The sequence below is a fragment of the Polistes fuscatus genome, unplaced genomic scaffold (genome assembly GCF_010416935.1).
Source record: "Polistes fuscatus isolate 324 unplaced genomic scaffold, CU_Pfus_HIC Scaffold2, whole genome shotgun sequence".
NCBI classification, from domain to species: domain Eukaryota; kingdom Metazoa; phylum Arthropoda; class Insecta; order Hymenoptera; family Vespidae; genus Polistes; species Polistes fuscatus.
In genome coordinates this window covers 2,592,452-3,070,195 of record NW_025113096.1, presented here as the reverse complement: position 1 = coordinate 3,070,195, position 477,744 = coordinate 2,592,452, and the positions used below count along the sequence as shown (strand labels likewise).

The 477,744-nt window shown below is 36.7% G+C and overlaps 13 protein-coding genes and 3 long non-coding RNA genes across 30 annotated transcripts; 8 read left to right on the top strand and 8 right to left on the bottom strand.

Annotated features, from left to right (window-relative positions):
• Window positions 1–23,885: 23,885 nt before the first annotated feature.
• On the bottom strand, window positions 23,886–26,985 carry LOC122516669 (cytoplasmic dynein 2 intermediate chain 2-like). The gene is made up of 9 exons (XM_043634650.1): window positions 26,731–26,985; window positions 26,553–26,637; window positions 26,269–26,484; window positions 25,950–26,196; window positions 25,673–25,874; window positions 25,392–25,591; window positions 24,943–25,085; window positions 24,660–24,862; window positions 23,886–24,550 (listed from the first exon to the last, which is right to left on the bottom strand). The coding sequence occupies exons 1-9, from the start codon at window positions 26,787–26,789 to the stop codon at window positions 24,481–24,483; spliced, it is 1,425 nt and encodes a 474-aa protein (XP_043490585.1). The 5' UTR covers window positions 26,790–26,985; the 3' UTR covers window positions 23,886–24,480.
• A 1,832-nt stretch (window positions 26,986–28,817) lies between these two features.
• Window positions 28,818–29,195, top strand: LOC122516668. Of its 2 annotated transcripts, none has more exons than XR_006303640.1 (2): window positions 28,818–28,946; window positions 29,152–29,195. It is a non-coding gene; the product is annotated as an uncharacterized LOC122516668 (long non-coding RNA). The 2 variants fall into 2 exon arrangements; XR_006303641.1 differs by having other exon boundaries at window positions 29,019–29,195.
• Window positions 29,196–30,168: 973 nt separating this feature from the next.
• Window positions 30,169–32,197, bottom strand: LOC122516667 (astakine-like). Its single transcript, XM_043634649.1, has 3 exons — window positions 32,069–32,197; window positions 30,496–30,662; window positions 30,169–30,414 (listed from the first exon to the last, which is right to left on the bottom strand). Exons 2-3 carry the CDS (start codon window positions 30,644–30,646, stop codon window positions 30,209–30,211), a joined length of 357 nt encoding a protein of 118 aa, XP_043490584.1. The 5' UTR covers window positions 30,647–30,662; window positions 32,069–32,197; the 3' UTR covers window positions 30,169–30,208.
• Window positions 32,198–33,291: 1,094 nt separating this feature from the next.
• On the top strand, window positions 33,292–36,714 carry LOC122516666 (transmembrane protein 161B). The gene is made up of 11 exons (XM_043634648.1): window positions 33,292–33,943; window positions 34,122–34,225; window positions 34,284–34,539; window positions 34,617–34,696; window positions 34,774–34,989; window positions 35,202–35,318; window positions 35,396–35,536; window positions 35,601–35,775; window positions 35,874–35,970; window positions 36,042–36,202; window positions 36,279–36,714. The coding sequence occupies exons 1-11, from the start codon at window positions 33,941–33,943 to the stop codon at window positions 36,396–36,398; spliced, it is 1,470 nt and encodes a 489-aa protein (XP_043490583.1). The 5' UTR covers window positions 33,292–33,940; the 3' UTR covers window positions 36,399–36,714.
• Window positions 36,715–37,142: 428 nt separating this feature from the next.
• On the top strand, window positions 37,143–39,687 carry LOC122516665 (probable basic-leucine zipper transcription factor P). Its single transcript, XM_043634647.1, has 4 exons — window positions 37,143–37,384; window positions 38,085–38,352; window positions 38,543–38,892; window positions 38,955–39,687. Exons 1-4 carry the CDS (start codon window positions 37,379–37,381, stop codon window positions 39,099–39,101), a joined length of 771 nt encoding a protein of 256 aa, XP_043490582.1. The 5' UTR covers window positions 37,143–37,378; the 3' UTR covers window positions 39,102–39,687.
• LOC122517136 (RNA-binding protein 14-like) lies at window positions 39,323–41,581 on the top strand. The gene is given in 5 exon segments (XM_043635519.1): window positions 39,323–39,424; window positions 39,518–39,624; window positions 40,143–40,311; window positions 40,314–40,328; window positions 40,516–41,581. Coding segments are annotated over 5 exon segments (1,338 nt in total). The 3' UTR covers window positions 41,461–41,581.
• A 585-nt stretch (window positions 41,582–42,166) lies between these two features.
• LOC122516664 (nucleolar protein 16) lies at window positions 42,167–43,117 on the top strand. Its single transcript, XM_043634646.1, has 3 exons — window positions 42,167–42,385; window positions 42,471–42,801; window positions 42,880–43,117. Exons 1-3 carry the CDS (start codon window positions 42,285–42,287, stop codon window positions 43,003–43,005), a joined length of 558 nt encoding a protein of 185 aa, XP_043490581.1. The 5' UTR covers window positions 42,167–42,284; the 3' UTR covers window positions 43,006–43,117.
• A 58-nt stretch (window positions 43,118–43,175) lies between these two features.
• LOC122516663 (ADP-ribosylation factor-like protein 2) lies at window positions 43,176–44,891 on the bottom strand. The gene is made up of 4 exons (XM_043634645.1): window positions 44,605–44,891; window positions 44,036–44,222; window positions 43,757–43,938; window positions 43,176–43,660 (listed from the first exon to the last, which is right to left on the bottom strand). The coding sequence occupies exons 1-4, from the start codon at window positions 44,731–44,733 to the stop codon at window positions 43,466–43,468; spliced, it is 693 nt and encodes a 230-aa protein (XP_043490580.1). The 5' UTR covers window positions 44,734–44,891; the 3' UTR covers window positions 43,176–43,465.
• Window positions 44,892–52,762: 7,871 nt separating this feature from the next.
• On the bottom strand, window positions 52,763–55,434 carry LOC122516661 (putative uncharacterized protein DDB_G0274535). Its single transcript, XM_043634641.1, has 5 exons — window positions 55,254–55,434; window positions 54,765–55,093; window positions 54,422–54,680; window positions 53,979–54,334; window positions 52,763–53,828 (listed from the first exon to the last, which is right to left on the bottom strand). Exons 1-5 carry the CDS (start codon window positions 55,412–55,414, stop codon window positions 53,491–53,493), a joined length of 1,443 nt encoding a protein of 480 aa, XP_043490576.1. The 5' UTR covers window positions 55,415–55,434; the 3' UTR covers window positions 52,763–53,490.
• A 621-nt stretch (window positions 55,435–56,055) lies between these two features.
• Window positions 56,056–58,491, bottom strand: LOC122516662. 2 transcript variants are annotated; one of them, XM_043634642.1, is made up of 3 exons: window positions 57,961–58,491; window positions 56,890–57,890; window positions 56,056–56,387 (listed from the first exon to the last, which is right to left on the bottom strand). In XM_043634642.1, exons 2-3 carry the CDS (start codon window positions 57,833–57,835, stop codon window positions 56,056–56,058), a joined length of 1,278 nt encoding a protein of 425 aa, XP_043490577.1. In that variant the 5' UTR covers window positions 57,836–57,890; window positions 57,961–58,491. The 2 variants fall into 2 exon arrangements, with proteins under 2 accessions (XP_043490577.1, XP_043490578.1); XM_043634643.1 differs by having other exon boundaries at window positions 56,899–57,890.
• A 10,854-nt stretch (window positions 58,492–69,345) lies between these two features.
• On the bottom strand, window positions 69,346–70,504 carry LOC122517135 (trypsin 5G1-like). Its single transcript, XM_043635518.1, has 5 exons — window positions 70,471–70,504; window positions 70,286–70,380; window positions 70,121–70,206; window positions 69,771–70,041; window positions 69,346–69,630 (listed from the first exon to the last, which is right to left on the bottom strand). The coding sequence occupies exons 1-5, from the start codon at window positions 70,502–70,504 to the stop codon at window positions 69,346–69,348; spliced, it is 771 nt and encodes a 256-aa protein (XP_043491453.1).
• Window positions 70,505–71,035: 531 nt separating this feature from the next.
• Window positions 71,036–73,620, bottom strand: LOC122516225. Its single transcript, XM_043633875.1, has 5 exons — window positions 73,533–73,620; window positions 72,991–73,448; window positions 72,160–72,905; window positions 71,521–71,897; window positions 71,036–71,397 (listed from the first exon to the last, which is right to left on the bottom strand). Exons 1-5 carry the CDS (start codon window positions 73,567–73,569, stop codon window positions 71,036–71,038), a joined length of 1,980 nt encoding a protein of 659 aa, XP_043489810.1. The 5' UTR covers window positions 73,570–73,620.
• A 373-nt stretch (window positions 73,621–73,993) lies between these two features.
• On the top strand, window positions 73,994–93,925 carry LOC122516224 (protein unc-13 homolog 4B). Of its 11 annotated transcripts, XM_043633863.1 has the most exons (19): window positions 73,994–74,536; window positions 77,502–77,663; window positions 78,818–79,064; window positions 86,709–86,873; window positions 86,966–87,144; window positions 88,148–88,192; window positions 88,288–88,447; window positions 88,883–89,406; window positions 89,487–89,636; window positions 90,458–90,595; window positions 90,670–90,861; window positions 90,995–91,289; window positions 91,373–91,731; window positions 91,828–92,017; window positions 92,108–92,414; window positions 92,703–92,783; window positions 93,210–93,333; window positions 93,414–93,607; window positions 93,711–93,925. In XM_043633863.1, exons 1-19 carry the CDS (start codon window positions 74,436–74,438, stop codon window positions 93,803–93,805), a joined length of 3,708 nt encoding a protein of 1,235 aa, XP_043489798.1. In that variant the 5' UTR covers window positions 73,994–74,435; the 3' UTR covers window positions 93,806–93,925. The 11 variants fall into 11 exon arrangements, with proteins under 11 accessions (XP_043489798.1, XP_043489799.1, XP_043489800.1 ...); XM_043633864.1 differs by lacking the exon at window positions 92,703–92,783; XM_043633865.1 differs by lacking the exon at window positions 77,502–77,663 and having other exon boundaries at window positions 73,995–74,536.
• A 22,735-nt stretch (window positions 93,926–116,660) lies between these two features.
• On the top strand, window positions 116,661–146,198 carry LOC122516677. Of its 2 annotated transcripts, XR_006303645.1 has the most exons (3): window positions 116,661–116,947; window positions 117,095–117,410; window positions 145,934–146,198. It is a non-coding gene; the product is annotated as an uncharacterized LOC122516677 (long non-coding RNA). The 2 variants fall into 2 exon arrangements; XR_006303644.1 differs by lacking the exon at window positions 116,661–116,947 and having other exon boundaries at window positions 117,020–117,410.
• Window positions 146,199–146,402: 204 nt separating this feature from the next.
• LOC122516675 (protein slit) lies at window positions 146,403–474,564 on the top strand. Of its 2 annotated transcripts, none has more exons than XM_043634673.1 (29): window positions 146,403–148,071; window positions 453,289–453,360; window positions 453,910–454,053; window positions 461,639–461,710; window positions 462,155–462,226; window positions 462,335–462,548; window positions 462,826–462,989; window positions 463,536–463,607; window positions 463,712–463,783; window positions 463,875–463,946; window positions 464,065–464,208; window positions 464,327–464,484; window positions 467,510–467,660; window positions 468,342–468,488; window positions 468,584–468,727; window positions 468,942–469,105; window positions 469,624–469,825; window positions 469,946–470,017; window positions 470,103–470,174; window positions 470,262–470,333; window positions 470,416–470,579; window positions 470,824–471,043; window positions 471,716–472,025; window positions 472,123–472,336; window positions 472,440–472,901; window positions 472,989–473,192; window positions 473,301–473,450; window positions 473,727–473,866; window positions 474,079–474,564. In XM_043634673.1, the coding sequence occupies exons 1-29, from the start codon at window positions 147,773–147,775 to the stop codon at window positions 474,163–474,165; spliced, it is 4,530 nt and encodes a 1,509-aa protein (XP_043490608.1). In that variant the 5' UTR covers window positions 146,403–147,772; the 3' UTR covers window positions 474,166–474,564. The 2 variants fall into 2 exon arrangements, with proteins under 2 accessions (XP_043490608.1, XP_043490607.1); XM_043634672.1 differs by having other exon boundaries at window positions 464,327–464,490.
• Window positions 349,558–351,511, bottom strand: LOC122516678. Its single transcript, XR_006303646.1, has 2 exons — window positions 351,446–351,511; window positions 349,558–349,716 (listed from the first exon to the last, which is right to left on the bottom strand). It is a non-coding gene; the product is annotated as an uncharacterized LOC122516678 (long non-coding RNA).
• Window positions 474,565–477,744: the final 3,180 nt, after the last annotated feature.

Sequence of the window (477,744 nt, the reverse complement as noted above, 5' to 3'; positions counted from 1 at the left end):
CTCTGTACGATGTACCATGGTACACGTGCACGCGAGCGATTATTCGCTACTTTTCATTGATAAGATGAGGTATAAGAAGGTTTAGATGAGAAAGCAGAAGATTTTTGAGGAAGGAAATAAGAAAGAAAGAGCATTTATTAAGAGAAAGAGAGAAACGGACAAATTTTAAGCATAATATAAATATATATATATATATGTATATATATGTATAAATAGGTATATATATATATATATATAACTCTTTCTTTCTTACTTTCTTTCTCTTTTAAGACGAGAAAAGAGAAAGTTAATCTCGTTGGTGATAAATGTATATGTGGGCCATTCGTTTGTTCTCTCCTCTCTTACTGTGAGGGCGATTAGATTTTACATATATACATATAGACAGACAGACACATACACACACACACACACATTTCTCTACATAAATACGCATTCGTGAATATGTGTGTGCGTGTGTGTGTATATATATATATATATATGTATAAATAATATACGGAATATACGGACTAATTAGAAATAAATTTCTTTGAACGGTAGATTCATCAAGTAAACCCGATGAATTTAATGTTTTCTTCAATTCTTCGCGAATAAAACAAACAAAAATTCTTTACTCGCGAAAGAAGAGGATGATTTATTGGAACGTTTAACGATGCTATTATTATGCGCCGTCTTTGTTAAGATATAAACTTATTGTATTTTAGATTAAATTCGTATATGATTAAAACTCGATAACGAGAAGAAAACTCGTACCTAAGGACATACGTATCCACACAAAGAAAGATATAAACATACGTTCTATAGTTATATTTAACGTTTACGCATAATGAAAATTAATGATTTTTCTCTGTGCACACGATCAATGGGCATCGCAAACGGAGAAAATATATACGAGAAACAAGTACGAGTTTAAAAACGGGTTAAGCTGCACTATTTGCTTTTTGTGTTATATAAATATATATATATATATGTATATATATATATATTTTTTCTTCTTGTTTTAATCTTTGTTTTCGAATTTCTATTATATAAAAGATCGAAATTTTTATGGTTATTTTTTCCGAATTTAATGCCTACAATAGTCGCAAATTTTTGTCGTTTCTTTTTTTCTATCGTTCTCAAGTACACAACACACACGCGAGTACATATATATATATATACAAACCGGTTCCAAAAATTTTGAATGAAGGAGAAAAATGACAGGTAAATTGTTTCTTTTCGTTTTTAATCGTCTCACGCATAATTCATTTTATTTCTACGAAAAAGTTATACGGTGTGATTTAAACAATCTAATCTTTTGGATTTTTCTTATTGTAATATCTAATCGTTATGTCGTAAAAAATGAGTATATATAGATGGTTTAAAAAATAGTTTACTATCGTTGATGTTTCTTCGTTTATATTATTTGTGTAACTGATACACGTATGCGTAAGAATATATATTTAGCGTATACGTTTATCATTGTTTTAATCAAAGATAAAAGGTAATTATTTTTTTCTGTTTATTTTCTTTTTTTTTTTTTTTTTCTTATTTTTTTTCATTTACGTTTATCACTTTTTCGCAAAGATATTTTTATTTTTTCGAACTTTGATAGATCATTATATCGTGAAAAATAACGCGAATAAGATTTCATCAGATGGGTTTTCTAAAATGGGGAAAAAACGGGGGAACGGGATTAGTGTGATTAAGATTAGAAATATCAAGGTTATGCATATATTATGTAAATGGGATTTAATTAATAATGAGGGATTTGGATAAATCAATATTGAAAACAAAATAAATACAGAATACGTTATCTTAAACGTTTGACGTATGAGAACGGTTTAAAATATTAAATCAATTTATGCATCTTTTTTGTCGATTCAAATCCACTTAGCTTTTTAAATTAAATTTATAAAATTTCTTCATTTATACATTTGGTCGCGCGAAAAGAAAATAGAGAGATTATGGGAATATTTTTTTGTTTTGTTTTTTTTTTTCTTCTCCTCTATTTTGTTTTATTTTGAATAATGCAATATGTAATGTATGTAAAGTAAGGATGATCGGTACCAATTTATAGATTCCAATTTGATATTAATATATTCGAAATAAATAGAAAGAAAAGAGTTATATCGAAACGCGAACAAATTATGATTGATTTAATTTCAATAGAATTTTCGCCCATTCGTTTATTTCTCTCTCTATTCTAAATAAGATATTTATTAAGAGAATATTTAATATTAAGTCAGAGCCTATTAAATGCATTTTTCTATTTTATCGCATTATATATGTATACACATATGCAGATGCACGCGCGTACACACGTACGTACATACATAATTACTTGACGATAAAACGACAAATTTTTTAATGAAATATTCAATGATATTACGTAGAAAAACCGTTATATGTGCGTTTATATGACGTATCATCTAGATTCTATTCTTCTCCCTGAAATTTTTTCTTTTTTTTTTTCTTTTCTTTTCATTTTTGTTTCCTTTTTTTTTTGTTATAAGATTTTTTTTATTTTATTACACCTATATATATATATATATATATATATATAGATATATATATGTATAAGAAAAAAATATAAAATTCTTTTCGTTTCTTTTCTTCAGATAAATGAGAGAATGATGATACTTGTGATTTCAATTATTGGAACCGGTTAAAAATTACTATCGTAATATTTTTTAAGTACATTATATAATGTTGGGGTAAAAAAAATTTATAATTTTTAGTTTAAAAACGCATTTATATTTTGCCGAAATACGCCTGCAATTTAAACAGCGATGGCATATTTCTTCATTTCATTACTTTTCTTTTTTTTTTCTTTTCTTTTTCTTCATTTTCTTCTTACGATATTTGTCTTTCTTTAAATACTTTTCCTAACTTCTAATATACCACATATTAGGCTTAGGGTGAGCTGCCAAATAATGAATTATGTATAGTCAACAATATATTGAAGGAATGATAGATCGTTCGTATGTCTTCTTTAAATGTTTTGCAACAAGAGTAGGACGAATGAATTATTGAATGAATTTAATGAATGATTCATTGATCGAAAGAAATAGTATGAATGTAAAAGAGATTAAAGAAGAGGATAAAAAAACTAGCGTATAAACGTGCAATTTCGATAATTCTATTAATATGGTTCTTTATTTTGGATTAGCTTAGTAAGTATAGGGAATTTAAAAAAAAGATAGTATCTATAGTATTTTATTATCACGCATCAGGAAATGGTATGATTGAAATTATTTTAATATATATATATATATATATTTTTTTTTTTTTTGAGTTTTGTTAACAACTCCCTTATATTTTCTTTTTTTTTATGAAATAAGGTCAGAAACATTTAATTTCTACTAGTCCGTCTATCGATTTTCGTCGAGGGTTAATACTTTAGTGTCGTATCTCTTTTTTTCTTCTTTCTCGGTTTAGTTTAATATATAATATAACACACGTATACCACACAACATATGCACAACATATATTGTACATATGTATATGTACGATATGTATATATATATATATATATATGATTCGTGATTCGCAACGGACTCGAAAGAAAAGAAAAAAGTGCATGGAAGTTTCGAATGCAGGCATTTCAGAGAAAGTGCACCGGACTTGTTTCTTTTTACACTTTCGTAATTTGTTGTGTCGCCTGTATATATACATATTATATATATATATGTATGCATATACGTGAATACACCGCAAGTACATACACACAAAATTCACACACACACACATATATATATATACACACACATGCCAGACACCAGTTGTAAATATATACAAAAATTTACAAACAAAATACCGTTACCTTGAAATCGATCGTTTTTTTATACAAAGGATCGATGATCTCTTTAAAATGACACGAAACTAAGTTTATATAGGAAACGAACAAACTCTAACGCCATATCTGACAAATTTTTCCCTGCGTAATTAATGATCATTGAAAATCTTCTTATTAAACAAAATCTACGGCTCTTACGATAATTCACCCGCCTCCGTCCCCCAATTCGTTAACCATTAATTTCTCATTGTTGATGTTTATAATAATATATCGCATCATTTGATTTATAGCACTTATTTTGAATTAGGATAGTTCGATGGATGATACACGAGGCAAACAACAATCTTCTCCTTCCTTTTTACAAAAAAAAATCAAAATTATTATTAATAGTTGGGAAAAATTAATCTACATGTAATTGTTATATTATCATTACGATCAAAATATGTAAAGAAGGGTTGGAGGGAGGAGAGAGAAAGACGGAGATAAAGAATAAAGAGAAAGAGAGAGAAAATAGATACGAATTAAAGAAAAAACCAAAAATAATCGACGCGCGAGTTAATCGACGATAAAAGTGAAATATACAAAAGAAAAAATAAAGATAGTCATTAATAAACTAATAATAACGTGCTGCTCTCGACGGAAAACGAAATCATCGTACTCGTACGAATCGTACGAATGAGAATAATATACGAAATAAATATAATGATGAGGATGATGATGATGGTGATGCGTAACGAGAGGTGAAAAGCTGCGCGAACGCGGCCCGATTTAATTTTCTTTTTCTTTTTTTGTTTATTTATTTATTTATTCGTTTATAATATTAATTTAAATTTCAAATAGCAACGGAAATAGAAAAGTTGATCGAATTATAGTGAATTATGACAAAAATTCTCTGACGAAGGAAAGAAGGAAGGAAGAATATGGGGTAGAGAGGAAGAGAAGTAGGGGAAAAATGTTCTTTTATTCCTTTTTTCTTTTCTTTTTATTTTCATAATTTTTTTTTAATTGGAAATGTGATTGAAAGTAGTTTCCTTAGTCCGTGCATGCTGCAATGTGATGCAATTTCTCGTATAAAATGATTATATCCATCCAGTGAAATAATACCGTTATTCTTAATAATATTTAAATAACTAACTCTATTTGAAGTAATTAACTGATCATAGTCCAAGTTCGCGTAAGTATTTTCGATCATAAGAAAGAAAATAGCACACCACTTTTATCAATCATAATATATTGCCCGTTTCTAATCCTAGAAAAAGGGCCTCTTATATGAATAAATCGAATTGAAACACTGCCGTCCTAAGAGTATTGCAACTAATAACAAAATGACGTGGGTTCTACCGATATACATATATATGTTGTATCTATATACATATATGTATATATGTATATATGTAGCCTTCCTCTTAAATAAAAAAAAAGAATAATAAATAATATAAAATAAAATAAAAAATATATACACGCGCATGTAATGTACATATATGATATCGCAGAAAGAAAGAAAGAGAGAGAAGGAAGAAAGAGTAAAAGAGAAAGAATTGTGTAATTTTGATCGAGAAACGTCGTGTGTATAAAAGAATTTGTAAAAAAGAAAAAAGAAAAGAAATTGGTGTACATATTGACTCGTGTATGTATGTATGTAATGATGTGTATATGCAATTTTTGCCTTTTCGTACGCAAAACAAAAGGAGAGAAAAAGAGATCGGGGGGGGGATATTAAAAAGAAAGGGAACGTACGTTTTTCGTGTCCCAGTTATTTGGTCGAGAGCAGCGAACGTGGACTATCTTAAAAGCAGATCACACTTCTGTAAAGGAAAAAAAGAAAAATTAGAACTAAAATAAAAAAAATAGAAAAAACAGAAAAGAAAAATAAGGAAAAAAGAGAAAGAATGGGAGGGGGTGGGGTAGGGGGGGATAAGTTTTATAAAACGGACAACGATAATTATTGGGATCTTGTGATAAGATTGGTTTTTGTGTAGAAATTAGCACGCGAATGTGTTGTTTCCGTTTCATAAATGAAAAGAAAAAGAAAACAAGGGGGGGTGTAGTGGCTGCGCCAGGCTCGGTTTGAAGACAACAAAAAATAATAAAAAAAAAAAAAAAAAAATTAAAAAATAAATTTTTGTAAATATATATACTCGCGTTGGCTGGGGTTGGGTGGTGCGGTAGGCGCGACACAACAACAAAAATAAAACAACCGAAAAGAAAAAACAAAAAAAAAAGGAAGATTATAGAAATAGATGATAATTGTGCAAAGATAAATTAATCACGTGACATTATTGCAATGTTATTTTGATGGTGACGAGTAGGAAGAGGAAGAGGAGGTGGAAGGGAAAAGGCTACGAAAGATGAAAGCTGATCGATCGATACGATTGATTTAGTGATGATAAGGTAAATACAATTTAGCTGTGATGATGAACCTATAGGTACTACTAATTTTTAATCGATAACTGATATATATATATATATTATATATACACACATATATATATTATATATTATATGTATATGATATAAATATAACAGATAAGGACAAGATAATTTAAGTATATACTTATATATGTACGATGATAATAACTTTATCAAAGAATTATAGAGAGATCGACTTGATGAAATTTTATTTCAAAATGATAGATAAGAAGAAGAAGAAAAAAGAAGAGAGAGAGAGAGAGAAAGAGAGAAAGAAAGAAAGAAAGAAAGATGAAAATGAAGATGAAGATCGCTTGTGAAAGAAGAAAGTACGGTTACATTTTTTTCATTCAATGTGGGGCGCGCCCAAGTTGCAGCCTTCCCTCTGAGATTCATTATTGATTACTGTAAATTCTTTAGATGTTACGAATCGTGCGATCGTGGAGATCGGTATCATTTAAAATACACTCTCACACATATTCACAGAAAGAAGAAGAAGAAGAAGACAGATAAGGGACATGCAAAATAATAACACGTAGCCCAGATATAATTTACTCCGTTTAAGCACCGACAGAATTTATTTCACCTAAGAAAAAAAGAGAAAAAAGAAAATTAAAAAAAAAAAGAAATATGTAACAGACGGGCGTGAGACATTTATTTTTTCTTCTTTTTCTCCAAGCAAGCAAACAAAAAAAAAACCGAAAAAAATACAAAAAAAATACATAAAATGGATAAGCCCTAACACACAGATGAAATATACATATATATAATACGCAAAAATACAACACACAGTCGACGAATAATAAAATAATATACCGTAAAATGAGGAAGAAAATAAAAAAAGAAAAAAAGAAAGAAATAAGGAAAGAAGGAAGGGTGGTAGGAAGGGAGGGGAGTGGAAAGAACTAATAACTTTCCCGAAGTTATTCAAAGTCCAGCCAATAATTAACCGTGACCCACCGTCGCAAAAAGTACTTAAGATATTAAAGTTTATAGTTGATAATTCATTATAATTATAATCGTATTTATAAATAATAAAATAAAAAAATAGATCTATCTCGGACGAATTACTCGGGTCGTCCCATCGTCGTCGTCGTCGTCGTCGTCGTTGTAGGGCTTGGATTTAATCAAGTTATTATCGATTTATCGGCGAACAAAACTCTCGTGCTTTTAGCTTTAAGTTAAATTTTATTTTCATTTTAAAAAAAAAAAAAGGGACCGCAGTTTTAGGTTAAGTACGTAATATTCCTCGTGAGGAGCCATATTGAAGATTCAAGATTAGATTTTTTAGTCTTCGATCGATTTCACTTTGCATCAGGGTTTTCATCTCTTTATATTCGTGACATTTAAATATGTCATTATTTATCTCCCAATATATATATATTTTTTTGTTGTTTTAATTGGTTTTCCTTTGGACCTGCAAATGAATATATATTTCTTTTTTTCGACTCGTATATTAATTCTAGACAATAATTGATGATTTCCTTCATTCTTTTTGTTTTATTCTCATTGAATTACATAAACAATTCACATTGCAGTTTCGAAGAAAATTTCTTTTCGTAAAACGAAGGATTTAAAGAAAATTTTGGGACGACCTGTGGTCATCGACCGGTAATTTATTGTGATATTGTAACGTACAAAACCCGTTCGTCGCAATAGGCTGGTTTATTACGAGATCAGTACGAATAAAAGAAAAGAAAAAAAAGAAAATGAAAAGGAAAAAATAATGATAAATGGATAGATTAAGAGCGGGGAGAGAAAGAGAAATAGAAATAAAGAAATAATGAGAAGGAGAAAGAGAGATGATATGGATTCAAATAATTATGCGAACGAATAATAATGCGCCAAAAGATACAAACCAAACGTCACACAAAATTGTACGAGAAGATCATCAATGTTAATGTGAAATCGTGATGCAAATAATCAGTAGACGAACTTTGCGAAATACATATACATATTTATCATATGTGAAAAGGACATTTAGCAATATGGGGTCTCTTGTTTTTACTCTCCGTAATATCTCCTTAAAATGTGCGCGTCGTTTCTTCTTCCAAAAAATAATTATAATAACTGTTCTCATTTAAGTTCTCGTTTAATCATTGAAAAGGAAAATGTTTTTTTATTGCATCCCCTGATAAAAACAAATAATAACACGTGTCTCTCTATGTGTAGCATACTACACACATGCTTTAAATACACATATGTATGCATACATATATACATGTATGTATATACATATATATATATAAATAGTTTAAATTATTATTAAAAGCTGTAGGCAATAATTAAAAAGAGAAGATAATATGGCGGGAGAAAAATATATTCGCTGGCTGTTTATTGTTTTGTTTTCTTTTTATATTATTTTTTTGAAAGAAAAATCAATATTTCAAACAAAATCAAATTTCATATTTATTTCGTTTTAAGTTTTTTAATTTATTTCTTTTTATAAATATTTAAAAAAAGAAAAATAAACATACTGTGGGGTGCTAAATTAAATATACGTATAAAATAAATAATTTAATATATAAAAAAGAAAAGAGTAATATATATATATATATATGTATATAATCAATATTCGCCATTTATAAATAATTTTATGTTTTCGCAAAATTTTTTCTGTGCTAGCGACGAACGAATACGAGAGCTTATTGGGTGATAAAAAGGAATAAAAATATCTTTATGTTATTTAAAAAATGGGAGTTATTATAAGTGGTCTCTTCGTTTTCTAGAGATAAGATAGAAAGAAGGAAAGAGGGGCAGGAGGGATGGAGAAAAATGCATTCTATATTTTATAATTTGTCAGGGAAGATTTAGGAGAGAATCATAAACCATATTTTTTTTTCTAGATTTTATTATATACGAAATTTCTTTTTTAATTATCGCGCTTATATCTAATCAATTCTGTTATATTAGAATTTTATTCTTCGAACGACGATGACATGTTACGAAGACAATAATCCGAGATATTCATTGTTGTTATTATTATTATTATGATTATTATTTTTAGTGAATTATCAAAACATTTTTATTACTATTATTACTATTATTATTTTTATTATTATTAATAATAATATAATAATCATTATGTCAACGGCCATGGGGCGCGGTGACAGCACTGGTTTCTGCTCGATCATTAAGTCAAGCAGCGCTGAGTACGATTAGTACTTGGATGGGTGATGAACCGCTTGAAAAAAAACCCGATGTGCCGTTGACGACAAGATTCTCCGCCTAGTTAACATTTAGAGCTAATCCCAAACCCAGATAAAAGGAGAGGGTTCGGGGGGTGAGGCTAGCAACCTACCCTCGGTACAAACAATAAATCGCTCCTTAGAAATAGCAATAAAAAAGCTATTATAAAAGGACAAAGTCCTAATAAAAAGACAAAGAACAAGAAGAAATTATTATTATTTAGTAATCACTCTTATAAAAAAATTCGAAAGTTTTAAGTTTTACATAGGTACAAAGATTTAATTAGAAGTTTAATATATTAGACAATTAACCAAATTTCGTTCGCATTCTTTTTTTCTTTTTTTTTTTCTTTGTTTTTGTTTTTGTTTTTGTTCTTGTTTTTGTTTTTTTTCTTTTTGGGTTTAATAACTTTACGCGAGAAGTATATTATGCATTTAAGATAATAGTTTGTGTAAGAACTTTGACAGTCTTTACACTTTAATCTCATATTTTATATTAAGAAATTAGTTTTGAAATTAATTTCGTATGTTTTATACGATGATACAAACGGCATCATCTGTGAATATATATATGTATATATATATATATACACTTACCCATATATTACAAATCAATGATTGATCAAATGGCAGGGGTGGGTTTTGGTGGTGGTTATATTCAAGTGTTTAGGAAAAACAAGAAAGAAAAATCAATAATGAATATAGGCATATCGTTAATATCCTATGAAGTGGATGAAAAGAGTTGTATAATCGTCAAATCTGACCGTTAAAAATTTCGATCTATTAAATAGATTTTATTTATTGATTAAATTTTAATTTATTAATCAAAGCTTTAATTAGAAAAAAAAGAGAACAGAAAATGAGAAATTTCGTCATTCGTTTGACCCAAATTTCCGATGATTTTCCTTATAATTATCTTATCGTATCTTTTTAATTATTTTCCGAATTTGAAAAAGGAATAAGACTTACTATTTTTAAGACAAAAAGATACAAATTATTTAAAAGAATTGAAAAACAGCAGCTTCTCGTTTTAACAATGCCCATAGTAAATCGAGTACTGATTATCGTATAATCGTTTAAATTAAACATTTAACAAATAAGGGACACAAACACATGCCACACGAAATACAATGTCGATTAATTATGTAAGCCTTATATTTAGGATTAAGTTTGCGATAGGTTTGAGATAAATATTAAAAAGGACACAAAAGGGAAGAAGAAGAAGAAGAAGAAGAAGAAGAAGTAGTAGAAAAAAAAGAACAATAATAATAATAAATAATAATAATAATAATTCTCGTGGCATCTTCGTGGGTATTTTTTATTTTTTAGGGATAATCGTTACGTACTTTATATATATATATATATATATTTTTTTTTTTTTAATAATATATATGTACATATAACTTTTCAATCGACGTAATAATTATCGATTAATTATCTCGAGGGAAGAATAAACGAGATAAGACGAATAACATAAATGAAAAGAGATGGTAAAACAATATTTAATCATTATCAAATCTTTTTCTTCGTCATCTATGTTGTTCTCTTCTTCCTTTGGGATATTAACTAATTTCAATTACTATCTTTTTATGTGTCTAAAATTTTTGTTCTTTCTCAATCTTCTTCGTCTCTAAAGAAAGAATACTTCTTTTTCGCGTGCCTCACGCGTTATCTTATTTTCTTTTATTTCTAACAACGTGTCGAAATAAGAGAAAGAGAGAGAGAGGGAGAGATTGAGTTCAATGAACCCTTTCTTTCGCATTTATAAATAAATTTAATCTTCAAATTGAAAATAAAATCTTAATAATAATAATAATAATAATAATAATAAACTAAGTAAAACCGGAGGCACACGAAACTCGATCTCACATATAAATAACGTTATCTTAACTTCCGCTTTGTATTCTTTCTTTTTTTTTTCTTTCCTTTTTTCATTATACGCGTATATTTCGTCGTTTCTTTCCTTTTAATTTTATTGCGGTCGTAAGTGATAATAATACCTAACTATACATACATTTATATGTGTGTATATATATATATATATAAGAAATAATACTAATCACACAATACACAAACATATACACACACGGACATACCATTCATAATTATTCTTATCGAGCCACATAAAACGCGTCGGTTCGTGAAATCACGCAGGAAACTTGAGTAAAGTTGAAAATAAAAACGAATAAAAAACGAAACTAATTAAACAAATAAACTAGGAGAAAGAAGCACAAATCTTGTTTTTTTCCCTTTCTTTTTCTTTTTATCGTGCAATCGAAACTGATTATCACGATGTTTAATATACTTATATATAAGTGTGTATTTTCACTTATATTAATTTCTTATTTGAAATAATAGAGAAAACAAAAAGAATATGTAAAATAACAAACTGCGTGATCTCACGAAAGAGACGTTTCCTACGACGACAACGTTACGAATCGAATTATAATAAAATCGATAAGGATATTTTTTTCGTTAATTTTCGTTATCTTCGTTTTGTTTATCTCGAAGACCTTCGTAATAGTTACAACAAGGTGACGAAAGATTTTTACCAACGGTAGCAAAAAAGAAGTGTCACTCGTACAAAGTTGATACTCTCGTTCTAATTCGCGCTTGCACATTTTTCTCAATGCACGCATAAATGTATAAATAAATAATTACATGTATATTTGTGTATACACATTACATATACTAAAAGAGAAATACACACACACATATACACATATACACTTTTACACGAGATAAAGTCAGAGAGAGACAGATACACAAAGTTATATATGTACATTATATCGAAGGCCCTTTGACAAATGATTGATGACAATATTTTTTATCCTTCTTCTTGCTGCTGTTTGTGAAAATTTTGGCTGAATGTCAGACCGCACTGTCCAATTCTCCCTCGTTTATTTTCATTTAATATTTTTCATTATTATTTGTTTTTTCCTATGATCATTTTACTTACCTTTTATTTGTTCTAAATTTTCTCATACATATATTTCTTGATATGAATATATATATATATATGTGTGTGTGTATATATATACACTTACAATTTCAAACACACATAATTTACACGTATAACTCATATATAAAATGTTTCATTCGCAAATTGATTAAATTTATAATAAACAAGGGAGAGGATAATGTTTTTTCCTTTTCTTTTTTTTTTGTGTTTTGTGTGTTGCACATGCGCATTGCTGACATCCGGCCAATGAAAAGCCGCGAGGATAAATGGAATTGCCTGCTGCTGCGGCAAGAAAAAACGCACTGACTATTTTAGCGAATCGAGATTCGACCATGTACCTTGATATATATATATATATATATATATATATATATACTTTTAGTGAAAGAAAAAGAAAGAGAAAGGGAGAAAGAGAGAGAGAGAGAGAATGAACATATGTTGCATTTGTACGTGTTACTGAAAGTAAGAGAAAATGGCGAGCGTGCCAAAAGTAAGAGCAAGAAAATGTGTTTGCGTGTGTGTATGTGTGTGCGTGTGTACATGTGAGAATGAAAATAAGTTTACATTAAATATATACATATGTAGTAAAATAGAAGAGAGCTTTCTGCTCTAGAAAATAACACATTTTCGATATACACGTACTAATGTATGTGTTAGAGAGGGAAGAGAGAGAGAGAGAGTGAGAGATATTGATCGATAAAACATAAAAATAATGAACGAAGAATGAGTCCTTTTAAATACTCCGTCGAGAGACAAGCATTGTGTATTATTGTATGTGCGTGCACATGCGAGCAAAGTAATACGTCATTTAATCACGTAGACGATACGGATTGAAGGTATATGAAAATAACAAAATAAATAAATAAATAAAGAAAGATTGATTGATTCGCAAGGTTTTTTTTTATAAAAAGATAACGTTCGATTCAGATAAAGGAAATTACTTTGCTCGCGTGTTTGCGTCTTATCTCTTATATCTTTTATTTTATTTCATTTTATTTCTTTTTTTTATTATTTAATGTTAAACAGTAAAATTGTGCGTAAGAAGTAAGTGCGTGTTCCGATTTTCGCTTACTTCCCTCCTCTAACCCCCCGATACTCCGGAAAATAATAAGTAATAATAATAATAATAATAAGAATAATAATAAATAAAAAAACGAATTATAAAAGACAAAGGAGAAGAAAACATATAGGCACGCGTGTGTTTCATAATAAATTAATTATAAAAAGAAGGAAGGAAAATTGGTAGGAGACAAAAGAAAAAAAAAAGTTATACTACTACCTATGCCTTTTTATAAAAATTCTAACGTGAATATTAATTGGAAAATAATCAAATAATAATATTTCGTTCTTTTAATTTTATCTATCTATGTATTGAGAGAAATGATATGATGAGATCGTCGTCGTCTCGTTGCGTAGTTCGTTGACAAGAAAAAATAACAAAAATAAAAAAAAAAAAATAAAAGCAAAAAAAAAGATACACGACCGTTCGATCGGTTCTCGTTTTAGAGCTAAGGGGAACATTGAACTAACGAAGGTAGAGAGAGAAACACAGGTCAATGAACTCTTACGAACGAACCAACACGTTGACGACGAACTCTCAGAAGAAGAAGAAGAATCCTTTGAAACAAAAAAAGGGAAAAAAAAAGAAGCACACGCGCGCGCAGTCGATGTTTTTTCTTCTCCGTCTATCTACTATCATCTATTATCTTCTATATCTGTTTTATCATTTTATCTTTCATTTCTAAGCGGGTCCACCTTAAAACTCTATTACACAACACCGAGTCAGAAAAAGAGAGAGAGAGAGAGAGAGAGAAAGAGAGAAAAATAAAAAAAAGAGAAATTTGTCGTCTTTGAAAACTTCTAATAAAGATACAGAAAACACACTGATAAAATTAATGTTAGACGCACTATTCTACACAAAATAAAAATTTCTATCTAAATTACAAGTTACATTTGTATACACACATGATTATATCGCTGTTAAAAGGAATATCATTTTGCGTGATTTAAAACAAGGACAAAAATTAAGGACTAATCCATATATAAATACATGCACACATATACACGAGCATCACACAAAACAGGCAGACATTCTGATATGTTTTTTTGTTTCTAAAAACAAAAACAAGAAAAAGGACGGACCGAAAGATACGAAAGAAAAAAAAAGTTTTATTGTAAAGATCACACCGCTAGTTGTCATCGTGTGTTGTGATAATTTGACAAATTAATTAAATATAAAAATGTATAACTCTTGGATTTGTTGTGATAAGTTTGAGATTCAAAAAAAAAAAAAAAAGCAAAAAAAAAAACAGAAATCAAAAAATCGCGTTTAAAATTGATAAGAATTAAAATTGCAGAGAAAATATATAAATATTTCTCTCTTGTTTATTTCTTTTTTTTTTTCTTTTTTAAAGAAGAATAAAAGAAACGAAACGATGAGAATCGCGGTGTGGATAAGAAATAAGGTACGAAAGAGTTGTCGAAAATGATTTGCTTTAAAAATGAATAAGTAAGAATTTTATCTTTTAAGACGATAATGCGTGTACAGTTTAGAATTAAAGTGACGATATATATCGAGTCGCTATCTCTGTGATTATAAGTTTTCTCTCATATACGCGTTATTGTCCGTACGACAAGAGCTCGATTTTGAACGTGTTGCAATTGTTATCAAATCTGAAATTAATAACCATCATAACAAAGAATTACAATTAGATAATTAAGGATAGAGTTATAATCAATATATACATATATGTATGTATATATGTATGTGTATATGTATATATAAGTATATGTATAAAAAACAACTTATGTAATAGATTCGACACAAGCGTATTATTATATATATGTACATATATATATATATAATAATAATAGTAATAATAATAATAATAATATTAATAATAATAATAATAAATTGTATTAAGGGTGCTCGTTTACACGAGAAAGAAAGAGATAAATGATAACGAAAGAAATAGAACGAAAAGTGTAATAATAATAATAGTGATGAACCATAGTTACGAAACAAAAACAAAACCATGGTCGCGTTTTATGCTAATGATTGATCGGTGTGTGTGTGTGATTAAATAGAAATCACGGATGAATTGTAATAACGGTTAAAGAAAAAAGACGATAATAATTGTAAATATTATAATGAATAATACGCACGAACGTGGGGATAAAAGATGATGACGGAAGTTTAGAAAAAAAAAGAATGGAAGAAACGGAAGAAGATAATTATAAGAGTTGAGGATTCTAAGAAGATAGAGAGAGAGAGAAAAAACGAAAGAAAGTGCGAGTGAAAGAAAAGAATGTTTTGTTACCCGGTGGTCGAAGAAAAAAATGTAATAGGAAGAAAAAAAAACGAAACGTGTACGTTTTTTTCTCACATCGAAAGAAGAAGAAGAAAATAAATTTCTCTGGGCTGGTTCTTTGCAACAAACACAGGAGCCGTCCTGCCTTTACCACGACCCCATAGCTTTTTTCTGAGGATTCAACACAGTAATGGCCGAAAGAAAGTATATACATACATATATATATGTGTGTGTGTGTGTATATATATGCTTTATATAAGAGGGGTGGGGGATGAAAGGCAGAGAAAGAGAGAGAGAACAAAAAAAAATGGAACGACGATATGTGTGGGAGTCGAACTCGAAGCAGCAACAGCAGCAGCAGCAGCCTCTCTTTTTGACATATGGGGATGAAGATGGGGGTTGGAAGTGATGAACAAAGGGGGGGAGTCTGAGAAGAAAAAGAAGAAGAAGATGAAGCAGGTGAAAGAAGGGTGGCAAGAAGAGGAGTGTGGGAAAGACAGGAAAACTCGTCGATAAACGCGCAAGCGCGAGATCCTTTGTTACGAATCTGCATCGAAGATAAAGAGAAGGGGAGAGAATGATGAATAATGATTTTATTATCAGAAGAGGAAGTGGAAGAGTGATGAGAAAAGTTGAAGAACAGAATAGAGACAGATAGGATAGACAAACAGAGAAGAAGAGGATCGCGTGGTTGCGTGAAGACGAGAAAAGAAGAAACGAATATTTAATCTTTTTTTCTTCAATCGAGTCTCCCACCTTTCTACGCGCATCCCGTTGTTTTCATCGGAAAACAATTGTCTCGCGTTTGCGTGTTTAAAAACATCACCAAAGATGACACAACAACAAACAACAACAAATAATAACAACACAACAACAATAGTTGGTAATAGGTAGTAATATCAACAACGCATAATAGGACGAGGAAAGTGATGAAGTAGATGATATATAAGACAAAGAAAAGTTGATGAAGATTTATAAGAAGAAGAAGAAGAAGAAAAGTAGATGAAGAATATGACGAAGAAGAAGAAGGAGGAAATTGTCAAATGAGAGAGGAGAGAATGAGAAAAGTAATGATTTATACAGTTCGAATATCCCTTTCGTATCGTATACGATACTACTAATCCCAGTTTTTTTCTTCCCAGGAAGAATTTCGTTCCATTTGTTTCATCCTCTCTTTTTCTCTCTATCTCTCTCTTTCTTTCTCTCTTTCTCTTGCTCTTGAGTAAATAAAGATGAGATTAGACTGAAGGATTAAAAAAAAAAAAAAAGAAGATGAAAGTAAGAGTGAATGATGGAGGAAAAAAAAAAGAAGATTGAAAGTAGAGTGAATGATGAAAAAGAAATAAAAGAAGATTGAAAGTAGAGTGAATGATGAAGAAAAAAAAAAGAAGAAGGAGAATAATAATAATATTAATAATATTAGTAATAATAATAATAATAATAATAATAATAAAAAATATAATAATTAATAATAATAATATTAATAATAGTAATAATAATAATCGTCATCGAGAGTAAGAGTGGAGGATACAGAAGAGTTTCTTACAGTACTGTATTGATAAATATACGATAGTGAAGATGATGAAGAACAAAATTTAGAATTAGAATATAAGGAATATAATAGCGAATGAATCTTTTCTGGAGATAAGATACTATAAGATCTTAAGCTTATCATCGTCAAGAAAAGAAGAGAAAGAGAGAGAGAGAGAGGAGAGAGAGAGAGAAAGAAAGAAAGAGAGAGAAGGGGTTGGGGTGTAAGGGAGGAGGAGAGCAAGCCAGGAAAAAGCGGAGTAGCAAACATATATAAAAAAAGCTCTCCGCTGAGCTTCGTCCATGTTTTTTAACGGAGCGCACGATATATATGTACTAATGTATATATGATGTAACCATGTATACTATGTATAATATCGGGCCGATTTTTAAACAAGGAGAAAGGGTAATTGAGAAGGAGAGAAAGAGAATAATGAAAAAGAAATGTTGGTAAAGACGAGAACAACCTAGAGGATAAAGTAGATATGCGATGATGATAATGATGATAATGATGATGATTATGATGATAATGATGATGATGGAGTTCGAATCCTAAAGAGGGTTTTTGAAGATGATAGAAAATAAAGAAAATGTCTTTTTGATAATAACAAAAAGCGTCCAAAAAAAAAGTCGTAAGTGTAAGGATACAATCAAAACAGCGAGAAGAGCGAGAGAGAGAGAGAGAGAGAGAGGGAGAGAGAAAAGGAGGAAAATATAAAAAAGAAGAGAACGAAGACGGTTTGATTGGAAAAGGAAAAGATTGAAAAATTTTGCGTTAGAAAGAGAGATTAGAAGAAACGATTTGAGTGCAATTTTTGAGATAGAAAAAAAAATTAAAAAAAGAAGAAGAAGATGGTGATGATTGTAAGAGAGAACGTAGATAGAACGGAGAAGGAAGAAGATGAGAAGAAAGGAGGTGGAGAGGTTAGAGTCATTCAGTTTTATACAGAGAGATTACGAGTTTAAGTATAGATAAAAAAAAAAAATTATACGTGCTAAAACGATTTTCTCTCCATAAAAATGATAGATTTCTGAGAGATTTGAATTTGGCATCCATGATTCATGTGATAAAAAAGAGAAATAGGAGGAGAGACCATAATTTCTAACGAGAACATCTTGTTCGAAGTTCAGTTACGGTATCCTTCTATATATAAAAAGGGTGGTTACGTGTTGTACTGTTAAATGAAACAAACAAACAAACAAAAAGACAAAACAAAAAATCAGAGGGAAGAAAGTTTTTCTTCTAGCCTTGACACCAACTTTAAAAAAAAAAAAACGTTTCTTACTCTGGAATCACGTTCTGTTTAAGATGAGATAGATAAAACATATTAGATAGATAGATAGGATTAACATTGATAGATCGAGAAGAAATAAGAAAAGCAAGGAGGATTGTTTGAGAGACGAAAATGAAAGATGCTGAATGAATATATCCTTCAAATCTGTGAAGATTAAAAAGAAATAAAGGAAGAAAATAAGGGAGAGAATGAGAGAATGAAGGAAACGAAGAAATAAAAAAGTCTGTAAGCGAAGACGGCTGAATTTTTGAATTTTGTCGTTGTAGTAGAAGTAGCCGTCGCTACAACGACACGACGACGAAGTAAATAAATTTACATTACTATTCCCTTTTTGGAAGTATGTCTGCAAGTTTACGGAAGAAATGTTTTAAAGAAGAATACGTTAAGAAGAAGAAGAAGAAGAAAAAAAAAAAGAAGAAAAAGGACAACAACAAATTGTTTTCATTCCTTTTCCTACATTATAATTTCATCCATTTTATATTTTGCTTGAATTCTCTTATTCTATATTCCATTTTTTTTCCTATTCCTATTACATCCCTCCTCCCCCCGTTTACCTTACCAATAATAAACTCTGTCCCTCTGTAAAGACCAGAGATTTCCTAAAATTATTTTTAATCATCCTAATACATATTAGAAAATAATTCCTTTGATAATCTTTCCTTAGATATTATCCCACATTTATTTACATTCCTATTATGGATTCATTTATTTTTGTTTAGGGCCCTTTTCAGGGCCCGCAAATGTTTTATGAACGTAAAGTTTACAACTCTACAGAGATTTACAATCCAAAATAAAATCGAAAATTCACTTTTTCCTCTTAATACATTAGACTTCATAGGAATTTTACTTCTCTAGGATTTTTTTATTACGATTGGTTTGGTTGGTATTATATGGCCTAAACGAAAGTTGGAATCAATTGAACGTATTTGGAGATAAAATGTTGAAATCTGTCTTTTTCAAAATAAAATATCTTCTCGAAGTTTTTATATCTGTCCTTTTCAGGACAAAATGTATAAGAAGAGTACAAAAAAATACCCCAAGTTCCAAGATTATTTTTCTACAATCAAACAACTAAAAGCACTATTCAATAATTGATTCTGTGAGGGGAACGTTCTGAAGTTTCATATGTTTGCCGAGAGACGTTTCAAATTAACAATAAAAAAATAATTATTTCTTCAGCTAGAAGAAGAAACAAAGGGACTCCATTTTTCAATAGGATAGAGGATCCCTTGCGACCAGACTTTCATCACTGATTTTTTACTTTCTCCAAGAAACCCTGCTGATTAAACATTCTGTGAATTTTTTTCTATGGGAAAACTAAAAACCAATCAAGGGTTTTTTTCAGCAATGCCGGTTAACATTGACGAATTCCAAACGAAAATACCTGGAAATTCATCGAAACCGTAACACATTGGTATGGCATGGCGATCAGATTGAATATCTTATGGTATTCAAAATGAAACTTTACAGTTTGATTTTTGTAATGATACAAGTCTTTCAAAGTTGGGGTATTCTTTTTTGTAATTATACTGCACATCTGGAAAATTTTTAATCTTTTTTCTTTTTTCAGGTCAAATATCCCATGTGAATAAAATCCTGCAGCTCGAAAAATTTATTTTGAATGGTAAATGGAATCTTTTCAAATAGAAGAAAAAACAATGCTGCTTTTAAGACTGGAATTTCTTTTTTGTCTGTATTATATTCTCTTTATTATCACTGGACATTATTATTAATCTAAACAAAAAATTAATAAAATTAACAATAAGCCGAATATTTAATGTATTAACACTAACACTACCGACACTTCGTGTATATCTATTTCCACCGTGAGCTCTCAAATGAAATCATAAAAAAAAACGTATCTTAACATAGAATGAAATTTTAATAGAATAGTGATTAATTTATAAATAAATAATGTGTACATTTTATGTGTTTTCTCTGCATACTTTACAAATTTGAACGCACATGGTGTTTGGTTTTAAGGACGACATTTTTACCTAGATTGGACATCTGTTCTTTTCAGGACAAAATGTATTCCTATTCAGTTTGAATTTCATTGGCTAGAGCTGTAGTAGGGCTGCGCCCCTAGTTTTCTTCTCCCCTATTAACTCAAAGATTCACATCCTACCTTACCTGCTTTCCTAACCAACAAAGAATAAATTGGCGTCAGTACTCACAAATGTTTATCTGCGGTTGATAGAAAGTATAAGTTTCTATCGTAAATTTTGAAATTTATGACTATACCATCAAAATTCTTCTTTGAGGACTTCAATAGCATTCCGCCATAACTCCATAAATAAACATAAATCTGGAAAACACGTACCAACCTCCAAAAATAAATTTTTGTTTTTTGTAATGAGTCCACCGTATATAGAGATAATAGGGACGATTTTGTACATACGGCCCACCATAAATTACAATAAAGGTTTCAAACGGATCTACAGATGTTTGGGTCTTTATTTTTTTTTTCAGAAAGTCCTACATGAATAAGGCTCTACAATTGGGGACCCTTCCTTTTCTAACGGTAATCCAAAGGTTCAATAAAAAAAAAAAAATCAACTTTATTTTTATTATAACACCTTTCTTGTTTCCTCTGCTGACATACTATGAAAATGGAGATATTTTAGATATTATTGCAAGGAGAAATTTTTCCATTGAACAAAAATGAGATCCTTTGATAAAGTAAGCAATTTTAAAAATTATAATCATATATTTTTCGTGAATGAAAATATATCTAGAATCTTTTTAAGAATATATATTGTGAATATAAGTTTATTAATTGAATTTTATTATTATTTTAGTTATTTTACTGTTTGAACTTGAAGAAGTATATTTTAATTTAACACAGGTAAGAGAGAAATTCTAGGTGTGTATTGTTGAACATTATCAAGGTCAAAAGAGAAAAGACTAGATTTTATATCTCTGGAAGACGATAGATGTCTCTAGAAAACAGTACACCACGTGTTAGAATTGTTAAAAATTATTTTTACATAGTTTGTTTTTTTAAGTTCCTCTATGTATATAAAAATTTTTCAATATATTTTATATTAAATTAAATATTTTTCTAAATTTTTATAAATAATAAAACGAAATAATTGAACGTGTTCGATGTGAGGTTCTTTTTTAATTTTTGTCGAAGAGAAATAAATTGTCTTCATTTTTGAAATATTATTCAAACCGGATGTATTGACGTCACATGAATATAAAGAAACTTATCAATGACTCATTCCGCAATACGGGAGATTATATTTTTCCTAAAGTATTGTTTTGCAGAAAGAGATAAGATAAATATTCCAATCGCACGTGGTAACCTAAAAATTATCTTTTAGAAAATGGCGCAGTAAGTAATTCATTAAAACTCATTTATTAGTTGTTTAGTTTTTTGAAAATCTAGATCTCAAGTAAAATGATAATGACTGCTATCTTTTATTAAAACGGAGCATGTAATTAATTTGTAAAAAAAGAAAAGTTCCTAAAAGTTCTAATAGAATATTCTTGATAGTTCCACAAGAATACTATAATACAACTGTACCTTTACAATAAAATACGGTGTGACTACAGTCTATCAGTTTTTAAACAAATTTTGTATTATATTTTTAAACATTTGACCGTGGGGACATTACAAATATACAAATGCTCACCGGATGATGAAATGATTGAGTACTGGTTCTATTAATTTTATCAGTTATTTGTTTTAGAGAATAAACAATAATATTATAAAACTTTATCAATTATTTTTGTTCTGTAGAAGACGCAATGACATTATAATACTTTATCAGTTATTTGTTTTTTAAAAAACGCGATAAAATGATTAAAAACTACGCATTGTAAACAGGAATATAAAACAAAGAAAGCGTGTTCATTTTTGCCGAATATATGTATTATTTATATAAGTACTTATTTATAAAATAAAAGATATGCTACCAATTTTAGGTCATCCGAAAAATTTTCTATTTTTGTGTTTCTTTTATTGTTATTATTAAATTTTACATATGTAAAATTTTTTATTTTATGTTATTATTTGTTATTTATAGTTTACGATTTATTCTGCTTTATTACATTTTTCTATAGACAGTAAAATAACTTTAAAACAGCAATAAAATAATAACATCATATCAAAAATATTATGTATGTAAACTTTACTAAAAAAAAAAGAAAGAAATTTTTAGGACGATCTAATTTAATCTACAAATAACGTCAATAAGTTATGAAACTGTGAATTCGTAAAAATTCATCAGTTAGATCATCGTGTTTGTAAAAGTTCTTAAACTTTATGTGTTATTTGCGTCATTGAGGACGCAAAAACATATTATATATATATATCAACTTTTATACATTACAAATAAGTCTTCGATTAAATCAAGTCTTACGTTTCACTTAGAAGATAATAAAACTAAGAAGGCGTGAGTCTTATTTGTCGATATGGTATTTATTTGTATATTCTTTAAATAAAAGAAGTAATAGATATATATGTAAATAGACTTTCTTTACACGTATATATTAATTTTTTCTTTATTCTCCTGCCATTTTGTGCTTCTGTTCAAACAATTGAATGTGTATAGTCCAAGTAGGAAATGCCGGAATTGCGAACAATGCCTAGGAAAATTCCGTCAATTCTTCTTTCCTATATTCTTAAGGATAATTTGTCGGTACAATCGGAAACAAAAGTTAATGACATTTTCATCAAATCCATATCTCTTAATATCTGTTGAAATAGATGATTTAAACCAACTATTTTTTTTTTATAATTGAAATTTTGATATAAAGTTACTAAAAGAATGAAATTTAGTGATCATTTTAATAATATTAACATAAAAATCTCAATTTAAGTGAAAATTGTAAAATAACTTTTGTTTGTGACTGTACCGTGAATTTAAGGATGATACAGTACATCGTCGCTGACGCTTCGACACAATTATTTATACGCAATTCAACCAATAACGTTTATTTACCAAGAATTTAAATATTCATTTTATCGAAATATTGTTAATATTACCGAGTGATTCCAAAATTAATTTTAATTAACACGATGTCAGAATACACACATTTTTTGTTATATACTTACATATGTAAAAGAAACTTTCAAGTGAACGACACATTGTGTTAATTATATTCTTATCATTATTTTCACAACAGAGAGACGACATAGATTCACTAAGAAAACCGGTATTTGGTAAGCTGCCAACTTTTGTGGAAGAATTACCAATATTTGTTGACTCGCAGTTTCTATTTTTATAATAAACATTGATATTTATAGTTGATCTAATGCAAATAAATAATTTAAAGTATATTTTGATCTGTTTTAATTTATTTATAAAATATCATAATGTTATCAAACGTATATTTCATTCGTTTCTTATCGTGTAATCAATAATTGTAATCCAAAGTAACGGATAAATTACGCATTAAGATAAATTATTTTCTCTTATCGTTTATTTTTATTTTAAACATTTTACCTGAAATTACTTTCTAGGCATACAGTTATACCATTTGAATGTCAATAAATATTTTCTTTTATTATCGTATATGACTTATATATTATATATTTATATGTTTTCAATTGTCGGTGCTGAGGTTTATGATCTCGATAAAAATAAATAATATGTTTAATTTTAATTTCAAAAATCCAAGGACATGTCACTAATCATTATACGTTTCTAGACGCATATCAGTTATAAATGTAAAGAAGAAAAAACATTGCTGGCCTTGAAAACTAAAAAAATAATTCTAGCACAAAAATATTTTTTGCAACGTATTCATCGTTTGATTCAAAATACATAATAAAAATTTCCTTGCAACATTACAAGTGACAAAGATATTTAGATGGCTACCTTTAAGAAGAAAACCCTAATTATAAAAATGATAAATGTGAGACAATAATCTTAAAAAAATAAATATTTTGTTAAAATAATTGCTGAAGAACTTTCAAAATTCTAAGTACGCATATACGTTCCTTATATAACTCGGATGTTCCCTAAATTGGTTGGAAATTTCCCAATATCGAATTTTCTCAGAACAATTGCCGAGGAACTTTCCAAAGTTCTAAATAACCATGTATGTCCCCCATAACTAGGATGTCCCTGAAATAGAAAGTAATAATATAAAACTAAATATAAAAAATTAAAGTACGATTGAAATTCAGAATGAATTTTCTACCTGTCGATTACCGACACTCTCAATACAACATACCTTTTAGAATTGACACATAGATTACTAATACTAGCTTTGCCAGTTATTTCGAGTTTTATATTTGTCACGGCTTTACCATCGTTTACGTCATAAAATTTAATTTCAGTTCCAGCTCCGAATGTTGCAAATATATTTTTATTTCCTGTCATCCACGTTAAACCAATTATGGTACTTTCCAGTGAAATTGATTGCTGACAAACGTTCTGTACATAAAAAGAAATCGACGAACAATTTAATTCTACTTTTTTGATATTCTTCGAAATATTATTTATTGAAAGTTTACCTGGTCCAAATCGTATATACGAATATCTTTATTCGTTCCACAGATAATAAATAAATCACGATTTGGTGAACATTTGACACACGTTATACTTCCTTCATATCTATCGTACTCATCTATCACTGGATCCGAAAGATTTTCATCTCCTATACAAATTTACAAAATATTACAAATATTACAAATATTACATTATTACAATATTACAGATGTATACAATATTAAATTGTATTATTGACAAATTGGATGATAATAATATTAAATTAAGCAAAAAGTTCGTTCGCATCGATGGAAGCTCGCTGTTCTCATGCAACAAAATGATACATTCATTATTGATTAGTCTAATATTAAAATAACAAAATTTTATATTCTTGCGAAGAAACGTATAAACAGACTTTAAACTCAATTTAATACAATATAAAAAATGTTCAGATAAATATCAATTCTTCATGCACCTTCGATAGGAGACACACGATCGAGAGAACATTTATATATTCCACCGCATAATGTTCCTACAATGAAAATATTTGGATCTTTCCATGAAAAATCAAAGCTGGTAATACATAATCCAGCTTCTGCTGCACGTTCGCGTGTGCCTCCTGCGCTTCGAGGTCTTGAATTTTCTATTGGATTATGTTCTTTTATTATTTTGAATCTAAAGGGAGAAACAAAATTCTACAGGGAACAGAAACTGATATGATATACGTAGAATGAAAAATGTTTGAAGTATAAATACTGTTTGTGCAAACGAGTTGTTGTAAAGTTAGCCATTAATTTGTTAACTATGATATATCCATCTCTACTTGAAGTCACTAAAATAGAAACATCATTCATAGTTCTTGGCTTCCAATATATTTGAGAGACGGTGTCACCATGAATATAAACATATATTGGAATAATGGAATCATCATTTCTAAGATTCCAAACAAGAACATCTCCTGTAATAATAAATTAAAATTGAAATGCTATGTGTTTGTGGAATAAAATTGAAGATAAAAAATATAAACTATTACCATTAAACAAGCCAGCTGCTAAAATTGAAGGTTCAACGGGATGATAAGACAAGGTTGTAACACAAGAATTGACTTCCAAAGTTGTATTAGGAATATCTGAAAGTTTGTCTTCTCTCGATAGACTGTACAATTGTATTTTTGAAAGATGGTCACACCAAGTTTCATGGTATACAACGCTATGAGATACAACTAATGTTCCACCTGCGATACTCCATGACAAATCACTTATTTTTGTTTGTAATGAAGCCTAATAGAAAATATCTTATTCTTTTACAAAATTCTTCTTATTCTACTACAATATAATTTTATATAAGAATACCTGTTTATCTGATTCTTCTATAGTGTTCAATCTTTTCAATAACTGCAAATTAGTAGATGTATATTTTGTTGTTTCTGTATTATAATCTTCAAAAGCATTGGTATTGTAAGCTTCATCCAATGCTTCTAATAAGCTTGGTGTAACTTTTTTCAAAAAATTTGCCAATTTGTTATAATCAACATTTGGTGTCTTTGCCTGTTCTTGTATAGTTTGAGTCTATCAAATATATTATATACATATGAATATAGAATTAAATTTATAAATATATAATAAAAAAATATTACCTCTGCATTTTTTTTTTCTACAGTTTGAGCTTTATTAGAAAAATATGTGATTTCTGTAGTTTGTACGTTAGCAGATACCTCTGGTCTAAAAATAAACGAATTTACACAATTATATAGAGTTAACAAAAATTATTATCTTTCTATTGTTTTATTAATATCTAAAAATATTCTAACTTACTTTGTAACTGACACTTGTGATTCAAAGCCTACAGTGTCAAACGATTCATTTTTAAACATTATGCTTAAATAATTTAGTTAAAAATTGTATCGAATAAGAAATCTTTAAAAGAGAGAGACAGAGAGAGAACAAAAAATTTATAAGTTTTCTTTAAACGAAACGTTTTACGATTAGTTCAAGTAATTTTTATTTTTATTTTGACAGAGAATAGTTAAAATTTGATATTTTATTGTATACTCCAATGACTATCTATAGGGAACACTAGTACCCTCTTTAATTAAATTATCGGTAAGAAAAATTTTACCGACCAATGGTAAGGATGTTATTGTCATAAGTGTCGGTAATTTCTAATTTTGTGTATAATAAAGCATAAAAAAGTTAGCATAAAACCGCAACAACAGAAAAAAATAAATAAATATTCTTAATTGCTCACTAATTACTAAAACAAAAAATATAATTGCTCACTTTATTAATTAATTAATTAATTAGTTATTAATAATTGAAAAATTAAAAACGTTTTTTCTCATTTCTAAGTAAAGCAATGAAGTTTTCTATTGATTTTTGTTTTTAATCAATTGTTCACTTTTTGTTTGTCCGGCTTCTCAACTTTATTTTATTAAATATGTTTTATTTATCGTAAATTAGTTGAAAATAATTATTACACTTTGAATAAAAAAAAAAAATTATGAAATGGCGACGTCATGAGTGGGAAATATGTTTACGCATGCGCAACCACAAATTCAAGGCGCAAGCGCACTTTGAAAAAAATGAAAGTAAATAATGTATAAACATATTTTGTATAAACATAAATTCATAATGTATAAACAATAGGTAAATAATTTTTAAATTATAATTTTTACTTCTTATTTTATTTTTATTAGTAGTAGGCCAGCTAAGCACATATCGGTAATAGTAATATTCTACATTTATCTTATCTACCGTCGGTAACAGTAGTTTTCTACTTTTAAGATATCGACCGTCGGTAACCTTTATATGAAGTATTACCGAGGTAGAGTAAAATTAATTAGAAATCTACTATTATCTACTATTATTTTAAAAAGTAGTCATTTAATGTGTTCAACTAGAAGAAAATCTCAAAGGTTTGCTGTTAAATCTAACGATTTAAAATACCCGTGTACGTGTGAGAAGCCTGCATTCATAAAATGCAGTGTATGTCGAAAAAAATTATATTTAGTGTGTATGTACAATGAATATCTCCATTTTTATGTTATTATTTTAACGCTCCTGCGCAGTGATGACTTCGAGGGTAAAATTTTTCTGTAATATAAGTAAAGTGCATTAGTGCATTAAAATAATTGTTCAATAATTGTTGTAAAACAATTGTTGTTGTAAAATAATTAAAGGAAATGTCTATTGTTTTGTAAAAGCTCGGAATATATGATCAATGTACCGTCCTCTTCGAAATTCACCTTCAGACTGGCACGTTGTTCTCTATGAAAGTTCTTTTATTAAATATTTGTAATTGTACTTGTATTTTTCTTATTTACAATTAATATCGACCAAACTGGATGTCAATATCAGTTGTGAATTTGCCTCCCGTGAAGATGCAATAAATATTCATTGATAAATATTCATGATATAGCATCATCAGTTGTCTGAGCAGATATTTTGCCATGTAATAAATTGGATGAAGAAAGACCAGTTTTTTTAAATTTGAACCAAGTCTGTTTACCTGTAGAAGATTTAAAATCTCTTCATTTACTGAGAAGCCTGCATTCATAAAATGTAGTGTATGTCGAACAAATGTATGTTTCGTGTGTCTGTACGACAAATATCATTGTGAAAAATGTATCATTTCAGGCACGCCAACTTCAGGGACACACACAGAATACGTATCTATGTGAAATTTCAACCCGCGTTTTTTAGCAGACGGCTGTATATATACGCCATGTTTTAAGGCGCAATGAATATTCTCATGCACTACTACAAGTGCGCAAAATTTGAACAAAATCGGAGAAGGGCCTACTTGACCATTTCAATTTTTTTGAATAGATAAAACATAAATCATAAAATGTTTTGTATCGCACGGTGGGACGATAAATCATTTATTATTCACGAGACGTGGATCAATTACTATTCGTCTCGTACTTTCCGATGGTCTAGGTCGAAAAATCTTACAGCCCAGGTGTTAAAAACTGAAAAACCTCATGATAATTGGTATACTTTCAATATTATCAAAATTTTTGGACCTTATGGTAAGATGCTAAAATGTTTAATGTATTAATAAGAATATGATCTCATTGATCTTTCTCAATTCAATTTTGTAGAAAAATATAATGAAGCTCGCAACTTTGAATTAAGCACTTTTAACATTTCAAAGAACGATAAGGAACGATTTATTTCTTTTATGGATCAAAAAAATCTAAAAAAGATGGAAATTCAAAAATTAATTTGTCATAGGTCAAAATGATATTGGACTACTTCATCAGATGATCAATTAAAAAGAAAAAGTAAGTTTTTGTAATTTTGTCGTGAAATTTGTTTTTCTTTTTTTTTCATTTAAATAATTTCAGTTATATGCAAATTTTGGTATTTTTATATATTACAATTTTTACGTGTTATTTCTCAATTTTTTCTTCTTTTCTCTTCTTTCTATCCTAAAGAAACATATGGTTAGACAAGTTGGAGGTGAATCATTCGACAAACATGTGCGTAGAGCATTTAGCTCAACTTTTTCTGACATTCTAGCATATAGAATATCGTGGACTGGGGTGAAAAATACTGTAATGGTGGAAAATAAAAACTATGTCAATATAGTAATAGGTAAACTACTAAATCTTTAAACTTTATGGTTTGCTTATGTATTTATAAAGTATTACAGAACTTTTTTTTTTCTTCATAGAAGTTATAATGCAATGATGGAATGGGAATGATAAAGTTTCTATTGAAGCGGTTATAAAATCGTGGTTCTAACATGCTGGTGACCGCATCAAGTTAAAGTCAAGAAATTAAAATTTATTTATGCCTTTTATAAATTAACAGAATTTTTTTATTATCATTATATTTTTGTATTCAATTATAATAATCATTATTTCAATATAAGTTACTCTATTAATGTATTAACTATAAAAAAAAGAAAATTATTAAAATATGAAATATTGTACTTTATTCAATAAAAAAAAAATTGTTGAATAACCTCCAAATTCCATCTTATTAATGTTAACTTTTGGCTATTAGGTTTTAGAGCTCTTACCGACGTCAGAAAACGGAGCATAAGAGATATTTATGTTAACTTTATGTTATCTCTCTAACCAGTTTTTTCGGATTTCAAATGAAAAAAATGTTATCTTTTAGAGCTTTTTAAAATAACTTTTTGCTGAGCGGGTATACAGATAGAAAAGGAAGAGACATCACAAAAGCAAAAAATAATAAGAATAATTATTTTAAAGATAAATCACAGTGTTATCTTAGATGTTCTATAGATTATTCAATTTTTATTCCAAAAAAACTCATACTTTTAATTATTGCTTATGCAAACTTGTTCTTTACGGCCGCAGATTAATCCTTCATGGCAAGGACACAATATATAATGTACACCACTTATTGTCAACTTTTTGTTATTTGGATAATGTAGGGTAGTGTTGAACAATTCGTCGCTACCTTTACAAGTTTCAGTTTTCTTTAATAAAGGTCTACATTGGGGTATAACGTATCTTCCTCCATCTATGTGGAAAAAAACAAAATTAGAAGAATTGGGAAGTATAGAACAATTACGAATTCAATTAAAATAAAATTGTAATAAACCTAGGACACAGCAATGATCATCGGGACATTCCTCATCGTTACGACATTGAACATCAGGTGGTTCCTCTTCTTTGATGCTTGCAGCTAAAAGAAATGAGACGAGTCCCAATAGAAGAAGAAGAGTAAAACTCGTTGAAATAGTATATGACATTATGCGATACGGTTATCTGTAAAAAAGAAAAAAGAAAAGTAAAAGAAAATTAGTATACAAAGGAGATAAATTTAGAGATACGTTCAAATAGATTTATTTTAAAACTCTATCCGTTTATTCTTAGACATTTTTTCGGATGAATTACGTAAACAGTCTGCTGTGAACGGGTCAAACAGTTTTCAGAATTCATTTATATCCTACGTATTCGTTACGAATTAATAAAGTTATATATTTAGGGAATTGATCTTTTCTTGATTTTAAAATCTCGAGATAGATAGAAGTAGATTATAAAGTGCATGGGACGATCTTACCAGTCTGGCGACTAATAAAATCTCTGGCATCATTCTCGATACCATATTAAGTCACCTGCATCGATACTTTTATCACTTTCTTTTATTTGTTTTGTTGTTTCTTTTCTTTTTCTTTTTTTTTAACTGAACTATTTAACTATATAGCTAAAAAGAAAGCATCATCATTTAGAAAAAGTTTTTATTCTCTCTATGATCAATTTATTTTGAATAAATTAAAACGTCGAAAGAATAATTAGTTTGAAACGATCAATTGTCGAAACGTTTGTTAATCGAATTGTAATAATAAAGAAAGAATGAATAAGACAATGGAGTGAACGTGGAAAATCCAACATCTTGAACGGGGACGTGCTTTTCTTAGAAAAGAGATATCTCATCGAAAAAAATGCATAACTTTCAAATCTTACGCAACGCTAACTAAGCCTACATCCGTACTATTCTGTACTTGACACATTCAAAGTCAGATTGCGAGAAAATGAAGTATAGAATTTAGCAATTAAGATGAACAATACAGAAATTAGAAGAAGATCGTATACATAAGAATTATGCAATAATTGCGAATGATATTACGCAGTACGATCGTAAATGATCCAAATTTGTTTACATAGAACAAATGCAGATGGATTATGATGCATCAGTTCGAAGAATTTGATAAACACAGTCCAAATAAAATTTCCATATTGCAACCTTCACCTTGACGCAACTAATCTTAAATGCTAATAAGAATAAGATACAGCCGTGTGTGTTAATTCGTCGACGAATTACGTTACAACCGAGTCGTTTGAATGATTTTTAAGAATGCATTTTACAAATAGAAAATTTATAAGAAAAAAAAAAACCAACAGAAAAGAAAAGAAAAGAAAAATTACAAATATATATAATGCAACGTCTAATACATTTTTCAATTATATTTGATAATGTTTCTTTTAATGAACGAACAAATGAAATTTTTCTACAATCGTAAACGCTCGAAGGGGATTTTTTTCTCGAAGGGCATACCACGCAATTCATTCACGAAGGATCGATCGATCGATCGATCGATCATTACCGCGAATGTTACTCATTCTCATCGATGATCTCGCGTGTTAACAAACAGAAATAAATCTTTACGAACCTGTTAACACGTCGTCCAAGCTCGGCTGAATACTGCTCGGCATGTGACCGAGCAGTGATGATGAGAGCCTTGTTTTTATAGTGGTGGCTCTTCTTCCTCCGCTTCCTTCCTTCGACAAATGTTGAATTCAGAGATCCTCTGATGTATATAAGCTTCTACCCGCACGTGTACGCACACTAATTTACACGAATAAACACATACTTATCGGTTTATCGTATGATTAATCGAAATGCAATGCGGATTCCTCTTATTTTCGTTCGCAGACTAATTTTCTTTTTTTTTTCTTCTTCTTCTTCTTATTATTATTATTATTATTTTTCTTTTCAAATTCTTTCATTTTCTTGTTTAGTTAAAGCTAATTGAAAACACGGTCGTGAAAATGTTTGAGGAAAATTGTTAACTAAACGATTATTATCTTTGATTACACATTAATCCTGTCGAACGAGACACTATATCTCATTTTATTTATCACCGAGATACTATCCTAACGAATCGTTCAAAAATAGTATTATGACATTGATTCCTTGATATTATCGCGTATTGTTTAGTTAGATCGCATGATTTATCGATTGCTTTTGCATTTATATAAAATAATTTTTATTTCTCGGAAATTCAGTATAAACGTTTAAGTAAATACATTAATTCACCTGTAACAAATATTCTTTAAACGTTTCAATATTCTTCAATTATTCTATTTCTAATGCGAATTTGTTTTATCTTCGTAGCGCTATTTACAATCACTGGTTTAATACTAACAATAATTTCTCTTTTATTTGGCTGCGGGTATTACCGTTGCGTAAATGGGCTCACGTTGACAATAAACATCGAAAGTAATCATATTACATTTAAAAATGTTACGTTCGTAGAATGTAATTTCACTAGAAACAATTACGATATATTTTGTATGAAAATTTAATAATTAATAAGATTAGAATTGTATTATAAATATTATTAATTTTAATTTTCTTTTTTTCTTTTTTATTATAAATTTTTTCTCTGGAAATGTAGTTCCATTGTATCTTTCTTGATTAAATTTGTGAATCGTTAAATCGTTCTAAAAATAAATCTTTCGTTGAACAGAAAAATTGAGATCTAGGTGATCTATTTTAATCTAGATTGAAGAAAAAATTCGTATTTAAATTGGTTATCAACGGAGCATGATTTTTTAGCAGATGTTTCTTACAGTATTGGACAGAGGTCACTACTGGTGCATGTACCTTTGGCGCTCCGACTGGCGGTGGTGCAATCATTACATGTGATTGGACAGCCGTCCCGCCAATAGAAAGCCGCGACATCCCGGGCAGAGGAAAAAGGGACTAGGGAGCGGGCAGAGGAGTTAGTTACTAAAGAGAGCGGATGAAACAAAGAAAGACACATGTACCCGTTGTAAAGATTTGTTATTTCAACGTTGTTAAAATATATCGTTGTTATTTGTTACACGAGTGATATTAATTCTTGTTATCCGCCTACGTAAAACCTATAATTTCCCTATGCTATTATTTGGCTAATAGAGCACGCCACATACCAACGTTCTTTAAAATGTTTTCTCTCTCTCTCTCTTTCTCTCCCGTTTGCTTACATGTGATGAATAGGATATAATTTGGAATAACCTAGTATATCGCATGCAAAGAACCTAATGCGTACGGTACTATGTGTCCACCAGCATCTAACTATTTATAAAGTTAGCTGGTTGACCGCGTGTGCCATTTAGAATGGTGGATTATGCTTTACCGGATCTAAATCGAAGATAATTCAACTTTGTGTCTTTTAGGATTTACTTATTTCGTTGAATAAAAACATTACTTAAACCATGAGACAATCATTTTTGTGAAATTTATAAATTAAGTATATTTAGGAACTATCGTCATAAACATGGTAAATAGTTATGCTACTTTCACATATCCCTTTTTCTTTTTTTTTTTTGCATTTTTAGACAAGAATTTAAAAAGAAATAAAAATTACTACAATCTATTGTTGTTGATCGTAAACAAATTATTTGAAATTATATAAATGATGCGTATTGAACTAAAATATACTTTATGTTTATTTGTAGGCTCTATTAGGTGCGCAACTTGTTATCACTCTTATTATGGTCAGCGTCATTCAAAAATTAAGTCCACATTTTTCATTAGCTAGATGGATGTTATGTTCCACCGGGTAAGTTAAGAAATAAATTGATATGTTCTCAGAGCATTGATAACTTTTGCATTTGCAGATTGGAGCGATATTTGTATCCAACCGATCAACAACTTAGAATCCTTGCTGGCGTACCCAAAGAAAAACATAAAAAAGGTAAAAATGTAGAAAACGGAAAGGTGGGAGATGTATTTCATGTCCCTAGAAATTTGAATCTTACATTAGAAAGTGCTAAGATTACAGTACTAGACATAGTTCATTTAAAGTACTACATGGAGTATCAATGGTTATTAGACTTTTCCATTTATGCTACTATCGTATATGCAATGACAGAGGTTTGTAATCATTTTTTGTTTTAATTATATTAGAAACAAATAGATATTCTCTTCATTAGTTTCTTTGTACTTGACAGGTATATAATTATTTCTATCCGATTAAAGACGAAATCAATTTAAGCATGCTCTGGTGCACGTTGGGATTGGGTTTTGCATTGTATCCTTTTTCTATCTGAAGTGGTCAAAAATTTTTTTCAATATTACAAGCTTATGTGTTCCTTAAATAAATCATAGTAAGGTATTACTTTCACTTTGGATACGATATTTTAAGGGAGAAGAGAGCGTTGGTGAAAGATCTACTTGCATTGTTACCGGATTCGCATATCTTCTTATAGCTATGATGGTGCTAATTGTAGATGAAAACAATCTTGAGATTGGACTGGATAAAGCATATACAAGCTTTAATCACAGCGCCTCCTTGTTTTTAGACAATCAAGGCCTTTCTTCTACGTAAGCCAGTAGTATTTGGATGCCCAGGGAGACATACTGCTTTTGCATAGTACTACTAAATTTAAAACAATTTTTTGAATTGCACATAATTGTAACTTAAAATGCTCGCACCTTTTGCATTCTAATAATATGAGTTATCTATTATTATTATCTTTATAAATATGCCAAGTAGAATTTGTGTGTATATTTCATTTAATGAATTTATATTTTAGGGGTCCTGCATCTAAAATCGTAGTTAAGTTCTTCCTTGCTTTGTGGTGTGGACTTCTTGGATCTCTTTTTACTTTCCCAGGCTTAAGAGCATCAAAAATGCATTGGGATGCACTAAAGTATAATAAAACATTATTTTAATTTAAGTATCATAGTATTAATAATATATAATATAGAATATAAATATTTTTTTCAGATATTATAAAAATAGAAAACTATTACTGCTAATAGCAAATATAAGTTATGCTTCACCACTTCTGTTAACATGTTTATGGATTAAACCCATAAGCAGAGATTATCTTACTGTTCGAATTTTTACAGGAATGAACGGTCCACTGTATGTTGATTTTATAATAGATTACTAAAATTTTGTAATATTATTAATTGCGTTACATTTTTAGGATGACTGCTGCTACTTTCGAAAGCATGAGATTAATCATTATTATTCTAGCACTTGCTTTAAAAATGATTTTAATGCCAATGTATTTGCAATCCTATTTAAATTTGGCTATACAAAAGTTAGAAAATCAGAAAAAAGAAGCAGGAAGGATAACCAATGTAGAATTGCAGAAAAAGGTACATGCAATTAATATAATATAATTAATATATAAGGATAATAAAGGATAATTACTAGAATATGCGTGGAAAGTATAAACATAGTATCTTATTTTCAGATAGCAGCTGTATTTTATTACTTGTGCGTAGTAGCACTGCAGTTTATTGTTCCAATTATTATGTGTTTGTTCTTTACATTTATGTATAAGACCCTTGGTAAGATTATACAAATATACAATATTTTCTCAATTAAAATTACTTTTTACTATTTTAAATTATTTTGGTAGGTAATTATACATGGGAAGGTATTATTAAGGGTACGTTGGTTGAAGAATGTCCAGTTGATGAATCAAATAGGATTGTACAAAGTATCAGTGCAGAAACTAATGAAAAGACTGTAACGCAAACTGCTCAAGAAATTCAACATACATTTGGTTCATTAAAACAAGTAAAGCTTTTGTCAATGATATGCATTGATATATAATAAATAAGATTTACTTATTGTTATTTTTATATGTTCACAGATATTCACTATCGATGTATATAGAGGTTTGTTAGGATTAGCCACATGGTGGACTTGTTTTTCATTGTTTGCTACCACAGCTATGGGAATGTTTTATCAGTCATACTTTTCAACCATGTAAAATCCCATCAAACAAATTAATGTCACAACGCACAAATTCGCATCGTTCCTCGCATTATACCCTCCATATTATTATTACAAAATACATTACATTTAAAACTATCTCATATCAATAAAGATACGTGTTTTTAGATTATACCTTCACTTTTGAGTGGGTATATATATTTACATACATAATATTGATCGTAACGATTATTGTTTAACAATAAGATTTTATAACGATATTAGAGATAAGAACACGAAAATTGTAATACGAAAATGTAGGAAATATGTATGCTTCTTTCAGAATATTTACCAAAATAAATATACAACAAAAATTTTCATCTTTATATACCTTAATATCCTTAAGAGAGAAAGAGAAAGGGAGAGAGATACTTTGTATGTAAATACATTACCGTCAAAAGTATACATATACAATATAATAATTACATGAAAATGTCTGAGATACTAGACCAAACTTAATATTCAAGAAACGATAGACCATAATTAATAGTCCGCCGAGGAGGTAGATTCTATATTAGGTGGACGGAAAGTAACTTTCTTTACCAATTCCAATTTTTATTACAGATGACTTAAATATACGGTATAAATCTAGTTATGAAAAAATAATAAATATACATATTCGAATTATATGTCTTCCTTTTTTTTATCCGTTATTATTATTGTTATTATTATTATTATTATTACTACTGTTAGTATATTATTATAAATTATTTACAAATGAATGTAAAAACGAAACAATGAATTTTAATTTACGAAAAATCATGTATCGATCAATTACGATTCACTGATGGTTCGATATCGGTATCCAGGTGAAAGTATCCTTGTGTATTTGAAACTATATCATTGGGATGCTATTCACGTTTTATTTCGACCGCTTCCGTAGTATATAACTCCCCACGATATAACTTTTCATTGGAACATCGTCTGGATTTTTGTTACTGTCAAGATCAAGTGTCTTCCTTCAATTTTGATAACACGATGTGGGTGAGTGAAATTATTATTCCTAAGGATTTTTAATAACGTTTGAAAATTTACGTTTCATTAAGAAGAAACTTTACGTTTTAAAAACGAAAGAATACAAGAAAAAAATAAAGGAGAAAAAATAAAAAGGAAAAGAAAAAAAAGACGGTCAAAGAGGTTCACCTTGGTGCGTGAAGAAAGGACTTGTTACGAAATATTCAATGTTTCTTGAAACGATGTAAAAGCAACTCATTGTTCAATTGACTATATCCTATCAACAATAGAAATCATTATGATAATCGGCAAACAATGAAAAAGAATAGAGACGTACATGTACGCGATTCATCGAGTTACCTGCGTAGAAAGAATAATTCGAGAAAAGAAATACGGTTTACTTGCTTTGAAACTTCTGACTTTTATAACGTTACACCTTTTTTTTATCTTAAATCTGTGTCATGGACAAAAAGTGGTTCGTTCGAAGAGATTATCTGGATTTTACATTAATATTATATTGTGTCCTTGTTTTTTATACAATATGATATGTATTACGCATATTCATAAACGCAACTTATCCGTTCATTATTATTCTAATATGAAAAAAATTTAAAACGATGAAACTTTTTAATTAAAATTAGATTTCTTTCTTTATTCCTACGAGTTTTTCTCTGTTGTAATGAATAAAAATAATGTATTTTTTGTCTTACCCTTTGTGTTTTTCTTTTAGAAATATACGATACTCGGCAGCTTATTATGGAGTTTGGTAGCAACGGAAGCACCTGTGCAAGGTGGCATAAAACCTACGAACGTTTTAGGTGGATCGGAACAACACGCATCTTTTAGTTTCGTAAGACCAGGATTAACTCAAACATCATTTTCCTTCGGTGGTCCGAGTTCTCATCAATCTTTTAGTTCGTCTATCGGAAATCCGCAATTAGCTCAAAGAGTATTGCCAAGCTTGGCACAAGCTCTTTCTTACAGAAATCCTGGATTGGGTTCGTATTTGAAATTTTTTTAAATAGAAATTTGAAATTCTGTTTGACATACATGATTTATATACATGTCAAATGATATATTCTTGTCTATCATTTTATTACACAAGAGACTTAACGACTCCGCCCTAAATACATGTACAAGGATATTTTTATACGCACACACGTTAAGACTTTCTACATTGCATTTCAGGCTTTTTTCCATTTGGACCCGTTCCTCATGGTTATGCAACTACATCGATAGCCCCGGGTCTCTCTGCCTCAGGCCCTTCACCTTTACCGTATCAAGCACAGTTTGATCAGGGTGCTGCATTGGCGTATCTTCAACAATTGCAACAATTGCAACAATTGCAACAATTGCAACAATTGCAACAATTACAACAAGCACAAGCACAAAATTATCCAAATGTCCTTTATCAAGGACAATTGGGACAGTATCTTGCTCTCAGGCAAGCTCAGACACAAGCACAAGCACAAGCTCAAGCACAAGCACAAGCACAAGCTCAAGCTCAAGCTCATGTACAACAGGCTCAAACACCACAGGTAATTCTTAGAAGAAATTCAAGAAGTTGACGATGATCATTTTCACCAATGATCTTTCTTAGCTCCCAGAGCAAATCCAACTTCAACAAGAGCATGCACAACAACATCAACAACATCAATCGCAAAACTTATTGGGGGTTGCTTATTCGTCGGCACCCTCTGTAGCGCATGTCAAGGTCAGCGGAAATGGATACAAGTTCGATTTTTAGATCATCATTCGGTATCATTTTTTGTATATATTCAGTAAACTAGTGCTTGAAGTATCATATTTTATTTAATATTATTCATATATTTATTTATGGATGTGTACGTACTTTATTTAGTTAAATTAAATATTATAAAATAGAAAAAAGATCTCGTATTTTCTTTGTCCTCTTGCAATATTCACTTTCACTTTATGCAAAAATTTCAAATGATTATCAAAATGTAAATGAACGAACAGGAAAACCCGTTTCAAAATGGACTCGAGATTACTAAATGGTTTAAATTGAACATGTTAGCGAGAATTCTAACGAAATTTGCTATGATTTTGGTTTGCATAAGATTTAATTTCTTGATCGTATTCATAATTCAAACTTTCTATGTTCTATTTTATAAACATCTTGATCGTATCTTTGTTTAATAGATCATGAAATTGAACGCAGGTGTGTGGACGTTACACATCTGGCTTGTTACATATATGACAAGGCTTATGTCAGTGTCAGAATTGGGAGAAAGTGTTGTCCTTGGGAGGTTCTACAATATCATATGCGACTAAAATGTATCATGTTACATAAAATCATAAAACTTTATTTTTGCGATGTGGAGTATTATTTTTAACAGCGATAAATTTATAATAACACATAAGAATAAATAAACTATATTAATATGATTTAATACTTTCTGAAAAAAACATCTCATATGTTTCAAATTATAAATAAAAGCTTATTACGCCTTTTTTAATTGAAAAATAGGAGTAAATAAATTATATAATTAAATTTAATTGTTTGACACACTTTGATTATCAATGAAATTGAGATTAAATATTTGAGTAAAATCATTAAGGAGAATAAGTAAGAAACAAGAATTACCGTGAAATAAATTCGAGAGTAAATTCTCCGACCTGCCTTAATGACCTCGACTGTACCAAACGGACCGATCTTAATTTCGGCAAGAGAGGACCACGCCCGGAATTTGTTTCAGTCCCCTCTTAATCGACTATCCTTCTCGTTCGTACTTTCTATCTCCCTTTCTTAGTAATTTCTGACAAGGAAATCCGCGTGTATTTCCCTCTCCCTCGATCTTTCATGTCCAATCGTATTGAACAATAGGGTGCCCAAAATTCGATCGACTCCCTTACGATCTCGCAGGCATATAAATACTGGGCCGATCGTTTCGTTCCAGCAGAACACAAGTAGCTCTCCTACTATAGAAAACCAAGAAAAATGGCATTCAAGGTGAGTATAACGTATTCGTCGAAGACTGGTAAACGGATTCATTATATTATATTGTAAGGAATTTTATATATGTCCTAAAAATTCAAGTATGACCAAGTATGTGAAAGAGCAATCTTTAATAAACGATCTAGTATAATATTTCGAACTCGAGAAAAAGATATTAATAATAAAGCAATATGTTTTGCAGTTAATCGTCCTCTCAGCTCTCTTGGCGATAGCCCATGCTGGTGGACCGGCCGCATACGACATTGCCACAGCATCTGCCGATCTCAGCAGCGTAGGTTACACCCAGGAGTCCACGCAGAAGGGCTATGCAGGACAAAACGTCGTGTCGAGTTATTCTAGAGCCGAAGACTCCGCACATTCTTCGGTGCGCGTCAGCAACAGCCACGTTACCAACGATGCTTTGACTTACGCAGCACCAGCAGCAGTGATCGCTAAGCCAGCTTATACTGCGGCTACCTATGCTGCTCCTATAGTGGCCAAAGCCGCACTTGCACCAGCGACTTATACGACTTACGCCGCACACGCTACCCCAGTATTGGCTAAGACAGCTTATGCTGCTGCTCCAGCCTACAGTTACGCTGCACATGCTGTTGCACCAGCCTACAGCTACGCCACACACGCTGCTCCAGTTCTGGCTAAGACAGCCTATGCTGCTGCTCCAGCTTACGGATATGCTGCCCAAGCTACACCAGTATTGGCTTCGCAACTCCATGCAGCAGCTCCAGTCTATAGCTATTCCGCTCAATCTGGACCTGTCGTCACTAAAACTGCCTATGGCACCTCTGCCTACGGATATGCTTCACCACTCGTAGCCAAGACTACCTACGCAGCTGCTCCTCTTGTTACGAAAGCAGCTGTAGCTGCCCCAGCTGTAGTCACCAAAACTGCCTATGCCGCCCCAGCCTACGCTGCTCCAGCTTACGCAGCAACCACCTATGGATATGCCGCACACGCTACTCCAGTTCTTGCCAAGGCTACTTACTCTGCCCCTATTGCTCACGTCGCTGCAACCCCTGTAATCGCTAAAGCAGCACACGTTCAACCTGCCTATGGTTATGCCGCAGAATACGCTGCCCCTGTCGTACACGCCACTTTCACTGGATTAGGCACTAGCTATGCATGGTAAATCGTGATAAACTCGACATCCTCCGACCCGGCGACTTTTCTTATTATTTTTTTTACTTTGCGTATTTCTTCTTTCCTTCACACATCATTACCGTGTAGACCTGAAAAATACTCCATTTTTAGAACACTGTGTTACTCGGAATAAGGCTAATTGATAATGAAAGATGATATTGGTTTTAAGCGTTCAATTGATATGTACATATTTCTTTGTTAGATTTCTCTCGTTCGTTCTCGTTTGTCGTCTTTCTTATTTTCAAATTTACCGTATTATTGTAATCAACTAAAAGTTGTTATCGTACAGTAATGTCAACGTTGTTAACGGATGCGTACCAAATCTTTAGTAGGAGTAGTGCATAAGTATTTATATTTATGTTACCCTGAATGCTATGATTGTTCCGTGTTTTCACCATTCAATTTGATTTGACACAAATATATTTACTTATTCGATAGTAAATAAGAGAATTATTTTTTCGACATACTTATCTCCATAATGTTAGAAAATAAATTTTACACCTACAACGATAATATATGAATTTTATTCTTTTGGAATATCCCAATTTTCCTCGAAGAAAAGGGTGGAAAAAGATGGATCAAAATTATATAAATTTAAACATTACGCATGATGATAGGCAACACTTTATACTGTTGCGAACACCATCTATTACCAAGAAATTTTTCTCATATGATAACTTAGTAACTCTTCTTTATCTACACATTCAATTTGTTGAATATAACGCTCTTAACATTGGAAGGAGTACACGTGCTATCGTATTCTCACTTGTGTTGTTATATTTATTTATTAAAAATATATTTCACTATTAAAAAATGACGAAAATAAGAAAAGTGAAGCGTAAGAAGAAGTATCGTGTGAATGTAAATCGAAAGAGGCTACGTAACAAGTTACAAAAGCTACCTACGATAGAATGGTAAACATAACCTTTTTGTATTATTCATTATTACATATCATGTTCTTATTCATTTTTTTAATAGAAAATAATTTTATATATATAGCAAGAATATAAAAGAGGAATGGGAGATTTCTAAATCAACACGTAGTAATCTAAAAGAGATGGGTTTAGTTTATGATCCAAATGAGATTTTACAAATTCCTAATGTAAAACAGGATTTACTGAAAGAAGTTAAAGAAAAATTTATGGAAAATGGTATGGAAATTGATAGCGAAGATGAAAATGTAGATATAAAAAGAACTCCACCTAAAATTCATGTTGCACAAGCTTTAGAAAAAGATGCAAATGCACCTAGGGAAAGAATGTTTCGATTACCGAATGGTCAAGTACAGTTTATCACTTATTTATTAGACAAATATGGAGAAGATTATAAGGTATGTATTACATCATTGGAAAAGTTCTTTTTTAGAAGAATATGTCAACAAAATATAAAATGAAAATTGTTTATCTAGGCTATGGCACGCGACAAGAAGAATTACTATCAGTTAACTTGGAGACAAATTCGTGCTAAAATAAAAACTTTTAAAGGCATTCCAGAACAATATAATGAATATTTATCTAAGAAAATTGCAATGTAATTAACTTTGATCTTATCAAATGTAGAATCAAAGTTAATTAGTATAAAATACGATGTTTTGTATAAAAATCTCTTTCTATATATATATATATTATACGGGACTAAGGATTCATTTTTATCGTACATTTACATTTTAACATTTTACTTAATAAAGAATAAAAACAGATAAAATAGAGGAATGCTATAAATAATATATATTACAAAAATGAATCTATTCCATCACAGCAATGTTACAGCAATATTGTTGTATGTACAACGTAGAACATTATCGTTGTATGTACAACGTAGAACATTGTATTTTCAACACAAGGTTTAACTGATATTAAGCATTTTGCAGTCTTCTTTATATTATGGAGACTATATTTTTTGTTTCCTCTACTATACTTTTTATTTTTATTTATATAGATTAATTGTGCAAACTTTAGATAAATGAAATAAATAAATTAAAAAATACCAATTTCTTAATAAATAGCCATAGAACATAATTTTTCAGAAACAGCTCTTACAGACTCATGATACCAGGTATAGTGAGGTAGAGAATCAGGTAAAGGCCTTGTTTGGCATCCAATAACTTCTACTTTATGTTTATGTGGAGAAATACTTTCCACATCTAAAGCTTCTTTTACTTGATGCGGTAGAAGTGCACCAGGAATATCCTGTAAATAATATGTAACAAAATATTTTGTATAGAAAATATTCATTTTTTTGAAATATATGAATATAAATATTTGAAACTTTAATACACTGTTTACCTGTTTATTGGCAATAACTAATATTGGTACGGTATCTATTCGTGAATCTCCTAATAACTGCTTGAATGTCGAAACAGCAAGAGATAATTTATCCGTATTAGAAGCATCTACCATAAATATCAAAAGATCGGTGTCTTGTAAAAAGGTTGACCAATACTCCCTATTGTTTTCTGCACCTCCAACTGCATATCATTATTTAATATGAAAACTAAATATGACATATAATTCTTAACGCTCTCTTAAAAGTGAAAATAGAGTCTTTTTTTGTAATGTTCTTACTTTCCCAAACATTGTATGTAAAAGATCCACATTTTAATCTATATACAATAAAACCTCGAGTAGGTTTAGCTGGATCTTTATACGGTTTGTTATCACCATTGATGATGCGCATTTGATTCATTAAAGATGTTTTACCTGCTCCATCTAAACCGAGTAGAAGTATCCTTTTTTCATAACTGTCATCGATCTACAATCACAAGAGATCTTTTTTAATATATTCAAATGTATCGTTAACTCTTAGAACATTATTATTGTATGCGACATTAGAAAGCCATAGTGTAAAGGTTATTATTCACAATAGATTCAACTTGTCGATTAACTTTTAACAAGTCAACGTCACATATCTATTGAAAACAAATTTTTCTGTCAAAGTAAAGTAAAAATTTATATATATATATATTTATATATATATACATACACAAATAGATTAATTAACGTTATATATATATCAATTTTATCTATATATGTTAGCATGATCGTTCAAGAGACACGAAATAACGTTCGACAGTTGGAAAATTTACAGTTGAAATAAAAATATATTTTGAAAATAAAGGAAACATTAAAGGGACCTTAGTAACTTCGTCGAAACCTTCGTCGATTAACTTCAGTTCTCTTTGCTTCCAATATCGATAAGCGACGTAAGCTCCAACACATGCACAACCAGCCAAGAATATCGTTTTATGTCTGTTAGACAACATAGTATTTATCTAGTGGCACTTTCTTTCTTCTAGGATAAATACACGGACACGTTTTTCACTTACTCTCTATTATATATCGGCATGTCACGCGCGCAAACTCTCTTTCGACCTTCGACATATATTTCACGCGTTCTGTCATGCGGTGAACTACGTGAGCGCGCGAATCATCCTTACAAAATGTGTTCGCAAAACTATGTACTTTAAACCTTCTCTATTCCAAGATACATTTATACTTTTTTTAATTAGTATTTTAACAATAGGGGTGTGCAAGATACGATATGATTTCAAAACAAAAAAAAAACAATTATTTTAATAAAGAACACGAACTAGAAAATTTATATATTTTTATTTTTTTTTTGAAGTTATACTTCTTTTTTTAAATTAATCTTTTTTATCCTTTATTTTTATTATCTTCTACTACTAATCGTTTAATTCGTATGACTTCGAAAGAACACGTAGAAAAAAAAACAAATATTCTCTTTGTAGGATGACGTTTATTTTAATCTTATTTCGTATTATACTACTTTTTTATTCGTATGCTTTATAAGCACACAATTTTATGTGCAAATTTTTTTTAACGGATTTTTAACGACAAATGTAAACAAGAAATTTGTTATTTTCTTTATGTTTAGAGAGGTTGAAATTTTATACGGAAATGGCGCGAATTAAATTAACGAATTACGTTCTTTTAATCTTAATCGTTTCGTATAGTAAAAATATGTTCAAATTGTCATAGATCTTTCTGTGGTACTGCTATTACATTTATTTGAATACTTGTAACAATGTTACAGGTGACCCTTTACCTTCGGAATTTTATTGATCGAGGAATCGTTGGCGAAGTTAAAAATATTTTACGTTAAATGATCCCAAGTTTGTTACTTAAATCAGAACGCAAATGATTGAGACTGAAGAAGTTGATTTACTCTTATAAGTATGAAAGTATATAATGATTATAAAGAAGATAACCGATCAAGGTCAATTCTAAGAAATTAATTTAATGATACTCATTATCTCGCCATCTTCGTTCGTACGACAAAGAACCTCGTTATTTCTCGTAGATAAATGTTTTAATCATCCACTTTACATATAAAGAACTGTAACGTTTGATACAAGTAACCAAAAAAGGATTAAATACATAAATCCGATTTTACGTTTAATCCTTTCGGCTGAGGGCTTTGATTCCGGAGGCGAAGGCTTTAATGTTTTCAAAGGGACTATTAATTGGCACGAATGTACGATATAAACTAGTAGATTTCATTTCCCTTGAGTCCTTATAAATCGTATAAAAGGTCTAACTTTTCAAAAGTTATAATAGCATAAAGCGATTTTATTCGACTAAAGATTTGCCGATTATTTTCTAGTCCCAGTATACATACATAGTCGGCCATTTTGATTTCACTTTATCGAAGTTAATAATTATTCCTAGTAATAGATTGTTGCGTATTGTGTTGTGTATTGTAACGTTATCGAGAACACTTTCAAATTCCGTTTCGTTGGATCTGCGCTGCATTCAATGGTCTCTAATCCGTCTAATCTGTCCCGAAATGAAATAGTTGCGATTCTTTCAACGGGCACCCTTCGCTCGGTTGCACACAGCGTCGCATTTAAGTGGGAGAAAACACTTGACCCACGAGGACGAAGGGGGAAGGGGAAGGGAAAGGGGGGTTTGTTAGAGAGGTCGAAGGGAGGAGGAGATGTATAGGTCGTCAAGTGGTTTACAAGAGGGGAAATGATATTTAGGGAGAAGATGACTATCGGAGACATGAGATCATCGTCCCTTTAACTGGCCACGTTGACATATTTCCCGTCCCTCTTTAGTTTAGACAAGTATTATTCGCATAAGCGTAACTAATATTATCCAACAATAAGTTATCATTTTCTTCTTTATTATCTTACGGTTGAACAACATATTTTTTATACGTTCCGTTTCAAAATTTAATTACAAGAATAAGCTATTCGAGAAATATATAATAAAAGGAACGTTGAAAGTGTATACCTTTACGAGGATGTAAATTTTTTTTGTTATCTTTTAACTTCGCGAATGCTTCTTTTCTATGATCTCCATAGTTTTATATTACGTCCATAACACGGTGCACATATTTTAATAATATTATTCACTGAGGGATGGAAAAAGAAGAAGGAGAAAGAAGAAAGAAAAAGAAAAAGAAAAAGAAAAAGAAAAAGGAAAAGAAAAACATCGAGACAAGAAAGAAAATGCTGCAAATAAGAGGAAGAAAATTCTAAAAAAGGTAATCGTAATATCTCTCTTGCGATCGTACGTAAAAGACAATATAAAAAGGGTGAAATCTGATGTATCAGAGTCACGAGATTGAATTCGACGTATGGCTTTTCTATATGGATATGTACATACGATCGCACATATTCGAACGCGTTCGAACGCGAATTTCGTAGGATCGAAGCTAGTAGTAATAGTAGTAGTGGTAGTAGTAGTAGTAATAGTAGTGGCAGGAACCTGCTACGCTGTTGCAAAGCGTGACGAATAAACGTTCTCTCTCTTTCTCTTTTCTTTTTTGATTCACCTACGAGCCTCTACGAGAGCTCTCGATTCTACGGGGTACCACCCTAGGGACCAGGCCTGGGTGCCACTAACGGAAGCACGGGGTGGTTGGTAGTGATACAAGGGGTGGAAGTGGTGGAAGGGGTGCCTGACTTTTATTACCCCGTCTGATGTTATGAATGCGAACCGAACGAAACAGCCCTGGGATGCAGCGCGACAGCCCCTTCTCCCCCCCCCTCTCTCTCTGTTTCTCTCTTTTTTTCTTTTTCTCTCTTCGTAGCCACCCTCGAAGCGGTTATGCTTTTTATCGCGATGTATATCGTCGCCGCGATTAACGACGGTTATGAGCGTGCCGATGTAATCGAGATCACGCTCGATCATTCTCTTTTGACGTACCATGATTCCTTTTTTCTTTATTTCTTTCGGCTTTCTTCTCGTTATATTCTTCGCAGGTGGATGCAACCGATGGGGATGGTAACGATATATTATTTGAGTGTGTGTGTGTGGTTTCTTTTTTATCGTTAATATATTTGTGCCCATAATTATGAAAGTGGTCTAATGTAAGTAAGACGAAATTTAAAAAAAAATAAAACAAAAAGATAAGTTTATTAATTATTTCACATGAAATTATTTGGAATTAATATAAATTAATTCAATGTAATTCTTATGTTAAAAATGAATCGTTAGATAGCTACTGGTTATTTCAACATTATATGGAATTCATTTAGCGTTCAAACGTAATCCTTTCAATATTTCGAAACAAGAGATGTATGACACCACTTTCATAATTATGGACATATCTATGGTAAGAAATAAAGTAATCATGTCTATCGTGATGTTTACTATTTATTAATGTAAATATTTGATCGATTGATTGATTGATTCGGATTTTCTCGTAATAATATAATAATAGTTATGTTATTTCATATTATTTATCTCCTTTGGCGAAAGATATTATTAAAGACGACATAATTTCTTTAGGGTGAGATCCAATAGAAGACGTTCGTTTATAGTAGTTCTTTTTAATAATCGTTTGATGAAAGAGAAATATTTTGCGTACTCGTCTTCCTACCCTTTTATACGAAACGAATAATATCGTTGGAATGATATTACCCTGCCGAAGCGGACTCGACATCGACAATTTCACTCGTTATCTCTCTACTTTGAGAGAATAATAGCTTGGGAAACTGCGAAGCAGAGCAGAGCAGAGAGAGAGAGAGAGAGGATCGACTATAACGAGAGGTTATTCTTTTAAATTACGAAGAAACGTGTTAGAGCATTTATCTCTATACAAGTATTATATAGCTTTTTATCCACAATACTTGAGATTATTTATATTTTCTTTTATTTTCTTTTGAAAAAAAATGTTTATTGTCCATTACTAACAAGTACCTATTTAAATATATATATTTATTTATAATTAGATTATAAAGAGAAACATATTGGTATAATTGTAATGATAAGATAAAGATATATGAATGTATATGTTTGTGGATTTGGAAATGATAGTGTGACGTGCATGTACACAACAAACCATGCCTTTCCAAAGCGTCTCCGTTTCATATGGATCTAACGGAGCGATCGAGGGGAAGCTACTGGCATATTTCAAGCGAAGGAATGCTCTTTGATCATGCCCACAAAGTTACACCATGTATTATCGTTCTACGCACGTTATTTCGAACGTTTCCTCTCTTCTTTCATCCTACCCCTTGATATTAATAATCCTTTGTGTTACGGCAAGTTATTTTATTGCGACTGGAATTCGCCGTCCTTCCTTTCGTCGTATGTACATATATATATATATATATATATATATTACACACACACACACACACATATATATATATATTTATATATGTAAGAGAAAGCAAAGAGATTATTATTAGCTCGAAGTCGTTTTATTTTTACTTTTGATAATAAGAAAAAAAGAACTATTTGTAAAATGAAACAAACACGTCATAATATTATTTATTACTTGTATTCGTCTATAGATAAGATAAATATTTGAATTTCTTTTTCATTAGAGATTAGTCGTGGATATATCGATAAAAGGACAATGAAAAAAAAATAAAGATATGTTTTTTCTTTTTTTCACGGATCAGATTCTTATCGTTGAATTTTAATTTCGTATCGAGTAGTTCGAGCGACTATTCTCAGTCGAGAGGATCGAAAAACGAATCGCGGATTAATGGAAATCGGGCGGGGCATAGATAGATACATACATATATACATACGTTGATATCGTGTATACCTGTGTAAGAGGAAGAGAGTGGAGAGAGAAAGAAGAAAGAAGAGAAAGAGTGAAGCGTAGGAATGGCGGTCGAGAGTCGTCGAGGCATACACGTAAAATACATACATATCTATATATGGTACACCGGGAATTTTAATATTCGCGAATGATAAACAAAGTGGGTATCTAACGAAGTGGATAGAGGCACAGCGTAATAAAATTTGCGTTTGCGTTTCATCGTGGTCGAGCCGAGGGAAACGTCACGAGCGGTTTCCTCCGATTTCAATTACCCTCAACGACGGAAATATATGGGCGTTCGTTTCAGCGAACGAAAAAAGAAAAAAAAAATAATATATATATATATATATATAAACGACGGCTACGACGATGACGACGACGACGACGACGACGACGACTACCAACAACAACAATCACCAACAACAACAACAAGAACGCAAAGGAAAATGCAAAGAGGACCTTTGCAATTTCAATTTGTCATGTAAGCTTATAACTCCGTATCGTTTTCGATGTATACGTATCTCTATGTACCTATCTTTCGAAAGGTATTTAATCCTTAATTAAAATCTAACTTTAATGTTTCCTACGAAAATGTATTCATTCAATTATGCGTAGAATATAATATCTGTGTAGTTATTTACGATAACTCTCTCGTCAGATTTAAATAAGCCTCGAAAATGTGAATTTTTCGAATTAATAATAATTACAAAAAAATATTACAATATCAAATTTCGTTTTTCTTTTTTTTTTTTTCCGGCCAATTGTATAAAAGTAGTATATATATATATATATTTATTATATAAAGGTTTAATGCGGTGCAGTAATTAACAAAGATACCCAGAGAATGGCATCTCCTTTGACGCATTTCTCGAATTTCGGAAATTCAACGGATTTCAGGTAATGCTCTGTTAAATTTACCGATAGGAAAATATATCTCAATCTCAATATTATTATTAATGTTAATTTTGATAATCTCGTTGAACGATATTTATTATTAAATCTAAAAACGCTTTAGAAAGAGAATCGGATAATTTACGAATTATATAAAAAATATAATTTAAAAGTCCAATTGAAAGAAATTCAAAGAATCTTCCAAAGCATCGATTTTAAATCGGACGATTTTTCAAAAGTCACAGAAAATGATGAGATAATTAACATACTTTTCAACATAATACTAATTCAAACGTAGTTAGATTCGAAAAATCTCCTCTTTGATGAAATTATTACGAAGATGTAGTAGTAGAGGAGAGAGAACGGATTTGCTATAAAAACCGCGTTTTAATCTGTCCCCTCTCTCTTTCTCTTTATTTCCCAGTTTCTCTTAACTCGAGCTAACCGGGTGCTTTCTCTCCTCCATGGCTTGCTGCTGCTAGTTACGAATAAAGGAAGAAGAAAGAAAGAAAAAAAAAATCATTGGCGTTGTGTAGGCAGAGGATGAAGAATACGAGATTCTAGAAGAGGTGAGTGAAAAAGAGGGTTGGAAGAGAAGAGGAGTGGTAAAACGGATGCGAAAAGGTAGAAAGAGAGAGAGAGAGAGAGAGATGGTGGGAGGAAAAGAGAGAGAGAGGGGCGGGAGGGGGAGATAGAAAGGAAGGGACGTAGAGACAGAGAGGAGGACAAAGCGGCTGCTGCTGGTCCAGAGAGTGGGATGAAGAGAGAGATAGATACAGAGATAGAGATAGAGATAGAGTTTTGCGAGGGGTAGGGGGTGAGACCCCACAAAGGCAGTGGGGCTCTTTTGATTCGCGAGCTAATTGGAATGCCGCGGATGCCAACGACGATAGAGCAGGGGCTGGGATAACGTGTAGGGAGGGGAGAGAGGATAAAGAGCAAGAGGGGGTGCTCGAAGTCTCGGTGTAACGCAGGATACGATAGGCGGAGCTTACATCCCCCATACAAGCTGATTCTACATCGCGATATCGAGGGGCTCATCGGCTCCTCGACTTTTTTCTTCTTTCTATCGGTTTACTATAAGAATAATATTTTTCCCGGAAACCGATGCGCTCGTTCGTTCGTTCGCTCGTTCGTTCATTCGTTCATTCATTCGTTCATACGTTCATTCATTCGTTCATTCGGTAAAGGTTCGTTCCTTTTCCGATTATTTCTAAACTTCTTACGTGTGCTGTCATTTAGAAAAAAACTTGTGTTATTTGAAAATTATTTGTAGGAGGACGACGTGCTGTATTCCTATAGCAGATATTTAAATGTTATACGATCGAGAGAATGTTAAACAGTTACAATGATCGTTATTATATTTCACTGGTTCCCACAGCTAAGTAGTTAATTAAGTTAATTACATCAATGCGATTAAGGTGAAAGTAGTTACGATAATTATCATGATTTGTGATTCGTTTGAAACTGAACGGCGAGTAGGTTATTCTCATTTTCGATCGATTACTTTTTATTAGTACGATGTGGAACGATGATAGTCAACATCATCATGCGACACTTCCCACGCGACACAGGAACGTTTTCTTTGTAATCCTTTGACACGGGTCGAGGGCTAATTTATCACGGTGACAAAAGGGATAGGAGAGTAACGAGCGAATATCAGTTACCGTCACCACCCCATACGGCATGACTTTCCTATATCACTATCCAAGTGCATACGTATATGTGAAATCCTTCCAACGTAATTTTAAATTGATTAGGGTTTCCTTTTTTTTTTCTTTTCTTTTCTTTTCTTTTCCTTGTTCTTTCTATTTTTTAATCGAAGTTCCACGCGTGTTCGTATTTATTCTGAACGAATTTTGGAAAAAAAATCAATGTTAATTTATTATTCGACCTATTACGAGGACGTTTATTCTTTTGTTGGATTGCTGATTCCACTTAATTTGCTGATCCGTTAATTGATTTCTCTACGTTTTGAATGAAATTACAATTTTGACCCATCTCGTCCAACCGACCCCCCCTCTTCCCTCACCTGGCAATAAATATTATCCTCTTTCGACGGACGAATAATAATAAAGGTATCGAGTTTAATTGGACAAAGCGTAACCCTCCATTTTCAGAAAGGCAACGGAGTTTCATCGTGTTATTAATATTTTAAACAAAAGCTCGGCTCGATGCTTTTACCTTTGCTCTGCCGAACGAGCTTCGTTTGGTCGTAAATTTAAATCGTCGACGGGACAGGGGGAAACAGAGGTAAAAGGAATTAGTCGATGTTATGCCAAGTAGAATGAAGTGATAGATTAGCAAAAAATGAATTTTTTTGTCGAGAGATGGATGGTTAAGAGGAAAAGTGAGGTATAACGACGGTCCCATTTCGAATTTACAGATTCAAGAGTTTATTCTCTGCAACATGTACGCGCGTATGGATGTAAAGTACGTGTATAATTAAATGTAATGTCGTCACATATTTACAATGCATTTCCAATGCCAAAAGAAATACGTACACGTTACTGTCGTACGTTTATTTCTTTTCGTGATTTTTGTGGACATTAAAAGTACATATTTCGAGAAGTTAAACTCCTAGAGTCTCTTCTTAAACCTGTTATCACTATATGTACATCGTGCTAATAATTTTACGTCGTTCTTAGCGAAATTCTATATCACGTAACACTCATTATTAACACACACCTACACGTTTCGAAGACATTTACAAAAATATATATTACACAATCGGTCGGAGGGAAATCATTGGGATGCGCGAGTATCTCATGACTCTTAATAAGATTATTTTGAATTACATCTTTTTTTTATCTTTCTCAAAAGCGTCATATTTGATTTTTTTTCCTTTTCTTTTATTTTCTTTTCGTTTATACGTAATACGAGTTCATTCGGTTTTCTTATTCGACTTTTCACAAAAAAAGAATCACGTTAACACTGATACGAATAATTTGGTTTTTTATTTAAAAATTTAAAAAAAATTTTTTTTATCTTTTTTTTTTTTTCCCCCCGGATAATACACACTCGCCCAAAACATGAAACGTCTTTGCAAATTTCGGATCGACGTTTCATTCAAATTCCCCCTCGAACTTTGGACACAATCTTAATAAGTAGGCTGTTGTTGTTGAGCACCATAACGAGAGGACGATCTGGTTGGTCCACGCGTTGTTATTTGCGCAGAATGTCTCGTCCTATCGTGAACGGTGTTAGCAGAAGGGTCTTTCGAATATCTGTTGGTCATATAATCATTTGGAATTTCTTCGGTTATCGGAAAATCTTCCGATATTTCGGAAATCCCTTTCGAGCCCTTAGATCGTCGTGGTTTTAAAGTCGGCAAAATTGATCTTGTTGATCTGTAAGATCCTTCGATATCCTCGCAATCATGTTTGTTTATGTTGCAACGGCCGCATAGAATTTTTTCAACTGCATCGATATTGTCGCCTGATGCGTGAAAACAGTATAATAATAATAACAATGAAATAATATATTCGTTAATTTCACTTACGTTTTCTATTTAATATTCCATTTCTATTTCTATATATTTTGTTTTCGTTTGAAATTAACATATTTCGAATGGGATTTGTAAATTACCGAAAGATTCTTTCACGATATAATCAGGATACTCTTGAAATCTGCAAACGTTCTTCTTATTTTTGGTTGATAATCTGCTACCAGAAGGTGCACCACATCTTATACATTTTTTCGTATTTTTATTTTCCGAATGTAATAAATCTTCGACGTCCTTTTTAGGTTGAGATCGACGAATCGATTGATTCAAAGAAGGATTGGTATCGTAGCGATCGGACGAACTTCTAAATGGTGTCCAGTGTTGATGATGGTTCGTTCCCGACCTTCTAATAGAACTTTTTGGTGGTGTTGGTGGTCGTACGGGTTCCTCGTAGGTATAAAGTTCTGTTTCATCGCGATCATCGAGATCGTGGTAGTATCTGTTTGAATAATGAAACACACAAATTTTTGTAACATAATTATTATATTATTACTTTTAATAATATTTTTAATGCAATTTGACGAACCTTATTCTTGATGGATGACTGTCGTACGAGTTTTGTATGTGTTGTTGATAACGAAGCTTACGTGGGTCCAGTTGTTGTTGTTGTTTAATTATTCTCGATCTTTGTTGTTCTTGTGATATTCCATCTTTTTTAGGTCGTCTTTGCCATTTTGGTGATCTCAAAACAGTTGAATCGGATTCTTCATCGATTTCATCGTCAGCTTCGTGTTCCTCGTAATCCTTATCGACGGATTCAGCTGTTTCTTCTTGATCTTCCTCAACTGTAGATATGACAGTACATTGTTGATTTTAAACGAAACTTATTCTGAGATTGTTAAATTTATAATTGTCGAATATACGAATACCTTCATCAATTGCATCTTCCTCGGCGTTATCTTCAGTGAAGTTTCCCAACTCCTCGTCAGCGTATCTTACGTTTTCATCATCATCCTCCAAATCGTTTTTCTTATAAATAGATTTTCTCACGATCGCGACATTATTGTTTGTTGCGTAAAGTTTATTCCGAGGTGTTCTAGTATGATTGTGCGTAGTCCATCTATGTGGTTCTATATTTTGAAACGTTGTGTATTTTGTGTGCATTGGAGATTCATAATTGTTACGTTTAGTTTGTTTGTAAGAATTCATAGAGGGGTAATAACTTGTTATTTGTTCGGCCGTCGCATTGAGTTGTTTCCTAAAGACACAAAAGAGTCTTTCTAATAAAAATTCCTTACGAAACGGTATTCCTCGTATATTTTTGTTTGTTTAATATTAATTAAGAGATATATTACACTTATATAATATTGTAATTAATTAGAGTACTTAATTACGTTGGTAAATATTTGAATGCTTACCTATTACCTTTGTTTGATGGAACGGATGAATTATGTTTGTTAACATATTTCCAGTTCGCATTCGAAGAATCTCTGACATTTGTTGTTTGATATTTCGTAGACCACGAAGGCGTAGGTCCATTCGTGTATTTTTGTGTTTTGTTTTTCTCAGTTTGTTGCATGATAATGAAATATTATCGAAGTTAATTTTTTTTTTTTGGTTTCTTATCAATCGTTTTCTACGCCGAGAAATTTCGTTTTAAAAAATCGTCTTAAATGGAGGAGTTTCTTTTTTTTTCTTTTTCCTTATTTCACAATATTTCGACAATTGTATATCTAGTACGATTTCTCTGTTCAAAATTTCCTTTCAATTGGAATTAAATTGATCTTTTTCTATCGTAGTACTTGATAGGAAAAATTCGTTATTCCCGGTATATAACAATAACTTTCTCTAAAATCACAAAATGACTCGTCTTCGATTGGTTTCCTTCATGCTTTTCAAATGAATCGACAAAAATTCGATAAACGATGTTAAAATCGTATTAAGTGAGAGTAGATAAAAAAAAGGATAAACCAATTAAAAAGAACGCAATGTCTTTTTTCTTTTCTTCAAATGATCATCAGAAAAATAATTTGAATATTTTTTTAACTAAATATGTGACATTTGAAATCGTTGTAATCGTCGGATTGGTTTTTGAAAACACGGGTTATCAAATAAGAAAATGAAAAGAATACACGATTGCAAAATGAAGAGAAGGGAAACGACAAGAAGGGGGCGGTGTCTCGATCGTGATCTAAGAAGATGATCGAGATGTAAGCCTCTTCACCATTTATCTGTCTCGTTGCAGTCCTCGTGTTCCAAGGACGTGCTCAACGATCGCTGAAATTCTTGAACCCTCTGTGTTTGTTGTTCGTGGTGAAGCTTCCGCCACTTGATTCGACGATTTTGAAACCAGACCTTGACCTGCGCTTCGGTCAATCTCAATGCATGGGCCAAGTATAATCTTTCAGGACCGACCATGTATTGTTGACGAGCGAATTCGCCTTCGAGTCGTTCCAGTTGTTCGGCCGTGAAAATTGTTCTAACTCTCTTTGATTTTCCTCCGCCGGGTGAACGTAAGCTCGAACTTCCGTTCTTCGTTGAACTTTCTTGACCTGTAAAATATACGAAAAAAATGCTTTCTCCAAAACAATCTCATATAATATTCCTTTCATTCGAGTCAAGTATTATATTTTTTGTTACGGTCTTCGAATAATTATAATTAATTGTGTTGTATAAACTAATAGGTTAAGTCTCTTTCTCGTCTGTCAATTTATATACGATTTAAGATTCGTTAATGACAATTATTAATGTAATTCTCACTCTAGAAATTAATTCACAATGAAAATTTCCATATTACGACCTGTTTTGCACTAATTTAAAATCCGTTTTAGCGCGTAAGAGTTTCATAAAATTTGGAAATTGTTCTCACGAACGTAACTAAGTTTAAAGTCTGTCAAACACGATAACCGTTAGTGGTTATTGCATTGACAGATAGCTAACCATCGTTGTCAATCGTTGGCTTTTATTTTGAATCGTGCGTTGGTGTGAATATTTAAGCTTGTGATAAATAAATAAAATAAATGTGTCATGCATAACAATAGTTTAAATATTTACGGGAAGTACCCTGATGTTTTCTATATTGTTGCTGTTGTCCACGTTTTTCTCTTTGATTATTTCTCAAACCAAGAATTGCATCTATGGTGAAAGATTTGGCCTGTTGTTGTTGTTGCGCTTGAGAGTGTTCCATTTGCGTGATGGAATGCGAATGGGGAAGTTGCGTCGAGAGATTTTGTACGGACAAATCGGTGCCTAACAGATGGGAACGTCTCATACGTTCCAAAGCGATCGCTTCTAATTCCGGACTTCTTTGTTGCACCTGAATATTTCTGAATTCACCATGCTCTAAAATAGCAGGATTTTCCAAGAGTCCGGCATTACCACGTAGCCTCTCGAGTGTTAGATTACTTATATGATTGTCTCTAATCCGATCTAAGGACAAATTGAATTCCTTCATACGATCTAGTCCATAATTTTTCAACAAACCAAAATCCTTGATGTCTCTTTCAATACCAAAATTAAGATCCTTGTTGCATCTGTCCAAAGACGAGAGCGCCGGGTGTGCATTTTTCTGTCTTGTCTCACGTAAATTGAAAAGCAAATCTTTCGAGGTGGAATTTTTTGATCTACAAAGTGACGTTGCCATTTCTATAGAATCATCAGCAGGCTCGTTTGTTCTTTCCAATGAATAATTCAAGTTACTTAAGCCGTTCGTAGTGTAACCGAAATCTTTTGCTTTGTTCAAGGTCATCGATACACCTCCTCTTGTAATGTCGCTAGAAAATTCATCGAAACGCATCGACGTTCTACCCTCTAAGCCAATGTGAAAATCTTTCGGTTCGTTCGACGTGTCCTCTTTATTCTTATCCACTGACAAATTCAATTCTTTGACTCTTTCGTAATCTTGAAAAGCTCGTATTTGTGGCTCGGAATGATTGCTGTCGCTTCTACAATCGGATAAATCCTCTATCGTCAATCGACCCGTCGGATCGTTCGTCTCCATCGCTTTTAACCGATATTATTTATAATTTTCTTCTTTTTCTCGCAAATATTATTCTCTTCGAAATATTATATTATTATTATTATTATATTTATATTTTTAACTCAATTATATCTCTGATTACTTACAAATATGTCGTAGTAAAAGTCCATCGAGTATAAAGTTTATCACTCATTAAAATATATTTATTACATCACAATAACAACTATCAGTCCATTGTCTTTTCGGAAAGAGTCTTATCACCATACACACACACAATGTCGTTACCATTTGTTCATTTCACTCAAAATACGATCGTAAGAAAAATTAGTAAAAACTTGTTACATTTTACATATATATATATAAAAAAAAAAAACAGAAATCCTATGCAAATCGTAACCGTCGGGAAGAAACAACACGCGTCGATTGACGTTTACCCCTCGAACAAGTGTTCGTTACTGATAATCCCGTTTGTATCCTTTAGAAAGGATTGAGCTAGTTTTTCGAAGGACGAGAGCAAGGAAGAAAGTGGCAAAAGGTGTCGGAGCACGAATAGAATAACGAGAGAAGGACGAGGAAGACGAGGTTTGGTCTCGACGAGAGTCGATCCGCGCTGGCGCTTCGGAGCATCCGAGGATAATGATGTCAGCCACGAGAATCACCGCTATCACGGAAAGTGAGACAGAGACACAGATATAGAGATAGAGAAAGATAGATAGATAGATAGATATATAGATATATAGGTAGGTAGATATATATATATAGAGCGAGAGAGAGCGTGTGTATGTGTGTGTGTGTGTGTGTGTGTGTGTGTGTGTGTATAAAAGAGAGAGAGATAAAGATAGAAGGTAGGTGGTGGCAGAATTTTGTAGGATGGTGTTGTAGCAGGGTTGGCCAGTGGTGGCAGGAGCAAGGATATCTGGCTAATGATCCCGTACGTGATGAGAGGGGTATTCACCGATGTTGTCTGCTCTTCACCCTCTTCCAGGACCGTCTTTCACCTCCGCAACCCCCAAATGGACCGCAGGATATCCTCCCGATGTACGGTCAATATTTTTTCGTTCGAACCGAGGAAGGCCGAGGCGAACGTTACGTCTCGAGTCCTGGTTGGCCGAGTCCTGCCATCACCACTAGTCCCTGGGACACGCCTACTACTAAGCGAGTTGCGCTGCGTGCCGGGTAAGCGCTTTAGGGTATACCTAAAGGGGATGGTGGTAGCCTTGTTTGCGGGGAGTCTGTTACTTTTTTCCACCACCAGCCGTTACCCTTCTTGCCCTCCGCGTCGAGTTCTACGTTCCTTCCTCTTTCCTTCTCTAAATCTTCCTCTTTCTTCTTCTCTTACTTTACAAAGATAGTGGGAGTTAGATAGAGATAGATAGATACATAGGGATAGATAGATAGAGAGAGAGATAAAGAGAGCCATTAATAAGCTTTCGCTTAGAGACTAGGAGCTGTTCTTGGCCAAGGGGTGCTCGTACGTATACGAGAATGAACACGAGTAGATCCGAGCAAGGTCTTAGCCAACTGTGTAGCTAGCTACCTAGCTAGCTAGCTGGCTGGCTTGGCCACGGTTCAGACCGAGAGTGTCTTCGCTTCTCGACGATGTCATCTGTGTCTAAGACGTAGCGCTGCTAATTAGCTGTCTCCTCTAATTATGACGAGCTACTTTCCTTTTCCTCCCATAGCTTTTTCCTTTAACTCGATCCCTCCTCTTTCTGACGTCTCCGTTTTTCCATTGCTTTAGAATTCTTACAATTTCTCATTGTTATCTTTATTTCTTCAATGAAGTACAATATTTCATACGAAGTTTTTTTTCTTTTTATTCTGTCGTTTTTTACTTTTCCTTTTTGTTTTTTTTTTGTTTTTTGTTTTTTTCTTTTTGCGTCCTTTTTTTCTCGATCAATAAGAAAATACAAGAAAAATAAAGGAATACGAGTTTTTCCTAGATACGAGGATTCGATGTAATTTAATGGAGAGTGTAAACACAGTTCTAAGGTAATTCTCGCGTCTTCGCATCGAGTGGGGTTTGCTTAATTGCTTCCATCTGGGCCGAAACTTCATCCACAATCCCCTCATTAGATGTTGACGAGCGTGCGGGAATTTCAGAACCTCGGAAAACCTCTAAGGAGCTTAAGGGTGCTTAATTACGATGAGCTTTTAAGTCATGTCAAAGGTATGCTTAAGGCATGTTACATTGTGAAAAGTAACTTGTTCGTGACCGACATCATTGTTTAATTAGTATTTATATTCTAACCTTTCTTTTTTTCTAATATTTTACAAGTTTTAATTTTATCGATCATCTTCCTTTCACGTATCTTATAAATATAATTTATAATACTAGCTTATACGATGAGATCTCCAAAGAAATCCCTATAGGGTATTGTGAAAACTTGTGCACTTACCTTGTTGGCACTTCTATGAGAGTAAAATTAAGCTATAAATTCGAAATTTACTTGGAGAACCTTCTAAATATTTTACAAAACGAGGAACGAGCTCGTGTAATTACGTCATATATTTCGCAGCGTGCTAACTTTGTCGCAAACTTTGGCATTGTAGGATCTAACCTCGCGGAGTGTGATACCAAGGAGGGGGGATTTAGGAATATGCGAACTTATCGCAGGCATAACGTATAAAATATTGTATTCTCTCTAACTTGATCGCGGGAACGTTGTTTTTAATTAAAATTTCGAAACTTTAGTCGATTTTCATCAAATGAAGTTTTTTGATAACGAATAATCGTTTTGCATAATAAATCATCTTATTAAGTAATTAATTTACAGCGGTTGATAATTTGTTTATCAGTAAATAAGACGATTTCGTTTTATTGCAAGTTAAATACATTGAAGTCTTCGTTTGGAACAAACGAAGAATTAATGAAAACGGTAGAGAAGATTTTCAACGGTTGGTGCTAGGAAGAAAAAGAAGACGACCCTTTTACGTTCTTATTTCACAGTGTATTCAGAGAATACGGTAATTATTAGCTCAGGAGTAAGAAACCGCTCTCGTCTCGTCTCGTCTCTCGGAGAAAGTACAAAAGTTGAAACGATTTAGCAAAGACGGCGAACGTAACAGGCGACAAATGTTTAAATTAAACGGCCGGTCGAGCGCCACGGGTAGGGTTTGAAAAGAATTTCTATTGAAGCCGATACCCCACACCCTTCTTCATCGTTCTCGTCCAAATGACTTGCGAGCGACTCCACCCTTATTACGAGCCGAAATTTATCACGGAAATTTCGGAGAGTATTTTACCCGGATAATTGCTCCGCTTTATAAGAGCCATTCCCCTTTTCTGAACGAGCCAATATATAAGACGAAAGCGATCTCGGAAGATCTTTCCTAGCTTCTTGGAATTTCCTTTCGATTCTTCGGAGATCCTGCTAAATTCAGTTTGTAAAATTCTCCGAGGGATTATTCTTTTTTCGTCGTAATCGATATTTATTATTATTTTGTTTTTTTTTGTTTTTACCCAATAAAACTAATACAAGCGAAATATTAATTAATATTTCATATTATTCCGGAAAGAAAACTTTAGAATCTATTAACGAATTAATTGCAGATACGGCTCTTACTTTGATCATAAAAATATCAAAAAGTTATTTGAATTTCATTGAAATTTTCGTCTTATAACACTTAACTACACTTAGAGCCCAGTATCTAAGTCATTAATAAAGCAAGATTCGTCGAGTAAGGAGTCGTCAAGCGGTTGGCCATTGTTTCGAAATTTAATCCTAGCAAGAGCCACGGTCTATCCTAGCATTCGTGCTAACACCTACACACATAAATACATGCACACATACACACAAACGTTCCTTTATACGTATATATATGAGGAACGAAGGTGTTTCAAAGCAGTATCTGATTCCTAGACTCCTAGCGAGCTTCTATATAGTACCTTATCAGCTCTCTTCAACCCCTGAACACCCGAAACACTAGTTGGAGCAAGCAAGTAAGCAAGCAAGCAAGCAAGCAAACAAGGAAGGAAGGAAGGAAGCTATCCAGTTGCTGCCTCGAGCTTTCATTCCACATGCGATATTAAAGCGAGGGCAATTAGCCGCGAGGGGGTTGTTGTACGTAGGAGGGTGAACAGGGTTGCTGCTGCGACGGCCTCAGAGCTGGCTTTCCCAGTCGTGCACTTGGTGGGGTCGTCTCGGATATGATTGGCTGTCAGCAAAGTTAATCCCAGGACCGGCCACACCCCGACATGTCTCAATCCAACCCCTCCTTTACTTTCTCTGTCTTCATCTCTCTTTCTCTTTCTTTCTCTCTCTCTCTCTCTTTCTCTCTCTCTTTCTCTCTCGTACTTTACCATTTCGTAAATCCTACGTAGGAGCTTTACCTTCTCCGATCCATTCAAAACAGGGATGAAAATTCATGTGGCAAAGCTTCTTTTCGAGACACCGAATCCCTTTTAACATTGCTAGTTTGATATTAGAGGGAAATATTGTAATTATAAAAATGAATAAAATGAGTTGTCATATATTTCTATGATGTATAATATTATTTGTCTAATTATTAGGTCGTCCGATACGATGGATATTTTTTGAAGCGTTATAGTATAATTATTTTTTGTTCTATTTTCTTGTTCTTTTTGGAAATGTCATAAAAGTAATTTCCTCTCATGGTCAGTTTATTTTATTCAAAATATTTCTTTTTTTTTTTTGCCAATAGAATATTACACGTTATTCAACAAATTCGTTATTATATAGTTATATTTAACGAAGTGATTAATGATGCCGATGCAGGGAATGATTTATTAGCGTATGTTTATTTATTCTCACGTATCGTAGACCTAATTTTCGATGTCTGCATCATGGAGAAGAGGTGGTAATGATTTCGGTTAATGTAATCCATCTTGTCGAGTTGACGACGACGACGACGACGAAGACGACGAAGGGAAGGTAGAAATACCCTAATGGATTTAGGGAAATTATCGTATTTTCGAAGCTTTCCATGTTGGGCTATGTCAGACTCAATAACGTGCAGTTTAGACGAAATCCGCTTGAAGAAGATGAAAGGAAGTTTAAGACCTCCATCTAATAAGAGGTCCGTAATAAAAATTCCTAACAGAGTAAGAGAGGGAAGGGGATGGTGGTAGTGGTGATGGGGCGGGTGGTGGGGGTTGAGTCGAACGTAAAAGGGCGAGCGAAAGTATGGAAGAGTTTGTTCGGGGATAAACGATCGAAGGAGAGAGAAAATTAACTTTTCTCATACGAAAGATCAAAGCTTTATAATAATGTTTCGTCTTTCTTTTCTGTTTTTTTTTTTTTTTTTTTTTTATTTTCGTTTAATACTGTAGAAATAAATAGAGCAAAACGAACAATCGAACTCGTTTGATTTGATAATTTTTCTTTTTTTTCTTTTTTAAAGTGAACGATAACTTTAGAAAAAAGAAAAAAAGAATTAAATTTTGTTAAATATAATTTGTATACGGTTATTTATTGTTAATAAGGGTTCATAGTAAATCAACGCATATTTTTAACGTTATATGTATCATGATGACGTATTCAGTATATGTAATTAATTACCGTAGACTGACGTTCGCTGTTCATGTAAATACGCGTAATTACGGCACAAACAAGTGGACGTTTATTTCCTCGTTGAACAAGAAGCTATTCAAAGAGATGAGTTTTTCTACAGTCGTTTTGCGAATGGCTAGTCTAAAAGACGAGTTTTCTAACGCTTAGACGTGTCCCTTATAACGTATCAATCTCGTAATTAGATTCGTGTTAATAATACACGTGGGAATAGTTAGATAACATTCAATCGTGTTTTAAATAAATTTGTGAAAATATGGGATTGTGGAGATTATGGAGAACGATAAAGAAAGAGGCAGAGAATGTCGACGAAGAAAATTCTGATAAAGCATGCTTAAAATCTGGTCCCAAACTTTTACGTTTGGTGTCTTCTTTGGAGTAAGTACGGATATGAATTACCATTTTATTCAAATACTTATTTTATTTTCATTCTAATTGCATGCAGTTTGAATTTTGTTTGTCATTATACTTTCGTTTGTTAAATTATTGTAAATACTCGCAATTATAATTAACCAGTGTAATCAGGAAATAATATCTATGCTTCATTTGTGTGAAATTTATGTGGTATGTACAAATTATTTATTTGCAATCAAATTTATTTCGTATCAATCACAGTAATGTGTTCTTAAAATCATTATTTAGGTTCAATATTTATGATACACATTACGTTATTTTCTATCTAATATTCATTAATATAAATAATCTCGGATTATAAAGGAAGAAGTCATAAAAAAGTTTCATCTTTCTTTCTTATGTTAGATAATATAGGTATATATGTATATACGGCATATCTACATAATCAACAAAAATGATATGATCACGCAAGTGTCCATTTAAATTTCCCAAAGTTTCTATTTAAGTTGATTAAGTTCTTAGGAAAGGTCTTGTGCAAGTATTACGTTTAGTCGTTTGGTTTATCTGATTATGAATATTGTTGGTCTTCCATGAAATACGTCTAACCTTATGACTTACCTTGTTATCCATTTAATCAAGAAAATTAATATCTTAGATAAATTCTATTTAACGTATTACGTTGAAGTTCTTGTCTTAGAATCGTTAAATTTCGAAAGAAATTGATCCTGCAAGTTTGTTAATAGTTTAACAAAAAAAGTTTCATACGTCGATGCCAGAAGAAGAAGAAGAAGAAGAAGAAGTTTTGGAATTTCGTAACGTTTCAATTTCACGCTAGTGAATTCAGTCTTGGCGTAATTCCTCCAAGGATCCTTTCTAATATCACACACCGTGAAATTTTCTAATAGAAAAAATATTTTCAACGGAAATTTTTTTTTTATTTGTTCAGATATATGTACGCATTAAAATTAATATTAGATCCTGATTCCTCTTATGTCGTTTATTCATTCGATTAAATTAAAATTGTATGATTCAACTTGTTTCTATAATCAGTTAGGAAAGAATGAGAATTCACTGTCAGTTATCGAGATGATGTCATTGCACTAGTAAATTATCAATCTATTGTCGACGGATGTGTTGCGTGAATTGTTCTTTTTTTTTAAACGCGTTTCCTATTCCTATTTATATATTTCGCGTATTTATACAAAGATAAAAATATTATATTTATAATTATTTTATTGAAAATAAAAAAACATTTCTTTCTTTAACAAAGATACGCTGCTGGATTACATGAAATTATATTTTAAATAATGAGAAAAAATGTATATGAACGATTATGAATACATTTAAATACATTTAATTGTAAATATAATATGAAACAATGAAAGCAAATAAAATACAGCCAAGTAACTCTTTGAGTATTAAAATCGCCAGGAATTCCCGTGCGGACGGTTGTAGGAATATAAGCCAATTATCTTAAAGTTTTTCATTAATCATCGTAATGGTATAGTGTTAGTTTGTTCATGTGTCCCCTTTACTTGAGGAAAAGAAGACTACAGAAGAACAAATGATCTTGTTACAGACATCAGTGCCGTATATCAATAAAACCAATCATGCAAAAATGTGGAATTATTTCAAGAAAATAAAGAAGTAAAAAGAAATAAACAAAATATTGGATTTAATTTTTCAGTCATCCCATTTTAGGTACACTCAAGCTCCGCCACGCATTGGAACCCTGTAACATTTGATTATGACTGTAGTGGGAAATTTCTTTGATACTCAAAGGGTTAAAAGTCATGTGTATGTTTGATTCATAAAAGACTTCACGTATTACAAAAGAAACATCGTTAGAAATTCAGCCCGAGATCTTTGGTTTAGTGACGTTGAACGTGCCGTGCCGTCCGTAGCTTCCTATTCTTTGTTTAAATCGTTGCAATGCGTAGCATGCATCTCTATCAAATAAAACTGCCATAATCGACAATGAGGAACATAATCATTGCGTTTAAAATATCGCCTCTCCTCGTCTTTTATTTCTTCAATTACTTGTTGCCGTTCGTTGATTTCATCATTGATATTATACCGTTATGTCTTTTTTCAAATGAAACTTCTTTTTGAGAGGGTATCGAAAATTTGACAAGCCAAACGAAAAGTTAAAGGTTTTGAGGGGAACTCGTTATTTGAATGATGGAGAAGAAACGGGGAAATACGATCGGGCAAACGAAATAAATATTTAAGGTATGTTATATGTGTGTGTGTGTGTACAGATACCTGTAATCCTTGATGATTGAGTCCTTAAAAAAAAAAGTTAAAGTTTTTCTGTTGTTAAGCAAGCTTCGATCGAATATGGTTTGTGTCACTCTCGTTTTTTTTTCTTACAATTAGCGTTATCAATTTTCCTAAAATTTGACGCATATTTCAAGAAAATTCGATCCGTATTCTTATTCGATCGAAACTCGCTTGACAACGGACGAACTATTCTGGATCATTATTTGTTCTTTTAACATTTTTAAATCGTTTATGTATTTTGAATAATTTTCAATTTTCGAGTATAGTGTAAATCTGCGGAAAGAAAAACATTTTTGTGAAGCGGAAAGTGTTTTTAATTTTTTTATGTTTTAAATAGACTGTGTTATTGGATATATTATAGAGTCGAAAAAGAAAGAATACGGAATATGTGAGCGCATTTCGCGTGTGACAACGTGCTAATAAATCACTCAAACAGGCGCCAAAATGTTTAACTGATAATGCAAAGGGCAAGGAAGTTATCTCAGTAATGAGCGATATCATCACTTCAATTCAGTTGCGTGTGGGTTCCACGTGTTTTTATTTTTTTTTATTTTGTATGGTCGTGTGGCCATTCATATTCTTGCATGATTTCATAATAAATAATTAACAGAAGGAAAAAGTTAAAGATAAAGCATTTTTAAGTAAATAAGAATTAGAATCTTAATTTTCAATTGATATCAATTTATTATAAAAAAAAATGTTTACGATTTTTTATTTAAACGTAATATGAAATGAGACGATATTTTGTATAAATTCATTTAAGAAGTATAGACTAAACAATGAAGTTGGTAAAAAGATAAATAAACCTTAAACCAGGGATGGCCAATCTTTTGCAAACCATGTGCTATTTTTTTTTGAACATACAAGCTCAAATGCGTCATACAAGTCAATTACGTAACTAAATTAATCAATGTACGCCAGAAAATATAAAAATGGCTTTACAATTAGTTATCGTGCCTGTTTCAAAAAAATAAATAGATGCAAGGATGTAATATACAATTTGTAATCATCCAATGCGCCACGTTTGACCAATTCATTGTACAGCCCTGTTATAAACACAGTCCCTTCTCTCGGTGCATACATATACAATCAGTTTGTTAGCCTGTTAGCCTGTTCAGTCGTATACTTTCCATTCTATACATCGGACACTTCGTTCAGACAATATATATATATATATATATATACAATTTTAAATCTGTACAAACTATAAACAAATAATATCGAATCAAAAATATAAGTCGCAGATATAAAATATATTAAAAAAATAAAAAACATCTCTGTTAAGATCAATTGATCAAACATTTGAACCTGTATTTAGTATTATGATAATTACAATTAGATAAAAATTAATAATTTGTAAAAAAATGAATGAAATTTATCGTCGATCGTTTAAACGAAAATTTGTTAAATGAAACATTAAATTAGTGAATTATCGTGTTTCTGATAAACGTGTCAATATATTTCTGAGAGAATATTTTAATGAATAAAAATTTGTCGATCATGACCGACAACGAGCCTGAAGTAGATACAACAGACAATGTTTGTTTACGTAAGAAAGGAAAACAAAGAAGAAGAACAAGTCGTTCAACCACCTCTTCATCTAGTTCGAACTCATCGGCTTCGTTAATTTATGTGACTATGGAAGAAGTACTATCAGCGTCACAATGCGAGTTAATGATCAAGGATAATATTGCGGAGAGTACTCGAGTAAACAGAGTTTCTTTATGGTATTTAAAAATCAAAAGCGAGATATTGAAGAGTCTAAGGAATAAGGTTTATCCAATTATTGGGTGAGTCATGCATCAATATTCACTTTACGTATATCACACACAGAATCGATTATTATAAAATGAATTATACTTTACACGTAAGACTGAACTTTATTATTTTTGACACGATAACGAATGATAACTAAAACGGGGACGATCAAAAATTCAGGACATCGATTTGAACAAAAAATTCTTAATAATAATAAGAAGAAAAGATATATAGAAATAAAATGTAAAATTAAACAGTATGAAACAAACAAAAAAATAAGTTATCCGAGCGAGATTCGATCCAGCGATCTCGCAATTACGAACGCGTGTTAAACTTTTCCCTTCATTTTTTTTGGGAAACAGTTGAGTATTGAGTTTACGATTTGCACAGTGTATGATCCTAATGGACTGTTACAATTATGTTGAGTTTACAAAAAAAAAAATCGGTTTCCTGAGTATGCGACTATCTCTTCTTGTAAGCGATAATACTCTTATCGTGCTATTTTATATATATATGCAAAGACATTTACTGAATTATCTACAGTAAAAAAGGGGAGAGTTTAGAAAACTTCGGAAATGTTAGCATGCGGAAAAGCAGCCAGTCTTATTCGTATAGAAATATTCAGGTGCGAATGAGTCAGCCTGGTAAACGATAGTCTCCGATATAAGTTCAAGTTCTAGGACTAACTAAAGGTGAAAAAGAAGCCGTTCAACTTTCAACAATTTAAAAATAGTATTATTTATTCTTTCGTTCTTGGTTTTCTTTCAACTGACTTCATTTTTACCTATTAAACTATTTTATTTGCAATTTTTACGTCTTTTTATATAATAATATGAACTAAAAGGAAATTGTTTAGGGCTATTTCATAAGATAAACGTATTATATTTTTCGTTAAGATAGAGAGAGAGAGAGAGAGAGAGAGAGAGACCACGTTTACACGTGTGTGTCATTACATGCTATTGAACGGCACACGTGTAATGGACTTCCTGTGTCTATCGAACCTGAACACAGTAGGGTCCACGCTCCGTGATTTGACTTGTCCTTCTATCCGTTTTCCTGAAAACACCTGCACGCGATACGAAGTTTCTATGATTCATTTAATTATTTTTTATTATTTTTAAGATTGTTGGTATTTGTAAAATAATTGACCATCTTATCTATCTTATATAAATAAGTTTTATATTAATTTCATTGAAATTATGAACCATTATAATTTCATTTTTGTTCACATCTACAAAAAAAAAAGATATAATAGTTATATTTATAACATAAATTATATTAATGTAATTATACAATTTTAAAAAATCAACGTAATATATATATTTAACAAAATGGTTAATTAGGCGATGAAATAATAAAATGAAATTTCAATAAGATAATTATATATAAATTGTATGTAAATCACGAGAGTAACATCAACTGATTCTTTCATCAAACTTTCTTATCTTATACGTATTCGTATCTTAAAGAAGAAAATGTAAATATTTCTGTATAAATTTGATTATCTAAAAAATTCGCGGGAAATTAAACCACAGAAATGAAGTCATAGATGGGGAAATAATCAAAGATAAGTATATTCATATGCGTAGACACACACACTATGATTTATAATTTCGTAATGGTTTTTATCCATTCACGATAGTATGATATTTTTGCGTAAATTCCGGAAACCTTGCCACAATTATAGCCGAAAGATACGATGCCATAAATCGTATGAGCATCAGCCAATGGACCGCCGGAATCTCCGTAACATGAATCCTTGCCGCGTCTACCGTAACAGAGATGACGATCCCTTCTAACGAGTAATTTATACAATGGTACTGAGTTGACACAAGCTTTAAATGGAACGTAAGGAATGTTAACAGTCATCAGAGTAGGATGAGAGTTGCTCTGAAAAAAAAAAAAGAAAAAACAAAAAATTTTTTTCGATAATTAAAAGTATTTCATTAATTTCAAAATTTTTTTTCTTTTTTTTTCTTTTATTTTTGTTTATGTTCTTTTTTTTTCTATTTTTTTTTTTTTTCATTTACGTTCAATGATGTATATCCCCAGCCAGAAGCATAAAGTCTACGTGGTTTTTTATCGTCGTTCGGTAAATTAATCGGTCGAGTTGTCGAAGAGAATCGAAAGGGCGGTGACACTTTGAAAAGGGCGATATCGTGATAATAGATTTTCGTAGACCAGTATGGATAGGTTGTCTCATCGTAAGTATGAATATTTTTCACATTATGCAACGTTCCACCGTGATCGGTATAATTTGAGCCCGCACGTACGTGGTAATTATTTTGATCTAAAGAATTGCTGATAATACACATTTAATTAAATATCTGTGTATAATGCATTCTATAAAATATAAGATAAGATATAACGTTAATATTACAAACAATGAAGCGCAGTAATGACCCATTTTTTCGATAGTATACTTGCTCCGCATTGAAAATTGTTTAATTCGTCGTGCAGAGATACCTGAAAATTAATTTATATCAATTTTGGAAAAATACGAATATTTTCTTTATCAATTTAGATAAATATAATAATGACAAACCATAAATGGACGCGATTTGATGCTAATATAATGTCCTCCAATAATTCTGTGTTTAACATTATGCATTTCTCGTTCATTATGTACAACACGAGAATCTAAGAATAGAAACAAGATTTTTGTTATTGGAATATTTGTTAACATATTATAAGTTATATGTAACAGACATATGTATTTTGTGTACTCACATATTAAGCAAATAAAAACGACGGTCCAAAACATTTTTCTAAAATACCAGTTGAGAGGTAGAGCACTCGCTTATTATTTGTAATATTGGATGCGTCATCCTTCATAAATGTCATTGGAATTATATTTCATTAATTTATTTTTCTTTTTTATTTTTTATCATTAAACTTAAAATTTATAGACTCTATCGTAAATTATGAATTTATTAGAAGATATTATAATTTATTATTGATTTAAATGCGAGCTGTATAGATTGTTTAATCTTCAAATTTTATGCAACAGGATGAAATTAATAGCTTGCAATTAGAATATCTTTCGTTAGATAAACTAGATAAAAAATTGTTTTACAGTGTAAAGATTATCCCGAACCTTATATAACTCTAATTTCATAGATAAATGTTATATGAATTGTTAGATAAAGTTAATATTTCTTTGTTTCTATCATAAGATTTTATTTAGACATATTTTACATATATATGTTCATATAGAATAATTTTATATTTTATTTATACGTTATTTATAATTTAATCTTGATAATAATCATGTTTCATATACAAGCTCTCATATTTATTCTTCATTTTTGAACGTAAGAATCATTTCTCGAATTATTTCCATCTGATAAGACATTTCTTCATTTTGTGTTACATCGGATCTATTATATCGCGAATCGTCTTCGAAGATAAGGGATCTACGTTTACGTTTTTTTAACCATTCGTCTCTTATTTCGGATGAATTCGTATTCTCTTTATTAGTATTCCCGAGAGAAAACAAGGCAGAAACGAAACCGATAGTTTCCATGAACATAGTTGTTAGCAATAAATTATTCGCGAGATTAACCAGGATACTTTTCTCGTACGCCGTGCGGACGTTTAAACGATTAATCGAATGAATTAACTTTTCGAAAGATTTATCCGCAGCTTCCTTTAACTCTGTAACAATTGATGAATCAGATTATTTGCCACGATCGATTATTATTTTATAGATTTATTGTATTATAGTTTAAAAAAGTTATTCTCCTTCTTTTTTCTTTTTTTTTTCTTTTCAATTATTACCTTCTTTCGTCGTAGTCAAAACAGTTGTTTCTTCCTCTTCACTGGTATCTTCTTCGTTAGAATTAAAATCAGATAATTCGTAAGAAATATCTTCCGATTCAATAGAAAAGGGAGGCTGTGACGTAGTAGTCAAAATCGTCTCATTTTTCTTTTCCTCTTCGTAATCGCAGAATAAAAAAAGCTTGGACATCCAATCGGAAATGCAACTCAAAATTCTAAGATGACCGTGCCAATTTTCGTTCATAGCTATTTTGATTCCACTAACAATGATCTTTTCAAATTCAATCGTTGCACGATGAATCTTATCGATTGCATCCAACGTTTTTAAAAGTAAACCTCTTTTATATAATCCCAAAGATTTAGACACTTTCTCGTATCTAGAAACAGACGTGATATTAACTTTAAAATTCATTTAATTTAGTTAATTGAATGAATAATCAAACGGTTAATATGTGTAAGTGATTACTGTTCGCAAATTAAAACGATTAACTACACTTTTAAAATTTGTTTAAATTTAATTAGGCTTGAAACGACTAAATGACAAATATTCTTATGATAGTAATAGGAAATAATTTGATCTATTTTCGATACTATTTGTTTTGTGAAATTAATCGATTTTCGTTACACGTATATACATACTTTGCAGCTGCTATTTTATTATTGGAAGGAAATTTTGACAATCTGTTAACTTTCTTGACTCCATCTTGATAAATCGAAAGATAATAATATGTTTCATCGATGAGTTGTCTACCCCAAGGTATTTTAGAAAGAACATTGCCTAGATCATTTGCAACTCGATACAATGGTGATCTTTTTGTTAATCTTTGTCCTAGTATACTCTCGTAAATATATTTTATACGACGATTAGGATTTATAGATATTCTTTTATTTATTTTACACTTGACATTTGCATTTCCATCGTCATCGTACTCGGCGATGCAATTACTGAGACTTTGAATTCCACTTAACCAACGATTTTTCAAGAAATTCTTATAATTATCGATCTCGTGTTTCGAAATCATTGTAGGATTACGTTTCCGAATAAACAGACACTCGCGAAGATGCTCGAATTCCGCGATACAATGATGACTTAAGTGAGAAGAATTATCGGAATTAATATTACAAAAGAAAATGTGCAGTTGACCAAGTGGTGAATTTGGATCATTCAATAAACCGTTCTTTAATGCAACGTCTAAACGTGATCCAAGAATTTTCAGAGTATGTTTAGGTGAATTCTTTGCCAAATTCGCAAGAGCTTCACTGAGAATAGAGATCGTTCGACTTTTCCATATTTTCGATTTCGAACATTCGCATAATCGATCACCGAATTCCGATATGCCATCGATAGTTCCTAAAAATTGAGGATTTTCTCTTGCATACGACACCTGTTCACATATTTAAAAGAATCATAAACTAGATAACCAATCATTTTACATCAGAAAAAATTGCTGCTTATTAAAGTGAACTCACTTCGTTTTTTGGTAAAATAAGATTGTATCTACGTAGATAAGGATCAATGAAAGATAACACTTCTTTTGTGATCCCTCCTAAATCTTGCAGTAATAATGAACCTCGAAGTAAAACTTCGGAGAGCCAATCGTTTGATTTTATATTATTAATATCCAAATTTCTTTCGTATCGATTAACGGTTGACGTAGATCTAAAGGATTTAGCAAAATTCATTAAATTTCTTCGTACCAAGTGACTGATTTCGCTAATCGTTCGTTCAAGGCCATTTCTATCATTAGAAGTTCTTCGTAAAGTTATCGGCGTTGACATTGGTCCAACTAACTTTGTTAAAAAATTTTCAATAGCTCGTTCAGCCGGATCCATGTGTTTCGAGCTTATGAACGTATCTAATGAATTTTTCGTCCATGATTTCAAATCACGATCATTTTTTCTCGAAAAAATTGTCAACGTTAAACTCCCTACAAGTAAAATATACATCGATGGTGTTTAATTATATATTATTGTTAAATAGAAAAACTTGAATTACATTTAAATGATCTTACCGAGACATAAAAATAAAAGAATTCCCTTGGAACACATGTCTGCAAAACTGATCTCTTAAAAAATATTCTTTCATCTTTTATAGCTTTTCTACTCGGCGGATTTGAAAGATTTTCGATAAACACGTTTGAAATATTACAAATGAATGTCACTCTTTAAATTTTACTACTTCCTAATCATTGAAATTTCGAAGTTTTTCTTATCAGAACGATTATTTATTTATATTCTTTTTCTTTTTAATTATATAAGCCTTTTCTATAGATTTATATAGATATTATTAATAATAATAATAATAATATATAGGATTTTAATAGTAACAAATAATATATATGCCATCATTTGCTTTAAATAGGATCTACTCATGTATAGATAGTTTTCATTGGGAAAGTTCTTTCACAATCGGTGACTATAACCGCCATCTAACGGCTGTATAAGAAATTAGTACTCTGCGTGAATTCTCTTGATCATCTGCAAAGTCTAACGACATTATACCTTTGACGTGTTAGTTCTATCGGCGCGACTGTCAGCCGGCACCTTGTACTGCACATTTTCTTATATAAAATCGATAAACTTGTACGCACAGTTCCTTCCAGTGTTACCGCTATTGAAGACAAATCTTACCTGTGTTAGTCTTAAGAAAAATCCAAGGTGTGTCACGCGTTTTCGTTTAACTATGAAGCATAACGGTAATACGTTATAAGAAAGTAATAAAAAAAAAAAAAAAAAAGAAAAACGCAATTGACGTGTGTATGGTATGTGCATACGTAAAAATAAAAGAAACAAAAGTAAAAGCTATCTAACGGAATAATTAATGTCAATGAATTTCCATCGTTTTTAATAAAACATTCATTTTGACAAATTGATTATTATTCGTGACTGAGATCTAATCGATCAATTTACCCAAGATGGACGAAGATGCCATGTGGAAAAATTTCTATCATAAAATTGTGGAAGAGAAAGAGACGAAAGAGAAGGAACAAAAGGAACGCACGGATCATGAATTAAGGTAACGAGTTGATTAATCAACATAAATTTGTGGTAAAGTTTAAATGTAGATTTCGATTATAACAAAAAAAGAACAAAAGAAAAGAGTTAATTTTTCTAATAGAATCTAAAAAGAACAGGTACATCAAATATGCATATAGATCAGTGACCGAATCGATAAGAAAATCTATAAGCTATTATATATATTATATTATATAAAGATTAAGTTTAAAACGATCGATAGTAATTTTGAAAAATATTTCTTTTTTTTTTAACATTCGAACAAAAGTAATACATGAAATATTAACAAAATGTAATAACAGATAAAATTTAAACTAATTATTAATCGTGTACATTTTTGAAAGTGTTTACGATGCAACCATGTCTGTTACATTGCTGCTGTCAGGATCTATTTATAAAGTTGAGAGTAAGCAAGGAGGATACTTTACCGTCGCATTTTCGAAACACATCTACATAGTAGAGTACATAGTAGAGTAGTCTCCTAAATACATCTTCTTCCCCCTCCCCCTTCCTATTTCCCCTTCTCTCTCTCTCTTTTTCTTTGTTTTTCTCTTTCTATCTCTGTCTCTTTTTCTCTCTGATCCAAGAGAATGTTCAAGGTCGTTCCTAACATTTCATGATTCATCTCTAGCAGACTTACTTATTACCTAACGAGCTCTCTTTTTGTAGAATTTAATGATTAAACGTTGAAACATCGTTTGCGAATAATATTAAAATTACTTACGTCTGGAATAGAATGATAATTTCTTCAAATACGTTTTAATTCAATAAAAAAAATAATATCTGATCTCTTTTTGTTCTTAGTTTCACTCGACATCTTATACCTTGAAAATGTGTTGCATAAACAGTATTGTCTAAACAGTAAATGTTTTGCATTCTGTCTTTCCTTAAACGGTGACGAACTACCAGGATACGTGCTTGTCTTACGAATAATTTTCTTATGAGTTGTTAAGATCTTATAATATATATATTATCTATATGTACGAAGAATTTTCCCCTTCCTTTGACTTATATTCAGACTACTTCAATATAATTCAATCTACAATCGTAATAATAAATCATCGTTGGTGGGTGTAACAAGATTACCCAAATGTAGGAAAGTCCGAATTGAAATTGTTTTATTGCTGTTGGCGTTAATCTGAAAATTAATGAATAATTCAAAAATCCGATAAGTTGTATTCCTTTATTGCTATACTCATAAACCGTCTCGTGGAATCGATTTTAAACGATGGGAATTATTATTCTGTTTTATACTTGCGTTAATGATCCAATAGTAGAATCTTCAAGAGAGATAGAGAGAGAGAGAGAGAGAGATAAAGAAATAAAACAAGTGTTTCTAAGTTTTATAATTTTCGAGATAAACTGTCTATTTTATTCATTGTTCGTATTTGATCTTTAAAAGTACGGCCTACGTCATATTATGTTTCTACAGGAAATTCCTGATTTCATCATCGATGTCATTGACTTTAGGTGAATGGACAGAAAAATACTTGTAATTATGAAAATGAATACTTCATTGCATACGTGATGTGTGTATATACGTTTATATCAGTCGTAAATATGTCAAAGTATTTGTAAAAAAAAAAGAACTTATACGAATACAATATTTTGTTGTTAAAAGTATCCCTTTCTCGTGCTATGAATCATTCGTCATTTTTCTAAATTGTAAAAAAACAAAATAGAAAAATAAGTATGAACAGGATTAGCATCGACGTAAGAGGATTGATTTTTCGATTTAGTTTTATTTTCTCAAAGTAAAGTTCGAGAGTATTTATAGTTTCAAGTCTCTAGGCTAACAAGTGTATAAAGAAAGGCGCGTCGAAAGTTAATTCTCGATGGATCTAGAAGAACGTTTAGAAAATCAAGGAAATACTTTTTTGTATATTTTTTTGTTAAAAAATATAAAGGAAAGGAAAGATGCATATATGCATGTATATCGTTTTATTGAAGTTTGCTAAATGAATCACACAAAGATGATCTCGTAAACTATTTGCGTAAGATTACACATTAGGTATACATTGTAAATCAATTTCTACTTATCTTATCGGTATTAAATGTCTTTTTTAAATTATTCAAATTTTATCTGATTATATCAACGAAAATGTATACGTGAAACGTTTGATATGGAAAACCCATTTATAAGAGTAAAACTCAATGAGTTGCGTGACTCTAAAAAACTTATTTTTTTAAATTTGACCTCAGAAATGAAAGAGAACTTTTTAGTAGTGCGAGATATAAAAAGTATCAGTATGACATATTTACATATATTTATGACATACCTATATGTACCTGTATATATATATAGGTATACACAACCTCCTACCTATTATTTTCCTTCTACCTGAATGAATCGTATCTTTAAACAGTTTCTTAGGAGACGCGATCCAGCCTACACGCTTTCTCACGAGCTACACATATATACATATATACATACATACATACATCTATGGCAGAATTCCCCACGTTATTCGTGCTCTTACATGATTAACATCTCCCCGTGAATGATCATTACAAGTTAAAAGCGAAGAAACGAAATAATTTCAGTGGATCGTTTTCTCGCGAAAAGTATATGTCTGTCGGTAAAGCTTCAAGTATCTACTGAAAAAGGAAATACCAGAGTATTCATTGAAAGTTCGTACCAATTTCAAGAAATTATCTTAACGATAATTAACACCTTCAGTTAAAAGGAGATTGCAAAGCCAGCGCGACTGATAGTTCGTGTTCATTATCGAAAGTGAGTGTGTGTCTATAATGGTGTTATCAAAGGTGTGAATTCTTGTTTTTATCGATACATTTCTGAAAAATGAAACTTTTATAATAATTGTATCAATAATTCGAGAAATAATAATATTGTTCAATCGTGTTCGTGAAACGTATTACATTTAGAAGAACATATAACGTTGATAGATGAAATTTATTCGTCGTCGACAATTCGAATAGAAAATACGATTGTTTTTTTCCTAAAGGAAGAAAGGACTATACAAAATGGCACATTTCCATAAACTGGACGAGAAACATCCTTATTACGCGATAGCTGCTGTTCGTATGTCGCAAAAGCCAGAAAATAAACCAGTTACTACGGCTAGCATCTATTGGAAATTCGCAGCATTCAACTTTATTTCTAAAAGGTGATTTTCGTATGGTGTTACGAATTCATTAATTAATGTTGAATGGCTTATTTAGTAAATGCGTAATTTATGTTTATTTATCGATGATATTTAAATATTTCATTTTCTGTTTGTATTGCTTTTATAGACGAACAGACACATCGCATAAGTGCAACGTAGGTACGTGCATTATAAACAACGCACTTGTTTCCGTCGAAATAGCAATTTTGCTTGATTTTTTCTTCTGCAACTCGATTAAATCGTACTTATCGACGTAAAGGCCATCGCGTTCGAGTTGGAAATAAAAAACGAGCATTGATTGCTAACTTTATGTTTTTTGTTTACAGTATTACTTATTCAATGAATGTGCGATGTATTATATAAACTTATGTATTATTAAAACTGGATTAATTTGGTAGGGGATAGTGTTTATTTGAGACAATGTTTGATTACACTAGTTAACAGGTATTTTACATTTGATGTGTTATGTATCAATGAGTACGTAGTTTTGTACGTATAATCCGAAACTGTATTTTAAAATGTATTAGCACGTTAGTTTTTTGAGTAATTTAGATTTATATATTTTTTATTACTACATTTTATTAAAAACAGTATTGAGTTTTGAATCTGCATTTTTTGTTTGTATTTAATTATACTAATGTTCGCCAGTAGAATTTTTAGTTGCTTGTTATTTATTATATATATTAGATTGGAGAAAAAGAAATCCATTATTTTTTTGTTTATTTCAAGACAACAATAATGGATTCTTTTTTCTCCAACCTAATATATATATTATATTCTATTTATAATAGATTAGTTACTGTCTATCTAACAATAAGTATTGTTAATAATAACTGTAAGACTTTATAGAGAAAAATTGATTTTTCCACTTAATTCAGTGCCTCAAAATTAGGGAGGATCACTATAATCCAAACGAATCATAGAATAAAAGTTGATATTTGTTGATTATTGTTAATTAACTTGGCATTGAATTGTTTAGTTCTAGGAAAATGCGTACGATCTTCTTTTATCTTTTTCGTCATTTTGTCACGTTTTCTTTGAACTCCGACAAAGTAAGAATTTTTCGAATTTTTTTCGAACTGTCAACATGATCAGATCATTCGCAGAATCGCGTAATGAAACGTAAGAAATATTTTGAATTTTTATTGCTGCAGGATACAGGAAATCGATGGCGGCTTCTTCGAAAATCTTGGCACGTTGCTGGTCGAAAAAGTACGTGCTCAAGAACAAATTGAAGGACCACTTCCAAAAAAGAAAGAAGAAACAGGAGGTGAAGACGAGGACAGTTTCACCGAGGTGGAAAGCATCGAGGAACCAACTGAAGCTTTATTGGAAACTGACAGTGATCGAGACGAGAAAGAACATGCACACAATTTTTTGATAGATTCCGTTGGTCTGAACGTAAGTCAATTTTACATAATATTTTTCATACAATTAACAAAATTCGTTATATTTTACTACGTTTAATTATACAGTTAAAATAATAATAATTAGGTGTATAGAATGAAAATCAGAAATCAAATTAACTTGAAATATATACATGGGGTTTGTCAATAAGTTTAATAGTTTATGTTTAAAAAATTAAATAGTGCATTTTTTATATTTAAATAATGAATATTTTATATCTAAAAATATTACGAGATAAAGCATTTTTGAATGAAAACTTTTAATATTTTACATGTAAATAAGTAAATATTTTTTATATATTCAAAATATCGATATTACTTATTGGATAATAATTTATATAATTATTTTTACGTTATATAAATTTATATAATTATTAAATATTAATACATTTATCGTATTCGTTATATTAACTCGACTTTATTAAAAAATTTAAAACAATATTATTTTGAACTGAAGTTAAATTTACTCGAAGGAATTTAAATGATCTTTTATGAAAAATAAATCAGACTACCTATTCGAAGTTAAAACTATACAAATTTTTGTAGCTTTTATATGTGAAATACTCTAAATGCTCGTAAATTTAAAAGCCGTAGAAGCTATTCGACATATTTCGGTCACGAGATAGCAAGCTGTTCGTTGGAGAGTTTCTTTTTTTAGATTTGTTTCATTCCCATCGTGAGAACGAAGATCTAATCTCGAATGAAACTAACGGAGCCAAGTGTTATTGAAGATATTAATGAAATCGTTTTAGTTGTATCAGATTAACGTCGATGATAGTTTTATCCTTTTCTCACGTCAGCATACTGACGTAGATACATATGGGGAAAATTCTCAAGTGATTCCATACGGAAGCAAAGTTTAGGTAGCATAGAATATAAGGATTTGTTTGTTACAAGTTAAGGAAAAAAGTTATCAGACTTAAGTGTACCATTATTTCACAGTAATTTGAATCAGATTTTTGATCAAGGAAAATCTAAACAAATATTGCATAATTACATGTACTATGTACTAATGTTTGCGTTCATTCGTTTGTAATTATTCGATTAGATCGATATCTCGTTGTAAAACTATGTCTTGATATTTTGTATATGCAGAATAATATAGATATAATAATTTATATTATTCAATCGTTAAAAGAAATTTCGAGTAGAAGATATTTTTGTTTCATTTTACGACAACCCATTTAAAAGAAACGATTGATCAATATTTGTATAATAGTGTAATCGAATGATAAATTCATTTCTAGCCGTCGGATCGATAACTCGTCTATTGTTTATACTGCAGTTACCCTCACATGAGTCCTGACGATCGTCCTGATATTGATTTTTCAAAGGTTACATGGTAGCTCGTCGAGGGGTTGACGGAGAAACTACTTTCTCATTGTCGTTCGAACTGTCGTCGTAATAGTTTGTTTTGGTTACGCGAGTGTTAAAGGGTTGGTTGCTTGAGTAATGAGTCACAATGGTGTGCAACGTAACATGGAAAGCTAGGTGTCCCTGTTTCGGTCAAAAACGAGAAATTAAACGTAAGTTTGAAAAATTGATCAGTAATATTTTGTGACGATATTTTTGTTTAAAATAGTTGGAATTTTTTAAATTTTCCCTGAATAGACAAACATCAATAATCGATAATACGAAAAATGAAAAATTTTAAACTTTTATAGTCTTCTATACAATGTTATCCAAAATTTGTATTTTAATTTTTGGTTATAAAAATCAATTGCTAATAATTGTTAAAAAAATTTTTTAAGTTATGTTTATATATATTATAATTATTAAGGTATATTATTAATTATCTGCAATGTTATGATATTTTGTTTGGTGATGGTGTTGCATTTCCAAGTTTTCACTTATTATTTTTTATTCTATATAAATATCACGGCAAATAAAATGTAACTAATTTATCGTGATTAAATCTTTACAGCGATAATAGAAGAAAATCCACAAATATTAACACGCGAGAAATTGACAATATAACTAACATACAAAAGATATAACATTGCGAATAATTATTGACTTAATCACGTAATTATACTTATATTAATACAATTTTCATAATATGTAATTGTATCTAGACACGAAACGAAAAATATGTGTTATAGATGGTTAACAATGAATATAGTAAACGTTACTTGACAAAAGGACTTTCCGTTCTACTTTTAAATCCGACCACTTTTATTACAATCGAGAGATAAAGGAGCAATCAAAGTAGAACGTCCAGAATATTAATTCGAAAAGAAGTCTCAATGTCGAGTTTAAATACACCATTAAAGAAATCAACGTCGTCGTAGTTTCACACGATACTTTCTTTCCCTTTAATTTTCAATCAATTGAGTTCAAATCAATGATTTATTCATCAATGATTAATCATTAATATATAAATCGTCAAAATCTATTTAAAATACGTTCAATAGTATAATTATAACTTTCTACTTCAAGCTGGAATAAATAGCGGAAGAAATAGGAAATCAAAAAATTGGAGTATTTTCTTTGATAGAGAAAGGTAATACTTATCACGTTTGTAACAATGTAATTGTAAAGTATTCTAGTTTGGATAATGGCAGCCTTTCCATCTCGATTCTTGCAATTCTATGACCGATAACCACCGAACTCACGTGCATCTACATAAGATTCACATTCTAAGTAAATTGAGGAAAAGTGTGGGAGATAGAAAGAGAAAAAGATAGAAAAAGAGAGAAAAAGAGAGAAAGAGATAGAAAAAGAAAGAAAGAGAGAGAGAGAGAGAACAAATTGTAAAGAGCGAAGAAGGAGAAAAGAAATAACAAGAGTTAGGGTAGTATTATCCTGCAAGCTCAATCGGAGCAGTTAAGTTTCATTCGAAACGTAGTTCTTGGTGTTCGTTAATGGCAACTATGACTACGACGACGACAACTACGACGACCAACGACGACTACGACGACGACGACCAACAACGACTGTGATCCCAACGATCTATCTATTCCTGGCAGTGTTGAGCTCGCCTCCGTCAAGTCCCTGTCTTCTCTTCATTTCGCGAATGTTATCCTGATTATTTCGCTTTCTTCTTGTTTTTTTTCCTCATTGTGTTTGTTGATTAACGTTTCGTCGTTAACAATAAAGTGCGTATGAGTTGGATTATACGAAGTTCATGAGTTTTAATATAATTCGCGAGTTTATTCGGAATTGATAAATTGATCGACGGATCATCGATATAGTTTTGTTAAAGTATTAAGAAGAATATTTTAATCTATTTGATATGGGAAATGTTTTTCTTTTTCGTTTTTTCTTTTTTTTTTCATTGCGTTCAATTGATTTTTATATATAAATTTATGTGAACAATTTTATAATATTTCATTTAATATATAATTAATGAGTTCATTAGAAATCGATCGATAAATTATAGATCATAGATTTGAAGAAAAGTTTTGTGTGATAGATAAGATTATACTGTAGGTTCTTTGTTAAGAAAAGTGTAATTATTATTTATGATATTTATATATACTCAGTAAGACCAGTATTATTGGAGATTTAGTATTCGATGGCTTTACAATTACTAATAGTTCTAAAGTAATTAATTTTTATGATAAGGAGAATTTTATCATTTTAATCGACGAGTTTCTACTTCTCGACTCTTGCCATTAGTTCGCGAGTGAATTTCGTGGAAATGCGTGTGCGGGGATTTATTTAAGATATATATATATATAAGTAAACTTCTGCTCGGAAAATAAGGTTAAGCAATGTTCTCTGTAAGATAATTTAAAAAAATAGCGAATTTTCAGAAATACCGTTTAAAAAGAAATTAATTTTTTTTGTCTAGTATTTTGTATCTCATTTTATAAGATCATTCCATTCGCGTTAGGTAAATTCATATTTTAATACAAACAAAAAATTTCACGAGAAAAGAAAAGAAAAGAAAAGAAAAGAAAAGAAAAAAAAGAAATTAATTATAAAATTTTTCCAAAGTTTCGAATCCAAAATAGGAGAAAAGAAAAAAGAAGGTTAAAATTCTTGAATGAACTTCACCCACATAACGTAGATTCGGAAATAGAACGATGCGTAAAATTGGACCAGGAGAAAATTGCATAATTTTACGAAAATTGGGCGGCAGCTGAGTAGGAAGGACGGTAGTCTCGCACATCTACATATTGCATGTAGTAATACATCCTCGTGTATACTTCGCATACCGGGTGTTCTATCTCCGTGTATGCCTTGATGGTCAACGAGCTAATTGCCGGTATATCAACTTTCATTGGACACAATTGTATGAACGTACGAACGCATTGTAGTTGCATTTGCCCTATGGGTCAGTTCAAGCGGGATATGGCATACTTTTGTATTCTTTTTATATTTCTTTGTTGATATCATTTCTTCGATTAATATAAGACGCAATAACAACGAATATACAATTTTTATAAAATAAGATTAATCTTCTTAAGTTCTTATATAAATGTGTATATACAAGATATTTCAAAATATGTGGGTATAACTTTAATAGTTATTTCAGTATGTTAAAATAAGAAAATATATGATAAGAGACTTTGTTTTTGAATTATAACTATTTTTGTCTTCCACTTATTCATATAACTTTACCGACTGCTTGCTTCAATTATTTACGATTAAATTTTTTATCTCACATTGTCGACAAATTTAAACGACACCTGGTATTTTTTAAGTCAAAAGTAACCATTTCGTAATCATGTAACAAAACGTATAATACAGAAATGAATATAATTTAGAAACAAAGTCATATCGAGTATACGATTATAGAAACTTCTTACCCTGAAGTTATGTCCACATAATTTTGAAATATCCTGTGTATATATACACATTTATTTCTTTTATTTTTAATACGAATATCCATGCAGTATGAGTGTTTTATTTTTAATTTTAATATTGTGTGATAAAGTACAAGCGTGATTTATGAAATAAATAATTTAAAAGGAGAGAATCTTAAAACATAGGAAACTTCATTGTCAGAGTCAATTATACTTGGCAAGTCTGGTCGATTTAACGAGGATGCAACAGACAGCTTCAATGTTGATCTACTAATAGATATATCTTGTTGCTTTTTGTATTATCTCTATAAACGTACGTATACGTAAGTCTTCGAACATTCTCCTTTTTCGTACAAATCATTTCTTTTCTATTCGTGATTGTTTACGAGTAAAATTCGTCAAGAGATTTTTTTCTAAAGCAATGGCAAAGAATCAACTATTTGTACTATACCTTACTGCATTCCTATTGGTTCTTCTTTCCATGACGTACGTTAGAAAGCGCTAAAAAAAGAGCACTCGGACATATATTTATATATTTCTTTTGTAAAACGAGTTAGTTGTGTACCTGCTTTTTATTCGTTCGAAGAACATTTTTATTTTCGCGAATTTATCAACGTATATGCATAACTATTATTTCGCATAATTTATTCGATTCGATGGAAATATTTTTATCCAATTTTACCAACCTATTCTCTCTCTTCTCTCTTACGAATTATATAATTTGATTATGTGTACCTACAATAAGCAATATAATATTTTAATTACATTTTATTAAAAAAATCAGTTCCTTGTTAAAACATTATTTTAATGAAGAAAACAAAACAAAAATACAAGATCATTTGCTTATTATGAGTGGACTTAATTAGACTATGTACTAGTCGTGATTATGTATACGCGCGATTGAATAATCATCAGTCTGTTTTATCGTTGATAAGGAAAGGTCACGGTGAAAGTTCAATTTTGACGAAATCAAAATGTAAATGTAAAATACGCAAAATGTAAATAACGCATATTGTTTTTGTGCAATTATGTTCAAAACTTTAGTTTATGTTAGTCTTTATCGTGCAGTGAATCGTTCGCTATGATAGATCGGTGAAAAAGCTTTCGATCGTGTCACCACAAGTGTTCAACTGTAGTCAATCTTTCTTCGTGTGTGCGAGAACTCTTTATTCATTATCCGTACGTCTTTGTCTCGGTTAACGTATGATAAAGAAGTTCTTTGTCCCTGGTCGAGAACAAGCTCGTTGTAACATAATATAATAAACAAGTAAAGAAAGATTCTCAAGTTCGACACTGTATCCGTGCTTTACCGATTTTTAAATAAGAAGAATTAAGTGGTACATGAAAACATGGTCATTGTTCTTGGCTAATATGTGATTTTCTGTGGGTCATTGTCGCCTTGTCCTAAATTCTTCTTTCCTAAAATTTATCTGTCTTCTACAGCTTCATCTTTTAACAAATGCCAAATGGCAATTCTAATCTCTTAAGGCCACCAGTCGTAAATGATCTATAAATAAGTACTAGTGGTGACAGTGCAAAACTTTGATCCCTACAGTTTGACGAGGCTTCTATCTTATTATTATCTTATGTTAATGGAAAGGTGAAGTGTCAACGAACACAACTGCGTGCTGTTGAGGTTTTATTTTTTTTTTTTGCATTGACATAAGTGAGAATGATATTTGCGTGAACGACAAAATGGTTAGCACTAGTTCGCCCAGTGGGGCGAGCATCTACGATAGAAAAAGAAATCATTTTCGTGGAATACCCAAAGCAGAAATTGAAAGAAGAACTAATATTCTTCTACGAGCAATGACGGTGAGTTTATTTGGTCGAGGAATTTATGTATATACCAAGTGTCTCATTTAAAACCACATGTAAATCAGATCTTCTTGGGTTTTTATAAACAGATATTTCAAATAAAAGTTGGTCATAAAAGTTGGTTTAGTGAAGGAAATGTAATATTTATTGCTGCTATTTCATGAAAAATGTTGTTGTTAAGATATGAGAGTCATTATGATTTTATGATTTGTGTTAGGGTTAAAATATCAATTTCCATTTTTAAAAATTTTTATGACTATCGTATTATGACAACTGCACATTCATGAAATAGCTGTAATAAATATTACATTTTTCTTTCAAGATACTTGTTTATAAAACCAGTAAGATCGAAGATATAGTTAATCGTATCGTTTAAAAAAAGATATTTAATGTATGTATATATATACATAGAACATATATATGCATGGTGTTTCTATTTATAATAACTTGCAATGGTGAAATATATTTTGAAGTATTAAATCCATCAAAACAAATTATTTCCAAATATTATTTGGGTAAGAAATAGGTAGTATCGTAGGTAGGAAAATTATTTTCTTTTTCAGGTTAAGCGATGTGTGGTGAAAATTTTACAGTTAACTTCATTATTTCTAAGTAGAATCATATTTATATTTTTTTGTCGCTACATTGAAGTTTTCTTTGTTCTAAGTGTTTTCTTTTTATCGATATTCTAATTATCGTGCTTTCTTCAAATTAGGTTTATTTTATTTTTGACCGCATGAATTTCATGTATCTATCAAACCTTCTATTCTAATCAATGTCTATTGCGTGCTATTTCTGTAAGAAAATTATGAAATATAAATGTATTATTATCATCGTTGTGGTTTCTATTTGATAAAATATTGCTGAACTCATACATTTTTAATAGACATTAGTGCAACGAGTTTATTAGATAATATTTGAATTATCTGGAAATATATATTACGAGATAATTATGTCATTATTAGAATTATTTTATAAAGATTTTAATAAATTATTAGAAATAAGAAAATAAAATACGTAATAGATGATAGTGAATATTATTTAGGTCGATGATGTATATTTCACAGATCGAGGAACTTTACACTGCCCTTGTGTATATGACACAGCATCAAGTCGGATTTGATGTTAGTAACGAATGCGCACAAGAAGCTTTGTTAAATCATTTACAAAATGCATTCAAGATCGACAATGAAACTCATGAAAGAATTATGGAAGAAACCCAAAACATGGAGGTTGTTGATTTTTAAAATCGTTTCTTTTTTTATCTATAAATTGGCTCATTTACAATTCGATATTAAAGAATATAATTTATATTTTTAATTAGCCTCCAGAAATGCGTCTTAGTGTAGAAGTGATCGAAGCCAAGGAATTGGTATCCAAAGATGCTAACGGAAAAAGTGATCCCTTTTGTGCTCTTTATCTCGAATCGGCTCCTACTAGAAGATACAATACTGCTGTAAAAACATTCACGCTTAGTCCAGTATGGGAAGAACATTTTGAATTGTGAGTTCTTTCGTGATTATTTTTCTTTATGGGATTATTAGGTGTTTGAATATAATTCTCTGGTCACAACGGAGATAAAATATTAGAAATTAGAATAATTAATATTTTAGAGAAAGGCATGTAGAAATTATAATATTTAAAGTACAATACAGTAGACTTCGCGGTAATTGTGTTAAGTGTTCCTTTATTTCAACGATTTCTTTTTTCCCTTTTTTCTAATATATATATATTAGATATAAATATTAAAACGATTGTTCTTTTTTGCAAAATATACTTATTGTTAATAACATAGTGGTCACAAATAGAACAATTACGAAACGAAAGAAATCGATAGCAATGAAGACAATTAAGTAATGCTCAATTAAAACAAATTAAATTTTTACATGCCTTTTGTTATTTAAATTCTTGCATTTTGCACTTTATTAATGATTACGCAATACCTGGAAACGTGTTATACGAAAATAGTAGTTGTAAAGTATTTGATGCGTTATACAAATTTGTGCTGCAAACAATTAGCATAATTTATGAGAGTTTACTGTATAAGATCGAATACGAAATTTTTGATATGAAAGTTGACAACACATGTTTTGCCTATTGGACTAACAAAAAATAGATATAACAGTAATATAAAATATATTAACGTACTGTTTTATGTTTTGTCAAAATTTGATTAATTCATTTTTCCGCTTACCAATGAATTATTTATTATATTCTGTACTCGGTTGATAATATTGTTTTCATGCGCCATCTGCTAGTACGAAATTTTTTCTACTCTTTCAGTAGGCAACACATTTGTACATTTGTGTAAAGAACCCTGTCGTTGCCTATTGCAAGTAACACCATGAATCAAGCATGGAATATTGTTACCATTAATGGGCACGATAATAAATATTTAAATAAATAATTATATATAATATTAATAACTAAATAAAATAATTACATTTTGAATTGTTCATAACTATAAAAAAATGAATATTAAATAATTAAATGTTATGTTTTGTAGACCTTTAGATGATCCAGAAAACGATGTTCTATCTCTGGAAGTTTGGTAAATATTTTTCAAGATTTAATTTACTTACGAAATATATTCGATTAATATATATATATTTTATGCTTATATGTTTATTTTTTCTTTTCTAACAGGGATTTTGATGCAGCTGAAACTGTTCCTGAGAAAATAAGTAAAGTTAAAGATATTAAAGGTGTTCGTGGTCTCGTTAAACTTGCTAAGGAAATCGCTGTAACAGCCACAACTGGTAGTCATGATAACGAATTTATTGGACGTTGTCGAATACCTTTGAAGGTATTATTCATTTTAAATTTAATATTATAATTATCAGCACAGGGTTTTTTGATGTTATTAGTTTTAATATATATATAATACAATAACGAAGCAATAGACAAAAAAGAATGGAAATGAAAACAATTCTTCATTGAACGAAGATATTAATAATAAGTACTCGTGAAAAATTTATTGAACAATCAATAGGAGTGATATTGTATTATGATAGATCATGTCAAATCTTCTATTTGTTCAAGTGACTGTTTTATACGACTTTAATAGATTTACATTGTGTGAACATCTGGTTACATTATTCACCGACGTAGTAATATTATCTCATTGTAGATAATTCACATTTCTTCAGTTCATGATTATCATTATAATAGTCCATTCTTTGAATATACGCCTATACTCGTTATTTAAATATTTATTTCTATATAAATCAATGTTATTTAGGATATTCCAACGACTGGACATACGATGTGGTATGCTTTGGAGAAAAAAAATAAGACTAAACGACGAGGAGTTGTTAAATTAAAATTGGCCTTTAGTACGGAACATAATGCACAGGTTGCTGCTCAAGAACACAGACATTTACTTAGAGTTTTGTTGTTATACGAACTTGAAACCGAAAAAGTTGAAAAATACTGTTGGTGTGGTCGATGGTCTGGCCCTGCAGAAGCTTTGATTCTCCAACATAGTGCACAACGTGGTCTCTTGGATAGAAACATTGGTCTGGCGCAATGGATCGAATATGCTAGGATTCATCAAGAACATCCACTTAATTTTATGGTTTTTAATAAATTAATAGTGGATTTATTAAGACCTATGGATAATGGATTATTTTCTACAGACGAAACTAAATTATTTTGGGATGCGACTAGGAAAATACTTTATTCTTGTTTAAACAGTATAAGGAAAATAAGAAGATTAGTTCTAGGAGATAAGAATGCCATGACACAGTTATCGGCTATTTTAGGGTACATTTTTTTTGATCCATCAATATTAAAACATTTTTAAACATAATACATAATAATTATATTAATCTAATTAATTGTAGGATATTATCGTCCATTTCCACTCTTAAAATTCCGGAAGATTTTGATCTATTTCCTGCGAAGATGTATTCTTGGTTTCCAGAACCAGACGGTACGAAATTGGATGTTTTTCGAGGCTTAGAAAATACAGTTATACAAGGTTGTGCTGAATGGTGGGTATTTTGCTTTTATGTAAATTATATATATTACGTCCCATGGTTTAATAAAATGTTCGGTCTGTTTTTGGCCAAGCCGTGAGATCTTTTCCAGGGAATGATCTAATTAAATGTGAGTACGATGGTGAATGATGAGGCAGGATATATAGATGAACAGGATAGGGAGAGTAATTTTAATAGAAAATTGTTCTGACTTTTAGCACACGAAGAACAACGAATTAGAATAATGAGTTTTGTCAATTACATTTCACATAGATGAATAATATTCAATAAATGTCGATGAATGAAGCAGTATTTCATTTGAGTTATTGCTTATTTGTTCACTTTTACTTATTAATTTATAATCATTCATCAAATTCATATACACGATTGAATAGAAATATTAACGCTTACAAGGCTGATTGGTTTAAGGATTTTACAAAGAGTCCGTTCGATTTTCGGGGATAAAGTCTGAATGACAGACGATTCAAAGAATTTAAACGGAATGTGTTTGTTAAAAGTAGAAATGAAAGTATTTCACATAGTATATGTTTTTAAAAATATTAGGAGTTCATATAGGCATCAAAGATTTGGAAAATTCGCAAGTGTTTATAGGAAAAGGATAACAGAAAGATAAAGATTTGATAAAGATCATAAAATAGGCTTTGGGTTTTAACATCAGTATTCCTCATGTATGTACAAATCTAGCCTTAAACAATGAAAATGTTAAGCGTAGTAAAAAGGTAGAAAATAAAAACGTTAGCAGGACGTAACATATATACATGCTTCTTCTATTATGATTTATATTTATGTATGATTATATATTGTTATGTTGATAGGTATGAACACATAAAAAGTAATACTATTATTGAATTCGATTCGGACGAAGATGTACTCAGATTCCAGATTAAAATAATTCAATTAATCAGAGCAGATTTACAACGATCTATAGATCATTACGACAAGTTGTTTATCAAGTAAGATATATATAAAGTATATCATAATTAATAGAGTTTATTTTATGTGTGATATGTAACAATTCTTTTTCTAGAAAAATGAATTTCCCTTATACGAGGACATTGTACATTATGTACGAAGAAAAAATAAGTGATATGTGCATGGATGTTGTGGAAGATTTGTGTGTAAGATTGAAACGTATAGAAGTTGATAGTAACAATGATGCTGAACTAAGTCTTGGTACAACTTTATTCGAACTTTATCTCACGTTACAACGATATGCTGTGTAAGTTATTAAAATAATGAATTAATATAATGATTACGAAATTATTATTAACCATTATCTTATCAAATATATTATATTATCATTAATAATTATTTTAATCGTCATTTTTCTAACAAATAATTGTTTTATATAGATTTGGCCAAATGGTCTGTGCAGAAGGACAATTAGAATCTATGAAAATCCAAAATTATCACGATTGGTTTAGAGGTGGTGTGGCACATTGGTTGGATATTGCAGTGTACAAAGCTTTGAAACGAATCGATAGAGCTGTCGAATTTGATACGTTACAGGCTGTTGATAATACTGTGCAATATACATCCAGTGCAGTCGATACCTTAACAATCTTTTATCAAATTAAAGTTTTCTGGACACAATTGGCATGGCCCGATGTTGAAGGATCTTATACATTTATCGCTAAAATTATAGACGTGCGTTATTATTATTTGTATATTTTATTATAGTTTGTAATATTTGTTATCATAATAAGATGAGTATAAATATTGCGTTACAGGATATTTGTAAGTGTTCCATTGCATATGCTGATAAGATGGCTACAAAAGCAGAAACTACAACAGATTTAGAACAGCTCAATGAAAGTAGTGTCTATGAGAGAAAATTCTTAGTATCTAATGCCTGGTGTTTTGCTATTAATAATATTGATTATATCAGAACATCGATTGGACCATTGGCGAATGATTTGGGTCTTCAAGCTATCGTCGATGCTTTAAAAGAAAATAAGACAGAAGAAGAAGCCGATCGTTGTAAACAAACTCTTGAATTGATCATCGCTAATGCAGCAGATACTGTTAGAAATAAAATTATTGAATTATTAGAATTTGTAGCTCACAAAATGGCTCCTGCCATGAGCAGGTAAGTAATATATTATTCCTTATATTTATAAAAGAAGATATAATACATGCAACACAAAAATTTACATGTACAAAATATTTGATCACGCAATTGCAGGTATCTCATGGAAGGGGCTGAATTAATAGATACAACTAGTAATGCGATGGATCGACTTTTACAATATCTTGATTCTAATTTAACAACGTTACACGACAATCTTAGTCAGGATAATTTTGAAAGAGTTCTTCTAGTTATTTGGGAGATTATGTCTGAAACACTTTATCAACTAGTTCACAGTAATTTAGAAGTAAGAAACGTATTTTTTTTTTTAATTCACTTACTCAAGTGAATAAATATGTATAAATTTTATTTATTATTTCTACAATATTATTTACAGAAAAGAAGACCACCTTCTTTCTACTCTAATTTACACCGGACACTTCACACGCTCATTAAATTTTTCAATCTCGGTGCAGACGAAACGTCGAACGTACAGGTTTTAGAGAAGATCGAAGAACTTTTGAAACTTCACGGTTTGGAAACAGCTGAACTTATTCATCGATATAATCAAGATCGATTGAACGAACAAAAAGAGATGGAAGAAACTATTTATGGCCTCCTCACTGTAAAAGCCTCCTTCTTGAGCAATTCATTGAACATTCAAATTCTCAATGCCAGAAATTTACGACCGATGGATAGTAATGGTGAATAAAATAATATTTATTTATAAAAGCGTAATAGGAAATTATATAGGATTTACATATATACGTAAAAAAGGATTATAAATGTAGAAAATTAAAGCGTTAGTTAATAGAAAATGCATGTGCAATATCAACAGTACGAGAAAGGAAAATATTAATGAACAATATGAATTAGACAATTGAAATATTCGACTAAGAATAATATTTTCCAATTAATTATATTTCTAATGCAATTGGGTAATTGGTAAAACGAGGTGTAGACATAGAATGATATGTTTTTCGATTTTATAGGAGATTTTATAGGCAAGCTGTCTACTCTCGAGCGCAAACTGCACTCTAAATCTAAACAAAGACTGAAAGAAGGGAAGAAAAGTATGTAAATAAAAGTGGACGTAGTCAAATTCTATTTCATCTCTGTTACATAACTCGTACTGGTCGATTGCCTGCCTAAGTGAGATTAGATTTTGAAAATGCATGGCACGGATATTATTTCCGAGTAGAAATGTTAGCCCTTTTTAAACGACACAATGTTCTTCCTAGCTCGAATAATTGGATAAACTGGCACGGATATAAAGAAAATCGACAGATTTGTTCATTATCTAGATTCTTATTAAATATCTGTAAACATTTGACTTGTAATTTTAAATTATTTAATTATCTTAATTAAATAGAGTCTCGTTGATGAACTGTCGATTGTTTCCAACAATCACCTTCACCGTGCATGTTTCGTTCTACATTGGGATTTTTAAAATATCACTCAAGTAACAAATAATTAAATGTTCATTTTCTTTTTTACAGGCAAATGTGACTCTTATGTTAAAATAAGATTGTTACCGGAAAATAAATTTATCGATAACAAGACACCAAAGACACACGTACAAAAAGAAACTTTGTTCCCTCTTTTCGATGAAACTTTTAACATGTAAGATTATGATCTATTTACGTTAAGTTTAAACGTTTCTTCATTTTATATTATTTGGATGAATTTTAAAAATATTTTAGTCCTCTTACCGAAGAACAGAGAGCTATAGAGGATGCTATAGTAGCCTTTGAAGTTAAAGACAAGGATTTCTTACGAACTAGATTTATGGCTGAAGCCTTTCTAGCATTCCGTGAAATTCCAGAAATGGGACCAGATAAAGGAATGGAATCAATGGAACAAATTCATTTAAAACTTTCACGGCCAGGCAATAAACGTATGAATTAGAAATTAGTTTATTCAAATAATAAAATTTGTTTATGTGTTGCTTTAAAAATTATTCAAACATTGCTGAACGTTATAACTTGTTTTCTTTTAAGGTACGGACGTAATTCGGGCCTTAGAACATAGAAAAGGAGACAACCAAGCAATGGATTTCATATCTAAAATACATAATAAATCTAATGCAAAATAGTAAGAAAACCTATAAACATAAAAAGTCATATCGAACAACGTCCATAAGTGTAGCTATTATCACTCATTGCCTTATACCATTGTTATTTTTAATAAATTTTACTACTTAAAAAAAAAAAAAGAAAAAATATTTCTCACAAGTGTGTAAATAATATTTAAATTTGACAATTGATGTTTAATTTGAAAAAATCATATTAGACTGTTTACGTGTAACATTTTTATACTTTCCTAGAATATTTAAAAGTTATCGCATTTCATAACGTTAAGGAACTTAAAAGGCTGAATAAGTCTTACACATATTCAGTACGTGTATTTCCATAAATATGCGAACGTCTAGTTTAACCCTTTGAATGCTGAATACTCTTGGCTGAAGCACTTCAAAGGAACGGAATAATTTATAGTTAGTGTGAGTTTCGTTGATTAAATATACTAGGAAAAGTTAACAATAAATTATAATTGTTTTTCTTCCAAATGAAATCACAAGAATGTTTATTTCGATCATAATTTTGGTGTGACAAGAACTCGAAATAATTATTAATACACAAACCGACATTGCATTCTTTGTATTTAAATCTACAAACGCATATATACGCTCATAGTCTACACTGATAACTTTAATCAAATGCATATATGCGTCTACAGGACTCAAAGGGTTAATAAGATGATATTTATAAAATGTTGTTTGATAAGATAATATGAAGGTGGCAAAAATAATTTTACATCGAATACATGTACATAGATAAAGATGTGTTAAGTCATTTAATGTAAATACGTATAGCAGCATTGTTATTATAATTGGTAATTGATATTTTTATAATCTACTTATATGAAAAGAAATTTTTAATCATTTCAATTATATTATTATATTTCAATTATATTATTGCAGAAGTATGCAATGAGCATAAAAAAGAAACAAAAATTAAATCAAAGAATACAATTTAGATTAAATGAATTAAATTGAGTGTTTTACTGCCTTGTAAATAATATAAAATACTTTTATTTCTAATAAACTTTAAACAATTTCTTTTCCTCTATCCCAATGTTGCAATTTTGATGCATATCGTGCAGCTCGTGCAGATTAGGACCTTTCATCCTTGACTTGATTGAGCACCGGAGGAACTTTAAATTTTTGACTCACTACTTAAGAAGTTCTACGATGGCTCCAAAACACTCCTACTTCGTAGCAAGTATAGCAGTCTAACGATCGGAAAGTTCCCCGGTTTGTTATTGAAAAAGATCTATCAAAGATCCATCGAAGAATTCAATCTACATCTTTAAAAAGTAAGACAATCGATGGTCATATTTGTAAAAAAAAATACGAAAACACCATAAGTTATTTATAATATAATCCAAACTCGTATAAAAATAAAATCGAATAAAATGTGAATTAAAATGAATACTTACAATGCATTCCAATGGGATGCAGCTCAATGGCACCATGGTGATGCATCTCGCGTGAATCTAATAACGCGTTATTAACGAAAATAAGAAACTATAGATGAGTTTCTTATCGCGAAACCGAAATTTAATTATACGACGAACAACACTGATTCTAATTCGCGTTTGATTTTAATTTGTTTTACGCCCGATCAATGAATCTACACAACTAATTCAAAGACTGCTTTGCACACAGTCAATGCAAGTAAAAAAATCTTCATTGATGCACTGAATCAAATACGCGAACAGTCTGTGTGACTGTTTAAAGATAAAAATACAACTTTACTCGAACAAACTCTAATACAATTACTGCATTGGTCGCAGTTAATTTAATATATACATTTCAAAAATAGTTCGCGAACGCAACGGAATTGAAATTAACGAACGAACGTGCTTCTAATCCGTGATTTTAATTATATTTGAACGATACAACACTCCCGTATATTGCTTCGCGCACGATTGCAATGCACGAACACTTGCAACACTTCACAAACACAATTCACAACCCTTCCAACACTGCAATATTCCCCTGATGATCTGAAACAGAAATAAAAACAAAATTATGAATATCATTGTTATAAAAAAAAATTATTATAATTATTAAGAAAGTATTTAAAATAAAAATTGACTTACGTTTATTCTTCAGTGATGAATGCACGATGGGTTTCCTACCCTTAAGATGACGATGAGCACACGTTTAAACCGAATAGAAGAAACTTACGGAGTTTCTTTACCCGAAAAAACGAAACTTTTACGTACGGCGTACAACACTGATTCTATTTTCCGATTCTTTTATATTTTATTTTATCGATGCAACACACGAGTACTTCATTGCTTACGCGCTCGATTGCAATGATGTTCTGAAACAGAAAAAGAAAAAGAACAATTAATGTCATCGTCGTAATAAAAAACCATTGAAGTTATTATAGAAATATTTGATAGAAAAATATACTTACTTTTAGTCTTCATTGATGACTGCAGGATGGGTATCCTACCCTTAGGATGACGATGAATAAAATAAAATAAAAGAAAAACTCTGAAAAGCTGAAACATACTAAAGATTGTATTATAATACAATATTCCCTGTGAATCATTTCTGAAGGCATGGCACACTTTAAAAAATATTCTATCATAAAGAATAGAAATTATTAAAAGTAAAAGTTAAACAATATTTATGGAATTTATCAAAGTATGCAACTATTTGTTTGATAGTGCTTGTTTTGTATTTCAATATACAAACCCAAGCAATATCAGTTGCCTAAATCTCATTACTTGTATTAAATTGCTTATAAAATATAAAATATTATTTATAATTATTAATAAAAATCTTTAAAGAAGTGTAAAAAACATAATAACTGTAGTAGTAAACTCAATAAAGAATAACCTAACAAGTGTATCAATTGTTATACTGTACAATGCTATAATAAACTTTTTAAACGATCAATTCAATAATGATGAGATTAGAAATAAAATTATTGAATAGTTTATATATAATACTATACGTTCGTTAGATCTTAACTCGTTGGAAGACGGAAGGGGAATGATGATCTCATACTGCGTATCCTTGAGAGTGTCTAACGTTCGGTGCTCAGTTGTTTACGTTTTGTTTTCGACGGTTATTCTTCTGTTTCACCTCGAAAAATTCCTGGAAATATACTCACACACATTCATAGTTGCCTGTAGGTCGAATGTTTTGTTTCGTTATTCTCTCTCCCTCTCACATTCTCGTTCTCATTCTTTCTATAGCATTTCTATATGTCAGATAGATTGAAAAAAAGAATAACGCTTACCTCGATGAATATGAAGATAAAAAAAGAGTAAATACAACAGTTAGACTGAGTATATGTATTCCTGTTGGACTCTCCAAATACTTGGACACCTAAAGAAGAAAAAAAGGAAAAAAAAAGATTACATTAGTATAATATAAGGAAAATCAAATATAAACAAGATATATATATATATATATATATATATATATATATATATATATATATAATTGCGTAGAAAAATGCATATCAATGTAGATGGTTATGTACCAATGTAGATTGCACCACTGCGCAGAAGCAATAAAATAATTGCATAAAAATGATAAAAATGCTTAAACCAGAACGTTATAATCTTAAAGATTATGTATTAGATGTATGACACCCTTTATATACATGCGTAACGTTTGGAAGGTCTTATAAACAACATTTAATAAAAGTACTTTCATAGAGGACAACGTCTCATTTCAACGGTGGATTTCGAAGGGGACGGTACATAGATCATATATTCCGATCTTTTAGACAACAATAGACATTCCTATCGATTATTTAACAATTATTTTAATATTCTAATGCAATCTCTTTATATTTCAGATTGTTTAAACACATATGTACTGGTTTAAACATTACATACTTATTAACATACTTTGAATATAAAATAATTTTAATGTGATATTTTTCTGGATAAAAATTTTATTACCTAAAGTCACCACTGTACAGGAACGTTAAAACAAATGTACATTAGTTTAAACAATTACATAAAAATTAAAAGAATACTAAAATAAGAACGTTATAATCTTAAAGATTATGTATTAGATGTATGACACCCTTTATATACATGCGTAACGTTTGGAAGGTCTTATAAACAACATTTAATAAAAGTACTTTCATAGAGGACAACGTCTCATTTCAACGGTGGATTTCGAAGGGTACGGTACATAGATCATATATTCCGATCTTTTAGACAACAATAGACGCTTGCATCGATTAATTAACAATTATTATAATGCACTAATGCACTCTCTTTATGTTACAGCAGAATTTTATCCTCGAAGTCATCATTGCGCAGAAGCATTACAAAAATTATATAAAATACATAAAATTACTAAAATCATAACGTTTTAATCTTAAATTTTATTAAATAGGTTTATTACTCTTTTTATACACATGCTCAACGTTCGGAAGGTCCTGTAAACAACTTTCACCAAAAGAACTTTAACAGAGTATAATGACTCAGATCAACGGTGGATTTCGAGGAGGAGGGATCACAGAACATATACTCCGATCTTTTAAACAACAATAGACGCTTGCATCGATTAATTAACAATTATTTTAATGCACTAATGCACTCTCTTTATGTTACAGCAGAATTTTATCCTCGAAGTCATTACTGCGCAGAAGCATTACAAAAATTATATAAAATAGATAAAATTACTAAAATCATAACGTTTTAATCTTAAATTTTATTAAATAGGTTTATTACTCTTTTTATACACATGCTCAACGTTCGGAAGGTCCTGTAAACAACTTTCACCAAAAGAACTTTAACAAAGGATAATGACTCAGATCAACGGTGGATTTCAAGGAGGAGGGATCACAGAACAAATACTCCGAGCTTTTAGACAACAATAGACGCTTGCATTGATTAATTAACAATTATTTTAATATTTTAATGAATTCTTATTATAATTAAGATTGTTTAAACGCATATATATTTATTTAAATATTACCCAACTTTTGACGTACTTTGAATATTAATTAATTGCGATTTTATGTTTTAATAGATGAAAATTTTACCCCTTCCCACCGAAGTCATCACTGCGCAAGAACATTACAACAAATGTACATTTGTTTAAACAATTACATAAAAATTGAAATAAAATCAGAACTTTATATAATTTTTATTTCTATTTATTAGAATTAATTTGTAATTACACTAATACATTATTTTAAATTTTACATACTCTCCCATTACCGTATTTTGAATAAAAAATAATTTTAATACGAATTTATTTTTATGATTTTAGATGACTGTGTCTTCAGCTTGGTTGCGTTCTTGCATTATAACATAATTATAAACTTCTCCAAATACTTAGATTGTTTTTCAATTATTGTTACATAAAATTTAATATCAAACGTTTATTAAAATTTTATTATTTTTTTAGAAACAATTCAATGGGTAGCGGGTGGATTTCTTCTTCGCAAAGGGCGCCATTTGTTAAGAAGGAATTTACTTCAGGGATGCGACCCTGCCCACGCGAGCCTTGATTCTATCTTTCTCCCAAGGATAGAATCATGTCCTTCCCTCAGCTTTTTAAAGTGAAACGCCCTATCCTTTTTTTTTTATTTTTTTTTTATTTTACTTTGCTTTTTTTAACTCGCGATTTTGCAAGCATAGATGTGCACGTAGCATAGGAACTGAAACTGCATTAGAAGGGATGTCTACCACCGCTATTAGTAAGACGGGCCCAGGGATTCAGTTCCTCAAGCTTGCAGTAAATATAGTGCTGGTGGGCAAACTGTACGTGCAGAGTAAGTTCCTCGTAATATAGATTAGAGTCAGTGGATTAGTCCAACCGGTGGGATACCACTTAAAAAAAAAACGTAAAAGGTTTCACTTTAAAAAGCCTACTTTTCAACTTCTTCCCTATCCCTTTGCTTTTTTTGTTGCAGGTTACATAGGAGGAGGACCACACCAGGACAGCATGAGGACTTAGTTATAATAAAAGATAGTGTAAGATAATTATTTGTATAATTAAATGTATAATTAAATTTATAATTACATGTGTAATTTTAATCAATTTATTCTTCTCCCCTTAGCACATTATACGCGTGTAACATTTATATTTAATGTATTTTATTTATTCACAGGTTCCATGTTACTTCGATTCCATTCATGTTTTACTCCTCTTTTATCATTTTTTTATTTGGCTTTCCATTTTTCTCTTCATTATCGATAGTAATTGTAAAGATTTTCCGAATAAAACTCTTAGGGTGGGGCATAAGAGTGGGATTCATTAAAAATCATTTACGGGGTGATCATTTTCATTTCATTTTCATTGGTTTCAATTTAATTCGGATGGGGACATCTTCAGGATGCACATCCCGGGTCTTCAGAAGCGGTTACCTCCTCGTGGTTAGACCTGGGCAATGGTATTTTACTTTCAGTATAATGTTTAACATATTTTATATGTTATACATTCCATTGCAAGTAAAATCCAGCTAAAGACCGCTTACCATAAACATTGTAATGATAATTAGTTTCTTTCATTTTCCTAATAATTATCATATTACAATTCATTACATTGTTTTCCCTTTAATACTACCTTCATATTATATCCCACATTAAAATACTCGATTTATTTTATAGGAACACTAATCTTGTGCATTCTTTCAGACGTTTTTGACGTGCAGTGCGGTCGGTAAAGCACGTCTCGGTCGCGTTCGCGTTCGCGTTCGCGATAAAAAACTTTTTTATAGTTTTTTATTTTCGTTACCGTCCACCCATCGTCATCCTAAGGGTAGGAGACCCATCGGGCATTCATCACTGAAGATTAAAAGTAAGTATAATTTTTCTATGAAACATTTTCTATGATAAATTTTCAATAGTTTTCGATTACGACGAAGATATTAATCGTTCTTTTTCATTTTCTGTTTCAGAATATCATTGCAATCGAGCGCGTAGGCAATGAGGTACTCGAGTGTTTGCATCGTTAAACAAAAATCGGAAATTTTTCGGGTAAAGAAACTCCGAAAGTTTCTTTTATTCGGTTTATACGTGTGCCATCGTCATCCTAAGGGTAGGAGACCCATCGGGCATTCATCATTGAAGATAAAAGGTAAATTAATTTTTCTATTAAACATTTCTTTAATAATTACTTGTAATTTTTAAACGTTAACAATGATTCTAATCGTTTTGTTTTTTCTTTTTCTTTTTCCAGAAGGCTAAGTGTTTGTGTTAGTTTTTGAACTGTGTGCAATGCAGTTGTAAAAATTAGAATCAGTGTCGTGGTCGCGATAAGAAACACGTAAGTTTCTGATTTTCGTTGGAACCGTCTACGGTATCGTCATCTTAAGGGTAGGAGACCCATCGGGCATTCATCAATCAAGATAGAAGGTAAATTCATTTTTCTATTAAACATTTCTTTAATAATTACTTGTAATTTTTAAATGGTAACAATGATACTAATAGTTTTTTATTTTCTCTTTACAGAAAGGTAAGCAAGTGTTGGTGTTTGATTTTTGAACTGCGCGCAATGCAGTTGCAAAAAATTAGAGTCAGTGTTTGTGCGAATAATTAAAAAATACAATTTTTATCGCGAAGTAGAGTCATTTTTGTTTGAATAATTAAAATACAATTTTTATCGCGAAGTAGCGTCATGTTCGTACGATAATTAAAATAAAATTTTTATCGCGAAGTAGAGTCATGTTTGTTCGAATAATTAAAATACAATTTTGATCGCGGAGTAGAGTCAGTGCATTCGGTCATCGTCACCCTAAGGGTAGGAGACCCATCGTGCATTCATCAATGAAGATTAAAGTAAGTATATTTTTCTATGAAACATTTTCTATGATAAATTTTCAATAGTTTTTGATTACGACGACGATATTAATCGTTCTTTTTCATTTTCTGTTTCAGAACATCATTGCAATTCGTGCGCGAAGCAATGTAACGGGAGTGTTTGATCGTTTATAATTATAATTTAAAATCACGGATTAGAAGCACGATCGTTCGTTAATTAAAATTCGGTCGCGTTTCGCGTTCGTGTTCGTGTTCGTGTTCGCGTTCGCGTTATTTTTGAGATTTATATATTCAATTAACTGCGAGCAATGCAGTTAATTGCATTAGAGTTTGTTCGTATAAAATTATAGTTTTTTAATTTTAAAACAGTCGTACAGACTGTTCGCGAAGTAGAGTCAGTGAAGTGCATCAGTGAAGTGACCGCCTATCGGGAGTGAAATTTTTCTTTGCATTGACTGCGTGCAATGCAGTCTTTGAATTAGATTTAGAATCAGTTTTGTACGAATAATTAAAGTAACATTTTAATCGCGAAGTAGAGTCAGTGACCGGGCGTAAATTAAATTCAAATCGTATCGCGTATGTAGATTCAGTGTTGTTCGCCGTATAAGAAAAATTTCGGTTTCGCGATAAGAAACTTTTTATAGTTTCTTATATTCGTTTACCGCGATATTAGAGTCACGGGAGTGCGGAGAAAAGTGCATCGAGGAATTCTCCGATGGATCTGATGGACGAGGGATGCAGCTGGACCATTTGCTACGAAGTAGGAGTGTTTTGGAGCCACGCAGAACTTCTAATGCTAATTGTTCATATTGCATACATGCGTCATTTTATTTTAAAATGCCACATATATGTAATATAACATTTAGCAGGTCGTGAGTTAAAATTTAAAGTCCCTCCGGTGCTCAATCATGCCGAGGATGAAAGGTCCCAATCGGCACGAGTTACTGGTTGTAATTATTCCAAAAAATTATTGACGAGCACATGAGTGACTTCAAAAAAGGATTAGTCCTTTTTTGAAATTGCTCATGAAAATTGTATATTTTATTGTATGTTATATTATTAGTTAAGGATAGGTCTTCTTGTCTCATCGGTTAAATTCATTTAATTAACAGTGCAATTAATTAATGCACTTTTCTTTTTTATTACGTGTTTCGTTCGCGTTTAGTAAAACGCGTGGTGAAATCGAGTATTAATTTACTCGATTTCGTCCAATAAAGCATGTAATAAATGTCTTACATGCATTGCTTCGTACTTAGTTTATTTAATCGCGATTTTATTTTTCGATATAATCAAAAAATGAGCAAGAAGACAAACCCATTCGCGACGGATAGACTCTGGCTGTTATATGGTGGCTCAAAGCCCAGTTCTTTCATTAGAACAGCCATTTAACGAAAGAGTCGTCCGAGATTTTTATTATTTTTTTTAAATTCTTAAAATCTTTTTAAAAGTCATTATAAATGACTTGTAGAGTCATAGCCGCTTAGATTAATGAAGAACATTTTTATATAATAATCAAATCTTAGATTAGGATTTTCAGCAATTAATATATAATCCCCGTTTCTCCCCCCTATACTTTCTGCGTTCTCATTTATGCGTGTGCCCAGGTGTTACACGTATGGGTGAGAAACGGTTAGTATGGGTTTAGTTTTAAGTTTTTCTCCCCCCATTTGGCGTCTGTCATTGTGCTAGTGATTGCACGGTGTACATTGCACATGTGTGTGCGGTTAGGAATGTGCATTGTACATCGTTTCGCGATACGTAATACCGCGCTTATTATTTTTTAAAGTTATTGAATAAAAATAACTTGTAGAGTCACGCGTACGATACGAAATTTTCTTTTTTAACAATCGTTTTGCATAGTAGAGTTACCGCATTTATTTGTGGAAACTATGATATACTCGTATATAACTAGTATGCAATATATACTAGTTTATACTTGTATTTTTGCATTAGTCATTTATGCAATAATCACTAGCCTTGGCAGACGATTACAGCAATTGGTACGTACTCCCATAAGTTTAGAAAACACGCGTTTGAACTAGGGTGTCGGAGGTGCCCCGGGGCATGCTCTCTAGTTTAGGCTTTTGCACCCTGGTGGTATGTGTGAGAACCGTGGAGTGTGTGGGTGGGTATGCATGTGTATTTTTTTGAGCGAATGTGAAACTTTAATTATAAGTAGGTAGGACCCCGGAATGGCACGTGGAATACTTGCACTTTTCAGTGCGAGTCCCCACCTCTGGGTTTTATACGGAATTGTCACAAAATTATATCTTTTTTTATTCTATCTTGCTTGACTCGTAAATCTTTTTTGTGACAATTCTGTAATATGTATTATGTATCATGATTCAAAGGGATTTGCAACCATTTAAGAAATTCATTTCTATTTCGATTCTATCTCGAACGAATAGAGTCGAAATCAAATCCGCAAAACCTTTGATGAATTGATACTTAGTTTAAGTATTATAACTAGCACTTCGCACTATCGCGATTTAATCTTTGAAATGTTCATATAATTTAATATAAAGAATAATTTAAATAAAAATATTGCAAAGAAATGCATTGCATTTTTAGTATTATTTTTATTTCAATTCGATTATATTACTCGATAGTAAAAGTGCGAAGTGTTATTAGGTCATCGATTAGCATAATTAACTGCTCGGACATTCGATTAAATGTGCTCGTGTAATATGTGCACAGTCGATGAACTTTTAAGTTCGTTGATTGTCCACGAGCTAGGATAGCTAACGGGAAACGCGAATGCATTTTGTAATAATTAATAAATAGAGTCACCCCCTTAACGAACATCGGAATTATTTGCATAAGATGTATGATGAAAGAAAATAAATGGAATTATTTCATATATATATGTAATGTGAAATGTATTTCATTTATATTAGTGTAATAAGCAGTTGAGAATAATTGGGTGAAAATGTCTTGAAGTCGTTTCTAAATTGTACGACCATAATTTGGCATATTATAACGTTTGTATTAGAATAGAATCGATACTTTACATGGTTAATAATATTCCTTTCGGCGATGAGATATCTCTCGACCAAAAGGTAATAATTATTTTCAATGTAAAAGCTCAGGATGTTTTACTAATCACATTTTTTTTTCAGGGTTGTGTTAGGGTCGGTTAGGTTTTTTTATTATATAGAATCAGGGACGATTCTAATTCTATATCATTAATCGTTGTAATATGCCAAATTATGCGAATACTTTTTGGAACGATTGACGTTTTTGGTCAAAGATTCTTTTCATGCTCGCACGTAGGGAATGTCCGACAGTAGGCTTGAAGAAAGAAGAGGCTAAAAGCCGAAGAGGCCCCCACTTAATTGTGGCTGAAGAGGGCAACTACAGACTTAATGAGTTATTTTCAAGTTCGACAGCATGGTTGAATCTTTTGAAAATAGCTCGTTGGTCATTTGATATTTTTATTGTTTTATTTTTTGTTTTGCTCGTCAATAATTTATAATGGTTATTAGGAATGGTAATAATTAAAATAGTTTTCTTTTTGTTACAGGTGACCATCGTTGGATTTGCCATACTACCCACCAAACACCCAAACATAATTTTTCCTTAAAATAAATCGAGTATTAACAAAATTTAATTTTAAATGATATTTCATTTAAAAGATAGAAAATACTTTAAAATCATGATAGAGTACAATACCATTCCCGAATTCCCGCCCCCATATCATATTATTTTTATTTTCTATTACACACAATTTCCCCACTTTTCATTCTTCATTTCATTCGTAGAAACTAATTATCTTATAATGTTTTTTAATGTCACTTTTATTGTTTTAGGTATTCAGATTTAATCAATTATTATATTATATATTTAATCAATTTTCATTTTATTTTGTTTTAGGATATGATTAATTCCAATGCATTTGTAAGTATTGGATTTTTATCTAAAATAGGAAAATGCTTTTGATGCATTAATTGGTTCTTAGCAAATCTAAACTAATCTTTCTGTTCTCTTTTTCAGGTTCATTTCCAGTATTTTTTTCAATGGGTAGCGGGTAGATTCTTTCTTTGCGAAGAAAGGTCTATTTCAGGGATGCGACCCTGCCCACGCGAGTCTTGATTCTATCTTACTCCCAAGGATAGAATCATGTCCTTATCTAGAATTTTCCTCCGCCCCTGCCACCAAACGATCCTATTTTTAATATTTTGTTGGTAGGATGAATTATGTGAAAGGGGGTCCAGAAGTCGACAGAATTATGGTAAACGATAGTATTTTAATATGTTTATTACTTTAATATTGCATAGCTCTCTCTCTCGTGAGAAAAATCATTGTTAATGCACTTTCATGTTTTTACATGGATCAGTGCAAATTATTCTGTAATTAATACTATACTTTAGATGGATTGGAAATTATTAAATATAAAATATTCGTAACTTATGTAATCCCCGTATATGCATATATTGAAACTTGTACTATGGGGTGTAACTTTTCAGTAAAATCACCGATGTTACTTCAATTCTATTTAGATGCACTCATCGTTATTAATTTTGTTATTTGGTATTCCAACTTTTCTCTTCATTCTCGATAATTAATGTAAGATTTTTTGGAAGTAATTTATAGGGTGGGACCTAAGAATGAGGTTGTATAATTATTGTGTGTAATAATTATTGTTTATGTATCTTTAATGTATTTTTAATGTATTTTATTTGTTCATAGGTTCCCTATTTTTTCGATTCTATTCATTTTTCACTCTTCGTTTATTATTTTGTTATTTAGTATTCCAACTTTTCTCTTCATTATCGATAGTAATTGTAAGGATTTTCCGAATAAAACTCTTAGGATGGGGCCTAAGAGTGGGGTTTATTAAAAAACGTCCTCGGGATTTTCATTTTCGTTGGTTTCAATTTTATTCGGATGAGGACATCTTCAGGATGCACATCCCGGGTCTTCAGAAGCGGTTACCTCCTCGTGGTTAGACCTGGGCAATGGTATTTTACTTTCAGTATAATGTTTAACATATTTTATATGTTATACATTCCATTGTAAGTAAAATCTAGCCAAAGACCGCTTACCTTAAACATTATAATTGTAATTAGTTTCTTTTAAATTCCTAATTAATATCATATCCTTATTCCTTTTCCTTCTTGAATCCTTTTATCCATTGAATATAAAGCAACTAATTACTTTATAATGTTTTTTAATTACTTTTATATATTTACAGATACCAGGGAGTAATCCAAAATTGTTGAAATTTAAATTGCGATCTATAAAAGAGATTGCATTCGATTCATTCATTGCATCTTCACAATCCTAGAATAACATTTTTTTTTGCAGGCTTCTTTTTTAATTCATAGCTGCAATGGATAGATAGTAGGGTCTTTCTTTCTAAAGAATCTCTTATAAGATATTACTTTATACATCATTAATAATGTTGCTTACGAATTCGTGATATATTTTTTTAAATATTACATATTAATATTAATATCTTTTAAATATTATATATATTATCCTATATACTTTGAATATTAATTAATTTTGATCTTATATTTCATTACATGAAAATTTTACCCGTCGAAGTCATCACTTCGCAGGAGCGTTGAATAATTACATAAAATATATAAAAATACTAAAATTATTATATATATATATACATAAGTATAGGTAGCTTGTACATATACTCTTGTATATTTGATTTTCTTTATATTGTACTAATGTAATTTTATTTTTTACTTTTTGTAAATTTCCGAGCATTTTGAGGAATACTTGCAAGGTAGGAATTTTTTTATGGTTTAAAAATGAATGATTATAAGGATATTGATCGTCTACTGCGCTTATAGTTCATATTTTGGTCAGATCTGTCGCTGATGTCACGCATTTTTTGAACAAAAGGTTATGAACACCATTAAAATTAGTTTATCGATTGCAAGACTAAATGTGAGGTTATCCTACTTACCTACTGTCGGAGAGTAATTTCGAATTTAAGACTATCGCCATCTATTAATAACCCTCACATACTTATAATACATTTTTTGTTACCATCTGATCTATTCTAACAAAATTATATTCGTAATTAATTCATTAATTCGAAATTTATATTGATTATTAATTTTTGTAATTTTTATAATTTTTCATTTTTTCAATGTAATTTAAACTTTCATTAGCATTAAATTAAATTGCTTTAATCTTTGTCGATAGACAAACATGAATAAATGATTAACGGAGATACATCGTTAAATGATAGTAGTATTATTTTGAAATCTTAAATTTCATGACTAATTGTAAGATTTAGACAACAAATTGTCTACATGAGATCAATGGGAGATGTAAATAAATTTCCAAATCGTGTGTTTTCTGGAATGTTTTGGGAAATGTTTTAGGAAAGTTATTCCGTAAAATTAAAGTCCCTCTCATCTCTCTCTCTCTCTCTTTCTTTTCAAAGAGAGAGTTACGTTTGCTTTAAAAAGCTACTTAAAATTCAAATAAATGCCATGTTTCTTATAAAAAGTGACTTGACCGTCATTCATTTTATAATCGAATTTAGAAAGTTACGTTGTACCTATTTACATCTTGAATATATTTCGAGTTAATTATATTTTAACAGCAGAACGTTGGATAGATACATGCTTACAATTAACTGTAAATTATGCCAAACTGAGTCGCTATAAAGCTTTCCGTTTGAGTTTAAATCGGAGTAAATTATCACGGGATTGTAGGAGATTCAAGAGAATTTGTAACATGTATTCAGATCAAAATCAATTTGTCTTTTGTACCAATATAACGTGTAGGATGTTTTAGATAGTGTTCAAACTTCTCATTGAAAAGCTAAAACCATTTAGTATTAAAATATAAACTTTGTGATTCTCCCTAGTTAACAACAGGACAACGTTTATTTTATTCTGATCAGTGATAATAATGAGATATCGACCACAAATCGGTTCTTTGTTTCATATATTTTCATTGTGGTAGGATATGTAGCAGTACTGTGAGGACAATTTGTAATTACGGGGTATGTCAATCGATGTGACAGCGCTATGTAAGCTATTTGATAATTACAGTTGACCGATAACAATCGTTTCGACGAATTGAATGGATGAATAGATATAGTTAAATGATTCAAAGCAAGCCGAGCTAAAATGAATTGCTCCAAAAATGTCAGTTTCTTTTTACATTGTATTTGGCATCGTCACTTTTAGAAATACCTATCTCGTTTATTTTCTTATTTGTTCTTTTTTTTTTCTTTTTCATATAGATTGGTCATCAGTTCTTTCCTTTTCCGTTGAAACGATCCTCTTATTTGTCACTTGGAAGCGTCGCGTCGTTTACGTCCAGTCGTCAAACGAGTGGTGAATCCAGCTGCAGTTTCGAGCTGCTCTAGAAACAGTCCTTATACGATCTTAAAACCTTGATCGAAGAATTGCTGAGAGGTCAATAACCGTTCTCGTATGTAATCTTCTCGGAAAAGTTTCAAAAGAATATTTCATTCTAATAAATTCTTTACTTTTTCTCTTTCGTTATTTATTTTTAAACAATTTCTACAATAAAATACAATGTCATGTGACGTAATAGTTAAAGAGATTTATATAAAAATAGATTAAACGTAAATGAAAATGTTAGACAATATTTGTTGTACGAAATTATAATTTATCATTTTTAATATACAAGTTTCAGAATCTGTGCAAATATCTAACATTGCTTATGGAATTAGCCAAGATTCGATATCTCGTTAATGGTTGTGCGGTTGCTCCTGCCATCTATAAGTAAGAACCTTTCGTAAGTTCTTACGATAGACAATATATCGGGATAAATAATAAATTGAATATATAACGAAAATTGAGAAAAAAGGCTATCTTATTGATAGATGGCAATTTTGAATATAATTATATACTAATGAAATATGACATCAATATTAATTTTCAGAATTAATTAATTTGAACGAATCTAATCACTCGCAATAATATTTCATCTGTCATTGTTGTAATAAACGTATAGAAAATAATATCATAGCAAATGAACGAAAATGAGTCTGCAGGAAAATAAAAAAGCTAAACAAGAAAAGAAATATATTGAATCATTGTAGATAAATTTATTTTCTAGAGAAATCACCTCTTTCCTATCATAATTATGGGTCTACCGGGGTGTATAATACGTGCTATGAACGGTCCGTTGAACACAGTTCAGCTTTAATTACTGGCCCTGATAATTATGAATGGAAAGACCACGGCGAATTGCGGTGCACGTTCGCTCGACATAAACTTCGCTACACTTTGCATTATGAGGCGATGTTTGGGGGCGCGCAAACCGTGTTTCTTTGTCGAGAAGGATTTGAATCGACGTGCGTTCTCGCTAACAAAAGCCTTTGCATATGCACGCGTAGTAGGAGCATTATTATCCTCATTGACAGGCCAGCGTGAATTGGAAACCGGATTTTAATCCGGCGTGACGCTCTGACGAGACGCTGACACGAGAATTCGTTCGAACAATTCGCGTGGCAGGAACCCTTTGCGTGATTATAAAAGCTTGAAAATTAGCATAAGCGCCACCGTAGACGTTTCGAATGTGTACGTCGTATACGGTTGATAGATACAGAATGTTACGTATAGATGATATATACGTATATACATTTATATGATATATACATTTGAGAACACATCTATGTATATACGTATATGAGCTCAGTATTCTGAAATAAGAATCGTGCGAAAGTTTTGATTGACGTCTCTCGTAAGTCGATTCTTTGCTAATACCAGATTTAAACGCCACGCACATCGCACCCTTCGTAACGCGTCTCATCGATTTCGAATGTTCGTTCATTGCTTTTAAGTTGGACGGAAGTTAAAGATAAAAGTATATTCACGCGATTGTATAGTTCTCTAGGTTGGAAGCTATCGGCCTTGACGGGAGCCACGCAGTCTGGAGTGATCATCTATAGATAGGATGTAACGATGAACGGTAAGAAGTCTTTAGTGGGGTGAGAGAAAGGGAGAGGTAAGAATGAGAAGAGTAAAAAGTTGTTATGGGTTGTGCAATTATCATCGATATAGACTAGGAAGAAGACAACAAAAATAAGAGATAAAGAAAGAAAGAAAGAAAAAGAGAGAGAGAGAGAAGAACAGACGTCTCGTCGAATAGGTCGAACATAGCTCAACCGGTCGGTCCAGATGGTGCCAGAAGGAGGCTTAAGTCCCGTACAGTTTGCTGGAGCACGCACAGAGTTGCTACTGTGAGCTCGATACGATCGTAATTCCGCCTTAATTCCGATTTATCGTGGCGCGCCGGATAGGAACGTATGGCACTCGTGCTTTTTTTCCGAGACGCAAGTAATAGCGTCGAAGGTGCGCCGGTCACGTTCGTTATATCAATGGGACGTTCTACGTTTCGCCAAAAGAATCGTGACATCCGGCAACGGTTAGGGATACCGCGAACTCGCGACTTCTTCACGAGCTCCACAAGAAAATGCAAGAGCAAACGTCTTTTGTGCAGTCACTCCCAAGGACATCCGTTTTAGTCTTCTTTTTTCTTTTTCTTCCTCCTCCTCCTCCTCCTCCACCTCCTCCTCTTCTTTATTCTCCTTCTTTTTATATTACTTTTTCTTCATCGTTTTGCTTCTTTTTGATGACCCCTTAGTCGTCATAAGATTATAGCAGGCTTGTAGGGATCATGTGAGATTTTACAAAATACCGAACCAGAATCAGAGTAATATTTCATTTGGTAAAAGCGTGTTATTAATTAGTTATACAAGCTATGTAAAATTTATTACGAACTGTAAGTGAATCGAAGCTATTTCAACTCTCTCTCTCTCTCGATTTATTTTTTTTTTTACCTTCAAAATGAATTAAGCGCGATCGAAGCGTTTTACGGGAAAAAGCAAGCAATTGGTAGGGCACGAAGAGGTTATCCGATGAAAAGCTTTTCGAAAAGCGTTTTAAAAATTCTCTGATGGTGATAATACGAAAAAAAAATGTCATTATGTATATATATATATATTGAGAAAAGAAGAGAAAAAGAAATATAAAAGGAAAAAGGAAGGAAGTAGTGGAATTTGATACTGGCGCGGTTTGTTAGGAGGAATGGAGAGCTTAAATAGAATTTCCGTTACACGAGGATTCAACGAGCTTTTTAACCTTAAATGCGACGCGGCCGAGCTCTCACGCCAAATCGGATTCCTGTTTTTTCTTCGTTACCGAGGAGTAGTACAAATGAGCCACTCGCCACGTTTTACGACGCAAAACAACGAAAACGACTCGTTTCCTCTCCTACTCTCTCTCTTTCTCTCTCTCTTTCTCTTTCTCTTTATCTATCAATTTATCTTTCGTTCTTTCGTACAATTGTTTGATTCGCAACGCTGATATCTTTTCTCCTCTTTCGTTTTTTCTTCCTGTTCTACTACTTCCTCCTAATTTTTTATTATTTTTTTTGTTTCTTTTTTTTTTCCATTTACCTCGTGGACACGTTTCAATGGATGAAGTCCAGCTCGCGTTTTGAAAATCGTCCAGCAAAATTCTATTTGCAGACATTTCATGATAGAGACGAGTTCTTCGTAAACGTCCGTTGGGATGCATCGAGCTATTCTGAAATCAGACTTGAATTTTGAAAAATGTCGTCTAAGGCACGTACCTATCACATATTCTTTTTATATACGTATATAAGTATTTACATACGTATACATTAAAGATGAATTTTTGTTGCTGCGGGGTCGGTTTTATGACGGATTATACGTTGACTCTTCCTTCTGTTCTTTATTTTTTTGTATTTATTATCGATTTTTATTTTGCTTTCTCTTTCTAATTCTCTGTCGTCTGTCGACGAGCAAAACGACACGCGGATTCGACAGCTGCCGACGAATTTTCAGTTATTACTCATTCAACGGATAGACGTATTACGATCGATGCGTTCGCATATCTCTATAGCCGGCAAATGGACCGTCATGGAAATGGATCGTAAACGTTATACCGCGTCAAATGCTTTTCAAGCGACCACTTCCGAGGCGGAGCATTAATATTAATGGACCGTAAATCAGAATACGCGTGGACAGAAAAGTAATTAGAAACGCGTACTACATTAGACAAATATGAATCGTTAGGACGATTCTCTAGTTTCGTCGTCGTTCGCAAACTTTTGCTTTCGTTAAGTCACAGGACAGGATAATCGAGGACATTGATAATCCATCGATAAGTGACGGAATAAATAATTCCGTTAATCTTTCTGCTTTATTATCGATTCTCTCAATGAAAGAGTTTCACTCGAAAATAGTAAACGCGAGAAGTGAAATTATTAACGACTCTCTTTATATAGTTTACAATTATTTTTGTTAACCATTTTCTAAGCTAAATACTAGGAATTCGAACTACAAAACTGAAAAGAAAAGGGAATAAGAGAGAAAGAGAGAGAGAGAGAGAGGGAGGGAAGGAGGGTAGAAAAAATAAGGGTAGTTTTTTAAATTTCGAGAATCTCGATCTTTCACGAGAAAAGCCGTATAAAGGAAGACAAGGAAAAAAAAGAATAAGAAAAATAAAGAGAGTAGCCTATTCGCGAGTTGTTTATAAAAGAAGAAGACCTTCGTTGGATGGACGGTGAATCTGCAATGGCTTCCGGTTGCCCTTTTTCTGGTGCACAAAGAAAAATAGAGAGAGAGAGAGAGAAAGAAAAGACGAAGGACGTAAACGGTGGAACGACGAGCGGGCGAGATCGACCGATAAGGTGAAAGAGGCGGTTTAAAGAGGTTGTGGCTTGTGCGCGTGCGACGAGGAAAGAAAGAAAGAGAGGAGAACAACTTCTCGTAACTCGTTTATGGAGTTTGAATCGAGTTCTTAACGCCGAATGCATTAAAAAGTCCTTACGCAAGGACCAACGGTCGCTACCGGTCTGAATCTAATCTTAAACTCTATTTCGCGGATCCGATAAGGGTGGCTGTTCTCGCCTTGTTTCCCTTAGAGAGGATTTGACAAAAATAAGAAAGATGAAAAGGTGTAGCGATGAGATAAATATTATACTGGGTGTCGGAGGTTTTTTCGTATAAACGTTGTTAACCGCATTGTACGCTCAAAAATAAGAAAAATAATGTTCTCTAAACGTAGATCGTTAAAAGCTTTATTCAAAAGTTATAACATACATTGTATAATTGTTTCAATTCTTTGCTCAAAAATGATGTTTAGCGGTTCTGCTTATATTGTTTACTATCTTGGATTGATTCAACGTATTCTTCTTTGAACAATGGCTTGGTCATCTAGATTATTTGACTTCATCCTAATTGATTTTTATTTGTGGGGAAATGTAAAAGAAAAAATTTATACTACTGAGATAGTTATACTTGATGTTAGGGTAGAATGGATTAGGGATGCTGTTCCAGAAATTAATGGAAACTTACAAGAAATTCTCCAGCATACTACAAACAGCAAACTACTATCAAACTTGTATTCGCGTAGGCGATCAATATTTGGAACAGCGCATTTAAACAATTTTACAATTTGTGTTATAATTTTTAAATGAAGCTTTAAATGTCTTATAATTATATAACATTGTATTTTTATTTTTGAGTATATAATATGTTTGCACGAAAAAACCTCAGACACCCTATATAGTAGTATTATTTTCGTGAATTAAAGGATTGGATAATATTAAGCAGTTGCAAATTAAAGAGTTCCTTTTAAGAGATTAGTTGATATTTATGAGCGAAAACACGGTGACAAATTTTCTACGTGAAAACGGCCACAAAGAAACCTCAGCATACTATGTCGAGGTTTTACGACGTACTGGAACTAATAGCGTCGCTTCCAAGGGTTTCTCTCGTCCTCTTAGTTTCTCGTGACTCTTTCAGAATCCGTACATTTCTTTTCTTTCTCTCGTTTCTTTCTTCAATGAACTTAGAAAAGCTTTTCAAATACGATTTACGAAGTCGCATCGAGTTCTATAAACACTTCTGTCTCCAAATCAATATCTTCTTTCTCGTGTTCTTTATTCTTTTTCTACTTCAGGACTCGTTAAGAGACTAGGACTCACAGAGGAACTCTTCTTTCGACACTCCCGAGGCGATAGAACGTCTCCAAGTGAAATTACGAAGTAGAACTCGCGAGGGATATGAATAAGGAGGTGGTAGAGAGAGAAAGAGAGAAAGAGAGAAAGAGAGTGAGAGTGAGAGAAGGATAGTAATAAGAAGAAGTACACTATAGGAACGCGATCATTGTCGACAATGTCGTAACGCGATTTAATATCGGTGGGAAGGGGAGTACAGCGGGTTCGTAGGAGAATACATAGATATGTACATAGATATATATGTATGTACATGTATATATATATATTCGAGGCTTTCACGGTATTTTCTTAACATTATGCAAAACGATTCCCAACGGAGTTACCTAAGGTACTCGGATAATTCACAAGAGTGCGCCTTGGGGTTACCACCGGCTGGATTCGTGTGCTTGAACGGCGCGTCGTTTCGGGGAAAATTTCGCATCACTCGGGGGTGTAAGAGAAGAAGAGGTAGGAAAGAAAAGGATAGAATGAGTAAGAGAAAGAAAAAGAAAGAGAAAGAGATAGATATGTACTGATACTACATGGTTCGTCGTACCGTACCAAAGGAAGGGCCGAAAAAAGCATTATGTCGAGCCCTCGTTGGAATTATCGAGAAAGATGGAGAAACAGAAGGAAAGAAAGAGAGAGAGAGAGATAGGGAGAGGGAGAGAACCCTAGAAAGAGAAGAGAATGATGCGTGGATCGACGATCGAAGTCTGACATAAATAGGGTGAAGATACTTGTTCTCTTTCTCTTTCTCTCTCTATCTTTCTTTTTCTCTAGGGTCCAAAAGAATTTTTCGAACAAAAGCTTCGTTACTCGCTATATGCCTGGTGTACGGGGGTTGTGCTCAAACGTGTGATCTCGTTTGCCTTTTAAATCGAGGTCCGTTCGGAGCCACGAGTAGGTACGAGCAGACGTGAAGCTGATGTTACTGTTAGCCTGTTGTTGTCGGAGCTTTACTTCGACAATATTTTTAATTCGATAACAAGCACATGAATGAATCTCTTTTATTTGTATTTTTTTCTTGTTAAAGCGAAGCGAAAGTCGGGCCGGATACGTCGACAATCCTATTGCCAAAGACAGACAGATGCATCGTCGATATACTCGATGGTACTTAACGACTCATGAAAGGCTATAAGGCCGCTTGCTTCGGATCCTTTCCCACTGGGAAAAAATCAACATATAAATATATTTCTATCTATCTATCTATCTATCTATCTATATATATAAATATAGGTATATATTCGAGGCTCGAGTGGATATATACGGTGTATTCGAAACTTCTCTAGTGAATTCCACTTGAGAAGACTCAATAACACATCCTCGAGGAAAGGGCCGTTTGTTCGACAAACGGCCAAGAGTCCCGTTGCTCCTCGTTGGTCTTTCGAAACTCGTGCCCTAATCTTTACGACCATACAAGTGAAATAGAAAGAAAAAAGAAAAAGAAAGAGAGAGAGAGAGAGAGAGAGAAAACGAGAGACAGACAAACAAACAGACAGACAGAAAAAGGGAGAGAATTTCGCGAGCGGGGGTTATCGCGAGAATCCGTTTCGAAATTCGCACCTGAGTTTGAACACGGGACGTTCGAGCGTCACGCATACACGCACGATGCCAACGACCCTTATATTTCCATGAATAAAGGGGGGAAATAAGGGTGAGGATGAGGGACACGGTGAGGGCGAGTAAAAAAGAGGGAACACGGTTGTGCTTTGGAGAATGATAGAAAGAGAGAGAGAGAGAGTTGAACTAACGAAGGAAAGAGATACCAAATGGAGGAGAAAGAAAAGTGGTGAAGGAACAAGAGTGTATGAGAGAAAGAGAGAGAGAGAAAGAACAAATACAAAAAAAAATGAGAGAAAGAGAGGGAGGGAGGGAGCGGGAGAGAGAGAGAGAGAGATAGAAATAAAGAGGAAGGGCATAAGGGAGAAGTAACGAAGGGTGGTACCCCCACCTACTCCTTCTCCTCCTGTTTCTTCTCTTTTCCTGCATCGAGGGGTTAAAGCCAAGGTGCGGTGCACACGAGGCACGACTACTCCGCTTGCCGCCGGTACGAGAAAGAAAGATAGAGATAGAAAATGTTCGCCGCGTCGTCGGCGCGCCGCGCCGCGCAGTCTCGAATCCGATTGGCCGCTCGAGAAATCCGCGCGAACGAGCGGAGACCAGTTGAGTGCGAGACCTCGAGCCGGACGGTTGTGCACGCTTAGCAAAGCGCGTTTTCTCCGACCGATAGGCAACGCGGTCGATTTTTCGTTACGATACACGACACACCGTTCCTTCTATTATTTTTCATTGAATTTTGTCGACATAATTATTATAATAATTATAACAGAATCTTGGCGATTTTCGACGAGCGAACGGACAAATAGCTGAAAATTTTCATTTTTTTTTCTTTTATTCCTCTCTGAGAATTCTTAAAAATTATTCAACTTATTATCGTGTAATACACGTATAGCAATCTATTATCATTATTATCATTATTATTATTATTATTATTATTATTATTATTATTATTAATAGTAGTAGTAGTAGTAGTAGTAGTAGCAGAAATGACAGTAGTATTATCATAATTCGTTTTTTATAAAAGCGTATATACGTCGTGTTTAAACGCGCGCTGTTTATTTCGTCCGTATTCGTCTTACATCGAACGTTCATCACTAAAGCAAGAGAAACATCATCATTTTCGTGGGACAAAGTGATAATTTTCTTCGACGTTATCTCTCTTTCTCACTCTCTCTCTCTCTCTCTCTTTCTCTCTCTCTCTCTTTCTATTTCTATTTCTCTCTCTTTCTATCATTTTTTTACGAATTTCGTGCTCAACCAATTTTCTCTTCGTCATCACCGTACGAAAAGAGGATCCGAATTTTGCTGTGGCAGGCACGTCGATTTCATTGGTACAATTGGTAAGTACACTACACTTGCTCACGTTTTTTTTTATCGTCCGTGTATCGCTTGTCTCTGTGTAGGTTTTATTGAATTTTGAAATTTTTATTTCTTCTTTTTTTTTTTTACTTTTTAGTCGTCCATGACCGTTCGACGACGCAAATGTTTTTTTCCTCTTGTAAAAAATAGTGATTGAATTTTATTCGTTTATGTATATTCTTTTAAAATCTGAGGTGGATCGCGTTTGTTTCAATAAAGTCATTTTTTGTTTTGTTCTTTGACGTCGAAAATTCCTCGTACTCGTGACACGTGGCATCGAAAGTTGTGGCTCGTAGATGTCGTTCAGAAGATCGTTTTAATGGGAAAGTAATCTTCACCTTTGGTCGTTATAGAAAGAATCATTTGAATAGCTTATGACAGTATAAATGTAAATCTTGACGTGAAGAAACTCAACGATGTAGTTCGCGACTAAGGGAAATTAATTTCGGTTCAATCCGTCTTATGAGTAGATATACCGTGCCATTGACGTATCGATTTTACGTGGAAATTAAATTATGTTAGGAATAAACGATCACGCTTAAAAGTTTTTAAATAGATGAATGGCTTTCCTTTACATCGATCATGATCCATATAATTTTGAGTCTTTTTCTTTTTATTATCGAGACTAAAGAAATTTTTCAAAAGCTTTCGAACAAAATTGATTTTACATTATTGTAAGAATTGTCAATGTTTATAAAATTAATTTTAATCGTGTTACAACGTAATGTGATTACCATTGGATTATCATAACGACGTGAATAGTTATTGTTCATTCAAGTCTAACCGGTCAGTAGTTCGAGTTCGTTTGTTTTACCAAGTAGTAGTAGTGGTAGTAGTAGTAGTAGTAGTCGACCGGTTATGCGAAAATGAGTTTTACGTGCAATACCACTCGCGTGGTTTACGGCTTATTTTCGTGTAATAATCGCATTCGGAAATAAGCTGATTCGTGTAAACCGGTCGGATTGTCTGCTTGTAAGGAGCACTTACTTCCATTATCGTCCACTCCCATCACCTAACATTTATTTCGCGTAACATCGAATATTTCTGTTCGCGATGTTAGACTCCTGGAATTTCTTCGTAGATTTAAAGATCGAAAGATACCGACGAAACATTTCTTATCTTGATTACTAACTCGAATAGAGGTATAAAGTCAGAGAAAATTAAATGAAATTAGCAAGATTTCGTTTGATTAAAAAAGGGAGAGAAAAAGAAAGAAAGAAAGAATGAGAATGAGAGAGAAATATATATATATATATATAAAAAGAAAAGGAGAGACAGTGGAGATAAGGAAAGAGTCGATTAAAATGTTTCCTTCATCGATTTCTATTAAATAAATACACCGTTATGAATAGATATACGAATAGAGAAAAATTTCGAATTACTTGGATAGAAAGGTCAATGAATTCTCTAATCATGAGAGGGATAAAGAAAGAAAGAGAAAAAAGAGAGAGAGAGATACTACCGAAGCGAGAAATTTCGAAGCGTCCATGAGACTCGACTCCGACGCCGAGGAAAAGGCTTTTGATGAACGTGCCATGGCATTACGCGAGTTTCTCGGCACGCGGATAAAACGGAGGTCTGGCGTTTCTGCTCTCGGAGATTATCCGCCGATAGAACTTTGACAGGCGTACCGCAGCTATAGCAGGGTCCTTCCGGTCTCAAAAAGAGGCTGGGATTCTGACGTGCGTTAAAACCATCTCTCTTTCTCTTTTTATCTTTTTCTTTCTCTCTCCGTCTATCCTTCGTTCCCTTTCGAGATCAAAAGGGCACGCGTATCAGTGAAAGAGACTTCGATATACTCGATATTCGCTTACCAAAGGGAACATTGCATTTTCATCGTTGTTGAAGATCTGACAATTGATAAAAATATTAAAATTTCGATTACGAGTAAGAGTGAAATTTTGTAAGGAAATCCTTTGTGAGATAGGGAAAGTATATATTAAAAATAAGAATTGTTCTCTTTTTTTTTCTTTCTTTTCTATTTTTTCATTTACTTTTTATCTCTTATTGTTTTTCTTCTTCTTAATATCAGATTAAATGATTCCTTTCGAACATCAGCGAATGTTCAATGTTCTATTTTATGTGTATACTACTTACTGATCATGATTACTCCGGGGTTCTTTACTTTCCATCGGTTGTTGACGTACAGAGAGGGTGGAGTCATCGAGACTTGGAAAATAGAATCGATCGTGATAAACTCGTGCGTTAATACTATCCTGTCGACAATTAAGATTGGAACTTTTTACAGACTTTTGTCAACGCTATCATTAGAATGATATTTTTTCTATGAAGATATTTTCGTATCTGCGTTCATTATTTATTCGTCAAAAATATTAATTTCAAAAACGTCTCATTTATACTTATCGAATTTTTTCTTGATAATTTATGACAATACTTTGATAAATCTTTTGACAAAAAATGAAAAGAAAGAAAACGTTAGCATTAACTTTAGTACGTCGGTATGGTAGTTTCAAAAAGAATGACATTGTTTCGCGTCGAGCATACTATCTTTTTTTATTCTTTCGTGGGACATCGTGAAATATGGAACGAATCCTACCTCTTTTTTCGTGAAAGCATGATTCGCGAAAGGGGGTCTCGAAAAAGTATCTTTTCGTAGAAAATTCGAGCGAAAGAATAGAAAAACGGAAAGATAAAGAGAGAGATAGAGAGAGAGAGAGAGGGGAAGAGAAAAAGGAAGAACCTGTTATACTTACTCGCGAACTGCAGAGTGAAAAGTTTATAGGGAGTTTCTTAAACGCGAAACTGGGCCTTGGCGAAATCGAGTCCCATGACGAGTGGAAGCGAGAGGAGGAGGAGGAGGGTATAGAGACACTGACGAGATCGATCCACTTTGTCATCGTGAAAAGAACGTAGGAACTTGAAGAGGGTTCTTACGCGACCCTTTTTACAAAGAAAAAGAGAAAGAGACGGAAAGAAACGTAGAAAGAAATAAGAGGAAGACTTTCGAGATGCTTCCAAATCTCTTTCCATCTTTTTCTTTCGAATTTTCGTTGTTACTCGTACTACGAAGCGTTTAGATGTTTACATTCGATCCTAAGAAGTACGTTGCTTAAAAGAATGGGAATTCTAATGGCATTCTTAGCGAGAGAGAGAGAGGATGATAGAAGGAAAGAGAAACCCGAGGGTTAGGAAAAGGAAAGGAAAGGAAGAAAGAGGAAGTGCAAATGGACTCTTCTTCTACTATTATTTTTATTTTTATCAAGGATGAGAGAGAACACTAGCGACACTTTATAAAGTGACTATTCGAGCCGATTACATTCTAGGGCAGCTTCATCAATTTGGATCAATTTAAAGACGAGTCTTCTTCTTCTTCTTCTCTCTCTCTCTCTTTTTCTCATTTGCTCTTACTCTATTTATCCATCTTTGTCGTGGTCGTCGTTGTCTTCGTTGTCGTCATGGTCGCGTTATATTCATCGACAAAGAATTCTTGATCGTTTAGCGAGACTGTTCAAGCGTTCTCCAAAGCGGATGCTCTTAAGCTTATAGTTCGTTTTCGATAAGTAAAACATGTCGTTATCGTAGCACGTGCCTCATTCTTCGATCCCATTGAACTTTCGTTTTAAAGAATATAGATAGTTATTCGTCTCTCTCTCTCTTTCTCTCTCTCTCTCTTTCTTTTTTTCTTATTTTCATCGTCATCATAGCCGTGGTCTTTTCTCATGTTAGAGCTCACAGAGACCTAATGAAACGGCTACGTGGAAAGTGTCGCAGGCATAAAAAGTAGCGCGTAAAGATAAAACATCGGGATACGTTCGATAAAACCGCTTGGAGGCTTCTCTTCGTCGCCTTCTTGACGACGTAGCTACGGTCCTGGAACGCGGCGAAATGAGCGAGTGCAAAACGAAATAAGGAAGTAAAAATCGTTTGCTTCCCAAGACAGGAACCTGCCCTACCTTTCTTTTTTTCTCTTATTTTGTCTTTCATCCTTTATTTATTTCTTTCTTCTCTTTCTTCTCTTTCTATCGCGGAAAGACGGTATATAGTAGCCAGAGGGACTTCAACGGGAAGACAAGGAATGAGACGACGAATCGGATAATGTGGGATATAAAATACCGTCACGATCGAGATACAAGAAAAAAAGAAATAAAAAGACTAAGAAAGAGAGAGAGAGAGAGAAAAGATTAAGGTGAGTAGGAAGAAGAAAGGTAGAAGAATGAAAGAAAGAGAAAGGAATAACACGACTGCATACAAACTTTTACGATCCTCTTCGTTGATTGCTTTTTGACATCGAACTACTCGATACTCAGTGTTCGTATCTATATAGGTATGTGTGTTGTGTATAGGTATGTACAAAACATACTCTCTCTCTCTCTCTGTTTTTCACTCTCACGCGTTCCCTTTAACTCTTATACGTTTTATTGCGAATACACTTTTAGCGTTGGAACGTAGCAAGAAAACGAATAAAAGTTGCAGCCCCTTTCGTGTAATTAATTAAGCGAAGGATCGTTTAATTCCACTGCAAAATGCCATCGAACGATTGACCGGTCGGTCGACTCTTGCTTGAATTCTTTCGCGTATCAACTCGTGAATGACGACGACGACTAAGATAAATAAAAGACAAGAAAAATATAGAAAAAGAGATAAAGAGATAAAGTAAAAATTGAGAGAGAAAGAGAGAGAGACTGGTGGGCATCGTTATTGTCATATCATTAATTAAATCTCGCTTATCGTTATTTAATCCCGTAAAGAAGGATGACTGACTTATCGGTCTGCACAGTGTGACCGCATTTTTGTGAAAGCTGATCGATTCTATGGCATTATTTAATTACTTATGCTGCATCGAAGCACGCTAATAAAAGAAAAAAGAAAGAGAGAGAGAGAGAGAGAGAGTGAGAGGCGCACACATACACTGTAGGACATGTAAAAAAAAAAAATAGTGTAATAAAACGTTAACGACGCAGCTTTTATGAAATATTGAGGGGGTAGGAGGGGAGAGGGGGAATTCCGTGGAAGTATTACACGATATTATCGTTTAAAAACGAACGCGTGCGCTTGCTTGGTTGTTGTCTCTTTTGTCCTCGCTTTTTTGTCCTCGTATCCTATCGTGATAGTTAGCTGCTATTAATGACAGAAGACAAGGGATGTCAAACACGCGGCTCGCAATACCTTAGGATGCGACCAATTTTTAATTAAGTAAATAGTGGACCGTGTTCATATATGAATTTTGATCCCCCATTGACATAGGATTTAAAAAGACGGCATAAAAAGATAATAATTAAAAATAAAAAGGAAAACGGACACAAGTAAAGTCATTATGAAACATTATTTGTCTGTCATTGCTGGTCTCCCTGCAAAAGGATTATCTAGGTAATCCCTTTTTTTCGTTCCTTTTGTTTCTTTCTTTCTTTTCTTCTCTTCTCTTTCTCATGGACATTGACGCGTGAACGATGAAATTTGAACGCGTTTTGTACGGAGAACGGTGATAGGAAAGAACGTGCATTACATACTCATTGTTGCAATACCGTGAGTCCAATGATGAGAAGGAGTAGGTAGTACGAGATGGGGTTTAGAAGGGGGGTTAAGGGAGAGTCTTCTTGGGGTGATGGAACGAAATTCATTTGTCTCGCATCACTCCGACACGAGGCTTAAAAGGCCTTTCCATCTCGTCTCTTTACCGTCTCGAACCCGTCGACCGGACGAAAATTACTTGTAACAAGATTTATTTCATTTAAATGAGGATGTACGCCAGCTAGGCGCCCGAATAGAACTTTTGTGCTTTCTTCTTCTTCTTCTTCTTCTCTCTTTCTCTCTTTCTCTCTTTATCTCTTTTTTCTTTTTGCCGTGGTTTTTTTCTCTTCCTTTCCTATTCTTTTCGTTTCCTTTTTTGAAGCCTACCGGAACGTTAAGGCCCGTACTCAACGTCGAATGAACGAATCGACGTTTACGACGTTTGGGGTCGAATGAATTCGGATGGAAGATCGATTATTCTTCACGGTTTCACGTTTCTTCACTAGGTAGGCCAAAGTACGAAGACGATATTAGAGTCGTTTAAATTTGACGTAAGTGATGCGCTTACCGAAGATCAAAAAAAGCGACACGTTCGTATGACGTAATATCGTAGAAGATAAGAAATTGTAGAGAAAAATCTAACATGTGTATATATATATATATCTCTAAGTAAGTATTTATCTATATAATATTATACATATATAATATATTTACTTTATGTATTATATTAACCGAGAGTCTGAGATTTTCGTCAGAATTAGGTGTCTGTCTGAAGGTAAGAGAATCAATAAAAAAGACGATTATGCGAGAATATGCAGATGTGCTATACACACATCTGTTTGCCACCTGATAACTCTCCTCCTTCCTTACGCCTATTTTAACCCACACCCCGTGCTCTTTAAACTCGACGTGTATTCGGATTTACGATCAAATGGCGGTGTATTATTTTTTGAATTAATAGCCACGGGAAAGGGATTTCCGATATGTGTTTTAGAGAAGGAGTTCAAAGAGTAGTATAATTATTATTCGTAGAGAACGTCTTCCGTCTCTCCACCCTTTTCTCATTTTTTTTTGTTTTATTTTTTTGTTTCTTTCTTTTTTTTTTTTATTTCTCTATCTCTATCTATTTATCTCTAACTCTTTCTCTCTTTCTCTCGGTGAAACTTGAAGAACTTTAAGAATTTATATGTCGAACGTAAAATCATAGCGGAGAGAGAATATTATGGCTATCCTTAGAGCCGAGCCCTGAATATTTCATAGCTTCGGGCGTTTCTCGTCGAAGTGCCAATTTGTGCGTTGGCTCGAATTCGCGCGCGGTTCCGATACGATGTCCGCAATCTGCATAAATTGGGTTGTTACTTTCGTAGAGAGCTAGAGATGCTAGAGACAAAGAGAGAAAGATAGAAAATAAGAAGAAGAAGAAGAGAGAAAGAGAGAAAGAGAGAGAGAGAGCAAAGTAAAAAGAAGAAACGTGTAAGTTAAAGCCAGTTGCCTTCTGAGAAAGTTCGGGTCTGTGATTTATAAGGCGACATAACGCCAAACTTTTGCTTAGCTCGAGTACTTTCTCCCTTTCTTTCTCTCTATCTTTCCCGAAAGTAAAGAAAGAACCAACCGGAAAAAAAAGGATGGAAAGAGGAGTGGTGTTGTACACCGTCGAGATATAATCCAAGAAAGAATCGTTCCCATCTATATCGGAGTTACGAGCTTGGAAAAGTGTATTATAAGTCGATACGTTGGTCGGAAAACGATCGGTAGTTTGCTCGTTAAAATCGTCGAAACGATTTGTTCTCGTTCGTTCGTTCGTTCGTTCGACTTCCGTTTTCGCGGTTTGTCGATCGCACGATTTTTCTTTCGAGCTTTTTCTCGATTGCTTGCTTTTTTTGTCTATTTCTCTCTCTCTATTTATTTCTTTTTATTTTAACCAACTCCCAACACGGAAGATCTATTTTTATTTTATCAAAAGATTCAAACGTTCCCTGTGTTCCCTTTTTTTCTACGTAATACATAAATATCATACTCATGTACGTTCGCATTTAACACGCTTTGGCATTTCCCTTGATGCCAATGCAAATGGATGGTCTTTGGTTCACGATGCGTGATGAATCTTAAATATTTTGCCTGTCATCGAGACCATCATGACAAGCCTCGCCTTAAGATATGCACTTCCGGAAAAGCACATCCATTGAGACCTAGTCTAAGTTGTCACGATTGAAGACGACGTGAGTTCGTCTCTATCTCTCTCTCTCTTATTTTTTTTTATTTTTTATCCTTCTCCTATTTCTCTATTATATTTTTTATTTTGCAATTTTTTCTTTTCCTTTTTTTTTTTTTTTCACCCACAATGACACGTGTTCCTGACATCCGTCGTCGGTCGCTGCGAACGACACGTGTCGGAACCACGCGAATTTTCGTAAATGCGTATGCAGTCCGAATTCGATGGCTCGCTGACGCAGAGATTTTCATTGTGATCCGATCGTGATGGATTAATTTGTTAAGCGAACGAACATATCTCTACGTATTTTCCGTGCATCTATCTCGATTTATCTTCGATTATCTCGTAATATCGAATATTCTTTTTTCAAGGAAGTATTCGAATTATTTTAATCAGTTTTATAGATCGCGTACGATAGCTTCGTACAAATTTTGTATGAAATTGGCAAGCAAACAAGCAAACAAGCAAGCAAGCAAGCAAGATAGATAGCTGGTAAAATATTTAACAGCAGTTAGTTGTATGGAAAACGTTGTGCTTGATTTAAGTCGAAAATGTTTATACGTCGATCGCACGCATTTATCGTGCGATATGAGGAATGTTTATGCTGGTATTTGGATACGAATACATTTAACCGAGTGCTTTTCGATACCATTGAAAATCGTATAGAGTCCAAAGAGAAATGTATTCTTTCCGCGTTTCAAATGTTGACGTCGATTTTAACTGTATCCTGCAAACATAAAGGTGTGAAAAGCCTCAGTCGATTTTTTTTGCTGTATGTTCTGTTCTTCTACTATGACCTTTCTCTCTCTCTCTCTGTTCTTACTGTTTTGTCTTGTTTTTTTCCTTTTCGCACATTTTCATCATTTTAACCAGTTAACTGTGAAATTTGATTTTAAATATTTTTCACAGTATACGTAATTTAAATCAATCAATGACAAGTATACGCGTCAAACGCAGGGCAAATGCCCTTTTTATAAATTTTAAGAAAGATATCAAGCTAAACGATAAAAAATTACATTTTCATTCAATACAAAATTAACAATTCATCGTTAAAAATAATTATTGTTATTAAACATTTCAAAATTGTCAAAAAATAATAATTTGAAAAAATGTCATCGTTTTCTCTCAATGTGGTGTTTATCGAAACAAGGTTACCAGGTGTATTAGAGAAAATATTCACCACAGTTTGTAAAAAGCAATAGAATGTATGAAGTATCAATCAATATAACAAAGAGAATATAATCAAACATTTTTAAAATAAAATAACGTAGAAGTTTTGTTGGTAATATAAAGAAAAAAATGTTATCAACTGAAATTCTTATTATTTTTTATTGAAACGTAAAATTTTTGTAATAAACGATAGTTTTTTATTTAACACGACAAATATACACATCAATCGCACCGAAATAAGATTTTGGATTGACGTGTATATTCATGCCGGATTACAATTAGAAATGAGTCTCGATGTATGCAATATATTTAGATATATAGTATTATATACATGGATAAAAAACAAATCCAGGTTCAAGAGAGTTGGTTCGTCGTTTCTCTTATGCGAGTTCGTTATTTTTATTTCTTTTTCTATGTAGTTAAGTAGTACTTACTTACTTGCGTCTCGGTTGATTATCACAAACGGCGTGTCTTTATCGTACTCATCCTCTTTTCTTCTCGTACTTCGTCGTCGTTCTTATTGTCGTTGTCATCGTTGTTGTAGCACACAACGTCGATTTCTATCAGAACCTTCATCGAACGAAGTTCTGTAGTAACCGTGAAGAAGGGATTAAATGAGAAACGCAGAGAGTTTCTTTGGCGGACTTCAAACGTTAATACCGGCACATTTCTCGCATTACTTGCGTCGTAAAACGTTTTGTAAAATAAAGAGAAGAAGAATGAACGGAGAGGGAGAAATAGAGAGAGTGAAAGAACGAGAGAGAGAGAGAGAGAGAGAGAGAAAAAATATTCAAGTAAGCTTTTTACGTAGTTTGATTTGAATTTAAAATCTTCGAACGCTATCTTACATTAGAGTAATTTTCACCTATCCAGTTTCACGGCGATCATCGTTGAAAACTATGGGAATCCGTAGCAGGATTTTCTTTCTTTTCTTTTCGCCGTTTCATTGGAACGTTTGTTTGTTCCGATAAGAAGAAGAAGAAAAAGTAGGCAAGTCTCCCTTCTTATCTATTTCCCAAGTAAGGAAAAGAGGTTAACGTTACTTCTTCGTAATCTTTTTCATTTCTATTTTCAACGGTGATTTTATCGACGTTAAAGATCATACGAATTAAGAAGAAAATGAGAAAGTTAATGGTATGGGGAGGTTGATCAGTACAAACGTTCATCAAAAGGATGACGATTATGGAATAATCAGATATTAGTTTAATTTGAAAAAAGAAAAGTAATGTATTATATTTTTTAATGAAATCTGTTAATACGAATTGATCGAGGAAAATATATAATAGGAATAACACGAAAGTTTGATGAGTATATGTATAATATATGTTACATGGATTTGTATGTGTGTGTGTGTGTATGTACGTATGTATTTTTCTACGTGTATGTGTGAAAACGGACACGTAACTACGACTACGTTGTTCTGTTCGTACATGGTGCATAAATTATATACGCGATGGCTGTTTCATTGCCGTACGCTATTCTCAGCCCGCGGCTGCGTTTTGCCGGAATTAGCGACGACGTATGCGTTAATTTCACTTCGATACCATTAAGCGACGACGTGTTCTACCACCGAGAGAGAGGTAGAGAGAGAGAGAGAGAGAGAGAGAGAGAGACTCGAAGTATGCCGTACGTTGTACAGCTTCCGAAGGCATTCAACTGATGTGAGTGAGCAAACGTTTCGATCTCATTTTGGATCTACCGTACTTGAATGATTTCTAAAACGATATCTCGAGCATAGTTAATAGCAGGTATAATATATATATATGTATATACATGATTCTTTAATGATTAACTTGTTTTCTTGGCTACTTACAAAGTCCGCGATATTTCAAAAGTCTATTTTATGAAAATTTATAACCGAACATTTGAATTCTAAGAAAGTTTTAAATTTAATTAATCAAATTAGAAAGTTTTCCTCTCTTGTTATTTTCGAGACACTGTGAGTGAAAGAGAGTTTCTCCCTTTTCGTAGCGTTGCTTTTGATTTCTATACAAGTTAAGTTATACGTGCTACGCATGACAAAGAAAGAAAGAGAGTCAAAAGAGAGCCTCGAAATGACGACGTTTGTGAAGCGTGCGAGATAAGAAATCTGGTACGTCTGAGGGAGTAAGCAAGTAGATCTCGTTTCTCTTCTTTTATCTTTTTTTTTTTCGCGAACGTCTAAAAGGAGTGAGGGTGAGGGAGTTAGAAGGATGGGTTAAGACTCTTTTCGTTCAACTTTCTCATACTTTTATCGAAACTCGTGTATGCGAGAAAAGGACCGAAACGATAGGAGAAGAGTCGAGAACGATAAAGGAGCAGCAACGAGAGGATTCGACTAGTATTTCTCTCTTTCTCTTTCACTCTCTCTATCTTTCTTTCTATCTATCTCACTCTTGTACGCTAGAATCTCTTTCCATTCCCCTTGACGACGAGCTTATTTCGCGCAAGCACGCCTTCCTTCATCCTTCTACTTTGGTATCTCTCTCTCTCTCTCTCTCTCTCCAACTCTCTCTCTCTTTATCTTTCTTTCCATCTCTTTCTATTCGTATTCGTCGTCTTCTTAACTTCACGGTGTCGCGAGCTTTCGCAGAGAAATACAGCTAAACGCTTCGCGGATTACGACTCTAGGCACTTTCCACGTAGGAAATCGTAAGTAGTCGGTGGAAGAGTAAGAGAACTGCTGGTTGTTCTTTTTCTCTCTTTTCATCCGTCTATCTCTCTTTCTCTTCTCTTTTTTCGTAAGATCAATGCGGTCGATAAACTACCCGTAACTGAACTTATTCTTGACTCTTTGTCACAATCTTGAAAGTGGTTCAAATAAAATAGTAAAGAGAAAGAAATTGAAAGAGAAACGATACGTTTGATAAACTATTTCACATTGAGCTTCAAGTAGACTTTTTTTATTTTCGTAACGTTTTAGCGTAGAATCTCGTATGATCGAAATTTGCAAAATTTCGTTGGCTCGTAGGTAGTGTGTAGACGTGCTTGGAAATGAAACGTTCTCTTTTTCATAAGCTATCGTTATAATGGTAGTTTCTACGTAGCACGAACTTTCGTGCCAGTACGCGGTGTCGTAAAAGGGATAGCCACACTATTAACGTCATAGAAATTTTCATATATTATATATTAGAGGATTTATTTTTTCTACTACTTTCTTTTTTTTTCTTCTTCTTCTTCTTCTTTTCGTTTTTAGTTTTACGAAAACCTTTCTCTACTCTTGTCGTTCCTTCGAAAAACCTTCGTATGTATAGGTACCTACGTATACATATTTATATTGTAGTTTTTCAAGCAAGTTTCCAAGCAAAATGACGTGACACACACGCAAACACACACACACACACACAGGAATGGATAGTCAAAAAAAGCTAACAGTAGGAGGGTGAATTCTTTCGATCAGTGGTGTATCCCGATAATGACGGACGTCGTCGCGACGTGTCGCCTCGGGGGGCACGTTTAATTTACAGAAAGAGGGGAAAAAAAAAGTAGAAAAGGAAAGCAAGCCGCCTACCCGCCCTATAGTCCGGTTTGGTGGGGTTGAATTATTCATGGTACCCCGTGGAACCGATGCTAAAAGAGAAGGATAGAGAATGAGTATTAGAGATAAAGATAGAAAGAGAAAGAGAGAGAGAGAGAAAGAGAGAAAGGGGGATGGGATGGCGATCGTAAATTTCAATTTATAAAACTGTTAAGCATCATCCGTAGCCGAGTCCAGTTACCTGAAAGAGTCCTTCCTACCTACTTTTTAGGGCATCACCATATATTTTCACCATCGCGTATCGATCTTCTCTCCGGTTCTTTCCCTTTCTCTCTTTTTCACTATCTTACTCACGTTTATTCGTTACCGAGTGGCATATACGTATACGATTCCACCTGTCTGTTTTTCCGCGCTTTCGTCGTCCTATACTCCATAAAACGAGCCCTAGCTTGGTTCCCGTGGGGACTCGGTAATGCTCGACAAGAGGATGAGGAATGCCTATACGTAGTAGGCGTATGGATCACCTACACGCTCATTTTCATCGAAAGCTTTACTCGTGTGGGGGCGTTTTTGTGTGTTTCGCTTGCGTGTTCGTATATATGGATGTATATGTATATATATGTTCCACTCTATAGGGGGTAGTTCGCATACCTCAAGCGGTGGCTTTCCTTCCCACGTTTCACGAGGGGTGAAAATGTGCCCCCGGCGTGCATCAAGGGTAGGTAATTGTTTTGCCCTGGGTATTTCCCTCCTCTTACTCTCTCTCCCTCTCTCTCTCTCTCTCTCTCCTATCCCATACTCCTTTCGTTTCTGTACCACGTTCTCTGTCTTTTACTTATTTTTTCTTCTTTTTATCCCATCAGAATATGCCAACTATTAAGATAAAGAAAAAAGGTCGCACGTGGTATTAAGTCGTTTCTTCTCGGAGCAACAATTTTTCTCTTCTGATCATGATACTCAAAGGAACTCCGTGTACCATGCTAAAGAATATAACGCATTCGAATGGGTTTTTAAAAGACTCGTAGTTCTTAATACGTTTTCCTTCGTCTTCTAGAAAGGAAGACAAACACGGTCTCTCTTTCTCTCTCTTTCTTCCACACTTTCTTCATGCTCTTTGCCAAGTTTTCTTTTTCTTTTTTCTTTTTAGCAATAACAGTTTCCGGTCCCTCGTCGGGTCTCCGAGGAGCTCGTTAATAATCGTTAATTACGAGACACGCTTGAACATAAGTACATACCTGTGTACGTTTAAAATACGAGGATATTAAGCGAGAGATCAGCAATGAAAGGGACGGTAAGAAACACGACGTTCTTTGTACATCGTTATATCTTCACCGATCGTTTTTCATAACAAGTATATTCTTTTACATTGGCAAGTAAATAATAATATTAAAAGCGAAGCCACGAAATTGCGTTTAGTGGTTCCTTTTATTACATGTTTCTCGATCCGTTCATATTTTTGGCACGTATATTGAGGTTATAGAAGAGAGCTGTTCTTTTCTGAAAATGTAAATTATCGCGATTCGATAAGCACGTTCAATATTTTCCTATCATCTTTACCGATCCTATCTTTTCCTCTTTCTATCCTTCTCTCTCTCTCTTTCTCTCTCTCTCTTTCTGTTCTTCTCCTTTTTTCTTGGCCCAGTTTTCTTCGAGAACGATCGAGTTACCAATGCATCAACGCTTTCTCCTACCTCTTAGCTCATGTATATATACCATTTGACATCAGGGTCAGCGCTTCTGTATCTCTATTCTTTCCTCTTTACTATTTTTCGGGCTTTCCGTACACGAACTGCATAGAATATTTTCTCTAGTCCTTTCCCTCTCCCGAAATATATCGCGGTCTCTTTTTGTATGTATTGCGACCATCCCAAGGGAAGATCGAAAAGGATGACGCTAAAAATGGAATACTGCAGGTATCCGAGAGTGTTCTAGAAAATCGCAGCTTCACAGTTAGATCATTTATCATAATTCACTATAGTTGACATATTTCTCTCTCCCGTTTTTATTTTACTCTTCTTATCTTCATCACTCTTGTCACCCATTTTTATTATACTCCTTATATTCTTTTTTCTTCTCTTTTTTTTTTTATTATTATATTATATATTGTTAATTGGATTTTAAAAAATATCTTTCCCAAAAGAATAATCTTTTATTTTACCTTTCTTCTTCTTCTTCTTCTTCTTATCTTGCTTTCTTCTTTCTCTTTTTTCTTTTTCTTTTTTCTACAGAATATACGTGGTGGCTGATCCAAGTTATCGCAGTATCCCTGCTTGGAATAAAAAATATAGTTACGAGACTCGTGCCCGATCGCTATCTTTACCGTAAAAGCGTACATCTCGTTCGTGTTTCTCGTGCTTGGCATGTCTCTTTCTCTTTTCCTCTCTCTCTCTCTATCTTCGTTTCTCTCTTTCACGTGTGTACCCATATGTCTATGTACGCGCGACGACGACAACACTTAACCGCCTAAGAATTCGTGCGAACGATGGGGGTGTACGTATGCCGGTGGCACGTACATACTTCATCCTACGGCAGAGCCATGCATTATTATCATGCCGAAACTACACGAAGGCTTTTTTAGAATCCTTAGAATAGTAGTGGCTTCTAGACGTCGTATCGTGCTGAGATAGTCTTGTTTCCAAGTATTTCGAATATTCGTTGTAAGACGTGTGGGACTCGAGATCGATTTTGAAAATAAAATATATATCTATATATTTTTATTATTATTAAATTTATATATAATGTGACATAAATCGTTGGAAATATTGTTATATATTACAATACATTTCTTAATAATTCATATGGGATTTTTTGAGATCAAAGTATTTTCATTATAATTGAATTTATATCTAGCGTGATTCTTATGGAATGGATACGTATTGAACATATATATACATAAAAAACGAATATTTACTATATTGAATATTTTCTTATTCTTAATATTAATAAAAATGAATTGTCTTTAAGTAAAAATTTGATCGTCAAGTCAAGGGGGATAATCGAGAATACGGATAGTGTGAGACGACGCGTGGCATCTCTTTTAGTAGGAAGTTAAAACGACATTTAAACGCGTCCGCTCGTGGATGATATATACATTTGCCATCGTAAAAATGTGTGGTGGTCGCGGTCGTGTTCGTGCTCGCGGCTTGCGGCACGTACGCGTATATTCTAAATTCAGTCCGAACCACTGGATGGGTCGCGATGAAACTTTTATGAAAACTCATGCATCCGTTACGGATGTGACACGAAGATTTGCGGATCGCCGTTTGTCTTCGTTTTATGACGGCGACTCGCGAGGATATATAAAAAGGGAAATCACATTGTGTCCTGGGATTGTTAATAGAAAAAATGTATATAAAAGTTCTCGTGGTTTTGATAAGCAAGTTTTTCCTTTTCTTTTAAAAATTTTTCTTTCTTTTTTTTTTTTTAATCTTTTAAAAATATTCTTTATTCACGTTTGAATATTAAAGAAAGAGAGAGAGTGAGAGAGTGTGTGTGTGAGAGAGAGAGAGAGAGAGAGAGTCGGACGTGAAAAATATTACGTTTGTTTATTCTTAATCAACGTTGGAACAGTATGGAAAAAAAGGAAAAAGGAGATTTTAATATTTTTCACGAGATATATATACAAAAGAGTAACACGAGCTACGAACGCTAGAACGTTTTACGTAGAAAAGTGCGCCAAGCGCTAAGAGAGGAACGGAATCTCTGCGCGAATGTGTAGAAAAGGGGAGCGCAAATGTTGCTGTCATTCTAAATTCCAGAAAGAAATGAAATTTTGCTACTCTCGTACATATATATATATATACGTAGATACGTACCTTCGTACCTACCTACCTACCTACATACCTACCTACCTACATACCTACCTATCTACGTACCTACCTACCTACGGAAGAATTGAACTGCGAGCGTGTGGCATGCCGACAAAATCGGCAAAATGAACGAAACCGAGGAAAGAAGAAAGGTCGACTCAAACGCGACACGCAAAGAGAAACCTTTGCAAAACGTATGATTATTATGTAGGTATAGTACCCACATAAGTACGTATACAAATTGTTTCCTTTTCTTTTTCTTTTTTAGAAACGTGTTGCACTAATTGTGACGTTAAGAAAATGTCACGTTTAACATTTGCTCGTTAAATACTTTATCTTGAAATAAATTCGTAATATTTGATTTGTTTCCTACGATTGTTTTATTCAAAACTATGATTATTATTCGTTTATTAATAAAACAATATTTAAAAATAATCCTCCGATGGGAATTATATCGAAGATTATTTAACGTTGCATATAAAGTCGATTTAAAAATTTTATCTAAATTTCATAGAATTTTAAAATGTACTCTCTCTGCCCCCTCCCTCGGGAATAATTTATTAAAGAATATACGTAGGTATAGCATAGTATTTTAATGCAACACTTCGTATACGTATAGTTGCGCGTAGTCGTCGTAACCACCTTGTTTAAAATAGAATTACCTTTCAACGTTTTCTCACGAACATATAGCATCACGATAATTGGTTCCTTTTCCTAGCGAAAACCTTCCGTTTAGCATATACGCCTGTCCGTTATCGCGAGGGATTTAATCAAATGTATCTGAAGGAGCGAGAGCTTACGGCGCTATCTTGCGTTCTTGCAAGTTACACACGTTACCGACACCTCGACGAGCGTGTTATTCAACGGTGAAACGAGTTAACTGCAAATCGTTGGGCAGTTTTGCAAAGTACAACCCAACATTTATAAGAAGTTTCTTTTCGGTCCTTAGCAATTTTTCCTTTTTTTATTTATTTTATTTCATATTTTCTCGTTCTTTCTCTTTATTTTTTTATCATTATTATTTTGCACTTCTCTGTTATCGATGTGTTAATTTTCTACAAAACGTTGTAACTATACCGATACGTATTAATATCGATTACAAGAATCTAACTTAGCACGATGTGTTCGTAAGAGTCTCATAATATCTATGAAGTATATTATTTGAAATTCAACGAGAACTAGTTAATAGAATGACGATATATCGAGGGAAAACGCCTTAATACACTTAGGAAAAGTAATAAATGGGCAGCAACAGAAATAGTAACAACTATCTAACTATATAACTATCTCAAACTTGATCTAACGTAAACGCAATGTAACGCTCGAACAATTCGCGTTTTCTTCTTGTCGTATTTCGATTTCGTCGATACTATTTTATTATACTTAACCATCCGCTTGGAGAGATCTCGAGCCCTTCGCGGTATTTCACTCGATATCTGAACGTTATAGTGGTCGGTGAAACTGACTCCACGATATTGGCTATACTTAAATACACAAGAGGTGTAGTTAGTTATACAGGTCAGAAGCTAGCAGGGTATCACGCTTTGCGAAAGGCAATTTCGAGAACTGTTATTCATAAAATGATAACGGTGCGCGTGACTATCGTTGTACTGCAGAACGAGGATAACGCACTGTGGAGAGAAGATAAAGTCATGGGGAAAGATAAAGAGAGAGAGAGAGAGAGAGAGAGGACAGATCCGGAACGCGTAACGTAAACCTTGGCAAGGTATTCAACGGATTCCGTGAAAACGATGCGTACTCACTGATATCGTTGCTAGCCCTTTAACATTTCGTACGATCTCTCGTTCGTACCTACCTCTCTTTTTGTTCTTCACCTTTCCCCATGTTACGTGTTACAAATTTAACGTGGCTATTCGGTGCATACATTTGAAAAGATTTCTCGGTGATATTCGAGAGAAAAGATTTTCTCTATAAGAATATACGTTTGATTTTTGTTATAACAAGTTTTCGCAAGCGTATGGATAAGTTTATTAGTATAATCTTCGATAAGAAGTTTTATCCGCGTAAATAATATGTTCTTTCTTTTTTCTCTAGTGATTTAAATAAAAAGAGAAAGAGAAAGAGAAAGAGAGAGAGAGAGAGAGAGAAAGAAAGTAAAGAACGAAATGTTGCAACTTGTCTCACAGTGAAATACGTCGAAGGTAGATACACGTTCGAGGAAGTCGATTTATCGATGAGTACATGTACCATTCCGTATATCCGTGTTTGCCACATCCGTCCTTACGAGATTAGATACTCGTCTTGTGCTTGCTCGGCCTCGGAAGATTATCACCTTGAATCGTAGCTATCGATCCACGAGAATTCTGCTTTCCGTATAGCTATCTTTTCGATTGCTCGTGAGAGACGACATTCACCGGACGTTGTTGTTTCTTCGAGAATTTAAACGAAGAAATACAAAAAGAAAAAAAAAAAATAGAGAAAGAAACGTATAAAACGAAGAGACGAACGAGAGTAATCCTGTACATGCGTGGTAATGGTGGTGGTCGGTGGTGGTGGTGGTGGTGGGACAGTGACGTCACTTGAAAATGACCTCTTGTTTGGTAAAAAGTGGACAAAGGGTATAGGAAAAAAGTGGACAAAGGGTGTGAGGAGTAGAAGTCGAAGGTATTCGCGAAGCTATTATAGATTTGCCATTAGCACGTAACAGCTGGAGGACTTTACTTGAAAATGTTAAGGGAAAAAAGTATCGACTCTGAGTCACTCCCATACTTTACATTCTTTTTTATCTTTCACTAATCCCTGTACCTCCCATCAGTCTCCTCATTCCTTTCATCCGTCAGTTTCATTCTCATATATACATATATATATAGAGAGAGAGAAAGAAAGAGAGAGAAACAGAGAAAGGAAAAAAGAAAGAGAGAAAGAGAGGGTGCAAGAGACGTCAGAAGCAATTTTCTTACGAGCTTGCTCGCGAGCTCTTGGAGAAGCACCATGATTAATGTTGCTTGCGTGCGATAAGACAGCGGCGTGTCAATATTGAACTATGATGACATTAAATATTAGACGTTGTTCGTGCCTCGGTATCAGTGCGGTGAAAAATGTTGGAGATACGTTTAGAAAAAGTTTAACGACCTATTCCCATCCCTTTTTTCTCTTATTATCACAGATGAGAGAGAGAGAGAGAGAGAGAGAAAGAGAGATAATTATTGGATTTTCCATTGCTTTTCTTTTAGGTTTTTGTTTTCCTGTTGTCAAAACGATGTTTCGATCAATATCGATCAGTTCTTTTTGTTATCAAAGCCCGTCGGGAAACACAGGATGGCACAATAGCTAGCTCTCTAGTCTAGTTCGAGTAGGCGACTAATTAGCCTCGTGAAGTGTTGATCTTTGACATTGGCGAGAGTAGTCATGGCTAAGGTCGATAACGGACCTTGAACATTCGGTTATTATAAGAGAGAGAAAGAGAGAGTACTCTCGATAATACGTTGACATATTTCAAGAGTGACTTGAACCACGTTCCAAACGAATTTCATTAATCTCATAATTGTCGATCGTGATGGTTCGAGTTCCATGCGTTGTTCGGATGCTTCTCTGACAGGACAATAGGATAATAGAAAATAAAAGTACTGACTATTGTAAATCTAATTCATTGACAGGTAGTACTTATAGATAGAAAAAGAAAAAAAGGAGACTTTTATTCCAAAGAAAAAGGGTTGGGCTGCATGTTGTGGTGGTGGTGGTGATAGTAGTAGGGATATTATTGGAATTTTCGAAGGATTTTTTATTTTTATCTCGGTTCATTTTCGTAAAGGACGTGCGAACTTTTCGCCATATATCCGTGCACCGGTGCAATTGCTGACGTGTCAAAATGCATTTTAGCGGAAATACCAGGGGAGGATTTTGTCTCGTCATATTCTATTTTTATCTTTTTTTCTTTTTTCCCTCTCTCTCTCTCTTTTCAAAGAAAACTCGATAAAGAGAGAGAGAAAGAAAGAGATTAAGGAAGGAAGAGGAAAAAGGACAAGAGAGTCGACAAAGTCTGAGAATTTCATTGAAAATAAAAGAGATAGAAAAGAGAGGAACGAAGAGTCTAGACCGATTAGCGTTTGGTCACCGGAACTTCGAGCCCGAGGTTGGAAGACTGACGGAAGTGGCCGGACTTCTTCTCCATGCTTCTCGTATAGAATAGGAAGAGGGGTGGAAAGACAAATAGAATTCGGAAGGAGTTTTTGCCGGCCGGGTAAGATTTAATAGCCTGCAGACTCTTTCTCTTTCTTTTTTTCTTTTTTTCCTCTCTTTTTTTTTTTTTTCTTTTATTTTATAGAGTCTCGAAGGGAGATCAAGAGTGGGAAGAAAGAATAAAGAGACGGATAGTGGTAATGGTGGTAGGAGTAGTAGTAGTAGTAGTATTAGTAGGGAAAGGGCCGAGAGCAATACGAAATTCCATACGATAGGAAGAGAAAAAAGGAAATGAGAGAGAGAGAGAGAGAGACGAGTTTCATTTTACTTCTTCTAGTAGGAGTTAGACTCTGATGCTCCTGTTCAAAGCTTCCACAAAGTACGCAGACACTCGTTAACAAATGGTAACGTCTTAAACACTTGCAGTTTTAAACGAATATCTTTAACAACTAGGTGTTTCGAAAGACGATAACGAAGAAGGAAGTAATATAAGTAGAAGGGGTTCGATACGTTCGATTTGCATTTTAAGAATTAATTGTTTTTTTTATCGAGCTACGATATTACCAACATGGATATCCCGTTAACACAAATCGTGCCTTTTATCTATTTAGCGATTCCCCGAGTCGCTTATTTTATTTTATTCCTTTTTTTTTCTTTTTTTTTTTTTTTTATACATTTTCCCTTTTTTCCCCATTTTTTCTCTATTCCTTTTTATTTTGTAATTTAATTTATGCGCATAATGAATTTGAATCGGCGTTTGCGTGTCGTTTTATCTATCTACCTATCTATCTCTCTCTTTCTCTCTTAATAAGAACGATTTGACGTTTTAATAAAGCAACGTTAATCCATCGAAGTGTCCTTTTAAATCGTACACTCGTAAATTAACCGATTTCTGGGGCCGATTGTGCGAGTGTGCTCGGTACTCGCGTACTTTAACGCGCAGAAGTATATCGGAGCACTTTGTCTAGCGTAGCTACGATACGACCGCATCGTTATAACACTGAATTCTTATTCGTATGAGGGCTTGATATATGAAACGCAGAGCGATAATAATTCTTTTAGTTCCCAACGTTAGAGAGAGAGTTAGCCAAGAGAAATATTTTGCTATTAGCGAGCTTCATTCATTTTGCATTCGCGACGAAATTGGGCTTTTCCTACTAAAAGAAAGAATGAAAGAATGAAAAATAAGAGATAAGAAAAAAAAACAAGAGGAAAAAGAAAAAGAAGAAGAAGAAGAGGAAGAGCTTCGCATTATAAATGATGCAGAAACAAAAAGTAAGAAATTATTCGTGGTACTTAAGAGAAAGAATGAGAGTGGAGGGGGGGGAGTGAGAAAAATAGGACGGTCAGCTTTTGACAAATTGTAAAATACGATATCGATTTTCGCCAATCACTAGAGTGTCGATACAGCGACCACGAAATACTACTTCTTCGGTAATCCTTTCTCATCTCTTCCTGCCCCATGAGACACAAGTGGATGCCGTGAGGAATGAAAGAAGATCCTTGCTCGATTAATACACACAACCACCAACGCCACAACCATTACTATCTTCGTCGTCGTTGTCGTCTACGTGGTGTCGCCAAGGACCGTGTACCGCAGAGTACTAAGCACTTTCTCTCTCTCTCTCTCTCTTTCTTTCTTTCTTAAGCACGTTAGAAAGTAAAAGAGAAGGACCGACGAAGCAAGAGGTAAAGAGAGAGAGAGACAGAGAGAGTGAGAGGGTGAGGGAGAGGGTGGAAGGTGGAGGCCAATTCGTATCTAGTGTGATTTCCCCAGGGTAAAGTCGGCCGATCAACCGATCGAGTAGGTGGTTGAAAACCGCACTGGGAAACCTAATATCCAAGGGTCCCTCTTACTCCACCTTCTTTTTCCTTCCTCTTACTTTCGTGCCCTCCTCGCGCGACGTAAGCTCACGAAAGCTTTAAGAGGGGTATCGACTCTGTAGTAGAAAGAAAATGAGAGAGACAGAGGGTAAGAGAGAGAGGGTAAGAGAGAGAGAGAGATACAGAACATTGGTTACTTTGAAAAGACTATAGGCTGTATCCTCGCAAATACCACACAAAAATACTTACTTTAATAGGAATAATATCTTCGTTGTCAAAGAATCTCCTTCAGTTCGGACGAGAAAAAGAAATTTACTTTCGACTTAATTCGACCATTAAAAATACATCTTTTTTCCAAGGATTTCATTTTCTTGTTTCTAAAGAAATATAGATACATCGAGAGAGAGAGAGAGAATAAGAGAGAGAGAGAGAGAAATAACGTTTAAAATATTTATTACAAACTTTACATCTATTTTTCATAGTTAGTGATTTTGTTTTCGAATGTAATTGAAAAAAAAGGAAAAAAGAAGAAGAAGATAAAGGAGGTGATAAAAGTTTATTTTTCCATAGAAATTCATTTAATAATCATGTTCATCTTCTCGTAAGTTATTCAACGTTGAATGAGAGTAATTCAAATAACGTGAAGTCTCTCGAGAGCATACATTAAATAATCGTAATATCTATTATATAGTATTATATTTCTGAACGTTAGCCTCTTCTTCTCTTCCGTTAAGTACTATTCTATTTCTAAGATGTCGTTTCAAGACATAGTTTATGTAGAAGCTTGAATATACTTTAGAAGTATCTTGAAACGTACGATGATACATCGATCATAAGGAAAAAGAATTTAATAGTATAATACATATACACAAGTGATCATGTAAATTTAATCGGATTTCGATTTTTTCGAATGAGATACATTAGTGTTTTTGAAAATGCATTTGTAGGTGTGTGTCTGTCTGCCTGTACGTATGTATGTATGTTATAATATCATTCACGAAGAGATGATCGATTTTCGAACTTCCCACGCGTCGTTCTTTCTTTCTCCAACTGTTTTTCCTTCGACGAACGAATCGCGTTGGTTAGGTTTCTTGGATGAGGCGCATGCCTTGTCGTCTGTTAAAACGAAAACCTTAAAAATCCATTTCGCACGGGCCATTAGGCACACATGTTAACCAAACATCTCCTGTTCCAAAGCAAACTGCTCTAGCGAGGTTTTTCACGAAAAATCCTCGGATCTCTCGGCTTTCTCGGAAGGCGTGCGGAACGGCCGATCCGAGGATACGCGGAGTAAGAGAAGACGAAGGAAAGGACGGTGGTGAGGAGGCAGAGGCGGAGGCGGAGGCGGTGGAGGAGGAGAAGGATGAGGATGAGGAGGATGGAGTTAAGTTAGGAGGAATCGTCTGGGGTTGCGTCTGGCTGAAAGGCAGCATACGGTGAACTCATGGAAAATGGAGAAATACGTGTGGGTCTCGCACGAGTTACGTCTCGCGCGTGAACCACCGAGACTCTCTAGTTGCTTTTTTAAAAAACGTACGAGAGGATTCCTACGGTAGCTTTATTCTCATCCTTTCAACGAATGAATTCATTTCTACGAAGGTTCTTAACAATGAATTCTTAATTCCCAGGCGAATATGCAACAGCGTTATAGCAATAGCTCTTAAGAGTTCTTTTATTATTAAATAAAGAAAATTAAAGTACTCGGAAAAGTACTCGTGGTCGAGAGTTTATGGAAACTGTTTAAAATCAATCGAACAAATTTAAATTTTGTAGAATATTTTTTTTAAAGAAACCCCCTTACCGAGGACCACTTGTAAACTAAACGGTGTTTCTTTCACTTACATAAGATGGTTGTGGTGGCGGTGATCCCTTTTTTCCAGTCTCATATTACCAAATACGGGGAAAGTTGGTTTCCTATTGGAGAGATAGAGAGATATGTACTCCAACTATTCACCTCTAAGGCGTATCTCTCTTACTAAACTTTCTTTCTTCTTTTACATATCTACTATTTTCTCTTCTCTGATCTATTCTATATTTTATCTCAGCGAAATTGTCTTTTAGAGTGGCTTACAAATATATTTCAATAAGGGACGCAATATTTCGAAGTCACTTCTATTGGCTCTTCTTGAATCTTTTGATTTGCTTGCTCCCTTTTTCTTCTTTACTACGTCAAAGAGATTTGCAACTCTTATATAGACGTCTGCTACCATAAATCTATCGCTTGTTTGCCACGAAAGACTATTTCCTATTACTTCGAGCTTACATACTTTGGTATACATATATATATCTAACATTGAAAGCCGTACGCGAAAATGAGAGAAAGAAAATGGAACAGGAATTTACGAGCTTACATTGTTATATTTACATTGTCTTTTATTCGATATGTATATATATATCGTTCTTTAGAAAAGACAACTGTCCTTTAACATTTATCCGTAACAAGGGAGAGAAGGCGCGTACGTATATATCCTCCTTGTTTGCATAAATTCTTTTAAATAGCTAACATACGTTTACATATTGCATAAAGATACGTAAGCACATACGTTACACATCTTGTTTTCTCGTTTTACATCGTATTAAGAATAAAGCCGCACGTGGTATACGGTGGTTTAATCCAGTGAGGGGTTGTGGCATCTTCTAACACTTGTCAATATCAAACCCCCCTTGCACTATTTACGACAAGGGACATCTATCGATGCTTTTTCCTTGTTGCCCCTTCGATTTTTAAAAGCGTTAATACGTTACACAAATAAACTACGCGATCGCGCGCTAAAAGTCGTCACCAACGGCACTGTATGGCTTGGCAAACTTGTCGCATATGGCCAATCACGGAACGGGTGAAAGGGGTAGGGAGGATGAGGAGGAGGTGGAGGAGGGAGTAGAGACGAGGGGTTGAATTCTCTCTCGTTCCATGTGGATCGATCCAGGCTGGAAAAGATAGTCTACATGCATGCGTGACAATCGATCGTTTAAACCTCAAATATTTGCGTTCTTTAAAATCCCCCTCTTTCTCTCTTCCTCTTTTTTCCTTCTCTCTTTACCTCTAATACGAGCTTTTAAGCATTTCATTCTATTACAAGAGGATCGTTTCGATTAATATCAAATGGATTGAAGGTCCCTTTCCTCGAACTCACTTCCAACTAACTGAAAATAATTCAACTAATTATCCTTTATCGGAGCTTCGTCATTGGTGTCAATGGCTAAGTTCTTCCCTCGTTGCTAGGACAAAACGGAAATCGATCTTGTTAAGTACTTTCGTACTCTCGTCCTTCTTCTGTTCTTCGATAAAATGTATAAAGGTTGATAAGTAGGAGAAATATGGCGACTCCATCTATTGGCGCGATACTTTGCTTCAATTAATATGCGCTAACGTTGTTAATTAAGTATGGAGTACTCGTAAAAGAGAAGATAAAGGAGTAAGAAAGACTTTCTCTGGTTCCTTTTCAAACATTTTCTCTTTCTCTTTCTATCTCTCTTTTACTCTTGATCACACTTACTCGTGTTCGAAACAAAAGGGTTTGGCGGTGCTTACTCTTGCAAGCGAGCTGACGAAAAGGGCAGAAGGGCACCTTAACTTAACTTCGATATCACATCACAGACCATATTATCCGTAAGAGAGTGCTCGAGAATATACGTGCGTGATATATACACTCACCTCTCGTCGTAAAGGCTACCTATTTAACTCACTGATACTTGAGTCTGTTAAACAGTGAAACATAGTGTAGGTACTATTGAGGAAGAAGCAGGGAGCATCAACCTAACCAAGTTCGGTACCAACTATTACTAAACGTATTATCGATCCCTGTTCTCGTTCACTTACTCTTTCTCTCTCTCTCTCTCTCTCTCTCTCTCCAACAGAATATTAGATTTTCAACGAATTTTAACGCTGGTCGGAGGCCAAAAGGCAAGCAGGCAAGCAGGCAGGCAGGCAAAAAAACAAGAAAACAGGAAGGCAGAATGGCAAGAAGGCAGGAAGTAAAGAGGTCATCGTGAATGAATTTACTGGTCTCCGGTAGTTAATTAGGTACTCGGTATCTACTCCCTCCCTTTTATCAGGACATTATTATGTTAAAGTAATTGAGCGATCCACAAGAAGACAAAGTTAATCTAATATTTCACGTAAACGCATTTCTTCGAGTCCAAAGTTATATTTTCTAAACCGCAACTTTATAATTTATAAGTAAGGAAGCAAGCGTAGGGATCCAAGTTTATTCTATTATTTTTTTCCTAGGTAATCTAAGAACGTCATAGTCAAAGTCTCTAAATGGATGACGTAGATAGTATTCAAAGAAATTTCAATTATCGATAGAATCGTATCGACGTAATAATCCTTTTTCATTAGTCGAATTGAAAGAGGAACGTAGTTGGTTACTTTTTTATTTTCTAAAGAAAAACTCCGTAGAAGAAGATAAATCGCGAAACGTAAGGAAAGAAGAAAGGAAGGAAGGAAGGAAGCAAGCAAGTAAGCAAGCAAGCAAGCAAGCAAGCAAGGTAAATCGTAGCTTCCTTCGTAGAGAACGAACGAGTTGCACTGTGTGTAGGGAGGACATCGGTTCTTAGGTTTGTTCGAGGCACGTTTCTCAGACAGGAAGTGGAGAAGGTAAAAATGTAAGAGAGAGGGGAGGGAACAAGGAGAAGGAAGAAGAAGAAGAAGAAGAAGAAGAAAAAGAGGATAGGAAGAGGAGGAGGAGGAGGAGGAGGAAAAAGGCCCGTAGAAAATACCAAGGAAAAATTCCAATATGCTTCGAAACTCTTGCGACCGTGCATGGAATGCATTCACGTCCTTGATTGTGCTTGGGAAGCATATTTTTCTCGTACTTCCGATATTGCAGCGAGACGCGGTCCCTGTACTCTCTTTCTCTATCTCTTTTTCTCTCTCTTCTCCCTCTTTTATAACTGCCTGCGTCACTGGTCCTTCCACTTCTCCCCTTTCCCTCTTTCATATTCTCGTCCTTCTTCAGGAACGCAAGGTGTCTCATCTTTGGAGTGTGCGTTTCTTTTCGGAAACGAACGGTACAGAGAGAGAGAGAGAGAAAGAGGAGAAAAAGGAAAAGAATATAGGGATAGTCTGGCGAAGTGAATTGTGGTTGTACCACGAAGCTACATACAAATGTTCTGTAGCTCTCAGAATCTCCTTCTGTAAGACCTCGCTTCGCCAACCGAAACGTCGACGTCGTCCCTCCCATCCCTTCGTCGTACGAAGTACGCCATCGAAGAAGGGAAATATGCTTTTCTCTATATTATGCGTACGCCTGCAGGACGTAAAAACTGTTCTGTCTGCTCGAGCGAATCACAGCTTGCGCTCGTCCGAAAGCTTGCCGCATACTTTTCTGTTATTTCCTCGAATTACTTTGGTCGGGGAAGAAACGCGTTTCTCTTCACGACATTATTTATTAAAACTCATATTTCACTTCTACATATACTATATATATATATATATTTACAATACATATAGTAGGTATTATAGGTATCTCCGAGTAGATTTATGAGTTTACTCGTAACGATCGATCGTTCTCACGATTTTATCGACCTATTGATTATTTTAGTCTTCTTCTAATATTTACGATGTTAAAGGGACGTAAAAGGAATGGGTAGTAGAGGTTTATATAACGGGTAGGAAATAACGAACGAGCGTATATATCATAGTACAGCGTTTGGGGATAACGTGCTTATTTAGAGGTTAAAGCTCCATTTGGCTTATCGACTATCCCTACTACTAAGCTTTTTTACGGGTCTATACGGTCGGCTAATGTAAAAATTGTGCGCGTTAGTTGGCAGAAAAGTTCGATGAGAACGATAACGTTAGGCCTTCTCTTTCAGGTATCGATTTCACGAGAACAACGTTCGTTCGCCGGTTGTACGAACGCCATTTGCTCGCTTTTAAATTACAGAAACGAGGGGTTAGCAGCAACGAGCGATTTACAGAATATTACGCGCAGTAAAATCACCTTGCTAGAGACATTTACCCACTCTCTCTCTCTCACTCTCTCACTCTCGTTGTCTCACTATCTTCGCGTTTAGTTGCACGCCATCTGCACTTTTCTCATTTATTCGGCGTACGTCGAGTAAATACATGAGAGACTCTAATAAAGAAAGGGGTACGAGAATATATTATTTCTTTCCACGCCTATCTCGATGTTTCTTATGATTTTGTATTATTTTCTTTATACAACAACGTGCCGTCACCCGTTTAAATACTCGATTAATGTTTCACGAGAAGATAACATCTGTTATATGTATAATATAATCGGTTTTCTTCGCGAGAAACGAGATATAGCGAGATCGTGCATCAGATCGTTTCGATCGATATGCAAGCCTTGATAACGTCGTTTCTCGGAAAGACAACCTTGAGAGTCGGATCGATCGAAAATCCTCTTTTAATCTTTTATTCTAATTCCTTTTCTCTCTTTTTTTTATCACCAGGTGATGCATCTGCCTCGCGGCAAGGTCTTAGAAATCTCCACGAGGAATTCAACAAACTCGCTGCCCTCGATAATGCCTGTGTAACGACATTCGTTCAGAATACAACAGTCGGTGCTTATCACACACACACACACTCACATCCAAAATCCGTAAGATTCGATAATATTCATCTTGAAAGTCCCAGTACGTGTACGTGGTCGACGTATTTTTTAGTAACTTGTCTCATTTCGTGCAAAAGTATTTTGGATACTTGAGAGAGAACAAATAAATACAGGATAAAAGGATAAACGTAGAAAATTGAATATCAATAAGAAAAAAGAAAAGTAAAAAAGAAATATAAGAGAGATTTAAGAGGATAATATTAGATACGCATTACCGATTTATCGAAAGAGAAACGTGTCGATTCTCTTGGTAATCAGAGCACGGATGATACTAGATTGAACGTTATCTCGATAAAATCAACTAGCGAGCTTAGCCACGCGTACCCAGTCATTGGGTACGGTAGACACTTGGCCAAAGACCAGCATCAAGATAAGCTCAGCGAGAGCTGTGGCCCAAGATGCGCAGGAACGGGTGGTGCCGTTAGTGTTGGACGACAGCTTGCTCGAGAGGCCACCAGAATCAGAAGGGGGCCGCGAAGAAGGCCCCCAGAAGGGCCTGCTGGATGGTCTAGTTTGCGAGCGACCATCGTCGCCGCCATCATCCACGTCGGTGTTGTTGTCTACGTCCCTTGATTTGGATCGAGAGAGACACGACGAGAAAGAAGAAGAAGAAGAAGAAGAAGAAGAAGAAGAAGAAGAAGTAGGAGAAGAGGAGGAAGGAAAGGGGAGGTTGGAGGAGAAAACGGAGGGAGAACTCAAAGATAGTACTGGCTCTGTTCTGAGTGCGCTGGCGGACTTTGAGTTAGAAACCGCCGACGAGAAGGAATACGCGATTCAAGTTTGTCTTTCATCACCGGACGCCCCAGTCTGCGTTCATCGAAAGAGACAAGCGGAGGAGGACTATCATCACCACCACCACCATCATCATCATCATCATTACGATAAGCAGAAGCAGAAACAACTACAACAACAGCAACAGCAACAGCCTTCTTCGAGACAAGAAAGACAGTGCCAAGACGATACGAAATCTTCGAGAATAACAACGTTGGACACCGTAGAGGTTTCTCGTGGTAGAATTTGCGAGGAAGGTAGACAGCAGAGAACCTTCTATTGCAGAAATCATCTTCATCCTCATCACCATCATCATCATCATCATCATCGTCATCAACGTCATCAAGGAGAAAGAGGTGAAGGTGGCGGCGGCGGCGGTAACGGAGGAGGAGGGCGGCCTGGAATCAATCAGAATTATCGTCTCTGTCGAGTTCATGCGCGAAGGAGAGAATTTTCGAGGGACAACAAGCAGCCAAAGGAAGAACGAACAGAGGATCGTCGAGATTTGAGACACTCGGAGGAAATCGAGTGTGCGATCATACATCTCGATCAGGATCCGATTCTTCGTCCGGTACAGGTACTCGGTTGTCCTCCTGCGGAAGGACAAGAGATTTCCTCGTTCTTAGAACCGACTGTAATTAGTGGTGTTGCTAGTGGTGGTGGTGGTGGTGGTGCTAGTGTCGTTGTCGGCTTTGGTGGTAGCGCTAGCAGTGCTCCTACCGCTGGCCCAAACGTGCCGTACGTTTACGGTGGACTTTGCGCGAGCGGAATTGCGACGGAGGGTCCTTGCTACGATCTGTACAACCCGGATAACATACGGCCGAAGAGCCGTGTCGGGAGCCGCTTCGCCAAAATCCTCGAAAGACCGAATAGCGCGGTGAAGGACGTTAATCGTAAAGTGCTGGCAATGATCCGCGTTATGACGCCTTCCTGGTCGTTACGTTTCCTCAGCGTTAGCTGCGGTTCCGTGGTCTGCGCTTGGGGACTCCTTCTGATACTCTCAGTTCTCGGTAGTGGTGCATCTCACGGTCCTGGCACCGGCATCGGCAGTTTTGGCATTGGAAGTCTTTCCGGTACTATGGACGATCTCAACACGGCCAGTTGTCCTTGGGCTTGTTCCTGTGGAGGTCAAGAGGTCGACTGTTCTCATCGAGGACTCACGCAGATACCAGGCGACCTGGGTGCTCTTCTTCCCGCCGAAAAATTGTGAGTTATTTTTACCTTACCACTTTCTCCATTTATTTTCTTTTCTTTCTCCGTTCATTTATTCAAGCTAATTGCAAGTCAGCTTCCGTGAGCACACATTCCCGTTACTTTTCCGAGCACCAAGTCCAAACAAAAGGTAACGTGCATATCCGCTGTTTCGCTCGGAAAATCTCATTTCCTTCGAATATTTAACGAAACTTTTCTTTCAGCATGGTAAATACCTCGATCGTTTATAATTAACATGTTGACCCTGAAACGTTCCAGTGAATCAGGTTAAACGTCATCATATTCTTCGTAATTCTTTCATATTCTTCTAACAATAAGTCGAAATCTCGGCGTAATAATAGTATATTGAAGCGAGTCATCGTTATAAGTGGATATATCGAGGGTCGTTCTCTCTTTGGTTATTCACGATTCATGCTGTTTGCTTTGTTGTTTGGCTCATTTCGAAAGAAAACAAAGTCTTGCTTTTATTACGGTGAAAAAGAAAAAAAAGGGGGACACAAGCTAGCTCCGAAGTGGAATATGAAAGAATGAGAGAACGATGCATACAGAATGCACTTGCTTCTACCCCGATAAGTTTCCCCTTTCGTACTCTAACATGTATGCTTCTTCTTGTTGTTCTTCTTATTCTTCTTCAAAAGGATTCGATCAAAGTATAAAATGCAATTCTAGTTTAAGTGAATGACTCGATCTCTTTTCTTTTTTTTCTTTTCCCCCACGAGCCACTTCAGTGAAGCTATCGACATAATCCAACGTCATTTACATCCCCCATTTATAGACCTTTCTTTTTCTTTTTCTAATCGTTAGAAACGGTGTAGGTTTTAAGTGACTCGACTTTTATAGTTTGTCGCGATAAAGGTGCCATAACGAGATGCATTAGGTAGTGAAAGAAAACTACAACTTGATACATCGAAAATATCTTAGCTGTTTACTGATATTTTCTCGAACGATCAAGAAACGAGAAGCAAAGAAAGAGAGTGTGTGTATGTATGTGTGTGTGCGCACCCACAGGAGAGAAGGGAAAAGAGAGGAAGGGAATGTTCATTTTACAAGTACGATGATGGGAAAATAGATATCATACGTCGTGCGTTTTAATGTCGTCTCGTGCGTATATAAGCATTTATCTTCGCGTCGATACACTTTGCTGAGCATAGTTTTAGCAGCTATGTTATAACGTTTTAACACTTTCCATACGATCGTCGCTAAAGTAAAGGCACGCGAGCATGATCCAACGAACGTTCTTTCTCCCTCTTTTTCTTTCTCTTTCTTTCTCACACTTTCTGCTTCACCTCGAGGGATTTTTTTCAGCTTACATTACTACAGCTCGTCACGAAATATTCATAGCGACGTGTACACGACGAGTTAAGGGAGGCTAAGAGAGTATGAGAGGAGTAAGAGAGAGAAAGAAAGAGAGAGTGAGAGAGAAGAGAGAGAGAGAAGTGAGACCCAGACGCTGGAAGAACGGACTAATTAAATCGGCACATTAATCTAATTGGTACAAATTACAACACAGCGATACTAGGTATCTAGATGAGCTCAACGACGGCGCGTTTAATCTCTGTTCTCTCTCTCTCTCTCTCTTTCCCTTTTTCTCTTTTCTTCACTCTTTCATCCTTGTCGTAAGATGTGTAACATCATTTTAATAAATCGATACGGTTTACAAAATCTGTCGACGTGTAAGAGAAAAATAAAAGATGAAAGACGAGGGTTGTTTAGTTGCTTCTTCTTTCTTTTTTCTTCCTTTCTTTCTTTCTTGTTTTTGATTTCTACTTTATTTTTTTGTCGTTCCTTTTCTTAAAGAGTCGTTCTTGTCGTCGTCGTCGTTCTCATCGTCGAGGGTGTCGAGGCAATTGCCGTGCGAGATCGCACGTCGATAAATCCGCGCTCGAGTATAACAGGGACCCATTAACAGTGGTCGATTAGCATTCGATTAATATGCCGTCGGCGTGCGCGACCGCGAATAATTAAATCCTCGAAATACATTAGCGCAAAGTTATTGCTGCGAACGAGAACGTACGGTGGTCCGGTCCTATCGCGATAAAAACAAAAAGTAAAAAAAGAATAAGTAGGAAGGAAGAAAGGAAGGAAGGAAGGAAGGTTGGTTGGTTGGTTGGTTGGTTCAAAGAGAAAGTTACAAAAAGTCAGTTCGAAGGATTTGAAAGAAACAAAAAAAAAAAGAAACGGGAGGGAGGACAAAATTGTCTCGTATTTTTTTCGTCAGGAATGGTAAGAAGGAGGAACTTCAACCATTAATACGTAATACCTTCTTAAGACAGATTATGCATGCTTAAACCTGATCCGAAAGGAAAACGCCCTTCTTCTTCTTCTTCTTCTCTTCGTCGTCGTCTTGGTCGTATCCACCGACGTTCTCACGTTTCAAAGGATTTGCATGCACGATTCGTCTCTTCGAATTTCGGTGAGAATCCTTCTTCGCTTTTACTCAATTTCTAAGAGAGAGAGAGAGAGAGAGGAAGAAGGAACAACAGAAGATGCTTTCGAACGTTTTCGAAAGGGGGAAAGATTAAAACCCGCTCGTGTTCGCGACGATACGAACGACACGCTAGCAATTCCATCATAAATTTGTATAATTAATGTTGCTCGAACGTTGTCTTTCTACAAGAGGAAGAAGGTATCTGTATATATGTATGTATATATATATATATATATATTATTTAACTGTGAAAGACGGATGAATTATTGCATTTACAGATTTCTATCGTCGCTTTTCATCATTGATAGTTGAAATATCGTCTCGTATTTTGGATGCAAACGAGCAATAGAAGAAGAAGGTAGAGGAGGAGGATGACTATGAAAATCTCGTCGGTTCTAATAATTATTACTGTAGACATGTTAGTTACATAAGATTTATTAATAGTGCGTTTCATTGGTAGTGAAGGGTGGGTAGCGGTGGTGGTGGTAGTGCTGGAGGTAATGGTTGTGGTAGTGGTGGTAATGGTGGTGATGGTGGTGGTGATGGTGGTGGTGGTTGTGGTTGTGGTTGACTCCGAAAGCCGAATAAGAAATATTTGTCTCTCTCAGCATGAAAATGACAGGTGTCGTTATAGAAAAAGAAATACCATTCGTTTCGGTCCGGCGCTTGGTCGTTTAGCCAAATTGATTTCCGTTCGAAAGCTCGATCGTTTGCTTCCTAGAGCATAGTAATAGAGCCAGAGAAAAGGCCTATAATGGGTTGGTTCTTCGATCACGAGGAGAACCACTGTTTGTACCTGTTCAGACCGGCCCGTTTCGTAGCCGATGCCGAGATAATGAGGGACACGAGCGTCCGGATTTCCCTCTTTGTATCTAAACCCCATCTAAATCCATCCTTTTGGGGAGAGCCAAACCAACTCGTGTTCTACATGGGATATACATTGATTGGTATTGACAACCGGTCGTCAGAAATTTTCTTAATCTATCTATCTCTCTCTCTCTTTTTCTCTCGGGATACATTTACGAGAACAACTGCTGCGTATCTAGCAGTTCGTTTTCTTTTTTCGTTCCTATTTTCTTGTTTTTTATTTTTTTTTTCCCTTTATTTTTTCTCATTCGTCTGGTAGGTAGTACGCTCGTTTATATTATATGATACTTCTCGAATCGTTCCAACAAAACAACACTTTTTTTTTCTATCGTCCTTCGATATATCTATCTATTTATAGACGCCTTGTTCTAATGAAGCTATTAGATTTACAAGCGATAACTTGAAAGGACCCGTCGCAATAACTCTTTCGAATTATATACCAAGGAGAATAGCGATTTCACTATCCCTTTTTTTGAAGATATTATTACTTCCTTTAGTTAAACTTTATTTGACTTCTTTGAACTGTTATTCGCACGTGCTGGCATAGAAATTTTATCGATCCTTAACCTAACGGTTAACTATACCCGATATGCTTTCTCGTGATAAATAATATATTTTTCTTATAGATATTTCCTGGTGTATACAATACAGAAGCTTAGTTTCGTGACTTGCCGATTAATATCTGTATGTTTATCTGGTCTAATTAATCGGAAATATTTTTTTACAAAGAGTCTTGTAAAACTGTAACGAAGGTTTTTTTACACGTCGATGATATTTTCGGTCTTTTATAGATACATTAATTATCTTTTTGTATCTTTATTTTTTTCCTTTTCTAGTGCTAGACACTTATGATTTTTCGATTAAGCTAGGCAAATAGTACTCGGCAAGCTAAACATCACTCACGACGGTAGAAACGAGTGTTTGGTCAAGGCCCGATACGATGTTTTCCCAAGTAACGTTCAGACTTTGCTCTTGTAAAGAGAGTAGAACTCGGCCCACATTCGTTACATCGACAGTTAAACGGAACAAACCCGTTGAAATGCGAGTAGATATATATATGTATATATATATCGGAATTTGTGATCTATCTTAATCTTAGAACGAGTAACCTTTTTTTTTTAACCGAAAATCTGAACTTTACAGGAAAGCAACTACTTTCTCTTTTCTCTTCTTTTCTTTCACAGTTGGTCAAGTTCGAGAAAAGTTAGACGAAAATCACGATCTATTAGCAACTTTTAAAGAAAAATCAAAGGAAGAAACGAACGAAACGAACGAACGAACTTTATTCCGGAGATAAATAATACTATGTTCGAAATCTCTTATTTTCAAAGAAGAAATTTAGAAAAGACAAAGAATAATATAGAACATCGTCTACTTGTCAAAGGAGACATATAAATTCAAAGCAAGCCTGTGGTCGTACAATAAAGTTCCGTTGCCCGAGGCTGAGAGTTCTCTTCTCGAGTATCGTTAAGTTAGAGAGAAAGAAAGACAGAGAGAGAGAGAGACAGTGAATATGACACAGTAAACTTCACTCGTGATACCAAATGTAATAAGCAGACTGTGAGCAGTTCCTTTGGTTCGCACATTAATTAGACGACGTAGTTAATTATCTTACTCGTTGGTGTTACTATTTCGTTCCAATGATTAGTCTTAATTAAACTACGTTCTTTATTTTTCTTTTCCTTTTTCTCGCCGACACATTCTCACCGTGTATTTTCTCTCTTTATTTCTTACCTATCCTTGTCTCTCGGTACTTTTATTTTTATCCTCAGAAAGCAGTCTACCATGAGAAGAAGAGAGCAACCTCGAAGTCATAGCTTCGCAACGCGTGAAATCCTGGAAGATACGTGTGTAGTCGGGTCCATTCGAATTCCTCGAGTGCAATGCGGTGATCCGCATAGTTGCCTGGCTTGGCGTGAAACTGCTGGCTGCGTTCAAACTGCACATTCGCTCCACGTGCCACGAAAATACATATGTACACCGAGACTAGCTACCAACACGGATTTGATCGTGACGGGTTGTTTTAACTAAATACGATATGTTGGTAGTACTTGTAAAAAGAAAGATAGAGAATACGAGAGATAGATAGAAAAAGAGAGAGAGAGAGATGAAAAAGCGTTATTTAGAATTAGATAGATATATGAGATTCGTTATTTCATTATTGTTACTTCGAAACTCAAAATAAACATTTTGTTTTGATAGTTCGAGTTATGTTACGTAGTTATCGTGAACGATTACTATATTCTATCTCTCACTTTCTCTCTTGTAGTTACGAACAATACATTGATTCGACTATATACCAACCTATTCCTCTTCTCTTCGTCAGCCGCAAAATCATTTACGTTGGTGCAACATTTGAGAGAGAGAATTTCTCGCGAGTAACCCTCTCGGTTAGAGTTTAATCGCATGGTTATTTGCATTACCTTACTACTGGCATATTACCGAATAGTATAGTGAGTATAGTAGTATGTAGAGAGTGTATAATGTTATACATAGTAGATATATATATATGTATACATATATATGAGAGTAGAAGAGGTGGAAGAGAAGGAAGGTTGTGAGAGTACTGGGGACGTAGTAACGTATACCTATAAGATACCACGCTATACCTAGATATTCGCAGAGGAAAGGAAGGAAGGGGGATGAACAGGGGTGAATAGGACGTTTTACTGGCGCAGAGAGAAGCGGTTCGAGTACAGTCAGCAGAGCAGAGCAGAGACCGCGAATATTTCACAGCACCTTTGGCTAAATTTCTCTCGCGTTCGACCTCGTTCATTTGGATTGCGCGTACGAGCAAAAGTTAACTCGCTCGATATGGAGCGGCGGTCGTTAGAAATTTGTGGAATGGCTGCACGAGGAGAATCATCGTCGGATGAACGTGAATTTTGCGGATGGTCGAGTACCACGAAATATTGGAAATATTTGTACATGGAAATCGGTTCGATTAGATCGAATCGAATCGAATCGAATCGAAATCGAATCGAATCGAATCGAATCAAATCTAACCGTTTTGTAAACGTTTATTTCTTTTTTGTTTTTTTTTTTTTTTTTTTTCTACAGTCTGTAGATATTTACCAGTGATAACGAAGGACCAATGAAATATGACAGGGGAGTTTAAAAAAGATGACCCCCCTAAGAGAGAGAGAAAGAGAGAGGTACCCGATGTTCCTACGGCTGTCGTTGTTTCTCAGCATAGCAATTAATCTAGGCATCGATAATTAAGTTGATGATAAACGGAGTGTCCGCATAGCGCGATTAGATTTATTATTTATAATGACACAGTGCAGGTTGCTTTGCGTAACGCGCATGCGAGTTCACGCACCGGCTTCGGACAATTAATCACCTCTCCGACAACAATTACGGCCGATTACGGTGTTGTACCTCGATCGAGATATATTGTAATTAGTATAACCGTAACGCCTTGGTCTGCCTGCTGTACCTAACACCGATACACTCAAATAACATTTGTACAGTGTGTTTAGAAAGTTTTCACCACTATATATTTCTCAATCTTATTCATTACCTCTTATCTATTTCTTTCTTTCTTTCTTTCTCTTTTTTTTTACAACCTTATTTATTATTTTTTTTTCTATCGATCGTAGATAAATTGACTACTAGATAATTTTTCTCAAGATAAATTGACTACTTCGTATAGGCGCATGGTAAATTGCACGGATATTAATGTTAATTCGTACTTGTGAGCTTTATGCTTATAAGTTATCTCATTTTTCTTATTTCTAAGTAAAGTAATTATCTTATGTTCTTTTTATCGAATAATTTGTTTTTCTTTTCTATTTCTATTTCTCTCTCTCTCTGTCTCTCTTTGTTACTTTCTTTCTTTCTTTCTTCCTTTTTTTCTTTCTTTCTATTTCTGTTTCTTTTTATTTTCTCTCCCTTTTTTCTTCCCACGAATTCTTTCGTAAAGTGTATAGAAAAACATGGTGTGTATTGTACGCAACTACACTTTCTCGTTGAATTTCACGAAACTTCCATTAGAATCTACGGCGAAGCATCGACGAAAGAACTCCGAATGGTTGTCGATACGTCTGCTAGCAACGATTTTCTACCTGGTGGACTACGGTCTATCCATTCCGATGCTGAAATTAATGGTTTTCTTTTCGCCGTGGAAGTGCGCAGGTCAAACAAAGAATTATTCTGGAGAAAGGGTTACCAACATTTTATCACATCACTCTCTTTTTTTCTCTCTCTCTCTCTCTCTTTGTTTCTCATTCTCCCTCATTCTCTTCTTCTTCACGCTTCTTTATTTTCTCGTACGGTTGTCCTACCGAGTGCTTTCCTAATGAAAAATGACTGTGATGCGTTTCCCGAGTGAACGTTGGTGTTACCTTACTCTGTTAATTTTCGTTTAAAAAATTTTTTTATGCCGTCGATGAATAAAAGAGAGAGCAGGAGAGAGACAGAGAGAGATAGAGGACAAGTAACATTCTCTGTAGATCGGTGTATGAAAGTGTGTATACGGATGGTACTTTCATTTGGTTGCTCGTTTATTAAATTCCTCTTACTTTTTTTTTTTATATCCCCTTTCTATTTTGATTCCTATTTTTAAATATATATATATATGGATATTTTTTCTACCGTCCCTTTTCACACAAAAAACAAAGTTAACGAGTCGGTCAGTCGCCGTTCGTAGTAACGTTCGAACGTTATACAACGTATCTGCAAGCGTCATAATGTTTTATTACCTAATTAAACGATAGTAAAAAGAGATAAAAAAAAAAAATAAAAAAAGAATAGAAAAAAAGCTCTGCCGGTAGAATGAAAAGGAATAACAATGGCGGAGAGAAAAATAATAGGAATAAAAAAAAAAAGGAAAAGAGGAGACAACAGCGGCTGCTGCTGCAACGGCGGCGGGTGACGTTGACGTCCAAAAGTCAAAATCACCGGACTGTTTATTTTACCTTTGTTATCTCTGCCACTTTATCGTACCTCGTCGGGTTCGTAAAGTTAAAGGGAGAGAAAGAGAGAGAGTGAGTGAGACAGACGGATAGACAGACAGACAGGAAGATAGAGAAAGACATAGAAGAGTAAAGGAAGACAAAATAGACAGAGAGAAAGTGAGTATTCATATGTGTATGTTGTATACACAATACAATGGTATTATCTCCTTTACGCTCGGTTGCTACGATGAAGCCAACGACGACGTATCTTTTGCAAAAAGGTTGATCTTTTTTTTTTTTTTTCATTTTTCTTTTTTTTTTATTCCCAGTTCCGCTTCATCATCGTTACTCTAGAAAAAAAGTAGGACGCACGCATCGCACTTCGGTCAACCCATTTGCCGATAGTTTACATCGTAGGGACGCGCCTCGAATGCAGTTGTGTTTAATCGGCACCGAACGTAGTAGTAGAGTCGTTTTCCATTAAAATTCACCGAGCACAGTTCTTCTTCGTTGTCCAGCGAGAGCGAGTAAGCGAACGAACGAACGAACGAACGAATGAACGAACGAACGAACGAACGAACGAACGAATGAACGAATGAACGAACGAGAATTAAAAGGAATGCTTTTTGAATGTTTTTCGAGTGCTTTTCCACAGTACTAGGTACTAGAAGACCGACTCGTGCCCAGGTCAAACAAAGAATTAAAGCCGAAAGAAGTCGGCGCATTTTTTCACGTTTACGGCTACCACCTTTTTTTCTATTTCCACCATAATAATGGTGTCCCCGCTGAGTTTCTCCCATAGCGTATTTCTCATTCCCCTTCCTTTACTCTCTCTCTCTCTCTCTCTTTCTCTTTTTTTCTCTCTCGTTCTCTTTTTAACGCGTGGTCGAGTGTTGCGTTCGCGTGTTTGGAACTTTGGTATAGCTTTTGAAATGAATTTCAAACAAGAATGAGAGAGTACGAGAGAGAAAGATAGTTAGAGAGGGATGAGGGAGGAGGAAGAGGAGGAAGAGGGGGTTGAATGAGAAAGAGACAGATTGCGGGAAAGGTAACTCGTATCCAGACACGAGGCACGTGACTACGCATTGTTGCTCGATATTCCCGAATTTGAAGAATATTATATTCGTTCCGCGTTGGCTGTCGTTACCACTGGAAACACACTGAAATGGACAGCATTGGCAATGTTCGTATGCATCGACACGTTTTCGAAATTTGGTGGTTGTTCGGTGTCCAAAGAGAAGAAGTGTGAGAGAAAGAGAGAGAGAGAGAGAGAGAAAACAAGAACGTGATGCCTGGTGCATCTACTACCTCTTCCATCTCGGTTCTCCTTGATTTATTAGGATGTAACTTCGAAGCGCGAAGAGGATTAGTTGTAATGCACGACTGTGTGCTAGCGCGAGGACGACGTGGTTTCCTCGTTTCGAGTCGACAGGCATCCACCGAAACTGTATATCTTCGTAATAACTTTTGGACTTCTCGTCTCGCTCTCTCACATTTTCATTTCGCTAACTCACTCACTCACTCGTACGTTTGTTCGTTCGTTCGTTCGCTCGCTCGCTTACTTCTTAACTCGGCGTATTTGGTTCTCTAAAATTTCATTAAGGCACGCGCCCTGGTAGTAGTTTGATCGACAAAATTTATTTCAACTCTTGTATCACTTCTCTCGCATCATATACTTTACACAAAAGTCTTGCCTTTGCTACTGTTGCGGGCAAAATTTAATAAAGTGTTTTATTCAACGAACGGAGTAGGGTCGCTTTCAATTCCAAGCTCTTAAGTTTAATCCTTTCGTTTGCGAATAGAAAAGAGAAATGAACAGACAGACAGAGAGAGAGAGAAAGAAAGGGATAAAAGTTGGAAGAGTTGTCTTCGTCCCCTTTCAATCCCTATTTTACGATATTCATTGGCAATACGGTTTAAAGCATTGTCATTAGAGATTAGATTACTCGGGGAGGTAATAGGGTAATAAAGAATCGTCCTTTACTTTCTTTCTTTCTCTTTCACACTCTCTCTCTCTTCCTCATAGTTACAATTTGGCCAACCGGTAAAGACTTTTCGTTTTGCGGTACGTATAACGTTTACGGATAACCGATAAATCAGAATTAAGGTTTTGCGTGGATGCTTCGTTGCGTGAGTACGTGAATGCGTACGCGTGAACTTTGGTTTACCCAAACTACGTTGGTCCAACCATAGGGTTTCTCTATTGTCATCGGACAAATCTCCGTTTAGAGGGGCCATTGTCGGTGGATTATGCGACCGTGGAGATTCCAATGGGCCATCGCTCGGCCAGCCGCACGTTCGTTCGTTCGTTCGTTCGTTCGTTCGTTCGTTCGTTCGTTCATTCCCTCGAATCTACGCATGCATTCTCCAAGAGTGAGAGAGACAAAGAGAGATAGAAAGAGAGAGAGAGAGAGAGAATGAGAATCACCATAGTCCAAAGTACGTCGCATTTCGAATTTTCATCTACCTGTTGAAGGCCGAACGATGCTTAAAACGGACCATTCGAAGGGATTATCGGACGAGTTAATCAAGACCAACCTTGTTGGGAACGTCGAAATATTCTATTTTCCTCATGGAAATCGTTAACGCGATTTCGTCGTATCGAGTTTCGAGATGGGACAGGGAAGATCCATCGAGTTAGTTAATCAACCCAGCCAACCACCAACAAGCCGATACATACATTTGATCGAGATAAAAGCGTTGTCATTTTCGTTACGGAAAGGAGGAAGTAAAGGTGAAAAAAAAAGAAAGCGAATGAGAGAAGAAAAGGATGAGAATGAAAGAAAAAGAATTGTTAAAGAAAGGTATCGAAAATTCGAGAGGTAGACTCGTTTGTAAACGATAAGGATCGTTACCAAAGTGATTATTGAAATAAGGATCAGCCTGATGATGGTGTAGGGTACTCTGAATGAGGTGCGCGCGTGCGCGTCACAGTAATCGTTTTCTCGTTTATTTATTTTCTCCTACGAGTCTAACCGACATTCTTATGAATAATAAAGACATAGCTTTATTGTCGCCTCACGTATCCCATTGAATTTTACGTATTCTCGTTTTGTACGGTGATAAGTTATCCAGAAGCTTGTTGAAGCGAAACTCGGATGGAGGTTGTTACGGGAGAAACATAGGGATATCATTATTATTTCTCGTGCTGTTTGGGAATTTTTGGTTGGTATGTAGTTTTAAAGAACGAAACAAATCTGGCATAGCGTGTTAAGAAAAAGAAAGATAGAGAATAAGAAAGAAAGAGGTATTTCTGTAATCCCCGAAAGACCTCGCGCGAGAGAGAAAGAGAAAGAGAGAGAGAGAAAGAGTCGCAAGAACGTAAATAACTTGAGAAAGAAGAAGTGTGGTGTAGGGTTGGGACAGCACACGGAACGGAGAACACGAAACGCGATTTTCACTGCGCGGAACGCCTCTGGACTTTTGGATCGTGTCCTCCGCCCCAGGAGGCGAGACTACGCGTCCGCCTCGACGGACATGAATCACGTGGCGCATGCAAATGAAAAGATGCGTGCGGGGGTGGCGGTGGGCCCATCAACCACCTTCAAAAGGTCGTAAGTGTTGTGTCGGAAAGAAGGGGAAGAGGGAAGGAGGGAAAAGGGAAACAGAGATAAAAAAGGGAAAAAGAAAAGATAAAAAGGTAACAGGAACGGGAACGGGAACGTTTCGCGTACGGTCCAGAGAAGGAATTCTTTTTCTCTCCGGACAGCCACGCAAGTGCGCGGCGAAAACGTTGTTGCGGGTTGCTCGAGAGGGCCGAAATTTATTACGGAGCCTTGTTACATGTTCTGCACGAGAAACGCGGCTTACATAAACGCGACGGACTCTCGCGTTGCTTTTTACGCAAAACCCGTCGCACCATACCTCCCATCCCCAGCCCCCTCCTCATCCCCTGCCCACGTTAAATCAACGTTTTCGTTCTAACCTATTCGCGTTACTATCAAGTTTGCTCCCTACGGGTGATTTCGTAGACTAGACTCAACCCTCTTTCTTTCTCCTCTTGACTTTGGTAAATCTTCTGGAGGTATACCTCGGTTTCTGGTATTTCTATGCATTTCCATCATATTTTTTCTCATCGAGTGCGTACGCATCAGTAATGTCTTCCCCTTATTCTTTTTATTCTGTTGTTTTCTCTCTCTTTTTCTTTCACTCCTTCTTTTTTTCTTTCTTTTTTTCTCGACATTAACATTTATATTACGCGGCTTTCCGCTTTCTCCAGTTCGTTCTATATTTTTTGGACAATGCCTATATACCTAACCACCCGTTGTTGTAGTTGTCCTGGGACTCCAGTCGATTCTCTTTTACTTTTCTTTTTCTTTTTTCTCTCGTGCTTCTGGAAACCTTTTGTTATATAGGCCGTGGATCGTGTCGAGAGTCACCGAAGGGGAACACCTGGGGTCAGCGTGCGAATTTGGTCAGGTACAGCGTGATTTTGGTACGTTTGAAAAAGGGAGTAGTCTAACGCTCCTGGTGATTTTTTACCTTCCCAAACAAGCTCGACGTTAGTTTTGTAATAGTCCTTCACTTCGTTTCCACACCTTTAACTTATTCTCTATTGTTCGAACGTGCGAACTTATTTAAAAGAAACACTGGTTCGTACACGTGAGAAACACATTTCGTAATTTTTATATACGTATATATCTTGAATAACGATTAAATATATTACGTATATAGGTAAAGTTTGATTCGAAGATAGATATCGTTTTATTCGAAGATTAAATAAAAATAAATTAAAAAATAAAAGATAAACGAACTGGCAAAGATCTTGGGATAGGTTCCGTAAGTAGCCACGGTCTTTGAAGATTCTTCTCGTAGGAATCGTTCTCGGTTGGATGCTCGATGACACGAGCCGTCTCGAAACCGTTGCTGGAGTGTCGAAATGTAGATGTTGCGGCGCGAATAAGATTTATGTGAGTAGAACGAACGAACGAACGAACGAAAGAAAGAAAGAAAGAAAGAGAGAAAGAAGGAAATAAAAAGAAAGAAAATAAGTGCATTGCGCGTATGTGCTAAAAAGAGAGTTTTAGCAAGGTGGTAGTAAATAGTGGGAGTTAGATGGAAAGGAAAAAGGTTGTAGTAGAGGAAGAAGGCGGACAAGGACATAAGAAAGATGGAAAGAGATCGTGGATGAAGAGTAGAAGGTGGAGAACCGAGGAGAGAAGTGGGTCGGACAAGAGAAGATGAGCAAACAAAATGCATCCGTATATATCTCTGACGTCTGTCAAAACATGCGACGGTGCTTCGTGCGAGACTGTTCTCTGCTGGCTGGGCAGCACCCACTAACGTTTCTTTCTTTCTTACCTTTTTTCTCCCTTTTGTTTTCTTTTTCAACTTTTTTTTATTCTCTTTCCTCCCCCCCCAACTCTCACACGTTAACTTATTCTCTTCTTTTTCACTATTTCTCTTTCTATTTTCTACTCATTATGTTTGTATCTACATATTACGAAAGTATTTTCTTGACTAACGTAAAACGGATTTGGAACCGGAAACGATTTCTTTCTCTGTTATTATTTTTTTTTTAATTTTGTTTCCCCCTCCTCCTTATCCTCCTATCCGTAGTTATCATTCTTTTGATTTGTCATTCTTACAATTACAAGTTTTTGCTCGTACTGTAAATCACTTCGGCATAGGTTGTAAAGCTTTCGCCCACTTCCCCAGCACGTATAATCTATTACAGAAACGATAAAGACTTCATCGATATATAGGGCCTTTGATCCATGCCGAAGCAAGGATCCTAGCTTAATCGACGATGAGAAATAACTCTTGTGTGCCAAGGTACGATACTAATATCGACTTCGAGTCCGGCGAAAATATCGATTAATCTTCGGAACGGGGAAAGCGCGAGGCTGAGGTCGGCCACCTCTCTCTCTCTCTCTTCCTTTTTCTTTTTGTTCAACGTTGAGAGAATGATTTCGAAATGCCCTCGATCATTTCTCTCTCTCTCTTTTTCTCTTTTTAGGTGAAACTTCGATCGAAAGAGAAAAGGGGGTAAAACGATGATGTATATATATATATACAGGAGCTCTTAAAGAATTTCGTCGTAAGCCTGGATTAAGTTATGATGGCCGCGGATAGGATCTCTTTATTTCTTCTTTTATTCCTTTCCTTCTCTTTCTCTCTTTCCCTTTTTACTTTTTTTTCTTTTCTTCCTTCCTTCCACCCTTCTGGTAGACGTGCCGATACAACTGGAAGCGCGTCGAACGTGCCTCAACAGTACGGTATGAATGGAAACCTGTTTCCTTGCTTCTTACTCCCATTGTCGTTTCTGTTTTTTTTAATCAAGCTGTCCAAGAATTGGAGAGGAGAGGAGAGAAAAGAAGAGAGTTGAGGAGAGAGGAAATGAAGAAGGTACGATTGGATGAATCAGAGTAAGAAAGATGTAAGAGAATTAAAAGGAAGCCCTTTTTATGGGTGGAGTCGTGAAATAATTGAATATAACTTTGGAGCAGCACGAAGATTAAAGAAAAGGACGATGATAGTTGGTAGGGAGGGAGAGGCGGGAGAAAAACAAGTGAAATAAAACGCATTCGATTGTTTCGCATACTTTTCAAATGCTACGAGATATTTCGCCATTAAAATTGTGCTGTAAAGATATTTTCTTTCGTTGTTTTGCTTGTCAGGAAGAAGAAGAAAAAGAAGAAGAAGAAGAAGAAGCTGACTCTACTGCTGTTCATTTTGAAGAAAAACGCAGAATCGTGGTTTATCCCCATCGTCTTCTCTAACCTTTTCCTCCCATTTTTCTTCCCCCCTTTTTATCGAGGAATAACAGGACGAATGTCATGTCGCGTGTGTTAGTGTCTCCGTGGCGGATGTCATTTCCTCTCTGGAAAATTACCATTCCACAGAAGTAGGACGCGATCCTTTCCAGGACGAAGATGAAACGAGTCTCGTTGTTGGCATTCTGATCTGGGGGTGGAGGGTGGGGGATGAGGTAGATATCGAGCAACCAGATTTCTAAGCGAATTTTTCTTCTTATTTTCCTTATTCTTTTTCTTTTTTGTTTGTCTCTGTATAATCGTCGATAATACAGGACCTAGATGACGTATATATATGTGTGTGTTTGAACGTGTTTAGAGTGACGAAAGAATTTATGGTATCGTTGAAAAAGTTCTCGATATTTACACCCACGTAATCTGCGTGTCTCTTCTTTTTGATTTATTACAAATATATTTATTTAGTTATTACTCGTACGTATTACTCGACTTTATTTTCTTCTTACCGTCGACCGTTGTCGATAAAAATGTCTCGTATAAAATTGTATAGTTCGGTGGAAATTTAGAAACATTTTTTCCCACGTATCCCAACGCGTTCGTTTCATACGCAATGATAAAGCGACGTTGTAAATATTCATAGGAAAATTTTTTAGATAGAGAAAAAGAGAAAGAGAGAAAGGAGAGAAAGAGAGAGAGAGAGAACACATTTCCGTGCATTGAATTAAACGATCCTTTTTTTTATTCTTTTTATTTTTTTTTTTGAAATTACAATATATAGAATCGATTGGAAGGTAAAAACGTTGGTATATACGAAACGATTTATATACCTATGGTGTATGTGTGTATATGTGTGTGTGTGTTCACACGAAACGAAGTCGTAATGGAATTGCTGTCGCACACAGCAAGTAAGTACTTGTACGCTTGTCGGTATTCGTTATATATACATACACATATATACACGTATAGATAACTACCGTATGATACCATCGAAGAATGATTCGCTGCGAGAATGTAACACTTCTGTTCCATTTATTCTGTGATACTAGTGTAAAACGATTTAGCGGTAGCGCGGACCGGCTATTTCATGAATTTGAAGTACCTAAGTGGAATTCTACGAAAGAGATCCGTTTATATATTTTCCATCAAAAACATGGGAAATAATAGCAAATCCGTGTCGCCAATATTCGATATCCGTAAGCAATTTAAAGCACATAGACGTCCGTTCATCGTTTTAGCGAAAGCTCTCGTGAAACCAGGTCGATTGATTTGAGAGAGACAGAGAGAGAAATAGATAAAGAGAGAGAGAGAGAGAGAGAGAGAAAAAAAGAAGAAAAAAAAGATAATGCAAAAGTTAGACACAATGAAGAAAAGAGAAAGAGGTTTTGTTGATCTACAAAACTCGAGAAAAATGGAAGCAAACAATTACCGGTGCGCACTTATCTACATTTTACAAGACCAATTAACTTAAGATTCCTTGCAGGTTTTCTCCAAGGTGAGGTAGAAACTTTTAAACATCGCTTGCATCTCGAACTTTGATTTTTGTTTTTTTATATCGTACTATCTTGCAATAACTCGACGAATTTAAAACGATCCTTCTGTCTATCTTTCTACTAACTTTTAATTCGATACGAATTTAAATGTTATTTAATATTGGTGACGATTTCTTATTATGATTTTCGGAAGTTTCAATATTATTTTTACAATATTATTATTGTTATAATTGTTTTTTTTTTTTTTATTAGAGATATCGGAATAGTGCTATTTTTAATACAATATTTTCAGTATAGTTTCAAATGTCGTATTGTTATGAAGACGTTCGAATTCGATGATATCATGTAGCATAAAATATATATATATTATATATGTGTGATTAATATATACACATTTGACGTTGTATATGACATATTTCTGACATAAATATACGTTTCGAAATGTAATTAATCTTTCATTGGAAAATGTATCCGTATGCTGACATCAAAATTGTAAAAGCGTGTAAATAACGGTACGATCACCAAAAAAAAAAAAGTCTCGTTTTATATTTCAACGAGAAATAATTTAAATGGTTCGATAACGAATAGTTTAACGAATTCACGACGATCGGCTAGATTACGAACGAATGATTTCTCTTCTATATCTCTCTTTTGCAAATATTTTTAACGAAATAAATTTGTTTTCAACAAGTGCTACGTTAGAGAGAGGAGTAATAGCAACGGCAGATATAACGCATAGGTTTCATAAAATCGTGACGAGACTACATGAGAGATAGGAAAGACCCTTTCACGAGCGAACGAAGGAACGACAAACTATACACATGGATATCGAACGAATCGTTTCGTGTTTCGTCTTCTATCAATTTTCTTATTTTTCGTATCATTTTGTCTTTCTTCCTTTCTGTTTCCTTTCCTTTTTTTCATGTTCTCTTTGGATCGTGTCTATATTTCTTTATACCTGCTGCATTCTATTGTATTCCATTGTAATAGCTGTTATTTATATATCCCTTAATTACTTGAACTTATTGTTATAGATCGTTTTATATTACCTTTGTTTCAGTATATTAAATTCTTTCTTTTCTTCTATTTAATTCTTTGACTTGGTTAAAAATATATATATAGCCACCTACGCTTATGTTGTGTAACAACGATTAAGTTTATTACTGCGAAAAGCTACAGCAATTAAATAATCTTTCTTATTCTCTCTCTCTTTCTCCATCTCTTCGTGTACGTGTATACCTACCGATTTACAGATTACACGACGATGTAATTGCTTTCGGTTTGATCCGTTTCGGTGGAAACGGAGATTTATCGTTTTGCGGTCGTTGATACCAACCTCGTAGATCCGGGATTCGTGAAGAGACTGAGGAAGGTCCGAGAAGAGAAAAGGAGGAGTAGATTGAGAAAGGAGAAGGTAGCATATACGTACCTTAGCCGTTACTGGATATCAAAGTCCAATGCAGGACTCCTCCTCCAACTTGTTCGATAGAACTGCTGCATCACCGAACTCGCCGAAAGGAACTCCGCCGTTCTCACCGCATTTCGACCCTTACGAATCGTCCGCGTGTAATTGGATTTTTCCGATCCTATAAATTCGCTCGATTTCTTTCTTTCCTTCTTTCTTCACTTTCGACTATTAACGGTAGCGCTTAGATAAAGGAAGGAAGGAAGGTAGGAAGAAAGACAGAAAGAAAGAAAGAAGAAAAAGAAACTAACGTAGTTCATTTATTTCGCGTTATAATAAAACGATGATAACGCGAAACTATTACGTGCTAATTAATTTCATTATTACTATCATATATTTAATTATTATTGAACGTTGTAATTTTTTTACACGTGAAATTTCTCTCGTACCACCTTTTGAAGAACATTGATTTTATATTTTTTCTTTACTTTGAAAAAAAGCTCGAAGTGACGAGCGACGAGAGGATACGAGTTACCGAATTTTCTATTCGCACCTTTTACGGATTCGTGGGATTTTGTCGAAACTCGAACAAGTTTAAGAGAAATCAGGGAATATTGGCACACGTATGGCCCCGTGTATGCTGACATGAGTACATACATATGTCGTCTATAGATACGTATATACGTACATACGTTGGAAGTTTATTCCGGAACTACTGACATTGTCCTCAGCCCTCCGCACACCTACCACCATCCTTACCGACCTCATTCGCGATCCTCCTCGGTGTACTCTCGTCGACGACAGTGAAACTCAAACGTCAAGTTTTGGCTTGACGGTTAAATTCGTTAAGAGGAGTCGTAATAAGGTTGGCACAAAGTTTTGCGAAGCTGCCGCAGCTCTCGACTTTCTATCTCACTCTACCTGCCACCATTTACCTACAACGTAAGCCGACATTTTCGCGAAATCGAAAACCCAATTTAGCGGTCCGTGTAATTCGACGTATCCTGTGGAAAACTGCGCTCCACTCTCGGTATTAACATTGAACGCCGGGATGCGAATGAAAACGGGGAAAATATTTTCCATCAGAATTTTCTATTTCACGAGAATAAGATTTATTTATTTATTTAATTATTTTTCCCATGCGCGTAATTACTTCTTATCGTATAATTATTTTCATTTCCGAGAAATTAATTAACGTCTAAAAGAATGTCTATTTATAAACATTTCTGAACTGGTTAAAAATATAATTCTAATATTCTCTCTCTCTCACTCTCCCTCTCTCTCTCTCTCTCTCTCTCTCTCTATTCTTCTCTTTGCCTTCCCTTCTCCCCTTTCTAATGAAAGTTCGAGTTTCTTTGATACGTAACTTCGTCGTTTCCACGACAATAATCGATGTTATTCGAGAAACAAGAATGTCAGGAGGTAAAAGCTTTATAGGTTGAAGATAAGCTAAGGAGAATGGTGATGAAGGAGAAAAGGGAGAGGGGAAAGAGAAGAACCGAGTCGACGCCCTTTCAACGCGTGACGCCTTTCTAGAAAAGGGCGTATAGCACGGCGTCGAATGATTAACCGTACAAACATTTATTTCTCGCTGGGCAATTTGTCGCGTTAATTAGGCGTGTAACGAGGGACACGGTGTATATACTACACGGTGTCTGCCTTTTGGCAGACTTCGTTGCCATCTTATAGAATCTCTTTCTTCTCTTTTTCGATTTCTTCCTTTTTCCTCGTCTTTTACATCTTTTTTGTTGTCCCTTTCTCCCTTGCTCTCTCTCTCTCTCCTTCTTTCATTTTCCTTCTATCTATCTCTCTCTTTTACATTCATTGTAGCGTACATAACGAGTGTTCGATAGTTCATTACCGATGCTCGTTTCTGTCTAGAACAGCACGATCGTCACTGATAAGAATAAAAGAACAGAACAGCAGCAATAGCAGTAGCAGCAGCAGCAGCAGCAGCAGCAGCAGTAGCAGCAAGCCAATAAAGTGGAAAGCATTGGCCTCGTAAATCACGTGGAAAATCTTGAAAATGACTTTTGACGTTAGTATCAGACAGGGTGTTTCGTCCTCTCAGGCAAGAAGAGACGACGGATCGTTAAAATACATGACAACATTTTTTCCCTCGCTCGTTTCTTCCTCATTTGTGTTCGTTCTTTCAGCCGGTGAAAGCGTTAATTTCGCCGTCTCGAGTAGAAGGAAAGAGAAAAAGGAACGGGAAAAAAAGTACGAAAGAGAGAGAGAGAGAGAGAGAGAGAGAACGATTAGACTATGAAAATAAACGTAAATAAAATATAAATTTAGTCGAGAGTTTTCCTCCTTAATTGTCGCGGGATGAATTTTTTTCCGAGCGAATAAATTTTTATCGATTCGTTAACGAAAGATATAATAAAAAAGAAGAAGAAGATGAAGAAAAAAAAAGCAAACGAATAACTAGAATAAACCTACTGGAAATCTAGCGTTAACGGAGTACTTTATATTAATTTTTGTCGTTCGTCGTTCGAAAGGAAAGAAAAAAGAGAAGAAATAAAATAAAATAAAATAAAATAAAATTAAAAAAAGGAGGAACTCGGCAGAGGGCATCTCGGTGTACAGGACGGGGGATCAGTTTTTCCAGGATCAACATCGCGCGTCGAGGTTTCACCACGCGTATACCGTTTCGCGAGGGTTGCTGAAGCGTCGAGCGAGGTATTTGGTTTCAAATGGGGTTTAGGATCGGATTGCACTTTTGTCGCTGAAAATTTCACTTCACCCTGCGACGTGGAAACATCACTCTCACTCTCTCTCTCTCTCTCTCTCTCTACCTCTTTCTCTACCCCCTCCTCTTTCTACCCCATCTCTTTTTGTCTCTCTTTGTCTATGTGCATCTACTACTACTACTACTACTACTACTATTATCGTTTCCACCCTCTCCCCCATTCTCTTGCTTTGCTACAGCAACAAACTCGTAGTTCAATTTAACATAATGACACGACGAGCGACAAAGTTCAATGAAATATAGAGAGCAAGAGATATAGGCTGGTTTGTTATTGTTAATTACGTATTTTAATTGCGCACGTCTGCCGTCCGTGCTAACAAACACGATGGGGAACTTCCTTCTTTCGCGATAAACGAACGACAATGGGGTGGTGGACTGTATGTTTTGTTCTGACAAGTTGATGATTAAAGTGATCCTTAAAAGTTTGTAGGAATTTAAGGCTTCTCTCGTATTATATTTAGATATATATCTGTATATACGTTACCGTTAAAGTGTTTAGTTAATTCATAAATTCAACGTATTATCTACGTTGGATCATTAGTTCCTGTCAGATCATTAAAGTTGGATACGGTTAATAAAATGGATGAGTGACCTGTTTGGAAAAACAAAAATTGTGTTGTTGACTCCTTTGTTAGTATTGGATTAGTGTGAGAAAGTGTTCGTAGTGAAGTGACTCGATCCTGTAAAAGCCAGAGTTAATTCATGAAAAATTCAGGTCTTACATGAAATAACTAAGCGTTTTAAGGAAAGCATATAAATAACATTTCATTTGATACTTCAATTCACGAGAAATGAGTAATTAAAATATGAGATTGAAATTTGATCTGTCTTTCAGTCCTGCTTTTATTTTTACAACAATGCTCGTATAGTTATCCTCCTCTTGTATTTTGATAACCAACGTTCTGTTAGTTGTGCTAATCTAATCTACGGATCAAATTTCAATTTCATAACTTAAATACATTCACCTCTCGTGAATTTTTATATTACTTGATGATTAATGTATGTAATTCTGTCTTCTTTTATATTTACAGTATAATTATTTCGTTGTTTAGCTAGTTAATCTATGAATTCACGGATTTCACGTTTTAAACGTAACATATTAATGTATATACGTATGTAATGTTTGTTTTTCTATTTATTCGATATGTATCGCAAATTATACTTACGGTATAGTCATCGTGTTGGCAAAGAGCGCACGTAAAAGCGACACGGCATATTCGCGGGGAATAAATTACGCATCTGGTACACCCTCTATAACTTGAGCCACGCGATACGGCTAAATGAACCCATAACGCATCGCCGTTTATCCCTGTATGATATACTATATTCGCCCGTCATCCGTCGAGAACATAAATCTCATTGTACCGAATGTGTTCGCTTCCATTAATGGCAGTCAGCTTACCCGTTCTTCTTTAAAGTAAAAAGAAAAAATGAAAAAGAAAAAGAAAGAAAGAAAGATAGTTTATCGTATAATAAGAAAAATATTATTTTTGTACCAAGGTGGAAAAGAGAAACATCTTTCGTTAAGAGTAAACCTAAGAGAAACGTGGGTGGATATATTTGAAAATAAACTCGACCGCCTCGACGACGGCGACAACGACGACGACGAGTCCTTTTTAATCGTTCGACGTGATTTATCGAGATCGATGCATTTTAAAGTAAGAAAAATAAACATACTAAGCCGTTCGTGATGATCTCTTATCGATGTTAGTATAATCATCGGGTATAGAGAAGATATTGATCGATGTTTGAAAAAAAAAAAAAAAAAAAAGAAACAAGCATTCATTCGATGATTGGAAAAAGAAATTTCGAATAGAAAGCACCTTTCTATAACGATCTTTAGATGACTGATCGATATTTTGATAACCTAGATACGAAACTCATTTTCTATTTTATTTATACTACGTTCAGCTAGAAGAGAGATGAAATAAAAAAAGAAAAGAAAAACACATATTTAGAAGGTTAAAAAAGTTAAGATGAAGAGAAAGAGGAGGAGGAGGAGGAGGAGGAAGAAAAAAAGGAAGAGGGATAGTAGTACGCGCGAATATGATTTACGCGAGACGGCAGATGCAGCATCCGCTAGAGCAAGCGTCTCTTCTCGTTTCCGCCTAAAACACACTTAACGCCAGGAGCTATTTATTCCGTGAGGGTTATTTCCCTACGTTCTCCTTCTCTCTCTCTCTCTCTCTCTGTTTCTTCAATTTTTTTTTTCTTTTGCTTTCTCTGTACGCCTAACATTTTTGTAATTAGTTTGCTCGTGACTCCCGAGAAAGAGAAGGGAATAAAAGAGAGGGGTTGGAAGGCCGTCGAGACGGTGGAATACCCAGCATTTATGAAGGCATACACACGAAAACGTAGAAGAAGAAATAAAGGGCATTGCGAGTCGACTGAAAAAGGTAGTTTCGCGTTGTGCGTAGCTAGGAAAGTAAAAGAGAGTGAGGGAGTGAGAGAGAGAGAGAGAGAGAGAGTGAGTGAGAGTAAAAATGAGGGTCGTGAGTGTAGGATATGGATATAGAAAGAGAGAAAAGAGTGGAATTACGGCTTATGTATGTATATATGTATGTTTGTACGTGATACGAGTCCCTAATTGCTGACTGCCGACGCGTTACGGGTGATTATTTTTTAATTGCTACGATTAAAAGAACAAGATCACCACGCATCGGTGCGTGCATCGAGCTCGTTTGATGTCCAACTACGGACCGACGGTTGTGCGTTTCTTTCGTCGTCATTTTCGACGCTTCGGTGAAGCGTAAGTATTATTCGAAGGAAGGAAGGAAGGTAGGAAGGAAGGACCTTTAGGTAAGAGAAAGAGTGAGTTGCTCGAACAAATTCAAAGAAATAAAGGAGATCCTTCGAGACAGGAGGAAGGTAGGACCTATGTTTTATTCTTGAAAAAAGGGATCGAACTCTCTCGGATTGAGTTTCGTTTCGAATTTAACGATATACGATTTGCCTCGAGTTACTTCGACCGACTTGCAGAATATTTAAGAAAAGAAACTCTGAGAGAAAGAGAGAGAAAGAGAGAGAGGGATCTTGTATTTTCTTTCTTTTTCTGTTGCACTTCTCATATATCTTACATTTTATCACCCGAGTTATTTTCAACGTTTTACGTTGATCCGATATACGTAGCGTTTCTGTGAAAAGTTACCCGGTTTCAATGTTATCCACGATCTCGGTATTCTAAATTCTTTGCGTTAATTAAATTACAAATAAAAAAATTCCATTTTAAAATCTACAAGAGATATATTACGAACGAATATTATTGTGTTATCATCTATCGCAAAATAATGTTAAGAATTAAAGGAAAAGAAAGAAAGAAAGAAAAAAAAAGGAAAAAGAAGAAATAAAGCAAAATAATAAAATGTTGATACGAGTTCGTTTTGCAAGACAGGCAACGGTAGGTAACACCGGTTTATAGATCCACGAGAGATCTTTTTACGACTTGTACTAGCGAAACGAAAGCACCCTTTCTGTTTTCCCTATCGCACCCATCTCTCGTATCATCCTTGTACATGTTGCGTGTTTCTCTACGTTGGATGCGTGCTGCCTGCCTGCGTGGATGCGTGCGTGGATGCGTGTTGGTGATAGCTATTTTGCCATCGCATAAATGCCCATCTAAAGCATTTACATTCGTCGTAACCGTCGATGTTTTCCGACCAAATGCACAGACACTATGATGCATTAGTAAGAACATTAGTGAACGATATCGAGCGAGCGAGCGAGCGAGTTAGCAAGCGAATTGCTGGCACCCCTTCTCACACGACGCGAATATCGACGTTGTCGTCGTTAGAATCGATACCCCGAAACATCGTGTAATCTCGCCGAAATTATACAGAAGTGCTACCGGAATGTACCTGTCGAAGGGCCGTGTTTAATACGATACATCGAATTTTCCTTAACGTAAGGGCTAATAAATGAATAAACGCCGATCTCTCGTGTAGAGTTCGTGTAACGTTAGATGAGATTAACGACACGTATCTCTGTAAAACATCAAGAAGTATGTAGATATTTAAATAAATACATATATATATATACGTTTTATTTATGCATACGTATACGTAGCGTACGTATTATATCTATTTATCTATCAAACTATCTATCTATCTATCTATCTATCTTTCTATCTATACATCCATCTATCTACCTATCTCTCCTGTACAATGTTTCGTTCTCCCGGTAGTCGAATTTAATTTTTCGCATGGTCGACTAGCCAAGTCTTCGATATCGATTAAAACTGATATAATAATTACCGGATATTTATCTCGAAACCGGTTAGTCATATAAAACGACGACAACGTTTTCGCAGATATTGCTAAATCTTGGATCAATCGATATAACATATTTAACCATCGTATATGTACGGTCGGTAAAGTAGCAGATCGGTGAGAACGGTGCTTGTCGACTAATGAGTCGGTCGCTTTGAAACAAGCACCTCTCTTCCGACCACCGTTTCCACCCTCTCCCGCCTCTTCATCTTCACCTTCTCCTCCTATATCATCTCTCTGTCTGTCTTTTACTCTCTCTCTCTCTCTTTATCTTCTTCGCATTCTGACTTCATGTATGTCACGCTTGTAGAACCATACGTAGGATGACGAGACACGCAGAGATTATAGTAATAATTAATTTCGAAGTCTCTTTGAAGCCAGCTGCGACAGACAGAGCCTTTGAGAGAGAGGCGTAAACGTCCAACGAATATTCGCACAGAGTTAGTTTCAAGGGCTGCTCGCGGCTAATCTTACACCCTTGGATTCACCTGTAAACCCTTCTCTATTTCTCTCTCTCTTTCTCTTTCTCTTTCGGTCTCTTATAGTCCCGCACCTGTGAGAACTCGAAAGTGAATCTGATCGTTTCGCATCGTTCTCTCTCTCTCTCTCTCTCTCTCTGTATCTCTATTTATCTCTTTCTTTTTCTGCTTCGATAAATTGAATGTAGATATTTATTCGACATTAAAATTTATTTAGTAACGTTCATTCGTGTTCGTATCTTAATAACCTTAATGATTTCTATAAGACTTTTTTATTACAATTTAGTTGAATTAATAGATCCGTTGCGTATTAAATGTTTTTTTTAAAATGTCGAGTATTCGCTTTGAAACCACTAATCCAAAGAACAAAAAGCTTTATAATAATTAGAACAGCAAATTTGAATTTTCCCATCTTCGAAGCACATTCTCTTCGCTTAAGCATTTACGAAACGCTAGATAATCTTCTATCGTGAAATTTATAATTCGTGGAATATGTGTGTGTTAGAGAGAGAGAGAGAGAGAGGGAGAGAGAGAAAAGTAGGGACTGAGGTAAAAGCATGCCTTGGAATATTCAGAGAAAGCTGACCAAAGCTCGAATGAATATTTAAACAAGCTGAACGTAATTCATGTGATGCATAAAGATATTATTAGTGCTTAGAATCGAGCATAATAATCGTTTAAGATGTTTTTATGCATTTTCTCATTTCTTTTTTTTTTTTTACCTTTTTATTTTAAAAATTCATTTTTTTTTCGACAAAGTAATTAAAAAGTTTCACGAGTCTCCGTCGTGGTAGACGTCATTCGGAATACGATTTTCGACATCTCATTACGTAAGCTGGAATGAGAAATCGAAATATCCTCAAATTTAATTAATATTCAAGCGGTCTTTGGCGAGAATACGAGGAAGAGAAGAATTACATACTGTATGATGACGATTTAGTCGACTTAATTCGGCTCATATCGTATTCATCGTATTTTCCTACGAAAACGAAGTCTCATACGTCTACAAAATTAATGTTCACGGTCTACGTATGTATATGCATGTATGTATATATGTACGTATTCATCTATGTATACGTGTGCGTGGATCGTCCCGAAGAATGAATTTTTAATTTTCTTACCTAGTGCCTATCGTTTGCCCGTTTCGTTAAAGGAGAGGGAAAAAGAAAAAAAAAAGAAAGATTCAAATAAAGGAAAAAAGAAAAGAAGATAAAGAAGAGAATAAGAATCCAAGTGGAAAAGAGAGAAAGGGATAAAGAGAAGCCGAACGAAACGAGTAAAGCGTACGCTTTTAATAAAGTTTATTACTTCGTCGAGGAAGAGACATGCAAAACGTTCCATAAGAGCTAAACTTATCGAGTCGGTCGTTTCAAGTGGCTCGACTTCCTCAAGTTAACGTCTCCATTCAAAGGACGACTCTCCTTGATCGGCTATCTCTCTCGGCGTTACTCTCGAAAACGGGCAAGCTGAAATTAGCAGACTCGAACTCTGTGAACATCTCTCGAACGATAGGGGAGTGAACGTTAGGGAGGTCGTTTGTGGTTCAAATGCAATGTCTCATTCTCTCTCTTTCTCTCTCTATCTCTCTCTCTCTTTCTCTTTCTTTCTCTCTTTCTATTTCTAACTCTATCTCTATCTTTATATCTATATCTATCTTAGAAACTTTCTTTTACTCTTCTTGTTCGTTTACCAATATATCGCAAAGTGACGTACGAGTTCATATTTTCCGGTCGAACACGATACCACCATCCTCGAGTGTCTGCTGTCTCTTATACTCTTTCTCGTGGTTTTCTTCGTGGTCGTCTTCGTTGTCATTCGAAAAGGGTTATTGCTACGTTGGGAGACCCGTTAAAGAAGAAGCGGCTTCTTTGCTACCACCTCACCCGTTAACGACGTCGTTACTTGTTTCTCGCAATTCTCTATATCTATTTATCTATCTTTTTGTCAAAGTATTGAGATTCATTTCAATCGTTGACGCGTATACTTAAATATAATATGTTTATTTCTTAAAACGATGATCATTAAGGAAAAATCACGAAGATCACATCTTTATCATCTATATTTTTCGATTCTCTCGTTTACGACAAACACCTTGGTGTTAGTTGGGAGCATCTGGCGACCACTGAAATTACGACGCCTTTTCTCGATTGGTATTTCCGCCTCATCAGCGATCGTAAATCAGGATTAAAGGATCGAGAAGAAGGGGTCAGGCAAAAGCACGACGCGTTCCTGAATGACCAGAGACGTAGAATTCTGGTGGTGGTGGTGGTGAGATTTTCAGAGTGATTCAATTTCGAAGGGAATACGAATGTAATGTTTGTTTTTTGAAGTACTACCTTTATTAGAAATAAAATGCATATTATAATTAAAGGATTATTATGCAGAAAATAGGATGAGGATTTGCAAAGCTTTTCGGTGAGGCGCTTCTTGCGAACAATGTTGCTTGAAACTCGTTATAAAGTTCCTAAGAAGAGTCTCCCAGAACATCTTGACGTGATTCGCTCGAAGAAATCGCAGGTAATGCTTGGTACTGTAATTAAGTTTGCCGTATTGAATTTAGGAGGAGATCAAAGTTAATTCGCTAGTCGACTTTAAAATAGCACCTGCTGTAACTTGGCTTTTAACAGCTCGAACGGATTTCCGACACGTGCAGGTAACGCTACAGGGAGTTTGTTTTATAAAATAAAAAATCATCGTTTGATACTACGAGTCTTGTTTTCTTTCGAATAGTTTACTGTGACTTTGAAGTTCACGAGGAATAAGACAAGACCGATTATGTTCATCATTACGTTGACAATCGGCGTTCACTGATATTTTTCATCCTGACTGAAAAGCAGTCGTTGTGTAGTGTACCTCGGTTATATTTCTTTGAGGAAGTTATTAAGTTAATGAAATACTCGTAGAGCGTAAGTCCACGAGCCTGATGGACGGTTAATGTTCTCGTAGGTTAAGTAGAAGAAGAAGAAGAAGTAGAAGAGAAAGAGGAGGACTTTGAATTAAAGAACACGGCGCTAAGAATGGCAGGGCAAAGAGAACCCGTTCGTTCGGCGACATGTTCTCTCTTTCTTTCTTTCTTTCTTTCATTTATTTCTTTTTTCCTTTCTCTCTCTTGTGAACGCAGCACCGAGCCTTCTTGTTTGTTTCTGCAAAACGATCCACTCCACGCGTGAGTTACGATCGTCTGGCCGAGTCCGATCCTCTTGTCGTACTCGCTCGAAGAAGAGTAGTTGGAGGAGGGAGAAAGAGAGGGTGGAAGAGAAGAAGGAAGAGAGGAGAGGACAGCGTGTGAGGTCCCTCAGAGTTCAGAGAGACGAGCGTGCTTCGATGCCGACACACGTATACTGTATACATACATATACATAACTCATCCCATTATTCGCTTTGAAGGAAGATAAAGAGAGAAATAGAACGAGACAAAATGCTACACAGTCCATCTTACTCTTTTACCTCTTCGGCACCTTCTTATTCGACTTTGCCGACGTCGTCACGCCAGAGAAGAAACGTCTTTTCCACCGGCCACGAACTTAGTGACGCCTCCAACCGCGTGTCCTCCTCACCTCCTACCTCTCTTCCCTGTTGCAACTGCTACCACCAACTTATCGTTTACTCTTTTCTTCTTCCGGTCGTTTTGTTTGAACAAACGTAAACGCGTCCCCCGTAAAGTTATTCAACTTAGTCGCGCGTTCGTTCGTTCACGTTTCTCTTTTTGCCTGCTAAAGACTCTCCAGCTGTTCTTTGTATTATTAAAGGCGGCTTGGGAGAGAGATCATGACTTGTAGTAACTAAATCGAAAGTGATACGCTTATCGTTGATTAAATCTTTCAATTTAGAGTTCCATGTTCGTTTGATCTATTGATTCGAATTATTAATATAAATGTTAATTCAGATATTATATCTCGAATTTAAGTACAAAAGTATTAAACCGTATTAAAATTGTAAAACAAACGTTATACAAAAAGCATTATCAATATTTTAGTTTCGTTTTGATGGTATTCGTATGCATGTCCTACGCATATAGGTATATATATAAGTGTATTCACGTCTCGTCCCATCATTTACATCACGTACGTAGTGTCTCGAGCACCCTTTGCTCTTTACTCAGGGCTTCCTGGCCCGTAACGGCGTCATCATCACCTTTCACTAACACATAGGAAAGAAGAAACGTAGCCGACGCACTTTTTTCTTTCATGGACGACATAGCGACCAACCAGGTGTGTGCATATACGTTACTTCATCGTCGTCGTCGTCGTCTTCCGTGCGTTCTTCTTGTTAAAGCAAACGCGAACGCGTGTCGTTACACACTCTTCGTAACTTACTCTTCGCAAACAGTGACTCTTCTTCTTTTTCTTCTTCTTTTCCACTACCAACTCGTATTCCTCCCACTGATTATCCTTTGTACCCAAGCATGACACGGTAGCGAACGCGCTACCGGTTACATTTTGCACGTCTAACTTCTTTACCAACCTGCTTCTCTCATTCTTATTATCTAAATTCTCTTATTTTAGACAATTTTAGATTCTCGATGGACGCGTAAGAAGACTCTCGGCCAACGTTAGGGACTTGTCGTCACCTCGTTAATTTTCCACGAATTTGGACGGAAATTAAAATTACTACTCGAACGGACGAGTCGAAGAGTTTAATTTCACCGACTTTAATTACACCGCGATCTACGATCACCATGATCTTTCTCTCTCGACGTCTGGGAAGAAAGAAAGAGAAAGAGAGAGAGAGAGAGAGAAATAGCGAGAAAGGAGTTAGACGCGATGAAGAAAATTCCTTCGTTACATTCCACTGTTTTAAGGCTATAGAAGCTCTTGAAGGACCGTAGCAATCTTCTTCTTCTTCTTCTTCTTCTTTTTCTTCCCTTGAAATTTCCTCCCACGTTTAAAAGAGAGAAAATCTCTGTCCTTTCACTTGGTGTTAGTACCTACCGAGGGCGCGTTAACCTTTGGATGACAATGTCATCCTTTCGTCGATGCTCAGAGACGTTTCACGCGAGTGTCGAGAAAGAGAAAAGTTAGAGAGAAAAATAGAGAGAGAGAGAGAGAGAAGAGAGAGAGAGATTTGCTGCTGTCCCTCCGAATCGTCCACTACGAGTTATCTCTCCCCTCTCCATCTTTCTCTCGTTTCCTCTTGGGCACTCAGACGGTCTAAGAGCGCTCTGGGATCCCTCGTTTTCTTCCCTGAGCCCCTGACTTCTTCCTTTCTTCCTTCCTTCCTTCCTTCCTTTTCTCTCTCTGTCTCTCTTTTACTCACTTACTCTTTCTTTTATCTCTTTTTATCTATCCTTACTCCTTTCTTTTCTCCTACCTTCAAATAGTCGAAAGCATTCGTTGGTACAGTGTATCCCCCGTGCTCCAATTACGAAAAGGAATGCTCATTTGGTACACGGCAGGGGACCCATAATGGTCAGCGACCACTCCAAACTATTATCGACCCACGAGGCCCTCTTTAGCCCCTCCTCCCCCTCTTTTCTTCTCTCATTCTCTCTTTCGTTAGTTCGTTCGTTCATTCGTTCATTCGTTAGTTCGTTCATTCGTTCCCTCTTTCCACATCGCAAAGCTCTTACGATGCTGCTGCGGATGCTGTTACTTCTACAGTTGCTCTACAGCTTCTCTACCAGCCGAATTTTTAATCCGACTCTACCGTCCGTTGACTACCAATCTTCTGGAAAGCACTTTCGACCTCGACGCGGTTGTCGGTGTAAAGGCTTGCATCCCTATCTTCCTGATGGTGGTGCACGCCGACGAAGTGGAAACACCAATCGTCCAACGGAGATTGCAATACTAACCTTCGGGAAAAAGCTTTTTCTTCTCCTTTTCTCTCTCTATCTCTCTCTCTCTCTCTTCGTGTTTCTCCTCTGCTTTTTCGACTATTCTCCAGATCCTACTACGGTTTTCTCCTCTTCCGATCATCATGCATATTCGATGCTTCGACCCTGAGAGATTAGATTCCGAATTTTCTTTCAATTTTCTGTTTCCTTTCGAGCCTGCCTCAGTTTCCATCGTAAATATATAACTTTTCTCTTTTTTTTTTAAAAAAACATTCTTTCTCTCCCCTCTCTCTCCGTCTCTCTTTCTCTCTCTCTCTCTCTCTATCGTTCTTTTTCTCGCGTAATTTTCTTGAGAACGATTTGGAATACCAATATCGAGGTTCTTAGATAGAACCAAACAACATGCTACCTTATCTCAAGCCCAAAAGCGTGTAATTAATTTAGGGAGAATACTGTCTGATCCTTTAATCGTGCGAATTCAAATTCCTTTACGTTGAAATGTAGTAGAGGTAGTAGTAGAGTGTTGAAAGGAAACCGGTGAAAATGGATAATATCGATCGACTTCAGAGAGAAATATTAATGCATTAGCTGCTTGCTTATACAGACGCATACAATCATTGCTATTATCGTACGATTCTTTAATGGTAGTCTTCCGTGTAAAATTATTGCGGCTTAGCATAGCAATGAGGTAGCTTGTTAAATTATGTACCCGCTCAATTCTCTCTTATATGACTTAATTACAACTTCGCTTTATGGACGGTTAATTTTTAATATGATTTTGGTCGAAGCTTATGAATCCCCTCTTCCTCCCCCCTCCTCGTCTCTCTCTTTCCCATCATGCAAATGGAATTTTCTTCATAGAAAAATAAAAGAAAGCACGTTCATCTTTAAATCCTCAAATAGATTTCGAAAAGGTTGGCCTTCAAAGGCGAGTAAACCGAGTGTCGTCATTTAGTTGAGAAAGTAAGGTCATGACATTTATATACGTATACGTGTACAAGCATGTACGTATATATATATATAAGTATATAATACAATAGACCATTTTCGACAACAGGATGGAACAAATTGGTAATGAACGGAGCGATGGATGCTTTCTGTTCCCTCTAACACACGGTGTCGCGACATGCCCCAGTACAACACGTCTTTCGACGTTGAGAAGTAATTTCTACGACTACATGTGCTCGCGCGCGTTTTGTACACATTATATGTATCACGGACACATAGTTGAGTTTATAGATATATTAATGCGTGCGAGAACGATTGAGACATCGCCACGCGAGACTCGTGCTGTCTCCGAGTTATATTGAACCGAATAATAACAATGTTCCTAACCGGCATATTCATTTGCGTGCGTGATCTTGTATACCTCTCTTTCTCTCGCGCTCTCGCGCTCTTTAAACACATACATACAAAAAGGAATACGTGCGTGCAAGAGAGCAGCACGGTGATGACGTAACGCCGACCGTACAAATGTCGTGTGAAAAGCACCGATTGCGATCGGAACTTATGAACGGCATAATCGAGACTTACTCTTCCAACTTTTAAAGTCAGTTCCGTGTCGCAAGCCAAAGAATGTAATAAGTGTATATATATATATATAGGTATAGGTAGGTAGGAAGGTAGGTGTATATACGAAAGAGCGTTCGAGACTCCCTATACGAGTTCGATTCTTACGTTCAAAGGTTATCCAATGAACGATCGTATAAATCTTAACGGCTTCCTTGCCATGTGATCGTTACTTTTGTTCATTAGCGTCTTCCTGATAAATTGACGTCGTTAACGGCAGGAATGGCGGTTACGTCTAAAGCTATTAGACGATCACTTGTAAATTAGCAGGATTTAAGAAGATTAGACTGCCATTTTATCGACGTTTATTCACCGGAAGATACACTCCTCCTGGCTCTTCGCGTCGTCGAAGCTCTTGAAACAAAAGCCCGGTTGACAACAATGTGCCTGCATGCCTGTCCCTTCCCTTAACCATCAGATACAAGCGAGAGCATGCTCTCTTTTATGAATGAAAGAGAGAGAGAGGAAGTGAGACAAAGTACATCTCCCTCATTCCTGCTCCCTCTCTCTCTTACTCTCTCTCTCTCTCTCTCTCACCGCATAGCGACGTTTATATCGTCGCGTTACATACACGGGGAGGAGCCCGTGCAAACAGTTTTCTCCTGTTGCCCTAAAGTTGCTGTTTGCCGACGAGAGGCCCTTTCTAAAGCGACCAATTCAATTACGTGCAGCTCCAACTTCCTTCCTTGTTTCCGCGTGAACAACGTGCGATCGACGATACGCGCACAGAGAGAGAGAGAGAGAGAGAGAGAGAGAGAGAAAGAGAGAGAGAGAAAGGATTACACAAATTCAACGTAGCGTATAACTAAAAAGAAAAGGCTAATTAATAAAATAGATTTTGAACAGTAGAAAATCCAAAGCCTGAAATATCCTTTGAGAACTACTTTGATTATCGAAACTTTTCTGACCGTCTATCCCCCCTACCATCATCAATGTTCTCTTAAAAGTTGTGAAAACGAGAATGGTGGTGGTTCGTCAGCTCTTTCCAACCGTTAACGGTTGGTGAGAGTCGATCCTTGAAATTTCTCGCTTAAAGTAGACAATACTCGTTTACTACCCCCTTTTTTTGCCAGGAGAGGTAGCGGCAATGGTACAAAAAAAATTTTATTTTTCTCTCTTTCTCCCTCTCTCTCTCTCTTTCTCTCTCTTTTTTTTTCTTTTTTGTTTCGTTTTCATTTCCGTAGGCCCTACCACAGCGATACATACATACGTTGGCGGTATTATACATACGTTTCTTCCATGCATCCCCATTATACGTATATACGTATGGATGCGCGTAATGTGTGTGCATGTATGTATGTATGTATATATGCATCTATAACGGACGGGTGCAAAATCTTTTGTCTCGCAAATCCCTTTTGTAGCCTCCAGGAATGCGGTCGTAAAGAGTGCACTCGTGACGATGACGAGAATTTCGAATGGGCCACTCGAGAAAAAGAATTCTATCCGTGTATGATCCTCGTACGTTGTGTTGTGTTGTTGTGTTGTGTGTACCACCCCAGGTTCTTTCTTTCTCTCTCTCTCTTTCTCTCTCTCCCACTTGCTGCTCTTCGTCGATTTCTCGAGACAATTTAGATCCTCTTTTTAACGCGGGACCGAGAAGTATCATCCCTTCTTTCTTTCTCTCTCTCTCTCTCTTCCTCTCTGTTTCACTCGTTCCCTCTTGCTTCAACTCTCATTGAGGACGTACGCAAGCGCACAAACACACTTAACCGTACGGTAGTACGAAGGCAAGCACGCGTCCACTTTTACACGCACAAAGAGCGACGTGACGCGGCTGGATACGCACAATCAGCCCGCAGTGATTGAGGCATTCAAGGCGTGGGCACGTACAGAGAGAGAGAGAGTACACGCACGCTTACGCGCGTTATGTTCGGATTCTCACGCTCGGTTTCGTATCTCTATCTCTTTTTATCTTCTTCTATCACTCTCTCTCTCTCTCTCTCTCTCTTTTTCTCTATCTCTTTTTCTATTTCTTGCACGAACGGTAAGTTCGTTCGTTCTTTCGTCTCGTCTCGACAACGAGACCGTTGGCTGGTGCGGTGCGTTCCTCTGTCGCTTGGTAAAAAAGAAAAATAGAAAAGGAAAGAAGAAAAATATTATGGATGAAAGATTAATCAAATAATAGTACTCTAAACGTTGAAGGCAAAAAACTTACGAAACGAACAAAATACTAATGAATAATGATTATTTTATCGTCGACATTTTCCAAGCGCCGCGCGAAATGAGTCTTTCTCTCTTCCCCCTCCCCCCTTGTCTCTACCCTATGACTGTTCCTCCTCCTCTTCCTCTTCCTCCTCTTTCTCCTACACCTCCTACTCCTTCTAGTCACTCCTCTCCACCCCTCCCATCCGATCCCATTCCATCCGTTCTCCCCGTTTCGATATGCATTTTTGCTCGCCTTCGTCATTTGCATTTCATAGCTAATGCGGTATATTTCTCATTTGCATTTAAATGCGCGTTGCTTACGACGCGATGTCCAACGCGCGCGCTCGCGCGCCCGCGGTTAATTAAAATCGTGTAAGGGATCGAGAAAACTAGATCAAAAGATGTCGTGTTGCGGGGTTTCTCTTGGTCGAGCCCCCGTAAGCGTGGACGCGTCACCCGCTGGCATAATTTTTAACTTCCCCGTGTATAGGGAGAAAAGGGATGAGAGAAAGAGAGAGAGAGAGAGAGAGAGAAGGATAAAAGAAACAAAAAGAAAAAAGGGTAAGGGAAAAAGTGTGCGTAAAAGAAACGGCCAAAGTGGAAACGTCGTTCAAGAAAGACGCTGCTGGGACTGACAACTTCGTTAACAGATTCAAGTACAAAGTCTCGATTCCGTTATGTAGTCAGTACTTTTCTTTATTCCTTATTTTTCGTTTATTTTTATACTTTGTATGTGTGTGTGTGAATATATTATATATTTTTTTTTTTATTATTCTTTTTCTTTTCGATGACTTTATAGTTTAAGAAAGACATCTTACAAAAATTCTTCTCCTCTTTTTTCTTCTTCTCTTTCAATCTCATCCAACCAACAACCTTAATTGCATCTCGTTTATTTTCTTTTCTTCTTTTTGTTTTTTTTTTCTTTTCCTTAAGGACGATAGGTAATCGAGGAAGAAACGTTTATCGATAAGAATATTAACCAAGCGTTTCTTTCTTTTAAAAGAGAATATTTTTTTTTTTTCTTTTAACTGAACAATATATCATCTGCAAAGATCTTAGAATACGATAATTATTCGTATCTTTATACTCGATACTCGATTGCGATGTTCAAAGAATTCGTACTCCTCTCCTTAAAGTTTATTTTTTTTCCTTTCCTTCTCTCTCTCTCTCTCTCTCTCTCTCTATTCATCTATCTATCTATCTACCTATCTATCTATCTTTTTCTTTCCATTTCTATTAACTTTCTTCTGGCTCGTTCAATATCGCGTTATTGCAGCCCGCCGCCCGCAGTGTCAGTATAAACCGTCTATATAAACGTGTAGGTGGTGGTTAGCCCGTCGTGCTTCTTCTCCTTCTTCAATTTATTTCTCTTTCTACTCTTCTTTATCTACTATCTTGCCCTCTTTGCCGCACTCTTGTTGCTTTATTTCCACCTGCTCGGATTGTCCACAATAGGCGGCAATAACCGAGAAATCGACGGTTAGGTTGATACCGCAACAGGGGCCACACAGACCTCTCTCTCTCTCTTTCTCTCTCTCTCTCTTTCTCTTTCTCTTTCTAGCGACCAAATACCGTCTCGACGGTTCTTTCAAAAGCTAACGTCTCTTCTTTTTTTTTCCCCTTTCTCTCCCACACACTCCATCTTTTACCCTTTTTCGTATCTATTTTCTCTCTCTCTCTCTCTTTATTTACCCTCGTATTCCATCGGTGCTTCGTTTCTCGATATGGTATCAGATCTCTCCGTTCTACTTTCATTAAATATCTCGAAGGGTATTAAAAATAAAGATAAATAAAACTACAAATATATTCTTTTTTATTATTCTTCTTTTTTATTATTATTTTGTAGGATTCATTTATATAAACTGTTTATCGTTTAATATTATCCACTCTCCTCGTGTATTCATAATTTTTCTAATAAGTAACGAAAGAAAATATACGAACGCGAATTGATTTTCATTCGTTTTACATAATGAGCGTTATAATCTCTTTTGCGAATTGTTTATAATAATATATACATATATGTATATCCGAGTAAAAAGAACTTTTATATTCAAGTGAACGAACGCGTTATGAATATTCATATGAATTTATTAATAATACGAGTGGACTGTTCTGTCAATAAAGTCGATGGTTTTGTATTGCTCGTTAAGGTCCACTGAGTAAGGTAAAACATTAGGCGAGGTCCTTGTCGTTTGCTGTTGCAACTTCTCTCTCTCTCTCTCTCTCTCTCTCTCTCTCTCTTTCTTTCGTGTTCTTTTTGTTATATGTAGATTGCATGCGTAAAGGCAGTATAGCAAGAAACGTCTCAAGAGGGATAAAAAGACGTTCAGTGAGGAATGGGCCGGGGAATGGGCCGGGGGGAGGTTTGGAAGGGGGGATATCGTCTGTTATAAGTAAATAAAAATGCAAACGCTTGATGACATCGACGAAGGAACGAAAGAACGTATGGATGAGTTAGAAATGCGGAACATGTAGAACGAACGAGTTTAATAGAAACCTAATGGCCATATAACCAACGTCTGGATTGCGTCCATAAGACTTGGTCGTCACGTTGTGGCCGATGATAATGTCGGCCACTCCTTTCGACATCGTCCGTAACAGAATTAGCTTTGGAAAATATCTTTATGGCAGATTAGTTTCGATAAGAGCTTGTCTTCCAGACGAGATCTTATATCGCTTAAGGATAAAGTAAATCTGGTTTATCGTTAAAAATCATTTCCACGAAACACAAAAGTTCTTTTTTTTCTTTTTTTTAAAAGATCATCAATATTGTCTTTGCGTTGGTTATTATTGCACATTGGCTAATATTTAGTAAGTTTATTTTGAAACGAATTTTATTTCTAACTTAAAAATCATACGTAGGTATATATTTAAGATTATTTAAAATAAAAAGACGAATGGCAATATTTAGAGAGTATTTCGGTGCGTTCAAGTTTCGAACTTAATCAAAAATATATTTTATATGATATCAATAATAAAGTATTAATCTTTAAATACAATTTAACAATGAATTGAGAATTACCGAAGATTATTAAAATTACTCATACATTTTTATGCTAAAATTGATAATCACTGAAAGGAATATTATTGGTTACCAAAGTGAAATTATATAACAAGAGATAGTTCGGGGAATAAAATGAAATTAAACGGAAAGTAAATTCGATAATATATCGGTATGGAACTACAAAGTCGTATAAAATTACGAAATGTTAACGAATTTTATTTCAAAATTATTATACACGTTTATAAGTTTATCTAAGAAGATCTCTCCCCCTCGTTCACCCTTCTTCTAAACGATAATGTGCAGTTTGTCTCGGTGCGTTGAACTCGCGAACTTCATCGATTAAATCATTTGAGGAACACGTTCATTTCGTTTTCTTTATCTATCCTGTCGTTTTCTTTTCATCCAAAGTAGAGGAAACGTAGGAACGAGCTGAAGGCACGAAATTCACTTGATAAGTAAAACGTAAGGTATCTAAGCTGCGGAACTACTTGACTCGTTTTTCATGAGAGAGTACCGCGTTAGACGGTGGTACTTATACTAATGCCCTTAGCCGACGGTACGTAGTATTTCGACGGTTAGAACGTCTATGTCCATTAGGGTCAACCACGCCTTTCAGAGTGCATTATTCCAAGCGACGTGTCTCGGTACCCGTCGTCTTTCTCTTTCACTGCTTCCTTCGTGGCTTCGGTTCCGTTGCGAATTTCAGTGTGGTTCGCCGCTGGAAATGAATGTAAAACTTCGTATCCGGCAGGTTACTAACGTAAGAACGGATAGGTAGAGTTTATGCGATAGTATGTATTTAATAGAAGATAACGCGATTAAAAATTAGTGGTGCAAAAGAGACAGAAAAAAAATATATAGAGAGAAAGTTAGCGCGCGCGCGTGTGTGTGTGTGTGTGTGTGTGAGAGAGAAAGATTATATAGATCTTAAGCTTATGGCAGGGGTTCATGTTTAACGTCCATACCGTCATTTAATTTTCTTAATCCTTTTAGTAAATCATGTCGGTGTGAGTAATGGCCGTAAAGAGGTGCTGCCAGGACCACGAGAAAATACCTTCGTGTCAGCGTATTCTTTTTCCATATAGAAGAAGAACTTTTCTACGAAATCCTCGTTCCCGTTAGTAGACTAGAGTTTTTCGTCTCGAATTACATTATGGATGAGGTTGAGCGTGTAAGACCTATCCGACGAATTCGTCCGAACGAGGACTCCTCTTTTTCTCTTTCTCTTAGAAGAGAAGTAGGATGATCTTTTTCGAAAGACGTGTAACATTACACTTTAGTTCGGTTGCTCAAATCCGTAGAACGTCTTTGGCAGCAGCAACAGCAGCAATGGCTTACGAGAGAAACTAACGATTCGTGTTCGAAACTCTCGAGTGGAGCTTTTGTAGGCGACGAAAATCATGACAGGACAACTTGTTCGAAAGGATTGAAAAAGTGAGATGATAGATAGATAGATGGATAGATAGATGGATAGATAGATGGATAGATGGATAGATAGGAAAAGAGAGAGAGAGAGAGATACAATGTTACGAAACTATTTCTAAATCCTTTTCGCTAATACTAACTGATATACGATAGCGTTTAGAATGTCAGTCACGATAGTTCGCAGAAGCTGCTACGAAGGCACAAGAGTTGACATTTACAAAATACATTAGCTACTGATTAAAATTCTCGAACTAACTGCACGCGGTGGGACATCAAAAGCGAGATGACTGGGATGATGTTCTCGAGGATTTCAACTTCCCAACGAGATCTCCGTAAGCTCGTGCAAGCTTTAACGCGGTTAAACCTTCCGTAGAACTCGATTTAATAACAAGTGATTAATGAATGCAACTTCCGTTGGAGACATGTAGTATTTTACTACCGGATTGCATAATATTTATACTTCATTTGCGCCCTCGTTAACGACCTTTCAAAGGCGTCTTACGTCGTGTTAGGCAACGCGTTAACTTGTTGTGTCAGATTCTTGCCACGGACAATAATTCTCTTGTTAGTGTTTTTTTTTTGCGGTCCTTTCCACTAGCTCCTAGTGTTCGCGATTCAAAGCGGCAACTTTCGAATTAGTAATACGACTGTCTCTACTACCTAAGTCGCACTAAATCGAATAAAATAAGTTGCGATTCCTTTGTCATCGGTGCGAGACAAAAGGAACTAAGTGTATTGGATAACGTAGTAAAAGAGATAAAAAAGATAGGAAAAGAGAAAAGAATTAGAAAAGGAAGGAATGAATGAAGGAAGGAAGGAAGGAAGGAAGGAAGGATACGAACATAGTAGAGACCCGCTAGTAGTTCTTTACGTTGTTGTTTTTATTTTTCCACGCGGTCCTCGCAAATCCGGAAATTCTCTTGGTGTAAACGAATTAAACTGGGGCTCGGCTATCTGCAACGGAACGCTTCCGGCCATTTCGTAGAGGCGCCGGGGGTGAGGTCAAGGTGTTAGATAGAAGAAGACCTTGTTAAATAGCCTTAAAGAAAGAAAGAAAAATAGAGATAAATACACACGCACCCACGCATACACTCTCGGAACGTGTTGGTTGTGTGACTTTACTGGATTCCCAAAGTTTTCAGTGGGGATTAACAAAACCTTCCCCGGTTGAGGTTCATTGTCTCACCTCGTTCAACTTAGTTCTTCCTTCTATTATTTTTTCTTTTCCTTCTTCTCTTCTTCTTCTTCTTCTTTTTCTTCTTATTCTCTTCGTTCGATCGTTGTTCGACGAAGAGTTTCTTGGCTAATTTCTTGGCGCGTGTTGTTGTTAATGCGTGCGCGAGAGAGAAATAGAAAACTCAAAGAAAAAGCGTGGACTAGAAAATGAAGCAAGAGAAAGAGACGGTAGAGAGAGAGAGAGAGAGAGAGAAAGAGAGAACTAGACGAGGAGACCTCGCGGATAAGGTCGAAAAGGTAATCAAACTCCTCCCAGCCGTGGCTATTAATTACCAGCTGCCGTTTGCGCGCCCTGAATTCCAAAAGTCGTCGTCGTACTACTCGTCTTCGTAGTCGACGATCGCATGCTTCTAGTTTCTCGCTTGTATTTCTCGCCCGGGTCCGGGAATTCGAGGCCACGTCGCGTCTCCGCGATGCAAATATTTTCTCGAATTAAATGCACCCGAGGATGTGCACGGGGCACAAAATTGAACTAGTTTGACTTTACAATATAGAATTTTTATTTCTCATTTACGCTCCCTGTTTATTACTTTTTTGTTTTCTTTTCTTTTTCCTCTAATATATTATCGAGTTACGATTTGAATCATGATATGACCCTTTTTTTAATTAGATTTTATCATAGTTGATAATTTGCTGCCTAGATTTTGCAAATTCTTGGAAATTAAACAGCTTATATATATTTAATAATAATAATAATAATAATAATAATAATAGAATCCTATTATATATCGTATAATATCGATTAATTATTTTCTACAATGAGGTACAGTTTGGTAGTTTGAATTCTCGCACGGAATATCTTGCTAAAATCGAGTTAAATGTCTCAGGTCGATGTCAGAATTGTCAGGTGTGTCGGTAAGCGCCTTACAGTGTGTACAGTTTGTGACGTGTAAGAGGATGAGGAGAGACGAGCGAGGAAAGGAATAGAGAGGGGACGAGAGGATAGGATAGAAGAGAGGGTACTGGTGCAAGAAAGCTCGACGCTATTGTTTTCGGCTTATAACCGCCCCTGCACACATCGAGCCTTCTCGCACTCTGGTTTTCTCTGTCTCTAGGGGTCTCGATTCCTCTACAATGAGGGATCTCTGAATGGCTGTAACCGTCTGGCTTCACCAGGAACGACGATGTTTGTTCGTCCTTTCTTCCTTTCTCTCTCTCTCTCTCTTTCTTTCTCTCTCTCCTTTCCTCTCTTTTCTCTCTTTTCCTCGTCCTCTTATTTCTCATTTCTCTTTCTTTCTTTCTATCGCACTTATTTTTTTCTCTTCCTAAGAAGGGAGAAGAAGGCTTCTCGTAGCGCGACTTTCGAAATACTTTTCGACTCGCCGAAGGGCTCTTGAAGAACTCAAGGCGATTTCGTTTGGGGATTGAACGAGCCTTCCTTCCTTTTGCAAAGAACCATCGAGACGACTAACTCTACCTTCTACGCGAGGCTACGTTTTTTTTTCACGATAAACTTTGACTACCAATCGTTCTTTGGTTTATCTTATAATATTTTTTCCTTTTTTTTTTTTAATTTTTTCTTCTACCTACTATCCTCTTTTCCTTTTTGCGAGCATTTTGTTTTCTTTTTTTAAACTTACGTACATTTAATCTTAAAATGAAGAGTAATAATAATAATAAGAAGAAGAAGAAGAAAATGATGATGATGATGTTAATGACGATGATGATGATGATGAAAAATAAGTATAAAAATTGAAAAATAGCGATTCACCTTAAACACCAGGTTTTCGTTCTCATCGATGAGAGATTTCGGTTTCACGCGACTACCGTAGAAGGTAGATCGACTTGATCATTACCTCCGTCCCCCTCCCCCCTGTCTGTCCAATTTTTTGTGCGTGCAAAATTACGGTAATGACGGCTGAGACGTAATGACTTGCCCCGTTGATCGTCGTCGTCGTCGTCGTCGTTGCCGTTGTCGTTGTTGTTCGTTCGTTCGTTCGTTGTTAATGTTCCACCTCAGTGAACATTTCCTTCGTCGCGTTTAAAATCATACTGAAGGGAGACGCTTAAGATTATCAGTGATTTAGAAACTCCAAAAATGTAACTATCGAAAAAAGCTAAAGGTATATTTTTAAATTAACTGTTGAAATTGTGCTCAACTTTAACTCGAGCTCGTATTTATCGATCGTTACATTTTCACGTTTATTCATTTCAATGAAATATTCATTTCCCTATTTATTAATTATATATTATTATAACCATTATTATTAATATCTTAAAAAAATATAATATATGTGTGTGTGTATGTGCATATACGTAAAATGGTTATTTAGATGAGTATATTTATAAACTCGATCGTCAATATTTAACGAGACGCGATAAAGCGTGAATTACAGAGATGCGAAAATTGAATCAAGAAAAGGTTTAGTCATCCTTCGAGAACATTTCGAACGTTTTCATTCCTTTCCGAGCGTTTGTTTACACGTGAATTGAGTTTCGTTCAAATGTCATGGTCTTCTTCTTCTTCTTCTTCTTCTTCTTCGCTTATGTGTATGTGTGTGTAAATATGTATACACTCTTTTTATGTTTATACGAGAGTCTGCCGGAGAGAACGTTTAAAAAGACACCGAAAAAAGTTTCTTCTAATATTTTTAACGGGAGTGAAATTAGCATGTAGAAATGAACAAGTAATTGAGGGAGAACGAGATAGAATAAAAATAAGAATAAGACTAAGAAAAAAAAAGAAAGAAGGAAAGAACAAACTCGATGTCGTCACGTTACGCCTCGTAGCTCGCGTTAACGACGCGTCCTGTCGTCGTACGTTTCTATGAATTATACCTATACGCGTATATTATATATTTTAGTCATGTGTATAAACGTAAAGTACGTTCTCCTCGAGTACTTGTATTAGTGGAGAAAAATCAAATCGATTTTTTTCGACGAAGTATTATTACAGACGCCAGGGATTCTCGCGCATCGATGAATACGAAAGGAAAGTCGAATGGACCCAAGATTTGGCATAAGAGGGAAAGAGAGAATCAACGAACGTTTATGTGTATGTGCGAGTAAGAGAGAGAGAGAGAAATACTTTAACGATCGGTCTCAAGCTCGTCGGCGTCGAATGGCAAGGCGAGGCACATTATCATCGTAATAGTATGAATTTGTATATCGTTTCGATACGATCATTTCATTATTACTTTCTCTCTCTCTCTCTCTCTCTTTCTTTTTCTTTTCTTTTTATATCTCGTTTTTTTTTACGAAACGAAAACGGGGTGATAAATACGCTTATAAGATTGAATCCTCCTTAAGACTTTTTAATAGATCACGGAGGTTGTTTATTCTGTAATAATAATACTTGTGTATCGTTTGTAAATATTTCTCTTGCTTCGTTACTTTTAAATTAACCGAGAATTATTTTCAGAAAATTTCTACGGAATAAGTACTTTAGACGTTCTTCAAAGAAAATTAATATTTAATTCATGAAAGATATTATTACGTTTGTCGATGATAAAATGAAATATTCCTTATAAGTATTAAATTTATATATATAAGAAGTAGTGCTTACGATACATCGAAGCGTACACTTCTTTATCTAGTACAAATAAAATTTGTATTTAATCCGATTAGGGAAAAAGAAGAAAGAAAGAGAGAGATAGAGAAAGAGAGAGAGAAAGAGAGAAAGATAGAATGAATGAAATAAAAGTATATTCTCGGGCAGCTAGGTCTTTCGATAGAAGAAGGTTACTTTTAGGTGTGGAATTTATACGGATTGTTATCTTTTGATATTGAACGAATAAAAACGATAGAAAGTTTTCTGAAAGACGCTCAAAGGATGCTTTTCGAGATTTTATTTGAGCAGCTGTTCGAAATAAAGAAAAGAACGATTAATATCTTCCTACTTCTCAAAATCTTCCTCTCTTTTCATTTCTATTTATTGCCCCTCTTATATTCTTTCTACGGTACTACTAACAGTTAAAAAATAATCTCTTTCTCGAAAGTTTCTTATTGTTTAAACTTGAAAGATTAAAAATTATTTAAAAATATATTCTACCGGTATTAGACAAATATATTTATAATCGATATATCAAGAGAATGAAAATTTCAATGAACAGTACTATAAGTGGTAGATAATAATACATATAGTTAGAGAAAATGGATAGAGACTAGTAAAAGAGAGAGAGAGAGAAAGAGAGAGAGAGAGAAACCGAAGAGATGAAGTTTCGTCTAGGGATCTTGACTGAAATATTAGCCGAAACATCTCGCGATCCTAATGGCCAATCCCACGTATACATATTTCTCTGTCTCTGTCTGTCTGTCTGTCTCTCTCTCTCCTTCTATCTATCTTTCACAAATTCAAATGCCAAGCCATTCCATAGTCAAGAATTAAATCTCAAGGCTGCTCAAACTCCGTGCAAATTGAGCGTCGATCGCCTCTGGCTGAGATGAATAATTTGCATCTGATCCGTTGGAGGAACCGATCCTAATTCGTGCGGTTTCATCTCGAACCTCGAGATTTCATTCGGTTCTCTGTACCCTGGCGAGTTGCAAAGTGCCGACGATCCGTGAAACGAAGCGAATCGAATAGAAAGTGTGCGTCTGTGTGTGTGTGAAACAGAGAGAGAGAGAGAGAGAGAAAGATATATATATAGAAAGAAAGAAAGAAAGAAAAAAAATGAATCGAAAGGGTTCCTTCAACGAGAAGAAAAAGACGCCATCGAGGTTTCCAACGTTCCTATCGTTTAGTCCGCAAAAATGGTCATAGTATTCGTCGAGTCATGAATATCGATCGACTGTACAGTTACAAAACTATGTATATATATACCTTAGCAACCCTTTTTTCCGGAATATCGTCGAGAAGAATCGGAACTGGACGCGTAGGGACTACGTAAAGAGTACACCAGGTAGTAGAGTATCAACTTTCCGAGACACGAGCACCTAACAATTTGTATTTGAAAACGAATCTTGACATATAAGTCGGTAACACGATTCCCTATCCTGTTTTTATTATCTCGATCTCGATTTCGTTCGATGGATTTTCGTAGGAACAGAGAGAGAGAGAGAGAGAGAGAGAAAATAATAAAAGAGAAAAAGATAATACCCATAGATACGTAACTCATGTTAATCAGTCTTATACGACGAAACTTTACGATCGTGAAACGTTTATTATACAAGCTATTCTTTAACGTACTCTGGTAGATCCCGTAGATTTTTTCCAGTTTACCCGTAACACGTTAGCCGTTTGTTCGTTGTTGGCGATCGATGTTTCGGAATCCATGGGGTCAATATTTTCTCGCTGTAAGGTCGGATCTTTGCTATTTCTTTCTTTTTTTCTCTCTCTCTCACTCTCGAGAGAGAAGGAAACGAAGAGGAAAAAAAAAGGAACGGTAAGTTCGTTTGTAGGGTGTTCGCGTATCTAAAGGGAAGAGGAGGGAGGGTTACGGTGGGAGGGAAAAGGGAAGAGCAATGCCGTAAATCCAGCAGGAGCAAACGACTTTCGCCTCGTAAAAGCGAAGGAATCCGCGGGACTCGAGTTCCTCTCGGATCGCTTTACCCAACACTATTTCTCTCTCTCCCTCTCTCTCTCTCTCTCTCTTTCTTCCTTGCACTCTTTCAGTTTAGTCGGGAAAGCCTCTCTTGTAGTGAAGTCCATCGACGAGACGATTCCTCTCTCTCTCTCTCTCTCTTTCTGTGTCTACAACGTTCGTCCCTACGAAAGGAGAACATAAATTTGGTGAGTTTATATCACGAAGCCGCGAATTCTCCCATAACGTTCGCCATCCTAGTGAACGCTCCTACGCCTAATTTCTTTCACCCTTTCTCACACATAGGAGAAGAAGAAGAAGAAGAAGAAGAAGGATAAGGAAGAGGAATAGTAATAGTAATAGTAATAGTTGTGTGGATTTGTGTGTGTGTGCGCGTGTGTATGTGTTGGTTATCGACATGGAGACTCTATACTTATATGTTGTGTGTTGTACGTGTAGTAATGGCGAATCTACTATCCGGTTTTCTTTAGCTATCGCAAACGATCGTGTGCCGACATAACTATAAGCTGAAACAAAACTTTCTCCTTCTTTCTCTCTCTCTCTATCTCTCTCACCCTCTTAGTCTTTTTCTTTATATTTTTCTCTCGGTTTCAAATATTTCTATCTTCTTTCACATTTGAAACGAGCTAGAAATAAAAAATCTGCATTCCGCGTGGTCCAAGTGAGTATTATTGCGTACTGGGTTTGTTTGGTGTTACGTAGGCGTGGCAGATTTTCGAAGGAATTATCCCAGTAGGAAGTGTGGATCGACGTTATTGGTTGTTGTTCTGTCACGAGGAACAATATGTTCGCCAGTGTTCAAGAGAGTTACGTTCGTAGGAGAAAGCTAGCTAGAAGAAGCTTGGTTGTTGATGTGTCGGGGAGAAGAAGGAGTAGTAGAAGAAGAAGAAGAAGAAGAAGAATAGAAGGAGGAGCTTACAATGCATCGTCTATGTAATTTTTTGTTTTAATCTTTTTACGAATAAGAGTCAGACGGAAGTCGTGTATTTTAACGTTACTTTGGTTGGCTGGCGCTTATGTTACACCTCGTTATTATTATTATTATTATTATTGTTATTATTATTATTATTATTATCGTCATCTAATCGGTAAAGTAGGTAATACCACCAAGTAAACTTTGATGTCTGCGTTCTACTATATCCTTGTACCACTGATTAAAGTCCATGGAGTTATATTCGAGTGGGATAAAAGGGAGGAGTAGTCGATAGGTAGTAGTAGCTGGTTGTTGGTTGCGTTACTGTTGGTTGCCGTTGTTGGTTGTCCATAATCCGCTAATCGTTCAATGATCTCTTTCGAGTAACGCCTTGTAAGGGTTTCTGCTCAATGTTCTCGTGACTTTGTACTTTTCCTTCGAAAGATTTTTTGTTCTCTTTCTTTTTCTTTTTTTTCACCTTTCCTCGCTTTCTTACGTTCGTAGAAGTTAAGTATAAATTTTACTTTGGGTGTTATATTGTCAGAACGCGATTGCTCTTGGCCACGTTCTCCTTGGGTCTCGTATCGGTTAAGCCGGTGCCTGGAACAAATGGGATAGCCCGGGAAACAGCATAAAGGAGGGACCACACGTCATAAGATTTCCGTCGGTGAAACAAACAACCTTAGCTCGGCTAGCTTCGTGTTAAGGCACGAAGCAACCTTAAGCTTTAGTCTCCTAATAATCGTTCCCTCTTTACCTCTCTCTCTCTCTCTCTCTCTCTCTCTCTCTATCTGTAGAAACGTGCGGACACGACATAACGTTAATAGAATTGTGAAGCAACCTTTGTCTTACGAAAGAGGAAAGAGAAGAAGAAGAAGAAGAAGAGAGGGAGAGGGAGTATGAGAGAAGGAAGTCCCAGGGTGTGTCCTGGGAAGACTTGGGAATAATGGGCAATGACGGGTTAGAGAGGAGGATGTGTTACGTTTTCTGTGTCATACGTATGTGGGTAACTTCGATACGTTAACTCGATAATCGTCTAATGACCGTTTCTACCCACGCAAATGTCGACCGTAAATATAACCATGATATTCGAGATAATCGAGACCCCGGTACTTTTCGCGTAATTAGCTCTGCTTCTTTTTATCGGGTGCGCCAGAGAGAGAAAGAAAGAAAAGAAAAGAAAAGAAAAGGAAAGAAAAGAAGGAAGGGATTGTTACCGGAAAGGAAAGATTTATTTTCTATGTCATAAGTACGGTAGATTCTTGATATATATGTGAGAACATTCATTTTCTCATCATTGTATAAAACGATGACGATGATAATATGTTCTTTGAAAAATTTTTATTCCAGAAAAAGAAAAAGAAAAATAAAAAAGAAAGACATTCTTTCCTTTCTCATCATACGAATAATTAAAATCTTTCTACGAACAAAATTGTTCATCTATGTCGGTTTGCTTTTTACTAAATAACTATTTGGTTTGCTTTTATTAACCACCGCAGCATTATGATCTCCTGAATAAATATAAATAAACTACTCTCTTGAAAATTTTTCTTCACGGAGATATTAATTTCTAAAGTAAATGGTAAAAGTTTTTCATGAATTTGTATTATCATTTTTCTCGGTATGAAAAGGAGAGAGAGAGAGAGAGGAAAAAAAGAAAATAAGAAGAGAAGAGTTTCATTGAGAAAATAACGTTTCATTCTACTTCGATTTTTCTTCCCATCGTTTTTCCATTCGATTCGCGAGGTATCCCATTGTATGCGAGCTTTCGACTGATTAAAAGTGACGTGAAGGGATACTAGAAATTTGAAAAATCCTTCAGCTCTTACCTGATGTAAAAAGCGTTTTATTATAAACGACAATGCATAAGTATGGAAAAGGTAACTGGAAAGAGATAGACGAATAAAAAAAAGAAAATAAAAAAGAAAAGGGGGAAAGAGAAAAAAAAGAGAAAGGAAAATATAGGTATAGAAATTTGAAAGTTCTTTCAACTTTCGTCGAGAGTCCTGCATCTGTTGCTTCTTGGGGGTATTAATCATCGGATAATCCTTTTGATGTTGAGCCCCCGTTTCGTTGTAATTCGTGAACGAAGGTCGTTTTGCTCCCTTCTTTTCCATGGCTCACGAGTCGACCGAGAGATTATCGTCATGCGTGGATACGTTTCTCTCTTCTGACTCTCTTCTACCTCTACCACCCTTCTGAAAATCAAAGAAATTACTTTCGAAGCTCCCTTCGAGCGAGAAACAATCAGGGGATTAACGCGTACGAGCGTCGTTTACGGTTTATGGCTGCGGTGATCATAACTGGCCATATAAAAGGATTATTTAATTCCACGCACATGTTACTGAGCTATATTAACCTGGATTTTCACAATTCTATCAACCTTCCAGGTCTTGAAATCAAATTACATCTTTGTTAATCTTGTTTAATGGAAATACTTTGGCTATAGAGATATAGAGAGAGAGAGAAATATTTCGGAGCAGTTGAACTGCCGATTAAATTCATCGATTTAGTAACAGCATACGCTTCTTGCAGCTTTGTTAAAACAATAAGCGAAACAGCATATTCGGTCTTAAGTGTCGTCTTAATCAGCGAATCCGCGTCATGAGCAAGCGTCTGAAGGTGCTATTTGTTCACCGAATAGGGAAGCTGAGGAAACGAGAGAGAGAGAGAGAGGGAAACTCGCACGCAGCGCTATGTGTATCTCAGGTGTCTGACAGAATTCCTCGAGTAAATATAGGAACTTGGTTGACTGTATGCGACACTAACGAGCCGCCAAACTTTGTCGTCTGCTCTTCGCAAGGTACGTCAAACTGATCGTGTAGAGTTCTACAAGACAGACAGAGAGAGTGTGTGAGAGAGAGAGAGAGAGAGAGAAGGAAGAGCAAAACGTATTTTTGGTGAAAAGTCTACATCCTTCATTCTTTTTCTTATCACGATCGTTAAAACTCTCAAAGGGTGATACCATTTGTCTTTCGAAATCACGTGCAAAGAAGAATTGGATTGTAACGTTCTCGAAGAAAGTCGGACTCACGTCGTTGACCCATTGGCACCACAATTAGGAACCAATTAACAAGCACCTGTGCGGACTTACCGATCGTCCTCTAATTACTCGCCACCGTTGTGTTTCGTACGAAGGGAGTTACTTGCTTCTCGGTTGAAGTCACGCCGGTAATTACGCTGCTAGCTAGCTAGCTAGCAAGCAAGCAAGCAAGCAAGCTACCTACGTACCTACCTACCTACCTACCTACTACGATAAGGTGTACCTTCGAATAGTCGTGTGTTAGAAAGCAGCGAGTATAATTCAAAACGCTTCCTCGTACTACGTAACTCCGTTTACCTTGCTTACCCATGACACTGCTCTAATCAAAGCACCGTTCTCTCGATATAATAGACTTTAACGAGGTAGAACGTATATAGGTATAATTAAGGTTAAAGTTTGTTTGTCATCAGATAGTTTTATACGACAATGATAATCATTTTTATCGTTCGACATTAGACGTTTTTATTTGAATGAGCAAACGTTAAAAGAATAAAAAGAGAATTGAACCATTTAGTAAGAAAACTTTGATCATTGTAACAAATACGACGTCGTCGACAACGACAACGTCAACGACGATGACAACGACGATGAGGTGGAGAATAAAAAGACAAGGAAAACTCTCGTAGCTCGGAACGGTCCTCTTTTCCGCGATCACCTTCTTACGGAAGGTGCGGGATTTTCACGAGAGTACCACCCTTACCATCAACCGGGGCGCGGCGTCCGGTTGGTCTACCCCTAGGAATTATTTAATTTTCATCCGACTTCTCGACTCCGGCTAGTAGTAGTACGGTGGAACTTTTCGTCGGAATCGTTAGCATGACTCGTAGACGGGATTCTCTCTGGATTCTCTGGAAAACTGAATAAAACTCGTGTCGTTTTGTGGCGCGAGAGAGAAAGAAGAAAAAAAGGGAATAGAGAAAGATAATAACAGAAAGAAAGAGAAAACGAAAGATAGACCGAGGTAGAAAGAGAGTAGAACGAGGGTGACTTTTGTCGAGCTTGGAAAGAGGGAGAGAGGGAGAGAGGTAGGTTTGGAACGAAGTGGAGAAGAAGAAGAAGGAGGAGGAGGAGGAGGAGGAGAAGGAAGAGAGAACACCTTTATAATGCGTCTACGGATAGGAAAAATGTGCTTCTGGGGGGATACTTCCAGGAAGAGTAAAAGGGGGTTTGGAAGTCGCTCCACCACGACGACGACGACGACGGCGACGACGACGAGTTGATAATTGGACGCCTCGTTACTCCGAGTTATTTTATGTCTTTTTCTCTTCTTCTCCTTCTCGTCTCTCCATTTCTTTCCTTTTTTTCCGCTTTTCTCTCACTTTACGTTTTACCTCTTACGAATCGTAGCTTCGCAACGTTGAACTTCAGTGTACCTATTTAAATCTTACCTGCATGACCATCTATAAAACATTGTACTTCTTTCCTCTTATCTTAGCTATCTTAAGTAGTTCAATTCTTTAACAGGGAAATACATTTTTTATGTTTATAATCTCTTTTTTTTTGTTTTATTATATATATACCTATAGAAAAGTTCAAAGTATAGTTCTACGACGAAACGTATAAAGAAGAAGCATGGCAAATTTATGTTTATGGTCTTTTTTTTTTTTGTCAGTATCCATTGATATTTATCGTCAGGTATATATACGCGTAATGAGGAAGTCAAAAGGTGATGCGCGTAACTTGCGTTGTTGTAAGATCGAGCATGATCGAGCTGTCTTTCTCGTTTTCTCGTTCTCTCTTGGGAGCCATATTTTCGTGGCAGCTCTTTTACCTTTCGTAAAATCCGTTCTCTGAATAGGTAGAACACCGAATAGAGAGTGAGAGAGAAAGAGAGAGGAGTTAGGTATATACCTAACGTCTACTCGTATAAAATCGATGCCGCGACAGCGACGCCCTTCGTCTTGGTAATAACTCGAAAGGGAAGAGGAAAACGAACAACGTCCTTCTTCGATCCCTTGGAGCGAACACTGACAACCTGTCGAGTATCACCGATCCCAAAGCCCATTATCCTTGGACAGTCCAGCCACAAGGAGTATTCTCTTGTTGCTAGCAGCTATCGATCGATATTTTCCACTAACGATTCCTCCTTTTCTTTCGTCCATCTTATCCTCCCCCCCCTACCCCACCTCACCTCTTCACCGTCGTCATCGTCTGTACTTGGAACGATCCCTTTAACTTACTTGCCCTTAGTCTTCTTAGTTAGCTAGCCACAAAGTTCCATCCTTACTTTGATACTTAGTCAGTTATTCCAACCGATCGGATTCTCAGTTTCACTTGGAAACGTTTACTCAAACTCATCCCCCCTGATATACCTACATTGATATGACCGGACGGACGTATTTCGGATGCTCTTTACTGTCATTATCGTTTAAACGACGTAGCATTTCCCGTTGAGAGAAACCTACAATGATAGCAGTAATAACAAGTAGCTGAGAGAGAGCTTATACCAAATCTGTACGTTCATCGTTGGTGGCAGGACAAGGAAATTTGACATCCTGTTCGCGGAATGGAGCAATGTCAGGCTTTCCGGTTGGGAAAGAGAAATGTCTAGCTGTTTCTCCTAGATATAAACGCTCGCGCATACACAACGTGGCCGGAAGTGTGAGAGAGAGAGAGAGAGAGAGAAAACATTCGTGCTATCGTCAGCTTCACCGATTCCAGAGCAACCTCTTCGTCCTGCCACGTGTGACATGGTCCACGTTTATATACGCAAAGTTGTAGAAGTTGGAGAAGTTGTTGGCTGCTTTTGCTGTTACTATTGCTATGAAGGTGGGGGTGTTATAGAGGTGGGCGATTTGCGACGTTGCTCGAAACTCACGGGCGTCTCGCCATGTACGGCGTGATCGTTGGACGACGACGACAACAACAACGACGACGACGTGGATGAGGATGAGGATGTGGACGAGGACCAACAGGACGAGGACGAACGGAGGATGATGAGAGGAGGACGACGCGATGTCGTCGCATCCTCTCTCGTTGTACGCGTCCGGGCTATGAAATATCACAGGGTCAGGTCAGCTACGTGTCACCGCGAGAAGACTTGGACGCTTCTTAACAAGGAGAACTCGAGAGCCGCCCCTTGAATTCAAAGAGACGATTTCTCCACCCACTACTTCAACTCGTCTTCCTCTATTTTCACAATGATGACGGGTACGCATGATACTGGATCGTTACAGAAACAACAAATCTAAGAGAGAATGGGAATTAAGAAGACGTTAAGATTTCTAATTGAGAAACTTGTTCGAATATTTTTATTATCTATATATCTCTCTATCTATCTAGTCGTGTCTTCTCTTTAATCAACGTGCCATCTATTTATCTCATCTTTAAACGAATAACTATTCACGTTATCTGATCTCATTCTTGCTTGCTGTCATCAATTTTTCTTTCTTTTTTTTTTTTCTGAAAATATTCGAAATACATTCGTAAGAAGTTTTCTCTTTTATATCAGTCGATCTCGAAAAGTCTACGGTATTTCTTCTCGAAGAAATCGATATACCCTAGGAAATGATTAGGTACAGCTAGGCGCCCGCCCGTCCCCCCCCCCTACTCCTCCTCGTGTACCCCAGAGTACCGGATACTCGTACGACATTCCGGATCGTTAGGCACACTACGGAAGGTCGCGGGGACTCGATTCTTCCCACTCTAAAAATCTCGTTAGGTTCTCCATTGTGGGGCTCGACTTCTCGTCCTTTTCCTCCTCCTCCTCCCCCTCCTCTTCCTACTCTTTCCATCCTTTTTCCTTCTCTTCTTTCCTTTCTGCATCTTCTCTCTGTGTGTGCCTACCACCAACCCCTCTCATGACTCGAGGCGTTTAAAAGTTTCTATCTCGACGGATTCACGATGACATAGATGAAATAGAATCGTAATTATGCTTTTGATATTCATACTACTCGTCACTCTAATGAATTCAAATTAATGTTACTACGTGCATGAATTATTAATTAACGCGTTTTAGAAACGATTAACTTTCTCTCTCTCTCTCTCTCTCTCTCTCTCTATGTGTGCGTTCACAGCTCATATGATTTTCTGCTTAGTCGTTTACAATCTAACCACTACAATCTAATATGTATACATATATATATAGTAAACAAGGTGCATTCGCATTGTGTACTATTCTCACCTTTGTTGACCAACCAAATGAAACTTTCGAGATACCATAAACGCTTTTGGGCTCTCGGTATCGATTACCTCGACGACTTCTGACGATTCTGACGGTGATTTCATACCCCCAAAAGGCTTCGTGCTTGCTCGCCGGTAAACATTCGTAGATATCGATATACGGTAGCCGGTTTTCAATGATCAAAGCACAATACTCTTCGGCCTTTTGGCATGAAAACTATGTTACCTGGGCGACGCGTCGGTTGTAAGATCGAATCTCTGAACAATTTCCGATACAATCAAGTGGCCCACGAAATAGCAAAAACGAAATCTCGAATAAAGAGAGAATAACTCGGTCTCGATGACTATAGGTATACGTAATTTTGCTCGTTGAGAAAAATCGTTTCTTTCAGAGTCTCTTTCTATTTTTTCTTTTTTTTTTCCTATTTTTTTTTTCTTTTTTACGAAAAAGAGAGAAGGAGAATCTCGACTGCTACTACTAGCGGATAGACTTCAATTACGATAGCCTTGTTGTCGATTAAAAGTGGTAATAGTAGGCATTGTTCGTATTTTTTTGTCGAGGAGAAATTACTTCGTGGGTTGCGCGAGTGGAACAAAAGTGCTTTTTGAGAGAGAACCACGAACGAACGACGATGACGATTGCAACGACGTTGGATTGAAATTCTGCTACTCATATTTTTCCCCGTGATGGAAGGAAATTACGAATCCCATATTTGACTTTAAACTTCGGAAAAATCAGAATATTAACGAAAAGTATCGGTTTCAAAGTAGTTTACTTATTTCTCTCTCTCTCTCTCTTATTTTTTTGTTCTTATATTATAAACGATTTAATGTTGAATACAATTGCATCGATATTTACATGTTACATTTATAATTCAAGAAATGAAAATTGGTTGACTTTATGATGAATATTGCTTGTGAATCGTATTTCTCAAATGGCCTCTAACGAAGAGAGAAAGGAAAAAAGAAAGAAATAGTGAGAACGAGACCACCGCGACCGAGGCCTGAAAGATGAGAAGTCCAGAAGATGAAGTAGGGATGAAGTACCTTTGATCTTTTTTCTTTTATTTTCTGGTCGGGAAAGTTGGTGGAAATAATGACACTGCCATTTAAAAAGAGACCTCTTCTCTTTACCTAGTTTTTTTTTTCCTTTCCCTTTTGTTTTATTTTTTCTTCTTCTCCTTCTCCTTCTTCTTCTTCTTCTTTCATCTTTCATCTTTCATCTCGTTCGAATGTGCACGGGTCATTATGATTTGAATTTTATATAAATTTCTCTCTCTCTCTCTCTTTCTTTTTCGTTTCGTTATTTCTCTCTTTGACGACGTTGTAACAGGAGACTCTGGTGAACGTAACCGTCCCGTGTAACGACATAGTATCGAGACATCGAAGCGAGTCGCCATCGTGATGTCGTAAGATGCGAAAAGTACGAGCTGTCTTTATGGAATGTGAAATACGAAGGGAAGTCGTACGCTTTGAATAAATAGCCGAATACCTGCTGACTGATAACGTTTCGATAAATTAATGAATATTGCGTTAAAGAATTTCAAAAGAAAAAAATCAAATATGACGATAATGCGAGATGTGCCAGGAATCGATGTAATTTTTATTAGTTTCTGAGAAAGACAGAAAGAGAGAGAGAGAAATAGAAGGGTAGAAAGAAAAAAAAGGACAGACAGACAGACGTGTAATTTCCGAGAAATCGATATCGAAGTGAGCGGGTTATTATTCCCGCGGAATTGCTGCGGATACAGGAAGATAATTGGATACAAGACGGAGGCATACGCGCAGACCAGCAGTTTCTTCGACTATATCGCTACAAGCGGCGGGTTAGAGGGTGGGGGGATTCGGGGGGAGACCTCCTCGGCATCTATCGACATCTCCTGCAAGATGAAGAGGAGAGTAAGATGAAGAGAGAGAGAAAGAACGTGCATTCACGATTAAAGGTTCGCCGCGTGTTGTTTGTGCGTTTGCACGTTTGGCAAATCGTTCGTTGCATAAGACGACGACGATGACGACGACGACGAGAGGCAAATCAGATATTTATTGTTCGATCGGTAAGTTGGTATGCTGTAATTGAAATAATGATTTACAAGCATCATCCTCATCGTGATATTATATATCCTATTTCTCCAGTGATGATTACATTTCATCTTTCACTATATTCCTTCCTTTCTTTCTTTCTAATACAAACTCTTCTTCTCATATGTACGTTTTTTATTTCTTGTAAAAGATAACAAGGAGAATGATGGTTGATAATACTCACGCAATCAGAAAAAATAGAAAGGAGACAAATGACTTGAGAAATATCGGGTAAACGTTACCCGATTGGATTGTCGTTGAATCGGTGATATTATAGAGAACTAGTTGGTGGTGGTGGTGGTGTGGGATGTGGCTCGTGCCTCCATTAAACATGAACGTGTGGACGTTTATCGGCCCGAACGACGATTTATTATCAACGCTCTCTCGACAATATGTTTTTCTTTCACGCTCGATGGAACGACGTTAAGCATTTTCAATCGATCCTTACTTTCTATACTTCCTTCTTCTTCTTCTTCTTCTTCTTATCTATATACCTTTACCACTGTTGCGATGCTGCGTGGACCATCTTATTCGTTGTTCGTTAAGAGCAGCACTTCGTCGAGCCGTATCCGTCGCATCGAATTCGCTGTCGTCGTTAATCCTCGTCCCGCGATATTTATCCCAGCGAGTAATGCAAATACGTGATTTGAGCTCGAGCTGAACGACGAACGACGTCACCAGACGCACCTACCTACTTTTTTTTTCTTCTTTTTCTTCTTCTTCTTCTTCTTCTTCTTCTTCTTTTTAAAACGTTTTTAGTATATCGATTCGACACGGTCCAAGCAAGGGGTCTTCTCACGATCGATTCGACAAGCAGACAGACGAATTTCACCTTCCTTTCGATCGAGAGTCCTCAATGTTCCAACGGGAAACGAAATTTTCTTCGATTGACAGTCGACGATAGATTTACCACCAACTACCCCCATCCCGCCCCCAGCCCTTCCTTCTTTCCCGAGAGATGTCGTAATCAATTTCGATTGACGACTTTGGGTTGACGAATTCATCTTTATCATGCCAACGTTCGCTGAACTTTCGATATAAGACAAATTCATTATCGATTCGTTCGTTACGAAATAAATTATTAATAATATATCACATTTGACGATATATTATTTGAATAATTACGTAAAACAATTAAAACGATATTTTCGAGATTTTAGTTAATGAGTTAGAATTTGGAGTACTCAGAAAGATTCGAAATAGTTGACGAGTTAAGAGTGTGAGAGAGTTAACGGTAGAAAATGACTGAAGGTTAAACCGGTAGTAAGATAGACCTTGTTACGAAGATTCATCGTATTTGAAAATTTTTTTAACCTTCTTCGATTACCAAGCAGCAACCGTCTTCTTCGCGCAATTTCCTCTCGCGCCTCGGTCACGAGATCGCATTTCATGGCAAATAATAAGGAAGCGAAGATCGCCATTGCTCTCTTACTCTATCTTTCTCTCCTTCTCTACTCCCTTTTTCTCTTTTTTTCTTTTCTTCTATCGACTTTTTCGCCTGCTTTCGTTAAGGATCACGGGGGACCGCATAAATGTAAATCGCAGAGGTTCGATAACGACATCGTTCTACTTTTCTTTATTTTCCCTCGCAAACACGATCTTTGCCCGTTAATCCTTCCTTCCACCTCTCCTTTTTCTCAACCCCCCTCTTTATTCAAGATTTTACTTCCATCGTTACAGTACGACTATACCCGATAGATTTTATTTCGCGTGGAGTAGTGGCATTGATCGTAAGACCTCGACGTAATACGGTACAGTGGTGGTGTTGGAAAGAGAAAATGAGAAGAAAAGAAGGAAAGAAAGGAAGAAAAGGATAGAGAGAAAGAAAAAGATAGAGAGAAAGAGAGAGAGAGAGAAAGAGAAAAGTAAGAGAAGCGAAAAGCACGAAACTCGCATTTCCCTAAGTATAACGTATGCTCTTAATCCGTGAATTTATGCGAGCGGAATTAACGCACGCTCGGCTCGGCTCGGCTCAATTCGCTTGCACGGGGTTGTGTGGTATATGAACGTCGGCGACTCACCTTAAAGCACACTTACATTACATACACACAAGTAGGTTTCTGCGTTTTGTAAAATGTTCCTCGTCGTCGTCGTCGTCGTCGTCGTCGTCGTCGTAGTAGTCATCGTAGTAGTCGTCCCAACGCACGTTCAGAAGAGAGGTAGAGAAAATTCTCAAGAGTGTACGGCCATGTAACCAACGTTCCTCCTCTCTTTTTGCGTGTACGTTAACCCTTACTCGCGAATCACGTTCTTTCTTTTTCACGATATTTTCCCTCTTTCGTCTTTCCGCAGGACTTATACTCGAGCGTATAAAACGGAAAAACGCATGAACGCATTCAAGAATCCGTCATCTTGCCGCATTGCGTGACGAGTTTCTCTCTACTCTTCTCGAGAAAGAAAGTTGAAAAGGGTGGTTGCGTAGAAGGGCTCGCATCGACAAGAGTTTCTCTCTTTCTCTTTTTATTTCTTTATTTCTTTCTTTCTTTATTTCTTTCTTTTTATTTTTCTCAAAGAATCTCATAAAAAGTAGGGACCTTTCCGCGACAGAAGCTTACTTATTCGTACGAAATTTCGTAAAAGGACCTCTCTCTCCTGTTATCAACGATCCCCTTCCTCTTTTTCTCTCTCTCTCTCTCTCTCTTCGTCTGCCACGGTTATCCTTTCTCCCCCTTAGGACACGACAAATCGTTTTTCTATTCTCGTCTTTTCTTTTTTCTCCAATTCCATCTTTCTCTTACTTCTTTTTATCTATCATTTTGTTTTTGTTCTTTTTTATTATGTTTTTTATTTTTTTCGATCGCGAGAGACCTGGAAATATATACGTTAGATTTACGTTCGTTATCCTTCGGGCGACTGCGAAAGAGCGGCGTCTCTTTGATCGTATGATTATTACGTGGGAGTCGAAGAATGTCGAAACGAACGAGAGAAGAGAAGAGGGAGGAACGCGATCGATTATTATTTTCGATAATGAATCCCCGTTTATTTTCATTTTAACGTAACACGTATTTATAAGATCAATTGGTATCGTTTAAAAAAAGTAAAGAAAAGAAAAAAAGAAAAGAAAAGAAAAGAAAAGAGAGCGTTAGAGAGATACTGCTAGTTAAATTCAACTGATTAAATGAAATAGTTACTCCAGATAGATAGATAGATAGGTATTTATCGTAAAAAGATAGAGAGAAAGAGAGAGAGAGAGAAAAAATTCTTCTTGATAAATGAGAATACGTTGCTGCCGTCAATGCTATCGGTACGGTTGTGTTCTCGATAAAGCTACGGGCTAAGAGAGATCGTTTTAAATCTGATTCCTACCATAATCGATCTTTTCCATTGGAATAAATATTTAACTGTAAGGTCGCCATAGTCCATGGATTCTTTAAAATTCTTTCAACGATAATTGCACAATACTGCTTATATCTATACACATATTTTTCTATATATACATATATACATAGAAATGGGTATACAATACTGATTGGTTTATGTACATACGCATGACAGGACATACCTTCTAATGATCACATATTTGTGCGAATATCTGCGCATATTCGCATGGCTCTTGCGATAGCAGTTGAGAGTAGGTACAAGTAAATAGGTACGAGCAAAAGCCAATATTACGTAGATACTACGTGTGCAAGATCTCGTAGACGTTTCGAGGTTCCTCGGGTCTTCTCGAGGACTCCTGAAGTACGTTCGAACGAGAGGTTAAATGGTAGGTGGAGACAACGTGACAGGAATTCCTCGGGAAACCGGTCGCTCGCACGACTATCGAATTAGTGTCGGAAATTGATGAAGTCTCGATAGTCGAGACGATTTACGTGTAACACTAGCCCTACTAGATGAATTCGATACGCTGCGATCCAATTCGATCTGTTTTCATTCGATTAATACACCGGACAAATGGACGGATGACCTAGCTGATTCTTCTTCTTTCTTTCTTTTCTATTCCTGACTCGTCTTTTTTTCTTTCTTTTCCTAGATCCATGCTTAGAGAAATAGAAAAAGAGCTCGTTCTCGATTCGTTAATCACTAATTAAGTTAGTTTCGCGCGAGAATCGAACTTCGACCTCTCTCTTTTTAACATTTTATCTTCTTTTATTTTTACTTTCTCGTACTATTAAGTTTTCTAGGAATGAAACGAAGAACATCTCTCGTATACACATATTGGCACATATATATGTAGTTGCATACAATTTCGAATACGTTGAAGTTAGTTTTTACGTTTTTTGTAAAATTGGATCGGTAGATCGTGTGCTACTATGAAATTTGCTTAGCTTCTCAAATAATTGAATACGACTCAACGGATTTTTCGACCGATTTTATTATACGGTTAACTGTAGAGTATTGTACTCGAGAGTGTAGGTAACATGTACACGTTTATTGAAGAAAACGATAGAGAGAAATGTTTCGAAAGGATAGTTATGAATAGTAATAGTCGTTTCATATGCATATGGTTCTCGACGAGCTTTGGGGTTACTATTACATAGTTCTCCCTCGAGTAGTACTCGTTAATTCTAAGATTGTTATGAACTTGGTATATCTGTAAATATAGATAGTTCACTTTTCTCGTTGATTCTACTGCACTCTCGTGGTTCTATTTTCAACGAAAAACTAAACGTTAGAGATATATTTTAAATTCACATTATAGAAAATTCGCTTTGAGTTAAAGAAGCTATAAGACTTTGTTTCAAATTTATCGAAAAATGATCGATTTCATCTAACAAGGGATTATAATAAAAGTCACAAATCGAAGGAAAATAAAAAGAAAAGAATTTCGTCTACCCCTGTGAAAAGGATTCTTAGTTGACGTGTAAGAAAAGTTACGTCTACCTTTTCCCGTCGCCCCTGCGGTTTCCAATCACGCGAATTTACATTTTTAATTTCCGTCCTAGGCCGTCGATCGTACGATCTGCCTTTCCCCCCCGATCCCTTCATTGTCCTTGCCGATTTAATTAACTCCGTTTTCTCGCTTCTTATATCGTTCTTCCTATATATATATATATCTTTCTCTATCTTTCTCCCTCTCAACTTTTTCATCAGTTTTCTTCTGGGTGTATACCACCTCCTAGTCTCGACTTTCTTTAGGCAATCGACAATTTTTCAATTAGCCGAGCGTAAACGAAGTAAATTAATTGTTACGCCGTCTGCAACGTTCTTCTTTCTTCCTTCCGCTTTTCTCCGTACTTTCTCTCTCTCTCTCTCTCTCTTTTTCTTACTTTTTATTCAACTTTCTTTACTTCTCATCCCGCTCTCCTACTCTTTTCCTCTTACCTTCATCACAAGCATCGTATCGAAAAGCCAGTCTTGGTGAAGGAACAGTTACGCCGTTTTGGATCGTTAATTTTTGTTCCTTTCTTGCTTGAGATACTTCATTAAAAGTACCGACTTGCGTTAAAATAGTAGTTGTGTGGGATTTAAATATATATATAGAGACGAAGAAATTTCGCGAGCCGTGAATTTGAATGAAAAGCAAGGAAAGAGAAGTGAAAATCTTTTTTTTCTCTTCCTCTCTCTCTTTCTCTTTCTTTCTTTCTTTTCCTCATCCGAGAACGGTAACTCGTTTCGTTAAAACCACGATATCGTTCGGCTACCGAACAGATCTTTCGATAAAACTACAATTCTATCGGAAAGTGTATTTGGTTTATCCGTTTTCCCTATTCCTATATTTCTCTTTTTTTTCTTCTTATTATTATTTTTATTATTATTTTCTTTTTCTTTATTTCTTTCTTTTTTTCTTTTTATTTTCCCGATTAATCACAATATATTTTTATCTATTGGAATAAAATAACGATAGAATTCTGGTCAACGACCTCAGATTACATTGACGCTCAAGTGCAATGATTATTTTCTATTAATGCTTGTTGATCATGGTATTAATTAATGAATACGGTCTCGTCGATCGCTTCAATTGATATCATCGATAATCATCGATAAAATAATTGAATACGAATCGTTATGGCACTTATCGGGAAACGAGGATTTTCTCTACTAATATCTCTTCTCCTGCAATAAACAAAATATTATCAACGATATCACTAATTATTTGTTAATCGGTACTTAAGACAGATACAGTAAAACCTCTTTTTGTGCGGTCCTTTTTTATACGATTTTATTTTTGTGCGATTTGTTTTGTGCTATTTTATTTTTGTGCGATTTATTTTTATGCGGTATCTAAATCTCAGCAGCGTTGCTACCAGTTTTATGTTTCTTTCAATGTACATATACATGTGTGGACGAACTCTGATTACATGGTCTCCTTGACGACGATGTATCCGAACTTCGCGACGCTGTTCATCTGATTTAAACAATCTCCTAACAATTATTTAATTTGATTGAAAGCATTTTCACATCTATATTTCGCAAATAATTGATGTATTTTCTAAGTGCGACTTTTTTATGCGGTCCCTGTCCGCTGTATAAAAAAAAATTAGGTAGTATATCGTACAAAGTTGTTTATAATATGTAAGTATTTATAAAATTACCGAATATTTTTTTGTACGATTTCTTTTATGCGGTCCCTATCCACCGCACAAAAAGAGGTTTTACTGTATATATATTTATCTCTTTTTTTTCTTTTTAAAGTCTGTGGAGAAAATATCTCTCGAATTGCTTATCAACTATTTTTTGTCTTCTTATGTTTTTCTATTCGTTGCCCTCCGTAATGTTTACGTTTAGTTTTTAATCGTATAACTAATTTCTCCTACATTTAGTCTGTTCTTATCAGTCAAACTGTGACAATGACGCAACAGTAGAAGTTGAGTATTATAGACAAGTATTTCAAAATCATCGCCATCTAGACGGATGGTCCTGATATAGAGGGGACTGGACAGAGATTAATTGAATAAGATTATTTTTATGATTATTATAAATCTGATGGTAACTAAAAATTTTAAAAATTACAAATTTTCATATACATGTTATATACTTTTACTATTATTTTATATTTCAGTATATATAGAGAAAGAGAAAGAGAGAATGAGTGAGAATGAGTGATAATGAGTAAGAGGAGAAACGGAAGATATATCACTCGTGAGTAGCTAACTTTCTTCCTTCTCGTGGAATGGTTAGACGTATGAGAAAAGTCTGTTTTAACGAGCTAGGCACGTATCAAATGTAATTTTTTTTTCCCTCTTTTTTTCTTCTCCATCTCTCCCTATCAAAATATGACAGTCGATCAGTTTTGCGTTAAGATTTCGTTGGTGGTAGAAAAAAAATTGATAGAGTGTCGTGGAAGTAGCGAGAATGAAAGTAACAGATATGTATGTATATATATACATATATATATGCACATATGTATATTGTATATATATAAATATACACACACACACATTTACACATTTACTTTTCTCTTCTCTGGACCACAAGAGAGTAAGAACGGGCGCGGCTGTGGACACGAGCGGGCGGAATGAGAAAGAACTAATGGCACCAGGTGCGCGGACTCGATGGAATATAAATAAATACGGTCCGATAGGCCGATCGATCAAACCATCGAACGCAGTATCGCGTATACGTTTCGACGACACGCATCGCTGATCCCATTTGTGGGGCTCTTATGCGTGGCCCTTTCAAAGTATGCGTGTACGTTCGTATGTGTATGCGTTTATACGAGCATACGTTCGTACGTATGTTCATACATATGATCGAGCAAGCCTCTAGCTTAACTTCGTAAAGTACTGGTCGAAATTTCCTCGCGATGCAAGGGACATAAACGAATGTGCGACTCGTTAATAATACAGTAACTGAAATCGAATTCTCTCTCTCTTTCTCTCTCTCTCTCTCATTATTTTTCTTAGAGTTTTTTTTCACGTAAACCGAAAGGGAAAGAAATGAAAATATTCTTGGCCGACCTCGTAACAATTTTTATCGTGTAATCCGACGGTTATAAAATTTCTATTTCCGTTAGAGTAAGTTATTATCGAAGTATAAACTAAGAACGATAAATTTATTTCAATTTATTTTCTGTATATAAGATTATAAGATTTATATTAATATATATTTTTGCTTATTTAATTATTAAATAATAATAGTAAAAATGTGAATTAAACGAGAGGAGAAATCCAGGAGAGATAAAAATGAAATATAATCTAACTTTTGTAATTGGTTCGAACGAGTTGAGATTGAAACGTTAATAAACGTTGACGAGCGTGTTCATCGAATTAAAGAGACAGGATAAATTTAACTCGTTCGAACGTAGGTCTTAACGGAGTGCGGCAAGTTAGAGAAAGGAAAGAAAGAAAGAAAGAAAGAATAAAGGAAGAGAAAAAGACAAAGAGAGAGAGAGAGAGAGAGAAAAGAAAGAAAGAAAGTAAGAAAGAGATAGAGAGAGGGTGAGGAAGTAAGGAAGAAAGAGGAAGGATCGGAACACGTTCGGTGATCCTGCAAATAGAATAATTTTCGTGAGTCATGCATCGAGACGAGGACGGAATCGTTTATCAATAAGAACGAAATCATTTTTCTTCGATTCCCCGATCCGTTGTCCGCCGATCCGGCTCACCCGGTCGGACGAGTCACGACGAGGGTGTAACGCGAGACTCTCGCGTTAAAACTCGATTCCAGTTCACACACTCATATACACGTACACTAATCACATGTACTCCTCGTATACATAGAAATATCTAACAACGTATATTAAGCATACTACTACCAACGACGTATTGTGCACACCTTTCCTGATCAAGCTTGTTAGAGTTTGCTCGCGCACCCGCGCCCTGCAAGCGGTAGAAGCAACCAACCAAACAACCAACCAACCAACCAACCAGTCTCCTCCTACACGTATGATCGAATCGCGTCACAATCGAAGCAGATCCCTTACGGCACCGTATGACGAGCTCGAAGGGAGTTAAAAAAAGAGCACGCACGCACGTGGTACGTAAATACGAACGATTAGCGTGTCATCCATCATTCGGAGTGACGTTTTGTTACCGAACAGTCCTATGGTCATCGTTGATTCCTCCTCCTCGTCCACATCACGTCGTTGTCCTCCATCCCCTCTTTCTCCTCAACTTTCCTTTACCGACCGATCTCTCACTCTTTTTCTCATTTTGGCATCCGTAACATGGTTCTACTTATTTTCTGTTTTTTCTTTTTTCTTTAAAGCGTCATTCGAGAACGCTAACCGAATGTTTTTAAACGGATATGTTTTTAGGAAAACATTTTCTTTTCAATATTCTCCCACGATCTTTTTCCTTAATCTTTTTCTCAAACGAAAATTGGAAAATTACATTTTCAGAAACGATCCCGGTCTCTCTCTCTCTCTCTTTCTCTCTTTCTCTTTTATTTTTTCTTTCCGTTCATTTTCAACGAAGATAAATCGATTCTATTCCCTTTCCGTTAGTAATAACTGTCTCGTTATTTTTTTTTGTCCTTTCTCTCTCTCTCTCTCTCAGTCTTTTTTTCCTTTTTTTTTTTTTTTGAATCGAAAGGGACAATGCCGCCGTGGGTACTCATAGTAAATTAAATTTCGTCGTCGAACGAAATCGACTCGCGAACGAGGATCGATGATCCAATCTGATAGTCGCGATGAAAGAGGAGTAAAAGTGGGTGGAAGAGAGACCCTCGCAATCTGGGGGTTCTTTGAATTTCGATGTAAGCCAAACGATGTTATTCAACAAAGATCACTTTTCCTCCTTTCACCTCTCTCTCTCTCTCTCTCTCTCTCTCTCTTTCTTTCTCTCTGTTTGTCTTCTTTTTCCTTTTTTTTAGATCGTTGATGTTGAACTCCGGTTATTTCAAAAGGAACAAATTCGCTTGAAAAAAAAAACTGCACGTTTTATGTATATATATATATATATAGGTTTATATCATTATCGTCTATTTTGCAAAACGCTAAAAATTGAAACGTAATCCATGTAATTATCGAATTCAATACGGATTCGTTGCTATTAACTAGAGAAAACAACTTCGACGAATTTTTCTTCAATCGTTTCTTTGTAATCGTTTTTTTCATTCAGACATGTATACTAATTATATATATGAAAAAGCGGAGATGAAATTTAGCATTGTTTTGTAATCTTTCAATGTGATCATTGAAAAGAACGATTAAATGTTATATTTTTCTTTTTATTTAAATTTAAATTATCAATTGAACAGAGTTTTTCTACAAGTATAAAAATATATGAAGTAAAGTTTTAAAGAAAACCTCGCGAGACATCGAACAATCAAGTATCTACTACGTTTTCCCCCACACCAATTTTTAAAGGAGACACGCTTCGACCCAGTAGCAGGTTTGCCAAAAAGGAACACTTCGTCGATTTGGCAAAGAGCATTATTTCCGTCAAGTGCATTATTTCGAGGAGAGGCTCGCTTCCGTCGTCGTTTTCCAAGTTTACTCGTTTTCCACGATCCCTCATTCCCTTTCCATTCTTCCTCGAAATATTCTCGATAATTCATCTTATCATCTGGGTAGCTGGTTCGATAGGGACCGTGGGGGGTTGGGGGAGGGGAGTCATCCAAGTAGGAAGAACGAAACTTCCATTAGGTCCTATAATTTTGTCTCATTAGCGTGGAAAAAGCCATATCATTCGGAGATATTAAAATAGTATTGTCACCACTCATTAGTTTCGTCAACCCCTTGTTATTTTCATCAGGATGTAGATAGAAATAAATCCACCATTATAGAATAGAACTATCTTTCTGTTCAGCGAATAAATTACCGTATGTAAACGTATCTATTTATATCTTCTCATAGTTTGCAATCATATTTTTTAGTTTGTTACAGATGATGTTAATAGATGTACGTCTATCTTTGTTACGAGTTTTTATATAGGTACATATACGTCAGAGAATAACTAGTGTTAAATGATGTACAATTCGATAATTTGGATATTAGTATCAAAAGATAGATAAACCGATTTTTACGTTCATTACAGATATTAAGATAATAATTGTAACTATTGACAGAATATCTACTATAGAATCTATATATTTTTTTCGTTGTTTCTCGTAGTTCGAACGAGATTTTCTATTTTGGCCAACAATATATCACGGATATACGTCTATTTTCATTATCGAAACGGAGCTATTGTTGTCTAACTAACCTCTGCTAGAAATTCTCCCTATTTTTTTCTCTCTATCTCTATCTCTCTTCCTATTTTATATATATAAATTAACAATTCTAAATATAAATATAAAATTAGTAATCATATATATATATATGATTATTATAAAAAGAATATTATATTTCAATATTATATTATTTTTTATTCTATGTTATATTACATTCGTTCTTGTCTAAATATATATATATATATTATTATAATATTATATTCTACATCTGGACGTAAAAAACTGAACTTTATTTTAAATAGTCTTATTTTGTATTTTTCATTGTCTCACCAGATTACCAATTTGAGACGACATTCTAGCCTTCTCCTATCGTCCATTGAGATTTTTTTTTTTCTCGTTTTATTTTTTGTACCTCGAGGGCAATAAAAGTCTTCGCGAATCATGCTACACGCCATCCGACGACCACCGAGCAACACCCAAGCGATTTTCCGTTTCGTTCGTTCGAATAACCCTCGTCTCCCTTTCGTTTCCATCGAGCCGCTATTCAGGACAATTAGCACCTGCCCTGCGGCGTTAACATATACAATACTCTCACTCTCTCTCTCTCTCTCTTTTTCTCTTTCTCTTTCTTTTTCTTTTTTTTTCAGCAGGAAGTATTAGCTACGAGGGTTTGCCCGTATCTATCAGATTGTGGTACTTTCCTACCTTCGTTTGCGCGTTGGATCTCGCTTCTGGCTTAATTTTCTTTATCCTGCACCCTTTGTAGGAATGCTTTAACATATTTCGCGTAGCTTATCGTCGTCCCTTTTTTAAACGATTGTACTCTGCCTTTAATAACTCATCCCTTTACCGTTTTACCGATTATCATTAACAGGAATAACTTAGCACGCAACAAAAAGAAGTATTTTTCATTAAATTCTCACTTTATATATATATATCAATATATTTAAAGTAAGAATTATAATAATATATGTATTCTTTTTTTTCGACTTATTTTTACATGTGGAACCAACACCTCGCTTAATTATACCACCTATTCGGTTACACTCTCTATATATGTTATGGTCAATGTATTAATACGGGTATTGTATTAGTAATTGAAATGCGGATTGATTTGGTTAATCTTTACTTACAGTAATATTTTGTATTGAATGTCATTTTTATATGAATAAATAATTGTAGAATAGATTTTCCATTATGTATTTCTTATGACGAAATTCGTTTTGATATACAAGTGGTTTAGTTTGAAGAGGTTTTGTATGATTTTGTATCTATTTTGTAGATATACAATTGGTTTGTATAAGCCTCTTAAACTGAGGTTTCACTGTTTATATATATTATTTCTCACCTTATATGTTTTATTATAATACACACATATTACTTTTTATTGTATGAGAAATTTTGTCAAAAGAAATATAATTCCCGGTAGTCAAATATTCGTTTCGCGTTGAAAGTATATATCGAATATGTTAGATCTTTTGAAAAGACTATTTTTATGAGTTACGCCAGTGTCAAATACAGAGATCGAAGTGACTGCTAGAGTTATATGTGCGTATATTTAGGAGGAAACGGTAGACTCGACGAATAGGTATACGTGATCCCGGAGATCCCTCCTTAAATCGTTTTAGGAGGGTGCAAAGTAGAAAAAGGTAAAAGTAGGATAGGTGGGGGAGGAGAAGAGGAACGTCGAGAAGCAGGTAAATTAAATTCTCGCCTGCCTTTCCTGTATATTTGCGCAATAACGCGTTCGATTGTGAAAAAGCCTTCGGTTTCCGTCTGGTCACGCCTTCGGTGATGGAAAATCGACTTTCCTCGCTTGCTAAAAAGAAAGAAAGAAAAAAGGAAAGAAGATAGAAAGGAAGGAAAGAAAAAATAAATAAGAAAAGAGGCATGTTGATGCGTTCCACTCTTTTCTAGTTGTACTCTTCCTAGTTGTATTCTTCCACCCTTTGCCAACGGCATCTTCCCCCGTTTACGAATTTGTTCCCCCACTCTCCCCACCCAGCTTTTCCACGCCGTCGGAATATTAACTAATCCTTGCGAAGGGTGCTTCTGGGGTGTTCCTGCTATGAAAATAGGAGGCTCAGGCAGCGGTGCAAAGTGGCCGTTATCAGTCAGAAACGTCGTCGGCAAGGAACCCAGCAACCTCTGGGTCCTTTCCAAATCGACCGAATAAATTCACGTCACGGCTTTTGGTTTACGCGAGTTCACAAGTAATTGGTTAATTCGCCGAATGACCCATTAAAACACTATATTGATTATAAGCTGCATCGATTAATTAATTATTATCAATATTATTATTACACTATTATTATCGTTATCATTATTAGTATAATATTATTATTATTATTCAAAAATATATATATATATTATTTTTCCTTTCGTTTCGCAAAAAGATATGCATTTGCTGCTGCAGCGTAGTTATCTGTTACCGTCAGTTTTCCACTAAAAAATTTTGCAAAATTCATTCGTAGGAGTGACGTTACCGAGACACGATATCACTTTCGGAACAATTTAATATCGCGTCGAGGTATACTCGTAGAAGCGGTTTACATTTTCTCTCTCTTTCACTTTCTTTCTCTCTCTCTCTCTCTCTTTTTTTCATCCTCTTGCATATCATACTTTTCGAAAAGTATAAATATGAAAAGAAAAAGTAGAAAAGTAGAAGAAGGAGGAAGAGGAAGTAGAAGAAGATGAAGAAGAAGAAGAAGAAGAAATCGATGTTACGAATACGCCGACGTGTGATAACTTTGCATATACATTTTGAACAAGGGGAGAGACACACGGAGACTTATGAATGCACAGGGAAAACCAGAAAATAAAAAAAGAGTACGAGTTATATGAGTTACACGAGAAAGATAGAGAGAGAGAGAGAGACAGAAACTCATCGGCACGTCTAGTTATTTTTTATTTTTTTTTTATATTTCTTTGTTTTTTTCTCTACTAGTCGACTAATAAACAATCGTTTAAAAGAACATTTATACGGGAGAGTTATTCACTTTTACGAAGCGTCGACAACGTTGATTGGGTCTTTAATAGTTGATGATGACGAAGTTCGTCGATACGATATGAACACGTTGTTAGTTCCAAGAAGGTCCAATAAACTTAAATATTCTCGTTATGCGTATCTACTCGAGTAGAAGTCGTTTCGTGAGATCGTCGAGGCGCGATAACTTTTAAAAGCTTGTAAACGAGAGGAAGACGAGGAAAAGAAAGATAGATTGATAGTGAGAGAGAGAGAGAGAGAGAGTTCTTCCGAGTGAACCAGAAGATTAGATGAGACGATGGAGATAATCGATGATCGAAAATCTTTTGGAATTAAGATGGAGATAGGATCGTCGTATCCTTTTTAAAATTCTATTTAAGGAAACACAGCAATTTTCATTTTCTTCCTTTTCTTTCCCCATTTTTTTTTTATTTTTATCTAACACTATAATTTTAAGTAAGAATTACAACACGTTCGAAACTATATAGTAGACATAACAATTTTTTTGTCAGCACTTATTTATAAAGAGATAAAAATGGTAACGAAAAAGGGATCTCGATAATAAATTGACGAGAATCTCCCTTAAAAATGTAGAAAAGTAATCCCTCTCTTTCTTTTCTAGGACATTTAGAAATCCTCTACGATCTCAATTCGAAAATATCTTTTGGTAGAAAATTGCTAAGTCGTCGATACGTTGTAAAGTAATCGCTTTTGGAGAGAGAGAGGGTTAGAAAGAGAAATAAATAGATAGAAAGAAAGAAAGAGAGAGAAAGAGAGAGAGAGAGAGCATAAGATTCTTCCTTCTTCGCCTAACGATTCCGACGGATTTAAACGATTTACTCGATTGCGAGAGGTCCGATTACAGGAAACTAGCTCTCGTCGACATACGGGTAGTCGATGTTCACGATAACGTTTCGAAAACGAGTACTAAGAGAAAGGGTTAAAAGAGGATGAAGAAGGAAAGAGAGAGAAAGAGAGAGAGAGAGAGATGGAAAAGGGTCGTGGATGAAAGAGTAGGAGGAAAGTATCGTCTCTTTTTCTCTCCCTTTCCCTTTCTATCTCTCTCTCTCTTTCTCTTACACTTCTCTCCCTTTCTCTCCCTCTCTTTCTCTCTTCTATACGCGAGAGTGTATAGCGGGTGCCACGATATTTGCTCTTTTGTCGTACCCTACCTCCAGGGCACGATCGTAATTGAATCTCGTTTCGAACGGATAAGCGAAGCCGCAAAAGCGATCGCGTCGCGTCGTTGCGGCGTTATTAACGCGGTGAGAATGAGAGGGAAACAGTGCACACAGAGACAGAGGACACTAATTATACGCTGGAAAAGGAGGAAAAGAGAGAGACGGGATAGATCGAACTAACTGATATGTGTCTGTTACGTTTGTGTTTGTATATTTGTGTGTTTACGTGCACGCGTATGTCTCTATATGTATATATGCATATATGCATATGTGTATGTATAAATGTATGTATGTATACAAGTGAGGCTGAGAGAGAGAGAGAGAGAGAGAGTAGATGACGTTAATTACGATCGCTCGTTGTTCTCACCGACGACATGGATTTCAAAAAGTAAAGTGGTCTCTCTCTCTCTCTTTCTACCTCGTTCTATCTCGTTCTATCTCGTTCACTCGTTCACTCTCTTCCCTTCGCACGATCATCGCGTATCCGTTGAGCCGAAAATTTAACGTAGAGAGGGAAATTTTGTTGTACCTCGGGCCTTTCGGGTATGCCGCTCGAAATCGAACGCGATTATCGGCTCGACGCGGCCGTGTGCGATTAGCCACGTAACGCTGAGCACGAGCCCAATCTATAAACATCGGTGATGCTTGTGCTAGTCGTCGTTGCCAATCGGAAATGAAAACTACCTTTTCCTCTTGTATGTCGTTTCCGGCATGAGTGAACCCTTTGATGTTTCATTGTTTTATCTTGCTTTCTTTTTTTTCTTTCTTCTTCTTTTTACTTTTTCCCCTTTTTCCTTTTTCTTTCTTTTTCACTATTTTTCTAATAGTTTTATACTTATAACGTAATCATTATTACGTTCGTAGTTAATATCGATGAAAAAGGAAACCGAGTAAATCTCGTGGAAAGACGCAAGTTAATACTTCATTTAAATTCTATTTTCTCTCGGTGTATCTTTCTCTCTCTCTCTCTCTCTTCCCTTTGTGTGTCGTTCTCATTTCTGTGAGTTTCGTTCGAAGAAAGCAGATTTTACATAAATTGATACGAATTGAAAGCCGAGAGTTTCTGAGTCTGCTGCGGACACAACGACGACGAAGCCGACCAACTTAATTGCTTTCTCTCCGTCGTTCGCGCGACAATTAAATCGAGTCTTACCTTTTCGAGACATTAGAACAATCGAATTTCTATACGAATCGTATCCGACGAAATAGACGAATCGAACGAATGGATGGACGAAAGGAAGCTAGGAAGGAAGGTAGGAAGGAAGGAAGGAAGGAAGGAAGGAAATGGTTCGTTCGTTGTCACCGCGGAAGCAAAAACGGAAACGAACCGGAAACGTCAGCCGGAAGTCACTTCGATCTTTTACGCGAGACCTCGAAAATTGCCGCTACGTGTTTCTCTTTCTCTTCGGATGAATATATATTTTCCAATTTCAAAAGCCCGCCTACACGAGTCTTCTTTTAAAATTCGTTAGTATTTTTTTAGTGTTTTTTTTTTCTTTCCTTTTTTTTTACCAGCTTTGATACCGTAGCTTGATTAATGGACGATCCATTAGCATGTCGCACTATGATTAATGATTACACCGGATAAATAATATATATATGAGAAATCACTGTCAAATCCTATGGTAGTTTGAATGATTTAATTAACCTTCGAAATAGAGAATCGATCGATTTAATACCATTGCATCGATAATATATATAGAATTTCGAATAAATTGACGTCATTACGTATCTCGTACTATACACGGGACTGATGGATAATTCATATTAATCTTGTTCGGATTTAGTCTTGAGCATGATAAATATCCCTCTCTCCCTCTCCCTCTCCCTCTCACTCTCTCTCTCTCTTTTCCGTTTCTTTTTTTTTTAAACGAGTTAAAAGTATCTTTCGCGGAATCTTACACCAGACTCGTCGATTTTCTTCTTTTTTGTATTTTTTTGTTGTATTCAGGTGGAAAGTGATTCAAGCGCTTCTTGCTTGCTGCGGTGCTTGCACGTGTTCTTAATTCCTTATTATCCTCCAAGTTCGTGGAAGGAAGAGAAATAGTTTGGTGCGAAAAAAAGAGTGAATAAGAGAGAGAGAAAGAGAGACGCGTGACTGGACGCCGTATAGGTTTTTTTGCATTTCCATCGTCGGGAAGCGATCCTATCTGGCCTCACGAGTTCTCCTCTGCGATCGTGTTGAACGTCGACGTCCTATCGCTCCGACGACATAAATTATTAATGCGCTTCCCCGTCGGTTCGATCGTGAACCGACGAACTTGCTTGCTTTTTGGGTCGCTTCAAGGACGTTGCTTTTTCACGAAAAGAAAATAACAAGATGGAAAGAAAAAAAAATAAACGAAACACCTTCTTTTCTCACCTTCTTTTTCTTCACCAAACGATCAGTATTTTTAATCAAGATACTCGTTAGTATATATTATATATATATATATATATATACATACATATACATTAAGTTACTTAATTACTTAAATCAAATTAACAAATGACGAGCAAAGAAGAAGTATCCGCGAAGAGATAATTAAAACGTTGTGAAAATATTAGCAAGTTTTTGATTGCCTATTAGTATCTATACTTTAACGAGATAAAGATGTCGAGTATGATTACATCGATTACAACTTAATTATCCAATATCGGATATATTCTCTAAGTTATAATGTCCTACGTGATTTACCTTTAAAACTATATATAGCAAGCGTTTGGAATAAATGTTCGTAGATAAAATATGTATATATATATATATATGCATATATACATATATATATATATTATATACATAAACCTAAAGTAGAAGCTTGCACGGCCAGTTTACTGGGACGCCGTGCTGTGTAACGCGTAATCCTGCTTTCGCGCTTTCATCGGTGTGCCAGCATCGCGTTAATCCAGGATTACAGGCTCGATTCGTTGCACCGGGGCTTGAGAATATATCCAAAGGTCAACAAAAGATCTTCCCAACATCGAGATACAGCTTCTCGAGTATTCTCAACCACCAGATATTTTTATAATAATCTTTTCTTTCTCTTCATCTTTTTAATTTGTTTCTTCTTCTTTGTTCCTTTTTATTTTTTTGAATAAGTATACTGTAAAATCATTTCCGCGCAGTGTCACATAATTCATACGTGTTCCACAATGCATACGTAGTTCTGTTGATTCATGTTCTCGCGAAAAGTCCTAATTTTTCTTTTGTTTACATATCATATGTATATATATATATGTATATATATTATTTTTTTTTGTTTAAATAAATTTTTTGCTTTTTGCGTAAACGAGAGACTGTTACGCGCGTTTGTAGAAAAATTTAATTAATTTTTTTGCCCGTACAATACGGCAGAGTTAATTAACGTATGCTGTTGGCATTATGATTTACACGAGAATTTTCTAAATTTACTGCCAGTAACACACTATCCTACGTAACGATAGTGGGGGAAAATAAATGACTATATATTATAAGCATCTGATCGAATTTCTTCTTCTTGCCTCCCTCCACCTACCCCCCACAACGAATCAAAAGATCGTTAGACGTCATTTCATTCAATTCGGATTGAACGACTTAAAGGTACTTTCTCATTTCGCGATGGTGGACCTTGCTCTATTTGTGACGCAAGGCGAATGTCGTTTATCTCGTCCCGTAAATCCCACAATCGAATCTTGCCTCCACCGCGAACTGACCTCTTTACTTTTCTCTCTATTTCTTTCTTTTTATTCTCTATTTCTCTCTCTCTCTCTCTTTCTACTCCTTCATCGAACTGTTTCTTTTCGTTTGGCCCTCGGCTTTGAGCCGAGTATATTACGTGATTTCCCATGGTCAACTTCGGTATTATATTTGCTCGTATTCTACTCTCTCGATGTGTGTACCGTCTCTTTTTATCTTTCTCATTGCTTTTCTCCTTTATCGAACGATCAAGTACAGGAGGTAGTAGTCGTTGTCGTTGTAGTATACGTAGTTGTCGTCTTTGAGAAAATAAAGAGAACTTTACACGCTCATCCCCAATACTTTTTCTTCCTTTTAGCATCGAGTACCAACCAACCAACCCTCTTGAACGTTCTTCCCTCTCTCTCGCCTCTTTTAGAAATCTTCTATACATCTTAACAAGTTTTCCTTTGATTTCCGATCGTCTTATATCTCTTGAAATCTTTCCAGATCGAACGAATCTGTCGCACCATTACTACTAACTCCTCCTACACATTCTCAAGCATGATTTCTTTTTCTTTACAACAAATTTGATAGTTCGCATTCTGGTACGTACCTTTTATCCATAGCTTGCTAACTCTATTCCTCCTATGTTTTTATTTTTTCTTTTTGTTTTTTTTTTCTTTATTGTATTGTAAAATTCGAGAAATAGGTACGAATACGAGCGTGAAGAGCGAACCTTCGTTCGAAGGTTTTATCGAAATTTCTTGGGTGGGAAAGTATTATTTCGTCTCTCTCTCTCTCTCTCTCTCTCTGATGAGACTCTACTCGTCAGAGTTGTCGCTTTCGTCCCCCTCGGTGTTACATTCTCGAAAGGTAGAAAAAGATAAAAATTGACTGGACGTATAGATACCAAGGGAAGTTTCCGTCCAATGTTGTGGGTATCGATCTCCGATCCCTTCGAGAGTCACTTTCCGTTTACTTCGTCACGCTGCCGGAGTGAGATTAGCTCTTTGGAACTTTGATTGAAATATGTTTTGTCGGTGTTTACCGTTCATCACGTCCGTCTCATCTATGCTAGTGATTATTATTGCAATATATCTACTATATATATTGTAAGGGTCTTCCTCAACTTTTAATTAATTATAATATTCGAGTTTCAACGTGATTAATTATAAGTGCTTTCTATTACATTATTCAATCTTTGATGATCGATTAATAATATCCCCACTTCTTAATTTCCAATATACTAATCTTAAAGGAAGTAATAGTAACTGAAATAGACACTATTTTAATAACTAGTGACAATAATATATTCAGTATGAATATTACTTATTCTATGTTACTTTTAAGGTGTTCCATATAATACACTATATTACTCTTAAGGTGGTCCATCATATATTATTCGATACTTCTTGCTAGCCCATCCTTTATGAATTTTTCGCCACGTCATACCTCAAACATTCCTAACATAACTAAGAACAACTCCGATGCAATTCTAATAAATCTATCAAGAATTCTATAGTTTATCCGCACTATAAATACACATCAATAGTTAACCAAATTCTAATACCTAAATAGCCAATAATGTTGCTAACGATTTAGAACATATAATAGAATATCTATTGCATTCTCATAATTCAAACGTTATGAACGAATAAAGAAAGAACGAAATGAAAGAAGGAAGGAAGGGATTAAGTGAGAGCGTGCCTGTCAAAACCTTGGCCAAAGAAAACCGTGAAGAAAAGCTTGCTTCGTGGACGATAAACGAACGTTCCTGTAAGAACGTAAACTCTTGTTCTCCATGAAGGAAAAGTGGCCGTAGCACAATGGACGCAGTTATTGCGACGTAAAGTACAATTTTACAACGTCCTTTTCTACTGCGATAGATACGACGACGAAATTATCTTCCTTTTTCTCTACACCACCACCAGCATCACTACCACCACTACCACCAACCATGAAAGATTTAAGATGAATCCATTGAATCTCGATGGGCGCGATCGTTTCTGCTGCTGCCGCCGGATGAGAAGCGGCTCGTCGTAAATAACGCCCAAGATCGAGACGCCTATACGTGTTCTATGGCACTTTAAAGCACGACAGATCGTCGATAGCGGCTCGATTCCATGCACATAAATGTGTATGTGAGTGTACGCGAACACTCATATATTTGTAGCTTACTCTCTCTCTCTCTTTCTCTCCTTACTCGCGATTATCGTAAATTCTCGACGAATTTTTTCCTATGAAAATTGTACGTTCGGAAATATACGTTATTTCGATTGAAAATTTTCTGCCTTAGATATATACAATTAGATTATGAATAATTATATCGTATTAAACGATAAAGATACTTGATAAAAGATAACGTGTCTATAGTTTTTAATGAAAAAAAAAAATTAATATTCAGTTGATCTGTTAAATATATTTATAAATATCTATCCAGTTTTCCTATACTCCCTCCCCACCACGTCCATTCAATACAGTTTCAGGTTTTATCGAGGAACGGGGGTTCTCTTATATTTTCTACTCCATCAGTATCGTGGCTGGCCGTCGTCAGTTGAAAAGCGTTTTCAGTAGATATCTTAGCGATAAAAGACGACTGCACACTCTCTTAAAAGGAATTTTTCGCGCGAACTAGCCATACATATATACATACATACATACATACATACATACGCGAAGTATTCGACTTTTCAGTCTCGCCTAGGTTGTGACGGCTATCGAAAATCCATAAACGGCGGGTTCGTTCGAACGGGCGGGGAGGGGAGCGTCTCCGCGAAAAGTCGTTTCCTTCTCCTTTTCCATCTTCTCATCCTTCTCCTTTTCCTTTATTTCTTTCCTTCTTCCATACTTTTCTATCACCTATCTATGCTTGGCTCCTTTTCGATACTTTTCGACCAGCTCCTCGGGATCTACGTCGTTCTATGGGACGAAGGACATCGGCGAAATATTGTTTTGAAGGATATCTCGTAGACTACTACCACTATTACTACTACTACTACTACTATTACTATTACAAGCACAACCACCACCACCACCACCACCCAGCTTCTTCTTCCCTTATTGCTTCTCGCTCCGTTGGTGCGGAATACGATTGTTTTATTATACGATCTTCGTCGCGAACTTGGAAAACTTCTCTCTATCTCCTTTTTTACATCATCTCTTTTTTCCCTTTTGATCCTATAGCACATTTTCTTCTTCTTCTTCTTCTTCTTCTTATCTTATTCTCTCCGATATCTTTTATCTTTTATTTTATCTTCCTTTTTCTTCTTCATCTATTTCGTCCTCTCGATCATCTTTCGCTATCTTCTTTTCTACAACCTCCCGATCCTAACCCTACCTACCTCCCTCCCTCCTCCCTCCCTCCCTTGTTCTTTTTCTTTTGCCCTTTTTTTACCATTCCTATTTCATTTCGTATATCATCACCTTATATGCGACGAGAATACTCGAAAAGTTTCGAACGGTTATGGGATTCTTTCTTCTTTACTCCTTTAGAAAAAGTAACAAGAGTAGTATCGGAGAAAGGACTACGAAGCAGGATCGTTGTAATAAAGACGAGAAATTTATTAGTATTCCTCGAAAAAAGTGAAAGAGGGAAAATTTTATTTCACGTTAAGGATGGTTAGTTTTTTTTTTCTTTTATATAGTTAGAAGTTAGCTACGTTCGAAACAATTCGCACAAAACTTATCGTATAAGTTTTTATTTTTTTATTTTATCGCGTTAGTTTCCCCTCGTAAAATCGAAATAATTTACTTCCCTTACCCGTATTTATACATACATACATACATATATATATATATATGATACATCGAACACGTATTTACTTTTCCTCTTTTATTTTCTTTTATTTTTCTTGAATATCGAACGACTCTTTTACATATCATCCCGCGTAGTATCGAACTTCGTGGGAATAGTAAGTTGGAAACTTTGACTATTTCGACTAACTCATCTTTTGGATTTCTACATTTGGCAAAGTTCGAGGCGATGGTCAAAATCCGTTTGCGTAGATTCGTAGATTCCTATGGGATAAAATAAGATAATTTATTTACCGCACGTTTGGTGTATCTCGTTTTAACGAATGAAAATATAATAGTAGTAGTTACTTGAGAAGAAGAAAGAAGAAAAAGATAAAGGGTAAGATGCAAAGTAGATTTTCGAATAAGAAGATCTTCAGTTTTCGGTTAGTTGTATGTTCCGAGTTCATGTATGCTTGAAACGCGTGTCCAAGTATCTTTAGAAGAAGAAAGAGAGAGAGAGAGAGAGAGAAAGGAAGAAAGGAAGAAAGGATTGCCCGAAGGTACGTCTGCCAGGAAGCTGCTAAATCGCTTTTCTACGATCCACTTGGAGTCGAACAGTCGCATTATCGTTTTTGCTCGAGGGCTTCTTCATGGATCCGAAAAGGGTATATAGCGGATCCTCCTACGAGTTCTCTCCGTGCTCTCGCATGAAGAAACTTAGCGAGAAAGTGCTGACTCAAAATAATTATGTACCTACCCACGGTTCTTAGTTTCTTACCAACGTGATAAATCCTATAGCTCTTAACTCGTATTCTCTTAGATAGTACGGTACCAATTCTCTTTAATTAGTTAGAAGATTTCCTTTCTCGATTCTAACGAAAATCTAACGTCTTAACTATTATTCCAAAAATTATTCGACTAATTTAATATAAATTATATATGAAGAAAAAGAAAAGAAACGTTAATCATTCTTGACATTTTTTTCTTTTTTAATAAAACAATAATACGATGATTTTTCTTCAAATAATAAAGTTCATCCCACGATTTGTCATACGTCATACGAGTAGAGTTAAGAAGGATAAAGAATACCGATCGACAAAATTCAATCCATTATTCGCGTAACGTAGTAATGTTGATTCTAAAAATTCCGAAGAAATTGTCGAGTCACGGAGAATTCGTTATCGAAGTTGACCTTCGAACTAGCTAACGGAATCTCTCTTACGTTGACAAGGGATAGTGACGACGGTCGTCGTTTCTTCTTGCCCCTTCCTCCGTTACTTTTAACCTTTTTTTTTTTTTGTTTCCCAAAGATATTCCACAATTTGAGGACAAATTGTCCGGCTTCGGTCCGTCGAAAATAGGGAGAAAAGGAAGAATGGTAAAACAGTGTTTCTTTATCAAGGCACGTTCGTTCGTTCATTCATGAGACACACTGAACAAAAACGACATTTTTCTCGGTTTTATGGAAAAAGCAAAATAATCAAAGGAAATGAGGTAAAAGGAAGGAGTGATGAGTAAGGATGGGGGGGGAGGTTGTGGTGGTGGTGGTGGTGGTGGTTTACTCGAAGGACACAGACTCGCACCTAGAAGTTGATGGATTCGCTTCATTTTTCCCTTTCTACGGGAGGTCTTTCGCGATGGAAATAGCCTTGTCCTTTTTCATCCTTCGCATCGGTATGACTCCTCTTTTTTTTTCTCGCTTACCATCCCCTACCTTTCCTTTACCCCTTGCCTATTCGCACGACGATCCGTGGAATTCGCGGTCGACCCTTTTTTTTTTCCCAAGTGCTCGATTAAACTTCCATCCGAATTCGTCATTGATACGCGTTGTCGGCACTCCCCCCCCCCCGTCCTCGTCCCCATCCCGTCCCCGTTTTTTAGTTTTTCCTCTCATCTTTTCTTTCTATTCTATTTTCTTTCCTTCCCACCTTATTCACTTTTCGATCTTTCTCATTTTATCGTTTCCCCCCTCCCCCACCCAGCTCGTCTTTCTCTCTCTCGCTCGCTCGTTCTTACTCTTGGAAGCTGTTGGTGATCGGCTTTTACGCGATCTCTTCGATTTCGTCAAAGGGTGAGCGAAAGGTAGCAGCAGACGTTCTTTTTCGTTTTAGGAATTCTCATCCTCGCCGCAACGTGCCGACGAAATTGCTTCTTCACCGGTCGGTGACCTTACCAAGAGGAAACTATTTTCTTTACCGACGAAGAAAAAGAATAAGGAGAGCAAGAGAGAAAGAGAGATAGATAGAGAGAGAGAGAGAGAGAAAGAGAGAGAAGGAACAAAGTCTCCCAATCCTTGGAATCCTCTCATAATCTCTTTCCTTAAACGCAAGGGAGAAAGAAAGTAGGAAAGAGTTATCTATTTTTTCCTTTTCTTTTATTTTCTTTTCTTTTCTTTTTATTTTCGTGAAAGAAAAAGCAAAGAAATAATAATATTATAAAAAAAGAAGGAAAAGGAAGAAAAAAAAATTCGTCCTCGTCTGAAGTAGAAAGAGGATTCGCAATAATATATTTCCTTCCTCCTAGCGGTGAGGGACCACCAAAGCAATTTACGATGCAACCGAAGAGGAAGAAGCATCTTGGAAGGTCATTAGACGAGGTAGAAGGTAAAAGAAATGGGAGGAGATGAAACGAAAAAACAATTCTATCTTATCAAAGGTTGTTTTTTTTTATTTGTTCCTCCTCCTCATGTTGGGTAGTTGGTTGTTAGTTGCGACGACACGCAAATGAACGACGTCTCGCCTCCATCCCAGTGGAAGGAATCGTTTCTTAGCTACTTCTCAACTTTCCTCCTCGCTTTCCCCCTTTTTTTTACCAACGTAGAGATTCGTCCTCCGGTTATTCCGCCGAGGCGGCGTATCTGTTTATTCGCCTGGTGCGTAATGGGGCGGATCTTCCTCGATAGGGTGAACAAAGCGAGGAGTAAAGAAACGAATTGGCAGGCCATGACATAGGGAGGGAAGAAAGAAGAAGAAGAGAGGGAGATTGAGAAGGAGAAAGAGAGAGGATCGAAGTTCCGGTAACTAAGAAGATGGAGGACCTTCGTTGAATACGATAGAAAAGGAAGAGAGGGGAAGCTTTCGAAAGAACGAGCAAGGACTGACAAGTCAAATAAGGAGAAGGTTTCACGAGAGAGAGAGTGAGATGAAAGTCAGCATTGGTGGTTACGATGGCGGTAGGAAGATCGTCCTACTATCTCCGGTGAACAAAGGGTGGTCTACCCCCTCCATCGTACCGGAAGCCTCACGCAGGAGGGAGCGGAAAGCACCCCAAGACCCTGACTTCCGGTACCACCCTTCGATCTTCTTCCCTCTTCCTTCCCTTCTCTTCTTCTTCGTATTGTCAAGCCTACCAAGGAATCGTATTCTTGGTTGGTTGGTTGCTTGCTTGCTTACCCTTACGCTCTATCTATCTTTATGCTAAGGTATTTCTATGTAAAGATAGTATGATTTGCTCTACAAGCGGAACAAGAGTATATACGTATACATGAATATATATATATATATATATGTAACCCAAACTAATAACTCGGATGGAAATTGGCTCGGGAGTTATTCCTCTTCTCAGCGTGTCTTCTCGTTTCCTATGTCTCTTCCTCTTCCTCATTGCAACAATATCCCATTCTAACGATTGTGCCTCGAAGCTGATTTTAGAAATTGAGAAATCACCAACGTAGTCGACGTTGAAATTAAACTTGTAAAGAAATACGAATTAATACGAAAGATCATTATTTAAAATTGTTATTCTTTTTTTGATAGATATAATATAATTATTACAGTTAATTGTAAATCACAAAATATTGGATATTATTCATCTTATCGTTTATCATATATTAAAATTATTTGAACTACCAGATATATAAATCATGAAATAAATTTTATTCAATTCTTTTCTTTTACTCCGCTGTCGTAATAAACGACACAATTTTCACGTGAGAAATAAAAAAAAGGAGAAAAGGGAGAAAGAGAGAGAGAGAGAAAGAGAGAATGAGAGAAAGACAGACAAAATGAGAACGTTAGGATGGTAACTACTATACTTTGTTACACGAGTGTATATTCCAGCGTGCTATATTTGATCGTTCGTCGTTCGTCATCATTGTCCCGGACGCAGATTTAATAAGCCTACTACTGTATGCATATATTTTCTCGAAGAAGTGGTCGCAAATCATTAAAAGTAGAGTACGAAGAGAAGTAGACAGAGATAAAAAGATAATAGAATGCGTTAGTGAAAGATTGGTTTATTATTGCGACTTAAAGAGATGTAAAAGTGACACACACACGCACACGCGCACACTCTCTCTCTCTCTCTTTCTCTTTCTTTTCATTTAACATGGTACCATAGGATAGTCTCGTATATTATAAAATTACGAGAGCGATTCGCGGAAGTACCGGATGCGATATTCCCCCTCCACCTCCTCCTCCTAGTGTTTTTCGATGCTCGTGTTCGTCCAAAAAGGGAAGAAAAAGATAGAGATAGATGGATAGATAGACAGAGAAAAGAAAAGAGTGGGAGAAAGAGAGAGAGGAAATAAAAAGAGAGAAAGAGTGACGTGTCACGGCAGCAGTCTCGACACGGTAACGCGTGATTTATCGCGTCGTGCCTTCGGTTAAGGCACCGAGTTAAATTCATCCACGAATACGAAAATCCTCGACGACTACGACGACTACGACGACGACGACGGCCAAGTAAGAGAAAGATAGAAAAGGACAAGAATAATAATAAGAAGAAAGGGAACAAGAAAGAGAGTAAGAGAGAGTGAGAGAGAAGGAGAGAGAGGAAGACCAATTCGAGCTTAGCCTCGAGCTATCCAACGACGTTATATCGGTACTTTGTCGTTGTCCTCGTAAAACTACTACTACTACTACTATTACCTACTAGCTAGACAAGCTTACCCCTCGCTTGAAAGGGAACAGAAGATGAAAAAAGAAAGAGACAGTCTTGAGGTTAACTTATTTACAAGACGGCCGAGCTTATAGTCGTGTAAACACGTCGGACGTATTTACAGGTCCATAACCCGATAGGAGACGTATGTCTCGACACGTCGACGCGAACGTTAGACGTCCGTCTATACGTTTAGGCTTCTCACTGTAGAACGTAATGGCTGACTTAAGGAGAAGGAGCTCGTAAAAGAGAGCGAGAGGATTCTGAAAAGTGAGAGAGAGAGAGAGAGAGAGAGAAATGATAAAGGCAAAAGGATTCTTCCTTTTAAAAGCGTAGGTGCTCGTTAAAGGAAAGAAGCGTCGTTAGATATATATATATTTTCCTCTTCCTTTTCCTCCCTCCTCTGACGATGTGATTCGACGCTCAATTTCGCTTAAATTTCTCGATAAGTCGATCGTTAACTAATGAATTATATTTTACCTCGGGGTTTCCTACGGTACGGTTAGGATTTCTTCGAATGAAGTGGAAAAGTCGATGAAAGTGTCGACTTGTCTTCTTGCAAATAAGAGAGAGAGAGAGAGAGAGAGAGAGAAAGAGAGGATGGTTTATCTCTTTTTTTTTTTTCTTTTTTACGAAGAAAAAGAATGTGAATCTCGGTAGAGTCGTTAAATTGAAGACAACTTTATTACGAGTATTTTGCTTTAAAATTAGTTGTCCGTCGATTGATATTGAAATTAATTGCAATGGAATCTCTAATATGGTAATATCTGGAAGAACGATACTAGAAAGAAGATATGTCGTATTATCTTCTCTTATAATTAATTGGTTTTTCCTAAAGGTATAAAATTATATCGACGTTTATTATTACTCCCGTGTGTATTATATTTAGTTAGGTTTTTTCATTGAAATATTTCACAAGTAAGAGGGCAATTTAACAAATTTCGTTCGTTTTATCTCACATTTTGGTTTTTCCGTTATATGGATAAAAATTCATTACTCGCTTAAGTTATATTTTAACGGTGGGGTTAACAAGAAGATGCTACTTTATCGTCTCTCGTACCGATTATTTTCAAGTAGATACTATATTGCAAATTTTTCTTACCTCAAAAGCGAGAGAATACAGCTTTCTTGTATACAGGAAGAGAAGTAGTAGTAGAGGAGGAAGACGAAAACAGATAAGAACAAAAAAAATAAGGAAGAGGAGTATGGTAAATCTTGGAGAAAGAAGAATAACCGTCTAAGATGCTCGTATCGAAAATACATCCGGTGCCCACAAAGAGTTAATAACTCGAGGAACTTCGAGTAAGCTTCACTCTCTCTCTCTCTCTCTCTCTCTTCGAACCATAGAGAAGCGAGAGAAATGGGAAGGGAGGGGAAGTGGGCGATCGTTGGAGCGTGAAAAAATATCATAAAGAACAACGGGCGAACGTTTATGGTTAGTTCTTGGTGCGTTTTGTGTATAGTATAGGCCAAAGGTATTATATAAGATGAGAAGGTGGTATGGGGGATATAAGAGTAAGTGAATTTCGTGATCTCGTCGTATTTCTAGTATGGTAGCCATACATACGTACCGTAATGGGCACGTAAGGGAGGACCCGTAAAAGATAGTGACGAGAACGTTGCTGGAAGGTGGACCATTAAGGGCTGCTCGTTTCTACCTTCGACGTTGGAAGGACGGTGCGGTCGCAAAATCAATTACCGGAGGAAGCTCGTACGGCTAGAAAGGTAGTCACTGTCGTAACGCGCTTGGAAGATCAGAAGTCGTCGTGTCTGGATTGCGTAGGGGTCGAAAGTGCACGAACGAGACAGAGTGAAAGAGAAAGGGAGGGAGAGAAAGAGAGAGAGAGAGAGAAAATCCTGTAATGCATCGTGGTTCTATAATTCTCTGGAGCTTGCCAAGGAAACAAACCGAGACGACCGTCTCGTTCGTCTTCTACTCGCCTTGACCCATCGATGAAATACTGTTTTTTCTTTTTATTATGGCAGAGAGAGCTTGAAAGAGTCTTGTATTTTGTAGGTATGTACCTACTTCACTTTTCTCTCTCTCTCTCTCTTTCTTTCTTTCAGGATGAAGGAAGCATAGGTATCGATCTTCCTCTCGTTTCGTACTATGTAAGTATTGTAGAGATCCAAGGAGTTCGTTGAAGCATGAAGGAAACGGGAAAGAGACCGAAGGAGGTGAAGGAGGTGAATGGGCAGGAAAGATTTTAGTTGGAACTATGTTGGAAGTAGTTGTTCAACGACGCGTGCTTGCCGCCGAGTTCTCGAAGAGAGCAGTAATCGAGCTTCGACCGCAGGAAACCCGAAAGCTGATCGAAAGGTGAGATCGCCTAACTCCTCTACTCTCGATAAACATTTAAGATCTCTCTTACGGTAAACCAAGTAAGATAGAACGGGAACAAATCATCATCATCATCATCATCATCGGCGCTTACGGGCTTACCTACCGAAAACACTTCTGACTATTTCTGTATGCATCTTTGAGGCTTCATCATCTTTGACGAAGGTATGCAACGTAGCTCCAGGAATGGCCTTAATAAGGGCTGGATTAATGCTCTTCTCACAAAGGAATGCCATCGCAAATTTCCGTATCTCGAAGACAGAATAGCAATCCTATGAATAAAGCAAGAGTGTGTATGTGTCAGAATGAGAGAGAAAGAGAGAGAGAGAGATGGTATTTCTCGATATGAAGCGAAACGTGTATTTTCTATCATCCTTCTCTCTCTCCCTCTCTCTCTCTCTCTCTCTCTCTTCCTGTTCTATATGCAAATGATACGATTATTCTAGCGTCCGGGCGACAGGTGCGCTTCCTCGACACAAGACATAATTCATGTCCCACCATGAGCTCGGCGGAGGCTTTCAAAGTAGGATTACGGAATTAATTTCGGATTCATTTGCTTTGGATGCCGGTCGAACGATTAATCGAAAGGATTTCCGGAGGCTTGGCATGCGTCACTGTTGTGTTGTGTGTTGTGTAAACGAGCCGGAGGGATTCGTTCCGACATACGTTGATTGTTAAGTCCCTTGCTGAAACCTTCGTTTACGTATCTTCCTTCTTCCTTGAGTTATGAGGGTTCTTTTTCTTCTTCTTCATTGTTGTTGTTTTCTTTTCTTTTTTTTTTTTCTTTTTTCTTTTTTCTATATAGAAAATCTTTAAATTATTCAACACAACACGAGCGAAAATTTCATTAAGAATGGTATACGAATATTTATTACAATCAATTATTTAAAATATTAGTATCACCGAGGATAATAAGATAAGTATAAACATTCAATTACCTCGATATAATTATACTTAAGATATAATTAAATGGTAAAGTATATAAGAAGAATAGGAAACAAAAAAGAGTATCCACTGGAAATTATTGTTTTCCAACTCTCTACTCCAATATTTCCATTAAGAACTAAAGAGAAATCGCAAAAGGGGTTTTGGAACGTTGCTCGAGTTTATATATCCCGTCATTGTTCCGAGGTGCGTTAGCCAGTGGGAAAAGTAATCAGTTCGCCAGTAAGAACGCGTTTTAACAATTACTTCGTCTCCGCGAGGCCTTCCGACGCATTCCGTATTTCCGTCATTCTTTTTGTCCCTTGTCTTGGCAAGCCAACCACCAACTACGACATTCCTCCCTTTTCTCTCTCTCTCTCTCTCTCTCTTCTTTCTCTATTTCTATCTTTATCTTTCTTTCTCTCAAGATTCTATTCTTCCTTTCGTCGGTTCTACCTTCTCCTTTACTCAAACACAAGAAACAACCCCTTTTCGTTTCCTCCTTGTCTCGCCCTTTCTCTTCATTCTCCCCCGTTATTTTCTCCCCCACCCTTCGTTGTCTTTCCACGCGCTATTTTCCCCACCCCATCCCTTTTGTGCCTGCCACTCTAACTCTTATCCTCTCTCTCTCTCTCTTTCTTTCTCTCCTTCTATTCTATGTTTTCCTCTTCCTTTTTTCGTCGACGACGACGACGACGTTGCAGAGGCCATTGCGGGGGCGAAAACGAGCGGTAGAGGGCAAATTGATATTAAATGCCGAGGTTGGTCACCTTGTATATTTCTTTATTAACTTCGCACAATGGGTCGTTCGGCTTTCCCCTACGTGGACAACGTTCCTTTTCCTTCTATCCTTTCTTCCTTTCCTTATTTTTCTTATAGGTGTATCTCACTTCGAAAGCCATATACTGCCCTTTTCTCGTATCTTCTCTCTTGTCCCTTACACTTTTCTTCTCCCTATCTTATATACTACTCTCTCTTTCTCTCTCTCTCTCTTTCTTTTTCTTTTTTTCTTTCTTTTTTCTTCTTTTTTTTCTTCTACTTTTTCCCTTTACTTTCGCACTGGCAAGTCGATCACGCGTGGACACGGATTGAACGAGCCATTTTTTTCCCTTCGTGTCCTGCAGCGAAAAGCTTGATGGAGAAAAGTCCCGATTTTTCTTGGCGACACGAAGAAGAAAAAGGGTCGGAAGTAAATGTAAAAATAGTTTTTTAGCTGATGATGAGAAACGAGAGAGAAAGAGAGAGAGAGAAAGGAAAATAGAGAAAATGATTTGTAACGAAGTGAAATTTTATTTATTTTATTTAGTTTACGTTTTATTACTCTCTCTGATAGATATCAATTTGGTTTTGTCCCGTTGAAATGAATTTTTTGTTAGAATTCATATCGAAAATTAGGTTTAGATCGTATATTGAATATTGTATACTTTTTGGGTGCGTATGTATTTATATTAACAAGTAACCTTTTTAAAGGTTTTTACAAACGGGAAAGGGAATGATCGACAAAGTTCGTGCATTCATATCCTCGAATCCAATTTTAAAATTGGACTTCTATTTATTTTTACCAGACAGTAACGTAACCCTTAACGCGTGACTTAAAAAAAAACGATCCTAATAGGTACATGTTGTGGTAAGAGGGGGAAACAAAAAAAGTGGGGTTGGTGCTTAGGAAGGATTACATTCTCAAGACCCCCCTCTTGTGTTGTCAGTCGTAGGTTGAATTTCGAAGTGTGCGCTTTCCTGCGGTTAATTAACGGGCACGTGCATCTCATTAACAGAGTTCCAGCCACAAATCACGGTACAGCATGCCGTCCACGAACATAAATACCAATTATTCGTAACTCGTACGGTAGAGGGCGGCTTCGAGGCCACGGAGGGGTTGGTTACGAAGCGATCCCTAAAACGGAACCCATCCCTGTTCATAATTATAATGCATATAGTAGAGTAAGTCTAGATAGGGTAAGAAAGAAAAAGAAAGAGGAAGAGAAAGAGAAAAAGGGAAGAGAGAGAGATAGAGAAAGAAAGAAAGAGTAGCTTGACTCGAGATTAAAACTCCTTTCTTGAAATTAGTCCTAGTCTCTCAGTCACACACCCTCTTTCACCACCTTCTTTTACCACCCTCTTTTCTTCCTTAATTTCTCCTAAACGAAGAAAATTGTCGTCGTCTAGCCTAGACGTTTCGCTTACTTAGACAAGATAAATCAATGGCCTTTATTCTTTTTTCTTATTTTGAAATATATTTTTTCTTCTTCTTCTTTTCTAGTCTTTTTAGATTCTTTCGTGATGGCAAAAACCAACGTGGGTAATTTATCTTGTAAAATCGTAAGGTAGAGGTAGGTAGGAGTATCTTAAATCATGTGCTACGTACAGTCTTCTTCTTCTTCTTCTTCTTCTTCTCATTTTGGGAATATCGATGGGAGGGAAGCATTGCTTTTTCTTCTTCTTCTTCTTCTTCTTCTTATCCTTCCCATTTACATGTTTACGCGAAACTTCTTTTCCTTTCATTTTTTCTTTTCTTTTTATCGATCCTTTGTCATCGTTCTCTCGTCCGACGACAACCAAGCTCGGCGTTGAAAGTACTACCAGTAGGTACTTAGGGAACGGTGTCGATCGATTTCTCTCGAGCGGACGGCACACGAGCCGTATAATTTCCGCGCTGTATAAATTAATTACCCACTCGTTCTCTCCTCCTCCCCTTCCACCTTTCTTCTATCGTCTTCTCTTCCTCATTCGCGCGCGCGGTAGTAAGTATACCTATTACTACTACTACTACTACTACTACTACTACTGCTACTACTACTACTACTACTACATTCCGCCAACGAGTCCTTGTAAATTAGCCAACGGTGCATTATGACCGTGCGATTTATTAATACAATTTGCTTGCACGTTGGGAAGCACCGTTCGTCGATTATCGTGACCGCTCCTTTATACCGAGTGAGCCGAATTATTAGAACGACCGATGTTTTGGCACGTAAGTGTATCGTAATAGAACGGATCGTTGGAATGATATTAAATAGAAGTCGAGAAAAATACGTAAAGCTTGTTTTTCAAGGACTTTTCTTAAAATCATTTTAATTTTTTGTCCATAAGTTGATACGAAATTTTTATCTAATTTTTTTTTGTTCCTATTTCCTTCAATTTCGTTTATCAAATGATTATAATCCCTTGATAATTTTTTCTATCTAATCCTGATAAAGATTATAACAAAGGTTAAAGTACGTTTCAACTAAAACTGTTAATTTATTATCATATCATTTGTATCTCTAACTGTACCTGAGTTTAGCAATCTACCGAGAGACATTACCACCACCTTTATTCGTATAATACTTAATGTAAATAAAAACATACAAATTTAGTCCATAACTTATGTTTAAATATTTTATACAAGTGCAGCCGGTGTATACAAACTTTCGGCCGAGTAGTGTAAACTTCCATTTATCATCGCTAATTGTAAATTTCTTTTATTTGTTCGCAAATATAGATTCGCTTAGTGAAATTGGAACGGTTTCATTAAGAACTTAAATATAACCTGTAATTTTCCAGAAATACGTATCGATTTAAAAGCTAAGATTCCACGTATTTTAAGATCCAATTTGGCATCGTACTAATTCTCAGGATTCTGCGGATTGCGCAAACTGTTGAATCTAATTCTTCGCGAATCAATATCCGTAATATATAGCAAGAATAACAAATCTAATTTAGTTAGATACATATAATACGAAAAGCAAATTTACGAAAGAGTATAAAGTAAGATATTGCTTGAGTTTCTTAATGCTATTATTTAACGTTTATGTTGGTATGACAACGTACCTCGTCGTCTTCGTTCTCCTCGTCGTTGTGAGGTGCACCTGTCGCTGGAGAAAGAGCTTCGATGCTTTTATACTACCGGTGGTAGGTACATACATACACACATATAGACACTCATATACGCGTATCGTCCATGTGATGTCGGTACACACGCAGGCATATATTTGTCTAAGTTTTAATGCGCTCAGGTAATAGAGTCGAAACGCAAGAGAAGCATTAGCCTCTTTCTCGCGAGCACTTTGCAGCTCCCATTACCGAAGTTTCTCCTAGTGATTAAACCTCAAGCAAGTCACTCAGGAGCTTTTCGACGTTAACTCAGCTTCTCCCCGCTGGTATTCAAGATTTCAAGTAATTTTGCTCGGCTGCATTGTCGTCGTCTACTCCCATTCGTTCTCTCTCTCTCTCTCTCTTTCTTTCTTTTTATATCTTTATCTGTCTATCTTTCTAGCCTTTTCAAAATTCTTCTCAGACAGTCGTCGCCGGCACACGGATTGTTCGTCATTGAGTTTTCGTCGAAGAAAAACTGTGCAAAGTCTTCCACCACCGTTCTCAGTTGTTAGCATCCTCGCTTTCGATTACGATAGTGAAAGTAGAAACTGTAGAAGAAGAAGGAAAGAGAGAGAGAGAGAGAGAGATACAAGGAAAGTCTATCTTTTTGAAAAAGAAAATAAAAAAAGAACTGAAAATTAATTTCTCCATCTAGACTTTTCGTTTCCCCTCCTACCTTTCATTCGTAATTTTCTTTTAATTTAAAAAAAGCATTCACGGTGTGTCCTTTTTAAATGAAATACAATTTATATTCAGTGTCCAAGTCGCGCCTATTCTCACGCCGTGTATATTTTCCTCTATTTTTCTGTATTCCTTTTTTTCTTTTTTTTTTTTTTTCGTAACCGTATCCCAGCGAACATTCTTTCTAATAATTTTCCTTCTCATTTTATACTCCCGGGAAAAGAAAAGAAAAAGAAAATTACGAGATGGCAAAGGTTCTCTTAAATTTTTCAACATAACTGTGAGCTCACGCAATGAAGGGGGACGAAGGGGTAGGAGAAGGAAACGTGGGATCTCGTAACGACGGCCAACGCAAACTCAAACATAATTAAAATCGCAATACCTGAGATCCCCGAAGGAAAAGCCAATATCGCGGGACGCGACCGGGAAGGGTGAACGAGAGAGATAGAAAGTGGCAAGAGTCTAAAACGAAGAAAGTGGTGCAAGCAAGCAAGATAACCGAACAAACGAAGAGAGAAACTGAGAGAGAGAGAGAGAGAGAGAGAGAAAGAGAGAGAAAAATATCAGCATGGAACCGAGCAACGCACCACCGTTCAAAGCTAATACGAAGTACTAGATAAGTTGGCATGAACGGAACTATAATACCACGAAGGGTCTTCCTTTCTTACGTTATCTTCGAAGGAACCTGTGACTATACTTTTTGGGGTAGATCAAGTAATGAGGGAAACGTTGCCCCGGGGGGTTCGTACGAGACGAAACGTTAGGGTCTCTTTATTTAATAACCCCAGGCTGGTGTCAAGGAATATACATTACGAAACTGCACATCCCTGACTATTAGACTTCCTTCGATTTCGATACCTTCCTTCCTTTACTTATTTTCGATTACCTTGTAAACAAAAATTGACAATATATATGTAAAATACATAGTACTTTTTGAATCATCCCGCGCACTTGCGTAGCGTGGGTAAGGTAGATTGTTACATTACTTAATAACTTGAAGTTAATTAGAAATGGATAGATCATGATGACGAAGCAGTGACATGTTAATTATCATAGTTACGAATTAAATTGTTAAAAATTTGTAATTAGAGAAGGGGCATTGTGAATAATTGACATTTAATGTCAATCTCTTTTTATAGGTGAGTTAAATAAAATAATGTAAATATTTGTAAAATAGTCATTTTCACAGTAAATTAAATTCCTCTTTTTACAGGAGAAACTCAGATTTGTGATTATTCAACCCTGATTCTAATAATTATTGATAACAAACCTTATATATATATCATCGAAACATTAATATTTCAGATTTTCTTACGTATGATTTTCTCAACCAATTTTCTCACGCTCGTATCTTTTGTTCTTTTCACTTGAACGCTAGTGATTTCCCCCAGACATATATTTAATTACTTACGGACTATTAGTTATTTCCTCTCGGTATTTTCCTTCCTTCGTTCGTTCCTTTCTCTCTCTCTCTTTCTATCTTTGTCTCATCATTCCCAACTTCCTACGTCAAGTTAGGAAATAGAGGTAGAGCTGGGGAATAGATTAAAAATAAATTGAAATGTTACGTACCTTCGATCGGACCTCTTAACGCTTACTTTTTTTTTTCTTACTAAAAAACCAAGCGAGTTGATTCAAAAGTAGTAGAACCTTCTTTTATTTTTTACTCGCAACCCTCCTTAGAAGCTTAGAGCAATTTTCTCATTCTCTCTAGGCTACCTAGACTTATCGGCAACTTCGTTATCTTTTAAGATGGAAGTCGATGCTGTGAAAAGCGGCGACAAGTAGCGTAAGAGAGACGCGACGAATTCAATTTTTCTCTCCTTTTCTTTTCCTCTTTTATTTTTTTTTTCTTCTTCTTCTTCTTTGCCAACAGGCAGGCAGGCAGGCAGACCAAACTCTTTCACAGCGAGCGAAAGGCGTTTAAAACTCCCGGCATTCAAGGCCGCAGCACAACTTTTCTTCGCTAACCTGTAGAAACTATTTCGCAACGTTGTCGTTCTTTACACACCATCGTGTTTTATCCGTGTGTGTGTGTGTGTGCGCGCGCGTTGAAATTCGGTATTTTCTTCGGTAAGTGAACTCGGATATCTTTGGACGAGAAGTTTCCAGTCCTTCGGGAAAGAGTAGAAGGGTGCTTTTCCTTTCATGAGTTTCTACTCCTTATTTCCGAAAGATTCCACGAGACTAAATTCGCAGATAAAGAGAGAGAGAGAGAAAGAGAAAGAGAGCAGTAGCAGAAGACCAGTTAAGAAACTAGAAGGGATTTCCTTCGAATCGGTGGTCCTTTCGTGCGCGAGAAATCGTAACGGATATGACATTCTTCCCTGTTAGCTAAAAGGAATATAAAAGTTCTTTCTTCTGGAAATTCAAAGATATCATATATATCTTTTCTCTCTTTTTTTTATTTTTTTTTTGTTTTCTTTAATATTTTTATTGCAAGTACGCTCTAACGTTACGCACGATTTCCTTCTCTCTTTGTATTTTTCCGGTCGACGTTTTTCGGACCTTCGAATCTCTGGTGGTGGTCGTTATACATAGTAGACCAAGCGGATGTGCTATAACTATTTATAGATACTAAGGACGGAGATGAGAACGAGATTTTGTTTCTTTCTTCATTCTTCCTTCTTCTTCTTCTTCTTTTCTTCTTTTCTTTTCTCTTTTCTATTTTCGCAATAGCACGCGAATTCTAACGTGAATTGTTCGAGTAATTTCATGGTTCACGAGGATACGTAAAGCTCTTCTAGTAGGAAAAGAGATAGTTTGTTTTTTCGAATTGGAAAGACGTTACTAGTACACATATATACCTGTATGTTTATATACATATAAATATATGTGAACGATCGTTCGCGTACTCTTCTGTGGGAAGTAACTTTCAGAAAATGGAAATGCTTACTATACTCGGCAAACAACGCTCTCGGAATGACGTTTTGTATTTACACGACGTTGGTAATATTTGTCAGTAGCACGGACTCACGCACAAAATTGAAGGAGACACCCTCTATGTACTGTCGACCAGCAATATCCACTGTCAGCTTTCCTCTCTCTCTCTTCCTCTTTCTCTCTTTCTCTCTTTCTTTTTTCACCCTCTCTATCTGTATCTCTATCTCTGTCCTTTTTATCTCACCCTCTTACTTTTTCTTTTTCACTCTCGTCTATCTCATGTACGTGGTGGCTTACATACATCGGAAGGCGAAACGAAACGTGGGTAAAATCATCTGACGCGTGTAATGCGTTTTTTATTAAAGTCCCTAGTCACATCTCTAAAGCAATCTACTCGCACTCACTAGGATGTGAGCCGTAAAACATAATTCAGTATAGAATACACGGTATAACAAGAATAATATATATATATTATTTTCGTTATATCGTATATATGTAACCGTGAAAAACCGAAATTGGATAATGTCAAAATTCATATGGTCGCTTGTGATGTGTATGTATGAAATATTAATGTATAAAAATAAACACAAATATATTTGGTCTTTCAGCAAAGTATTTAAGTATTCATTGACAAGCGCACTCACATATTATACTTTATTATATAATTTTGTCTGGTAATATATCATGTAATGTATTGTAATATATATAAAGAACCTTTCTCGATCAAAGAATTGAATTTCTTTGAATTAATACGCTTTTTTCTCTTGTTTTCTGTTTTAGGTAAGTCGCAAGCTCGATCAACCTCATCCATGATTTTAAGACGAGAGTTCCTTTTGACTAAACCGTAAGCTATTTATTAATCGTCCACTCGATCGTTATAGAAGAACTTTTTATTTCATGTTTCAACAAGCGTAGAGATCGTTCATCTTTTTTATAACTCTCGCTAGCGCCGGCTCTTTCTTTTCGTAAAATCGTTCGACCATAAATTTACGAAAGTTTAATGCCATCCGATTTGAAATCCAGCGGCGAAAGAAGTTCGTGCGACGCTTAACTACTTCCGACTCTCTTCCAAGTAGGTCGATTCTTTTCAGGTTACGAGCGGATTTACTTTTATCGGCATAGCGTGAAATATATATATATATATATATATATATATATATATATATATATACATTTATATATTTACTATCCGTAGGTATAGTCCAGTTGTCGTGTTGAACATTTGCAAAACTTCGAACGATGCAGTAAACTGCACTCGTTACGCGACCATTCGCGAGCAAGTTTTTAGTTGATGATGGGCCAATAAGGACACTGAGGGAACGACCTGAAATGTTCAAAGATCGTTAAGTAATGTCTTTTGTTAAGAATATCAGTGCCAAAAAAGCCAGTGTCGTAGAATTTAACGATTATCGAATGTTAAACTATTCATTTTCCATCCATTTGAAAAATCGATACATTTATTTTTAGAGAATTGTTTCAAGAAGATAATAGAATCAAATTCTTGATAATATAATTGATTTCTCATAAATGTCATTTGTGACGATAATATAGTTACACTTTAACAATTTTATCATAGTTAGAAAATAAAAGAGAAATAAAAGAGGAGTTTCGTACTCGTGACGAAAGTGACGCGGTCGAAGTTGCACTTGCACGTTCGTCGTACGTGAGGTACGTGCAACTTGGGGCGTCGTATAACCAGAGAGAGATCAAGAGAGATCGAGAGAGATCGAATGGGAGAGTGAGAGAAAGAGAGAGACGAGATCGGGTCGTGTCGCTTGGAGAAAACGAGACGCGGCTTTGCCATTAGCCGACACCCGTCGTGCACCGCGAATGGCCGTGGTCTCTCTTCTTCGCTGCTACACGCTAATTGGCAAACATCGAGCTGCCTGGCTTATCGCGATCGTTCAACGATTTTTGCAAATTACGACGCTCGTCCGTTCGCCCAACTACAAACGCAGACTTCGTTGTTGTTGTTGTGGTGGTGGTGATGTTGTTGTTGTTGTTGCTGCAGCTGCTGCTGTTGTTGTTGTTGTTAGTGGTGCTGCCACTGTTGTTCTTGTCGTCGTTGTCGTCGTCCTCGTTGGTGTCCCTGCTCCTGCAGGAGATCTTCGATAACACGTCCGTCGATATCAGCGTTCCTCCGACGAGTATCCTTCGAAAAACACGTTACTCGTATCTTTTTATTCTCAGCAATATCACGATCAAATTTAGCTAAACTTTCATTCATATATTTTTTGCGGGAAGATATTTTGTAGGATTATTATCGTAATATCGTTAAACGTTTATAGATCGTGATAAAGTTTATACGGGTTTAATATAGAAAAATTGTACGTATATTGTAATAAAGTATTTTAATCAATTTGAAAAATTAATTACACGGTATAACGTTAGAATTACGATTGTTGCTTTTTTAATGGTTTCTTTATTTTTTCTTTCCCCATTTTAATCTTACGTAGTGAACAATTTCTATCAATGTGGTAAAATTCATCGTAAGAAACGGAAATGACTCTCCGAGTTCATTCGCTGTAAAAGCGACTTTAATTAAGTTTCACAGATAGTAGTGGGTGTACCACCACCGGTGGCTCGCAAAAGAACGAAAGGTTTTCAGACATTCTCCTGTAATATGACGAGAAGTGGATTAGTCGAAAGCCGCTTCATATAATTAAGGTAACTCTGGACCACACTTAAAGGCGTTTCCTCTTTTCTTCCCTTCTCACACTCAGTACTTTTCTTCTTTGTCGTACCACCGCAAAAAGTTTTTCCAGGTGTTTCTCGACAGATTTAGGTCAACCATTCATTTTCGTGTGCTGATGATGGTTGATGCTGGTTGGTATTAGAGAGATGAAAACTTTGGTTTCGCTGTGAAATGAGAGAGAAGAAAAGAAAAGTAGTAGAAGTAGAAGTAGAAGAAGAAGAAAAAGAAAAAGAGCAAGGTAAGGAACTAGTACGAGCCAAAATTAGTCAATTTTAATTCTGTAATCGCAAAGAAGAAAAAAAACAAAGCGATTTTTCTAACAAAGAAAAACTTTGGTCAACCGACGAAAAGTAACTTTTCCGTTAATTTCAACGTTTGATAGCAGAAACTATATAATAATAACCATTTAGCTATGTTTAAGATAACTGCTACGTGAACTTGTCTAAAAAAGAAAAGAAAAAACGAAACAAGAAAATAAATCAAGAAAAACAACGGGAAAGAAAAATTCGTCGAAATTCGAATGCAGAAAGCTAGATTTCTCATCCCCTTTCTCACTCACTTTTCCTCTTACTTTTTTTTTTGTCCGTCACAGGGATGCCTCTCTCTACTCGTAAAACATTTTTCAATCGCGTAGACTGTGACGTGTTGTGTCATGCGTATAATACACATGAGTATGCACGGATGCGTATACGTATACGTACACTTGTGTTTACGCGTATAGACACTGGGAAAGAGAGAGAGAGAGGGAGACGAAAAAAAAAATTGTAAAACGAGATACGGCAGGTGGCACGAAAAAATGGGCCGAAAAGGTTTGAATCGAAATACCGGTGCGGCCAAGCGGTTCGGGAGTCACATCTCTCTATCTCTTTCTTTCTATCTTTTCTCTCTCTCTCTTACTCACTGTAACGCATCGTCCGACTCGCGAACATTTTTTTTTTCAACTCTTCTCTTCCTTCTCTCACCTAGAAAATTAATTTCGTCGAGCACACACCGCGATAACTCATGGCCGCGTGTCAACGCTTTGACGCGCATAAAAATCTCGTCTCGGTGCGGTCTCGGTGCTGCCGTTTGCCGGCTACTCGTTGCTATTACGGCTTACGGAAGCGTGGCTTTAACGAAAACGCTAGGGTCCCTTCTCCCACTTGCGAATACATTTATACGCGTATGCCATATATATATATATATATACATTTACATACATATATACTAACGTATAGTTATTTCTCGCGATGTCAGCGGAAAACACGATTTACGGATGCGGCCAAAACGCATAGTTACCATCCCACCCCCTCCCCCTATCTCTTTCTCTCTCTCTCTTACTCTCTCTTTTTCGACGACTCGTTTCGTCGCTTATTAAAATTGTTTTCGTCGTGAAGCACCGCTTAAACGACGTTCTTTTTATGGAGTCACGTGGGTGGCTCGTGCAAAGGGACACCGACCACCGATGAAGAAAGATACCTTTATATCTTGTCGCTGTGGACCAATTTTTCTCCATCCTCTTTTCCCTGTCTTTTTTTTTTCATTCTTCTTGTTGCTTTTTTTTTCTTTTTTCTTTTCTTTTTTTATTTGTCGTTTCTTCTTCCCCCTTTTTTTTGTTCTTTCATTTAATATTCGCTCACACAAACCGGGTTCCTTCCACTCGAGTCTCGTATACAGAGAGAGAGAGAGAGAGAGAGAGAGAGAAGTTTGCATTTTTCCATTTCGTATTCCACTTCGTAATTAATTTCATTACGAGTTTCCTCCACATTCCAGAGTGTCTCCTTTCTTACACCTTAATAGAGAGAAAGAGAGAAAGAGAGGAGAGGAAGGGAAGAGAAAAAGAAAGAGGAGTCAGGAGAGGAGATAATATTGCGGACGATCCCGTTTCCACTTTTCTTCTCATTCACAGCGATTTCCAGTTTTATCCGTTTGCCACCCAGATAACTTTAGAAATGGAGTTACCTTTAAGATGACACTCGTAAACTCGAGGAATCCGAGAATGAAAGAAATGCTAGAAAGGAAATTTGTCTGTGTGTGTGTGCGTGTAGAAAGATTTTCCAAATGAGAACAATGCAGAATTTCGGTGTGTATATAAATAATGATAATTTTATTAAGACTCTTTTGCACGGTGCTCGGTTAAAAGGATCGTTCCGTCATTGTTGCGAGTCAGGAAGGAAGAAAACGTAATTAAAGTGAGTGCACGTTTGAAATCAAAGCGACAGAAATGGAGCTCGATGAAGAGGAGAAGGAAGGTACCGTGATAGAACGCTGGAGGAGGAGGAGGAGGAGGATGGGTGGTTGGTAGTTCATGAAGGGACTCGACTGACATAACACTAAATTGATTCTCAAGCTTGGCCGTTCTGAGGTCGCGCCAGGTCAAAAGCCTTTTGTAAATCTTATTATCGTATGTCTGCTACCGGACTCGAAGCAGTGACGGAGCAACGGCGAATCGTGCAATTAATCCATTACTTCAATTACCTACCCCTTATTATCTACGTAAAGTACATACGTAGATGAGACATGCATACATTGTGTATACGTGTATTACATGTCGCCGTCGTCGTCCATAGTCTCTGTTCACACTTAGAAACAGATACGTGTTCTATCGCGTTATCGGTTCGTACCACGCTCGAACGGATATATCGAAAACGATAGCTCGAACACAGCGTGGATTTTAAGCCTCCGAAAGAGAGATCGAGACGCTTTCCCGGATTGCTATATTATATAGTGTATACGAGGCACGATCCTCTCGTTTTTCGATAAGAATCTCGGAAAAGCCCAGGATTATATTTCATCGTCGAGATACGTACGTGGAAATCATAATCCACAATCGTACCTTTCTTATTTTTCATTCACTTATCGTATTTCATTTAACAATAAGAGAAGAGAGAAAGTAGATGTGGATAAGTAAAGAAAACAAATTCGAGATACAATATGAATATCTTTTTCTTATTTGAATTTTTCCCAACGCTTAACGCAAAATAATATCATGAAAATATATATCGATAAGATTCTTATAAATAGGAATCTTAAACACGTCGACCAAAAATAACGTCACGATATGAAGTAACGAAATCAAATATTTGCGGATTGGAGAAGAGGATTTTTGAAAAAAAAAAGAAAACAAACAAAAAAAGAAAAGAGTACGAAAGTGTCTCGATGAGATTAGAAGTAACGTTTTTAATGAGGACGATAGAAATAAAAAGCAAAAAGCATGAAATCGAGTACACTGCTGCGTTACGTCTCGTTAATTTCATACCATCTCGGGAGTTAAAGCATAGCTTTGACGAGCGTCACGATGCGTTCCCCATTTATTTTAACCCTTGGTAACGAATAGAAGAAGAAGGAGGAGGAGGAGGAGGAAGAGGAAGAGGCGAGTCATGGCTGGTTTGGCTACCGTTACGTTGAATTCAAAGTATCACCATACGAAGGCGTGTCCCATGTTTTTACTTGCCTCAACCCTCCCTTCTCTCTTTTTCCCTGACCGTAACCGCGAAATTCAAAATCCATGTTCGCAACGATATATCGTGTCGACCAGTCGGTTTTCCCTCTTTCGAGTTCGTTCCAACCCGTTAAACCGAACGATACTTTACCTACTCATTCTCCGTCTCTCTCTCTTTCTTTCTCTTCTTCTCATTCACTCTATTACCTGAGTAGAAGGATAAAGAAGAGGAGGAGGAGGAGGAGGGATGAAGCAAACCAAGAGCGAAAGATATCGAAGCCCTGGTAGAGGAAAAATGGATACCGAGGCGAAATATAAGCTGAAAGGGGAAGGAAAGGTCTGGGGCATACCGAAAAGGTGTTTCCTTCTGGTATCGAAGTCGAAGCCAGAGAGAATGGAGTGGCGTAGATTTATTTCGGTTTATCTTGAATTTAGGTACGAAGAAAATGAAAAATTTATCGGTATCGGAGAAGACAGAGATGGAGGAGGTCGGCAGGAGAAAGGACATGCATACGTATATCGGTAGAAGAAAGAATGAGAAAGGAGGAGAAGGAGGAGGAGGAGGAGAAGAAGAAAAAAGAGGAATAAAAAGAAGGGGCGAAGAAGGGTGAGATGGGGGAGGTAGGGAGGTAGGGGGAGGTAGGGAGTTAGGAATCACTGCTTTCGTTCTCGCGTGGGTGGTGCGAGAATCGAGTGAGCCGGAACCTCTGGCTTTCGTGCGACGGCAAATCTCTTTCTCCTATCTGCTTTCCGAGAGAGAGAGAATGAGAGCATCTCGTTTCGTCTCTCTCTCTCTCTCTCTCTTTGCTCTTTTAAAGGAGCACAGAGCGCATTCACGTAGCTACTTATCTCGTTAGAAGGCACGTCTCCACCCTCCTACGCCATCCGAGCTGCGCACTCGCGATCTCCGTTTGCCTTTGCTCGTAATCTGTTGCGGCCGGCTGGCCGGCTCGAAAGTCACCGTCTTCCCCCCTGCCTCCCCCTTCCCTTCCCCCCGCCGTTTCTTTTTTGCTCGAGAAAGAAAATCTCTTTCATTCTCCTTTCTACTCTTTCTATCTAAAAGGCGTACAGCGTACATACATATATACATATACATACGTTGAAGAAACCTAAGTGGCTTGATCGTGGAGAATGCTCGTGAAACAGGATAAGAGAGTGCCAGGAACCACCGTACTGCTGTTGTGTCTCCTGTGGACCCGATGAAATGTGTACCCTGTTCCGATTCTCTCAAGCAACACTTTGTTGTTGTTGAACGTTAGTTCGGACATTCGTGCTCTCGAGTTTCCTCGGAAACGTTACATTACCCCCTTGATTTATCTCTTTCTACATCGCCCGAGGATTATCTAGTTAAGAAATCGAAAGGACGTACGAAGAAACCTATCTCTACAGTCCTTCCTTACGGTTGCTTCTATTATTTTTTTCTTTTTTTTTTTTAACTCTCTTTCTATTAGAACCAACCTTATACGAGTTTATTCTTCTTATTCTTGGCCAAGCTTCGTAACTACAGATTACACGTCCCTAGAAAACGACATAGGAAACGTAACGAGGAGCCCGATCGATACCGATATTCTTTCGTAGAAACTTATTCGATTTGATTCGAATATATTATCTACGTATAGACGCAAAAACTAAATACGTTTGTAGGGTTTAACGAAGAAGATATTTAATTGAGAGTACTAAAATTGTAGGAAGAAATCAATTATAAGTGATTAACTGAATTAACGCGATAATATAATGAATAACTTGGGAGAGTAATTTTAATTTGAACTTGTTGTTTATTCGCAGGATTTAAATCTATCTTAAATCTTTCGCAAGAAATTAATGAAAAGTAAGATAGATCGTTAAAATCACATAGTTTCTAATTAGTATGGATAATCTTTGTTCGTTTGGACAATGAACGTTTTTCTCACGGATAAAAGATTATCCGGAAGAACCCTGACTCGTAGTATCTACAAAAACGTTTCACGTAGTTATCGATAAGAATGATGAACTAGTTATTTCAATTAAGTTTATAATTTCTCTCTCCTCTCTTTCTCTCTTCCTATTTCATTTTCTCCGTGTTTCTTGTTTCAAACTTGAAAATCGTATAAATCCTAAATATAATGTTATGCCGAAAGCGGAGGCTGCAAATTCGTCGTCGTTCGCACGTTGTATCTTCTTTTATCATTTGCAAGAACAGAAGGAGCGTAACATTCCCGTATACGAATTCCGCGCTCATACTTATCTCATTAAAAGCACATTGGAATTCCGGTACATCATATAACGTCGCGAATCTCAGCTTAACGTCGTTTATTCCTATCTCTCTCTCTCTCTCTCTCTTTATCTCTCTTTCACTTTCTTCGTCTCTCCTTCCAACTCAGAATTTCACTCGTGAAACTTAGGAAGAGAGGATCCAAGAGTCCTAAAGCGCACGAAGCTGAATAGTCACAAAGCGTATACGGAAGGGAGGAAGGGCCCTGAATTCTGCGCTAAATGTAACGACGAAGTTGAAACGACGATCGAGAGTAATTAAAGTATACTTATTCCGTGTTAACGTGCACAACCCCTTCGTACGAGTTATGCGCTTTAGGAATTACCTCTTGCACCTTTTGGGTTCAATTTTCCATTTCGTTTTCCTATTAAAGCCTAGAAAAATTTCTCTAAAAACGTTACGATGGAATAATAGAATAAAATTTTGATTTCCTTAGCGAAATCTTTCCTTAACTCGTTCACGTTTATTTCGATGTTAAGAATGTTTATCTTTTAGTTTATAACTATGTAGTTTTTTTTTTATTCTTAAACTATAACTAATTTAACGTACTTTTCTTTTCTCTTATTTTTTTCTTCCCATTTTTATTCTTTCGATTCGCTCGTTCGAGTATTAACGGGACTTTTACGTTTAACCATTTCGATGGATACCCTACCTACGTCTTAAGGAAAGTACCGTTTACGAGAGCTTCCAAGGATCATTTTTACGAGTTTGAAAATAAAAATAAAAATCGATGGGATATTGAGTAAAAATGAAGAAAAAAAGGGGTAGAGAACAAAAAGAAAGAAAAGATAAAAAAAACTCTGAAGGAGGAGCATCGTCCGATCTCTGTTCTACTCGAACTATTCTCGTAGAAAGAGGTACCTAAGTATAAGGTATAACGTGAAGCGATCGCATTTAGTAGCTGTTTATCGCGTTCACAGAGTCAAGAGAGTATCCTAAGTCTCCTCCTCCTCCTCCTACTCCTCTTCGTGCAAGATCTACTGCCACGATCTGCTGGTAATCTCGCTACAAATGTTCACCGTACTTTGTGTCCTGAAAAAATTCTATCGCAATGCGCATAATGTCGTTTGAGAGAAAGAGAAAGATAGATAGATAGAGAGTATAGAGATAAAGTATCTCGAATCGAGTAAAGTCTATAGTACTACTACTATCACCACCAACACCACCACCACCATCACCACCACCACCACTAAGTTAACGCATAATGAAGCGATCGATCGATGTAGTTATTCGTTTTCTGAACTCCGTTCGTCCATTCTCTTACCATTTCACTATTAAAATCTATTCCTTTCCAATGAGGATAATAGTAGTAGTAGTAGTAATAATAGTAATAATAATAATAACGGTAAATTTACTTGCCAACATAAGTATTCGTATTCTTATGTTTATTTTTGTCTGCCCTTATTTTCTTTCTTTCCATTAATTGTATCGTCAAAAGTCTAATTGGCAAATATTTGGACAAAAGTACTAAATGAGCAATAATTTTGAGTAACCTACCTTTTTTTTTTACCCCGTCTTTACGATTTTCGAGAATTTTAACTTGTTCGTGAAATATCATCCTTTATCGAGTGAATGCTAAACTTTTCCTTTTCTTTATTCATTGTAAATGTTAGAAGCAGTGGTGGCGATGGTGTCCGACGTGCACACAACGAACGGATAAATAGGCCGTAATGGCACGGATAATGCGTATGAAGCGGCACTCCGTGCCGTACATTCCGTATGTGCTCCTACTCTGTCATTCTTTTTCTTTCTCTCTCTCTCTCTCTCACTCTCTATTTCAAAGAGGAGAGATAGGTAAGCTTCGTACACACCCACGCGACGCTCGAGGCATACCGGGTGTGACCGTAAAACGAGTCTCTGCTGATTCCCGTCGAGGCAAAGTGGCGTCAAGTGGAAATCGATAAACATTTGCTGCTGTGTTACTGCGTATATTTGCTTTTCCCTTCTCTGTCTGTCTGTCTGTCTGTCTCTCTCTCTCTCTCTTTTCTCTCTCTTTCTTTCTCTCTTACATATTCGAGCGATACGTTCGTCTCATTGTGCGCATATACTTTCATCTCTATCCTATTCTCCATCGTTCTTTTTTTCTTATTTTTCGCGTAACTTTATCGTCCATTAATTTCAGGATAAACGTGCTTGCAAATTCCAGATCTCTTTTGCTTTGTAAAATCGTATAGATATACGAGTTTATTACCGTTCGTTCTCTCTTGAACGGTTTAATGGTCACCAAGGGGAAAGAAGGAAAAGAAAGACATTGTCCAGAGCAAGAAAGAAAGTCCTGAGTAAAATAGAAGGAAAGAGAGAGAGAGAGAGAGAGAGTAAACGGGGGAGTTGGGGGTGGAGGGGAAAGAGGTGGCAGCCGGTCGACAGTTACGCGATATTCCGAAGAAGGCTAATAGGATCACGCTAATTAAATTCCACGTCGTGTAATTAACTGGCCGACTGTCTAAAACTATAGGAACCGACGTTACATATAATCAATTAGCTTGGTACTCACGAATGGAGCGTGTGTTCGAAGTTATTGAACAAATTGTATTACGATGAATGAGAGGGAGGGGAGGCATGGGAAAAGGATTTCAAGATCAATTCTTTATTATTTAATATCGATCCTATTACATTTTAATATTCAAGTATATGTGTAATAATATCATATAACACGTTAAACATTGAATATGTGTGTTCACTATCGGGGATACCTTCTTATATAAAGACAAGGAACACCTCGGGTTGAACGAAAGGGCGAAGGGTAGGGTAAGAGACGTGGGGGAGATAGGGGGGAAAGGGAAGGGATTTATTCTCGACGGGAGAGCAGCAAAGAGTCGCGAGAGTTCTACTCTCTCGGCAGGTGTGTTTTGCGCGAGAAAGAGAGAGAGAGAAAGAGAGAAAGAGAGAGAGAATGCCGTAGCAAGTTCGAAGAGGCAAGAGGAACGGCAACACGTAGGTAATCTTTGACCCTGCCACGGACTGACTCCCTGCTATTTTCTCCTATCCTTGTTCCTCTTCTTGCATCCGCGCGTGGTACAGTACAACACGGCTGCTCGCTCCTCCATCCCTCTCTCATTCAATCTTTCTCTTTCTATCTTCGTCCTTCGTCGTAACCCCGTCCCTCTCCGTGCCATTCGTCTTCGTAGCGAGTCACCACCATAGCTCTCTTCCTCTCCCCCTTTCTTTCCTCTCTCTCTCTCTTTCAGTCTTTACCTGCATGCCATCGCGTAGCTCTTCCTTCACACAGCATCCTCGATTGCCTTGCTTAGAGAGAAATGAAAAGAAAAAGAGAGAGAGAGAGTGAGTGAGATGGGAGGTCCGTGATCGTTGTAAAAGGCTTGGCGATGACGCAGAAATTACGAGCCGAGCGTAACGACTTCGTCGTCGTCGTCTTACTCTTCTTCATCTTTTCCTTTTGTTTTCATCCTTATCCACGTCATTATCATTTTCATCTTTGACCCCCGACTCTCTCTCTCTCTCTCTATCTCTCTCTCTCTATTTTATCGAACTCGATGAAAGGCTTTTTCTCTCTCAACGCAACGAAACACGCTCGTATCGATCTATACTACTACTATCTTTCTTTCATTATTATCGATACGTATGGGGTTCTCATTTTTCTTTATGAAACATCAAGAAGATCATATCGCTGTGATCATTTCTAGTGTCTCTCGTTTAATGTAACTCGATATATCACTTTTCTCTCTCTCTCTCTCTCTCTCTCGACATACGTAGCAGATACATATCTTTAAACTATTTTCTTTTCCTTGATTTTATTTACTTCTTTTTCTGCGAATATATACTCGAGATACTACGTAACATCGCAATATTGACTTTACAACGAGAAGTAAAGCTAAGAAATACATTTCTTTATTGCCATCCTCCTTTCGCAATTTCCAGTCATCCACCCACCTCCACCATTGGATGGAAGAATATCGTGCCGATATATCCTCGCATTTTTCTCTTACATCGAACTTTCACTTGTTACGTATCGATAGAGTTATCCTTTCTTTTTTTTTTTCTGTTCCTTTATCTCTTCCTTTACCTTCCCACCCCGTTTCCCTTGCCCCCATTATTCTCCTTTTACCAAAGCCAGCAAAGTTCGCAACGCAAAATTTCACGAGCCACGAATATAACATATCCGCGTACATATGTACGTACGTTAGGTGAGGTGTGTGTGCTCAAAAGAGAATGCATATTTTTCCATTCTCTTTGAAGCTTTCCACGAGCTTTTAACGTGCAAGCATGTTATATACATAAATATATGCCAACACATACACACATACGTAGCTAAGGAGACACGTGGAAATACAAACGAGAGGGTCAAGATTCTCTACTTCTCGTCGAGTTCTCTTCCAGTAGAAACCTACGTTCAAGCAACCGAACGTAAAGTACTGTTAATGCAACCTCACGATCGCTAGATCGCGATGAGCTGTAGGAAGAGTGGATTCAACGGGAGGATCCTGCTTCTCCTCTTCTTCCTCTTTCTCTTCTTCTTCTTTTTCTTCTTCTTCTTTCTCTCAGTGTGGTTGCATCGTCACGAGTTCTCTTTCTCTCTTTTTCTTTCTCTCCCTCTGTCTCTCTTACTTGTCAGGCGGAGTACTTTTCGAGCAGAGTAGTGAGTGAGTTCCGCCGATTGTTCGACGATCGACCGTCTCTACCTTTCCTACTTCTCGTCCTCTTCTTCTTCTTCTTCTTCTTTAGCTGGACACTCGAATGGACTGATCGATGTTCCTAGAAACATAGTTTGAACAAATACCGAGAAAGGATTCCCAAAGGCACGCATGTTTCGTCCATTTTTTACAACTTATGTATATGATTCTATCTCTCTACCTCTCTTCTTTATTCTTTTCGTTATTTGCGTTAGTTATTTCTTACTTCAAAGTAATTGGATTATAAAGTAGGTCTTTGAGAAGAAGAAAAGAAATAGTTCGCGTAACCGAGAAATAAATCTCGTAATCTCGAACGAGCGTGCCAAGCGATTCGTGGAGTATTCAAATATACGATATTTTGCGAGCTTTTTGCGCAAGAAATTAATAATACTCGTGATTTCTCTGCTATAGTACGATTCTCCAAACAATGCGAGAATTTCATCGACTTTATATACGTTGTATATTGTTATTACACACCAAAAATAAGATAAATAAATTCGAGAAATTCCTACTCAACGAAACAAAACGAAAATACCAAACGAATAAGTTTCCACATTCATCTCGCGTTTGATCTTACTTATTCATTTTTTTAATTAACGGACGAATCTCGCGAAAACATGAGTCTTCTAAAACGTATCGAGTAGTATCTACTCGAATATAGACCAATAAGATGGATAGAAAAGAGGAGAAGGAAGGAAGAAAGAGGATGATAGAAGGGGATGGTCGAACATTAACTTCGGTTTGTGGCTTCGGTAGGAGCATCCAATCTCACGAAGAAGGTAGAGAAAAAAAAAGAGAGAAAGAGACAGAAAGATAGACAGAAAAAGATAGCGAGAGAGAGAGAGAGAGAAATGAAGAAGAGGAATCGAGAAGGATCCTTTGGTCTTTGGCTCGAGTTGCCTAGTCCCTCTCGCTACGAATTACCGCTAATCTCTTGCACCCTACGTTTCCCATCTCCATCTTTCTCTCTACCATTCGTATTCCCCTCCTTCTCCCTCTCTCTCTCTCTCTCTCGTTCTCTTTCTCTTTCTCTTTCTCAGTTCCTCGTTGGAGCTCTCGAATCTTCCTCGCTCGTACCTGTCTCAGTATATCCTCGAGCACACCCTTCCTCCTACACCTCTCGTCTCCGGTCCTCTTAGCTCGTTCTCTCACCCTCGACGTGCTTTAGAGTGGCGTCTAAGCGCACTACTACGGTCGGACTCCAAGAGGTTCTGTTTCTCTCTCTCTGTCTCCCCATCTTCCTCCCTTTTCTCTATTCTTCTCTCTTTTCCTTCTTAACTTTTCCTTGTCTCTTCCTATCTTTCTTTCTCTCTCTTTTTTCCTTTCTTCCTTTCTTTTTTTCCTTCTTTTTTTCGAGCTTCCGAGTCAGAGGCTGGATGACGTTTAGCCTTGAGCACTCGCCACTTTAAAATTCCTCCTAATCTCAGTAACCGACCTCGTGTTCCACGTAAGCCTCCTCTTTACTCCTTTTAGTTCTATTCTCTTTCTCTCTCTCTCTCTCTTACTTTCTCGTATCTTATTCTATCTCTTTTTCAAGAGTAAAGAAGACAACCTTTCTCTATCTAACCGTGTGCGGCGTTAACGACGACGATAAAAAGATTAACGGGGAATTGCTCGCGGTGGATTTCGGCCTACGGCTAACATTCCATGAAGAAAAAAGGGAGAGAAAAAGAAATATGTTCTATATATATATATATAAAGATAGAGGGTAGAATTAGTAGGAAGCACTAGAACACGAGAAAGAGAGAAACAGAGAGAGATAGAGAGAGAGAGAGAGAAACGGCGCCTGCATTCGACCGAACGAAGAGAGTCTGTGGATTTGGTGCGTTATGTGAAAGCTCGACTGCACTTAGCTCGCCTTGTCTGCGTTTGAAAGCACGCTTATCTCTGGAGAAAAAGAAATGGAAAGAGAGAGAAAGAGAGAGAGAGAGAGAGAAACGTCGGCGATTACTTAAAAGAGAGTCCCAAGAATTTTTTTCCTGCCACTCGAATGCCCCGTAGTCCTCTTGACTATTTTAAAATAGTATTTTTTAGTCGAGTGGAGTGTCTTTAATGGATTGGATCATTACATTTTATAAGAAACATTTGGAAACGTTTTAGAGTTTGTTGAAAAAATTCGTTAAACGTTAATAACACGAACAATTAATTAGAATATTGTTCATTCAAAACGTCGATGTAAACGTAAAGAATACTATTAATAATAATAATAATGATAAAATATAATAATAATAATTTGTCAAATGCAACGTTACACAATTTATCTTTCTCAAACGTAGGACAACGATTAGGTAATACTACCTCTCTTTGTTATTATATGCAGGCTCAGGTTCGGCTATTTATCGCTGGATGGAATGATAAAGCGTGCATCTCTTGCGTTGGAAAATAATCGATCGTGCGTTAATTGCAACGACGGGATGCACCGATGGCAACGGCGTTGATTGTGTCAGTGCTGCTGCTTCTGCTGCTTCTGCTGCTGGTAGAGATAGTAGTATTGGTAATGGTAGTGGTAGCGATGGTGTGTGTAGTCAACGTAGGCGGTCCACGTCGAAGCGTATAACGCGACGAGCAGCGGGACACGAATTATATGTAAATAACAAATGACCCGGCATTTCGGCGGCCGGATGATAAACTGGTCCAACCTGAACGAACGAACGAACGAACGAACGAACGAATGAACGAACGAACGAATGAACGAACGAACCAACGACGTAGAGTCGAACAGGAGCAAGTGAGCTAGCTTGCCAGCTAGCTAGCTAGCTAGCCAGCCGATCAGCCGTTGGTTGGCAAACTCGACGAGCGTTTTCCAATTAATGGATTTCCGGCTTTATCTATGCTACCGAGAATAGTACCGAGGCGGGCGGTACGTTCTCGGTGTTGTTTCTCTGTTGTCGTTGTTTCGTAGTCTTCCTTGTTGTTGTTGTTGTTGTTGTTGCTGTTGTTGTTGTTGCTGTTGTTGCTGTTGTTGTTGTTGTTGCTGCTGTTATCGTATAGAGGTGGGTGTTAGTGTCTGGTGAGGTATCGAGGCGCAAATTTGTTCACAGGTAAGTGGTGCATCGAACGTGCGCGGCGCAGGTGCACAACACCGAACGAAGAATTTTATTTTTAATCGAGCCAGCAACCGGGAATTCGATTAACGGAAATAATGGACAGCTCGATTCGAAGCCACGTTTTCTACTCACACCATCTCTTTCTCTCTCTCTCTCTCTCTCTCTGTCTCCCTCTTTGTCCCTTTTTCTCCCTATTTATTTTCAACTCGAAACGATCGTCGTTCGAGGAACGTCATATTCACGTTCCGTTTGTCTCGTTGTTCGTTGTTTCACAATTAATAGTCTTTTCCTTCTTAATCGTTTGCAATTCGTTCGGCGAGTTGCTTGTCTGCCGTTTCTTTCTTCCTATCCAACCCGTAGGAAGGTTTAATTAAGTCGGTAAACGATATACTCCCGTACCCACGAAGATTACTATGACTGTGCGGAAATTATACAAGATCATAATCGTAGAGGCAAATCCTATTCCGTTATACACTCTTCGAATTCTTTAATTCGCCTTCGGGAGATTACCGGTTTCGTGTTATACAGAATTTATTCAAAAAGTATATTTACTTTGTTTCTTACTGGGCGATAACTTGGAAAGATTCCGTGTTGTTTGCTATGAACAATTGTCGCAAATAGGAGGATCCATTTCGAACGGATATCTCATAACGTCGATACGAGTTGGTAGCCTGGCAAATAGAACGATGGATTAATAGAAAGCGTACGCTATTGGTGTGATCAGCTGTTATATCTCTTTGTCGATAACATTCTATCAGTTTTAGAATTCCTGAGAAAGAAGTACACACATAGATACAGATTGAAATAAATAAATAAATGTAGAGATATATAGATTGTTAAATAGATTTATAGATAGATATATAGATAGATAGATGAATAGATAAATGTAGCAATGTACCAAGGGAATTAGTATGAACGTAAACACCTTCTATCAACGCGTTTAATTAATAAATTATATTGCGAATTGTAGATTAAACGACGCACCCGTTCAATTTAAACTCTCTCTCTCTCTCTCTTTTCTCTTTGTTCCTTTATCGACGTGTATGAGAAAACGTCGGTCGGTGCGTGAGGCGACTCGCTTCATTTAGATCTAATTACGTTGGCGACACACACACACACACAGCACATAGAGATTATGCTCGCGTGCATCGAAGTGCCCCGGTGCTTACAGGGAATCATCTTTCTACGATCGTTCGACCATCGTCGTCGTCGTCGTCGTCGTCGTCGTCCTTTTCCAACGCTCGGATCTCGACCGATCAATGACAGTCCAAGTTGGGGAAACCTTAAGGGTGCCACCAACCATCCCTTCTTTAACTTTTCAGCTTGTAAAAACCACACGATACGGCGTATCTCTATCCCCCCGGGTGCTTCTTTTATTTCTCTTTTATTATTTATTTATTTATTTATTTATTTATTTATTTATCTTTTAAACAGTCAAAATAGATTATTTTCTCTCTTGCAATTTATGATTGATTTTCTTCTTTTTCTACTTTTGCTAGAACCTTTTGCAAATCCTTTTGAGACTTTTACGTTAAACTGGTTTATCTTTTATATTGAAAGAAAAACAGATAGAAAAAGAGAGAGAGAGAAAGAAAGAGAGAAATGAAAAGAAGCAACGATACGAAAGGTAATATCCTTTCGTGGTCGTTACTGGTCGTCGTATTACGTTCCGATAGCACATTTTAAGAATTTATGTGATTCCGTAGAAATTCATGTTCGTTCAACGAACTACGGTAAAAAAGTAGAACTCTGCCACCTCATTTACGAAGGAATTTGAGATTTAAACTCTTTAGCGATCGTTGCCTCGAATAGCTTGTATAAATGTATTATATATATACGTATATACTTTTTTCGTAGAATACTCAGATCATTTTTTATTCCATTTATCTGTAAATCAACATTTTTATATTTTTCCTTTTCTTCTTTTTTTTTGACGAATGTAATGAAATCAATACGACTAGATATTCTTCATTTGTATCAATTCCATTTAAAATAAAATTAAAACGAATCATCAATAATTTTTTTGTTTGATATTTGTTTGTAGGGCGATCAATTAATTTTACACAACAAATTCATAGCGTTTGTTTCAAGATTGTCTTTGGCATTTAACCGAATATCCTCGATGGGAAATAATAATCGTTAAGCAGATAATATCAAAATTGATACGAAATTTATGATCTCTCTTTTTTTCTTTTTAAATTCCTTATCAAATATTTCTCATTCAAAAAATAGAACGAGGAGATATTCGTCGTATTATAACAAAAATTCAATTTATGACATAAATTTCATTTATATCATATTACTTTAAATTTAGACAAAAATGAGAACATACATAATATATATATCGCGAGATATTAAGTTGATTTATATTAATAAAATATAATGATATGTTAAAAGTAAGCGTGTTTAAATGGGATCACGATCGTGCGGGATGATTGTGAACGGGGTAAGAAGGGAGAAAAAGTATGGAGTTTTCATTGGCATGACGAGTTCGTCGTGCGGTATCGCGTTGGGGCTTCGTGGCTTAGAATTACAAACAAACGCGATTACTGCGCTCCCTCGAACGAAATACCTTGTTGCAAATCGATCCATTTATCGATCTATCGATCGATCGAACTATCTCTAAAAAACCGTGCCATTGACAATATGGGTGTACGTTACAACTACGTGTTTCGAGGATTACTAAAAAAGTCTACTTTTATTTTTATTCATTTTTTTTCTCCTCTCCCCCTATAAATAACTACTATCGATAGATTTTGTTCTTTTATTTTCTCTCGATTATATTTAAATTTTGTTAAAATATTCATTTCGCGCGAACTGCCGAATGGAGTTATTTTGTATTTTTCAACATTGTACTAATAGTGTAATCATTTTTTCATCATACGTTCGTTAAATAAATAAAACCGGTCTAATTGATTTTGAATAACGCATGAACGAAATACATTATTCAGGAAACATATAATTAAAGTTTCACCCTTTTCAATAAATGCTATTTATGAATAATTGACAATACAGGTTATATTAAATGAAATTATTATAAATTTATACTAATCACTTATGACGGATTTGCAAAGGGGAAACGTTGATAACGAACTTATAATTAACTCTATGGTAAATGAATTTAATTGAAATCTGCATTTTAATCTAACGATTGAACTTTTCTTAATTGACGATTTATTTAAAGTCTATCGTATAAAATATTTTAACGAACGAAGAAAGCCGGTTACCTGTATTAACGATATCGTCCTAAAATAACGACGATCCAGAGTAATAGAGAAATAGAGAAAATGAGAGAATGAGAGAATGAGAGAATGAGGGGAAGAAAAAGAAAGAGAGAGAGAGAGAGAGTTATAGTGAGAAAGATAGGATATCTCTTGTAAAGCAAGGTCGATACTCGAGGCGAGGCCGCAATCAGGAGCACCTAATTATCGTTAATAGCGGAACGCTATCCGCGCCTTACGATGGACGGTTCGAATTAATCGGCGAATTACCGAAGCCAATAGCTTCATGGACTACGACGTAGGATAACACTCTAGTATTGCAATTATAGTGGATTTACAGGGAAACCCATCGGATAACTATAATACCTAAGCAAAGTTGAAACGCGTCCGATCGGCCGTTTCATCAATTTAATTAAATCTTATCGATCGTTCTTGCAATTTTATCGATCTCGTGGTGCGGATATCTGTTAGGATAAGAGAGAGGGAGAGAGAGAGAGAGAGAAAGATACGGTCCATCGAACAGCATCCGGAAATATCTCGAGTTTTCTGATTCTCCTATAAGAACATTACAACCTCAAGTTAACTCACCTACGTAGCCATAATTCGTATTATCTTGCTTTTATGAAATTACTGTCTTTAAATTTCTCTCTCTTTCAACCTCCATCTCTTTTAGTCTCGATCAAAGTTCCTCTTCTTTATTTTTCTTCGAGCATTGCTAGTCATATTGCCTGCCTATCCATTTGAACGATCGTTTGGCTTGTTCTTATCTGTTGCAAGAGTAACTTTTATCTCGAAGTAAACTCTCTCTCTCTCTCTTTCTCTTTCGGAGAAGTAAAGAAGATGAGGGTGTCGTTAAAGGTAAAGCAAGAATCCAGGTAGATAAATAACGGGCACGAGGCACGAGGAGAACGTTTAAACTTATGTCAGGCAGAAACGGGCATGCAACAGGAGGCCCTATTTAGCGGTTTTATTGGACACACAACACACATATACACGCCCCGTGTATTCTTGCTTACGATTTTAAGACGAACTTAGTTAGATATATACGCTTACAAGTATTATGTCTCTCTATTTCTTTGCGTACGTATAGCACGGGGAAAAATAAGAAATATTAGATGGAGTAGAATAAGAGACAAGAAGTGTCGCGTGGATTATTTTGCATGGATATTGCGCGGGTGTCTCGAACCGGGACCGTGTTTTGACGGTCCATATATTTTTCGGATCCTTTTGGGAGCCTGGCCAAGTTGTTTAGAGCGAAACTTCTAAGTATAGCCGACGAGATCTATTCGCTTGCTTGCTTTCCGTCTCTATCTCTTTCTCTCACTTTCACTTAAGATCCTTCCTATATATTCTCGAGTTCTGCACTCGGAACGAAACATTTTCCGAGGCAAAGAAAATGTCAAGCCCGAGGCACGACTAGATTATCGTCTTTCTTCTCTCTTACTCTTACATTTATTAGTTTCTCTTTCTCTCTCTCTTTCTCTCTCTCTTTCTCTCTGTCTGTCTTTCTTTCGCACGCGCGCCTTTCTATCTTTTGTCTTTTGTAAAAGGGGCACTGATTAGTTTGTTGTGTAGACGACCGACCGGATCAGGGACGCGTAATTTCATGACGTTTATAGCTCTGGAAATGGTTTACGAAGCTTTCATGAGATATTTGAGCTCGTTTAAATTCTATCGAATCCGTAAAGCGTCGTTCAACGCTGTAAATATGTACGTAATTCTCTTTAACTATCTATCTATTTATCTATCTATATCTATCTATCTATCTATCTTGTTTTCTCTTACACTTTATAGATCTATCGTTTTATCTCCCCTCTTGTAGGGCGCGTCGCACGAAAGTAATTTCGAGTCCTATCCGTATGAGAATGATCCAACCTTTTCGAGCTTTTCCACCTTTAAATCGCTCTTAATTCAACCTGTTGAGTCATCCGCGAAGGGAACTCTCAAAGATCCTATCTCTCGAAAAACATTAAGGATGTGTAATTCGTAAATTGATTCAATGGGCAAAGAGGATCATGCTGGTGATATCGACTTTGATAAACGAGAATCGAAAAGTAAGACGTTAGGTATGTAACACGAGATTTAACGATCATTTTATCTAAAATTAGAAAAAAAAAACGATTTAGTTAAAGTTTATTACAATTTTCTTCTTTATACCGAAATTCTAAAATATCTTCGAGTAACGCGATATGAGAAATTGTTTGTTTAAAAAACTATAATATTCAAAAACCATCGTATTTCGTATTACAGTTTAAAAGCTTACAGTTTAAAAGATAACAAAACGTACCTAAACGCGAACGTAAACGCATAGAAAAAAACGAATGCAATAGAAATAAGAGTAAAAGTAACAAAACAAGAAGAAAAAATACAAAGTAAATTCAAATATTTCATAGTTTTCCTGACGAAGTATACATACTTTTTCCCGTTTAAAATTGAAGCGCCAGCGAGATTCACATTGTGTTTACCATCTGGCAGCGACAAGCCTGCGGGAGGGCTAAATTCCGGTCTCTCGCTTCCAAAGCAATATGTCCCGTTAAATGCGTTTGCGGCATGAAGGACAGCGATTCGGTTACCTATGAAATGCAGTTCGCCGAACAATTATCCCCGGCGCGGCGCTTTGTCCCACACCCGTCCATCGTACTTCGATTCGAATCCACCCACGTGTCACTGTTCACCAATGCCCCCAACCAAGAGAGATTGAAGAAAAATAGATCTACAAAGGGGGAAAGGTTAAAACGTGAATCATTCATTATTATTATTATTGATGAAAATAATATTTCTCTATATGGAATTCGATTATCGTAATAAGTATTATCCTGTAATACGGATTTTCTGTAATATAAACAATTCGTACAAATTGATTATTTCAATGATCATCGATAGTTCTTAAATGTTATTGGCTAAGAATATTATTCTTTTTTTTTTTATAACCAATTTTTCTTACTTTTGCATTTGATTTATTTAGTTTTAAGGTAAACAAAATAAGAAGAATACTTCGGGGATCGTCGCAGCGTGTTTCTTCGGTAAAGAAGAAGAGAACACTGCAGGGGTCAAGATCGAGTCATACGATAGACTAACGAATAACGTAGCTCGAGTAAAAATCTTTCTTTCTCAAGATTATCTTCTTCTTCTTCTTCTTCTTTTTCTTGTACGTATAGAGAGGAGTCGCGTTTGTTTTACGGCCAAACTACGACGATCTTAATTGAGCTTCGACGTATGTAACGAAGATCGTCGTACCACGTTGAAGAGAGAAACACGTAGATGCTGGATACAGCATCCGTTATCTCTTTTCGAGAGGTTCCACCTCCCACGTAAAACGATGGGGTATATAACTCGTCTATTGTTCTTCTGGGTCTAAACGAGCTATTATCATTATTCATATACGACGTGAGCGTATCCGAACGACTCGAACGAACGGGAAAGAAAAAAGGGAGAAAAGAATGAGGAGGAAGAGGGTAAATGAAAAAATAAAAAAGCAAGTGCGAGCTTTACATCGAAATACGTATGGTTTCCTTCGTGAGTTCGGGACAAGACGAGACGAGACGAGACGAGACTCGAAGTTAAAGATTCTCGAGAAATTCTCTTGTATCGTACCGTTACTCGTTAGCACAGCTTCTCGGAATTCTAAAGAGAGAAAAATTTGTCAAACGGTTCTCTCTTTCGAGAGACTTTCGCACACTCGCAAGAAGAAAAAATAAATCCATCGTCTTTGTGGTAAACTTTGCTATCGGTGGGGAGGGGGAGGGGGAGGGGGGAGGGTTGAAGGGAAGAAAGAAGAACGTTATCTTCAATAAACTTCGAGATAATTATATCTAACTTTGAAAATGATTTTCTCGTTCTTAAATTTTAGATTAAAACAATAGAAATAAAAGGTTGTCTCTTTGTTACGAATAAACGATCGCGTGTTTTTAACTCGGGTATATAAGTAATTAATTATCTTAAAGAATTTGCGCAGTGATTTATTTCTAAATAAATTCAAAAGTTATCATCTAACACTTCGAACGTAGATAGGTACTTACCTTTCCTACCTATAAAGCGTTCGTTACAAAGAGGAAGAGAAAAAAAAAAGGAGTAAATTGCGCTCTTAAGTGAGACGGTAGTTCATTTTTCTTCCCACTCCTCCCTTTTTATTTTCTCTCTCTCTCTCTCATGATTTACGACGACAGACGAATTTCGTCTTCCGCAATACGAAGACCCTTTATCGTCATACTTGGACTTTAATAACGCCTTTATCCGTGTTTCTCGAGTGTACGACGTTTTCAAGACGGAAGATCATGGGTAGAAACGATTTGCCAACGCGAGAACGTCCCCCCTTTCGATGTGGCCTAACCGCAACATAAATGAACGCGATTACACGAGTGCGGTTAACAACGCGCAGCCGTATGGAACGCGTGTCACACAGCCAGCGTGTGCGTGTAGTGGGTACGAAGGGAACGTGGCAAGCGTGCCAAGCAAAAGAAAAAAACTATTTCGATTTACGGCGGTCCTTGTAATATCTATATACCACAAATGCGATCTTATAAATACACATGAACTCGAAGTTCCTTTTTCTTATACTTTCATAACTAATGAAATATCGGTAATATCCTTTAATACGATATATATATATAACTAACGTTAATATCATTTTAATCTTGATGCCCTTAGTGCTTGTTACGAAGTGCTATGGAAAATAATTATTATTTATCATCGTTTCGTTAATTAAGGCCACCGAGATTTATATTTAAAATCAGATTAGGAACACGCAAGAAGACCGTTTATAATTATTTCCTTTCGCCGAGGAAACCACACGGTCTCTATAATGATGTACTTCTATTAACGCGAATTTCCTCTTTAATTAGAAATATCTAGGATTCGACGAAGTGGCGTCGAACGTGTATAAAAAATAAAAAAAAAAATAAAAAAAAGAAGCGGAAAAAAAATTTTTTAATTTAAATTAAACGCGAGTCGTCATTTTGCTCGCGTAGAATAGACAATTTGTTTCTTTTTTTTTTCTGCGGTTCAAAATTTTTCTAATTATCGAGTACTTTCTGACTATATAAGCGCTAATGAAAATTTCGTGATAGATAGCTGATTGAATCTCGCAACATCCGGAAAGCATATATGTATACTACTCTTCGTGTGCAAGCAGAACCTGTGCGTACATACGTATACCTACCTGCGGTCACGAATAGAGAGAATGCACTGCTGAGTTTACCAGACATGAAGAGCAAGAGAGAAAAAGATAGATAGATGGACAGATAGATAGATAGATAGATAGATAGATAAAGAGAGTTAGCAAAGGATGGAGATAACGAAATTGACATAAGCGGTGCATGCGTTTACAGGCCATTTGCCGAATAGCCGATACCGTCGTGTCGTTACGCTTCGTTTGCCACGACATTCCAAATCCAAAGTCGTATGCATTTTCCGAAATAGTGTTACAACTCGCATAATCTAACGTTTCCTTCCGTCGTTTCATAGATATCCTAGATAAACTTGAAAGACAGGCTTTATCCGGACAGTCGATTAAGTTAAAATCATACCTGAAAAAGAGTAGTAAGTAAGAAAAAGAGGAATAAAGATTGGAGAGGAATAGAGAAAGAAAGAGAGAGAGAGAGAGAGAGAGAGAGAGGAAGATAGTTGCTAGAGAGATTAATCGAGACAACATACCACGATTCTTGATGGAGTTGCTTTTTTTTGATTCTATGCGACGTGCTTCGATTAATCACCATTTACCATTTGCAACGTATAATCATAATAATCAACGAACACCAACGTATAGATCAAAGTTTTTCAAGAACTGTCGCTTTTTTGACACGAGCGGACGTTTAAATCTCTTTTAGAAATCGTGTCGTTGTAACGTTCAACTGAAGAGAGAGAGGGAGAGAAAGAGAGAGAGAGAGAAAGATTTTATTTGGATTTTCTTGATCTCACTCGTTATAACAACGCGTGTTATCATTCTCTAATCGTTCTTGGTATAACCGTAAAGACTACTATACTGAAGGCCATCTCAAACGTCGTTAATAATTAATCGGTTCGCAGATTTTTATCGGATGTTGAACAAAAAATATTTCACCTCCCCTCCCCTGCCCCGAAAAGAAAAAAGAAAAAAGGAAAAAATCTCGATCGATCTGACTCGACCCCATGCACTACGTCGTTAACTGGATTATTCGCGCTTCACGGATGAAAGGAGAGGGGAGGGGAAGGTTCCAATGAAATTGCTATGAACTTGGAAACGCGTATGTATGTATACGAGAATGAAACGGAAAGAGAGGAGGGACACTGCGAGGGATAAAGGGGGGAGGAACCGAAGGGGGTGCAAGCTGATGCCAAACTGTAGAGAAAAGAACCGAGAGTTGGGTCAGAGGTTGGATGAAAGAGTGAGATAGAAGATTTCCTCCCCCGTATTTCTTTCTCTCTCTCTCTCTCTCTCTCTCTCTCTCTCTCTCTTTTACGCAGCATACGCATACGTTTTAACTCTTTCTCTGTTCATTTCAGGACGCTCAACCAACCCACTGACAAATATCGTCCGGCGACTTTCATTTTCAGCGCACTAATTATTCACCTAACCCCGTCGCTCGCTTGCTCGCTCGTTCGTTCGTTCGTTCGTTCGTTTGTTTCTGCCGCTTTTGCAAATAAAAGCGTTGAACGAAACGTTGCCTGACTCGCGCAACCTCCTGCCACCACCGACGATGGGTCCATACTATCATGTTCGATGGAATCGCTAGTAGTGCGAGGGAAAAAGATGGACACTAAGAGAGAGAGAGAGTGACAGAGTGAGTGAATGGGCCGATTAAAAAAAAAAAAAAGAGAGAGAGAGAAAAAAAGGAGAAAAAGCACCAGGGGGCTGAGCTGAAAGAGTATGGGCTTGCATTAATGATCTCCACGGTTCGATGATATTCCGCCAGGAGCTACGATCGAAATGACTATCCACCCTACCTATTACTCCACCACCCTAACTCCTCAATGTTGTAGCACGGTGGAAAAGCGAATGAAAAAGTGCTAAACGGTCGCTTTTTATCCGGATAAAAATTTACGTTAAATTAGCGAAGGACATCGCTGGTCATCTATCTATCGGCTATATGGCTTTTTTTGCCGATATTCCAGAATATCGTTTATCGTTTTATATTCAACTATATATATCGTTAAAAGAGATTATTTCGAAATGGATGGAAAATATTGAGACTGCAAATGTATATGTATACGGGCAATGTGTTATTACGGGCATTTTATAAAATTTTATAAAATAAAAAGGGCCGGCGAGTTTTAAATTTCCATGATTTGTTTCATTTACATGAAGTTCCAGTTACCAATCTGTGAAATACCTGTTCATTATACACATTGTCCGATTTACGTGGACATTCTTTACAATTCCTGAAATATATAAATGAAAATCAAAACAATAAGAAACCGTTGAAAATAGATTACAATGGAAAAAAATATAGGCTAGACGATTAGTTAAAGCGTCAAATCGGTGTAGTCAATTATTTTCACAGGACATCGGGTCCGAATCTCGGAGAAAGAAAGGATTGGACGATAGGAGGGTGGACTGTCTCTTTCAGTTCGCTCGTTAAAACCATTGCCAATTTCTCGTCGATCCTCTGAACGGGCTTTAATTTGATTTCAAGGGTAAACCATCGCAATTAAAAGTTAGCTCTCAACACAGAAAGACGGAAGAGATAGTAACGTCTGATTAAACGGACGGTCCGCATCCGGTCGCGAGCTATGCACCTATATAACACCCTACGAAATAGTACGCAAAGCTTTTGTGGAGTGGGAAAAGTACTATCACCGTTTGAAATTAATGGTTGGCTACGGTGTTGATGAGCGTTACTTTTACACGTTTAAAAACGATAATTTTCAGACAACGCCAGAACGTCTACTTGTTATTATTAATTGGCTACGTCGGTGCTCGGGAAAACGGTGTACTAACATACTTCGCTAATTTGTTTTATTTTTAAACATATTTTCATTTCATTCTGTTTATTATTCATTGAAAATACGTATCTATATGTAAAATAAGTGTCATCATTTATATGGAAGAAAGAAAGAAAGACAAAAAGAGAAATTTGTCCAATTTTAATTGTAATCTTTATACGATCTCTAATAATATTTATGTCTCATTATCTTCAACTCGTATTAAGAGATTAAAAAATCGGTTCAAAAAATAAAGATATAGTTAAAACAACAAAAAAATAACGTTTCGTTGAGATGAAAAAAGCTTATTATAAATTTTACTCTCTCTCTCTCTCTCTCTCTCGCGAGTATATTTCTCCCCCTCGGAAAATTATGTATTATCTCTTCTCGTTTCCTTTCCTTTTTTTCCCGACGAATGCGTTAATAGAAAAGAAAAAAAAAAACTGTCGAGAATAGATTAAAAGTAAAAGAAACAAAATAATAATGATAATGAAAAAGAAAAAATTACAAAAAAAAACAGAAAACGTAGAGAAAGGAAAATCCAGGGGCGGATTAGGGAGTTACCGCGGTAAGCCGTCGACGTTTTCTCGGTCGTCGGAGTTGTCCCGGACAATAAATTAGCCTTGGTGGCAGTTGCCGTCGTCGAAAGCACCACCGGAGTATTCGCGTCGAGCTTTCGAACGCAATTTCGGTTTGTCGTTACCCTTGTGTGTCCCTTCCCTCCCCCCGTTCGTAGCCGCCCCCTTGTCGCGTCGCCTATGCTGTGCTGTGCTGTGCTGTGCTGTCCGTGAACGCACAATGCGCGTCGGGACGCGATAATTGCCAGGCGCGTTGCCAATTCGACGTCGCGCTTGTTAATTGATTCGACAGAAAACGCGAGTTCTCTCGCGACTTCGCGCTAGTAGAGAACTCCAACCCTCTCCCCTCCTCCCCCTCCCCTTCCCCATCCCTCTACCATCTCTGCCCACACCCCGTAGCTATTCACCAATACTAAAACTTCAAACCCTGACTCCGTTTTCTACTACTACTATCAATGTTAACACGCACGCACTACCACCACCAACGATTTCGCTCGTGCTTGACGAGGACTACGAGAGGACTACGACGACTACGATGACGACGACGACGACAATTTTCCACGAGCTAACACCGTTTCTCGTTGTTAAAGCTGTTAACGCGTTACGCCACCGTATCCCTTTTGCCACGGCAAAGCCACCGCCGCGTCAACCGCGAAACTTCGTTCCGTTCATTAACGAGTTCTTTAAATAATGGCCCCCGACATTCTCTCTCTCTCTCTGTCTCGCTGTCTCTTTCTTTTTCTCTTTCTCTCTTTCATCATTTTTTTTTTCCCATTTTCGATTTATACTATTTCTCTCTCTATCTCTCTCCCTCTCTCCGTCCCTTTCTCTTTCTCTTCGTTCTGTCACGAGACGAAAATAACTCGGGGGAAAATTACGAGCTTATTTTAGGCGCGTGTAATGTAATCCCATTTGTTAACAAGATTTTTGATTCGATAAAAGAAAAAATTGCTTTTTAGTTTGTTTGACTGATTAATCGAACGAATTAATAATGATTTTTATTGAATTTCATTATTACGCATATTGAATTTTATTTTCTTTTTCTTCATTTGTTTGAATATGTTCGATAATATCGATCAGGTATTCTTTAAGACTTCACTGACCACGATTCTATCGTTCTGGATTGCCCTAACCGATTCTAAGAAATTTTTTTGTAGGTCGTCCATAAACGCGAGGGAAATTAGCTTTTCATGACAAGGCCGTCAATGCCGAAGCCAATTCTGAGAATTAATATAAGTAACGATGGATTAAGGCCGAGGTGAGACATTAACTTTAACAGTTTTTTTTTTTAATATATCGTTCATTTGCTCGTTTTATATCGTTGTTTTCTAAGAAATTATCTGGGTTAGCGTGCCGATGCAAGGAATCGGTTCTTTCTATTACGTGGCCAACGTTGAGAACAGTAATTACCGTGAGATCGAACGAAACGTGTATGTGGGACGGACGGAACAGATATCTATATATATATATAATATAATAAATCCGTGCCGTCAATTATTATTTCTTACATCGAAGAGTAATATAATCACGAAATGTAATTATACGTAACGTTAAACGAGATCCTATAAAATCGACTTATCCTTTAAGGACACATAATTTCGTGGAATTTTCGAAACTCCTCGCTGTAAACGCGTATTATGTGTATTACCTACCTACACAACTGCGAAATAATCCTTTATACAGGAGAAACATCTCTTTGATTCAGAAAAACACAATCCTTTTAGTCTTATACCAATCTATTTTTCTCTGAGAAGTAATTACTCGAACGAACGACCAAAATTAAACGTATCGCTCGTAGCCTGTACTATACGATTATCGCGATCTCTTTCGTTTTCGCGACAATTAACATAAAAAGCCGTAAAATTGGTACTTTTTTTTTCGGGATTGGTCGGAACGAGAATAGTATGATGAAAGAAGGGAAAGAGAGAGACAGTGAGAGAGAGAGAGAGAGAGAGGAAAACAGTGTTCGAAGTCGCGTATGAAATACGTTTGTAAATTTCCTAGCGTCATTAAAATAAACGAGGCTCATTTAAGTGGTCCACGTTTTACAAAATCGACTTTGTTAAATGTGCAATAATACATACACACATATATGCAGGTCCTGCCAACGATGATTAAAATGGACGAATCCAATTTAAATGTACTAGAGCGGAGTGAGAGAAAGTTTATAAAAAATATCTATAACCTTTTTGAGCACGCGACAGGAGTGAGGTGGGGTGGGGTGGGCTGGGCTGAGGGGGGTTATGAAAGGAGAATGGTAGATGGCAGATATAACAGTGGTCAAGATCTCTTACGTGACGTAAATCGATTCGGCAGAAAAGTTGACAAACAAGCCGAGACCAGAGTCGAGTTTCGCCAACCGAAAATGTTTCGTCGACTATTTGTCTTTTGCAATCCACCCCCCCTTCCGTCATCTTCCCCTCTTCCTTCTCTATCTGTTTCTCTCTCTCTCTCTTTCTTTTTCTCTTTCTCTTTTTTCATAAACGAGTTTTTTAAATAAATATTACAGCCTCTCGTTTTTTATCACTTATTTATTTTCATCCTTGATAGAAACAATAACAACGAAAGGGGAAGATGAAAAAAAAAAGAAATATGTACACTCGGCCAAGCGAAAAATCATTTTAAATTGATATCCGGTGTGGTAGTGCTTTTAACGTTGTTTCGTTGACTTCACAGAGAACTACAAGGACAGACAAATAAATCATGAAAGAGAGAAAGAGAGAGAGGGAGGGAGAGAGAGAGAAAGAGAGAGTGCAACACGATGATATATGGGACCATTACAGAGACTACGATTGAAAAGTTGAAAGAGGGGCGGCATATCTTGCGGTGACGTTAATCGATTCGGTAAAAAGGCTTCGTTGAACGCGACGATGATTCCGCATCGGTTAGCATGCAGCAGGAACCAACGCATTGTTCCCTGCTATACGTAATTTTTCTCCTTGTGCCGAGCCCTCTTTTTTTTTTTTTAGTCTATCTTTCATATACGATTCAAATTACCTCCGATGTTCTCTCGTTTCAAATTGAAAATGATGAAAATGATGAAAATGATGACAATGAAAATGGAAGAAGTAAAAAAAGAAGATAAACAAAAGTACAAAAAGAATCTCATCTTAGAGCCTTGTCGAGTCGCAAGATGCATTCGTAATTTACGGTAATCAGTACATAAGTCATTACTTGTGTTCTTCATTATTACAACGAAAGTCAGTTCCCTCGTTCATTCTTTTTAGAACCGATTATGTGATGCTACCTCACGGAACGACGAAGATGTTCTTGCGCATCTCGTAAAAAAAGAAAAGAAAATAAAACAAGGGAGAAAGAAAATATGCATAAGAGACGAGAGAGAGAGAGAAAGAGAGACAAAGAGAGAAGATAGGGACGAAGAGAAAAAAATCTTGAAATCTTTTTCTCCCGGTGTCTCTCGCATTTCGCCTACCTTCATAAATTTTCCACACGGTGCTCCTCCAACCTATTACGTTGTCTTCTCTCGTTGCCCTTCTTCCCTCTCCATTCTTCATCCTCCATCCTCCTTCTCTTTTAATTTCACGAAGTAGAGAGAAGCTCGGTGTGCTATTCTGCTGATTACGACTGACTCTACTCTATCCTCGTCGTCGTCGTCGTCGTCATCGTCATCGTCGTCATCAGAGTTGCACGAACGGTTCGATTTCAAATTGATTTTTTTCCACGTAATGTTCTTATATATACGTAGAGAAAGTAGAGAAAGTGTATACCTTCGCTACCTTTTTTTTTTTCAAACATGAAAGGGCTATAGTTTAAGTTATGTATGTATGTGTTTGGGTACCCAAGGGACGTATCGATGAGGAAAAGAGTGTGGCGAATGGCCAAGGTCTTCTTCTTCCGGGCAGCGTGCCATCGATTGTTCACTTTCTTTCTCCCTCATTCATTCATTCCCTCCCTCCCTCTCTCTCTCTCTCTCTCTTTCTTTTTTCTTTCTATTTCTGAGAAGTTCTATACCCTCTTCCTACACTTTTCTTCCTACGCTCTTCTTCTTCTCTTCTTTCTCTTCTTCCTCTTCCTCCTCCTCGTCCTCCTCTTTTCTGCTTGTCCACTTCCTTTTTTTCCTTACAGTGGGAAAGTAACGACTCGTGTATTATTTATTTAGGCTTTCGAAGGTGGAGGGTGACAACAAACGGGCGCCGATTTTGGTACCACCCTAAAAGGAGGAAGCTTTAAGTAGACCGAACAGAAGGGATAAGAAAAAGATATCGGGGGAAAAGCTTAAACGAAAACGAGCCGACAACGAGAAACAGACGCGTGTTACACGTTGAAAATTTTATTACTTGCGATGCCCTCCTCAATGCATGATTACCAACCTCTGTCGGCGAGTTTACGTGTTTCTTCGACGATAAAAGAAAGATTATTCCCTTCTAACGATTTCTTTTGTATCTATCCTTTCTTCTATTACGTCCTCTCTAAACTTTATACGCGAGGAAAAAAAATAGAAACGAATAAAATATCAAACGAGATACAAATTCAAATGCGTTGCACGATAAAATGAATGAATAATAAACTTATTGGTTTTTTTTTCCTGCTATAGGTATACCTAGGTATACGTTTAATATGTTCATCGGAAGTGTCTTGTTTAATAAAAGAACTTTCATCGTAGCCTGTTGTTTGAACGACTTTACAAACATTGGCTAGTGTGAAGCACGACGTTCACTACCGAGTATGAAAAATATGGCGGATAATGGTTAAACGACTCGGGTGCTTGCGTCAAGTAAGCATGTAACACGTTTTCGACGGTGGATCATGTAGTAGGAAGGAGAGAAAAGAGTAAGAGGTTAGAGGAGCAGGAGGAGGAAAAAGAGGAGAAAGAGAAAAAGGAGAGTAAGGGAGGGTGGGGTTAGAGAGAGGGTGATGGTTGCTGCTTCACAAAACCTCATTTGAAAGTTTGATTAAAATTTCTAGCAGGTCGCTCGTGTAATGGACGAACTTCTTGCTCCCAGCAGAGTTTCGCGACAGGACTGGTCACGACGATTTTATAAAATCCCTCGTCGAGATGTGCTCCTTTAGCTTGGACACGTAAATACAGGAGGATGGTTAGCTTTATGTCTGGTACTCGCGTGATCACTGAGATGGTTACGTATGTAATTCAATTTGTAACAAAACTTTTTTCATTTCGATTCAGTAGTACTTCTATTTATTCTTTTCTTTTTCAAAGGGAGGAGGGGGTTATCTTTTTTCTTCCTCTTCTTCTTTTTATTTTAATTACGAACTCTTCGCATATAAGTTTTAGCGTGTAGATAGAGAATATATCATTTTATACGGTACAACTTTAAACGGTATAAGATAAAGAGAAATTTAATCTTGTAGATCGTATCTCATCTGGACCACATCATACACGTGGCAAAGTATATTGTCAGTCCCCCCCTGTGGTGTATTTAAAGGGACTAACTCTTCGAAGGTGCTGCCAGCTTCCGCCTTTTTTTTTCTTCTTATTTTTTTCTCCCCCTACCAAGACACCATGCTAGGCCTTGGCCCATAAATCGTTTTGAGCACGAGCAAAGAGTCTATAAATATTTGGAGCCCTTTTTTCCTGGCCTATATTCTAGTTCGGGCTAAATATCTCGCGTTACTTTACTTTGGTGGTGTCAGTTGAAAGGCGATAGAGCGAAACCTTCGAAACTACCCTGAGAACTACCAGGGTGTATATAAAAGAAAGAGAGAGAGAGAGAAAGAGAGAAGGGGAAATAATGGTCGTTGAATCTGAGGGTTAAGTGACAGAGACAGAGAGGAATAGATAGATAGAGAGAAAGAGAGAGAGAGAGAGAGAAGGGAGTTTTCTCTCTCAGTCGAGTCCTCGACGTTTCTCTCTCGGACTTAATTAAGCCGTCAGTACCAACAACGGCGTTTCGGAGCATTCAAACACGTGGTGGCTGCGTCAGATTTCGGCGTGGCAGCCGTGCACCGACACTCTCACCGAAATCACAGCAGGTAGAAACCACCGAGAATCTACCCTTTTCTCTCTCTCTCTCTTTCTCCCTTTGCACCTCTCTTATTTCCTGTATCTCTCTTTACTTCTGAGTATTGTAAATGGTCGAAGGCTCCGCGCCTGTCTTGAGACCTGTCACAATATGGGCCTTAATGGAGGCTCATTACCATCGAAATATAAACCTGCTGCGTTAAGCGTTTCTCTTTTTATTTCCCTCTTTCTCTCTCTCTCTCTCTTTCTCTCTTTCACGAAGGTACGTTGTTCCTCTTATTTTCCAACGAGTCGTTTACAAATGGTCACACGATGTTCCGTGCGTGTTCGTCGTCAAGCTACTCCTCCCCGAAAATAGAGCCCGCGGAGGTGGAGGATAAAGGATAGGCGACGCTCGGAAGTCTCTCAAGCGAAAACGATCGACCATTAGTATACCTATGTGTATATATTTGTATGTATGTGAATACAAGAAGATGTGCGTGTCCGTTTGCTGGACCAAGCCGAAATACCAGGCGGTTGGTATCAACCGGCGATTATTTATCGTTCTTTCTGAGATAATTGGCCGATCTGGAAGCCAATCAACGTGGGCTTCGCACTCTCGTATAAACGAAATCCACGCTTCGGGCTTCGAGCTAACCGAGAAGAGTTAAACAAGGATAGAGAAAGAGAGAGAGAGAGGGAGAAAATACTCGAAAAAAGAAGAAACATTGGCGTCTGCCTCGTAGTTTCACGTATCATCGAAACATCGTGGCAAAGAATATTACGTATCTGTTCGAGAAGAAAAGTAAGGGTAAGAAAAGGGAAGAGGGTAAAGAGAGGTAAGACGTAGTGAGTCTTTTGCCTTTACGTCTTTCTTTTCGCTCGTTAACTCGGCATAGTTCTAAAAATGAACGTTAGCCTTTCGGTTGAAATAACGAGGCTCGTCTTGACGATGCTCGGCTAAACGGGTAAGGAAATGCGAATATTTATCGATCGTTATGTTAAGAAATTATTAGAGATAAAGTAAGAAAATGGTAGACAGAATTTGTCTTCTTCTTTTATCTCTGCAAGAATATAGAACGAAGTTTACCGATGGAAAATATTATCATCGTGGAACATAGGCGAGTGAAACTTATTTCTATTATAGGATTATTAGATACCAGTATTATAATAGTACGTTTCCTTCGAAAGAATTTTTTTTACATAAAACTAGAAAATTTGTTGTAGATCCGGAATAGATAATCGTATTAATTCGTCGTCCCCCTTTGCCATCGGGCACCGCACATCCGCAAACTCTGTGTCAATAGATACGAGGAACACGTACAAAATGGAACTGAGTTAACGCGATTACCGTCGTTGATGCGCTTTCGACTTTGACGTGCTTTAACGATGTTTAATCACCGATCTCCCCACGTCACGTCGAATTTTCCGATTCGCTCTCTACCAATTTGGCTTGCCACGTCGAGTCCGATCACCGTTTACGATTTTCGCGGATAAATACGAAATACGTTTGAACCATCGTATCTTTGATAGTTTCAAAGACGTTCCTACGAGGAAAGAGTTTCCTGAATTTCTGATAAAACAAATAAATATCACCGATACGGATCGTTTAATTTTCGTATGAAAGAATAAAATGAAAAGAAAGTAAAAAAATAATGTTTTGCTCGAAAAGTTTGATACTGCATCTATCATCTATTCATTCGAAAATTACGGGCTTATAGGATAAACACGATATATAAGATATACCTACGCTTGAGCATTGTTTCGAGAAATTACTAAGCATTCCGTGGCTCATCGATCGGTTTTGCTCTCGAAGTGGTTACCTAATGGTCGGTTATAAGCGGCGACCTTATTGTTGTGTTGTGCTGGAAACCGATCAGTGGTTTCTCGCTTAAAATGAGCATGCGAGATAATGAGGGAGAGTGAAAGAGAGAAAGAGAGAGGGAGAACAAAGGGGCCGTCCTGATTTTCCACGCTGGAATCTTGGGACAACGATTCAGGAGAGAGGCAAGAATACAACAGAAGCACATAGCAGCGGTAGCAACGGGGCCCTTTTCTTCCATGCGTTTCATGGTAACGTTCGCGAGCCGCCAGGGTGTTAATGGCACTCGAGGCCGCGGGCTCCATCCATCACCAGTGAAACCACTGTACGGTTCGCGGTGTCTACAGTATATATCTACCGTGTTACGTCTCTGACGTAGCCGCAATAATGCTCCCTCTGTATGTTCCTAATACACCTACGCCTCGACCGGCCGAGGCACTCACCGTGAATTTATTAACGAGTGCACGTTACTTTTCGTATGAACTAGTATCCTCCTCCTCCTCTTCCTCCTCCTCCTTCTCTCTACTCCAACTTACCCTACCACCAGCCCTCTTCTCACTCTCTCTCGTTTTCCTATTTCTCTTTCTATCTTTGTGTGGGAGCCGACGTTCGTTTTTCTCCTGTGTGCTAGAGAGTATAAATGATACGTCCGTATCGAAAGTTCTTAATGGATACTCGCGGGACTCGTATAACGATATCGATCTTCCGACCGCGTCCATGCTAACGAATTGAATTGGACTCGTTCGGCCACAGTGGCGTAGAGATTAGGGTATTAGAGATACCGCTCTTGTAACTCGACACATGGGATATTAGTTGAGATTTATGATCGTTAATATGTTACGTGTGTCTAAGAAAGAGAGAAAGTTAAATGTACATTTAGTATAAGAAAGTATTTCGAAAGTAATTCGTAAATGGTTAACATTGAGAAAATGTTTCGTTATATTATTATCGATATATAAGCGTTCTATGCGTTTACACGTTATACATAAACATAAATTAAACATCGAAGAACCGATGTTAACGAAAACAATTTTATAACTCTTTCTTGTTGCATTAAGCACACGTATCTTCACGCTTACCGATGGATTTATTATTTTCGATGGACCGATTACTCTAGTGAGATACGAGGACGATGAGTTAGGGTCGGGGGGGTAAAGTAAAATAGCGTGGGTATGCTTGCACGTTTTATTTACGAGCCGAGGCGAGCATCCACTCGTACTCTTTTCTTTTCTCTCTCTATCTCTCTCTCTCTCTCTCTCTTCCCTGTTACGATCATCTATCCCATTTCTCTTTCGCCGCGGGCCTCCCTTCCCGTATCGTTCCCTCGTTCTTCATTTGCCTAAAAGACCCCTTTGTCCACTCGTCTTCATCCTGTTTCGCTTACAAACTCCTCCTTCGCTTTCTTCCCTTTCTATCTTTCTTTTTAGTCTCTCCCTTTTCTTCTTTTTTTTTTCCTTTTTCTTTTTTCGTTACTTCGTTCTTTCGTTCGTATATCGAACTTGGTCCACTTAGATCGAATACAGAGAAACATCGTTTCTTTTCTCTTATGCTCTTTTTCTTTGCTGATCCTCCCTAACGAAAGCTCGAATCATCGACTCTCTTTCTCTCTCTCTCTCTCACGAATTCTCGAGATAATCGACCTAATTCACCATTCCAATTAATCCACTTGGCAGATACAAAAAATACCATTCCCATTCGTTCTTTTTTTACTCAGAAAAGCAGACTAGCATGTTTAATGATCCACTTAGCCAGCGTACATTATAATCGGTGACTTATTAATGATACCGCTTCAGTCTCTTGACCCTGACCACCAATACCGCTAAAACGTGTCTGTTTACGTAATGAGCCTGAGTCAAAAATTCATGCACTTACCGTAGGGATTTTAGTCACCGGAGGAAGGAAAATTTGTTCAATGTTCCCATACGTACGTACTCTCGTAACTTAGTAGCTGAAAAATTCTCCTACAGCTTTGTTTGTCTCTTTGCTTTTCAAACAGTCTATAAATTTATACTTTCTTTGTGTTTTATTTTTTGTGACCTTGTAAATGTCTTATAATTAAAAAATATCGTCGTAATAAAACTGCGAATGTGTTTTTAAATACGATCGTATCTATAAATATCAATTAGTCGCTGGAACGAATCTTCCTTATTCAAAAAGGAAAGAAAAAGAAATTATTTCACAACGGTTACAGTCAATACAAAAACTAGAATTTCTTCTGAAAATTGATTTTACCAATATCAATATTAACAATTGCAAAAATATATTCATTTATACTATACTTGCATACCTATGTATAATTTATATCGTAACTTGAGCGCATAGTGTAAAACAAAGCGACGAATTGTTACATTCTAAGAAACGATTTCGTGCGTAATAATATGTATTACGAGAATCCGTGATCTGAAAAATGAATTTTTTACAACGCACATAGGCCGACTGAAAGGGTCGTTTCGTGACCGATTGCAAAAGATCGAATACTCGGTTGGGGTCGTTGCTGCAATGTTGTTGGTAGCAGAAACAACTCGTTTTTGCGAATACTCGTTGGAACTAAACGGTGCGAGACCCTCCACCAACCAACCAACCAACCAACCACCCAACCAACAAGCCAGCCAGCTAGCTAGACTATCGTCGGCCGTGGCTTTCTCCTCCCCTAGAAATTCGAACAAGTACGTACCTACATTCGACGAATTGCGTAGGTAAAAAAAGAGAAAGAGAAAGAGAAAGAGAAAGAAAAAGAAAAAGAAAAGGGAAAAAGAGAAAGAAAGAACGGAAGGAAGAAAAAGAAAAAGGCCAGAGAGAGAGAGAGAGAGAACGAGAGAGGTTCGTTCGCGTGACTCGGAGGCATTTACGCATCGAGCTCAACCCCGTCATTTTTTTCTCCCATGGCTTCGGAGATCCCACGGCGCCGCTCGCGTCGCTGCCACGAACGTTTTCTCTATCGTTTTTTCCCTTTCTTTCTTTCTTTCTTTCTTTCTTTCTCGAAAAAAAACCACCACCCCGTCGCGATTTCCTATAACACAACAACCATTTTCTCTGTCTTTTCCTTTCCACCCTCTACCCTAACATCGAGGGGCCGATCTCCGTTTTTTTTTTTATCAGATCAAAATCCAGAGTCTCGTGCGGCACGTTCGAACTCACATGAGACCAACCACGCACTCATAGCAAATTACATACTTTTTAAAAATGATCGTATAACGCCTGAAAACAAGTACAAGAATCCGCGATTGGATCGGATTTCCTGGAAGAGTAAACACGCCGATCGTTTAAAGACCTTTTTTTTTTTTTAAATCTGTAAAAGATATATTCAAGCTTCGAATATAATTCGGATATATTTTTAAAGCTACGTTTGCAACCTTGACTTTGGCGTTCTTTTAACGAATTACGACCAATCAATCGATTGATCGAAAGAGAGAGAAAGAGAGAAAGAGAGAAAGAGAAAGGACTGGTTCGATCAAAGCGACAATTTTTATCGAACTTTTTACTATTCGCCATCGTTTTCGTTGATCTTTCAATTCCCTTTGATAGCAATCGAATTATTTCGTTGGTAGAGAGAGCATCGAAACGCGAATTTCTTTTGCCGTCTTCGTTAACGCAACACGAGAGCAAACGAGAATAAAAACACCGAAGTGAGATTAAAGTCAGACCGAAAAAGAAATCTTCCTTCCAACCACTGCCCCCCTCCCTCCCCACCACCACCACCACCAGCACCAGCACCCCCACCGCCGATGTTCAAAGCAAAGCATCGGAATCATTTTTACATCGGGCCAAAGCCGCAACTGGTTTTTTAAAGTTAAGAGCCTCGTAAGCGCGTAAAGCAGTCGTCCTCCCCCTTCCTCCCCACCTCGTTACCCCCCACCCCACCAAAAGTGTCGGCTGGGAAACGATCGTCGTCACGCAGCAACGTGGAGCTCTTTTTCCTCTGGAATTCAGGAGATCCGTTCTTCGACGTTTCGAACGATGGAGAGTAATGAAGAAAAATAAACGAAAGAGAATGAGAGAGAGAGAGAGAGAGAGAGAGAGAGAGAAAAGAGAAGAGTACTTGCGTCCGCATGCGAGCCTCGTAAAAACTGTCTGGAGAAGGTCTGCACGTTCGTGCATCAACGAGAAACAAGTTTCCTATGTCCAAACAAGTCTACTTTCTCTCTCTCTCTCTCTCTCTCTCTCTCTTTTTCTCTCCCCTCGTTCCACATTCCATTCCGTCTTCGACAATCATGAGGGCTACACTACACCTTGTGCATACATGCACCTCGGTAAATTTGCTCTAACCAATCTTCTTTTCGTATATATATACATATACAAAGTATAGTTATATACGTAAGTGTGCATATATGTATGTAAAAGTTGTGTATAGAATCGGCAGGAGCAAACAGACAAACGGACGGACGGATGGCGCGTGCCTTACCGATGGGTAAAGAAAATGTAAAGTATTATTTCGAAGTAAACGCACGTTTAGTTACGTGCATTTTGAAAAATAAAGAAACAATCTATAAGAAGAAAATGGACTCTTTCCTTGCTTTTATCCGGCTATTTATTTTACCATCTTTCGGCGTACTCTAATTGGTAACTGACGGAAAAAAAAAAGTTCATGCCATTCTCACGTGTCCGTTAACAATTAAGAAAGTAACAGGCATTTTTATATTTCACTCTTTTAAAGAGATACCTAACTTTATTTTTTCTTTCTTTTTCTCTTTTTTTTTCTTTTTTTGTCTTTACGCTTTATTACAGTTTCAAAAGTATGGCGAAAGAAAATTTACGGCCGAGTATAATAGAATTACCAAACAGAGTTTTCGTATAGTTTAGCTTCTCAAACTTTATTCGCTATTCTCGTTGGTGTCATCGTAGTGGTGGTGGTAGTTAGTCGTCATCGTCGTCCAGTTGTCGTCGCGGAGGAAAGATTTTAGAATGTCGTCCTCCCATCGAGTTAGGAAAGCCTTTTCCACTTCGTTTCTTAGCTACACAGTGCTGCTTTTATACTAGACATTATCATAAATTCTACTTTTTTATCCTAGCTTATATAACGAAAAACTTTGGTGAATCTCTTTATCTCTCTCTCTCTCTCTCTCGGCTAAACTTATTTTTCCTTTCTACTCTTTGTTTATTTTTTCTTTTTAATTTACTAAACAAGTACCGTTACGTTTAAGTTCCAGTAGTCGAGCCGATCTCGATATAAACAAAAAATTTCTATTAGATCGTTTCTTTTTAATCCATCAACTCTAGTTCGCTATAATGGAAAACACGTTGTTGCAAAAGATTCGTCAATAGTAAGGGACGACAAATTCGAAAGAGAAAATATAATAAAATAAAATAAAATAAAAATATTCTAATGACATTTTTTTCTATCTTCTCCGACGCGTTTACCAAATTCCATGTACTTATCTGCTTACCAACACAAGGATAAAGAAACGTAGATCTTGAAGGATAAACCCTTCGTAATAACTCGCACGACAAGGTAATCCTTGTAGGAGCGTATAACGAAAAGTTAGCCAACTAGTCTAGCCGTTATCCTTTAAGGATAAAAGCGCGTGCAATAATTTTTCTTTTATTTTAAGACTACATCCCCCTTTTGGTTCGTAATAGTGTTAAAAAAAATAAGTTTCCGAAGAAAGGAAATAGATTACTTAGGTTATTTGCTATAGCTACTACTGCTGTATAGAACTGTTATCGAATGGAAAGAATCGAGAACAATGGAAGAAAAGAATCGGTTTGAATATCCTATCACGAGGAAAGTATTCGAAACCCATAACCACCTTTATCCATGGTTTCGTGGTCTCCCTTTCTCTCTCTCTTTCTCTCTCTCTTTCTTTTTCTGGCACGATGAGGCATGATAGGAAAAAAAAGAAAAATGAAAAGAAGTTGGAGAAAAGAAGGAGAAAAGAAGAATAAAATAAAGAAAAGGAAAACTAGTTCCACTTCGTTTTTCCCGCAACCGTTGCATACCTTTGGTATCGTTCGCGACACGAAGCGGCACAAAGTATTTCCATTACGTCGCTATGTATTTCACCGGTGCATAACTTCGTCCTGTAATTTTACTCTATTTCAACCGTGAACCCTACCGATTTTCCACCATACCGGTTTTACTTTTTCTTTCTTCCGTTCATTTCTTTCTCTTCCTTATTTTCTTTTCTTTCTACCTCACTTTCCCTCTCTCTCTCTCTCTCTCTCTTTCTTTTCTTTTTTCCCTTACGTTTCCAAGCTTACCCTATTGAAAGAGTTACGTCGAGCTTTATTCATTTTACGAGAAAGACGGTAAGGGCAGTGTCATCATTGGGTGGCCTCCGTGTTTTCTATCTTATATCTCTTTTTTCTTCTTCCTTCCCCGTTTTTCCAGGATAACAGCAGTGCTATCGATAAACGTGGCTATAGTCCGCGTAAGCAGGTCGTACGTTTCGTTTACGAAAGAGATCGTTGTTCGGTAATATCGATATTACTTTCGATCAAGCCGTCGTAACAAAAGGTTGAAGAAAAGATGGTAGGAAAAAGTTTGAGCCCTTTTTTTTTTCTTTCTTTTCCATCTTACAACGTCTATTACCTTCGACGAATAATTGATTTCCCCATCTCCTTCTCAGACATTTCGGAATAAAACGCGTTAGATTATCGTCACACGTTTGCGAACGTTATATAACGATATTGCCGATATTGTGTATGAACGTAATAGCATACGATCGATAATTTTAATATAATCGTTCCTTTCGCTTAGGTAACCGTACTAACGAAATTCGATAATTAATTAGATATACCTGATAGAAAACGACAGGTTAACGAGCAAATTTCTCTCCCACGATACGTGAAGAGAACACATTAAAGTACTATTAAAGAACGTTAGAAATCGTCTCTTTTGAGAGATCGAAATTTAATGATCCTTTAACTTTCCTTTGCCGATCTAGAAAATCTTCTTCTTATTGGAGGCTTTCGATGATAGCAACTCTTCCCTACGTAAGTCTTATAGTTGGAAAGGTAACTTAAAGATACGATCGATAAAAGTCGAATAAAATCACATGACGCAATCTGTAGGAAATCCTGTGCCTAATTACAAACCGGAGCAATTCGCTAACAGTTAAGAGATATAGTTTCATTAATGCATACACACATACATACAAGAGGTATCTACAGATAAGATTTATTTTTTTATTTTTCATATTTTTATTCTTTTTATTTCTTTTATTTTTTTTTCTTACCGATATTAAAAGAAATAAATAAAAGTAGTAGTGAGTCAGTTAGTATCTAAGCCAGTTAACGCAGTGGGACTCATTAAGCTCTTCTTTCAAAAGAAATTCATAAACTTTTGCTGTACGAAACACTTAAGTAAAGATAGAGAGAGAAATAGAAAGAAAGAAAGAAAAAAAGAAAGCCTCGTGCAGTTGGTGCATATAAGCCGAGTGCAGGTGTATAACGCATATATTTTCCATTATTATCTGGACGTTTTATGACGGCCCTTACGTGGCTGATTACCTGTCACGCTCGTGCATTATAAATATACAGATCTACATCTGATCTATGAATAATTCGAGCAGCTTTAAGCCGATTTCGCGCGTTATATCACTCGTGTAATACTTACTTGTGCGGAACGACCATCGTCACAAGTGAAAGAGTGAAAAAGAGAGAGAGAGAGAAGGGAAGAAAGAAAGAAGGTGAGAAAGGGTTGACGACAATTTCTTCGAGCCGAAAAAAGGCGACCAATGGATTATTGTTCTCTCATTATTTGCTACCTTTTGTACGGTTTACGTTATGAATAAGAAAAGATTTGTCGCAGATCGAAGATCCCTTTCACTTCGTTCTCATGATAAACGATAGTGGTCAAGTCGGCTAATGCACTCGCTAATGTGATCGCTAATGCACTCGAAAGGGGTGGTGGGGTGGGGTGGGGGGGGAAAAGAGGGGGAACGGAAATAAAAATTATCACGACTCATTGCCGAGCGGTCGTGCATGCACATCTCGTGCTGCTACCAGCATGCGGGCGGGGGTGGTGGTAGTAGAGGAAAGAGGTGGTGTTAGTAAGTAGGAGAAAAAGAGGGTGAGAAAGGTGACCACCACCACCACCACCACCACCACCACCACCCTTATCCACTTTTCCTCGAATGCACGCGAGCTTCCGTTTCCTTCGTTACCGCGTAATAATTATTATCTATTGCTCCAACGTTTTTATCCACTCCGGTACAAGTCGCTTGCATTAGCTTTATCGTACTTGAACTTTGCGTTTTTCGTCCTTTTAACGCAATACCAACGTCGCAATACCTGCTACGGCTTTCTTTACGAATTCCAAGCGTCGGCTTTTAACTCTTCGATCTTTATCTTGTACTCTTGATTCCTTTTCCTTACTTCTTTTTCTTTTTTTTTTTTTTTCTATTTTCCGTTGGTTAATTCATAGGCTCACGAAGAATGAAATGAAAGAAAGTACGACGGGGAAATGCTTTTCTTCCCCCCCCCTCGCCCCTCCCCCTCCCCCCTCCCGCAATCCGTCCTTTCTCTCTCTTCCCAAGGAGTTACATTAAAAGAACAATATGATATGAAAGTAGTGAAAACCTTTGACGACGGAATAACAAATTAAGCAGTGATCTTTAGTATAATTTTTGCGTAATACAAACTTTGTTGCACTTGACACGTTGTTGTTGCACTCGTCCTATAACGTTGACGTTGCTTTTGCCATTGTGGCCATGGTAAAACGTCCTGCAATTTGTCGAGAGGTAAATATTTCCTCTTCATATTTCGTTGGGTTTCGCGTACGTTAGTAAAACTCGTTTTTTTTTTTCGCAACGTCTAGCACGAAAGTGCGCTCACAGCAACGACGACGACGTCGACGTCGTCTTTGCGTTCGCTGGACCCTTTAACTTTGTTTTTTTTACATTTTATTATTTTTATACGTGCCAAATTAAGGTGGCCGTTGTTGGTGCTGCTTTTACCGCTACTTCTACGTATATAATGTAGATAAATGCAATTTTCTACCGTATATATCACGACTGAGATAAAAAGAAAAAGACATTTTTTTCTTTTTTTTTTTTTTTTGGAACGGAAAGAAACTTTTGTCGAGTAATTTTTTTGTTAACATTCATCGTTGTCGTTTAACTCATCGTGGCAGCTCATTTTTAGCATTTCTCTTTTCTTTTTCTTTTTGTAAGTTACGTAAACGGATATTCAAGAGTTAAAGCATTCAAAATCGAGCGTAACGCTTTACTTCTTAAAGCATAATCATTTTATCCTCTTGAAGTCTTATTACTAAAAGAGAGAAAGAGAGAGAGAAACGAGAGATTCTCACTTTCAAGCTGTCGGAAGTAGGTATCAAGCTTCAAGCCACGAAAGGAAATTCCATAAAACTATGTTCTGAATGAATGCAATAAAACGCTTCACTTTATTTACTCATGTTGTTCCTAGAGCGTCGCTAGGAGAAATTTTGAAACCCGTTCGTTGTTGTTTATTAAGTCATTCTCGAGATAGCTCTTTCAACGGCATTTAAATAGAAATATATATAGGTCGTTGGGAAACAATGGTAAAAACGTATTTTACACTGGAGAGTAAAATTAAAGAAAAAAAAGAAAAGGATGTGACAGAGAGGAAAAAAGAAGGGAGAAAAAGAAGAGAAAGAGAGAGAGAGAGACAGTATATAAAAGTGTTCTCCCCTTCGTATTTTCAAATGCAAAAATCATCCTTTCCTTTTCTTCTTTCCTTTCCTTCCCAACGCTTGACACAATTACCGAGATTATTAATCGCACTGCGTGCGGTGTCGTTTGGCACTCGACAGGTCAAAGACCATGAGAAAAGTGCCAACGAAAGAGATGCCCTGCAGAGATGCCATTAGTTATACATGAATGAGTGCGGACTAGGTATACACCTAAAAGCTGGACAGAACCTCGGAGAATCCTCTTCTCTCTCTCTCTCTCTCTCTCTGTCTATCTACACGTGATTTTGCCGAGGGTGTTTCGAAAAGGACCGCCGGTTTATACACCCTCTACACACCCCAATGGTATCAAGTTTCGAAAGGGTATCTCGGTTGGCCGCATGCCCGAGAACTTGAAAATGGAACGAAGGATCTCGTTGTAAACTGCGAAGGTGTCCTCAAGGAGTCGCCCTTTTACTCGCCCTATGAGATATACTCATCGTTTCATCGTTATATTATATGTTTCTCTCTCTTTCTATCTATCTATATATATTTCTATCTATATATATATTTTTATTTATTTATCTTTCTCTATCCTTCTCTGTCTTTCTCACTTTCATCGATTTCCATCTTATAGCAGTTATTCTTCATCCCTTCATCCTTATTACTTTCGGGTTCGTAAGTTTGCTTACGAACGAAGAAGAAGAAGAAGAAGAAGAAGCTCCGACTCCTAAAAGCCAAATTTAAATAATAATTAGGATTTACGTCGTCGTCGTCGTCGTCTACCTACCTACCTACCTACCTACCTATCTACCTTTCGAGTTTCGACTTTAAGATGCTGTCGTATTCGCGGTTTCCTCGCGAGCACGCTCGTAATCGCTTAACGAAGTTAGCTACGGTAATAAGGTCACTTTTGCCGTTGGAGAGAAAACTTTGTTTATATTCCGTAATTATTCCGGACGCATTTAAAAGTATAGTTACTACTGTTTGTAGCTCACGAGAGTTACACGAAGATATTCGAACTATTTTCAGAGGGGGGAGGAATGAACTCGATCACGATAGGATCAAATTAGAACGTATTTTTATTGATATCTTTTTCACCCTTCTTCTTACTTTCTTTATTCATTTCTTTATAACATTTTCCTTTTTTTTTTTTTTCTAATAGAATAACAAAATATAAGCCTTCTATCATTCTTTGGTCGTATTCGATTGGATCGATTCATACGATACGTCTAGCCTATCGTTTGGGACGAACGTTTTTGTCGTTTTCGTTTCCACTTCCGTTTTCACCTTTGTTTCGTGAAAATACTCGAGACAAACGAGCCGTTACACGAGAATGTAAAATTGCAAATGAAAATTCTGTACGTTCGTCAAGGCTTTTTCATTAGAATCGACGGGAACGTCTCTCAAACGACGGACGAGAACCCCATTGGCCGACGTTACTCACGTTTTTAAAGCTCTATACTCTTTGAAGGAAATATAATGGTTGAAATATTATTGTAACAGACACGTTGGATTATCGAATTCGTTAAATTTTCCCTAGTGCGAACGCGAACATTCCTTTCTCTCTTCCGTTCTCCCCTTTTTTCTCTTTCAAGTACGCCAGACTGCGAAAGGGTTCGAAGAGCAAAGAGGGATGAAAACGAAGACTGGTTTAACGGGGGCGGAGGGGAAAAACGAGGAAGAAGGGATGAGACCATTTGACGATTCAAGTTATTTCGCGTTTCATAGGACACGACGAGCCAGCCGCTTTTGCCAATCGAGTAACAATCCATTAAGCTCGATTATCAGATCTGTTTAAAATATAATCAAAGGGCATACGTGTGTTTTCCCGTTGAAAAGGGTCGTGATTGAATGCAGCAACGCTGTTTTACTCCGACAAATCGCTACTCGTTTTTAAATAGAACGGAGTTTATATTACTAGGGAAGAGATTCCAGACAATTATATCACTTTTCTTCTCGTTCCCCTTCCTCATTTTACAATGAATTTTATATAATGATAAAAAGTGACCAATATGATTTGTAATAATCAGATAGAAAATATATCAATTGCAATTTTCTCAAAGAATTTACGATAATGTTTAAACGCATTATGTACAACGGTCTGTTTGCTTAATATACTTCTGAAATTTATAAATTTTAAAACGTATTGAAAGGCTTATTGTTAATACGATAAACAGAAAAACTTATTAAATTTAAACATTAATCAATTCTTAAATATTTTTATGTATAACGATTGGTTTTTCTTTTACTCGCACACACACACACAAATTTTAATATTATAATTTAATGAAATTATTTTTCATTCGTCGAATCGTTGATACGTCTTATATAAAAGAAACTATGTAAAAGACATATTTCGTAACCACGTCTCAAAGTTTGGTTTATTACGTACAAGAATTATTGTAAACCATACGCAATGTATTAATTAAGAATAAGATTTTCTTGTACGTTTTACACTTGAACAGAAAGAACAGAAACAATTGGTCCACTCGTCAAATATCGAATCATATAATCGTCTATCTAACAATTATATTAATCGTGCTTTTTGCAATAAAGTTATATACAATTTTTCGAAAAACATTTTCGACTCTATAACATTGAAGAAGAAAAGCTTCGTGAGTCGTATCTCTTATGCTTCGAAAAATTTCACACCAAGAAAGAAAACGTAAGATGCTAGTAGAATAGTACAGCATATATCCGACACGTTCACAAAGCATACTCTCATTTGATCTCGTACCATTACTTCGATGTCAAAAGAAAAATTTTCCACATCACGAAAACATCGAAAAAAAAAGTTCATTCTTTACAGTCAATATTTTATGTTGTAAAAAAATTCTATATTTCTTCCCCTTTTTTATTTTATTTTTCTAATAAGAGTTTAAGTAATAAGAGTTTTTCAAACGTGTTTAAATTGAACCTAAAAAGAAAAGAAAAAAACGAAAAAACAAGAAGTTACTTTTATAAGCAAACGTTTACACGAACTACATTTCCGAAGTATTTATAATTAGAGAATTTTAGGAAAACATTTACGAAGATAGTCAAACATTTTCAATAATTTTATGCGCAAACAGAGAAAGTAACTCTCCAAGGGTTATCATTGGAAGAAAGTCACTAGGTATAACCTTTTTTTTCTTTCTCGTACTTACTATAAAACTAAGGAACAATCGGCGCCTCTCTTTCTCCTCTCCCCCCTCTTTCTTTGTGTCTTTCATTGGTAAATGCCTTTCACCGTTTGCCGGCACCTCTTTACACCCCGTCCTATTCTCTTACCTCGAAGGTACTTCACTTACATTATCCCTTTTCGCCTACCTTCAACGATCGAATTCAAACAGCTATTTGTTCGAAGGTGAAATGAGAATGATGCTTGCTTTCCTTCCTTCCTTCCTTCCTTCCTTCCTTCCTTCCTCATTTTCCTTTTCACTCACTATTATCTCCTCTCACGCGATATACCATTCTTGGACTCGTTATTCGATTCGAAGAAATTTTAACGACTCTGATAAATTCTTGTTTATACGATGATTGGTAACCTTTCCGTTATTTTCCTTCTTTTTTTTTTTATTTTATCGATAATGATTAGTCTCTAACGTGGAAAGAAATAAAAAAGATAAAAAAATTAAGATCGAGGAGCTATAATACACTAAGTCATTGTCAAATTCCTGAACAATTGTAGTTTGTTTCCCCCCCTCCTCCTCCCCGCCCCTCTCTTTCCTTCTTTCTTTCATTTTCTCTTTCTCTCTTTCTCTAATAATTGCCGTTACCAAAGCGGCACTTCGAAAGGAACCGGTTCATTTCTTGACCCCATCGAATCCAACGAATCTCATATTTCATTTGCCGAGCACGGTACTTCGCGGCCAATTAAGTTCGGTACTATAAATAAAAAGGTCCGCCGGCTGTGGTTTAACCAACGGATAACGGCTGGTCCGTGGGCGAGATAGGCGTTTTTGCTCGTGTTCGATGCCACTACTTTTTATCGAAGAAACAGTGTAATCGCTTAATTATAAGCTCCGTTTAATCCCTTCTTCTTCTCTCTTTTTCTTCCATCCTCTCCCTCTATTTTTCTTTCATCTCATAAATATTAATAATACGAATCGTACGAATAATCGTTAGACACTAAAATTGTCGATAATAAAAATTCCAACAGATTTTTGATTGATTTTTCTTGAAAAACAAATTCCGACGTAGATATAATAAATATTCGATCGATAAAATAAAATAAAAGTTTTGTTATAGTTGTTTGATAGTTCGAAATAATTCTGGATGACATAGACCTATGGAGCGTAAACCGAGAATTGCGAGAAACATTTTTTTCGGGGGAGGAGGGTAGAGGGAGGTGCAGTTAAATTTAAAGAAATTTTTTTCACGATGAAAAATATCAAACTGTTCTTCGACGAGTATAAGAGAACCGGTAATAAAACAATATAAAAAATGAGATAATATTGTTTATACAAAATTAAAACTACTACTACTACTGTTTATTCAAAAATGGCGATAAAAATTTTACGCGTAATATTGGAAATAATAGTTTCCACTAAATACACCGATATAAACTATAGTAAAAAACAAAGAAAAAAACACTTGAAAATAGTTTCTTTGCTTTTTCTCACGAACATTAGTATTCTATCATCGGGATGATAGTTCGACAGGCGGTTGTAATCGAAAGGCCAGTAGGAAACTTGGATAGATCACTCAACGTTTGAGTATCGTTAGTTTCGAACGCGTAACGCGTTTTCTACCGTTTGCTTTTGCAGGTTAGTTCACGTGCAAAATGGACACGAAATGGTTCAAAGGTTGCGAGAACGTCGACCTTTGGCATCGTTGGCTACGGTAAACGGCCGAGAAATCGAACGGTCGTTCGATCGTTCGAGGAAGCGAAAGAGTGGCAGGGATAGGGGGGGTTGAGGGGGAACTTGAGGAAAGGCTCAGGTTAAAGAAAATGTAATTAAACGTATAGTTGTATATGTATACGTACGTGTACCTACTTAGGCGAAAGTAAGACGAAAGTAAGACGAAAGTAAGACGAAAGAGAGAGAGAGAGAGAGAGAGAGAGAGTAAAAGCCTTCGATCGATCATTATACATATATACAGGTAACCACACGACTAATAATACAACACTTTTGAAAATAACGACTAACGAAGTTCTTGCATCATTTCTATTACTTTTCCCAGCATATCTTTCATAGGTATGCATATTTTTATAACTCACTAAATGTGTATTTAATTTTATTGCATACCTCGTGGCTACACTTTTATCATACTTACAAAGATGAAATACGATCCACACATACGATCACATGACACAGCAGCGTATTCGTAGACCGAAGTTTGAGAGATAGAACGAGAGAAAGAGAGAGAGAGAAACATTTGTGGGTGGGAGGGGAAAGGGGGGAGGAACAAGAGAACGTTTCCCGTTCTCGTGGAAACGAGCTTTCGATGTATATAATATTTAACGATAGATTCGACGGTGATAAATTTTAATAAAGAATCTCGGTAAAATCGTGAAATCTGTTGAAAGATAGATAGATAGATAGAGAGAGAGAGTGAGAGAGAGAGATAATGTTACGGGTGGAAGAGTGAAATAGAAATGAGAAACGAATGACGCGTTATAATAGTATCATAAAATTTAACGAACTTCTGGAAGCATTTTAACTTACGGGATTTATAACTTAACGTTATAATACTTTTTGCGAGGGAAGGGGGGAGTAGCTTAACCGCTTTGTAATTATTAGAGAAAATTTTTCTTTTTTATCCATAAATAATTACATTTATCGATAAAAGAGAAAGTTAGACGAAAAAAAAGAGAGGAAGATAGGAGGAACGAGAAAGAGAGAGACAGAGAGAGAGAGAGAAAGAAACAATGAAGGATAGACAATAAAACGATCGATGAAATGCGATTTTAACGGGTTCGTTAACGTCCTCATTTTCTGATCAACCTTCACGCTTTACACGTATTATTTGCATGCCATGTTGTACCCCGTAACAACGAACGAACGAACGTTCGGTCGGTCGGTCCGAGCGATCGGTGAGTTTCCGAGCGATTCGATGCGAAGCAATTTGAAAAAAAAAGGCCAGCCGTTCGCGGTGTACTGGAAAGTAAAATCGGAATTTTTCGTCGTCTCGTCGAAATGGCGATGCAATTTTACGAGCCGGTCAGCCGAGCAAACCGGCGTCGGTTCGCCGCACGCGAACGCACGATTTTATCACGTATTTTGGCTACGTATTGGCATATGTGTGTGCACGTGTGTTACACGATCGAACGGATCCCGCTCGAGACGTTACGAGCAAGCTCGAACTTTCGCCTCTCTGCTTCATTTATAAATATTATATTATTATATTGATATGCAATATATGTGTGTGCATAGCAAACATGGTTAGTTGACGTAGGATCGAATTTTTAAAAAATGATATAACGGACATTGTTAAACCAATCTTTTCCACAGATTTTTTAGTTGCATTCATTTTTTGTTTTGTATAATATGTGTATATGTTTATATCGTATTTCCTAACGAAGAATAAAAGCGAACGAATTAATATATGGATTTATTACAGTACTTTTCTTTGCAACGTATCTATATATATATATGTGTGTGTTATTTGTACGTATGTGTGTATGTATACCTTTATTCCCACACATATTTATACTTCAATTGCATTTCATTTAACATTTATAACTCAAAACGTCAGTAATAATTATGAACTTGTTATTATTAGGTGGAGATAATTACTAAAGCAATATTTATTGTTTCCTCCCGTGTAATCAATATGTAACACGTAAATTGACATGCTATCGACATTTATGTTGTTAATATATATATTATTTGTCTATTTTTATCATTCAACGAATATTCATATAAAGAAATTTGTTTTGTTTCTTTTTAATGAGGATGTGTGTGTATGTATGTGTGTGTGTTTGTGTTTATGTTTGTTTATGCGAATTAGTATGTATATTTGTCCGCAAGCACCATCGATGGGGATATTAAGAAAACAGATACTTTTTTGCGAATACCTCAAAAAAATATCTAAATTGTAAAAAGTATTTTTGGAAAATAATCTAGGTCAGTATTTACACGGTAAGAATGAAATAAATACATTAATATACCTTACTTACATATTTAATAAATTTAACTTGAAAGCCACGTTTATAACAAATGAATTAAACAAATACGAAAATATTGTACGAAAAACGCTCGTCACTAAAAATTATACGTATTGGTAACTGTAAAAATAGGAGAAATATTCAGTTTGTTCGTGTCTAACAATTGGTCATCCTTTATTTTTACTGTTATTTAAATTTTTTTTTATTTTAAATTTTAGTACAGTAGAGTACATTAAAATATTGGACATACCTCAAATGATTGTTAATTAATCGAAGGAAATGTATTTTGGAGTTTAAAAGCACGGAATATAAGTTCGACGTACCGTCCTCTTAGAAATACACTGTTAGACTGACAGATTGTCCTCTATGAAAGTCAGTTAAAATTCTTCTATCGATTGTTGTTTAAATGACTTTCCGTAGGTTACACATCTATGTACGATGAAAATAATATTCGGAAAGTCATATAAACAACATTCATCGATAGAATTTTAACCGACTTTTATAGAGGACAATGAGACAGTTTACTGTTGGATTTCGAAGAGAACGGTGCGTCGTATTTCTGCTCCGTGCTTTTAGACTACAATATACGTTTCCTTCGATTAATTAACAATCATTTGAGGTATGTATAATACTTTAACGTATTTTATTAATATATTGGATTGTTTCAATTAAAATATATTTCTTTTAACGATCCTGGACAGTGGTAACTTAGAGTTGAAAATTTTTATGTAATAAAATATCAGATCGAAATTATTTAATATTCAAAGTATGTTAATGGATATGTATTTTTTAAACAAATGTATTTTATATCATTTTTACTTTAATAGGTATACTATTTCTCATACTAAAAAACATTTAAATGACCAAATGTTAGAGACATGATATTCATGATATTCCTGTTTTTACAGTTATACTTATAGGTACGATTTTTAGTGACGGGCGTTTTCTTATACAATATTTTCGTATTTATGCTTAATTCACTTATTATATAATATATTTAAATAACTTTCAAGTTAAACTCATTAAATATATAATTAAGATATATTTATTTATTTTCTTCATTCTAAATTGTATCAATAGTTTCCAAGTAAAAATCTAGTATGCGTAACAGTATACGATTTTAAGAAACACTCACTGTATACATATGAATCAATTGATTATTTTCCACACGATGATACGAGTTTCACTTCTATCGCGCGTATGAAAGGCGTGCACATTCTTTCTTTTCGAAGTATTTAGATCAGTATGTTAGAAATGTATTCAGAAATTTGAACAAATATAATGCACTGGAAGACGACGAATTGCGATTCGAAATAAAACATTCTACTTCTTTCAATTATTTCTTTTTCTCTTTTCTTCTTTACTGTCGTTTCCCATTTTAAATTACTTTAGCGATCTCGAGATGTAAAAAATATGTATGTCTTAATTACTGGTTAGTAATTTTTGTTTTTCAACTTTTTATCTAACGGTGCTTAAGAATAAAGTAAAGTAACATTATAAAATATAATAATTTGTTAATATTGTCCCATGGCGGTGGCGATCGTGCGTCAAAAGATTTTCATCTAAGAACACGTATGAAACTCTCTTTCTCTATGCATCTACGTGTATACACATATACGTATGCTTACGTAGTAGGAAAAAGGGATAGTAAAACGTGCTTCCTGCAATAAGGCTGAGAACGAGCATGTGCCGTCGCCATAAGTACTTGGAATATATGTCGTTCGCGATGCTATACTACGCGAGAAACACCAGTAAAGTCTACGAAGAGAGAGAGAGAGAGAGAGAGAGAGAGAAAGCAAGAAAAAGGAAAAAGAATAAAGAAAAAAAGAACTAATGGAATGGTTGGAAGATTGTAAACGACGAGAAAAAGAGAGAGAAAGAAAGAAAGAGGAAAAAGAATAAAAACAGAAGGAGAGGAAGGAAGGGTGGTAGTCTGGCAATTTTGTAGTCCACGTGCCCTTACTAGAAATGAAAAGGGGTACAAAGAATGAAAAAAGGTTTAGAAGCACGCTCGATATTGTTTCCATTGCTTATATTTTTGTTATTTTATTCTTTTTAATTTTCCTTATATTTTTCTTTATTTTCTTTCTTTATCTATTTCTATTCGTTTTTCTCTCTCTCTCTCTCTTTCTCTTCTCTTTTTCCCAAGTATTTCTTTCAGTTTATTGCGTTCACGATAATACTTTCCTTTATTACGCACAGCACGCATCGGCATAGAAGCTGCACCACTCGTACTCTTTGTGATCTTTATAGCTACAATTATAGAAAGAAAATATCCGTTATAAAAGTATCTAGACAACGAAATGAAAGTACTTTTATTTGATTCTTTCTTTATTTTACTTTTTTGTTTTTTTCTTCTCTCTCTTCTTTTTTCTCTTCTTAAGTGTTCTATTGATCTTGGAAAATCTTCGATATAAAAACGTTTATTTTTCCTTTAAACGAAGGAATAAACATATAAATTCGTCTCGTTAATTAGTCAACCAGTTCATTTTTACTAATTATAATATTATTAACGAGTAAAGGAGAGTTTCCCATTTTTCATTTGAAAAGTATGAATGTCTTATATTATTCGTGAGACGCGTTAAATGTTTTCGAGAGTTACTCGTTAAAGTAGATAGCAGCAGCAGCATCATTCGAAAACGTTTAAACGAATTTTTCGAAGCCATCAGAGAAATATAATATCAGGGGTGAAAGTGCGTAACCGTCTTGTACGCGTTTAATCGTTTCGATCAAAAATTTATACGAAGCAGAAAGAAAAGAAAGAGAGGGAGAGAGAGAGAGAGAAAGTGAGAGATTTCAGGAAAAAGAAAGATGAAAGGAGTTGGAGAAGGACGTCGAGTCTCAAGACGAAAACTTTCACAATTTCGAGGGAGGAAGGTAACTTCTTGTTCCCCTCCTACCATTCCGAAATTATTTGCCCTACCGTTAATTAAACTCAACTGCCCTCGATTATAACGCAGAATACTCGAGGACACTGTGGAGAAGCAAGATTCCCTACCCCCTCTCCCTACCCCTTCCCTCTTCCCCCTCCCTTTCAAATATAATACCTCGAACCATCCTTTCGCCGTTTCAACCCTTTCTCACGTGAAATCGCCCTTTAACGAGAATAGGACAGAGAGAGAGTGAGAGAGAGAGAGAGAGAGAGAATATCCAGGGATCATTCTTCAAAGTAGCCTTTGAAGTAAAGTTTCAACGCCAGGGGGTGATAACTAAGCCACGGGGGTAAGAGGAAGGAACATAGAGGAGCAAAGAAGGGCATCAAAGAGATCGCGAACACTGACAGGTGCACGATAAATCGGCTCTAGCACGATAATAAGCGGTACTTCGCTTCTGCTTCCCGTAGGGTATCGATATATATCGATGGTCGCATAACGGATACCCCAAATATACTTAAACTGTCTAAATCTTATGAGCTTAATGGGAAGAAATACCACTCGAAATTTTCGACACCTCATCAATTTCCTCGATCGCTTAAGTGAATTCATTTGTATACATATCAAGAAATACATCTTTGTATTATATAGATTACCAATCTAAATTTTAGAACGAATAAATCCTTTAATTACGAAATCATTTAACGTTATATGATTAAATTGTTATTAAAATGATTCTTTAAAATCGTTATTTTTAATATTCTCATTCCTGGATGAAAAAAAATAATTAAGTATATTACTCGTAAGATTTGTTGATAAATAAATTTACCTCGAATATTCTAAAGGTTATTATTATTTTTTGTTTATTTCATAAATATTCTGTTTCTATTCGAATTTACGTAGTGATACCGAAATTTTGGTAGAAAATGAGAAAAATTGAAAATTACTTAACTAGAAAAGTGTCGAGCGAGTAAGAACAGTTGTCGTTAAAGTTACGAATGTAGATAAGATTAAAATTATTATCAATTTTATTTATTTTTGGAATAATTTTCTTAAAACCTGCGTTACCTCGTTTAGAATCTTATCTATAATGTATTTTAATTGAATGATGTTTAATTACTTAATCAAATCTAGAAAAAACAATTATTATTCGGCCCTTTTTTCCAATCAAATTCTTTTCTAAATAACCCGAATAATTATTATTTTTCATGACAATTGATGATGAAAAATATTAAAGCCAAATAAATACGACGACAGAGAGATATTTCCATTATAACGGAAGTTAGAATGAAACGCGTGCGATATACGTCGATATGAAATTTAATTTCATCGTTGAAGAATGTTCGCAACGATGTAAAATCGCACTTCAATAAAAAAATCTCACTTACTGAAAAAAGAGAAGGAACGAAACGAAATAAAAAAGAAGAACGTTTCCGAGCTTTATTTATAGGTAGTCTTGATGGAAAATATCCCGTTTTAAAAGATATTCGAATTTATTCTCTGTGTTGCGTGTACGATAATTCGACATGATTTTAACGCTAATGGATTATTGTTCTCGATTGTTGATACATACAGCGAGTAATTATATGATCAAGTTAATACGAAAAACGTGTGTTATAACATTATCGTTATTTCTCTCTCTACCTTATTTTTCTTATTTTTTCTTTTTTTTTTACATTTAATTTTAGCTTCATTATGTTTATTTCATATCATTAAGAGATAATGATATAACATTGTGAATTTCTTTACATGTTTTTACTTTTATCGTATTGTTAAAAATTTCATTATACAGATAAATTCGGGATTGCATATCTCTCTCTCATTGTGAAATATTTATTTATTCCATTCGTACGAAGAGAAAGAGAGACAAAGATAGAGATAGAGAAAAAGAAAAAGAGTCGGTCGTTCCATCCAGAACGGAATCGAAAATGCATTTCGCATAACGATGACGGGGGATGCGCATACGAGTGCAGCGCACGCGCCGATGCATCTCGTCGCGTGAGTGGCTGTCACGCAAGATGATGGTCCTTTCAACGGGAAGCTTTGGCAGAGTTGGCAGATTTTAATTAAAAAACAAACTTTATCAAAAGCATAGTTCCACGATAACCGGCCGAGACCGTCATAATTCAACCCGGCCGAACAGAAACGACGCTAATGATGCAACACGAATAGAAAAGGCGTTACGTTCTCTCTCGTGGGTGATTGTGCGTGGGCCTCGAATCAGCCTCGACGATGGCAAGTATCTACCGACTAAAATTTTAATTAAAATTAATACCGCTTGATAAATGTATCGTGAAATAACCAACCAACAAGCAACCAACCGGCTGTGCCGATGAGATTCGCTGTATTTTCTATGCTTGTGAAATCGTGTTATTTGAAAATATCCTGTTAGTCCTCCAGTGTTCCATCTGTGCGCATGAGTAACAATGTTAATTAATAATATTTTCATTTAAAAAACAGATAAACTATGTCTACGCTAATATCTTTGTATCCATCGATTTTATGATCGAATTTATATAGGGAATCGTTTAAGATTTATATCTCTCTCAGAGTTTTATGAAATTTCTTTCTCGTATATGTGTGTATGCGAGTGCGAGTGTGTGTTTTTTTTAATCTTATTATTATACAAATCCAACTAATATACGAATATATATTTTTCTATAAATTATTGTTACGTTAATATTATTGCTTTGAATTCGTTGAACATAATTTGTTGATTATTGTAGTAGGTTTAGTACCGTGCATTTACAGTATTAACTATGTATTACGTTTCCGATTAATTACTCGAATGGCTTTGTGCATCCAAGCGACAAAACCATAGCGGACCGACAAAACCTAATTACAATCACGTAGGTAGGTATACCGCGTGAACGTTTCGATGAACATCGATAAACGTCGCGTTCGACGTAAATTATTTCGCATGGACTCCTCAGGATATGCAATGGGGCTGACTTGGTGCACGCATGCAGCTTTACACGTAAGCTTACACACGTTTACTGGAACGTACGTACATACGCATACACATATACATACTTATGTACCTATATACAGTATCGATCAACGAACGAATAACCGTTGACAAACTTATGCGACTCCATTATTCATGTCTCGAATCGATATTTACTTCTTAAGTCTTTTGATAGTTACTCCATAATCTTGAAGCTTTTCCAACAATCACAAAGCTGAAATATAGTCACGCACCATATACAAAGGAAAAAGTTAAGACGATATATATATATCGATAGTACTCGAACTCGTGCGTTTAATCGATTCAAGATTAAACTTATTTTATTGTATTAGTTTCGTGTCTAGCGTCGTCATCTTACTCCTTGCTTTTACTTGTTTTCCTTTCTTTTGACTTCGTCATATTCTTCTTCTTTTACAACTCTCCCCCACCCCGCCCTCTCCAATTGTATCTTCCGAACTTATCTCGAAGCTCGAAAGAAATCGTTGAGAATCGTTCCGCGTAGTAACAGTTTATCATTCGATGAAGCTTTTTTGTCGACTTGTTCGATCACCAAACGACTAAAGGCATCGTCTTTGTGTTCACGTTCTTTATGGACGAACACGTTTATATGATTTATTTTCTCTCTCTCTCTCTCTCAGTTTCTTTCTTTTTTTCTTTATGCGTTGATATATTGGACACGCACGTACGACGAATTCGAAGTTGAAATACGGAATTGGTAGTTGGGGAGTGATTTTTAATATAACTGCAGTCAATTTCATTCATCGATTCGTTGACTTATTTTTCGTTCGTTCCATTTTTGTTGTTGTTTTGTTTCGTCCGATATTTGAGAAACGTTTTATCGAACGACGCAGCGTATATTATTGACGAGTAGAACGAACGAACGCACGATTTCTTTGGTATTTTATTTTTTTCTTCTCTTTATTTTTTTCTTTTTTTTTTTTCATTTTCCTCGCGGAGAATGTTTAAACGTGACGAAATGCTTCTCGTTATCTTCCAACACTCTTCACTCTTTCGAACTTTTTTATACAAAGAAACTTTATCGTTGCCGACAGAACTCGAGGAGAGTTAAGTTTTCCACGATGGTGAACGTTCGCTAAGCGCGCGCGCGCGCGCGCGAGCTACGACTATAAGCGAAGGAAATTACGGTGTAACGTGGATAGTAAAGGCAATTTACCATTGTACAATCCTTTAAAGACACGAAGACTCATTCATTATCTTGGATCATCGAGACTATAATTTCCTGTTACAAGATTTTGCAGTTTCCGGACATGTGTCGCTCATATGTCTCATTACACCTGTTGCATTTTACTCGAAAGTACGTTTATAGATAATATAGCTTTTAAATTCTTCTCTATTCGTTTTAAATTGAGTATAATTTTATACGAAACGACTATCGAATTGAGTATAATATCTAATGCCGATGGATCTTAAACAACAATTTGATACCGATTTGTACAAAATAAAGTAATATAAACAAATTCTATAGAAAATTAAAGACATACGGGATCCGTTGCATCATCCAAAGTGTAGACAGGAAGAAAGATTTTTTTCTTTAAACGAAAACGTGACAAGAACTGATGAGTCGGTCCAACGAATAAAGAATAATAATAATAAGAAGAAGAAGAAGAAGAAAGAGAAGAAGAAACAGAGAAAAAGCATCGCAGCATCCCTCGTAACGTATGCAGTGCGGCGTTTTATGCACCAGGTGCCGGTAGTTATGTCGTACGTGTCCTGTCCCAGCATCTTTCTTTCTCTCTTTCTCACACATACACTCATTTACTCGTTCACAGCAGACGCCTGTCACGCGTCCTTGTGTACATTGTATATACATTACTATATATATGTATATATAAACGACAAACAGTGTCGCGAAGGCCACGTTTTCTTTTCACGAACCGTCTAACGGAGGAAAATAAACGCATTCGAAAAAGAGACAGAAAACGATGGGGGCGAGAAAGGGAGAGAGAAAGAGAGAAAGAGACCGAGGGAACAGGTGCAAATCTTCGCTCAATGCTGTAAGGAAGCGACTACTTTTCTCTCTGGAGCATCTCCGTGGAATCTTTAATGAGTCTACCGTCTAGAGAACACAGTCGTGATTTTCTTCTTTTTCTTGTTTTTTTTTCTCCTCTTGTTTTTTTTTCTCTCTTTTCTTCTTTTCTTTTTCTTTTTTTTTTGTTTTACCCTTTCTGTTATACGTTTTTCTCCCATCTGCATTGGAACCTTGCCCGAAATATGTTACGAAAGGTGGCTCGTAAAATTTCTCGTCTGAAACCACGTCTGAGAAGACTTTTTAATTCTTTTCTCATGTCATATTTATTTTCTAGATATTTTTTCTTTTCTTTTCTCTTTTCTTTTATTTTATTTTTTCGATTTAATAACACATTCATTTGTTATTATTCATATGTCATTCAAATATCAAGCTATTTTATACAGTCCGAGGAATTTAATGGAAAATATGTATTTACGTAAGGTAGGTTTAATCGCGTTTATATCGTGGAAATAAAATAATTCGAGAAATTTTTATTTATGTTCGTCGTTAATTTTTATGAGATAAAAATATATATGGAATTACGTTTGATATTTGAAAAAAAAAAAGAAAAAAAAAGGAAATAATATATAATAATAAAAAATAAATCTATAGGACGCGTATTCGATCGTAAACAAGATCGTTTACGAACGTTTAAATTCTTATGACAGAATTCGAGGAACGGTGCGAACTGAGAATAGTTGGATTATGGGTAAGTAGAATCATAGTGAATTGAACGTTCCCATTCTGAAATCGTTCGGACGCCAATAGTCGTCCTGTGTAAAGCTGGATAAACGAGATGGAATCGTCGTTGTCAGTGTCGTCGTCGTCGTCGTCATTGAAGGAAGATGAGAATGAAAAGGATTGAAGATGAGGATGAGGATGAGGAAGAGGAAGAATAGAAGGAACCGTCCATTGCCATAGAAGCGAACTCATGACATCACGTATGAACCCGTGCCTAACTCGAGCGTATACATACATATATATATATATAGATACAAGTATATAGGTAAACGTGTGCGCGCGGGCGCGGAAGACAATCACAGTGAAACCCTTTGGGCCAATATTGACGCAGGCTGCTATCGCAATAATGGACGGACGAGTAGGCATAACATGAACGTACACCACCGGTATTGCACGAACGTATATTATAGCTAAGTTTTGCTTGTGCCAGTGTTTATACAGTTGCACGCGTTTATCCACTTCTTCTCTTTCATACGCACTATTCTTCATGGATTTATACGTATTCCAAGGGAGTGTGGGCGGGATGTACGGTGTTATACCTCTAATACGTGTATAAGGAAAGAGAGTGTAAGTGAGGGTTTCCTTTGAAAACGAGCGTGTGCGTACTCTCGAGCCGTCAATCTCGTCGCGTTTGGACAACGACTACTTGGACGAATCTCGTTCGGTAAGGGAAAGGAAAGGGAAGAGAAAATGAGAGAAGGGTAAGGAGAGAAGCACTGTTTTCCCTTCTCATGAAAGATCCGAGATTTTCGATCCGATTGAGATGATTGAGAAAGGGGTAACTCTATTCGTTTCGTTCTTTTCGATACGATGACTTGTCTCGATGAAAAAGGCGTAAATGGATTTTTCTTGTTTACCGAAGAGAGAAGCCTTCTTCGCGGGAGGAAAATTCTGCGGATTCGTACAAATATTTATTATTCCTTTCATATTTATTCCACGACTAGCTATAGTCTTTTCTCTTCAATTTCTCCTCTTTGTCTTCGTATTCTTCTTCTTTTTCTTACTCGTGGGACTCGTTTCCCTTTTTAGCTTTTTGTACTGCTGCTGACCGTTCAATATTTTATCGACTACGATCGAAGATATTTCCATCAAACTTTAACGTATTTCTTTGTCACTTCTTGTTAAAGAACGAAAAAGAAAAAGAAGAGAAAATATGATCAAATATGGCAAGGAAAATCGTTTGTATATCAACAATGTTATCGGCATCTTTATCGGATAAAAAGTAGAAATGTATAAAAATAGTTAGCGCGAAAAGAACGGTGAAATCCATCGAGATCCTCTCTAAACATCTTATGCAACATCGAAAGTTCGTATTTATTCTCTCTTTTTTATCTTCTCTCGTATAAACGGTAAACTCTATGGGTGTAACACTCGGCATCAACGGATACATCTATCGAACCCAAGCCGTCGATGTCGAGAAAGATGAAAATAAATCACGTCTATGTAAATTGAATTTCACCAAAGATAGAAATAAGGGAAAAAATAAAGAAGATACGAAATAAATAATGAATTAACGATACGTAACAAAATGTAGATTTTTTTTCTATCTTTCCAAAGTCGTACGTAAAAATTTCCTAAATGTTTTTCTTTATCTCTATCTTCTTTCTTTCATTCTTTCATCCTAATATTATAAATAATTTTGTTCCCTTTCACGATCGCGAAACGATTTGTATCAATTTTCTTCGTTTTCATCGTAAGTGAATGAATACGATGGATAGATAAAAAGAAGTAGCAGTGGGATTCACTTCTACCATCAAGTTTCTCTCTTTCTCTCTCTCTCAAATCTATTTTCATGAAGGTGGAAACAAAAGGTGACGTCGAATGACGAACGAGCACGATCCCTTTTGCCACAGTTTGTCTCCTCGTTTGTCTTTATCGCGTGTTCACTCACTCTCTCTCTCTCTCTCTCTGTTTCTCCTCTCCCTCCTTACCCCTCGTTCCTCTCTTCTAACGTTGTCGGCGCGTGTTTCAATGGTAAACTCACGTATTTCACTTTTATCTGAGGCTCGTGACTCTGCTTTAGACGAGCGCGCCGCCTCTCGAACGAAGAGAGGAGGGTTCTCGCCTTGAAATATGAATTTGTTTTTGAAGGGTGGCTGCCGGTACTCGTAGAAAGACAGAGAAAAAGAGAGAAAGGGAGAGAAAGAGAGAGGGTGAAGGTCCCGTGGCGGCTATGATGCACCTTCGAAGATTTCGTTTCTTCTTCTCCTTCTTTTTATTTTTCATCTATCTCATTCTTACTTACGTTTCCTCTTCTTCCGAACTCGGCGAACTTCTCGAGCCCTCTGCGAACACAGGAGGATCCATTCAAACGAACGACATTTATTACCGTTATTCATGAGGATTCGTCGTCGTCGTCGTCTCGCGATTGTACCAACGCGAATTTATGTCTCCTTTTTTTTTTCCCCTCGGTCCGATACTTAAAAGCCGGCATCGTTATTACGCAACTTCTCTTTCGTCTATTCGAAATAAATTTACGAATAAGTTATTTGCATCTCACGGTACGGTTCGCCCGATATATTCGCCGTTTTCTCTCGGTCTCTTTTATTCTCATTCGTCTTTTTCTTATTTGTCTTCTTCTTCTTTTTATTTCTTTTTGCATGTGTGTGTTTTTTTTTTACAGTTTATCGTAAAATACAGCTATACTGTTTCAACGTCGAATTCATTTTTATCGAACAGAGACAATATAAATAATAGCGGTATGCTTATTAAACTTTGATACCTGTCTTCGATATTTTATCGACGACCACTTTGGTATTTTTGTGAAATTGAAAAGTAGAACGAATCAATATTATTTTCTTCTTTATTTTATTATTTCTGTTTAGATTAAAAAACAAAATAATAAAGAAACAAAAAAAATTCTTTATATCCGACAATGAGATATCTAAAGAAAAGAAATGAAAAAATAAATAAATACAGGAAAATGTCGTTTAGTCGGTAGTCTCTATCACGGAAAATAGGAAACAATTAAGATGAATTATTAATCCCTGTCATACGATCATAGGAAAGTTATTAAAGTCTCTCATGATAGTTCAATCAAGCAAGAAATATTTCTCGTTGGAATGATGGCTTTTCGATAATCGTCCTTGGATAAAGGAAGTAGTTATAAAAAGAATGTGGAGGAGTGTGGGGGTGTGGGGGTAGGGTAGTCGAGGGTTGCCATTGGATTCATAGAAACGACTTCGATTTCACAGTGAAGCTTTTTCTACGATTGTCGTAGTCGTCGATCTCGGATGTCAATGACCTACGACAAGTTTTTCGTTCATTCCTGAAACGAACAAACGTACGCGTACACATGTTCCGTCTATCCATCGATCGATTCATCCATCCATCTATCCATCCATCCACCCACCACCCACCCATCCATTCAACGTCGATTGTTCTACTTTGTATTATTTTTCCTCTTTTTCTTTCAAACCGTTGTCTCTTCTTTTGTTCATCATTTTGCACCATAGTAGGTAGAACCGATCCTAAAGAGAGAGAGAGAGAGAGAGACGTAGTAGTTCCCCAACGATACCATTCAGGACTTGTTTTCCCTGGTACGGCACTGTCGTGTCCTATCAGACTCTTCCTCTCTCTTTTTTTCTCTCTCTCTTTTTCTCTTTCTCTGCCTTTCGCTCTCAGTGATCAGGTTTCGCGTTGCGAGTCCCAATACGGTTCTTCTCGATCCGCCTGAATAGTGATTAAAAGTGGGTTGTGTTGGTGTCCATCAGAGTACGGTTGAACGAATCCGTCAATGCATAATAACGATAGGTCTAGGTGCACGGGGGGAAAAAAGTGAGAAAGGTAGAAAACGCACCCGAGTGAGCGAGAAATAGAACGAAAAACGGGATAAAGAGAGAGAGGGAGGGAGAGAGAGAGATGGAAATAGATAGATAGATAGATAGATAGATAGAGATGTAGTCGATAGAACGAATTACCTAGCAGAAATTTGCGCGTACGCTCTGCTAGGATGCAATTCCGCTGTTACCTTCCCATGCTAGAATCGAGCCGAGGTCGACAGGTTTCCACCGAGATTGCTTACCTGCGATCGCTCCCGGGCTTCCGGGTCGTGGGATTGTTCCCGACTAATTGGTCCATCGGGCTAACCTGGAATTAGGTATTGACCGTAATGAGATTATACGAGGATGGAAAATTGAACGCCGCGTAGCACGGTTTAGAGTACGTGTGACTGAACGTGAAAGAGAGACCCATATATATATATGTAAAGAGAGAGAGAGAGAGAAAGAGAGCGAGAGAATGATGAAGAAGGGGAAAGGGGAAGCGCAAGGTTGCCGTTGGAAATGTCGTGAATGGCGGATATGCCTGGGAATTGCACGTGGGTTTTGAGGCATCCCTCCGCGTCTAAGCGACCATCCCCGTAGTACACAGCGCACGCAGTTATTACTGGATCGTTAATAGCCGGCGGGACGAGGCAGAAATTATCGGCGAACGAGGGTTATTTACGCTCAGAATGCATCGCCGATTCTCAATTCTGTAAAGTCATTACCGATATTCGACAGATAATTGTTCGCTCGTTCTCTCGTCCAACATTTGATCCTATTACCCACATATACCTTCAATTTTATCAAATTAATTCTTTTCATACTGCGTATATGTATATATATATATAGATGTAATTATATTTATTTTATTAATTTGTTTCTTTTATTTTCTGTTTCAGGTAAGTTTCGAAGATTATCAGGGTCTTCTGTATATTTATCGTCTATGGGTAATTATTATTTAATAATATTTATAATTGCGTAATATAAAAGATTTGATTATCGATGATGATTCCTAAAGTAAGAGATCTCTTTTAAGAGAAAAAAAAAATTATTTTTAAAAACGACTTATATATATATTTCGTCTTCATTTTCTATCTAGATCGTTTAATAGGTATTTTTAAGACGACAAACTGGTTCGGCTGAACGTCAATGTCAAAGGGTTAGTAGGTGAAATGAAGTGATATCGATGTTGGTCACACGGTGAATAGAATTATTCAAGGAAAAGAGTAAACATGCTCGAGAGAGGACGTATAAAATCTTTATTCGCGCATGATCATCTTCGATTGATCGATATATAAAACCATTGACGTCTGACAACATCGGTAACTTCACGAGTCGTGAACTTAACCTTACAGAATTTTCATCCATGAAGGATACGATCCTTCATGTTTCGTTCGATCCTACGAGACAAACCCTTCCTACTATCTTTAGTCAGGGTAAGTAGCGACGGCTGCACGCAAGACATTAGCATAATATTGGTTCCGAAATATGAGAGAATAAGGACAACCAGTCGGGGGATATAAAAAGGGGGTTGGGAGAGTCTCAGCCGTCGATAATGCATAAAAGATAAGAGTGGAGACTGCGTTCTGGGATCGGCCAGAAAGAGGACAACGGCTTCTGAAACTTATGTTCAACCAAAACGACGTTCCGAGCTAGACGTTGAAGTAGAAGAGAGAGAGAGAGAGAAAGATAAGATCGAGAGGAGAAGGACGAGAAGAAAAGAAAGACGAGGAAGATGAAAAATAAGGAAAATAAGAAGAAGAAGAAGAAGAAGAAGAAAGAAGGAAATGAGAAAGCAAAGACGAAGTGGAAACTTTAGACGAAACTCGGCTGGGTAGTCCGTCTACGCATTTTCCAAAGTTATTCTGAAGAATTATTGAAAGTCTTCAGCCTCTCCCAGTCGGTGCTTAACTTGCTTCCTCTTTCTCCTCCTCCTCCTCCTCCTTCGTCCTTGGAGGATCCTCTGTGAGTAGTTCTTAACCACCTGCCTCCTCTTTTCCGGGCTACTGCTCGCACGAAGAAAGAATGAAAGGAAGAGAAAGAGGAGGAGGAGGAGGAAGAGAAAAGAAGGAAGGAAGGAAGGAAGGAAGGAAGGAAATAAATAAAGAAAGAAAGAAAGAAAAAGAAAGAAAGAAAGAGGGAGAGAATCTTACCTGAGCCCACTTCCGGTGTAATGAATGGGATCTTAATGGACGGCGCCTTGTTTACGATCCGAGTTTCTCCGATTAATTACCACCGTTTCTAGACGAGATGAGAGGGGGGTGGGAAGGGCACCGGTTAACGCAGCGGTAATAAACGACGAAGTTTCTCGATGAGAAAGATGGAGGCATACCTCTAACCTTCTCCTTCTTCTCCTCCTCCTTCTACTCTTTCTCCTCCTTTTCCTTCTCAAACTCTTCTTCGACATTCTCACCGTCAATGGAAGGAAAAGACACCCGGTAAGAAGACGTCCAGTAAAAAACGCCCATGGCGCACGGACTCCTCGAAACTCATTCATCGAAATTCCACTGATGAAATTCCTAACAAAATTTTGTTTTTTTTTCTTTTTTTCTCTCTTTTCTTCTCTCTCTCTCTCATCGTAATTCTCTTCTTCTTCTTCTTCTTCTTTGTCTTCGTCTTCTTCTTCTTCTTGCTCTTACTTCATTCCAAGATCCTATCGGACCACTCGCAAAACTCAAGCGACAAACGCCTCTGGTCAAATCGGAAGCAGTTCCTGTTTCTCGGACTTGAAGTAAGACTCCAAGGGAAGTTGTGTGTACAGTTCTTGATACTTACTTCATTTTTTGCTTATTCCATTTCGTTTTTCTCCGTTCATATTCCTTTACATTTTTCTCTTCTTTTCCTTTTTTCTTTTTATAGATACATACATACATACATACATACATACATACGAATATTTTATAATTTTTCATTTATATCTAACCGTACATGTATACGTAAATTCGAATTTTAAGATAGAAGAAAGATAGGATGATCGATATACATAACCATTTCTCGTTTCGAAGAATAAGAGTAATCTAATAATTTAAATCTCACTTAAAACAAAATGTTTCTCTTAGTATGTATGTATATATGTATGTATGTAATTTAGAAGACACTCAATGATACTTCATGTTCGAGATATCGAAAGGAATTTCTTATAAGGGCTCTCGATTTCTTCGACGATATGTAGCCATCGAAACTGCATGTAAATTCCAACCAAGCATTGAACGTCGTACTATTTGTCAGTCAAGGAGCATCGATCGGAAAAAGGTAAAGCACTTTTCTTTCGAATTTAGGTTCCCCTAGGGAGGAGAATAAAACGGAAGAAGTTGATATCGGTTAATACTATGTGGAATCCGTTTCAACTCATTTCCTTGCTCTAGCATACGAAACGGAAGTTCGACATACGATAATACTATGCTTGCATTATTTATGGATATATACCTGCTTGATATTTCGTTAAGAAAAGGGTAGGGTTGTTGTTACAGGAAAAAATGACGAAAATAACCTCCTATCGAACATTTTTCTACATTTCCTTTTCCTTCGAGAATCCAGGACCGATACCCCTGAGAGTAGGTTCACGAAATTTTCTAGCATCTATCGAACTTTCTGAACAGAAAAGCAGTTTCTATATAATCGGATAGAAGAGCCCACTGCATTGGTTTATTCTCGAACGAAAAGAAATATTTGATATACTCGGAGAAATTATCCCGATCATATTGTAACGTTTTCCACCGTGGTTACTCGAGTAAAAGATGGAATGGAAAACGTTTAGGCTCTCGGCTGTTATAAGAAATGCGCGTAAAAATACTTGGATAAATAACGATCATCGAATAATTTGGCAAAATAATAACTTTCCAATCGTTCTTCGTCCATTATTCGCGTTAGGATTTAATGAACGTTCTCAACAAATACGATTGGACGATCTGAGAGATCGACCTGATCGATCACGGTTATCATTATTGCTTTCGTAATAATATACCTACTCGTAACGATGAAATGCTTAGAAAATACTCGAATATCAATACCGATCAAATTATATCGTTTTTTCGCTCGATCGTATTTCGATGCAATTATTTCTGTATAATTTTGTACGCAATGAGATATTCGTTACAAAAAGTTAGTTAATATTCATTGAAATTTGTGCGAAAGCCTATCATTTGATTCAACCCTATCCAGGAAATATCAAAGACAACCCTGAAAACGAGTTTCCTGGCTCAAATGAAATTCGGACGAAACCTAGAACGAGTGGAACAAAATAATTTTCTTTTTTTTTCCTTTAATTTGCGCGATTACCGGACAACAGACGAACGCTTGTATGAATTAATATATATATATATATATTTTCTGAACGCGTTCGAAATTATTCGATACTTCGCAGTGGGGAAGGGAAGAGAATGGGAGGATGGGGGGAGTTGAACGATTTGGAAAACGTTGCCAGGTACGAAATTATTGTAGGACACACAAAGGATAACGCGGGGTCGATGATAGGTCCTCCCTTCGTCGAAAGGGTTAGCAGAGCATACTGAAGTGGTTTCTCATTGGTCCAGGGGAACACGGTTGCAGCGTGTTTGCAGTGTTCAGAATGGACGAGGGAGCCCATTGTCCTGGCGAGCTTGTTTCTATGCAGATGAGATATACGCACACGCGGATCGACCAACCGACCACTGGATCAACTGACGAACCGAGTCTCTTTCTCTCTATATACATATATATGTATATATTCATCATTCTCTTAAATCTCTATCCATCTTTCCTTATATTTATTTAATAGAAATTTCTTATTAATCTTAATCTGTGTCTAATACATGGAGAAAATTTTCTTATATTATAATAATGCACAAAGTTGTATACATCCGATTATATGTAATATATTATTACCATAATCAAAATATGTCCATTACGTTTTATACAAATTTATCATCTTTATATCTGTCTCCTTAATCTTTTATAACGTTTTACATTTTTTGTTATTTATTTTCTTTTTCTTTTTTTTGCTCTTTGAATTTGCTCGAAATGATGGCTCCCTTTTTTGAGCCATCCCTTTCCGTTCGTTGTTCCAGAACGATGCCCTCCCACATCCCGCGTTTGGTTTTTCCTAAACGCCGCTCTGCTCTAAGGTTGAACCAGAAGTATAGGAGTGTAGGAGAAAATTTGAGAGAGGGTACAACGTTGTAGGAATTTTCTCGCGCAGTGCTTTCTTTTTCCTCTCCGTTGACTGGAAAGAAAGAACGGGAAAAACGCGAGGAACCGTGACTGTCGTTTCGCGACATTTCGCTAATAAGGAGATAGGGACTAGAAAACGACGTTACGCCCGATTTCCTACGAGATCTCGCGAGTTTCCTCGCGCTAACACACGAGAAAGAACCAAAATGAAAGAGCATGAGAAAGAAGAAAGAGAAAAAGAGAGAAATAGAAATAGCAAGAGAAAGAGAAAAAAAATAGCAGTCCGCGACGTAAAATCATCCTGACGGTTGTTGAAAATCATTATTTCTTTGTTCTCGATACGGTGCGAGAGCTTTCATAGCTCCCGTTTCCCAGTTTTACGTTCGTATCTGCTTTCGTTTTTTACCTAGCAGCTTGCTCGTAAAAATATCAACGTCCGTGCAACACGGTGGTGCGTAGCTAGCTTTCTTTCTCTCCGTAAAAAGCATACGTCGTCGTCGTCGTCGTCGTCGTTCGTGTGTAAAGTTACATCTCGATGGAAAAAGAAAAAGAAAAAAAAATAAGAGTAGAAGAACACACACACACACATATATATATACGATGTAACGATTCCACAAGATTTATTATTTCTTCTTTTTTGTATTTATTTTCTCTCTATCGTAATATAATATTACGTATTACGTAATATACTTTGTTCGATGAAGTTCTTTGAGTAACATCGAAAAATCGATCATTTCCTGTAAGACGATCTTATCTATCTTAATAAAAAAAAAAATGTACGACACGTGTATGTACCCCACATGTAATGTACTCACACATTGCTTAATATATTTTACGGGTACATACTTTTTATTCTCTTTACATTTTTTATATAATACATACTTAATATAATATATATATATATCAGGCACACATGTTCTCTTGTATATAAAAGGCACGCGTTACGACGTGCGTGTGTGCTCGGAACGATGACAAAGATGACAATGGTGACACAAAACGAGGATGCCAGTCGAGTATGACGAGTAGAAGAGAACGAAAGTTACACAATGGCTCGTCGGAAACCTCGTCGAGACACGACGACGACGACGACGACAGCGACAACGACGACGACGACGACGACGTTGGCATCGACGACAACGACAACGAAAACGAAAACGAAAACGTCGATGACGCAACTTTTAGATCAAACAATTTTCATTATTCTTTTTATTATCGTTAGATCGTCAAGGTCGTTTTATTATCGATCAGCTTGTTAAATTAATACGGTCAAATGCTCGTGCTTTTTATAATTCTAAAGCTTTTTATGTGAGATGATCGTTCGTTTGATCCTTTTTTTTCGACTGGACGTTAAAAAGTCATTTTTACGCTTCGTCGTCCTCGTCCTCGTCCTCGTCCTCGTCGTTGTTGTGTCGTCGTCGTCATCGACGTCATATTGAAGTTGGAATTTGTCTATTTTTCCCCCCACATCTACATTCCGATATCTCCTGTTTCATATCTATCACTCTGTTTGATCGGTAGTGCTCTTTATTGTTCGTATAAATCGATAAGCTCTCGTTTGTTTGCACGTTTGTTCGGGTCCATGCAGATTTTATGTGCTCTCGCACGATCGGTTGCATTTGATAAGTCCTTCCGTTCGTTCTTCCTATTCCTCCCTCCTTTCTCCTTCACCTCCTCCTCCTCCTCTTTTTCCTCTTCCTCTTTATTCTACTCATATGCTTTAGTCTAGCGCGAGTACAATAATCCGGTACTTTTTTATTAGCCTGCACGTGATTGATGGCGATGGATTATATTTGTTCGGTGTAGCTCGCGAGAAATCTCATGAAGAGTCGAGTGTAATCGTATTCTCGTTCCATTATTTCTTTTTATATTCACAATATGCGTGTATGTATATCTCTTCGACCGTAAACTATAATTTCCGCATTTTCCATGAAAACAGGAATACTACCCAACATGTTTAAATACACGTATACATATATATCTAATAGCGCGTTTCTTCGAATTTGAACTTAATTCCAATTTCTAAAGGAAGTACGGTCTAACGCGGATGTGTACATTACTCCTGTTCGAAGACAAATTTAATGAGTTCTCGTTGAATGTTACATTATGTACGTCAAAGCTTGTGGAAATTCTTCTTGGATGTAATTTCCACGAGTAACGTTTGAAATTTCCTATGATACCTCGGATATAGATAGACAGAGAGAGAGAGAGAGAGAGAAGGAAAGATAGAAATAATGAGTGTAACTGAAACGAAACGAAACATCGCGTATTATATGAACCACCGCGATAAAATTCTATCTCGTTTGCCAGCTCCGTGGCTAAAGCAGCAACCATCGAGAGCGATGTTAACGCACGCGAGTTTTAACCAAGTAAACATGGAGAGAAAGAGAGAGAGAGAGAGAGAGCAAAGTCGTCGGGTTTAAACGTAACGAGCGACCGTACGCGGTGCGGAAAATTTTCGCGAACTGCAAATTATGCACTACCATAGTGCGCAATAACGAAACCGTAGCGCTTTCTTCTTTCTCCCTTTACTCGTTGCTTTTCCCAACACGCAATGTACGTACATATGTTCGTGTATACCTACGCGCATGAGTAGATACACACGTCCGTTGGACTCCGATGGACATTTGCCAAATGAACGCACCGCCGCTTGGTTCGTACATTTATATATATATAATTCGACATTAAATTCCTTCGGTCAAATATTATCGGAACGCAAAACCGCGCGGATACCTACTCCCTTTGACAAATATTCGTTACATTTACAAATATTGAGAGATATCGCTGGCTAACAGCTTTTATTCACGCGTGAATATATATGTATATGTATTATATATATATATCCGCTTTGCAACGAATCTCAAATAATCAAACGGTTCAACTGTCTCTCTCCAACAAATGGCTAACATTATTTTTAAGTTACTTACTCTTTTAATCGTTCTCTCATTTCCAAAATTTAACATATTTATCAATGAATGACATATACGCGTAATGCGTATTTTTTAACTTGATTTTCATATATTTATCTTACAATAAATAGCTACCGCATTAGATTGAAAATCTCTCTGATAATTAGATTTTTTTTTTTACTACACTTTCAAAAATTAAACAAAAAAATCTTATTCATTTTAAAGGTAGTACCAATATGTTTCTAATTGTAATTGGATTGAAAAAAAAGCTTCGAAATCTTTCCCTTGGCTCGAAACGTTTCAACGCAAATGCGTTAGAAAAAGGAAAATTTCGATAATAAGTTTCGCGAAATTGTGTTATTAAATTTGAATACTTTCACTGTTTTATTTCTTATACAAATTAAACATTTTTCATTTCAATTATAAACTCAGGGTCGCTACCCTAGGAGAACAATAAACGTTTCTTTATTTACATTTTCTGTTCCCCTCTAGTTCACTTATTAACGAGAAACCAAGAACGAAAAAAAAAAGGTATATATGTATATAATATGTATTATATTATTCCTGGAGAAGGTTCGAAGCTTTTGCTCGAAAACCACCTCGAGAAATAACGTTCGGTCGCATTGTCGGCTTCTCTCTTGGATGGTGGAAGGAGGGTAGTGGTAGGCCTAGGGTGCTCGAAGAGGGTGGAAAGAGAGGGGGGGAGCTTCGAATGCAAACTAAGCTTTTCGCCGCGGGTCTAATAAATGTAAACCACCGTTCCCATTGTGATGAAGGTCCATTGAAAAGTTTCGTATGGACCAACCAGAGTCCGACCCACCCCCGCTTCATTTCTCTCCTTCTCTCCCTCCCTTCTTTCCCTCTCCTCTCTCTTTCTCAAGCGTCCACTCCCTTGAAAAGCCCCGAGGGAACTGACCAGAAACCCCCTGCAACCCTGCCTGCCTGCCTGCCTTCCTTGCAATCTCGTACTCGTGTCCAGTCTCGGTGGGCGACGAATGGTATCTCGTGTGTACACACTGAGGTACCCCGCGAACTTTGCAATTTTCTCGCTCGCTTTCGTCGTCGTTGGTCGTATCGAAAAGCGCGGCGTGTCACGCTACCGCGTAATGCGTCTAATGGCTTCAACAAGGAAGAAAGGGGTGAATGAAAGGGGGAGAGAAGAGAAAAGGAAGGAGAGAAATGAACAAAAAAGAGAGAGAGAGACATATGCGCACGTTTTACACGTAGGGGTTATACGTATCTCGTTATACGACATAAGTATATATGTAAATGTATTTCTATATATTGTACGTATTATAAGATATACGTACGAGTGTAAATAATTTAAATCGTAAACGATACAATTACATCATATAACCGTGATGCAATTGAAATCGTCATTATTTATGAACGAGAGGGATAAAGTACATTACGCGTGTACACACACTTACGAACTGGTACGTGGCAAACGGGAAAAGGGTTACAGAAAAGGGGTTTAGAAGAATGAGAGAGAGAGAGAGAGAGAGATAATAATTCGTGATAAGTTCCGTGGGAATTTGTAAACAAATCTATGTTCATTATATTACCTTTCGGGTACGGACTTGATCAGTATTCGAGATCTTTTACAAGTGCACTCGTCTTTCTTCCAGTTATCGTTGTCATAGTTGTGTCGTCGTTTAGAAGTAGCAATACATAGCTCGGTTACATGTTGGCGAATAGCGGTGCACGTCTCCCCGTGGGTCAAGTACGAGAGAGCGTGCACGATCGTACGTGCGCATTAAGTTTCCACCTGCATCGTTTCCGTCTATAACGGGTGAGGTAAAGAGAAAGCAATGCAAAGAAGGGAATAGACTTAACGAATGAACGGACTAACGTATATGCATGTATATTGTACATGTATAAATACATATGTACAAGAGAGTGAGAGAGAGAGAGAGAGAGAGAGAAAAAGAGAGGGAGGTACAGCGCGTAGGTTGTTCTAGTTAGCATTTAATCTAATTAGTAGAAGACTCGCGCTCATTGGAGGATCCGTACTTTCGGTATTGTTATGGTCTCTCTCTTTCTCTCTCTCGTGGAGTGGAACACCTGCGGTACGTTTTAGCCGTCCCGATTCTAATTCAGACTCAAGTTCGGTTTGCATTCTACACCGAGTGGCTCTAACTTCGATTCCGAGCCTCTACGTGGAATAATTCGAGTAATTGATTTCTCTATCGACAACCGAACGTCCCTGTTCGTCCGTGCAGCCGCATTAAAAGAAGGGGAATCTTCGTTTCTTCTCGCAAACCACCAACGGAGAAATTGCATTATTGATTTCTATGTTTCGAACGTTCCTTAACTATAAATTTATTTTAAACGCAATCGAGTCGTACTTTAAATTTTTTACTTCTTTACTCTTTTTTTCATTATTATTATTATTATTATCATTATTTTCCGTCTGCCTATAATATATCTATCCCTTTCTTTTTTCCTTATCTTGAAAACGTTCAAGATGTTTTTACATGGTTTTAATTTACCGCGGTATATAATATATATATATATACCTTGCTTGCTCTTAGCGCATAATCTACCAATTAATCTGTTTTTTTTTTTTTCGTTCTTTCTTTTTTTCCTTTTTTTTTATTGTCCTCAATATGAATCGTCAGAGAATGGAAAGAGGTTTTAAGAATAATCCAGGAAAAGTTTCCGACTATTATCGCGCTGTCCTATCTACAATCGTTGAGATTACTCTACGGTGGCCCCTGGCGAAAAAGAAAAATGAAAATGCGAGAGAAAGAGAGAAAGAAGATAGCGAGTTTAAGGAAGAGGAGAAGAAAGGAGAAGGAGGAGAAAATTGTATTGGCGAACGAGCATAACGAACAAGATTAAAGGAGTAAGGGTTTAAGATGTTTTACGACGGTGGACGTGTAACTAGTTTGTTGTAGCTGGCTCGTAAAATTTTGACAGAGGATTATGATACTGATTAGGGCAATAAATAGAATTAGATATTAGTCGTTTTCTTTATTTTTTTTAACTCGATTAAGATTAAATCAAAATAATATAAACAAATGAAAATATTACAACGTTATTTTCTCGTTTCTCATTTGAATACGTAAGTAATTGTGTTATCTTCAATCGTTTGAACAAAATAGATCTCCCTGTTCATATTTTATTTCTAAGTCTCTCTCTCTCTCTCTCTCTCTTTCTCTCTTATGACGAATGAAAACGAAAAGGTTGTATCATATGAGGCGCGTGCGCTCACGCATTTGCTGGATTTGCTTTACGAGCGGACGTCAAAGACGCAAAGATAAAACGATCGTAAATACAATTAGTGTCTTGTAAAGGAACCAACGTGAGAGCCCCAACCAGGCCGACATTTCCTTTCGTATTTACTAAAATTTAAGGCCCATAACTACGGGCTTAATTCCCTTTAATTAAAATTCTGTATGGCAGTCGACAGCGTCGCGACGTTTCGAGAGGGCATTCTTTTTGCTCGGTGTTTATTCTTTTTAAGAAAAAAAAAATATATATATATATATGTATAAAACGTTACCGAGTCGAGGACCACCACGAAATCTAAGAGAAAGGAGGAAAGGAGAAACAATTTAAAAAGAGAAAAAAATATCCAGTAGTCGAATTTTGTTTTCTTTTTTTGTGTACTCTTTAAATACACGTATAAGTATTATATTATACGTATGTAGGAAAAAGAGAAGAAAAAAAAGGGAGAGAGAGAGAGAGAGAGAAAGAGAAAGAGAAGGAGCAAAAATTTGTGTAAGTCTTCTTAAGCCACTTATCGGATAAAAATACATCCTCGATGCATTTCAGATTCACCGTTACAGGTTATCTCTTTTCCACACCGGATAAACACGAACGTTTGCATGCACATATATATAATATATATGTATGTATATATTCCTTTCTATACTCTTCCATAAAATAATTTGCAAATTTTTGAAAGTCAATAAGTCGCGCGCAAAGTATCGAGATCGAATCGTTGAAACGACTGGTGTTGGATCTCAAAAGAATCCGTTGAAAAGATAAGTTATCTCTTAAGAGTTAGCGGTTGGACGAGTTTTAATCTAGTTAGATTTAACGTCTCCATAGAATATGTTACGAGGAAACGAATGAAATAGAGTGAGATAAAATAACATAGAGTTGAAAGCATATGGATTGAAATCGTATTGCAGAGATTAGAAGAAGATACGTAGAAAATGTTCGTCTAATTAAACTACTCTCCTTATGTTAGAAAATCAAGCAATCTAACGGATCGTATCTCTCTTCTCGTCTTAGGACGCGTAATAGACTTTAAAAGACATACTTCCAAACGGCATCTCATTCGTGCATCTCGAGCATTTCAAGATCGCGGAACTTGACATTTTTCACGTACCTGATCGATCATTCTACGAATATTTTTCCTATAAGTCGTAGCATTCTAGTATGTGTATACGTAATAAATGGTGAGGGGAAGAGTAGGAAAAGGGGTGTATCTATGTCCTTGTCGTAAAACTTCTTTTCCCTCTTTCTTTCTTTCTTTTCCATCTCTTCCATGATTCTTTTTTTATCTACTTTAAAAAAGTAAAGATTACTTTTATCTTCTCCAAGCGATGTTAGGCAGGTAGGTAGGTAGGTAGGTAGGTAGATAGATAGGTAAAGGTACGTTCAAAACACGCATTATTTCCTTCCCATTTTTTTCTCTCCCCTTTCACTCTCTCTCTCTCTCTCTCTCTTCTCTTCTCTCTCTTAGCTCGAAGCGATATCGTCTGTAAAACGGTGCGCTGTGTTCCGCTTCTTGAAACACGTAGTTTATTCTGAAACATTGTAGCCCGGCGATATGTTCTTACGGGGGTTACATTCCGCGATAAGAATTTACCGGCGGTCGTTTCAGGTATGCCGAAACGAAGGGTGCCACCCGGTAACGGCGTATTCATCGTCCGTAGCTCGGGACAAATTGTTTCTCCAGAGGTAGGAACTTTTTCCCTAGGTACCATCTTCCTCCTTCTCCTTCTCCTCCTTTCCCTCAACCTCATCCTCATACTCCTTTTTCTCCTCCTTCTTATTCTCCTTCTCCTCTTGCACTTCTTCTTCTTCTTCTTCTTCTTCTTCTTCTTACGTCGAGCCGCGTCTTTCCTTCAAAATTCCTCCGAGACACGGAATCTCGGTTACGCGGCGTCGGTGTTCTTCCCCTTTTCTGAACGCCACCCCGAAGAAGAAAGATAGAAATAGAGAGACAAAGTGAGGAAAGGGAATGAAAGCGAGCGACAGAGAGAGAGAGAGAGTACAAATTTCAACGGATATATTTTGACGAAGTGTTCTCGAACTCTTCATGAAATTCGTTTTCATTCGAAATCCCTGTTTTACCACGGTACTCTGTGATCGACGAATCTCTTGACGGTACGATCTTTTTATTATCTTTTTTTTTTGGTCATCTAATAATAATCGAAAGTTGTTGTCCTATACGAAATTTGAATGTACAATTTTTGTTATAATAGTTTTTCAAATTCTTTTATTTCTTTTTATGTATATATTCTACTGAAGTGTAGTTGTAAGTAGTTGCTACATTTATTGATTTTATACGTGGTCAGTTATTCATTTTGTTTAAAGAACAATGTCTATATTCTTGTCTGGTTTTATTGTCAATAATAATAATTATTTTATATGGAAAAAGTAGATATGTAAATAACGAAAGAAAATATACATTATTATTCGAAATTGTAATGTATTATACATATCTCTAACGTTTACTTCTTGTTGAAAATCTCTTTACATATCCTATTATTTTCTTCAAATAAATCTATTTGCATACAGAGTGTTTCAAAATATGCGCTCATAAATTCAGGAGTTGTTTTAATACTCTAAAATTAGGAGTAAAAAAACTTCACATAATTGTGTGCCCGATATAATATAGTTGTATGAATATATTTTCTTATTGATTTCCTACCGCGAAAATCACCTCTTAAGTTATGCCCAGATATTTTGAAACATCCTGTACATTAAAGATACTCGATCTTTCATATATACATTTTATGAAGTTAACGTTAAGTATCGAAAGAAAAATTATTTTGGGATCGTTGGGTTCTAGAGAGGTACGCGGGATGGTTCGTGAGCAACCATGAATCTTTTAACGCCGTGCCTTTTCCCGGTAATTGCACGGTGCCGTGGGTAATTGACGTCCTCTTTCTCTGGTTTTCTCCCTCTCTCTCTCTCTCTCTCTCTTACACTCTCTGCTAGAAGGACGCTCGTTCTTCGTTTAATTGGCTACTTAAATTCCGATCGTAGGTCGCGAGCAAGCAACCAAGAAGGCCGAGTTTGCTCCAAGGAACGGGGAAAAATAAAAATTAGAGTAAATCACAGCTGTTAATTATCGGATTACGATGGATCGATGATTTTCTTAGTACCATCTTTCACTGACAGTTATATAGAGTTACTACGATGAAATCTTTACGATCTACTCGACGAATTGATTTTCGTTACAGAATCTATGGATATTAGCTTACACAAATTCTATATTTATATATAATATATAATATTAAATAAAATAACATTGTCAATAATATGTGTTGGTAATTATGACGATGGAATAATTGCAATTGTTTAATTTACAATAAGTCCACTGTCACAATTATCGACACATTAAATTTTCAAAAAAAGATACAGTATAATTATATTATCTTTACGTAGGTAGGTAATCTTGTGTTAGATAAAATTAATAAACGGATGTGAGATAACAAAAGAAGGGTGATTGTTCGAAGCTCATCTCGATTCTTTTATTTTTGAATTTCTCTCTCTCTCTTCAAGTTTTCTAAATCGTGTTATCAACTGTGGTTTGTTAAATAAGAAAAATTGAAATCGATGTATAGTTAGAGAGAAAAATAAGAAACGTATAAGTTATATGTTTTTAAGTATATATATATATGTGTGAGATCGAACATATATAATAGTAGTTGTAGAAAATAAGAGGTTTGTTCCAGATACGAAATGTCGTGTTTACAAGTAAAAGAGAAAGCAAAGTTTGAGATATGTCTTATAGAAATAGTTGTACGCGGAAATTTAAAGAGATAGTACGTATGTAGTGTGCGATGGTTACGTTTTATACATATGTATACTAACATACCAATATATATGTGATATAAGTACATAAAGGTAAGTACTTTGTAAACGATCTTCCACAACTTTTCTTAATCTTTTTGATGCGCGGAAGTTGGTAAAACGTATCCGAACTTTTCTTGCGGTTGACCAAATTGAAAGATCTATTCTTTTTTCTCTCTCTTTTTCACTTTGTTTCTCTTTTCTTTCTCGAGGGTAGTAAAACGACAAGTGGATAGTAAAAAAAAAAAGGGAAAAAAAAGTGGAATACGATCGTAGGATCGTAGAAAAGTGGGAGTAAAAAGAATCGAAGTCGACCCTGCTATTACCACGTTTTCTACGAAGGGATCGGCGGCAGCATTGGCTCCACGACAGAATCTTTCCTCTTTTATCTTTCTCTCTTTGCCCCTTTTTCGTTTTGTCTCCTTTTGTCCCTTCTTCTCTTTCTCTCTCTCTCTCTCTCTTTCTTCCCCTTTCTCTTTTTTTTTCTTTGTCTCGTTCTATCTCAAACAACGTTAAAAAGGGAGCATCTCTCCTCGGCACCGTTCGCTGTTTTCTCAGGAGGGAGCAATTTGAAAGGCAATTTGTGCGTTCGTAAGAACGATCGCGATTACCGGTAGAGCGGGACTAATGATGATGGCGAAGGTTCCTCTTCTTTCTCCCTTTCCATACTCTCTTGATGCTGGTTCCTCGCGTGTATGAGGTAAGAAGAAACAGATGGAAGAATTTCGGTAGGTATGCGTTTGTTCGTTCAATTTTCGAATAACTTTTCATACGAGAGTACAGTATTATTTTATATCATTTTTTTTCTTTTTAAACCGTTTGTTCGTTCGCTTCTCCTTTCTCATTTGATAATAATAGCTACCGAGTATTTTTTTTTTCTTTTTTTTCCTAAGTAAAAGTTTATTTTTAAGTGGTCGTATCAACAATGAAATCATTAACGATCACTTTCAGTAAATAAAATCATACTGGTATTGATAATATGATTATTCAATGATTAAACGATACATGGTTATTCGTTTTACAACAAAATTCAGTGAATTTATGTCTTTAAAAAAGAGTAATACGTTTCGGATATCGTTACTTTCATTCAGATTACTTCGTAAGTCTTCTTTAATTTATTGTTGATTTCTATCGCTAGTGTAATTTTGTTTCGAGACGATAATATAGAGATGATGAAAAATTTTCAATTTGAATTAGTTAGTTTTAACGAAAATTACTCGTTTGTCGGAAGACTCGAATTAGTTTTTATATCCGTACCTATAGATCGAGAAAACCAGTTTCTCTATAGAATCTCGGTAGTATAACATGTAACGCGAAAGAGAGCAGTGAAATTAATAATCGCTATGGAAAAACTTGCCGGATTGGTCTTTAACGAGTTATAAACGCCCCGACCAAGCAGCAGCTATAACTGACCAATAAGAATGAAGTACGAGCCAAAGTGTAACCGAGCATTAGTAAACGATGTTATTTATGTGTCCACTAGTACGTCGTTGTAAATTTCACTCGTTTTCGTCGAACCAACTAAACGCAATTTCCTTCTATTTGCGAGAGAGTCGTGCACGAGTTCTCTTCTTACTAAAAAGAAAAGAGAGAAACAGAAAGAGAGAGAGAGAGAGAGAGAGAGAGAGAGAGATAGAACTTTAACACACCTGACATTATCTCTTTCTTATCTTTTTTTCTCAACCCTAATAGAGGCAGGTCCACTTTTCGTTGTCGCTTTCACCGTTATTATCATCGAACGATTTATCGAATCGCTCGGAGTTATCGGCAAAGCCGTCGCGTAGCCTTTGTAATTGTATCGGCTTAACTCTTTAAATTCGATATGTCCGTACGCGTGTGTTAGGTTTTCTTATGTTAAGATGAGCTTCGACAGATAAGAAATATAAAAAACCCCCTTTAATGAAATTATAAGCAAAGACTTCGTCTCTTATCTTTTTAGATTAAACTCACGTCGATGTATCGAATTATTTTGTTATCGACGAGCTTCAATATGCGTGTTAAGACTACAAGTATTGCTATCGGATATTATTTTTAATCAATTTATTATTAGGTATACAGGATGATTCTGGGAACTGGAAAGATATACTTTTATTTTGTTTTAAATAAGAATAAATCATATTGCATAACACATCATAAATTCTTATGAGAGAGTTGCTTATTTTGCGCGCGAATGCACTGGATGCACCCGCTAGATGTAATTGCACTTTCGATGAATTTCGGTTAGTACTTTTATACTCAGAAAAATAAAATTATATTAATTGGTTAAGAACAAAATTGAGTACCATTAAAAAATAATGGCCAATTGCATTTGGCATGCATTGATTGCACTGATGCATTCAGGCAAAAAAATAAGATGATAAGAAGTTAAAACGTATCGTGTCATACGATTTTCGTCTACTTTTATTTAAAAACAAGAATAACAACTCGTCCTAGTTTTTCAAAATCATCCTGTATACCGTGTGAAAATTTAATAAATCGTATAACGAAAAGATAAATAATAAAAGGTAAACATTCGAGCTTTGAAATTCGATCGAACGAATACTCCGTCTTCTATTTTCTTCTATTTTCCAAACGAATTGATCTTAACACGTCTTCGCGATTCGAGTCCTCTCGAATTGCAGGTGAAAGTAGGAAATGGGGAAGGTAGACGCGAAAAGATTGGTAACTTTGTTTGATGATCATCGCGAGAAGAGAAAGATGAACGAGTTAAAGTAATAGAATAGAAGAAAGATTCTTTCAGTTCGTTGGAGAAAAATCATCGACGAATCGGGAGCATTGGCCGACCCGACGGCCCACTTTCCATCGTCGCGTTTCGTCCGTTTTTCAATTTTCGATTTAGCCGTTTTCACCGATAAAGTAATACTGGCCATTCATCCTAACTCGGGGCGGGAAAGGGGGTAAGGGAAAAACGCAGAAACGACGTGCGAGGAGAATGAGAAAAGAGAGATGGTTGGAGATGAAGGTTGAGAATGAAGAGGTGGGTTCTTTCATTACGCATCGATGCTCCGCCTCTTGTGCTTTCTCTTCCTCCCTCTTTCACTCTCTCTCTCTTTCTCTCTCTCACATCAGTTGAGTTTTTTCGTTCCTCTTGCACACACCTATCTCAACGACATGCAGGCCGGTAGAAGAGGACTAGACGAACAAAGCTCGGCGATTGGACCGATTGCCATAATGGAAAAAGCGAGGACATATGAGATAGAAAGAGAGAGAAAAAACATGTGTGTGAGTGAGAGAGAGAGAGAGAAAAGTGAAAAATGTGTTGGAAAAAGAAACGATATCTCGTTCCGTTTCACAGGAACGATTCTTTTGTCTTGCGTATTTGCAAATAATCTTTCCGGCTGCCTTCGTTACCTGACACATCGTTCATGCTTGTATGTGTATCGAAGTCTACGTTCTTCGTAGAGAAAGAGAGAGTAGGTAAAAGAACAAAAATAAATAAGAGTACACCCCGATTTATCCTCGTCGTCGTCGTCGTCGTCGCGTCGTCGTCCGTGAATTTTCTATCTTTATTTTCCGTTTCTTTCCATTTGTTTCTTTCTTTTTTTTATATTTACAAATTCCTTTCTTCTTTCGATATAGGATGATGATAGTAGTAGGAGTAAAAAGAGAAAACAGAGAGAGAGAAAGAGAGAGAGCATTAAGACGCGTAAAACGCGAATGAGGAAAATACGTTCATCGAGATAGAAAAAAATTGGAAGTAAGAGGAAAGAAGGGTAAAACAAAAGTCGAAGTAAGAGAGAAGGTTTGCCTGCCAATGGTGGTGGTCTGCCAGACACGTGGGGGAATACTCTGAAACGTGAGAGAAAGAGAAAGTAGAAAAACAAAGAAAGAAATAGTGAAGGAGGAGGAGGAGGAGGAATAGAGAAGAAGAGGATTCCATGAGACAAAACACCCTGTTCACGTTCGTACGGTACCTCGCCGGTGAAATTGTTTTCTTTCCTACCTTATCCCCCTCCCCCTTCCCGTTCCTTAGACATCCTAGGTGAAGACGGTTTCGCAAAAAAAAAAAAGAGAGGAAAAACCTTCAGGGAAAGTCGACTAAAGAGGATAACGTCGCGAAGCTTCTCGAATCTTATCCTCTATTTCACTCTCACTCATTCTCCCTCTTTCTATCTCCGTTGTTCATCCCATACAACTTTTTTCCCTCCATTTCCATTCTACGACGTATAGGAAAAACGAGACTATCGAACAATATGCACCTAACGCATCCCGTCGAAACGAAGGACGCGAGCAATATTCGGAAAAGAGAAAATGAGAGACGAAGAAGGTGGAGGGGTGGGGGAGTATGGGGAATGGAGATGCTTAGATTTTCGAAGGAGGAAAATATCCGATAGCTCGGACGCGAAAGCAACTTTCAGCAATTTTTCGGCAAAATGTTCTTCCACGTTTTTTGTGTTTTTCTTTTGTTTTTATCTTCTTTTTTGCTTTATTTTCCGTCTACGTACACGCGTATATTTCTTTTTATCTCTATTTTTGATAGGCGTACACATACACACACACATAGGCGTAGGTGCGTACACATATATACACAAAGATATATCCGCCGACTCGAAGACACGAAAGGCACGAAAGAGGATGCCCATTCGCACGGATGCACGTTTTATGGATGTAAATGGTGGCGTATGGGGCTGAATTTAAAATTGAAGTATAAGTTACGCTCGTTGAACGTAAGTCGATAGGGCCAAAGTTCCTTTCCTTTTCTCTCTTTCTCTTTCTCTTTCTCTTTTTCTCTCTCTCTCTCTCTCTCTTGTTCTTCTAAGAGAAAGTGTACTTTCTATGCTTCTCTTTCTTTCCCTTTTTCCTTTTCTTGTTTTTTTTACTCCTTGTAGTCGTTCGTTTTGTTCACCTTCACTGCATACAAGAAGAAAGAAAAGAGAAAAAAACGGATATCGAATTTACGAGAGCTTCGTTCGAAGCTAAGCTTTCTTTCTTATAGTGTAAATTCGATCGATTTCCAACAGTGGTGCGCGCATTTATAAACGAGTCTGCGTTTTACGATTATTTCGCGATTCGAGTGATCTCCGAAAGATCGGGAAGAAAAAAGGATAAACGATTTCGTAAGATCTTCCACGTGTTTTCTTATATCCGCCCATGAGCGTGTTTTGAAATTCCATCGCGAGAGAAATTATTCCTCCATAAAGGAAAAAAGGAGGAAACGAGTATAAACAGGGTGGAAAGGGGGGAGAGAAAAGAAAAAGTCAATTTATTCAACTACTTTCTTGTCTCTCTCACATACTTATCTTATTTTTTCTTTTTTCTTTATCATTTTTTCCTTTTTTTCTCGAGTATATTTACATACCTAGGAAAGACATAAAGTCAGTTAATGTATTCGGTAACACGTAGTTTTTAATCCATTCTGTAATCTATGGGGGTCTTACATGCAGCTGTATTATACAAAAAGAAGGAGAAAAGGAGAAGAAGTTTCGAAAAGTTGGATCGAGATCGTAACACAAGAAGAGAGAGAGAGTGAGAGAGGGGGAGTGAGAGAGAGAGAGAGGATCATCGACTTTCGGAGTCTCAGGGTTTTACGCGGATGAATTTAAACGGATCGATGTAGGGTCTGGATTTCTTCTTTGTCCTTCGAAATTGCGGTCCACGGAGCGGATTTTAGCTCGGTTCGAATAGGTCACCAACGGCCTACATGCTCGACCCGAGTCCTGCTCAGGACCGTAGATCTCTGCGTCTCGATTGTTTTATTTCCGAGAGAGGGTGGTCGTCGAAGCATCGTCCAGAACAATAGTCCATTTCAGTGGATACGAGGCACACATCGAGCTCGTTCTTCCACGCTATGTTTCTTCTCTCTCTCATTCTTTCTTTCTTTCTTTCTTTCTGTATCGTTGTTGTGTCGTGCTTGCACGAGAACAGTTCTTCTCTTCGTCGTCGTCGTCGTCGTCGTCGTCGTCGTCGTCGTGCACCGCGACCTCTTCTTTCTTCTTTTCTTTTCTTTCCTTGTTTCGTCTCGTCTCTCGCATCTTCTCTCTTCTTTCTTTTTCTTTATTTCTTTCTTTCTTGCGTGCGACAGAAGGAACGAGAGGGGACAAGCAAGCAAGCAAGCAAGCAAGCAAGCAAGCAAGCAAGCAAGCTTTCGCAAGTAGTGCTTGCGTGGGCAACTCGTTCGTTCTCTTCGAGGCCCCGATATCGATCGGGGTCAGAGCGAGAAAATGATCGTGAACGTTTCACCGTTCGATTTAGATCGTAGGTTCGTTCGTTCGTTCGTTCGTTCGCTCGTTCCTTCCTTAAGCTTACAATGTACTTCTACTACTAGAGAACGGTAAACATTCTTCTATCCTTCCTCCCTTCTTCTTATTCCGCTTTCTTCTTCTTCTTCTTCTTCTTCTTCTTTCCCGTTTCTTTCCCCACTACTTCTTCTACTCTTACACCAGCTCCTTACTTCCAGAAGATTCTGCAAAGCATATTTCGAGGAGCTGGTGGTCTCGGCACGAACCCCGACGCGTTTAGCATATTTCGAGAGACGAAAGAGAAGAAAGTCGATCTCTACTTATACCTCTAGCCCTCCCCCCTTCCCGCTCCGTTATCCTTCTCTCCTAGTCTATTTTCTTCTCTTCCCCTAGTATCTTCGCTGCACGCTCACGATCGTCGATAGAACGAAGTTTTGGTGTTTCTTAGCCTACAAAGTCAAACAAAAGTTAGGCGATATATCTATCTGGCAAATAGAGCGAGAAAGAAAAGGATGAGGTATCTATCTATCTCGGTTTCGATTCAAATTGTCTGGATTTAATTTCGAATGAACGGGACTAAGGAAAATGGAATTTTTATATTCTATTGTCCGACAAAAGATCTCATTTAGTTTTTGTGTAATACCAAACGTCCGGTTAAAGGGAAGGTAACACAGAAAGGTAACACAGAAGATAAAGAAAAGTATAAAGAAAAAATGATATGTTAAATATTATAATTACGTATCACAAAGGTTAGCTAGTGTTCTTGAACTATTCGTTTGTTGTTTTTCTGCTTTTCATTTCTTCTATTACGAAATTAATTATGAAACATTATATACAAATTATTTACAACGTATACCGCAAGCTTGTAATTTTCATTATTTATTAACTTTTCTTTTTTTGTTCGTTCAATAACGCGTCCGATTTTTTCACGTTGCATAGGAGGACGACGGATCCGTGTTGCCAGATTGAATGTAGTAATCGCGAATATTATGCAGTAGAATGGTGGCGGGAGGGGAATGTTTCTTCTAACGAGTCCATTTATTTTTTCTTTTTCTTTTTTCGTTCTTTCCTTTGCCTTTTGTTTCGTTTTTACTCGTTAGGTGGGAAATATCATTTACATATACGTATGTAGGTAGGTATGCGGAAACGAGAAAAGGAAGGAATGGTTAAACGCATCTGGGTCAAAATTTCATAAAGCTCGGAGAGCAGTGGTACATCGCAGGAAAAGAATGCCAAGGCCCACGACGATGGTGGTAGCAAATTTTCGAGGATGAAAGTGGTTACTTGGGCGAAACAACGGCTGCTGGAGAACAACTAGGTCAGCGTGGTGGTACGTCGTCTTTTCGTCCCGTTACTTTTCTTTCTCATTCTCTCGTGTGTTGGTCATATTAAAAGAAAAAAAAAAAGAAAAACAGAACAAAGAAAAAGATAAAGAAAAAGAAGATGAGAGAGAAAGAGAGAGAGAGAGAGAGAGAAAGATAACAGATTTTACCTACCTTTCCTACCTGTTATGAGGAAATCCTTTTCCATTTTTAACCACAGTTGCTAAACTATTATTTCAACCGAACTTTCGATATAGGGGAAATTATATTACGAAACCGCTAGGAGTTTTGTTCCACTTCCGTTATATTATCTAAAACTCGGATGGAAAAAATTCGAAATATTCGAGAATACCGAGAAAATATGAAAATGATCGATGACCTTAATTATTATTTACATTTTGTATATGCTGAGTAATTTCACCGATTTCGTATTCATTCTATTCACAATAATATTGACCAAATGTTTCGATACGTTTATTGAATATTTTATTATTTCTCGGTTATCAATTTGAAGAATCGTATTTCGACGTACATTCGTTATGACATTTATCTATCTATCTCTTTTCCACTTTCTATCTATCTCTCTTTATTTTTGCGTATATAGTAATAAAATATTAATAATTATATATGAGAAATAATAATCAAATAAATAGAAGGAATTTCATTAAACAATGCTAAAAGTAGGAAATAATTATAAATTTATATTCAGATATAATCAAGATAAATGTTTCTTTCTACTCAGCAATTACACGTCTCTTGGAAAAATTACTTCAGTAAAGATAACGATGTTATACATCGTAATTACGTTGAAATGAAGGCTACGTATAAATAAGGCACCTTATTCGACCCACGTTTCAAATTATTCCGAAATCACTCTTTCTCGATCGTAGTGGACTATCATCGACTTTTTTCCCTTCTGTTACTTTTTTCTTTTTTTTTTTTTAATAACGAACCATTTTTTCATTAGGACAGATTGAAGAACCGAAATGGACGAACGCTTAGCCGATTATGAACACATTCCGATTCGGTCGAGCCAAATTAGAACGAATCATGGGTTGGTTGTAGTGGTAGTAGTAATACTAGTAATAGTAATAACAGTGGTAGTAGGTACTTTTGATGGCAAGCGTCGATATTTCGATAAAATGGAAATTTCCTCTTTACTTATCATTCAGCGATCCATCGACTTGCATATTCCACAATACGATTATTAATCATTTTTGTTTTCCATACTCAAACATTCCTGTATATTTTTCTATGTATATATACATATACATATACGTATATCTATATTTATACCATTTCGAAAAGTACGTTCGTAAGTCAACTTCAATGGATACGTATATATTCCGATTGTGATTTTAAATGAATACTCTAATAGTCAATGGCATTGCAATAGAGGAAATAAAAAAAAGAAGAAAAAGAAAAAAAAGAAGAAAAAAAAGGAAAATTCTTTGAAAAATCGTCGAGACGAGAATCGGAAAGAGAGCGTTATAAAAAATTCACGAGGAATGGAAGAAGACCCGATACCGATGTTGGGGAGGTTTCATGATGTAGCCACCGATAAGCGATGCCATTTAACTTTTAAATATCGTTCGTTAGAAGATCTCGAGAAAAGCGAGCTCGCAAATTTTAATGGTTATCCAAAGGATGATAGAAACGATGAGAGAGAGAGAGAGAGGATGAGGGGGAGTGAAGTGTAGATATGAGGAGAAAGGGAAGGATCGATTTACTAGTAGTAGTACTAGTACCAGTAGTACTAGTACTATCAATAGTAGTAGTAGTAGTAATAGTAGTTAGGCTGCTACGCTGATTGGAGGATAATCGTGAGTGAGGAAGGAGATCAAGAGCGACGGAAGTCGAACGCGAGCATCTGCAGTTCATTGAGCTTGGTCACGATTCTCGAGTGGCCCTTTCGTGTTCGATCCGTAGACTTGGTCCGTCCGCGAATCTCTCTTTCTCTCTTTTTCTCTCTCTTTCTCTCTCTTTTTCTGTCTCATTCTTCCTCTCTTCCGTTCTATCTTTCTCTTTAACCGACAAAACAATGGCGTTTTCTCGGTGCCGCGGAGTCACTTAACCCCGCGCGCGCTCTGTGCATTGGCTCGAAGCAATCTCAGATAATTAATAGCCCCCCCGTGTCTCGATCGATCGGATACGACACCAACGTTCCTTCGAACGGAACACAATGCTACGGTAATTGCTTTATACTTATTACCCGCTAGCCCGTTTGCTCGGCCTCCGTTTACCCTTTTATTCTCATTCTCTTTTTATGTATCTGTCTTTTATTTCTATCTCTTTCTACATTCTGTATTGCTCTCTCTCTCTCTCTTTCTTTCTGTCTTTTACTCTTTCTTTCTCTCTCACTTTTGTTTCTAGTTGCCACCGCCGTTCCTTCCCAGTCAAACCAACCTAGGTAGGTACATTGTGTTCCATAAAGAGCGGAAGGAAAGCCGCCGCATATACATAAATCCGTGCCTTGTACGAAGTGTCTCGAGACACGCGTTAAACGACACTAATATCGATCTACGATATCTCTTATAACCACTTTTCTTCGTAAGTGATGTAACGTGTTCTGGCTCGTAATCGTATTCGAGCAAAATGAATCGTTCCTGGACAATGCGACTATCTATCGTTCACATTTTAACCAACGAATTATGATCTCTGACGTAGGTGTTTCTAGATTATAATAACGTGTGCCGGTGCCGAATCTTGTTATATTATCTATAGGTTTCGATAATCGTTAAAGGTCATTGTAGATGGTCGTCTCGATTATCTACTTATTGAAATTCTAATCCTATCGAATCTATCTTATAACCACGTTAGATTTACATATAATCGTATTAATTAGGGAAGATATCTATCGACTATTATCGTGGGAGTTGTACAAGATCAACGAGATTGGAGAGAATAATATGGAACTAGAGATATTACTCGTTTGTATTTTCGTGACACCCCGTATATGCATAGATATATTCGTGCACCGGTACGCCCATACCGACGGCTCCCACGCGACCATGGAAAAAGCTCGTTACCGTGACTATCCACCTCTATTCTCTCTCTCTCTCTCTCTCTATAGAATCGGTCCTTCTACTCCTTCATCTTCTTTCTTCCCTTTCTCTCTTTCCTTAGCCCTTCTTCGTCTTTCTCTCTTTCGCGTTCAATTACACGGCTAAGGTAATGATTGATACGCGAGCTTATCGTGAGCGTGCAATAGCCAAGATGCATTTCATGCCTCTCTCTTTTTCTCTTTCTCTCTCCTCTCTCTCTCTTTCTCTCTTTCTCTCTTTCTCTTTCTCTCTCTTTCACTCTCTTTCTCCCCTTTAGTTCCCAATATCCGAGACGAAGTACATTCATGCTAGAAATGTTCTAACTTACACGATCGTCTATGTATCTTCATGTACCATTACATAACCACATACATCTATACGTATGTAATACATAAATACGTTTAACATCGACACATAGTGATAGCAAACGAACATCGATCTTCGATTTATGAGCCAGCCACTCGGTTGCTTTTAACCGTGCGAGAAAATGTGATAGAAGTAAATTTATGTCTATTCGTTTGCCCTAGATCGTCAACAAATAATACGAACATTCCCAGAGAATAACACGCAGTTAATCAATCTAATTGAAAAGTTATCTTTTATCTTACGTTCGTATTAATTTTTAATTTTTTATTGAATATTATTATACGCTATCTGTTATCTTGTCAACGGCCTAGTCCACGTTGTTGGATTATTAGTTTCTGTCAGATTACTAAAGTCAAGCAATGTGGGTTAGTAAAATGGATGGGTGACTCGTTCGGAAAAACAAAAAATTGTATGCTTGTTGACTCCAGAGAGACGGGTAAATAAACGACGACCTATTTGGTGGTAGTATTGGATAGGTATGAGAAGGTGTTCGTAGAGGAATGACCCAAACTCGTAAAAAGGGAGAGCAAAAAAACACACGATCCGTTATTTATTTTTTAGTTTTCTTTTTTTTAGAGGGTGGGTAGAGAAAGAGAGTTTTTTGTGAAAAAAGAAGTATTTGAAGCATTTAGTTTCTTGCTATTTTGTTTTGATCGAAAGAGCTTTGATCGAAAAATAAACACGTCACGACTTCGATTCGATTATTGAATATACTCGATAAAGATAGAGAGAGATATAAATTTAATAAAGTTTTCCCTCGAAGTATCTCACAATCAGAAGCTTTCAGAAACGATAGAATAATCATCTTAAATGCATATTTATTTCTTCTTTTGATAACGTTACTTGCATCTTCGAAAGGTACGCAAGAAAGAGAGAGTGAGTGCGAGAGAGAGACAGAGAGAGTGAGGGAGGGAGGGAGGGAGGAAGGGAAAGGACAGACGAAGAGGGGAACATAGACAGATTAAATTATAAGTCCACTTAACAAAGTTTGTTCCGAATAAAACGGTAAATAAGCCTGACAAATCCAATCGAACGATCGTAAAACTAAGTTTCTCGAAGGTATTAAGAAGCGTTTCCATCCCCTCCCTCTCTCTCTCTCTCTCTGTCTGCTTGGGTCGTTCCTTTCTAGACTTCATTGGTTCTCCTATTTCTTCTTTTGATTTATCTTCGTCTCTTTGGTCTTCTTATCGATCCTTTGAAAACTATCTTGATGTATATTGTAAGTTCAATTGGCAAACATTCCTATCCTCGTAGTGCGTGCTCTCGAGAAGTTTCCCCATAAGGCGAGGAAACACCTGGTAAATGCTGCTTATCCGAAACCGTAATCGGCGAAACCGATTCCTATTTAAACAAAATATACAATGGATCGTCGTAAGACGAGTAAAAAGTAGTTGCTCGTAAAGTTGATCATTCAACGAGCTTCGACACGACCCTGTGTGCTCGTGCGACCTCCCTCCCATAAAGGACGATTACTTATGTACCCTTCTACTTCTTTTACTTCTATTTCTATACTTCGACGACGACGACGACGTCGTCTCCTTTTTTCCAACTTTGTGTTCAAAGATAAAGAGAAAAAGGAACGGTGGAAAATAGTGGAAAGAAGAAAGTAATAAGAAAAAAAGAAGTAAAATACCGAAGAAGAAGAAGAAGAAGAAGAAGAAGAAGAAGAAGAAGAGAAGCAACGAGTTTCAAAGATCGGTATTTGTCGTCGGACTTTATTGCACGTTCCTTCTTCTATCTTCATTTATTTTCTATCTTTTTCTATCCTCCTTTAACTTACCTTGCGAACGAGATTATCGAGAGAAAGACTTTGCTCGAGTTTGGGTGCCCTTTTACGGAGAACCTTTTCCTGCTAAATAAAATGAATCGTCGTGGAAAGATATGTAAATGGGAGAAAACAAATGAGAGAAAGCAAGCAACCGTTCGAATAGCAATGAGATGGATTCATGGTGTATGGCGTCATAATCAGTGGAGAAGGGTACCGCAATTACCGTACCTGGTCAGTCGATAGTAGTAGGTATGCGAGCAGATTGCGTTACCGTAATTGATTAGGTAACGGTAATTGCCGGTAATTAGAGCATCGGTAGTAGTAACGCGTGGTGCGTTGCATCTCTCTATGCTCCGACAATTTGAAGGGTGGCTCTCTCCCTTTATCTATTCTCTCTCTCTTTCTCCTTCTCCTTCTCCTTCTCTCCTTTTATCTATTCGCGTTGCGTAACGTCGTGTCGTAGAAATCTCCAACGAAATCATCATCTCAACGAATCATACGACGATATGTAATTGACTTTGATTGCACTCTTTTCAGATGGAATCGTAAATATAATAGACCGATTGTTATTCGATCGATAGATCGATCTATTTTCGAATTTTTTCTTGATCACGAAGAAATTCATATCCATCGGAATTATTCGTCGTATTCGTTGATTGGAACACTTGTGCAAAAAAATAAGACCGATTTTATTTTATATGTGTTCACATTCGTTTTATTGTTATGTTGTTTTTTTTTTTTTAATTCTATCCTACCTTCCCTTTCTCTCTCTCTCTCTCTCTCTATTTCTCTTTCTATTACTGTTCTGATAACGAATAAAAAAAGAATGCAATAGAGAAAGAGGAAATAATTTTACCTCTCGGTTTCCTATACTATTCGTATCATAAAAATACTCCGAATAAATGTAAAAGCAAAATGTCTATATTATTTCGTAAATCTCGTGAGCATATCGGTTATTATATCTCTTTTTTTTGTGTGTTCTTTGCAACGATCTTCCTTGGATGGATGATATCAGGATTTTCTAGATTAAAATTTCCGCGCTTTTGCGTTTCGAAATAAAAGCAAATTCTTTTTCATGTATTTGTATGTAGTCTCTTTTCCCCCTAAAAAAATATTCCAGACTCCGCAGATATGTATTTCAATATTTTGATGACCGCTTCTACGTCTAATTACAAGATATCCACTTGTATTTCGTTGGCAAGTTTTTGTTCATTCAAGATATATCTTTTTTTTTCTTTTAAGAAGGTACTGGATATCCAAATGGGAGGAAAGAGCCATCATTGGTAGTCGAAAAATCCGTCTTATATACTTGAAAGGAAAATACCATCTCCCCCCTTGCAAGTTTCTCTTTCATCTCTTCAAGTCAATTCGTTTCTCTCCTCCCTCTTCTTCTTCTTCTCCCTCAAACAGAATCGATGTTGTATACTACATTCTTTGATCATATCGAGCTCCTCTTACCTACGAAAATAAGTCCACTCTTGTTACCTCATGATTTAACTCTTAGCAATATTTTTTCTTTTCCATCTCTCTTGTAAATCAAATTGAGATTGTCTAAACTAATCGGTTGAAAATAATCTGCGGATTAACAATTGGGATGTTAACGCGAGTTCGATATAAATTATCTAGATAAAGAAAAATCTCTAATATTATTTGGAAGAAAAGAAATGAACTTACAAAAAAAAAGAACTAAAAAATAATAATATAACCACGCGTTATTATTTATCATTTTGCAATAGAATACAAACGTACAATGGACTGTGTCTGAATATTATTAAACGTATTCGGTACTTGAAGATAACGTAGTTTCACCCTTTCGTCCCACATTTCTCTCACTCTCTCTCTCTCTCTTCCTCTATATGTATATATACGCATGTATATATCGTCATTCTCTATCGCTTCGCTTGAATGTAAACGCCCCGGTAGATGCGGCTTTAGTGATCGTTACTCGGTAATCTGGTCGAAGTCGAGTATCGCGCACGGATCAAGGATACTCCTCTAGTGCTAGTTGGAAGTGCATTAAACTGCACTTTACCATGGCTCTTCGGCCTCTCTGTATTATTATTGTCAGGCGTACGATAATCGACGAACTCTATATATATATATATATATATATCTCTCTCTCACTTTCTGTTTCTCTCTATCTATCTATTTCGGGAGATAGGATCTTAAGGTTGGACAAAACGATCCAGACGATCGTTCGAAATTCCACTAATAATTCTTGAATTTATTTGAGAATCACGAGAGAGAGAGAGAGAGAGAAAGGGGGGGAAGGTGGGGAAGATATCTCGATCTAGAAAGTTTGATAGAATTCAATTCCCCTTTTTGCATTTGTTCGGTCTCCTTGTTTCAAGAGGAAATTCGTTGGCTGGTTCTCGTTGGTGGACAAGTAAAGTGAAAATAAATAGGAACGAAAAGGATAGAGAGAGAGAGAGAAGAGTTTATTGGTTCTCGAAGATTCGACGACGATTTTCGTTGGAAACGGAGAATAGTTTGAGAAGAGTAATTAAAAGGAGGACAAATTTAGGTATAATACTGGAAGCTTACCGGAGCTTTACAGAAACGAAATACAAATAACTAAGAGTGGATAGAAAGAAAAGAGAAATAGAGAGAGAGAAATGAAGAGAGAATAGATGAAACTCGTAGATTAGAAATGGACATTGTAAACCCTAACGAACGTGTAACCAGAGATCAGACTGTAACTTGCGCAGTACACTGTATTACCTTTGTTTGCATTCGATTTGAAGTTCGCATGCCTTGCGAACGTTGTACGTTCAGTCGCATCACGAACGTAAATGCGTTCTCTCTAATTATTATTGATCCGAATCTACGAACGATAATAGGCTTACATTTCTAATTGTTCCACACTTCCGTTAGCACAATCGTCCTTGTCGTATCACTCTCTCTCTTCCTCTTCCTCTTCCTCTTCATCCTCTTTGTGTCGTCGTGGTTCTCGATCGCAACAGTATTCAATGATGATCGAGCTTTATCCTGTAATGAAATGTCCATTGTTCAATTAACAATGTTAGTAAATTGTATTTTTTCGAATTTACAAGAGATTCTCTCTTAGAGTTATTAATTTGTTTATATTTAGAAAGATATTAAATCGGAAAAAGGAAGTAATATATTTTTGTTCGAAAATATTGTGACAAGAAATACGCGTATATTAAATTATCATTCCAATTAATTATCGGCTATTTCAATATTTTCTTTCCTTTATGTTTCTGTATTCATTGATTTCTCCAATGTTTACATTTCGTCTTCAGCCAGGCGACTTATTTCTTCTACGTTGATAGTCTGTCTCTAACAGTCGAACTGTGATCATAACGCCACAGTACCTCCAGCTGCGTATCATAGATAAAGATTTTGAAATTGTCTTCATCCGGACAGAAGGATGATATACAGGACAGAGCAAAGATTAATCTAGTAAGTTTTTTTCTATGGTTATCATAAATCTGATGACAGTAGTAGCAAGTTTTAAAATATTTTACTTTCAAATACGATTACCTTAAAAACGGGTTATACTCCAAAAATAAATTTTATTCCTTTTTTCGATTTAATTTAACACGTGGAATTACATTCAGCGTATTATTTATAATATAATATATAAATCATTAGACATAAATAATATCTATAATATACTTAACTAAATAATATTGTCTGCAAATGATTATATAATGTAAACCTTGAAAGAAAACTTAAAAATAGATTCGTTTTTATAAAAAGCTAAAGAAGATTGGCGCGAACGATAAGATTCGAAATAGATGCCGAGATTTTACTTACAGTTGAATGTACGTAAGTCATGGTTGTAAATAAGACGAAGGATAAGGAAAACTGAGAAAAATAAGAAGAAAATATATAAGTTTTAAGAAAACTAAAAAGGGAAAAAAGAATAAAAGAAAAAATTCGTCGTCGTCGTCGTCGTCGTTGACGTAGACGCGTTGTTGCGGGTAGAAAGTTAAGCGCGTTTCACAAAACGGCAGGGAAATTCCTTTGAAGCCTCGTTTCACGAATAGAGAAATGAGAAAGGATTCTCTTTCTTTCTTTCTCTCTCTAATCCTCGGTTCTATGTTAGCGCACAGGGTGACATCCAGATCCAAGAGCTCAACCTTTAAACTCGAAGCAGCTTTCACCCTAAAGTCTTGCCGCGAGAGGTCCTGTCGACTCGGATCAAGCTTTTCTCTTTTTTCGTCTCATCTCTTTTCCTTCTACTCCTCAACTGCATTTCGTCTTTTTCCAAAAACTTTCCTCCTAGGATATTTCCTTGGAAATAGCTAAGTTAAAGTCTAAGAAAATGAAACTCTTTTTAGATAGCCATTCGATAACTGTAAAAAACTTTGCTTTCGAATCTTCAATTATTTCTTTTTCTACAGATTAATATCTCTTTCTTTTTATTCTTATTCTTATTCTTATTCTTCTCTTTTTTTTTTGTATTAACTTAATCAATTTTTAATTAAACTCGATACTATCTTCCGATAAAAAATAATATTCACTTTAAAGCAGAATCAAAGGCGTTACTTTATACTTATATATATATATTAGTTTACGTTGAATAACTTGATATTTTTAAAGGAATTTATACTTTGAATCTTCTCGTACGTACAAAGAACAAGTACAAAGAACAAGTAGAGAGAGAGATTTAGAGAGAGAGAGAAAGGGAAAGAACAAAAAAGAGAGTTGTTTGGAGGATCGTTCCTTTTAAAAGAACCTTTAAGCTTCTATGTACATATGTATATAGTTAACTGTAAATAGGTTCTCTCAGCAAGCGGTAATAAGCGCTTATCTTTAATGCGATAGTAAAGGGCCCGCCGTTAACGCCATGAACAATCGTGCAAGCTGCCCGTGAGAACGGAAGACGTCACTCGGGGCGATTCGCTTCGAGAAGAACCTTTTAAATATCCTTTGATGGCTCTTTTTCTCTATCTCTTTATCTCTCTTCCTCTTACATCTTTCCCCCACCCTCCACCCCCTACTCTTTATACACGTATCTTCTTTTTCTTCTTCTTCTTCTTCTTCTTCTTTTATTTTATATTTTTCTCTTCTCGTTACCTCGGGCGATATTCGCGAAAAAAAAACATGGACAATATCGAGGCAAAGGGACCCCCACGTTTTTTTTTCTTCTTCTTCTCCTAAACATTTGCTATAATAGCACACACATTCTTTGTATTTTACCTCGATATTTTGTCGTATAGAATTTTTTGAAAAAGAAAAAAAAAGAAAAAGAACGGAATACGTACCTTCTAAAAAGCATTCGAACAATATTGTTTCCAAATAGACAATCAAATTGAAAGATTTTATCTTTATGACGAAAGCTATAACATATTCAATTTTCCCCTTTTCCTTTTTGATTCGTTTAAAGTTACCACCGCAGATGACTTCTCGTTTTGCTTCCTTCTCGCCATAGTGCCTTGTAAAAATTCGTTGTGACACAGCGAAGCTTCATAAATTTCATCGATACACCTTTCCAATTCCGTTATTTAATTGACACGACCATTTTTATGGTTTCGACCTGCGACGTAGATCTGCCAGCGACAGTTTCTGAAAATTTCAATACGTCAAACCAGTTACGTTTTGAAATTCCATATCGATAGATCAATTTTATACGTTGTGTTAACAGCTATTCCTTCTCTATCTCTCTCTCTCTCTCTCTTTTTTCTTTTTTTTTGCGTATTTTCTTTTTTTTATTGCCAATCGTTCCACTTTTCTTTCTGTATCGTTTTATAATTACCCTTTTGTTTCTTGTATAAATAAAATGTTCAACATCAAAAGTTGGCATATACTCGACAATTTGATATTAAACGAAAAAACCTCGAAAGAAATATCGTCCGAATAAAATTGTATCACGTCGATCGTTGATCAGCGAAACGAAGTATCATGGAAAAATAAAATAAAAAACAGAGAAAAGGAAGAGAAAACGAGCGTGAGAAGAGCCAACCAAAAGAGGAAAGAGAGAGAGAGAGAGAGAGAGAGAGAGAGAGAGAGAGAGGTTTTTTCTTTGGAAGTCAACGTATGGCGATCACGTACGCCTAATTTCAAGATCCAGCAATTTTCGAGAGTGTATCTTTCGCAAATTCGTTGAATAGAACGTTGGTTCGAAGAGTAGAAGAAGTAAGAAAGAAATAAAGAAAGAAAGAGAACCGAAAGTCTTCTCGTATTCGAAAGGTTTGCTCCCAATTTGGCCGGCCCGAGAAAATCGTGATTCGTGGCTACTAGTTTTATCGAGCGTACTACGTACGGTTCCAATGTTTCTTTCTTTCTCTTTTCTACTCAAAAGTATTATAGATGGATAGAGAGAGAGAGAGAGAGAGAGACAGAGATAGAGAGAGACGGGAATGGGATAGACGTCGAAGGAAAATACTGCCGAACTACTAGCAGACTACTAGCGATGGAAGAAAGAAAAACTTCGAGTATGGGAAAGGAAAAGAAACGAAAGAGACGGAAAAAGGAAAGAAAAAGAATAAGAGAGAGAGAGAGAGAGAAAGAGACATATGACCGAATACATTAGGAAAGATCCTATCGAAGAGTACAGGCCTGTTACCTGTGTTCTTTTCGTTCCAAATTGGAGACTGCTTCGTCGAGAACTCCCTGGAATACATTCTGATTCCTCTCGACCCTTCACGAGACTCTGCCAGAGAGTGACAAATGGTTCGGTCCTGAAAATGCTAGGTCGTTATATCATGTAGGGTACCTTCATCTCTTGCCAACTCCCTTCCCCACCCTACCACCATAACACACGACCACCTCCGCACCTTGTCTCGAATCTTTCCTCTTTTCGAATATAAACGTATTTTCGAATGTTAAAACGTGAAATTGGTGACTTATTTTTTCCTTTCTTTCTCTTTTCACTCTCATCTCTTTTTCTTTGACTATGGGTGGGGACGGTTAGGTGCGGTTTAAATGAGAGAGAATTTCGTGACGGACGAGCGGATCGATCAGCTCGGATCCGACATCGATCAAAGCAATAAGATCGCGAGCTAATCGCGTGGAAGTGGTAACTGACCTAGAAAGATGGTTCTCTCTCTCTCTCTCTCTCTCTCTATCTCTCGTCCATTTTAGAACTCATCCTAGTGGCGTATCGTCGAAGGTGCGAAAGAAAATAAAAAATGAGAGGGTAGATAGAAAAAGATGGATGTAAAGTGAAAAAGAAATAGATAGAGGAAGAAACAAAGAGAATCTTGGTGCAGGTGCATTAGGGTTTTTGTTCGCACATTATCTTCTGGCCTGGATGCATCGTCCGTTGTGTTGTGATGCGTTGATTATGTTGGTAGCGAGCGATGTAGTTGTAGTAGTAGTAATAGTGTGGTGGTGGCTTTATGCCACGCCACGTACTATCTATAACCACTGCAATAATCGAGTTAACTTGCTTGTTCTTTTGATGTCAGGATGCATCTCGCGAGAATTCTCGGTGAAAAGAACCGCTGACGTTAATTATGTTTTTCCTGCGCCACGGTAAATGCGCTTTATCGCGTAATTATGGTCTCGAAGGGATTAGTATTAAAAATGATGCCGGTATAAAAATTGTCTCGCGAGTCTCTAACTCGTTAAATAATTTTGTTACATTTTTTTTTCCTCCTTACGGTTTTTTCTCTTTCTTTTTATTTTTCTTCTTCTTCTTCTTCTTCTTCTTATTCTTCTTCTTCTTTTCCCCCTATTTTTTGGCTTGTTTGCTTTTTCTTTTCTTTTTCTTTTCTTTTTCTTTTTTCATTTTCCATTGTTAAGGATGGAAAGTATTGTAACGAACGCGTTTTATTCTTTCATTTTAAAAGAATTATTACTAAACTTTTGGAAAGTGAAGAGAACGAGAGTGGAAATTCTTCGATAGGTTCAGGATTTTATACTCGTTCGAGAACACAAAATACGCATAGCCAAGGTTTTATACGGGATCCTTTGAAAAGACAATACAACGCTAATAAAAGTTTGCTCTCTTCAGTGTGGGATAAAGCTCCCTTTTCGAAAGCAAACTCCAACGAAGCAAAGACGACGAACATGAACGACTAACACGAACCAACGACACAACGACGAGAGGTACTCGGCTCCGGTTCATCAAAGTTTGATCGACTGACGCAAAGAACGACGAGGCTGTGTCTTCGATAGAATCTTACGGAACTTTGGTCGGTAACACGTTCGAATGTGTTAAACTTTGGACTTACAAAGAAAAAATGCTATTTCAATAAAACGCGAGAAAAAAAGAGAAAATAAGAAGGTAGGGTAGGGAGATTGTTTAAGGAATCTTGTTTAAAAGCGTGAACTAAAGCCAATCTTGTTCAGTAATAGAAGAGGGAGTGTTATTTCAAAAGTAAAAGGTGTGTTGATTATATAAAACACAGAGGAGAATAATAATTAAGATATGAAGAAAATGAAAAATAGAATAAACTACAGGTACAGTGAATCATAGCAATATTCGTGTTATTATTGTAAATTTGAAATAATTGATATCTGCTTGTATAATGCTATGTTTTCTAACTATTCTTTTAAATGTGTATTAGATCATTAAGTATGAAACGTTCGATTATTTTAAATATTTTCAGTTGGAATTCGGATATTTTATATTTAATGATCTTATAAATTGATATAAATTTGATTGATAAAGAATATTTTATTGTAAGAGATATGTCTTTTTACTTTTTCTTTTACGAATTCGAGTCACTTTTTTCCGAACACCTAAAACATCTATCCTATACTACCAAAGAGGTCGTCGACTTTTTACTACCGCCTCACCGGAATCAACAGTACACGGTTTTCGTTTTTTCGAACGGGTTTACCCATCCAATTTACTGACCGTTTCCACGTTGCTTGACTTTAGCGATCTGACGGGACTTGGTAATTCAACGTGGCTAGATCATTGATTTATTGTCAAAGATGTATAATTTTATATAAATGATTAACAAAAAAATAGATGTCAGCAGAGTATATCAAATCATTTCAGAAGCATTATAAAATGCAAAATACAAAGGATCCATTCGAGTACTACTTACAAAAATAATAATTGTATTTTTTTTATATCTTGTGTAAATACGAATACTCTTGTGAGATCAATTTTATTATCATTTATGTAAAATGATATTTTTTCTAAGAATAAAATGTTTTTCTGCAATAAAATGTGCATTAAATTAAAAGTTGAATATTCTTAAAATAGGTAACTGTGTATAGGAATTTAAAAAGTTTGCGTTACAAATATAAATCTCAATTATATAAAATTACATATAAAAATCAATTATCGAAAATTTACTATAAGAAGGCAGGCACGAATATACATGTAACACATAGTAAATATATTTTACAGTAAATAATAAAGCTTTTACATCGTGTTTGAAAATTTATTGATTTTACGATGATATAAACATACATATCATAATCGATAAAAAGATTTGTCATTACATTCAACAAGAAAGGGGTGGTTAAAGAATGACGAAAGGAAAGGGTAGAAAAGTTGTGGGCGGAGTAGTGAATCCATTATGGCGTTGTCGGTGAGACTTTAAAGGATATCCTAACAGGAAAGAAAAAGAAGATCGTCAACGAAGTTGAATCGAATAAACATGCAGAGAAAGAACGTTTCAAGCTCTGAAAATTAATGTCCTCGTGGAAGAGTCGAGTGGGATCCCCCGTCGAGAAGAAACTGCCCTTTAAACTCGAACGGGCGACCCTTTTCGAGATTCTTTTCTCTATCTCTCTCTCTCTCTCTCTTTCTTTCTTTCTTTCTCTCTCTCTTACATGCACGCGTAAGAAACTTTTTTCTAGTATTACGCACGCGTGCGTCTCGCAAGGATACCGCAAAAAGCGCTCTCCGAAAGAGAATCTTATTGCTTACGATCAATTTAACATATCCGTAAAATCACGGAGAAGAAGTACATCTTCTTTTCTGCGATAATGCACGCGCCACACGCAGACATTTCGCAAAAAGAAAAACAAATTGTTCGTCTCGAGAAAGGAAAAGAATAAAGTGCGCCTTCGGGAACCTTTTCTTTTTTCACGTCAGTACACCACAAACGATAACACGCTATCACGGAGAAGAAACTTTTTACCCTCTCTTGATGGAATCGTTACATTCATAATTACATAATTACATATTCTTAGTAGTTGTAAAGAAAAAAGAGAAGTTAAATATAAATACATATATATATATATATTTATGTTCCCTCTCTTAAGTAGTAACCGTATCAACCGGTGGTAAGATAAATCATTTGAAAATAAAGTATCAAGATCGTCATCGATTTCCTTTTATCTTTCTGGTTCCTCCTAATGGCGAGAGAGATTACCCCCGCATTCCCCTTTCGACCTATCGATACAGAGTCTCAAGATTAGTATCTCCGTTTTCGTTTAAACCAAGTAGCAACGACGTCTACCATTAATCATCGAATTACATCGTTCTTATCTCGAACCTAATGAATTCCTTTCTTTCATTCTTCTTCCTTTCTTTTTTATTTTTCGAGACGTGACCGATTCGAGACTGAACGTATTTAAGTACGATGGGGAAAGGGCAATAGGAAAGTAAAGAGAATAAACGCGTTGGAATGAAGGACAGGAGATTCACGGCAGACGAATCGAACGATCTTCTTTTATTCGAGGTATTCTTCTTCTTCTTCTTCTTCTTAGAAATAGTCAGACGTCTAAAAGGCAGGCAGCACAGGGGTTAGAAGAGGAAAATAAAAAGGACGAAAGTCCTTATCGCGATTTCACTATCGTACCACCGTGTGGGAATGTCTGGCCAAAGGAGATAGTCCTTTTAGACGACTCGTCACCTTTTCTCTTGATATCCGATCGACCTCAACTCTCCCCGTGAGCTACGCGACACGAATCCGAAGAACACGTTCCAAATCGTTCAAAATACGTTTACACATTTTCGTCTTATGTATAATATATATATATATATATATCGTATCCTTTTATAAGCAATTTCTATCTTTTTTTCGGATGTTCGTTTCTGTCGCGGAAATCAATATTCAGCCGCGAACTTCCCGTTCGTGGCGATCGACTCGCAATTTATTTTTCCCTCGAACGGGCCTGCAGTATCATCCTACACCCAAACACACACACACACATCCTACACCCCCGCCCCCACTGCCATCCTCCTCAACGAGTAGAGAACACCTCTATCTCTCTTACTCTTTCCTTTCTCTCTCTTTTATCATCGTCCTCCTATCCATCCTGCGAACGAATAAAAGGAAGGATGAGAGAAACCTGGAAATCGAGAATGGAATTTGATTTCGTGGTGAGATCTCTCGTCGCGTATGGAATAAGAGATACGTTTAGGATTCTGAGGTCGCAAAACACCAAAATATATATATATATTTTTCTCTCTCTCTCTCTTTCTCTTTCTTTTTATTTATCGTTTTCTCTGCACAAGCAGAATTTATCGGTGAACCTTTCCATCGTGTTTTTAATTCCTATCTTTACGTGACTCGCGTTAAAATCAGTTACATAACCTTGATCTCAGATAAGGATTTGTAAAAGTATGTGAGAGAGAGAGAGAGAGAGAGATAGCTTTCTTCGTTCGATTTTCTTTCTTTTCCTTATCTTTACGTGTCTTTCTCAGACGATGCGAATGGTATTAAAGAATAGATGGGAAAAAAAGAAGGAATTGAAAGAATAAGAAAAGAAGGAGAACGCCAGAATGGGGTTCGAAATGAACACCTATTTCCGACAAATAGTGCGGAAAAGCGTGAGGGCAAGAGGGAGCAGGCAGGTCCTCCTAGTACGCACGATGGATCCACTGGAATTTTTCGTTTTACTTTACCTCAGACGTGAAAGTATCTCGTATAAGTATATAAAAAAGAAAGGGATAAATGCGTGACGCGCGTGCGTATGAGTATGAGTATGAGGAGGAGAAGTGCGTGAAAAGTCGAAGACCGAAAAGGAGAGAGAGAAACGTGTCGATAATGCGAGATCAGCTCGTTCGTACGCAAAGGTCGAATCTCATTTTCTCGATGATGAAGAGAAGAGACCTTACCATATGCATGAATAAATATATATATATGTGTGTGTGTATACGCGCACGCCAGGGTTCGCAAATATTCCACAATATTTGATATCGCGTACGAATTACTTTTATTTCTTATTTTTTTTTCCTTTCTAATACAGTATTATCGCAATAATTTGATTTTATTCAATTCAAAGGATAGATGATTTGATTATTATTTGTTCTTTTTCTTTTTTAATTACATATTAGAATAATCAAATATAGAATGATTGTAGAAGAATATGCAAAATAATATATATTTATATTAGGTACGTAATATTTATACATAAGTCAAACGCAAATTACACGAAATGAGTATAAACGGAGAGTATAACGGATTCGTGAGTCGGGAAAGCGAATCAATCAAATCGATGATAGGGTTCTTCTGATCGGACGTCGAAGTAGGGTCGAAATTCCGTGTACTGGATGTTAGAGCGTTTCTGGACCAGCAGGAAACGGCACGTTCAGGAGGACGGACATACTTTGCATACCCGGTGGGCCAATGTTGTCCATTTGATGTGGTCAGGGGCTAAATCCTCTCCTTCCGAGAGGTCTCGTGGCTAGAGCGCAGTGGTAAAGAAAGGTTGGAGGAGGTAAGGGAAGATAGGTGGAGGGGGGGGGAGGAGAGGTAATCCTGGGTACGCTAGATTCTATTCACCCTTAACGGTATCTTACACTCCTGCCAGCCAGGATATTGCAAGCTGTAGGATGTTTGACTTGCCAAGTAAACCGCCGTCAATCCCACTCCTCTTTAACCACCTCCACACAGCTCTCTCCTTCTCCTCGTTTCTCGTGTTCCTTCTCGATATCTACGAGCCAACCAACCAGCTCGTTTCTGCCAGACGCGTTCTAATAAGGGATATTATACTGCAGTGGTTGAAAGAGAGAGAGAGATATCTTTATATATATATATATATATATATATAGAGAAAGAGAGAGAGAGAGAGAGAAGAAGAAGAAGAAGACAATGTACAAGGAAAGAGAGTGTAAAGGGAAAGGGATAACTTTGTCCTGGCACTAGCTGGCGCTACGCTAAATTGCGGCTTACCTACCCTAATTAATTTCGGCAGATTTATATGGCGAAACTCCGAGACACGATGGTGGAAGAAAACTGAGGATAAGAAAGAGAAAAGAGATAACAAGGGTGGTAGAGTGGAAAGATGAGCGAGCCAGCCAGTTCGTTCGTTCGTTCGGTACTCTGATCGTCAGAAATTAGCTGAAATAACCGCAGATGCGAATCTTTTTCTACTTCTTCTGTATCTTTTCACAATCACGTTGAATTTCAACGTAATTGACCGAAAGTATCTAATCGAGAATTAAATAACTCGAACGTTGCTTTCTCTGTAATAAAGAAAGATAAAAGGGAAGGGAAGTGAAGTGAAGGTAAGGTAAGGTAAGGTAAGGTAAGGTAAGGTAAGGTAATTTCGAAAGAATTGCGTTTTAAGATCGAACGCCAAGTCAAATAGGTGCTGGATATGAAAGTTTCGAACGTAATCGATAAGTGGAAAGGAAGAAACAAAATAAAAAGTAAAAAACAAATAAAAAGACATTTTCTCGCGTTTGTAGAAAGAGTTGAAATTAAGAGGTCAAACATTACGGAGAAGGGTACGGTTAAATCGAGAAGGTATCCTACGGTTGAGAGAAATTGAGGAAGACATTTACAGAAGTAAAGAAATAGTCAAGATAGAAAGGTTCTTCAGAGTTTGTATTTGTGATGATGGTTGGTAGTGGTAATGTTGGTAGTGGAGGAGATGAAAAAGAGACCATCTGACGACACGTATGTCCGTTTCGTCTCGTCTCTCAATAGAGAAGGATCAGCAATGAAGCTTCTATCTTTCTCTATCCGACTTTTGTCGAGAGGATTTGAAAAGAAATCGGAAGACTAGTGGCTGTGGTTCTTGCCACGATGGGGTTGTTATGCCACCGGGTTTTCTATCTTGGTGGTGGTAGTAGAAATACGCGGAGAGAAAAAGTACGCGGAAGTGAACGTCGAAACATCGGAAAAGAAAGAACGGGAGAAAAGAGGAGAAACGGAACTGAATGTGACGCGGTGTGTTGGAGCGTGTTGCGGAAATATTATTCCCTCTCTTCCATAACCGACCGACCCTCAGTTTCTCTTATTTTTTGTCTTCTTCTTCTTCTTCTTCTCCTCTTTTTTTTTTCTTCTCTTTCCTCTCGTTCTTATCCCTCGCTCAAGAAAGATCTCGAGATTGCGAAAAGACACGTGTTTCACAGCCAATATGCCGAAGGAGCGTTTCCGTGACGCGACAGAACGCAGACTGCCAGATGAAGAAACTTGATTTTTCCCATCGAACGCGATTTACCTCCCTCACCTTTTATCACTCCTCCTTTCTTTATTCTTTTTCTTTTCTCTCCTTTACTTTTATTTTTTTTTTATATACCTTAGATTAGTTAAGTTGATGGACTAATGCGGACTTTGTTGTACTCGTGTATCGAGGAGAGATAAAAGAATGTTCTTTGAAATAGGAACGATAGTAAACAGTGATTTCTAATCTCGAAAAAAAACTTCGATGTACGTTTCTCTCATTTTTGAAAAAAATCGTTTCACTTTGCGAAAGTTGCATTTTTTTTTTTGTATATGTAACATATTCTTCTACGTATTATTACTTCATATATGTTCGTAAAGTTTTAGATAAAGATAAGTAATTATGATTGTAAGAGAAAATAAATTATCGTTGAAAATACGGTAGAAATATCGATAGGAAAGCGTAGGAGGTAAACTATTATCTCGTAAACTCTAGAAACGCAAGCATACAGTGGGGGCTTGCTAACATCCGATTTTAGAAATATTCTCCGAAGTATTTTTCTTTGCTAAAAGTCTTGTTTGCCCGTGTATCCTTCTATCTTTCTCTCTCTCCGAGTTCGGAAAGTAAATTTCCGTAATTCGATTCTAGTTAATTGACGGTTTCTAACGAAGGTCTCTAGAGTTCTCTCTATTCCGATTTCGACCTTCCCTGTTTCTTCATCCTTTTCTCCTATCCTTCTCTTTCTCTTTCCCTCTTTATCCAGGCTTCCGTAAGTTCACGATAGCCGCATTGCAGCAGCAGCAGCAGTAGTAGCAGTAGAAGCAGTAGCAGCACCCAGTGTAATTTGCAAACGCGGAAAATCCTCTGCGGATGGCCCGATCTCATCAGTAGTCTGGATTTCTCGCCTACCTAGAATATGAATAAACTAAACGTTACACTTTTCTCTCTCTTTCTACTTCATGGGGGAATCCCACCCACCCATAGCCCGACCATCCTCATCCGCGTTTCTCTCTTGTTTTACCAAGAAATTCATTTCTTTCCACGTTCTTCACTTTCTCCTCTTTTCCTCCTCTTCCACTTCGACCTAACTGGACGAGAATTCGTTAGGAACGTTGACATATCTATATACCTATGTATATTACATTCCGAATGAAGTTTAATAATGGTAGAACGATTCTTGGAATTCGAGTAAAACTTTACGGCGAACTAAAGATTCGTTTGCCAAGAATGAAGGATTTCCTCGTGACTTTTAAACATATTATTAATTTTTCTCCGTTCAAATCGAGTCCCGTGCAACTTTTACATTTTCTCGTCTATTGAAACATTCATTATTTCGAAGAAAAAAAGAAAACTAGTCTTACTTAGTTATTTTTTGGAATTACATTACATTGATATGAGATACGTAATAATAAAAAAAAGAAAAAAGAAAAAATATTTTCGAAGAACAATTTTAAGGAAGAAGACATCGAAAAAGAGCATTTTTATCGATCGAGCAAATGGAGGCTAATTTGATGCGCTCGAAGGAGGAGTTCGAGATCGGCTTGAAAATCGATGAACGAGCACGTTTGGTCACGCACATCGATTCCTCTTCTCTCTCTCTCTCTCTCCCTCCCTCTTTTTTCTGTATACGCTAAATTCTCTTTCATGGGTGTGCCTTATACACAGTCTCGCACACATGCTGGAACCTTTTTTTTCTTTTTGCATTGGCCCTGCTTGCTTACGAGAGCCCACAGGGCCGATACTACGTCGTTCCTTTTGTTTTCAACCTTCTTCTTATTATTCTTTTTCTTCTCCCTTCGGCCGGACACGCGCGAGGCGCACGCGGGACACTGATTGCAATAAATTGCTATGCGTTTGCGTGTCCTACCAGACTTGTATCTCTCTCAAAGAAGAAGAAGAAGAAGAGGAAGAGGGAGATCGAACGAGCTTAATGGTCAACGTCATTTTTATTTCGGTCTTTTACTTCTCGCCACAGAAACTCCTGAATCCTTTTCCGTCTTATTTTATTTCTTTCTCTCTTTACTTTAAAAGTTATTCGCTGATACGCCGTGCTACAAATAGCACTCGAACGATCGAATTTAATCTTTTTTTTTTCCATTTGAATCACTTTCAGATCAAAGACGTTTATCATACATATATATGTATGTATGTATGTATATATTTAAAAGATGCGCCAGAAAATCAATCCTTACTCATATATCTTTTGATTATTTTCAATACGCCAACTATTCGCAAACAAGTTTTAGCATGCTAGACGGTTAATAACGAATCACGTCGAGCGTAACCTTTAGCTACAGTTCCTGTTGGAAAGCGCGCGAGCAAGCTGCAAGCTCCGAGAAACCGCTTGAAAGCTGCTTAACGACCTAATGCCATACACAACACGCATACATTCAAGTACCGCAGTCGCGACGCGACCGATCCTAATGCGATTAGAATCGCTTATAGTATCGATACTACGCGTACAACGTATAAGAGGGCGAGATAAAGATAGATAGATAGATAGGTAGATAGATAGATAAATAGATAGATAGATACATAGAGATTGCAAGGGCAAATAAACTTGTTTCTCGAATGAATTCGCTACGAGAAATAAGCGATTTAAAGAGTTAAAAAGACTTTTCGTTTGGTCGAGACTTACTCGGTCGTCGTGTTACATCGATTTTCATTGCACGATCCTCTTCGATTAGATAACGCCCACTAGGATTACGAGTCCCTTTCTCGGAAAGCCGATTTAGCGTTGAACGCCTGTACACTGAAAACGTAGAAACAACTTTAGCGTCGACTTTATGTCATTGCGTGTCGGATCACTCTTGAGTTCTTGTCCGATTGCTCGCGCATCAGCTCACCAATTACGGCGTATAAATCTTAAGGAATCGATCGGATCTTTCTCTCTTTCTCTTGGATATGTCGCTATTACTCTTTATTAGAATTCGATGAAATAATAATATCATTATATTATCTTGGGTCATTTGATCTTTATTTATTTATTCCTCTTACAACGAAATGTAATCATTATTTTTGTCATTTCTATACTAAACGTATTCTTATTAAAAATACCACTTTGAAACCGCTTTGAAATGAAATCTTTAGAATTCGAAAGAATCCAAAGGTCTCCTTCTTTTTCAGTGTTATTATGCTAACTCATTTTCCTCAATTTTTCATTATTTCTCATCTTTTGCATGGTTAGAAGAAGCGAATAATAATCAAGGAGAAAGATAATCCCTCAACAGATAGAATTTAATCCACGCGAGATGCCGAGTTTCGGAGTATTTAACACATATTTTCCAGCCAGCACGCTGCTTCTCAAGCGCGTTAATTCCAGGAGGGTACAATTTTCGCGAAACTACGTTTTCTCGCATTTGTGTTGACGATTATTTCGCATCCACACTCTTTCTCTCTCTTTATTTCTCAGTCGTTCTATTGCGATAAATGCCGGTATTCAAATGATGTACGTGTAGAAGAAAGAGTAAAAAAGAGAGAAAGAAAGAGAGAGAGAGAGAGTACCGTCAATGTAATTCATTGCATTCCATTATGAGCGGGGTAAAGGGGGTCTCTTTTAACGTTATTCTCGGTTCCACGCCTCTTTTCACTTTTCGAATATCCTGCTCGTTCTCTTTCTCTCTCTCTCTCTCTCTCTCTATTTTTCTCTCTCTCTTCGCGTGTCTTGACGAGGCTTGTGCTCTTTGAAGAAATTGCATTTGAAGACTCGCATCGTAAGCTTTACCGCAAGGTAGGAAATTATCGCTACTTCTTCCACTCCCCCTTTCCTCTCCCTATTTCCTTTTCTTCCCTTCAAAAGAAACTCTCTTTCGTTTCGAGCTAACCAACGTATTATAAACGTTTGTGTCTCGATTTAATGGACTAACTTCGCGTCGAGAGACAGAGAGAAATGGGACTCGTGTCTTCCCCACGTACGATTTAATTACTCTACTCAAACAATTACTACGTCTGGATTTTGATTAGATGTACATATGTATAGTATATATATATGTATATACGTATGCAGATAAGAGGAATGTTGAGAACCGTGATGACGAATATATATACGTACCATTCGACCTAGAAATCATCATACGAAATTAGAACGAACGAGAAACGGAGTAATATAAAAATATAGCTTTCTCGAGTTCGTTAGAGCTTTCATTGCTTTGAAACTGTTATGCGAGTTTGCATCAAAGCTAGGATAGAAAGTTCTCGCACGATACTTGTACGGATTGTAAAAGGATATACGTTTCTCGTATTTCAATGCTTTTTACGTTTTTTTTTTTTTATGTTTTACTATATGTATTTTCTTATTGTTTTTAACGATTTATATTTCGTTTTCTTTTCTATTTTATTGTTTTTCTTTTCAACACATACGTTCCGTATAGAGTCAACTTTGTCAATTGTTCAAAGAAGGATTATTATTTATTTAGCTTAGTCATACGAATACGTTGCCTATGTTGGTTCATAGGTATATTATACTACGAACGAACGTTGAAAATTACGAGGCGTCGGTAGTAGGCGTGCACGACATGGATCGATTTGAATTTTAAAAATCGCGCGCAACTCGTCTCTGTCATTGCAATCACACAACCAGTGTCGTGGTGCCATGGTACGTGGAAACGACGACTACCTTTGAAAAAAGAAGTCCCCCAGAAAAAAATAAAATGTATGAAAAAAAAGAAAATGAGAGAGAGAGAGAGAGAGAGAGAGAGAAGAACCAGCGTGGTGGTAGGCAAAAATTTAACACGACCGGTACGAAAACAAAGTGCTTGATTCGAGATTTAGTATGGCCGTAAAGGCGGACTCTTCGCAGTGAAAACAAACGGACGAAGTTAACGATGTCCTCGTAACGAGCCGGGCATCGTCGTAAATATGCGCGGGTCCCGTGGGCGATAATTAATGCAATTAAGCTTCCCTTTCGTACTTTTCTCATGGACGCGCGAGAGACACTCTTTGGGTCATGCGAAAATCTCATCGAATAGCCCATACTGTTCTTTCTCTCTTTATTTCTTACATACTTTTTGTTCCTTTCACGTTTCTTTCATACTTCTTCGTTTTATTTTCGCGGCCGACCTGCTTAATTTATTGGCGAGCGCGAAAACTAAAACACGCGGCGATTATTCGTTCGAATCGAGACGTCCCAGGAAGGGAGAATGAACAAAGTACAAGTAAAAGAAAAAAGATAAATAGAGGTGGTATGGTGATAGGGGTTAAGGGGTTAAGGGTTAGGAGGGGGTGGGTGGAATTCGTAGCAGAAGTTTATTAAGTATGTATGAGACGGGCTACGATAGACGAAAAAGGGAATAAGGCTGTACGGAAAAGTCATTAAGTATGTAAGGATCGCATATAACAATTCGAGAATAGTATGAACGAACCCCCATGACGGTTGGCGTTTCACGTAATAGAAGCTGACTGGAAGAAAGGAACTGGTTTTTAACGTGACTCTCGCACCCCTTTTAGCGATATGTCGTCGGTTTTGACGTCACGTGCACGCGTTCCAACACCTCGCTGATTATTCCTATCGAACCTATGCTTTTCTCTCTCTCTCTCTCTCTCTTGTTCGTTCTTTCTTTCTGAACGAGCCAGTAAAACTAGAGAATTACTAATCAGTCTTCTACATATAAATTGCATTCTTCCTCTTGTCGTTCCCCATGTCGGAGGTAACTACAATATTTATTCTCGAAGATATAACGAACGATAACGACGTTAGAGTAAAGAGGATAAAATATTGCTTCTCTTTTGTTAAAACATAAAAAAGAATAAGGATAGAAAATAAGACGGGTGATAAGACGTACGTTACCATCGTGTTTTTAATATAATTCGCGTGTTTGGCGATAGAGACACCAAAATAAGGAAAAAACTAAAATAATATCCCTCTGTTGTATAATATATTTTTGCAATTAAATTCTAAAGTAAAGACGATCGCCATTATCCCATCGGGTGGCATATTTTTTTGTCCTTTTTTCTTTTCCTTCTTTCCGCGTCTCCCATCGAAGAACAAAAGATCCATCGCTTTATGAGACGGTCGCGTATCCAGGTTTTTAATTACGCCAAGGACAATAGTTTTACGATCAATCCTGCCGGACAAAGTCCGTCCGGTCGGATCCCTAACTCTTCCCCTTTCGTTCTTTGACTCTTTCGTATCTTCTATCTTTCATTTTCTTTCTCTATCTCCTATCTCTTTCTCTCTCTTTTTTTCCGTGCAAAAACGACAATTCGCAGGGTCACCGATTGTAGTGAATCGTCTCGCGTCTAATAAAAGTCGCCACACAAGAGAGAGAAGAAAATTAGCGAGTAAAAGAAAAAGAGAGAGAGAGAGAGAGAGAGAGAGAAACTGAAAGCCTCTGGGTCTCGATCGCGAATAACCTCGGGACTACATATCACTGTTGACACGTCAGTATCCACTTTGAAAATTTATTCTTTCTTCGCGTTCTTCATATATCCTCTCTCATATTTCCGAATCGTCGACCAATGGACGCATAAAGATAACTCTCTTTCTCTCTCTCTCTCTCTCACATACTCTCACATTCTCTCTCCGTCTCTCTTTCGTCTATTCATTTCGCTCGTAATTCAGTCGCTATTTTGCAATGTATTAAAGGCAAGCATGACGCACGAGTAGAGTAGATAATATGTAAAACGATCGAAAGGTAAATTTATCTTCGCACGTACGTTTTAACCGGGACAGAGGCAAAAATCCGTGTGCTGCACAATCACGGCGTTTCGTTTTTACGATTATCGCGGAAAGTGACACTTCCGGGTTTGCGAATATCAAAGAGGAAGAGAATCGAAAAATTTATTTATCGAATTCCCAAAACGTGCTCTCTCTCTCTCTCTCTCTCTCTCTCTCTCTATTTCCCTCTTTGCCATCCATTTACAGTTGAGCATTATTCCTTTAGTTAAAATCAATAAAGTTCTATATAACCTGTTTCTAGCGAATATATGCGAATAAATGTACCGTTTGTTAAACCAAAAGTTCGATTATTATTTGTATTACGTGAGCAAAATAAATACGCTTCTTGGATCGGTGGGATGAGCTAGCTAACATCGTGAAAATAAATCATCCTATGAACGCGATTTTCTCTCTCTCCCCTTCCCTGTGCATACATACATAACTAAGTATATGTATGAATGCATATAACTGTATAAAATTGTAAACACCCTGGTACATCCGTGAAAGTTCATTTTGAGAGAATTACTATCGAAGTGAAACGTTTCCAAACGATAATATGATATATAATATCGTTCGAGATTATTAATTTCATATTCGTGAGGGCATCGAAACGAATCGAGAGCCCCATTACGTGAGAAGGTAACACAAATCCTCAACAGTTTTGTCGTCATCGATGAACAAGAAAAATTCGATACGACCGCTCGATTATCGTTCGGAACGAATGGGAAAGAAGAACAAGGAAAAGAAAGAAAGAGAGGAAGAGAGGAAGAGAGAGAGGAAGAGAGAAAGAAAGAAAGAAAGAAAGAAAGAAGGGAGGAACTTTGCAGAAGAAAAGAGTGAATGAAGCACAGGGGGCATAAGTGCAAGAGCGTGGGCGGCTGTATAAATACCTTGGCCCCTCGGCTCGTAAGTCGGCCCTCATCGTTCTTAAGGAGGCACGCGTATAAAGGCACTCGCAAAAAGAAGAGTTACGATGCGGCGAGAGAGAGAGAGAGAGAGAGAGGAAGAGACAAAGAGAGAGTATATACCATACTACCTATATATGATAAAAAAGAAACGAAACCAGAAACAAAACCAAAAAAAAATACAGAAAAAAAAATAAAAGTAGCGAGAGGGAAAGAAGGGCTATCTTCGAAGCAGAGACATGTGGAACAAAGTCGCAAAGAGGGATCCCGGATGTTGAGATACTGGTGTCAGGTCGACGAATTAATGGCGGAGAACATAGGCAGGCCTTCCAAAGAAAGACAGGACAATTATCCAAAAGATTTTATTAAGCTCCGCCCTGCCAACCCATGGCACCCGTCAAAATATTTCCAAGTGTTCTCGATGATCGGAACATCTCTTAGACACCAATTTTTTTCTTTCTTTTTTGTCTACACGAATGGCAAACCGCCAAAAATTCTCTTCTTCCTACGCCGTTGTCTTTTCCCTTTCTTCCTTCCTTCCTTCCTTCTTCTTCCGAAGACCTCGTCATCATTTTCTCAAAACCTGGTACATCGTCTATATCTGACCCATTACTTTATCCAATGAAAGCTTCCCCTTCTCATCCTCTTGCAATCTCTCCATTATCTTCACTCTTACTTTCCTTCCACTTTTGCTTTTTTTTCACGATGGCAGTAAACTTATTTACAAATTATATTTATGCACGAAGTATAACGCAAATTATTTTCTTTTCTACTCAGCTCTCTTTAGCTTGTTAATTGTATAGCTTTATTTTAACAATGTTTATCTATCGTTGTGGAAGAAAAATCGTGGAGATAACAAATATACTTTTTAAATATAAAGCAAATGCTGTATAATTTTATTATACTAACAATCCCTTACGATAATTTTACGAATTATATTATATAGAAATAAAATTTAAAGAAAGAACATTTTTTTTAATGGTCACGTACATTTATCAACGTTACAGTTTGGATAAAATTACAGAGAAATATATTACATTTCTTTGACTTTTTTCAAAAAACTTTATTGATTTCTCTCGAAACCCTGTAACAGTTTAAAGTACCAACCTCCCATTCTAAAAAAATATGTTACCCCAGACAGACAAACAGACACACCTACAAGTCAGTGAGACACATGCCACTATTGGACAGGACAGAGAACATGATATAACATGATATGACAGAACATAAGAGGATGGGGTAGTACATAACAGAACATTACGTTTCGTTTCGATCCTTTTTTTTTTTTTCATTCCACTTTGTTCCATGTTCTCTTTAATAAATATTTTCGCGTATCACGCTGCTAGTAATATTTTCAATGAAATCTTTTTGTTATTTCATCGTTGTCTCGGCACATATTAAAATGTCTTAAATCAATGTAAATTTTTGTTTTCTCGTTGTAAATAAAATTCTAATTAAAATAACAAAAGGTCATTTCTTTATTCCCCGTGATAAGTAGTAGTAGTAGTAGTAGTAGTAGTAGTAGTAGTAGACTGATTCGAATAAAGTTAACAAGTTAAAGTGATTTGTGTTTTATAACAATGAGATTCACATTTATCCTTCAACAACGATTACTCATTAATACTTTCGAGACGTCGTTTACTTTCTAATTTCGTCGTATAAATTAAAGAGCTTTGTACTTCGTTAACTCATCTAATTCTTAATTGATTCCAAACAGACGTCATCGTCGTCGCATCGTGTGTGTTTTTCGAAGGAACGTTGGAACGAAAGAAAGACTTCCAAAAAAAGGAAAAAAAGAGAGAGAGAGAGAGAGAGATAGATGGCAAAGAAGGGAGAGGAGGAAGGGGGATGGAAAAGAAGAAAAAAGGACAAAATGTCACGTGCGACATCTGGCAGCGTGAAAATCTCGTGCGATCGTGCTCATAAAATGACGATATTTCTCCCCCTTGATCTCGTAAAAGTCTCGATCGTGGTCTCAAGAAGATAAGAAAAGAAAAAAGACAGGAAGAGACGTAGAGAAAAACAGAGAGAGAGAGAAAGAGAGAGAGAGAGAGAGACGATCGTTCTCGTCTAATTAATAGAGGAGTATAAAATCCGGGTGAGTAGCCGTTCCTCAGTAGCCTCGGGGCAAGAGGGATCGCTCACGAAGTAACACCATTCTTCGGCTTTCAACGTTAAGTTGCCGCGAAGAGATATCGCCTCGTGGATAATCTCTCGCTTCGTATCGTCGCCTCCGAGGGAATATGCAAATGAACGAGTTGGGAAAAAAAGACAGAGAGGAGGATAGGTAGGATGAAATGAACTCTTTCCCTCTCTCTCTCTCATTCTTTCTTACTTTCTTTATGACCGTCAGTCTATCTTTATCTTTCTTAAGGTGTACGTAGTAGGTGAAACGTCGTCGTCGTCGTCGACCAACACGATCATGGTATATCACAATGGATTTAATTTTGTCGAGGATCCGTCGACTGTGTCATCGTCAGGCAGCTCGACGTAATTGCGCTTACCGATGTAAAGCCCTACGGGTATAACCGATCATTGGAGTCAGAAAGAAGACGATGAAGAATAAGAATAAGAAGAAGAAGAAGAAGAGGTGGAGAAGGAAAAGAAGGAGAAGAAGTAAGAGAAGGAGTAGAAGGAGAAGAGGTGGAGGAAGAATACGTGGGCGAAAAGGTAATGGTGGGCGTATGGTCGGACGCGCGTGGGCGCTCACAGCGTCGCCAGTCCTCTTAAGCCTAGGCCCGTTGCTCGTGCTGACAGTACACCTCGCTTTAATGACGAAGAAAACGCGCGAAGAAAAGGTAGTTCGATGCGCAGAAGCTCACACCGATATCTCTAAGGTATGATGGACGAAAGAAAGAAAAACTGAGAGAGAGAGAGAGAGAGACTTAAGAAAATAAAACAACGACAAGATAGCCCGGTCTGACTACTATGACTACTACTACTACTACTGCTATTATTATTATTATTATACTGATATCACGACACAACTATTATTACCATCATATCTTTACTACCGAAGTCTCGCGAATTCGAATCGGCGCGATCACCAAGAAGACTACTCTCGAGAGAGACAAACGACGGAATAAACAAGATCGTACATAATGCGCATGTCCCTTGGAATAATAATGACTCCCAACGATGTCCAACGTTGGATGGAATTTCTATTGTCGAGAACGCGTCCGGCATGTTTAATGATTTAAAGCTCATTGTTCGAGTCCTTCCACTCTTAAGATCACTGTGTCTAGAGAGAAAGAGAGAGAGAGAAAGAGATCTCGTGTAGCATATCGTCGTAGGTAGGTAGCTCTCGCATTGTAATCTGACGTTCGATGCGTCGTCTTCCTACGAATTCGAGATGGAAGATAAAAAAAAAATTTTCCTCCAAGATTAGATTATTATCGATATATCGATGTTGCAATTTCAATATAAAGATTGTCATTCCATTTAAAAACGTCATAGATATTTGCGCTCAAAGTGTTTGAATAATCCGAGAAATTTTGCTATTTTTATCGTTTTCGAAAGAAATCGATGTTCTTTCACTGATAAAACTTCCGTCTTACGATTCGTAGTTTATCTTTCTCTCTCTCGAGAGAGAGAGAGATCGAAATCGTCGGGATTATTATTATACGATTTTACTCGAAGAGTATAACCTTTGATTATCGAGAAAAGCTTTAGTCTGAGGGATCAAGAAAAAAGAAAAAGGCACAGAGGAAAAAGAACGTTTTGGTTTTCCTTTTCTTTTTCTCTATCTTTATTTCATTCCTTTATTTTTTTTTCCTCTTCTATCGGCATGTGCAAAGGAACCTTTCCCTCCCGTTTAACTATTCACCATGCATTTACTTAAACCGAAGGAAGAAGGCTAGAATCGAACTGCTCCTTCGAGATATTCTCTATCTCTTACCTTCTACCTTCTTCTCGTCCTATTCCGTTTTACGATTCGAACACTTACGATGCGTTTAAGTCGGACGACTGCTTCGTACGGTTCGGGAAGAGCGTTTCCACCATTTCTTATCCCCCTTACCTCTTCTACCCCCCTTCCAACCTCTCTCTCTCTCTCTCTCTCTTCTTTTCTCTATCTTTCTCTATTTCTTTTCTAGTGTAAGCACTTCCTTACAGAAGCCAAGGTATTACGTTTTGCTGGAAGGATCAACCCCAACGGGCTTTACGTCATGCTCCCTTTCCGTCTTTGGCAAATGGATTAGAAAAATTCGCGTGGACGGTTAGTTCGTTTCTTTCTTTTATTCCTTTTCTCTTTTACTCTTTACGATAATAATCGAAGGAAGAAGGAAGTCGTCCTAATTGTCCGAGGATTATTCTCAGACCAACCGAGGAATTCTCGTGAAGTTTAGTTCCACATCAGAGTATTATCGGGGATCACTATTATCGAGAATGTGAGAGTTCCGACCGTTTTCAATTAGTCCCGTGTCAGGTTTCTTTGGATTTCTAATTTAGGTTGAAAGAGAAAGAGAGAGAGAGAAAGATCCAAGCTTCGTTTATAATTCGAACGGTGGTGGTGTGTTAGTTTATTACGGTCGAAGGTTGTTGTCTTTTTAATTATCGAAAAGAATCGAAGAAATGTGTGTAAGAATAATATCAATGGAAAAAAGAAACGAAATAAATAATAAAGGAAAGGAAAGTATTACGAGTATTTTATTTGTTGACTAAACGTTGCGTTCGCGTTAACGATGCGTTGATTACGAGAAAAAAAAATCAATGTATACAATGCGTAGACGAGGAAAAAGTGTCCCAGGTAAAAAAGACTTTTATGAGATTTCACGCGATCGCTTGGAAATTTCCCAAGAGTGAAATAGTTCTTTCACGGAGCTCGTTTAAACGCAATATCGTAAACCGTCGTTGTTTGCTACGAAACTGCACTCGTAAGTTACATTAAAATTATCAATTACCGTGGTAGAATATATATATAATACCTATATGTGTATGTGTGTGGAGTTAAGGGGTAGTATGATATTAGGAGGATAATAGAGGAAAGAGAAGTCAAACGCTTCCTAGTTTGGAAAGTCTAGCGCTTTAAATTTCGCGAGTTTAAAGAACTTTGTTTTCCAAGTTTCTCGTAAGCGAAAGCCCATCGCGTGTCCGTCGACGGTGAAGAAATATAACGCGGACGATGGAAAGAAGAAGAAGAAGAAGAAGAAGAGAGGGATGGAAATAAAGAAGGAAGAAGAGAATTGGAAACGATAAGAGAAAGAGAGAGAGAGAGAGAGGAAAGCAAAAGGGCAAGAAGAAACTTTGTGCTAACAGTACGTAAGAGTTTTCAAGTTGGTACGACTACCCTTACTCGGTTATTATTCTCTTCTATTAGCTAGGAAACCACTATTAATTCTGTCATCGTATAAAGACTCTCTGCAATGGACTTTGCGTTCTTTAATATTCTGATTTCTAGCGGAACAGTAAATAATACGACTCTTAGTTATTCCACGTGAAAGCGAAACTTTTTTCTCAAACTTAATGTTGAATAAAAAAGAAAGAAAATGAGATAAAAATGTAAACTGAATAAATATAGCTCATTAGTACCGATCAATTAAATTAATTGATTTAATACAAAGGATTTATCTCCAAAAATTGTCTTATGTAAAATACGTATTTATTGGTACCGGAAATAAGATATATATTTTCTGGTACATCGACATCACGGTAAGAGAATTATTCGACGAGCGAATAATTAAAGCCCGAGAGATAGATTCGATAGATTTTATTGGCAATCCATCGAACCGTAAAGCCGTCGAATTGAACTAGACGATCGTGCCAAGCGTAATTTCTCCGGTGTTCTCTACACGTACGCGGAGATACGAGCAAAATATACAACAGAGTGATAAAGATAGACAGATAGACAGACAGAGGCACACGGTTGTCCAGTTATGGTCGCGACGATCATCATCGTCGTAGCGTAACTTATTCGATTGCACGAATGGTGCACATTCGATGTTTAAAATCGAGTATACCGATCGGTAATTCTCCGATATCTCCAATGGCTGTATGCTCTCGTGTCTCTGTTTGCATCTCTGTTTACTGCTAGGTGTAACCATCGGCAAATGTGTTAGAATGAGAAGAGTAGGAGGATGAGGTGGAGATAGAGGTGGAGGAAGTAATGGTTAGGGGGCAAGGGGAAGTGGAGGAGGCATTAACCGCTCTCGCGTGAAAATCGATGGTCTGCGTCGTAATGTTTTCAGGCAACACGATGAAACAACCGGGGGACGGTTTGTTCACGGAATATCAGCAGCCACGACGAATATCGGCGACGGCGGCGGTGGCGGCGGCGGCGGACGTAGAAACGGCCGAACAAGCGTGTGTATTCCCGGTGTAACCGGTGGAGGTTCGTTAAAGCAATTTACAGCCTCGTTTGTAAACAAGCTCGTTGCTCGTTTGTTCGCGCTTGCGTATCGTCGATCGACGCGCGGGGCGGCTTGGCTTGGCTTGGCTTGGCTTTTATCGCGACGAGAGTCACGTTCTTGCGGTTGAATTCTCTCGGAATGTTTGTATCGAATAGACAGACTTTAGCTATATAAACAAATATAATCGTGAATCCGATTTCGTACGTTACATTTCCTCCGAGGTTGTTACGTTCAAAAGATCGAAGGATGCAAACTGAACTCCCCGTCGCACTTCGTCTCGTCGATTTCATCTTATACGTGTGTATGAGTGTGTGTGTGTATGTGTTTAGATCAAATCGGATCGAACTCTCTATATAACACTTTCAACTTATTCGCTTTCAATGAGAGAGAGAGAGAAACTTCTGATGTTACGATAAATCGTCGATTTGTGGTAACAACGTGAGAAACCGCTTGAAAGATTAAGATCGAATGGAGGAGGAGATATACTACTCGGAGAGGACGATTCTATGTTCTCTCTTGTTCGAGTAATCACGTAGTACGCGTGTCTCGAACAATTACCGACGGTGCCGTTTCACTTAACGATAGAGAAGAGAGAATCGATCGGCCACCTTGGCTGGACGCCGCCACGTTCCCTCGCACCGCCCACCCCCCTCTGCTCTATCGCACGTCAGCTTTGTTCCAGGAAAATTGGATTTGTCTGAAGAATGCAAATGTAGAACCGGACTGCGGAGGGCAGAACACGGTAGGGGGGAAAGGGGATGTTGCGTCTCGTAGATATCGTTTTAAGTTACGACAAAAATAAGAAGGGACACGTAATCGTCTCGCGTTATTTTTCGCATGAGAGAAAATTACGACAATCTTAATCTCTTTTTTAATCTCCTTCTTATTTTTTTTTTTTTTTTTTTTTCATTTGCTTCGCTTTTTGTAATTTTTCTCGACTAACGTTGATGTTACGTAGGAATCAAGTACATCCGAAAGGAGCGACAAGAAACTATATAATCTTGCTTTCCGTACCAAGTCAATTGCCCTCGAGCAAATCGGATCTTCGAGAACGCATGCTCTAAGATACAAAGATACTATGTGTATATATATATATATAGGTATATATAGGTATATATATATATACCACTTGCATAGAAGGTAACTCGTGATTGCTTGCTACCGCGTTTTACGGTCATGAAAATCATTCGCCTGAAGCATCCTCTACCACCTATCTTACTACGAGAGTTTACTTTGGGATAGATCGATCGATCGATCGATCAATCTATACTATCGAAGGATCGAAAAGGCGTTGAAACATGTCCATAAACGTTCTCTAACGACTACCGTTTAGAGAAAATCTCCTTAATCTTGTGAATGTGAATTGAAGGAGTTACACTTTGACCTTATTGTAGTATAACGTCTAAACTTGATAATTGAATTCGCAAAGAGAACTACTTGTCGTTATTGCTTGTTTTATTAATCCTCTTGAATAGGAGTATTTTATAATGTTGATAACATTTTAAGGAAAAATAAGGCGCGCTCTAAGAAATCTTTTGCGAGGTTTAAAATCACGTCGTCGTTATTACGCTTCTCGTCTTTTACGAGTTAGAAAAGACGAGAAGCAGCGGGTAAAATCAGGAAGATGTAGGAAAGATAATCTAAACGAGTGAATACTCAACGGGGACAGGGATGGGGGAGAAAGAGAGAGAGAGAGAGAGAGAGAGAAAGAGAGAGAAAGAGAGAACGTGGCACGCGTGTGCGTATTCTCAGCTAGTAGAAAACGACTCGACTAGCTCGCAAAATTCTCGTAAAGTAGCGTCACGCTCGTCTCGACAGGTTGTAATCAGATATCTGCGTTGAGTAGCTAGTACTGACTTACACAAGACGCTTCTCGTTCGAGTCGTGATTTATCCGCGTAATAATATTTTTTTCTTTTTCTTTCTTTCCGTCTTGTTATTCATTATTTTTGTTGCTCCTCTGTTATCTCTCCTTTATCAAGGATATATTATAAGCTTCGTCAGGTAAATGCCGCAACAACATAAAAGCAGGAAAGGATAGTCGCCAAAGCTGGACGACGATGACGACGGGAGGAGGAGGAGGAGAACGGAAGGGATAATTTAACGATAATTTATGAAAAGCGGTTATGTCAGGAAGACGCGTGTGTGCAAGTACGGTAGCCGAACTGGTTCGCGAACGTGTAGCATTTAAACATTATGGCTCTCTGGAACAACGTGTAATTTTGTATCTCTCTCTCCACCGTGAAATTAATCAAAGCAGCGCCCAAGTATATACCACCATGCTTTTCTCTTTCTCTCTCTCTCTCTCTCGTGGAAATTCCCTTGCGTACCGTTAAAATAATTATTCGAGTTGGACGATCTTTTCTTCTCTTTCCTTTTTTTTTTTTATTTATTTTTTCCTTATCTCCGAGTGAGTTCCATTTTTTTGATGAAGAGAAAAATAGGAAGAAAGAAGAATGACGAGTGGTTGATGTTGTTGTACGATTCAGGTCGATGATTTGACACCGGTTTGACTCTAGTGTCGTAGGTGAGGTGGAAAAGCAACAGAAAGAGAAAGAGAAAGAGAGAGAGAGAGAGAGAGAGATAAAGACAAAGACAAAGACGTATCGCGTGACCACGATGATCGATGTCCGTCCGGATTAAATAATTCAGGAATTTCCGAGAGTATAGTCAGTTTCATGCATAACGAACGTGCTCTACAGTCCAGTTGCCATTTTACAGTTGACGTTGGCTATAAGATTCTAAGAGGTAGTTTAAAATGCGCCTATCTCTTTCTCTCACCTAGCAATATTGCATCACATTGGGAGAACAATGGCTAGATCGCGAATACGTCGAATTTTTCATTTCTCTCTCTCTTTCTTTTTTCTCTTTTATTTTTTCTTTTATTTTTTCTTTCTATATTTCTCTCGAAACACATATCGATAAATATCGATCGATCTCAATTTCCGTATGGCTCTTCAAATTTCGGAAAAAATATATTTCTTTCGCGTATGAAATTGGAACGATGTCGTTCTCTTTCTCTCTCTCTCTCTCTCTCTCTTGTGCTCTTTTTATCTCTTTACTTCAATTCGTACTATGACAGCATCCAGGATAAATTTATGCATTAATTTTCCTGCCGAGAATTCAATCGAAAATGGAAGCGTTATTTTCACGAAGAGGATTCATTCTAAAAATATATGGGGTACTCTTAGACACGACAGAAAAAGAGAGAGAGTGAGAATGAGAGGGGGGTGGTAGTGAGGGAAAGGGGATCATATTGACAGTTTCTATTCGCGCCATCGAATTCTTCGATTTCAACGGCCGATCGACTTGTCATTTTACTACTTGTCGATGAATCGTCCAAGCTGCTCTCGTTAAAGTTGTCGACATTGAAAAGTGAGTAAAGAATATAGTAAGAGAGAGAGAGAAAGAGAAAGAGAGAGAATGAGAGACAGGACCAGACAGAGAGAAACGAAGAAGGAAAAGGAAAAGGATCGAGGGTCAGACGACTCCTTTCGAATCTCTTCTCTTGGCTGCTTTACATATAGATCGAGGCATCTTCGAAGAAACGGAATTGGATTTATAATAATACTTAAACTCGCGAGAGAGAGGTCGCGATCGTAAAGCGTGCGACGGCTTTAAAAAATTTTTTACGGCGGCCTCCGCTGGCTTCCAGAGACCAAAAAGAGAAAAAAAATGAAAGAGTAACGCAAAGAGAGAAAGAGAGAGAAAAGTATCGAAACGCAGATGGTAGTGAACGTTAGCTGAAAAACATAAATCAAACGTTGATTTTACCGGTGACGACGCGTAACGTTTAACGGAACGTTAACGCGAATCAATACCAAACGTAAAGGATCTTGGAATACTCGTGGGGATTTTATCGACGACAACGTTAGGACGTTAATTCTCATTGTACAGTATTATGGGTATCATAAAGTGCCTTTGGTCCCTCTTCTCGTCGTAGTCGCCGCAAACGCCACCGGCCGGCGGCATGTATCCTTCCTTCTCTTTCTTATAGCAAAGGAGAATGGCGAATCTATAACGACTTGTACTCGTTTCCTCGATAATGTCGTCCCTTTAACCGACGATTAACTTCGTTTTCCTTCTTGCGGATCACGGTCGTACGTCGTAGTATACACTCGGATTTTATGGGCCTATAATGGAGCCTTTCTCGTTTGAATGAGGAGAAGAAAGAGGATCAGAGGGACGGATATGGAACGTAAACGTCCAAGGAGGTAGGAAAAGTGCGATAAATAACGAAAACTTTGTGCATCGCTTTGTATACACCCGCGCGCTCGCGCAAGTATGTGTGTGTGTGTGTGTGTGTATATATATATATTGTATCTATGAGAAAGAAAAAGAGATGAAGAAGCTGTTGCACTCGTGGTTTAGAGAAGCAGTGCTTTTTAAAACGTGGGTGGGGAATTGTTCCGAGAGGAAGGAGTTATCCAATATGGTTGTATAAACGTGTATAAATATATATATATATAAAAGCAGAAATTTCTACGTGTTAGAGGATACACAGGAAGCGTCCACCTACGTCTTTCAGCTACTCGATGGAATATCCATTTGTCGACGTCTCGTTCCTTACGGCGATGAGGCTACTCCATAAGGGATATCGCTGTTTATTGGACGTATCCACCTTTGGATCGTCGGAACTTGTCGAATGGTAGTGGAAAAGAGACAAGCAGAATGAGAGAAAAAAGTAAAGATAGAAAGAAAGAAAGAGAAGGGAAGAGAAAGGAAGGTCCCCCTTTCCTCTTTGTGTCTCTTCACTCACACGAATGACGTCGCTGCGGGATATATGCTGTCGAATATATATTTCGAATACGCGAATACCTTCTTTCTCGTGCTAGCACATTTATACGGGAACGTTGAAATATTCGCCAACATCATTAGTTTTCACTTTTTCTGATCGATTATTTCGAATTAGGATGCGTTTGTGAAATACATTTGTAATAAAAATAGGATCGATATGACAAATGGTATCTTGCTTACGTATCGTATTCATGTGTGCCATAGATATAGGTCTACTACTATGTAAAATTTTATTTTATTTTTTTTTTAAAAAGATCTTTCTCGAAGAAAGAGCTCTTTCTATCGTGGAAAAGAAGTTTTTATTCTGGCAAAGTGAATCCATAAGAACCGAGGACATCTACATTTTGGACGATCACGTTTAATGGAATAATCCATTCGACGAATGGTTCTCTCGTCGCCGATAGTTCCTCTCCCTCCCCCCTTTGTTCCCCTCTCCGCCATCCCTCCCCGGATATTTTTTTTATCTTTTTGCGTTATATATTATATGTACCTACTTCGACATTTACTTTTATTCGTACGGTTATTGATAAACGATAAAACTCAGCCGGAAGTTTCCCTCGTTCATAAATTTCACGGCACTTCCGTACGACGAGAAACGTTCGACAAACCGTTCGCGACAAATAAATCACTTCTTTCAATCCCCCTTTTGGAGTAGGGAACCGCGAGAGGAGCACGATTTTTTCCCCGGCTAACCGTAATCCTAAAGACCTACGAATTAAGGAACTCCTCGATGGAGAAGACCCTTCGATCGAAATTATTATTACGTGTGATTTATAAGACGTTAAATACTTAACGAAGATTCTGCAAAGAGAGTTCGTTAAATATATTAGTTTCGATTTATCATCTTCTCTTTTTTTTTTCTTTACTCGTGATACGATTTTAATGAATTACTATTCATTCAAAAATATACGTAGTTATATAATAGGTTAAAATAAATGAACTTTTTGCGAACAGACTATACACATATAATTTACATGAAAATCATCAGTGTAGCCGATTAAATCATTTATACGTTCAGCATTTATGATTAAATCAATATTTAATAAAAAATAATGTTTATTTAATAAGTATATTGTATCAGCATATAAAATTTCTGCATTATTTAATAGTATTAAATAATAATAATAATAATACTAATAATAATTTAATAATAGCGTATGCATTTATTGAATAAACATACTTTGAATAATTAATTGGTACATTAATACAATGCATATACATGCATTAATACAATAAATACACGACAAAAATAAGCTGAATATTTTAGTTTATATCAAAATTGATAAGCATATGCCTTTCTACGGTGCATAAAGTATTCCTATCTTGGAAAGAAAGAAAAAAATAATGGAGAAGTTGTAAGTTGAATTGATTAATCGTATTACATGAGAAATTATTACCTGTCAACTTTCGTCAAGCTTATGAAAAATGAGTAAGTGGATACTTATTTAACGACGTATCTCGAGTTAATATTAATCGAAAATAGTTGGATAAATGTTGAAAATGTTATGAGAGAGAGAGAAAGAGAGAGAGAGGAGCATGGATGCGAGAAGTTCGTTTCGTGCGGGCAAGGGAACGATCGGATAGTAGTCGAGATGCGTGTTTTCCGGAACGGAACTGGGAGGACTTTGAATTACTTACGTCGTTTCGCAACGTCGACTTTACCTTCGGTATATCTCGAATGGAAATATAACTACACGAAGCTGGTTTGTCCCTCATTTTCTCGTTATCTCTCTCTCACTCTCTCTCATTTTCATATTCTTTACTTCGTTCTTCACACACACACACAGCCCTTTTTTTCTTCATCGACTTTTCTTTCAACTTGTTGTCCTGTTTTCTTTTTCTTTCTCTTTCTCTTTCTATTTCTTAGCACATCCATACTCGGAGAATATTTCCCTTTCATCTTCGACCGAAATCCTACACCCCAAACCATGGGATGCAAATCGTATTTTGCTGTAAAACGTGTCGCTTCCCTACCACGGAAGCCATCACGGCGAATGTAGATATCGTACCAACGAATCAATGGTGGTTGGGAGGGTTAGAAAGAACGAGTATCCTGCTGAGGAGGACAGAAAATAGAAGATGTTAAAAGGGATGGAGGAGAGAGGGTTTCTCGAATATATGTATATAGGCAAGAGCCCATCTCGAAAGAAAAATACAAGGGTAAGGGGGATTGTTCTTGGTGGAACGGCTGCTTGGGTGGAACGAAGAAAAGAAAAGAAAAGGGAAGGAAAAAAAAAAAAGACAGTAAAGTTCTCTACCGGTCGCATAATGCCGACGCATCCTTCGTATAAACTTTCGGGAATGGTTTCTTAAACAAGAGCCGAACTATTTCCATATCGATAAAACTCTCTTGCTCAATTTTCTACGGTCGTTTTATCCTTCGCATTGAGTAGATTGATATCAAGAGAAAAATTATATTGTTTTAACCAGTTGTAGTGCCGGACAACAACGAAACATTCTTGTTAACAATACTTGAGAAAAATTCCGACGACGATATATTGTTGTATACATTTTTTTGTCTTCTAATGATTTTAAAGAAACATTATTATTATTATGATTGTTAAAAAATATTAAAATACATTTGTCATTAACTTTTTCTTCCTTCGTTTCGTAATATGTATCTTTTAGAATTTTTTAAATATCATTGTGTTATTTTTATTATTACTAGATACAATTTTTTCAGTTTACACTAAAACATTAATACGACATATATGTAATATTACACAAATACTTGTATTACATCATTTGTGAGAAAAACTAAAGATTATCATTATATGTATTATAGAATAAAGAGGAAAAGAAAGAGAGAGGAAGAGAGAGAGAGAGAGAGAGAGAGAGAGAGAGAAATATCGAATCCAAGTTGGGAATGAAATTAACTTTAGAAACAACTTCGAGTGAATAAAATAAGATCTATATTAGCGAGAGAAGACAAAATCTTCCTATTCCATCCTAAGGGGAAGTCAAAGTAAGACAGCAAGTATAGTAGCATATCGTTAGATGGGAAATTTCGAAGGAGGTCAGAATTCGCGATTCCAAACTCCGCTCGTGCGTTTTCGATCTAATTCAAGAGAGGTACGGTGTGGTGGTACGCGGAATAATTTTCGCTGTACTATGAAACTGAAAGAGATAGATAGAGAGAGAGAGAGAGAGAGAAAGAAAGAAAGGAATTGAAGTAACTCTATAGAGACGTGCATACGTTCTACGTGATCTAACTCGTATGCTATATGTGTATTACATTTGTATTTACGCGTGTGTCGGTGTGCGTGAATATTCGCGAGCGGAGATGCGCAATCCGGGAGCGTGTCACCGCGTTAATAATAATGGGGATTTGGAGTCGTGCGGGTTGCTTCACATGCAAATCAGACAATCGTGGCCAATAGATACATGGGGTTGATGGTGGTGCACCGAAGAGCGAGAGATAGAGGAAGGGTTGAAGCTTCGGACGGTAGCTTTAATTAGATTACTCCGCTATCGTCGTCTACCTTTGCCACGTTCGCTTTTCTCTCACTCTCTCTCTCTCTTTCTCTGTCACATAGCTTCCTCGTTCATTAAACGAGAAGTGACACTCTGACGTATATACGTAAAGTACGTTAATTGATAAACGTTTCGGATCGATGACAGCCGATCGTTTCTCTATAAAATCAATTATACGGAACATGATAAAATAGAACAAAGAGGATACGTGAACATAGTGATACGTATTAAGCATTTTAGAGAGAAAATTCTGCTTTTGTTCTATCGGCAAAATATAATCAATGAAAGTATACGAAATTAGAATGATATATTAGGGTGTCCGAAAAAGAATGGTATGCTAAGTAGGAAAAACTAATAAACTAGTGTTAATGGATAGCTGGGACAAGGGTATATGGTGAAGCGAATGGGAGGGCCAATGACATGGAAAGTGAAAAGTGTAGAGAAAAAGAAAAGCATAAGAGAGAGAGAGAGTGAGAGAATGAATGAGAGGGAGACAATAATACCCGAGGCTATAGAGAAAGAAAGAGAGAGAGAGAGAAAGAGAGGGGAGAAAACTCGACTGCCGTGCATGGCCCTTTCTTGCCGATGATTGGACACATTCCACTAGCTTCCTCGTCCTCGTCAAGCACGACGGGTTCGTCATTGTTTCGCGACAAATTAGTTTGTCAAAACCGCTGGGAGAGAGTGAGTGACTCGCGCGAGTCATTTCGTCTTGGAACGCGACTAGGCTTGGAATTGAAAGAGAGAAAGAGAGAGAGAGAGAGAGAGAGAGAGAGATAAATTGAAAGTGGTAGGAGGAAGGGAGGCGGAGGTAGAGACAAACTAAAATGCCAACCATACCAGCCAATGTATATTTCTGTGCGCAATTCGTCCGTCTTTTCAACACCGAAGGTTCAACGAACTTTACTGAAAAGTGGACGCAGTAGTCGTCTCTGTTGTTACGTTCCATCGGTGTTACTAATAATTTTTCTTCCTACATTACACGTCCCGAGAATAGTACATTTTTCAACGGTAAAAAATACTTGCGAATCGTACGTAAAAAAGATTCTTTTGCTAACAACAACCTATCAATAACCATTGTATCACGATAATATCGTCAATAATTAAAATTAGTAATTGTGTCGCGAGCAATAACCTGCAATGTGTTGAACGAATCGCATAGTTATGATATATGCGTAACTAAAGCTCTATGTCTATGAATTAAACTTAATTATTATTGCATAATATGTCGCGGGAGCGATGCAATTTATGCATGGAAATTAAAGTTAAAGAGAGAAAGAAAGAAAGAAAACGTGCGTGGCTTAACGGCAGAGGAACATCACCGAATCACCATTTTGCATTTTTCATTCCTTTTTTAATTACATCTCGACCGAGCTCCGACCTTACGAATTTATAACGTGGCATTATGTTAATGAGGGTGAAGCGCGTGAAATTGCAGCCATGCGTAAAAAAGACAACATGAGAAAAATAGATGAGAGAGAGAGAAAGAGAGAAAATGAAAGAAAGAGTGAACATGGATGAGTAAGACAAGAAAATGAAAAAAGAAAAGGAGGAAAGATCGAAAGAGAAAAATTATATTTTCTTGTACGAGATAACACCCCTATGTCGGTGCATTGTGCGTTGTAAGACATCACCCGGTATATACCGTAATTACCTACAATCAGTCATGGGATTACGTTGATTCTACGGTCTCGAGTGTCCCTGCCATTCGTTTCTTTCTTCTAACGTCTATCTCGCATGCACAATCACCACCGGTAGTGTAACACTACGAGAGGAAAACGTTACTGTGTGAGCGTGCCTGAATGCATACCATCCCTTTACCTCACCGTTACACCTCTCTCTTTTCCTCCAACTGGTCCCCTTATACACAGGAAAGTTTTTGCAGACTTCGTTGAATCGTGAATCATGGAGGAAGCAGGAATCTACCATAATTTCTTTCACGGTAGCGATAAAAATGTGCCGGTTTAGTTGGTTCCCGTGCAAAAAAGAAATGCCGAGCTAGGATGGAAAGAAAAAGTGTGGAAGGAAGAGGAGGAATAAGAGTAGGAGAAATGACCGTCGTCCGACGGTCGAAACACTTTGGTCGAAAAGCATGGAAAATGGAGAAAAACTTCAAGCTGAAGTGTTCTAGAGGCCAGGATAAATAACTTTGTTCTCGTCGCGCCTTGCTTTTTGAGAGAGCAAACAGAGACGGCGGAACGCTACTAACGCTCTTTTCCAGTTAGTAATAAAGCGTGATGCATAGCACCTGCTGACATAACTTCGTGACTTTCAGAGTTAGTTGGTCCTTGTTGCCGTGGCAAAGCTCCTTTCCCCCACCTCCCCCTCTTCCAGTCCTAGTGAATTTTTATCGCTAAAGTTACGATTAGAATCGATGGCTTCTGAGTGAGTCACCGGTTACTTCTCGCTTCTCTTCGATGTTTACGCGTGGGTGCAAAGTTACGAAGCAGGTGTGAGAAGTATTATCCCTTTCTTGTTTGTTTTTTTTTCCTTCTTCTTTTTTCGAAGGAAGAAAAAAAACAACAACACACGCACGTAGGTTCTTCTTTCCATTATCGAACTTTCCCTCTCTCTCTCTCTGGGAGTATCAATTTTTTTAATTTCCGGACCGTTCAAAGATCCCTATCTTTTCGTGACGATCGATCACACTCTCTGGGTCTTTTACAATTCTATGAGACGGATCAAATCTACGAATATAAGAACTCTTTATTTTGCCAATCTCTTATCAATCGTTTATCTTTTTTTTTTTCTATGTTAGTGATCTTATTCGAAATTGAATCGAACAACGATTTTAAATGAAAATATTCACTGAGAATATATATATATATATATGATAAATCAACTTTCTTACTCGAAAGATGACTCCAATAGGGTCGGAATCTCGAACCCAAGTTATCTGAACGATAATAAATTAAAAGTCTTTTTATAAAATACAGCTTTTCTTCTTTATCTACTACGAACAAGTGAAATACATAGATATAAGAGAAAGAGAGAGAGAGAGAGAGTCGAGGCTCGAAGGGAAGCAGTAGTGTGATGGACGAGCTGCGTCAGGAGTGAAATTCCCTGGGTACAGGATGCGAATCGCTATGGGGATATGTATGCAGTTATGCAGACTCCACCGATGCGTCACTCTAGCGTATTATACGTCGTGCCACGGGATAGCATATTCCCTTGAGATCCTTCAACAGTCAGGGGTCCTGCCGGAGATATAGTCCGTCATACTCTTGGTAGATACTCTCTCTCTTTTTATTTTATTTCCTTAGTCACAACTTGTCGCGTGTCCGAAGATCTTTTTTTTTTTTTTGAAAAAGATTTGATTCTCTTAAATCAAATTGTGAAAACTGCATTAATTTGTATTTACACGAGAGTTTATTTTATCTTGATCATTTCATACGCGTTTTATATTCGATAATAAAATTTATGTTAAGAAAAGAAAAGAATTGTAAATAATTTATTTTTTTTTTATTTTATCTTTACTTATCTATTATATTATATATATATACTATGTATTGTAGTAGGATTATGCAAAGAGAATTTTTAAGATCGTTTAAAGATTCAGCAAAGTGATAAAAGGATCAAGGATTTCGGTGTATCTTGGTAATAACATCGCGAATGGTAGGCGTGGTTTACAAACGACGTGTTCTTCCAACCATCGCGCTTGTTCCTGTCGAAGTTATCTGTCAATTTTGTAGCGGTCCATTGGAAGATACGCGTTCTTGCCTTCTTGAAGAAAGTTATATTATACAGAAAGAAACGGTTGCGTTAAAATTATGCGCTCGTTCAAGCAGATCGCGGAATGTACTCGTTAACGAACGTATCTCAAGTCGAGTTAAACGCGTAACTATTACGAAACCATGCTACGACAGTATCGAAAATATTCCTTAGATAAATATTTTTACTTCCTATCTAATTAGATCGAAGTTTTTTTCCCCGATAAAAATCGAAAAGATAAAAGTCTAGTCAATAAATCGAAATTTTTTTCAGTTTAACAAGATCTATGTTTTTTCGTGGGTTTCTTGAAGTGGAGCATATTAAATAAATCCTAAAGTTGAAGAATGTTTTTATCTTAATTAAAATATACGTTATGACATTATTCCTGAGTTGTTATATATACATATATTTCTTTTTATAGATTCACATTGAAATAATAATCAACGATTGATTGAACAAAACGTGCGTGTCTTTTTAGAAGTTATTAAATTTGTATAAACTCGCGAAACGAATAGTTAGCGAGAACGACTTGTGTCGCATAGATATGGACAAGGGAAAGATAAAAGAGAGAGAGAAATATAGAAAGATAACCATACGTCTGCTTACGCGCGAGAGAAAAAGAAAGAAAGAAAGAGAGAGAGAGTTTGACAGCCGTTTGGAATAATTACCAACATCGGCAAATTGGAATAGGTGTTTTGGGATCGGAAGCAATTAATCTCCAGCGTGTCGTGATAATGACGAGAGGATTTTCCTAATTAGAACCTTCGATGCGTCGAACGTTCATCTGCTTCGCGTTACTACGCCATTTTCCTGCTAGATTACATTGCAAAGCTCATTATTTCCCGTTTTAATGTCGGCACGGAATCGACTAAAATGTCACCGATGGATTCATTAATTTCAGCTTTCGCTTGTAGGAGTTCAAATATGCGTGACCATCGAAATCCAATTTTGTTAACTCATTTCTACGAAGTAATAAAACTTGATACGTAACGATAGGATAGGATACGATACGATACGATACGATACGATACGATACGAACGGAGTGAACTAACAAACGTAGGAAAATCAACGGCGCCGATTCGTCCACGTGCTACCGGCGTTACCGACGACTCTCTCTCGGAAATTAATGATCGACGCTCATGACGAAATACCGAATCCTGCGTATTCGATTAAATCCGAGCAGAAATTTTAACAATAATACGATTATACTCATCCGGTGACCTCATCTCCGTCCATTCCTGCTTTTACCGATCGTGCTTTTTCAACAAAAACGAAATAATATTTCTCTCGTCGCGCCGGTGCATTTGTATTATGTCCTCTGATCATCTCATTTAACTTCGAACCGTTTTCGACAAACCTGATAAACTGACTCCCTTCATTTGTTGCCCTTTCCTCCAAAACCTCCCCCCTGAACTCACCCACTTACCCATCTACCTCTCAACTCTTCGTTTCAAATATCGTTTAAATAAATTGTCGAGAAAATAAATGAATTCAAATGTTCAGGCGACGCTTCGTCGCTCGACGACCTATACCAATACCACCATATTCATTCGCAGGGGGGGTTCGTAAATTCTAAAGTTTCATCGCGTTTACAACGCTCGGGCGAATATAAAAAAGATTCTTCCACGCGACGAGCAGCAGTGTTGATTAATATTAGATTAAACCAATGGTCGTTCCACAGAGGGTAGTACGTATCTTTTATTCACTTTTGAGTATTTTTGTTTTTACATGTATCCCTTTGTCCCCGCTCTTTCTTTCCCTCTTGATTTCTCTTCTACTTTTTTTTTTACTTTTTTTACTTTTTCTTTTTTTTTACGTCCAACTATTGGAAGCGTAGAATTAAAACACGACGTCTATCCGGAGCCAGGGGAAAAGGAAAATAAAAATAAAAAGAAAAAAATAGAAAAGAGAGAGAGAAAGAGAGAATGAAAAATGCGTTTACCAAAATTTATCTTCCTTTCTCTCGTTGCACTTTCCCACACTAATTTTGTGTGTATATATATATATTCTATTTTTTTCATTGTTTTATCTAATCCCATCCAACACCAAAAAAACCATTGGTTCTAGCCGTCAGAATTTCAAGTACGAGTAGTGGTACAAGCAATTAAATTTGCGTTTAAGTGCCATCGGGTATTTCTTTTTCACTGCTGCTGTTCCACAGGCCGCAGCAGCAGAGGTACATTTTTTTCTCATCCCTGACACGGTTCTCACGCATGCAGCAACCAACGCACGGTATTGGTTATCGCAGTAGACACAGGCGGTGCCCGCGACAAGTTTGCTATCTCTCTCTCTCTCTCTCTCTCTCTTTCTCTCTTCCTCCCTCTCCCACAAATCGGGGAACATCGATTCGATCGATCGTCCCCTTGTAATTAAGGAGGGTCCTAACGAGGCGCCGCATTTCAATGGTATAATAATCGAGCGTCATCGTGCTTTCCTCTCTCACTCCCTCACACACATGTACACACGCGCATATACAGGCAGACAGACGGACAGACAGACACACGGGCGAGCGAACGCGCATACACAAACATATAGATATATATATATATTCTCTTGGATAGTAGAAAGGGATCGGAAACAGTCGGCACGGAGAGAGATAATCCTACGGATCAGAGGAGCCCGAGGAGAGTAGCAACACTGCGACATTACCTCGTAAATTCCATGCTTGTGCGTGACTCACGATACGATCGAGCCCTTTTGGATTAGCAATCACCCTCTTCATCCTTCGTCGTCTTTCTCTTTCTCTTTCTCTTATTGTTAGTGTAAAGAGTTTCGTCTAACTAGTAGTAGTCGTACCAACTTAATACTTTGCCCATTCTACTCTACTATCGAACGAAATTGTAAGATCGACCGAGCGAAAACTCGAAATCGGTTTTCGACGAAGAAATAGAGAGAGAGAGAGAGAGAGGAGGAGAACACGTTGGTTAAAAGGGATATCCCATTTCGAGACGGATGCTTGTCATGCTCGATCGGATCGAAAGATCCTACCTTAATTTCGACTTGCGATCTAGAATTGAGAGATGGGAATCGCTTCGAGGTTGTATCCACCCTCTCTCAACTATTGGTGGATTTCAATGAAACCGATAGAGGGTAATTAATTTCGCGAAGAGGAAAGCGTTGTTCTCTAGGTAATGGAAATGATCAATATCCAGTGTGTATATGTCATAGGGCCTACTTTGTTCGGAGACACGTGTAATGTTCTCGAAACGTGTCGGTTTTAATCATTACAACAACGATTGCCAACGTTCTCGTAATCGTTCCATTTTCAGAATTTCAAAATGATCCAATCACTTTGATCGTTAATATTGTTTCACGTCTTCGGAAACTTTTCGTAGACATTTGCGTTGTGTTTTTTCCATGAAATTGATATAACAAATAGAAGCGAGAAAAAAACAAGCTAAACGTTTTTTAAGTAAAACCGTTTATTTCAAGAAAAATAGAGTATTCCAATCTGAAATCGACGTTGTTCGAGTGTACTTTTCGAGGGATCACACCGACCTGTCTCTTTCCTTTTTTGTTTTCCTTTTACCTTGTCTGTCTTTCACCTCGAGTTTTGTGGTGGTGGTGGGGGGAAGGAATAAAGAGAGGTAAAAGTAAGGAGATAACGTGGCACAATAGCCGACGAGAGTGGCTTCTTAGCATCCACGATTGCATTAGTCAAATTCTTATTCCTCTGCTGTACCCTTAAAGGACTTTCAAGAGAAGGAGCGAACATGCTAAAAGAAGACGAAAGAAAAAAGAATAAGAAGGAGACAAAAAAAAGAAAAAAGAAATTTGTTCGACGACGAGTCCACGAGAAGTGGTAAGAAAACGAAAGGAAGAAGAGTACTAGCAGCAACAACAGAAGTAGTCAGGGAGTTTGAGTTAGAGTCTCTGTCCGAGGACGGAAACGTGTCGCTTCCTACCGTACATTGGCTTGTAATGCGAAACTAAAACAGAATTATATGCCACCCTCGTTGGTAGAACAGAGAACAAAGTGATAAAAAGAGAAAAAAAAAAGAAAAGAAAAGAAGAAGAGGAAAGAATGAGAGGGAAAGAAAAAAGAAGATTCGAAGGGTGATTTTTCTCAGCGAGGGTAGTTGTCATCGCTTGCTATACATTCTAGTATCGAAATGGGGGTGCATTTTAACAAGAATGAAAAAAAAAGTATCTAAGTTCTGTTTAAGGCCACGTTTCGTGTCTGTAGGAGGAAGTTTTGGGTTTTACCGAAAAAAAGGAGAGAGAGAGGGGGGGGAAAGGAAGGAATAATACGAAGTACGCGATGTCACGTTGTGTTTTACTCTTGGAAAACTTGGACGGGGATGAAAAAGGGGCAGGATGGATCATCGGGGAAACGTATTGATTCGACGGTGCATCCCAACCAACCACCTGTCTCCTCCCTTTTTCCTTCCATCTCTTCGCCATTCATCCTCGAAATCTCGCTGATTGATTTGCAGTATTTCGAGGATTACCATACCACAATTCTGAACATTTTCACCGACCAGCGAAATTCTATTCGCGTCAAGGAAAATGCCGTTTATTATCTGTTACGGGAGAAGTGAGAGGCCGGAGGAGTAATGGACTGTTGTTTTTTTTTGTTTAAGAAAAACCACTCGGCAATTTGCCAATAGCGGTATCGGAATGAAATATTTATGAATGGAATAGTACCACCCACGATTTTGAAAGGAAGTATAAAAATCTTGTTGCTCGCGCGTAGAACGCGAATATACGTGAAAGTATATTTACGTTGGAGGATATTATGTAAGAAGGAAGATATAAATATAAAGCTTCGAAAATTCGATGTAAAGGAATGAGAGGAGGCAAGAAAAAAAAAAATATATAAAAAAAAGTATATTATGAATTTTGACAAAAGAACAATCGAAAGAGTAATGTCGTCGTCGAAGGCGGTGCTCCTCCTCTCTGTCGTATTCTCTATGAGAAAAACGGGAGAAATGACTTCTTATTGCCTCTCGCACGTGTCGACCAAAACCGTTTCGAGATCGGCGTATCGAGTCGTAGCTCAAGCTCCAAAGCATATTTCAGTCTCGCCTTACAAAACTAGCTCGTAAATCTTCTCACTCAGAGTCGGCGAGACAAACAAGAACGACGACGACGACAACGTACGGCTGAGGTGGCTGCCAAATTTCAAGAGAACGTGGAGAAGAAAGAGGGAGGAAGTGGTCGCGTGGATCTAAAAAAATATAATACGTTCGTTCGTTCACTGCTACGAGAAAATTGAATTCTTTTTGTTTTTTCTTTTTTTGTTTTTTTTTGTTTTATTGTAGGTTTCTTCTTCTTCTTCTTATTCTTATTTAATTATATTCACACAGTTATTTTCGTTTTCAACGTTTTATTTTCTCTCGTTCCCATTTATTTACGTTCTAGAAATGACATTTACGCTATTTGAAATAAATCAACGATTTTACCTTTTTTTCTTTATACGAACGATGTAGTTCGTATTTACGTTTTAATAATACGAAATAGTTTATCGATAATGAATATTAAATTATTGCAAAGATTGCGTTTCAACCATAACGTCTTTCTCACGATCGTTCATCTTTCCCTCTATTTTGATTTCTTTTTTCTTTTTTCTCGTTTATAATTGCGTTGCTGCAGCAACGATATCGCTGCTGGTCGCTTTCCGAGAGGTCGTCTCGCCGACGACGTCGAAAGGCACAACAGGAGCCAAGAGTATTATATTTCAATGGTATCGATTATGTTTCCACACTGATATTTCGTTGAACCACCCTCGCGCACTCGTCGAACGTATCGGCGTATCAACGTTTCCCGTGAATACCAAAAACAAACGGCATCCCTTTGCCTATGTTTACAACGAATTACTTATTTTGATATTACATATGATATTTCTACAATAATCATTGTCTACTGTTATCGTAATAAAATCTTATTTTTATTATCGTTACAACTTATTCCATTCGAAATTAATAAAATTATTTTCAACCGATATTCGATAAAATATTTCAACTAATTCTTTATATTATAGACAACAAAATAACAAATTATTTCTATTATAAAGTTAATGATATAATCAATATATTTTATTAATAAAAACTTTGATAAAATATTAATAAATGTTGTAATATCATTTATTCAACATTGTATTATTACAATTACAGATATCGAGTATATTTCTTTTAGAATTATTCCTTTATTATTATGATACATGTCATGCTTCGACGTGTATAATAGAAACTAATCTAAGTTGGCACGAAGCATGTTCCTTTATCTTGGAAACGGTTTACTCCTCACGTAGATGAAAAATTCGTTATCTATCTATAGTATTTTCTGTAGTATTCAGGACGATAGAATTTTCTGGTCCCTTCCGTTGTCATGGTTGTTGAACGTGTACCATTCTTCTCCCTTTAGTAGTTATTCTTTCTCACTTTCTTTCTCTCTCTATCTGTCTATTTCTTTCTTTCTCGTTTCACTCTCAATCTCAATCTCAACAGATGACGGCAACTGTACGCCTCATTAGAACCCTGGAGTAGGTACTACGAGGAACGCGCGACTTGCCTATAGATTTTCCATCCTCGTGTTCGTTTGTTCGTTCGTACGCCATGCGTCTCGTCACGTCTCTTGCGTGGGAGAGAACAAGTTAAAATAAGAGAGAAAGAGAGAGAGAAAGAGTAAGAGAAAGAGAAAGAGAGAAAGATATGGTGGGTTCCGATAATGCACTTATACGGACCACCATAGGGAGGGTTAGTGAGCCTCGTAACAAACGCATTCAATGCCACCTTGATTGGACCTCGAAATGTGGCGATACGTCGAACCACCGAGCACGATGTAGCAAGCCTGACGTTTTCAGTTCGCACGATTTAATTATTCCGCTCGTGTAACCAAGCCAACAAGCCAACAAGAGAGAAAGAAAGAGAGGAAAATATATAGGAAGTAATGGGAATCGACTCGTGGATAATGTGTGATAAGCCGTGATAATAAGATATTTGTTACACATCCTTTTAGTATTCTACTTGTGGATACTTCCCCAATCGTTGTTTTGTCAGTTGAAGTATTATCATTTTTTATATCGCATATTGATATCGATTTAATTTGAATCCATTTGGTATTTATTTCATTATTCGATAAAGGATAGAATTAGTCGAGAGAAGTACACCTGCACACAATGAGATTTCACCTGAAAGATATTCGATTTAATGGAGCACAAGAGTGGTAACGTACGCGATAATGTACGGTGTTTCCATCGTACGTATCCTTCTTAAGATAACCTATCAAGAAGTGCATCGGTCGTTTGGACTAACATCCTATTTTCCATCAATCTCCTATCTGTTCTCTTATCTTAAACGCCTTTACAATTTCAAATATAATCTCATGGCTAAGTTTTCTCGCGCGGTGATTTAAAAATAAGAGAGAAAAAAATAAAATAAAAGGAAGGAAGGAACGAACGAACGAACTGAGAACAGCTCTCTCTCTCTCTCTCTCTCGTACAAGCCACAGACACTACATATGTGCACACTTATATGCAAGTCATATAACAGATCTTAACTTTAGGATAAGGATGACGCGCCAAGTGTGTACCGATCGACGTTTACGATCCGCAATGTTCGATTTTCTTCGGCGAGAAACGACAGGGAGAGTGTGAGAGAAGAGATGACAGACGCGCGTATAGGGTGCTGCAAGTTGTTCGTAACGACAATACAGATAAGAAATTCTCAGTGGGACGATCGAAATCTGACGGTTCCTTTCCTCGAAGGAAATCGAACGGTTTTTTCCTTTTTTCCCCTCATGAGGATTTACGTTGATGAGGGGGAGAAATAAGAAGAAAAGAGAGATAAAGATATAGGTATATATCGTCGGTGCCGATGTTTTCTTTTTATAAGTTCTGAACATTTCTATAGAATTATTATTCTTTGAAAAAAAATAAAAAAAAATAAAAAGAAATGATTAAAGTCGTAAAAGGACAACAAGAAAATTCGTCTTCTTCGTATAATAAGTATATACTATACATATATGTATAGATATATCTACTTATATAGATATATACTCGCAAAGGAACAAGCAATCTCGAAAGAGAGATAATAACATATGTCGGCGTTTCGAAATCCAAACGTAAATTCCAGCGGTAGGTACTCGCATTACTCCCTGAATTGCGGAATGCCTTTGACGTATACGATAGAACGCATTTGTAACGGGTTACACGGAGAAATCGGAGATAAACGAAAGCGCGAGTAACTCGCGATTTCAAGGGATGAATTGTTTATTGCATTCCAATGTAAAAGACGGCGACGATGTTCCAGATATGGGATTTCGCTTTCCAAATAAGAGAGTCGAAGTTTGAGTATGTCGAAATCTCCGCTCCGATGAAATTGTACCTTTTATCTTTGACTTTTTGTATGACGACGGAAACAAACGTTTAAGCGTAGTAGTAGCTAGCTTTTCACGAAAAGAAATGGGAATGAAAAATGGAGAAATTCGTGATAAAATTCAAAAAATATTTTTCCTTTATTAAATTTTTTTCTCCCTTGCGAAACGGCGCACGCGTATATGTGTTACAGTAACGCGTGCACGCGTGTAGGGCTTGTTGCGAAAAAAATTCCACTTCTGTACCTGTTATCATCCCCTTCCGCTACTTCTCTTGAAAATTTGTCGAATTCCGTCGCAGTACAAACTTCAAAACTCGTTTGTTGTTCGTTAACTTCTCGTTTCCGAGCGTGCTCGAAATTCGTTGGATAATTAGAAAACAATCTCTCGCAGAGAGAGACGTTTGAAACAAACATTTCTTTTCTCTTATTTTGTTATTTTTTTGTTTTTTTTTTGCTTATCTCTTGTTACCTTTCCCAATATTGAAAGTTCCTTTTAATTTTGTCCATCCTCTTATATATGGCCGCAAGGCAGGTTTTTTACGTATAACTGTACTTTTTAATCTTTTTTACAAGGTGCAAAAATACTATAGAATTTCAACAGAGATACGTAATAATCAAAGGAAACGTATTCGCAGAGCTGTTGTGTTCATACAACTGAAAAAAAAAAGGAATACAAATACCAAGAGACACGAATCGGATATCTCGCGTATGCTTATTGGTCTAGAGTAGGCCTGCCGATATCTCGAGCCTTATCTTGAGCGCGAATTAAATCGAACACGTGCATGGTGTGGGAAAGAGAAGGAGAGAATGCAAAAGTTACGCCGACCAGTAGCCGATCAACCTGTTATTACGCGATCACATCGTTATTTAAAGTTCTTAGGTAGGAGTGGTAGGTAGGTAGGTAGGTAGCAAACAGCAGCAACAGCAGCAGCAGCAGCAGCAGTAGCGTATGGCAAGAGAGTAGCACAGCAACAGCAACAGCAACAGCAAACGGCAGCAGCAGCCCCTAAGGCGACTCGGCTTTAATTCATCGCGCCACGAACGATAAGAACAGAGCAACGAGAGATTAACGAGGCCGATTTTCGCGACGTTATTCCATCCAGTTGAACGTCTTCGTGCTGTAAAAAGAAACTGGAAGCCCGTGGGGGCTCCAGTTTCTTTTACAGACTGCTCCGAAGATCGACGAGGTCCACGCATAAACTCGACCTTATCTTTTTCAAAGAGTCCAACATTTTTTTCGAGTCTCCTTATTTCTCAACTTCTTCTTCTTCTTCTTTTCCTTTTTCTTCTCTTTTCTTATTTTTATGAATGCAAGAACGAACGAACGAACGAACGAAAGAAAGAACGGTGCCTTATTTCTCTCTTACTCTTTTTTTTTCTTCCTTCCCCGATCGATTCATTGAATAAGAAGTCTCGAGACAATTTACATAATACGCAGTACGGTTTTTAAGTAGCGCCGCGGGCCGCGAAAAGGTAAAGATTGATTTATCAAGCGAACGGAATTCAAGCGTCGTCGTTTTCCTTCGCTTCCTCGTATTTCGAAGCGCGGTATAATTTTCTCTGATTAATCGTACGGCTTTTTATCTATAGCTATATATATATATATATATTTCTTTTCTGTGTTCTTTTTCGTTGGAGAGATTACTACTTTTGGATATTCTTTGACTAATTGCAAGTTCTTCTTCTTGTATTTTCTTGAATCGCTTTTTCCAATGATTAGAAAAAAGAGGAGCCCGTTTTACGCGATTTTAGCGTATTTAGGTCGGAGATATCGATTTCTCTAAACGACCAAGTGCCACGGATGAACGTCGATTTCAGTCGAGCTCAACCATTGCTGCCGATTGTCTCGTTCCAGTGTTCGCCCGGCGACATAATGGTCTCGTAAATCGTACGTTGTTTGTAATTAATCAGGCCAGACTAATCGACTTAAGAGAGAGAGAGAGAGAGAGAGAAAGAGAGAGAGAGAGTGAGAAAGAGAGAGTAAGAGAGAGAGAATGCTTCAAGCTAATGCGACCGATCGAGAATGTAGCTTTGTTTTGAGAACTAGGCCAAGTGTTTAGGAGAAATACGTTCGCATATAAATTTCCGCCTAATTGTTAATAGAATAGTGACGTCGTAGAATTGTTGAATAATCGACGAACCGAACGAAGCTCCCCTAATGATTTATTCTTCAATACTTCAAAATCGATTGGTTTCGTTTGTTCGATGATATTATACTTAACGAATCAACGATACGCAGAATAAGCATATGACCTTAATATATGAATAAAAATATAGGTCGGGGTGCTTTTAATAGAAGCAATTTAACGTATACCTAAACATCATAATAATATCTTGACTCGACGAGCTTCGTATATTCCTTTTTTTGTCCTTGTTCTTTGAAACTCTGACGACCTCCGTTAGTCGACCACAAACCACGGAGCGGTAAACCCGTACGTAGATCTCATATTTATCTACTTTTTTCGTTAGTTAAAGTTCGGTTCAAATTTCCTATCGATAATCATTTCTCATTCTGTCCCACTTAAATCAAGCAGAGGGAAATCACGCTAATCTAGCTTATCGATAACGTATTATACAGCAGATAGGATGAAGTATTTATTATGCAAATGGAGAATATACGGTGGCACTGAACTCTCGAGCGATGTTCTGGGAGTTCAATGCACGACCTATCATTATCAACTGATTCATCGAATTTCAGGAAGCATTGAGTCAATAAATTCGTTCGAGAAACATTGATATCAATTGAATAAATTTTAAGTAAATATGTTTATTTTAGAAAAAAAAAAAAAGAAAACGATCGATTCTCAACGTTCGTACAACACAATGAATTTGCTTTCGCAAATATATTCTCCTTTTATAAATAAGATAATATTAACATTTCTATTTTTTATTTTGTTACTTTTTTTTCTTTTTTTAAATTTCTTATAAAATTGTTAGTTTCTCATTACCATAAAACCAATTGCAAAGTTAGATACAGTAGACAAGAATATTATACAAACAATGGAAAAAGGGAGAGAGAACGTGAAATGTAGAAATATAATTACTAATGTCTGAGTAGCGAAAAAGAATCTATGCAAAAGGGAGAAAGAATGAATAAAAGAATCCAGTCTAACCGTTTTTAGCGACCGCAGAACATCAGACATAATGCAATATTTTCGCTACCGTTTCTGTTCCCTCTGTCTCTCGTTGCCGACGTTAGATACTTTTGCATATAAATTGACGTTTTTCTGTCGAGAAAAAGGGACTACTACTGGAATTAGAATTATTTTCATAGAAATGAAAAATCTGTGATTACTTCACGGATCATATGTACGAACGAGTAAAAAACTAAAAAACAAATTTTTTTCGACGTCGTGAATGATCACACCAATTTTTCCGATCATTCGCGTAAATATTATTTTTAATAAAATTTCACCTGAATAATCATAAATTTTCATAGTTTAAGTCGATCTATAATTATCGAAACAAAATAAAAGGACGGATTATAAATTGCCATAACTACATTAATTGTTCAATTAATCGAAATTTCGAGGTGGAAAGAGAAAATCTCTCTCTAACGAAAATTAGAAATCGTATTAGAAAATGGGAAGCAAGAAAATTGGTGGACGAGAATAATGGTAAAGCGTACGGAAGCTGTGTCTGTTCGAAGCATGTCGATTATAAATTCACTGGTAAGAATAAAGCGTTGGTTTCTGAAAGCATCAGGAGCAAGCGTTTGCCCAATCGAGCGAGGAATTCATGAATGGAGCAGCCATCCAGAAACGCAGCTGCTTTCTCACTCCTTCTTGCTCTCCTTTTCCTTCACCTTCTCTCTCTCTCTTTTTCTTATTCGGTCTTTCTTATCCTTCTCTCGTCGTCGCAAACGAAAAGGATCTCCCTCAGGGTTCTGGACAATTACGCTGACACCCAAGGCGCCTTGAAGGTGGCCCAGATCAGAGACTGCTCGTTTCTGAAGCTGCTACTGGAGTTTGGTAAGTGCTCGCTCGTGTACCGTACGTTCACTCGCTAGCGGAACTATCATTCGACTTTGGTTAAAAAGAGATGGAAAGATAGAAGGAGTATAGATAGAACGAGAGAGAGAGAGAGAGCAAGAGGGGAAGGGTTAAGAAGGGTCCCTTTGGAGGAGACAAGTCGCGAGATAATATCAGAGCCACTTCCTAAAGCCGTGGCTCGCATAAAGGCCGAGAGAAACTGCCGCCCGGAGAAGCCAGAGAGATAGAAGTATGAACCAGCAAGAGAAAGAAAGAGAGAAAGATAAAGAGAGAGAGAGAGAGAGAGAATGAGAGAAGGAACTGTTCCCGCGAAATCGTGGTGCTTTCGCGTGGTGAATCCAGTAGCGAGTATACGTGTGCATGCTCCTGTAAAGTTACTCCTTCGTATGTGTGTGCTGCAAGTCTCTTTCTCTCTCTCTCTCTTTCTCTTTCTCTTATTCCTCCCATGTATATGCATAAAAGATGCTAATCTCAAACGGTAGCTCCTCGCACTGCCGCGAGTGGAGCAAGGCTCTCCAACGTTCACCAACTGTTCACTTTGCTGCCCTGCCACCGAGAAAGATCCAGGGGTGAGATTGTAGCCCATTCATAGGATAACGCGTTACGTACGTGTGCACACTGTGCGCCGTTCTCCCTCCTTCTCTTTCTGATCTCTGTTTATTTCTGTCTCTCTTTTTCTCCGTCATCTCTTCGTTCGACTATCTTTTTCCTTCTTCTCTCGTTCACGGGTGTAGAACTACTCGTTAGCGCCGCTAAATAGACACAGATATATCGGCACCGTTCTCACTGCTTGCTTACCCAACAACTGCCTCGTAGAGTAGTATCTACTACACCCTTTTCTAGATCATCGATTCGATTCTCAGACTGAAAGTGTGTTTTGCCTTGTCTCGACTCTTGTAGATCCCCCTTTAGTCTAAACACGATCAAGAATTTATGATTTTTCTTTCTACCCGTTATCTTTGTTCAAACGGTCACTTTATGCTTATATTGCATTTATAGAATGTCATTCATATTTGAATGTAATTTTCGTTTAACCGGGATAAATGTTTATTTTTCTAATATCGTTTACCGTAGTAATTCCATGTAAATTTAAATTCGGCACCATTCATGATTCAAGATTCCTTCCTTCCTTTCTTCCTTCCTTCCTTCCGACTCGTAATAACTCGTTGAAGTAATTTAATAAGAGAAGCACGATTTACCATGGTTATTTCTCCCTTTTTACTCTTTTCCTTCGTGAAATCTCTCTTTCTCTCTATTTCTTTTGCTATTATGCAAACTGGCGTGTTTTGCTTATGAAAGATAAAAATATTACGAAAGATATCCATAAAATTCGTATTTTGTGTCATTTCGTTTGAGTTCCCTGGCAGTGTTGCCACGAAGAAGGAACCAAAAAAGGTGCCTGCAACGAAGAGGTGGCGAAAGGGGGGAAGGAGGACTGTGCACTCGCAGCCTACACTGAAGTAAGATCTAGGGCCGAGATTACGAGAAGCCCCCATTCATAAGATAACGTCTATGCATCATCATCGTGCCATGCTCGTTACGAACAGACATATATCTATACATATATATATATACTCAGGCTGGTGGTCATCTATCCGTGTATATGTGTGTGTTATACGACGGTATCATTTCAAAACTCGGTTCAGCCAAAAATAGCCTCCACACAATCTGTTATAAGAGAGCAAAGAAAAGATATTTGTGACATTGGCGTACGATCATATCGAATTGCGTCGTCGAAAGTATCGCGTTCTCGTCTCGTTTGTCACTGACAATTATCTTATTACGATTATAATCAATTTTCTTTTCTTTTTCTTTTTTGTTATATTCTGAATATTTTTGTAAACGTTGCGACTCGTTATTGACCTGTCCCACTTTGTCCATCTACTAATTTTCCGTATCTTTATAAATAGTTTATCAGCATCGTTGAATCACACAAATGCTCGAAGTTCTTATTATTTAATTCGTCTTTAATCATTTACCATAGATAAGAAAATAATTTATAAGTCAGATTTTCTAAATCCATGAGTTGAAACAAATCACACGCACGTCAGCGATAAATCCGTTTTGTCAAGCCGAACGACGGTAGCTTGTGACGTTTTTATTTGAGACGAGCAACTACTATATGTGAGTATGTGCTCGCTAGCTCGATACAGAGAATGCAAATGCGTCCGCACTTGCTCCGCAGTCTTGCGATAAGTTTTCTTAAGGCCTTGAAACTGCAGTTCATGTTGAAGCGGACAGGGTTTGTCGGTTTGTTCGTTCCTTCGGTCGGCTTCTTGACTCTCGCGCCTTTAAGATTCCAGTTTGAGATTAACCTCCATCCCTCTAGCCCTCTCCCTTGCCCCCCCATTCATAGGATAATGCGCGCACAGTGCAAGTCGACGTTTTGCACTCGTTAAAAGCTAAGTAAACAGACTGATATATCAAGCTTGAGACAGGCTAATCGCTTCAGTGATCATTCCGTCTCTGGAATCCTCACATAGTAAATGTTTCGTGTCTCTCTACGGGCCGATAAAATCGAGCCCTACTCTTTCCTTATTTTACTGTCTACTTCATAGAAAAGTTACCTGATCTCAATTGGAAATAAACTTATTTCGAACATATTTTCTTCGTATTACGTCAAAACTACGTATCCCCGATTTACCATCTTTATATTATCATTTGTATATTTAAACAAATTTTATATTCATTAGTAATAATTTTACTGCAGCTTATATGGGCCGGATAAAATTAAAAAATTGTTAACATTAATTTTATAATTTTTCTTTATAATATAAATAATTATAATATAAAATAAATGATGAATTAAATTTTGTTTAATTATATTTTACTTAATTTATTGTAATAATTGTTGGAATGTATATATGTATATATATTGTATATTCGTCGTGTTACATTTACATATATGAAATTAGAGAACACATAAAGTGCGAATAGTTGAGAGACGTTTCAAATAAACTTTGGTATTCAACAGATCGAATGCATTTTAATGCTGACGTTAATAGCTGTGTGTATGGATATCTATGTACATTGATACATAAGTAGCATACAAAACATGAACAAACCGATGTTTACGCGTGGCACACGAAAACCTGTTGAATCGTGTTTGACGACGAATAAGTTTACAGGAAACTCATGCGCGTCCGACTGGTTGGGCAATCAATATGTAACGAGGAAGTTAGTTGATCATGTTTTGCTACACTCAGACTCTCTGCTTGTTGAAGTTACTTCCAACTTAATGAATATAATTAGCTACGTTCGGATACGATAAATATGCGTTGAGTAAATAACTGTCGAGTTCATTGTAATTGATTCCTTTTCCGTTAGAGAAAGTTTCTTTCTTGAACTTTGTTCTAACAATATTGCGAACATTTACTTATTTAAACATCCTTTACTTAAAAGAAAAATATACCTCTTGTTTTTCTTTCTTTCTCTTGAAGAGAATCATAAGTAACTCGAATTAAATGAAATTTCGCCGTCACGTTTATTAAATATGTAATATAGAAAATGTTAAACATTAATCCGAGCTTTTAAAATTTGAATAAATTGTGTTTTACACATTTTTATAAAAGTTATTATATATTTTTACAAATGTTAACAGTATAATAGAATTTTTCAAAATACGTAAGATAATTTGAAAATATTATAAGTTGAAAAACCATTGAAGATCATATCGCTAAGGAAATTTGTTCTTTTTCTGTTTCAGGTAAGTTGATGAACGATGATTGCTAAGGATCCAAACACGTACTTTAGTCAATCACGAGTCTCATGGAACGAGAAAGACGAATTAAGCTAACTGAACAACGACCGAACGCTTTCTTCTACTTCTCTCATTTTTGAGTAAATACCTCGCATCGTTGACTTAACTGCTACGAACACTGTTACTCTGGGTATATTTTTATCGCTTCGACCGTAAAGCGGACGTTTTCGCTTTGAGCTCTTCCGCCATTTCGTAGAATGACGATGGAGGCTACGAGATTGTCCGCATGGGATGTTCTCAATTAGCAAAATATTTCTGCCCACGATGATGAGGAGGACGCTAAGCACGCGCGGCGGGATGTACGCCCGTAAAATAAAACTTTTAAATACATATTAAAAGTTTATTACCGTCATAGTTGAAACTCGCGTGACTTTTCTCTCTTCAATAACTTTTCTTTTTCTCTCTCTCTCTCTTTCTCTTTCTTTCTCTATCCTTTTTAAATGCCATCTCTATTCATTTAGTACATTAGTCTTGGCGACTAATTTACTCAGCATCCGGTCCACACGATTTTGCTTTTCAAGACGCGAAAATACTTCAAGAGGTTCTACTGATATTCATTATAACGCGTTCTCTCGTTGGCCTTCGCGTAAATCCGTCATTTAGAATCTAATTTCTTCTTCCTATGTATATACCTATGTACACAATATTAACTATAGCTGTCATTATAACGTATTATACAGCTTCGAGAATTTCATTAGTTATCCCTTTTTTATGTTAATTAACTCGAATTAGTTATTATTTTGATAAAATCGATAATATCCATGGGACTACTTAAACCTTTACGTTACAATTTTTCTTCTTCTATTATTCATTTTCTCCTTATCCGTTTAACAAAAGGAATTTTCGTTTCATAGATAGACGTGTTTCGAAAATCGTTCTTTTTCTTGATTTTTAATCTAACCAAGTGTTGTAACTAACTTTTGTTCATAGTCGAACGTCGAGATAAACGTTTGCACCGTACATACACGTGCACACACGTGCACACACACAGACACACACGATCGCTTATCATTTTTGCATAAGGCCCCCCACGCGGTAAATTACACCGTAAAGCTTTGCTCGCTCGTAAATCATTACATCCTTCATATTAATCACGTGGCTATCGCTTTCACGAATCGGGTTTGCGCTAAATTCCGGACCTCGAACTTCGGTAGCAACGATCTCATTGCATCGATGAAGAATAAACAGTCACGATTCTTTTCATTTTTCAATTAGAAATCTTGTTTACTAACAACAAAGGGAATGATATAAAAAAAGATATAGAAAGAAAACGAAAACATAGGTGACATCGGAAAAGTATAATAATGCATAATATTGTATCAACGTAAAAGCATCGTTGAAAGATATTTCTCACGAATAAGCGCACAAACAAGAGCGTTTACCTATCGTGCCAACATGAGAAAGCTATTCTTTATCCACTTTTCCCGTACGTTCTGTCCCGTGTAAAAATATACAAACAAAGAGAGACGGTATTTTGTAACAAAATCGGTGAGTTCACGCGCGTTGGTTCGTTCGTTCGTTCGTTCGTTCATCGTTCATCGTTTTTTTAAAAAGAAAGGAATAAAAAAAAGGAAGAAAAAGAAAACAGAGAAAGAAATATAGTAGCTTACGACGAAGCGGATAATTTAATACAATATTTGTAGTGAGTTTTTGAAACGACTCGTGAAACGAACCAATTTTATCTCTATCTCTCTCTCTCTCTTTGAATTATTTCGTAACTAGTAAACATAAATGAACGTGTATCTACGTATACACCGAAAATTTACACTGATAACACAAATCCGTCAAATCTTCACGTCGTGTTAAATTTTTCTCGATCAAATACGCATTAATACTACACATCCCTGCTGAAGTAATTTGAAATAGAAATCAGAGTATTCTACATCGAGGGGAAGAAAAGAGAGAGAGAGAGAGAGAGGGAACTCGGCTAATGGATTCGCAGGACCGTCGTGTTCACTCACACACTCGCACGAACGGACGAATACACGAACATTTTCGGAGTGGTTGCGTACATCTCTTTACGTGGGGTGAATTCATCCCTATGTATATATATATACATATATAGGGAGAAATATATACACATACAAATTCAGGGGTGTCGGCACTGTGTGACACGTACGAGCATGACGAAGCTTTAGTAAGTGTTTGTCACTACTCTCCTCTTTCTCTTTCCCTCTCTCTCTCCCTCTCTCTCTCTTTCTCTCCTTTTCTCTTCGTCTTTGTGTACGTAGGTAATGGTGAACGAACAAGCCGGCCTCTGGCCCGGAGGGCTCCCGAAAACCCGGTGGAATTAACACAACTGAATTTCAAGTCCTCCTCGTCGTGGTGGCATAAACTTCTCCCGACAATTTCCATCCTCTACCACCCCGCCCTCCCTCCCAACAACCAACGCCTCGTTGTATATTGCTCGAAATCTCGATTATGTTTCTCACCGAGGTGAGAGTTTTCGTGTCCGTTGAAATGAGAAAGAGAAAGAAAGAGGAGGGAGAATATGATCCTCGATGTCTTTCGAGACTTCAACGATGTTTCCCTCTTTCCTTTATCCTCCTCTACTTCCTCATCTTCATCTCCAAATTCTTCCTTTTTTAGTTGTAGAGAAGTGTGGAGGAAAAAGGGTCGACGACTCGCGCGGATCTCGTTACTCTCTCGGGAAAGTAAAATAAGATTCTTGATTATCGTTCGTCGTTTTGTTTTTTTACTTCGAACCATCAGTTACAATGACAATATTTGTCCCCGTTACTTGTCCTCAAGTTTTCACGCTGAAGGATTCGTTTTCGAATTTAAAGTACACCGACGAAATAGGAAGAGATGATTATATTATAAATCTTGTATCATATCACCCGTTTACAGAACAAAGCGAAAATACTTTGAAATTTTAATATCTAAGTTAATTGATTAATGCCGAATTTTGTATATTTGAAATAAATTTCTTTAATAATTAGGCCCAACACCACTAAATAAGAATAATTTTTGTGACCGCTTAATAATAAATAATATAATTATATACAGGGTCTTTCATATACACATAACTTGACCACCTAAAATATCTCGTTTATTTCGTACTATAGACAAAAATATTTCGTTTAAAGGCGCCGTTATAGCGATGGGCAGAATTTTTTTCAAAATTTCAAGATCACATAGGACTTTCTTCCAACATAAAACGAGTTTCCATAAAAACTTAATATAGGCCTTTCTTTCAGGGACTCATTCGATTATTCTTTTAACCATTTTACTGTATTACTAATTTTTTTATGCTCTCGCCCTTTCGCTACGGGCTTGTTTTCCGTGGTGGTACCCCTACTAAATGGGCCGCTGCAAGCGGCTGGGACTTTTGAATAATCAAATTTTTGCTAATTAAGAAAGCACGCGAGCAATCAATCATGCTCGACTCCAAAGCAAAATCAAATCAGTCCTTGATATTTCTCTTGGATTTTTTTTCTTCTTTTTCCCTTTTAAAACAAAATTCCCTTTCACTGCAAGCAGAATATATATATATATTTATAATCTATAAATAGATATTTTAGGTGGTCGAATTAGGCGAGAGAGAAAGAGAGAGAGAAAGATCCTGTATATATATATTATATATTATATTACCTTACTTTATCAATTTTCTCTACTCTTTGTTTTGTGAAGTGTATCGATTTGACAAATGAAGTGGCTCATACAATATTATATTGCTACTATACGTTGTTACGTATGCTGCTTTGAAATTGGAACAAAGTATCGATGAATCGTAACTTGATCTCGGCTCACAAATTTTCATCCTGACGATTAATCGTCTCTGTGTCATCTAGCAGCTTGCACACGTACACCAGTTTCGACACGGAAAAAAAATTTTAAATTCAAACTTGATCCTAGGATTTATCTCGATCGAATTCGATTTTTATCTCTCTCTCTCTCTCTCTCTTTCTATTAATCTCTACCTATCTCTATCTTTCTTTATTTAAACTTCAAACACAGGATGCTAGCGAGATGGTTAAAAACATGGTATATATGATGACATTTTATGAATATTTATTTAAACCAAAAAGATGCTTATGCTTTCATAAAGACTAAAATTTTTAGAACTCGAATTTACAATGATCTCATGAAGAGAAGAGTCGTAGGAATACGCGAACGTGAGAGAATGAACTAGAGTTTCTCTATTATTATCTCGTGTGCCGTTATTCGTTTTAATTCGAGTGTGTTTTCGTTAACCGGAGACTTCACCTAAGGGAGACAAGATGTCCACAAATGCTACTACATTTTCGTTTGTCCGTTTTCCCTTATGGAATAACGAATGGACAGTGATACACTAGAAATAGAAATACGAGGTACATTAATGAAAATTAGATAATACTCGGTGTGGTAATCACTACGAAAAGCATTATCATGGACAAAGGTATATATATGTAGCTAAAATCTAGCTTATATGTATATATAAGGGTATATAATATATACGTACTAAAATATGCTTACTATAGAATACCCTTGCGATTTAAACGACGCGACGTCGTATTGTGTTCAGAGCAAGCTTCACGATGTTTCGAATCGACGTTACGTAAACTGCATCCCTCAATTGCATTTACGTGTTTGCATACACGTCTGTGTGTTTAGTCTAAGCTATTATTAAACTCATTCGACTCGCCGCCGGCTTTGGATTTCAGTGTAAACGCCGATCGAGCACGATATATCGTGCCCAATCGAGAATCCGTATCATGGAATATGGTCTTACGTTTGTTTGCGAGTACCAACCCAGCCACGTGATTACACGGAACGTTTTTAAAGCCGATGGGTTTGTTCGTTTGAAAATTAAGTATTATCATTTACAGAAAGAAAGGATTTTTTCGAATCAAGGAGTAACTCGAATTAGACATTTTCAATATAAGATCAATTATGTATATTGAATATAATCGTGTAAATTATTATTGGAAATAGTCATTGGCTAATGTTAGTCACAACGCTCTTTAGAAAGTGTAACGGGAAAAGAAAGCGTGTTAGCGATAAGCGAATCGGATTAAACGACACGTTGCGTCGCTAGCAATGATGATAATCTCGCCTATGAAACGTGATTTATCTTAAAAGCGAATATAGTGGTATCGCTATGCTGATTTATACGTTCGTTAAGTTATATACGTACGGGCAAAGCGAATAAATCGATTCGATGGGATTACGAAGCGTTTCAAATCGTCTCGGCAAACTGAACGAAGGTATCCCGTTGCCCGGAATACTTCGAAGATATACAACGAATGTGAGCTTAAAGTAAAGTGGAAACGTTAAAGGTACACCACTCTCCATTTTACAAGCAAACTCTAACGACGATTTTCGATCGGAATTTTACACTATTTTTAGGATTAACGATCCTCATTCAGTGAAATTAAATCGTCGACGGTAGAAAAATCCTAGAAAGAACAAAAAGTTAAGCTTTAATTCGAGATAATTTAAACGCGTTGGAAAGTATAGGCGGCTTTCGTCCATCCCCTTTTTCTCGATGATATTTTACGAGCCAGCTACTACCCCACCTACCGTGCTCTACTACATACTACGATCGTGGATGTTTGGAAAACGAGCTGGATAGCTGAGATTTTAATAAAACGTTTATCCAAAGGGATAACGTCAGAGTTTTACGAGCTGGTACGCGAATAAGATTTGCGAGTACATTGGAAAAGATGTGACTCGGTATCTCTTTCTCACAAACACTCACACACACACACATACTCGCATACACATTTACTGGCTCTTTTATTTTCTCTCTCTCTCTTTTTTCACTCGTGGAAAGATCTCATGAGACGAGGTAGAATTTTTTCGGTTCCTCGTCGAGACGGCTCCTATCGGCAGGTAATGAATTTTCAAGCTCGACATAGCCGACGATGACTTCGTTCCCCAGGGTTTCCTCTTCCACTTTCGTAATGCGTTACAGCTCGTTCGCGCTCATGATAAACTTTGGTAGCACGAAGGTGCGAGAAACACGCGGTTGGCCCAGTTACGAGCCTCTTCTCTCTCCTTCTATTTTACTTCTCATCTTACTCCTCTAACCTTCTCTTCTCTTCTCTTCTCTTAGCAGGCGACATAGAAGACGCCTCGAAGGCGTTACGAGTCGTGCAAGGCCGTTAACGCCACAACGCTGGAGCGTGCTCGTTTGCAACCACATGGGGCTTTCCATATGAAACCCCAGGAGTCGTCGTCCTCGTCCTACCACACTTTACTCACCATTTTTCTATTTCCCCTTCTCTTATTCTTCTTCTTTTTCATCTTCATTTTTCCGGTTGGTTGCTTTCCCTCGTCATTTATTTCTACGACGATTAAACGATTTATTTTCAGATTAAAATAAAAAGAAGAAAGATAAATATCATTATATTATATTCCGTTAGAATAATTTTTATTTCATTTCATATTCGATTAATCATCTATAAAATTTCGTAGCAAGCGTAGAGAAAATAGACAAATAGTTTTAGAAGATTCAAAGAACATTCTACTTTGGTGATAATTCAAAAGTACATTAAAAATACGAAGGTCATTGTATCGTAAAGTCGGTCGCATCTTACGAAGAAGTCATAAGCGTATCATCCCTTTCTTCCCCTTTCTTCTTCCCGCCTCTTTACCATCTCTTCCACCATTTCTTCCCAACCCTTCTAAAGCTCTCACCATATTTAAATCATAAGCAGACTTACGGGTGCAGCTCACGTACAACGAAACACTTTATGCACGTACTTTTCGGGAAACGTAAAGAATACTCTGTTCGTGGTTTAATACACTCAAGTGGTACCATAAATAATAAACTGCATAGTGCTTGTTTTATAAAAGAATTCTCGCACAAACGACTCACGTTTTCCTTTTTCAGAAAGATCATATATTTTAATATATTATAAATATACCTGTATATATAAATATATAGAATATATACATTTATTCTTACAATATTTCATTTTTAGATAACATTGTAAAATGGCTAGATAAATCTACGTCAGTCATTCTTTACATATTTTCTTCTATCTCTTTTCTTTTGATAAACGGATTTTGGTATCAAGTTGAAGAGATAATGGCTGATCCGGTTATTACATCGTGGTTGTCAGTGATTAACAGGCTGCATCGTTATATTATATTAGGGAGATTTTAGGAAGAGGAGGAAGGTCTCGTTAGTGACATCAAGTTTGAATGGTTCGTTCATGAAGGGCACGAAGCTACATCGTCATCATCGTCGCGTTGTGGCTCGTAGCATGAATCTTGAACGATAGTTCATTTATGGGAAGCCGTAAAGATTTTGTCGTATCTTCTCTCCTTCTTTTTCATTCCCTTCTCTCTCTCTCTCTCTCTCTATTTCGTTGCTTTCACCCTAAACTACTTAACCTTCCTTGTCTTCTCTCTCTCTCTCTCTCTCCATCAGTTCCTTCTTTGCCTCTTCTTCATCGATGCAACAACGTTCAAGATCGCAAGTGCTCGTCTGTTTCGTAATGCTACAGGATGCCTTTTGGAAACGGCCTTGTCCCATGGGGCTCTCCCAACTTTAGCTATACGTATATACAGAAGAAGGAAATTTGATCGAAACGCTTGATAATCTATGCCCTTTTCCCAGTCCTTGATACACTCGTTGACAGGGAGATACGCCTGAATGCCGTTATCGGCGATCGCTCAATCCTACTTCCCTTTCCAACACACCAACTCTACCCTTCTCTTTCCTTGTAATCCATGCTCTTTTCGATCATGAACTTCGCAGACGACGAGGGGTGACCGGATATACACCTTTCTTTGTTATTCGAGGGGTTGTTTCAATCGGCTCGATCAAGTAACTCGAGTACGATTAAATTTATTGATTTCCGTGAGATATCGAATAGAATAACCCTTTTAACTCGTCCTATTTTGTTTTCCTCTTTGTACTCTTTATTATACGGTTCTTACATTATTCTTCCTTTAATTATTCAAGGTATTAAATTGATAATAAGTACATACTGTCCGTTGTAAAATGAAATTAGTATTGGCTTAAGAACAGGGTTAGGCTTAACGTTAAATTATAATATACGATGGACGGTTAGTTGATGCTGTTGAACGAAAGATAGTAATTATAAATTATGTGTAAAGTATCGGTAGCTACGATATACCCCTTGGGGGCTGTAGAGAGCGTCATATGACGCGATTAGCATGGGAAACAACGAGTTAACGCTACAAAGCCTCCGTAGTTCCAAGACACTTAATACAACGACAAGGATCTATGTCGGAGTAAGAGAAAGAGAAAGTGCTAGCGAAGGAGGAAGAAGAGAACAAGATGACTAAAGAGAGAGAGAAAGAGATAGAAGGAGAATATAGTTTGAAACGATCGTTATTCCTTGGCCGGAAGCCATGAGCAAGCAACCTTACGCACGTTTACCCTAAGCACGTATATGCACGTGCGTGTATTTCGCGTACGTTTCAGTGACGGCGGCATGACGCGAGAGAGATCCAATAACGCTCAACGAAACACTCGTCTATATGATAATGAAGCGACGTCGTCGAAATTAATGCCGATGCGTGCGTTACGAGATTTCCGTCGAACCTATCGCGATACGTTTCGTTCCTTCTGTTTCGTCACATTCTATCTCGCTCTTTTCTTTCTCTATCTACCACAATTCGCTGTTCCACACAACACACACACACTATTGTCACTAAATCAATATCATTTATAAGCCACGAATCGTTTTATCCATTATTCTTATTACATACCACAAAAAGATATATATTTGTTATTGTTTTTAATGAATAATTATCTATGCTTATATTTATATTTTTCTTTGTCTTTTATATTCTTTGAAAATCATTATTTTATATACACCCCTATAAGGAAATCTGACCTTTCGTTCAATGTCAATGCCACATTCCTTCTTTTCCTGTTCGTTAGTATCTCTACGTCATTAATAGGTAAATAATTTCTCCTACCATTTGGACGGAATTTGTGAGTTTGTAACAGGGGTAGTTTGGCATGAAGCCAAATCCGAAACCGATGTTCACTGGCTGCTTCCGCACGCGATAATACCAAAGCGATAACGATGCTTATAAATCACGGCCGAGGAAATAATAAGAATTTTGCGTAAGAGAAATGGTTTCAATATTCACAGGTTTAACGAACGTCGTAATTTATATTTTTGTTTCCCAGTATCAGGAAAATTACGTAACGTAACTATGATTTTCTTTCGTAGATTTGTTGTAAATAACATTAAATTGTGGTCGTAATGGCAAATATGGAATACGATCGGAACATTTTAGAAATGAACGCCGGCGCGTTTTATATTTAACGATTGAACTAATTCAAGGATAATTTGGCTCTGATTCAAACGCGAAAGATCAGGAATAATTTGGCCCAAACTCAAGCCCAAATCGAGAGTCAAATGGACGATACAAGAGTTTTCCTATATTCCAAGTGATAATGCTCGTTTTTGGTCAGCCAATGTAGGAAAATTTATTATTCAACGAGTGAGGATTAAATCGTATTCGCTCTAAACGTTACTTTTGTACTTGTATATCGATTCGATAGAATAAATAATTTTACGAATTTAACTATCGCAATATTTCAAACTGAATTTCTACTATTTCCCTATATATATTGGTTTGAAAAAAATATTTTTTTTTTATTCTTTCTATTGAAGAAAGTGCAATTTTTTTCTCTCTCGCGCTATATTCATCAAAGCTGACAAAAATACAATTAATATTTCAGGCAGCAACTTAAGCTCCGCACCTGTGGTTGAAGAGTGAGCATCATCATTCGTTCTCTCTTTCTCTCTCTCTCTCTCTCTCTCTCTCTCACCATTCTGTTTGTCGAAAACTTCACTCGAGTGGGCAGTTACCACTCGAATTCGTGTAAAGCGCGTACTCGTATGCATATTTGCCCGCAAATGTAAAGTAAGCACTATGATTATTGACAGTTTAAAGTAACTCCTGTGACTGACACTACTGCATTTTTTACTTTAACCGAATTGTTTGATATTTATCAACATAAAAAATAATGTTAATATGTGTAAACAGTATATATATATAATATAATAATATTTCACGTTTATTTTTCTCTCATAAAACTTTTATATTTTCATAAAGTTTAATATTTCTTAGTATATAACAAAAATTTGGCTTAAACTTTGTAATTCGAAAATAATAACGTGTTATAAGATAACATAATTATCGTCAAAGATATAATTAAAAATTTAAAAAAAAAATGAGAATTGTAAGAATTAAACTAACGGAAGTCGGGTTTCTCGAAAATTCATCGCGACTATCACAAAGTAATATCCCGGGAGTGTGGCAGGAAAGTTTGTGATTCACAACGAGGGTACTCCGCCTTTCCGTAACAGGTGCTACTCTCGTTCTCACGCCAAGGACGACCCTGCGGGTATTCGTCGAGCCGTGAAAGTCGACCTTCTCTCGCGCAGTCAAGCAACCCTATCCTCTACCTCTTCCCACCTACCTACTACGATCCTGACCGTGCTCACGATTGTTTGGGCGTGTCCCGGTTTCTGCGGGAAACGTCTCGACTTTGTATAGCCTCTTTATCCTTTATTCTTTCTTTTTATCTTGCATTTTTCTTTTATTTTCTTCCTCTCTTATCAATTCAACAAGAAAAAAATGAACGATAAGCATATACCGTAATTATTCAATGAATACATGAATACGTGTAGTGCCACAAACGCGATACGACGAATAAAACAAGAACAGCACTATGCTACACGCAATCCAACCGAGCAACCAGTGCAACGAGTAAGGGCAAGCACAACACGTATATAAATATAATATAATATATATATATATAAACGTACATATATACAGGAACGTTCGTAGACAATAGCGCACGTCCGGTATTTTTTCCGAAGGTACAATTTTCTCGATAAACGAGCTGGATAATTCACGACACGGTGATTCACGCCTTGCCGGCATCGCGAGCCCTCGGGCCTGCTGATATCCCACGGGATTGAATTAGGAGGACCGATCGCACCCACTTTCCTATCCTTTCCGTTATCCTCGCTTCCTCCTCATCATCTCTCCCTTCTTCTCCTCGCCCTACTCCTTCTCTCCTTTCTCCTCTTCTTCTTCTCTTCTTCATCCTTCGAGATTCGCTTATACCGTTCCTATCTACCTCCGTGAGAATAGGCAGGTGCCCTTTTGTCTTTCCCTGAGTAACGATATTAAGCGTCGTTCGATGTTATCGCCTCCGGGGACCGGAATCTTCTCTCCATGAATCGTAAAATCGTCGAGCTGTCTTCTTATGCTACTACACTCACTCTATTCGGAAAATTTCAACTAGCTCCACTTTATTCTCCCGATTCCCTTCCATGATTTCTTCCCCGGATAATTCCAAAGAAAGAACGAACAAGAAAAACTCCTTTTCTCGAGTTTCCATCAAACGATTTCCATCCCTCTTTTATAATAATAATAATAATAATGTCCATCTCGAAATTTCCTTCTTTTCGAGTACTCGATGACCGAAAATTTCTTTTTCGTTACCAAGAACTCAAACTTCCTCTCGCTTAGCAAATAAACGAACGAGCTTGCGTTCTTCTCGATTTCTCCTTCGTTCTTCGAACTGGCGCAAGAATTTCTTTTCCATTCCAGATAGTTTTCTATATAACCTGAAGAATTCAAGGAAAATTCGTCGAATAAACTCTATTTCCTGCCCGTGAAACTAACTGCTACGTCGTACTACCCTTTCTAAGCGCTTACATTTCTACTTCTCCATCTTCTACTCGTTCTTAGAAAAGCAACGATAAAAAGGCGCAAAGGTTCTCGTGGAAGGAAAAGTTTAACAGCTCCTAGAAAACCTTTCTACTTCAGAAAGGTATCGCAGAAATGAAATACTAAAACTTTACGACTGTGACATCAGCGATCATCTTTGAATTTTACAAAAACGATTAGAAAAGCATGATTTTAGTGTTCCAAACGTTAACCCGTATGATTGAACTTTACGACTGTCAATCGATTCTATCTAAGATCAAAGTTGTTCGTAAAACCGTTAAACTTTGTGTTACATTAACCGTAAAACGAAATGATATTTTCCCCTTTTCTTCATCATTCCGTTAACCCCGTTGATCTCTCTCTTTCTTCATCCCGTTTCATTCGAGAAACGTCGACAAACATTTTCGACTGGATGCCTTTGCGTTTTCGTTAGTTCTAGTATCTACCAATCCGAATGTCGCCTTTTGCAACGTCGAAGTTTATTTCACCCGCACAAACCCACGCACGCACGCATGCACGCACCCACCCGTCGATTTCACCAAGCGTAGAATTAGAAATTGGATCCGCAGCCGCGTATTTCCCCCTTTGTCCATTAACCGTGGCACCCCGTGCTACCCCCATTGGTAACCGTTGGCCTGCTTAATCCGCCAGGCAACGCGTATGTCTCGATATTTCGTAACGGACTGTGAGAGAAGCAAATGAGAAAGAGAAAGATAGATAGAAAATTGCCCCTACATATACATATACATATATATATATATATGAAATGCATCGGCTTTCGCTCCCTTCTCATCGTAGTGGAACGTCGCTGCATAGTCATAGAGGGCACGCGAAGCTACCCGGAAAATAGTTACAAAACAGACGGGGTTCTTCTTGGCCTACGTTATACATTGGTCTATTGCTCGGGCCGGCCGCTTAATCGAGAAAAACGAGTGGTCGTGTACTTTTGTAGGGAGTAGAAGTATGAAAAAGGGAATGCTTTCTTCGACGCGGGAAGGAGTAGTGTGAAAATATTCAAGGGGGCTCATAATGTCTCTCAACGGTGGTGATATCCATAGGGAGACGTAGAAAAAGATTAAGGGGGATCCCTCGCTTTTCTCCGGGACACGTGGGTGCCCCCTTACTTCATCGATTCCATAGATGCGTCACCGCGATAGCCACGTTAATATATTTCGATTAACGACTACGAGTTCTTGTAATCATTTTTTACCACCCTATTCGGGATACTATTTCTTATTGCTTATGATATCGGTTAAAATATATGTGTAATCTTAGCACCTGATACATCCACAAGTTATATATATATATATATACAGATATTATTCGTAAAGAGATTATTAAAAAGAAAACAAAAATAAAAACGAAAGGAAAATAAATGGATCGATCGAGCGGTGCCGTTTTAATAGACCGATCGAACTCGATTTCTTTATCGATTCGAAATCATCGCCAGGAACAACTTCTGATAGCTTCGAAAGAAAAGAGAAAGACGACGACGACGACGACGACGAAGATAAGTTTAATCGATAAGCAAAAAGAATCCTTTAGATATAAGCCATTGGTTTGCTGCATGCGTTATTCATGCGGTAACGTGCAACTTTAAATTCCGCTTATTATTAGGATTCTAATTTGGTTTCGCGGTCCGACGAGTACGGGATCCATCCAAAAGGCAATCACCGAATGACTGGTCGCGTAAAAGAGAGAGAGAGAGAAGGATAAAGAAAGCAAATTATAGTGGAGCAAAGGGTGCCACAAGGATGAGACGACAAAGGTGGAGAAAGGAAGGGGAGGAGGCGACTTTAATGTTTTTAATCTAATTCTCTGCGTGCGAGGCTCGAACGAAACCCCCCTCCCTCGAGGATTTGTTCTGCCCTCGCGGTAGTATAGGGAGTCGGTTGGAATTTTGCATCACTCTTATAGAGAATTCGATGTGACAATAGGGACGAGTACAAGTCCCTTTTGAGGAATGCCCTTTCTATACTATCATCCAGCCCCCGTTTCGCTCTCTTTACAACATGTTCGACGATCTATCCCGTCCCTTAAGAATTTCATTTCTCAACGTCTCATCGAGTAAACGTATTCTTTTTTTTTCTCCAGCTATTCTTACTTACTTAAGTAAAAATCGAATTTTTAAGTGACACCTCGATGGACGATCAAAACGTATAATAATAACAATCGTTCCAATGAGATTTCGAGGAACTTTTTATTTAATCAGAGGCAGTTCGTTAAAGATCCATCATCGAGATCTAAAGGATTTAAAAAAGACTCGCGAAAAATACCATATATCTTTACCAGGATAAAAAAAAACATTTGACGTACGCCGTAGACGGAGAAGAAGGAAAACGAGTTAGTAAGAGAGAGAAAGAGAGAGAGAAAGAGAAGGAGAAAGAAAATAAGTGGCACAGTGCAGCCGCTTGAAAAGCAAACAAATACTCATCTCCCACGAATAACGTTTTCGCTTAACGGAAACAAACGGGAAAGAAATAACGACGGGCACATTTAGCCACGGTGAATTTCAGTGACACGTCCGACGCAGAACTTTTCTTCTCTCTTTCGAGTTGGATGAGAAAAGAGGGGCAGGGGGAGGGAGAAAAGAAAGAAGTGAAAAACGAGTTGCTTTACACCTTTCCAGTTCTTCAACAACAACAACAACAACAACAACAACGAAGAGAAAACGGAGGAAATAGAGAGAATTTGTAAAAGGAATGAAAAATATAAGAAGAAATAAGGAATCGATAAAAAGAAAGCAAGGATTTTTACTAAAGGCTTTAGAATTTCGAAGTTAAGGGCGGTGGTAGTTAGAGATCGTGGCTGGGTATCGAGTATGCATAAATTCCGTGTTACGGAGCGTGCAATAACAGAGTGGCTAGACGAAAAGAGGGGGTGCAGACGTCTGGTCCGAACCGATGCTGGTGGAAGGTAGTATTGGCAACATGGAAGTGCACACTAACTCGGCAGACATCGACGTCGGGCATCGGCATAATCGGTCGCCTGGCGAAGGTTTTATCGGCGATATACCGGTGGCTCGATAAATCGCCGGTTAGAACTTTGACTGCAATTAGTATGGTAATGTGGAAAGCGGAAGAGAGACGGATAATACATATATGTATATATATATATACCTATACATATACAGAAAGGGAAGGGAGAGAAATCTTGTGTACGCATATCAGTATCTATGTGTTCGCAAGGATGCGTGGGTGGCTAGAAGACCGTTGTCACGCGTAGATGAGTGTGTAAGGATGTGTGTGCGCCCATGTGTGTATGTGTGTGTGTGTTGAGTTTAGAACGAGAAAGGGAGAGAGTGTAACCCGGTGCACAGTGAGTGTCCACCCACGCTACTTCTGGACCACCACGGTCTCCCTCACGCATACCAACAGGCGTGGCCCGTGTAATCGCGAAGGTGGTGCAACGGCAGCAGTGCCTTTCGGAATCACTTAAACTGATTAGACCGCGAACGCGTAGGGTGGGCCGAGGCTATATCGAACGAAACGAGCTGCTGCCATCTCGCAATTTTCTCTCTCTCTCTCTCTTTCTCTCTTTCTCGTATACTCTTGCACTCATGTTCTCGCACTCTCTCTCTCTCTCTCTCTCGTTTTCCTTCACTCGGTGATTTATAGACCCACCGTCAATTTCTTCTTTTCGATATTCGACGAGACTGCTGCTGCTGCTGCTGCTAATGCTGTTGCTGTTGCTATTGCTGCTGTTGGTGCTGCAGCGGTAGCTGCGGGGCCCGCCTCGCGTTCCTCGTTTCAGAGTCGTTCTCGTTACGGGCCCGTAAAATTCAAGTGGCACGCGTTGAATGAACTGGCTGAGTGGGAAACGGAAATACGACGGCGAAACGTGAGTTACAGCTTTAGAGTCGATAAAAGGAAAGGAGAATAGCAGATGGGTTCGAAATATAATTATACTTTTGAGATGTGTCGTAGAGAGAGAGGAAGAAAAAGAGAATATTAGGAATATTATGAAACGTGTGACAAATCTATGACGTTCTTTCAATTAAAGTATTACTACGACTAATGAAATGTTGGTTATTTTTATAGATGCTTCAGATGAATACACCTAACGTTTTATTTCAAAAAATCTAATGATAAGTAACTACGTCGTTTAATATTTCCTCATTAAAACTGACAACGCAAAAACGTTGAGATATTTTTTATCGATGGGTTGTCTCAAAAAAGTGATAAGAACTGGAAATGGGTGAACCAAAATAAATTTACGCGAATGCGTGTATCTCGTAATAAATATTAAACGTAAATATCTCGCGCCCCTTAACGACTCGCTTTAATTTGAATAAAGTAAGATAGATCGAGCTATCGGATTGGTCCGGAATAATGAAAAATACGAAATCGAGCGGCACGACACGACTCGGCACGACACGGTAGAACGCAGCAGCAACAGCAGCACGCTGCACCATCCAAGAGGAACGAGTGCTCGCCGTTATATTTCAAAGTTTTTAATCGATTTACCTGCCGCCCGGATCCGAGGGGCATTAATACCGGCTCTCCGCTATCTACCTCGTATCGACACGACGAGGTATTAGTACCCGGTGCAAGTCATGAATGATTAATCACTTTAATTGCATTACTTCATTTCATTACCGATCCCGATCCAATCGGCCTGCTAGTAGTGATCGGCAAAACGTGTCGTTAGTATTCATTCTTTGTATAATTACGATAAGGGATTCATTTTTACCATTGATCTTCCCCTTTCTCTCTTTCTTTTTCTCTCTCTCTCTCTCTCCCACTATCTTTCTATGCTCGTTCACGAAAAAATTGAACATAAGACAAGCACCGATCGTCTTCGCAGTATCAAATAAGAACGTATTAATTACTAAGGAATCTCTTTTTCGCCTCCTCCTCCAATTAGCCGCGTAGCACGTTGGGTTCGCAGTTAAGCTCGCTTCGATGTTGGCATAAAACCTTGCTTTAAAGGCAGCAGCTTAATCGGCTGGCGCAGCGGGAACACCTGCACCACGTTAAATAGTTATGGCTTTGCCACCCCTTAGTCTTTTCCGGCTCGCGTTAATACTTAGGTTTGGAAAAAAAGATAATATTCACCTTAAGTAAAAGAAAATCCGTTTTTTATCTAAATTCCATCACATTTTCTCCTTATTTTTGGTAATCCTCCCAAAAGGCCAAAGTCCAAATCATTCAACGCGTCTCATTAAACACCTCTCACGTCATCTAATTCTTGTAGAAGTTCTTCACGGGACATTTGGTCCAGCCTCCGTCTTCGTTTTCCAACTTGGTTCGTGAAATTTATGCCTGGCTTAAATGTTTGTCGAGGTCCAGGACGATCGCTCGACAAAGAGAGAGAGAGAGGGAGGGAAAGAGAAGTGTAGGGTTGACAAGCTTAGAGAGCAAACGCGTGCAGGAGCGTGTCAAGTGATGGAATTAATCGTAGATGGAGCCCTTGGGGGTAGTGCATGATTCACCGCACACCACATCGCGCCACACCCTGTGAGAGTGTGCGTAGGGTCGGACGATCTGCTGTTATGCAAGTCGAAGAGAGATAGAGAGAAAGAGTCGGTGCATAGAAGGATGTAGGAGAGAGTAGGAGACATTGACTACGCGTCCTTCTACCTTCTCGATATGTGAGAGTCTATAGATATACGTCCTAACTTTGTCAATGTATGTTACCATATGCGTGTATGTGTGCGTGTGTATGCTTCGACCCTTAGAACGTGACACACTACGCAACCGTGCCGAATCCCTTCCGATTATCATGCCAATATTGTCCTCGGTGCGTGATCGATGCTCTTACTGTGCATGCAGATAGTACGATCCCTTCGTCCTTGTGGCGCCTAGCTAACCTATCTAGGAACCTTCAAAGATGTGTGTATGTATACGTGTGATATCTATGAATACCCATGATTCCTTTGTATGTGGAGGAGTAGAAATTCTATCATGGAATATCGTAACATATGTTACGATATAACGCATTCGTTGGCCCATACTGTGGTCGTCTTTCGACGATTGCTTTGCTCACATTTGCATTCCGTGCTTCGAGGAGAAGAGCTCTTGTTTAATCAGCCGTTCTCGGATGTTAGATTCCGTAACCGGTCACACATATACATCCCTGGCGTGATCAAGGATTTCGATCTCTCTTTGATCGTAATAATCACGAACGTTTGCTCGTAGTTAGATACCTTTGTTTAACATGATGAAACCTCGAGAATAGTTAACAGTGAATTGTCCGATCTGTCTGAATTGACTTCTTTGTTTTATATGATAGACATTAATTTTATACTTTGAAGAATAATTTCTCTCTCTCTCTTTCTCCACTTATTTTTCCTTCTCTTTTTCTCGCTCGATATTTGGTGGCATGGATTAAAGTTGCTGAGTTTTCAGTTTCGGCTCATTTTCTCTGAAAAAAAAAGAAAAGGAAAAAAAAGAAAATGCAGATGGTTACAGAATAGCAGCCTATCGAGCTTTTTCGTGATAGCGCGAAAGCAGATTTAAGCGCACTTTTCGTTATCCGTGTTCCACATTTTTCGAATAATAAATTGCGTTAAAGCTTTAATAGCGCTTTTACCTCTTTTGATGATGGATGTAGTCGATGGTTGGTGGTGTGAGGGTATTAGTACGATGAGTGAGTGATTTCGCTTCGTCCCTTTTCGTCGATTTGTTCCAATCGTCAATGTGTTATGTTTTTCATCGATAAAAAAGGAACAACACGACTCCGATACGGTTCGTAGTACGGTAGTAGTATGAGTATTCCGATATTTTAATCAAATGGTACGATCCGATGAAAGCAAAATAAGTGTCACGTTAAATCAGGACGAAAACGAAACGATGGAAAAGGGAAACGACCCTAGCAACGTTTCACACAAATGTTCGACGAAAAATCTGCTGATCACGTGTAAACCATGGAACGATCGTTTTTATTTTCAAACTTTTGTATCTACGTTTTTTGGAAGTTGACAAAAAAGAAAGACGAATTATTCCCTTGACGCAATTAATTATTTCGATTCTTTTTTCTTATACTCGTAAATAATAGAAACAATTCGAAATTGTTTCGAAAAATTTTATTCCAGAAATGATAGATTTATTTTATATCGTCGCGAGTAAACCTTTCAGTTCGATCTCGACGAACGTCATTTAACGAAGGATATCGAAAAACGTAAAGATTCTTATAACCCAAGAATAGAACTTATCGAACCAAAAAAAAAAAAAACACGTGAAATGATCTTAAAGTAGTAAGAAGCGAGTAGAGAAAACGGAAGGATTTTGGTATGGTTAGATGCACGGACAAGGATGATCAGTTTTACGGTGCGTGAGTAATGCCTTCGTTCGATATTTTACGAGGATACTTTCGAGACACATATCTCTTCGTCTACTTCTTCCTTTTTCTCTCTTGACGTAATTCTCAAGGAGATTTGCTCCTCTTCTCGTTATACTCTTCATCTCTATATTCTCTATTTTCTCTCTTTCATATATATATATATATATATATTCATCTAGACTATAGGTTCGTTCTCCTGGTATGTTCACGAGTGGCTTCGACGTGGGCATCGACACGGTAATTAATAATTATATCTGGGTAGGTCTCTAGCTTGGTCGAAGTTATAATTACACCGAGAACAATCAACAACTACCCTGCGTGAAGCAACTTCGACTCCATGGCGGGAGTAGATTGAGGAAGAGAAGAAGGTAGGAGATGAGGGACGAGAAGGAACAGGAAGAAGAAGAAGAGGAAGAGGAGGAGGAGGAAGAGGAGGAAGAGGTTGTAGAGCTGGACTAAAGGAACATTGAGAAGCACGGGATGGAAGAAGAAACGTTGAAGGAAGGGGATGGTGATGGTGGTGGTAGAGTTGTGGACCGATACTCAACTCGTGTCTGGAATCTCTCTCAAGACACGAGTCCGCTCGTGTTATTACCCCTTGAAGAAGGAACTTTATTCCTCCCTGCCTGCCTGCCTGCCTGCCTGTCTACTAGCTTTCGCAACTACTATTTCTAGTTCTTTTTTTGTTTTAAGTATCTATCCATCTATCTTTTTCTTTCTTCTTTTTTTCTTTCTTTCTCTCTCTCTCTCTCTCTCTTATTTCCTCGGCATTAGTCCTTTATTCGAAAGTCACAGCCCTAAGAGACTTGTATCGAGTCATCGTTCTCTCCCTTTGTCTCTACCTCACCCTATCCTTTCTTTTTTCTTTCGCTCAAGCGTGAAATAAAAATAAAATCCGACGGAGGAAACGCACGAGTGCAAGTCGACGGATCATTAGCTCTACGAAAATAGAAGGAGAAGAAAATTATTCGCGTGGTACTTAACAGGATTGCATCGAAGTGGACCTTTCTTAAAATGGCATCGATAGATTTGAACTTGACAAATCGGAGCCACCGTGTTAAAAGGTTCATTGAATTTTCTTGATATTCAAGTATTTCATCTTCCTTCTTTCTCTCATAGAGAGATTTACTGAAAGATCGTAATCTTTGAGATCTAATTCTTTTCCGTCCCAGTTATTCACCTAAGTAGACAAGAAAGTCCTTATAAGGATTGATAAAGCTTTCCAGCTAGAGAGAAATTACTTGTAACTAGTTCTCACAATAAGTTAGCTCTTTAATCCATGACTTGGTAATCTTGACTGTTCTTGTTAAGCTTTTAAGAGAAAAATTATCTCATGATTGTGAACTTCTCTTGAGATCTGAAATCTTCTTCGGATCATTAAGAATTAGAAACTTCTAATGCAAAGGTATAACGAGATCGGAAAATCTGAGGTTTGAAAACGGTATGTAAAACGTATTATATCGAAAAAAGATGTGCAGAATAATCTAAAGCAAATCGTAAGAAGAAGTAAAGAAAAATTATTCGAAACACTAGATGAAGATACGTAAAACTTGACATTTCCTACTATTCTCAGATTGGACTAACATTAAACGAAAACCTATTCTCGACAGTTTAGTTAGAGGATAGTACACGAAGTGGTGGTGGTGGTGGTGGTGGTGCATCATCGCGATTGCTGAATAATTTCGAACGGGGTCCCTGGGTGCGTCGATGTAGCGATATACCAGACACGCTGCCGGTATCTCGTTATTCAAGAATACATACGTAATGGGCGAATGGCATAGCTCGTGTTCGAGAAATGAGAGAGAGAGAAAAAGATAGAGAGAAAGAGCAGATGGGTTCGTGCATACGTACAAAGATTATTTGTGGCGTACATTACATTATCCTCATTTAGAATTCACGCTCCCTTGGCGTCTATCTGCTCTATGCATCTACCGCATATTTTGCTGTTACGGAACTGCCGCGTTGCTACAGCAAGAGAAGAAGAAGGACGAGAAGAACGAGGAGGTGGAGGAGGAGGAGGAGTACCTACTTCACCGACAGTGCATCTAGCGAAAGAACGAATCCATGTTCTCTTCTTCATTTTTCTTTTTTTCTCTCTCCCTTTCTCTTTTCTTTCTCTATTTCTCTATCTCTTCGACAAAACACTAAATCCGTGACGGTCCGAGATCATTGCACCGAACAGCTCGATGGGAGATCACCGACACTGTTTTCTGTATCTCTAGGAGGAACTGAATATTTCGAGCAAAATTTTCCTGCGAAATTTTCGGTCGATTCTACGAAACTATATACACAGTTACTTCTACGTATATTCTATTCGTTCCGTGTATTATCGTTAGAATTCTAACAAGTTATTTTTACTGATCTAAAATAATCGGTAAAACGGATATGCATAACGGCGGATTGATTTAAACAAAGGAAAAAGAAATTTGTTATCGCGAAACGAAATAAAACATCAACAACAAAAAACAGGAAAACAAAAACCGGAAATTGAGATAAAAATGAATCAATTAAAAGAATATCGAGAAACAATGAGATTCCCGTTCCACCTTTACTCGCGTTACCTTTCGTTTTGTGATGGACACAAATTGCTGAGCGGGATTGTAAATATCGGAAGAACCATGCACCAGGATTATGCATAATTAATAAAATAGACGGATGCTCTTCGGATTCGATTTTCCTGCGTCGTGGAAAATGACGTTGCATAAAACAGCTCTTTCTCTCTCCCCCTCTCCCTCTCTCTCTCTCTCTCGTCGTGCGAACGTCGATATCGATATCGATATCGATATCGGGCGCATCGTTTGTACGACCGCAAGCCGCTGTGTTTGGAAGTATGGTGAAAGAGAGGGAGAGAGAGAGAGAGAGACATTGATAGAAAGAGAGAGAAAGAGAGAGAGTAGAGGGCAGACGAACGCGAAGCTGCACGGTTCTGCTTAACATTCAGCTCGACACGCTCGCTGATTGGCTATTAATTATCCGCTCGATCCGACCGACAAGAATAACGATTAACTTCGCGTATCGCGTGTTTGCTCGACGCCCCTCGATCCGCTCTCGTAGATCGATCGTAGATCAAGCTAGCGCTCGGTTCCATAAATCAAACGCGTCCCGGTCGTAAATTCGACCTCGTGCGGCGCGACTCATCGTTCGATCATCGATCCATCCGGTGGCGTGCGCGCGCGCGCACGCCCTCACGAAGGAACGACGGAGAAAGAGAGAAAGAGAGAGAAAGAGAGAGAGAGAGAATTACCTTTTATACCGTCGGGCCGCCAAGGTAGTAACGTTAAAAAAAAAAGTAGTCGTAGTCAGTAATTGAGAAATTACTAATTGATTCGGCGATGAGTAGCGATTTCGAAGAGGAGAATAATGGTCCAGACGTTTGGCTCGTGATCGAAAAGGAAGAAGGGTATCCGATAATAGAGCGTGTTTCTCTTCGACCAATCTCTTTTCTCGATCTTACCATAAGCATTTAAAGCGTTCTTAAATCGATCTTAAAAGCGGTTGATCGAATCGATTATTATACGTTTACTCGATCAGTCCCTTTACTTTCGACCGGGTTATTTGATTTATCGTTTAATAATTATCAATTTTCGATGACATTTTGTATATGGTGATTATTTCTTTTTTCGAGAGAAAAAAGAAAGAACAAAATTGATGGAAATGGTTGTTAAATCATATTTCAGTACGTTTCGCGTACTCTTTACAAGATAAAAGTATTAATTTGAAGAATAATTGTTGAAAGGGATAAGGTAAAGAGTATTATAATGTAATTAAAATTATTAAATGAAAACGTTCTCGTAAAGTAGATCAATAATTACACACTAGTATTTGTTAATTTAATCCAACATTTAACTATCCAAATTTTCGTGGTAGATTAACGCGATTTTTAACGAGCAAATCTATGCGATTTTTGTCTCGACAGTAAGACGTTGTTATCTCTGGTAATTAGGATTTGTTTCGAATGTGTAAGCTTTCGTGGTTTTAAAAAATACGATACGTTTACGTGAAAATAAATTGGCTTCCTTACACGATCGTAAGGCTTCGACTAGGTTTCGTTCGTAGATGAAACAATACGATTGAGGAATTTAGGATTAACTATACACTTCTCTTTGTTTCTTTCTTCTCTTCTCTATTTTCACGATTTATATATGTGGCTTCTTTTAGTAAAAACGAAACCGTAAAAACAAAACGAATTTGAATATAATTTTGGATGATTCGTCATTTCTCGTTCTTTTTTATACTTCACTTTTGACTTTCCGATCTTATTAACAGCACAGATGAGTATCTGAATATATAAATATTATATATCCTTGTCGATATAATTTCTTAGAATATCCCATCGTAATCATTTTGAGAACTCGTAGCATATCACGTCTGGAACAAGGCCAACGTTCCAACGAAACTATGTAGCTGTCTTCTCTCTCTCTCTCTCTCTCTCTCTTTCTTTCTATCTGTTCGTGATCATCCTGACAGAGGATGAGCTCATAAAATATTTCAGCATTCTGATTTGTCCATCTCTTCTATCCGAACGTGATCCGTAGCTCGTTGCGGAGAATTACCGAGAAATTAATTGATTTCAAGGCTATCGATCAAAATTCGAAATCTCACTTTTATTCCGCGCACTCATTATCGCTTTCGTCGTTATGTCCAGGGGATTGAATTTTACCAGATGAAGAGATGAGAAAAAGGGAGAAAAAGGGAGAAAAAGAAAAAAGGAGAACTTGATAATAATTAATTTCCAGACTCCGAACGACACGATCCTTTCGTTTTAGTTCTCTCCGAAGAGGAGAGATCGTATCACGTTACGCCAAGAGAGTTAGCCGTCCACGCTACGTTGAAAATAATCACCTCGTACGGTTATCTGCTTATCTTTCTGTTATCGTCGATCCACAAGTTGGCTTTTACGGCTCTTTCACGGCTCTTAAAAGACATACTACTACTACTACTACTACGCTCGAGGATCCTCGCGGTTGTCCTGGTGGTTGTTTTGATGATGATGGTTTTCTCCTCGGTGGTTCACCACCGGACGACGCTTTTTAATCGAACCACGTGTACCGACTCCACCCACCCTTTTCTCCAAAGTAATTTCGTATTTACCTTGACGGTTGCCAGTTATGAGAGTGTGTTTGCGTGTGCGTGCGTGCGCGTGTGTGTGTGTGTATGAGTGAGAGAGGGAGGGAAAGTAAATTAATACGCGGCGCACGTTTTACGAGCAATTTGCTGCACTTACGTGCGCTTTTACGTACGTCCGACGTAAGTACGGTCGACGTGTGCACGATCTCGCTGCTGGCCCGTGACGTTTCAACCTGCCTCTCGACGTCTTCTTGACGTCCTTTTCTCTCTCTCTCTCTCTCTCGCTCTCTCTCTCTATCTCTCTATCTTTCTTCCTCAATCTTCCCTCGTTCCCATACGAGAACCACCAAGAAATTACCCTTTTTTGATGGAAATATCTACTTTCTCGAGCTCTCTTTAGAAAAAAAGGCAAGAACCGCCCTGGACTTTTTAGCCTTTTCCACCTTCCTTTCGAGATCACCGATAACGCTTCCCTCGAAGACTTACCGTCGATTTATTATCGTTTGCACGTTCTACGACTATGTCGGATTACGTTATCGTACCAAACCCCTTTTTTACGAGAGTTAATTTTTCAGTATTCTAAACGAAATATTCGTGGTCATTCACGATTTTGTGTATAGCGTTCGGGGTTGAGGGAAATGATATATAATAAAGTATAACGAGTACGAGTAGGAGTAGCTATTCGCGAGTTTCTTTTGATTATCGAAAAGTAACTGTTAATGGAGGAGAAAGACAGAGAAAAAGAGGGAGAGTCAACAACTTTTTGACAGCTCGTATATTTCGTGATTACGCTTTAAGTGTTACAACTTTTAATGTATAATACATTAAGAGCGATATCAAAGGAAGTCGCACGAAATGTTGAAAAAGAAAATAGAGGATTACGTTAAAAATTTATTTAAAGAATTTATTTTCTTCTTTCTTTTTTTCTTAATACTTCGTAAAATTCCTTTGACTCAAATTCAGAAGAGTAATACGCTTTTATTTTTTCGAAGTTAATTATTTACAATTATGGACGAGGTGTGTATATGTGTAGTAGTAAAAAACATGAGCAAAATAACGAATAAAGTAAATGGGACGACGCATTCAGAAAATGTGAATCAATAGTAACGTCCGTCCACTCTCTTTGCGTGCAGGCCGCGCTGCCCTTTCATCTCCGCCTTCGTGGCTCGCAGGTACGATAACGGTCGGTACTTGGCACCGGGTTGCGACGTTTTAACGTGCCCTCGATACATTCTTCTCTTTAAGTAGTAAAGGATTACATTCACCAATGAAAGAAACTTATATACAGGTTGCGTAAAAATAGTTTACTCGATTGTTAAAACTCCTCTCTTCTTCTTATTTCAAATTATCTCAAGATCTTACAACGAAACTTTATTCTTTCCTTTTTCTTATTTACTTTTAAAAACAAACCAAGCACGCTTCTCAACGTTATTTTATATATGAAAATAAAAATCAAAATTGCAATAGAGAAGAATTCTAAATCGAGAATAATTCAATCAATTTTACTCTTTGAACAATAATTTCAATTTGTATTATAAATATTATATGCTAATTATAATAATTAATGTCAATAATAAAACATACGAAATGCACAATAATTGGATTATCATTTCAAATACTGTTTGACGACAAACAATATCTAATAATATGTTCAATGAAGATTTTTCGATTATCAACATAAGCATTCAATATAAACACATGCATAAATATATCTATCTATATATATATGTATATTTTATCGTGCGTACGTAAAGAGAACGGGGAGAATAAAGTGCGGAAACTAATCGGTGGCTGTTACACGTCGATGTTTCCACAGCGAGAGACCGAAAATACACGACTTCTGCATACTCGGCACACCCATCGAGCGCATAAAACGCGCACTTGACTGGAAGCGGAGGAAAGTGCTCGAGAGGATGCGCGCCTTTGTGAATACTTTTCTTCCGGTAGACCACTCGTACGGACAACAAACGAGCAAGTGCAAGCGGCCAAGTAGTACCCACCACTAGGTTCTTTTAGTTTTAAAAACTTTGCTCGCGAATCGCCTCTATTTCTATTCTCTTTACTCCCCCCCTCCCTCTCTTACTCTTTTTCTTTCTTTCGTTCTTTCTTTCTTTCTTTTTCTCTTTCTTCTTCCCTTTTTACAATTTTTCCCCTTCTCCATATCTCTCTCTCTCTCTCTCTCTCTTTCTTTCTTTCTTTCTTTCTCTTATACAGCCGCCGCTGTTATAAAAGTTGAATTACATTCCTCGTCTAGGGCCCTTCAGGAGTACTTCTCGAGCGCTTTACATATATCGTAGCCCTCGTAGCAGAAGCAGAAGCAGCCGCAGCAGCACTGACTGCTTCACTGCCGCCAACAAATATCGACCTCTCTCATAATTGGGAGACCGAAAGAAAAACTCGAACTTTTCGTGACGATGAAATCGCCGGCGCTCCATCGATGTCGGATTTAATTCGAATTAAGCTGACTTATCGCTCGTTCATATTTCACGATTACACTCCTGCTCGACTGAGAAAGAAAAAAGAAAGAAAGAAAGGAAAAAAAAAGGATTAGATTTATCGTTCACATCGTATATCGTAAGAATTACTCGGGGAAAACGCGTTCGCTCTTATTCATTACTCTGCTTGGAATCTGGTTTTACGTTGCGGACGAATAATTCATATGAGAGCAAAAGCGTAGGATTAGGTCCCGGTAAATGTGCATTTTATAACAAGAAAAGAGGCGGGGTGGGGAGGGGGAAACTTGGTAATCATATGTATAACGAGCTGTATATTATCATATGTATATTACCTTTATCGCTAATTATCGCGATAAAGAAAGAATACATTAGTAGAACTAAACTGTATCATGTTAAAGTACGATGTCGTAAGAAGATAACTAGTGTATCTATTCATCTATACTTTCATTGCTGCAAGGGTTAATAGTGTTGTACGCATCCGTGGTGTATACGTTTATCAAAGAGATTAAGATTTCCAAATCAACACATTCCTAAACGACGAGGGATTCGCTTAGGTAAATGGCAAATAAATGGTTTGGAATAGTTTTTTTTGTTGTTGATTATAGTTTCTCGAAATAAACGTGCAAGAGTGAGATAATATGATAATATAAGAAAGAAGAAATGAAACAAGTAAGATGTAAAAGCTGTAAACAATAAAGAAAGGAGAGTAAGTAGTAAGAATTGATAAAAGAAAGATTGGTAAGGGAACCTTTACTGGAATACAATTATGTATGTATAATTATGGGATCAATTTGAGGTCATACTTTAAAACATTTAATTACTTATTGTTAGTTTAGTTATTTTACGTCTTTTTAGAAACCTTTTCTTTATATAAGTGTTGAACTATGTACTTCTTAAAAATGATTAAAAGCGAAATTGTAATTATTTTGAATCACTTTTCTTATATTAAATAAAATCGAACATACTTATCAACATAAAGTTAAAATTACTCGTCGATTTTATAAATCATAATATGTATGATCTAATACGTTAGAACGCGAGCTTCCGTTGTACCTATTAGAATTATTATGATTATTATAGTGTAAAATCTGTGTATAACTAGGATGAATTATCATCTTGGTGTAAGTAACATACGAGGAACGATAAAGCCGTTTCGAATTTAGCTCGTTGCAGCTGCATGCACAAGCACGTGCAACGCGACGAAGGCGAACCGTCTGAAGTAGATCGCGCATAACAGTTCGCATTGTACATACCATTAAGTAATCATATCTCTCCTACTCTCTTGTTTCATTGAGTTACATCACTTTTCGGGTCGAAGAAGTCTCGACGAGACGAGAGATGAACGATGCTACCTACTTTGAAGACGTTACAAAGATGATGTGAACTTACTTTCTCGTGGTGTGGTCGTCCTGTTCCAAAAGAAAACAAAAGAAAAAAAAAAGGAAAGATAAAATAAGGAATCCACGGGTTCCAAACCACCCTGAAGTTTGGTACGAGACAAACGGCTCGATTTGTCATAGCTATTTCTGAGGATTCTTCGTTGCACGAACGAAGTGTACATTTGTATTTTCTGTTCCTTTTTTTCTTTATTCAATCTTTTAACATACCTTAAATATTTACTATCATCTCTTCCACTCGAAATAGTCCAAAAAAAAAGGGGACAATAAAATTTATCAAATTTAAGAGAGTAATTGATCTTTACGACGACGATTTTATTTCTAAAGTAATTTAATCACAGATATAATATTTTTCAGAGAGGCGCATAAAAGTAAAGTAGTGAAAAAGGACGAGTGTCGAGCACTCTAACAAGATTGAATGGACTACTCGTTGAATTTATCGAGTCCTATCAAGTATTATCATACCGAGAAATACATATCAACTATGTGTCGTATTCAGTTCACATAGGAAACATGAACGTTTTGATTCGAGCCAGTTCTCGCGTTTATACATTTCCATTTTAACCGCTTCTCCGACATAGTATTCACTTTTAGCGTGGGGGAAACGTTCGAGAAAGGTAGATGGGTGGATAGATAGTTGGATAAAAAAAAAAGAAAGAGGGAGATGAAAGAAAGAGAGAAAATTTCGAGCGTATAACAGGAATGGTATTTAACTGGTCCCTGACCGATCTTTATTCCCTTCAGAAAAGCTCGATTATGTGTTGTATATCGGGAGCATCTCACCGTTGAGATCCTGTACTGTTTCTAATAGCAAACACATTTGTGCGAATCCTGCGATCCGTGCATTTCCGATCGCACAAGCTGCACCGTGTTACACGGTAGCGCACGTTTCTGTTTTTCTATGAATATATGTCGGGTAGAGAGAAAGAAAGAGAAAGAAAGAAAGAGAGAGAGAGAGAGAGAGTTAACGTTCATAGTCGTGTTTACTTCGCATTAAGTCGAACAGTCGCGTTTTACTTGGCCACAGAAGCTTCCTACTCCCTCTCTCTTTCTCTTTCATTCCCACACCAAGCAACGTAGAAGCAAGCACACAAACACAGAGATTTGCCCGTTCCTCTATGCGTTCTATGTGCACGCGGTACACACCGACCGTACGGCCCGGTGCATCGAGATAATAACGCTCGAACCTTATTGAGAGATCGCAATAAAGCGTGCATCATGTTTTACAGCATACAACCGTACGCCGAGATTATGTTGAAGATTTCGTGGCGCGCGAGGTAATACGTTCGAAGGTATCGATGAAAACTGAGAGAATATCAGAAAGAAGGAGGAGAGATGAGTGCAGAGAAGGCTCTTATGAAAATAAATTGTTATAGGAGAAAAAGAGAGAGAGAGAGAACCGGTACATCATGCATTAAGATGAGAATCGATTTTAAACGTCACGGAATAATGTATCGATATTTATGGCAACGTGAACGATTTGAAAAAAAGGTATATTGACATAGATTTTTTATTATTATAAATTTAATCGAACGTTTATCTCATTTTTATTCTTTGACGAAAGCGTCTCGATTGTCGGAGAGATGGGGTGGTGATATATTCACGAACGCACGAAATTTATAATCGTTCGCGGATTCAATTAACGCCGGTCCATTGGCATTGCGCGAGGGGTTGGGAAAAGGGAAAGTGATGGAACGGGGGAGAGAAGCGGAACTTTAACGACATTGTAATTAAAGTTTTAGAATCGAAATTTCCGAAGGCTCGAGAGCTGCTCGACGCAACCCGTTCTAAAACGTTTCCGAAAAGGAGAAACGCGAGTGCGTATCGCGAGACTTTCGTATTTCTATCTTTCTCTGTTTCGTACGATGATTAGTGGGACTTCAATTAGAAAGAGGCAGAGAGAGAGAGAGAGAGAGAGAGAGAGAGAGAAAGAGAAAGAGAAAGTTTCGTGTCACGAACGACGGTCGCGAGTATAACGTTTCATTTATACCAGAGAAATTGGAATAAAAGCTTAGAGTGCGACTCAATTAACCGCTGGCAAATATTTAATTACAAATACAAATACTTTCTCTCTCCTTTTCGAATAGGAGGTACGTCACGAGAAGGGTGAACGAAGAAACGGTACAGAGGGGTAGGTAGGTAGGGCTTGAGAGCCATTCGAGGCACGAGCTTTCGTGTTGTTGCATTTCGTTTCGTTTCATCGAAACTTTCTTCTACTCAAATGCAACATTGTACGTTTCATTCGTTGCTTGGGAGAAAATAAGGCACCTGCCGTACGCTTTTCCTTCCTTCCTTTCCTACCTCGTCCCCGTCTCCCCGCCTCACTTTTCTCCTCTTTTCCTTTCTGCTTTCCTTTCTTTCGATCGCACGGAATTCCTATTTCCGCAATTATTCGTGATCATTTCTCTTGTCGGGACCCTTCTAGAAAATGAATTCTATCGGTGAGACAAGGGAATAGTACAAAGGAGAAAACGATTGAATTAACGTTCCTAGAAAGTATCTGCTTCCCCCTCTTCTTTTCTGTCTCTCTTTCTTTCCTCCCCTTTCTCTTTCTCTCGTTATTATAAAGTAATAAATTTCTCTCTAGCAGCGTTTCTTGCAGGTGTCCCGCGATAATTCATCGTTTGTACGTATTCACAATAGATCGTAGATTTCTCTAATACGGAAAGATTATCGATCGGTATTTATATATACATACATAAATATATATATATATATATATATATATTATATATGTACCTATCTATATACATATTTCATAATTTTAAGTTAAATCTTTCGTACAACATGAGATCTCTGACGAATGATCGATCTTCCTGCCGACTTTCCTTTCTTTTTTTTTTTCTTTTTTCCTTTTCCTTACATTTTATTTTAAAAATAAATAGAAGAAGAAGAAGAAGAGAAGAAGAAATAAAATGCATAAAATATAGCCTTGATGGAAATCTTGTCTCCTTCGATACGAACTCTGATGCAAATTATCTATCTACATGAGAACGTATAGAGAAAGATATAATTATTGAATTATGGAACGGGGCTCGTGTTTATCGAAACTGTTCAAACGAAGCATTGCTGGTGGCAATCGCATGGCGAGACGATTCATAGGCAATTTATTTTGAAGCAGCCTGTGCATATACGAAGCACGCTGCCTTCGCGTCCGTACTAAGTGCATAGTTGAGAATTTTACAAGGCAGTACCGGTTAGACGGGCTAGCCTTCGGCCTGTGCGGGTTTGCTTGCGATTCCCTTTGGCCGGCAGGTGCACCGTGCCAGCGCGAACTCGCGTATATTAGAGTCTTCTTTAGGTTTCTCGTTTTTTTGTTATTTTTTTATTTTTTTATTTTATTTATCCTTGTCTTTCTAATATTCTCCATTCTTTTCTCTCTTCTTCTAAGTTTCTCGTCTTTCTTTTTCCTCCTTCGCAATAACGCGCATTCTCTTCCTCGAGTAGCCTTCCCGTATCTCATCGAGTCAAATTGACAAATGTATTTTCTTCGTTTCAATTATGACCCGTTGAATTTCGATCTATTCTTTTACGTCTCGTTTGATTACGATGTCATCGGTTGTGTCCTCTTCTTCTTCCTTCTCCCTCTCTCTCTCTCTCTCTTTCTCTTTCTTTTTTTCTTCATTCTTCTCATTATTTATCTTGAAGAAGGGTTTCTAATCTAGCGTACGTCGACTGATATAAAAGGATTGGATAAATGCGAGAAGAAAGTTTCTCCTTTCTTTTCTCTTCCTCTTATCTCGATTACAACGTGAAATTTCTTCTCTCCTCTTTATCAAGGGCTCCGTGATATTCTCATATCTTATTATTGAACCTGAAAGCGACGTTCGCGGGTCTGTCATGCTCGATGAGTTTCGCAATTTGCATTCGCTTAGTGACTCCTTTTCAGTAACTCTGTTGGCGATCGTAAACGTATCTTTGACCAGGATCGAATTCCGAGTCAATGGTAAACGGTTACTCTGCAGAGGTTGCTTGTTCATTGCTCTCTCTCTCTCTCTCTTTCTCTCTCTCTATATATATATATCTATGTCTGTATATGATCTGCGTTTCTGCACGTCAAACGAGCAGTCACGACTAGGTTAACCGCGATACGCACACGGGGAAACGTCATCATGGCAAATGCTCTCTGGGTATTTTCGAAAATACTGATGTTATTAGAGCTGTATGCTCGCTCGAATTAGCTCTTAAAGCTCGTAGAATTATTTGAATAGTTCAACGAAGAAAGATAAAGAGAGACACGATCTATCGTTTCGAGGAGAAAAGGTAGAAATAAAGATGAAGAGACGGACAGGCAGAGATAGGCAAAGGAGGGAGATAAATATCTTGTCTGGGTCGAGTTTTAAAATAAAATATGAAAATATCTATTTTCATCTTATGGTTATCTTGGGAAAGTCGAAAAAATGGTTAAGAAATTTGCTTTGTATAAGAAAAAGGAAGAAAGTATTCTAAGCTTAGCGTTTACTATTTTAACAACGACGATCTGCCTTTTTACATGAAATATTTAGTAAATATTTCATCGGATTTTTCTCCACGTTATGTTATCGCTATTTTTGATAATTTTCTATCGGATGAATGCGATGCGATTTTTCAAATCTTTGTACATATACACGAAGGATAAACGTGATAAACTCGTCGAAATGTTAGCCATACTTTTATAAAATTCGATAAACGCGTTTACTACGCGAAAGTAATATATACTTATTTTATTTGAAATTATAACACGATTTTCCTTAAGAATCTTGAAACGATGAAAGAAAAGAATAACCGAATGAGATCTCATAGATACTTCGAAACTTTCTTTATCGTACCTTCAAGAAGAAAAATACGAAGAAAAGAAAAATGATAGAAAGAAAGAAATAAAAAGACTTTCAGAGAAGAAGGGGGAAAAAAAAAAGCGTAGTACTTTTCCTCGCTAGAAAAACGTCACGATTAATCGTCGAGTACGCCATTCCAAATACGGTCTGTTTTTCTTGGTTGGTGTCAAAGGAGCATCCTGAAATCTGCATCGAAATTGCTAGGTCCGCGAGTCCGAGTTGACTTTAATATAGAGTATCTACGATAAAAAGAAGAGAAGAGACACGCGCACACACACACACAGACAAAGATCGTCGGGTATATAACGATCTTGTCGGTGGTTCTCTGAGAAAGAACGAGAGGTGTCGAGAAGCAAGAAAAAGATAAAAGAAATGGATAGAATGAAAGAGAAAGAAAATGAAGGGATAAAGGAAGAGGGAAGAGAAAAAATAAAAAAAATAAAAAGGGTTGTTGGGATGGAGAAGGAAAAGAGAAGAAGAGTCGCACGTTGTCGGTTCGAGGACGAACCACCGGCGTGGATTAATATCCGGCGACTGTGGTAGTGGGTGGAAGTTGGTGGTGGAAGAAAGAAAGAAGGAAAAGAGAGAAAGTAGAAAAAGAGAGAAACGGAAGAAGAAGAAGAAGAAGGGGTGGTGGAAAGGGTGAAAAGAAGAAGAAGAAGAAGGGTCGTTAATAAACTTTAGTTATGCGTTCGAAGAGCCGAGAGCCGCTCAACCGTCTAATCTCTTTTATCCACACTCATTACTTACGCAGTGGTGCTCATATCTTTCGTATTGTATACCAGACTTATTCTAAGAGAGAGAGAGAGAGATTATTTCTCTAATTTTTTTTTCTTTTCTCCCACTCGCAATGCAATAAAATGCGGAAGGCGTTGCGAAGCGTATTATGACCGCGTATAGTGCGTTTGACTGATTCATTATCGTCGCCATTCTCGGCGTACCACCGGCGAGGATAAACTTCTCAAGTTCCAGCAGCCGTGAGATGGGTAATTTGCGATACGTCTGCCACGAACGTCGATGCGGCTTATGCGGTTGTGCCTCTGGAAATCCGGACTAGAGCGACTCTTCGTCACGAACGTGCAGTAGTCGCATGAACCTTCTTCTTCTGGCGAATAATCGAGATCTACATCGAGAATTTAATCCTCTTTATATCATATATCATCACGTTTCTCTTATACAAATTCGAATAAAAGTCCTTTTATTTTTCTTTAAAATAACCATCAACAAAATGTCGTATCATTTTAATATTGCAGGGGAAATATTTTTCGTACAAATAACTATTCAATATGAGGCTCATTTTAATGGACAATTTTTTGAAACCCATACTTAATCTATTATAATACTTTAAAATATATATCAAATTGTATACGAATAAACTGGTTGGCGCAACATTAAATAAACGAAAATAAACAAATGATATGGTCGTAAGTAATGAGAGAAAAAAATTTGTTCTAAATTGAATGGAAAGTAAAAAAGAAAAGGGGAAATATAAAAATTCGCGTAAAAATCGGTGTCGGTGATGGAAAAATATCTTTCTTCTTTTTTCTTGGAAGTGCTATTGACATTCGTTGATGTACGGCGTGTGGCAAATCGACGAAATGAAAGTGGAGATAAGAGGAAAGGAAATGGGAAAGGGTAACGAGAATACCACCTTGAGTCTGTGATCTACGCGTTGTTACCGTCTTTTCTCATTGGTTTAACAGGGTCGAACGATCCTAACCGTTCCATCGATCCTATCAGATCAAATTATCGGCTCGTGAGAATCGACGTCGTGTTTCTAACGGTCTGCTCGATTCGACCACCAAAACTTCGATCGACTTTAAAGGCATCCTCGAGATCGACGGATATCGTCGATCCAAACTTGTAAAAGTTCTTGATTTCCTCGTAAAATCGACGCGTCTTGTGGTTCGATCCTGTTTTACTACCCTTTTTCCTCGGATATACGAGATTCCTGATAAATTAGTCGATTTTTCGTTTAACGTAGACTTAAGAAAAAGAAAGAAACGAAAAGAAAGAAAAAAAGAAGAAGAAGAAGTAGTAGAAAAGAACTAAAAATTAACGTTATCTCCGACAGTAATTTTTCATTTTTGAAACATCGACGTACACATATATCTAGAGAAACAACGAATATAGTTGTTTCACATATAGATAAAACGTATTTGTCGACTAGCTTTGCAAGGAAACATATAAAATGTCTGTCGAGCAAAGACAACGAAACATTTTTAATAAAACCTTTGACCTCACCGATCGAGTTCACCTTTTCGCATTCTCGATTTATCGCAAAACGTTGTGTGTCGAGCGAGCTCTCTCTTTGATGCCGATTATTCGATGTCAGTTTTACACTTCATGTGTATTCAAATCCCGTAGTAGCTTTTATTAAAAAGCCTTATTAAAAGCAGAGTATGCATCGAAAACTATGTTACGGAGAATTTCACTAATTTAGTTCTTCGTTTCGTCAAACGAACAAAAAAAAAAAGTAGAATTAAATAAATATATTTTGTACGGCAAAGAAAAAAAGGGAAGAAGATATGATAGAATAATTCATTAAATACCTTTTTATAAAAGAACATACATTATTTTTGATAGAAAACAATAATACCTTTTACTAACTTAATTAATATCAATCATTTCCACAAAAAATTTTAATCCAATTTCAATTGCGTTCGTTACCAGGGTATCAAAGTTCTTTTCTATTTGTATACAGTATAAAAATAGTTCGGAGACTCCGAAGTTCGGACAAAATTAGAGATCTCCCTTAAAAATAGTTGGCCTTCTGGAAAACGAAATGGCAGAAGACGTTTATCGGACAGAAAGTAGAAAAGGAAAAAAATAGAAGAGAGGAGGTAAGCACTTCGACGTTAGTAGAATCGCATCGGGGGCGTTGTTCAAGCTCGATAACCCGAGGGGTTAATACCAAGTGAGTGCAAGGAAAACGCTTGGTACGGAACCCCCATCGACTTCTGGCTTCCTTCGCTCGACTTGCTTCGTCTTCCGTATCTTTTAGAGCAGATGGATTACGTCTCTGGACCGAGAGGAAGGATCAAAGCGGGTAGTACACCCGTAACTCTCAAGCCAGATTCGGTAGAGAAACTCTTTCGAAATAAGAAACTTCTGATCTCGCTATCGTATCTTCTCGGTGCTTCTTCGCTCGTGATAACCTTAGAAATTAATTCCTTTTCGAGTAAGAGATAGTTGCTCTCCAATGTACGGACACAAATACATGCAAACGCATACACAGACAGACACACACACACATTAATATCACAATCTTCGCGTGTCTTCTTGCTTCTTTTCGAAACTCACGCTGAGCGAGATCGGTTAGTCTAGAAGCTGGTAGAAGGAAATATTCTTAAACGATGCCCCACTGATGTAAGATAAAGATAATGTCAATTAATTATTCGATAGAAAAACATCGAATATTAAGTGTCAGTAACCGTTTGTTCCATTCGTAAGACACTCGACCTGAAAATATCGTTCCAATTTATTCCATTAATTCTCCATTTTCCCCGAGTCCCAAATAAAAAACAAATTGACCTCGATAAATCTGTTCGTATTTTAAATAGGAATAACATTTTGAAAATACGGAGAACCACTGGTATATAATAAGGCACGCTTTCGGCTTATGCATGGAATATCTTACCGCAAGGGAGATCATGGTCGTCGTGTTGGGTGGGTAGGTAGATTTGATGCAGGAGAAAGGGAAGGGGGTAGAGAGAGCAAGGGTTGAGTAAAAGAGAGAAAGGGAGGAGGAGGAGGAGAAGGAAAAGGAGAAGGAGAAGAAAGAGGAGGAGGAGGAGGAGGAGGATGGCAGTCGACGGCGTATAGTACATACGAGTGCTCCTTTGACCTTTGACGAGAACGAATTACCCAGCCGTAAGAGAAGCGTACCTGTCTCGAACCATTATGGGTAGTCTCGTTTACACCGCGCACTACTCCAAGCATAATACACGTACGACGAATTAAGTAGCTCACGCTTAGTTTTATCCTGTGCCCTTCTCCTGTGCCCATCTTTAAAGACGATCCCCGTCGACGAGAATTCGCGAGTGTGTTCGTTAACCACGTACGAACGATTAATATCGCGGTTTTCAATCTGCCGAGAGGGGAAACGAGAGATCCTTTCTTTCTTTCTTTCTTCATCTTTTCCTTTCTCTCTCTCTCTCTTACCAGCAAGAAGATGATGATGATAATGATGATGACTCCTCTGAGAGAGGTTTACTTTAAAGCTAAAAGGGAGAAAAGGAAAAAAGGAGAAACACATTTCGCGTTTTTACGTTCATCCCAGTGAGATACAATCGCTCGTTTAACGTCCGAGTACTCGATGGAGGACAGATTTATTATGGCGAACGGGAAGATGCAACACAAGTTGTTACACGGTTAGGTGTCCCAGCATGTCTTCTCGCTCTTTCTCTCTTTCTCTCTCTCTCTATCTTCCGGCAAGATTTTCTCGACGTTTAAAGAGATAATACTGGTTAAAAAGCGGTCTTTAAAGGATAAACGCTTTTAGCGTGTTTTAACCCTAAGGAGAGCACCGATATTCGAGATGAATCGTTCTCGTAATTGGATGTTTTCTTTTTTTTTCGTCTTCGATGAGAGATTACGGAAAGATCGTCATTCCTTTTTTTTTTATTGATAATTCACTCTCTCTCTCTCTCTCTCTTTCTCTCTCTTTCTCTATTTCATTCTCTCTTACTCTTTCTTGGTATCGTTTATTACATCGATTCATCTTCAGGCAGTGCGACGAATCATGGAAAAAAGAGTAAGAGGAGAATTTAATTAAATCCTAAGAAGGTACAAAAGAGAGATGGTGCGAGGGACTGTGAGAAGAGATAGGACGATGCGTCCGGTTAGGATCTTTCGAAAGGTGAGCGATCACTCAACGTGGAAGACGGTGGCTCTCGGACCTTCTATTCCTCGTCCTTTCGTACTACGACAGCTGACTTTGAAATGTTGCACCCGTCCGACAGGCCTGTCATCCGGTCGACTTGTTACAGCTTGAACAACCGGCAGGCACGGACGAAAATACACATATCTACGCGCCGAGACTAATATGTTTCTTTTCGCGCCACCGTGACCGACTTATTTCGAATAAATTATCGCCTCTCCTTGCCTTGTGTCTCCGACTAACGTAAGACGAATTTAAGAAACTCTTGCAAAAAATTGACTAAAAACCCCTTTTCGATATCGTCTTCGTTTCCGTTAGAAAATGAAAAATAAGAAAAGCATAAAATGAAACATTGGTTATATCATGTATCTAGATAGTAAAATAACGAGTTTCTTGAGATCATTTTTTGTCGAGCCAAATGGACCGAGACAATAATTTGATTAGGTTCACGACGGGATATAATAAGATTCGATAAGTAATACTTTAATAAACTCGGTGCAGTTTCTCCCTTTAATATCACCGTCGAGTGGCGTATAATTAAAGATACGATTATCATACTCGATCTTTGGTAACGATTTAAAGTAATGTTCGCAGCAGGCCAAAAGAAATCTCAACTTACTTTATGGAGAAAAAGGAAGGAGAAAGAGAGAGAGAGAGAGAGAGAAAGAGAAAGATTCAAACCACCTGGACAGCGTGATTCAATTTGTTCTCTTTCCAAGCGTACCCGAATAATAATAATTCATCGAGTTGCCCGTGTGGTACACGCGTAACCGACCGAAATAGCAACGAAAAACCGTGACCTTTTTCTCTCTCTCTCTCTCTTTCTTTCTTTCTCTGTCTCATTCTTTCTCTTTCTCTCATCTTCCTCCCCATCTCCGCTTCGGTATACGCATATATCGACTTTTGCCGCGAGGGCAAGTTTATGCTCGGTTTAAACTTTATGCTCGATTAAGACCCCGTGCATTCGTCGGGAAGCGGATAAAGCGCGACCTAATACCACCACCGTCAGTAGCTTCTGGAAATGGAAAAGTCAACGAGCACGACTCTATCCAGAAGATATAGTGTTCTATCGTAACTCTTTCTCATGGAATATAAAAAGGAGCTAGTTTCTTCCTTTCTTTCCTTTACCATCTCTTTCTATTTCTTTGTCTATCATCTCTCTTTTTCTCTCTATTTTCCCTCGGCTCTTGAAAAGAAGTTGAGTGAAACTCTTGTAGGATCGTTGGTGCTTTTGAAGTCGTCGTTATTACGGTAGTAGTAGAGCTAGGTAACTGTAGGATAAAGTGGCCGGTGATTACGTTCTTAACGCGAGACCACCACTACCAGTACGTTACTTCGTAGCACAGACCGTTTACGCTTTTAATTTCGATGCTATCACTCGGTACGCGTACATCGACAAAAAGAAAAAGAAAACAAAAAGAAAAAACACGTACGTACTAAACCATGTATCTATCTGTTTGTCCCGAGAACTATTACTTCCGTTCAGGTAGTTCTCAAAGGGAACGAGAGAAAGAGAGAGAAAATAAGATTGAGTTCTTATTTCATCGTGGCTTAGGTAGGATTAATCGTTCATCTCGTAACTAAACACTATCAAGCTACGTATAATGCCAATATCCACGAGCAACTTAAGTTCATATTCCGACGCATAGCATCGGGCACGAATTCAACGAGGGTGAAGCAGAAACGTCTGTTTACACGGTACACAAGCGAGAATTACCAAATCCTATCGATTTCGTTTTAACCAGGATGTGCGCGTGCGAACTCTTACATGCTTCTCTATTCTATCCCATCCCATCCTATCCTATCGTATGCTATCCAATACTATATACCATACCATACTATACAACCTCATTGTGATCCTGCACTCGACACGTTCCAAAAGGCAACTCTCAAATCGATCGATATTCGGATACAATCGTGCTCTGCAATCAGAACATTTGCATAATGTTATTCCAACTAAAATTCTCTATGACGAAGTATACATTATCGTTTATTTTTCTTTATCTTTTCTCGGAATCTTTTTCTACTTTATATTTCATAGAAAATCAGAGTTTTACTTCTCTTAAAAATACATTCGTTAAATCGTGATTTTTATTGCATTATATTAAAAGAAGAAGAATAAATGAATGGAAGAAAGACGTAGACGAAGCAGCGATCTTTGCAATACCTACTTGAAATTTTCGAAAAGAAGTGAACAAATATGTATCGTAAAGTTCTCGCTTTCGGACAGCTGCTGTCTGGCCGTTCGAAATTTGTGAGCCTTTAATCTCGGAACAGAACGCTGCTCTCTGACCAAATTATTCGACGCGAAGCTTGGGTTAAATCGTAAAGCCAGGCAAATGATAGGTTCCTCCTGAGTCTGCGGTGAGTCAAAGAATTTGCATATATATATATATACATATCTGGTTACAGTTTCAAGCTTTCCGACTCTTGTCGAAGAGCTTGTCGATGATCCCTCGACGTGTTCAATGCCATAGCTTCTTCATATTTCTCATCTCTTTTCTTTTCCCATTTCTTCCTTTCTTGCTCTTCCAATCCCTACTCTTGTTTCTTCTCAACCTCTATCTCTCTTTCTTGTTGTTGTTGTTGTTGTTGTTCTTCTTCTTCTTCTTCCGATCCTTCTCTTTCTCCTCCTCCTCCTCTTCCTCCACCTCTTCCTTTTTCTCCAGAGGAGTCTACGTCTTTCACCGTCGGCTGGGAAGTTCTCGAGTGCGCCATTTATAAATACAAACTCGCCTGGTCGTCTTTCGCGAATCGCACGTGGCTCCTCCTCGTTGCTCTTCGAACAACCGGCTCGTTGAACTCCTGAGAGGGCGGTACTCGAGGCTGCGAGAGGTCGATCACCGTCGATTATCGTACCATGAATCGTAGTATGGGCCAAATCCAACGGGTGTTTCTTAAGAAATCAAATTTCATTAAGTGAAACCATTAGCTCGGGTGATAAATATTTTCCTATTTATTCGATTTCGATACATTTATTTTTAATATGTATCAAAATCAGGAGCGATTAATAATAAATTTTACCGTGAGGCAGTAGTAGTGGTGTGACGATCATACTCTAGACTATTATTTATCGCCGTTGTACGTTTAGAACATAAACTTAACGACGGCGTCGCGTAAATGAGGAGGGCAGAGACGCAATTTCCATGGTTCCTCTTTGTCGGTCGAGGGTCGTTCCTCGTGGCCGTCATTAATTAAAGCTTCAAAGTCGTCTACGGGCACCCTCGCCGAAATGCGAATGCCTCGGATAGCCGAAAGATCAAGAAAGGCAGCCGCGGGCTGGACGTTATTAACGTGACATAACGTTATAACCGACTCTCTGGCCAGCTTTCGCAAGTAATACACTAAACGCACACACTCTCTCCTATGATATACGTGCGAGACTTTCATGTGAGCATCTTCTTTCCGTGCGAGCTTGTCTCTCTCTCTCTCTCTCTCTCTCTCTTTCTCTCTCTCTCGGGGCCGAAAGATGTCGAGAAAAAAGAAAAAGAAGAGAGTCGCTAAGCTTGGCTCTATATTTAAAGCAACACCCTCGTACGCCCCCCGTGACGAGAAAAGATGCGAATTTTGCACGTGCGACCGATTCGACGAACCGTGCCCGAGGAGGAGTGCCTTGCTGCTTAACGAGACCAACAGGGGAGGTTTTCACTACTTCTTTTTTTTTTCTTTTCTTTTTTTCTCTTTTCTCTCCTCGCCAAAATGAATATTTAAAAGCGACACGATGTTGTTTCCTTGAAATCGATTAATCTTGATTTAGACAAAAAAAAAACAAGAAAAAGGGTTGTACACAGTACCTTTTCCCTTTTGTCATTATTATTCATATATGTATCATTTACATGTGTACTTCAAGTACTTACTTATTACATATATGCATCTGATCGAAAGAAAAGGACAACGCGTTGTGCGCATAGATCGAGCTATATGCACATTCTCGATTTCCCGATGTCAGCTCAAAGGAAACCGTATAACCAAGTTGCAATAAATTTCCGTGCTATTCGCCAACGCGTCCGGAAACTCCAGTTAGAGTTAAGCTCGCACGGTGCTCCCCCTTTTCGGATGCAAATCTCGGCAGAGACACACGAGGCTCAACTCACAGTTGTATTTCTACCTGGGAAGCTCTCCTCGGTCTGGGGGAATGAGAACGTGCTCGTACCATAGCTTTCGTAAAAGCGATATACTACAGTCATCTATGCTATCTCTCTCTCTCTCTCTCTCTCTCTGTGTCTCTCTCTTGCTCTCTTTCTCTTACCGGCATTGACCCACTTTGTACCATTAAATTAATATGCTGTACCAAGCCTCTAACGGCTACTCCCTTGGGTTACGACCAAAGTACAGTATCAAACTCGCTGTAGTACTTCCATAATATCATATCATATGACCAAGGAGGGATACGGAAGGATATAACAAAATTACGATGTGTAGGGATTTCTCGATATACAAGAAATTAACACTTTACCGATAACGTAGTATAGTTTTCGTTTTAACGTCGATTAAAAATCAATTAGTTCCTGCAACAACAGACACACACACACACACACGTGCACTCGATATTGATCGTATAATTTGAAACGAGGAAATAAATAATAATTGAAGTTGTATTTGGTTGCCTTTGTTAATGTATAATAACATTTTGATTTATTATTCATTACTCGCAATATTTCATAATATATATTTCATTCTATTTTTCCTCTTTTCGGGATAAAACAATAATCTTTCTTATATTTCATTTTATTCATTCACGTTCGTACACTACCATTTGTATTCATTTCTATAACAATATGATATTATTTATTATTTCAATATAAAGAATCAATTACATCGCAATCGTAGATATGGTGTTTTAACAGGGAAAACATCGTCTTACCATCCCCTTCATCTTTTTGTAATCTTTACATACAACCATCGTATTCTGCAAATAATCTCGGGAAGATTACGGAAGGAAGACATCGAAGAAACGGAAATACAACGATAAAGTACGGTATATCTAACGAACGAGCATATTATAGCACCGCCGAGGATCAGGATTTCACAAAATTATCGTCGGCCAAATCCGCTAATGGAGGAAGCCCTTGGCTCCGTTGCAATTACGAGTCCCGCAGCGAAAGATGAGTGCATATAGCCATGAGTTTGACCGCTTGCATGTGTACATAGATACGCGGCTGGTTATGGCAGACCAAGAGATGATAGGTTCGTACATGAAATTGACTTCACATAAGCCTATCGTGCTTAATACGCTCTTGATTGGTCCAGCAATTACTCGGTTATCTATATACATATACATATATACATCTACATATCTTTTTACGAAGATGTTGAAGATTACTCTTACATTTAGATTATAATTATAGATCAATTTTCATTTATTTTCTCTTGTTTATAATGACGATAAAATAAATTCATATAAATTTCTATTTAGTTTTTTGAGTTTATCTTAATTACGATAATATTTAACGATCAAGACGGAACACTAACAAAACCTTCTTTCTTTAGATTTTAACGCGATCATAAACGACGTTGAACGTTAGGGAATTCATCCTATAAACGGCCACGTCGTTATTATTTAACGCTGAAAGCTCGTCACGGTGATACGCATGGAAAGCACGGCAACGATGGTGGTCGCGAAAGTAAAGAGGCATAAAAATCGTGGATAAAAACCGAGCGACCACCCTTTTACACCCTGATCTTCTCTCTCTCTCTCTCTCTCTCTCTCTTTCTCTCTCTCTCTTTCTCTCCTCTTCCTCTTCCTCTTCTTCCTCCTCCTCATCCCCTTTTCGCAATGCACAAGCGTAACACAACAGCTTTCGCGGCGTATTGCAGGAACATATCCTATGGGGGTTCATCCTCGCTCGATGGGGCATTAAACCGACAATAATTACTCAGACCCGTGGTACGCCGACGTAATGTCTTTATGGTGCTTCCTCGCGGCTAATTAATATCAATCCAATATTGCGGTTTTATCGCACCCGAGCTACCCGCAAACTGCGTCAATGTGTTTGTGTTCTCGTTTCGTGGGTTATGATACCTAATCTAGTAGAATTTCTACGCCTTGGTTGTATGAATATTGACGGAACAAATTTTCAAAAAAACTATCAAAGGGAAGATTGAATTTCTTAGTGATTCGAGAATAATCGAGATAAAATGTATAAACGCGTATACATGCCTATGTTTGTTAGTTTATTTAGTGGAATTAGCAAATATTGGTGAAAGGACTATGCTTACCTAAACCTCTATTGTCTTGTGACGCAAACATAAACGAATATAATACCGATACGTGACCAGACCTGAGGGTCCTTCGACGTTGTAAAACGTTTGTTGATCGACGATCTATTGTCTCGCGATTATATCGCTAGGATTTATTTTTTCTCACCCGCCTCGTCGTTAAGAAACACGTGTCGAGTTAAATGAGATATGTGTCTCGTTATCTAACGTTTATGTTTATATTTTTTTCTTATTTACGACACCGACATAAATGACTTATGTAACTTATATAGTTTCAGATCGAGAGATCAAAGTAAAGTGAAAGAACGTTTACCTATAATACTCGACAACATTTAGCTGTCATATCCGATACGAGTTACATCGAAACGAAACGAAACGAATCAAATCGAATTAAAGTACGTAAAGTCGAATCTAATAAGATTACGATTCCATTAGTAACCGATGAGATTGAAATATTTTTCTGTAATAAACGTGTATATCATTTTAAATGGATAACTTCATTTTTCACGATACTCGCGGTAAAGGTATTTTTTTTTCCCCGTTTGAAAAATCGACGAAAGCATATAAATCATATTACACCAACGAACGATGTAAACGGATAGAATATTACGATCCGTATTTCAAGTTTTTATTCGTTTCTAATGTAAGCACTAGTTTAATCGATTTTTTTTGTTCTCTTTTGTCTATGCACCTATTGTCTTGCTTCTTTTTTTGTTACGCTGAAAAAGTTAGATATATAATAGAAGCGAATCACCGGAGAATCTCACAGTGATATAGGTGTACTCTCGAAAGCGAAACGATGAAATCCAAATAGACATCATCCATTATTCTTTATACGAAACAACCGCAGCATCGCTCGGGGAATTCCATAGACTAAGGTAAACGGCGTATCCGTACTTTATAGCGTTTGAAAATCGGTGCTCGTTTGTAATTCTGCTCTTATTTACAACATGAAACGTGAACACGCTATTTGCGACCCATTATAAAACAAAAGTAAGATAAAAAGAGAGAATGCGAGAGAAAGAGAGAGAGAGAGAGAGAAAGAAAAGGAAAATGCTGTACTTGTTCTTATTCCCGGTGCATTATTGTAATTAGCGAGGCTGCTTCTTCCACCTCGCTTAATGAAAATAACGCGAAGCAAGTTTGCTTCTTTAATCGGTACTTTGAATGCTCGACATCCGTCTAAATGGTAAGAAGAAAAAAAAGTAAATAAGGATAGAAAAAAGAGAACACTGAAGCGTAGGTGATTAAGAATAATGAAAGATGAAAAGAAAGAGAAAGAAAAGAGGAATTTTACGATACACCACTCGAAGCCAATTTCGAACATTTATGGTTACATCGAAAATACTCGATATTCTCTTTTCTGCTATCTTATCTTCCGTAAAACGTTGGTTCATTCTTTCGTTCGTTCGTTCGTTCGTTCGTTTATTCGTTCGCTTTTATAATTACGCGCCTGGTGTAATTAAAGTAAGAAGCGATCTTTCTCTTTCTCTCTTTATTTCGCTTTGTTTCTTTCTCTTTCTTTTACACGGGTCATTCTCGCTTTATCGTAGTACGCAATAGAATGAGAAAAACAGACGGACAAAGACGAAGAGAAGAAAGTCCTATGTAACAAACGATAAATGTTGCGCAATTAAAGTGCTGCATTATGTTAATTAAAACGTTGATATTTATTGACGCCATTTGTGGTCATTTACAACCGCGATTTCTCTGCTAAAACGAGCCCGCAGAGAAGCGGCACCCCTCCTACGGATACTACGCACCTTTTCCCGACGTTTTCCGCCGCCAGAGAAATAAGTTTTGACTATATAATATAATACGTGTCTCTCTCTCTCTCTCTTTCTTCTCGCAAGCGGTCTAGCCCTTTCTGTCTCGTTGTTTAAATAAATCGACCAGCCTGCAGACGCGTTTAATCTTCGAGAAGGAAAGTGCTCGGTATACATATTCAGCATTTTCGGTTTACGGAGGGTGGGTGGGTAGGTATGTGAAAGAGAAAAAGAGAAAGTAACGTAGGTTGGATATGCTATGCAAATCGTCGTTCGCGTACTTGGAATTTGCAATTTTGCGTAAAGATTATGTAACAATCTTGGCAGCCCTTTTTTTATTCTTCCATCTTTCTCTTTCTCTCTCTCTCTTTCTCTTTCACTCTTCTTTCCTTTTGAACTCTTCGTAAAAGGGAAAGCATATTTCCGCAAGGTATGCTAAAATTTTTTTTTACCTTCTCATCAAACGTAGATTTTCGATGCTCAAGCAAATTCCTATGGTAACGGGGTATCTATAGATATGCACATAAATTTATAAATAAATGCATGGTAAAACGTCATTTACGATAAAACGAAACGTAATGTTCATCAAAATGATTTTATTCTTTTGTAAGCGCGCGATAGATTGAGAGTAGATTGAATTCGCGAACGCGTCAGCGGCAATTCAAAAATCGTGAATCGAAAGCATCAACGAACACAACGTATACAGCAAAACTCGTTCGCAACCGGGAAAGTGCGAGCCGCGGCAAACGCGCCGACGACTTTTATTGTCGCCATAAATATGCTCAAGCGTAAAAATTCAAATTTTACTTTTGCATGCGCCTCGAATTTATTTGCATTTCGCGCGCATCGATAAAACGCGCGTGCCCATTAACCAGCCGAGCAATAGCATCGTACTATGACTAAATCTCTCTCTCTCTCTCTCTCTCTCTCCTCTCTTTCTCTTTGTCGTGTCTCTCACGCACTGTAACATGACGATAGATATGACATTTCGTTCACACGCATACGGTAATAAAGCGAGCTTGGCGTTCGTGGATAAAATAGAGACTATCAATTAACGTGTAACATAGTCTGCCTGCGGCAGTGCATCATCTCTTTTAAAATACATTCAGAGAGAAAAAGAGAAATGGGGAGGGAGGGAGGAAGAGAGAGAGAGAGAGAGGGAAAGGGAGAAAGAGAGACAAGTAACGAGAAGAGCGAAAGGTTCGGAGGTGGAGGAGAGTTTGTTTACAACTACACGAAAAGTAATACTCGACCGCTTGGGCATGTTCGCCAATTAAAGTTCTACCTTCGATAGGAGCAGTAACACACCTCTGTGTCCTGGGCAGACGTGCCGGCACATCGACCAGAACCATTCGTTTTAGTTTCGTTTGTATGTTTTTATTTTCATTTTATTTTATTTCTTTTTTTTCTTTTCATTTCGACGATCCCTCTCTCGAATCTCGTTCGGGTTCGTTCATACACGTACAAACATTTTAATTTCGTATAATTTTACGATGGTTTACGAGTAAGAGCGAAATCGGATTACATCGTCTAATCGGTTTTATTGGACTGCGATAAAAAAGAATCGTGATAACGTCATTAACGCGGTTTAAGGAATATTTTATCGGCTGTATTTATAAATATAATATATATGGATACGCGTCATACGTTGTTATTTATTTTTCGTAAATTCTTTCACGCACGGCTTTGAACGTACCACGCGATAATACTTGTTCTGCGCCCACGAAGAGAAGAGAGAAACGATACGTCGAATATATTCGCTAATTAAGATAAGTTTCTACAACGTTGGGATCCCGAACCAATGACGAGGGTATTACTAAAGCCATTTAAGTCGAACGACATCTATTCTTTATTCAGAGTAGCATAAAAGACCCAGTGTCACGGTGGTCCTTCCAATTTACTTGAGAAGAAAGAAAATAACGACGATTAATCCGGATACGATCCGAATATCTTCGATTCTCTCTTTTCTAACTTTAACAATAATTTACATTCAAACTAATTCGTTTGACTTTAACGTTAATTGCGAATATAATAATTTCACGTTATTTTAAAAGAATATTTTATTTGTAAAAAACATACACATTTTCCAACGTTATCATCTAATAGTTTTTATATAAATATTTCTATTTGTATGTATTTATATACATACTATTTGAATGTATATATATATAATCATATATGTATATGTATATGTAGACAGTCGAGCGCAATACACGCATGCAAGTTACATGCTGCCGAAATTGCTTTCGAGGGAATATGTTCTACGAGGTAACACCTGCTAAACGCGTCCAGTATCGTCGCTTTTACATTGCTTATAGATTCGATGTTTAGATGAAAAAGCAAAATTCAACGTTTCCCTCATTCGACTTACATACTCATTAACATTTCCTCCCTACACAATTAGGACTTTCGAACTTGCGTTTCCGTCAACAATAATCGTTCGAATTTTTATCCTAATGAGTCACGTGATTTCGTTACATTTCTTCGTCATAATGAAGTCATCAATAATTAGATAAGAATATATATCGTGTAAAATTTATTTAATACACGAGGAGGAGATTGTGTAGAAAAATTTCTAATATAATATAAATACTCTCACATAATTCTTTAGCAACGTGTAAAGAGAGAAGATTATTGCCCAAAAAAAGAAAAAGTATGATGATGAAGTATCAATGTCGACATTAATTAAGATATCTTGGTAAAAGCTGGTTCGCGAGGAAGCAGATTCACGTGACGATATAATGCGTGAATAGAGGTTTATTTCCTTGACCCTGGAAGCCGATGTCGCATAAAGTAGAGCACGCTCGTCTCCGAGCCGTTTTACGACTAGTTCCGTAATACGTTTTTGCGGTTAGGACCGACCCCCTGTGCAATAACATGCAAATATAAGCCAAACCATGGGGGGTCGGCACGATGCTATCTGCTAGCCTCCAGGAGCAACACTCGGCATTTTGCACAATTTTATAAATGGCACGACGGAGAAAATTATTGTGCCATTAAATCCGCGCCTACTACCGCGAATTTATTTATCACGTTCTTGTACCCCGATCGATGTTTCTGCGCGCTTCTTTTTTCCCCAGTTTCTTTTTCTCCCTCCTTCTCTCTCTCTCTCTCTTTTCCTATCTTTTTTCTCGCTCAATTTCGAACGAGCAGCGAACGAAAAAACGAATACAAAATAAAAAGTATCCTTCCGTTATCTTCTCGACAACAGATTGAAATACTTACGAGAACTTAAACAAAACAAAGGTAACAATTATTTAACGTGCTTCTTAATTTTTACTCGCAAACTCGTTCAAAAGGTTATTACGAAGAAGCTGGGACACGACTTTTTCCACCATTTTCTCTCTCTCTCTCCCTTTTATTTTACTTATACATAATTTCTAACTCTCTTACTTTTCTTTTTTTCTTTGGTACACACATTACGTGGAATAATAATGGAAATGGTAATTAACATTGGCTCGTAACGTTAATGTAGAAGGAAGGAAGGTAACAAAAAATATGTATCATGAAATGATCGATACACGTAAATAAGCGTCTATGAACAAGTATAGAGAGAGAGAGAGAGAGAGAGAAAGTAATGAAGGAGAATGAAAGAAATAGAGCAAGACCGCGAGATGATGGGGGACGTACGTAGACGTTAATGTTAGCGTTAATTAAGCGGGTCGCGTTAACGGTAATTAGACGACGAACGGGTGAGAGACGTCGTGTCGTGGCGCCGTTTAGATTTAGACGCCTGATTTCCGAACATGAAAGCACACCGCTGCTGCTACCGTCACTGACACGCACCCCTTTTTTTTTAAGTTTCACTCGTAGCCGCCGCTTCGTGCACGCGCGCCTACCGTGCGTGTGCTGCTGCTGCTGCTTACTCCTCGTTCATACTACTTGTGCCTTTTTCTACCTTGCAACGATTCTACACAACGAGTTTCTTTCGTATACACATCCTCCGTGATTTAACAAGCACCAAAAAGAAAAAAAGAAAAAAAAGAAAAATAAGAAGGAAGAGGAGGAGGAGGAGGAGGAGTCTTGTTTGCGAGCGAATCGTGAGAACCGCAAAGCCCGCAAACAACCTGCGGATTTTTAACCGAAACTAAAGAGCCTCGTTTCCTCCCTCTCCTCCCTACCTTCCTCCACTTCTTCTTCTTCTTCTTCTTCTTCTCCTTCTTCTTGAAAAACCGTTGAACCTTCGTTGAAGCCTTACAGTTATTTATTTTTTTTTCTTCCTTTTCATCATTGATTTTTATCTCTGCGTGTGCGTGTCTCTCTTTCTCTCTCTCTCTCCCCCTCTTTCTCTCACTTTATCTTTTTTTCTTTTTATTTCTTCCCTTCGGAAACGTGGTCGCAGCACCCGCATGACTTTCGTCGGAATTTTATCGTCGTAAATGATATCGAATTTGCATTCTCCTCTTTCATCCGAAATACAATTCCATCTCGTCCGTTTTTTCTTCTTTTTTTTTTTCTTTTTGTTGTAGAGTGTAGCCAGGAATTGTTACAAATATGATTTATTTGCAAAAACGCTGCTGAATTCATAGGTTTTCGTCGACGTAAATATATATATGTATATATATAAATAAATATATGTATGCATTGAAAGGGTTGTTCCATTGTTCCAATTTGATAGGATGCATTTTTCAATTATTTTTTATTTCTCCAGAGAAAATAGATAAGGTTATGTCATGTAAAAATTTTATAGGTTCGACATGTGAAAAAAAGATAATCAATCAATTTACGATAAAAATGGGATACGATAGAAATTGACTCGTAGATTAAAAGTTGTTACATTGAAAGAAAATTTGCGATTGGACCTATAATAGTAAACTAAATCCTGCATCACCATCATATAAATACTAATTATTAGTCTATACATATATATATACAACTTTGTAAAAAGTAAGGGTCTCTTTTTTAAATCGAAAGAGAAAAAAAAAGGAAGGAGATTAAAGAAGCCGCGAGGCGTTAAAGAGCACTCGTCGGTGAACGTCGGAAGGGCCGGTGTGTACCGTAAACAGCCGCGAAAGGATGCTGGACCGACGTTGCCCACGCGGAATCCCATTAATTGCATTTTATGCGACCGCGACAGGTGGAACGGCTCGTTAGGGGCCCACGCTTGCTCCTTCCATCTTTCTATTTCTCTCTCTCTTTCTCTTTCTTTCTTTCTTCCTTTCTCTGTCTTCGTCGTCCTGCCGACATCGATGCGTCTACTAGATTATGAAAATAATTGCACGGCGTATACGACCGCGTAAAGATTCTCGAGAGAGATCGATACAACTACGACGACGACGACGACAACGACGAAGAAGAAGAAGAGAAAGAAAAACGAGAGAGAGAGAGAGAAAGTGAGAAGAGAAGGTAGGCGGATTACGTGAAAAGTCACTTTACTTTACATGGCATTGAAAAAAAGTTATCTTTAATTTTTTGTTTTAAATACTGATAGTGATACTCCTACTGATTGTGACAAACGGAATTATTAAATACGTATGTTTGATATTATTATTGAAATAATAATATTCTATATTTTATTAGACCTAAAGTTAAATGTTCGCTTAAAAGTCACAATTTTATATTGATCATTTATATTAAAATATACGAAGTATGATCGTATTGATAAAGTAATCGTTAAATTTCTTAACGATAACATCTACTGCAGTAACCTGTATACTATTTTCATCTATTTTAAGCTCTCTAGTTTTTTTATCTGTTTCTTTTTTTTTTTAAATTTTTATTTCACGTGGTCTTAACCCTCACACCAATTGCCATGTCTTGTCCATTATTACGTCTTATTCTTTTCCGTCAGCTCGCCGACAATTCGTTCCCGCAATTTTCACTGCGGTCGAAAGGTTAGAAGCATACCGAACAATTACAATCCCTTTTTTTGGCCCGCTTTTCAAGCAATTAAACGAAAAGCTTCGCGAGCCGGAAGTACGAGCACGTGCGGAGCGCGTTTACGTGTTCTATCTATCTTTCTCTCTCTCTCTCTCTCTTTCTCTTTCTCTCTCTATGTATCTCTCTATCTCTCTTTCCTTTTCTACGAAAACCTTTCCGGAATTTCTCGACGCGAAAAGACCGCCTAGAAAACGGTTCAACCTAACGCGATTTTTGTACTTTTACTTCCCTTTTTTCCTTTCCATTCTCTAAGCCACTACCATTCTACGTTTCGTTTCAATGTTCGTTGTACAACGTGCTATTACTATTACCATTACTATTACTATTATTACTTATAATATGACTATTATTTTCTTTATTATGTCTGTTACAAAAAGGTCGATCGAGCAAGAACTTCGAATCGTTAGACATGGAATGAATGAAAAATATGAAAAATTTATTGTCAGAACATGTTGTGTGATAAAAATACGTGTACGGATAGAAAAACAAGCATGATATCCTACGAATAGCTGACCATTTCTATTCATCGTCATCGTCATCGTCATCGTCGTTCAATTACCGAATAGAAGGACCTTTCACCGACGACGACGACGAGGAGAAAAAATAAACCGGCCTCGACCGTGATGATAGTTTCTCACTTAAAAATTTGATCCGTTTCGTAGTCATCGCGTGTCGCGAAAAATATTAACAAACGATGGGGGAAAAAAATCAAATTGCAAACTGTTTCGCATGTTCCTCCAATTTTAACGCGTAGGTATATTCGTTTGCAGTGACACGTTACTACAAATTCCCGACGTTTTATTTTTTTCCAACTTTTTTACTTCGTTATCTATTTTGTTTCTTTCCCTTTTATTTTTGTTAACATAAATGTACGTGCCAAGTACTCGTCTTATTTATCTTACGAATGTAATACATACGTAGATATAATATAGGTATATACATAGATCTATGTATGCGTATTTCAGCTTATTACATCCTTTCATTAAGCCACCGGATCAGAACGAGGCATTCTCGAGAGAGTAAACGCAATACGTATGTATGTACGGTACATCATTCTCGCATTCTTCATTGAATTTTTCTCTGATTCGTCTTTCCTCGAGATAAATCATCGGCGAAAAGCGCGCGGCTTGTAGCTTGTCAATTTACAGCAACGGCGAACACGTTCGACATCAATAAAATCTTCTCGCTCTCGTCGCGGACGAGTCGGAGCAAGTCGCAATCGAGGGCTATTCGTTCGAGAAGCTGTGGCTCGCGATCGTCAAGAGAAATAGAAAGAGAGAAAGAGAGGGAAAGAGATATTTATTAAGAGAGAAAAAGAGAAATAGAGATAGAGAGACGAGTGCAACGCGTAGGCGGGATCATATATTTCCTATTACCGTATTGCAACGTTGATATTTGCGCGAACGTTCCGCCGGTGCTGGCACGAACTTCTACGCAGATCGTGCGTAACATTTATCCACGTCTGACCCCGGCACGAGAGTTCACGCGAGGTGTGCCGTTCTCTCTCTCTCTCTCTCTCTCTTTCTCTCTCTCTTTCGTTCTCACTTTACGTATACCTACGGGCTCGTGTGTCGCATATTTTAGTCTACCCGTGGAACAGTAATAACTCTGGTAATAACTCTAACTCTGTATCGCACGAAAGAAGAGAGAAAGAGAAGAGAAAGAAAATGAAAAAGAGACCGAAAAGGTAGAAAGAGAAAGAAATTAGGAGAGAGTGAAAGAACATGGAAAAATGAGATACGATAATTGTACCATTGAATATTACCATACTATTATCTTAGGAAATATATTTATGTATGACAAAATAAATGATTGATATTCCGTTAGATAAATTTACAGATAAATAGTATACATTCTTTGTAGCGAGAACGTAATATCGTTTAATGCACTTAACAACTAGCGATGTAATTGTTAATTAGTCGTTTTTCAAACGTTTATCATCGTCCCCTTGACAAAAATTATTCTACCACGCTAGTTATATTCTCTTTCCCTCGAACGAACGAACGAACGAACGAACGAACGAACGAACGAACGAACGAACGAATGAACGAACACCTATAACCGTTTTGCCATGCCGTTCGCCTTGATATTTTTATTTTTGCAAGCGGAACACGGATTCGAATCGCGCGATTTATCGATTCGACGCTCGACCGTAATTCTCCATTTTCTTTTTGTCTTTTTTTTTTTTTTTCATTTTATTTTTATTTTTAACCGACGATTCGTGGGAGAAACTCGCCGATGAATTTATCGCGTCGTGATCCTCGGAAAGTGAGAAAGGAGATAAAATAAGAGAAAGAGAGAGAGAGAAAGAAAGAGAAAGAGGTAAAGAGAGACGAAACGAGAGGAAGAAGTGTGGGAGCATCGTTCTAAATCGAGTGGAGCACGTTCCTATTCGCGCTGATCGCACCGTTTTATCGAACACTTTCTTTCTCTCTCTCTCTCTTTCTTTCTCTTTCGTTCTCTGTTTCTCTCTTTTTTTATCTTTTATGAGAAAGAGAGAAAGAAAAAGAAAAGGTGCTATCGAGATCTACGAGAAACGTGATAAAAGTCAGACTCGTGTATACTATACATATATAGGGAGAGAGAGCTATAATCGATAAAACGACGATCCACGTTGCTAGGAGTATAGAAATAATAGATAGTATCCTTTAGGATCGATCTAAGAAGCTTTTCTATCTCGTTTACCACAAAGAACCATAGTCGGGCACGTTGAGCTCGTTAGATCTAACGCATTTGTCTTTTAATGCTAGCAAACTAAAACTGTTTCGTCGGTTAACCGACGAGAATTTCTTCCTCGTAAGATAGAATGTTGTTATCTTTTTTTTTTCTCGTCGAAAAGAAAAAGGAAAGTAGCATTGATCGTTATTTAATAAACATCGAATCCTCTTCCGTATTAATTATATAACATTTCATAATGATACTTTTCTAACAACAGTACAATTGAAATAAATATAACGATATTTATAATGTTATTTCTAAATAAATAATATTTTTATTCGAACGTTTTTTTTTTCTCTTACAATCATATTTTATCAATATTTTTATTCTAATCTAAAATAAAGTGTGTGCTATCTAAATCTTATTGTTAATCACAAAAGCAACTTGATAACAGCTCGTTAACGTTAGAAAGACAAGTTTCTTCTTAATGAAATATCTCTTCTGGTAAACAATTCAGAAGCAAGAGACTCGCTGACAAGTCATCTTCGAAGGGGTAGTTAGAACAGAGTTCTCAGCGAATATTCGTCGGCGAACGAGCTTGAATACGGTGCAACAATGGATTTGACACTTTAGGGAGTAGAGAGTAGAGCGTATAAACGGTAGGAGAACAAACCCTCGCGTCAATCCCCGTTAACGGACGTACATACGTTAAAATCGTCCGGTTGGTGGGTGTACCGGTGGTCGCTACGGCTAACTCGCGAACACTAAAAGCGGAATGCGAATTACACCAGCGGTACACCGCACCACCGCAAGCGGATGATTGTTATTTCACTTTTCGAGCACGTCTAAGGAACATGACATTCGTTATGAATGGAAACGTCGAGCTACACCACGAATTAAGAGTTTGTCTTGACTCCCTCTATCTCTCTCTCTCTTTCTCTCTCATGTACATAGGTAGGTTCCCTGTTATAGAAGGATAATATAGTCCCCGACGCGTTGATAAGCTGAATGACGTTGAAAATTTCACGGTTTACGTGTTTCTATCATAATATTTTCCCTAAGAGCGTTACATAAATTCTTAATCATGTTTCTTATCCATACATGTTTATATTATATAATATGTACTTTTTTTTTTTTTTAATATATATTTATCTTTTAAATCTAGATACATTTACAAATCGTTAATTCGTGTTGCATGAGATCCAATGTATTATACGAAGTTACTATCTTCGTTTATGTGCGTGTGCCTCCTCACTTTATCCGACGAGTATCTCATACTTCTCGAAAGAGCAAAAAGTCACGAAGCGTCGTGTTAATGCATCGACGAGGCGAAAAACAAACGCGTACCTCCCTCGTCTACCCATTACCCATTGTTTCTTATTCATGATTTAATCGGCACGCCTAGCCGCGTGAGCTTTAACACAACCAACTAACACTACGTGTTTGCGCCTTGCGATCGGTTTAAATTCGATAGAAAGGGAAGATTTTTCTTTATTCAAGGACGGCGATATTACGTTTAATGTAATGGTGTGTTGCTCTTACCTATGTGAGAGAGTTATTTTTCTGCTACTTCTTTTATTTTATTATTTTTCCCTACCACTCTCGTGGTAATATTTTTTGTATCGCTACGATCTTGGGAAACGAAGATTACAAGTAGCCGACATAGCACAGCATAATCACGAGTGGACTATCTTCCTTTTTCTTTCATCGAAATGTTCTCTCTCTCTTACACTCCTTCCTTCTTTCTCTTGGTTATTAAAGTTTCTCAACGACGATAGGACGGTCGTCGTTGTCGTCGTGAACGAAAAATAAGGAGGAGGAGGAGGAGGAACACGGAGGAGAAAGAAGAGGCTATCTTCCTCGGGCTACCGATCTCCGTGTAATTTTTATTCGTAGGAAAGAGTGACGGCGACGGGATAATATATCACTCGGGTTGGGTCATCCTCCGGTATCGTCGATGTATTACCGCCGTAAATACTCGCACGAACGAGGGAGAATTCTACGCGAGCGGGCGATCGTTAATATTTGATTTTACTGGGTTGACGCGTTCACTCGCTCACTCGCTCGTTCGTTCGTTCGTTCTCTCGTTCGCTTGTTCGCTTACTCGCTTACTCGCGAGCGGAGTGGTATCCTGGATGAAGAATGACCAGAAAGCGTGGAGGAGCAAAAAAGAAGTTTCATCTGGAGGCGAGCCAGCCCAATAAATTCAGACGCGAGAGTTTCACAACGCCCCGTTTCTATTTCTTCTCCTTCTTATTCCTCCTCCTCCTCCTCTTTCTCCACCTCCACCTTCTCTTCCTCCTCCATCTCCTTATTCTTCTCCTTCCTATACAATTCTCTCTTCTCGCGTAGTACGTATATAATGTACACGGGCTACGTTTCACAGTATATTTTTGAGTTGTCCTTGTATCATCTTATTGTTTTTCTTTTCTTTCTTTTTTTTTTTCCATTGACGACATCGAGAAGAAAAGAATTGCGATAAAAATCGAACGGATTGGTTCTTTTTATAAGCTAGCTACGTAAAAAAAAAAACTCGTCGAATTTTATTTTGACCCTCTTTTAACGATCGTTCCCTTACATTTCTCACAAATCTCGTTTCACGAACGATAAGGATCGTCCGGCTCCGAGCAAGTTTCAACGAACACCACTCTCTCTCTCTCTCTCTCTCTTTCTCTCTTGAGTATCTTGATCGACTCAAACGAGGAGAACGAAGACGAATACTAACGTATGATAAATAACAGCCGTTAAATTTTAATGTACCTTACTACCGTCGATTACGACCGCCTTTTGAATTACGGCGCAAGCCGTTTTGCAAACGTATATTTGTCTACCACCTTAGCGACAGGAAATACCACGAGAAAGAGAGAAAGAGAGAGAGAGAAAAATTTGTCTTTATTTAACTATAAAATAGAGAATGTCGATGCGTGTTTCTCTACAAAATGGGCATCACGCGTAACATTTATTTAGTTTATTTGTATCACGCTACTATGTTCTACTACTCGGCACGGAACATCGAATAATCGAAGTGGAAAGCCGTCGATACGTCAAATCGACGACTCGGCGGCACTTATTTTTCTTTTTCTTTTTTTTTCTTTTTTCTCAATTTACGATGTATCTCCCAGACTCCGAGCATCGTCGAGGCTTCTCAAACTACCACCATCACCACCACCACCACCACTACCAACCCACCTCCTTTTTCTTTTTCTACTCACCCCACTTTCTCCACCTACCGGTAAACTCAATCAAGAAATTCCATTTACATTTCAGTGTCGACGTGCGTACGTTCCTTCACAGAAGGTACTCTTTCTTATCTGACATGATATTTCCATTGCATTCTCTCCTACTCTTATTCTCTGTCTGTCCGTCTGTCCCCCTCTCGTTCTCTCTTTCTCCTTCTCTCTCTCTTTTTCTTTTCTTCTCTCTATCATCCACCTTCTGTTCCCTCACGACCCAACCGAGCCTCCGGCAATTTCAATGACGTTACGCGATAACGGATAGACCAATAATACTGATGGATACTTGAAACGTGCTGCTACCGAAGTTTGTTACTTACAAACGCTTCGACAAATGTTAGTCGAACGCGATATTAAATTCACCGTGCGGTTATATTTCTTTCTTTCCCGTTCAAGAAAAATAAACTTCGACGTATTATAATTTTCTTTGGTTTTAACATTTGAGATCAAAGAAAATATCTATCGATTTTATGATCAATATTTTTTGTATTGTCTTAAATTATAATTCGACAACGCACTCGCCCACACACACATACACACACAGTGTGCGAGAAGATTGATCCGGATATTCATCTGGTTCTGACGTGATCTGCCCACTTCTGACGGAAGGGTCCGAACAAGAGAGATAGAACGCTTGTTTGCAAACTTTGATTACATCTGCCTGCGGACCTTTCCGAAAGCAACAACACTTCAAATATAAACACGTAGGGACACCTTATTCCAAGACAAGTCGTCAGTAAGGGCATATCCAATCGAATATTCCTTACAACTTTCATCTCGTACATACTTTACCCATCCTTTCATACTCTCATCTATCGAATCTCTTGAGCAACAGCAGTAGCAGTAGGAGCAGCTATCTCATCCGGTAGACAGGCAGGGTTAGACCTTCCTACTAGATTTTCTACCTTCGCTGCTTTCTCCTCCGTTTTCGCTCGTGAAAACCCATGGAAATGTATTTAACGAACATCCCGACGACGCGAAAAGTAATTTTGTTAGCCGGTACGTGAGTCGCTTGTCAAAAGTATAGGATGACGAGGAAGAGAAAGACGACGACGTTCCTTCCTTCCTTCCTTCCTTCCTTCCTTGCTTGCTTCCTTGCCTCCTTGCTTTCCTTCTTTTCTTTCTTCCGTTCATTCTATTTTTTTTTCTTTTTTTCTTCCTTCATTTCTTCCTGAAAGTCTAGGCACGATTGGATTTCCGATGGACGTCATTATAGCCATTGATCGTCGACACTAGAAACTAGAAAACGAATTGCTAGCTATCCATCCTTAGAACAGATTCAAGATAGTTTTCAAAAAAAAAAAAGAAAAAGGGACAATTTTTCTCTCCACGTTTCTATTTTGGCTCTTTTAATATTTCTTTCATCCTCGTCGGAGTTCTCGTGTTTCTTCTTCGGAAACCACAGAGCAATCATCGGCCTCTCTTTTAGGTTGCCGTGTCGAATTATTTAGTAGGGCAAACGGTTAATAAAATACTACGGAATTTTCTCTCGTGACCTTCGCCACGAGATTACGATCTCTTATGATGAAATACCCGTTGTACCGAAATCCTAGGATAATATCGCGTGTCAACCGTACATATATTTTCTTAGTTCTTATCTAGCCAGAATTCACTCATATATTATAACCGAGATATAAAATATATAGTTATTTATTACATATACTTCTCTACTCTTAGTAAACTTGCGTTAAAAGTGAAAGGATATTGATCGAGTATCGGAATATTTTCTTACGAAAGCAATATCGCGTTCTATCGAAACGTGACATCACTTTAAGCATTAAGATTTTCTATCCTATTCAGTTGTTATTATTACATTCCTGTTTTGAGTATATTCGAACTCAGCTTGTTTGTAACACTTACCACACAACGTACGTCGATCTTTCTCTTTAAATTATTCTGCTATAACCTGAGAGATATATATCGTAAATTCATTTATCTCCATCGACATGAAACGATTATAAACGATCGATCGTTTCGTTTAAGAAGTAACTCCTTTCGATTTATCTACCCTACCGGTACATCGATCTTCGTACAGTCAAATACACTCTCTTTATATCGTAACAGCGTCAACGAATTTAATCGTTCGCCAATATTTATACCATATTTCTGTCTAAGATCCACAGAAATGACGAGTAAAAACATACCTGAACTTCCTTATACCACTAATTTAAAACTCATCTCTTTCTTTCTCTCTCTCTCTTAAGAGACATAATTCATACCGCAAATATTTATACCTTCCTTATGATGTAATAAATTTTCATGAGGTAAAGTACTTGCATGCACTATCTCTCACTCTCTCATTCACTCACTCTCATCTTCTCTTCTTCGCAAGTCCTTCGTATTTCGTTAGCAGACTAATCATAGTTAATCCGTAACGTTTCTCTTAAAGCGTCATCTTCGGAGAATTACGACCCACTCCCATATTTTTCTCTCTCTCACTCGCATTATCTTTCTCTAAATCTCTTTTGAAGTCTCTTTAAAGGAGTTTCGATGAGGCATAGACGAGCAAAGAAATCTATACCGAGATATGCGATAACTCGAGCTATCACCATTATCATATTCCAAGAAGGTGTCGAGTTATTTTAATTGAGCGTAACACCAGTACGAGGTAGCTGAGGCCACCACTACCACCTCCACCGCCACCGCGAAAAGCCGCATTAGAGTTCGTGGAAGCACAAATCCGTCGTATGAACTAAACGTAAAGGGAGTTCTTCCTTTTATTCTCTTATCACCTTTTTCTTTCTCTCTTATGTTAGTCGTTTGAGCTCCTGAAAGCTTCGCCTTAGGCACGATTCGTGACACGACGAAGAGTACGACGACAGAAACGAAGGAGAGGAATAAAGATGAGAGTCGGGAAAGAGGGACTAGGGGTTAGGTGGAGGGGCGGGATGCGGGGGTTGAGGGAAGAATGGCCTCGAAGAGACGCGGTAGACATCCTCGATGGACCCACGATGTGCCTTCGTTAGCTTTCCTGCCAGCCGCGATCGTTTTACCTCGTCGAGAATTAATCGAATCGAGCGATAAAGTGGATTACGCGCTACGAAGAGTAGAAGAGGTAAAAGGAGGGAGAGACTCAATGAACCTCGATTCTATAATGCGATCGGCGACGCTCGTTGCTCTGAGCTTCTTTAAGGTATAATAACTGATAATTAGATACCAACGTCGCCCACCCTTCTGTATTCTCCTCTCTCTCTTTCTATCTTCTATCTCTCTGTCTCTCTTTCTCTTACGTTTTAGTTCTCTCGAAGACTACCATCGGGATTATATAGCAGGGCGTAATAATCCGTTCTCTGGTAAACCGAATATGGCCATTTGGATATTTATTGGACCGTTAATTCTATCACTGTTTTGCCATATTAACCGATATCGCTTCGTTGATTTTCTTTTTTAAAAGCATATTAATCGCAAGTGTTTTCTTTTATCTTGTCACTTTAAAATATTATCCTATTGAAAATGATTTTCATTATGTTATTCTTTAAAAGAGATCTATGTGCACTCGGTTAATTTATTTCGTATAGATATTTTTGGTATAGATATATTATATTATCCTATTTATAAATTGTTCATGGATTCCCGAATTCGATGATTGATTCATCACCATTGAATTCTCCATAATGCTCGTCATAAACGAACGATTTGCCCGAACGCGTGCCAATTGGAAATGCATATTAATTGTAGACCCACCTAGCAGCCCCATTACTGTTCTTATTCGATGCATAAACCTTTACCGATGATCCGCTATGTATTTCATTCTATTTCGAAATACGGAATATATTTCAGATAAAATCATTTAATAAATATTATAGAAGATTATTTTGGTTTAACGTCGAACTAAAATCATATAAAAATTAATATCATAACATATAGTTATAACATAATCTTATGAAAGATCGAGGGGAAATAATTTTTAGTAAAAAGTATTCATCGAATTGAAAAACGAGAGAGAGAGAGAGAGAAAAAGAGAATAAGAAAGAAAAAAATAGAAAGAAAGGAGAAAATAAGGTTAGAAAGAAAGAAAGAAAGAAAGATGGGTTTTTGCGTTATTAATAGAAAAAAGAACGCGGAGACGGGAGAGATGAAAACGAGGGAATAATTTTTGCTACTCTTTTCGTCCTTGTCGTCGTAGTCTCGTTGGTAGCCCAGGACGGAAGGAAAAATCCTCACCGATGTAGAAAAGCTCTTGGAGTAGATAGGCCGACCTCGTTACTCGCTCTTACCGTCGGCCTTTTTGTCAGGTAAAAAGTTTCACTGCAAGAGGACCGAACGACCGGCTGGCTGGAGGTGGAGGTGGAGCTGGAGCTAGAGGTGGAGATGATGGTGGTGGTGGTGGTGGTGCTGCTGCAGCTAGTAAAGTTGGAAGGGGGTTGGAAAAGGAACCAATTTAATAAGGCCTTAATAACTTCTGAGAGAGCAGACGGCTGGTATACGGCTGTGTTTGACGGCTACTCCTCTCGTCCTTCTCCTCCTCCTCCTCCTCCTCCACCTTTTTTTCTTCTTCTTCTTTTTCTTTCTCTATAACTCCTTCCCCTTTTCTTTTTCTTTCTTCTTTTCTTCATCTTTTCTGCTCCTTTAGCTTCTTCTTCGCCTTTTTCAATGATGACGACGAGAACGACGACTACAATGACGAGTAAATTCGCGCTTACCAAATAGTAGTAGTTGTAGTAGTAGTAGTAGTAGTACCGTGTAACCCTTTGTCATAACTTTCCTTTTTCACTGACCCTTCTTCGTTTTTCTTTATTTATTAAAAAAAAAGCACTCGTGTAAATCGCGTATTTATTTTTTTTCTTTTCTTTTTAATTTGAATTTTTATACTGAAGATCATCGCTATATAGAAAAAGATCGTCGAATTTTTTGTCGAATAAACACTCACAGTTCAATAACCCCTATCTTCTTTGATCCCACTTTTTTCGATACCAATCTGTGAACCTATAGAAATTCTTGGGATAGACCTCAAAGATGTTAACCTTGCCGTAAAAAAAAAGACCTGTATCGCCCGTATATGGGTATCTACTGACCCATATAAATTCCCGGAACATACTGCGGCGACAAGTCTCTTTGGGATAGGTTAGTTCTACCTTTTGCCAAATTAAAGGGGAACAATCTAACCATTCCGAAATCTGATCATTTTTAATGCATTTAATCAAATTTGAATAATTTAATGAACAAATTCTAATCATTTGTTTTTTCTCTTTGTTTCAGAGATCTTCAAGGGAATAATATTTCGGTTATATTTAAAACGGACTTCGAGGACATGGCTACGCTTCACGTTTTGTAAGTAATACCTTTACATAGGCCTTCTTTACGTTATCACCGTGATGAAGTTTTAAAGGCGAGAGGAGAGTGTGATAAAAAAATAAAGAGAGAGAGAGAGAGAGAGAGAGAAAGAGAGAGAGATAGAAGTTAAGTCGGCTCACCTCTCGCCACGAAACCGCAGTACTATGAATATTCAGTGTCGAGAACTTCCTCGAGCATGTATTACGGAGTTTGCTAACGACCGCGATGATGGCAATGCATTTGTGCGGCTTCATAAACGGGAATTAGAAGGGGTGTGGGGGGATGGGGGGAGGAAGAATTACTTGCATAACGTCGATCCTCTTCCGCGAGTTTCATTTAAAAAATACGATCCGATTATCTTGGGTACATCTACGAAATTGTGAAAAAAATTTATTACGCGAATAAAAAAAGGATTGTTATCGCGTGCATGAAATATTATCGAAGAATTTGTAAAAATGATATTATATCGCGTTTATATAAAACGACATTGCCTAATCTTCGTTTAAGCATTTTATTCTTCGACGATTTTTCTTTTTTCTTTGACAGGTTATTATCGAACAATCAAATCCATACTATTCAAAGAGGGGCTTTTCAAGATCTGGTCGGCGTGGAAAAACTGCGGCTCAATAACAATCAAATTCGTCATCTCCCGGATCTCCTCTTCAGTAATATGATGAACCTTAAGCGGCTGTAAGTACCATCGTATAAAATTTTACTATCATCTTAATCTTTGTGTGTGTCTTCTCGGTTAACCTTTTAAAAGGAGAAGGTGAAATTTTTACCGTCCTATCAACTTTTTTCTCTTCGTATTTCTTTTATATCGTATCTCGAGGCAAACGTACGAGAGAAAGAATTTTCGTAACTTAATATCTTTTTTCATAAAACAGAAAATAATATAGAAAGTTCTTTTATAATAATATAATCAAGATGATGATGATGACAGTAATAATAATAATAATAATAATAATAATTGTAAATTGACGAGTAATAAATGATAACAATAACGATAACGGGAATAATTCGAAAAGCCAGACTTTTGTAGAAAGTTGTAAAAGATAAGAGAGAAGAATCAAATAACGGAGAAAATTAAAAAAAAAAATAAAGAAATGTTGAGACTTTTCGATGGAACCGATGAAAAACCGGCAGACGGACGAGCGATGAAGAGGAAGCAAGGGGGAGATGAAGGAAGTAAGCTTTTCCGAAAAAAGCTTCTCCCATGAGAGAACTTTTGCCAAACATGAGGAACAAAGGAACCAGCGTGGGAAAAAAAGAGTCTCGGGAGAATAATTATTATATGCGAGAGATCGTTCATGCTCTCTCTCTCTCTCTTTCTCTTTCTCTTTCTCTTTCTCTCTCTTTCCTTTTTTTCCACCTTCCGCGTTTTTCTTTTTTTTTCTTCTTTTTTATTATTACGCTCTCGTTTTATAATCCACATTGCTTTTGTCAAGCACGTTCCCACTCTCTGCTAACGTGCAGACTCAGGCGCATAAACTTTACAGACGATCCACGGCCTACATTCTTTCACTCGTTGAAAAAGCTTGAGTTAGTCGTAACTTGCAAGCTCCCCTTTCGATCGAATTGCATACGGCATAGAGACAGTACAGTACGTATGTGTATATACGTATGCGACTCGCGACTTTTTCCCCTTTTCCATGTTTAATTCTTTAAAGCCGATCTCCCTCGTTCGACGGCTTTAATCCCTTAATACTTTTTTGTTTTCTACACGTTGTTTTCTTTTTCTTTTTCTTTTTTTTTTATCAACAATCTTAATTTCTTTTAATTAATCTTATTCATTAAAATATTATCTCATTGGTCGCATATAAAGACATAAAATAATAAAGAAAATGTTTCATTCAAAATTAAAATGAACAAAAACAATTATTGTAACAGTAGGAAACATGAGATAAGTTCGCTTATTAAATTGATTTAATTAATAATCCAACTCTAAATTGGAACGCGATAAGAACGAGTTTGAAGGAAATACAAATACGAAAGAGATAGTTGTTGAATTTTCAAGAGATAGTTTATTGTCATCGTCTCTCGTTATAGCAAACACGTTAACCAGGAACATATTTCATTCATATATTGCAAAGGAGCTCGTTAATCAGGTAACACGTGGAGTTTCCTTGTTATCGGAATGAACACGCAATGCAGGCTGTGATATTAATGAAATCCTTTGGAGTTTCGAACAACTTCTGGTAGAACGACGACTACTACTACTCTATAGAAAATAAAATAAAATAAGATCATTCGTAGAGATGGTTGGATGCAGTCAAGAGGAGGAGGAGGAGGAGGAGGTGGAGGAAGAGGAGGAGGCAGCCCGACTTCTTCTACTTATTTCTTTTTCCATTTTCACTCAGTTGAGCGTAAGTCAGAAGGCAGGAAGCTCGCTCGCACAACACGTGGGCCGCATTTCTCCTATCTAAACGCGAGAGAAACGAGCGCGGAAGATAAAAATACCGATCTTCCGATTACACCGATGCAGTCTCCCTTACATTTTCTTTCTCTCTTTCTTACTCTCTTTCTTGCTTTTTTTTTTTATTTTTTTTTACTTCCTTCTCTCTCATCTAGGTGCTTTTCTCTCGTAGTAAACCTCCACAACGGCCGCATACTTTTCGAACCTGAATTTTAATCGATCTCCGCTACTGACCGTTCTCGAACTAGAAATAAAACGAGAGAGAAAGAGGGAGAGACATACACACACACACACACAAAGAAAAAATACGAAGCGGTCAGCCGAAGAGGATCGGGACTTTATCGAGATCGTTTCCGCAGGCACAGTGCTCGAATCCCTACGAGCTGCCACTTGAGAAGTCGAAAAAGCACACGAGTTTGTGGCCCCCTTTTTCTTCTTGGACGAGGATATAGAGAGAGAGAGAGAGTATCGAGGGGGGACGGCACGAGCTAGAGTAGGTAGAAAGGTGAAGAAGATGATGAAGGAGCAGAGAAAAAAAAAGATGACCGTTGGACATGGAAGTAAGAGGGAAGAAGAGAAGAGAAGGAAGGTGAAGTTGGTGGTCCATCTATCATCTCGCAAAGTGGCCAAGACGGACGGGTCTCGAAACTTACCGTCTCGGTCTTTTCCTTCTTCTTCTACTTCTTCTTCTCTTTCTTACTCTCTCTCTCTCTCTTTCTTTCATTCTTTCTTTCTTTCTTTCTTTCTTTCTTTCTTTCTTCTTCTTTCTTAAACGGAACTCCACAGTTTCCGACGATAAGACCGGATCAGGCACCTTACAAAAGAACGTATCACGTTGCGACCTTACGGCGAGTTCTCACGGCCGTACAGGATGGCCCCGATAATCTCTCATCTGCTGGTGGATAAGCAGCTAAAGTCGACGGTACACATCCATCTCCCTTCTAGTCGTTCCCTTCCTCGAATAAAATCGAATGCCAACGAAAATCTTACTCGTAATTTCGTGATTTTCTTGATTTCTTATCCGTATATAACTTCGTGGATTAAGATTTTTCTGAGATTGATCTTGACAATTTTTTTTTCGTTATTTTTCCAAGAGAGAAGAAGAAAAAAGTCAAGGGATAAAATTGAAAGGTCTTATGAATAAGTATTATCCGATCTTTAATCGTTAGATTCGTATTTAATTTTGCGAGTTCAATCGAAAATAAATTTCACGAGTTTAAGAAAGGAGAGCGTGGGTCGTATGACGAGAAACGAAACGTATGATTAACCCATCGCAACGCAAACGGAGAAAGTTATTCGAAGATGGTAAAGAAGACCGAGAGTACCTACTCGGAGAAGAGGTAATAAATGGTTTGACACAATGGGGAAGGGCTGTGGACGCGCCTCCTCCGATTAGTATCACTCGCTCTCTCGTCGCTACAAACGCGATAGAAAGAGGAGGAGGACCAATGAGAATATACAAGCTCGTATTTACGAGGTAATAACATTTCCTTCCTTTATCCGCGTTTCATTCGTAAAGGGTAATTTAAAGGATGATTCGAAAAAGGGATTGCAAATAATTCACGAGGCAGCGTGTATATCAAAATTAAACTTGAAAAATTTACAACGGAAAGTAGATTATAGATTACGAATTATTTCCGACAATTAATTTAATGTTATGACATATACGGACACAAGCGTTTTACAAAATTGAATTATTGCGTCTGTCAACTGTTGATGAAACACGTGTACTGTCATCTAAATAATTCATTGTACCAATATTAGTTCATATAAATTTAAAATTCATTAATATACCAAGCATTTCCTTGATATCGCAATGATAAATGAAACTCAAAAAAGCAGACAATGAAGAATTAAACAAATTCACATTAGATTTGATTAATTCATAACGCGATCCAATTAAAACAATTATCTTTCTTATCGTGCATATTTATAACAAAATGAAAATATCTCATTTACAGGCTCGATCTTAATCCAAAATTTATCTCTCAATTTTCACATACGAAAATCTATACCTGATAAGGGTTTGAAATAATCTCGAATAATAATAATAATACCAGTCGCGACATTCGTCGATATTCGTTCAACAAAGTCGTCTCTTTCAATCGTTTGATTTCAAGAACAGACAGAGGAGGAGGTAAAACAATCCTTGAACACTTTGAAGAGATTGAAAAAGAAAAAGAGATGGGAAAGGCGGAAAGAAAAAAAAAGGCGTTTTATTTTTACGAGCATCGGGGGTTGGGGAAGGGGTGGAGAAGGGGAGATCGCGTCATTCTTGTTATCTAAAAACACGACTCGCGTTTCGTACATACGCGTAGCAGACACTCCGTGTAAGCTTGGCATCAAACGAGCCGCGATATTTCACGTTCGTCGAACGTCGCCGATAAGAGCTGTCCTTCGCGCTTAATGCTCTCGATATCGTATCGTGGGACGTTTCTCAAATTTTTCTACCACCCATGAAGCCAACAAATCCATCGTGTCATTCTCTAACCATTTTTTTCTCTCTCTCTTTCTGTCTCTCTTTCATATTTTCACATGACTACCCAAGTTACAAGTCTCTTGAATTTCACCAAAGTCCAAGAATTTTCGTCTCTTCGTTCTTCCATGCTTCTCGTTTTTTTCATCATCTTTCTTCATTTCTCTCCGATAACGAGAAGCCGAGCGTGTATTTCTCTTTGCCCGTTCCATCTTTCCAGTATATTCTGTGTTTTCTATGCCGTTGAATTCTCGAAGCTCTTCGTTTATTCTTCCAAGGCAAGAAGAGCAAAGTTAGAAGTCTAAATATCGGAGTACGCACGACTGGAACTTCTCATTTTCCTTGCCTTTTTATCTTTTTCTCTTTCATTTCGAACGTCTTTAAAAGGAAGGATCGATCCCATGAAAAGAGCAAAAGAGAAAAATAGAAGAAGAAGAAGAAGAGGGAAAGAAAGAAAGAAAGAAAGAAAGAAAATAGTAGAGCTTTGGGTGATGAGAGGTGAACTGAGGTAGTAGTAGGGAGGAAATAGAAGAGGGTGGTAAGCTTAAAGGAGAAACAAGCGTCGCGTTGAGAATTCGGATCTCGCATTTCGCGTCCTCTTCGAGATTCGTTTTATCCCGTGCTTATCGCCCTAGTCCAGTGAGTACCAATGGAGGCGGCAAACGCTGTGGGAGCAGCCAGTTTGGCAAGACCATTTGAAATTGAAGTTGTCGAGAGAAAGAGAGAGAGAAAGAGAGAGACCTAGTCTCGTACTCGCCTTTCGCTAGAGATGAGACGGTCCAGAAGGTCCTTTGTGAGTGGTAAACGGTAGAGGCGCGGCCACGTCGAAATTCGGTAATTGCTTTCTGGATTGGCTCGGTTCGCGAGCTGGAAGTTCAATCTCCCAGACTCGCCTTATGTTCGCGTTGTCCAGCTCATAACATTCCTCTCTCTCTCTTTCTCTTTCTCTTTCTCTTTCTTTCTATCACTATCTCTCTCTTTCTATTCAGTCTCAAGCGTCCCTCCTCATCTTTTCTCTCTCTCTCTTTCTCTCTCCTTCTTTTTCTGTCTGTCTGTCTGTCTGTCTTTTTCTGAGCCACTCTCGTAGTCTGTGGCAAACATAATTACAGATTGCGAGTTCCCCGAGCCAATGGATGGTCAATGCTGAACCGTGCTCCAAGACCCCTAACCTATCATCACAAATGTCTGCTTAACTCGTGCCTCGAGAAGAGATTCCGAAGCTTTCTCTCTCTTTCTCTCTCTTTCTCTCTTTCTTGTTTCTCTTTTTTCACTTTTTTCTTTCTCTTCCAGGAGAGAGAGAGAGAGAGAGAGAGAGAGAGTTGGTTTAACAGCGCTTGAGACTTGCCTGAAGATATTCGATTCCGCGATGAGCTTTAAAAAATACTCATCTTCCCTACTCGTTTTGTTAAACGAACTCTTCGCGCTCTTCTTACCGAATGATTCATCGTATTCTTGGTGAAAGTTAGGGGAGATTAATCTCTATTGTAAGCTCGGTTAACATCAACTTTCGATAACTGTTATAAATCCATAGTCGAATATTGTTAAATTGGTATGAAAAGGATGATTAGAATTTTGAATACGAGGAAAATAATGTGACGATAGTGCGCAATTGGAAGCTTAAAAAAAAATAAAAGAAGAAAAAATAGGTATCCGACGAATAAAGTTTAACGAAGAAATGAACCATTAGGGATGCTGACTCTATCTCGCATTCACTCGCAAGGTAACCCTCGTATTTCTCGCGGATAAAAGATGCTTAACAGCCATCCGAGATACTATCTGAAAGCTCCCGTTCATTTGAAAACGGACTCGTGCAATTCGTGAAGCCGGCCACCCGTGAAAAAGCTTCGAAGTGGTTGAGAAAGAAAAACTCATTCGTTCTTATACATAACGTGAATGTGTATGTGCTTGTGTGTGTGTTTGTATGTACCTATAAAGAAAACTAACAAACACAAGTACAAGGAATACGACGATGGAGGACGATGACGACGAAAGTCGAGTATATAACCGGCCACGAGAAGAACTAGCAAGAGAAGAGAAGAGAAGAGAGCTTTGCACGTACATAGCCAAGCTCATTAGTGGTAACTTTAACTCCTTCGTACATCCGTCCTCGCAGCAAGCCATTTTACCCTTCTTGCTCTCTTCTTATCGTGATTACGTTTCCTCTTTCCCTGTCTTTTATCGTCTTCAAACGTTTCGTTACGCCTTAGGTACCCAAGCTGATTTCCTCTTCGAAGAAATAGCATAACGAAATGATAATCGTATACTTAACATAATTTTTTTTCATTTAAGATCAAATATTATTTTTATTAATTTAATAAATCAATAGGTAGATTCCTTTGGGATTATCCTAAGAAGCAAAAACTTTTGACGTGTGCTATTGGAAAGAAATTAAATAGAGTTTCTTTTGAAACTAACTAGACCTTTCTCAAAGAGAGAGAGAGAGAGAGAGAAAGAAAAAGAAAGAGAAAGAAAAAGTAAAAAAGAAGGAAGAGGAAACACCACGATAGTGGAAGTCGCGCGACTACTAGGCCAGCATTCGATGCTCTGAATAATTTATCGGAAATGTAGGACGAACTCGCGACTAACTGAGCTCGGAAGTGGAACGAGCCGGTGTTCTTTACCCATCGGAACTCAACGTGTTACGGTCGTGTGTCCGTCGAGGGAAAAAAACTTGGAAAGGTCGACGTATGAAAGAGAGAGAGAGAGAGAGAGAGAAAGAGAAAGATTCAACGAAGCAAGTTCGTAGTAGGTACGAGGTCGGTTCTTCTTTTTCTTCTTATTGCTTCAAACGAACGAACCACCGTGGGATACCATGTGGTGACTTTGAAACAGGCTCTCTCCATCTTTAGAAAGTGCGAGAGAGAGAGAGAGAGAGAAGCGGTATCGAGATCACTGGATGATGGACGAGCAAAGGATGTGCCTTCTCTTGTAATTGCTTCTTACCGGTTCGCCTTACAATTCCCAGGACTCGATGCAAATCGATTCGTCTACCTTTTCGACTTAACTCGTCTAAAATCCTTCTTAAGATGTCACTAACGCGCTTGTTATAGACTAAAAGTCATACGATAATTACGATGTTCTTGACGTCAAAAAAGGATAGTACCGATATCATTGAATAAGGAAGACGGTGCATCTGACTTCAAGAGAAGGAAGATATCAATGAAATTAATCATGAAACCACATTCCGTTACAACTAAAAGAGGAGATTACGATTTTCTAGATTGCAGTTAGCCAAGAAAGAAAGAGGCGAAGAGAATATGGATGTTTGTGTATGTGTGTGTGTGTATGTGTGTATGTATTTGATCATTTTGACGTTAATCGAGAAATGAACCTTTCGAATCATTGACTAAAAGGAAACAATTGTTGTATCTTCCGTGTTGCAGAGATCTAAGTCACAACCAGATAGCCACGATAGGACCAAAGACGTTGAGAGGTGTATCTGCTCTCAAGCAGCTGTAAGTATATATTTTCCAAGGATTTCCTATTCTTTCACTCTCCCTCTCTCTCTTTCTCTATCTTTCTCTCTTTTTCTTCTTTTCCCTTTCCTCATCTTCATTCAATGTTCTAAGCTCGCTCCTCTTCCCGTTTCTCTTAGCGTATAATCGAAAAGTCGTGTAACCGTCCCTCTAGTGATTTCAATTAACGTTCGGTAATACTCTGCATCGTTTACCGTCCAACTAGTTCACTCCAGGAAGTCCAAGAGTTGCTTGAATGCTCCGCGGTGCAACACCAGGCAGGCATCCCTGAACAAACTTGATAGTTAAACTGTTTCGAATCCTCCTCTATTTGAAATTCCATCCTTTTCCGTTAACTTTGTGCATCGCGCGCGTACTCCTAGGTTCTCACTTTTCAAGATCATATTATAATTCCTTTTTTTTTTTCTTATCGACTTTTAACAGTTTATTGGATAACAACGTGCTGACGTGCATCGACGAATACTCGATAAGAGAGTTGAAGGAACTCGAAATTTTGTAAGTTTTTAAAGTAAAATGGCTATAACTCGAGTACGAACTATTTTGTTCGTACTTGAGATAAATAGTATTGGAAGATAAAACGAAGTTTACTATTTTTCTTCGCAGAATGTTAAACAACAACAAACTAACGACGCTAGGAAAAGAGATGTTATCCGGTTTGCCCCATTTACGGACCCTCAAGTTAGCCGATAATGCTTTCGCATGCGACTGTCACTTGGCTTGGCTTTCTCGACATTTGAGAGTATATTCTCGTCTCGGACAGCACACACGTTGCTCGTCTCCGGTTCATTTGAAGGAACGAAGTCTGATTGACCTACAGGTACGAATAAATCGGAAGATATCTTGTAAGATAAAAAAAATTTATCTAAAAATAAGCAAGTTTTTGCTTTTCTTCCGTAAAAAGAAAAAAAAAGGAAAAACCAACAAAAAATTGGAAAAGTCTAAAATAGTTTCTATTGCGAAACGGAACGTGTGCTTAACTTTCCGTATTTCTCATTCCTTTCTTTATTTTTGTTAGAGGAGGAGGTGGATATTATATTCTTTTTTTTTGCTCAAACATTGCGATCCTTTTTCTATTTCTTTTTTGTTGGTTGCAGGAACACGAGTTCAAATGCTCTGGCTTGGTAGAACGAGCGGGCTCGGAATGCAGCGCGGAACCGCAATGCCCGCATCCCTGCAAATGCGCAAACGGAATCGTCGATTGCCGGGAGAATTCCTTGACGAAAGTACCGACCCATCTTCCCGAGGACACCACGGAATTGTTAGTAAAAAAACCTTTACCCCGTTCTGACTCAACATAACAACGAGCTCCGAAACTTCTCTGTCTCGCGTAATCGATTTTTCTTTCTATTTTTTTTTCTTTTCTATCCATTTATCCATTTATTTATACATTTCTTTTTCTTCGTGGATAAAGTATCAAAAGGATGATGCGCTTTATATCCCACAAATTGGAACGAAAGAAAGAAAAAATTTGATTTGAAATTTGCCAGAAAAAAGAAAAAAAAATATACAGAAACCCTATTCCCGGGTGCGCCACACCCGCTATCGGATAAAATAGGAAAATCGAATTCGGCGAACGTGCGATGCCAGACGTGGTGCCAATTTACCTGGAGCGGTGCGAAAAATCTGTATTTTCTTCTTTTTTTTTTTTGCTCCTAATAATTCTCGGCAACCAATCGAGATCGATGGAATAATATGGAACGGTAGTTTAAATGAAGAATGATTCAATTATTATTTATTTCTTTTTCATCTCTTATTACTGTTGTTGTTCCTTCGTCTCCTAAAATGTTCATTGGTCGTTTTTCAGACGATTGGAACAAAATGGTATCACGGAGATCCCACCTAAGGCCTTTTCACCTTATAGAAAATTACGTAGAATGTGAGTATAGAACTATTCCTGATTAATCTGCTTATTCACATTTGAATAAATCACGCAAATTTGTTTAACATCTTCTTTCATCTGTTTTATTTCTGTTTTTCTAGCGATCTCAGCAATAATCAAATTCAAAAAGTAGCCTCAGATGCTTTCCACGGATTAAAGTCACTCGAATCTCTGTAAGTTTTCGAAGTTTTATATATCATATGTATTATGGTACTCGATAATAATATAAGTTAACACGTATAACACGAAATTTACATATTTCAGAGTTCTCTACGGAAATAAAATCAGTGACCTTCCAGGTGGTCTCTTTCAAGGACTTTCCAATTTGCAATTACTGTGAGTGATTGTATTACGTTTAATGATTTTTAACTAGGCATCGTGGTTATTAATTGTTCAATGAAATAATTGCAACAGCATTAAATTATTAACGAAACAATATATTTTCTGTTTCCAGTTTGCTAAACGCTAATGAAATTTCTTGCATAAGGACTGACCTTTTCCGAGATCTTTACAACCTCACGTTACTTTCTTTGTACGACAATAACATCAAGTCATTGGCGAACGGAACCTTCTCAAATCTGCGGAGTATCAAAACACTGTTTGTATCTAACGTTTATCTTAATTATTAATTATTTAATCTTTCAATTGAAGTATCTATTCAAATAACGATGGTTAAGAAATGAATGAGAAAAATATAAATGGGGTTTCTTTCGTAGGCATCTAGCAAAAAATCCTTTCATCTGCGATTGCAACTTGAGATGGTTGAGTGTCTATCTTCACGCACATCCAATCGAGACGTCCGGTGCAAAATGTGAATTTCCGAAGAGGACGCAGAAGCGGAAGATCGATTCGATGCGGGACGACAAGTTCAAATGTAAGGGTAAGCACGATTCGACCTTTTCGGTATCTCTTCTTAAAACTTCGAGAGGACAGTGTATACAGGTCGGTAGCTTCTCCCAACTAAAATCTCGCATTGTTATCCCCCCCTTTCATCATTAGAATTACATTAACATTCATTAATAACGCTTTTCCACTTCTCGAGCATAATAAGTTTCGTTTCTCAGTTTACGTTTATATTAATCGAACACACTCAATAGATAGAAACGTTTCGAACGAATGCAATATAAGAAAACTAAAATGATATACTGAATTAACCATCGATCGTAATACGCGATATTACGTATATTTTACAGGGTAATAATTTAATTAAAATCTCTACCGAGCTTTCTGAAGAAATATAAAAATTCTAAAACGAAACGAGTTTGTCATCTCTAATCTCGAAGAATAATTATTCTTCCTAATCTGCTATTAGACGATCGGTGAAGAGTAATGTTCGCGAAAGCTTCTGCCTTTGGCCATGGCCAACGGTGAACGATTTAGATTTATGCTTTCATCCGCGCTGATATTACGCTCGATGTAACTTCGTTAGTCTCATGGTGCATCTCTTGAAACGGTCTTTTTTCATTTTACGTCTGGCGTCGTTTCGATACATCTTGCGACGCAACCAGCGCCAAGACTTTTATTTTCTTTCTGTTTCTTCTTCTTCTTCTTCTTCTTCTTCTTCTTGGTAGTTGTCGGCACGTCCGGTCTGGATGATCGGCCAATCCGTACAGGTGTAGCCACGGTTGGATTCCTTTGATTAATGTCGTGCACTTTGTCGAGCCTGTGTAATTGCTACTGGATGCATCGCTGCAGAATCCCTGTCTCTCTACGCTTCTCCACCGATTGCTTATTTATTATGCTAGCATATTATCCTTCTCATAAGGACCAACCGTCGACATTTATGATTATTGTTATACGCTTATTGCGACTTGCTTGGCCACATTTCGAGTTCATTAATTTATAATATACATACTTCTCTCAAACTTGTACGCAAAGTGACAAACGCAATATCATTTCTCTGTTAACTGTAATTATCGGATTATCGGTATTTCTAATTTCATACTTTTCACGCTTCAACGAAGATTTTAGAATTAACTCATTTTTAGATGGAAGTCGTCGTTAAAAAAAGTAATTAATTTCTAACAGAGAAATTTATAATAACATGATATATATATATTAAATATATATTTATATAATGAATATAAATATGATATAATTTTTTTAAATAATTCTTTCTTTAGAAATTGAATTTTGTTTATTTTTATTTATTTTCTTTGGATTACGTCATGTGAGTGGATATACAAACTTCGAATAAAGAGCCACGGTAATACGCCGTATATGTTCGAGGATAATAGCCAAAAGTTTTCACCCATCCTCTTTCTCCTCTTTCGCGGTTTCGCGTTTATCCCAAATGCACTTTGCCTAGTACACAGGATAATCTTGAAAAACACACGTTCCGTACGTATGTACATACTTGTAGACTCTTGCTAAACGTGTACGGATATCTATGTATATATATATATATATATATGTATTACGAATTATATATATACTATATATATATATATATATATATATATAGAGCTACTCTTTTTCAGCATGAAGAGGTCAGAGGAAGTAAAACGACGCCGGGGAATAAACATTTCGGAAACACATATGTGCCCTTGTCTCCTACCCCTTTTACAAAGTATAAAGGGGTATTCTTGTTACGTGCATTTCTCTAAACGAGAGTTTACGCTCCGGGCGTAAAACTTGAAAGGAACTTTCGTAACTTCCGCTCGAACCATAGTAAAAATTTACGCTAAAGCCGCACGCGGTTTACGAAAGGATTCAAGACAAGAAACAAGAAGAAGGCGAGCGAGCAGCCAGTTCAAACGCCTCCTTCGAATCCTTGGAGAGAAAGTATACTATCTTTTGCGAAGTTGTTCTTTTATTTCCTCGGCAAATAACGTGACCACGGTCGAACGATTTTCGATTTTTATCGAAAGAAGAAAATACTTTTTTCGATCTTCGATATATATATATATAGAAAAATAAGAAGCAAACACTATAACGATATTTCTTTCATTTTCTTTTCTTTTCTTATTCTATTTCGATTTGAAGCGTGTATAAAAGCTTGATAACTTTCGAACCAATGATCCAATTTAATATTGATCGTAGCTCATTGAAGAAATTATTCTACGAATCGATTTTCCCTATTTCTGAACAACACATCGTTATACGTATTACGATAAATTACTAATATCGTTTCGCGTCCGCGTAAACGCGTATCGTGGTTCGGTTAATTCACAATGTAGAGGTATAATGCGACAATGAATCATTTCTCTATAGCCGTGCTCTCATGCATAAACATATTTACTATGTGTAATGCCCAACGTGTGCCGCTAAACACTCAATTATTGAACGGGCACGTTCTCCTACAAGCGACGCCCGGCCGATCCCAGTTTTGCAATGTCGCCAGGCATGATTGTTAATTATTAAAATGTATTAAATCAGTATATTATCGTTTCACCACGTTCATTCTCTCTCACATAATTACATTCAACGTTTCTCCTTTTGACTGTGTTGGTATATCGACAACGAATAAATTTCACTAAGCATCTATCAAGGGGTATCATCCTATCGACAATTCAACATAGTTATCAATAAATATCATTATCATTCGTTCATCACGAAATGCCTCATTTGCATACGGTAACTCACTCGACAATGATGGGAGTGATGCGAGCGAGGAGATTAAAAGTGAAACGTTATTTAACATTTGTTTTATTTATTCTCTACCATATGCGGAAATTAATATTTCATTAAAATAGACACAAATATAAGAGAGAGCAACGTTATAAAATACACGGTAGGTATACACAAAATGTTGCTCGTTTCGTGAGTAAATAAAAGACTCGCATCGCTTCTACTTTAACGAGCAGAGATATCTTTTTTTTAATGAAAATTAGAATATTTATATAGATCAGGCAATAAAACTGTTAATTCGACTCTATCAATGAGTTTTTTGTTTATAGGTGACGAAGAACTTTTGACTAAAAGGGCTGGCGAATGCATTTTACCCGGTGCATGCCCTTCTTCTTGTACATGCAATGGCGCAACTATCGATTGTTCCGGTAGGAAGCTTACCTCGATACCTCGAGATCTACCGATCTACACCTCCGCTCTGTAAGTATCACTTTACATTCTCTCTCGCAACGTATAATTTTAGTCAGTATTTTTTTCTTTTTTTTTGTAATATATACTGAATATCGCTGAATATTTCTGTCCGAGTTGTTTTACGCGTTTTCTCGCTAATACTTGACTAATATCGATATCAGATATGTGACACTCAAATGAAGATAAATACTATTATCATATCTATTTTCCACAATATCACTACCCATGTGGGCACGCGTGACATGAATATACGGGCAATGTTTTATAACCGAGAGACCACGTTGAATTTTAACGAATGAATTGTCGTTGTTAAACATTCTCAAATTCATTATTACATGTTACAATTTCTATCAATTGTAATGATCGATTATGTTTGCAACTTTTATTTCAACATTATTTATCGTTCGTTGTTAGATATATAGATTGAAAATGACGTGTATAATCGAACGAAATTATTTTACCGATTGGTTTAATTTATTTTTGTTGCACATTTGTCTTTCTACGAATAAAAATAATAATTTTCATGTTATTAGTCGTAATCAATTATTTTATCCGATTAATAAATCAGCATTACGTGATTAGTTAATTTAACGTTGTTTCTCTTTCAATATTAATTAATTGTCCGCATGATTGAAAAGGTCAAAGAGAAAATATTGCGAGTTATTATTTCCCCTTTTTTTCCCGATGCAGTTTGTTAGGTAACAACGAGTTGGACAAGATCAAAGCGGACGGGTTATTCCAAAAGCTTCCGGAATTGCAGCATTTGGATTTAAAGAGAAATAAAATCACACGCATCGAAGCGTCTGCTTTTCAAGGAGCACACAAGCTCACCGATCTGTAAGTTTTCACCGAACGTTCGATAATCATTTTTCTTTCGTTTTTATATTCGCCTTCATCTTATCTCATGAATTTTCCTCGTTTATTCTTCACAGATTGTTGTCCGACAATCGACTTAGAGAGGTTCACAACAAAATGTTTACTGGTCTGACGAATCTGAAGAGCTTGAATCTCCACGGAAATGCTATAACCTGCGTGATGCCTGGGGCTTTCGACGGATTGGCTCACATTCGTGTCATGTAAGCGTTAATAATTAATTGATATTACTCGTAGGATTTATCTTTAAAAGCGTATGCATATCGTGTGCGCTTCCGCTTATCAAGATTCTTTTTCCAAGATAACGAACTATACATATTAAAAGATATACATACTACGTATATACGCAAATACATGAATTCTAATGATTCCGAGTTACTCGAGTCGTGAGTTTGATGTATAGCTTTGCGTTTCCAGCAACATGCAAGGCAATCCACTGTCGTGTAATTGTCACCTCGCATGGTTCGCCGGATGGCTCAGGAAACGAGATATGACAGGAATGACCGGTCGTTGTCACGATCCCCCGCGACTCAAGGACGCCGTCATTAAGGATATTCCACATCACGAATTCAAATGTAACAGTACGTATGATTCTTACACAAGCTACTCATTTTTATTTAGTCGTTGAACTACTCTTTTGAAACAACCGGATTGGAAAATTTCTTTTATCTTTTTTCTCTTCTAACCCAGTGTAAAATAGATATCAAATAACGATTCGTGTTTTCCTTATTCTTATTTTCTTTTTTTTTTTTTGTAATAACGTACTCGAACAGATAATAATTATCTGTTAAGTTTGCATAAAATAATTATTTGCGTTAACGAAAAAACGAACGAACGAACGAACGAGTGGCCAACGGTAGGTAGATAAAACTTCTTTTTAATCTTATATCATCAAGTTCCAGAACGAAAGTATAAAATAGTTTTTTATTAATATTTAAGTACTTAATAATCGTCTACTTAATTTGCATGAAATTACCGAGGCGCGTTTTAATTTGCATAATCAGCATTTCTACGCGTTCTCTCTTGCTTATTCTATCCGCGGTAATTCGCGGGTTAAGGGGTTTCATTAACGATTGCCGTTTCGTTTTACGAACATCAGACGACAGCGTTGGCTGCCTGGGCGACGATTACTGTCCACCCCAGTGCAATTGTGCCGGCTCGGTGGTGAGGTGTTCCAGGGCTCAGCTTACGGAAATTCCACGTGGGATTCCACCAGAAACCACGGAGTTGTATTTGGACGAGAACGGCATTAAGACCATCCAGCCGGAGAGACTGAACCACCTGAGGATTCTGACCAAGCTGTAAATAAAACTTCCTCTTTATATTTCTTTTTCTCTCTTTGCTATCATTTTTTTCTTTTTTCAGTTAACTTTCACCAACGTGTACTAACCTTCTTTTCTTATTCGTTTTTTTTTTCCTAGCGATTTGAGCAACAATCAGATCGGAATGTTGTCGAACGATACCTTTAGGAATCTCACGAAGCTGTCGCACCTGTAAGTTGATACATTTTCTAATCTATTCTTCGGAGAGATTTCTCAACGATTTCTTTATACTCATTCTCCGTATGTTTATTCGTAGAATCATCAGTTACAACAAATTGCAGTGTGTACAAAGAAATGCTCTAGCAGGATTAAAGTCTTTACGTATGATGTGAGTTTTATCGATCTAGTTTAATTACATAGAAATACACGATTTATTATTAGGAAAAGCGTTAATCGATAATATTCATTCCGATAGCTCTCTTCATGGCAATGACATATCGGTGATTCCCGAAGGTGCCTTTGAGGATTTGAAATTGATAACTCATCTGTAAGTATGCTCAACGGGCTACTAAAAAGCTCGATAATAATTGGAATTTGAACGATTATGACTACGATTATTCATTTTCCAGTGCACTCGGTTCGAATCCTCTCTACTGTGACTGCAGTATGCGTTGGTTAGCTGAATGGGTGAAGAAAGATTTTGTTGAAGCTGGTATAGCCAAGTGTTTGGATCCACCAAATATGAGAGACAAACTTCTTTTAACGACCCCGCCTGATGCGTTTTATTGTAAAAGTAAATATCCCATCGATACGTATAAAGATCGCGAACAACTTTGTCAAGAAATATGATTTTATAATGTTAATGTAAATTTTGTCTTGACCAAGTATTGTTCAACGATCTTAGTTATCTCGTCGTGACGGTGTTTTTAGTTTGAATCGTGAAACGCGATCAGTCTGTTTAGTTCGTGGTTTTTTGGCCCATCAGCTCGGTACGGTACTAAAATTGCTCATTAATCGTAGACCTTTCTTCCGCGCAGCCAAGCAACAGCCAGCCGAGATCCTGGCAAAGTGCGACCTGTGTTACACCGCGCCATGTCAGAATGGAGGACTCTGCGAGGCGCTTCCGGATAGGCAGTTCCGTTGCAAGTGCGCGCCAGGATATCACGGGGACAGGTGTCAGCATAAAATTGACGCGTGCTATGGAAATCCTTGCAAGAACACCGGAACTTGCAAAGTATTGGAGGAAGGAAGATTCAGGTATTTACCGGCTAGACTATTCTCAAGTTTGTCAGTAGCTCGTCGGGTCGACTTTAGCCTTGCTCGTTATCCCGTAGTTGAGTTTCTCTTCGACGTCGATATATCTAATCCTGTCGGCGCGCGAGATCATCCAACAGGATTACGTAATTATCGGACGGAATTCCTTTGACTCTTCTATATCTCTGTCTATTCTATCGATCGATAGTAGATATCTTAGAAAAACGTCTGATGAGTAAAACGAGCCTGCTGCTTCCTACGAATGCGTAACGAACAATAATAATAATAATGATGATAATAATCATTACGACGTATCGAGAATTCAAGTTGGACGATCGATACGTCAATTAGACACGAAGTAGTGATTAAGAACAATTGGTAGAAAGTAGTTTAAAATGCATGATAGTATAGTGACGATGAAACTGTAATTTTGAATCGATTAGGCCTTATCAGTAGTAGCCTCGTAGATTTTTGTACGAGTGTGTTAATCGCCGTCATGGAAAAAAGAAAGAAAGAAAAAAAAAGAAAAGAAAGAAAGAAAGGAAATATAGAAAGAGTAGAATATGAAACGGGACGTGCACGTGAGCCCCGAAGAGCGACGTTAGTTTTGACGAATCTAGCTTGACCGAATGTCAAGCTCAATCTCTCGATTGACGTTCAGTCCGTGTGTGACAGTTGCGACTGTGCCCCCGGATACGAGGGACTCCGATGCGAGAGTAACGTCGACGACTGTGCGAACAACAAGTGCGCCAATAACGCGACCTGTGTCGACCTCGTCCAAGCCTATCGATGCGACTGCGCCCCAGGATTCATGGGAGAATACTGCGAGGCGAAAATACCCTTTTGCACAAAGGGGCACGACCCCTGCGAGAATGGGGGTCGATGCGTCGATCACCAAACCCACTACAGCTGCGAATGCCCGATCGGCTTCACCGGCCTTAATTGTTCCACCAACTTGGATGACTGCGGTGATCATATGTGCCAGGTACGACAACTCAATCCCTATCCTTCAATTTACAATTTCCACGCATTGTCATGATGTGTCATCCTCATTCGATCGAACGAACTCTTTTCTTTTTTAGAACGGTGCTACTTGCATCGACGGCATAAACAATTACGAGTGTAAGTGCGCGGCGGAGTATACTGGGAGGTACTGCGAGATTGCACCATCAACAGCCATGTTATATCCGCAAACGAGTCCGTGTGCTCATCACGATTGTCAATATGGTGCCTGCTTTCAACCAGCTCCTGCTTCTGCCGCGGACTATCTTTGCCAGTGCCACCCCGGCTATACCGGTACGTTTTGAAGATTATTTTGGTTTTCAATCAAGATATAAAATATATATGTATAGTTCGATTAAAGAACACAGTAAAGATATATAATTTGAATGAAACGTAGGAAAACGATGCGAGTACCTGACGAGTCTGAGCTTCGTGGACAATAGCTCGCTGGTCGAGCTAGAGCCGCTACGCACGAGGCCCGAGGCAAATGTGACCATCGTCTTTACGACCACGCAGGAAAACGGGGTTTTACTATACGACGGTCAAAATGGCGAGCACATAGCCGTCGAATTGTTCAACGGTCGCGTTAGAGTCTCTTATGACGTTGGAAATTATCCTACTTCAACGATGTATAGCTACGAGATGGTCTCCGACGGTAAACCCCACATGGCTGAACTTTTGGCGATCAAGAAGAACTTCACGATGAGGGTCGATCGCGGTCCAGCCAGGAGCATCATAAACGAGGGCCCAAGGGAATATTTGAAGCTCACCACGCCGATGTACGTTGGTGGTGTTACATCCGACGCCGCCACCGTTGCCCTTACAGAGTTCCATTTAAGGAACGTCACGAGCTTCCAAGGTGATGACCGAATCGTTAAATCTGTTAGAGTATCCTTTATCGAATCGATTGAACCTCGAACTAACGAACTTTAATCCTCCAACACAGGTTGCATCTCTGAGATGTGGATCAACCACAAGCTAGTGGACTTTAGTAACGCAGCCAAGAGGCATCGTGTTACTCCTGGATGTGCTTCTAACGAGGAGGAAGCTGATGAAGCACGAGACGTCATCGAAGCCGAAGGCATTGCTGTTAGCAGTAATGAGGATACTTTGCCACAAGAGCACATTCCTCCTCCTCGTGAACATTCCGGTAACTTTGAAATTTCTTCTATCTCTTTCCCTCCTTCTACACTTTTCATACAAAGAGAAGATTCAAATATATACAGATTTGTTCTGAAATCTTTCGACTAACTTTCAGATATCGTCGTATCGCTCCCAATCACAGGGACTTCCGATCCCTGTACCAGCCACGAGTGTAAAAAAGGCTCACAATGCGTTCCATCGCCATTTGGAAATGATTATTCCTGCAGATGTCAGACCGGCTGGCACGGGCGATATTGCGAGAAAGGTGATTCTATTCTATCTACCTAATTGAAACCTTTTCTTTTTCATGACAGACATCGTTAGGAAGTAAACTCTCGTGACTCTTATAAAAGGTCTTTGTGAAAGGTTTACCCCGGCCCTCCTTTGTTCGTTCGTTCCATGATTGAGACAAGATAATCGTAGAACGAATTTCATTGAGTGGTGCATTTCGAGTTTTGGACTTTTCGAAAGGGGGATGGGAACTTTAGAGTATGCTGGTGGCATTCGATGATCTAAGTTAAACTTTTCATTTCCGTTTCAGCGCCAACGTGTCGTAAAGAGCACACGAAGGAGTACTACAGCGAAAACGGATGCCGTAGTCGACGACCTGTGAGACTTGCCAAATGTTGGGGAAGTTGCGGCAATTCGTGCTGCTTACCAAGAAAGACCAAACGACGCAAGGTACTCTCTCTCTCTCTCTCTCTCTTTTTTTCTTTTTTTGTTCGATCGATATCAAATTTTCCTCTAAACTGTCAAAATGATTTATTATTTTTAATACAGTAGTAAACTTTGAATCCTTAGATCTAAGTGAACGTTGTTTAACTTTTGTCAAATTTCGAATATCATTTATCTATATTTCTCCTATGTAAAATTGTAAAATTGTCAAATTTTAGGTTCGGCTGATCTGTACGGATGGCATGCGATACACAAAGGACATTGACCTCGTTCGTAAGTGCACCTGCACTAGAAAGTGCTACTAGCAAGTAGTAATATCCGCATCTCGTCGAGCAAGCAACAAATTCTCTTTCAACAAACATCATCGTAGCAGTATATCGAGACTCAACGAGATCATTGACAAGGAAACCCCGCGATCCAAAATGTCGCGTTATCGATCTTTTAAATATCCCCGAACTTTCGAAGATGCGCCGAAGAAGGAAAGAAGAAAAAAGGGATGATTAGATTAGGTGAAGAATAAATAAAGTAACTGCGCCTATCTTCGACGCACCTTCAAAATAAAACGCAGGAGATTTTTGAAAGTGAGAGTGACATAGACAGTGCGGGCCAAAACTAAGATGGACACACACAGCCGGCTCAGTGTGATATGTATTATTAATTATTAATTACTATTATTATTATTATTATTATTATTATTATTATTATTATTATAATTATTATAATTATTAATAATAATAATATTATTAATATTATTACTATTATTATTATTATTATTATTATTATTATTATTATTATTATTGAAGATAAAGAGAAGAAGCAAAAGTATATTGTACGTAATATTAAGTATGATGGACTATCGATATTAAAAGGGAAAACTTTAAAAAAAAAAATAATAAGCCATGCGCATACATATTGCAGTTTAACGCATATTAGGTATTAAACGTATTATTATAGGATTGTAAGGATTCATAAGTGTGGAACGAGGGATGGAAGGATGGTTAGGAGAAAAAAAAAACTAATAATGGGAAGGATAATAAAAGAAGAAGAGGGGAACAGGATGCAAGCGTACACGCATCATTTTCATCCCTAATACGATACGATTTGTGAATACGAAAATGCGCGTGCTTGTGACGAATAAAATGCAAACAATCACTTAAACACATACACACACATACACACACACACACACACATACTTGCAGTCGCGAATATTTAACCGAGCACGTAAGGTGGCCACACTATTTAAAAAAAAAATGATGGTTCATAAGACTCGTGAGTATTAACGAATTACAAAAGAAACGTAATTTACGCATGATAAATAATAGTTTTCAACGTGTCCCGTCTTTTACGCAACTAACGTTAATTCTACACGTCGGGTATATACCCAGAAATAATTTACTTCTGGATCGAATATGCAATAAATCGAAAAAGGATAAGAAAAAAATAAGTAAAAAGAAAAGGAAAACAAAAGAAAAGGACTGCCACATTTTTTTTATCGTAATATATTTATAACGAATACGTATAGTTGAAAAAGCGTTTGTTCCTCGGGAGACTATTTTATTTCTTCGTTATTCGTTTATTGCTCAATATTTATTTATTCGCCGAAGATTGTTCGTTTACGAGTCAAATATGATATTTTATTACGCGAATAATTATTTTATTTTCTTTTTTTTTTTTTTTTTCGTTTTTTACATATTATATTTCTTCAAACGTCATAGACGTTAAAGAATTAGCACTCATATATATATATATATATTGTAGCGTTATTTTTAACTTTTTATCGATAGTTTTGAAAGTAAGCTTTTCGTACGATAAAGTTTAAATGACAAAATAATATATATACATATATTTACATTATATATATATATAGTTTTTTATTTTCTATTCTTTTTTTCCTTCTACATTTTCGTTTCTTTCACTTTCACGAAAGGTGTAGCCTTCGTTGATTTGGTATCGGCCTACTTACGATTAGATACGTTTGAAAACGATTATACATTCTACGAGAGTAGCTCTTTAAAGTGTACATAAATTACAAACTGATCATCATTTTAATCAAGAGTAGATTGTCAGGTCTCCGTGGAAAGAGAACGTGGAAAATGAAAAAACGAGTTTCTTAGTTGGTGATTTCGATGACTTATTCGCATTGCATACGGCCTAATCGTAATTATTCTCGCGAGAACCTAAGGTGTAATTCGTGAAATATTCGAGGTGCATCAAAACTTAGAAATCTAATCGTTAAGATATATTTTGAAACGGACTATCAGAGACCATTAAGTTTCGAAGCTTGGTATATATATATAAATGAATAAATTTTACGATTATTATAAAAATTATATTAATATAACAGCAGATTCGTTTGACCGAAGTAAAATTCGTTTGAATCTAATTGAAATCGAAATAAATTCGCTTTAAAACGAACTATCGATTCGTGGCGAGTAATAATTTTGAAAGAATTTTATTTTGTTAAATATTAACGAACAATGAAATCATTTTGAGAATATGTAACTTTGAATAAAAAAAAAAATAAAATCGATGACTCCAAAATAACTTCCGAACGCGGAGTCTCCATATCCGACACGCGAAGAAACGTAATAATCTTCGTGCAATTATTTTTGTATAAGAAAATAATTTATATGGGATTGTACCATATTTGTTCGTACGGGAAATATCATTCGAACTACCTGGTTCGCTAAAATAGGTAGAGATTATTTCGCGTATAATACATTTAATAATATATGTTAACAAGTGCACCTATCTGGCAAGAAATTATTCACTGCCATTCGACAAATAAAAAAAAGCGTTTACAATTAACTATATCGATTTTGATGAAATTCATAATCGATTTAATTACATTGTTAAGCAATTAACTACTAACTTATGCGCGTGGGTTTTTTTTTTTGCATTGATTCCTGGTAATGGCTATGCGTATTTAATATCTGTCTTTGTTCGATTAATCTAAAAGAAAAAGAAAAAGAAAAGAAACTATAAAAAATAATATAAAATAAAATAAAAGACAATTAATTGCAGTAAAATAAAGAAAACACACGCGCAAGCACGCCTAAAATCGTAAACAAAGTTGATCGTGGAAAAAAGCGTATCGATTCTTCTCACCGCTCTCTCCGTAATTCATAGCCCAATTTAAGCATAGGTGTAACCTAACGGCATGCATAAGTCATATTATATAACATTGGTACGACTTTGTAAGTATTAATAACCGTATAAAGCTCGCTTATATCATTTCGTTTATAACTCACGTCCGAAGACGACCTTCGAAATATAAATTCTTTCCGGAATTCTATCGGCCAGTCGATTTTTCTTGCATATACATATAGGTGCGATTAAGTGCGAATTAAAGTGAATCAACGTGATCGATTTTGAAAGTAAAGAAAAGAAAAGAGAATAAAACATACGTAAGCAACAACAACAACAAATCAGTTCAGTGATCATCGGTTGGACAATTTTTGAATTTGATCCGATTAAGCAGAAAAAAAGAAAAATATGTATAAAAGTAGGAGCGTACGGAATAATAGAAAAGTTCGATATCAACGAGGAGAAGCCATTTATAATGAAAGTGGTACGCTAGAAAAATAGAATAGAGAAAAAGAGGAAAGTAAAAAAGAAGACAACGCGTATAGAGGAAGAAGATAGAGAAAGAAAGAAAACTAGAAAAAGGTGGCGTTTTATCGCTAGATGTACGTCTGTATCGGACAATAATAACCGGCAAAAAAGGCATGAGTTAATTAGCGACGAAAAGAGTGTTGGCTCCGAGATGACCCAAAAAACTATATATTTCTCGGTGATTATCCTAAACGTTAAATTACTTTTATCGTTCTGTTTTATCGTTAGCTGCTTTTTAATTCGGTCGGTTTTTGTTTTCTTGTTTTT

What these genes read in the sequence shown, in the direction of transcription:
- LOC122516669 (XM_043634650.1), bottom strand. Translation starts at nt 26,789, where the DNA reads ATGTTTAAAAATGAATCGTTTGACACTGTAGGCTTTGAATCACAAGTG. An exon ending in AGCAGCTGGCTTGTTTAATG is followed by an intron (nt 25,875 to 25,949) that starts GTAATAGTTTAT and finishes TTATTATTACAG; the next exon opens with GAGATGTTCTTGTTTGGAAT. An exon ending in CTATGTGTCAATTCTAAAAG is followed by an intron (nt 24,551 to 24,659) that starts GTATGTTGTATT and finishes TTTCTATTTCAG; the next exon opens with GGACATCCTAGTTATGGGGG.
- LOC122516667 (XM_043634649.1), bottom strand. Translation starts at nt 30,646, where the DNA reads ATGTCATATACTATTTCAACGAGTTTTACTCTTCTTCTTCTATTGGGA. An exon ending in TGATCATTGCTGTGTCCTAG is followed by an intron (nt 30,415 to 30,495) that starts GTTTATTACAAT and finishes TTTTCCACATAG; the next exon opens with ATGGAGGAAGATACGTTATA.
- LOC122516666 (XM_043634648.1), top strand. An exon ending in TCGTATATGCAATGACAGAG is followed by an intron (nt 34,540 to 34,616) that starts GTTTGTAATCAT and finishes TGTACTTGACAG; the next exon opens with GTATATAATTATTTCTATCC. An exon ending in ATGTAGAATTGCAGAAAAAG is followed by an intron (nt 35,776 to 35,873) that starts GTACATGCAATT and finishes TCTTATTTTCAG; the next exon opens with ATAGCAGCTGTATTTTATTA.
- LOC122516665 (XM_043634647.1), top strand. An exon ending in TTACAGAAATCCTGGATTGG is followed by an intron (nt 38,353 to 38,542) that starts GTTCGTATTTGA and finishes ATTGCATTTCAG; the next exon opens with GCTTTTTTCCATTTGGACCC. An exon ending in AACAGGCTCAAACACCACAG is followed by an intron (nt 38,893 to 38,954) that starts GTAATTCTTAGA and finishes GATCTTTCTTAG; the next exon opens with CTCCCAGAGCAAATCCAACT.
- LOC122516664 (XM_043634646.1), top strand. Translation starts at nt 42,285, where the DNA reads ATGACGAAAATAAGAAAAGTGAAGCGTAAGAAGAAGTATCGTGTGAAT. An exon ending in AAGCTACCTACGATAGAATG is followed by an intron (nt 42,386 to 42,470) that starts GTAAACATAACC and finishes TTATATATATAG; the next exon opens with CAAGAATATAAAAGAGGAAT. An exon ending in AATATGGAGAAGATTATAAG is followed by an intron (nt 42,802 to 42,879) that starts GTATGTATTACA and finishes TTGTTTATCTAG; the next exon opens with GCTATGGCACGCGACAAGAA.
- LOC122516663 (XM_043634645.1), bottom strand. Translation starts at nt 44,733, where the DNA reads ATGTTGTCTAACAGACATAAAACGATATTCTTGGCTGGTTGTGCATGT. An exon ending in GTTTCGACGAAGTTACTAAG is followed by an intron (nt 44,223 to 44,604) that starts GTCCCTTTAATG and finishes TTGTGATTGTAG; the next exon opens with ATCGATGACAGTTATGAAAA. An exon ending in TACATACAATGTTTGGGAAA is followed by an intron (nt 43,939 to 44,035) that starts GTAAGAACATTA and finishes AATGATATGCAG; the next exon opens with TTGGAGGTGCAGAAAACAAT.
- LOC122516661 (XM_043634641.1), bottom strand. Translation starts at nt 55,414, where the DNA reads ATGCAACAAACTGAGAAAAACAAAACACAAAAATACACGAATGGACCT. An exon ending in GGAAGATGCAATTGATGAAG is followed by an intron (nt 54,681 to 54,764) that starts GTATTCGTATAT and finishes TCATATCTACAG; the next exon opens with TTGAGGAAGATCAAGAAGAA. An exon ending in TATCGTGAAAGAATCTTTCG is followed by an intron (nt 53,829 to 53,978) that starts GTAATTTACAAA and finishes TTCACGCATCAG; the next exon opens with GCGACAATATCGATGCAGTT.
- LOC122516662 (XM_043634642.1), bottom strand. Translation starts at nt 57,835, where the DNA reads ATGGAGACGAACGATCCGACGGGTCGATTGACGATAGAGGATTTATCC. An exon ending in AAAACATCAGGGTACTTCCC is followed by an intron (nt 56,388 to 56,889) that starts GTAAATATTTAA and finishes TATATTTTACAG; the next exon opens with GTCAAGAAAGTTCAACGAAG.
- LOC122517135 (XM_043635518.1), bottom strand. Translation starts at nt 70,504, where the DNA reads ATGTTTTGGACCGTCGTTTTTATTTGCTTAATAT. An exon ending in CGTTTTTATTTGCTTAATAT is followed by an intron (nt 70,381 to 70,470) that starts GTGAGTACACAA and finishes TTCTATTCTTAG; the next exon opens with ATTCTCGTGTTGTACATAAT. An exon ending in ATTACTGCGCTTCATTGTTT is followed by an intron (nt 70,042 to 70,120) that starts GTAATATTAACG and finishes GTGTATTATCAG; the next exon opens with CAATTCTTTAGATCAAAATA.
- LOC122516225 (XM_043633875.1), bottom strand. Translation starts at nt 73,569, where the DNA reads ATGTGTTCCAAGGGAATTCTTTTATTTTTATGTCTCG. An exon ending in TTATTTTACCAAAAAACGAA is followed by an intron (nt 72,906 to 72,990) that starts GTGAGTTCACTT and finishes ATATGTGAACAG; the next exon opens with GTGTCGTATGCAAGAGAAAA. An exon ending in AATAAAATAGCAGCTGCAAA is followed by an intron (nt 71,898 to 72,159) that starts GTATGTATATAC and finishes GTCTGTTTCTAG; the next exon opens with ATACGAGAAAGTGTCTAAAT.
- LOC122516224 (XM_043633863.1), top strand. Translation starts at nt 74,436, where the DNA reads ATGGACGAAGATGCCATGTGGAAAAATTTCTATCATAAAATTGTGGAA. An exon ending in GTTCTATCTCTGGAAGTTTG is followed by an intron (nt 88,193 to 88,287) that starts GTAAATATTTTT and finishes CTTTTCTAACAG; the next exon opens with GGATTTTGATGCAGCTGAAA. An exon ending in ACGTTACAACGATATGCTGT is followed by an intron (nt 90,862 to 90,994) that starts GTAAGTTATTAA and finishes TGTTTTATATAG; the next exon opens with ATTTGGCCAAATGGTCTGTG.
- LOC122516675 (XM_043634672.1), top strand. Translation starts at nt 147,773, where the DNA reads ATGATCCGCGTTATGACGCCTTCCTGGTCGTTACGTTTCCTCAGCGTT. An exon ending in TTGAAATTGATAACTCATCT is followed by an intron (nt 470,334 to 470,415) that starts GTAAGTATGCTC and finishes TTCATTTTCCAG; the next exon opens with TGCACTCGGTTCGAATCCTC. An exon ending in TTGGAGGAAGGAAGATTCAG is followed by an intron (nt 471,044 to 471,715) that starts GTATTTACCGGC and finishes CGTGTGTGACAG; the next exon opens with TTGCGACTGTGCCCCCGGAT.